Source organism: Triplophysa dalaica, chromosome 4 (genome assembly GCF_015846415.1).
Source record: "Triplophysa dalaica isolate WHDGS20190420 chromosome 4, ASM1584641v1, whole genome shotgun sequence".
NCBI lineage: Eukaryota > Metazoa > Chordata > Actinopteri > Cypriniformes > Nemacheilidae > Triplophysa > Triplophysa dalaica.
In genome coordinates, this window is record NC_079545.1 from 12,820,652 (window position 1) to 13,361,496 (window position 540,845).

The 540,845-nt window shown below is 38.2% G+C and overlaps 15 protein-coding genes and 1 pseudogene across 20 annotated transcripts; 8 read left to right on the plus strand and 8 right to left on the minus strand.

The window, feature by feature from the left end:
• Positions 1–17,584: 17,584 nt before the first annotated feature.
• Positions 17,585–17,705, minus strand: LOC130420234 (U2 spliceosomal RNA; annotated as a pseudogene).
• Positions 17,706–19,813: 2,108 nt separating this feature from the next.
• Positions 19,814–52,239, minus strand: htr7c (5-hydroxytryptamine (serotonin) receptor 7c). Its single transcript, XM_056746586.1, is given in 3 exon segments — positions 19,814–20,280; positions 20,283–20,980; positions 51,357–52,239. Coding segments are annotated over 3 exon segments (1,200 nt in total). The 5' UTR covers positions 51,818–52,239; the 3' UTR covers positions 19,814–20,239.
• Positions 52,240–55,916: 3,677 nt separating this feature from the next.
• On the plus strand, positions 55,917–76,858 carry piwil2 (piwi-like RNA-mediated gene silencing 2). The gene is made up of 24 exons (XM_056747028.1): positions 55,917–56,031; positions 56,532–56,810; positions 56,932–57,028; positions 57,834–57,930; positions 58,317–58,517; positions 58,664–58,861; positions 59,495–59,605; positions 63,478–63,595; positions 64,052–64,176; positions 66,013–66,093; positions 66,336–66,449; positions 66,662–66,850; positions 66,994–67,078; positions 67,403–67,492; positions 67,674–67,814; positions 69,015–69,128; positions 69,507–69,695; positions 69,936–70,037; positions 70,246–70,362; positions 70,453–70,541; positions 75,289–75,394; positions 75,876–76,129; positions 76,288–76,395; positions 76,518–76,858. The coding sequence occupies exons 2-24, from the start codon at positions 56,559–56,561 to the stop codon at positions 76,672–76,674; spliced, it is 3,135 nt and encodes a 1,044-aa protein (XP_056603006.1). The 5' UTR covers positions 55,917–56,031; positions 56,532–56,558; the 3' UTR covers positions 76,675–76,858.
• Positions 76,859–78,452: 1,594 nt separating this feature from the next.
• Positions 78,453–100,492, plus strand: slc39a14 (solute carrier family 39 member 14). Of its 2 annotated transcripts, none has more exons than XM_056745367.1 (9): positions 78,453–78,636; positions 83,444–83,730; positions 86,396–86,567; positions 90,004–90,173; positions 93,114–93,236; positions 93,777–93,962; positions 95,089–95,308; positions 95,579–95,763; positions 97,862–100,492. In XM_056745367.1, exons 2-9 carry the CDS (start codon positions 83,461–83,463, stop codon positions 98,012–98,014), a joined length of 1,479 nt encoding a protein of 492 aa, XP_056601345.1. In that variant the 5' UTR covers positions 78,453–78,636; positions 83,444–83,460; the 3' UTR covers positions 98,015–100,492. The 2 variants fall into 2 exon arrangements, with proteins under 2 accessions (XP_056601345.1, XP_056601344.1); XM_056745366.1 differs by lacking the exon at positions 90,004–90,173 and adding an exon at positions 92,013–92,182 and having other exon boundaries at positions 78,454–78,636.
• A 695-nt stretch (positions 100,493–101,187) lies between these two features.
• Positions 101,188–120,803, plus strand: susd2 (sushi domain containing 2). 2 transcript variants are annotated; one of them, XM_056746944.1, is made up of 15 exons: positions 101,188–101,324; positions 101,459–101,654; positions 102,481–102,629; positions 102,843–103,010; positions 103,952–104,126; positions 104,263–104,464; positions 104,699–104,784; positions 105,510–105,778; positions 105,993–106,136; positions 106,212–106,370; positions 106,506–106,754; positions 107,154–107,432; positions 108,736–108,912; positions 113,746–113,842; positions 120,048–120,803. In XM_056746944.1, exons 1-15 carry the CDS (start codon positions 101,249–101,251, stop codon positions 120,100–120,102), a joined length of 2,481 nt encoding a protein of 826 aa, XP_056602922.1. In that variant the 5' UTR covers positions 101,188–101,248; the 3' UTR covers positions 120,103–120,803. The 2 variants fall into 2 exon arrangements, with proteins under 2 accessions (XP_056602922.1, XP_056602921.1); XM_056746943.1 differs by having other exon boundaries at positions 105,993–106,370.
• Positions 120,804–144,787: 23,984 nt separating this feature from the next.
• Positions 144,788–196,162, plus strand: kremen1 (kringle containing transmembrane protein 1). The gene is given in 11 exon segments (XM_056746176.1): positions 144,788–145,022; positions 167,257–167,419; positions 174,699–174,790; positions 188,290–188,414; positions 188,686–188,839; positions 189,989–190,098; positions 190,225–190,447; positions 191,947–191,979; positions 191,982–192,143; positions 193,122–193,206; positions 193,579–196,162. Coding segments are annotated over 11 exon segments (1,380 nt in total). The 5' UTR covers positions 144,788–144,946; the 3' UTR covers positions 193,736–196,162.
• A 2,320-nt stretch (positions 196,163–198,482) lies between these two features.
• On the plus strand, positions 198,483–201,427 carry coq5 (coenzyme Q5, methyltransferase). The gene is made up of 7 exons (XM_056746175.1): positions 198,483–198,717; positions 198,933–199,082; positions 199,181–199,402; positions 199,474–199,580; positions 199,697–199,785; positions 199,875–199,986; positions 200,156–201,427. Exons 1-7 carry the CDS (start codon positions 198,516–198,518, stop codon positions 200,255–200,257), a joined length of 984 nt encoding a protein of 327 aa, XP_056602153.1. The 5' UTR covers positions 198,483–198,515; the 3' UTR covers positions 200,258–201,427.
• Positions 201,428–201,837: 410 nt separating this feature from the next.
• On the minus strand, positions 201,838–267,764 carry znrf3 (zinc and ring finger 3). The gene is made up of 8 exons (XM_056747060.1): positions 267,259–267,764; positions 227,434–227,556; positions 210,493–210,567; positions 207,747–207,878; positions 207,313–207,420; positions 206,993–207,160; positions 205,814–205,916; positions 201,838–205,721 (listed from the first exon to the last, which is right to left on the minus strand). Exons 1-8 carry the CDS (start codon positions 267,478–267,480, stop codon positions 204,079–204,081), a joined length of 2,574 nt encoding a protein of 857 aa, XP_056603038.1. The 5' UTR covers positions 267,481–267,764; the 3' UTR covers positions 201,838–204,078.
• Positions 267,765–284,698: 16,934 nt separating this feature from the next.
• On the plus strand, positions 284,699–287,484 carry xbp1 (X-box binding protein 1). The gene is given in 6 exon segments (XM_056747327.1): positions 284,699–285,031; positions 285,520–285,616; positions 285,711–285,827; positions 286,145–286,201; positions 286,204–286,311; positions 286,449–287,484. Coding segments are annotated over 6 exon segments (1,185 nt in total). The 5' UTR covers positions 284,699–284,807; the 3' UTR covers positions 287,031–287,484.
• An 8,945-nt stretch (positions 287,485–296,429) lies between these two features.
• On the minus strand, positions 296,430–313,789 carry LOC130419922 (coiled-coil domain-containing protein 60-like). The gene is made up of 7 exons (XM_056746931.1): positions 313,779–313,789; positions 312,874–313,050; positions 304,301–304,391; positions 303,087–303,316; positions 297,957–298,040; positions 296,977–297,117; positions 296,430–296,813 (listed from the first exon to the last, which is right to left on the minus strand). The coding sequence occupies exons 1-7, from the start codon at positions 313,787–313,789 to the stop codon at positions 296,612–296,614; spliced, it is 936 nt and encodes a 311-aa protein (XP_056602909.1). The 3' UTR covers positions 296,430–296,611.
• A 16,842-nt stretch (positions 313,790–330,631) lies between these two features.
• Positions 330,632–337,549, minus strand: hspb8 (heat shock protein b8). Its single transcript, XM_056747036.1, has 3 exons — positions 336,853–337,549; positions 335,277–335,340; positions 330,632–331,392 (listed from the first exon to the last, which is right to left on the minus strand). Exons 1-3 carry the CDS (start codon positions 337,241–337,243, stop codon positions 331,224–331,226), a joined length of 624 nt encoding a protein of 207 aa, XP_056603014.1. The 5' UTR covers positions 337,244–337,549; the 3' UTR covers positions 330,632–331,223.
• Positions 337,550–338,222: 673 nt separating this feature from the next.
• Positions 338,223–392,297, minus strand: srrm4 (serine/arginine repetitive matrix 4). Its single transcript, XM_056746928.1, has 13 exons — positions 391,350–392,297; positions 362,291–362,431; positions 354,497–354,589; positions 353,891–353,962; positions 353,747–353,773; positions 353,520–353,570; positions 349,873–349,953; positions 345,312–345,450; positions 341,741–342,057; positions 341,276–341,461; positions 341,100–341,189; positions 340,870–340,998; positions 338,223–340,509 (listed from the first exon to the last, which is right to left on the minus strand). The coding sequence occupies exons 1-13, from the start codon at positions 391,478–391,480 to the stop codon at positions 340,272–340,274; spliced, it is 1,695 nt and encodes a 564-aa protein (XP_056602906.1). The 5' UTR covers positions 391,481–392,297; the 3' UTR covers positions 338,223–340,271.
• Positions 392,298–445,623: 53,326 nt separating this feature from the next.
• On the minus strand, positions 445,624–456,461 carry suds3 (SDS3 homolog, SIN3A corepressor complex component). Its single transcript, XM_056746441.1, has 12 exons — positions 456,249–456,461; positions 455,119–455,188; positions 454,882–454,937; positions 454,704–454,775; positions 454,566–454,585; positions 454,323–454,479; positions 454,151–454,246; positions 453,865–453,926; positions 453,376–453,421; positions 453,171–453,276; positions 446,597–446,681; positions 445,624–446,200 (listed from the first exon to the last, which is right to left on the minus strand). The coding sequence occupies exons 1-12, from the start codon at positions 456,358–456,360 to the stop codon at positions 446,102–446,104; spliced, it is 981 nt and encodes a 326-aa protein (XP_056602419.1). The 5' UTR covers positions 456,361–456,461; the 3' UTR covers positions 445,624–446,101.
• Positions 456,462–457,258: 797 nt separating this feature from the next.
• taok3a (TAO kinase 3a) lies at positions 457,259–518,738 on the plus strand. 2 transcript variants are annotated; one of them, XM_056744904.1, is made up of 20 exons: positions 457,259–457,667; positions 490,755–490,965; positions 492,109–492,180; positions 492,769–492,870; positions 492,994–493,039; positions 493,576–493,672; positions 496,981–497,094; positions 497,179–497,270; positions 497,457–497,550; positions 499,721–499,802; positions 503,080–503,247; positions 505,750–505,935; positions 506,981–507,115; positions 510,584–510,820; positions 512,071–512,199; positions 512,742–512,945; positions 513,841–514,080; positions 514,360–514,572; positions 516,187–516,369; positions 517,515–518,738. In XM_056744904.1, exons 2-20 carry the CDS (start codon positions 490,831–490,833, stop codon positions 517,674–517,676), a joined length of 2,691 nt encoding a protein of 896 aa, XP_056600882.1. In that variant the 5' UTR covers positions 457,259–457,667; positions 490,755–490,830; the 3' UTR covers positions 517,677–518,738. The 2 variants fall into 2 exon arrangements, with proteins under 2 accessions (XP_056600882.1, XP_056600883.1); XM_056744905.1 differs by lacking the exon at positions 457,259–457,667 and adding an exon at positions 458,129–458,266.
• Positions 518,739–518,753: 15 nt separating this feature from the next.
• On the minus strand, positions 518,754–520,846 carry pebp1 (phosphatidylethanolamine binding protein 1). The gene is given in 5 exon segments (XM_056744909.1): positions 518,754–519,123; positions 519,125–519,318; positions 519,393–519,493; positions 519,661–519,770; positions 520,632–520,846. Coding segments are annotated over 5 exon segments (564 nt in total). The 5' UTR covers positions 520,767–520,846; the 3' UTR covers positions 518,754–519,099.
• Positions 520,847–521,095: 249 nt separating this feature from the next.
• txnrd2.2 (thioredoxin reductase 2, tandem duplicate 2) lies at positions 521,096–538,490 on the plus strand. 3 transcript variants are annotated; one of them, XM_056744906.1, is made up of 17 exons: positions 521,096–521,375; positions 521,591–521,704; positions 521,819–521,875; positions 521,956–522,100; positions 522,646–522,720; positions 523,271–523,349; positions 523,453–523,515; positions 524,096–524,166; positions 525,718–525,737; positions 525,983–526,074; positions 526,562–526,736; positions 532,286–532,422; positions 533,215–533,310; positions 534,410–534,502; positions 535,124–535,195; positions 535,455–535,552; positions 535,726–538,490. In XM_056744906.1, the coding sequence occupies exons 1-17, from the start codon at positions 521,294–521,296 to the stop codon at positions 535,847–535,849; spliced, it is 1,593 nt and encodes a 530-aa protein (XP_056600884.1). In that variant the 5' UTR covers positions 521,096–521,293; the 3' UTR covers positions 535,850–538,490. The 3 variants fall into 3 exon arrangements, with proteins under 3 accessions (XP_056600884.1, XP_056600885.1, XP_056600886.1); XM_056744907.1 differs by having other exon boundaries at positions 521,097–521,375; positions 521,636–521,704; XM_056744908.1 differs by having other exon boundaries at positions 521,098–521,375; positions 521,639–521,704.
• The last annotated feature ends 2,355 nt before the right edge of the window (positions 538,491–540,845 follow it).

Sequence of the window (540,845 nt, forward strand, 5' to 3'; positions counted from 1 at the left end):
AATTCCATGTAAGGGGACCCGCGGTGCATGTATTTAGAAATGGTTCATTCTAAGGTAATAAAAAAATAACGCTTCATTGTTTAAGGTCTTTGTACACCTCTGAAAACATAGTTATGCATGTTATATTGTATTTCTGTCAATACAGCCTCCAACAGATTACACACCATACTTTAACTATGAGGCATAGTCCTTGTTTAAGCTAAGTCTTGTATTTGAAACTGGGCCTTTATGCATTTATTAAGCAATGTTGTCTTATTTATTGCCTCGAATGAAAGCAGTCATCATACTTCATCCTGATTGGCTGAGACCTTGTTTATGCAGTCGCCTATTTTGCTGAAATTTTGAAGGATGGATTTGATGCGTCAGCTGCAGAGGATGTGAGAATAAGTGAGCCTGACGTGCAAAGTATTTGTAGATTTATTCTAGAGTATAAATGTGTGGCATTGTGTGTCTATACACTCTTAAAATGTTTTAAAAGGCTTTTTATCATGTTGAATGGTTCCATTACACAGTAATTTGTGCTTTTTGGCAACTCTTATTCAAAGTGTACAGACAAAACTGCACAAGTAGTTTTATTACAAGCATTTGGTGTGTTCCAAGTCATCTTTCATTCTCTTTCACCTCCTGTTTATAGATTAGGGCTTTTATTTATTCATCACAAGGCCGCTTTTCCCATCTGGCTCATTACAAGAAGTGTCTACATTTTATATTTTTAATGTCACACGTGCAAAATGCGAGGATAAAATAAAGTATTTATCTCTTATGCACACAACTTTCTCTTAGATAACAAGGCTGTCTGACTAGAAAAGGATGCACCTGATTTATAAATGCATCGTGTTGAAAGCAGTTTGACTCTACTAAATAGAGGTCTTAGTCTCATCTTCACCGGTACAAGGCGGGATTATGTTATCAAGAGAACATCTCAGCCTCCCTAAATCTATCCTGTGTTTCCCTCCGCTGCATACAGACAAGGCCGTAAATGGAAACGACTCCATCCGCAATACGTTGAGCCATTCTCCCGTGGCACGACTCCTAATAACCTTGACGGAAAACACCAGTAACTGACATGGATCCAGACGAATGCCATTTCTCCCCTTTTTAGGATTCCCAGATGAGTCTTTGTATCCCACTTTCACAAATGAAATCAAATGAACGCGTAACTACCCGACTGGAGCAAGATCAACAGGGCGGAATGAAAAGACACAATTCATTACCCCAAAGAATATGCTTCATTTGAGGCGTATGATGTTGTGTTCATGAACCCGGCTCCTCTCTCGCAAATGAAAATGACACATGGATTATCAGCGGAGATGTTCATTTAATGCCTCAGGACAATACCCCTCCCTCTGCAGATGGTTGCTTTAATGACTGCACTTTTATTGTGGAAAACAGCAGATTCCCGCTTCGTGCCCTTTTACAGTGAATCCATCCGTCTTGGCTGGGAGGGTGTGAATACCGTTTAATTCATTCATCTGCACCTTCACTGTTTTATCACCGTGGGGGTCATTCTGTGACACAGAGTCCTTTTTTAAGTGATGATATTTTTAATGAATTGTACTTTTAGCATACTATCACACAATTCATTTAATGTCAGTGTTAAAGGTGTTGAGTGTAATTTTTGGTGGATCTATTGATAAAAATGCAATATAATATACGTAACTATGTCTTCGGAGGTGTAATTAGGATTACATAATGAAGCGTTATATTTTATACCTTAGAATGAGCTATTTCTACCTACATACACCGTGGGTTCCCTTGCATGGATTTTGCCATGTTGTTTCTACAGCAGCCCTAAACAGACAAACAGAGTGTGTTTCATAAATACATTATCTACTTTGACACGGAAGCGAAAACGTTATGACACGTGATGATATGATTCACTCAAGGATGAGTTGGCTACATAAAATAAACTGCAATTTTATGTTTCAAACAGAGATGGTGAAAAGTTACTGAGAGGCTAAAGTGCAGCTTTAAGAGTACTTGTCAACTAAAGTCAAAAATGTATGATGAACCAACACAGATAAAATGCTTTAAGTTCAATATATTTTGTTTTCATCAACATGTAATATGTATAAATGGAATAGGCCTATATCAGTATATAATTGATCAGAAAAGAATAGCCGTATTTCCTCAATTTGCAGAATGACTTCGGGACCAATGTTCCTCCAGACGAGCTTTATGTTTTAAGAGTTCGTTGGTGAAGAGATTCAAGGTCGGTGCTGGCTACTCTATATCAGACACTGATGTTTGCACTCAGAGTTGAGTAACAGTAGGTCCGGTGTCCACAGCAGGAGGTTTATAATTGTCTGTCTGTCTCAAGGGAGAAAACGTGCCTCAGATACAGTAAGTCACCTTGATGAAATGCCTGCTTGTTCATTTTAAATCAATTTATGAATACAATTTCGCATAAGCCTCCGTAAGAATTCTTATTTAGATCGCCCTGGGGTTGGACGCCCTCCATGTCAAATGAGCCAATCAGACCACTTCAGATTTCACATGTTAAGTAGCCTAGTTATGAGTGAAGGATGGGTATTTGTATGCAAACATAACAAAAGCAAGCAAGAATTGTATTTTATTGCAGACCTGCAAATGATTTCATTTGTTATTTACACTAAGGTGAACTGTCCCTTTCAGTTACTGTTTACTGTGAACTGTGTAGTTCTACAAGACGGCTAACAAAATTTTTCTTTACCGACTATTCTTTGCTTAACACCTTCAGTTCAGTCAAAAAGCAAGCTGAATTTCCTAAAGCCTGCGTGTAGTAGAGACGGGCTGATTACCGGTTTCAAGGTTAACCAGGTTTAAAAAAACTGCGGTGTCAAAACTACAAAAAAATCCTGTTATATTGTTCCTGCGGTAGTAGCAATTTTTTACTCATCCTCAAAGAATGAAAGTGCTGGAATCTCTCAGTTTGTGTGCAGTGAAGAGAGTAACGAGTCACTTGGTCCCTCCCCCTCCGGTTGGTGCAAGCAGTTAGTGATTGAGGGTCACCTGTGTGCAGGATTTCCCTGTCGAAAAAGACGCAGTTCAATATAAACGCTGGCATCATTTTGTCACAAATAGCAGCTGAACGCCATGACTTCAGAGGCTGCGTCGTCAACTAGCCCAACATGAACTAGTTTGAACTAGGTGAACATGCTTACATTCCTCCATTATAACTTGGATATAATTTGGCAACTGAAATTTGCATGCCGGTCTCCGCGGTATAAAAGGAAGACGGCGTGCAGCATTCATTTACCCATTTGTTCTTCATAGCCATCACTCATGATAACACTAGATTTGAAGAATCTACAAGCAAATTGCCGGATCTACGATGTAGAGCAGCGGATCGCCCCTATCCTGCAGCGACCTTTCCCTGGGCGTCTCGGCGGTTCCAGAGGTGTTAAGAGAAATTTCTAAAAAAGTCCTTTCAAGGACAGTGCATTCTCCAGCGCGGCATGTCCCACTGTTCTCTTGGGTGCGGCACCCTCATTGAGGAGGGGGACGGACACGATAGCTGCATCAAGTGTCAGGGCGTCCAGCACGCTGAGGCAGCTTTCGTATACACATCTTGCCCACACTGCGGGCAGATGGTCATCCGGAAGTAGCGGTCACGGGTGGCTGTCATTGAGGAGGGGGACGGACACGATAGCTGCATCAAGTGTCAGGGCGTCCAGCACGCTGAGGCAGCTTTCGTATACACATCTTGCCCACACTGCGGGCAGATGGTCATCCGGAAGTAGCGGTCACGGGTGGCTGTCTTCCTCCGGAAACCAGCCACCACTTCCTTTGCTACCCGAGTTGTGGGTAAGGCCCGATGTCTGCTAGTGCTAGCGGCGTTAGTAATATGGGGACCTCTGCACACGTTAACCTGCCAACGAAGCACTCACGGACCGCTCGCACCCGCCTCGCTCTTCTGACCATTCCCCAACCGACGATGGCAAACCGTACGGATCCTAGGTCACGTATTAGGAAACGATGCGTGACGATGATGAGATGTCGCTCGCAGCATCGGAGGGAGACTTGTTTGCATCTGACGCTGAGGGGGGTCAAGGGTGGGAAGCAGACGTTGAGATGTCAGCAATGCTTACCCGGGCAGCCGCGAGTATTGTGTTGCCTCCTCCCCAGTGCTCGTGGCTGGATACGTAGTTCCTGGGGTTGAAGCGCGGTGCCAAACTACTGGATACCGATCACAAGATCTCCCGTGCCCATTGGCAGTGCGGGCTCACTCCACACAGGGTATAGCCACCTCTTGGGCACTGGCCAGAGGCGCCTCTCTGGCAGACATTTGCAGAGCTGCGGGTTGCACATTCGCAAGGTTTTACAACCTTCGCATAAACCCGGTGTCAACCCACGCCCTGCGTGGCAATATGTAGGACTGGCATCCGGCGGGGCGTATGCCTGCGACAGCACCTCCCCACCCTCCAGCAGGTTGGATCAGTGTGCTATCTACCTCCCTTCTTACCCACCACTTGGTTAAGAACAGACATCCCATCCATCACTAAGCAAGCACCCCCTGGGGATCCGCTGGGCAGGGAAGCCTTCCCTCTTAGGCCGGGAGAACATATGAACTATCACAGATAGCTCTAACCGGACCTAGTGCTACCGGACGTCTGTAACACCCCCTCCGTGGGCTGTTCCGTCTGATTTATCCTCATGAGAATGGTTCCCACTCCTGCTAACCCATGACCTCCCCCAGGTGGACCTCCACCTAGCGGTTAACTTCTCAGTCCGCATGTTCCATGCGATCTCCCCCAAGGGCGAGACCATATCTATATCCACTGTATTCCTCCCCCCGGGTAGGAAGTGGGCTCTGCAGCGCATCCCTAATTAAGGAAGTTGCGCTCCACCGGTGTTAAGCCGATCCAGACGGCCTCTCGCCAGTAGAGAGCTAAGGCCTCCGTCCGTGAAAGGTTACAGGTCAGGGTGTACCCATCTTTCTCCAAGAAAGCACTGGGACCCCCGACCATCACACTGGAAGGTTACAGTTTCGCGAAAGCCTCATGCTGCACGCCCAGGCCTGTTACCGTCGCTTCGCCAGAGATTGTGACGCGATACAGCATTGTGGCGTTTTCCATAGAAACCCCATCTGACGGCTCGACACAACGTCGAGAGACCGACAGAAAGGGAACGTCTCTGTTACGTCTGTAACCTCAGTTCACTGATGGAGGGAACGAGACGTTGTGTCCCTTATGCCACAAACACGTATCGTATTCTGCTGCAGTCGTGAGAGACTCTCAGGCTCTTCAGAACAAAAGGTAAATGAATGCTGCACGCCGTCTTCCTTTTATACCAGATATCCGGGGGCAGAGACCGGCATGCAAATTTCATTAGCCAAATTTCATTGGCCTCTTCTATAGTCAGAGTTGATAGGTACTCAAGGGCGAACCCCATATGTTGGCTCGACACAACGTAATTAAGAAGAACTCAAATATTTATTTTAATGATTTTCAGGTGTCCAGTGGAAAAATTGGGTTTTTATTAAAAAAATAACACATTGTAGATATGCAATAGTAATACCGTGACAACGTGTAACTGTGGTAGTTTTGCTCAAGGTTATCACACCGTCAGAATCTCATACCGGACCATCCCTAGCGTGTATACTGCAGTAGTTCGCTAAAGCATTTTCACATCCTTTTAGAAGTCGTCACTTCCTCTGATGTCTACGTTTCTTGAAGGTCAGCTTGTAATGTTCAGTATATGAGCTCCTCACAGCGTTTGATATTTAGCTCTCAAAACCACAAAGATGTGAGAACCAGCCAGGCAGAAATGCCACAGCGAATAGCACCTTTGAAAGTTTTCAAAAAATGAAATGCTGGTACCCTGCCACTTCCTTTCAGCCTCACTCTTTTTTCCTAGCATCAGTCGCAGGCTTACAAAAACATCTTTATGCTCACTATAAAGTGTAAAAACGTGCTTCCATTGCAAATCTTGACAGGTTTTCTTATTGTTTCAGTGAATTGACTTGATTTGACAAGTATAGCATATCATTTTGAGTTAGATGGAGATTAACTCAGATTGGATAATTAGACAATTTGAGAAATCAGTTTAGCCGGCGTCTTTCCATTTCAATACTGTATTGAACATTTAAGGAGAATTCCCTTGCATTAGAAAGAATATCAAACTACTTTTGCTATTTATGTTAAAGTAACAGGAACAGTTCACTGAAAACAGGAACAGTTCAAATGAACATTCTATCTTCATTTACTCACCCTTCAAACCTGCATATATTTCTTTGCTGTTTAGTTATAAGCATTCTTCCAAATATCTATCTTTGTGTACAGAGCAAATACATTTATATAGATCGAGGGTGAGTAAAGAGTGACAGAATAAAAATTTTTGGGTACACTGTCCCATTACGATTTTTATATAATAAAAGAAAAGGATTTGGACCATTTTTTGTTGTTTGATATTCTGTTATCTAATGCAAGATATGTTGTTCTCTTATTCAGATGTATCAGGGGCACACTACGTCCACCTTCTGTTCCTTTTGATTCATGCAAAATGCCAGAAAGTGAGTCATAAACCGTCATGGCAGCGTCCATTGGCTGTTGAAGAAATTCACTGATATACTAAATGAACAGTGCATGTAATGTTTACATGTTTACTTTTTCCAGTTCCTTATGTGATCTGTTGTCTACTCCATGGCTTAAGTTCTGAGTATAAAATGACTAGCATCACTGTGCCAGGTCCATGTCTAGATTCTTTAGGGTTGTAAACGAATGTGCACTTACAGCGCATCCCGGAGTGACGGTATCTCTGAAGGCTTCTGACACTAAGGGTCCTACTTACAGAAAAGGAGCCACTATACACTTCATCATACTCCAGTGAGATAAGTGCACTAGATACTGTACACATTACACAGAAAATCCTTCATTTTAGTTTTTCCGAGTGCTTTGTATGCATGCACTGGACATTTCTTGCTTTACTGGATGCTGTTTGGTCTATATGTATTTCACATTAAGAGAGCTACAAAAGCAGGCTGTCATGTATATACATTATATACTCTGCATACTTTAAAGTAGTTGGCCAGTGTTTGAATATTATAATATGTTTATGCAATCTGTACACTTATGTCCATGTGCGTGCATTGTGCATTCATCCAGACTGATGGATTACTTAAAATGGTGTGCCTGAATCATGAACTGCGTCATGTTTGCAGGCTTATGTATACACAGACATACTGTGTATATATATATATATATATATATATGAATTATCCACAGCAATGTGATTGAACAATGTTTAGCTCTATGGCTTGATTATTCTAAGATACGAGGTTTGCATATCAGGAGCAATGCTGATATATGTAGGCCATCTACTGCACCTTAGTTATGCCGGAGGATAGTCATTCATTTTTTAAAGTTGTGATGAAGAGTCATGGCTTTTTGCATTGCATTGTGGGATTGCGTATAATGTGAAGTGAGAGTGAAGCATGACTGAAGCGTTCCGCAGTAATCACACTGGAGACAAGGATGTGCATTTTTCATTTTGCCCGCAGGATTGGAGAGGTTCACGCAGCAGTCATTCACGCAGCAGTCACTTTAAGTGACTGATTTCAACAAAATAAAATTTATTTTATTTTGGGTTAAGGTGTTTACATAATGTTCTTACAGTATAAATTACACCTTATTTTCTTTTTTAATTTAGTTTATTTAATTGTTTTTAAGTATTTATTACAGCATTTTTAGGTGTTAAAGCATAAAGGAACTTAGTTTTGAAAATGATTTTAGAAGTAAATGTATCATGATATAAGAATTGATATATTTTTATTTGCAAAAATACAAAGAAATTCATTTTCACAGTAAAGATGCTCAAATATTTCATCACGTTGAGCAGCCATTATATTTATCTCTCTCAGCTTTGTTTCATTTGCAACAAATAAAACATGATGGCTTGCCATGCTCAAAAATCTATTACCTTTGGTTTGTAGGAAAACACAGACACATTCACATAATACATGTGTGTATATGTTCAAATCTGGCATATGCTATTACATATAATAACCAAAAAAAAAGTTTTTTTACCATATAATCGGCTAAATATTTCTCAGATGTATCTTAATTTTATGTCACAGATGGCTGTTGTAATTTAGGGTAGAGAGAGACAGAGAGAAAGAGCAATAACAGAAGGTGAATCTATCTTGTTAAATTACATGTGAGAATAGAGAGTGATCTTTCGGTGTGATAGGCTACTTTACCGCAAATTGAGGTCAATGTGTTAACCAACCAACACAGATTGGCTGAAATTTAGGCCACAAAAGGAAAATTTCCAACGGTACAAAAGGTCTTTTATCAAAATAGACAGTAATGCTTTTGTTCAAGTGCTGTTTGTTCTAGTAGTTACAAGAAGTACCAGAAATGCTCCTCTACGTTACTTTTTCTGGACCACGATGAGACCATAGTGTTTTTCCCATTTTAATTATCTTTGAATGTAAAAACCCTTTAAGTAAATGAGTACGGTTATCATTCGTTACAGTATATAACTAAGTCTGATAACATCACTGCACTATGGTAGGCTACCACCACAGTGGTTTTGTAAGAATTTGTAATGCATTTGGAAAATCCCACTGTATATAAATAATCCAGCTCCTATAAATACCAGATAAGTAAAACAAATTTTAGAGTGAACGTGACCTGAATCGCATAAGCGGTCATGGTCGGCACCAGATTGCTGGAATTTAGTAGCACTTAGCTTGTGACTCACCAACAGCGTCAATATCAGTTTCTGCTGTACAAAAGCTGTTCTGGTGGAGGACTTTGACATTTTAGGTTGCGGTGTGAAAATACGATTATTTCATAGACTAATAGAGTCCTACTGAGCAAAAAAGGCTGGTATCATTATGAGAGATTTATTTATGTGCACTGCATAGTGGGAAAATTATATTTTGATAATGAATAAACATTTTAATATATACTTTACTGTCATTTAGGTTTCCCTCTGTTTCTCCCCGTGTTTTCACCCGGACTACATTTCCCACGAACCCTCTCGCTCCCGCAGCTGTGTCGCATATGTAATCCCCACAACTCATTCTGATCTTAAATGACTGTCAATCGTTCATAGTTTTTTTTTAAACCCTCATGTCTTTCAAAACCTGCATATGACTCTTTTCTCTCACAAAAGAAGATATTTTGAGAAATGTCTCTGTGGTTTTGTGTCCATATAATGGAAGTCAATGGGGTCCGATGTTATTTGGTTATTAACCTTCTTCAAAATATCTTCTTTTGTGTTCTGCAGCCTGTGATGAAAGTCACACAGGTTTGTGGTAAGTGAATAATGAGAGCATGGGCATCTTGTTTACCGGTAGTTGTGGTCAAAAACTGAGCGGCCTTGTTCTGGTTTATGAAAAAACAGATTTCCCCTCTTCTGCACTTTTCACTCTCCATTTTCAAGTGCCAGCAAATAGACCACATTATTGTCCTGTTGTGACCCGCTTAAAGCTCAAGCTTTCTCTCCTACAGGCTGAGTTTGCAGGTCCTCCACCACTCTTCATTTATCCGGTTATGAGCGACCGTGACATACTCAAATCTGCCCTGTCATCTAAAGGTGACACTTGTGGGTTATAGGAAACTGTGCTTATGCACGTTTAATCTCTTACCCGTTGCCCTATATATTTGAGTGCATGCATGCAAGCATGCTGAATCTCTCCCTCTCTCAGAGGCCTAAAGCTCTGCGCTGTGTAAGAGCTGCATGTTTATCGACAGCTCTTTAATCTCCGGATTTACTGTAGTAATCTCAGTATACACATGTTATTTGTCCCTCTTCTCAATTGTATGTCAGAGAAGTTCTATATTTTTAATGATGAATAATCATTAGTGTAGATTTTGTGTGTAAATCCAGAAATTACAACAGAATTTAAAACAAAAATAGGTAGATTTTGACGTTTTGATTATATACTCATCATCATGATGCTCAGGAGTTGTGGGAGGTTGCCAGGGCATTTATGTGAGGTAACTAAATGAACAGTTCGCCCAAAAATAAAAAAATTCTGTCTTCATATATTCACCTTCAAGTGACTTTCTGTGATGAACACAGAGAAAGATATTTGGACGAATGCTTGTAACCAAACAGTTCTTGGCCACCATTGACCATAGTAGGAAATATTACAACGGTAGTCAAAAGTACCACAGAACTGTTTGCGTTCAACAGAACAAAAATATTTACAAAGAAAATGTTCCTACTCTGGTAGTTAATGGTGGCCAAAAACTGTTTGGTTACAAGCATTCGTCCAAATATCTTTCTCTGTGTTCATCACAGAAAGTCACTTGAAGGTGAATATATGAAGACAGAATATATGAAGACAGAATTTTTAGACACCATGGGCGTCTAAAAAAGAGGTGTTTTCAGTCGCATTGTTGGTGCGTTGCTATTTTAAGGGACCGAAAATAGACTGTGCCATAGACCAACTCAAACTGTTCTAAAGTCAATGGCGCAATATTTTTGTGTTATTTAAACAGCGCGTTAGTAGAAAATGAGCCTCTGGGCGGGTCCGGAGGGGAAGCGCAGGAGCAAACAAACATGCCAAATATAAAAATAAATAGAGTACAATGTAAAAGATGCTTATTGTGGATATAAAGTTAAAAATACAGCTTGTCCTGTAGATGCCTTTCCTCTCTGGAGAAGCGTCCAGTCTTTGCTCATGCAAAGTCTGCCATGTAAATAGCAAATCGGCCAAGCCGCGAGCGCAACTGGCTCTTAAAGGGAATGAGAGATGAGACTCTGATTGGTTTACTGCACGTTACGCCCAAAAAACACCCATTACTCATTGAAAGAATAAGGACAACCCGTTAAGACCATGTGCCTGGGCGCACCGACCGTTTTCCCGTCATTAAACTAGCAAAAGTGGATTCGGACACACCCTGAGTGCACTTGAACCTTGCGCTTTACACCATGCACTAAGATTGTGAAAACAGGGCCCTCTTTCCACTTGTTGATTGATTAAGAAGCGCACGATCTGGCATCCCTTCTGGGATTTTATGGCCACGCCACTGCAACTCAGAAAGTGCACACAACAGCAGTTTATATAATTCTCCTATAAATCATTTGATCATCATTTGATGAATAACTTCTGCCATCCTCAACAGATGAAACAAAAATCAATTTTAATTGAAATTCAGTTTATCTTGCAGTTTATATTTGGTTGGTCGCCACACAATTTTAATTGCATAGTTTTGTGAACAGAGTACAAATAACATAGGCGTGTGCATTCAAAAGAATGACATATACATCTTTTAAATAAGGTCACGTGCAGGGCTGATTCTGCACTTTTTAAGTGTGCCTTAAACCGAACAAGACGCAGGTGTTTGGTGAAGTCGCTTCCTAAACTCTAAAAATGCATCATCTGAAAGCATGACTCAACACAAGCATGCATTGTCTTTCTGATTGCTTTGCTCTCTCAGTCTAAGTGCCATTCAGGAGTGCTGTATGGGGAGCACATCTGCCTCACATCCTCTGAATAAAATATCTTCCTGCAAGCGGAGGGAAAAATAAATGGCCTTTTTGGGTCACAGCATTCCTACATTTCTAAGACACTTTTTTTCTGGGTCTGAAAGCGTCTTTCCTTCCAGCTTCGTCATTAGACTTTAAAACCCCCCCGGATCTTGAATTATTAACCAACTGTGATGTTTATTTTGGAATCGCTAACAGGAGGTCTTTAAGTCATTCAGAAGGTCACACTTGTCGTTTTTGTTTTGTGTGTGTGTTTTGAGTGAAAGACGTTCATTTCATGAGTTTTAAAGCAGTGGATCTCAATAATAACCAAATACATAGTATGACATTTTGCGACATCTACATTTGGCTCACTCCACCCCTCCGTTTCGAAGAACTACGTGGCTGACACAAGACTAAGATGTCATAACTTTTTTGTTTCTTTGCCGAAAAAGATAACCTATTAACATACACGCTCTGTAGAGCAGTTTGTCTGTTTAGGGCTACTGTAGAAACAGGGGACCCGCTGAGTATGTAGAGAGAAATAGCTTATTCTTAGGTAATAAAAACATAACTCTTCATTATGTAAGGATTTTTTTACACATATGAAGACATAGTTATGTGTATTATATTGCATTCCTGTGAGTAGATGCTCCAAAATATGACACATTGGACCTTTAAAGCAACTACCTTCTTAGTCCTCCTTAATCTTTAAATGCTGTTATGAACAATTGAGATGTTCATTTATCAACGATTTATGATGATCGATTACAGGCAGCTCTGACCTAAGAGTGTGTCTGCATACAGTTTACATGAAATGCAATAAAATATTAACCAATAAACAGACACACGATAAAGGAAAACTCACCATTTTATAATTCCATATAGAAATATATTGAGGTAGAGAAAGCACTTGTCAGGTGATCCAATATGACACATTGTACAACATGAATGTTGGTAAGCCAAACAAACAAAAAACGCTTCTCAACTTTGCCCACATCCTGTTATCATGAATGTGTGAGAAGGAAGTACTTCAATCAATTTTGTTTTCTATAGCTTTAATATCGCATAGTCAGTTTCTTTAGGGTTATGGTTTGTTTGATCAAATGCTCATTACGGGTGCGGGACGTGGTAAATGTATTGTGAAGCCAGTCATTTAACAGACATAAAAAATGACATTGGGCTTGCACAGCAGATATGTGCAATACAACACGTGGAAAAACCCAAAGCTCTTAGCAAACATGGAGATTTAGTGCTAGCTTTCTGAATATGAATCATACCGAATTTCCAGTAGGGTGAATACAAGTGCCTTGATGGCTCCAAAAGTATGCAATAAAACTGATGCCTATTTTCAAACAGATTTTCATCTATTGCTTCATTCTGTTTCATCAGTCGGGTGAAAAAAAAGTCTCCTTTCAGAATCACTTTGCCTTTATGCATTCCCTAAATATGTTCTACTTTAATAACACAAGCAAAACTCATTTTGGCATCGTCAGTCTAAATCTGTCAATATTGCTTTTGAGCACCATATCAGATGTGACATAGTGTTTCTTAACTTTGTATGTCTAAACCTTCAAATATATGTTTTTCAGTGGACTTTAAAACTTGATGTGAGCTTGATGTTGACACATGCCGCCTACCACACAATCAGCATAATGTGTGATGCCAGACATAAGCTTTTTCTCAGGTGGGCGGCAGATATTTTATTTTCATGACCAACCAATAATTCCGTTGGTTTTTACAGTCATTTCCAATAATTTTATTCCCATGCTATTTTCATATACTATATAAATCAGCATGTTTGCTTATACAAAAAAGCAGAATATGATCTATACAGCGCAAAGCTCAAAAACGTCCATTGCCAAAAATATAACTGGAGCTCTTAAATGTAATTCATGTTTGCGTTAAATTGAAACCAGTGCATGTCATGCTATGGTCGATTGCATTTGTTCTCACCCGTAATGTGATAGATGTGGCAGGTTTGCAAAAACCTGTAAATGAGATTTAAGAGCTGAATGGACGAAGGGACATTTATCACAGTTATCATAAGAACACTGATTTAAAATTATACTCCGTTCCCCAAGGAAAGTCATCACATAGCTCGAGAATACTTATAAGAAGAAAAAAAATCATATTACTGTACTTTTAAGATACTACAGAAACTACGATATTGTCCTTTTTGGAGATGGGAAGTTTAAATCACCATCTGTTTTCCTTGTATGGAAAGCAGAATTGTTTCCTAATATAATTCCCTCTTGTTCTTAGGCTAAAAAATAAAGAAAACAAAAAGGATGTAATGACTTATGAAATAATGAATATTTCTCTGTGTTACGTTTACCTAACTGGGCTAAATACATATTTAAAGTCGATTTTGCCCAAATATAGTAATTTTTGTCTTCTACTGTCAATTATTTAGAGCCCTGCAACCCAGATCTAATCTAAAGGACACGTGTAGTAGAAAGCATGCTTGAGTTGTCTTTCCCAAATGGACTAAGAAATTAGATCAAAATGCATTCCAGACCTGTCTGGACCAGATCCAGCTTTCATCACATTTGTTTTCTTTATTAGAAGTGCGACCGAATTGGAAAGCATCCAACTGTAAATCTCATGACAGATGTCTTAAGCATTTTTTTCAATGTGAAAACTGAAGAAAAGCTGATTTTGTTTGACGGATTCTAAATAACAGTTATGCTTTCTGCTCACCTCTGTTCTGCAGGAAAACGTCTTCATCATTAGATTTGGTAACACTTCCACAGGTGAATAAATAATTTTGTAATTTTACAGATGTGTACAAAATGGTGCCTTAATGTGAACAAGAAAGACAATACAGATCCTTAAAAGATGTTATCATGATTCAATGCGGTAACATGTCCAAAAAATGAGGATAAAACAAGAAAACTTTGTAGGCGGAAATTCACTGACTTCCATAGACTTAGGAAATTAAATATGGTCGATATTAATGTGACATCAGTAAAAACTGATAACAGATAAACCTTTTGGCAGACACAAATTCATTTCCAGGAGTCATATGGTGCGATTTCGTGTTTTCCTGTATCTTTGCTGTGTTACAAGTTGTTCATACATATATTAGACACGTTCAATTTAAAGAAATGTTTTATTTAAAGATCGGGTATCATGCTATGTCATGCATTCTGACTTCTTTACACTGTTAAACGTGCTGGCTTCTCATATGTAACATGGTCAACTTGTTCAAAAACGAGTTGGCCGTATGACGTAGTATTTCTGTACTTGATACACTCCCCCAGCCTTCCAACTTGTTTCGGAAAGTCTTTTTATAATCTGGATCTCTGTGTCCTCAAAGGGATCCTATTCCTTTTATTAGCCATTGTCCCGGAAAAGCACAGCAAGGCCAGAGCCATTCAGAGAGAGAATGGAATGGTTCATGGAGGCTCTCAATAGTTCCTGGAAGTTACTAGTAACGTAAATAGTTTGATCATAAATTTGATCAAACTAAATACTCTTCGAAGACATTACTCAAGATTAATATGGTAACTGCCTGTGATAAGCGATCTTTGAAGAATACCGCCCAAAATGTATACGCAAAGAAAGAAGGCGTATCTATTCCCGCTGTATTATTGTAGCTGTTGCTGCCGCCATGTTGTGAAGACACGATTAGAAATCAGTGGTTACGTTTTATTTACAACACTGTTCCAAAACAGCACACCTCCAAAATCCAAGTGTGCAGCACATTAACACCTGGTTGTGCACAAAGGCTGTTTTCTGGATTCAGACTCGTATCCTCTGGCTGTTCTCCCCTGCAGCGTGATGCTACACGAAAAAAGTCAATATAAGTCATTATATTCCGTAATTATGTCCCCGCTGGATGCAACAAAAACCTTGTTTATATTATGATTTATTGACTTTGTTGCGCTGCGTCGAGACACCTCGTCAAAGTCAGTTCAATAAGTTAGCTATAGTTAGCTAATTGTTAAACCTCATAGTTTAAAAAAAAGAACCTTACCGATCTGTTACGCTCTGCTGGCAAAGTTGATTAATCCGCAGCAGAACAAAAAACAAGATGTTAAAAAAATTGGTAAGCAAAGAACATTTGCCCCAATGGACTTCCAGTCTATGGACACAAAACCACTGAGACATTTCTCAAAATATCTTCTTATGTGTGCCACTGAAGAAAGAGTCATATACAGGTTATAAAAGACAAGATGGTGAATAAATGATGACCAAATTCTTAATTTTGGGCGAACTATCCCTTGAAATTAAACAGAGTGGAGGAAAACGTTATTTCTTGTTCCTCTGCTCAAACTCCTTCCTTAAAACGCTGTAGGATACAGCAGCATAAAAACACTGACCAGCAGGTTAAAAAACACTTATTTCCAAGTGACTGCACATGGCTCATGTAACCCTAAACACCAGCGCTTTAACCGATAATGACATGTCTTACACCGCAACACATCAATCATGTATCATTCATTCATTTTCTCCTACGCTTTTCCGAGTTATCAAACTGAATGCCCTTGAATACATCTGCACTATATATAACACCGTATATAGTTTGTAGGGCCTGCTGTGTTATGATCTGCTGCATGATTCACATGGCTTTTGTCTTCTCGCTTTGCGTTTAATGCCATATTATTATTCATCCTGTCTGGCTGTGTTCCCACTGTCCCTTATTATTATTTCTTTGCAGTTTTTCAACATTTCAACCAAATTGCTTTGATGACATATAGGATTTAAGTTTGACTAACATGTCGTGAGCATTTCTGCAGATGCTGACCATATACAAAGGTTGTTAGTTGAACATCCAGGGTCCAAATTGAACACTTATTAAGTGCTAAATAAATTTCATATATGATGCTCTGAATTACATGAAAGCCTTTGCTGTTTGTCACAGATGCGCAATGACAACCCTTAAAAAAAAGATGTTTATTCAAGTGTGCTGTTAGTGTACTTCTTTTAAACTAAAAATAAGGTAGCATACTTTCAGAACCACTTGCGTATACTTGACATTTACTGACAGAAAAGTTGGCCTATACTTGTACTGTTTATCAAGATTTACTTAAAGGGATGGTTCATCCAAAAATTCTAATTGGCTGTTTATTTTCCCACCCCAGGTGGCCCCCAGGCCATCCGTGACATATATGACAATTTGACTTGAGGAGAACAACAAAGAAGATTTTTGGGAAAATCTGCAACCCTCTGTTTTCATATCATGGTAGTATATGGGTTCAACCTCTCTAAGAGTTCCTAAAGCACATAATTCCAAAAAAGCTTCTCCTGGCGACATGTTGACATCTTGTGAAGCGAATCGCTCTATATTTTCATAAAGCTGAACGTCATTTTTTATAATATTAGCCTTACTGTACAGCCTTGGCACACGTCCCGATCGCGATCTACTTCTTGTAGTATTTTGGGGCCGATGACATACCATCTTCTGCTGCCTTTAGTGCCACCTATAGAAAGGGAGTGTTGAGAAACTGCCGCTTTTTTGGAATTACGTGCTTTGGAAACTCTTGGACAGGTGGACCCCATATACCCCCAATATGTGAAGCCCAGAGGGCAGCTGATTTACCAAAAAATCTTCTTTATTGTTCTACTCAAGTCAAAATGTGACCAACTTCACGGATGGCCTGGGGTGAGTAAATAAACAGCAAAATTTAATTTTGGGTGAACTATCCCTTTAAAGTATACAGTAGTTAAGTATACATGGTTGTTAACTTTTGATTAAGTAGCTTATAATATACTTTTCATTACACGGCTCGTAGGACTGCTTGATTCTGATTGGCCAGTCGCGACATTTGCAGATTCGTTATTCCCACATAACAACCTCTCAAAACTGAAAAACACACAGTAACCCGGATGCAGCAAATCATTTTGACAGGTTTTTTTGACAAATTACATATAAATGTGTCTTTTCATAACATGTATAACATTATATTTACAAATGATTCAACCGAATTGCCTGTTCCTTGAATGTCGTTTCTTACCTTAAAACTCAAAGTAAACTGCTTTTCCTCTTGTAAGGTCTACATTCGGTAAAAATTTGCGAATATTTTTTTTTCTCATGTGGAAAGTAGCCATGTAATGTACAGGATGCATGTACATTATCCCTTACTTAACATACTGTTGTAAACTAGTTGTGTACTTAAAGCTTCCTACTTTTACACATAATGTATACCTTAAAACAAGATTTTTATTTATTTAAAAGTGGGCCAATTTAGTCCCAAGTAGTATTAATATAGTACACTTACAATTATAGTACTAGAACATTGATAGTAGAACAAGTACTACACTTGATCTTAGCCAAAAGGCAGAGAAGTGACACTATACTTACTACATAAAGCATAAAGCATACAACATAAAATAATAAGGTTGAAGTTTACTTATTTTTTGTAAGGGAAATTATTATCACAGGCAGAAAATGTGTTTTATCATAATATAATTATTTTTCTGCTATTGGCAAAAACACTATCAAAAAGTTGGGTCTTTTGGCCAATTTCCAGAAATTTGTATGTGAATAATGTTAAATCCAGCGATCTGTTGTTTCTGTATATCATCTCTGCATTAAACATGTACAAACAAACTTCGATTTTATCATTTAATTCAAACTTTCTTATACTCTTGCTTGGTGTTGTTTACCATCAGCGGTTACACCAAACACTTACATTTGGCCTTGTGGGAAAAGGTTATACCCATCCTCTTGTTGAAGGTTAACTTCTGTGACAAGAAATGTTTTGTAAGCTTCTCACAAATATTTGGCAACATACATATAGAACTGTACATTAAAAACAACTCCAGCCCTTCAGGACTTCCAGTGTAAACAACCGTTTTGAGTTGTTTTGTCAATAATTTATCTTTTCCAGGAGAGTCCATCATTATCGCTTGAGGTTTCAAGCAATTCGGTCCTTCCAGTTACAATGGGTTTCATCATTCATGGCTCAAGAGACACTTAAAGACATTCAATGTCTTTTTAAATTGCCACATCGGGTCGAAAAGAGGATGCACAACTGACAACGACGGTTCACAGGTTATGCACAAAGGCTTGCTGAGTTTAGATGTTCAATCAAAGACAGATAGGCAGCTATGTTCTTAACGTTCCTAAAATAGATGGACTGAGTCATCGTAAAAGCAAGGTGAGTGCTCTGTCTCTCAGTGTCTCGGAGCAGAGTTTCCCACTCACACACACACACACACACACACACGTATATACACACACACACACTGATGGATTTCCAATACAAGTCGAGCCTCATAGTGACAACTAACCACAAGCCCTTATTTTCTCTCCTCTGAAGACTTGGGTGTACCCGATATGTACAGAACATCTGATTTACCATAAAGTGGCTGCATATTTCTTTAGGACTGTGGCAAAAGCGAACTGATGTGGAATGCAGCTCTCTAGCAATGACGGGCTAAAGGAAGAGGGCAGGATTTAAGATGTGTGAAGATTTTCACTCTTTTCCATGTTGCAGTCTATTCTAATGATGAGAAAATTAACAGGCCCGAGAAAATAACGGCCAGGACGATAGTAGGATGTATCATCACGCCTCCATGACAGCAAAAAATGAGCAGACTGCCTTGAATTTAGAAAGCAGAAATGTTCAGCTAGTGTTTTTGTATGAATTAATATTAATACAATATACTTAAATTTAAAATAAATGTACAATTTTTTTTTTTAAAGTGTTTCCTTATTGAAAAACTAAGCAAAGCTGGTTTTCAAGTTTGATCTGCCCTGCTGTATATATGGTTTTATCAGACACACGCACCTGTGTTTGCTTGTTGGTCTATCTAGTGGCTGGTAACATAGTTTATTTTATATTTAATTCATAACAATATACATTTATATAAATATTAAATTGTATATTGTATATTAATTGTAATAAAATAAATTAAACGACTCAACAGATATTGATTCTCTATACGTCTATGAACCGGAAGTTAAGTTTGGGCCACATAACATTTGTTTATGTTATTTAGATCGCAGATAAAATTTGTTTTCATACTGATTTAATTTATATTCCCAGACATCGACGAGGATAAATGAAGAATAAATGGATCCTTTTCGTTCGTTCTCCTGCGTCTCAGATGTTTTTCCTGACAAAAAAATGATTCCAAACTCAGTTTTGCCAAGTCTGCAATCAAAAAACAATATTATTGAAAATTTCATTATGAACTTGAAATTGACCAAAATTCTCATTATTGTTCATATACAATCCAAATTAATTATACAAATCTATAACAAATGTCTCTTCGATCTTCTATTTCAATTTTCTATTGAAATTTTAGGAGAAACATCTTAGGTTAAACTGATACTTAGATGAAACACAACTGAGAACTCCGTCTAATCTCCTGAGCTAAAAAAGAGCAAACTCTGAATTTGAAAGTGACCAAACTACAGTAGGCCTACTTTACTTTATAACCAGAAAACCAGCTTAGGATAGTTTAAGCTTCGTAAGCTTTGTTGTCATTTATTTTACTGTTATTGTCAAATTTAAACTGTAAGCTAAAAAATGTTAGTGTTTGTAATCTACAGTTAAACTAGGTCTAATATGGTATACTTTCTCATCTGAAAAACAACAGTGCTCGAACATCTACGGACCAAAAATGCTTTAATGGAACTGAAATATCCCTGTTCTGAAGAAATATGAGACCCCGTGTCTTGTTATTTTTTTTCTATGTATCCCATAATTCCTGCTATCCATTAAAATGATTATAAATCATAATGCTGCACATTGTTGTCCATTCACCTGGCTTTTAAGTCTTGGTTGATGACAGTGATTCAGTCCCATCTGAATTATATGTCATCTGATGTAAGCACATTTGGGCTAAACCTTATCTTTTATCTGTACTTTGTCTCTTAAACCTTCAATGCCTCATGAACCCCTACAGCCGACAGACGCGGTTTATGTTTCTATATCGGCAACGGAGCAGGTCTCTGTATGTGGAGCGGAGGTCCCGGTTAAAGAAAGCATAAATGAAGGGATTCATCAGCGAGTTGGTGTAGCCGAACCACAGCAGCGTCCTCTCCAGCCAAATGGGTATGCAGCTACACTTCACCCCACATATGAACGGTCTCGCTGTAGACAGAATGAAAAACGGCAACCAACAAATTCCAAACACCCCGACTATCACGCCCAGGGTCGTGGCTGCCTTTTGCTCCCGCTTAAAGATGGAGATGTTCTGTCGCTCACGGCTTAGCAGTCGGGAAAGAGCGGCACACTCCTCGGCGACGCCGGGTTGAGGTTTGAGCCCTTGCATCCTTAGCGCTTCGCTGGCCACCGTCTCCAGGCGCTCGCGGCGGGAGAAGTCGGTGAAACGATGCTTGGCGCCGCTCTTTCTGGCGGCCTTGAAGATCTTGTAGTACATGAAGAGCATTACGATCATGGGGATATAGAAGGCCACGGCAGTGGAGTAGATGGTGTAGCCAAAGTCTTGGCTGATCAAACAGACGCCAGCGGTGTTGACGTTCTTCGCCCACCCGCAAAACGGCGGCAGAGTAATGGAGGCCGACACGAGCCACACCCCGAAGATCATTTTCGCCATTAGCTGGCCGTTTTGGCGAGCCGGGTAGGTCAAAGGGCGGGTGATGCCAAGATACCTGCAATCGAAACGAAAAAACATTTTGATGAAGTTTGTGTCATTTCTGTGTCAGCAACTACAAAACAGCACCGCAAATACCTTATCTTATATTCTCCCACACGATAGGACAGTGGGTAGTACTTTGAAAGGCGATTGAGAGGCAATTGAGAACGAAATGAGAAATTAGGCAAACATCAGGGGCACGCCATGGCACAGTAAGGGTGTGGTGGTGCAAATTGCATCTGTCTCAAAAAAATTCTTGCCTGAGCCAATCAGCACCCACTTGAGTCGAGTTGATGAGATGAGTGCGGATTTTGAAGAGAATGTGAAAAAAGATCAATTATAATTTGGAAATTGACCTTGAAGCCGTCGTCGCATCTGTTGTCGCCTAATCGAAAGTTATAAGCATGTGTAAAGAGCAGAAGATTACAGCACTTGAAGGTTTGATTAAGACTTCTTATTGCCATCATCGTCTGACCCCAGGTCCCAGTAGACACTTATTGCAAAGACGTGCTTTCCATTGCGATCTAATTTTAATCCCTGTGCAGTTTTGTTTCTTGCTAGTAACATGTCTGGTAACTGTGAATATTACTTTTGTATTTATAAACGTACAAAAATACACATACATGCATACAGTAAATTAGTAAATATAAAAAAATACATCTACATTTTTCTGTCCAGTGTCATTTCCCTCACCATAGCAGGAAAATAAATGTCGATCTCTCACAGAGATAGACATTTGCACATGCACTAGCAGAACTCCGTTACACGTCGATCAATTCCCTTGTGTTTAACTGATGAAGTGAAGTTGAGGCCATTGTTGCTGTTTTTTGCTAAAAGCCAAAGTGCACTGAGAGGGGAACCGACCAATAAGCCGTTTAAAGTTAACATCTGGGTTTTGCAGATTCTGCAGATTCTGTAGCCATCTTTAAAAAACGTCTGAAAGGTTATATGAGACGTCTTCTTTTTTTTTTAATGCACTTATGCTTTTGTACTTATGCTGTCCCAATTGCATCCATTGCTTACCCCACCTGTAAGTCGCTTTGGATAAAAGCATCTGCTAAATGACTAAATGTAAATATCTTAATTGAATAACACCTCTCAGCTAAGAGGGGGCTAGTACTAATGTTTTTGTAATGTTTACAGGACCACAACCTGAGACAGGTACTTTCTGCTTTTAACTACTGAACTGCATATAATAAATCCAATGATGATGATCTCTGTCTCGTTGTATTCTTTTTGTCTGTCTGGGGTGGTTCTGCATTATATCGATAAAATAAACGTTACAGTAATGGCAGCGGGTTGCGCTGGAAAGACATCACCCAATTCCTTTTGTTAGACTCGCATCTAACCTTCTGTTCAGACAATGCCAGTGCTTCTGAAATTATCAAAAATATTTGAATAATGTAAAATATACAATATCAGAAGTTTTACTCACAGGTTCATTGGATCATTATGTAACCGTGTTTTATTATGTCTGCGCTGTGATACTGTCATAGGGGAGTAAATAATTGTTTATGTAGCTTATACAGTATATTAAAATAAACGGAAGACCATGATTATTCAGAAATTATTCAGTTTTGGATTAAACATCCAAAAAACATAATCAAAGCCTCAAAAACTGAATAAGAATGGCTCCTTTAAGGGGTTTAGTAGTCCAGCTTTTTGCTTTATGACTCTCAGAGCACTCTGGAGGTCGTGGGGTCAAGTAAATAATGAAGTTATTAATTCTATAATGAAACTCTTCGAATATGTTTTATATTAATAAAATATTTATATTTTTCTTATTTAAAAAAATCTTATGAGACACTTTAGAGCATCTGCTGGTCATGTGACCTCAAAATAGCCACCTCCACGAGGGAAGAAACCTGCATTATGCAGAAGAACGCTTCTTCAGTACACTTTAAACTGTTAACTGTCACCCGTTCCGTATACGGGACACCTAGGTTTGCGTCTATATTGTGCATGCAATTTCCTATCGCATCATGACAAACTATATATCATTGGAAAGGTCTAAGACTCTAGAATACAGATTTTTTTGGTGTTTTTTAAATAATTTATGTAGGGGGAGTAATTTATTCTTCTTTTTAAAGAGTGTGCTAAATTTTTTGTTATCCTTTTGCGACCTGTATTTTCTTAATGTATTTTTTAATCAAAGAAAAACAAACTTCTTTTATTTATTTTTTACAATAAACCCAACATACCTTTAATTGTTAAGAGTGTGCTAAATTTTTTGTTATCCTTTTGCGACCCGTATTTTCTTAATGTATTTTTTAATCAAAGAAAAACTAACTTCTTTTATTTATTTTTTACAATAAACCCAACATACCTTTGATTGTTTTTTGTGTGTGTGTGTTTGATTTTTTGTAGCATCAGCTACTTTTCTTTTTTTTTAACGAGAACAACCGTAAGTCTGTATTCCAAAGAATTCATAAGTTACGGCCATTTTACTTCCAACATGCGTTTTCATGTGTAGTTTAACAGTTTTAAGAGAGAGTGGGCTAGCATTTGCCTGCACTTAATAGCATTTTCACACTGTAGCATTTCATCTTTTATAAATTATATTTTGGCCAAATGTCTTTTACAACAGGAAAACAACACTCATAGCTACAACAACATTGTAACCGTGATGTTGCCATTTCAATGATGATGGACAAAATGCACATTTGCACAAATTCTCTGGTCAAGAACCCTGTAAGGTTAATTGCATTGGAGTTTGACACAAAGCAACTGACTGATCCTCGTTATCTAGGTAAAATATATCAAAGAAATGTCTTTTTTAATTGATGACAGCAAACGAGTGACATCTTGTATTGCCTTCTCATAAGGGCAGTAAATCGCTTTCCCGCTCATTCTCCTTCACAACTCCTTCCTGGTGGATGTTGACATGTAAACAAAGTTTAGCTGTGTTATGCGGCGCAACACTACAGTGGTCCTGTCTGGTGTGTACACGGGCTAAAGCCTGCGTCACTGAATCTCTGTCGGAACGTGTCCAACAACACACCAGTATTACGTTCTCTTTCGAGATTGAATAAAAAACACAAGAATATGTCTTAAAGCACATTTTGATTAGTATTTTCGTAAACACAAAGAACGCATCAGATCTGCGCAAAGCGTCAGTTCTTAAAAGGGCAGCATTCTTAAACCTGCTGTCGCTAATGTTAATCTTAAGAAAAAAAGAAATGAAAGTGTATTGTAGCTGTAATGACTATTCTTCTGTATTTAATTTAGAAATTAGCAGGAAAGACTAAAGTGTTTGAGAACTTCATTCAATTTATGTATATGTTTTACCTGTTATACCTGTTATTAATAGTAAATAAATCTAAAGCTTTCGAGACTATTATTTTATTGGATTTAATTTATCAATAAGATGTGACCATTAAAGGAGGGGGGATGCCCTTTTTCAGTTTCAGCACATGCCCCTCAAATGTTCTGTGCACAGCCTGATTCTGAGATGTGAGGGGTTATATAACAACATTCACGTATGAAGAAATGTAGGATTTCTTCTTGCAAGAAAAATCATCACGTGTCTTCCATTAAACACAAAGCACCCTTTTTCTACTCTCGAAGTGGAGTGTTTTAAATTGCCTTTTTGAGGTGACTTTTCAGAAGCTATTAAAAGTCAGTCAGATAGAGTAACCGTTGGATGTCACAAGAGGAATAATATACTAAAAATAGCAATGTTAAAAAAAAAGGTTTATGTTGTCTCATGTGATGCTACAGATGTGGATGTTATTGAGGTTATAAACTTTTGTAACCTTCCTGAAAATTCCAAAACCAAGATTCACTCCTTTGAGATTCCCTTTTCTCTGTTCGGCTGCTATTCTCTCACGGTTTTGGAGCTCTTCTGTGCTCTTAGAAGTACGTGCAGGCAGGTTTAATAAAGAGGTTATTTTCCTTCTACTAGGTTGCATCAGCACGGTGAAATGATGTCTGTTTGAATGTTTTCTCAAAATTGTTAAGGCCTTTTGTTAAAAGTATAATTTATGTTTATGTATCCAGGATGAGACAGTGAAATATTTGTAAATAAAATTGCCTTTAGAAGATGTAAACAAGAAACAAGAATGCAGTTTTCCATTTTAATTCTTAGCACCTTTCGTTATTTTAACATCCACATTACATTTGTCTCACACCGTATAGTCCATGGAGAATAAAAATCTAGTGTCCATGCTACACTCTTAAAAAAACAAAAGCGTTTAGCACAGTGATCCCATAAGAACCTTTTTTTGGGCCACAAAGAACCACTCAGTCAAAGGTTCTTTAACCATCTCTATCATACCTTTTTATAATCTGAAGAATGTTGTTTAGATGTAAAAAGTTCTTTATGGAATAATTTTGACATAAAAAAGGTTCTTCAGTGGCATTGTGAAGCACCTTTATATTTAAGAGTGTACCATAGAGAAGGGTTAATGGACAAAGAAACATGGCAGGGTAGTTCACAAAGAGTTGCCTTTAATTGAACTGATGAGAAGTGACAGGGTCAAAGAACGATAGAAAGACATTCATCCCTTGTTTTACCTTTAAGTTGATCAGAAATTCTCTCTCTCTCTTTCATTTTAAGTTCTCTCTCTCCTCTCAGTTTTTCAACTGAAACCCCATCTTTGTGGTATTTCTGTCACTTTTTATCTACTGAACATAACTGTAACTGTATCTGCGATAAGGTTCATTTTCTGTGTGGAGATTGTATGTAATGCATTTCTTTTCATATTCTAAAAACGGATATTTAATGTATTAAAATAAATTATTTTTGCTTTTAGATGTTCTTTAAGAAGCGTCTGACAAATGCTTAAATGTAAATGTAACTTAATGTGGCTCAACAATACAAATAGTTGCAGACTCAAACAAAATATGATTCCACATAGCGTATTAAAACTTCATTTTCTGCCGCATTAAAATAGAAAGCACGATAAGTGTGTTTTAATGGAATATTACATCACAGCAGCAGCTCGCACATAGTTGGTTGCGTGGAAACAGACCTGAGAGAAGATTATCAGACTTGATGGAGTGAATTAAGATGTCCTTAGAACAGATAAGATAGGAATCCTAAATCAATTTAAGATGTGCTTCTGTATCTTTAACGTATCAAATCTAATTTTACGTATCAAATTAGGACCTAGAGTAAGACACTTTCTGCAAAAAAAACCCAAGGTCTTTACTTTTTGGTAATTCAGGTCAAGAAAGCAACTGAGCAGGATGTCAGATAATATACGGACCTGCAAATAAGATACTGATTTGACAAATGGGAGATGGAACAACACCTTTACTCACAGTGGCTGAAGTGTGCTGTCAACCACAAGCAACCTTTATAGAGACCAAGACAGCATAATGTAGATATCTTTATATAAAAATCTAAAATAAAAAGAATTATACCATGATCTGTTGGAATACTCGATTCTGATTGGCTGGAAGGTGTGCATTAAAGCCGTTTAATTCATGGGTGTTATGAGTCAGTTTGATCAACATCAACGTTTGATCAACATACGTATCACAACATTTTGAACCAAATAATTATTTTGTGGAGGAACTTGGGAGAGCATAGGATGGCAAAAAGTTGTATAAAAAATACAAAAACCTTGCATTAGAAGTATTGTGATAACAATTTCACCACTTTCATTAATTTTATGTAAAAACTCCCTTTAAATTTTGAGTAGAGACAGGACAAGAGCTGCGCCCGCCAAAGGTCACATTGTCTAAAGCAGGGGTTTTCAAACTGTGGGTCGGGACCCCCTTGTGGGTCGCACAGTGGCATAAGGTGGGTCTTGGCTGTTAAAAGACAATATTTTGTAATATTTTACCATGAGATTTATTCTATTTAGAGAAATAAAAACTACTCTATTTACGATGTTTTTATTTACATAGAAAATATTTTGGTGGGTCTCAAGATAGATTTACCTGTCTAGATTGGTCTTGGAATGAAAAAGTTTGGGAATCGCTGGTCTAAAGCATACGTGATTGAGGTTGTCTCAGTTTAGTTAAAAACATTATAAAATTATGACTTATTTCTCTTAAGATGTAATCATTGAAATTTCAATCTTACCTTGAAATGTAACAGTTGCCCTTCTGAAATAAAACCAGAAATAATGACGTATGTGTACATTACATGAATCACATAAATTATTTTTTTTCCATTTAAAACTGCGTTTTGTAGTTTGCATCAATGGATACTACCTGTTAACATTTCTATTGTTAAAAAATAGTAAAATATTGAACGTTTGGCCTCTAACGTCGTGCGATGCACTGGTTGCTATTGAACCTTAGCTGTATTATTTGATTTTATTGGTCACTACACTGGCCCTCTAAACAGTAACTTTTTAAATTTGATTGGCCAATGTCCACCTTATTTTAACATTGAGGTCCAATGCTAGACCGCTGAGGAAAAAAAGTTTGCAACACCAAAAACTACCGATAGGCTTTTAGGCTTTTCTATCACAAATTTAACCACAATAAAAATGGCGGGTGCGATCCTGCATGAAAAAATGGATGTGTGGGCAGAGATGGGCAGTATTTTTTTAATTAAATGTATTTTAAAAACGTATTCAATTACTTTTGAGTATTTTGTAATTTGTATTTTCCTTAACAACAAAATTCAAATGTTATTAAATACTTTGAGAGACTGTATTGCTAATAATCACCAGACAGTGGTGGCACCACTGTTCCGAAAGAATTTTGATACTTACATATGTGCTAAAATTTGCTATTAATAATAATTTGAACTAAACAGCTTTTGGCACAGCCTACTATGGCCGTAAAGGGAAATGAGATCTGACATTCTTCCAAATATCTTCCTGTGTGTTCAGCAGAACAAAGAAATGTATACAGGTTTGGAACACTCTGAGGGTGAGTAAATGATGACAGAATTACCTTTATTGGGTGAAGTAACCCTTTAAATTGCTGAAAATATTTAAAGGAGTCATATGAAATAGCTTAAGCAAATATTATCAGTTGTTTTAGATGTAATGCAATGTGCATGATTACCCGCCTCTCTGAAATGCGCAGATCTCTCTGAAAAGTGAGGTGTGCTATGATTGGCCAGTTAACCAGTGCATAGTGATTGGTTGAATACTGTAATCGTGTGACAGAAATGTAACACCTCTACCATATTTGGAATGTCCGGTTACCAACGTCTTGATACGCCTCGATACCACGAACTGATAGATTTGTAGGGGTGTGGTTACACAAGGCGTTTCAGGCAGGTCTGGGTTAGCGTTCACTTTTTGATTGAGTGCATATTTTGTTCTTACACTTAAATGTTTGCAATAGTACGTGTCTAATACATGCATGGGAAATACACAAAAGACACAGAAAAACACATATTCGCACCATATGACCCCTTTAAGAAGACAATATTTTAAGTATACCTGTAATACCTTTAAAAAAAAAAATATTGATGTGCTGTAGAAAAACAGATAGATATTCATTGCTAGATTTAATGCGATTCCAGGGAAATCAGTTTATGCGTCGAATGGCTCTCGTGAACGCGCACCATAGACTGACAAGAAAGAGGAGAATACATTAATTAAAGTTGTTATTTGGGGGGGTTTTGCACGTAAAGAATCGTCGTCGCTAAAAAAAATTCAATTGAGCCACTATGAACGGATGGAGCAATTAAACAATATAAGTACTTTTCTGGACCTTTACAACAACTATAACCATGATGTCCATTAGGCTGTCACGATTCTCCAAATCCTCGATTCGATTGCATGTTCGATTCTAAGGTCACGGTTCGATTCGATTCTCGATTTTTACATTTCTTTTTAAAGCACAGATTTTCATTTTTCAAACTAGACTTATATGCAATATAATATCTGACCTTTGTTTGCAATGTAGGCTACCACACTACATTGTCAAATTTAAAACTTTTATTAACAACATAATGTAACAATAACTTATATCTTTAGTCAATTGAAAACTTAAAATAAACTGCCATCTTCTCGTAATGTGCTGTGACAGTCATGAAGTTCTGTGTTGCTCTGGATGTCCAGCAATCTTTAGTCAAGGCAACTAAATGCGCTCTGCTCAGACCTTCAATAACTTTCTCTTTTACATTATTGTACATGGAGGGAATCACCGTAGCTGTGAGATGCGTTCTACTTGGGATTTCGTAGCGTGGCTCTAGCACGCTAATTAAATGCCTAAAACCGGAGTTTTCCACCACCGAATAAGGTCGCATGTCCGCGGCTATGAATACTCCTACCGCACGCGTAATTGCATTTGCACGAGTTGAGTTGCTTGGAAGTTTAATTCCAAATGAAGACGTAAGAGTAGTTTGTGTAGTTGTTGGTTTAACAGATATATCTATGTTTTTGTGGTGCCTGCGGAGATGCCCTGCCATGTTAGTCGTGCTGCCAGTGAGAGAATATGGTACACGCACATAGCACATCTTGCAAACTGTTGTTTTTTTGTCGACAACGCGAACAACATGGGGGCGTGGCAGCATCGACGATTCCATTTTTTAATTCGAAGTTTGAGACTGTGACTTAATTTCGATCGATTTCGATTTAAAATCGAAATCGTGACACCCCTAATGTCAATGATGAGGCCTGGAAATCTCTCGGATGTCACATAAAATATCTTTATTTGATTTCCGAAGACACAGGCAGGTTGTGAAACATGTTGAACATGTACTTTTCCTTTAAAACTAATACCAGTAGTGATTTTCTTCCTTGCGGAAGCTGCATCTTGTCGTTTTGTGTGTGTGTGGACCAATAACAAGCTTGGATGTCAAACAAGAATTCAATAGTCTCTTTTCCCTTTCCTTCTCCAAACTTTAAGCTTCCTTTTTGTGTCTCATTACAACACAACCTTGAGTTCAAAAGTCTTTGAGCTTCACGATGGTATATTTTTGGATGAGTTACTCAACATAAACGAGCCATTGGCTACTGGAACATTCTTCCGTGGAGTAAAAGAGATGCCGTCATATGACTTAACAGTGTGAAAGGCTTTTAGAAGCGGTGACCCGGGTTCAAACCCATATAAAGATTGACCCTTTTTACAAAGCCTGACATTTTAAAAAGAGTAAGTGAGCGTGTGAAGCTCCATTTAAGCAAAGGATATACAACAGCTGAATTCTGCAATCCATTGGATACAGAGCAGCATTGAGTGAAAAGAAGACTCTATTGAACAGCTTTCAGAAGAGTTTGCTAAGTCTGTAAGCATGTCTTTAAAATAATGTTCTGCTTTCAATCAAAGTTCACCTAGAAAAGAGGACTCAAACAAACACAAAATCGTGTTTGCTGCACTGCTCTTAAAATGGATGTCTGCTTTGAGGCATTCGCGGATGTTTCATATCGTGACAGGAAGTCCCACTTGTTTACGTGAGTTGGATCCTTTTGGTTCAATTTTCTGCTTTAAATACAATTTTTCTAAAGAATTCACTTTTATATGTGGGATTTTTAAAACAAAATAAAGTAATTTAGAACCGGAAATGAAGTTTACAGTAACAATAAACAATATAAAAATGTATGTACATATCTCTGAAAAGCTGTAAACCCTTTTTTGCATAATACAACTTTTTATATCTAATATATATATATATATATATATATATATATATATATTACGGCATTTATGTTCTAAAAATATATCAAACGCATTTTATTTGCTAAGATTTTTGCTATTTGACACCCACTTATTTAAATACTGTGGTATACTTAATTTACTCCCCCTCGAGTTGTTCCAAATCTGTCTAAATGTCTTTGTTCTGATGAACACAGAGAAAGATATTTGGAAGAATGCTTGTTACCAAACAGTTATGGGCCACCATTGACTACCATAGTAGGAAAAAATACAATGATAGTCAAAAGTGCCCCAGAACTGTTTGCTTTCCTACATCTTTTTAATTAACTTATTTTGTGTTGAACAGAACAAAGAAATTTATAAAGCAATTTCTCCTACTATGGTAGTCAATGGTGGCTATTAAGAACTGTTTGATTACAAGCATTCTTCCAAATGAATTTCTCTGTGTTTATCAGAAAAAAGAAACTTCTTAATAAAAAGAAGAATAACTGAAGACAGAATCTTCGTTTTTGGGTGAACTGTTTTCCTGTTGCTCTTTATTTTATGAGTTGACAGTTTTTACAGTCATACAGCCCAGCCCAAGTAGATGAAGTACTCTTTCAAGAAACAGTATGTAGCTAAATTCTCTGAAAGATGCTAAAAAACATCACCTTCCTTGGAGGGAAGTCATAAAAAGCCCCATTTGAAGCTATATTTAAAACGCATCCCTATACACCAGTATCACATAACTGAAATGGGTTCTTAACATGTCTGGTTAATGCTGTAATGCTGATTCAGGGGCTAATTGTTCTCTAAATGTGTCAAATGACAGATGACCTACTGAGTCCATGAGCCATAAACACCAGTAGCTCATTATTAGTGAAGTTAATTAATTGAACACACTTCCTCAGTGCTGCTAATATGCACGCAAGCTGTCATCATAAATGCTGAGTTAGTGCTATGCCGTAAACACATTTGGCATATAAAACATGACAATGGAATACACTAGAAGGGATTTCACAGGAACCCAATACATCAATTAGGATGCATTCAAGGCATATTATCATTCTCGTCTACATAAAACATTAGTGTTTTAAACTCTTCTCGATTAACAACATTAAAGGACCCATTGGATGAAAGTCATTTTTTTCTGTGTTTAACTGCTATAATCGGGTCCCCGGTGCATCTAGCAACCCAGAAAACATGAAAAACAAGATCCCTGGGACAGAAAAAGCAGGATTAGCTTCAAAGTTGTTCCTCAAGAGGGATCGTGACCAACTGAACAAGACAAAGCAGAAGTAAGTAATATTTATCAACAGTCTGAATTGACGTACATGTACCGTATATATAGGAGGATAACGTTATATGATAGCGATCGGAGCTAAATCAGTCAAGGGCTAAATATAACAATCAAAGCCAGTGTTAATCTTACTCTATATTTATATGGCAAATGGGTACTTGGAGTTTAGCTGTATGTATGTTAATACATTAGTATGTTCAGCTGCGGCAAGCTGTTTGTTATTTGCTAATGAACAGGGGCAAACATCGTTAGTTTTGTTTTAAATGTCTCAAATCTTTCATCCTCAGGCTGAAAAATCTGTCACAGCATACTAGTTACGCTCTCATGTTGTGTGTGTAACGTTGTAACTTGTCAATGACAAGCACAAAAATCCACATAATTCCGCTGCGATCTGTAGGTGCGCATGCTGTGGATTTTAGGCAAGCATACACACACAACGTGAGCACTGTTAGCTGTGACAGATTTTTTAGTATCCGGACGAATGATTTGAGATGTCTAAATGAAACTAACTGCAGAGGAGTTCAGGAACCATAATTTAGCCAAACCATTGCCATGGCAGTCCTACATGTGTGTTGTGTTGACACGCTGGATGGAAGGAGGGTGAGGTGCACTGTAGCTGATTATCATTTAAAGAGACATGCACCAAAACGGGTTGATTTGAGCAGAGTTGTTTTTGATGAGGCAAAAGGTTTTTTGTTTACACAACCATTAAGTGATTTTAAAGAGTGCATAACTAGCGATTTTTAAGGTCCTGCTTTGGTTTATGGAGTGTCTAACAACAAGTTTATGTACAAAGGTGTAAAAACACTATTATTTTGTAGTAATTGGTAGTTATTCTTACCTTACTTCTTGACCGACTCTTAAATGATTTGTTCCGCGAATAATCTGTGTAATCCCCTCCTTTCCGCTAGCCTAGTTTGATGTGATTGATCAGATGGTCTAGTCTGCTGTGATTGGTCTACAGTGAATGTGGCTCACGAGCTACAGTGTTTGGGGGAAGTGAAGTTTTCGCGGGCAGTCCTAGCAAAACATAGGCGGGGACTATATGTAGTGATGTAAATCTGCGGTAAAAAATATTTTTAAGATCACTTCGAAAAAAAAATATTAAACTCATCAAAACCAAGAAATAACAGTAGTAATAACTATGGTATGGTTAAAAGCATCTGTAATAAATTAAAACTATGTTATGATTTATAATCTTAAAGTTTAAAAATTATTCTCTGGGCATTATATCATCAAGCTTCTTGAGGTTTAACCCCGGGAAACCAGGGCTCTTTTTTGCTTTTTATTCACTTAACTCATTTAAAAAAAAAGTCTAATGAATGAAATTAATATGTTTAGTCATTAAGCAGATGCTTTTATTCAAAGCGACTTAACGGAGCAATAAAGTGCTATGTCATGAAGTGGCAAAAATACAATAATTGCTAATTCCCACTCACTAGTTTCCACAAGTCGTGACCTAATAGTTAGAAACTCGGACTTGCAACCCAAACCATGCCGGTTCGAACCTCAGTACCAGCAGGGATCGTAGGTGGGGGGAGAGAATGATCAGCACTCTCCTCCACCTTCAATACCACGGCTGAGGTGAGACCCTTGAGCAATGCAATGACTGCTCACTGCTCTAGGTGTGTGTTCACGGTGTGTGTGTTTTACTCACTGCTGTGTGTGTGCACATGGATGGGTGTAAATGCAGAGCACCATACTTGGCCTTACATCACTCTCGCTTAAAAGCTAGAACAACACCTGTTGAGAGAAAAGAAAATAATTTGCCTGTCAGGTATTCACAGAAAAGATAGGCTTTAAGTAGTTGAATGTTGTGAGAGATGTGCTTGATCGGACTGAGTTAGAAAGAATGTTCCACCAGGAAGGAGTAGTAAAAGAGGATGAGCGGGATAGCGGTTTCCTACACTATTGAGAAGGCAAAACAAGACGCCTCACTTTTGCTGAATGCAGGGTTCTTGATGGGGTGTAGGAGTGTAGGATTGGGTGTAGGAGTGTAGGATTGGGTGTAGGAGTATAGGATGGGGTGTAGGAGTATAGGAGGGTGTGAAAGTATGCCAGTGCAGATCCAGTGATAGTCCTGTAGGCAAGCATTAGTGACTTCATTCAGATACGGGCTTCAACCGGTATCCAGTGGAGAGCGATGTTAAAGGGTGTCACATGAGCCCTTTTGGGCTCTTGGAAGACGAGGCGGGCTGCTGCATTCTGAACCAGCTGAAGTGGTTTGATAGCCTTTGCATGGAGACCATCAAGGAGAAAACTGCAGATGTCCAAACTTGAAATTACCAGAGCGTGGTCATACAGTTGTGCCACATGCTAAGTGAGATAGGGTCTAACCTTTCTAATGTTAAAAAAGCCAATTGGCATGACCCCGTTTGCAATGTGATCATTAAAGTACAGCTGGTCATCAAATTTGACTTTCGAGGTGCCTGGCTGTTTAGGAAGGAGTGATTGTGGTATTGCCAAGTTGGATGGTAAGATCGTGTTGCACCGTGGGGTGTGCCCGAAATACAAGTAGTTCTGTCTTGGCAGGGTAGAATGCAGGTAATGCAGTACAGGCAGCATAGGGTTTCTCCAGGTGGATGTTGAAATCTCTAAAGACTACAAGGCTGCCATCCTCTGGAAATGATGAGAGCATCACATCTAGCTCTTCAATGAAGTTGTGAAGAGGACCTGGGGGGCGGTAAACTACAACAGCACTTAGCTGAGTAGGAGAAGGGATATTAACAGCATGGTATTCAAATGAATAGTTGTTGTATAGTGAAGACAGTGGGAAATACTTCCGATTATTGGATTAAGTCAGTCTTGTTCACGGCTGACTGGCAGTTCCAGAGACCCACAGAGAGACAGAGGTGAAGAAGGGGAGCAGGGATTAGGGGTTAGTGAGCGTGCCCTAGGTCTTGGGTGAGGACACTGTCTTTGGGCGAGGACAGGATAAACTAGAAACGCATGTTATTAGTATACAAGGAAAGAGAAAGCAAAGGTATACTAAGTATTCTAAAGTGCCTTGCTAGTGTGCTCGCTTCATGGTGTCGCAGGTCTTTACACTCGTCGGTCACAGGCTTCATAGGAGGGCTAATGCTACCACGCCAGCGCAGAGGCACTGCTTAATGTGTTGTGATTAGAACTAACAGAATACAGCTGAAACACGCCTTCTTGATAAGCAAAACAAAGCCTAAATGACATGAATGGGCCACGTATCAAACAGCGATCAACCAGCTCCTTGCTTTCAAGTGCAAAACTATAATGTTTAGCAATAACGAGCGGCTAACTGCACCTTTAGATGACCACAGTAATACAGTACCCAACAGAAGAAAATGACAACACCTTAGCATTCAGTCAAATAGTAGATTAAATAAAAAAGCACAAGCAGAAAAAATCTTAACTAACAACAGGCAACAGTAAATCAAGGTAAACAGGGTAAAGAGCAGATATACACACTACTGCAGTCTTCTGCTGACTAAACGCTTCTCCTTAGGTACCAGAGTAAAGCCCGATTTTTTTGTTCCGCGTAGGACCTTCACCGTAGCTTACTTGTCGTTTTTTTATTTACACTTCTACGTCGTTGTCCCTGCTGAAAGGCAATGACCAATAGGCATCAGTGTCCATGGACGTGTTGCTTGTGTAACCAAGACAAGAGCCAAAGAAGAAGCAGCTCGTTTGAGAAGCATTAACATTGATAGCGGCAAGTAAATAGTCACTTTTGTTGCAGATTTGAGATGTTTAATACAGAAGCACAAACACGCTGAACACGCCTTCTCGATTAGGAAAACAAGGGCCACGTATCAAACAGCGGAATTATACTTCTGCCGACTAAAGTAAAGCATACACCTTCAGATTAAAAGATTTTTATGATCATTAGAACCATTTCAGTCAAGTGTTTCCAAAATTTTGACAGGTAGTGTAAATATGTGGAGTATATACAGTCAAACCAAAATTTATTCAGACACCTTCAACATTTCTCACATGATCACAGTTTATTCGCTAAAGTTTAGATAATGCACTGCAAAAAATTACTTTCTAACTTAGTTTTTTTTTCTTGTTTTCCTGTAAAAATGTCTACAAATTCTTGAATCAAGATGCATGTTCTTGATGAGCAATTTTACTAAAAACAAGACTTATTTTCTTAGGTCCGTTTGCTCATCAAGAAACTGCATCTTGATTGAAGAATGTTTAGACATTTTTATAGGAAAACAATAAAAAACTAAGTAAGATAGAATTTTTTTGCAGTGTGGTAATAAAATATGACAAGCACTCAAGAGTTAAACTGTGTCAAGACAAATTCATCTTGATAATGTCATCCTCCTGTTAGACTGTCTCATAAATTAATTAGGTTGTATAGCTGTAAGCTGTCAGCTGTTAAATTTATGTACACAATTAGATAATATCAATTTATGGCAACCAATATCAAACAATGCTTAATTCTGTTCAGTCTCTGGCGTAAAAGGTTGCATTGGCATTTAAAGAAAAAACATGTACTCAAAACGTGGTCAGGTCAAACTGTCTGAATGATTTTTGGTCCCAAATTTGTATCAATTTTACTGATAGTGTACTGCATGAAGAATTTTTGGGTATAATATGTCACAGTTTACTTTATTTTACTATCCTCGCTTACAAATGAACTATATAGTGTCCTGCACCCACTCTTAAAAATAAAGATGTCTAAACTCTTTCTTACAGTTTCTTAAGAACCTTTTCTGAAATAGAATTTTCTTTAGATGTTAAAGGTTGTTAATGAAACCAGTGGCATTGAAGAAGCTTCTGAAGCACCTTTTTTTAAGAGTGTTGTAAAAAAAGAATACGTGAATATGAATAATGTTTGGTTTGACTGTATGTTAACAAACATTCAGATCAATTAAAATATCCTTAAAGAATACCAAAAGGAATACTAAGTTACAGTGACTGTACATTGATAGTAAAACCCTGCATTTAAACTTGTGTTTTGAAGATCTTTACTGCAGTATGCAGTGTTTTCCCTCTGGGGCTACAGCAGAACTTTTGAATTTGTAAGTATATTGTGAATATAGTGTTTTTCAATGTTTTTTAATTCAGAAACACTGAGGTATTTGCTTTGTTAAAGCGACAGAGAAATATACTTGTGAGTCAATAAAAGATATAGAGTACACACATACAGTACACTTTTTGGAACAATACTGTACATCAGGTGAGAACTAGACGGCACTCTTCAATTTTCAATTTTATTTAAAGTAGCTTTGACAATGTCTATTATCATTTAATCAATTTAATACATTTAATTTACATCATGGATTCCTGCAATTGATCATTACTTCTCCAAGGAGGTGATAATTCATTTATTAGTAGAAGCATGTGTTCATGTCTGCCGGCAACATTATGATGTATTAGTCTATACTATTCTTATTGTAGCTTAACATTCATAGTCTCTTAAAGCCTAACATGACCGATTTAAACAATGTACACCGGGCACGTTTCTTATTCAGTGGTCAATTTATTATTAACATCTTAAATGTTGTTATCTGTGATTTAAAAAGATATTTGTATTCTGTCTTGTGATGAATTATGGGACATCATACCCATTAATTTAGCCATCAATGTATTTAACTTGTCATCCAGACTCAACAACCTTTAACCATATGCCTAAAATCGAAAGGCGTGCACACCCTTGGGCCAACAGCTCCGCAGTGTTGCCCTAAAATCCACCTGGGTGTAAACATGAAACAATATTCCCCACATCTTGTTCAGTATTAATAAGACCACATGGAGACAGAAAAATAAGCAAAGAAATGCAGAGTATACAATGGCGTGTCAAGATGCTTTAACTTTTACTCAGTTTTTTATTTGTACTTTACTTTTAGGACACTCTTTGACTCAGGTAAACTTCACCTTTGACATTATACTGGCCTCATTCCCTTGTTGTCCTACTTTGAGAGGACACCGTCTGGCCAAAAGTACTTGGACGTTATCCCAGAGAAAACCCCAAGGAGGCACGATGACTCCCCAGAAGCGACCGTGGAAATGGGATGAAATGCTGTTGATGCTGGTCTGTTCATGACACCCACATTCCTCTCAAATCAGTGATTGAATGTTGTACTTATGGTGTCAATGTGCATCCTCAAATGGGATTGTTTAGTCAATCTGATGTTGTTTCAAACCTGTATGACTTCCTTTCTTCTACAGAACACAAAAGGAGGTATTTTGAAGAATGTGGTTAACCGAACAACGGTACCGCAACATTGGTTTTGTGTCTAGACAATAGAAGGAAATGGGTTCCAACATTGTTCAGTTACCAATGTTCTTCAAATGATCTTCTTTTGTGTTCTGCAGCAGAAAGTCATTCAGGTTTATAATGACAAGATGTTGAGTAAATGATGACATAATTTTAATCGATTTAATAATACAAAATCTAAAATCTTCAATCAGAAAAAACTTAAAATATTATTGCAAGGATATTGTTTATATATTTCAATGTACTTATGTATTCATGAAGATATGAAAATTATGTCATCATTTACTCACTTTTATGTAATTTAAATTACGGTAAGTAGTGAATGATGTCCTAGAACTAAAAATTATTAGCATTATTCGAAATATCTTTCTCTGTGTTCATTGGAACAAAGAAATTTACACAGGTTTGAAACAACCTGAGGATGAGTAATTGATGACAGATTTTTCAGTTTTGGATGAACTATCCCTTTAATATGTGCATTTTTGTTTCATGATGAAAAGTTTGTTTTTTCGTGCCTTCAGATTCCTCCAGCTTCACTATAATCTTAAGATTTTAGAACATCTCGTTTTATCCATTAATCTCCTCCATTTCATTTCCTGAGTGAAGTCAAATTTTGTTAGCCTCAAGTGCATTAGTAACATGTTTTATTTAATTTAGAAAGGCAAGTCAACAACTAGCTTTTTACTTACCCTCCTTCAGTTTATTATTCTTTTTGTTCCATTTTTTTGTTTGCTAATGCTTTAAAATTTCAGTAGTCAAAACAGCATCTGTGACTTTTTATAGGGTATTACAGTAGATGTTTACATTTAACAGTAATTATTTTTAGGATGCCTGTAATGGGCTTTATAAAGATGCCGGGGGGTTGGGGGAGCGCTGGTGGACGTGCATTAGTACACATACATGTTGATGCATGAAAAGTAAGCATTTGTTGCATAAGCAAACGTAAGCTTTTCTCATAACAACTGCTAGACTACAACAGTGGCATCAGATGAATTTTCCTAATTATTTTAGTTTTTAAGGTCAGTGGAGAACATCTACAGCATGATGTGAATGATCTGTTTGATTTGTCCTTCAGTTTGAAATAATGTATGAGTGGGTGTGTACAGTAGCTTAGAGAGAGCTTAGTGGGCAAGCGTGTACCTTGAAAAAAAGTTTAAAATATAAGACCAATTCATTCAACATTTTAATTATTTTGACCCTGGACCTGAACCAGTCATAAGTAGCATGGGTATTTGGCATCATGATCATGTTCCATGAAAATATTTTGTAAATTTCCTACCGTAAATATATCAAAACTTTATTTTTTTTGGATTGGATGCAGCAAATTTATGAATAAAAATAGTTGGAAACAAGCATAAAAACTTCATTCGCTGCTGCCCACTCTTTGGGAATTACCTACTCAAGTTTGGTATCTATGTAAAGCTTAGAATTTTACTTTTCAGGTTCTTCTACTCTCCACAACGTCATTACAGCGGTAAGCCAATAGAGAGCGGTAAAACAAACCTGTTTCTTCCTAGCAACGGCTTGCTACAGCACCTATGATGGACAACTTTAAAGGCCCCTTAACTCACAGTTCCAGGTCTACATCCCCTATCATCATCTTAGGACTGATAATGAGCGATAACTGGTTGTTCCATCACAGCGAGGCACCAAATCACTTGCAAAAATCTTTTGTCATTCGGTTCCCCAGTTGGAATGAACTGCCAGCCTCCAACCGAACAGCAGCATCCTTCTCAATTTTCAAAAACTTGTCAAAAAACGAGTTGGGCGTATTACGTAGTATTTCTGTGCTCGATACACTCCTCCAGCGATCGTACAGGTTTCAGAAAGTTTTTTTTCGAACATATAAAACTGTTCACAACAACTTTTCTTAGTCCCAGCACTGAAAGATGCCGGACATGAACCACATGGGGTGACTGAGTGATGTCTGTGTTTTGTTGACAGATTAGATCAATAATTAAATCAGTACTTAAACAAAATGTGTAAATAATGAGAACATTTTTGCCAGGCAAAGTGCTACAGGGAAACAATATTATTGCATTTACGACCAGCATTACCACTTTTACAGATGCTAAATGACTATTCTCACTTGAGTTCATCTTTAAAAACCGTTTTGCATAATTGCAAACAAGAACGAGATGCATGAAACAAGAATGTAGATGCATGAAATCTGCAAGTTTATGTAATCGAATATCAAATTAGTCAAGCATCCCTAAACACGACAAAGCACAAACATCATTGTGTTATTATCTGACATATGTACAAATATGGTGCCCCAGCCATTTACCTGTATACACATATGTGGAATGTGGTCTCATATTTGAGCATACATTATAGTTACTCTTCTACGTGTACTGTGGCGGTATGTTATAGTAATAATTTTAGATATGAATATAAAAAATATTATGGTACTATGCAAAAATACCATAGGACTTAACGATTTAGTGCTAAATGAAGACATACTGGAACATTTTCATTAAGAGAAAAAAATCTTATTTCACATCATGTAATGGTTTACAGACGTGCTTAAAAACATAGCATTTCTGCTTCCCATCATGCCTGAATCTTGTCTAAAAAACAGCGATGTCACTAATCTCCACATCTTAAACAGATCAGAAGACACAGTAGCAGCAAACATTGTCTATTTGTCTTGTACATTGATGCCTTTTTATTTTTCATACTTTGCAATATTCATTTGGACATTCATTCCAAGTATGTTGTTTTATTAATGTTTATCTGTGTCTCATATATTAGTGATTTTTGCAACAACAAATTTAGTACATGCACATCAAATTTGAAAACATTAATATCAATAACCAGGCCAGTCGTTTGTATGCCCTTCCCGGGTTTAGTGGGCTGAAGGAAGATATGACATCTGTTATGAGAAGGCAAAACCTACTGATGTGCAAAAACCTTAGATGTTCGTAGACTCATAGCCATTTGTGAGTCTGTATAATTACCAAACCCTTAAAAAAAATGACATTCTTGTTTTTTCTATTCTGTATGTTATATATAGGGGTCTGTAGATTTGCTGCCATTTACTGTACTTAAGTTCATTTTAAATGAATACCACAGATGATTCAACGCATTTAAACGCCAAAACCAGAGGGGGCCATACTCTCTCTCTTTTCCTATGGGCTATCAATTATTATCATGACCTAATTACATCAATAATGTCATAGCAGTATAAAATTCATCTTGGGGCAAATTACATCTTTCTTCAAGGAAGTACAATTGTGTCTTTATTAAAGTAACTGTCATTTCAAATGTGTGTAATGGGGAAAAGTGATGAATAAATGGATAGATTAATTAACAATTGAAGCAAAAAAGAGTGAAGAATGAAAGGAGGAGATGCTTAAAATGAAAATACCTGGATTTTCTCAGGTAAAAAATCTATAAATCTGTATGTCTCTCTCTCTCTCTCTCTCTCTCTCTCTTTCTCTCTCTCTCTTGCCTAATTTTAACACAAAATACATTGTGCAAAATATTTCATACGTTTATTATTATGTTTTTGACAGATGCTTTCATCCAATGCCACTTACAGTGCATTCAAAGTATACATTTTTCCAATTTACATGATTGCAATTAATGTGAGCCATACGACTGGCGCCGTGTTGAGTGATAATTTTGTAAAATTAATTCTAGTCTAATTTTACAGCCTAAACAGAAGTCTCCGACAGAGTTGCAGAAGAAAACAAAAGATGGGTTTTGTGATGCTTTACGTCTTGTGTGTGATAGAGAACTCCAGCACTTTTGACGGATCGCAGTTTATTGATCTGTGTCAAATCTTTTTAATGGAGACTGCATGTCAGGTTGGCTTGTGAAACTAACGATTTCCAGTCCAAGAAAACAAATGTAATCCAAAGGCAGATACTGTACCAACCCTGGAGTTTTAAAGTTTAGGAAGATGACATGTTAATGACAAAAACATTTTTTTGGAAAATTTAACAATGAAGTAATATTTTAAAGAAGGAAATTGCACATCAACTGAATACAACTTGAATTATTTGAGTGATATCTATTTTGTTACATTTTACATGTATGCATTTGGCAGATGCTTTTATCGAAAAAGGTACTTTCTAATTTTTTATATTATTTGAGGGATTGAGCACTTGTCTCTTAAAGGGTTGTAACCAGGGTATTTTCATCACACCATTATATTTCAGCGTTGTGTTGGCTTTCTTATTACCGGTCTTGCCAACACCTCCATTTGCAAACTCTGCTTGCAGTTCGAGAGAGTTTTGAGGAAGGAAATGTGTATGCCAAATATAGAATTATCATCTTTATACAGAGGCTGTTATCACAACTTTAAAAGAACTTAGAAATGTGGAAATTAATTGGTCATCATAAAGCAGAATATTCATTTTATGGCGACCAGAATGTACATTTTTCTTCATTGTCTAGCCCAACATGTATAGCGCAATATATGCAGGAGGAGAGACTATGGGGCTAGTTGTCACACACTGTCAAGTGAATCACTTTCCTGGGAGGTTCCTTTTTAAAAGTTCTGTCCCATATATGACAACCTCGCATGAACCGTGCGTGCACGCATGTGATGGTCAACACAGGTCTGCAAGACTGCAAGTATTCACATTCATTCAATTTTACTTCTGTTGCCTTTATGTGCATTGTTTTAAAGCAGCTTTACAGTAATAAAGCACACATCAAGTGTGTCTTTCAGGATAGGGCCTGAGTTATTGGTAATATTCTTTATATTCTAAATATATTTATTCTCAATAACACATGAGATTAAGTTTTTCAACAAGAAAATCAGGTAAAAAAATTAAGATTAAAATCTTTCTCTCATTTCTCTGTGGCAGACATTTTCCTTTCAACATCTACAGCAGAAACATCCTGTCAAGCTAACTATGTAATTTCTCAGCATCCCTTCTGTGTGACAACTGTGTTAACCTCCATCACTCTCACTCAACACGGCACTCTGGTGGTCTCAGTTACGCCCCATAAACCCCCCCTTCCCCTCTTTGGAACAAAGCGTATTAACACTTGTCATCAGTCCTGGATGGGTTATATAATATAAGGTGATAGCCAATCATTTTGGGGATTTGAGTGGGATTGCTTGGGCAAACCACATGGCTCCCGGGAAGGTATTGATAAAAATATGCAACACTGTACACTACAAAATTGTTTGGTCAAAAACCTTAAAATAAGTTTTTATGTGACATTATTTAAGGACATATGAAGTAGTCTTTTTTTGCTCGATTCACTCCGCCATTGTTCTTACAGGTTTTGTATGCATGCGTCAACCAGCCAGCATGAGAAAGAGCAGGCCCATCAATGCCGCTTCAGCTCAGCTGATGGACGTTTAGCTGTGTTTGTTTGCTCACTGCATTTCGATGATGAATGTTATATAAACTGTGGATATAACGCTTGTTTGAAACTGATAGTTGGTGCGGTGTCAGCTCTTTAAGATGCCGGACATGAGCCGCACATGGTAAGTCAAACTAAGTCATATATCTGTTTTTTATGGCAACCACCGTGTTCATGTAGTATGTTAACACAAACTCATAGTGAATCAAACCTTATGCAGGGATAATGAGTTGCTTTATTGTGTGCTCGTGCTGTACTTCCGTCCCCCCTGCATGCCTCCAGTAGCTTTACTTTTTCCGGAAATAATCGTACAGCTGTATCTGTCTTTTATAAATTTGATCAGGCTAAATCCTTTTCGAAGATACGAAATACTAAGATTATTATGAGATTGGCAGAAACTGTCTGTTACTGTACCTCATATTTAACATCTACCTTTGTGTTACACAGAAAAATTGTTATATGGGTTCAAAACAACATGAAGGTGAGTAAATTAATTAATCGTCTTAATCTGGTTTTATTCTTGTTTTTTAAAAAAACTTCACCACTTTAGGTTACACAGAAAAATATTTTTTCATAGCAATATATAGATAACAATAGCACAGTATTTCACAGATGTTAATGGAAGGCCTGGGCTAGAGGTCAGATAGGGATGAGCAGGGGTTTTGTGTGTTGGTTTCAGTTCAAAATTCTTTTGAATGATTTTGAAACTTAATAAAACCACACTGACATACATTCAGAGTCAGCAAAAGATTTTCACGGAAAGGTTGCATTGTGTATTTTTCATCAATATCAAGTTGGGGCACAGCCAATTTTTTTACTTGTTTTTTTCATGAATTTTGTTTCATATTTTACTCGTTAAATGTTGCTGAATCCTTTTTCACAAGATCACATGTTTCAAATTTTAGTATATTTTTTTTAATATGTAGTCAAGACTTTGAAGTACATCCCTATACAGACACTGACTCTCATAAATGTACATACTGTAAAAACTATTTACTGAAGTGAAAAAAGATGACAACTAGCCCTGATATCCGGCAATATAAAATAAGTGTGAAATCTGCAATAACCACTTTCCCTTTCTCTCTACCAATCCCAATCCAAGACGGTCAAAAACAACAAACAACACTGACAGGTGTAATTCAATATGCCAGGCGCATCGCAGGTGAGTTTTACCTCAGAGGTAGCCCTTTCCGGGTTTCCACATTGCTTGGCAGAGCCATCCAGAAGAGCCGACATGTCTCACGACTCAGGGACAGGAGCCACAAGAACACTACAGACCTGAGGCTAATTTCAGGGCCACTGGGAAAACCTGCTTTTTGAACCTGAACTGCATCTCTTTCCGTCCTCATTTCGAAAATCCCAAAGACAGCCAGACTGTGTGTGTCTCATTTGCAATTTTTATGTGGATCTGTCCCTTTCCATCTTCGCGCACTGGATTCCATGTCAAACAAATACTTTTTTCTGTCACATAAGAAAGAGTTGCTTCCTCTAAGAGTATAGTCTTCCTCCACTTACACAGGAGTTTAATTATTAACATCAATCTCATGAATAATTCACATCACAATTATTAATCTCAAAAGGAAACACCGGATTTGAAATGACCAAAAAAAGAAATATTGTGGGAGACTTTGGCTATTTCACAGAAAGAGGTCACTGTTACGTAATTTACTCAACTGAGTAAAAGTCTTACAGTATATCTTGGATACATTTTTAATGTTCTTTTGACAAAACAACCGTCAAAAGAGGGTTAAAACAGTACCTTCTCTTATGGATCTTGTGGAGGTACAGTTCATTAAAGCACTGACAAGATTTCCATTTAGCCTTTAGAATGACACAACAAAAAAGTGTCACCTGAGTGTCATACACAATCACATTAGCACATCAAATGAACATTATCCAACCATGAACCAAGGCATGAACCCTAAAATGTTACTGTGTGTTACTTCTATTGTGCCCACACTCTCTCCAGTGCTCAAGACTCAAGTTGGCTCAGATTTGTGTGGCTCCATGCAACTTTAACAAAGTAATTAACACAGCCTGTGCACAAAGCACTCGCTTTCATTAATCTTAAAACTAGAACAACATTTTATCATTGTCACCCGGTCCTGTAATGAAACTAGAATATCCCTATAAATAAGAGCTAGACTCCTCAGTCTCATTTAAACTTAATTCTCATGGCCAACTTAATTGTAATATTTGTGATCCATGAATTAGTTTGATTTGTTTTTAACACTAGAGGAATAACGATGATTCATTTAGCTGTGATAATACTTTAGCCCATTAGTGAAACCAAGAACAGATTATATTCCCGTGAGGCGTCTTTGTGGAGGCATCACTTTGTCGCAAATGCGAGATGTTGCAGTTTGACTTAATTATATTTAATAGATGTGACGTGGTCAGTAGCCTTTGGTAGGTGGAATAGAAACTGAATGTACGAATATAAGAAGTTACAAAAATATCACAAAAACATTTGCAGCTGTTTGAAATGAGGTTGCAGCCAAGAGATTGCACTTTACAGAAAAGACACATGATGAATTTCACATGTTTTTCACATGTGATCACGTCTACATGTGTTTAACATGTGCAAAAAAACGTGTGTTTTTGGAAGATTTTTGGTGTAAATCCCATGTGAAATGATCACACGTTCTTCACATGTCACAACATGCTGCAAATGTCATTAATGGATTTTTACATGTTATACCGTGGGTGTCACATGAGAATTTACTTAAGATTCACACCTAAATGTTCCAAAAACACACATTTTACACGTGATCCCATATTTTATCAATAGGGGAAAAGACCCCAGCTGAAGAGGGGTAAGAGTCACACAATGCTATTTTGTCTATATCAATTTCGCAACTGCAGTGGTTTATTTCTAGGTGTGAGGCCACCGCGGAGTTTTCATCTTGTGGGCCCAGAGTGTCCGAGGCTCTAGGGTATTGGCCACGTCTTTAATCCGTCCTTGATTGAAAAATGTTGGTTTAATGTCAGTCTTTTAACAACTCCTGATTTCCCCCCTCACACTCCCAGAGCGCTCAGTTTTGGTAAGAAGATAATGTGTCTCTAGATTATTTATTGATTTGTTTATTTAGTGAATGTACTAAAGTAGGTAGGCATAAAATCCCAGGGAACACACATACTGATAAAACGTGTAGTTTATGCAATGTCGGTTCTGCAAAAAATGCATAAATGGAATGCAATTATAAATACTTAACGATTTTTGTTAAACAAATATGAGGAAATTTAACATGGTACACCTTAAAGGTTTACACAAACCCTGTTGACCTTACCAGCTTGAATTCTCCCACTTGTGGTAATTTGTCAATCAAGTCTGTCCTTTCTTCCCCGCTCCTAATTTTCTTTAGTCTGATAAAGGTCTTCACTCGCTGTGGAAAGGGCCTGGTCTCTAGAGATCAGTGGACTCTAGATGTGAACTGTGATAGTGGCTCGTGGAAAGGATGGACAGATCAGACATGGATTCTTTATTCCCTCCTCTGGTTAATGAACAGTATATCACTTCAGGGAAAAGGGATTTTTGAAGAACCTTCCGGGTGAAAACACGTCAAGTAAATGGCGTCAATAGACGTTGCTTTTGAGATGTATGGGGAAATGGCTTGCTAGTTTGACTACCATTATTGAAATGATCGATGAACAATAAAATAAAGGTGGAGTATATGTCAGGACTATTTGAACAATGAATAATAATGGTGGGTTAAAAGGCATTTCAGTGTCTCTTAAGGGACTTTCATGCAGTGCTGGCTTCTGTCAAACTAATTTAAGATTATAATCTTTGAAAATGCCATCCAATAAGGGTTTATTAGATGTGTTGTTCAGCCATGTTCGATATTTATTTATCTTTCTTGGCTCCTTTAACAAACTGCTAAATGCTGTCTCATTTTCAAGTCGCTTTGGATAGAAGCATACACTCTTAAAAATAAAGGGGCTTAAAAAGTTCTTTACGACAATGCCATAGAAGAACCATTTTTGGTTCCACAAAGAACCATTCAGTCAAAGGTTCTTTAAAGAAGCATCTCTTTCTTACTTTTTATAATCTGAAGACCCTTTCTTCGCCACAAACAGAAAGGTTCTATAGATGTTCAAGGTTCTTTGTGGAACCAAAAGGTTCTTCTATGGCATTGAAGAACCCTTTGAAGGATCTTTTTTTAAAGAGTGTAGAAACAAAGGAAAACAAATGAATGTACTGTAGATATAAATGAATACCAAATATTCTGTCAAGGTTAAAAAAAACATCATGTGGCTGAAGAGATCTACAGTACTATACAAAGTTAAAATGAATATTAAGCAGCCCGGGTCAATTTAAATGCAAGTTTTAAAAAGGAACAGTTCATTATTTATTCATTCTCATTTCTCTTTATATCCATTTGACTTTTCTCCTCTGTGGGACACAAAAAGAGTTCTTTACAGCAAAATGTCATTCTTTTCCATGCAACTAAAATTGTGATGAAATCGATACTTTTATATTTTACCCTTTTAAAAACTTGACAACCCATGTTCCTCAAACGAGCTTTCATTGTATGGAGGAAAATTGTGAAAATTCTCATTGTGTGTTCCACAGAAGAAGGTGTCAGATTATGACACCCAAGTGTTTTTGTTTTGTATTGTTTTGTAATACAAATATCTTAACATTATTTAATCAAAATACAATTACTTGACAGGAAAAGTGACCTTAGATATTTAGATACATAGTTTAATGAAAAAGAATGTAAGAATTAAGTAAGTTTATGGTACAAACAAGCAAAAATCTGTCCATGGGGGGACAAAAAATTAACTTGAATTAGGTACTTGAGAAAAAGGTCTCTAAATTCAAGTTATTCTCACTGCAGGGACCAATTAATTTAATTCTTAATTCTTTCATTTCTTTTTCATAAAACAAGACTAAATATCTTAGGTCACTTTTCCTGTCAAGTAATTGTATATTGATTAAAGACGTTCAGATATTTAGATATCAGACAAAAAAGCCTAGTCAGAATGTCATTGTTTGCAGTGATATGTCAATAAAGTGCTGGGAACACTGCAAGGCATTTCAGTTCATCAGAAACATGCAAACAGTATGTACAGTATGTCACAGTCTACAGTATATACAGCGGTGCACCAGTACATTGCCAATCACAATGCCGACTGGCTGATCTCATCCATTAAAGATTTGATGAACTGGGCTTTATTGTATTATACTGTTGTATGAGGTGTACTTATGACGTTTGCGTGGTTTTTACATTCAAAAACATCAAAAGCAATAAGTAATAGGCTATTTCTACCCGGGTTTTGAGGCCGGCTTGACAAACAATTTCCTGACTTATTTCCCAGATGTGATGGCAAGGTTTCTGTATGTTGTTTACATTTACATTTACATTTAGCAAAAGCTTTTATCCAAAGTGACTTACAAAGAGTTTAGGAGCAATAAGCGATAGTTCATACAGGAGCCATAATACATTAGGTGCCAATACAAAGTTACTGGTTTCAACAAAAGCTAGACCACTACCTGTTGAGAGAAAGGGTTTCATGATATCTGTACCTTTCAACATTTGAGCCCCCTGATCGCCAACCGGACAGAAGATCACCTCGATCCCGAATCTCAAATGTTACGAGAGTTTCCATGATAAATAAACAAACGAGATGGTCCCGATAACTTATGGATATGACCCAGCATCCGAAATAATACCAAAACAGCCTCCATTATTTGCAAACGGTGGATAAAACCTTGAAAAATTATATATGGGCCCAACAAATCACAGAGATGCCGATTCGCACAGGACTAATATCATCACAGGACCTCGGTGTTCGTCAAAATATGGTAGGTCCTTTGTGGGGGAGTTTTTACATCACAAATTACAGACATGGACGATTCGCACATTAAGCGATCTCTAACAAAGCAATAGTGACGCATAGTACAAAAATGTTGTACTAAGATTGCTGCGCCATTCCTATCAGAACCAATATTGACGCCACAGCACTGCTTTTTAATTTTAGTCTCTACGCAAATCCATCGTCGACCTCTGCCTTGTTCACAAAGGCATGTTTTACCCATGTGTACTGGAACCTCTTTAAAAATAAACTTCAACCACGCATTACTAATGTCGGAATCCGAAGGAAGGTTATGCAGCGACTGTATTCTTCCACAATGACAGATAGGTGCATTCCAGGACCTTCAGTTCGTTTGAGCCTTGTGTCAATACGAGTTTTAATTTAGTTACAAGGGTGTTTTCAGTGCTGACACTAAAAGGATGTTCACTTGAATACGATTCCTTCTTATATAACAAAAGCTTGTGTTAAAATTGAGTTTAATTCATCGCCCCTTCAAATCAAAATCAAATCATGCTAACCTGACCGACGATATTGCTTCATTGTAATATACTAGAAAATCTCTAAACAACAGCTGCATGTACTCTCCACAGTTATAATTTCAGTCGTGCTCGAATACACAACTCTTTTCAAACAAACATGTATCATATTAGACATTTACAGTAGAAGAGTCTATTGAAAGATGTTTGTGGTACGTACATGCATGATATATTAAAGCCACTCCTAAACCATAGCAGACACATTGTGCTGGAAAAAAGAAAATGCATCTTTTGGGACATTTTCCTTGAGCTGCTTAATCAATTGATCCTTTAAAAAACAGTGTGTGACAACAACAGGGATGCATGTTAAATACACCAAACCGATGTCTGCCTTTAAAGAAAAAACAGACAAATGCAATGTTTTCAGCTGGGACCGATGCTTCCAGGCCAAATGATAAAGCTGTAAAGTCCAAATGCCAAATGCTACATGCCTGCAAAAGGTTAAGTATCTGAGCTGTAAACCATTTCCCATTGGCTTTGCTATCTGAAAGCAACAGTCTTTTGAGGGTAAACTGAATTTCAGTGGTCAATCTCTCCAATACAGAGATTCAAGATACAGGAGAGATACCGTTACCAAAAGTTATCATTCAATCATTTATCGGATTAAGAATTAAATAACATTTGTTGCTCAGTCATTTTCCTGGCCTACAAAACATTTATTATTAACCCACATTAGACATTTGAAATGTTTGAGGTGGTGGGGTCTAGGGGCACTAAGTAAGTGGGCCTTATATTTGGAATTGATGTTCTTGTTGCTATTGTTTACATAATTTGAACATGCCCACTGTAAAATTGAAAATTTTACTTTAAAACATGAGTCCTCCTTTGTCCTGATTTGTTTGAAAAGCAATGAATCAATTTTGAAGGGGCTGTTTATTTCTTCCACTTTGAAAGGTTAATGTATGTGGCAAAGCTGCAATATGAAAGAGTCTAACATATATATGAAATTATCAACATGATCAGATCTCTTGCAGAGTCTTCTTGTACTTGGGAAGGCCAAGGATGTTGCTTCTTCAGATGTGTCAGAGCAAATCACAGTCTGCCTCTAACCCCCTCGCGTTGTCACACGGGCGACTGGCTGCAGGTGAATTGACCCTATTCTAAGACTAGGACACGCCGTTGTCAGTCCTAATGTCTGTTTTACACTGGACACCTCCAGATAGTTGCCTTGACATTTAAATAAGGCAAGTTTGCGCTGCAGTAGGGTACTGAGTGATAATATTTGAACTGATGAGCACTTCTATTAAATGAGCAACAATACTGAGAAACATTTATGACATGATGGGAAGTTGACATGACATGGCAAGCAGTGACAGCAATGTTCGGCAGTTTGACATGCTATAGTAAATATTGACTTTATTAAACATTTTATTATTTCATACATTTTATTTTTAAATCATCTACAAGCGTGAATATTGATGAAGAATATGGCACAAATAATTGCGTTGTTAAGCAGGGATATTTAAGTAAACTGCAAAGCGCAATCTGAAAGAGGATGCAAAAGAAAAATACAGAACACGTTCTCTTTTCACATCCTACTGTGCATATGGGGTCTGAGAACACACAATCTAAATTGTAGTTTAAGGATATTGAAAAAGACAACTGTAACTAAGTTTTAACTCCAAGAGTGGACCAATTTACGATTATACAAAAAGTAACGTTGGTATCAATTTATGGACCGGTAGAGAAAAATCCAACCTGCCCTCACCTGTCCACGCTGATCACGCACAGCGTCATGATGGACGCCGTGCAGCACATCACATCCATCCCGATGAAAATGTTACAGAAGACTTCTCCAAAAAGCCACATTCCACCCGTGAGGTCCGTCACGATCACAAAAGGCATCACCACGATCGCCACGGAGAGATCTGCCACGGCGAGAGACACCAACAGATAGTTGGAGGGCTGTCTGAGCTTTTTAACGACGCACACCGCGATCACCACCAGCGTATTTCCAATCACCGTAACGGTGGTGATGATAGCTAAAATCAAGCCGATGACGATCTTCTCCGTCGTGGTATAGTCGAGTAACTGCTCCCCGCAGGAATTGTTCCACATGGCCATCGGGGCGTTAAAGAACAGTTGTGAAGAACCATTGAGAACTTCCGAAACGACCTCTGGGTGGGTGAACGAGAAAATATCTAATGGACCCGATGAGTTGAACATCATCCCCGCGCCAATATCCCGAAAGCTCGCCAAGAGTCCACTCCGTGCGCCAAACGCATGCTGAACCAAGAGCACGGCGCTGATCTGGGGTGTTTTCGAGCTTTCCAAATAAAAAGAAAAGGCAAGAAGTCAACATACAAGAAAGGAGGACTTCAATAAAGAAGAGGGAAAATCACTGTGGTTTGACTGTGGGTTGGTTTTGTGCGTTGATGTGGCTGAGCACTCCTTAGCTTGATGGAAGTGACAGTTCCGCCGTTCGTGCGGGGAAGTGTGAGAATTGCGCACTCTAGTAGGTTAAATGCGTAACTTTCACATCATATGGAAGAGGATGGTATTTGCTCCACCTACACACGTTTTGAATACATGCTGTATCTTTTTCTGAGGAACCTCAAACGATCTATGCACTTGTTGATTTTAAATATTGGTTATCTCTTTCTTTCCCTGGAGGCAGTACACTGTCAGATGATGTTGTCTTTATCGTTTTTATTTGTTCCGTGTTACAGAACTAATGGATACAGGAGATAACATTTCCAACACGATGAAAATATGTAAGCCTTATTAAACATACAGTAATTTCATCATGTTGTTGGATAGAGCATTTTCTGTTTTATTTATGTTATTTTATCCCATGTCTCCTACAAAAATCTAGGGCTTAACAAGGCTCCAATGTTATAGGTTCTGTATAAAAAATGCTGAATGTATTATTTCTGAGAAGAAAAAAAACATTATTTCTTTGAGAGCAAAAACATTATTAAGGAATCCAGTCATGTGCAAATTTGGCAAATCTTTGGTGGGTGGGTGTTTTGGAGAGAAGTGGTTGAAGTCTAGCAGTGGCCAATTCTAACAAATATCTGATGATATTTTATTTGTTATATACTAGTGGTATAGTCATATTAACAAAAAGATTGTGGGTTCGAACCTTCCAAGGGTTGCTACATGAACTCTAACCTTTCTGTGTCTGTAAAGCCCTTAAGCTCAAGAGACTTTGGGTTTTCTCCAGGGGCTTTATCGGTGCAATAAGTATACTGCAAGTCGCTTTGAATGAAAATGTCAGCAAAAAATGCTTATCATTCTAGACTCCTCAGAACACCATGCAGAGCTCTGTGATAACACAAGCCCTAAGAAGTTCAGCTTTCAAAAGCTGTTTGGTTGATGAGCAAGAAGACAACGTTGGAATAAAAACAAAAAAACACACCTGATTTTCTCATTTACATGGTGAGCGCTCAACCATGTGGAGTTACGTGGCATGAAAAGTAAATCTGTAATGAAGCAGAGAATAGCTTAGGATAAGGACATTGTGTTCCCAGGCCACTGTAGAAAGACCACCATCATCATCACTGACCATGGAGCAGAACAGCTGGGGCATGTCACCCCAGGGCCTTTATAAGAATCTGAATGCATAATTCCTGTGACAGTTCCTCTGGTTTAAGTTATGACTGTGTGTATATGAGGATGAGAGGTTTAGACATCATTTCACAAACATTAAAGGATTGGCCAAAAAAATTTATTCTGTCATTGTTTATATTGAGTCTTGTACTATTTTAAATAACTTAATGCAAATAAATAAGGAAGGGGACTGTCAAGCTAAAGGATAGTTCACCGTTAAGGTTCTTTTATCATTAATTTACCCTTGTGCCATTTAAAATCTGTACATGGCTCTTTCTTTAGTGGAACACAAAAGAAGATATTTTGAGAAATGTCTCAGTGGTTATATGTCCATGCAATAGAAGTCAATGATTTTTAATGGTGTTTAGTGACCAACTTTCTGCAAAAAAAATGTATTTGTGTATTGCAGGTCAAAGAAAGTCAAACAGATTTTGGGATGAAATAACATTTATTCAGTAAATTACATTTTCCGGATAAATATATTCAGAAAAATGACATGTTTTCTGGTTATCACAAGTTCTGATCACAAAATACGAAAACTTTTCTGCTGATGCTCTTGAATGTCAATGCACCTGGGTCAAATCATGCTGAAGAGATATAGCCAAATGAATGCATTCTGGTTCCCTCAAGCCCCACTGGCCAATATTCAGTCTATAGCTTGATGGGCAGAGCACTGATGATGAGTGTCAGCTCAAATTAAAACTCTATGCACTAATTTGCTTCTGGTGACATACGCTGCTGTCAGTGAAATTATCCTGTTTATACTGAGATGCCACAATGCATTTAAGAGACTCCTTAGTTAGTGAGTCAGTGGAATCTTGAAGGGTATTCGTTTACAAACATAATCTGTTGTATATACTATAATGTTTATATATGTTTATATAATATTTTTATGATAAATGTATTAATTACGTATTATTTTACATAAAGGTATTGAATAAGGACATGCAGGTTAGATTGAGACCTGCATCTCTTCAGGGACACTATGGCATAATAACACAACATAATTGCAATTTTGATGATTGACATTTAATTAAAATAACTAAATCTCTAAAGCATTTCAAAGTGCCTTTGCTCTTTTTGAAATACTTTTCCACATGAAGTGAACAATGTGCTTTAAAACTATGTTCAGAGAGATGCATGCATGTGAGAAGACTCTGTTTTACAAACTGTTTTATTTGAGTTGCACTGGTGAAACAGATCACATAACTTTTAATGGACACATTCATTAAACTCATCATTCCTGGGTGCAAAAGCATGTTTCTATAGCTTCTCAATACTTAGTATTCCGCTGGCGAACAATATACCAGAGATGTGTCTGCTAAGCATGAAACGTCCAACACGTAGACACACTTGCCATAGGACCCCAGGAGCTCAGGAACTGTCGGATTTGAAGAAATGGCAGAAAGCTTTTAATCACTTGAACATGTGAAGTACTTTGTTAAATTCATAAAATTGCAGTCTGTCTGACACTAAAATACTGCAATTTGTTTGAGCATCCCAAGAAGCCCAACAAGACATAAATTACTGACTCAACCAATGCTTTTGAATTTAGAGATTTAAATTTATCACTCTCTTTCTGTAGACATTTTTTTTTAAAGTTCTGGTGAGCTGAAACACTTGTCTGTGGCTGCATAATAAAACAATGTTACTCTATTAGTTTGTGTCTTAATGTAAATCATACAGAACTGAGTCACACATTCCCCTAAAACCAGCAACTTTTAAAACCAGGACTTTCTGAAAGATATTTTTAATTTGTAAATACTCTGTTGACTTTATTTTTGCACAGCCTTTTTATTTGTGCAGAAAATAACTGACTGTTAAATTCATCTTAAAAAAAATCGAAAATATTTATTTTTATGCAGAGTGGAAAACCAAATTCTGAGATATTTGGCTGGGGTTAGTAATATAATACATGAGCATAGGACAAGTAATGGAAAACATTGTCTTCAGGTTATTTCGAAATAAAAAAGATTGCAGAATTATCAAAAATGTAAAAAATCATTTTGTCTTTAACTTTATTTAGTCGTTACTGTGTGAATTCTCATACAACCGGTCATTATGAGCATTTCTTTGTTTTTTCTTGTATGACGCCCAGCATATGGGCATCGGAATAGTCCGATTCATTTTAGTGACTCGAATCGAGAAATGATTCATTGATTCATTCCAGCAAGTACTTAAACTTTACGCTTTATGAATTTTTCTTTTCATTACTGTCTACGACATTTTAAAGTTCATGCAAATCAGACTTCCCTATTAATCAGTTATGTGATCGTAAGACACAAATGTTCTGGACAGAAATCAATAACTACTTCGAAATTAAAACCATGTGTTAATTACATTTCTTTGATATGATATTTTGCTTAAATGTTTTTCATTGAAGGATGATATTGATTTATGTTTGTATTTGATTATATTATAATATTATAATTATTATATTCGTATTCATAAAGTTAAATGGTGGGAAAAGATACCCAACTTTGAGCATTTTAAAAATGAAGTTAAAGCATATTTTGAAACAATAGAACAACTAAAAATTTAAAATCAAGGAAAACTACAAAGCTATTTTAGAAATACAAGCTTTTTATGTAAAAGACCTTTCAGTTTCGTCTTTTTTTGAGACACCTGACTTGTTATGTACTCTTATTTGTGTAATACTGTTCAAACTGTTCTTCAGTAATAAAAAAAATCTTACAAAATAAAGTTGCAAGCGAATCACTTTGACGAATCGTCAGAAGAATCGCGAATCGAACAATGTTCAGTTTAACCTGACAGAAGTGATTGTGAACCATTGCAGCGTCGTCTCACGCACGCATCTTCAATATCTGCAGGTATTTTCAAGTATTTATCTCATTACTCACATAGTAACATGATTTGTGGTAGAAAATAAACGAATATTATTTATTTCGTAGCCTGCTGTCGAATGTTTTGCTTCATTTTCCGCACGTGCTTAATAAAGTTTCACGTGCAGGTGGATCTCGCGGACTGGATTTTTTGGACTAGTAACTTGCAAATATTTGGTATTTATTTACAATTGTGAAATAGATTAAAATGTGAACAAAGTTAAGGCTGTCCAACAGACTGAGAAACCTAACTTCATTTGTTAATCGAATTAGCTCGCGGGGAAAATTAGCATCGTGCTCGCGAGTCATTTTTTAACCACGCTAATGCGCTAATGCTTATATAACGGTTATAAATTGTGAGCATAGAACAGTATGATATAATGCTGCTGCCAGTGCATTTTCAAAGCATTGCAGAGTCACATCAAATTGTTCACAGTTAAATAATAATGCAACATACGTAACTGAAATTTGTGACATTGTTTTGTCAGTTTCTGTATATCGCAATACAGGAAAAAATGGACGGAAAACAGCCACCCTTCCCCGGTGCACCATATGGCATAGGAGTTGCTCGCCCCATCAGTGAGCCTCTGGTTGGCAAGTTGGGAGTGTTTGGGAGAGGCAGAGGATTTCTGATGCCCATTTCTGAGCCCACTGTTGGGATGGGTAGAGGAGCTTTACCTGCTATGGACGTTAAAGGACCATATAAACGAGAGGAGATGCCTGCACTTCAGTCAGAAGAGCCAGAGGTGGTCCCAATGATTACCAAGGTACAGTGTGTGAACATGAACATGGCTCAAGTTTGAAATTTGTGCCATATCGTCTTTCAAATAAGCATGTATGATATGGTATTAAATTTATGCATGGTTTCCAATGACTTTATTTTGATAGGTCGATGTTCCTGATCAGGGGTCATCACTGGTGTCCATGTTCAGAGGGATGGGCATCGAGCCTGGAAAAACATGGGGCAGAGGAGTAGCAACTATTGGTATGTCAAAAACACACATTTTATCGAAATCCGAAAAAGACAGAATGCTTTATTTTGTTGCATTATCCATTTGCGTCTACAGCAATGATTTGAACTCCTAGTTGCATGTAATATTAAATAAAAAAAGTTGAATAAAAATGTAACTAGAATACAATCATTCTCACTCTTCTTTCAGCAAATTTATCTTTCAACCCATCCGACTAGTGCCATAAGAAGGCAATTGTAAATAAAACGCATCACAAGCAGTCTTCTTGTATACTGCATTAAATCAAATTCATACCCGTTTCATTACACTCCATTCATGTTAAAACTAGGTTGATTGGAGTGGGCTTTAAATTGTGCTCCATCATCCTTGTATCATTGGAAACACCAACAAAGTTGAATAGTCAAGCACTTAGACATTCAGTTTATTGCAAAAGGCAGCAGGAAGGTCAAGTAGCAAATAATAAAAACAAAGTTAATCTGCTATGTAAATGGGAATAATTAATGTACACTCATTTATCCGCGTGCACTAAAGAGCTTTTTTTCTTTGTCAGGTTTGAAATAGTCCATTGCTTGTTATTCAGTGACCTTTACACAGCCTCTGTCTGTTTCGCCATTTTTTCAAGATTATAATATCCTGTTGTCATGATATTGTTTCTAATGCACTTGTTCTGGAATTGAATAAGCTCTCATAGCCAGGCCAATCATCAGACTGCGGCACATGGCAAGAATGTGAATGTTCTTTACTGACTTTGAAACTTTTGGAAAATAATACATTTAAACATTACCCTCTGAGTTATTTGTATATTCTTTTCTGATGCAGGGCGGGGAACAGTGGGCGATTTTGGAGCAGGTGTCAAGTCTAAGATGTGCACCGTTGGGGCATCAGCTTTGCATCCAGAAAAAGAACAACCGGTCAGGTGTGGCTATAAGATCAGAAATCCCAGCAGTTTGCACAACAATTTAGCCTTGCTGGTTGTCTTTGTTCCGATTAGTAGATAGCAGTCATTTACAAGCCTGTATGACTTATTTTTTCTGTGAAAAGACGTTTCAAATAATATTGACTTCTTATTTTTGACCATAAAATATAAGTAAATGGTGACTAAGGCGGTCAGTCATTATTTTGTGTTCTGTTCAGAAAAGTAAAGCATACAGGTTTGGAACGACATGTTGGTGAGTAAATAATGACAGAATTTTCAGTTCTGGATGGATGATCTCTAAAGCTGCTGTTATAAGTGAAGAACCTGTTGTGTAGCAGACTGTTGTGTTTCACAATTCTTTCAAATTTAACTTTGCATCTTTCTAGTTTTCTCGGCAGAGGATTTGTTGGTCTTGGCAGAACAGTATCACCTCACATGGGTGTGGGTCGTGGCCCGACTTCTCCCATGGGACTCCTGTCCCCCATTTCTGCCCCTTTATCCTTGGCATCTAAGCCCTCTGTCTCAGAAGATGCCCCAGCTCCTCCAGGAACACCTACCAAAGCAGAAGTAACAACCGAGACTGTGGGGTATGAATTTCATTGAACTTTTTGTTTGTTTTGGTGGCATAAAACAGACAAAAATGTTGGTAAAAAAAAACTTTTTGGATAGCAGGTAATTGTTGTGTTCCCATTTGTCTAAACACTGTTTTTTTTTTCATTTTGCATGTGTACAGTTTTATCGGCAGAGGATTTGTTGGTCTTGGCAGAACAGCATTGCCTCACATAGGCGTTGGTCGTGGTCCGACTACCCCACCGGTCGTGTCCCCAATTACGACCTCTTTATCCATGCCAGGGGCACCCTCCGTCTCTGAAGATGTCCCAGCCCCTTCAGGCACACCACCTAAAGTGGAAGTGACAATTGAGACCGTAGGGTATGACCATTGATTATTTTGGATAATTTAAAGACCACTGGATTTTGAAAAGCCAGCGATGCTGATACATTTAGGCTACAAAATATTAGTTACATTTTTTTCACCTGACCTTGTGGCCATATTTTTTCTGTGTTTGTTATTAAAATCATTATTTTTCTTCAAAAGAGCATGCCCTAATCCCTCAGACCAAGGACTAAGAAAGTTAAATTGGCTCATTTTCAATTTTGTTGTCTTGTTTTTTAAAATCTCCATCAAATGAAAGTTTGGTTGGTTTGTTTTGACTTTGAGGTCACCTACATGATGGTTTTACGTATGACCTGTTTTACACTGCACGTATAAGCAGTGAGCACCTCAGACACAGTATTGAGTCTAGACTTTTATTAATTACAAATACAATTTCATATTAGACTGATCAAAATTAATGCTTTCTTCCTAGCGTAAAAGGGTTACTTGACCAACTTGTATGATTTTCTTCTGTCCACCAAGAAAACTGTTCATCCTGTTCATGTCTTACTGTTTTTCATAAAATAAAGTATTTGGCTTAAAAATAACATGTGGCTGATTAAATGATGACTGAGGATGAAATATGGATAACGTGTGTATAAACTGTTAGTGTGTGTTTGTCTTCTGCAGGGAGCCACTGAAGAAAATTGGCACTAAGGGCAATCCTGTATCTATCGGGTCAAACTACATCCCCATCTCCTGCAAAAATGAGGCTGTGTTTCAGTACCATGTGACTTTTACGTGAGTCTTTATTGTTTTGGAAAAAATTATTAAAGTGATAGTTCACCCAAAAAAAATCCTGTCATTTACATGTAGCAGATGCTTTCATCTAAAGTGACATTTGGCGCATTCGGACGGGATAAGTGCAGCCTGTGATTTTACAAAATTTTACTGACTTATTTCCCAGATGTGATGGCATGGCTTTGCGTATAGTTTGTATAGCCTAGTTGTATGGTGTTACTTGCATACATGAGCGTTCCTGTCAGCATTTGAGACCCGCTAACCGGACAGAAGATCAGTACGATTGCGGGTCTCAAATGTTACGAGAGTTTCCATGATAAATAAATAAACTCGAGTCTCCCAGCCAAAACGACAGTGCTGGCAGATATGGAAATGATCCAGCGCCCGAATAATAACAAAACACTTCAAAACAGCCTCCATTATTTGCTTACGGTGGATTTTTACCTTGAAAAATGATATATGATCAAATCACTGAGAAGGCGATTTGCACGGGACGTATATTATCACAGGAACTTGGTGTTTGTCAAAATATGGTAGGTAATTTTTTTGGGGAATTTTTACTTCACAAATTAAAGACATGGGCGATTCGCATGGGATTAAGATCAAAGACAACCTCTGCAATTATTAAAAATGACTAGAGGTCCCCAAGTAATACTAATCCCGTGTGAATAGGGCTTTACAGACAGTTCAAGGAGCAAAACAGAGATATGTCATACAGGAGCAATAATACAATAAGTGCTAATACCAAGTTATTAGTTTCCACAAAAGCTAGAACAATACCTGTTGAGAAAAAGAGAGAGTGATAGTTCTTTTATGTTTTATTTGCCTGTGAAGTATTCACAGAAGAGATGGTTTTAAGCAGTTTTTGGTTTTAATTTTATTTTTGAGGGGGCCTGTCTGTAAATGAGGGGGCCATTATGTAAACTTATAGGTTTCTATACATGTAGATATTTATATGTACTAAAATGATACACATGTATTATACAGCTCATTTCACAGTTTTAGCAAACATAAACAGCCTACCTGCTCTTAATCTAGTCCTTGCATCCCCACGTATTTTGCGTCTCTCTCGTTTAACATACCTGATTTATATCACCAGCACTCCATGAATGAACTGTGTACCGATTGACATGATCCCTACACAGTGTTCACTCCTCTCTACTCCCTGCACACAGGAAATCGGGGGAAGTTTGCTTCTGAAGTTGACTTCAGCACACAAATTTGCAGTGTCTTAATACACGGACAAAACTTACTACGGACGTTTGAAGGGTTATTTAATCGCAATCATGAGATTTGCGTAACGTTAGTAGTTAAGTTTTTTGCCCTTCAATGCCCTTTATGTCCACTTCTTTAGGGCTTTTAAGATTTTTTTTAATTGAGCAAACCTCCGAGGCAGTAAAAGACGCATACAAAATATGCTGAGGGGAGTCCTGAGGACCAGGGTTAAGAACAGCAGCACCAGTCAAATCATTGTCTTACCCTTAACATGACAATGCGGAGTGTGTGAGGGTGAGAAAAAGTTTCTGTTGAGAAAAGTCTACAAGAAGTTAAATGCAGTGGAATCATTATCTTTAGCAGTCCACTCATTTACTTCTGTCTCATCTTTTCGTAATTTATAAAAAAAAGAAACTCGCATACATCGCAGCGAACAAATTAAACTCTTGACGCAAAAGTCAAGATGCTACGCACAACATGTGACATAATTATACCAATAACTTTGAAAACAGCAGGGATCGCTTGTTGGTCGATCAATCAGAGTAACAAATCAATTATTACTTATTTTTTATTTTAAGTAATCAAAATTCTGAACCTCGTGGCTACGCTACTGGTTTTAAGTAGTTTTTTAAATGTTGTGAGAGATGTGGTTGACAGGACTGAGTTATGTGGAATGTTCCACCAGGAAGGAGTTGTGAAGGAGAAAGAGCGGGAAAGCGATTTACTGCCCTTTTGAGATGCCAATACAAAACAGCGCCCATTTGCTGAACGCAGGGTTCTTAGTATGCTGTAGGAGGGTGTGAAAGTATGCTGGTGCAGATCCAGTGATTGTCCTCTTGACAAGTATTAGTGACTTGAATCTGATACAGGCTTCAACCGGTATCAACTGGAGAGAGATGAAAAGGGGTGTCACATGAGCCCTTATGGAAGACGAGGCGTGCTGCTGCGTTCTGAACTAGCTGAAGTGGTTTGATAGCCTTTCCAGGGACACAAACAAGAGAGCATTGCAGTAGTCCAACCTTGAGATTACTAGGACCTGGACAAGGAGTTGTGGCGCATGCTCAGTGAGATAGGGTCTAACCTTTCTCATGTTAAAAAAGGCCAATCGGCATGACCGCGTTTGCAATGTGATTATTGAGGTACAGCTGGTCATCAAATGACTCTTAGAATTCCTGGCTGTTTTGAAAGGAGTGACTTACTCAACATCAAGTGGTTCCAAACTTGTATAAAAAATGTCCTTTTGAACACAGCGAAAGATATTTGGAAGAATGTTAGCAACCTACAGTTCTGAGGCACCAACGACAACCATAAAAATGGTAGTCAAGGGTACAGTTTTTTTCCTAAATTCTTCAAAATATTTATTTTTGTGATTAACAGGATGCAACATACAACAATACAAAAATACACCAATTCTTTCAACTACGGCAGTCAATGGTGCCCCAGAAATCTCAGTTGCTAACAAATAAATTAATAATGGTTTCAGTGTTCTATCATTACCTTAGAGGGGCCCCCTCCCCCTCAAACAGCACCCCCCGCCCCCCATGAAGGTCAAGTTAATTTTATTTTCTATATAGCGCCACAAGAGAAGAGAAGAGCTTTTAAGGTTACCTTTCTACAGAACATGTCTATACCTTTTTATTTTATTAAACAAACTAAATTGCATTATGGTCTTTATCTTATTTATACGGCGGCATGTCATTTCAGTCTCTACGTTTACAATTCTCCTCTGCTATCCGTATCGAGTTACGCCCTGATCCATGCGCGCACACAGACACTTGCGCTCCTCAGAGATTACTTGGAATCAGTTCTACTCTGAATGGCATGGAATGGCTACTTGTTAGTTACTTTGTAAGTTCTTCTGCGCATGATAAATTCATTTCAGTTGTTACATTTTGTTGTCAGTAGTTTTATGAAATATTAAAATAGGCAACTTCGCTTTAGCACCAGAGCCTACAAACTGTGGGTATCGGAATATAAAATAAATGGCCTGATAAAACATTAGATGTTCACTTTTTATATACATGTTCGACTGGGCTCAATTGATTAAATATTATTTTTGAAAAAGTATTGTCCGGACCTCCGCCACAAAGAAAATATAGAGACCGCACATAACCCCCCCCCAAAGCCGTAAACATAGGGGAAACACTGGGTTTGGAACAACTTGATGGTGAGTAAATCATGACAGAATGTACATTTTTGGGTTGTTTAGACATTTAACCGATCTAAACATACTTGTATATCAAAAAACATCTCAAAACATACCTGTTCTGCATTTATTTGACTAACCGATAACTGTCTATGTCTTGTGTCTAAGAAAAACATCTTTTTGTTCATTTTCTCCCTTGCTTACTCCAGCTTTAATCCTCCTAGTAGCATGGCCTTTGGATAAAAGTGTCTGCTAAATGAATACATGTAAATGTAATCTTTGAGGAGTTTTTAGTTCTTAGCCCATTGGAAAATGAGCTGTGTGTTCCTATAAGAATATAATTCAGGCAGGAATGAATTATTAAACAAGTTTTAATTCTGCTTGTCTGACATGCAGATCTTCACTCATGGCAGATGGTTGTCTGTCGATTTAATAATATTTATAATTATAATATTAGCATCAGCATCTTTTTGAAATCGGATGATTAATGGCTTTTAGTAATCAATTCTAGCCCCAACGTGGAGTCTCTCTCTATGCGCTTTGGTATGATGAAGGAACATCGACCCAGTACAGGAGAGGTGGTGGCGTTTGATGGATCAATCCTCTACCTGCCCAAACGTCTTGATGAGGTGTGTATGTGTGGTTAAGTCTGAGACAAATTTACCATGGTGATGTGATGATGATGTCATTTGATTGCTTTAGTATGCCATGAATTGAATACCTCATTGAATACACATGTGCAAAACTGTGCTATAACCATCTTATGTTTTTGTACTTTAATTTTAGTAAAGACACTGAGGCATGTTCGGCATGGAATATCCTGTACTGCCGTGCTAGATTATTGTCACTCATTTTGCTCAGCTTTGCAGCCTGATTACCCCTTTTATTTCATTTTCAATGAAGACCAGCTGACTACATTATCCCGCTTATTACGTGGCTGCTTGGCAAATAAATAAAGAAATGAAATATTGATTCCAGTTGAAATAATTTTATGGTGGAAGAGCAGGCAGCGCAGAGAGATACACAACACATCAAACTGGCACAGCAATTATAATTTTTTCCCGTCATTTTCAATATTTTAACAGGTTGTTCATCTCAAGGCTGAAAGAAAAACGGACAACCAGGAAATCATCATCAAGATTCAGTTGACAAAGATTTTGCCGCCCAGCTCAGACCTGTGCATCCCGTTCTATAATGTCGTCCTGAGGAGGTGTGTTGTCTCAATTCTCAAAACATCGCCTTTTAAGATTTGAAATTTCCTCTTGTGAGACAACAGAAATATACCTTGTTTATAAATGTATATGTACATGTTGATGTACCACTTATAAAAAAACAACCACACTACTTGTTTGCCAGGGGACCGTTTAAAGCTGTCAGTTAAACAGGAAATAAGATGCTTTCATTTGTACTAATGCTCCAAATCACACCATTTATTGGTTTATTAAGCTACACAAATAGGTGACAAATGACCAGCCACATTTACATATAAACACCTAATTAGTATTCAACAGCTTGGCCTGGTCTGAGGAATGGCAGTGTGAAGCGTGTTTAGGTAGAGGTTATCCAATTATAACCAGTCAACCAAATCTAAAAGATAAAGTAGTCTTTTTAATTCTACAGACATCCTGTTTAATTGCATGGCCATTTAAAATGGCATTGACATTTTTGTTCAGCGTACTTAGACTAACGTTATAAGTAGAATTGCTATAAAAGTATGAAGTATTGCCCTTTTAACACATAGTAGTCATTTTAAGCAATGTGGACTTTCACATTATATGTCTGATTTAGCAAGCATTGCCCAACATTTACAGTTTAAGAACAAGTTATTCTGAATTTGTAACCCAGTTTTGTGTTAAATTCTCTGGACTCTTATCAACTGGGATAATGAGTCAGAAAATGAGAGGTGAAAAATCACAGCTGATATTACTTCCAGCTCCTCCTCCACACTGGTCGAGTGAAGTGCATCGTGTGTGGGATACGATGCTCAGTGCATTGTGCTTCGATTGTCTGCTGCACATTTCCATAAAATGACTAGGTCACTCCCATTCATACAGAAAAGTACAGGATCTCTTGTGTTTTCAAGCACAATTCTCCGGTCTTATTTACAGACATATTTCTTTTCTCATAAGAGAAAACCCTTAGCAGTCGTATCACTTGGTGGATTCCCTTGTGTGGTGTCCTGGAATGTCAGGGCTCTTCAAGTCATCCGTGTTTGAAATCTACAGTTAGCTCCAGTCTCTGTTGGGAATGATAGCCTGGAGTGAAAACATGCTCTCAGAGATCGCTCATCTGCCCCTTCTCACCCATCCATGCGAATGTGCTGGGAAATAAATCAACATGCCCCCAAACCTTTGATGCGGTCTCAATAGTGTTTCTTTGCATTTCATTATATATCATTTTTATTTATATAAAGTAGCCATTTACTTGAAAGAATCTGCATTTAGATTCAGTGCGAGGTTGACATAAAATTTGGTTAAAAATGTGCAATAACGTCCCCTTATGGGTAACATCAATCCTTTGAATTTGATATCTGGGCTGAATATGTAGTTTGGCAGAGATAGGGCTAAACGCACATAAACAGTTTGCTTGCCAGCACTGCAAGCTTACTGGTTGTCATGGGAACCTTTCTCCTTTGATTATTATTTTGAAAGAAAAAAAAAGGCGGTCAGAAGTTTTTTATGTAATGTAAATATAATACCATTCATAATAATAGCATTGATTTTTCTAGGAACTAACAGGCCCCCTGCAATGCATGCTGGGCCGCAGCCCACAGTTCAGGAAAGATCATAAGAGTCATCACAGAATTATCCAAATCAAATAAACTTAATCATGTCAGCTTTATAAGCGTGTGACGTAAAAAGCAGAAAGGAAACGAAGACTTTATCTTTTCAATCACAGCTGGTGTATTGCACCATTTTTCCTGTGTGTATGAGACTCGTCTGGGTAATAATGGCTTGTTGACAATCACTGCTTGTTGACAATCCTCTTCGCTGACAATCCTCTTTGCTGTCCTGTTTGTCGTCTCGTTCTTTTTCTCTCTTTCCAGAGTGATGAAGATATTGGGCCTGAAACTGGTGGGCAGAAACCATTACGACCCCAACGCTGTTGTGATTCTAGGCAAACACAGGTATTTTCTACCGACCTGAATGTCCGTGATTGCACCCCAAGCAGAATTGCTGTGCTCGATGTTGTACGGCATCACGCTGAATCAATCTTGACTTGAGCTTCAGTTTTTTTGCCAGGTTGAGCTGTAGTGCCCTGTGATTACCAGAAGCACATTGTGAACCTCTGCACTTGCGATAATAAGTTTGCATACTCTTTTGTTTTGTAAGAGTACTCGTACCTCATCTAACTGTTTGTGTGCTTCAGGCTGCAGGTGTGGCCTGGGTACTCCACCAGTATCAAACATACCGATGGTGGTCTGTACCTGATTGTGGACGTCTCGCACAAGGTGCTGCGTAATGACTCCGTGCTGGACATCATGTGAGTATGATTGGTTTTAAAATCTCAAATCTATAAGGTAGCTCACTAAAATTCGCAATAGGGCAAATATCTTTATAGATGCATGGTGGACAGTGTTGGACTTATGTTTTGAACCCCAGGCTAAAATCAATAAGATTTATTTGCAGAAATCTGTTTAGCGATCTCATGTGCTCAACCCTGACGTCTTTTCAAAACCCTTTTGTTTGCTCTAGGAATGTGATTTACCAGGAGAGTCGAGAGAGCTTTCAGGACGAATGCACTAAGGAGTTTGTTGGCTCAATCATTATAACACGCTACAATAACCGCACTTATCGTATCGATAGTGTTGAGTGGTCCAAGTCTCCCAAAGACCAATTCACCTTAGCTGATGGCTCAGTGACTACATTCGTTGAATACTACAGGTTAATTGGCCAGAAAACAACTTGACAGTAATTTGTATAGCTGGAGGCATTCAATTTCAGACAGAGATGATGTGTGCGAGTCACAGATGTTTATTTATTACATTTTTTATTTGCATTCTTTAAGTTCCTTATTGCATGCACAGGAAAAACTATGGTATTACCATAAAGGAACTGGACCAGCCGCTACTCGTCCATCGTCCAAAGGAGAGATCCAAACCTGGAGGAAAGGTTAAACAATACATCAGTTACATTTCAGTCAATAGTTTCTTTATATGCTGAATTCACACTCTGTGCTGCCATCTTCTGGTGCCATTTTATACTGCGCCTTAACAGGAACAGTCATTTATTTGTCTAAATAACATGACCTTTAACCCAACTTTATTTAGACCCCCTTGAGAATGTTTAACTAGATAATAAACAAGTTCAAAGCTTGATTTTCTTTAGTGTTTACAAAATAACATGCATCATTTAACAGGCAAGTATGTAAAATACATGGAGATACAGGATACAACTTAATACTAGGATACAGACTGGATTTTTTATTTATAATAGGCCATAACAGGTGAGATTTTACTGCTTCCTGAGCTCTCCTTCATGACTGGCATACCCGAGAAGATGAGGAAGGACTTTAGAGCAATGAAGGTATAATTCCATGACCAGTCGAAGGCCATCAATACATTAACATTTATGCATTTACTTTCAGTATTTGTTTTCCCTGGCAATCAGAACCACAACATTAATGTTGCTAATCCAGTGTAAATACCAGGGAAGTGACAGAGTTGTTTGTGGGTAACTTGTCCTCTTCATTTCCTATCTAACCAAGGATCTGACCATGCACATCAATATGGGAGCAGAGCAGCACACCCAGAGTTTGAAGAAACTTCTACACAACATCAACACCAATGATGAGGCTCTCCGTGAACTGGAGAGATGGGGCCTCTGCATCAGTCCAGAGATTCTGGTGGTGAGAATGGAAATGCAAACCTACAGGTGGCACCGGTCAGAATGAAGTTGGTGATGCATGAGTTTAGTAGCTTGCAGTCCATGTAGCTTTGAATCATCTACATGCTAATAAACGAAACATTGACAAAAGTAGGAAATCATAAACGTATGAAAAGTTTTGGATTTTTCATTTAAGAAAATGTGACCCTAATCCAGTATCATCTGATGCAAATAATAACAGAAATCAATGATGTACTGTTCATACTTAATTAGCTGTATTGGTTATATTGATTAGCGTACGCTTTAATGTTCATCATGATTCATAACTAGCTTAAAGGGGAGATTTTTTTCTACTTTTACACAAATGTAAAATACATTTTAGGGGTCCACCGAATGTGTCTGTGAAGTTTCAGCTCAAAATACACGACAGATCTTTTATTATACCATGATCTAATTGCCAGGTTTTGCATGTGAGGAGAAACGTGCTGTTTTGGTGTGTGTCTCTTTGAGTGCAAATGAGCTGCTAGTCTCCACCTCCTTTTCAGCAGAAAACGCAGCCAGGACTGTGACCTGTGCTTTCCACAACTTAACTAGAAAAATGGGTCACATAAAGCGAAAGAAAAATGCTGTGTCTCGTCTTTAAACACAAAACATGTTGTTTTCTATAAGCGAACACTCTCCTAACAAAGTCGTCACGTTTTCTAAATGCGAAAGTACACAAGACAAACACGTCAAATATTTACAAACCATACACACTGCTTACTATTAAGTGAAAGTACCCAAGAAAGAAGGGTCACAAAAAGGGAATGAGGTCTCACTAGGACCACGTGTTGCTTGTGTAACCAAGATAAGAGCCGAATAAGAAGCAGCTCGTTCGAGAAGCATTAGGGTCCACGTTGAGTTAAAGCATCGTTACATTTTTGATATGTGCGCATAAGGAGCCGCGTACCCTACGGCGTAGGTCCTACGCATGATTATATGCTGAGCTTTACTTATGCCATGGTGTCAGAACCAATTCACGTATGTTGCTTGCGAAATCAACAACGGTGGAAGCGACATGGGTGGACACGCCTTCATCTGAAGGGAAGCAAGTCTGATCGGCTCGTTTTCTTGCATGCTTGCAGATATAGGTTGACATAAACTAATTATAGCACTTAAACATGGAAAAAGTCTGATTGTCTTGAAATGACCCTTTTAATTCCAAACTTTTCAACCCACATAGACGCGAGGAAGAATTCTGCCCAGTGAGACCATCTGCATGCAATCAGCCTCCTTTGTCACGTCTTCATCAGTGGACTGGTCCAGAGAGGTGGTTCGAGACACTTCCATCAGCACTGTGAGTCAGCACAATCTGAGACACAAAATTCCTGTGAGTCATAGGTTTGAGAAGGCGTGTACATGTGCAACACTCGGCAGACGCTGAGCGTAGGCGGATTTCAGGAGCAATAAAGTTCACAAGCCATAGAAACAGCATCTTGAAATGCATGGAAATCACAAGTCAGATCGCTGTTATTTAGTGTCTTGCCTCACACACTTTGTAAAATCTATGTTAGGTTAAAAACGTTTTCTTCCCAGCAAACTGGTATGAATGAAGTGACAGCCCTTTTTGCAATGACTTATGTTTTCATGAATTCAAAGGAAATTGAACAACTATATATAAAGCTCATTCGATAGCAAACAAAAAACCTCATGTCTCATAATTCCTCTCTGTTAGATCCCTCTGAACTGTTGGGCTATTTTCTATCCTCGCCGAGCAGCCGATCAGGCAGAGGAGCTGGTATCCACCTTCTCCAGGCTCGCCGGACCCATGGGCATCAGAATCGAGCGACCCATCCGCGTTGAGCTGCGAGACGACCGAACTGAAACCTTTGTCAAGAGCATTCACTCTCAACTCACCAGTGAAGTAAGAAATTGTCAATACATTTAGACACATACCCATTTCATGTTTAGAAAAACATTTTAACTGTTTAGACATACATTTCTCGTTACGTGGTAATTAGGAGATGTAACATTGATCATGTTAGGGTGAGGTTGGTGTGTGAAATGACTAAATACTACTGATTAAGTGTTATATTTGAGGATTTGTAGGTCCTATAAAATGTTTTGTAGTGAAATGCAGTGTTTGCTCTCTCCTGGGTTTCAGCCTCGTCTGCAGCTGGTTGTTTGCATTATAACAGGGAACAGAGATGACTTGTACAGCGCCATCAAAAAGCTCTGCTGTATTCAGAGTCCAGTACCATCACAGGTTTTATCTCATTTTCAAGATTTGTATTTTTACTGCTCTGTTACCAATAATTGCAACTAAAGAAAAAAAGTTACTGAAACGAAATACAGTTGATTCAGATCTAATTATTTAATCTTAATTGACAATGTTGCACTTTTTGTTAAATTTTATATTTATAAGAATATATATATATTCCACTAGATTCCAAATGTCTTTTTTCTTTTTCCAGGCCATCAATGTGCGGACCATCTCTCATCCTCAGAAGCTCCGAAGCATCGCTCAAAAGATCCTTCTGCAGATTAATTGTAAAGTGGGAGGAGAGCTGTGGACAGTTAGTGTTCCGCTGGTAAGTGTGTGCTATCAGTACCCAGCAGAGGTGTACTAGGCCATCAAAAATGCCATTTGACAATAAGACTTAATATTTATTTATTGACAGAAATACCTGATGGTGATTGGAGTTGATGTTCATCATGATACAAACAAGAAAAGCCGATCTGTTATGGGCTTTGTGGCAAGTCTCAACAGGTAACTGAAATTAAATGGTTTTGATTTGTCTGGGTTGATCTTTTGATTGAGACCACCCATCTCCCTTTACAGCAGGTTGATGTTTATTTATATGTTTATATATATTTACAGAATTTTACAGAATGTTGTCACATGAAAAGATAAAATAAAATATTTACAAAAATGTGAGGCGTGTACTCACTACTGTGAGATACGGTGTATGTATATATTAGGGGATGCACGACTACTGAATTTTGCTACTCGATTTCTTTTCAAAACAATACTCCACTACTCGTGGTCTATACCACCGTAAATGAAAAGACATACAGACGTGCTCAAATTTGTTGGACCCTTAATATAATATTTTTTTGCACAACTTTTAGGGGCAATCACTGCAAGCAAACATTTTCTGTAATTCTCAATAAGACTTCTGCACCTGTTAAGAGGTAGTTTGGCCAACTCTTCCTGAGCAAACTGTTCCAGCTAAATCAGGTTTGATAAGTGCCATCAATACTTCTCCAGACTGCAAGTTTCAGCTCTTTCCATAGATGTTTTGTTCTTATCCATTCTTGGGTGATTTTAACTGTGTTTTGGTTCATTATCCTGTTGAAGGACTCATGACCTGTGACTGAGACAGATCTTTCTGACACTGGGCAGTACATTTCGCTCCAGACAGCCTTGATAGTCTTGAGACTTCATTGTGCCCTGCATAGATTCAAGGCAACCTGTGCCAGATGTAGTTAAGCAGCCCCAAAACATAACCGAGCCTCCTCTGTAGGTATGGTGTTCACTTCTTTGAAAGCTTAGAACATAGAGCTGATGTGACTTACCGAAAAGCTCCAGTTTTGACACATCTGTCCAAAAGTCATTCTCTCAGAAGGATTGTGGCTTGACAATATGAATTTGAGCAAATTCCAGTCTGGCTTTATTTTGTATTTCTTTCAAAACTGGAGTCCTCCTGGGTCCCACTTTTGCTCAATAAGCGATGGATGTTGCGATCAGAAACTGACGTGTCTTCACCTTGGAGTTCAGCTTCAGCTATCTCTTTGGCTGTTATCCTTGGTTCTTTTTCTACCATTTGCACTATTTTCTTTTCAATCTGGGGTCGATTTTACTCTTGCGGCTCCTCCCAGTGAGGTTTGCTACAATTCCATGGACCTTAAACTTCTTAATAGTATTTGCAACTGTTGTCACAGGAACACCGAGCTGCTTGGACATGGTCTTGTAGCCTTTACCATGCCTGTCTATTATTTTCATTCTGAGCTCCTCAGAGAACACCATCCTTTGCTTTCTCTGGTCCATGTTCAGTGTGGTGCACACAATGATACCAAACAGCACAGTGATTACTTTCTACGTTTAAATGGGCTGAATGACCGATTACAAGATTGGATACATGTGATACTAATTTAATAAAACGAATTGGTTCGAAATATCACTGTAATCAAATTATGTATGATCTTTTCTAAGGGGTACCAACAAATGTGTCCAGGCCATTTTAGAATAACTTTGTAGAATAAGCAATAATTAATCTTTCCACAGCTTCTTTGCTTTATTCTATGACATACCAAAGGCATGCAAGTATACATGATACAATAGCTTTAAATTTCATCACTCTTCAGGAGGAATGAAGCATTATTTCAATGAGCTGCAAGGGTACCAACAAATTTGAGCACGTCTGTATATATAGTTTGTGTCAACAAGAGTTTATTAAACACCATATCCTAATGCAACAATTTCAAAATATACTTGAATTGCAAAAAAACTTATTGTAACATGAGATATGTGACCCTGGGCGACAAAACCAGTCATAAGGGTAAATTTTTCGAAATTTTTAATAAGCTTTCTATTGATATATGGTTTGGTAGGATAGGACACTTTCTGGCAGAACAACAACTGTTTACTGAGCTGGAATCTGAGGGTGCAAAAAGGCAAAATATTGAGAAAATCGCCTTTGAAGTTGTTAATCTAGGCACAGTAGCAGGCCATCAACTCACAAAAATAAAGTTTTTATACATTTTAAAGAAGGGAATTTATCAAATATATTTATAGAACATGATTTTACTTAATATCCTAATGATTTTTTGCATAAAAGAAAAATCGGTCATTTTACCCATACCTTGTAATTTTGATGGTTACTAAAAATGTTCCCGTGCTACTTAAGACGGGTTTTGTTGTCCAGGGTAACATATATTAATTATATTTGTATTATAAAGAAAGTAACGGCTACAGCAATATTGTAATCTTAACATTCAAGTCATGTTTTTTGCAAATATATGCGCATAAATGCTGTATTTATAAAACTAATTAAAACATTAGTTAAACAGATAAAACATGTTACATAAAACCATTTCATTTAATATTTAACAAGTTTCTAACAGTAATAACAAGATAAAAAATCTTACTTCAGCTAGTTTGAAAAAGACAAAATAACGTAGCCTAGTTATTGTCAAAAAGCGTTAACGAATTTATAGCCTACTGCAACAATTATGTAACATGAGTAATTGTAAAAACATTATAATTATAACATACAAAATATATGTTAAGTACAGAAAACCACAGAAAGTACAATTACAAACATTGCAATCTCAAACTATTTCCAAACTACGTATATGTGCATGCATACTCTCTGTATTCATCTGTATAATAAACATAAGTACATTTCATTTAATAAGTTTTCAATAGCAAAAACAAGAACAAAATTAATCTTACTTCAACTGTTCAAAAGTGTGTAATAGACTAACACAAGTCATTGCCGTTATTGTTATTGTCTTTGGTCGAGCTCATGGATCCCTGGTTTGCATTAATCAATATATGCGCATCGACATGACAGCGATGCAGGCTTGATCTTTGCCTCGTGACGGTGTTGCCAGCCAAAGAAACAAATATTTCACTTGGTGTACTGCTGGAAGGGACAGCAAGATATGTTTTAGCCAGCTTGGATAGCCGGGGAAACTAGTGTTCATTACATGCCCACCATTCGAGAGGATTACCCATGGTGAGAATGTCCGGCGTCTGAAAATAATCTTGAACCTAATCTTCACTGGTAGTTGGCCGCTTTAAAATAAGATTGTGGCTTTTGTAGTAACATCAAAAGAGCTTTTCGAGGTAGGCCTCGAGGCTCGTTTCTTTTAGGCTCACTGGGCAATGCACCGGTTGCCAAGTCGCAGTCAGCAACTTCCTTTTCACTTCTTGTGACAGTGAGATATGCATGAAAAACATAATAAATAAAATAACGTTGACTATGGAATAATAAGTCAACTGAAGCTTCTGATTGCTTTGTCTCGCCATCATGCAATAATTCGGCGAGATGGGCAAGTGACTTAAGTGACTGACGACACATCTCGCAGTGTCAGTGGTCTTCGAGACAACAGGTAAATCCAAACCTGCCTTCATTGCAAGTTGCTATGTGTGTCCGCTGCAACCAAGGTGATAAGACAGTGCCTTACAGATTTCCATGGCCAAGTTCATATTGCTCGCGTTATCATGAATTTAGCAAAATACGTGTAACCCTCACTCTTTAATGGCTTCTGTGTAAAGTTGGCCGGAGTGTATCTCCCTGGCATAATAGTGGTGCCTAACACCCTTGATTTCAAGTCCCATAGTTCCTTCATGTTGTGTGCCGTTATTCTTATATATGGATCCATGGTGCAAGACGTCAGAGATCAGTATTGAGGGAGACGTTCTTCCCTTCCATTTCATTTCTGATGCGAAATCCGCTTTCAGAGAGTCATGTTTGGGGCTAATTATTTTCCACAGTGTTGCATTCAATGGGACGGTGTAACTGGGTACAAAAAAGTTGATAGTTCCCCTGAATCTCTCTCCTGAAACTGCAGATTGGCCTTATATCCTTCAATATAAAATCCACAAGCAAATCTGTCATTACCCATCTTCTCTCTGGAATTGGGCATTTGCAGAATTCACCTATGCTCATTTGCTTTGTGGACATGGTGTTCGCCTGACTAACATTTGGCTTTGTGGTTGGGTGTTTCGATCATAGATGGTTGTGCATAGAAGTTGTACTGCTCTATACTATAAAGTAGAGTTGGCCGTTTACATTATTTTTCTCATCCTTGACGAAATACTTCCACACATCTGATGCGTGGTGCCTGTTGGTGACGTTTGCCATTTTTAGTTAATTTCTTCTTCTTTAGTTTATTGGCAGTTGGCAAAGCTACTTAATGTGCATTACCGCCACCGACTGGACTGGAGTGTGGATCATGGTCTTTGCTTTAGCAAAACAAAAAAACAAATTCATTTCTGGTTAATGCTTGCGTGAGCAGTCGATTGCTTTCTACAGCGCTGACTAGTGGTTGAAATAGTCGATCACTTGACTAGTCTTTGCAAGCCCTAATATATATATATATATATATAAATAGCTACTTTCATGTTATGGGTAGGCTGGTACACTTTGTGTGATTTTGGTACAACCAGTGTTAAACATTTCATCAAACACCTTTTAGTAGTAATTAAAAACTATATATATGAACTTGATTGCACAGGCAAAGTCAGGGGGGCAGTGATAAATATTTACAAAAATGTGGTTGCACCACCTAACAGCTTTCATGTAGCTCAGTGGTTAGAGCAAGGCGCTATCAACGCCAAGGTGATGGTTTCGATCCCAGGGGATTAGACATACTTAGATACAATGTATAGTATAATGCAATGTAAGTGGCTTTGGATAAAAGAATCTGCCAAATGCATAAATGCATAAATGTAAAATGTAACAATTTGGAGAAGTCAAATAAATGTATTTATTGTGATGGCACAGCATGCTCACCAAATGGTACTCCAGAGTTACTTTCCAAATGCCGCACGAAGAGATCATCAATGGCTTCCGAGTGTGTCTGCTCGCCGCCGTGCAGAAGTACTACGAGGTAAAGGGCTTTTACATTTACAACCATATTAAGTAGCTTAAATGTAGGTTCACGTTTTCAAATATTGTTAACATTTTCAAATAGCTGTCATTATTGATCGAAAGTGAGTCGGACAAAGGTAATGTTTTTAAATCCTGTAGGATTAGAAAATGTTTAACTCAAGATTTACAGTGTTTGTATTTTAGACAAGAATTTGCTTTCACTGTGTACACTATAACGTTTTATAAGGTTAAGAATTGGATGTTTATGGGCCTTTATTAAATACAAAACATAAAGAGGAATCCCCGTGGTAAGACTACATTGCTTGTGAACTTCTAAGGAGGTGCTTTGCCCCCAGTTCTGTTCTGGGAGACCTGTAGCGTTTAGTTCCAACCCTAATCTAATGGAAAATTCAGCTCATGATGTGCTTAGGTGTGTTTGATTAGGGCTGGAGCGGTCTTGTAAACCTGTCATTAACCATAAACCTGCTTCATGTTAACAGGTGAACCACACCTTCCCTGAGAAGATTGTCATCTATCGGGACGGCGTGTCAGATGGACAGCTAATGACCGTGGAACAGTACGAGATTCCACAGATTCTGAAATGCTTCGAGACGATTCCAAACTACGAGCCAAAACTGGCTTTCATTGTGGTGCAGAAAAGAATCAGCACCACCATGTACTCCTACGGTTCAGACCACTTCGGCACACCCTCGCCAGGAACCATACTGGATCACACAGTCACAAACAGAGACTGGTTGGTTTACGACAGCTGATGCTGGCACAGACCAGGCAGTTTGTCAAATGGCTTTAACAGTTTACTACATCTAGAATGTGTAGTCTTAGTGCATTAACTTGAAATGTATTTATATATTAGTGTACATGCATATATAACTTTATTTCTACTCCCTTTAGGGTGGATTTCTACCTCATGGCTCATTCAATCCGACAGGGTTGTGGGCTACCCACGCATTACGTCACAGTGTACAATACAGCTAACCTAACACCTGATCACCTACAGAGGTATGAATTCAATTCGGTCTAATTTGTAATATTAATTTAAGCCATTTAATAAAAAATATTGGTTGGGAAATAAATTGGCCCTTTCGCCACAATTGCACATAACACAATTTTGCATCTGGCAGGTTGACCTTCAAGATGTGCCATCTGTACTGGAACTGGCCCGGAACAATACGTGTCCCCGCACCGTGCAAATACGCCCACAAACTGGCCTTCCTCTGTGGCCAGTACCTCCATTCAGAGCCTGCAATCCAGCTTTCTGAAAAACTATTCTTCCTGTAAGTGAGACAGCACAGAGTCTCAATGTGACCACAGAAGAGTGGTCTTTGTGTTCTTCCTTTTCTTTTATTGTTGTTTTAAAAACTGTGAAATAATGTTCTATTCAAGTTCCTTTCCCGTGAATTTTAGTTGTTCAGTTTTGCGGAGCATTACTGAATAAAGTTGTGCATTCCACACTTCAATTTTCCCTATGTGTCTGTCTCAGTGAATGAAGCGCAAACGTGTGACTTATGTAATAACTCACGAGCATGTTGCATGACAGGTAAAATAGACTATGTTATAATAAAATTGAAAAACAATTCTTATGTTTTAAAGGACTAATGCTGCATTCACGTGCTCTCAGAAATTCAAAAGTATTTAGTAACATTAAAACATGAATGTTAGTGATGATTTAAATGCACTAAAACATTACAAGTATTAAAATAGCATGGCTCCATAAATAATATCCCGGTTGAAGTGGGAGTTATCGAATTTCCGAGGGCACGTGAAGGCAGTATAACATAAAAATCCATGAACAGATACCTTAAAAGGAAATCCAACAGGTAAGGCAGTGATTTAAATACTCAAAAAAAATTAAGGGAACACTTGGGGCGGTTGTTTTAAACAACCTAATTTAACTAACGCCTGGTTTAAGTTGTTTTTTAAAAACATACTTTACAAAAAACAGTGCAAGTTGCAGTAATTCATGCAAAAGCAGGCCGAAGCAATTATTGAGTGCATAGAAATAACCATACTTTTCAGAAGCATTTCTGTTTAAAATATCCTTTTTTATTGATCTTATGTAATATTCTAATTTGATGAGTTTGGAGTTTTCATTATCTGTAAGCCATAATCAGCAAAATTTCAAGAAATAAAGGCTTGAAATATTTCACTCTATATGTAGTGAATTTATATAATATATGGGTTTCACTTTCTGAAATGAGTGACAAAGAATATTTACCTTTTTATATTCAAATTTTTTTTAATGTACCTGTAGTGTGATTTAGGTGTTCCCTTATTTTTTTTTGAGCAGTGTGTAATGAAAATAAAATACACGAAAATAGGTATAAAATATGCAGAATAAACTATAATCGGCAAAAAGAATTACAAATATAAACAGGGAAACTTAACCATGACTCTAAAAGGGGGGAAAGCATGTCTACACAACATAGTGTACTCGCTTGCTGCCTGCGGACGTATGAATGTCAAATATTTATTGTTTTAATTTTTTTGTCCAGATTTTTCGCGATTGTCAACTAAATGTTAAGGGTAGAAGTTAATGCCACAACTTGCCCAGTTCGCCGATACCACCATTGCGTCAATAAACCTGTTAGAAGTTACCGATGCAAGCATTAAAGAAATCCTGTTTTTCACAAGCGAGCAGAACTCGTTGTTGCAGTTTACTTTTGAGTTTTATAAATAACTCGATTAAAAACAACACAAAAGTTATGTCATCATCTTCACGCATGAATTCGTTGTGCAATAATTAATTAAGTTAACAAAATAAATCAAAAGAGTCTTGTCCTGCTCACGTACTACCAAAGCAAAAATATTAAATTATAACTAAAACTCTCTTGACGACGCTTCTGCATCTGTCAACGTGATACGAGTACAAGAATAAAAGAACTGACGAATCCCAACTCGAGGCTTAATTACTCTATAAATATTCTTCATATTGACGCTGAAAGCTTGAATATTAACAAGTATCGCTGACATTACAATGTGTAATCCAATCGAGGAAGGTCTTACTGCTCAATATTAATGAGTATACAGATATTCGTGGCGGCGCTTTTAAATGACGTCACCGCCCCCGTCTCGCGTGTCAGCAACACGCCGCTGTCTTGTGAATGGGTCACTGTTGATAAAAGGAAAGCCATCCGGCTTGGGGTTTAAACGGGTTATCCTCAAGTCGCTTCGAGTATTCTGGATGGTCAGTTAACGAACCGGACACGCTTCCACAGATCGACAAATCTCAATATAAGTGAGGTGTGTTGCTTTTTGCTGCGTTTCTTTAATTTAACCTTACCCTACTACCTGGCTACGCATTAACCACGTCAGTGAGGTTCACAGGTTTTCTCCGTGCCGGGATAATTGGTGTTTTATACAACAAATCACAGCCGTTATTATGGTTATTAGTGGCTGTGAGCGTCCTGTGATGATGCAACTGTATAGAGGTCTATTGATGGCCTGCTGTCAGCAGATGTGATGTGATGTGATGTGATGTGATGTTTATCTTTATACGCAGTCATTATGAATATATCTACCTGCATCTATACTCTTCACTCATTTTCAACGTCTTCAAACTTTACAATTTACATCATTTAAGATTTCTCACTTGCCTGCGTCCTGGGTTTGTGTTATAAGCCGCTTATGAATGAGTAATATTGACAGAGCAGAGTCGTACGTGGTCGTAAATTGATTTATTTGTGGGTGGGTGTTTGTTTGTTTGTTTTAAAGTTTGAGCTTTTCGAGAACGTAATAAAAAAGTCATTCGGTCATGGCTACGTAACGTTAGAGCGCACGCAGCAGTGCAGAGGAAAACTGGTCTGTTAAGATTTTGTTTTTTGTTCATCTGACAGCTTGTGCAGACGTGGAATGTAATGTTAAGCTATTTTAGGAATTACTGTATACAATGTTATATGAATAACAGTAGGTAATACAACTTTTATTTTACAGTGTAATAGTTTTATTTGTCAAAGTTGTTAAACTGAAAATATAGTACTGTGCTGTAATGGAGAAACCTAAAGCAAAATTGAAATTTCTTGACCTGAATATGATTTTCTTTTTCTAGATATGATCAGCTCTAAAATACTTGACTAAATATGACCCTTATTTGTGTAAATGTTAAAAAAGGTTTCTTTAGTAAATTATGTTGGAGATCCATAGAGCTCTCGTGAAGTCCTTCTGGTTTTGTTATTTGAACGTATTACGGAAGACTTCACAACTGCTTGTTATGCATTTTTCCAGCTTAGTGGGCAGGCAGGAGAGCTGAACTGGTGCTGATTGATGATGCCTAGTTCCTTGAGGGTAACTTATCTATAAGTGCCTTCACAAGCTAAAGGGAAGTGTTCTCTCTGGCATTATACGGTTTTCTTTAATGACAGGTTTGTTGATTTAATTACAGTCTCAGTTCACCCCCATTGTCTACTGTATAAAGGGGCTTTGATCACTGAGGTGCTCAGCATTTACTGTATGTGCCAGTGACACTAGCACATGAAGAATTGCTTTGTGAAGAAGGTGATCAACAGGTAAACTTGTTTTCTTTTAAAGCGTGGTGTGTTTAATAGTTGGTTACCGTGTGAATTAGTGACGTTTCCATGAAGGTTAATATTTGTTACAGGATATTTGCTCCTGTTGTTTAAAGACATCTTCAAATGATGCCAAGACCTCAGGTGTCAAAGTGTAGAAGGGGGTTCAAGGCCTGCCAACAACAGGATTCAATTTGCCTGATGTCAGCAAGTCGTAGTGCTCAAATTCCTTATAACCTTCAAACAGAATTGTTCAGAGTAGTGTGTGTGCTTCGTAGCAACAGTGATGCTTAAACATCCTAGTGTTGTGTCTAAATTTAGCCTGTTTGTTTGTTAATCTAGTCCAACACTTTTGCTTAAACCGCTTTGTTCTGTTTTGGGAGCAGTATTTTTATGCAGACCTTTCCGAAAGCCATACTACATTTCCTCATGTGATCTACGAAAGGCTTTCCTAGTACTTTTCCAACTGTTCCTTTAATAGCATATTGCCTATCCGCCAATTGTTTTCCCTGTTGTCTGTTACCCCTGTTATGTGCGTATTCGTAGAGCGTCAGCTTGACATCAGATGCAATCTAGAGGTTGATAAGGAGATGTCCTCTTGTGGTTATCACCTGAGTCAAGCCTTGACTCCTGCCTGCTCAGCAGACTGGAGATGTTTATTGGTGGAAAATTTCTCAACTATTTTCTGCAAGTGAGCAGATTTGTGTCTGTGATTCTCTTTATGAAGACATTAAGATGTAAAGCGGATTTGTAGGTGTTTTAAGAAGTGAACTGTCAGACCTTAGCGCTTCTTTTTCTAGTGAAATGAATTGAGCTTATTTGCTCACCCACCAGTATGATTGTATTTATTTATTTATTATGTACTGGTGGCTCATTTTTGTTTCTCTTTTCTATCTGATTGATCATGCTTTTAAAGGTAAAAAATGCACCATGTTATCGCAAAAACTGCATTCCTTTGTTCTAGGACTGTAAAACAATTAACCGCGATAAATAGCATACAGAATAAAAGTTTGTGTTTACACAATATATTTCTGTGTACTGTTTATATTAGTTTTGTTTTTATAAACACATACATAAATACATATTTAGGAAGTATTTATTTTAAAATTTAAATGGTAATATAAATGTTTATACATTTTATTATATTTTTCTTAAAAATATGCATGTATGTGTATGTTTTTATAAATACAAAATTAATATGCACATTACACAGACATATATGTAAACATATCTTTTATTCTGGATGCGATTAATTGTGATTAATCGTTTGACAGCCCTACTTTGTTCCTTTATTTCACGTTTTTGTAAAAAAAACTGTGAAATGTGTCAAATTTGACTTTGGTTGTTTGCCTTGAAAAAATTGATTGACGTTCTGATAGTCATGCATTAAAATAATTAGGCCTTATGATTGAGTTTCGGTTGTGGTACTATTTTAAGACGCTGTCTTTAGTTCATATTGTTGTAAAGCTAAGTTTTGTAGAACTGGTTTTACTTTGAAAAGTGTGATATCAGATCAATCCATATCTTTAGTGGATCAAAGATTTAGAGCTGATCTCTCTAACCTTTATTGAATATAGTGTCCCTTAAAACTCTGAATGGCAGGCATTATTTATAATGGCTTATCTTATGTCCTGAAATAACTGACCACAAGAATCTTCAGACAGGGTTGTTATGACCCTGTGTCATTATCTGAAGTATAATTCTGTTGCTGGGAGGCAGCAGTGACCTGGTTACAGGTTCCAGTGTAAATGTAAAAAAAGTTGTTTAGTTTCTGATATCATTCATATATGTGGGACAAACATTGTGGGATATAAGACTTTCTATTCCAGATTATAATCTGAATAACCTTTTTCATCACAAAGAAGCTTTAGTGATGTTCGGATGTTAAAGGTTTTTTATGAAGCCATTTAGACAAAAAGTTATTTTATGGCATCATGAAGCACCATTAAGATTGTAAACAGTATTCGCAGCTGCTATCTTTAGTCAATTCAATGTGCAACTTCATATCTTAAAGAGGACAAGTTGTGAATGTTGTATCAGTGTTTTTCTTTTTAAACAAAATAATTACGTCTTTTTTCATTAAATCTCATGTCCACCCAGATGTGGAGAAACGTGAATTTCAAGATAGTTACCTTATGGTGCATGTGCTGTACTGTTCAAGCATTGCCTTGCTTTTTGAGGTGCTCATATATTATCAATAAGTCAGGGAGGATCACATTACCTTTGTGTCTCCATCCATCCATCCATACACACACACACACACACACACACACACACACACACACACACACACATATATACATACACAAAGCCAACCTACCTTCAACCAGCAGTAACCTCCCCTACACACGCAACAAAGATTTTGTCGCTGTCTTTCCAAAACCTTGGTTGCCCGAATTTTTGTCTACAATCAGAATAGTTTTTAGTCAACTGGTTTTACAAGCACATGTCTTACTAATCTTTGACAACATTTTTGCATTTATCAATTTTGGTGTCTAAACGACATGAACCTGGCTGATGAACTGGTCAGTTAGGGTTAAGCGAGGTCAGTCTAGCGTTGTTTTTGTTTTTTTTTGTATCTGGACTTAAAGGGTTTTGGTAAATGATGAATGGTACTTCATTATATTCAGCCTTTTAGAATGTGATGAAACCCAGATACAGATGATTCGCAGAAAAGTCATGACTATAAATTAGCTCCAAATAATTTAATATAAACATTGGGTCTTAGCAATTGATCACATCTAGCAACTTTTAAGCTTGAAGACACTTCTAGAAAAGTCAAAGTGTCCGTTTTTTCAAGAATACTAAATAAATGATTGGTTCCGCTCTGACAAGTCAAGGTATATTTTAGCTTGTCAAATATTGTTATCTTTGTTCGTTCATTTTCTTATCCTGTGACGTATTTCTTTAACCCTATTTGATGTTTTTTTTTTTAAGTTGTGTGACAAATTTTGGGGGATTTTAAAAAGAAAACGAAAAGATTTTATCTACAAAGTCAAATGGAATGCAAAAATGTCTGGAAACTGCTGGGAATAAAAACCTTATGATCCTTTTCACTGTTCTGAAAATTACTTTTTTCCTATAATAAATCTACCACAAAGTATTGGTAACACTTAATCTTACTAATACAAAGTTTACGCTACAGTGACATCTGGTGTCTTAGCTAAGGGGGTCGTTGGGGCCCAATTATCTCATTGGGGAATCATTCAATCTTGTGTGACAGGTAGAGGTAATTTGTTTTCAACTGGGTTTTTTCCCTGTTGTTTGAAAACATTACACCATTCATTCACCAATCATGAATGAACAAAAATATTCACATGCATAATTGTTTCCACATGTTCTTGAATGGTTAGTCTGCGGCGAAGAAAACCTGTTCTGTCTGGCAGAAGCTAATCTCAATAACTCCATTATTTGGAGAGACTTAACATGGTCTACCTGCTAGCTGCTAAGATGGAATTGAAATAGACTATATTATAAAGCAAAATCTGTGTATGCTCTCTGAATTTCTTTTATGTGTATTCATTAACCTCTTTCTCTGTCTGTAGCATTTGCGGATTCAGTCATGACCTCGGGACAAGCCAGTGGCTTTAAACAGCTGATCTTGACCATTGGCCTGACCTTGACCCTCGGTCTGCTCCAGTGGCCAATAGGGAATGTCAGTGGACAGAAAGGACCATCCGCCGTTCAAGTTCTTCAGGAACTGCTTACACAATATGGGGATAACACCACCATCTCAGTCCCACAGCTTCGGTCGCTCCTCATGCAGTTAAATGGTGGGCAGAGCGGAGACCCCAACGTACAACCGCAGCCCACCAAAACCAATGCATCGAAGGTGAGTCCATCTCAAGATGGTTACAACATAAAGCTTCATTAACAGGTTTTAAAGCTGTTATCTGTACAATTTTTCTTGAAAATAAATGAAAATCAGCTTTAACGCAAGTACATTAAGAAAAACTTTTAGCCACTCTTGCCATACTGCTGTTCTTGACCGTATGATAGTATAGTGATTTATAAATTGGGTATGAATTTGTGAGAAACATCAGCTTGAATATACAAAAGGAAATGTCAAATGTTTGCTTGAATGCAAATGATGAAAGGTCACTCATCTAATTATATTTCTAATGAAAAATAACTTGAGTAACTTCATCATGAAGATGGTTTCAAGCTCATTCTTTTGTTTGTCAATTATAAACTGATAGTAGTAACTGATTATAGGACCACTGATCTGTAGTTAAAGTAACTGTAGTTGTACAGTAATATCATTTTGATATGTTTAAGTTGTAAAAAGCTTTCAAAGAGCAAAACAGAGTGATTTGGATTACACATTTACAGCATTTTTTGTTCTGCATATTATATAAAACGTCAACAAGCCATAAATAAATAAGGCAGCATGGGTCATTTTTATCAAAAAGTATTTTATGAGCACATATTATTCCCATATAATACTTATAATAAAATATAATATAATACGTAAAATACTTTTCTTAATTCCGGGGTGTGTTTAAGTGTCATGAAGTGGCAAAATACTTTATTTAATTCACATAAATGTCTGTCTGTAAGTCCTACTCGAACTCTAGCGCAGCACAAGTTTGTTTGTATTTGGCATGCTATATTAAAAAGGTACGTTTAACGTACATATGATGCGCACTGTCAACTCATGATGGTGTGGGTTAGGTTTTATGTGCGCAACAAAATTGTTATCACATGCAAGCAAAAGATAATTCCTGCGTGTACATAGCACGCCAAATACAAACATGAACTTGTTCTAAAGATCTACACGCTTACACATTTACCTGTCACTCTCACAATTCACTTCGACTATATGTTACCACAAAACCAGTCGAAGCTGAATAAGGGCTCCATTGATATATGTATGGTTAGTTAGGATAGGACAATATTTGACCGAGATACACCTATTTGAAAATCTGTAATTTTAAGGGTAATTTGTAGCAGGCCGTTGCTAAGAATAAACCGGTTTGTTTTAATCCTCTATTGGTCAACAGCTGTAATTATGTTGTTGAGAGTAGATGAACCCGAAAGCAGATATTCTAAGCTTTACATAGATACCAAACTTGAGTGGGTAATTCCCAAAGAGCAGGCAGCAGCGAGCGAAGTTTGTAGGCGTGTTTCCGGCCCTTTTCGTTCACGATTTCGCTGCATCCACTTACAAAATAAAGCTTTGATATATTAACAGTAGGAATAATTAACAAAATATCTTCATGGAACATGATCTTTACTTAATATCCTAATAATCATTTTTGGCATAAAAGAAAAATGTATAATTTTAACCTATACAATGTATTGTTGGCTATTGCCACAAATATTCCTGTGCTACTATTTTTACGGTCCAAGGCCACACATGCGGCCACGGCCAGAGACGCAAAGGTCAGATGTTTGACTGATTAAATGAATACAGTTGCGGGGAAAAACATGCCCACCGGCCCATGAATCCTGCATTCCACCTGATGTCCACTTTTACATTACATTTACATTTAGTCATTTAGCAGATGCTTTTATCCAAAGCGACTTACAGAGAGTTCAGGGAGAAATAAGCGATATGTCATACAGGAGCAATAATACAATAGGTGCTAATACAGTTATATTGAAGGTTTTATTTATTTTCTCAAAATCAACTTGGTAATGTTACTTTTTACAAAAAGGATTAAAAAAAAAAAAAAGTAAAAAACACTCTTTATTTACTGTCAGGAATCTACTGCTTTGCCATTCTGAAATAAATTGCTTTTCTTCACACGCTTTGGTTTGCGAGGAACTTTTTAAATATTTTCAAAGATTTGCGACGTCTCCACTCCCTCGTGACTCGGTTGATCAGCCTGGGGCCGTTTATAAGACGTTAGAGAAGCTAATCCTGTACCACACCAAATGTCACCACTCGAGTAATTATCTGGGGTTTGGTCTGCTTGTTTTTACCATTAAATCATGGATGTGTGGGTTGGATTCAATTCATGTAAACAGTATTTATATTTGGATACACAACAGGATGGTTAATATGGTCAAACTTCAAGACTGTCTGCTCCATAATCTACTTGAATTCTACACAAACTCAGAGGTGCATTTTGGAGACGCCAAACTCCGAAGTAACAACTTGATTTTCTTGATTTGTATTACTGTGTGTATTAACCTCCTGTTTCTGTCCACACCCAGACATCGTTTTTGTTGGTGTTGCCTTTAGCAAAACGATATCATCTGTTGTGGCTTCTCGAAAGCAGGACATTACTCTGGAGTAACAAATTGTTCTGTAACATATTGTCAACAATGATAAAATACCTTATTGAGCTGCAATTGTTTATTCAACTCGATTGTTTACTTTTATTTTATTCTGCAAACATTAATACCACATTGAAATCGGGCCGTCTCGGATCTCAAGGTCAAATCCTTGAGCCGTGTCCTGTGGTGTGGGAGCTCCACAGCCCCAGTACAAACTGTGATTTCTGTAAGATAAGTGATCTGTAATTGAAACCTCTGTCCTGTGCTTTCAGTGCTTGGCAGCGGATGCTCTGGCCATGTATGGGATGACCGAACAGTCCCGTGTAGATGGACAGGGCCTACAGGAGATCTGCCCCACCATGTTACAGCAGCTAGGTACTGAAGCGTGTAAAACACAACAGGACCAAGAACCCGAAACCAGCCCCAGACCCACAGATGCTGAGGGTAAGGCCGATGTAAACCATTAAATGTATATATATATATATATATATATATGTGTAAATGAACATGTTATTAGGTATGTAAAATATTATATAGTGTGTTTGTTTTTCCTAATATATATATATATTTGGCAGTGCATACTACTATGATAAATTATTATTATAAAAATGTAACAACATTTTTGTTTTGAGTGCAGTTTTCTTGAGATTCAGTTTGTTTAGACTTTCATCCTTTGATGTAACATGTCTCTTAATATTTTCTTTAAACTGCAACGTTTTGCACGTCCGCAAGAAATGTACGGCAGATGTTATCACACATTTACCAGCGACTGGGTTATAGTGTATCTGCTCTGTAGTACAGAAAGTATTTGATTTGACCACCCTGTAAAAATACAGTAGATAAGCAATCTGAGATTAAACTGTAAACCAGGTGATGAAAGTCTCCTGTGTTGAGTCTTGAATTTACAGCGGGGAAAATAAGTATTTGACACATCAGCATTTTTATCAGTAAGGGGATTTCTAAGTGGGCTATTGACACAATTTCCACCAGATGTAGTCATCATGCCAAATATTGAATTCATACAAAGAAATCAAAACATTTAAGTATACAAGTTCAGTCATAATAAATAAAGTGAAATGACACAGGGAATAAGTATTGAACACATGAAGGTAACAAAATGACATAGAAAGCCAGGAGATCACCTGAAATCTGTCAGTATTGAGAGAGAAACCCTGCCCCCTATCAGTACTAATTGATATCAGCTGCTTTAGTCCTAATTGATGGTCTATAAAGGCTTTTTATTACCTAGGATGCACACAGGAAAGACTTCATGATGGATAAAAGCAAAGAACTCTCTGTAGATCTTTGTAATCATATCGTTGAAAAGCATTTTGATGGGAATGGTTATAGGCGCATTTCCAGAATGCTGAATGTTCCTGTGAGCACTGTGGGGGCCATTATCCGGAAATGGAAAGAGCATCGGTTCACCATAAACAGGCAATGATCACCGGCCATGTTGTTTCAAAGAAAACTATAAGCAATGCACTGAACCGCCATGGCTTCCATGCACGCTCACCACGCAAGACTCAATTGCTGAACAAAAAGCATGTTGAGGCTCGGTTAAAGTTTGCGAAAGAGCATTTGGAGAAGCCTGTGGATTATTGGGAGACTATAGTATGGTCACATGAAAGCAAAATTTAACTTTTTGGACGTCTTTCTTAACACCATGTTTGGAGAAGAAATTGCACTGCCCACCACCCCAAGAACACCATACCAACAGTTAAGTTTGGGGGTGGAAGCATCATGGTTTGGGGCTGCTTTTCAGCAAGGGTTACTGGCAGACTTCATATTATTGAAGGCAGGATTAATGGAGAAATGTACTGCCATCTACCAGAAAGCTGAAAATGAAAAGAGGTTGGACATTTCAGCAAGACAATGATCCCAAACACAAGGCCAAGGACACAATGAAGTGGTTTCAAAGAAAGAAAATCAAGCTGCTTGAATGGCCCAGTCAATCACCTGACCTAAATCCCATTGAAAATCTATGGAGAGAACTGAAGATCTAAGTTCATAAAAGAGGCCCAAGGAACCTTCAAGATTTAAAGACCATTTGTGTGGAAGAATGGGCCAGAATCACTCCTGAGCAATGCAAACGACTGGACAAAGGCTTTTCTACAAAGTATTAAATAAAGTGCGTTGAATACTTATTCCCTGTGTCATTTCACTTTATTTATTATGACTGAACTTGTATACTTAAATGTTCTGATTTCTGTGAAATTTTGTGTCAATAGCCCACTTAGAATTCCCCGTTACTGATAAAAATGCAGATGTGTCAAATACTTCGTTTTTTAAATACTTAAGTTAACGTGTGGTCAAAAGAACAGCAAAAGTCTGCAAAGTTAGAAAAATGTGGTCATGCAACACGTGTCTTGGTGTCTCACTGCTCATGTGATTATGAAAAGCATTTGAACACTAGTCACACTTAAAAACCAATTGTTCCGCATTTGAAAAGAATGAAAGAATATTTATTTTTTGAGAAAATATAGTTTGTTTATTTTTGTTAAGTGTCCATTTACGTTACGGCCCACTGTGCACATTCACATAAAGCATAACATAGACTTGCAGTTGTTTATTTATGTTTTGTATTTTAAATGGCATATGGAGTCAATCACAGCGCTCTTGACGACAGGAGAATTTAAAGGAGTCTGTTTGTTTAGAGAGTCTTTCAAAAGCTCAACCAAAATATTCCCTGTGTAGGCAAGAGGTATAAAAAGGCAAAACAGAGGGTTCATAGAATATCATGGGCGTTTGTGAAATACTCAAAGACATTTTGGGAGTCAACCAGACATAAAACGGGAAACAACTACACAATCCTATAATGTGAGATTTATATAAAGCCGGGGGAAAAAAACAAGAGACAATTCCAAATTTTCTTTTCAAGTCAGCATGTCTAGATTTATCGTGGCCAGTGTTTGTTGTATTCCAATAAAAGCAAACCTCAGGAGTCACAAAGTCATCCAACAGCAATGTAAAAGAAATGGAAAGCTGTGGTACAAAACCGAGGATATCAAATAAAAATTCATTTTCGACTTTTCCTAAATACATGCACAAATTTTGGTCTGTTTCTCGAGTTTTCTCGAACAATATTTTTATTTCAGATTTGGGAGAAATATGTAAGATGTTCACCGAATTAAAAAAAAAACATTTTAACTAAAGGCATTTCTATACCTATAACTGTAAATTCAGGAAAACTGAAAATAATTTTGAATTGGTCTCTTTATTTTTCCACGTCTATGTATTCTGATCCTGGTCCAATTTTCATTCCTTACATGAAGTTTCATGTACTTTAAGGATTAGGTCTACCCTATTAAGATACCAAGGTACGTGCATAGTAATACTATAGTAAAATGAAAGTATTTTTGAGCAGACACTGAGGAGATGGACAACAAAGAGAATTAAATGAGTCCAAGCCGTGTTGCATGTTGTATGTAAACTGTGCCATGTGCCGATTTATGTGTGAATGGATTTTTGAATGGCATATGCAAATTGCGTCGCAAGGTTTGTGTTGTAAGAAAGAAAGTAGATTTGACTAAAAGCAGAAGGTTGTTTGTCGTTTTGAATGATTTATCAGAAGAATAGCCCACAGTTGCAGTATAAACAAATGTAAACTGGTTTTAGAGAAAGCCCTTTTGATGGTGTCACATGATATCCGATATGTATTGAACACCCACCTGCCACGTTTCCCTCCCAGATAATTACATTCTCTCCTACAGTCTGCATGTGCAGTCATTCCCGGATCATGTTTTTGACACAATTCTTGCATTTCTAGGTTTTCAAGTTGGACGGCAAACTGAGCAGCTCTGTAATATATGTTCTAATCCCCATATAGACAAATGGTATAATGTCATGTCTTTAAAATGTGTATGTGTGTGTCCTGCAGTGTGGGGTTATTCTATTCTGAGCGTGACTGTGGTTAGCGTTTTCGCTTTGACCAGCGTTTTTGTGGTTCCCCTGATGAGGACACGGTTCATGCGCAGAACACTTGTCTTTTTCATCGCTCTGTCCATCGGAACGTTGTTCTCCACCGCCATCCTGCAGCTCCTGCCTGAGGTTCAGTATCCATCCACCCATCTCCACCCAAACATACCGAATCAACCTCAGATCAGGAGTAATCTCAAAGGGGGGCCTGGAATCGCTGTCTCTTTTCAGCATTTTCCTCTTCTACATAATGTTTTCATACTTTTAACAAGCCAGAACTTCACAGCAAAGCCTCTTCTCAATGTGGTCATCTTTTTTTCTATTCCAGTTGATTTTATCTTCTGTCCTGCACAGTAGGTGCAGTTTGGAACTACACAAGCTAAAACATTTACTGTAGTTTTTGCCTGTTTGTGTAACTAAACTAAACATTACTGCTTGGTTGTTTGTGCCCTCCAGTGTTGCCGGATATGTCTTGTTTATTTCGTAGATTAATGGTTCACTGAAATATAAAATTGAAAAACCACATACGTCCGTTATTTAAGTAACTAAATGACTTCAGTGGGTTAATACATGTCCTAGAATTTTGAGCTTAATGATCAATATGTCACTGTTAGTTCAAACATGGTTGCATGTCAATTCTCATTTGTTTTGACAAAATGCGCATATGACAACTAGTCACAAGAATTGAGCGCTTTACTGAAGAAAGGCATATATATCTGCAATAGCAGGAACTATAGTATAGAATTTTTTACACGTCCTGATGCGTGAAGCCCTTCACCGGTCACGCGCGTAATAAAGAGCGATGATTCGCGTTTACTTTGAACATCACATAAGGCTTTTTATGCAAACCAATAATTTCACTAGTTCATTAAAACAGGTGTTTAAAAAGCAACATGGCAAAAATGTAGAAGTTGGAAAATTGGGTTTAAGTTAATACCAGTGACTTTCATGGACTCATTAGTAGTGAAATGGTGAAAACAAAGCGGCCAATCATAAAACACCAATACAGATTTAAAGTAAGCAGAATGTCATTGTCTTTTGGAAACCAACTTCATTCTTTATAGTTTATCATTTTTGTGAGCAGGAACCTATCAGTAAGGTCACCTAGAAATGTCTTTGTTTGTACACTACCTTCTTTTATCGTCTTACCCGCTTTGAAATTTCTGTCTTATTTGTCGAGTTAATGAAGTGTTGGGTCGTTGAGCTGTCAAAGGCATCGGTCAAACTGAGGGACAGGGACACCCTTGTGTACTGGGTGTTTGCGGTTCATTGGTCGCTCAACATAAATAGGGTGGTTGATTGTCACCTTTAGGAAGATTTTAGGTTGGATGGACGGAGAGATGATGATTGTATGTGATCGAGTCTCTTAAGCTGTCCTTTGTTCTAGCAGGAAGCTGCCTGCCCCCACTTCCTCTGTGAATAAAACACAATAATTATACACTTTGGAGTTTTTGTGATGATATAATGAAAAGTGGTTCTGTGTCTGAAATGGTTATAATTATTACTGTTAATTAATATTTTTAATTAGCTTCAAATGCAAATGGAATTAATCAATGAATGAAATCCAGTGAAAATATTTTTTCGAATTAAAGCTGAAATCTGTAACTTTTTTGTTCCAAATAAAGACACTCTTTACCTTACCCTGATTCATAAAAGTAATGAAATGGTACAAATTCAGCTATTGGGTACAGAGTTGTCGGGAAACAATTTTATGTTTTTTAACAGAGGATACCATAAAAAAGCAAAAGTTACAGATTTCAGCTTTAAAGAATATTATTTGAGTTGCATGAATTGATGTCAAACCATAATGGTCCACATTACTTGTTTTCTTAGAAGGATGAATACCACTATTGAAATAAAATGATAAATATCATCGTTTCATCGTTTAATTATACTTAATAATTCAAATATTCTTTCTTCTTTTTCTCCTTTCTTTTCCACCTCCTCTCTCTGTTTTGGTCATTTGGGCAGTCTGGGGTTATGGTTTCCTCTCTGTGACAGTGATATCTCTGTGCTCATTGGTCGGGGCAAGTGTGGTTCCCTTCATGCGGAAAACCTTTTACAAGCGGTTGTTGCTGTACTTCATAGCCCTGGCCATTGGTACTCTGTACTCCAACGCCCTCTTTCAACTAATCCCAGAGGTAGAGTGGACACGTGGGGGAATGGGTTCAAAGACGTGTGCCACGCAGCCAGACATGTCAGATTCAACTTTCTCTAAAAAAACTACATTAGACAGCTTCTGATGTGGATATGTTGAGGCTGACAGTCGAAGGAATGTTTTGCCCAAAAAATAAAAATTTCTGTTGTCAAATACTTACTCTCTTTGTATGTGGAGTAAATAGACCAAACATACTTTCTTTCTGTGCGATCTTAAGTAAATTAGAGTAACATTGCTACATATATGATAACAGAATTTTCTTTTTTGGGTTAGAATATTTCTTTAATCACAAATGTAAATCTTACTGACCTTAGTGGTTCTCCCCAGCAGGAATCGATTAAATGCAAGTTAGGACGAATCCACAAATCGAAATGTTGTTTCAGTTATTATTTTATGATCATAGTTAATCATTTTCCTTTATGTTTTACGGCTATTTGTACATGTATGGCACTATGGAAGTTCATTCCTATAAGTATATTATTCAGTTTATGTAATTCTTCAAAGGGAAGGCAAAAAACTAATTTGGATGATGCGAGAAGTTCCTGAGGGGGAAGCACTAAGGCAAAATCCAACATCATTCCCAAACTCGCTTTTCTAGATTGTTTTTATAACAATGTGACAAACCTACAAAGAAAGCGTTTACAGCATTTGTCTTTTTTCATTCTTCAATTTAAGATTTTAACCACGTTTTCAGAAAAACACTGAGTCTAGGAGAGCGACTGAGGGGTGGTTTGAAATGTATTCACACTAAACATATACTTTATATGATGTACTACAGATTCATTATTTAGCACACTACATACGATCTAGACAACATTACATACATTACATTTATTTATGATCGCTTAAATATATTTACTTTAATTGCTACTTAGCTTTAATGACATTGTTAAAGAATTTTTTTCTGTATACAGGCTTTTGGATTTGACCCCATGGAGGATTATTACGTGTCCAAGTCTGCTGTCGTGTTTGGAGGATTCTACCTGTTCTTCTTTATGGAGAAAGTGCTGAAGATGATCTTAAAACCAAAGGACAGGGTGAGCTTGACACTAATGGCCGGTACCGTTGGTGAACCACGGAAGCTCTTTGCAGTTTGACATTGTCACGATGACATGGGTTCCCGATCACGTGATGTCATATCATCCGAGCAGCGTTTCTTTCAAAGCACAATTCAACTGAAGATTTTTGAAAATGTTTGGATTGCAATGTGTGTACAGTATGTACACGTCTTGTATTACAGGATAGACAGTTCCTGAGGGGGTGCAACACTTTTGAACAGTGATGTGCTTTCAAATATGACATTCTCCATTTGGGTGTTGAACAAAACAATAATGGAAAAGTAAATAAAGCTTATGACCTAGGAGAACCTGATTGGGGTCAAAATAACCTGTTGGTTTGGTCAAAATGACTTGTATTATTCAGCAAATAGCAGTGAACTTGCATTCGATTAATCATTAAATTGTTTGCTTTGGAGAGTTGGAGTTGTTGTAATACAGCACCCTCTTGTGTGAGATTTAAGTCAAGAACTTATTCTCTCTCTCTCTCTCTCTCTTTCTAATTGTCTCTTCCACCTGTAGGGAGCACACGGCCACAGTCACTTCCCTGTGGAGCACTATGCCAGCACTAATGGGGACCTGGAGGATGGTGTTATGGATAAATTGCAAAATGGAGAGGTGGGAGTAGCATCTTTAACAAGGGCGGAAGTCGATGTCAGAGGGCTCGGAGAGGACGACAAAATGCTAAGCTCAGGGCCAACAGTGCAGGTGACTAAAAAACAAAAGATGCTGAATTCTTTACTTTCACCATGTCCCCTTATTATTATTTTTTTAGCAAAAATGAATTGCGTTTACGATTGAAAGAAAATTCCTCTTTTATTAGCTGTATTGTGCTTTATTGTCAAGTTTTGTTTAGTGGACTGTATCACGAATCGAGGTGAACAAACACAGAGTTGCAGAGTATGTTTTGAGTTGACAAAACCAGACAAACCCAACCTGGTTCATGTCAGGTTCAGCTGTAGCACAACGCTTTGTATAAACTTTCTGTCAACTCCGGTTTGATCCAGACTTTGTGAGGCGCATGCACCTGAAAGTGTGACACGTGCGGCAAACAGCCAATCACACAGAACAGGTGATAAAGGTTTACAAAAAGGTCTAAAAGTAATATGTATGCTTCATTACTTTAAAAAGCTTTATATATTAAAGTTTGGTTTTATACAAATATAGTAATATTCATTTAAATGCAGTGTCTCATATTAATTAATAAATATTAATTATCAACTTGTATAATAATTATATCATTGCGTTTTGAATTATAACTTATAAATGTAAATATAAAATACAAATAAACACAAAAGATTTTCTCTCTAACATCTTATCACTTTAAACTTTTTTTTGGAACAAGGGATATGTGGGGAGTGGCTTCACAGCAAGGGTTTGTACGGGTGATGGAAATCCTGTAAATTAAAAGCATGTAAAATGTAGGACTATTTAAGACAGTCAACAATAAATTGGGATGTCATTTTAGGATATTTTTAGCACAATATCATCTCTTTTATGATTAAGTATGTATACTGGAAACGCATGAAATCACACAATAAAAATACTGGAAAAGTGCTGGAATTTGACTTTATAAAAGATGTAAGAACCCTGCACAGCGTAAATTACAAGTCACTTTTCCAATCAGCACTTCAGAGCTGATTGGTCCAGTTTTGGTTTGCGATCTCCAACCCAGAATAAAACCTGTTCCTTAGCCGATTATTTTGTTATTGTTGAAGGCCAAAATTGACGATTACGATTCATTTTCGATTAAATGCACAGCCCTAGTGTTGTCCTGAAATTAATTTTTCATTTACACTTCTGACTTCTTCCTGTGTTGGCATCCGTGTTGCAGGACTCTCAAAGTTCAGGCGGTGCTAGAATGGGCGGATGCTATTGGCTGAAGGGTAGGGCGTACTCTGACATCGGGACTTTGGCGTGGATGATTACTCTGAGCGACGGTCTCCATAATTTTATAGACGGTCTGGCTATCGGGGCCTCCTTCTCGGCCTCTGTGTTTCAAGGGATCAGTACTTCAGTGGCCATCCTGTGTGAGGAGTTTCCACATGAATTGGGTGAGAATTACATTAATCCCTTATAGAGACTTTAACACCTGCTCACATTCTCAAATATTATCAGTGAACGGGAGATGCTTAATGTAAATGTGTAAAATTATAATTATTGTTGATTTGTCTTACAGTAAATAAATAGGCTAGTTTGTCTTAATTTTGGAACAGCGGTTTTAAAAATACCATTGTATAAAGATTCCATCCTGTCAAGATGTAATTTATATCAAAATCAAAAATGGTCACAATGCAATGTTCAATCTTGTCATTTGTGTCCAGGTGATTTTGTGATCCTGCTAAACGCTGGCATGAGCATTCAGCAGGCACTGTTCTTTAACTTCCTGTCAGCCTGCTGCTGTTATCTGGGCATGGGTTTCGGCATCCTGGCTGGAAATCGCTTCTCTCCTAGCTGGATTTTTGCTTTAGCCGGGGGCATGTTCCTCTACATAGCACTGGCTGATATGGTAAGAGATTTAGTTCTAGCCCGTGGCAGGCTTTAAAGCTGGTGTTCGAAAGCCAAACCTTTAGAAAGTTCTTGTTGTCTTGATCTGTGAGGCTGTTTTTACGAGAGTTGATAAATACTAAAACTAAGAAATGTTTCTTTTTTTAGTCGTCAAGCTGTTGCAGGTTACAACAATTTTTTTAATGGAAATAGACCACCAGATGGCGATATACAGTTGAAGTCAAAAGTTTACATCCCCTTTGCAGAATCTGGAAAATGATGACATTTTGGGAAAAATTAAGAGGGATTTCGAATATTAAGCTTTATTTTTCATTTATTCCTGCCCTTAACTAGTTATTTTATGAAAGAAATGTTAACATATTGTTCACACCATAGAATAATAACAGAATTTCTAAAAAGATCCCAGGTCAGTTCACATCCCCCTGATTATTAATAATGTATAATGTTACCTGCACAATCAATAACAGTTTTTATGTTTAGTCATAGTTGTTTAAGGGTTTCTTGTTTGTCCCGAGTCATTAAATTGTCTACTGATCTTCAGAAAAAGAATCGGGGTCCTCCAGAATCTTTGCTTTTTCAGCATTTCTATATATTGACTCATGTCCAGCAGTAACTGTATGATGATATATATATATATATATATATATATATATATAGACTCATGAAGTCAACACTTCATTTAATGAATTTATATAGTTATATATAAACCAAAAAATAACAATTTACACAAAAAAAGGTTTTCAGAGTTTCACACCAACCTAACTTTAAATTAAGTGTTGACTTCATGAGTATCACTGAATGTTTCTGTCTATTCCAACAGTTGTGTATGAGTCTCTTGATTGTCCTCAATGTGAAAAGAGGAATCTCAACATCATACAGTTACTGCTGGATATGAGTCAAATCTCCAAAATGTGAAAAAGCAAAGATTGACCTGGATTATTTTTCTGAAGATCATTAGACAGTTTACTGACTCAGGACAAACAAGAAACCCTTAAGCAACTATGACAAAACATAAAAACTGTCATTGATTGTTCAGGTAACATCATACAGTATAAATAATCAGGGATGTAAACTTTTGACCTGGGATCTTTTTGGAAAATTCTGTTAATATTCTTGGTGTGAATTTGTTCAGGGCAGGACTAAATTATAAAGGAACCTTAATTTTTTTAATCCCTCTTAATTTTTCCCAAATATCAGCAGTTTTCAGATTTTGCAAGGGTGATGTAAACCTTTGATTTCAACTGTTACTTGCCTCTAGCTAATATTACACCAAATGAAAATAAGAAAAAGTAGAAAGAGCAATAGAACTCTTAGAGGCCCTTGAAGGTAAATTTTGCAAATATTAAAGTAATCCCTCTGTCTTTTATAGTGTACTTTAATTTGTAGGTTTATCCGGTAATGCCAGTCGTACACTGAAAAGTTTTGCAGAAATTTACTACACACAGAAAATACAATGTACAATACAATGTTTTTTTATTTATCAAATGAATAGTGACTGACATATGAAAATATGATTATTTTAACTTTACTTTAGCAATTTTAGGAGAACAAGTAGAGATGATCAAGGAAAATGATTAATTAAAAGTCCAGTAATTAAACCGCAAATTTTTTGCTGGAAATCACTGAAACTTTTTTAATACTAAAATGCTTTTAATATAATTTAGTTGGAAAATCTTTAAAACCCCCATGAAATCAAAGCGAATGTTTCTTGGTTAGCCTGAAGCATATGTAAAAAATAATGCAAAATTCATATTTTGAAGTTTTTCTGCCAATACCATTCAAAGCTATGAGGCAAACCAATTGGCTGTTTTTAAAAGAGCTTGGAGCCATTAAATGTGTTCTTCACATTTCAGTCAAAATAACATCAACACATTGCACAAAGCTGTGCATTTCAAAGCAAATCAGTGAGCCTTTTAACTACAACAACCCTGATAAATACATACACAAAGTACTCTGCCGCTATTGGGAATTATATGAGATGATCATCGCACTTCAATCTAAATGAACAAAGACGTGAAAACACAAAGTCATTGCCATTAAACTCATCTTTATAGCTATGCTGTTGATTCAACCTCTCTGTTTTCCTCTGCCATCTGCAGTTTCCAGAGATGAACGAGGTCAGTCGTGAGGAAGAGGAGTCAGGAGGAAGCGGATCTATGGTTACTTTTGCCATCCAGAACGCTGGGCTGCTGACTGGTTTTGCCATTATGCTTTTACTCACTATGTACTCTGGACAGATACAGCTTGTATAGCAAAAGATCTAGAAACACTTTGAACCAAAAGGACTAACTCAGTATCTGGGACTTAAACCTGATATCTACCGGGCTAAACATTAAACCTCCAGCAGTGCTGGCATGTTTTAAAAGCCAGCTGGACTAGGTTAGGACAGACATTGAAAGGTGTGTTTTGGGCTCCGATTAAACGGCGGTCTGTCTGAAGAGGCTAGAAGTTTGACTGAGGTTTAGATTCATCCAGAACCAAGGACTTGTGGATGGAACATCTGCCTTTCTACTGTAGTTTAGGACTCCTCTTGTCCTTTTCCCTCAAAATAATTTTAAGACGCAATGCTGTTCCTCTTTTTTTTCCAACTACCCTATTGTAATAATCTGGTTGTTTGTAAACATTTATACTGTTCTTATTGTTTTTGAGGTTTTTGACAATAAGCCTGATGAGATGGGATGTTTCCAAAAACTTTACTTTGACTTTACAAACATCCTGAAACTGATCAAATTCCAGTGCTTCATACCGAGTGCTTTTGTTAGTCTGTAGAGAAATTCAAAAATTAAATAGCTGTAAGCACTTAGATTGAAACTATTTATGTTGGTTTAGTAAGTTATAGTGTGTGGTCACATACTGTAAGAAGTTTTTTGTTACGAACAGGTGTACTTTGCATTATTTCTAAAAGATCTCACAATACCATTCCATATTACCCACCAAAAAAGACAGGTGGAGATTGAAACAAACAAGTCCCTGATTCTTTCACTGTTAGTGGTTGTTTTTTAATCCCCTTTGTCACAGAAGCAGAGACCAAGTTTCTTCTATAAAAATGCCTGCCAACTGTTCCTTTTTTACATGACTAGGCAGTGAATTTTTTTTTCATTTCAGATTATACAGTATTTTAAAACCAAATTAGTTCTGATTATCTCTTGATTTATTTGTTTTATGTATTTATGTATAGACAGACATAAGTGCATGGATAGGTAAAGTGTTGTGGATGGTTAAATACCTTTTACATTTATGCATTTGGCAGAATCTAATGAATTGAAGTGAATGCCAGCTATTTTTATTATTTTTTAAATATATATTTTTGTCAGTGTGTGTGTTCCCTTGGAATCAAACCCGTGATATTTGTGTTGCAAACGCAATGCTCAACCAGTTAAGTTACAAGAGCACAAATAGACATATTGCCCTCAACAGAGCTATTGTTACATCCAATTACATACTGTCATCGCTTCATTTTTGCGGTGTATTTAGTTATCAATCAGACCAGGAAAGTGTAATGTTAATCACAGACATTATGTTGCTCAAACCAAAAACTACCATCCTGAAAGCCCATAGGAAATTTCTGTTGGAACAGATTTTTGTCTTGGCAAAGGAAATTCTCCTCCAGGTTTTAAAACTAAACTACATCATTCTTCTATAATAGTGTTATAATAGTCAATTTTAGATTGTTGTCATTGTAAGAAATTGTAAGCAAATGCAGGCACAATTTGAGTTTTGTAGTCAATAATGAATATTCATAAAAATTGTCTACAATATATTTTCTATGCAGAATACAGTATGAATGGTTAGTACAAACTGTGACATTATTGAAGAAGTGATCTTCGGTCTTTAGTGTTGGCAGCCTTTTCTTCAGCTATCAGATTTAGTCTTTTCCATCTTTAAAAGCCTGTATCATCTGTCTCTTTCATTATATCTCCATCACATTTTGTATGTTTAAGTAATGTTAGCTGCTATTGCATTGGTGGTTTTAAGGGGCTTTCATTAAACTGGAATTCCCAGTGTGCTGTTGAAAAAAATGGCTACAATGGTAATCTTGTTCACTATGAAGTTGATACATAGCTCTTTATAGACTGAAATCTTTGTACTTAAACATATGGTCAGCAAATCCGAGTAACATTCTTCAGCAATTTTTTTTTGCATTTACAGTAGACTTTCAGCTGTAATTTTCTGAAATATCCCTTTGTGTATTTAGGAGTTACATTTGGCATTGTAGGCCGCGCAGGTTACAACATTGTTTCAGCTTGATTCTAATTTCTATGCATTGAGAAATTTCCTCTGAAGTGAGTTTATGCTTTAAAGAAGGGTTACTCCCAACACCTTCATCTAAGGATCAAACGTTTTAGTTTTTTGTACCTCATTTTAATTTAGTTATATTTTAAAACAAACTTTGTGTAGAACGTGTCATTGTTAATATGTCTTTAATTTATGTATACTCTTATTAATATTTAAATGATAAGAAGAGGTTGCTGTAAAAGAAAATGGGATCTGTTTAGTGTGAAATGTAATTGCTAGTATATCTGAAAATGATGAAGGCATTATTTTTAAATACTGTAAACATTTAAAGTGTTGTGTAAATTGTGTTGCACTTCATTTGTACAACATGTGAAATCTGATTGCTGGTGACATGTTTTACATTTTTCTTTTCATTGGGAAATATCAAGCCATGGGTTTTCAGTTCATTGTGCAATGAAAAAAAATACCATCTGATAAAAACTTTTTTCTATTAATTTGTAGTTGTTTGTATTGTTGATTTTTGTTGTGAGTTTTTGACTACATAAAATGTGAAGTTAAAATATTCGTATGGATTGGCAGTGGAATTGCGTTTGTTGCAAAACATTGTTATTAAACTGACTTTTTTTACACATCATTAATTAAGTAGGTTAACATATAAAAGTAATAGTTGCGAAAATATGGTAATGTAACAATAAGTGAAAATCATCATTTATCAACATTTCTGAAGTATGAGTTTTTGGCTAACTTGCGTTGTAAAATTGGTCTTACTCTTTTTCTCCTAACGATTGAGGACTGGATTAAAACATTTTGGAGAAACGTTTTGAGCTATTAATAGAATCATTCATAAACATATTTACATATCTTAAAGATTTTTATCTCCCACCTGTTCTATTAATATTTAAAGCTTTTGTGTAAAATTGGGTTTATTTAGGACTTTTATTTTGAAGGCGCATTCTCATTCCCAATATGGTCATATCTCGCAATCCCAAATGACCTATACGGTCCTAAAGTTTAAACTTTACAGCTTAATTACAAGTGCACATGTAATATTAATGTTTTGCACACCGAGCCTTTAGGGAAATGTATGATATGCATTTGGTGCGTCAAGAGTTTCATTCATATCATGTGACAGTTACACAGTTAAACAGTTACTCCAAGAGAGCCCGAGACCTTTGTCACAATGTCACAACTGAACCACACGTTTCTGAAAGCACACCAGTTGCTATTAAAAACATATCCGGTCAGAAGCAATGCTGTACAATTCTCAGAACAAAATTATCTTTTTTATTTTCATAGTGCTGCTTCAGTTGTTGCCCAGAACTGCTGGTAAGTACTTTAAGCAGAAATGCATTTTTCAAATATAACATTTATGTATATATATTTGTACATATATATATATATATTTTATTGAAGACACATGCTATTCTCTTTAAGAATTTAATATGTGCTTTTTCATTCAGCGCAGTGTTCGCAGCGTTGCGGTCAGAAGTTGAATATATGCTCCTGTCACACAACATGTGAATCCTTAAAGGATTGCTGCGCAGATTATAAACAATTTTGTCTTGACATTACGCCCTACTCTGGATCCCTGCTTGGAGGAGCTGACTTTGAAATTCTCAACGTTACATTTGAGCAAAACATTAACCTGACTTGTAGGTAAGTGTGCCAGAAATCTGTTTATTTTCCCACACAAACCATGCTGCTCAACCGCAGGGACAATTTAAGTTACAAGGTTAAACAGTTACGAAATATTTTGTGTTAGTTGTTTTTTTGTTAAACAAACTTATGTTCGTAGAATATTTTAATATTTTGTTGTCACTATTAATAGATCACAATGTATACAACAATCCCTGACCAATGCTTAGCCTAACTAATCTAAAACAAAAATATTAAAATTTCGCGGTTCTCTTTCATTTGTTAGCCTCTTAGATCAAAATCGTCTGCTAAATTAATAACAATTGTACAATGATAATGTATAACACAGATTTGATGTGCGCACAAATGTAAAAAATAAAATATAATGCAGATAAGCACATAAAACAGACAACCAAATAGCCACGTGTCACATTTTAATTTCTTTTGCTATTGTTTTAATTTTTACTTTCAATTGTTTTCAAGTATTATCATGATTATGCATTGTGCACATGTTTAAAGAGTTACTTGTGTAAGTAATTGTTATTACATAATATGTCTATGATCTATAGAACAACAATGTTATTTTATAATGGGCTACAACAGGATATATGAAGTTTGTGCTAGAATACATGGTTTAAATGCTGTATGTTGTTCTGATGTTGAGGACATTTTTACTGAAGGTTCTTTTAAAACATTACAAATGGTTGATTTCAAAGCTTTAAAGTTTTTAAAGCTTCATTGTAAAGTTCATGTACAACATGGCCTTGGTGAATGCCACAAAATAAGATAAAAGGAAAGTCTTTTCACCAAACTGTTCTGTTAAATAAACAACATGTTTTTATCACAGGTTTAAGTCTGATATTTTGACTGAGGGCTATGTTGATGTGAACGGCATGGGTCATTGCATCTCTCCTATGCTGTATGAGTCGGGCTGGATCCCTTTTGAAGTTTCCACCGATGGAGTTAGCTATGATAGATCAGGGAGGTGGATGTCAGGTGAGGTACAGACACCACTGAACCTACAAAGTTTTTTTTCACATTTAACAAGATCTGCAGGCGTCAGTACAAGCTATTGCAATAACATCAAATAAAACATGACCATATTTACTTTCTAAATTCACATTCCTTATTGTAAATGATATACAGTGAAGAGATTGTACATTGAACACCATTTGTTGTTCTCTTATATTCTTGGATTCTTTTGATTAGTTCATCACAGTAAGCTGAGCCCTTTTCACAAGATCATACTAGGCAATGCAACGCAATGGCAATACTATGGCACCCCTAATGTGGGCGGAGATTTAAAGATGATATGGATACCATCTCTAATAAAAGCAAAGACCGTGAACGTCGAACTCTGGGGTTACAATGAGACTGGTGAGTAAAACTTTAATCTTTTTAAATAATGAACGCGAGTAGTTTATAATTTGGTGCATTAAAGCGGCCGTGCGACGGTGTTTCATGCATTCTGACTTCTTCACAATGTTAAACGTGCTGTCTTCTCATGCTTAAATGGGTCATTTGACGCGGCTAAAAGAAATATAATTGTTTGCTTTAGATATAATGCAATGTGTATACATAATTTAAGGTTAAAAAAACGCTGTATTTTCCACACGCCGTGCATGTTTGTATCTGTTCTTTGCTCCGCATCCCTATAAAACGCGCTGATATTTTACAAAGCTCATCGCTCTAAAAAGCGAGGTGTGCTACGATGGCGTAGTGATTGGTCGAACACTGCACGGAAATGTAACGCCTCTTACCATATTTGCAACATCAGGTTCCAAAGCATACGTACTGACAGGTGCGCCCACCTTACTTACGTACATACGTAGATTCGCCGGGGTGTGGTTACAAGAGGCGGTTCAGTTTAAAGAAAGTTTTTTTCGAACATATAAAACTAAGGTCAAGCAAAAGAAAGACGGTCTGCCTTAAAGCTAATCATTTATTTGCATACGTGTTTGGGTGTCACTTAATCTATAATAATTATATTTAAACAGATTATTATTTTCGGACAGTAGATTGATTTCCCCAGCCCCAAATTCTTGTTACTGTAATGTTCCTATATAAATCATTTCCTAAGGGATTTCATTTGATACCATTTATTATTTGTATTTTTTATTTATTCTTATTTTACTTCATTTCTTTTACAAACATAAAACTGTAGTTTTGTGGTGACTGGATATGTTTTCCAGAGATTCATCCAGTCCCTTTATTGTTAGTTAAATACGTTGAGTGTATTTACAGTCTATTTACATCTATTTAAAGTTCAAACACAAAAAAATATCACAAAGATAATCTTTCAATCATTATGATAACAGGAGCGGCGTATTCCAGTAACTGGGAAGCAGAATGGAAGTATCTGTACACCGTGGGCAGAGATGTGCCCAACAATGGAGTCTTCAGTTTTACCCCACAGCCCGCAGAAAAGCCCTACTCGCTCTGGGACCTGGGCAGCATGCGGGTCAACCCTACCACCAAACCAGATGGAGCCCGGTAAGAACAATTATATGTAGTTTTATCAATGATGTAAAATTGCAAGACTTTTTATGTAGTCAGATTATTTGTATGTTTATTATTGGTGGAGGCAACCGTGTGAGATCTCCCTATGGCATGTTGTTTTTGTTTACAGGGATGTGAATGCCTTGTGGACTGGTGCGTATGCGGTCGCCTGGCATTTAGAGGAGGCCTTTAGGAAGGACTCGGCAGGCTGGGCTCTGGAGAAATGTCTCATTTGGGACCAAGAGGAGAAAGCGATGCCCAGCTTCCAGACTGAGATCACCGACTGTCCCTGCACGCTGGCTCAGGCTCGTGCGGACACCGGGAGATTCCATGTGAGTGAAGAATTTTTCACATTCAGATCTTGACTATTTGCAACAAATTGTGAATGTTAAATATTAGATTCAACAGTAATGTATTTGACAAATTAAATTCAGGAAGTATATTACATTAGACCAATTAGGTTAAATAATTTGTAAACCTAGATAAATATAATTATACAAATAAATATAAATATAAAAGACCTTCGATACAATAGTATCTTAAACTGAGGTTTGTTGATCTTACAGGTGGATTACGGCTGTGATATTGAGGCTGGCAGTTTATGCACTTATCACCCAGGTGCCATCCACTGTGTCAGAGCCATACAGGGCAGGTATGATAACGTTTTTAATGTCTGAAGCTAATATCTGCATAGGAGGATGGCTGGAGGATGGCTTATGACACCATTAGTAGTACATCAGTTCTTGTTATATTTATTGTTTTGGAGACTTGAATTATGAAACACTGTTTTTTATATCTATTTAAAATTTACTATAATACTATCTTTATAATATTCTCTATTTTTATTCTGACCCCTTGACATCACAAGTGTTGCTAGTATTGTTCATAAATAGTTTTATTAGAATTTTTTATTCCTGTATACCTTTTTTGATCTTGTAAAGTTACACCAGAACAATTACACAATAATACGTCATGTTCAGTTTTATGTTTGGCCACTATACTTTATTGCCATGTAGGACATTGCCTGTTATCTGAAAACGGTCAATAATATCTGATTCATCAGCCTGGGCAATGTATCATTCTGTCACTTATTTAAAGATTATTTTTAGCTGTATGTGGATGAAAAACACAGATCAGTCTCAGTATTAGCGTATCCAAAATATAACATTTAATAGATATTACAAAAGATTGCCTACAGTATGTGTAATTAGTAAGTGTAAAATAAAAAGTAATTTGTGAATGAATTATTAAAACCAAGGTCATGGTTTTAAAATCCAGGTTATTACTTTATAGAAAAGTGTCTGAGAAAGGAAGGATTGTAAAGTCTTATTTGCTATGATGTTTGCTGAGACTGACCCATCATCTGTCCTTTTGCAGTCCTCAATATGGAGCCGGTCAGCAGTGTTGCTATGACAGCACTGGAGCTCAGGTGCTCACAGGGGACTCTATTGGAGGCAGCACCCCAGATCGAGGGCATGATTGGGGGTCGCCACCATACAAAAAACCTCCTAGGGTTCCAGGATTCTCACACTGGAAGTATGATGTCATCAGTTTCTACTACTGCTGCCTGTGGTCAAAAAACTGCGAGTATTACTTCACACACCGACCGTCTAGTGACTGCAGAACATATCGTCCTCCAAGAGCGGGTAACGAAAATACTTACATTTGCTTTATTTATACACTATAAAACTACCTGTCACAATATAAAAATAGGTTTTACAGTATGCATGATGAAAGTTCTCAAAGATACACACCGTAACATTTGTCAAAAGTCAAAGCACATAAAACAGAAATGTAAGCAGTAAGGAGACAGTTTTAAACACTGACTTTATGTCCTTCAATATATATTTTTTCATCTAGCTGCTGTTCTCGGTGACCCGCACTTTGTGACATTCGACGGTATTACTTTCACCTTCAATGGGAAAGGAGAGTACCATCTGGTTCATTCCTCAACCTATCAGCTGTCTGTGCAAGGAAGGGCCGAGCCAATGAAATCAGAGAGTGGTGAGTCGGTGAAACTTTCAGATATTTACGATGCATTGTATCTCAGACATCTTCAAGTTTGTTCTGTACTTTCAGGTTCTGTCACTAATGCAACACGGCTTTGTTCTGTGGCCATGAGGGAGAAAGACTCTGATGTCATCGAGGTGCGGCTCGGAGACAAAGCAGATGAGCTGCAGGTGTTAATGAACCAGCAGGTGCTAACGTTCTCTGAACAGAAATGGATGGACCTTAAAGGTAAGACCTGGATATGTTTAAAATAAAAATTGCTTTAATAAAAAGAAACTAAAAGTGTTGTCTATATATTTTTGTAGTACACCTGCAAATTCCTGATCTGTATTACAGTCTTTTGTGTTCTGTCTTCTTTTCTAGATGTTTTTGTTTTTTCCCCCAAACCCTCTAATGTGACGGTGATGTTTCCGTCTGGGACTGGGGTTGAGGTCAGAGCAAGTGCAGGGGTCATGACCCTTACTGTTCTACTGCCCCTTGACTTTCAGAACCACACACAAGGGCTTCTCGGTACAATGAACAATGACCCTGAGGATGATTTTACGTCCAGTAATGGTGGAATGATCCCACTCAACAGCAGTGCTAATGACATATTTACAAATAGTGCTAGCTGTGAGTAACACTTGACTTCACTTACGTATCACTGTACTTTCACTTCACTTTTACCTCGATCCAATCCACTGCATATTAAAGTTTTTAGCGCAGAAATTGATGATGGAGTCACTCGACAAATACAGATCAGGAGCGGACACAACAGCACAGCTGGTGTCAATGGGGTTCCAGAGCAGTTTCAAAACCTCAATTCAATTTTGGTTCACATTGGTTCCGAAACATCTGCGACCACAAAATAATACACAAGAGAACATTTAAGCCAATCCTTTAGAGTGCTGTGTTAAATTCCACAAGGCTTTAGAAATTTAATAAACATGATGCATCAATCAAGAGGAAACATTAGGTCATCTCCAAATTGCATTGCCTCTTTCATAACATCCAATGTGTTTTTCTCACCAGGGGCTGTTACGAATGAAACTTCACTATTTACTTACGACTCAACCCACCTCCTGGACGAATATTATTATTCCCCAAAGCACGATCCATCTTTCATCCCCGTATTTTCTGTTGACGAAGACCCCGAGGACCCCCTGCTGGAGCCGACGCTGCAGATGTGTTCAGGGGAGGGGGCAGAGCTCTGTAAATATGATGCGCTAATCACACGCAGCCTGGAACAAGGCAACGCAACGCTGCTATCCTTCTGGAGTCATATGTCCATCAAGACTGCTCTGCAATCTGGTGAGTGTATTCACCAGAAAACAGTTGATAAAGTGGTCCAGAAAATAACCATCAAACAGGGTCCTGTACTTAAAAAACGAGAAGAATCGTTTACATGCTTTTTTTTAAAGTACAGTAACCGTTTAATATAAGGTTGTATTTGTTAACTTTAGGAAATGCATTAGCTATCATACACTAACAATGAGCAATATCATTTTTTCAGTATTTATTAAGCCTTGTTAATGATAGTGAATGGCAATACAGTTATTCATGTTGAATTAGCTAATGTTAACATTGATAATGTTTGATTTTAAACATGTATTAGTAAATGCTGAAACTAACATGAACTAAGATTAATAAATGCTGTAAGAATATTGTTAATTGTTAGTTCATGTTAGCAAATGCATTAGCTAATTGTTAACTAATACAACCTTTTTGTAAAGTGTTACCAAAAACTCCCAAAACATGCTTAGATTTATGCATTTTTAAAAATGTCCAGTAAGACAAGAACTTAAATTAAGACATATTACAAGTCTTAAAATAAGAAAGCATCTGAACATAAAACAAATGGCACACTTTAGCATCATTTTAAAAGTGTTAGTTATTTGCACTATTTATATTTATACAATTTTATATTATATATATCCACATAATCTTCAATAAAGGCGTTTTGTGGTTACTGTACATGAAAGCATATACTAAAGCAATAGTTAGCAATTCCAGCATTGTAAATGTGACTTTTGCAGTTAAAACTCTTGAAACTTGAAATAAACTCTCAAAGAAACTATTATTTTGCTACCAATATACTAAATAATATATTGTATATAATAGTATATAAAGTGCACTAAATAGAAGCAATAATACCCAACAATGGACCATGAAGATTGTGATAGTTCTTGACCATGGAAAATCATGCTTTAAAAATAAAAATGCTTTAAAAACGAACAGAGACCATACGTAAGTATTTAAACAATCAAATACAGAATCTTATTTTTTTCATGGTAAGGTTGCATGTGCATGTTATTGCCCAGCAGCTTTGTGCAGACGCGCCCACATGTCTTATCAAATGTTCTGCTTTATGTCTTATGATAAAGATGAACTTCAACACTGTAGTGTCTTCACAAAATCAGATGTGTTGATGAACTTTAAACATCATCACATGCTTATTAAATCTCAACAGTGTTATAAATTTGATCTTTGACTTTTGCATATTACAGAAGCGTAATTTTTTATATGATTATCTTATCAGTTATTAAAAGCTATTTGTGATATGGTGTTATAATAGGAGGTATTTGTTCTTCTGCAATGGTCTTTTTTATCTCAGTGCAATCCTGTGGTTGGTTACCACCACCCTACCATGGCCAGAAGGAAGGAACCTTGTACCTAGAAGGAGCAACGGTCACATTCTCATGTCATGATGGATACAGTCTCTACGGATCTCAGGAACGCACCTGCGACGGGGATGGAAAATGGTCCGGACAGGAGACGAGCTGTGTGGCTGGTGGGTTAAGCAAGGTTTTACACCTGAATAAAGTAAAATATGAATCGTTTCAGCAGATTGTTAAGTGCTGTCATGCATTTAATACATTTAATGTACTGTATGACATCACAGCTTGTGGGAGGGGCTTCATCTCCAGTGGTCCCATTGTGTTCAAAGCAATAAGTAGCCGTTCTGAAATGATTGTATACAAACCGCCACTAGGTGGCAGTGTTTGCCCTTTCAAAATTTACATCTTTGTGTGGTCATTCTTTAAAGGCCATTAAGATTAAAGCACAGTTTTTTACTTTTTCATGTTTATTCCATGAAGTTAATATTAGCTGATCCAACCAACTTAGCCAAACAGACTCCGGTCATTTTTTGATGTCTCAGGCATCCATAAACATTTTCAGTGAGATAGCCATGAACATCTCCCATCAGTCAGACAGGCATTCACACATAAAACCCACCGATCCTTCAATCAGACAGACAGACATCACAAAAACTGGAATGCCTGCAGACTTATTACAGACATACCTGGATGTGCTTAAGTTTGTTAAATCTTGACCTCTCGGTCTCAGAGCAGAACCACACACTTCCTCTCGATATAGATCTACAGGATGGATCTGTTTAGAATCTGATTTGGATCCTCTCCCTCAAACACACGGATGACTTCTCTGCTCCACAGCTGTTGAGAATTCCTCCCCCGCAGATTCGCTGCCCTTTAAGGGTTAAGTTTGGTAACCGGAGAGCCAAAACAAAAACAGTGTGCTTTATAAAAGCCTGTGAGCCAAATATTCTTCCACTGAAATAAATAAATCATTGAAAACACGCTATCTGTGGATGATTTGTAAAGAAATAGTCCAGTAGTTGGTGTTCAGCCAGTGTAATTTGTCAAATTTGATAATAATCTGCTTGCCTTTTATTGGTAAAAGCTATTGCAAATGTAATAGATTTAATTCGCAAAGTAATGCATGTAAATTGCATGCTTAGTTGTGCAATAGAGTTAGTGGATTCTATGAGGTTTGTACACATCCTTTCCCCCCTCATTTCAAGAAAGCAAATATACAGTGTATTCTTATGCTGCTTAAATGCACAGAATAGTCACAAAAGGACTTCAATATTTAAGATCAATTTATATAATAAGATTTATATGGGTTTTATATATGCAGAACTTTCCCAGATCAAGTTATAACACATTATTTTTGTTACACAATAATCAAAACATTGTAGGACAACCTGTACATTTAAAAAATATTTATAGAACCTGCATTAAGTTAAGTTAACTAAACTATGTTAAGTGGACCAAACCCAATGTGTTTTCTGTTTTACTGATCCACTGTTTAAAGTATTTTGTTGTCTCATTGGCAGTTTATGTACAGATTGTTGATGTTTTGAAACACTAGACAACATTTTCTACCAAGGAGTGTCTCTCTATCTAAATATATCTCCTCTCTTGTCTTTATCTCCCTACTCATCTGTGTCTTTGTTCCTACCTGTCTCTCCCTCCTGCACCTGTCTGTCTCCCACATTTCTTCCCTTTGATCTCTCTCTCCTCATCCTGTCTTTCTCACCCTCTCACCTGTCTCTCTCACCAGCCGTCTCACCCCATTTATCTCAGTCTCCCATTCCTGTCTCTCTCTCCCATGCTTGTTATTCTTCCCCACCTTTCTGTCTCTCTCTAATCATCTCACTCTTAAATACCTGTATACACATCTCTCTCCGTCCCAACTATCTGCCCCCCCATTTAACTCCCACTCCTTTACCTCCCCCCCACCTGTCTGTCCTCCCCCCATTTCACTCCCTCTCCCATACCTGTCTCTCTCCTCATTTTTCTCACTCTCCCATACCTGTCTCTCCCCATCTTTTTTTATATCCCTCACCTGACTCTCTTTTGACATCTGTTTCTCTTCCCCAACCTGTGTCTCTGTACCCACTTAACTCCTCCATACCTGTCTCTCCCCCCACCTGTCTGTCTCTCCCCACTTATCTCAGTCTCCTATACCTGTCTCTTCCCACTTATCTCAGTCTCCTTTAGCTGTATTTCTCCAGTTATCTCACTCTTCAATACCTGCCTCTCCATCTGTCTGTCTCTCCCCACTTATCTCAGTCTCCTATACCTGTCTCTCCCCACTTATCTCAGTCTCCTATACCTGTCTCTCCCCACTTATCTCAGTCTCCTATACCCATCTCTCTCCATCTATCTCAACCATCCATACCTGTCTCTCTCCCATATCTGTCTGTCTTTCCTCAGTTATCTCAGTCTCCTATACCTGTCTCTCCACACTTATCTAACTCTTCCATACCTGTCTCTCTCCCCCATCTGTCTGTCTCTCCCCACTTATCTCAGTCTCCTATACCTGTCTCTCCCCACTTATCTCAGTCTCCTTTACCTGTATTTCTCCAGTTATCTCACTCTTCAATATCTGTCTCTCCATCTGTCTGTCTCTCCCCACTTATCTCAGTCTCCTATACCTGTCTCTCCCCACTTATCTCAGTCTCCTATACCTGTCTCTCCCCACTTATCTCAGTCTCCTATACCCATCTCTCTCCACTTATCTCACCCTTCCATACCTGTCTCTCTCCCATATCTGTCTGTCTTTCCTCACTTATCTCAGTCTCCTATACCTGTCTCTCCCCACTTATCTAACTCTTCCATACCTGTCTCTCTCCCCCATCTGTCTGTCTCTCCCCACTTATCTCAGTCTCCTATACCTGTCTCTCCCCACTTATCTAACTCTTCCATACCTGTCTCTCTCCCCCATCTGTCTGTCTCTCCCCACTTATCTCAGTCTCCTATACCTGACTCCTTTTTGAATTTTGAGAATTCTACATTTATGATAAGAATGTCAATAAGGAGTCAGGCAGATCTGCTATAGTTTAGATTGAAGGTCATTCTAAGCACACATACATCTCATTTGTTCTTACTGTGTGGTATAGCGTTATCTTTTACTCATGCGACGTGACACTTGAGTGTGTCTTTAGACATCTTTGTTCTGAAGGTTGGCCTTTCTCAGACTGCCTGATCTTTAGAGCTCTCATGTAGTGTCTTTATGAGTAAGGAGCCTGTGGCTCTTCCTTTACTTCAACCGATAGTCCCTCTAAACCTTGTTTACTCCCATGTGCCAAGATAATGTCTCAATTACCTGTCTCCCTCTTATCTGTCTCTCTACTTTCCCTCTATCTCTCTTTCTCGCCATCTCTGTTTCTTCCTCAACTCCTTTTTTCTTTTGTTTTGGTTACTGGCTGATAAAGGTTGACATTCTAGCCAACATCCCTGTCAAGCGTGTCGGCGACAGTGAGATCAAAGGGCTGCTCAGCCCTTTAATTGACTTCCCATTATGATGCTCTGAACCCCCAGCAAATAACCCTCAACGGTTAGTTATTTGCATCCATTCCGGCACAGTTCACATCCAGAGGAGGAAAAGCAAGGAAAGTGAGGGTGAAATGAAGGAAAGGGAGAGAAAGGTGCAGGTAACGAGGAGGAAAATCATGTGGTCTGGGGAGATAACATCACTGTGTGTCGTGGCGATCAAAATGTTGTATTACTAACAAAAAGTAAAGAAAACTAAGCTACACTCTTAACTACTAATACAATGCTTTAATTTTAGTATTTCAGATGGACTCAAGATTTTTGTTCACATTGAGGAATTTTGCACTGATCCACTGGCTAAGTTATTCAGACACCAGTTTGAGAAATCCATTTGGAAGGTTAGTAGAAGTGATGTTCCAGTAAAAAAGATATTCATGGGGTCACTTAGTTATGAGCATACCAATGAGACATTCACAGGCTCGAGAGGATGCGGAGAGAGGAGAGAGGGAAAAACAAATGACGGACACAGGCGATGGTGGAAATGAGACGTGACAGTCGAGCGCAGCGGCTGTGAGGGGCAGAATGTGACAAAGAGTGAAACCGATGGTGCCAGTTTAGTTATGCTCTTTTTTCCGTTCCCAAGGCAACAGGTCATCAGCATCAGTCAGCGGTCGCCCGCAACCCTTTTGCATGGCTAGAAAAGTACAACAAGTACAAATACAAACTACGACATCAGAAATCCCTTAATCCATTGAGATGCTTTTGAAATTGTGCTGTATGTGATGTGTATTACATTCATCGAAAAACCATGTGTGTATCTTTTAGCATGATTTTGATAATCAGTTCTCATCTCTGCTGATGGAACATTGAATGAAATGCACCTGGATGAAATATTCGCAAATATACGAGCGTCGGTCGTCCTGCTTTTCTGACTTGGCCTATTGGACTTATTGGCCAAAGGAGGCTTGTGTTTGTAATAGAGAACACATTTCATTTGCATTTAAGTTTCCGTTGATTTTGTAACATAATTTAGCAACAGATAGTAGGCTTGCCTTGATGAAATGCAAAGAAGGCTTGTTTAGTGCATGCTGAGGGTCAGAGCCTTTAGGGATGAATTTGTAAATCACTTTAAATAAAGGCTTGATCTAAAATATTGGATGTAAACGTAATGCAAATGGTGTGTAATTTTGTTTGCTGAAAGAGCACTGGTCAAATGTTTTATTTCAGCTTGGGGCACAATGAATAGACAATTTTCTTATGATATGAACAATTTGATGTTTTCCTTTGTTCAGGATGTATCCCCATGTGTGTGTAACAATTACCACGTTCACATTTATTGAGATAATTTTAATACTCGTATAATTAAAATATTAATTTATTAATTCCACATCACTCCAAGGTTATTCACTTAATACAATATAACATTGTACTAAAATCCATGATGAAAAGGGTCAGTTTAACGAACTTACATCTTTTGCTAATTCACATTTATATTCCACGATACTTCATTATTAGTTAGCTCTGTTGTTTGCTTTTTTTTACAGATAATACTCTGGCCATTGTGTTGGGCAGTGTTGGTGCCGTGTTGGCGGTGGTTATAATGGTGATAGCAATCGTTGTTTACACAAAGCAACAAAAGAGGTGAGTCTAAATGTCTTTCTTTAGAAAATTTCGATAATAAACTACATTTAAACTATATTTAAACTATTTAATAAGGGCTGCATGATTAAACATATTTTAATCTTGATAATGATGTATGTTTTCCACGGTTAAGTGAGCATAATCGTTGTGATATTAAAGATGGGGAATATCTTGAATACCAATACAGTAACATTGCATACGTTGTAAAAGAGAGATACAGCCGTATGATTATTTCTGGAAAAAGACGAGCTGCTGGAGGCAGGCAGGGGAGATGGAACTACAGCATGAGCACACAATACATCATCGCTTTATGCCTTCGTTTTGTTTTCATTATGCACATACGCGGCGATTGCCAATAAGACACAGACATATGACTTAGTTTGACTTAATGCGTGCAGTTCATGTCCGGCATGTTTTAGCGCTGGGACTGCACCATCTATCCGTTTCAAACGATCTCCAAATCCAGCGTTATATAACATCCATCACTGAAATGCTGTGAACAAACAAACACACCTCAACTTCTCTTACTATTGCAAGAGTAACAAGCTGCAGCTTCAGGTCCACAGCGCAGCAAATCTTGACGCAGAGCAGCCAATCTTAATAAGCGGGTCTTCCTATTACTCGTCGGTTGGCGCATGGGCGGGCTATTTCTTTCGCTTTGCTGTGGGCATGCTTTTCTGGGAGAATTGCCCAATTAAAGAAATTGGATCCCTGTTAAGAAGTGAGAAGCGAGCATGTTTAACAGTGTAACGAAGTCAGAATATATGAAATAGCATGTTACCCCATCTTTAATCCAAGCACAATTCCCGATAAGGTCAGAAAATAATCACAAAGCTTGTTTCTTTTAAACTATCACTTCACAGGAAATAAAAAAGCAGGAAAAAAATATTTTTTCACTGCATTTCTACTATTTTTATACCTTTTTTTCAAAACCCAAAGACAAACATGAAGAGTAACCAATAGTTATGATTTATATAAAAAAAAACAAGAAATCAAAATAGTAGTAGTTTTATTGCGTAGCTCACAAAATATTTTGTTGTGTGTTTGTTGTTTGTGTGTTGTGATGATTGATTGCGTAGTTTGAAATACAGTGTTGAAGAAGTTCAATGGCAGCAGATTATAACATTTTCATTGGCTGTAAAGTATGGGCCTAATAAACATGCTGAAAAGTTCTGAACTGACAAATAATCATGTTTATTATTCGTTATTAAAATGTTGAACAAAATTACTGTGATTATCATTTTACCCATGATCATGCAGCCTAAGTTTAATAGAATTATACTTTAAATGATCGTTATATTAGTGTCATTATATAATGGTATTTAACAGTTTTTAAAGAAAATGCCAGGTCATACTAGTACTGTCTCAATAAAAGATTTTCACTAAACGATAATCGTGACCAAAATACCTATATATATATATATATATATATATATATATATATATATATATATAGCAATATCTATTGAAATGCTTTTTAAATAAATAAATACTATAAGTCTAAGTTAGCTTTATTTTGTATTATTTCAGTTTTTAAGTAAATTAATCTCCTACATAGGGAGACAGAGAGAGATTGTTTGTAACCATCCGCATGTTAAACCTAACCTCACGCACCATCGTATATGTAAGGTCACAAACCGTTTCAAGCAAACAACAATTGTTTTTGATTATTGCTGATTATTTGCTGTAAAACTGCCAAAGAAAAACAATCCTAACCTGTATCTGCATAGCGAAATCCCAGATGAGGTTTATATATATATTGATGTCAAAGATTCGTATGAATGAAAAGTGCTCGTAAATGGCTTTTTCAATAGTACTCTCACTTGATATGAATGGAGGCTTGGACCCAGAAACAGTTTTCCATACGTCGTGATTTAACAAGAGGATATCAGGTTTTGATTAAAATAGCCAAAAGAATTCACAATGTAGCCACAATAACTATTACAATTATTTTGTAATACAAGTTATTTTTAATAAATAAATAGTCATCTGAATTTCAGGTTTTTTGTCTTAGTTATAGTTACAATGGTTTGTAAAAATTGTGGCTCTCTGAGGAAAATCTGAAATGTATTAATAATTTAATTTACCAATAATTTACTGTTTTATCATATGTGCATGATAACCACAATATCAATAATAATTTGAATTGTTCAATAATAGTTTTTAACAAGATTTTTAGACATTTTAGTTTAAATATGTATTATATTAGTTTCATTATCCATTGGTTTGTAGACAAAAGTTTTTTAAGAAAATGCATACTGGACATAAAAACATAAAAACATTTCCGTCATATGTGAGTTTTGTGGTGTCTCTTTACTGTAATTTAGGGTACGATATCAAGCACATATTTCATGTCGTAATTTGTCTGAACCTTACTATTGAGACGTCTACCTATCTCATATAAAGGCCTTATCTCGATATGTTGAAGGTTAAGTCGTAAAACTCACCTGTGCAGGAAGCGGTTATACATCTTCATGCCAGAACCCGTTGCAGACATATCAGAGAATTACAGTAGATATTAAAAATCTACAGTATAACATTTTCATCTTATTTCCTTAGATTTTCCTTACAATTTTTCATGTTCACAATATTTTGTCATACAGGTCATCTTAAACAAAGTCATGTTAGTCAAAAATATAAAAATGTTTCCATAATTATGAAAGAAATGTTAACCGTCACTTCCCCATCACTCTCTTTCCTCCGGTTGTTTAGCCTCTAGCATTCAGTTAGATCACGTCTAGAGTTTCAGCCATGGGGGGTAATATGTCTCACCTGCCCCTCATAAAAGCATCCCGCTTTTATCCTGTGGGGGAAGGTAATGTGAGTCAAAGGTGCACACCTGTAGTGAGAGACAGAGAGGCAGAAGCGCATGGGGACGTAGCGTTACAAATGCGCTGATAAAACTAAAAGGTGTGACGCTGTGCAGTCATAGACCCTTATATTTGTGGTGATGAAGGTAAGTATCAAAGCAGATTCAATCTCGCGCTGTCTGTCTCTCTGTACCTCGGGGTGTTTATGCTAAAGGTCTGTGACTAATGCTTGTTTATTTATCTTCATGTTGGTACTTTTCAGACAAGCTTTTAAATGCTGTTAATTCTTCACCTGAGATACACACTAGCTTGATTTTAATATCTACCAAGATAAGGCCTGGTCATACAAGAAGGCTGTCACAATATCAGCTTTTTACTACACGATTTTCGCTGATAACAGTGCTAGGCATTGTATTACTGTAAAATGTAATAAAGAAAGAAATCCGTCTTATATTTTGGATCAATGAATCCCATTTGAAGGTATAGTTCATCCAAAAAGAAAAATTCTATCATGAATTATTCACCCTCAAGTTGTTCCAAATCCGTATAAATGTATTTGTTTTGCTAATCGCAACAGAATATTTTTTGGAAGAATGTTCGTAATTTTCAGTTCCTGGACATCATTGAATACCAAAGTAGGAAATATTACAACGGTAGTCAAAAGTGCCCCAGAACTGTTTGCTTTCCAACATTTTTCAAAATTTCTTCTTTGTGTTCAAATAGTTTTTTTCTACTAGGGCAGTGAAAGATGTTCCAGAACTGTAAATTGCTAACATTCTTTCAAATATCTTTCTTTGTGTTCAACCGAACAACCAAAGTCTTGTGATATTTACAATCCAGTGTAGTGTCAAAAACGGACTAACCCAACCGTTGGGTTAAATTAACCCAGATTTTTTTGACCCACCAAGAGTTAAAACAACCCAGCATTTTAAATTAAAATAACCCTGCTCTGGGTATTGTTCAACCCAACAGCTGGGTTCAGCCCTTTTTGACCCAACACTGGGTTGAAAATAAGACAACATTTTTAGAGTGCACCATTATATTTCTACCCCTCTTTTCAAACATCCGACGATGCCATTTAAAGTATCTCTAAGCAGGCATCTGATCTTTCTGAACACGACAGAGCACATGCATATTAAAACTCTATGCATTCTAAAAACCCTATATGGTTTTATTCAATGCACACATTCATTCCGTCATTTTCATATTCTCTGTACATATTGGATACTTTTGCCTTCCAGCTATATGGTTTGGTCTTAGAGGAGAGATATCACAATTTATCCACTCAACTAAGTTCATACGGGTATATACTGTAATTGTGGGTGTATTTGTGTGTTAAGGTTCTAAACATTGTCCTACACATGTGTATCTGTGTCGGCATTAGTGTGTTTCTTTTGTTCCTTCTTTCATCTGCATGTAGGTGTGTGTCAGTGTGTCTAACATACTTTGCTGCCTCAGACAACCTGGTACTTTCCAGCGATTGGGTTTCCCAGCAAGTTTCAGCATGTCGCTCACCCTCCCGCTGCAAAGTCATTAACACTGACACACACACACATACACGCGTTGTTATGGTTCCTCATTCTGGCCCTATCACACATCAAAGTCAAAGCAGGGGCCCGCACAGGAGAGATGCTTATCAGTAAACACTTTTACCCACTTAACATTTTCTGTACGGTATAATTATAAAGGCTTATAGATTTATGCACGTTTATACACATTTAAAAAAAATCTCCATTTAAGTTCAGGTAAAATGTAATAATAGTTTTGCTACAAAAATATGCTTATTGTAAGCCTTTGTAAATATCAAATATACAAGGACCGTTTACCAGTTTCTGCTGTATTTTCATTCTTCATGTAAGCTTCTTAAAGATCCAGTGTATAAAATTTAGCGGCATCTAACGGCGAGTTTGTGATGTGCAACCAACGGCTCACTCCACCCCTCCCTTTTAAAGCACTACGGTGGCTCACACAACCCTAAGATGTCGTCACTTTTACTCTTCTTTGAGAAAGGAGATGACGTATTTAGGAACTTGCTCTTTAGAGGAGTTTGTCTGTTTAGTGCTACTGTAGAAACAACATGGCAAATTCCATGTAGGTGGACACGCAGTGTATGTAGATAGATATAGTTCATTCTATGGTAATAAAAACATAACGCTTCATTATATAAGGTCTTTATACACCCCTGAACACACAGTTTTGTGTATTATATTGCATTTCTGTCAATAGATCCTGAAAATATTAAGATTAGATTAGATTAGATTCAACTTTATTGTCATTACACATATACAAGTATAGTGTAACGAAATGTAGTTTAGGTCTAACCAGAAGTGCAATTAGCAAGTGCAGGATATACAGTGTGAATAAATACAGAATATTTTACAATGGGCATGTACTATGAAAATATCCGTATGTAATATGAACAGTATAAACAGAAGGCTATATACTGTGAACATTAATGTACAGGTAGTTATGAACGGATAACAATATAGACTATACAATAGTGCAGGTGACTTGAGTGTGCATTAGTTACAGACGTTAGCTATTAAAGTTACAGTGCAGTAGATGAGTTGATGCGGTTATTAAAGGTACGGTGCAGTACATGAGTTAATGCAGTTATTGAAGTTATACTGCAATACATGAGTAGATGCAGTTATACAGTTACAGTGCAGTAGATGAGTTAGTGCAGTTATTGAAGTTACAGTGCAGTAGATGCGTTGATGCGGATATTAAGTAACAAACAAATGAATACTAACGAATACTAACCCTAATATTAAGTCGCTACAAGGTCTTTTGGAGTTGAGAAAATTCTTGTATTGATTTTTGAATCAAAATGTTATATTACTCAACCAACTTTCAACTTTGAAATATTGTTTTTGGGACACAGTAACAATGCTAATGTAATACAGTTTCACAATAAGACCAAGAAAAACATTTAAACAGTCATTTTTTTTGTTGCATTTCTGCTTTCCTTTTCCAAATCCGTCAGTCAACTTCTTTTTTTTTGGAGGGGGGCAGCGTGTACCAGCCTTTGGTGCTTAATAAGAGACCGGTCCTGCTTCAGATGGTTCTCACAGGCTGGACTGCTGGGCGGTGATTTACACGGGCAAGAAAAAGATGATAGTCTCTAATGAGCACTTGGAATGCAAATATAGAAAAGCCTTTGGGGATGTTTCTGTAGATAATGGCGTGGACAGTTCCTCAGAGACAAGACATTCTGTACACCTGTGGGCAGCCAATGGGAGGAGACCTTTGAGTGCCATAGCGTGCAAACGTGCACGCTCATGCCGACCTGCAATTTTAATGATTGAAAGTCTGTTTAGAAATTCCCCATCTGTTTCTGATAATACTGATGTTTCTGCATATTAGTTATGATTTGTTTTTATTTCTTGTTTCAGAGAGGCAAAGAGACAACAGGACGACAAGGTGACCTATTACGCATCAAACCTGTGATGTCTACGAAATGCATTGGATGTTCATCTTTCGTACATTTTGTACATATGTTTTATTAGTCCTACTAGAATGGTCAAATTTTTAGTTTTATTTATACATATCATTTACAAATCCATATTAGACAATAATTCATCTTTATTCTAGATGCTAAACACTGACTGATTTGTCGTCTTGCAACCTGTGGGCTTCAGATTTGTGTCAAACACACATGGGAGATTTTACTTCCCTTCTAAAACTTCAAGGCACAATATGTCATAACAGTGTTACGATTTGTTCACTTGTGTACTTGCATGATCTCAAATAATGTTCCCAAACATGTTAATTTTTGTTTTAACCAGTGAACATGTCTTATTCGTTACATGTTGATGTCGCTTTTATTACCTTAGAAACAATAATTGTTCGAGTAGATTGATCACTTTGGTTCTGCTACCAACAAGCATGTAGTACTCTGTGTTCTTTTCAACACATTCAAATCCATTCTGCAGATGTTGTCTCGGTCTGCTTATGATGCAAGTTCCCTTAGAAGGTCGCTGCCTATGTAAACAGCAGCAGAATGCATGGCAGCGCATCAAGTTTTGAGCAATCCTTTTCGTTTTGCAGATCTTTATATTTCAATACTACTGACATTTTGTAAAATATATCTGTTGTATTATTCTATCTACATTAATAAATTCATTTAAATGACTCAATAAACTTTTAAACTGTGTTCATTGTCTTTATTTTTCAAAGAAGCTCACCACCAAAACATTGGTGTAGTAGAGGAAGTTGGCACTAGATCAGTGTACAAAGGCAAACGTCCACTAAAAACCTATCCATGTTCTGTTCACAGCTAGCCGCAGGTCCCCATGCGACGCTCACGCTGGAGTAACTTTTCCTTCGGAAAACAAAGGGAATTTGAAACAGGGTGTACGTATGGCCTCTGCCCTGATAACTCTGAGCGATAGATGGCCGTCAGAACTGTATGTGTGGCCCGAGCTCACCCCTATTAAAGTAATCTGGACAGAGTGTTGTGATTCAAACTATCACTTAATAGTTTCTAACTTGCAGATGTTCAACATACTTTGCCAAAATTGAAGTCGCTGAGGTTACATGAGAATAGCATGAGCGCCAAACTGATGTACTAATGTACACCTGGGATGCTTGTAAGTGCTATAAATTTAAATGTAAAACAACTGCTGTGGAGCTCGACATCATGGTGGTCTTTACAGATAAGGATCCAAGTTGCTTAATCATAATTTGCGCCTATTTCGAATCAGAGGAGATCGAGGGTTGGTCATACCCACGTGAATAAGTTCTTTGTGAAAGTGTCCTCACGTTTATTTAGCCCAATTAGTCTTAAGTGAAGTAAAATGCAGGTAAAACTCTCGGATTCGTTCCGACCTGTTTACCTTCAAAGGGAAATTTCTCATTATATTACCATTAAATGCTGTTGAACCGTGGGATTAAGCAGAGCTCAAGAGTTTTGCCTGTCTTGTCCATCACTTCTATGCAGGTCGACATGATCGTACAGCTCATGGCAATTTTTCTCAGTCATAATCTCTCAGCGGCTTCCTCGGGCCAGCAGAAAGCCAGCCAATTTAACACAGCTGGAAAAGTGGAATTCCCAGTGTCGGCTTGTTGGGGAACAGAGTGATGTGACTGAAGACAAATCCAATTCTGAAAAAGGGTTTCTGAAGTGTTAAACGTGGACGAGGATGAGGTCCAAAACCAGAGACCGAATTTAAAATCTGTTATTCCAAAGATAACTTTGAAACCTTTACCACTTGGAACTGATGGCAGTTCAAGTGTGACTTACCAAATACTGAGATATTCTGAATCAATACTCATTTTTCTTGGAAACATTTTACTTGAAGGGATCGTTGACCCAAACATGGAAATTCTGTCATAATATATTCACCCTCAGGTTATTCCAAAAACACTTACATTTTATTGTTCTTTTGGACATAGATAGATATTAGGAAGAATATTTGTAACAGAACAGTTCTAGTGCACTACTGACTATACAATATAGAAAAAATATTAAAAATGTCTTCTTTTGTGTCTAACAGAACAAAAAATGTAAAAAGGTTTGGAACAATTTAAGGGGAATGTATTCCTTTAAAGTATCATCCTTCTTTTATATTTTAGTGATTTTTTTTAAATCTGAAATGTTTTCACTAGCATTTTTCATATTTTGTACCCTACTGAATACTGGAAAGCTCCCGAAGGTCCTTCTAGATGTTATTGACTGAAACTATGAAGCACTGTTCCTTATGCTGCTTTTTTTGGACCAGATGTGGTTCCCTTTCTGTCGGTCTCTCGACGTTGTGTCGAGAACGACAGATGGGGTTCGCCCTTGAGAACCAATCAACTCTGACTACTATAGAAAAGGCCAATGAAATTTGGCGAATGCAATTTGCATGCCGGGCTCCGCCCCCGGAAATCCGGTATAAAAGGAGGCCGGCGTGCAGCATTCACTTACCTTTTGTTCTTCAGAGCCATCGCTCATGAGTACAACTCAGGATTCAATCCTCTACAACTACACGCTGGTGCTACGACGTGTTACAGCGGATCGTCCCTTCCTGCAGCGACCTTCCCCTGGGCGTCTCGGCGGTTCCGGAGGTGTTAGAGATTTTTTCTAAAAGTCCTTTTCAGGACTGACTGAGCATTCTCCAGCGCGGCATGTCCCGCTGTTCTCTTGGGTGCGGCACCCTCATCGAGGAGGGGGATGGACACGATCGCTGCATTAGGTGTCTGGGCGTCCAGCACACTGAAGCAGCGTTCGTTGACACATCTGCCTGCACTGCGGGCAGATTGTCATTCAGAAGTTGCGGTCACGGGTGGCTGTCTTCCTACGGGAACCAGCCACCATTTCGTCTGCTACCCGGGCTGTGACATCTGTGGCTACGGCCCCGATGACCACCCACGTTAGCAGCGTTAGTGATACGGGGAACTCTGCGAACGTAAACCCGCCAGCCAAGTGCTCACGGGCCGATCGCACCCCGATTCGCTCTTCTGAACGTTCCCCAACCGGCGGTGGCATACCGTCCGGATCCTCACGCACACACTCGGAAACGATGTGTGACGTAGATGAGATGTCGCTCGCAGCATCGGAGGGAGACTGGCATCCGACTCTGCCGAATCCAAACTCCACCCCCAGCGGTCGAGTTCAGGAGGAAGCAGAAGTGATGTCATCCGTGCTAACCCGGGGATGCGTGGTTCCCGAGGTCGGTGCGCGGTGCAAACCGCGCCCACCCCGGGTGCCATGTTTTTCCCGGAGGTGCATGAGGAGCTGTGTAAAACTTGGAACGCTCCACTCACGGACCGTTCCAGTGAAACCAGCTCCGGCTCCCTTACTTCCCTCGATGGTGAGGCAGCCAAGGACTGCGTCGAGATCCCCCGGGTGGAACGTCCGCCTGCGGTGCACCTGTGCCGCGGACGGCTACCACCTGGGGGGGGATCGACCACTCCTACCGTCCAAAGCACGTAAGACTTCGGCATCACTGGTGTCGAAAGCTTGCGATGTTGCGGGCCAGGCTGCCTCCTCTCTCTATGCCTTGGCCATCCTGCAGGTCCGCCAGGCCAGGGCGTTGAGAGGGCTCCACGAGGGTAAGGCCGACCCGGGTATAATGCAGGATCTCCGTGCCACCGCTGACAGCGCTCTACGGGCGACTAAGGCGGCGGCACGGGCCCTGGGTCGGACGATGTCCACGGTAGTGGTCCAGGAGAGACACCCCCGGCTATACCTTGTGCAGAAGAGTGACAGCAAGGAAGTCCGCTTTCTTGATGCACTCATCTCGCAGGGTGGGTTGTTGGTAACACCGTCGAGGACTGCGCTCAGCAGTTTTTTGACGGCGAAGCAGACAGTGGCAATTAACCACATTTTTTTTTCACGCCGCGACTCGGCCGCCTACAGGCCTCCGAGATCTCACGTGACGTCTGCTTCCCTGCAACCCAGGACCCTTTCGACATCGGCTCCGGTTCCTGTGCCCCCACAGGCGGCACCCCGGAAGCAGAGGTCGAGGGGGAAACCTCCACCCCGTCAGCAACCTCCTCGCGAGAAGGGACACTGACGGGAAGACCCCAGGGAGAACAACATCGGGCCCGAACCTTCACAGCCACGGCTCTGATCGGTCGGTACGGGACGACTCCTGCCTCGTCACCAAAGCCGGGCCCTTGTTAGGGCTTGGCGCCCACTTACTCACTGAGTTTTCTGTTCTCCCCGGGTTTACTTGCAGCCGATCGCACACTCCACTGGACTGTGCTCGGCGAACCGACCTCACACCCTGGCGAGGCGTGAGGTCGTACACATACGACAGCCGTCACCACTCTCAAACCGACAGTGCGTGCCGTTGTCCCGCCAGGCAGGTAAGCAGGCGGAGCAAAAACCTTCCCTCCGGGGACTCCCCGCGACATGGTTAGCTCCGCCAGCCGACGAACCACCCCCCGTGGGAATGATGAAGCAGACCGTCCCCTTGGTCACCCTGTCACAGTCCCTGGGAGCTCGAGAGCTGCCCACACTGTCTCGCTGGCTAATGAGGGCGGTCCGTCTTGGTTACTCGATCCAGTTCGCCAGAGACTCACCCAAGTTTCGGGGCATCATCTCTCCCTCTGTCAGAGGCAGGGACGCCTCCGTACTTCGGGTAGAGGTCACCACCCTTCTGGCAAAACAGGCATCGAGTTCGTCCCTCAAAACCAAGATGTTCAGTGGGTCACCACCCGCACTTCATCGTTCCCAAGAAAGACGGCGGGTTGCCCCCAAAGGCTGCGTACCCTGAACAGAGCACCTTCACAAGCTGCCATTCAGGGTGCTCACACAGAGGCGCGTCCTGACATCTATGAGGTGTCAGGATTGGTTCGTGGCAATCGACCTGAAGGACGCTTACTTTCATGTCTCGATCCTCCTCGACACCGGCCGTTCCCACGGTTCGCGTGCGAGAGGCGGGCATATCAGTACAGAGTCCTCCCTTTCGGTCTGTCCCTGACCGCCCTTTCTCCCTGAGAGGAGGAAGGCGAGCGGGTACTAAACTATCTCAGCGACTGGCCTATCTTGGCACACTCGCGAGATCTGTTATGTACACAAAGGGACCTGGTGCTCCGGCACCTAGGTCGATTGGGACTCCAGGTCAACCAAGAGAGGGGCAAGCTCTCCCCAGTGCAGAGCATCCTCTTTCTCGGTATGGAACTCAGCTCTGTCACCATGTCGGCACACCTGTCCGCAGTTGTGCCCAACCAGTGTTGAACTGTCTGAAATGAACATTTTAGGCAGACAGCGGTCCCCCTGAAACAATTCAGAGGCTCCTGGGACACATGGCGTCCTCGCGGGTTAATACCCCTCGAGTTGATGCACATGACACCGCTCCAACACTGGTTTCAGAGTCGAGTTCCGAGGAGAGCGTGGCACACCGGCAGCAGGCGCATGGTGATGCCGCCCTGCTGCCGACGCACCATAACCCCTAGTCTTTATGACTTTTTCGACGGACTCAGGTCCCTTTGAGCAGGTTATGAGGCAGGTCGTGGTGACGACTGAAGTCTCCCTGCAGGGGTGCGGTGTAGTGTGCAACGGGCACGCAGGTGGGGTCTTGGACGAACCCCCGCCTGCGCTGGCATATCAATTGCCAAGAGTTGTGGGCTATGCTACTTGCACTGAGCAGGCTACGGCCTCTCGTGCGAGACATGCACGTGTTGTTCCGAGGACAGCACTATAGCTGTAGCGAATACAGATCGTCAGGGTGGCGTTCGCACACAGCAGCTAAACACAACTTGCTCGACGCCTCCTCCGGTGGAGTCAACAGGTGACTCGTTCCCTGCAGGCCACACACCCCGGGCAAACTGAACTAGACAGCCGACGTGCTTTCTCGCCAGTTTATGCCTCGTGGAGAGTGGCGACTCCACCCCCGTGCAGTCCAGCTCATTTGGAGGCTGTTCGGGTAGGCCCAGGTAAAACCTGTTCACCTCCCGTAACACCACCATTTGCCCGCTTGATAGTCCCTGCCCTCGGCACGGATATCCTTGCGCACAGCTGGCCGCGGGATGGGCGGAAGCACACCTTCCCCCCCCCAGGAGCCTTCTTGTACAGACTCTGTGCAAGGTCAGGGAGCAGGAGCACCAAGTGTTATTGGTTACACCACACCGGTCTAACCGCACTTGGCCTCAGAGCCGATGCTCTGGACAGCGACTCCCCCTGAACCATTCCCCTGACAGAGGACCTGCTCTCTCAGGGGAAGGACACGTTCTGGCATCCCAGATCAGACCTCTGGAACACCCATGTCTGGTCTCTAGACGGGACGAGAAGATCCTAAGATGGCTACTCCCCCTATACGGCTGAGACCATCACCCAGGCTAGGGCCCCATCTACTAGGCGGTTACACGCCTCTAGACGGTGCCTCTTCTCGTCCTGGTGTCTTTCTCAACGAGAAAGACCCACTGAGGTGCTTGATCAGGATTGTGTTCCCCTCCTCACGAGACTGGAGACTAACATCTCCCTTCCACACTGAAAGTGTATGTAGTCGCTATTGCCACTCATCACGACTCAGTCGGTGGAAAGTTTCTAGGGCAACACGACCTGGTCACCAGGTTCCTAAGCAGCGAGAGGGCGGAATCCGCCTCATCTCCGCTCCATACCCTCTTGGGACCCTAAGTGGTCCTGGGGAGCCTCAGGGCCCCCCAAAGAGCCCCTCGGAGGTTCCGATCTTCCTCATAGAGTAAGACGGCCCTCCTGACGGCGCTCACTTCCTTCAAGAGGGTAGGGGACCACCGAGCATCCTCCGTGTCCCTGGATTGCCTTAAACTCGGCCCTGGAAACTCTCACGTTATCTTGAGACCCAGGCCCGGATGCGTGCCCAAGAAGTTCCCACTACTCCCTCCGGGGCCAAGTGTTGAACTTGCAGGCGCTCCCCATAGGGGAGGAAGACCCAACCCGATTAGTGTTGTGTCCAGTACGTACTGGACCGCACGCAGAGCTCTGAAGCTCTGACCAGCTCCGTGTCTGTTGGAGGACAGCAGAAGGGGAAGGCTGTCTCCAAACAGAGGCTGGCGCACTGGGTCGTGGACGCCGTTACGACGGCATTCCGATCTCAGAATCTCCCATGCCCATTGGCAGTGAGGGCTCACTCCACACGGAGTTTAGCCACCTCCTGGACACTGGCAGAAGCGCCTCTCTAGCAGACATCTGTAGAGCTGCGGGTTGGGCTATGCCCAAACACCTTCGCAAGGGTTAACAACCTTCGCGTAAACCCGGTGTCAGCCCACGTCCTGCGTGGCGACATGTAGGACTTGCATCCGGGGGGGCGTATGCCTGCGAAAGCACCTTTCCACCCTCTAACAGGTTGGGTCAGTGTGCTATTTACCTTTTCTTCTTACCCGAACACATCGCTAAGAAACTGGTACCTCACCAGCCTCCCTTCTTACCCAGACACTGGTTAAGAATAGGCATTCCATCCATCACCAAACAAGCACCCCCTGGGGGCTGGCTGGGCAGAGCAGCCTTCCCCCTTAGGCCGGGATACCATGTGAGCTATCACAGATAGCTCTAACCGGACCTAGTGCTACCGGACGTCTGTAACACCCCCTCCGTGGGCTGTTCCGTCTGATGTATCCTCATGAGAATGGTTCCCACTCCTGGTAACCCATGAGCTTCCCCAGGTGGGCCTCCACCTCGCGGTTAACTACTCAGTCCGCACGTTCCATGCGTTCTCCTCCAAGGACGAGACCATACCTATATCCACCATATTCCTCCCCACGGGTAGGAGGTGGCCTCTGTAGCGCTTCTCTGATTAAGAGTCGCGCTTACCCGGTGTAAACTGATCTGGACGGCCTCTCGCCTATAGAGAGCTAAGGCCCCGTCCGTGAAAGTTACCGGTCAGGGCTGTACCCATCTTTCTCCAAGAAAGCTCTGGAACCCCCCGACCACCACACTGGAAGGTTACAGTCTCACGAAAGCTTCGAGATGACACGCCCAGGCTTGTTACCGTCGCTTCGCTAGAGATTGTGACGCGATACAGCGTTGTGGCGTTTTCCATAGGCAACCCCATCTGTCGTTCTCGACACAACGTCGAGAGACCGACAGAAAGGGAACGTCTTGGTTACGTATGTAACCTCAGTTCCCTGATGGAGGGAACGAGACGTTGTGTCCCTTATGCCACGAACACGTATCGTATTCTGCTGCAGTTTGAGAGGTCTCAGGCTCTTCAGAACAAAGGTAAGTGAATGCTGCACGCCGGCCTCCTTTTATACCGGATTTCCGGGGGCGGAGCCCGGCATGCAAATTGCATTCGCCAAATTTCATTGGCCTTTTCTATAGTAGTCAGAGTTGATTGGTTCTCAAGGGCGAACCCCATCTGTCGTTCTCGACACAACGTCTCGTTCCCTCCATCAGGGAACTGAGGTTACATACGTAACCAAGACGTTTTTCCACCATATTGATCAAAGAACGATCGTTCAACATTCCAAGCTTTGGCTTCTGCTAAGCTCTACAAAAGTGTAATATTTGATCAGATCTTCGAGTCATTTTTAGGTACTTTTTTAGCATACCTAGAGAGATAGTTCACTCAAAAATCCTGTCATCATTTATTCATCATAGTTCATTCAAAACCTGCATAGGACTCTTTTGTATGCATAACACAAAATACGTTATTTTGAAATGAAGCTATTTTGAGAAATGTCTCATTGGATTTGGATCCACACAATGAAGTCAATGGAGGCCAATTTGGTTTGGTTACCAACGTTCCTCAAAATATCTTCTTTTGTCTTCTGCAGGTTTGGAATGACATGAGGATTAGAAAATTGGAAAATAATTCAAATTTTTGTGTGTACTATTCCTTTCTTGAAAAGTGAAAACTGCATTTTAGTATTCATGTAAGGCTATTGTGTTTTTTTTTAATTAACTAAAACAAACAAGTGTTGTTCATGTATTGGTCTCACACAATAATACAACAAGAAAAAACATTGATATCTGTTTTGCTATCTGCTATTTGTTATCTAATCTATTTATTTTAAGGCCGTCAAATGATTAATGAAGGTAGTGTTTGCATAATATATGTCTGTGTACTGTGCATATTAATTTTGTATTTATAAACATTATGTGTTTAGGAAATATTTACAGGCACTCTAAAAAAAAATGCTGGGTTGAGCCTGTTGGGTCATTTTGTTAGGTTATTTTCTTAGTGTTGGGTCATTTTTTGAGTAACCCAAACGCTGGGTTACCAGTCGGGTCCAATTGACTGACAGTTGAGAGAGTAAACCCCTGGCACTGCTCGACGTCTCAGACAAACTCTACCTCCGCGGGCATTTGATCCACCTCATCTCGGAAAGCTGTTATTCGGAGAATAAAAGGTAGTATTTAATGTATAAAACTATTACTGTACTTCAAAAAAAAATCTAAAGTATGCAAAATTCGGCTGTTCGCATTAGGTTTGAAAAGTAACATTACAATCTAGCTCCGTTAAAAAACTTCCAAAAGTGCCACACTGTTGTCTACAAACTCCTAGGAAAAGAATCCTCTTCAGTATGACTGCTCCGTAGATATATCAGATTAAGCAGTACTGGAACTGAAAGAACTAAAGCTTTAAAAAAAAATATATGAATATATATGTTTATATATATATATATATATTTTTTTTCTTGTGCGACTTTATGTATGTGTTAAAATCTAAACTTATGTAATTTATTCATGTTTATTTTTTTATTATGTGTAAAAAAATTGCATCGAAGTGTTTTATATGCCGATTTATTGTTCATTGAGCATTAAATGTTTCAAGTTTTTATGAATTCCTTTTGTCTTGCATTTCGATCCTTAATAAAACCTCAACTTTTGATTCTTACTAGTGCCTCAAGTAATTCTGTGATTTTATTATAATTTTTTTCAAACATTTTGGGTTTGTTGTAAACCAGCAATGTAATAGTTGATGTAAATAAAACAACCCAGCATGTTAGGTCAAAGATTTAACCCAAATGTCTGGGTTAAAATTACCCAACGCTGGGTTTGTCCATATTTGACCCAGCATAGGGTTACCAAAATAACCCAAATTGGGTTGTTTAAACTAAGCCTTTTTTTAGAGAGTGCATTTATTTATATTTACATAGAATTTCATTGTTTATATTTTATATATGAATTGGTAGATTTTTAAATATAAAAGTTTATTAATTTTATATATTTTTATGCATGCAAGTGTATGTTTTTACAAAATTAATTTGCGCAGCATTCAGACAGATATTGTGTCACATAGACTTTTATTCTGGATGTGATTAATCGCGATTAATCGTTTCACAGCTCTATTTTATTTCTTTAAAAATGTAACTAAATCTTTTCTCTCTACAGGTGTTTCAGCTTTTTGAAATCTGGTAATTTGGCACTTCTTGTATTATTTCCTCTCTATTATATATTGGTTTATTCTTTCCTAATTCTTGTTAGTCACCATAAATTGTCACTAAACTCGACTCACTGACATTCTCTGAATCTCCTTCCTCACTGGAACTTTCCAGAACGTCAGGAGCGAGAAGAAGATGTGATCTTTCAACATCTCCTGAGTCACTTCTGTTTTTAATGTCCAACGTCATTCTGTGGAGGCCACAGGAAAAGACTTTACTGCACCGCAGAAGGCGGGAAACAGAAAAAAAACACGCTCACTCCTCCCATGCAGATGTATTCCCTCGTTCCTGTACAACGGAAACCATTAGAGCGGCCATCAATCTGCCACCATTTTGAGGTAAAGCTCCAAGAATAGGAATTCAAGAGCACAACGGAAGCCGCAAAGACGTACACCAATAGCTCACAAATGCTTGTCAAAATATGGAAACTTGTATGTTTATAAAAAGAAAGGGATGGGGTTAATCTTCTTAAAAAATCCCGAAAACTTTGCGTAGACTTCATCCTTAAAGTGTCCGTATGCACAGTCAAGAGTTTTATGTTAGATCAGGTTTATGTTCATGTTTCATATTCTTAAATTCTTATATTCATATCCTTACTCTTCCATTGTCAGTGTTTTAAAACTTCATGTTCCATTTTGTTTTATTCTCTCTGCATGATTCATAGTTTCAGGGCATGCAAATGTTCACTAACTAAAGTCTGTTCTTTTTATCTCTCGTTTCTTTCCCTCCTCATTTCTCTTTGCCATCCAAGCTTGAAGACAGCCTGTAATCTCGGTCTCTTAATTCAATTAAGGCCTATCAAGTTTCTTCCATCCCTCTCTTACCACCATGATCACGGAGCTCGGCTGCGCCCCCGTGCCAACTCAAACAGCTTTGTTTTTACAAAAACCTTTTTAGATTGTTCTGTCTCAGTTCAGGTCTTACAGGTTGCACTTTAAGCTCAGACATGCTAAGACGAACAGACACAAAATCTTACTTCTCTCTTGCTGAGAGTTACCATGGATTTCTTTGAAAACATTAAAGATGAAGCATATAGGACGCATTTCTCAAACCCGTTTAATCTGACTCAGATGAGCAGCAACGCACAGACGTTTGCACATGAAAGTTGATTTACTCCACTGATGTGGCTTCAGCCGCTCTCTCTTTAAAGACGATCTAAATCCATCCCAGAATCCCCCAAATCTGGGAGAGCTTTGTCCCTGCCATTACAGATAATGACTTTGACCCAGTACGGATGATTAAGTGTAATGGTGTACTTGAATAGGGTTGATCTGCCAAAAGCAAGTTAAAAGAAAGAGCAAGAAAAGGGTTTCCCCTTCTCCATCTCGTCCATTAATCAAACACACGTCTCATTAAATGAAATATGACTTTCTCTCTAGTGTAGAGGAAAAACGGCATGTCATTTGGATATTAAATATTCATCAGCAAAAGAAAAAGCTTTTAGCTTGTTTTGAAGGGTTTTATTTCTTATTGTCAACTTTAAGTGGACAGATTAATGGCCTCTGCATGGCGTCCTTGATATATTGGTGTTTTATGTACATATACATTTTATCCCTGCCATTTCCTCAAAAGCTGTTTTGTTGACTTGTTTCATCACATTTGTAAGTATATTTAGGTCCAGTGTTTAATTTTTGGAATGATACAATATAATATAGAGTACATAGCTATGGCTTCAGAGGTGTAGAAAGAGCTTACACAGCGAAGCGTTAAGTTTTTATTACATCAGAATGAGCTATTTCTATCTACATACACCGCGGGTCCCCTCGCATAAAATTCGCCATGTTCTGTCAGCCGTCGTACGGTTTCGAAAGGGTGGGGGAGGGTTGGAGTTAGCCATTGGTTGCAATTCACAACATTGCCGCTGACTGGACCTTTGACGGTTATAGTATTTACGATAATCATCAGTACATGTTCAGTATTTTCTTGCATTCATTTGTAGAAAAGGAAAACTAGAGAAACTGTCAAAATCACTGAAAAGACGCTTTGTACTTTTTAGACCTCACATACTGAAAAAAAGTTCATATTCACTCTTAAGCAATACAGCAGTAATTATTTTATCATGGCATGCATTTTGGAAAAGTTCAACAATTAAATAACCTTGGTTCCCTTTCTGTCGGTCTCTCGACGTTGTGTCGAGAACGACAGATGGGGTTCGCCCTTGAGAACCAATCAACTCTGACTACTATAGAAAAGGCCAATGAAATTTGGCGAATGCAATTTGCATGCGGGACTCCGCCCCCGGAAATCCGGTATAAAAGGAGGCCGGCGTGCAGCATTCACTTACCTTTTGTTCTTCAGAGCCATCGCTCATGATTACATCTCAGGATTCTCAAATCCTCTTCAAACTTCACTACCGGATCTTCGACGTGTTGCAGCGGATCGTCCCTTCCTGCAGCGACCTTCCCCTGGGCGTCTCGGTGGTTCCAGTGGTGTCAGAGCTATTTCCAAAAAGTCCTTTTCAGGACTCGGCACTCTACAGCGCGGCTGTAGTCCCGCTGTTCTCTTGGGTGCGGTACCCTCATCGAGGAGGGGGATGGACACGATCGCTGTGTTAGGTGTCTGGGCGTCCAGCACGCTGAAGCAGCGTTCGTTGACACATCTTGCCCGCACTGCGGGCAGATTGTCATGCAGAAGTTGCAGTCACGGTTGGCTGTCTTCCTCCGGGAACCAGCCAACATTTCGTCTGCTACCAGGGTTGTGGCATCTATGGCTACGGCCCCGATGTCCTCTCGTGTTAGCAGCGTTAGTGATTCGGGGGCTACTGTGAGCGTCAACCCGCCAGCCAAGCGCTCACGGGCCGTTCACACCCCAGCACGCTCTTCTGACCGTTCCCCAACCGGCGGTGGCATACCGTCCGGATCCTCATCCACGCACTCGGAAACGGGGCGTGGCGAAGATGAGATGTCTATCGCAGCATCGGAGGGAGATTTGCTGGCATCCGACAATGACGAATCCGAGCTTCCCCCTACGGTGGGCCAAGCTCTGGAGGAAGCAGACGTTGAGATGTCGGCCATGCTAACCCGGGCTGCCGCGAGCATTGGGTTGCAGTGTACGACACTGCCTCTACCCCAACGCTCGCGGTTGGACACATGGTTTCTGGGGTCGGATCGTGGTGTCAAGCCACGCCCACCCCCGGTTCCATTCTTCCCGGAGGAGCATGAGGAGCTGTGTCGGACATGGAGCGCCCCACTCACGGCTCGCTCCTCTCAGTCCAGCTCCGCCTCCCTCACCTCCCTCGATGGTGGGGCGGCCAAGGGCTACGTCGACGTCCCCCAGGTGGAACGGGCGATTGCGGTGCACCTGTGCCCGCAGACGGCCGCCACCTGGAGGACCCGGCCTCGCCTTCCGTCCAAAGCCTGTAAGACTTCGGCATCCCTGGTGGCGAAGGCTTACAGTACTGCGGGCCAGGCCGCCTCCTCTCTCCACGCCATGGCCATCCTGCAGGTCCACCAGGCTAAGGCGTTGAGAGAGCTCCACGAGGGCAGGGCCGACCCAGGTGTTATGCAGGAACTCCGTGCCGCCACTGACCTCGCTCTACGGGCGACTAAGGTGACGGCGCGGGCCCTGGGTCTGACGATGTCCACTCTGGTGGTCCAGGAGAGACACCTCTGGCTCAACCTTGCGAGAATGAGTGACGCCGAGAAAGTCCGCTTTCTCGACGCACCCATCTCGCAGGGTGGGCTGTTTGGTGACACCGTCGAGAGCTTCGCACAGCAGTTCTCGGCGGTGAAGGAGCAGACGGAGGCTATAAGCCATATCTTACCGCGTCGTGACTCGGCCGCCCCCAGGCCTCCGAGTTCCCGTGCACCACCTGCTCCCCGACAGCCCCGGACCCCTTCGAACTCTGCACCGGCTCAAGTGCACCCCCGTGCTGCACCCCGGAAAAAGAGCCCGAAGGGAAGACCTCCTCCTCGTCAACAGCCTTCTAGGAAGAAGCGGCCCTGACGAGAAGACACCGGAGGAAGCAACATCTGGCCCGACCCTCACAGTACCATCTCTGACCGGTCGGTATGGGACGATCCCTGCCTCGTCTCCACAGCCAGGCCCTTTTCAGGGCCTGGCGCCCACTTACTCACAAAGAGAGTTGCTTTCCCCGGGCGTTCATTCCAGCCGATCGCACACTCCACCGGACTGTGCTCGGCGAACCGACCTCACACCCTGGCGAGGTGTGAGGCCGTACACATGCGACAACTGTCACCACTCTCAAACCGACAGTGCGTGCCGTTGTCCCGCCAGGCAGGCAAAAAGGCGGAGTCAACCATCCCTCCGGGGAAACCTCCGCGACATGCGGTTGGCTCTGCCTGCCAACGAACCACCCTCGGTCGGAATGATGAAGCAGACCGTCCCCTTGGTCCCCCTGTCACAGTCCATGGGAGCTTGGCAAAAGTTGCCCACACTGTCTTGGTGGCTAATGCGGACGGTCCGTCTCGGCTACTCGATCCAGTTCGCCAGGGCCCCTCCCAAGTTCCGGGGCATCATCTTCCCCTCTCTCAGAGGCAGAGACGCCTCCGTGCTTCGGGCAGAGGTCTCCACTCTCCTGGCGAAACAGGCGATCGAGTCCGTCCCACAAGCCGAGATGTACAGCGGGTTTTACAGCCCGTACTTCATCGTTCCAAAGAAAGACGGAGGGTTGCGCCCCATTCTGGACTTACGTACCCTGAACAGGCACCTTCACAAGCAGCCTTTCAGGATGCTAACCCAGAGGCGCATCCTGACATCTATCAGGTGTCAGGATTGGTTTGTGGCAATCGACCTGAAGGACGCTTACTTTCATGTCTCGATTCTTCCTCGACACAGACCGTTCCTACGGTTCGCTTTCGAGGGTCGGGCATATCAGTACAGAGTCCTCCCCTTCGGTCTGTCCCTGTCTCCACGAGTCTTTACGAAGATCGTGGAGGCCGCCCTTTCTCCTCTCCGGGAGAAGGTCGTGCGAATACTCAACTATCTCGACGACTGGCTTATCTTGGCGCACTCGCGAGATCTGTTGTGTACGCAGAGGGACATGGTGCTCCGGCACCTAGATCGATTGGGCTTTCAGGTCAACCGAGAAAAGAGCAAACTCTCCCCAGTGCAGAGCATCCTCTTTCTCGGTATGGAACTCAACTCTGTCACCATGACGGCGCAGCTGTCCGCAGCACGCGCCCAGTCAATGTTGAACTGCCTGGAACACTTCAGGCAGTCGGCGGTCCCCCTGAAACAATTTCAGAGGCTCCTGGGACACATGGCGTCTTCCGCGGGGGTAATACCCCTCGGATTGATGCACATGCGACCGTTTCAGCATTGGCTACAGAGTCGAGTTCCGAGGACGGCGTGGCACACCGGCAACAGGCGTATGGTGGTAACTCCTGTCTGCCGACGCACCCTAAACCCATGGTCTTCCATGACCTTTCTCCAAGCGGGAGTTCCCCTCGGGCAGATTACGAGGCACGTTGTGGTGACAACAGATGCCTCGCTGCAGGGTTGGGGTGCAGTGTGCAACGGGCACGCAGTAGCGGGGCGCTGGACGGGCCCCCGGCTGCGCTGGCATATCAATTGCCTAGAGCTGTGGGCGGTGCTGCTTGCACTGAGAAGGCTCCGGCCTCTGGTACAGGGCCAGCACGTACTGGTCCGCCTGGACAGTACGGCAGCCGTAGCGTATATCAATCGCCAGGGTGGCGTACGCTCTCGGCAGCTAACACAACTTGCCCGACGCCTCCTCCCCTGGAGTCAGCAGGTGATCCGCTCCCTGCGGGCCACACACATCCCAGGCGTACTAAACGAGACAGCCGACGCGCTCTCTCGCCAGTACACGCCCTGCGGAGAGTGGCGACTCCACCCCCGCGCAGTTCAGCTCATTTGGGTACAGTTCGGCCAGGCACAGATAGACCTCTTTGCCTCCCGAGACAACACCCATTGTCCGCTTTGGTACGCTTGCGCACAGCTGGCCGCGGGACAAGCGGAAGTACGCCTTCCCCCCAGTGAGCCTCCTTGCACACACACTGTGCAAGGTCAGGAGCAACAAGTGTTAATGGTTGCGCCGTACTGGCCCAACCGCACTTGGTTCTCGGAGCTGATGCTCTTGACAACAGCTCCCCCCTGGCCCATTCCCCTGACAGAGGACCTGCTCTCTCAGGGGATGGGCACGTTATGGCATCCCAGACCAGACCTCTGGAACCTCCATGTCTGGTCTCTGGACGGGACGAGGAGATCCTGAGCAGGTTACACCCCGCTGTGGCTGAAACCATTGCACAGGCCAGAGCGCCATCCACTAGGCGGTTATACGCTTACAAATGGCGCCTCTTCTCATCCTGGTGTCTCTCCCAAGGAGCAGACCCACAGAGATGCTCGATCGGTATCGTGTTGTCCTTCCTACAAGAGAAATTGGAGACTAACATCTCCCCTTCCACGCTGAAAGTGTATGTAGCCGCAATTGCCTCTCATCACGACTCAGTAGATGGAAGGTCTCTAGGACAACACGACCTGATCACCAGGTTCCTAAGGGGCGCGAGAAGGCGGAACCCGCCTCGTCTCCGCTCCGTACCCTCTTGGGACCTTAACGTGGTCCTGGGGGGCCTATCCAGGCCTCCCTTCGAGCCCCTTGAAGCTTCCGATCTTCCTCACCTGACGAGTAAGACGGCCCTTCTGTTGGCGCTCGCCTCCTTCAAGAGGGTAGGGGACCTCCAAGCATTCTCTGTGTCCCCGGATTGCCTTGAATTCGGGCCTGGTAACTCTCACGTTGTCCTGAGACCCAGGCGCGGATACGTGCCCAAAGTTCCCACTACTCCCTTTCGGGACCAAGTGGTGAACTTGCAGGCGCTCCCCATCGGGGAGGAAGACCCAACCCGGTCCGTGTTGTGTCCAGTACGCGCACTGCGCCTCTACTTAGACCGCACACAGAGCTTCCGCAGCTCTGACCAGCTCTTTGTCTGTTTTGGAGGACAGCAGAAGGGGAAGGCTGTCTCCAAGCAGAGATTAGCGCACTGGATCGTGGATGCCGTTACGACGGCATACCGATCACAGAATCTCCCATGCCCACTGTCGGTTACGGCTCACTCCACACGGGGTCTGGCCTCCTCATGGGCATTGGCCAGAGGCGCGTCTCTAGCAGACATTTGTAGGGCTGCGGGTTGGGCTACGCCCACCACCTTCGCAAGGTTTTACAATCTTCGCGTAAACCCGGTGTCAGCCCACGTCCTACGTGGCGACATGTAGGACTGGCATCCAGGAGGGCGTATGCCTGCGAAAGCACCATCCCACCCTCTAGCAGGTTGGGTCAGTGTGCTATATATATACCTTTTCTTCTTACCCTATCACATGGCTAAGGAAATTGGTACTTCACCAGCCTCCCTTCTTACCCAGACTCTGGTTAAGAACAGGCATTCCATCCATCACTAAGCAAAGCACCCCCTGCGGATTGGTTGGGCAGAGCAACCTTTCCCTTAGGCCGGGATACCATATGACCTATCACAGATAGTTCTAACCGGCCTGGTGCTGTCAGACGCAGCAACACCCCCACCGTGGGTTGTTCCGTCTGCTATACTCTCATGACTATGGTTCCCACACATGGTAACCCATGAACTTCCCCAGGTGGACCTCCACCTCGCGGTTAACTACCCAGTCCGCACATTCCATGCGTTCTCCTCCAAGGACGAGACCATACTTTTATCCACCATATTCCTCCCCACGGGTAGGAGGTGGCCTCTGTAGCGCTTCTCTGATTAAGAGTCGCGCTTACCCGGTGTAAACTGATCCGGACGGCCTCTCGCCTATAGAGAGCTAAGGCCCCGTCCGTGAAAGTTACCGGTCAGGGCTGTACCCATCTTTCTCCAAGAAAGCTCTGGAACCCCCCGACCACCACACTGGAAGGCTACAGTCTCACGAAAGCTTCGAGATGACACGCCCAGGCTTGTTACCGTCGCTTCGCTAGAGATTGTGACGCGATACAGCGTTGTGGCGTTTTCCATAGGCAACCCCATCTGTCGTTCTCGACACAACGTCGAGAGACCGACAGAAAGGGAACGTCTTGGTTACGTATGTAACCTCAGTTCCCTGATGGAGGGAACGAGACGTTGTGTCCCTTATGCCACGAACACGTATCGTATTCTGCTGCAGTTTGAGAGGTTCTCGACACAACGTCTCGTTCCCTCCATCAGGGAACTGAGGTTACATACGTAACCAAGACGTTTTTATCACAGTTTTCATGTGTCGTGTCATGCTATTCGTCTTTAAGACTGCAGTTGGATGACTTTGTCATTCCATATCTTTGATTTTATTGAAATTCAACAGACACTGGACTGGAATGGCCACTATAGAAATGTTGATTAAAAGAAAAGTTGAATTTTTTTCTGCGGCTGAATAGTTAAATCATTTATGGTTTTATAATTAAATTCTAATTAATTTCTATAGCACTTTCCAACGCAGAGCACTTGCAAAGCAATTTCCCAGAAAACACATTGTAGACATTTGAAGGATTAGTATGAAAATAAGGAGAAAATATTAAATATGATCAAATAAACAGTATTATGGATTTTTTTATAAGATGTACATTATAATTATTAATAGAAGAAGTAGTAGTAATAGCAATAATTCTGTTTAAAATAACTAATGTTACACAAAAAGTTTAGCTATATTGATTGTCACATTAATAAAGGGCAAAACCATATAATTAGTTAACTACCTGCTGCTCTAATTCCTAAATTCTAGGTGTCTAAAAGCATTGCCATAGTAACGTGACCACATTATTTAGTGAGGTCATGTGTGATCGCATGTTAATCACTACCTGCACACGGCTCTAATCTCTTTCTCTCTGTTTTTCCTTATCTTCTGAACCCATCTTGTCTCTTCTTTGTTCATGTTATCTTCGTCATCTCTCCATGACTCAGTACGGCAGAGCTCTTCTCTCTCAAGTGCCGTCTCATGACTTGGTTTTTGTGATTTATGATAGGAAACGTGGTGTACTCTAATAGATGGTTAACATTCACTAGTGGACATATATTGTACGGGATAGATTTACATTGTAACAATATTTTAACTTCATGTATTTATTTTTTGCATACGGTAAAATGACATTAAATGAGTATCGATGGATGTGTTTATTTGATCAGGTTAGCATTTAACACATATCTTTGGTTTTGCTAGCATCGTGCTCTACCAGTTGAGCTAGATTTTTATTTACGTCTATTATGTTGACTGATCTTTTAGATTATAGGTCCAATGTGTGTTTTTTCGGAGGATCTATTGATCCTCAATAACTAACCTATCTCTTCAGAAGTGTATAACAATCTTACATAATGAAACGTTGTATTTTATTACTTTAGAAGTTATTTCTATACATCCTCCCCTTGCATAGCATATTTCATGTGTTTTTTGCAGTGGCCCGAAATGGACAAACTGCTATACAGAGCACGTTTCCTAAATGCATATACTTATTAAATCCTTGCTTCACAATTCATTTTAGAAATGAAATTGTTAATATTAATATTTTATATATTATATATATAAGTTCATAATAATAATAACGGTTTCATTTCTCACTTGTTTCTCCTGTGTTGCATCTCAGTACCATATGAGCATGTGGATATTCTTCAGAGAAAGATTTTCCATTGTTTTTCATATTTAATTAAAACAAACAGGAGAATGTCATATTGAATATCCCCGTGCCACTATAGAGCTAAAACCTCTCATCTTTCTCATTCTGAACAGTTCCAGAAAGATTCCAGATGGCTTACTCCAGTCGTTCATAAAGAAAGCTAAAATCTCCTATTTTCTGCACTTCAACACAGCTGCTATAAATGTCCAGGTATTTGACAGACAAATGGTTTTTAAAATGTAAAATATGTTTGAAATACAAATGTGGTATTATCACAGTCATCATCTGATATTCACAATTAAAGCAGATTTTTATTGAGGCTTTTGGTATGTTTAGTTATTAGAGTTTGTGTTAATCTTGACACCTGCTTTTTCCTCAAAGGTCAGTTGTAAGACAGAGACTGTTTATCTTGTTTTTGATTAACTTTTGTGGTTTCACAGCAAGTGTTAATGGAATCACCCTTCAGTTGGGCGCAGAATGGAAAGGTGTAAAACAAGTGCTATTTTGTGCCTCTGCCGTGCAGTTTTTAGAATCCTCTTTCGTTTCATGTCTCCCTGTTGTCTCATCAACGTCTCCAATACTGCATCCCTTCATCAACACCCCACCAGAAATGTGTTTCTTTTACCTCTTATTACACAATATATCTGTTAGAATTATCATTAATATTATTCAATTCGTTTCAAAAGTAAACACCCTGTGTGAAAAACAGAATCACTAAGTGGTTTCTTCTCTCTTTAATGTGAAACCTGAACTTGCATGTCTTTCACAAGTTTTAACAATTCCCAGGGAAATCGTAAAGCAACTTTCTTGAGAAAGACCTAAGGGCGAATTTATAAAAAAATTATATCCAGATGGGATCAGAAGCTCAACAAGTTTGAAACATCACCCCAAATGAATAAATCAACGTTTACACAAAGTTTATTGAGAAGATCAAGCAGATTGGTAACTAGTGACATTTAAACGAAAACGAAACTGCAGAACTTGATTTAAGGATAAGTTAACCTTAAAAATGGATATATCCTCCTGTTGTTGGAAACCAAGATATAGGGCCCACTGTATTTGTTGAACAAGGAAGAAGATATTTTAAGAAACGTCTCTGCGATTGGGTGTAATGCTGTTTGGTCTTCAAATGATCTTCTTTTGTGTTTTTCAGAAGGAAAACCCCATACATGTTTGTTATGAAAAGAAGGTGGGTTAATGATGAAAGAATTTTCATTTTTGTTGAACCATTCCTTAAATTATTGGCTACAGGGACCAGGCGGTTGGAAATTGCTGGTTAGCAGACATCTGGTTTCTGGTCAGATATCTTGCTTTTTTTGCACTGCCTCATCAAACATGAAACTACATATATTTCTGCTTTATCTGTGCACATTAACCTACACCAGACACAAAATTTATTCACCTTAGTACTACAGCTAGCAGGGGAGAAATGATCAAACAAAAAAAAGGTGCTGTTCCAGCAAGTCGCCGTGCTTGAGATGGGACCGGGCCCGAGCGGAGGGTTCAGTTTCTGTGCCGCAGGTGAAAAGGTGTTCTTTTTCCTCCAGGTAAACCGGGGAGGAGATCAGAGAGCGCGGTATGAAGCATCCCAGCAGGTGTGAATAGTTTCTGTGGGTGTTCTGCTTGTGCTGGGCTGCAGCTCAAAGGTCTTAAAGATGAGAGGTAATAATCACGAAGCGTTCCACTGTGTGACATTGTGCTTTAATTAAAGAACTTAAAGCAACACGGGGAGATGGATGAGTGTGTGTCTGTCTATGTGTGTGTGTTTGTGGGCTTCAATAGAACACCACTTTCATCTTTCCTTTGAGAATGCTAACATTTTACAACCCCAAGGGCAAAGAACACATACCAATGTATATGTTTGTTGCTGGGAAGAAAGACGTTGGTTCAAAAAACTGGGGAAAAGAGAATGTTTATATTTGTGCAGTTTGTGTCATCAAAATAGTAAAATTAGTCCGTTAAAACAGTTAATGTCAAAGTGTTACTGTTTGGGAGGGTGTACGTAGTGGTGAAATTTTTCATAAACCACATACATATGAAGAGTTAATTTGCAAAAACAGATAACAGATAGTAATGTTTTTGTTGTGTTTTATTGTGTAAGTTGTATTTTTAAAATTATTATTGCTTAATCAATACAATCCAACTGCAGTTTGATTTTACTTAATAAAGTATTATTGCATAATAAAAAAATGATTTCCGAAAATGTTTTAGGAAATAAATTCTTCATAAATTCATGCACAAACTATTCTTTGCTTTCATCTGTTTAGCTTTTTTTCTGCAGTAAATGGACTATTTTTGTGAATTTAACTTGGTATATACTGTGTTGCGTATGGTTGTCTATGTTATCAACAAATGGCCTAACAAGCCATTGTACGCCAAACAAGCCGTAAAAAATTATTCAAAAATGTGTAATTCAAAAAGGTTTGTATATCAAACAAGCTGTAAAAAGGCAAGCATGATGCTATAAGTGGATGTGACTTTCCACTCAACCAATAACCTGCTTTTAACAAGTTATAACAAGACAAGAAGGCCGTTTGTGCTTGCAACGTATGACAGAGCTGTAAAGTATGTAAGTTGCAAGTTTTTGACTCCCCTAAATATTTTTACCTGAATAATAGAACAGAAATATAATTACAAATTGTTAATAGTCTCTTCATAAGAACAAAAAAACAGACTTCATTTTTCTAATGACACACCTTGTGTGTACAGGCAGAGATACTCTGTAATTGACCACTTAAGGTTTAAGTAACCAACCCAGATACAATTCACCCTGTTCTCACCACAACCGATACTTCACAGGCATGATACTCATCCGGTATTTCTTTCTACTCTTTAATGACATACATTTTTCTAATGTTGTATTGAATTGAATTGAATGAATCTAGTTTTAGTGTTTAATCCCTGTGATTTGTGTAGGATTTACCCTTTTTTTTACGTTATTACACAGATGAAAACAAGGTAATGATCTTATACATCTACAGTACACAAATTAAAGGCATAGTTCAGCCAAAAATGAAAATTCTTGAATCATTTATTCCATTACAAACCTGTATGACTTTCTTTTACAGAACACAAACGATATTTTAAAGAACGTTGGCGACCAAACAACAGTCCTCGCATTGACTTCCATTGAACGGATACAAAACCACTAAGACATTTCTCAAAATATCTATCTCAGTAATTGTTTTACGTTGTACCGCATTTGGATGTATGAATTTGACAGGTGTTCTTTTTTCATGGACAAACCCATGGCATTGCTAGTTTTCCAGGTCTACAAAATACATACCACCAGGTACATATTGCAAAATGATCACAACAACAGTAACGTTAACAACAACATTTGATATTATATTGGGGTGTATTAAATTGAATTTTAACCAGACATCGTATTTTGTGTACGTTTCACGAGTTCCGAACCCAGAGCGCACAAAACGATATCGGCCGGCTTTGTAAGAATCGAAACACAACGCGACCCGGTTGTGATGCTTTTATACTGTTTTTCGTCATTGTTTGCAATAAATACTTATATTTCCGTGTTGCGCGTTTATGTGGCTGGGAAGTGGGTAGTTTTAGGTTTAGGGTAGAAGTGGGGTTAGGTGCTCTAAAATATATATTTTAAGCACAAATAATAAGTATTTATAAAATCAGAGGAAAATCTTGATACCAACCAATACAGTGCTTCTCTTTAGCTCACCCTGTTGTCTTTTGTGTCTCAAAACTGTAGCAATATGTACCTGATGGTACGTATTTTGTGGTGCTGCAAAAAGTGTTCAGAGTTACGTATTCCCTGTGAGACCAGGTGGCAAATATGTGTGCATTGAATATGATTACGTTACGTCGTCACGACAAATATGCGAATCACAAAGTTACGTCGCTAGAACGTTATTATGGTACGTCGTGGCGATATGGTCCCGTCGCTACGTCGTCACAACGTAACTGTGTTAGCTGGGGTTACATACCCATTAAACTGTAAGTCTCCGAAGGAAACCCTTCTCTAATCATTTTAGTTTGAAAGACTGAACTATTAAAGGTTCATTTTGTACATGTAATGGTTCTAGCATGGAGATAGATTAAGCCCCCTATATCTTATGATGATAGATGATTCACCCGCTTATGTTCGCTTTCATATCCAAGCAAATCATTTCAAACGTTAAAAAGGCAGCAGGCTGCTAGTGTTATTTTTACCCAGCTATTTTGGGTTTTGGGTGAGTTCGTTTTAATTTCAGCGGTCAATGAAGTCACTGAACAATTCTGTCATGACTGCTGTTCCCCGAATGCTCTGCTCTAAACACTGATGTAATGGATCCAACATTCATATGATCTCCCACTAGAGAGAGACATTTTGCACAACTGATGTTGCTCTTTTAGTTTGTATGACACTGAAATGGTCCTGTGATTATTGTGCAAAATCATTCAATAAAAAGATTGACAGTTATAATATTCTTTTAACTTGTAACTGTAATAACTTTATACGTAGTGTCCCAATGTTGGCAATCTATAAAACGATCTAAAGTAATGATTCCATTATTCACCCAATTTCTTAGTATATATATCTGTCTGTCACTTATCTAACCATAGAAATACCAGCGAGTTTGTAAGTTTTCTAACACACAGATATTATAATTCCGACGAGCCTCCAGCGCGCAACAGGTAGACTCTACACCCCATGCACGGGGCAGGTTGAATCTATTGCCTCGATTTCCTGTCACATGATTTGAAATAGGATCCCTACTTTTTTTCTGCTATCTTCTGTGTGTCTGGGGGCAGCACTGATCTGCCTATAGAACTTCAGACGCTCTTAACGCAGCGCTCGCCAAGATCTCATTACATTCAACTGCTCCAGCTCGACCCGACTGCACTGAAAACAGTTCACCTGCGAGGACAGACGAGAAGAGTAGAGCTTTCTTAAAAACTACAGAAGAGGGAGAGATGGATCCTTGGAGAATCGCTGCTTTGCTCCTCGCCGCCTGCTTCACCGCGTCAGCTTCTCACCAGTTGGAGACGGGTTAGTCTCAAACTTTTGATGTGTTAAAATATGATGGTCGTAGAGCGTTTATGATCTGACTGTTACACTGTTGCATTGCACTGTCTCGCAGTGTTACATTGCAGCGCATTGCGATCCCCGCGCAACACTCGAGTCTCGAGATGAGCATCGGCTTGCAGCGGTTTCTGTCACTTTTCTTGTACAGTCTTGCCTCGTGGTTAAATACAGGAACCCCGCAATCAGTTTTACTCTAAGTAACTGGCGTTATGTTTATTCCCAGCGCGCGGACAGGTATTGATGCCTCAATAAAAAACAAAATATGTTTTCACCAAAACACAATATTGCAACAAACGACGCTTTTGGCTAATAACAAGTTATCACCCTGTTTAATAACATCAACCGCCTATATTTTGGTATACATAGTGCAGTTACGTAATGAATATGAAGTTATTACATATTTTCTTGAACTTTGCGTTGACTAAGTTCGTCTCTCACTGACAGATTTACGTCTATGATCTCGTTATAGTGATGCGCAATATTGTGCGTCTTTCAGTTCAAGCAGCATAAACCTCTTGTTCTTTATCGTCAACTTAGTCTGATACGGACTGCAGGATTTGAAATGCAAACAATAGATAATATTAGTGCAGAAACTTCAAATCGAGTAACATTTTAAATGCCGCGTTTCCAGTATCTCTGTCCACGCGGTGAACTTGAAATCCTCTAATGCAGATATCCTTCTTCATGACTCCTACAAAACCTCAAGTAACTGTTACATTATCAGTAACTAACAGTAGCCCAAGTATGAGTAAATACAATTCATACATCCGATCACCACTCCATAGAGCGCACTAAAACGCTTCGTATCTGATCAAAACACCGTGTATACCCTGCAGGAGAACGCGACTCTGACGTGTGCGTCCAGTCAACCAATTAAGAGTCTTTGTTTCGAGCGGCTGACGCGACGCTGCTCAACTAGAACGCATTATATCAAAGAAGCTGCCTGAGAAATGCCCGCGTAGCGAGTGTTTGTCGCCTCGAGACGCTAGTGTATGGTGTCGTTTGTGTTTTATTTCAAGATGCTCTCTTTGTCAGAATCTCTTTTTCTGTTTATCGTGTCGTAATAATAGCTTTTGATTTAAATGAGGGGTTTGGATATCTGTGTGATGCGTAAGCGCTGCCATCTGTACCTTGTTTCTGCTTAAATGAACAAAAGACATAAGGTCTATATTCTAATGTTTCCTAGCACTTAACTAATACAAAACTTCTATGAAGTAGTTTGTGTTGAGTTTTATTCCGTGTTATTATGTTGTTCTACTGGTTTCCATCTCATTACCAGTAAAGACCCCACATAGAACATTATAGTTTCTATTAAAACAATACAATAATCATTATGAATTCATAAGAATTTCTTTGATGTTTTATGTTTTTGTCCGTCTGGAATATGCATTCACACTAGCTTTCCAGAGAAAATTGCATTTCCAAGAGTTTGACATACTGTAATAGTGAGTAATTTCAGCAGGTGTAATGCTTCTAAAAATCAAGTGAGGGTGGAATATATGAATAGGTCACAGAGGTAAATCTCATTTAGGGAAAGGACTAAAGTAGATGGCTCATTGAAGTTCCCTGTGCGCAGGCAAGGTAAATCTATATCGAGTCCCAAACAGGCCATCTGTCAAAACTTTGAAAACACTTGCCTGAATTTTCTCACCAGTTTCTTGGCATCCTAAAAACTGTTTGATCTAAAGGCATGTGCATAATGCTTGAAGTTTGTTTTCCAGACCCTTGTATTTCTTCACCGAAGCACAATTTTTATATATGTTTTTATGGATAAGTTGGACCAGGTAGTGAAGGAAAGCCGTCATCAAGTGGCCAGCACACAACATATGGGAACTCCTACAATAGTTTTAAAAAGAATTACAGATGGGACCTCATGAAATTGGTTGAGGGAATGGGGGAGACTGCAGAGCTGTAATCTGGGCAAAGGGCGGCTGCTTTGAAGAACCTAAAATATAAGCTTTGATTTGTTTCAATTTTGTGGTCACTACATACTTCCCATAGTTCCAGTTGTGCTTATTTGTTATTTGATGACTTTACTGTAACATACAGTACATTCTGGATAATAATAAGAGAAATAGTTGTGACTAAATATATATCATAACAGCTTTTTTTATTTTTCAGACTCTCTGCATCTTTGTATTCGATTTCTGCAAATTGGTTATTGATGTTTGATGAGTGAAAGACACCTGTTGCTATTGTCTTTGTGATGAGATCTGGGAATTGAAATGTGTGAATGATGAAACATGCAGGATGATTGAGAGAAAAATGAGAGAGAGCGCGCGTGTCTGGCATCTTTGATTTTTCATTATCTAAGATAAATGCACAGTTGCTGTCCCTAAAACCTACCTATAAATAAGATTTACCAGCACCATGATCAGGCCAGAGGTCAGATCACATCACTCTTTTCCTAGCCAAAATAGAAAATATAGCTCATACAGGAGCTCATATACTTTGCAAGTGGTTGGCAGATGGTTGGAAGGCCGCATTAGGTCCTGATTATGATGTCATTTTTTGGTGTTGTTATTTTCCCCCATGTTTTTGCATTTAGGGTGCACTTGATGACACTTGTTTTTCTGTTCTTCTCTGTAAAAACTGAGTGTGCAGCTTGCGAAAATGACTGGAATGATTTTGGCTAAAGGGCAAACAAAAGACTTCAAAGCGTCGTTTTCCTCAACTTATTAAATCTGTGTCATGCCTTTTCTATGGTAGAAGTTCTCTGAAATGAGATCAGCACCAAATGTTTAAAGTTATTTTTGTTCAGGACTGTGAGTAATAGCTTACGTCAGCGTTTAATCTGCCGACACTCCAATGAGTTCTTTTTGTGTTTGTTAAATAATTATATTTTGCGAACTTGGCTGGGTATAACAAAGCGTAATATATTTCAGATATTTCCTAATTTCGTCGATTTGGCTGCTTCTGGATTGTAACTGCGAATGCTGTTAAAGGGATAGTTCACCCAAAAATAAAAATTCTTTCAATTAGGTCTGCTCATCCTCTTGTCATTTCAAACCTTTATGATTTTTTCTTCCGCAGAACACAACAGAAGATATTTCTATAACACTTTATATGCGAATTCAGGAAATCACAGGGAATTACATCATTGCCAGTCAGCTAATGGATAAATGGGTTGTAGAACCACACAGCAGCATGTGTCTCTCACCACAACATGTATTAAAAGATTTTGGGGGTGTTTATCTGGTGCCTGAAGGTTTGTTGCCAGATCTTCTGTTTGACAGATCCTTCATCAGCTCCCACCCCATGCCATTGCTAAATGCTCCTCTCTTCCATCTCCATTCTTCCGCTACATTGTCTTTTTTCATCCTTGTCTTTTTCTGGCCAGTGCTTTTTGGAAAGCAGCGCCTGCGCTGTGTCAAGTGTCTTCCCTCACAGCAGTTTTGACAGTGAAGCATGGGTTGGGAGGGAAATAGTAGCCAGGTGGTCGGAAACGTGGGCAAGAAAAGCACCTTTGTAATTTTCTTTGTCCCCTCCACCACTTCCTCTTTTTTCTCATTCTCTTTATGTATACTTGTTGACAAAGTGCCGCGTTTAATTCTTTCAGAGTTCAGCGACTATTATTACCACCGGATTATGTTTTTTACAGTTTTGTTTTGCTTTTGTTTGCCTTTGTTCGTCTACATAAATGGTGTTGAGAGCGTTTTGAGACATCAACTTGTTTTTCTTGCGAAACTTGCTTGTCTTGGCATGTTTATGTATGATGTGCAAGAAAGACTACATTTAAAATGTATGTACTGTCCTCACAAAGTTCAATAGTTTATAAATATCCCTAGGAAAACGTCAGTCAGCCTCATTTGTTTTGCCTAAATCAACAAAAAGACATAGTCAGTTTTTCCTATAGGATATGCCACAGTATAAGTTAGAGAAAGGTTTCTATCAATATTTTGAGTGTAGAAAATAGGATGTTTGGAAAATATGAGCTAATTTTGAGACTTTGTTGAGATCTCTTCTGAAACTGCAGGAGAAACAATCTGAAAAGCAGCAGGTGAAATAAAATACGCAGAAGTCCCTATATCGGTCTAGGAGAAGCAACTGAGACTCAAGGTTTTTCTTTTGTGGGATGTTTTAAGAGTTTAAAACATTTCAAATTTGCTTTTTCTCTGTATTTTCATCAACACATGATGTGTAGTTGACTTAATATCCTATTAAATCTTCCTCTAGAGATTGACAGGGCCAACCACAGACAGTCTTTCCACACAGAGAGAATCAGTCGGTCAGTATTCCGGTATTCTGTGTCACCCTTGGTTACAGAGGCATCTTTGTGTTCCATGTTTCTTGGTGGTTGGTTCTGGATCGGATCAGCTGGGTGGTTAATTACAGCCTGTTGTGTGTAAATGTGAGGATATGCTGGCAGGAAATGGGTGGAAGGATTTCTGGGAAATGTAGGGACCAAAGGAATGCCTTTGCCCTCTGAAACGACACGCTCTGATGTGGGTATTTTTGTCGCTAAATTAGAAGAAGAACTCTGGGCTAACCACCTCTTCGCCGCAAACCAGATAGGGATTTATAAGCTGTTTTTCTTAATTTGTGTTTCGTTCAAATTTAGCTAAACTTAAGAGTTTGAAGATGTAGTCATCAAATGTAGTCATGACTTCATGTTTTATGCTAAATCTGATAATGGCAGTAGGTGATGCTGGGTAAAGTAAATACAATTATTGGTTGAAATGGTTACAAACAGATACATTGTGTCACAAGTAGACGTTTATAAATTTTGTAATGCATACGATTTCAGACGGAATGTGGGTGTACACCAGCGATTTATGGCATCATCTGTGCTCCTCATTTTGAATCCTTTGATGCTACGCCCTAGGTCAAAGGTCAAGGATAGTTAGGTGCTCGTGTTCTGTACCTGCTGCCTTCTCAGACCGGTTCAAACAAGTTTACCTCCCGGCTAACTACAAACCTTTCCCCTTTACTGCGCAAAACTATATTTGATCTTTAATTATTGGTGCTTGGAAAGACTGCATCTGTATTACTATTTCTCATACTTGTGGTTATGGCGATTTGAACGGTTTAAAAAGCTTAGATTACAATTATAATGTTGTGCTTACTGCCACATATTTTGCTACTTTAAAAGATCAGGGCACCCAGATCATGTTTTACATTCAAAGTAAATTGCAAGTAGGACAAACGGCAAAACTGGTCTCGGATCAGCTTTTTCACCCGTTTCTCATTGCACACTGCACAGCAGTTCTTGTGTTTAGTTAAAGCTACATCCGACACTGTTATTTTCTCAGAAGTATGCAAAGGTCAGTGAGAGGGGAGAGAGAATGAGATTCTGCCTCTTAACCACCATCACAGCATCCGATGTGCTATGTCAGATCTCCGGTTTTGAAAAATATACATATTTATAAATGTTTGGAATGTTCTTTTAGAACGTTGGAGAGAGATAGATACCTCAATCTCCTCCCTTGCTGTGGGTTTCTAGCAGTGGCAGTTTCTTCTGGCTCAGTATGTATCAGCCGAAATGCCATCCTCTCCTCAACTTCCTGTTGACCTCTGATTGGTGTCCTGTGGAGTCTGTACAGGTCAAAGGGTCGCTTGCCTGCAACCTCCTGTCTGGCAGGGGAGGTCGGGATGGTCGACCAGCTGTCAAACAACTGACTAGTCTATTGCTGATTTATTTATATTTTTTAGTTTTTTTTTTCAGGATGAATTAAAATAAGCAACTTAAAGGCAAGGTCACATCATGTTTTGCTTTAGTGGGCTAACTGAACGAGTAACTGTTTGATAGTCAGTATGCTAAAACCCTTTCTGATACATTTAATTTTCTATATTTATTTCTTATGCCAAACAAAAATATGTGTTTTTCTGTATGAAGAATAGATAGTATTCAACTATTAAACCTTAAACTATGAAAGGTTATTATATGTATAATCCATATGATAAAAGTGGCATATATTTAAAGTTACTGCAATAAATTATGATTTTTTTAATTATAAAAACGAAATAGTCAAATTTTAGTATATAGTAAAAAATATAGGACGCATGCGCCTGGCCTGAAGTTAAATCCTCTTCTGTGTTTGTTGATCGTTCTGGCTAGTAGCTAATGATATTATAATTTATATTTTAATTTAATTGATTATTAATTTATATTAATATTGTATTGTCTGTTAATTTTATTAAATAAACAATTTGTTGAGTGGCTCGTGTAACTTTGTGGCATTTAAGTTTAACAATTAGTGGTTATTCTACTGGTAACCCAAAATAATACTGGCTAGACATACTTTTAACTTGCCAGCTAATGTAATTTACTTGTTATTTGTTTTGCTTGTTATCAGAAATAATGTACATGGATTCTTTATGGGTGTGTACCGGAAGTTACATTTGTTCATGTTGTTGCTTTAAAACATCTGTAGTTCCAAAAATATTGTCACACACGGTTTCGTTTACTGCTCCGATTGTTTTTCTTTGTTAAGTGTCATGTTCCTTGGAGAATTTGAACGGCATACAGTTGTTTAATCAATAGCATCACTCGTCACCTTTCTGGGTTCCAGCTGTCAGGGATTTGCAAAGCACGCGAATGAGAAATAGAGAGATTGATCAAGGCCTCACAACTCTTGAGATTGACATATCAGCCCAGTCTGATTCAAAGGGGCAAAGGAAGATGTCGGAGCAGTCTTTGCTGTGTCATTATTTACTTACCCTCTTGTCATTTCAAACCTTTATGACTTTCTTCCTTCAACCGAACACAAAAGATGTTTTGAAGTATGTTGGAAACCGAACCATTCACTTCTATTGTAAAGACACAAAACCCATGCAAGTCGATGGGTACCGCCGTGGTTCGGTTACCAACGTTCTTCAAAATACCTTCTTATGTGTTTCTGCATAAGAAAAAATGTTATAGAGTAACAAATGTTATATATTGGTAGTAACAAGAGGGTGAGTTAACAATGAAATCATTTTTGGGCTAACTTTCCATATACAGTAACGGTTTACATGAACAATCACATGAACTGTTACCGTTTTTTTTCCGGTAAAACCACCATTGCAAAAACATTGCTTGCAGTTCAGTAAGTTGATGAAGGTTCTACTAAGGTTTCACACATATTCACTAAAAGTGGGACGAAGCTGATCTCTAAACAACATGGAAGCTTTAACCGCCGCTAATGGAAAATGGAACTAAACATAGATTGGGATCTTTAAAAGTCTTTATGGCATAAATGCAGTGAACTTTAAAAGATCTGCTTCAGGACCATTTCCCTTCATTATTTCCCATCACGGTATCCCGCCAGTCCCTCTCGTTCATTTCTCTTCCATCCTGTTCTACATATGACACCCTCAATGGATGCTGCTGTTTTCATCTGCATACAGTTACGCCCTCGGCAATATTTACAAACCTATTTTGCTTCCTTCTGAGAGCGTATCAATTGGATTTTTTACATATTTTTTTGGTCTTCTTTTGTTAACTTAACTAACTGCATAAAAGTCTTGCATGCAGACAGCAGCGGATTCTTATGGGGTTGCAAACAATTGGTTTAGAATGGAAATTGTAGCCGGGTACACATTTGCATGGAGAACGCCAGACAAGCCCTCTAGGAAAAATGCAAAGCAGCACACAAAACCTGTAGGAGATAATGACTGTTTTCTAAACAAATATGGATTTGTTTAGGCTAAATTAAAATCCATATCTCGTATTGCCGCAGTGCTTAAAAATAAGAGGCTGTTCAGGTAAGAATACATTAAACTGCCAACAGCATGCAAACATCTGTCTGTATGCTGAAGGCTGTGAGTGTAGTCATATACACTACTGTTTCAAACAAATGCTCTTTTATAAGCAACAGCGCTTTGTAATGGCTTATTCCAGTGCAATTCAGGGACAGAATAAGATTAAAGAATTGTAGACGATTCTTTGAAAGTCTTCAAGGGGCTTTCTTATTCTTTGTCTGGACACGTAATGGAATCGAGTATGGTGCTGCAGCATAGTTAGTTCATAGCTCATAGGTCTGCTTGGACTCAGTGTGGAGAATCACTCATTAATTCATGTTATTGCTCAGAGGTTGCTCTTTTATAGCTCAAGAGATTTTTCGGTTGTGTTTCAGTTGCCTTGAACAGAAAAGCAAAATCAAGTGAGACAATGCATACATAAAGAATATGATACTGTAAAATCAATTATCTGGATGATAATAAATGTGATGAGAAATGTCTGAGTTCATAATAAGATCTTCAATCATATTGGTTTTTGATTGCAGACTTTAAAAATCTAAACTCAGTTTGTGACATTGTGGTGATCTCTTCTGAAGCTATGGAGAAATTGGAGAGAATTCTTTTTCTCAGGAGAAACATCTTAGATACAGGAAACAAGCAAAAATGTCAGTTTGTTCTTTATTTATTAACATTGATGTATAGGATAGATATTTATATATTAAAATAAATAGATTATTCTTTCTTATGGGAATCACTAGCTTTTTGGTGATATTTAACAAATGCAGGTTTTCAGTGACAGGCTATAGAAAGAATGATATTAAATATTAGGTTCAACAGTTAAACAGTAAATTATATTTTGTAGAAACAGCTAAATTGCCTATGTTTGTATTTTATTCAAACATTTGAAAACATGAAAATGTAATGAATTTCAAGCTCCAATTCCTGTAACTTTTGCCTCTCTATCGCCATCTCTGTTTGAAACATAAAATTGTAGGTTGCAGTTAAAGTTATTTTCTTTATGTTGGTTGAAGTCAAACATTCATGGCATTACACAACAAATCTATCCCGATTGCTTAAATTACACATCAGTATTATAGGCAGTTTTTATAAAGCAGTTCCCTGCACTTTCATTTTAAATAAGTTCATTAGATATATGGGTTGCCACTTTAAATGTAATACACAATACATTTTTGAGTGATAATGACAGTGGCTTAATGTATCGCCGGTAAATTTATTAGGAACGTATGAGAAATATATGTTTATTGTATAAATTGAGAGGGACCAGCTGAGGTGGCTCGGGCATCTTTTGCGGATGCCCCCTGGACGCCTTCCCGGGAAGGTGTTCCGGGCATGTCCCACCGGGAGGAGACCCCGGGGAAGACCTAGGACACGCTGGAGGGACTATGTCTCTCAGCTGGCCTGGGAACGCCTCGGTGTCCCCCGGAAGAGCTGGAGGAAGTGTCTAGGGAGAGGGAAGTCTGGGCATCCCTGCTTAGACTGCTGCCCCCGCGACCCTGTCCCGGATAAGCGGTAGAAAATGGATGGATGGATGTATAAATTGAGCAGTTGGTGTGGTGTTCCTGTAAAGCCCTTGGTCTGTAGGAAGTCTTCTAACATTCCTACATCTCTGAAGACCAAATCTAAATCTCTTCAAAAAAAGCAAACTTGCACTTATGTGGTGTTTTGTACAGCTATGATTTTAGGAGCCATAACCAATAACATCATAGTAGGATATTGAATTACCACAGAGAGGTATTTGACCTGTCCTGTGAACTTCCTCGCTTTTAAGCAAACGTTGTCTTTGGTTCTCACAGCTGACCAGTTTGTTCTAAAGGAAGAACAGGATAGGAAGAAAAGGCAAAAAATAAAATGTTTGGGTTTTCCCCGAATCCACTCACTCGAGTGCCCAGAAAGACTTCTGCGGCCGAGGAGCAAATTGTCACCTTCTCTTTTCTTTCAGGGGGAAAGTGTGACATGGAACAACAGGAAGATCAATGTTTGAGGGTCAGATGCTTGTGGCTCGGGTGAAATAACTTTGTGTTTTGTAGTTGGAGCTAACTCACAATTAAATGAGATTGACACGGTTTTATTTGACTCGGACACTTTCAACAGTGTTTCATTTTGTAAGCTTCATTTAACTTAAAAGGAAGCCGGGAGTCTTTCGTTTTAAATTCCGTTTCAATATGACCATTTCTTATTTGAGTATTTCTTTTCTGTATTACTTAAATTGTTCCAACTGCGTTTTCAAAAGGACGTCCGAGCAGCTCTTTTTCATTTTACATTAATGCATTTGGCAGACGCTTTTATCCAAAGGGACTAACATTGCATTATCCTTTACAATCCACTGGATGCTCTTACCACTGAGCAACAGGAAAGCACTGTGGTACGCCGGCAACTTTTATTTAAAGATTTGTATTATAAATCAGAGCAAGGAAAAAGCTGACATCTCCTTTTACGGTTCTCACAAGAAAAAAAACATGCAAATGATCCCAAAATGTAAATTTTGGGGTGAACTCACCAAGGCAATCCTTAGGGTTTCAGTTATTGTTTGCTAGGGAATATTGAAATGAGTGAGGTTCAATGGCTGGTTATCTTATCTGGAGTGCTGCCGTAGTCTTTTTCTCTATGTATTAGGGATGAATGAGGTCTATTCAACAGAGCACCCATAAGAAGCCTTTCTCAGGTCCAATTCAAGCAGGTCACTCATAGTGCCATGTAACTAGATCTCCAACTTCTCAATAGATTCCTGAAACCGATCCCGTTCTCATGGAGGACACAAGGATGCCCTGGACTTTCTTTCTCACGCCTTCTCTCTCCATCTTTCAATCACTCTCATTCTGTCTTTCCATCTGTTTCTCCGCTCTTTTATACTTCCCAGTGTCTGAAGCGGAGCAGGTTTTACTGCGGACAGAGGGAGAAAGGAAGTAGATGCTGGTGATTTGGTGTCTTGTGTGGAGGCTTTTGTTTGTTTCAGATTGTTGGCTTCTCTTTACGGAAGGCCGATACACGTTTCGTATGGTGCTGTGGGCTGCTGTAAGTGGACCTGTTCGCGGGTAATAGAGAATAAAAGCAATATCAGGAGTTCATCTGTCCAAGTGGTGAAATGAAAAACAACAATAGCAAAGAACAATATTGTTTTTTCCGCAGGAGATTAGAAAGTACAATTAGATAAGTTGAGCAAAGAATGACACAAAGATGTTCGAAACAGTCCTTTAATGCACTTTATGTAAAAATATTTTTATTTTATAGGAAAATTCATAGAGAAAATAAGCTTTCTGTTTTTTCTGAAAAAAAATCGAATTCCCGCTTACCTTTATGTAGTTGTCTGTTAGCTTCAGTAGTTTATTTCTATTGTTTAGGTTGCAGTGTAGCATTAAGCAACCACTTAGCATCCATAGCAACCAAGTCCAACAATCTTGCAACACCCTAAAACCGTGACTAGTTATGGGCACACTCAACACGTTTTTTTACAGAAAGTGTAAAAAATCTAGTTTAATTTATTTATTGTTCCATCCTAAACTTTCGCAATAAACATCTGCTAAATAAGGAGCCGCATCCGATGAAGCTCGTATCTGTTCTCAGAGCGGCACTTAAAGACAGCCTCGTGTTTTACAGCCTGAGTGAGACATTGGACACAGATGGTGCAGATGCTAGATGTTTGTGTAACACGCATGCATGCACTGAATCCCTCCTGAGGCCAAAGGCGTAAGATTATTGACTTTTTTTCTGGTAATGTCTGTACGAATGGGTCCCATACAACATCTAGTTTTAATGAAAACACATTGCTCGCAGCGACATTCAGACATGTTGGAAAATTAAAACAGAATGAAAATAAGTAGTTCTCCCAAACCTGAAGCTTGACTAAGTTAAACGCTCCAGAGATTTGACGTTTGTTTAGGTTCATTGCTTCCAGTTTTGAGGAAAAAGTTATTTCACACATATTCGATCACTTTCATTCTGTTTAATTCTGTTAAAAAACAATCATGGTCTCCTTTTGTGTTCTCATATTGTGAAAACATGTTAGGAAATGCATAGAACATGTGCAGGACCCAAAAACATAATTTGGCTTTATCCTGTCAGTCAGTGGTTCTAAACTGTCACAAACTGTCACTGAGTCACAATCAAAAAATGTGTTTCAGGTCTTTTTAAAAGGGTCACAGACCGGAGGGGAAACTTAAAAAAATAGTTCAGTCAAGAATGAAAATTCTTTCATAATTTACATACTCTCTTGTCATTTCAACACTGTATGACTTTCTTTCTTCTGAAAAATGCAAAAGAAGATATTTTGAATTTGAAGAATGTTGGCAATCGAACGACAGGGGTATCCATTTACACAAAACCAATGGAAGTCAATGGGTACTGCTGCTGTTTGTTTACCAGCATTCTTCAAAATATCTTCCTTCTTGTTCTACAGATGAGAGAAAGTCATACAGATTTGAAATGACAAGAGGGTGACTAAATGATAGCAGAATTTTCTTTTTGGTTGAACTATCACTTTAAGAAGATATTAAAAGATCACTAAATGATCATGACTAGAAAAGGAAAAGAAATAGGTCCATCATCTTCCTTTATCTATTGACATTTATATGTATGAGTTATCATTTTAATTCTGTTGGTTGCAGTGACATCTCATTTATATGTTTCATCTTTAAAAAAAATATTGATTTTCAGGAAAACCATGGACTGATCAAATGCGCTGGAAGTCGCCTTGAATAAAAGTGTCTGCCAAGTGCATTAATGCAAATGAAGCAATGCTAGCAATGTATCTATTTTATATTAGCATGTCTCAGAAACTTAACCCCAGACAAAGCTTTATATTTAAAAAGTTATTTCTTTTAGACATGTACTATGGTATATAAATGTACTTTGAATTAGCATTTATAGAAAATACCATGATATATGAATACGGCATTAAACCGCGGTATTTACCAATACCACCCCTGTTGAAAAAAATCAGTATATGCTGGTTTGGAACAGAATGTTTTGACGCTGGTCGTGTGCTGGTTAGAGCTGGTCGTTAGCTGGTTTAAGCTGGTCAAACCATCATCAAAACATAGCCAACCTAGCATACACTGTTTTTTTCAACAGGGGTTTATTATATTTTATGAGGATATGGAAAGCTAAAGTTTTTAAGTAAACGGGACTCATCTGAAGCTCATCTCAAAGGTATCCTTGTGAATCTAACTGCCAGGTTTAAGGATATGAAATGAAATATCCCTCTGCTTACATTCCCTTAATTGATTTAACCATTGATCATACGCATATGTTCTTACCAAAGGAAAGAAATCCATTGAAGACGGTTGCTAGACGAGAAACTGTTTAAAAGATTGCTTCCTTAAGTTGCAGCATATCACTATTGTGAATTAGACAGTTGTTTGCTATAAGGTAACGTGAGTCAGAAACGGTGCTGTTTTGTGGTCTGTAATCACTGTTACTCAGTATCAGAAAGGCTAACGTTGCACACACATGCCCTTCAATGCACCCGCCACATGTCTGCTTGCCTTAAAGAACGTATAATTAACATTCTTACCATACCAATAAACCTGAGCAGAAACAGGGCGATCCAAAACAGGTGTGAGTTAGTGTGTGCACGTGTGATGATACACAGCGTACCCTAGGAGGTGTTTCGGGCGAGCGAGTCCAACCTTTGATCTAGCTTTGCTCAGTTCTGCTCAAGGCGGAGCTTGTGTGTCTATAAGGTCAGGTTTTTTGGATCCTGTTAGATAAAAGATATCGATGTCAACGATTTCTGAAAAACTTTCGTTTTCTATCGAACATCGGCTGAACAGCAGTACAGAAGGGCAGACAAGCATAACGCGAAGGGGTCATGTCATCACAAATCAAATTTTGTCTTAATCTGTCGCAATAAAATATATCAATGTACAACAAACCTATCGTGACTTTCAGAACTCTCGCCCGGCCCAAAAAGCCCATTCATTTGAACAAAAATGGCCTGTTTAGAATTCCTTTAATTTCAAATGTCAGAAACCCGAAATTATTATCTGCACATAGCGGTCGGTCAGCCAGCTTTAAGAAATAGAAGCTAAAGTTTCAGTCTGATTTGAAAAGAGGCTTTTATCCAAGGACAGCAGTGCGATTGGATCTGAAGAGCGTGTTTACGTAGAAGTCTTTGAGGCACATTTGCAACAACCCATTTAATTCTAAGGGTCAGAGGGAGAGTATGAAATGGTTATGAAAACTAAATTATGACAGTGTTTGGTTTAAGAAACCTTGGATAACATTGTGGACCTAAAAATGTATAATGTGACCTCTTCGGGAAACTCGTCCAGAATCACTGGACCGGAAAGTTAAAAGAGTAGTTTCTAAAAATCCCAGACACGCTAAGGGGTTTTCTGGGTAGGGCTTAAAATAATCAGGGATCTGTGGGCGGATATCCGCCGAGAGGTCTTGATGTAAGGGAGAGGGTGCAAATGACACTAACATGATGAGGTCCTGTGGGAACAATGAGCTCCAGTGTCCTGACAAATCCTACGACGTGACGGCGGTCTACAGCTTAAAACCGCTCCCTGTATTCCGCTCCTGTAAATGAATGGGAACGAAGACGATGCTGAAAAGAGAGGAATGCTGTGGGAAGAAGCTAATTCATGAACGGTTGCCGCATTGTTTGTATCTGTGTGCCGTAGGAGTTGTTTTACGAAAACATGCGTTTATACAATAAGAATACACCCACGTGCGCCACTCGCTTCGCCAGTAGGGGAGCAAGCCGTTGGGTTTATCATCATGTCCATGTTGATGTATGCAGATACTGACCTACTATGCGAGGGAACTCGAAACCGGGGGCCGCCAAACCGGTGTCAGATCAGAACGTTGGGGCCGCAACCTACCGTATCTACACCCTTTGATGATGCTGACAAGTCAGATTGCATATTTCAGCTCTCCGGTGTACATTAGTACAATGTACACACACACGCATGCTACACATGTCTTAGATTCCCATGTGTTTATATGCTGGCTCATTTGGCCGTTCCGCTTGCACTTCAAAGGGTGACTCAAGCAGTTTGGGAAAGGGAACATGACCCTAATGTGCGTGTTATCTCTTTGTTTCTCTGTTAATTTTACAAGTGTTGGCTTTGTGACCCCCTCCAGAACAAAAGGACATGTAAATTAAACCGGCTGTTACCTCACAGGCGTAATTCAGTTTGGAAGGAATATTAGGGCACTTGAAGAGAAAAGCACATTGCTTTTTTCTTTCCCTATCTGTTCTTTCTAGTGCATTTGTTTGTTTAGTTTCTCTTTTCTTGGTCTATCGTGTGAGTTGTTGTTAGGTTCATAATTTCTGCCGTATCTCAACCAAAGACTGTGTTTCTGTGGTTTTTGTATTAAGTTCTGACTAAGCTATTCTTCCCTTGTCACATCATTTATAAAAGTACTGCAGTAAAACCATGTTTCTACAGTACAGTACAGTATCGTTTTTTCATGTTTATTAAAATACACGTGGCAGGCCTTTTCTTCCTACAGTATAAACCTTACCCAGTGATGAAATACTTTAAATGTGTAAAGCACTTTTTATCTTGTTTGGTGAAATTATCTTTTTCAAGTGGTCGCTAAAACATGAAAACGTGACGTAAAATGAATGACAAGTTCAAACCAAATAACTCAAAATGGAGCATCTGTTACATTCTGTGTTAGTGTTTTGTTGCCTGGCAGTAGTTAATAACGTTGTAATAAGGTTCAATAAAAGGAAGTAAAGAGACGGGAAATGGCAAACATTTAAACATTTAATAAAATAACAACAAAGTAAAAAGACAGCCGACAGCCCCTCAACGAAGACTGCCGGCGGATAACACAGTACATAAACAGCCGGCAGCCCCTCACGGACGACTGCCGGCGAACAAAACAAACCACAACATCAACCCAGTCCTGGTCCTCTCTCATCGACGGTTCGGTCGCTCGTCCTCTTATGCTCCCGATCTCCTCTGTGATACGAGACCGGTGCGCGTACAGCTGACGCTCATTATCACTCACTCACCGGCTTGACTCACAGTCTCGTCCCGCCTACTTCACTACAAGCGTAAACAAACGTCTCATCGTGAACAGCAAACAAGATTTTAAAACAGTTTTATCTATGTTTAACTGTCACATCTGTATTTGTGCATTACAGTCTACTGTCCACCGAAATTCTCATGGCTGTACCGTGGTATAAACAGTAGGGCTGAATCTAACATCATTCATTTTTATGTTATATACAATGGCTCTGAGTAGCTGACAAAAGTCTAAATGTGATTGATGTATGTATTACATATGAAATTTAAACGACCACAGTGGTCATTTATCAAACTATAGACATGTTTAATATTTGATATATAAAATGTGTCCGAGTCCTTTTATACTCGTTCGAACAGTTTATCTAGTGTTATTTAACCTTTTGTTTGTATACTGTTTATCTGAGTTTTTGCAGTTTGCTAGATAGATCTGCCAAAACATTAAAAACAATTATATCAGGGCTCCAGACTGCCACCAAATCGCATTTTGCGACCAGTTTTCAAGACAGCGTACTTTTCAACAAGTATTCGCGCATGTGCGACCTGCACATTTTGATTTTCTTCAAGTTGTTTTTTCTTGAGCCCACCAGTGTAGGATGTGTGTGTGTGTGATTAGTTAACTGTGCGGGCCACGCGTCACTGATATTTCCCGCTGCCATAGCGGACACGCACAGTTCAGTTCGTCATTACTACGATTGACTGTTTGCTTTCACTTTCTTCGTCTGTCCAGCCTAACATCGTGATGGCTGTAAGCCATCAGCGATGGACAATGTCATCATCTATCGGCCCAACCCTAGTTGAACTCAAAAGAAGATATTTTGAAGAATGTAGGAAAGCTAACAGTTCTGGGGCACTTTTGACTATCATTGTAAATTTTCCCACCATGGTATATAGACAATGGTGGCCAAGAACATTTTGTTTACAAGCATTCTTCCAAATATCTTTCTCTCCATTAGTCAGAACAAAGACATTTAGACAGATTTGGAACAACGAGTAAATGGTGACAGAATTGAAATTTTTGGGTGGACAGTCCCTTTAAGTGTTCAAATGCATTTGGGGCCACTGCATAAAGAAAACACATCGTCTGATTTATTGACTGTACCATGGTACTACCACAGTACTTTTGTATGTAAGGCACTTTGGCACTCCTGTCTGCGTTATTCCCCCTGATGGTTAGTTTCCTGTCAGGATCGGTTTGGGGTGTTGTTAGTGGCATGTGCTAAGTTAGTCCGCTGTTCCCAGCCTATTTATTTAACCTCTTGTGGTTGACTTTCACATTGCAGCCAGTGAAGCTTTTGTTCCTGTGTGGAATGCGAAGATGAAAGATGGTAGCAAATCCTTGTGGATTCTGTGACAGTTTTCTTTAAAGAAAACTGGCCCCTTGCTTGCTCAGATGTAGCTTTAGAGGTTCCCTACATAAAAAAACAGGGATGCCTATGCATGAAATAACAATTTCACAGTGTCAGGCACTTGTGTTTGTTGGCCAGCACACCAGCTAAACCTATGTGACCGCTCATTCAAGACCTTGATATTTCATCGCCCTGAGCCCACTCATATAAATCCATTCAGCAGTGTCTTTGTATGGTTGTGGTTGACGAACACCAAAATACTCTTCCCACTTCTAATAAAGATATTTTACATTAATTGTTACCTACAAGGAACGTTGCAACAAGTTAAACTGCCTGTTGGCTTCCTAAGCCATCTTCTATATTTACTCCTTAGTGCTTGGCCAAACACACGACTCTGTTTTCATAAGAGGAAACAGAATTAAATAATTCATGGTGTATTAGGGAACCATGAAGAGGTTAGAGAAGGTTCAATTAGGTTGAACCCATGAAGTTCTGTAATTGTATAGTGTCTCCTGACATAATGGGAGTAAGAGCGACTCAAGCTCTCTGTCAGATTTGGTTATCTGTGATGCTGTTCTTTAAGTGATAGTTCACTTAAAAATAAAAATTCTGTCATCATTTACTCAAACCTGTATGACTTTCTTTCTTCTGCAGAACACAAAAGAAGATATTTAAAGAATGTTGGTAACTAAACCATGGCGGTACCCATTTACTTGCATTGGTTTTGTGTCCATACAATGGAAGTGAAGGGGTACTGTTGTTGTTTGCTTACCAACAGTTTAAAAAATATCTTATTTTGTGTTCTGCTCTGCACAAGAAAGCCATACAGGTTTGAAATGATAATATTTTTTGGTGAACTATCCCTTTAAACTAAGTTTAGGTGGTGTTGTCTCCAGTTAAAAGAAATGGCTCAACAAAACATCAACACACGTTGTTCTTAAAGTCAAACGTCATTATTATTATTATTGCAGTGAATCGAATAGGCATAACACAATGCAGAATTATTGGAATGACAGGCTCAATAGGAAAATTTATGATTGAAGTCTCTTTTGGTGATTTATGCTCCAGTAATTCACCGCCTCAAACTTTTTGTGGTCGGTACATTCAGTTCATCCTTGCTGCAAGTAAACCTGTCTTTAATTTAGATTTTTTTACTTGTGTCATTCAAGGATGAGGAAATGTCACGCAACCTGTCTGTATTGGTATCTGTCTAATATGTCTGGCTTCTACAATATGAAAGACAGAATTCTGGCATCATTTATTCACACTCATGTCATTCAAATCCTGTACATGACTATTTCTTCAGTGGAACACGAAAGAAGACATTTTGAGAAATGTCTCAGTGGTTTTGTGTTCATACAGTGGAAGTCAATGGAGATCAAGGTTGTTAAGTTATCAAAATTCCTCGAAACATCTTCTTTTGTGTTCTATAGATAAAAGAAAGTCGTGCTGGTTTGAAATGACATAAAGGTGTTTAAATGAGGAAAAAACATTTTTGGGTGAACTATCCCTTTAAGTCTTTTTACTGGGAACTGGCATCTGATAATAGTTCCCAATATAAATCTACGAGGCTTCTGTTTACAGACATTAAGTGGTTATTTGTCCTTGAAGTTTTTCCAGCAGTTTTCCAGTTGGTTTTGTACCACCTAAGGCAGACAGACAGGCTGTTTCATATGATGCGCTGGATGAGCAGATGGTTTTCCGCTGTCACTTTTATATATAATCATTTTCGCTTCTTGTCCCGTAGCCCCGTCAAGTTTCTCAGCTATGCCCAGGGCTCAACAAACTAGTTGGACTGGAATATTGTTTTAGTCTCTGCCATTGTCTTCTCAGTCCATTTAACGTGACACAGAATGACACCCAAAGGAAGCTCGGGCCCCTTTTGCATTTTTTACACCTTTCCTAGTGCCCAAGTCATCACAAACCCTTCATCAAAAAACTGAATTCGTTTCTACCCTTCGTTTGTTTTGATTTGTGCTGGTCACGACTACAAAGTCTGTCCTTTATAAAGATCCGCAAACTAAATCTGGAAGCAATTAGGAGCGAATCCTTACGTATATAATAACAGGGCTTGTAGTTCTTTTGCAAATAATCAACTTCTGTCCGTTTTTAAGACCCTCTTGTTTCTGACCCGATGTGGGCGGTTCCTTTTTCCTCCCGATCCGTGTTTCTTTTTCTGTCAGTGTGCTTTGCGTTTAATAGTTTTTTTTCCGCTCGCCCTTTCATGCGGCCGAGACTCTGTTTCTCATCAAGGCCTGTGATCTGACCACAACAAAGGCATTGCATGGCGATACCGGGGAAACTTAGCGGCACAGCGAGGAATAGTCAGAGTTTCTGTTGTTACAGGGAAAGCTCATCTTCACGAACCTACGAGCGCAAAACGTCACGCTTCTTCCAAATTTGGTGTTACTTTGAATGCCGGCTCAGCAAGCCACACTGGGTTTTGACTACCCATTCATCTCCATGATGGGCCTTCTTATCTGGTTCTTCCTCATCTATTCGCTGTTTTCCTACACCGCCGCAATGTAATCATGCCTCCCGACCACATCAAGTTAAGTTGCTGCTAATTACAACCCTTCCCGGGCCCTTTCTTATTTCGGCCGCCCCGTCTGGAAACCTTTTTTGCCGAGGTTAGCCACAGCAGCAAGATGTCTACCAGCCTGGGGTGGAAAAGTTGCTCCTGAAGTGACTTTTGTCTCTATGCTATTTTGCGCCGGTGTGCATTAAGAAACATAAAAGTGGAGTAATGAGTCCGGTGCTGTGAGGATAGTGGGAATGAAGGGCATCTGTACCATTAGTAATGCATGGTTTGGCTGGCATTAACTTGGCTCAAAATTACAAAGGAGAAATCATGATTGCTTTGGGAGATGTGTGACTCGCCAATGTACCGTGAAGTCCCCGGGCTCAGCACAGCGACAGACGCTATCGACCGACCCCTAACGGATAACAGCATCATCCAGTCACGCATTACTTATTGGCATTCTTTATGAAAGTCAATCCACAATCTAAATGTGTCACTGTAAGTGGATTTTTCAGGATGAACCTTTAGTGCTGTTTTGAAATGATGAAGTATTAAGGTAATGGTTTATCATTTTTTCATCCTCATGTTTCGCCAAAACCGATGTGGCTGTCTCTCCTTTCCATTAAACAACATTTAGATTTTTTGGGGGGGATAAACTTGCTATTCAGTTATATATAATTAAATAAAAAGGTTTTGGGCAAACTCCAAATTTGAAAATATATATATATATATATATATATATGTTAAATATTGTATATGCTTTTACGATTAGAGTATTTAAATTTATCCTTATAAATGTTGTCTTCGACAGCAATTACATATTATTGACTGTATAGGATGGTCTAAAACAGAAATTTCATATAGAATAATACAGAATTTTTTTAATTCACCTTTTGTGCTTTACTGAGGAGAGAAATACATACAGACATACAGTGACAAGTTCATGACAGAATGTTTATTTTTGGGTGAATTCCTTTTTAATCACACAGACTATGACGTACATGAAACAAGACGTAACCCTAATTAATTTTAATAATATTATTTTTAGTTGTATTTTTATAATATTATTAATATTTATAATATAATTCATATACTATATTATAAATAATCTTATTTACATATATTAATACTTATTGTTAAAAATAATGTTATTTTTAATAATACTTTTTTTTAATATTAATAATTGTATTAACATTAATAATTGATATTCAGACATAAAAAACATGGTCTCCATAATTCCACAAACCCAGCAGAGTTCATGTGACAGCAGGGGCCGGTTTTGAATCCTGCCACCTGCGTGAGTCTAATTAAAACCTACATGACACCAAAAGAAAAGCCTGTGATTTTTACGAGTTTATAAGGCCTGGTTTACTTTCTTTCTTGGTTCTAGCAAGCAGGACTTCCACGGTTTTGTCTGGACACTTTCCTAGTATTCTGTGTTTTTTTAGGCTCAGTATTCTGATCGGAGACAACTGTTTTGGTTGTGTGAGCAAAGTGCAAATGTCCTGTTGCCCGCTTTTTAGATGTGTCTTTTTCAGAGCCATCCATGCATTTGCTCTTTATGTGGACAAAATCTTCACATAAATCAAAAAGACTATCAGTGAGGATTTATTTGAAGGACTGTTCATTGCATTTGATAATTGCAGCAAATTAGTTTAGGAACATGGTGTCTTTTTTTTTTTACTTGCTTTGTGATACTCTGTTCATTCCCTGAAGAAAGGGCTTGATGCACATTGGGGTAATTTTAACTTGGAAATAATCATCACAGAATCTGCCAAAGTGTTGAAAGGCCTTTTTTTTTAAAGTTTAGAGGCACTTGATTAATTTTTCCACATTTCAAAATAGCAAAGTCGTCAAACTTTGGGAATTATATTGTGAATATAATACATCAAAATCTGTTATTAACTCTTCCAATCTGAGCTGCATTATCGGCCTCTTTTTCTTTATGTTATCAGTCATCCATTTAAAAATATTCAATAAAATTGTATTTTCGTAGTGAAAGAAACCAATATGTTTGCTCTTATGGTTTTGTCTGGAAAACTGGAACAGTTAAGTATCCACTTTCAGATCAAGAGAAAATTTTCATTCAAGGGACTTTACATCAGAGATTGCATAGAAGTAAGGACGATCATATCTAGAATACAATCGAGAGACTTAGATCAATATGCAGATGGTATCAGAGGCCACTGGCAGGTTTTGAGAGACCCCACATATGTAAACCTGTGTCTAAATCCCTCCTCTCACAATGCACCAGATTCCTCATTCAAACCAGAAGTCCGTCCAAATGAAACGCTTTGAAGTCTGCCATAGAAATACCAACAGATACTCTTTGATGCAATAGTTATCCTTTTATTTATTTTGATTGTGCATATGTTCTATGTTTACTGTTTCTTTTTTTTGGTCAAGTAAAGTTCTTTTATCTCCTCGATGGTTACTCTCTTTGAAAAGAGGGTTTATATTTCAATAGGGGTTTAGAGTAAGTTCTCATTTCGTTTGACTTTTTCAGTTATGGAATTAAGCTATGAGGCTTGCAGATGCTTGCAGATCCTTCATAATTCTGAAAAGTCACGCCTAAACCATTGTGGATATTTCAATCGGCCTGCATATTGCCCGTCAGTGGTGAAGAGTTTGATTCTAAGAATATTCTCTCTTGTGTCTTTCAGAGTGTTATACAGCAAATGGAGAGGACTACAGAGGTCAACAGAACCAGACCAGTCTGCAAGGAGGGAGACCTTGTCTCTTCTGGAACGAGACTTACCAGCATCCCTACAACACCAACAAATATCCCAATGGAGAAGGAGGTCTTGGGCCACACAACTTCTGCAGGTAAGGAAATCATAGTTCTGTTCTATAGAATCCCCAGTAGTTTTTCATTGTTTGTTTAAAAAAAATCTTATACATAGTCTTATTTTAAAACCTTAAAAAGTTTGTGCATTCTGTCTCATTTTTTAAACAGTTGGGACACGATCCTCCCTCCTGTAGTGGTCTTGCTTTACATTTCTATGGCTAAATCTAAAAAATTAAGAATAAATAATATGAAGTGAAGGTGGGCACGGTGGCTTAGTGGTTAGCACGTTCGCCTCACACCTCCAGGGTTGGGGGTTCGATTCCCGCTTCCGACTTGTGTGTGTGGAGTTTGCATGTTCTCCCCGTGCCTCGGGGGTTTCCTCCGGGTACTCCGGTTTCCTCCCCTGGTCCAAAGACATGCATGGTAGGTTGATTGGCATCTCTGGAAAAATTGTCCGTAGGGGTGTGAATGAGTGAGTGTGTGTGTGCCCTGCGATGGGTTGGCACTCCATCCAGGGTGTATCCTGCCTTGATGCCCGATGACTCCTGAGATAGGCGCAGGCTCCCACGTGACCCGAGGTAGTTCGGATAAGCGGTAGAAAATGGAATGGAATGGAATATGAAGTGAACAATTATTATTTTCATTATATGGTTAACACAGCTGAATTTTGGTACCATGAAAAAAATGGTAACACTGTTTTGTGCTTTTTGAGGATATTAAAGGGGCAGCCAAAAATTCAATCATCATTTACACACTTTTCTATGTTCTTTGGAAGAATGTTTGTAAGCAACAGTTCTGGGGCACTGTTTACCTTAGTAGGGAAGAAAACTACTTTGGTAGTCAATGGTGCCTCAGAACGGTTTAATTACCTACAATCTTCAAAAAAAATCTTCTTTAGTGGTAAACAGAAAAAAGAAATCTGTAAAGGATTTTTTCCTACTATGGTAGTCCATGGTGGCCAAGAACTGCTTGGTTACAAGCATTCTTCCAAATATCTTTCACCGTGTTCATCAGAACAAAGACATGTATACAGATTTGGAGCAATTTGAGAGGGAGTAAATGAAGACCGGATATTCATTTTTGGCTGAACTGTCCCTTTAAGATTGTTTGAACCAAAACGATTAAGGGTGTGCCGCCCCTTTAAATGTCCCGAAAGAAAAGGCCCATAAAGGGGTGTCTTAAAGCACAGTGTTTTCAGTAATGTATGAATTTTAATGACACATTTATAACTTTAAGGGTGTTGTCTCTACGCCATAAATCATTTTAACATTACACATGTGTCATTGCTTCTCTCACTATTTGATTATATCACCAAGTTTTACATCTGAATTCATTTTTAAAGCACGTTGTAAGAGAGATGCATTTGCGCTCAAAACATTTCTCATAAAGTAGCACTCCAGTTTATTTTTTCTTTCCCTCTATTATGTAGACTTGAAAAGTTTACTTTTGCGAATCCCTCGGTACCAAAATACATAGTAGAGCGACAGTGTGGATGACCGACAGTCTCCTATTCCATTCAGCAAGAGAGACAGATACTTCAAAAGTGAGTTTGCTATATACAATCCATAGCCCTAATGGATTTCAAGATGATTCAATGGCTATGAATCATGTAGAACCAAACAAAACGGTAGGGTCACAGGCCTGTTTTAGTAATAAACAAGTTGGTCATCTAACCGATGTTTAATCACAGTTAGATTACAATATGCAGAAGGGTTTGGTTCATTCACATATGTATAGTAACATCCCACCATCTCAATGTTTTCGAAGTTTGTCTGTTTGAGAAAAATGGCTCATTCTTTGGCTGTATATGTGTTACACTGTGTAGCCTGTTTAGAGTTTCTCATACTGTAGTCGTTTCAGCTGTTATGTCACTTCTCCGACTCAAATACATAATCACAGCACAATGAAAGAGATGAAAGTTGCCTTTTACATGCACATGACCACCACGACATAATCATAATGTCATTGGTCAAACCAATGGAATAATATTTTTGGAATCTAGTGCAAAATACACACTTTATGCTTTTATTTACTTGCCAAATAAAAATGCAACATCTTGTGTAGATGACTTAAATGTTCTTCTTTGGGAAGGGGAATGTGAGAGTACACGTGTGTCCAGGTCCAGCAGACTGGATGATATGGAAAGTGAAAGCCAGACTCAGAGCGGCAGACAGAGATTAGGTAAAGAGGGAGAGCTCTTCGACAGGAACATCAATGTTGATTTTAGGCACACGGTTGTGAGGTGTTATGTCTGCTGGGTGTGTAGGAATGTCTTGCTGTGTCATAACAGATTCCAGAATTTGGCTCCAGAACATCGAGCAAGACTGCCAAAGCAGCATTAACATCTATCTGTGTATTCTTGAAAACTCTTACATCCCATCTGTCTTTCTGTCTGTCTATACTCTTAAAAGATGAATTGCTTATGAATCTATATGTCGCCGGTCTATGTATGGATCTATCTGTCTATTTTATGTATTTATTTATCTGTCTGTCTATACTCATAAAGGATTAAGTGCTTGTAAACCGTACAAACTGTTTGTCTGTTTGTACTCTTAATTTCTATAAGGATGAATTTCTTATAGATATTAAATGTTGCCTGTCCATCTGTTTGTCTGTCTGTCTGTCTTCCTGCCTGCCTGTCTATACTCGTGAAGGATTAAATCAATCTTACACGTGTCTGTCAGTCTATCTATCTATCTATCTATCTATCTATCTATCTATCTATCTATCTATCTATCTATCTATCTATCTGTCTGTCTGTCTGTCTGTCTGTCTGTCTGTCTGTCTGTCTGTCTGTCTGTCTGTCTGTCTGTCTGTCTGTTCGTAGTGTTAATTTCTATAAGGATGAATTGCTTATAAAGTCTCTTTGTCTGTAGTCATGAAGTATTAATTGATTATAATTATCAAATGCTCTCTGTTTATATTTATGTGTGTGTGTCTGTCAGTCTGTATTTTAGTACTCTTACATCTGTCTGTCTTTCTATTTATATTTATCTGTATGTCTGTCTGTACTCTTTCATCTGTCTGTCTGTCTAAAGGATTAATTGCTTATCAATCTTATATGCTATCTATTTATATCGGTCTGTCTGTTCTCTTAAAGGATGTTTTTTTATAGCTCTTACATATCCTCTGTCTGTCTGTTTGTTCGTTTGTTTGTCCATCCATTTATTTTAAGGCATTGCTTCATCCCCGATCAAATGGTTTTCTTTTTTAGGATTAGAATGAGGCGGGTAAAAAGGAGACAGGTGTGTGTTTTTAAAGAAACATGACAGTTATTATTTGCGTAGTGATTGCTTTATTTTCCTATTTGTGTATGAGAGGAATGGTTTAGAAAATCTGCAAGTGTGTGTGTTTCTTTAATGATGTCATAAAGTGTGTTCGCATCTCTTTGTTGGCTTTTCCACACGCCATTTGACTTGAAAGGAGAAATTGCTAACTTGGCATGTTGAGGGAGAGAGAGAGAGAGATGGCGGTGCCAATTCCTAAAAGCCCTCACATTTCTTATATATTGTACACTGTAAAACATAAAAACATTGAGAGATTGGGCTTAGAGGAAACATCTTATTAATTGTAAATAAAAATGCAACTATGAAGTATCAGAGAATCAAAGAGTAAGGTCAGCAGCACCATTGATTTCTCTGAGACTTGAAGCCACCCACATCCCGATTCTAGATCTTACAGCCAGACCAAACCTCTGAAAAATGTCTTTTTATATACTGGTTTAAAAATGCCCATTTATTTATTTACCAGCAAAACCCCAAAACTAAAGGTCAGTTCACACCACTTTCACGTTCAAGTAAATTGTCCTATTAAAGTCATTTCATGTTTTTTTAAAGTTTGGATTTTTTGTTGTCTCTCTCAGGGAGCCTTTAATGTTTTATTTTGACTACATTTTCAATCTGTCAAGACTTCACATGGTTGCAGAAAACCGTTTGGGCTTTTGGTCTGATTCTCTTTGTTATTGTTTACACTGTTTGCTTGGCTGTGAAATTGAATGTGTCATTAGAAGCTTTCAGACATGAGTTCATTGAGGTGATGTTGTGCTTGTATCTGCTCGTAATACAGCCAGTGTGTTTGTATCTGAGAATCGCAATAGACTGCGACAGCCGAATATCAAATGATTTCATAGAAACTTTGTAGCTCTATTCACCAGCAGAAAAGTATTTAAAATCGCTTTGTACCTCTTGAGCAGCTTCATATTTGGTATTATTCTTGGGTCTTAATAGTGTATGTTTGCCGTGTTGACCAAGCAAAGAGTCTATTAGGCAAAGTTCCCTCGTGTTTGCTTTGGATACACGTTCTCTGCCGCAGGCTAAAAGTGTGGCAGGGATTTTTTGAAGTTTTCCCTACTATAGATTTTGCAAGCTTTCGGTGTTAAAAAAATTGTGCCAGAATTTTTGCCGTTTATCATACATTTTGTGATCGTGGTGCATGGAAAGCGGTTATTAAAGAAAAGCTTTTGAAAGCAGTCCAGACAAGAACAGCTGGTTCTGTCTCTGTTCAGATGGCCAATAATACTGAAACAAATTAAAGAGAGAAAAAGCATAAAAGAAAAAGTGAGAGAGTGTGTTCTGTTAAAGTTGCAATGAACCATAAGTGCTCAGAATGTTCTTACACATTCATTTATTCACAGATCTATTGTGACAAATGATCTTGGTGGTCAACACAGATTTGCTTATCTCACCCACCCAGAAGAACATGTTTCTGCTCAGAAGTTGGTCATAGGAGCGAATGAGACTTAAAGGGCTAGTTCACCCCAAAATGAAAATTCTGTCATAATTGAATCACCCAAACCTGTATGACACTTTATTCTGCAAAACACAAAAGCAGATATTCTGAAAAATCTTGGTAATAGAAAACTGTTATATAGATATATTGACCTCTATTGTATGGAGACAAAACTCAACATGTCAATGGGGAGCAACGGATTTCTTTCACCAAGAATTTTCTAAATATCTTCTTTTGTGTTTAGCAGAATAAAGAAAGTCAAACAGGTTTGAAATGTCACAGGGTGAGTAAAAGATGACAGAATCTTTATTTTGGGGAACTAAGTTTCAATTAATGATAAACCTAGAAGTTTATAAGACATTTTATTTTTTTAGTTTTTCTGTGTCATAACTGATAGAGCTTTGTGTTTCGATCCCCAGGGAATACACACTCTGACAAAATAATATTTAGCTTGAATTTACTGTATAAAAACATCAGTCAAATGCATAAAATGCAAAAAATAGATTTGTGTTGAACATAAAGCTATAATTGTAGTTTGGTCTCGGAAGAAATTGATGAGAAATGTTTGAGACAAAGGAAAACATTATAAACACTATACACAAAAGGTACACAATATGCACAGTATATTGAGTCATTAAGCAGACATTTGCATTGTTAAGTAACAATAAAAGTGACAATAAATACACAAAAGTGAAACAAGTAGACATCATAAACAAGCATAAACATTATCTGGCTATTTACATTGTCAAAGTCGACAGACAAAACAGATCTTTTCTTATTTACGGGCAGTTGTAAAGCCTTTGAGTATCATAAACCCCCTCTTCTCGAAGGCAGGGGTAATTCCCCATCCCATTAACCAGCCGGGACAGATGATGCCGGCTTCGTTGTGGTAACACATGAAAGGTGCTGGGATTCTTTACTCCCTCTCTGGAGGGACTCGACCCCGCAGGCTTATCTGGACATACACACACTTATCATCATAAAAAAACACACACACGCATATATGCATGCACACGTCCGACATCTCAAGGAGACCCCGAGGGCGAACTGGGCTGTGCTTTGGTGATCAAAGCCAACTATTATATCTGGTCTGGGAGTGCACCTCGGTCTTCAGCATGGCAGTACTTTTCTCTCACCCTTGGGGGAAGGAGGGCAGTGATTAGAGGTTTTAAACAGCAAGATGAATTAAAGTGATCGCTGCACGACCCCAATGACAGCCTGGATCAAATGATGTCATATAGGAACTTGGCACGATGTTGAATTGTGTTTATATGCGCGCAAGAACGAGAGAGGAGGTGCTTTGTGTGCTGTGTGTAGGGTCCTTTTATAACGTATAATCCTATCTTTTATATTGAACCTCAATTGCCCTGAAGACTGAAGTCTGAACAGGTGTCTTACCTGAATCATTTATTATTTAACATCTGTGCACAGGGCTGCACCATAAATTGTGGTTAACACAAAATATTGTGTGCAATTTGAGCGATTATGATAGCGCAAAGTCTGCGGTTATACTTCATGCGCAGTTTGTCAGTAAAGCACGGCTCTGTGATCGGTAGGAAATGCTGCTCGATCTAAAAGCAGTGCGAGTTTGAGTCGCTTATAACGCCCATTTGAAAAAGCAACATCCGTCATTCTAAATTTACTTCATTGTCATGAAAATACCTGAGGAGGCTTAAAGAACGGCGAATTGGTGTTTATTTGGAGTTTCTGCACGAGAGCACCTTCTAGTTTTCAGATGCAGCATTCAACCGTACTTGACTGATAAGCTGTGGAAAAAAGCAGTAGACAACTGCCAAATTGTGTGCAGTTTTTTCCGATTTATCGTTGCAGTCTACAATGTTCAAGAACACACCCTTTTACTCGAAAAACCGGGTTGGTTGTCGGGACACATCTCACTTTCAGAAAAGAAAATAGAGAAAAAAATAGACCATGTTTAGCTGACTCCAACTCGAGGTTAAGTTTCCCCACACACAAAAAGCAGCACATGAAAAGATGCTTCACTCAATACACTTTCCTGTTGTGAAGAGAAGCTAGAAAGTGTTTTTGATAGGGGAAGAAAAGACCGTAGCACGCCCTTTTGATTCCACCTCACAATGGCTGAAATCAGATAGCTGTCGCCTGAGGGCCGAGCTCAAGATGTTGCATTGTGACTCCTCAAAGACAAGAAGAATAGCTCTCCTCGCAATTATTGCCATCTCTGACGACGCGGGAACCCATTGAGTTATGATGGTGAAGAAATCGTCCAATCACGGTCTCGTCTTGCGGCGCTGTTGTAAGCCATACGTGTTTGGAGGCTTCTTGGGGTTTAGGGGAATTTTTAAAGTACACACCAGAGAGCTTAAAGGGGTAGCAGACAAAGACTGAGAACTCTGCAGGTCACTGTCTGGAAGGAAACAAAAGCCATTCCTGGTAGACGCCAGCCTGGAGGTAGACATGCTTGGATAGAGAGGGCTGAGGGAGAGGAGACTCGATAAAGCACATAGGTTCCCGCTGTAGGGGGTATTTCTTCCTGACTGACCAGACTTTTTCTAGTGTGACAGATATGCCTGAATCTGGTTTTAACTCTCTTTCTCTCTCTGTCTTCCTCAGGAACCCAGATGGAGATGTTCGCCCCTGGTGTTACGTCGCAGATCTTGAGGATGGAATCTACTGGAAATACTGCGATATTCTTAGCTGTCAGAGTGAGTGTTTCAGTCCAAAAAAAATCTGAATGAATGAAACGCACAAATCAAAGAAAGACCTAGACATGTCCCCATTAAGTTCATTATAAAATGGCATAATTCTGATCGGTTTTGGAAGGAAAAATTACTGTAATTGCTCCACCAGAGATCGCAGTGTCCTGGCATCCAGAGATGCTTTTTGCGATGTCTGTCATCACTTGATGGTTTTGTATTCTCCACCCAGAGAACATACACAAGTGTTTGTGAGTGTGTAAACCGGTATGCATGCACCTCAAAGAAAGTGATTAGATGGTTATTCATGAGTTAACTTCCATTCAGTATCATTTCAAAGATCCTCTTATGCATCCGGCAGGCGATTCTCTCCCTTGCCATTTACTGTAAATGAAAAGTCTTTTTTTCTAGGGCTAATGTCACTTCTTCTTTTCTTTCTTTCTTTCTTTCTTTCTTTCGTATTAATGAATATGTTTTTCTACGCTTGGCTTTAGGGCATGTGTGTGTGCATGTGTATACGAGTGCAAACTCATTTTCCTGTCAATCATATTTGTATAATCCCACTAAGCGTGTTTTCTACTGTACTGGCAGAGAAAGAGAGCGAATGTGTGTGCGTAAACTGATAGGTTGTTTAGTTTCATCTCACTTATCTCTCATCACACCCCATTCACAGTCACAGGCTGGGCCTTAAAGGACTCATCAAATGAGTACTTTCAGCAAGTTTGTATGATTTATTAGGGTCTTCATGAAATGTCTGGAACATATTTGCTTAAAAAAACTCAATGGCCGTGTAAACAAAACCCTTTTTGCCTCGTCAAAAATAGCTATGCTCACAGCAACCTGTTTTTGGAGCTTGTCTCTTTAAAGCGGGCGTAACACACAGGTTTCCGCCAATCTCATATTAATCTTGAGTACCTATAGAGTAGTAATGCATACTTTGTATCTTCGAAGAGTATTTAGTTTGATCATTTTATAAAAGATAGATGCAGCTTTACGATTGTTTCCGAAAACATGCTTCACGTGTGGAGGGGAGGTGTAGGCTCAACCAAAGCACGTGCGCACCCATTGTCAACAAAACACAGACATTAGTTTCACTCACCGCATGCCCGACATCTTTTAGCGCTGGGACGGCTCCATATATCAGTTTCAAACTGTCTCCAAATCCAGTGTTATATCCACAGTTTATATAACATTCATCACCCAAATAAAGTGAACAAACAAACATGTATGCTCTCTCTCTCTCTCTCTCTCTCTCTCTCTCCTGCACACAAGTGAAAGTGACGTCTGGGCATGCTCCTTCTCCTGCTCTAAATGCTGCCGTGTGGCCGTGCCGCATGCTTTTCTGGGAGAATTGTCCAATAAGCAAACAAAACAAAACAGTTTAATATGTTCAATTTTTTTTTTCAAAACCTGTACTATCGCTGGGGGAGTTTATTGAGCACAGAAACACTACATAATACGGCCAACTCGTTGACCATGTTAACTCATTCACCGCCAGCCTCTTTAAAAAAAAGTTGCGAGCCTACGCCAGCAGTTTTTAACATTTTCACCCAACTTTAATGGCTCACAGTAAATTTTCTGTAAATAATATATGGACAAACAATATGTCAAATGAAAGAACAGAGTCTCCGCTTTTGAACAAAAGAAACCATATTCTTCTATCTTCATTTGTTCGTTTTTTATTACTCCGTAGATGTGGGTAGGTTTCTTCAAAAATGCATCACTTTGATTAAACAGCTGAGACAATTAACGTTTTTTGTCAAAGATTCCTCCCAGATTCCACTCAGAACAATCATTAAAAACCGATAAAACATATACATTCTAGGTTCTGGGATTCTGTACTTTTTCCCAGTGGTGTGTAATAGCGCCACCTGCTGTACAACAGTACAAACACTGATTGACGTATTTTTAAGTTACAAGATAACTCGTCAATGAGGGTGAAAGAGTTAAGAATGAGAAGACAGCACGTTTAACATTGTAAAGAAGTCCGAATGCATGAAACACTGTTACACGCCCGCTTTAAATGATAATGAGTTACAGCACACTCCGTCCGGCGTGTCAACACAACACATATGTAGGACTGCCATGGCAATCGTTTAGGTAAATTATATTTCCTGAACTCCTCAGCAGTTAGTTTCGTTTTAGAGGTCTTAAATCATTCCACCGGAGACTAAAAAATCCGTCACAGCAAACAGGGCATCCTAATGCGCTCACGTTGTGCGTGTATGCTTGCCTAAAATCCACGGAATGCGCACCTGCAGATCTCAGCGGATTTACATTGATTTTAGTGCTTGTCGTTGACAAGTTATAACATTACACACACAACGTGAGAGCATAACTAGTATGCTGTGACAGGTTTTTCAGCCTGAGGACGAATGATTTGAGACTAATGAAACTAACCGCAGTATTCGCCCGTTCATTGGCAAAACAAACAGCTTGGTGCAGCTGAACATATTAACCCACATATTGTATTAACATTCATAAAGCAAAACTCCAAGTGCCCATTTGCCAAATAACATATTAATATAGAGTAAGTTTTACACTGGCTTTGAATATTCTATTTAGGCTGTGACTGATTTAGCTCTCTTCGCTATCATATGCTAACGTTATCCTCCTATTTATACGGTACATGTACGTCAATTCAGAATGTTGATAAAAATTACTCACATCGGCAGCTTTGTCTCGGTCAGTTGGTCTCGATCCCTCTTGAGGAACAACTTTGAAGCTAATCCTGCTTGTACTGTCCCAGGTTTATAAAGCACTCTTGAAGTGATTCGCGCAAACAAGCAGGTTTTTACTTTTGGTTTCTGAGGGATTTTCACTAAAAATAAAATAAATTCACTCCTGTCTCTTCTGAGGTTAGGATTGTGTGCAGCGACTATATTGCATGTTGTCCATTACCTTCACCCATGGCGTCCCGTACACCGATGTCGCTTGTGAAAGCAACTGTAGCGGCAGCGTTGTGGACATAATTATGTAGTGGTAATATTATAATAAGATCCTTCTTTTACATCACAACTGGAGCAAAATCTGAACAACTCGATTTCTCAGTTGTTTGCCGGGAAAGGCAAACATACTTACTGGGATCTTGTTTTCATGTTTTCTGGGTTGCTAGTTGCACCGAGGACCCGATTATAGCACTTAAACAAAGAAAAATTTGGATTTCATCCGATGACTCCTTTAACATATCATAACATAACATAGCTGTATGCACCAGGAAACTATCAGAGTAGATCACCTTCATAAAATGTGTGTTTATAAAGTATGCCATGAACATATTGGGAACAATTCAATCAAAACCATTACTGTCATTGCAGAGCCAGTATAAGACATTGCATAGTCTTTGAGGGATAGTTCACCCAAAAATAAAAATGAAATCATCATTTTTTCACCCTCGTATTGTTTAAAACCTGTATATGACTTTTTCAGTGGTTTCATGGTTTTAGTGATTTTGTGTCCATATAATGAAGTCAATGGGGAACATTGTTGTTTGGTTACCAAGGATCTTGCAGAAGAAAGAAAGTCATACAGGTTTGAGTAAATTATGACGGAATTGACGGAACACTTTGGATGTTTCAATGCTGGTCCTAACACTACACAAACGTTTGATCAAAATACAACCAACAGAACATTTATTACTGAATCAAAACGTTAAACAAATATATGTAAGATTTAATTATGTATGTAAGATTTATTTAAGGCTATATTGACTTATTTTAATACCTCCTTGGTTTGGTCCAAATTATCCCAACACATATTTTTCGCCTGACACTCTTTTTTGCTTTGCATTATAAGAGATTATATCACTATTGCTATTACTATTTTACCATCACTATTTCACTATTTTTAGGGATATGTTTTTGCTACATGCTAAATCATACATATTCATACATAAATTACACATATTTTGAGCTGAAATGTGCTTTTTGCCAGCAAACAAGTGATTTTCGGTGATCCATATCTAAATTTGAAAATTTCAGCTCATTTGGGCCAATAAGTTATCTCTTAAAAATGATTTAAAACATCATTGTGGATACTTGAGTTACACAATTGCATTCGGTGACCTATTTCACAAAAGTGCTATGTGCACACATGCACACGTTCATCTATATGGATGCCCTTTATTTCTATGCCTGAAAGCCCGTCCAACAAAAGCCCTTCTTGGCTGAGATTATTCTCAAATTTAGGACAGCTTTTGTTACAGCTAGCTATCTCCTATGTTGTGCCCACCGATTTCAGTCTGGTTTACCGTAAGTGTGTGTGTGTGTGCGCCATGCGCTTTGGTTTGTAACCCATCCGGTTGTGTCGCGTCCTAGATTCCTGTAAGTTCTCGGGGCATCGCCTGTATCAAGTACAACCCGCTTTCTCCTGTTTCGGCCTGGATACCGTGGAATGGCTCTTGGGTGGCAGTCCCTAAAAAAGATGCCCACAATGTTGGCATTGAAAGCAGGCCGATTTGTTGGACCTTTTAGCTCCGGGGAAGCTGTTACAATGTGAAAGCAGTCAGGGCCATTGTAGCATCACAATTGACACGTGTATGCACACCCGAGGCTATTTTTTCTATTTGTTACATTGTGTGAAATGATCAGCGAATAAAAGAACAGAACTTGACCCAAACACCAGCAGGCAGTTGCAAGAGAGAGATTTTCTTCCTTTTTTTTAGTTTATTTATTTATTTTGTGCTTAAGGGCAGTGACCTTTCCTTGGTATGTTTTAGATTGTATTGTTCTCCTAGTTTTTTTAAATGTGGTGGTATGACCAAACCATGAATGTTTAATGCATTGTTTGTGAAACATTGTACAAAGGTGTACCCATCCTTCTCTGTATGTCACATAAACTTTTGTTATATAAAAGGCTTTACTGCATATATTGTACAGTATTATATAAATTGTATTGCCTAATTATCATTTCAACATTAGACAATCATTTTCTAAAAGGATGCACTATATCTGCCAACAGCTATCTTTGTTTAGTATGCATGTTTGTATATTTTTATTTATTTAGCTATGATGTTTATTTAGGATGAAGACAGCTTTATTTTGTAGCTTATGATTTGTGTATGATGTTTCTGCCTGCATAGGTCGTTAGATCAAGATTTACTGTAGTAATTATGTAGGTGGCTGTTATGGTGAGAAACAAGAAAAAGGTGAAAACAACAAAAGACAGACATACAAATGCTCCACACACACAATATGCATACATACTTACACACATTGACATAGACGCACACAAACAAACACACTCGCACACACGCATAGTGAAAGCACACATTTGGGATTAAGGAGAGAGAACCACAGGTCAAATATTAAACGGACTATAAATTCTTATATGCAATATTAATTATGTTTAACTTCTAAATTCTAAAGCAGCCCCCCCCCGGCCAGGCAAATAGTGCAAAACAATATGCAAACGGTGGCGAGGAACCAAAAACCTCAGGAGAACCCAGGCCCAACCAGGGGATTCCAGTTCCCCTCTGGCAAAAGCTGCTGCCTCTGCACAAGCTCAGCTTGCACAACAAGGCTAAATAAAAAAATTAATAAACTTACGAATAAGGTAAATTATAGATTCAAGATTATCATCAACAATCTAATAGCATTTGAAGTGTTGTAGAAAAATTGTGTCAAGTTGCCGCGTCCTTTATCCAGCTCTATCATCTCAGCTCTTGTCAGGTCATCGCTTCCCATTCTCAGCTCTGCCATCAGGTCTGGGCATGAACTGCATCCTGCGGTAACCTTGGAACAAAAAGACAAGACTGGCTGAGAGTAGAGTACTGTTCTGCACTCTTTGATGCAACAAGTACATCATTTGTTGTTGGATGTGTTCCTGGTTCCGGTTGATCTAAATAATGCACCAAGTGACTTTAGACCAAGTGATGTCACTGAATCAGAATAGCAAAACGTAAGGAAAATGTTAGACAGGTGTAGCTTTCTGTGTGTAATGGAGGGGCTCAAAGCCTTACTATGATCATTAGGAACTGCTCAAATAACACAATGTGCGTAGTTGACTTTTAAAAAGGTTTTAGGCAGGACTTTGAGGTAATGTAGCTCAATGTAGACATGTACCTGTCTTACAGCATACCTGTGGAGATTTAAAACGTATGTGATAGCCAAATACTTTGACTGGTTTAAACAGACAGGCGACCCAGAAAGATACAGTGTCCTCGCCCCTCTCTCACACACACACTTCAAAGAATCTGTTGTTTACAGAGACTCATTTCTCCTCACCTGTCTCTGAGAGGAACCAGCTGCATTTCTCACCGTTTATTTTTGTTAAGCGAACAACAGCACCTGTTAAAGTTGTATATTTACTGTTTTGTCAAGGACCGTGCTTAGTTCTCAGTCACAGATGTGTTTGAGTGTGGATCGCGGTTATGTTTAGATTATATTGTGTATACACTGTATAGACCACTTTGCAAGATGTAAACTCTGGTCATTTTCTTTTGTTTATTTATCTTTTAAATGGCAAATATATAATTAAATCTTTAGATATTAGAGCAAAGATATTTATGTATTTAACATATTCTTTATTTTAGTTAGTTTATGTTAGTTAAGTTTTTATGTATAATATATTATAATATTTTGTTCACACGTTTGTGTAGTGTCAAAAAAGTAAAACAGGAGGTTTTTCTGGACCAGCGTTGTTTACATCTTCCGAAGTGGTCTATATAATATTACTTTCTTGTTGTTATGAATAAGTATATTTTTGTTATATATCAACTTAACCAAAAAATGAAGAAAAAGCAGCCAATAAGACCACAGAATAAATGGAAATACTCAGGTACAGTACATTTTTACCAATTATTGGTAAAGGGTGTTTTAGTCACAAAACAAATCACATAATTGCAATTGTGGTATTATATGGGTTTGATGTATTTACTTTTATTAAAAAAAATATTGAAAATGTTTAGTGTTTATACTGTATATTTATACATGCCATGAGCCAAATCACTCCTACTTTCTCAACTCAGCAGATGCTAATAGACCATATAATGTTTTGGGTGATCAAAGCCACATGCTATTTTAGCATGACCCTGGGCAGAGTTGAGAGACGAGATCTGTAGCGCTCCTGTCATTCTTCATATGTGCTGTCGCTGTCATCTTCACTCCGAAAACGCTCTAATTATACAGTTTCTGTTCAGAACACCTCCCTCCATCTTTAATTAAGCCTGTGCTTGCTCCCTGAAGGTTGTGGAGATGAAAGTATTGATCTTGGACCTGTCGTAACACGCCCTCAGGCATGAGGTGGTGAAGTGTGCCGCCCGCAAGCTTGCGCAGCAGGGCTCATGTGTCCCTTTATGTTCTTTGCGAGGCGTATTCAGACTCACAAGGTTGAAGATGTTCGCTGACTTTGATTCTCCTCTCTCACTGTGCGAGTCCCAGCTGCTAAATGTACGATGGATCATGAGCAAAGTGCAGGAAAACTCAACCTAGGTAGAAACATCTCACTCATAAACAAAATTCCCCTAGCAGAAAACAAAAGTTTATTAATAATAGCTTTTTATGAAATGATCCCAAACATCAACAAATTCATGTCGGTTCGATCCAGCTGTCATAACTTTAAGAAAAAATGGTAATCCGAAACACATGTATGCTGGGCTAAAAAGTGTGTCTGTAATGAGGGTGGCAGCCAAAACAGGAACACAATTTATCTGAATTAATGACAGACAAGCAGAAAAGGGATGTTTTTGAATGATTAACCAACAATAACCAAACCTCTTCTGCTTAATATAGTCATTTTATAGATGTATTAAATTAAACTGTGAAGTGCCATCTTTAACTAGGTAACCGCTGGGGTTTCAAAACCGTCCTCTGCCCTGTATGAACTTTTTTTGTCTTTTAAATGTAGAATAAGTGTATTTGACATTTTCTTTCTTATAATTTATACTTAAAATTGTTCAGCTGTTAATTGTTAAATAGCAGTGCAGAGGTTGTGGGTTTGAATTCCAGGTAAAACACATTCTGGAAAAATAAACTCTTTCGGTTTGATTTTGTATTTTATTTTTCGAATCTTACAAAGATTCCCAATGAACGTTTTGTTCAAATGTTTGTGCAGTGTTAAAAAACTGACACAGGAAGTTCATTTGGACAAGCATTGTTTACCTTTTCAAAGTGGTAATTTCTCAACCACTAGCAAGATGAAGAAGTTACTGTTCCTGTGATTTGATTTGACTCTATGCACATACGATGACTTCATATGTCCATTCCAAGTCCTATTTACCTCCCTAATAACACCTCTTATGACCAACAGTACAATGACAAGGCAAAAGTCTTCTACAAGTCAACATGTGTGAACCCCCTGAGGGGAAATCTGGAGCATTGTGGGAGCGCTTGATGTCGACACAATCACAAATGTGTTAATGAATTTATGTCGCAGCAGCAAGAGGAATGTGTCTGCTGTATGAATCACATGTTGTGAGGTATCATGCTGTGCGTGGTTTTGTGTATGTCGAGTTCATCAGGTTGGACTGTCTAATCTTTTGTGGCTTTAGCAGTGTGATGAGACTTTATTCATTCAATAAGACAAGAGAAGCAGTGTGTGCCCTGTTTGAAAAGAGAGAGAAAGAGAGAGAGATCGAGGTGATCTCTTGGTTTCCATTGTTTTCCTAACATTCAAATAATATTTTCTATCCACTAAACTGAACCCACACATAAACATGTGAAGATCATTAGATATTCAAAATTTGACACACTGTATAAAAAGTAAACACATCTAGATGTCCATGTTATTCTTTAAATGTTTCACTTTTATTTGTTAGGATATTTTCCTAAACAAAGGCCAAGCATGCACGCACGCATCCACAAAGAATCACACACACACACGCAAAAAGGGGGGAAGAACTGTGTATTATATAATTTGTATTTTTTGTCATAGCTTTTTACCTTGACATTATTGAGGTCAGAGTGGACAATCTATAAGCGCGCTGTCCTATTAGCACTAACAATCTTTAATATTTCATCTCTGTCAGATCTATCCTGGCTAAAAGTGTTTCTGGCAGCGTCTGCTGGGTGTGGCACAGAAAATAACTTATGAATGTATTTTGGAGAAAAAGAAACACCCACAATCCTCTGCAAGAAAGGAGGAGAAAAAAAGGCATACCCCAGATGTCATCTGATTTATGCCTATAATTACCTTATTTTAATAACACACAGAGAGAATGAAAGAGAGAGAGAGAGAGGCCCTCAGACACGCTTATCCTCGGTTCCTGCCAAGTGCGTTTGCCAAGAACTGAGGCGTTTGATGTTGTTTTGTTTGTTATATGGGTGTTTCTTTTCTTAATCCTCTCTCTCCCTCTCTCTCTCTCTCTCTCTCTCTCTCCCCTTTTCAATGCTATTATGCCTGCCGCTCTGCTTCACCGGACTTGAGACATGTCTATCACACTTGCGTCGCCCCCATCAGGCCCTGCAATAATGAAAGTCTGGATTTAGAAAAGCAAAGATGAGTCACTGTAGCTGTGATGATGGGCAATATAAGGCCAGGGACCCGCGTCATTCCTCTGAACAATATTCTAGCGCTCGCCCCTAAGAGAATTCAAAGCCATTTGCCGTCACTGTAGAGTTTTTGAAGGAAGAGATGGAGGAGCATTACCTCTTCAGAAGAGGGCTGTTATGATTATTTATGATGTACCTCTGGTCTTGTGATTCAGGGTCAGTGGTGAGAAATACAGACTCCCCATGGTTAGAAGAGTACTTTCATTCACTTCCATGTTCATGAGTCCAAATTAAACATGTTTTACTTAGTCAACACCAATAGCCATGTGTTGATGTGTTGCGCAATAGTGTTTAGGGCAACCCGAGATTACGTTTCGCTTCGGGGTCCTTTCCAAACCCATGTTCTTATCCACCTCGCCTAGATTAAGGGTTACGATACACGCCGTTTTTCCCGGACACGTCCAGGCCAGGATTTTGAACTGTCTGCATTCCCTGGAGGTTGCATTTTTGGGGCGCATACGTCATCGCGGTTTATTATTTCAGGAAAGCAACGGTTACATTTCAAGGTAAGGATGAAAATACAATGATTGCGTCTCCATGTCCGGTAAAAATGCCACGTATGGCCAGCCTACCTGTTATCCTAACTCTCCATTGTCCTCCAATAAAAACCTATAAATGCGCAATAACTTGTTTTACTGTCCTAATGCACATTTGTGGTCTTATTATGAATGATTTATGTGCGCATGCGATACGTTATTCCATAGAAAAAAATATGTGTTTGTAATGTTTAAGCAAAAAATATATATTCCCACCATAGCCGTGATTTGTTAATCTTGTCATATAGATACTTTTATGTGATCGTATGCCTTCATCATGATAGTAGATAACAAGTTTTGTTTTTGTATGTATTTTCCTCATTTTATACATTTAGTTTAATATAGACCCCCACATTCTCAACTAGGTTTAATTTTAGACCCAAAATGCCGAGAGGGCCCATAAAAACCTTTGGCGTTACCATTTTACATGTGTATACGCTGTTGCATCTTTCCATTGTGAACGTATCTGGACTGAGGCCAGTCTGAGCGAGGCATATTACCACATGTAATGTGGTCACGTTCGCCAACCAAGCTTGTTATAAAATCTTCGCATTCCACCTTAGACTTTGAAGTCAGTTGTTTTGCATTTAAAGCGAGGATATTTGCAGTTATTGCCCTTGTTCGGTACATCTTTACGGCGAGGTGCATTCTCGATAAGCCTTTTGAAGTTTTCGTTAACTTGAAAAACATGGCCTTGTCACACCAGCTGTGTTGTTGGGAGAGATGAGCGCTTTTTGTTCAGCGGTAGGGAAACCCAGCTTGATGAGAGTTTAAACAGAGATGAATTGGCGGTGAGGTACGCTCGCTCTGTCGCAGTCTTTAATCTCCCGTGAGCCTCCGGAGGAGAACAAAACGTTCCCCTTTAAACATCAACGCTTCTGTCATTGAAGTGGTGAAGGAGCGGTCCAGAACGTTTCTTTCTCCTTTTCCGTTCTAGTCATCTGGGAGAGTAAAAATTACTTTCTGTTTGCTTAAAGAGTATATCAGTGTTATTTAGGCTTTTGTCCGTTATAATTGCACTCAGTGTTCCATTTAATTTTCTGACAGAAACGTCTCGCTTTTCAGACAAAGTCAACTCGAACAGGCCTGTGTTTGACTTAACACATTCATGTAGACATCGTTCTAGATTTATGAGAGGGGAGGAACACAGTCTAGTGCCAACTGTAGTGTGTTTTTGTACTTTTGATTAATGAGAGGAACAGATTGTGGATTATACTGTGCAAATTGTCTGTTTTTAGACTAAGAAAGGATTTTAGACTAAACGTCATGTGGGTTGAACATGTTTTGCATGTTGAGCACTGACCCCGAGGTGCCATAAATTTGTTGTTGCAGTTTTGATGAATTCTTTTTAAGCAACCTTACGGTATAATAAAAACATGATTTTCGTCAAAAAAATATGTTTAATGTAATTTGTAAACATACTCTTAACACCTGCTTTATCATGTAAGTGGCCATGAAGTGGTTAAAAAGGTGCTTGCTTTGATACATTTATACTGTATAAAGGGGCCTTTTCTCCTCCTGGTTTATTTAAGGGTTAGCACTAATAATGGTCACCACTTTTTCACCCACATGTCATTCCAAACCCGTATGACTTTCTTTCTGTCACGGAACATGAGAAGATTTGAGGACTGTTAATGCTTGCTCTGTGCAACACAAAAAAGTGAATGGTGACCGAGGCTTTCATTTTGCCTGACATCTCCTTTTGTATTCCACGGTTGACAGAAAGCCATGCGGCTTTGGAACAGCATGAGGGTGAATAAAGAAAGATTTCTCATTTTGGGTAGAGATGTCCCTTTAACACTCACTTTCTGTAGTTTTAGTTTAAACAAATCCGCTCGGGATCAGTTCATATGGAGATCAACTTCACAGCGCTTGTGTTTTGACTGACTTTTTTAATTTCTCTACTGCTGTAATTTCGCTGTCCATCAAACGTTTTGCATATGTTGCAACATCAAGGATTTCTGTAAAGAAGCTGTTGGGCTGGAATTGACATTATTACTGAGAAACAGAATGTGTGTGCGTGTGTGTGTGTGGCCCAGTCAGCCCTAGTGTGTATCTCTTTGAAAACAAAACTTTTCTTTGTATCCAGAAAGCGGAACAAGGCCTGACAAGTACTAACTTGTGTTGAGATGGATTCTTGGAGTATTCTGGAGTAGATGTCTTAGAGGCGGCATTTTAATCCTTATCACCAGTCTGGAACCCAACCTTTTTCTTTCTTATTTAACATTCACTGTCATTATAACTGTTTGATGCAGACAAAAGCACATTCACACAAACCCAAATCACCTGTTTATTTTCTTTACTTGATTTCCTTTTTGGCAAACATGAAACACAAACAATTAAATTTAGACATTTCTATTGTCTATAGAAAATGAGTGGCCCCTTTTTAATATATTATGGTAAATACAGCTGCAAAAAAGGAGAGACCATTTCAAAATTATTTCCAGTTTTTCTGAAGCTACATATCTAGGTATGTTTACAAGTCTAGTGTATGAAATTTAGTGGCATCTAGTTGTAAGGTTGTGAATTGCAACCAATTGCTCCACCACTCACCCCTCCTTCCGCAGCACTACGGTGGCTTCTACATCTAAGATATCGTCCCATTTTCACTTCTTTGCAGAAGGATAACGTATTTACGAAACACGCTCCATAGAGCAGTTTGTCCATTTAGAGCTGCTGTAGAAACTACATGGCGAATTCCATGTAAGGGGACCTGCGGTGTATGTAGATAAAAGTAGCTCATTCTAACGTAATAAAAACATAACGCTTCATTATGTAAGGTCTTTATACACTTCTGAAGACAAACAGTATAGTTATGCATATTATATTGCATTTCTGTCAATAGATCCTCCAAAAAATTACAGCTTTAAGTAAAACTGATGAATTTTGTTTCATTTTGTGAACTATTAAAAAAAAATGTTTTAACCCTAAATATAAGTATAAGTCATATATATGCTAATAGTTACCCAACAGGACCAGACAACTCTGTGCAGCCTGGAGCAGATTGTGTATATCATTTAGACAATTACACACACGTACAACAAAGTGACATGGACTGACATTTTCTAGATTCCAACACCCTCTCCTCTTTCTCTCTTTCTGACCTCCCTGTTCTCTCACCCGAGGACCTCATTCATTTCACATTTAACAAACCCCCAGCATGCATCTGTGCATTCCCATACGATGAGGTTTAGTGTCATACAGCGCACTGTGTTCTCACACTCGGTGCCTACGTATGTGTCCTGTTTTAATTGTAGTTCATAAAACACGTTTCCAGACGATTTACTGGCAATATGGAAGTTAATGATTTGCAAGTGTGTCTGTGTTAGCAGATTTATTAGTGACTGATGTTTCTATCCCTGGGCTTGGGAACAATGCCTTAATATTCCTGTTTTGCAACAATTTTATGTTTTTTTTAAACATGTTTTTAATATTTTGTGCACAGGTGATAAAGTTGATGTTTTCCTCTGTCTTTTTCTCTCAGTGCCGGGTAATCTGGGCTGTTTTAAGGACAGCGGCGATCCAACACCTTTATCTGGCAGCTACCAGACCTCCAACAAACTGACTATTCAAAACTGCATCAGCTTCTGTCGCAACCAAAGATACAAGGTATGAACCTTTAGGGCTTTCTGAGGTGCCAGTTATTCTTCGCTTTGGAACTGAGATTTCGTGATTGCTTGTCCTTTCTTTTTGTTTGTTATTAAGTTCATTAAATGACTTAACTCTAAAATCTATAGTTGTTTGTGATGTAATCGCCTGCATCTGCTCGTGGATGAAAGAATCGATATCGTCTGTATTAAGTTTTTCTTGCTTTTCTGATCTGGCATTAGAAAATAATGAGGTTCCTGACCATTTGTGGATTCTTGTGTTTTTTCCTTAGCTCGCCGGGATGGAATCGGGCTATGCTTGTTTCTGTGGTAACGACCTTGATTATCATCGTCACGGTAATGCCCCGAGCACAGAGTGTAACCATGTGTGTTTCGGAGACCAGACCCAGCCCTGTGGTGGAGATGGTCGTGTCATTGTCTTCGACAGTAAGTTTTGGCAGCATCTTTCTTTGCCTTTGCACAGATCATTGATTCACAAACGAAGGGATGCTAATGATGGTCAAATCGTGATTTATAAGCTGAGACAGTGCTAACCGTGGTACTTTAGGCTACTTAATTATAAACACATGGGTTCTGAATTCAATGTCCTGATCTAGAGTCAGTTCAGAAAAGCACCTTTGATATTTGATCAGGATGTCCTTTAACTCGACGATTTGGAGGTCAAGAATTATTTTTCTGTATTTGCATACCACACACGATGCATTGCTTCAGACCGGGCCTCATGTATGAAACACGAGCAGAGACAGGTTTTATGTAAATCCTTCATAAATCCATTCTTATGTAAATGTTGCGTTACGTTGCATTGAATGTGTGTTCACAAAATATTTACATCAAAGTTTGTTGATCTCAGTTTCACGAATGAGATCATTGCTTGTTGTGCATATTATGGTTTCAGAGTTACCACAGTTATGGAAAACAGGGATATCGGGAAGTTTTAAAGTCTGTTTAAATGTCTGATTTGTACGCAATTCATTCTTTTAAATCAATTCTCAAATCCGTCATGGGTTGTTGACCCGACTCCTTGAGATTCATTGTCCTTCGATGGTTGCATTAGCAACAAATAAATTTTGGAATGATTTTTTAAAAGCAGAATCGAAACCCCTCACTCTAAATGATTAATGAGTAAATCGGTCTTAATCAGTCTTAAAGGGACAGTTCACCCAAAAATAAAAATGATTTCATCATTTATTCACATTCTTGTCATTCCAAACGTTCATGACTTCTGAAGAACACAAAAGAAGATATTTAGAAAAATGTTGAAAACATTTGACTTGCATTGTATGGACACAAAACCACGGAGACATATTTTTGAATATCTTATTTTGTGCTTCACTGAAGAAAAAATCATGTACACGTTTGAAGGACATCAGGATGAATAAATGATAAAAGATTTTTTTGTTTTTGAGCGAAAATTGAATAGGAATAGTTTTAATAATCCTTTTGCAGCGGTCACAAACGATTGATAGGTCATGTAAAAGTCATAGAACAAATAAAAAGCTTTGACTTGCAAGTTGATTAAGACCACTAGATTTTATTATTCAACAGAGAGCTAAACCCATCACTCTTTTCTTACAGCAAAAGTAGGAGCCTGTGGAGGAAATTACTCGGCGTCCTCTGGGGTGATCTACTCCCCCGACTTCCCAGACAAATACCAAGCTGGCAGGGTCTGCTACTGGACCGTTCAGGTATATATTTAATGCACTTAATATCTTAATGGGGAAAGACTCGCGGGAGCCAAACCGAAGCTAGAGCAAAAAACATTTTGTGGCATGCAGCAATGCACTCATATCTTGGTCATTGTGTTCTCCCAGGTTCCGGGTGCTTCAGTCATTCTGTTCAATTTCACCTTTTTCAATATCGTGGATCAGACCGATATGGTGGAACTGCTGGATGGATACTCCAATCAAGTGATGGCGCGATTCGACGGGCGTAATCCACCAAGGGACGTCGTGAACGTCACTGCAGACTTCATCATTCTGTACTTTTACTCAGACAGGACGAATGAAGCACAAGGCTTTTCTGTTCTTTATCATGGTGAGGATATATACGCATACTTTGACTTTTTAACTTTTAACTGTTCACAGGATGTGCGCTTTTTTTTTGTTGGCAGCACTGGTAACTTTCATTAATAAGGCATTAACTTTGAAACATTATATAATGCCTACCAGATCATAATTTATTGCACAATGAAATATAAATATGCACTGGGGGCTTAAAGGCTGAAACCACATTGAAATGCTGAGATTCAACATGTTCTTTGGAACATTCTCACGTCTAATTATGATAGAACATGGATCATCAGGTTTTGGACAAACGGGTGTTCATGCCAGTGCAGACACATGCTGTTATAAAAGCAAAAGAGGGACATTCCATACAATACATGTTATTTTATTATTTTAAAATATAATGTTATGTTATATGTTATAACATATTAATGATATAATTTACAAGTTAAATTATCTGGATAATTTCTAAATAGAACTTTGAATTTATGCGAAACACTCAAATTTATGCCAATCAAGTGTCCAGATGTTGTTTTTCCGACAATGAATCTAGATGCCCTTTATAATAAAGTGCAGCATGTGGTGAAAGTGGTTTACATCTGCAGGTGCAACCTGATGCAAGTGCAGGTGCACCCCCGGTGGCTTAGGGGTAATGTAAAGAATATTTACCTGTGGGTAAAGAAAGAGGATTAGAGAGAGAATGAGATAGAACAATAGTGTTTACCTGAGAAAAATAGTTTTTTTTGTAAGTGTTAACACTTTCCATCAATTACATTTGTTTGGAAAAATGCAGTTTTGACACAATTCTAAAGATGAAATTGATTATTGTCCGCGTCCTGTCATTAAGCAAATGCATCAAAATACATCGAGATGTAGTGCATAGTATTCATATATAAGAGATGTACATAGACTGAAGCAAATATGGGCCAATATTGAAATGCTAAGTAGGTTTCTGGCCTTTTTATTGCACTTTCCACGATCTGAACCGTTTTGTCAGATCTATATGATTGTAAGACACGCTGTCGCTTTCTGTTTGGTGGTTTTGGGAGGTAGAGTTCACTAACCACAAACTGGGGAGGAATAAGCAGACTGAAAAGTATGAAATGGAAAAAAAATTGCTGAAAGAAAAGGTCAGCGAAACAAATTGACTTTCACCATCCGCTGAGCTTTTCTCCCCGCAGGCGAAGTTTGATTTAAACAAATCTTTCTGCGTTTCTGATTCACCGAGGTGATGTTATTTCAAAAGAGGTGAAAAATCTTTCCCTGAGATGTTCAGAGGTGCTTAAGCACAGACGATGGTTGGAAAAGAGACAGAATGTGTTTAAAATTAGTATAAAACCTCAGAAGTGGCAAGGAATTGGATTTCAGACTTATGATGTATTAACAATTTTAACAGAAGGAGACAATTTTCCTACAACGTAGCACCTTTTAGGGAACACAATTCACCCAACAATGCACATCCAGTCACTATTTGTCATCTTTGTGTCATGCCAAACCCACAGCAAATAAACTAAACTTTCCTCTTCACAGCTTTCAGAAACCAAGACGATGACGATGGAGATGAAGGCACATCAGCACAGTGAAGCCACATACAGGAAGCACCACAGCTAAATCCAATCCCAGTCAGAGCCAAAAATCCTCCCTCCTCTACTACGTAATCACATCAAGTCCAGCAAAAATGCCAGGTCAGTGGCATGGACCGAGTCAGACTACGGGCCACAGCACCAGTATGTGTCCATTACTTTTCATTACATCTCACCTACCCCAGCTTACTCTTCGTCTTTGCTTATTTCTTATACTAGGTATCAGTGGCGATAGGTGCCTCCTCTTCAGGAAAATGCAGTAATGCGAACCTCGGCAAAACATGTATTTTAGCCTGTCATGTGTGTTGCCCGTCACGCAGGGTTTTTAATAAAAGAGATGCTTGCGTTTGCTAGATACTTGCTTATGTGTAATATTATAATCTCATGTGTAATCATAGTTAAGTGTTAACTCAGTGTTTTCTAAATGCGAGCGTCACTTTTAACGTAAACCCTTTCGATGCATCTGCAGCAGGCACGTATTTTGACATGATGCGTGATGCATGTAGGCTCTCCTGAAGCGCTGGACACGTATTTTGAATTCCTGCTTCCCCTGAAGAAGAGGCACCGATCGCCACTGCTAGATATCATTATCAACATGAGACGGCCTGTGATTTGCTGCGTACTCAGTCAATAGGACCTGTTATAACATTTGACAGAAGTAATCATATAGTTTTGGGATTGTATCAATCATTTGATAAAGTATTCAAGTTTAAGTCTAATAGGCCTACCTATAAGTTCACTAGTATGTAGCCACTAGTATGTAGTACTTAATAAGCTTACTAACACTTACTATACTATAAGAATACTAGAATAATCCGAGAAACACAATTTCACGAAACAAATCATTAATTGGAAATGTTAATATTTTATTATGATATCTTAGTAATATTTCTATTTCCATCCATCCATTTTCTACCGCTTTATCCGAACTACCTCGGGTCACGGGGAGCCTGCGCCTATCTCAGGAGTCTAATATTTCTATTTATAATATAAAATAGCATACAAGGCATTTATCTTCATTGTTAGTTTTTGTTCTAATGTCACAACATTCGTCAACTCCTCATGTCTGTATAAGGAGTCTGTATTAGTTTGACTGTCAATAATAAACTCTTTGTTTTACAGTGTGGACCATTTATGCATTGGCTGCCCTGTTAACGCTAACAGTCATAGCCATGATAGCTAAGCTGCTACTGCATCTTACCGTAAAGTAAGTTAACAAATTACAAAACAACTTATTTATTTTTGGAAGTGTATACTTTTACATTAGATTTTGGGATAAAAAGTATAAAAGCAAATGTGCAGCTGCTAATGCTAGCTTATCTCACTTTGAAAAAGAATAACGTAATAGCACCTCAACAGTACGACGGATTAGACATGATTTGCGGTTTTATCCGCGTGTGGATTGATTTATTAACCCCGTTTTAATGTTAAGGGATGTTCGCTGCAAATTTTGCATGCGATTTGTTTTTTACAAGATGGAATTGTAGCGTGCATAAAAGCTGCATTTTAATACACTTGATTTAACCTCCCAACCTTTCCTTGTTTTTTTTATCTTCGCCTATTTTTCTTTGATTCTCAGATCTTCGTCCATCCCGTCAATCAGCGGTTCGGATTCGTGCGCGCAGAGCACCACATCTGAACCTTGGATCATCTTCTACAGGCCTTCAACCATCTCTCTGTTTAAGAAGAAACTCAAGAACCACCACGGAGACCTCAGCCCTCTCGTGGGAAACTAACCTCAATCACCATTACGGCTGCTACGTACTAGCTCCATGTAATGAATGCACACACTGTACGCAATGCTGGTCTATGGGAGCTTACGGTCCCTGACTAACCTAAAATAACCACCGCAATGCCCGGTCAAAAGGTTGATGGATTGTTCGCAAGGAACTTGGCCGAAACATAGCTAAAACGGACTGCTCAGACTGAGCTTTTTGCCGATGCGCTGACTCCCAATTTGCATCTCAGCCAATCACGCATTGCGTGACAGGTGCACACTTAAACCGACTGATTTGATTAGCAAAGGAATGAGATGTTGGTTTCTGTTGCCATGGTAGAGCAACAAATCAACAACGTAACTTTTGGGTGTTTCGCAGCGTTTCACAGACCCCTGATAAGCATCTCAAATAAAGGCTGAGACTCCCCTCGGACCACACTGAAAGACAAAACCACATCCATAGCCAATAAAGTGCCACTGTGCCCAACCAGCCCCTCTGGAGGAGAGATACGATCCCCTTCCATACGCATTTTAACCTCTTATGTAGGTCATCTCTTGTTAAGGAGGACAGAACTCCTTTAACCAGGGTAAAAGAGCTGCTCGTACCACCAGAGGATTGATGTCACAAACATTTTTTGGACAAAGGGATTTTTACTTTGAGGTTTAAAAATAAGGTCCAGAGAGAGATGCAGCGTAGACGGACGTCTGAGCACCAAAGCCTGCATATCGCTATAAGTTCAAATGGGGCTCTAGTTAAGAAATCCTGGTAGACCTCAACTAATATCTTTTGGTATTTATGCTGTGGGTCGGGTTTTGATCTTTCTGCCTTTAAGTGCCTTTAGGACTGAGAAAAACCTTTTTTGTGTCTCTTCTACGCTGTCAATATGTCTGAATGATGCAAACAAGCATTGATCCTTCAGTGCTTTGAATTGCAAAAGAGAATAAGCACTGGGGATTTTCACTAGATAAATGTAGTCCTGTGGGTGTCATTTGACCACATTATTCCAGTCAGGTTGAGCAAGAGACGCATTGTGACGAACGTTGTGTAATTCTGTGTGGGAACGATCGAGCGTCATTTCATTTTTCTCTCCAACAAAGACAGCGCTGAAATTCTTCCGAAACAATTTGCTCTTTCTCCCCGTTTAGCTTACAGAGTTTTGAAGCACTTCTCCCGTCGGCCAAAAGTCAAGCGGATCGCTTCAGTGCCAGTGTGAGTCCGTTCTTACAAAGTGCAGGGTGGCATTCAGTTAAAAGCACCTGCGCGGGCATCAGTCACAGGTCAAGATGTGGGTTGACATTAGGACTTCTTACAAAAGAACTGTTTCGACAGTTTTTACTCAATGTGCTCATTGTTACTTTAATTTTAGAGATGTTGTGAAAGCCCTTATTTTAATGTCCGGTGGGGTTCGGTCTGTAACTAAACAGACAGAAAATGTACGATTGACAATAAAAACATGTTGTGGGTATGCCATTATTACTGCACTTGCCAACTAAACAAGTTAGAGGGACAGTGCACCAAAAATGAAAATTATGTTTCAAACACGTATGCTGTTAACCCCAAAATAGTCCGTATGTCCTCAGACCAAAAATGAATATTTCCATTCAAGAATGACACAAAATATAATTTTCGTTTTTGAGTGAAATGTTTCTTAAATCACAAATTACAGAATCACCACATTATGCACTTTAACCTATTACTGAAGTACTTATCTGTACTTATTGTGTAATGTTTTATAAGCAACCCAAAGCATTTTTTTAAGTTTGTACAAAGATTATATTTCAACATATCCCACTTGCATCTTCAAAAAAACTAAATTGTGAAATACTGTGTAAAAAAACCTGTATTAAGACCTCAGTTGATCAAGCCGCACACCCAACGTGTCGTGTTCTTCCTGAATCCAAGTGCGTTTGGCTGACCTGATGCTGTATTTGGGTTGCGTTCTCATATGCACTCTGTGTTAATTACTGCATACATACTTCATAACCAAAGTTCTGCAGAGCCCAGGGCTGCCCATGCATAGTAATGTCACAATTCGCAGTGGGAGAGAGAGAGACGGGCTGTCATAGCAGAGAGACAAACCTAAAGTGACATGAGAAATCTAACAAGGTCAACTATGTCTGGAAAGACTGGTGAATAATACACAATCCAGGCATCCTTAAATATAGCAAGCCCTGAATGCTTAAGCACTTTTTGCAGTGGAAAAAAGTGTCAAAGCTATTTGTGGTTTATCGGAACGTATTTCCTGCAGAGAAACCGAGACAATTTTGTGGTGAGAATACTTCCAGGGATAATAAAAAGATGTTGTTTTCATGGAATTGTAAATAAAATTGTGAGAATTTTTATTTATAACATAAATTATTGTTACTTTGGATGTAAAATGGGATATATTCTATCTTTTGTATAAGTACCTTTGTAGTTTTTATTTAATATGTTCCGAGTGCAAAAAAATAAAAATGCATGTTTCTAATGCTGGTCGTGTCTGCTTTGTTTTCAATAAATTGTACCTATTGCTATTTTTAATCACGAAAACAAGGAATGATTTTAGAGAGAGAGCGAGAATTTACAATGCTAATGAGATCCTTCAGGACACTCCACATGTGCTTGCGAGATGACCATAGTTTCAGCAGCATTTCATTGAACAGATATGACAAAGGAGGAAATATGCAAACAAACATGCATTTGAGATCTATGTAGACCTCCACAAAACATCTGCTGAGGACTTTAAAAGAAAAAAAATCCTCTTTTTTCTGTTGCTGTACAGCTTATCAGATAAAATGACTACCAGACACAGAATGGATGCACAAACAAAGCCTGTGCTACAGGCCCCATGTGTAAGCCATTTTCCCACTGTGTGTTTTTGTATGTGTGGAGGCCTATACTGCCCACCTGCAGATGTTCATGGAATGCGAGGTGAACACATCTACCTATGTTGATCTAATATTAAGTCAGACCAGTGTGATAACTAAGAGCATGTCAAGAATATGCTTTCTAAGTAAATGAATGAATCTATAAAATTCACAATAATTTGTCTGAGTACTTCATAAACCCAATGAGCCTATGCTCATTAAATAACCACAAATGACCGAATCCACCCATAAAGAACAACAAGCAGTTTTTACATTTATGCATTTGGCAGACGCATTTATCCAAAGCGACTTTCATTGCATTGTATTATACATTTGTCTGACTATGTGCAAGCCCCTGTGATCGAACCCATGACCTTGGCATTGCTGGTGTCATGCTCTAACCCCTGAGCTGAATGAAAAAATATATTTTTCATTCATATACGACGTTTAGTGTGAAGCGCTGCTTTCGTTGGCGCATATGACTATTAATCCTACAGTGACACCTAGTGGTAGGTTGCTAACGGCACATTTGTCATGTATGTATTAGAAAAAGTTGAAACATTTGGGTTTTCTCTCTCTGTTATAAGAAACTAGTAGAATGCGATTTATTCCCTGGGGAATTTACAGAACACAGAATAACACATCACAGAAAAAAGGTGAAAAAAGACAATCAAATGTGAACAGTTGACATAAAACATCATGCAGTGCTTTATAAAAATGTATACCTGGGGGCTGTTGAATGCCTCAATCTGATTGGTTGACAAACGTACCATGGGTAACTTTAAGTAAATCTACACCTATAGTTCCACATCACCAAGTTTAAATAACAGAAAGTCTATAGTGTTGCCTACAGGCCATCACCTCGAACAGCACCATGCGCTTGATCTGACGTTTATAATGTCAAACTTAACTGCTTATGGAAACGCGTGCGCGGTTTCGTTTCAATAAACAAAGCATCTCAAAAACAATATAAAAATACTGAAATCGAATAAATAAAATAACTAAATAGAACTCAACAAGAATGATTAAACACTGATAGACATTAAACATTTGGACAATGTCATGTGGTGCGGTAACCGGTACAAGCTGAATGAATCCGGTCCATTCAATTATTCGTCGTTAATTATTAATTACAGAAAATATAGAAACATATAAGTGATGAAATAAGGTTTATTAAATATAGTCACACGTGAACATACGGCTATACATGGATATTTCCGTTTGTTGTTACGTGAGCTTGAACCAGAGGAGCGTAAGTGACATCTAATCGACTTTACATAAGAGCCCGAACAAATATACCATAGTTTGATGTGAATACGTTTTTTGTTTGCAGTCTTCTATAATAAATATGTTACACAATGATGACAGTCTAGCCTACTTATTGAACAGTATTTAATAATTTGTTCAAAAGAATAAATATGTCTCATGCACCAATAATGCTTTTCGGCACCAACGTTTTAGCCATTTTGAATCATCTGCTATCCACCAGCTTCTCTCTACAATACAGCGATGCCCTTCTGGCACCAACTGGTTTAGTGGCATATGTTCAGTGATAAATCTCGTTTCTAATGAATAACTTCAAATTGATTAAGATTTTATTTGTGTTATTTTGGTAGTAGAAAGAGTTCATCGAGGGCTTTCATTTGATATATTAAACGGTGGTTAACCGAATACAACATGACAAACTCTATTAAAATTTACATTTATGCATTTGTCACACGTTTTTATTCAAAGCGACATTTCATTATCCTATACATGTTTACATAGGTATGAATATATTTACACTATATTTACTGAACACAGTGTTTCATATTATATGTGTACGTGCCGAGGTATATTTGGCAATACAAGATTAATAATACATTACTTCAAACGTTAACGTTGTTGCAAAAGAACTACAACTCGTCGCGAGTTTATGACGCGGTGCTTTCGTAACTGAACTCGAGCTCAACATGGCGGCTTCCGTCAAGACACTTGCCCTTAGAACTCTATGTGCATCTACGCGAAATATTCAGCATGTTTCAAGAGGTCGAGTCAAACATTCATGTTGTCCCGCTTGGGTGACAGTACGTCGCGGCTACAGCGATGGGACAGAAGGGAAAAACACGCACTTTGGTTTCGAAACTGTGCCAGAGGAGGAGAAAGCAGAGAGAGGTGAGTTGAAATACATTAGTTTATGTTGCCATTCTTGCAGTATGGTCAAGATCAAGACCACAGAAATAAACATTGTTTTAATGAAGACTAGAATGATCATTTTGTGTATTTTGGTGATCGTTCCTAGTTACAGATTTTGAGCTGTTTAAGTAAACTTATGCTAAAAATGTGAAGTCATGCCATTGCCATCTCTTTTATTTCCCTCCTGTTGTCAGTCTATAAGGTGTTTGAAAGTGTGGCGGAAAAGTATGACGTAATGAATGATGCCATGAGTTTAGGAATACACCGCCTCTGGAAAGACACGCTCTTGCACGTCATGAACCCTCAACCTGGACTGCGTCTACTGGACACAGCTGGTGGCACTGGTACATCGCAACTTTGTTTGGGCTCTTCACACAGATCTCTTTATAAGGAAACATACTTATTTGAGCTTTTCTTTCTCAAAATCTGTATTGTGTACCAGGTGACATCTCCTTCCGCTTCCTGGAATACACAAGATCGATGCATGAACGGCAACAGCGTCAGAAAGCACGGTCCAGTCAAACGCCATCGTGGAGAGACATCGCTGATAATTATGCATCTAACCAGACAGATCTTCCGCAGTCCCGGGCGGTCGTGTGTGACATCAACAAAGAAATGCTTAAAGTTGGTAAACAGAGGGCAGAGAAAGCGGGAATCAGTACAGGTACAGTCATCTTAAACTAAAGACACCCATCATGACACCAAATTCACAAGGCTTGTCAAAATTGTTTGCAGGTCTTTCGTGGGTCGTGGGTGACGCAGAAGAACTCCCGTTCGATGATGACCAGTTTGACATATACACTATTGCATTTGGCATCAGAAACGTCACTCACATAGAGCAAGTAAAGACCCTACATTACATTATCTATGAGCATGCCGTCTTTTTGTAGCTTTAAGATTTTGATGATTTATGTAGAGTTGTTTCAAACATGATGGGTGTGTTTTTTTCTGTTTGTAGGCGTTGCAGGAAGCTGTGCGCGTCCTTAAACCAGGCGGACGGTTCTTGTGTCTTGAATTCAGCAAAGTGTCTAACCCTGTGCTTGCAAGGTTGGGTTTATACTTCATTTATTTTTTTACAAACTGTTTTTATTAAATTTGTCCAAAAATATGTTGACCTGTTCAGTGGTCTTTTGCAGGCTGTATGATGCATATAGTTTTCAGATGATCCCTGTGTTGGGGGAAGTGATCGCAGGAGACTGGAAATCATATCAGTATCTGGTGGAAAGCATCCGGAAATTTCCAGACCAGGTAACACTGCAGGCATACTCTAAAACACTCTGCACAGACAATTCAGAAATCCAATGCAATTGTGGGCCAAAATGAAAAGTTGATATGTACCTTTTGTCTGAAATATCTTGATGTTCTTGAAATAATTGTAACCGTACTGTGAGATTGTAACAAAAAATGTGTTCCATAGGAAACCTTCAAGGAAATGATCGAGGATGCTGGCCTCTTTTGTGTCAAGTACTTCAACTTGACAGGAGGAGTTGTTTCTATTCATTCAGGGTTCAAGCTCTGAGTGTCACATCACCTGTGTGGTCGGGCACATAGTAGCCTTTAAGTAAACTCTGACAAGAGATTAAGGATTTTGGACATTTCAAAAGAGAGCATCTGATGAAACCGTATGGACGGTGTACAATCCAGTTTCATGTGATTGTTCTGTGCCTGTTTGGGGACACTTTTCACCATGTGATGTGGAAAAGAAAGCCATCGACATGTTCCTTAAAGTGTTGTGGGTTTGATTAAGAATGTGTTACTCAATAACAGCTTAATTTGTTGGACTGCAGTTCAAATGTGTTTTCATTTAAAGAAGCTGGACGGACGGTGTGTTTGATTTGTGGTACTGAAGCAGCACACATTGATTTAATAGGCTGAATTTGTCAATCCCATTACTGCAAGTTTAATGCTGATAATGAAAATTGAATTTACATTGAGCCATCGGTTCCCGATTTATCCCAAAGATGTCTTAGTTCCTACACTGTTATATCCTCGTATTGTATGTTTTCATGTAGACATACTGTGAATCTTTCTATGTACCTTTCTCTGGACACAGAAAAACTACAGCCACATGTGGCATACAAAATAAAGTAATATATTAATATGAAAAAAACCCTGCAAAATGTTCAACTTTGTGAAAACTTGTTTGATTGTGTTGTCCTACAAAGTGAATGAAAAATTGAAAAAAGAATCGCTTGTAGTGTGCGTGAAGTGATTTGCTTACCTTTGCATGTTTCGTTACCTTAGGGGTGGTTTCCTGGACAGGTTTTAAGTCGAGTCCCGGACTAACTGAAACGTTAGAAGTGGCTTGATGTAACCAATTTACACTGACATATGTGCTATTATCTGCTCATAACGTTAACAAAGGTACAGAATGATGAAATGCTTGTAAGTCAATTTTCCAAAAATAAGTCATTCTATAAATGCAGGTATATCACATGTCTGTGGCTCTGTTGTGTATGTCTTTAATATATTTTCATCATTTCATTCAGATAAAGCGTTATTCGCACATTTGTTAAAAATGACTTTGTTCAAAAGCTTCAAATCCACAAAAACCTTTCATTCAAGAATAGGGTACACATCTGTCCATCTGTTGCTCTAACTACATTCTGTTGGAGGTCATTTTTGTGAATACAAAGTTGTGCTTTCAAGTTGACTGCATAATAAAGACATTTAAGCTTTTATTGTAACCTTGTTTTACGCATTATTTTATGTATAAGGAATGGTTCATCCCCATCTTACATAATTTGCATAGAAATCTATTATCCCTTTCTCATTTGTCTGCTTTTCTCATGTATAATCAAGTGTGACATCTTTTAACCAAGTCAAGCAAGTGTGTTACTCGGAGGTTTGATTTTCAAAATAGCGTATTCCGTTGTCTTTTGTTCAACATGTAATGTTAAGCAACTATCAGAGGTGTCCTGTGTCCCTCAATGTATGGGGTATGACTTTTTTGATAAATATATCCAATATATACTTTTATTATACATTCTAAACCAGGTAACCTTGAGATTGGCTAAAAGATAATTTGAAAATAGTTCTTGGGCTATATTGCTTTAATAGTTTTAATATTGCCTACAGAAAAGTTGTGGTCAGATCTCTCTAAAGTTAACGCTCCCATGAAAACCAATGTAAATACTGATAGGGATTGATAGGTCACACACAGAATTACTCCAATTTAATATATTGTAGCTCGTAAAGCTAAGATCCACCCTGCAGAATCTGAAGTGTTTCACCTAAAATCAGCTATAAGTTAATGAATGGGAATGAATTCCTTTTTATAAGTTTACAATCAACCCACTTTTTTTGTTATAACAGTAGTCAATATGTCTTCAGATATTGTACCGTATCCAGCTTCTTAATGATTTCTTAACCCAGAACTGTGATATTCTACACCAGTACCCGTGACCTTACCTTTTGCTAAAAAACAAATATGTTTATCTTCATTTAGATTTTTTTTGTAAAGCAAAGCGCTTTCAATTATCGACGTATGAACCATGTATGCGGCCTTACCACAATTTATTTTTGTGTCAATAACATCTTTCTGAAGCATTGAAGCTTTAACTGTTATTTTTATGTATGCATCTTAATCTGTTTTTATTCATTTTTTACTTTTCTCTGTAAAGCACTTCCAATTATCTTTGTGTACTGTATGTAATGTAAACTTGCCTTGCATGTTTATGATAATGACAATTCCGCTTCACATGATAACAGCTGTTATGGATTTGGGAAAATGAAACACTCAAGTGTGTGCGTTTACTTTAATAAAACCATATATTTGTAAGCTCTTTGTACACTTTGTTACAAGACTGTACTAAAATTTTGAAATCAGTTTTTGGTCAGAGAATCTTTAATCGTCTCGTGTGCAATTACCATGTATTTACAACGTCTCTTATTAGTGATCTCAAAAATGAAAAAAAAATAAAACTCACAGACACTCTGAACATAAGACATGGCTTAAAGATAAATATATTAGTCAATAAATATTCAGAGAACATATTTCCATTTATGAAATGTGCTGCTATACAGATACAGAAATATACACAGATCAAGCTCTAACCTTTAACATCTGTAAAATGATAATGGAGAAAATAATTATATCTTTAAAAAAAAATAAAAAATATTAATTTTTGTACACATTTCTTTTATACAATCTTAAGTGCTACAAACAATACGAAATATTAAATAGTGACTCGAGTACCCAGAAAAAAATGCTATATTTGCAGTACATATCCCTATGCAAGGCAAGAGTAGATTCTCATGTTACGGCATGGTTTTAGTCTATGTATAAATAAAGTTATTTTAAAACGACCGCCTATGTAAGCTGTATGGGTAAATTTCATAGAAACAGTATAAAATACTCTGTATAAACAGAAAGGCATGATGATATGATGGTGTATATCTGTAAAAGCACAGGTGCAAGTACATCATTATGTATATTTCAACCCATGATACTGTGTGTGTATATATATATATATATATATACACCACTGCATTCCAATCTCTTGAAGTCATTATACTTTGGCGTCTTTGTGACAAACTGTTAGCTTGTATACATATCATATAAAAAACGACTAATATATGAACTTAGCAGTGGTCAAATACTAGAAGTCCTGTACCTTTAACACTCGAGTAGTCCGTGTCTAAATCTACCAGTGAACCCTGGAGACCAACTACATTTTGGTGTGAAGTACATACAGCTCAGTAGTCTCCACTAATAACAACTATATGGATTAAAAAAAGCTTTATGTCTTGGTCTGTTTCTGCACTAGAGAGAAAAAAGGCCCTGAGAAAAACACAGAGAGAGGGAGGTTAGGTTTTAACCTAGTTAAGCGTTCAATAAATGACCTTGGCACCAGTCGCCCGCTCCGTCCACGTTATCTTGAAATGTTTCATTTTGGTTTCATTTCCCCAAATGAAAACTTTAGTTGATTTCATACTGCTCACATGCATGCAATTTTAAAACATTAAAAAAGAGCATTCAAATCATGAATCTAAATTCGATAAAAAGTTAGTCATTTACATTTACAAATGTTTCCCTGGTCCTAGTCCAATCAGGAGAGAAGCTTCGCCCCCTCTGACTCACATTTCTGATGCTGTGTAGCGTGTGACAGAAAATAAAAAGAAATGTAGCTTTGTACTTTCACCTTTCGATACTTCTAAAACTGTCGTATTCTTTGCAGATTCTGAAGGCCACAGGAATGAACAAGATGAGCACTCTAAAAAAACACAATTGTAAAATCTAAATTTCAAACTCTTGTTGATCAGTACACTCCAGAGTTCTGACAACACAACCATTATATTTGAGTTTCAAGAGCCTGTTCCGTGCTTCAAGGCTTGCTATCAGAGTCCTGACCCATCGAAAGATGCTTTAACGCCCCCTTGTGTGTCAGGCATGCCATTGCACTGCGGGGAAAACAATGCTCTGGCCTCTACATCCTCTGGCTGCTGATAAATTTGTCCTCTACATTGTCCTGAGGTGTAAAATAAATCACAAGTCTCCTCAGAAGTCCGCTCCTCCCTCTCCAAGGAAAGTCTAGGAGGGAGAAGACTTGTTTGCGATTCTGGACCCAAGCCTAATTCACAGTCTGTATCCTCAGGAATTATGGGTATCCGCTGCGCGAGTTCGCAGCAGCCCTGTCCCATGCAGCCATCGCTGTCTGTCTGGCCGTACTGTACGTTAACCGAACAGTCTTCAGCGTAATGATTAGCGCTTCCACGGTGTACAGTCATTTCCGTGTAGAAGCAGCACGGCAATCCGTCGTAACCGACGTGATCTGGAGGAGGCAGCTGCTCGGTGCTAACGCTATAAAAGTTCTGCGGAGATCCGAGCGAAAGAGTTTGAGACTCTGCGCCCCATCTGCAATGTCCTTCCACGTCCTGTGCTTTACGTTCAAAGTTTATTTTAGGTGCCTCAAAGCAGCAGCTGCAAGCGACACCTTGCTCCCCGCAATGCTTTGCAGCCGCAGCGCTCTCCGAGGGCCCAGCTGAGGTAGTGCTAATTAGTTCCCTGGTTTCCACCGAAGAGTGGCCACTACAGCTGGGCTCCAGGCTGCAGTTGGATAGCTGGTCCCCGGAACCGTAAAACGCTCCTACGGGAGGTTGTAGACAGTCCGTCATCCCTGATACAGAGGCCGGCGAGTCTTCTGTTGCAGTAGCGGCCGAAAACACCGTCCCCGCCTCTCCGGCCGAGCCCCGCCAAGGACTCTTACTGCGGTACACGTACGGGTCGTAATCACTGCTAAGCGAGCTCCGGAACGTCGAACAGCTTCCGTACACGCCCTGGTTGCTGACCTCCGTGCAATCCAACATGGAGTCGCTGGAGGAGCAGTGGCACTGACCTGAGCTACTGCTGCTGTCGCTTCCAGGACAATCCGCGAGGTAACCACTGCAGACGGAGCGGTGCCCATGATAACAACTGAGTCCCGATGTGCTTCCCGAGTCTCCCTGGCGGGAAGAGGAAGCAGGTCCCATGTGCACCACGGTAGGATACAAGAGTCCGGGTTGGAAGGGTCGGTTGTGACCTTTGTGCAGTCCGTTAGTAGGCTGAACCTCAGGTTGAGGAAAGGTCAAACCCTGAAAGTAATAGTGCTGGTACATCGTCTCGTACTGCGAGAAGCAGGCAGCACGAGAAAAGTTACGTCCTTGAAATTTGGGCCTCTTAAAAGTTTGCGGGTAAGCAGGGGCGCGATGCTCCAGGCCGCAGTGGTGAGGGTTCAAACTGTGGTCCAGGTGGAGGGCGGGGTAACCTCGGATGAAGGAAGATTGGGAAGGATAAAGGTTCTGCTCAGGGTGCTGGTCCACTGTTAAAACAGTGATGGGGTTGCCGTGGGGATCCATAGTGGTACGTGTGGGGTAGGCAGTCACCTGTCCGGCTCTGTGCACCCTTCCTGGGTAATGAACGGGGAGGATGACTCGCTGCTGACGGCCGTGCACTGGGTTTCCTGGATCGAGACAAATAGCACCTGGATTTCCCTTTTTTTGTTCTGGTGAGGAAGCCAAAACACAGATTAGAAGTGAATATATCTTTGAATACAAAACAACTCAAATATTTTATCTTTTGGCTTTGGATACTCACCAATTATGTTGTGTCTGCAGTGTGGGCAGGTGTGATTCTGCAGAAGCCAAGGGTCCACACATTTCTTATGGAAGCGGTGTGCACAGGGGATCACCCTCAACTCCTGTGTAAGTGCAAGAAGGATGGAAATGTCAACAAATCAATCTCAAGATTTCTGAAGGCCTTACATATTGTAGGGACATTATGGAGCATCATATTATTTGCAGATGCTTGAATTGAATACTTGGAAAAACTTAGTTTTTAACATAAAAGTAACCCATCACCCATCAGCTACTCATTCAAGTGACGTATAGATAACTATATTACTCATTTGTGTGTCATTGTATGACTTCTTTTACAGAACATGAATGAAATGTTCTCTTTCTCTCTTTTAAAAATGTTAACTATATTCTCTTTGAAACTTTGGATCCTCTTCTTTTGCATATAAAATAACAAAAAATTGTTTGTGTCGCACAGAAAACATAAGGCTTGGGAAATTTTGACCGATTTGAGGAAAGTATCCCTTTAAGCATGTAATGTTTAAGCATGCATGTAAACTGTAGATGGCGCCATAGCCCACCAGTTCTTAGGGTGGTAAAAACAAACATACATGGAAATAACTGCACAATTTTAAAGTTTTTACTATAGATTATTGACCAGGAACAAATAAAAACGAATTTGCTTTCATTGGTTTGACCTGTGAGATAGACAGAAATAAAGTAATATTCTCAAACCATTCCCTGACTCAGAATGCTGAAGTTAACGGATCTCACCCACCAAAAGTCATTCTTGGTCCCCAAGCATGACTCAACCCCCCACCCTCCTTCCGCCCTGCTTTTGTTGCTTTTCTTCATCACAGAAAAAGCCTTTGATGCCATTGAGTCTTTTATATCTCCACTTCCTGTGAGCTTCCCAGACGCCTTGATTTCTTTGTGTGCCCCTTTTTTTAGCATGACACACAAACACAGAGGCGGATAAAAACCAGTGTTCATCTTTAAGTACTTTTAGGTATGGTTTGTCTGTTATTTAGTTTTGGAATAGACTGAAGAGAAGCCAAGCAAATATTAGGTTAAACATCCTTTATAGAATAGTTAGAACCAGTTAACGTCTGGGTAAAGATAACTTTTTGCGAAACGAAAAGTACTTTTCTGAAATCAGAAAATGTAACCTCAAGCTTTGGCATTTTCTAAAAATGATTACCTCGCCGTCTATATATTTCTCAAGGCAGATGGCGCAGTCTGAGGTGGAACTACTGCTCAGGGAGTCTGATGCTCCACAGCTGGTCTCACGCTGACCTTTAACCTTAGCCTTGAACTTGCGTGTTTCCATCTTCTCCAGAGCCTGGATGGCCATGCGGTTCATGGAACTCTGAAGTGGAGAAACGATTCATGGATGGAAAATGGATAGAGGAAAAAAACAAGTCAGGAAAGCATGTGATAAATTACGTTCCTCGAATTGCGAATCTACACTTGTTGATAAAGCAATATATGCGTCAGTGTTTTTGAGATGTATGGCCTCACCTGACTGCGTCTTTGCTTGAGTTTTATCTTGATGAGAAGAATGAGGCAGACCAGTGAGACCACCACGAAGAACGCCAAGAAGATTCCCATGTCAAAGTACTCTGTAGGCTAAACAACACACGAGAATGAAAACAGAGGCAAGGTTGAATTTAGAGATCAAGTTTATGCAGTTTATCTATAATCTGACTAGCCAAAGACGCATGTACATTTCCTATCATTATTATGCATTGTATTAAAGCACAGCAAAAGATGACATGCAAAATCTAAAGCTAAACTTTTATCTATGCAGGTTTGAGAGTTAAAATAAAAGTTAATATACAAGGATTGGAGAGCAGCTTTCACTTCAATATAAAAACATTAAGAAATGCTAAACACAATTCAAACATTTGTTTGTGTCTGTTTTAATGCAAGTAAGCCTTTGTTGATAAACTCACCCTCGGCGGCCGATGTTGAATTCTGGCTCGTGCAACTTTCTGCTTGTTGACGATATTCATCAGTTTAACTGCATCAGGTCCTTTGACATAGACCACCGGCCTCTTTAGAGGGTCCTCCGAAATCTGGTTGAGCTGGAGGAATGGACAGACATTAAGACAAAATGCTAATCGTTATGTTTTTATTACCTTAAAAAGAGCTATTTCTATCTACAAACACCGAGTGTCCCCTTGCAAGGAACTTCCCATGTTGTTTCTTCAGTAAAAATGTTCATACTGCTCTACAGAAGTGTTTCAAAAATATGTTATCGGCAATGAAGCGAAAACGTGACAACAACTAAGTTCTGTGAGAGCCACCGTAGTGCTGCGAAAGGGAGGAGTGAAGTGAGGTGTTAGTTGCATTTCGCAACCTCACTGCTAGATACCGCTAAATGTCATACACTGGCCCTTTAATCACATTAAACTGAATAGCAGGGCAGTCGACAAGCATGCAGAAAAACACATGCAACTAATGAAATTAATAACCTTTCAAATCATTAGTCACTCCGCCAGATCAACGTGGACCCGGTTGCTAGGGAAAATGTCTCCACGACAACATACACCCATGTGAAAGAGGAACCTATAGAGTCCAGACATGGAAACTGCGGTCGGATTTTTTCTGTATTGAGGGGGAAAGTAGTAGTAAACCAATTGCATGTTACGAATGTGGATGCTGGATTTAGACCCGTAGCTCCTCAGACTGCAGCTTCACTCTGTAATTTAAAAAACCTGAGGGAAATACCAGGGATATTCAAGCCTCTATTTCTCCCTCTGTCGTCATGTCTCCCATGTGAAATATGGGAAGCTGAAAGATAGTCATCCCAGTCTTATTTCCCCCCTCTTATTTCTCGGGTCTATTGGGTTTTTATTCACCAATGCCTACATTTTCAGCTGGGTATTGCGTTTTTTTTCACATCAAAGTAATACGGACGTGTCATGATTTTGCAAGCCTTAATACAGAGAATGTTTTTTCAAATTGCAACTAATGAAAACACATTTTCAAATTGCTCATTTGCAATACATGGTTTTGATGTTTAAAATGTAAAAGGTCAAATAAACATTTGTCAATCTTTCATCCACAAGGCAAAAATAGAGCTTTCTTTCAAACGTAATAGCACAGAAACTACGCACAGTGAGGTGTAATCTTTCGCAAAAAGATAATAAAAATGACAAATTATATACAGACAGAACTAGGTTAAGATCTAAGGTAAGGAACAAGGGTAATATGAAAGCAAAAGCCTTTCGCATTGACGCTCTGCCCCGCGATTACCAAACTCTCCTCGTCCTCCCCAAAAGCCTGGAGGCTTTAAACTGTAATCTGTGCGGCAGAATGAGTCTGGACAGAGGCGCAGGCTCTGGAATGCGCAGCGACGACTCCTTTCATGTGGTCGTACAGAAGCTCTTTTATCTCCTCTGTACAACGTTTATAACTGAACGAGCGAAAGGAAAAAGAGCAGCAAGTCTGGGCCTGGCGAGCACGAGAAAAATACCACAGTATTCAGGGAGGGGAGCGGAAAAAAAAGACCCTAGCTATCTCAAAAAGGAAAGACAAAGGAAAAGACTTCCACAGACCACTCTTATCCAGAGACGGTGGTGAGAATAGACGCTGCGATGTGGTGGCAAATTAAGTAAATGAGAATAAAATGCATGATTGAGACTTTAATTAAAAGATTTGTGAATAAGATTTGCGTTTCTCAGGTAAATAAAAGTAAACTGAAAAGTTATAAAAGTTGTAAGACACTCCATCATAAATATACATCAGACAACATGTATAACATAGAACAAACATCATTTAATTTATGCATTTGGCATACTGTTTTAGCCAAAGTAGAGGTGCACCGATTGACCGGTCAGTAGCCAGTATCGGCCGGTTTTCTAATGATCGGCTATGTACTACGTGCTAACTGTGATGCTAAACTCTGACACATGCTAAACTTATGTTGAAGTTGTTCACTATGTGTAAAACAAATGTAAATTCCATTCAACCCGATTAATTGTCTTACTTTAAAACTATGGTAATTTCTCTGAGGTAAAATGACATTCAACACGACTTGAAAAAAATCCAAACTATAAAAAATGAATAAATCAACCAATATTTGTGATGTATATCTGATTGGGTTCTTTACTAACACAAAAAAGGGCAAATACATATACATATTTAGAGTAGAATTCACTCATAAGATTTTTTACTTTTTATTTAAGTGGCAGCTAAAATCAACCCACTTCTTTTAGTACAATAGACCAAAGATAAAGACAAGTTATTTTATATTTCAGAAAAAATAAATAAAGCAATGATAGTTTCATAAACAGAAACAGACAAGAATAAAGTTGAAGCATTTTATTGTTATCTTAGACTTTTGTGAGTACAAAAATGAAAAAGGTTGATTAAGTGATTAAGTTTAGTTATATTTTTACTTATTTTCAGTCACAGAGTTCATCAATTTAAGAGTTATTTGGGCAAGAGAAGATTCTGTAATTTAATGCAGGTTGTAGAACTGTATTTAGGGAAATTGTAATGTTCAATAATTTATGTAATGATAATAAATAAGTTTTTTATATACTGTCAATTATAGATTGTGGATATCGGCGGAATCGGCAGGTTTCACTTACAATAAAATCAGAAACCGGCAATGAAAAAAAATTGCTATCGGTGCATCTCTAATCCAAAGTGCTGTCAATAACTTCTGTTATAAATAATTCAATCACTCACCTGATCAATGGCATCTGGATTCTCTGAGACATCAAAGATGACAGCTGTGGCACCTCTCTGAACAGCTCTCTTGGCCTGCAAACAACAAACAGGACAAACTAATTTAGCAACTCTTCGAAGGTTCAAATGGCAGCGGTTTTGGGAAAAGACAACAAATCAGATAACAAGAAACCATGAGTCCGCATACCCGAGACGTGGACCGATCAGCAGGGAGCGACATTATGTTCCACATCAAAGCATTTCTTAAATGAAAAGATCCATATTTATATGAAAGCAGCCTGTTTTTAAAGACAGCCCGCTCCTTCCTTGAGGCCCAAGTAAATATTTCCAGTCCACACATCCTATTTCAGAACTCACAGTCTTTCTCCCAACCAACAGAGGTCGCTCTATGACTTTAGCTGAACTGCTGCATGTTTCAGAGAAACAACTGTTAATATACTTTGTGATGGTTCAAGAGGTAGTCTGTACAGTTCAAAGCTATGATCACATTTCCTCATGCTGAAATCACCGGTCTGATGTTTGTCGTTTTGTTTACTTGTTTAATAAATGGTCGACATAATGAAAGTCAGAATCACATTTTGTTTACAATGCGATGGCTGAGTACGTTCCAACACCGCTCAAGCACAAGAGAAAAGAACAGACCAACAGTAACAAGGAACATAAAAAGATCAAAGCCACAACGCCCTGTTCTATAACTGTTATCAGAGTAGCAAAGGGATGGCACCGCTCCAAGCACAAAGCATTCTGGGTAATGAGATACAAGGCTCCCCACAAACTGCCTGTGTGCTAATGCCTGACAGTGACTGTACAAAAAATAATGCACTTACACACTTTTAATGTATTAAGATGATCGAGCTCAGAATTTAAGTTGAATTTACTATAGTTTAATCTTGCTTGGAAATAAATAGAAAACAAGATTATTTCAGTGTTTCCATTTATTGTCATGTCGAACCAAAAAATTTTATCATAACTCATACTATATTAAACATAGAATAAAAGCACCTGGTAAATAAATCAATTTAAAAAATACCAAAGCTCAAACTGAGGAAAATTTAAAAAAAAATGTAAACCCACACTCTGCTTCCTTTTTCATATATTGATGTCAGAAAAAAAGTTGGTTACAATAAAGCACCAAGGGAAGCAATCACAGGTCTAATAGTTGTGATATCATACCTTTGGATTTCAACATGCAGGGAGAATTGCAACGCATCGCAGCAATAGAGCAACATCTGTTTCTGCAAGGACTATTCCGAACATACTGCGTATTCTCGTAAGTCACATTGTTTTCACCCATTAGATCATCAGCCCACATCTGTCCAAATGTTCAAAGCATTTCAGAGACACAATGAGGTTCATGTGCGTTCATTCAAACTCGGTCATTTCCACCTCTGACAGTTCATTACAATCCCACAAGAAAAGCTCATTTCACTGGCGCTGTTGTGGCCTAACAGATTTGTCCCACATGGTATCTCACACACTTTCTCCAACATTCCTCTACTGTGTTTTCATTATTCAAAATAAAGCGAAATACAATATATAAAAAATATGAAATGAAATCTTGTCTTCTGCAGAACTGCAGAACCTTTACATCAAACACAAAAATTAAGGGAACATAAACTTAAAAGACATGGGAAGTGTCTTTTTAAAAGTGACGCAATGCTCCAATTTCTTTTGGCAATATTTTATTATGCCAGGAGATATGGTGTTTATTATTCATGAGACCTGAAATTTTATTTTTAAAGCAAATACGCTCATGAATAAACTGGAATGAGGAGAAAATCAAAGAATCCAAAATAACTCATTACACGCTGGATGAGGAAATACTTCGAAAGATGAACACCAAAGGGAAGATAATAACTGTTTATGACTTGTCAACTTTTAGATTCACGCTACCATTTAGCTGATTGACTGATCCAAAGGAATGCGGAAACAGTCCACCTTGTTTGCTCCAGATCGATGTGCCTGAACACTTCAGCTGTGTTTCGCCTCTTTTGAAGATGGCAATTTTAGTTAATTATTAATAGCACTTGATAAAAGAGCTTTAGGGGAAAATAAGGGGTTGGGCTATCTGAAAGAAAGGGGGGGGTGAGCGAGAGCAACAAAGCGAGAGAGAGCACAAGTGTGGAATAGAAGAGGCATTCAATCTCTGAACAAGCTTTGCAATGTAAAAAAAAAAAGACCACCAAGTAACCCCCCACATCTTCAGGTGTCCCACCTCCCCCACAGACCCCGCCCACTAGCCAAACACGTCAACGCCCCTCCCTGCACCACCCATGTTGATGCGTGGAAGAAAAAAATATATATATATTGAAGCACCTTTACAGATAAAAAATACATAAATGTGACTCAACATATGTATTTTCAAGTTGAATTTACAACTTGAGTCTTTTGATCATCTTAAGCTGGACTATAAGTCCGTTCGTAGCGCCTAAAAGCAATTATCTCTATCATCAGATTTTCTCCACTTTCTTGTTGGTGTCTCATTCTGGCTACTTTCTATATTTCAGCAATCCTAAACACCATCGCTCACTCTCCTCACTGCTATAATTAAAGTAATTAAGTGCTCAGAAAGCGAAGCTCTTCCATCACGCTGTAATTTCAGGCTGCCTTCTGGCCTTTGGGTTTCCTCAAAGATAAAGGCATACTTTCCTCATTTAGAGTTTACTTGCATGTGGTGACATTTTTTTTAATCATCCTTCATTTTCTCAGAATGTGCCAAGACATTCAAGATTCTTGAAGAGAAATGGAAACGGCAAAGAAAAGAAAATAAGCATCTAAATCTGTGAAGCAGAAAACCGGGTCTGCTCAGTTTTCTTGCAGTCTGTGAAGATATGTATGCCTACAAGGCTACAACACTAAAATAAACAGTTCACTCAGCAAAGTAAAGGAACAGTTCACTCAGAAAAGAACGTTCTGTATTCATTTACTCATAATTCAATAAGTTTAATGTCCATAAACTTCTTTATTCTGCATGAACACAGACAAAGATATTTGGAAGAATGCTTGAAACCAAAAAGTTATTGGCCACCAGCATTGACTACCATAGTAGGAAAATTGCTTTATAAAATGTCTTTGTTCAGTTGAACAAAAAAGAAGATATTTGAAGAGTATAGGACAGCAAACAGTTCTGGTGCACTTTTGATCACCATTGTAATTTTTCCTACTACTAGCACAACTAGCTAGTGCTATACTTTGCACTAGTTAAATTTACAACAAATAACTTATATATTTAACAATGGTGCTGCACAGCAAAATCGCCAGTGTTAAAAAAGGTCAAATTAACTCTCACAGTGTATATATAATCCACATTTAGGAAGTGTGGATTATATATACAGTGAGTTACACTTTGTGCGGATGTAAATCATGTCTGTTAGAAGCTGTTTGAATGACTCTCACAGAACATATTGGCAACAAGCTGGAACCCTCACCCCTGCACACGTACACGCAGAGCTTTCAAGGGCTTTACTCTTACCGTTTAATATTTGTCTTTTCGACAAAAGAGTCTTTTAAGGCCACAGCGGCAGCGTTTTACAGCAACCGTGAGGACGTGTTAAAATGAAAGACCATTTTTACGAGTGAATTTTTTTTAATGAAGCTTGTAAAAGTCATGTTTTGCACAAATAACAGCATACACCTAGTTCTAAACTAAATTTTCCTCAGCAACACTGCCTGCAAATACACATAATGTAGAGTAAATAAATATAAAACAAGCTCTCTTTTTCTGTGTTAATGCTTTATGTTAAAGATTTTTGCTTTGGAAAGCAGTCTTCAGGGAACCATACAATGCAAGGAAGCAAAACTTCAACAAAAACAATGCATTCAACATCTTTGAAGTCAATTCGCAATTGCCATTTAATCTTCCTATTGGCAGACAGAAAGAGAATAGAGTGAGTAATGATCTTTTTTTGTGTGCTGTATAACTTGTATGAATGCAAAAGGTAAGTTTAAGTTCTGGGTGGTTCAATGAGCTTTGTTTGACAAAGGGCTAACTTCTAAAAAAGGAAATGTCTCTTTAAAGGAGAAAGTCATGGACAGCACACCCCAAAATATTTTCTTTTTGGATCCATTATTATCAGTGAGAAGTCTAATCTAGCTTTTGGTTAAATGTTGAATAACAATCTAAATCCTACTGTCAGGATATAAAAATCCATATATGAGGTAAATACAGTGTCTCTAGACTGTCTCCGTCCCTTTAAATTCACACTAAGGCTAGAAAACTAATCTGTGAGAGTTAAAGGAACAGTTCACAAAAAAAGGAAAAGTCTGTCTCCATTTACCCACCCTCAATTAGTTCCAAATCTGTATCAATTTATTTGTTCTGATGAACACGGAGAAAAAAAATTGAGGGTAAGTAAATGATGACAATTTTATTTTTGGGTGAAATACCATTGAACACGGATAACACACCTCCGACACAGCCTTACAGTAGCAATTTCCTCTTTGCGACTTGAATTGACCTAAAACATGACTTTGGTTTGTACCAACTTCACTGTGGTTATTCAAGTAATTTCTCTGAAGGTGAGAGGGGAACGGTCGTAATTTCACAATGTCCTTGGTCATTTACCGAAACTAGTCTTGATTTTGGCTCGTTTCAGGGACGCAGTGACCTGACAGAGATGGTAGTCTCATTGGAGGCCCCTGTTAAGTAGTGCAGAACTAATACAGGATAATTTGAGGGAAGGCACCAGGAGATGCTGGACAGCACGCCGGCTTCTTGTTTAGACCTGTTCTGAGACCAGTTTTTTTGTTTAAAGCATTGACAGTTTCATGATTGGAGTATAGACAAGGCTACAAGCCTACATAACTTTATAATGACAATGCTTTACAGTCAATACAAGTTTTAGGTTGTTGTTTCCCAAAATAAACTGCTCATAAAGCATGCTTTCCATGTATAAAATCTGTGATCCTGTTGTCCTGTTGCATAACCAGAATTAAAATTTTGTGTCCATACAATGGAAGTCAATGGGGGCCAATGTTGTATGGCTACCAACGTTCTTAAAAATATATTTCATGTTCGACAGAAGAAAGTCAGTCATACATGTTTGTAATGATATGAGAGTAGGTAAATGATCAAAGAATTTTTGAGTTAACTATGCCTTTAAAAGTGCCGTTCCCCGTGAAGCCAGTTTTCAAACTTAGTTAGTCTATAATGTTGCTGTTGGAGCATAAATAATATCTGCAAAATGATCAAGCTCAAAGTTCAATGCCAAGCGAGATATTCTCTTTAACAGAATTCGCTTTTCAAGGACTACAGAGAATGGCTGGAATCAGACTACAACCCTTTACTTCCCGCTTAAATGATGTCACTATTCCGAGTTTTTGAATAACCTCCAGCAAAAGTAATACGCCCAAAAAGGGGCGAGGTCTTCCTTATAGAAGAGGAAGAGCCGCTCGAGTAGTGTTTGGTTATCAGAGATTGTAAACATTTGACTGAGCTGGGCGCTTAATTACTTAAGTGTAATACACTTATTTTCTTTGTGTGAGCATAACTCAAACACTTCTATGAATCGTCCTTTGAAGTCCTGGTTGCAATGTCTCCTAGTCAGTCAATCTACTTGTTTTATTATCCAACTTGGGTCCAATATAAAAAGGCAAAACTAACGCTTCTGCTTAAAGTGTTAACTAATATAAACGATCTGATGGCAATCGGTCGGATGTCATTTCCCTCACCATAGTAGGAGAAAAATTCAATCTCTAACAAAGACTGACGTGTAGACATGCACTAGCAGACCTCTAGGGAACCAACCTCTTTATCAATCAGAGTGTTTTGCAAGGAGGGAATTGTAGAAACCGGAAAACTCCAATTGTTTTGTGAGAAGAGGGACAGGGTTGAACAACAGACTTGAAATATAAAAGCGTTTTTGAAGTAGAAACATGACCATCCATTGTTAAATACGCAAAAAACAATCCGAGCTTCGAAAATGGCCAAAGAATGGCACCTTTAAGGTATACTTTTTTAACAGCATGTCAATAAAACTCACAAACTTTGCACTGCTATGTTCCGCCAACCAGCCAGACCAGCTTCCCGCCACTCAACCCAATATGTGATTAATATATGAGCAATGGTCAATTTCATATAAATAGTGTTGATTTAGAGCAGTGGTTCCCAAATGGGGGTACGCGTACCCCCAGGGGTACTTTGGGGTACTGCAGGGGGTACGTAAGAGAAACTGAAATTTAGGAATAAATGATGAAAATCAATAAGTCAATAAATTATGATAATAGTATTGTTAAATGTTAAATTGTGAAATGAGGACTACACAAATATGCATGAAAAAATTATTCATACATTTAAAACGCAATTCAATTTATAAGAGTTATTTTTTGAGACCCAGACCCGGAATCAGGGGCAGTTTCTGGGTGCGAAATAATGCAAGTTAGGAGAGGTTGGGCTTAAATGTTAAAGAAATGTGGATTTTCCTGAACTGAAAAACACTGATTTACCTTTAACTGTTTTGCCTAATACTTAAGAGATTTACATAGTTGTGTAAAGCTACATACAGAAATGTTTATAAGCAATAAACCTCCTTGGGGGCATCAGATATAATAACTGTCTGACTCTCATTCCACTGTATTTTAATGCAAAATGTTGCGGTCTGGTCAAGGGGTACTTGGTTTGAAAAAAACATAAAAAGGGGTACTTAAGCAAAAAAAGTTTCAGAACCACTGATTTAGACGAACGAGATATTCCTCCACAGTTGCTAGCCACCAGATCCATCAGCGGCATCTCTGTGGGAGCACAGATTGACAGCGAAGAAGATGATGTCATACTTTCAGTGAGAAGGAAAAATTTGTCATTATTTCTTCATCAACAGAATGAATTCAAACTTTGGTTCCCCAACTATGGCGGCAACTTCCTGAGAGGTTGTAAAATTGCCCTTTACTCTATTTATCATTCTCATGACTGCTGGCCCCCTTCCGTTCAGTTCACTCAAGGATCAGTCAAAAAACCCAACCGCTAATTTAAAGCCCATCGGCGTCCCGCTAACTCCAGCCACTCAAACCCTGCGCCTCAGGATGGACAACTGCTAATTAAATTTCCAACTTGTGTTTTTCCTCTCTTCCTGCTCTCATTTTGGGTGCATGTCTTGTTTTTGTACCGGTTTTCCAGCTTTAACCCTACACAGGAAAAGTAAACAATCTTGTCTTCGCTTCCTTCTCTCCACATCATATCTGAGGATTTAACAATTAGTCAGGTTTCAACAGTGTCAAGAGTAAAAATAAAATTTTCGGTGTTCAAAATTGTCAGTGGTAAGCTTTTAAAATGATTTTGAGCTGTCTGGTATGATTTTGTGAGAAATGTCAATAGGACATGTAGACTTCAACTTGCGCAAAAAAAGGAATCTGTAAATGTATCATTGAAACAGAGATGGTGATAGAGATATAGAGGAAAAATTACAGATTGCAGCTTTATGGAGTAAATAGAGTAATTCATATTGAACTTATAAAACAAGAAAGAGCAGGTCTGAAAAGCTCTCATTGATATTTTTCTTTACAATGGTAAATTGAAGCTAATTGCATTTCAGAGGCTAAACAATATTACTAAGGAACGAAGATTCTTTAGACGCAGTCTTCTAAATGGATGCAAAACGCTCCTTCTCAGTACAGTGTTGCATTCAGCACTTTTATCAATGAAGTCATTATTAAGACAAGCTTGCTGTATATTCCCTGTCAAACGATTTAATAAGGGTATCCCAGCACGAGGCAAACAAACACACACACACACACACACACACTCAAGTTTGCTTTAATAAGGTTAAAGCAAGAGATTTTGGCTCTGCTTGCGCTGCCTTAAGACAATCGGACACAAAGGGCCGCTGAGGGTCACACAGAGTTTAAAAATGTGGAGTCCCACAGAGGTCAGCATCTAAACTACCTTCACAATGACCAGAACTGTGTTACAAAACCAGCTAACGTACTTTAACATTTATCTCTGTCTCGTAAATCATTTCCTTATCTTTTTCATCTTTATTGGACACTATTGCAGGAATATCGAAAAATATGTTGAAAATTAAATTACAGCAGAACCCAAACAGACATAATGTTGAAGAGGAATTAAATGAACTGCTCAGACACAGACATCCACACATTAGGGTCAAATGACCATAATTTACCATGAGATTCCAATAAAAATTAGTATAGCTTCAATACTACATCTTTGCATCGTTTGTGAAGTAAATTTTAACAAGATCTATTTCAAATTCTGTTTGTTTCTTGTTTATAGCACACTTTTCCTGTCGGGACTATTGACATTTGGAAAATAGTATGGTTACCAATATAAATATTGAAAAGGTGTACAGTTAGTTATAATTTAGCCAGCCACTAAATATGGACTCAATAAAGCAAGTTTGAACTAGTAAAGCTTATATAGCTATTTAGAAAACGGATTGCTTCGGTCGATCAATCAGAATCATGTTTTAACGAAAGTCAGAGTTAAAGTTGCACTGTGTAACATTTGTCTCTCTATCGGCATCTGGTTGACACATACTATGGCAGATTATTTTACATACTATTCTTTAAATTAGTTGAAGTCAAATGAAGTCAAACTGACATTGCTCGCAAATTGCACGGACAACCTTAATTATAAATCATCATTATTAGCGGTAAGGTAAGGAGACTTTAAAAAAATACTTTTATTTAACATATTTTTAATCAAATAAATATATAAATGTAGCCTATTATTTTAAGATATAATACATTTAATTATAAAATGGGCATGTACTTTGAAATGACAAAAAAAACCACGTAAACCTTAATACTTTAGAATAAGGTCTATTTGTTAACATTTGTAATGCATTCACTAAAATGAAATAACAATAAGCAACATAGTATTCAGCATTTATTAACCTTTTAACGTTAGTTAAAGCCACAATATGGAATATTTGGACCGGTGCACTTTCGAAACCACAACAAAAGGCGAAGCTAAATGACGTTATGTAGGAGAGTGGAATTATGGGACATGTTGTTTTCACCATCAAGAGGCGTATGGAGATTGCCCATCATGTTCGCAGATGAGGTAATGAATTAGCTTGCAAGAAATGTGGAATGTAATGCTACGTTAGCCTGTGACTGATATTAGAATTTGTCAATTTATTTGGTAACGTAATGCTACAGTTTTACTATACAGGTAAATCATACAGTCGACGTTTTTAAAGTAAATTGGAACCAACCCATAGCATTTACAAGTAACGTTATTGGCTACATATTTTTGTGCGACATATACTGCATTTCATAGGGTAACTGCATTCATAACTATTCAAATAATCTGTGCATGAGTATTTCGTGTACAATAAAAAAAATGTGCTTACCTGTCTATTAAAACACTTGTCTCTGTCGAGTCCAAGTTGGTCGCTCTCGACAGTTAGAAACGCCACGCCGATATTAATCCTTGTTTTTTTTCTTAGTTTGTCTGTAAGCCTGCTTGCCTCATTTGGTCAACGTTTACACTTTTTTGAGTTTCCTTTACTCTCCAGAGAGTAATCATGATCAATAATAACAGAACAACAGAGATGCTGCATCCCGGATGCTGTACAACCACTTCCTCATTTGTGTGTCACCGTAGCTTGTACACCCGGAAACTGAAGGTATTGCAGAGCACTATACAAGGGAGACAAGGGACGGGCCATTATTTTAAATGGGAATTTCTCTGGATTTGCACATTCTTGGGAACATTTGGGACAATGTAAGGACACAACTTCAAGAAATATATCACACTGTGCAAGTGATTTTTGGATATTTCATAACAAATTCTTCCAAATTGTGGCTTTAATGCCAATACAATTTCCTCATAAAGCCAAAGTGAAATCATCAGATCATAGCCACTCATGAGGCCTGCCGAACGTGACATGAACGGTGCCTTCATCCCTCTCCAAACTAACGTTCCCTTGAAGTGGCTCGGTGTGTGTGTGTTTGTGTGTGTGTGTGTATGTATGTGTGTATGTGCGTGGAGTATATATTTTGAACTAAGCTTCAAGTGTGTATGTGTCAGCGAGGGAGACATTGTGTGTGCGTCTGTGTCTTTGTAATGGGATCTGCATTTGGTGAGCCGCGTTTCTCCCGGGCAAACAGAACAGCAGGTTTAGACTCGGCCTGTAAGGCCACAACGGCTTTCCAAGACTTGGATTAACCCTTGCAGCGAGATTCACCAGAAGATTTCAGTGACGGAGCAGCACTGATACAAGAAACAAAGCTGAATGAAGGAATCCAAGCAAATATTCTCACACGTTCATTCTGTTTTCCTTCGGCCTCTCATTCATTCATTTCTCTCAAGGCTGTTCTGTACGAGAAAGCAAGAGGGTTAGAGCTTCTCCCATTTCCTGGGCCATTGTTCCTTCTGCTCCAGAGATCTGTAATTCAACCACCCACAATCCCTCCCTGCGCTCACACGTCTCGCACTTTAACAACCGTATCTTTACCTGACACACAAACCGGCGGCTTTGTGCTCCTGAGGCTACCAGGTGTGTTAGCCGGTCTCTGTTTCCTACCTACAGATCTACCCCTTCCGTATAGGGCCGATCACATGTGAGATCTCTTCAACATCTCGAATGTTGCTCCTAGACTTCAGGGAGATTAAGGATGAGCGAGTGGGGACTTGAGGTTCCTGATCAGACTTTTTTTCAAGAGAAAAGAGAATTGTGTCTTATAGTTTATAGTTTACTAATACTAAAACCATTTAAAAATTCTAAACTACATTAAAGCTGTTTCTAAATATTATAAAGTTTCAGCCGTAATAATATTTAACTATTATTAACTCAAATTAAATAAAAACTACAAATAAATAATAATGAAACTGAAAAGGAAATAAAAAATCAACAAACAATACAATGACATAAGCACAACACTGCTAAAATGAACATGAAAATAAAAATATTGAAAATAAAAAAATGTTTCTTTAAATAATTTATAAAATGAATGAAACTGAAAACAAAAGTAAAATAACTGATAGTAAGAATAAAAAATACTATAACCATTTAAACACCCAAAATAAGCCCAGACAGGTGCATAAATAAAGTAAAAAGTGCCATTTTAATTTCATGTTGAATTGATTTAAAGTTTGTGTTAACATATTTTATTTCTGTACAATGCATATTCATTTTGTATTTATAAACACATACACATATTTATGATGTATTTATGCATATATACCAAACAAACAAATAGAAAATATATATATATATTAGTGTATAGTAACTTTTATATATTTCTTAGAGACAGTTCGTAAAAATAGAAAATCTGTAATCATTTACTCACCATCAGATTGTAAAAAACCTGTATAAATTTCTTTGTTCTGCTGCACAAAGGAAGATATTTGGAATAATGTCAGTAACCAAACGGATCTCATACCCCTTTTACTGCCATAGTAGGGAAAATAAATACTATGGGAGTCAATGGGGGGGTGAGATCTGTTTGGTTACTGACATTCTTCCAAATATCTTTGTTATCTTTGTCAACAAAGAATATTTTTTCACAGGTTTGAAACATTGTGCAGGTGAGTAAATGATGACAGAATTTTCATTTTGGTGTGAACTATTCCTTTAAACATATGCATGTGTGTGTTTGTTTGAATAAATACAAAATTAATATACACAGTACACATATATTGTAAAAACACACATTTTTAATCTGGATGAGATTAATCATGATTTATCGTTTAACAGCCCTAAATGAAACAACTCATTTATACAAAAAAATATCATTTTTCAAGCAGCTGAAGATTCCTTCAGGCTCTTTCTCTACATCTGCTTTTTGTGGTGTAGGCCACAAAAATTCTCTTTAAACCCCCCCACCCCCAAGTCCTCAACTTCCTCTCAATTAGCAGGTGTGCTAACACTTCTTCCCTCCATCTCTCTTTCTTAGGCCTCCAAGTCATTCACAGCTGACCCCCTTACACATCCCCTCTTCACACACGCACAGATACCACCCCCTCCAGAGCATAAAAGAGTCTTTAAACTCAGCGATGGAACTTAATCCATGAAAGAAACAACAAAAAAAGCCCGCCAAGCTGTTCAGCCCATCCCAGCGTGGCACAGCGTTCAAAGAGAAACACACACATAGTATTACTGCGTCTGGCAGACACAACATTACACGCTCTGTTCGCATTCTTTCGGTTCAACTCGCTGCGACACCCTAAAGTGACGTGCTTATGAATTTCGCTCGATTTGCTTGGGAAAGGAGACTGAAAACTTCACAGGTGACTTGTGAAGTCATTGATTTTAATTCACTTGTAAATATCACAACAAAATATTTACTGCGCTCTCCCTGGAACTAAACCTTGACACTTATCTTCTATTTAAAGGATTGTTATCCGATTAGATATTTCATTTATGCTTTGCTACTTAAAAAACAAACACAAATTTGATCTGATATTGTTCGGACACTATATAAAAATATTTGTGGGTCTCCCAAACTTCAGCATTCTAACATAGTTCAATCTGAAAAGAAGAAAGTGAACAAAATGTAAATACCGTCCAAGGTACCTTCATGACAAATTTCCTGGCAACTTATCTACAACCTCTCTCTAACTTCCCTCTCTCTCTCTCTCTCTCTCTCTCTCTCTCTCTCGCTCACCCTCTCATACCCCCCTTTCCACAAGCTCTTGTCTTAAGCTCCCTGGGTTTCTTTTCTTCTCTTTTTAAATAGAGAGCCAGGACTGTGAAGTCTAATAATGGTCATTTTGCCTTCCATTGAAGGCTGGGTAATTCTGCCAGGCTTCGGTTCACTTTGAAACACATGACACAGGGAGCTTCCCAGTGGCCATGGCAACTCACTCAGTGGGTTCCAAAGCCATGATTTCATACTTGTGGAGGGACGGAAAACCTGCAGGCCAATGGAAAGAGGCTCCACCCAGTGGGAGAGAACCTTTGACACGAAGCAAAGGAAAACCCAGTGAGATAATATCAGCAAGTTGAGGCATACACAAACATAAAAGAGAAACCCCAGAGCTAGGGCCCCATCAGAGCTAAGAGCTTCAAAAACGCTAACTGCCCCCCATCCAGTGCCTCCTACTTCTGCATGTGTGTTCATAATGAAAACTAAATGTGTTGCTTTCAGTTAAGCCTAGGACTGGGCGATATACCGGTATGTATGTGACTACCGGTATTGTTTTGCGCCATGATATGAATTTTGCTATATCATGCATACTGTCATATATTCGTGAACTCTAATTTTGCATTTATGACATTTTATTCAATTTCTCATCTGTTAACACTAATAATGAAGATATGTCGTGGGTGAACGTTTAATTGTTTGTCCTCTATGTCCAACTTTTTGCTACACAGGCATTAGTAATTAAACAGAGAGCGCCGTAACAGTCCAAGTTAAAGCACAACCCGCCGAACGTTACTCAAACACGCCACAGGAAAAATCAAGTGTGCCCAAGAAACTGCAGCTTGCGTTTGCGAATTCATGAGATTGAACGAGAGATTTGAGTGAAAAAGATAAGCGAATACACAGAAAGTGAGATTGTTGAACAGCACAAGGAGGAATTAGTTAAAAAAAGGGGGACTCCTCTGTCGTATGGAACTGGTTTGGGTTCAAAATCTGCAACATCGACCAACGAACCATACTCTGCAAATTCTGTCGCCGTGTTGTTGCAGCCAAAGGTGGAAACACCAGCAATCTCTTTGAAAACCACTTGAAAACCATGCATGTATGCCAATATGAGACACGCACCCAAATGCGTACAACAGATCGTCCCGAAGGCGGAGGCGGCGCACGCCCAAAGGACGAGGATGGCTCCCATGCAGCAATCAATACAGTCTTCATTTGCTGCCGGTACTCCGTATGACAAGGCGAGTAAAAGATGGAAAGACATAACCAATGCAATAACACATCACATAGCGAAGGACATTGCACCCATTTAAACTGTGGAGAAAGAAGGTTTCAGAAAGTTTATTCAAACTCTGGAGCCAAGATACGAGATCCCCAGCCGTAAATATTTTAGTCAAACACGCCTGCCACAGCTCTTCACCAAATGTCAGGAAAGAGTTTACAACGAAATTAATAACATTGAATTTTTCTCCACCACAGTGTTTTATTTTATTTTAAATAATATTTAATTTAATTTCTTCCTCATGTTGAAAGTTTGCACTGTTTGGGAAAAAAAAAATTGCACAATTAAAAGGTAAGGTAAAAGTTACCTTATTTTCCATGTAGCAAAATATTTTCATTTTCTTTATCCCATGTGTTCATTGTGTTTAAATAAAAGTCTTTTAAGGTCCATGTCCCATCTCTTAATTTTTTGTTATACAAGGTTAAAATACATATTTTGCCTATAATTGAACTAAGGTGGGAATCCATATTTTCATCATATCGTAATATCAATATCAATATCGACTGGACAGTGAAAAATACAATTATTTGAATTTGAGCTCATATCGCCCACCCCTATTAAAGCCAGTTAACAAGGAGAATGTACACGTCAACCCAAAATATTTTTGTAACGATGAACAGTAATTTTACAACATTCTTTCTGTCTTTTTACATATTATCTCTGGTTTTGCAGTCAAATTAAAGCTCAATAATCAACTTCACACAAAGCACATGATACAGCTCTTGTCTTCAGAGGTCTATAAAGAGTTATCCTCTTCTTATTACCTTAGAATGAGCTATTTCTATCTACATACACCACGTGTCCCTTTGCATGGAATTCTTCATGTTTCTACAGTAGCCTTAAATGGACAAACTGCTCTACAGAGAGTGTTTTGTAAATATGTTATGTCCTCTGGCAAAGCAGCGAAAAAGTGATGACATCTCAGTTTTGTGAGAGCCACCATATTGCTTCAAAAGGGAGGGTTTGCGTGAGCTGTTGGTTGCAATTCGCAACCTCGCCACTAAAATCACCACATTGTTCCTTTAAACACTTTCTCTCAAACACAACTCATTTCTAACTGCAATCTAAGGACTAGACCTGGTCGGAAAGGTTTCCTAACCAAACGGACTGTGGTGTTTGATACACTTGTACCATGGCAATACCAGCCCTTTGATATTCCATACCAGTGATCTTTTACTAAAATATTTTCGCAGTTCTACCAAGAACACATTATTACCTCAGTATGATCTCCACGTATTTGTCTATTATTGAACAAGCCAGACAGGTTTAGAGTAAAGGTACTTTTTAAGACCATAGACAAATGCACAGAGCAGTGTGGACTGATGCAATGAGAGGACTCAGTATGGTGTAAGATGAAAGAACAGAACCCCTCTGCCGGTTACGCATGTGTCAGAACAGAGCACTGTTTGAAAGAGAGGATATCATGCTGGCAGGAAGACAAAAAGGACAGAAAGAGAGAGCAACAAACAGATCAAGACCTCAATAGAGAAGGGCCCTGCTGGGAAAGAATGAAGTAAATTCACCAAAGAAACCTTCTTGCAAAAAGAGACCAGTCAGTTTGTTTGCACTAAAGATATTTTGTGATTTATAGGTGCACCAAGTAATTTTTGTTCCTGTTTTGCCAACCAATAAACCAGTGTCTTGAATGAATAATACATGCTGCAACCAAAACCATCCAAATAATAGAGGGTTTTCTAAAGTAAAGAAATGTGGTCATGTGATCAACATGCCACCCGCCATAGGCGTTTCTTTATGACAGCACAGCCTAGCACCTCAAAAAGCTCAGAGTGGTTCTGTTCTGCTACCCTCAGTAGCTTCCAAAATCTGATTGAGACTGATGTAGGTGAGAAAGAATGGTGTGCCACCAAATAAAAAGAACAAGTAGGAATGAAAGAGAAAGGAAGCAGGAGAGGTGGGAGGTGAGCAGAACGATGGCTCTCGGTGGACAGAGACAGGAAATGGAGGAAGAAACTGTGTACATACATGTGTCAGCGGGGCAGCTCCGTCAAGACCTTATACAAATCAGAGAATCAGGGGTGGCACATCAGGGGAAGGGGTGGCACAAGCAGGGGGGACAGTGGTGCCGAGGACTGAATGAGAACCCCAGCTGAGCGGCAGTTTATATCGGAGCCCCCATTACGACAGCGGACCCTCTAATTATAGCACCGGCACAAAAGATGCAGAGGATGTTTTTCTATCCCATTATAATGAAGGGAAAAAGATGGAATGTGTTTGTCCCTGATCACCTAACTCGAACTTTCCGTAAAAAACATTCAACGGAATTACGCTTAATTGTGTTTGTGTTATTCGAAGTTGAAACTTCAAGTAAGTTCAAACTTCAACACAGGATTTTATTTCACATTTTCCTTTGCAAATGCTTTCGCAACAAGCCATCATAAAAAAGTATGTTGTTATAGTGATATTGGTAGGTAGCAGTGAAACAACAGATTACAAATCAAGTTTCCAATACAGAATATAGAACCAATGTGCAAGCAAAACATGTACAAAAATCGAAACACCGTATATATTTGTTATTTACTTAAACACTCTACATTTAAAGCATTCTACAGTTCTTTACACTGTAAATTAAATTCGTGACAACCAAAAAGTGAATTTGTTTTTCTCTCATCGATCCTAGTCTTGCATTGTATATTAAAAATATATTTAGGCTTTGAAAACATGAAGGATGTTCAGAGTAAATGAGGCGAAACCCCATTAATAAAGAACAGACTTGGGTGTCTCAAGAACACAAAAAACCTTCATTTGTGCTGTGGCTACAGAGCCACAAAAAGCACACTGAAAACATTCTTACATCATTTCCTGTTTTAAATAGGGAATTATAACATCACAGCAGTAGTTCTGGGCCATGGGGTCATGCATGATCTCATTCCCACAAAAATCATTCTAAAGGCTTCTGTAAACCCTATGCAATACACCATGTGGATTTATTGCTGTCTGATTCTATCCTTGACCAAACTATCCAACTTCTAATGTAAATAACAATGAACCTGTTATGGCACAAAATAGCTGCAGACAAGGATGAACAGACCTTTGAACAGATTTACTACTGCAGGTAAACATGAAAGCATATCGGTCAACGGTGTCCTTACCTTGCCCAGTACAGTAAGGCAGCTCGGGTCTAATTCGGGTTGTTCCAGTTTGACCACACCAACCCAGCCATATTCGTACAAGTCCTCTTCATCGTTGTTGTTACACAGGCCCAAAGGGTGCATCTGAAAAAAATAAAAAGACAAGATGAGAATGTCTCATTCTAAATTAAATCCTCAATCTATCGGTAAACAGTGCGTGAACGGGGAAATAAATCAACATTATAAACTGTGAAACATTCACCGAAGGACAAAGAGTTGAAGTGGACACCTTTACACAACAGGCAATAACTTATGTTATTGCACAATACCTCTACTTCCTTTTCCTAACTTGCCCTACACTGAAGAGCCAAGACACACCGACAACGCAGAGAAAGGATTAAAAAAAGGGCAAGTACACTAATGCCAAATAGGTGTCCCAAACTGTTGGAACCAAGGACACTTAAATATTGAGTACACTGTCCTGTTTTTGGCATGCTTCCTTATCAGTCCACAGGCTGTAAGTGTGACACCTGTCGCGTTTGATGTGTTGAAAATTGACAACATGGCAGTTATCAAGGAAAATCTCACAGGAGATAAAACCCCTTTGAAAAGAGAGAACTAAGTTAAAGCTTATCGAATGATAACATAACTGTTAAACGAGACCACACAATGTTTGAGCATAGATGTTTATTAGTTTATGGGTACTATTAGCTTTAGTAGACTGATATTTCACAAACATGTCGCTGGATTTAAATCAAAAATTGGCACTGATAAGCATGCACACTAACCAAAAGACAGAAAAAGAGTAAAAGCATAAACAAGCTACACAAAGTTATATAGTACTTTTGTTAATGGTTTGCAACCAACTGCTGAGAGCATATGGGTAAAATGTTAAGAAAATATGCTCCACATGGACGCAAATTGGATTAACACTGTGAAAAAGCTGATTATCATTTTAACTCTGGCTTCAAAAGCCACATCAGGTCCCGAGAGGCCTTGTATTCTGCATTGCATTTAGTTGCAAAACTGATGTGATGTTTTATCCCATTAGCCTGACAATATAGTTCCTTCATACTGGTTTGCATTGTATTAAAGAGGCTTTGTAGGGTTGTCTCAGAGTGCCTGTCCAACAGTTCTGGATTTAAGACACTGGGCTAAAATTATGCCTTTTTCAAACAGTGAGCACAATGAATCTTTTCAAAAGCCTTGCATATGCATTGTTCTCTTGAGAAAGAGGAATATCTCAGGAAGGCAAAAATATTACACAGCAAAACCAAATAGAAACATTGAAACATATACAACCTTTTCCTTAAAATTTCCCTGACAAATGGCTTAATGCCTAGTTGGACACATCTCTAAATAATTAAAATAATAATATTGATAGATATAAAGTGATGTGCAGGGAGAAATCTCAAAATTGCTTAAAATAAGTGCTTGAAATAAATCAAATGAGTTTTTTTTTTCCCTTTTCACCTCAAAGGGCACCTGACCTCATTGAGTTGGTCAGCGAGAGCGTTTCGCCGTTTCCTATATAAAAAATCTTCCTTTCACACCAAACACAAATATTTAACTTTTAAGGGGCGCAATTCAGTCATGCTTTGATCACCAAGAACCGTTTCGTCCCCTCAGATTATGAAGGGTGACAGTGTTTCTCTAAAAGAGATGCACACACAGCCTTAATAATTTTGTGCTTGATGCATTCAATATGTGGAAAAACAAGTAAGAGGTACTAAGAATTGTGTAATACAAAGCAAACTGTATGTGTGTGTATGAGTATGACTTCAACCAAATCATAATAAAAGGAAGCCAGCTTCAACTCTAAACTTTACACGCTTGGTATCCTTCAATGCATGACACGGCAGTGTTGAGCATGCAGGTACTCAATAACTCTTGACAATCTTGCAGATTGGTGGAGACATGTATTTCTGGAGGGGTTGCAATTCAATCTAAGAGCTACAAGTTAATAGTTTCCTTGGTCTGAAATGCCTGCCATGGGAAAGGAGACCCAGGAGCAGTTTTTGAATGACAAACCTATAATTACACAAGCCAAAATACTTCAATGAGATGATAAATGATTATGTATGTAAAAAATTACAAAGTAGAAAAAGTGTCAAGCCAACAGTACAAGAAAAAATCTGGTTGACCTAAAGTCAGAAGCACTGAAGGACACTAACAGAGCTTGTCTAAAAACAAACCGGCAGAAATGTCCTGAAAACAGAGCACTTATCATTTAAGTCGACCTTAAGTTGTTGGTACACACAGAGCAAGCCTTCATGGACGGTGGCTGCAGTCCAGTAGTACAGAAAACAGAACAGATGAGCCCCAGGCATGGCATTTAGGTCAAGGCCCGTATCAATTTCACCCACAACAATCAAAATGCCCGGCTACCCCGTGGGTATGAACCGCTATCAACCCCTTACTTTGCTTTCAAATGCTGGCATTGAGCAATCCAAGGTCAAGATTTCTCAAAGCTTGTTAACGTCTTTTAATTATCGTTGAATTTAAAGCCATCAAACCTACTTCGCCGCAACTAAAATCTGACACGGAACAAAAGATCATTCGCGCCAACCAGGTCGCAAGTCAAGCTGAGAAAATTGTACTGTGCGCCACAAAAAAGGGGGAATTTGAAAAATCCTTCCTCATGGCGCTGATCTCACCAACCCACCCCCACATAAACTCTCAGTTCTGACCCTGTGCCCGTCACCCGGGCCCACCTCCCCCCGCCACGGGAGTACGGAATAGTTCCTGGAATAACAGACCGTCGTGCCAGGAGAGGTGGGGGTATATTTGATCAAAGCCACAAGTGAGCTACAGAACTCTCACCCCTCCTTACCAGACCTGCGGCCACTTAGAGAAACTCAGCTTGGCTGGAGCTCTCAGGGCAGCTTTTCAAACAAGGCCAAGAGCCTTTCAAACAAGCAAGAGTACCGAGAGCTCTCCAGCCATGGGCCAGGTTGAGCAGTGCTAGCGAACGCCATGTGCACGGGGGGGCTTCGGACAGCTGTTGGCTTCCTATTCTGTTTGTAGTTCATTGGTGGACAGAGATAAATGAAGAGGAAGAGAACCGATAGTGATCAATAAACCAGAGTACTGAAACCAATTAAACATTCAAAAAAATCTTTAATAATCATTCAAGACAACCATCACTACACTAACACAAGTTCATTTTCTCTTTACCCTGACTCTGTTCTCATGCCACCAGCTATTACATATCTCCAACATTTCCTAATCTGTAAAACTGGATAGCCCTGCTGTAATAAAATGCCCACACATACTGGAAAGAGCTTTGCATCAGGTACACATGGCAACCCAGCCAATTTCCTTTTGGCGCTGGTCGCCTGAACTCCCACCTACTATCCAAACAGAGGATGTGCTCGCAGACTCCAACACTATTCTGGTTTGTCTATCAGAAGAGTGTGAAATACTGAAAGGGACAGATGCCTACAGCTTCTCCTCTGTCTGCCCTGGACTATTTATCTTTCTCCTCCTCACAGCCTTTCATCCTCCAGCCATAAAGCTGTCGGACATTTATAATCTCACACTTCGGCTCAATGCGTGTCTGATCTGCAAGTGCAGCAATATCGCAAAACAAATACTCAAAAAGGAGGGAACGTAAAGGGCAGGTACAAAGTAATGTTTTCACCGTGCAGGATATACATTTATGCATTTGCAAAGGATTTTATCCAAATGCTTTCAATCTAAACATCTTTCTATATGTGTTTCCTGGGATCGAACCCATGACCTCTGCATTGGAAGTGCACAATTGAACCTAAAAGGATCTGCATGATATTTCAAATATTAAATCATTTTATCTTGGCGAATGTTAAAACATGTTTTTGTATTATGTTTCTTCAGAGCAATGCTGCATACAAGCATAAAAGATATTTAAGACAACCAACATCATTCATAATTTAACGATGTACAATAAAAATAACTATATAATAGTGAGTATATATAATTATTTAATTATTAAAAAATATTATTAGTTGTATATGTAGATATACTTTTTAACATTATATAATAATTATTAATTATAAACTCATGTAAAACTCATTAAAAAAAAGGTATTTAAAAAATGTTTTTAAAGCAAACCAACACATATTCTGGCTGAACCCACTGGCACATAATAAGCTAGTCAAAATATTTTAATTGTACAAAAAAAGTCTATAACTGAGAGGGGGGAGGAGCTTGCCGGTCTGATTGCTCGTGTCTTCTCCTTTCCCAAGTTCTGGAAATAACTTCAAAGGGGATTGCAGCCTTGAAGAGAGCACAGATAGAGTTACAGTGTGGCAGCTGGAGAAGCATTGCAGGTGGGGCCTGCTCTGACGGTGTAATATTATCTTATAAAGGGAGACTGGGAGCTTTTCAAAGCAGGCGACTTCCTCTCCTTTGTGGTGTAGACAAAAACGATGGAACGACAGTTGCAAAAGTCACCTTTGGCCAACAAAAGCCTCAACAACTCCTGCTTAGAAACCCAAGAAATAAAGCGCATACCGTGAAGGTGGTGACATCATATGGCGCCAACCAAAAGCATCTTATGTCAGCATCGCTTGAAGCCTAAGGAACCGGTTGAGCAAACCATTCAACTATGCAATGGTGGCCTTTCATGGACAGTCATTTTAAAGGTGAACACATATAACCACAAGTCTTGGGCCACCCACTGTAGTCGCCCCTAAAACCATCAGCACACTGTTCCCTTGGTGACAACGTAAGCAAACAAACAGTCCAAACAGACCACAGCAACACTTAATATCATGTAAATACTCAAATATGCATCATCAAGGCACCCGGGTGAACAGCTATGACAGAAGTGACTAGAGAGTCTATTATAAAACTGTGAGAAGAGATTGAAACTTAATTGTGTGAAGAACTTCCATCACTCTCTCAAGTCAAGCACACAAAATACAACATCACAACTGCAAGGAAGCATGACAAGTAAAGGTGATTCTAGTGTTCCACAAGCAAAAGTGAAAATGCTATTTTGGCAAATGCCTTGGACTTCACAAGGTCTTAAATGAAAGAAATGTTGAAATTTCATGAATAAAAGGTAAACAGTGACAAACTGTTGAAAATATTTAAAATATGCATTTTCTTTTTTCTTCATTAATTATGTTTCCATGTCATTGGAGCTTGCTGCAAAAAGTGCATGTTATCTTTAATAAGAACTGGATTGCCACTAAACCAATCACTTAAAGTGTCACAACAGAAGCATCGTGACATCAACATGCACACCCCACACTCCAACCTCAAGGCCAAAACATCTAGCATACATGCAGGGTTAACCGGACATGATTTATGACCAAGGCGAGCAAAAGTGCACGCCAGAATACCAGCAGAACTGCTCTTGAAGTTCAGAAGGCGGGTAAATCTGTGCCCGGGAGGATTGTAGTCATCAACACCTAACTTTACTGTTCCCTTTGAAGTACCTCCCCAGCTTTGAAGGTCTCGGCAAAGAGGAATGCCTGCACAGTGCTCTTGGAAAGCCCCCAGAGTTGTGGAATGTGAAGCAAGCCGCTGCCCAGTCATCTGGAATGCGATTAGAGTGCTGGAACAGACCGGAGCTCCTGCGCCAAGGAATGGCTGCCACCACCAATGGGAAAGCGCAGGAATATGACTTGCGCAAAAATATTTCATAGAGAAAAGTCAGATTATTGCTGTGAAAGAGATGGATAGACGAACAGCAAAGAATAGGAGCGAGCATATTTTCAAAGATAATTTTTAAGACTTTGATACTGTAATAAACACACATTAAATGCAAAATAGAGCCTGGGGTTTTGTGCAGAAGGCGGACGATTAAAAACAAATATGAAAATGAAGAGGAAATGTTCATCCAAAATAAACTAAGAAATTGCATTTGCTTGGCTTCGTCCATTGACTATCTAGCCACTTCATCTTAGAAATATGAACCATGGTTTTATTATAGTGAAGTCATGTTTCTTTTAGCAAATTGGTTCTCATTTGTATTATCTTAGGTTTACTACAAATACTATATTTATTGCAGTAAGACCAGGTTTTACTACTAACGAAAACCAAAATCTTTTGTTACTACTAGAGATGCAGCTATATTTCTCCACAGATGCCGATAGCAGATTATTAAAAGTGATATCCTCTGATACCCGATAGTATGGTGGTTACTGTTACATGAATTAACAAAATTTTGAAGATTAAATGAATATTTCTGAATGTTATTTATTTATATAATGACTATCAATATTGAACATCAAACTGGTGATGTTTCTTAACATTTTCTATATACTGAAATAACTCCGTTACATTTTTTTTAACTTAGTGCTATGTGCAAAAAAAGTTAAAATACAGCCCTGTAAATATAGGTAAATATCCATAAGCAACATACAAATTATAATTTTTCCAATTTGATTTGGCTCAAGTATATGCTAAGAACACACAAATGAAAATGTAATTATGGTAAAAACATGAGGAGTGGAGTTGATTCTGATAACAGAATTGAATCCAATCATATTTCCATTAATTTGAATGTGCATAACGTTTTTAGTGTTTCACCATCATCAAGTGTTCATGGAGAAAAAAAAAATAAAAAAATGGTTGTGCACTGTATATATAGGCTAAACAGATCTATTTATATACACATTCTCTCTCACACATACTAGACATTGACCTTAACGTCTTACCACTCAACCAAGTGCTTGCCTATTGGCTCGGCTCTTAAAAGAGGGAAAGTAAAGCTAGAGATGACTGTGTTGATCCCAGGAGCTCTCTCTTTAAAGGTCAACATTATATAGACCATCTCTTTACTGGCATGCAATGTCCTTCTGCAAAGCTTCCCACAACAGAGACAACCTGATGTGAACAGGGGATGTGATGCATTGACCACCGCAAAATGCATCACAAGAACAACAAACAACAGTGCCTTAAGTACAGTAGAGACACATTGTCTCAGGGGATGGATTTTTTTTGTCTTAGCATTGAAGAGGACCGTTTATATAATTCATTTTACTTGTATAATGACAAATAAATAAATTGAAATTCCGTTCCTTCGCATTTGTGACTGCAGCAATGCACGTTCGCTGAAAAAACGATGAGCTCTGACTCACGTTTTCAACCTGTTTTCAAAGAAAGCAAAAACACAGCTCTCGAGAGAGAGAAACCAGTCAAAATATCCACCCATTCCCTGACAACTTCACACATGCATTACTCGACCGCAAGCATCACCCTCCACCCCTCTAAACACACACAACGTTTGGCTTGGCCGCAATGCGACCGACTGAGGTAATTCGGCACGCCATCAACCGGAGGATTGCAACGAGCTGCTCCTGTGCAAACGCCACCTGTCAATCATGAAGAAAACGAGTCATGAAAAATGGGGGTGGAGTGTCTCTCCTCCAATCACTGACATATCCTATAAAGCGTACTCTAGCCTCTAGACTCGGTCGATCTCAAGTTGCAAAGATAAATGCTGGTTGAATGATAGGATCCAAGAATGTGCGCCCATGGAAAACGATACACTTGCGAACCACAGCGTGCATTCGGCACCTCCGTGGAATCATTTACTCCGGCATTCCCTCTGGCACATCCGAGGGTACGCTCCGATTCATGCTAACCAGCCCCGCTATGCCACTAACTTAGATCGAGTTTCTGTTGCCTTAGCTTTGTTTTGCTTCGGAAGGCCTTACAGAGGTTACCTTTTTTCATTTCCAGGTCAAAGCCTACGGTCTGATTATCCACATGGGGCACGAGTAAAGGAGATGGGAGTGTTTTAAGGCAACATGTGTATTCAATTAAAAGTCACGCCCAATTTCATTACGCTTGCATTCAAAGTATGCAAGGCCATAAAGCAATAATCTTTAATGAGGCATGACTCGCACAGTTTCTATAATTTCCATAAACCTCGCTTTTAACCTAACGTCCATAGTCTTTGACTAAGGAAGCCCCTTTAGTTGTTGAATGTTTTCCTCTTCCTCTGCCTTCATGTTTCCAGATAGCTTAAAGGAAAGGCAATTCGAGAACTAAGCTCGGGTTGACCATTTTCCAGAGGTACTGTGAGAGCGAAAACAAAATCAAGCCATTTCCTGGGGTTACAAGAGCACGGCAAGGGAAGGCAGGTAGAGCTTAGGAACAGCCAAGACTTCTGGTATATCCCTTAAGGGAGAATCTTGGATGCTCAACACAGGAGTACCGGAAGCGATTTGGAAGCGCTTCAAAACAAGAATTACTGTATCGGTGCCATGAATGGAAAAAAAAACAAAGTTGCTTCAAGAGGAAGAAAGGCTTATATATTGACCAGAGAGGGAAAAAATTGGCTTTTATTAGTAGGTGCAGTAATTCATCAACTACAAAGACATTAAAAGGTGCTGTGTGTAATTTTTGGGAGGATCTATAGACAGAAATGCATTAAAATACACATACCTATGTCTTCAGAGGTGTATAAAAACTAGTGGTGGGCCGTTAACGTGCTGCGTTAAGGTGAGACTCTTATCGCACGATAAAAACAATGTCGTCGTTAATCTATTCTCAAAGTTGGGTTGGGAGCTGGGTCTATACTATGCAAGCTATGATGACTTTCACCTTGATATTTTAGCACAGATGTATACCTAGCTGAATTGCACTGTACCGGGCAAGAACGAGATTTTTCAACTCGCATGATTCGCGCAATTCGCGTCATTCGAGCCGCCTCATCAACTCATGACCAGGGCTTCATTCGCGCCGCAAGTAGGTCTATCGCGTCTTTGCATTGACTTAACATGTAAATCACTCGCGCTTGACGCGCCATTTGCGTTTGGTCTGAACACAACATAACGTTCCTGTGAAATTACCACATCAAACGTGACGTGCTAACATGGATGCCGCTTTGAAGCTGCCGGGTTGCTTCAGGGAAAATTTATTTTTAAGAAGCTTCCCAATGGAAACATCGACAAGACTAAGGTTGTTTGCACCTTGTGCAATGCGGAATTGGTTTAAAAAAAAAACTTTCTCTCAACAGGTAGTGGTCTAGCTTTAGTTGAAACCAGTAACTTTGTATTGGCACCTAATGTAGTATGGCTCCTGTATGACATATCGCTTGTTGCTCCCTAACTGTTTGTAAATTGCTTTGGATAAAAGCGTCTGCTAAATGACTAAATGTAAATGTACTGTAGGAGCTCTTCCAGTCTCAAGTACCACCTAAACACAAAGCATCCCTTAGCTAATGCGGAAGTAAACACAAGTACATCTTATTGAAAATAATTTATTTTCATCACCAATTATCATAGTAAAACAGCTTTCTCAAGCAGTTTGTGATGCATTATGGAAACAGGAGATGAGCCCCTGGTCTAATGCGCCACCTGGCATTAGACACCCGTTCTCAAAGACTTACTTTTAGTCATTATTTGGGTAGCACACATATTCTGAATGCCTTCGGCAGAATTCAAATGAGCCATTTCAATCTAGATTAATCTAGATTAATTCCAAGATTAATCTAGATTAATCTAGATTAAAAAAGTAATCTATGCCCACCACTAATAAAAACCTTATATAAGGGGTGGAGTAAGCCGTTGGTTGCAATTCGAAACCTCACCACTAGCATTGACTCTGTCAGTCAATGTTTTTAATGTGTCAAAACTTTCTTCAATTAAACATGGCGAAAGTCATTGCATCTGGAAACAATGCATACCTAGACTCAAACAACTAAAAAACAAGGTCAAGAATCTTGGTGTGATTCTGAATTCAGACCTTAATTTAAGTGGTCATTTTAAAGCTGTAACTAAATCAGCATACTTTCATCTCAAAAACATTGCAAGCACTAGATTATTTGTTTCCAGTCAAGACTTGGAGAAACTTGTTCATGCCTTTATTGCCAGCACAGGGGTCGACTTAAAAGACTAAGCATTGATCTTATTTTATTAAGTAATGATTAGTTAAATTAGTCAATTATAGGCTAACGCCTGTTACATTGCATGCGTATTTTTTACATGCCCACGTTAACGGATAAGGTCATTCAAAAGGCACGTGGATGCGGTTCGTCCGTTGCAGATGTTGTGCGTCCATGCAACGATCATCTATTTTTGCTCTACAGCAGGGGACTGATTTAAAGCACACATACCACACTCAAAATGAACACGAATGGACACAAAAATACAGTAATTTCACCATAAATGAATAAGAATGTATTTGACTACCCTTTTGTTATTTGTTAAATTAAGCAATAAAAGCAAATTAAAATGTTGTGTAGTACAAATATTGTACAGTGTTCATATTGCGTGAGGAAGGTTCTTCTATGCAGACAAGCAGGTGGTCCAGAAAGTACGGCAGCGCGATGGACGACTCGGCTAATTACATAGGTAGAGTAATTCAAAGTGATTTATGACCCCCAGGTCTGTTTTATAAAGACCTAAATGCAAAGTTATATACATCTATCAACCACTCGCACTAAATATAAACAGAACTCACAATGATGAAAATAGTGTTTTGAAAAATCATTCAAATATTGGGAAATACACATTGTTGACAATCACAAAGAAGACGTGGATCGCTAGAGAGCTACAATGTGTGAAAGCACAATGGGGCATGACGGATCCGTATTGCATGTGTGTTGCTCTACGCGTCACATATGCACTTCACATGGAGTATGTGTGAATAGGGCGTAATAGTTTTATGGCTACATACCCTTATTTATTAAGATTACATTAAAAACAGGTAAAAAAACAACTAGACATTCTTTAATACTTTTTTGTGGTGGGTCTAGTGAAAAATTGCAATGGTCTTCCCAGCTGCAGCTCATACAGAACGCTGCTGCCAGGATTCTAACTAGAACCAGAACGTCTGAGCATATCAAACCAGTCCTCAGGTCCTTACACTTGCTTCCAGTTACTTTATGGATTGATTTTAAAGTACTATTACTTGTTTAAAAAAATCACTAAATAGCCTAGCACAGAAATACATTGCAGATGTGTTCACTAAATATTAACCTAACAGACCACCTAGATCACTAGGATCAAGTCATTAATATATACCAAGGGTTCACTCTAAACAAGGGTAATCTGTACAGCAATCGACGTAAAAGGACTGCCGATGGCCCGGGGCCAGCATGGGAGATCCTTGGGCAGTTGAGAGAACTGTCACTTAAGTGCTGTATCGTCGCGGAAATTTATAATATGTAAATTTTTAAGACTTGCCTATATAAATATTCCCAAGAAGATGCAAAAGAGGACTGGATTCGGTTCTCACATGCTGTTAGAGATATGCGAGCAGCCGGAATTCCGCATCCGACAATGTGCAAAATACTGAATTGAGTTCTCTTTCACGTCTTAAATCTGACATACCGATACAAAATTCCTATATTACCAAGAATCCTTGTTAAAAGTAATAAAATATGTCTAACGGGAACAAAACGCATGAGTTACATTATTTTAGATCCATGCTTCTCTTAAAGGGGCAGCAGGATTATAAACGTCTCAGTTTTGTTCATCAAACAACAAAGAACTAAAACAAAAAAACACTCACTTATTTTCCCGGATTAAATTATAACTTTAGTAAGGGTAAATCAGTATTATATTTAATACAGTGAAGACTATAAAGTATTAACATTATTTAATTTCTGTACCTGATAACTACTATTATTAGACCAACCTTAAACACCTGAAATGCACTCATTATTTATTTGTATGTTTGCTTTATTACATGTATCAGTGCTATTGCACATACTTTGATTACTTGATCTTATTTTTTTACTTACTGATTAGTTGTCTTCAACAATGTTTGAAATTTTTGGTTACAGGCTAAAAGTTTTTATGGTATCATACCCTTATTTATAAAGATTACATGGGTAAAAAAAAATCAACAATAAATAACTAGATATTATTTAATACTTTTTTGTGGTGTGTCCAGTGAAAAAAATGGAATCACTTGCCCGACTTGGCAAGTAGAAAAAATCCTTAGCGTTGAGCACTGCTGTATTTTATGTATAATAATTTTCATCTTTGATAAGTTTTTAAATTCCTTGTTTTTATCATTCTTAGATGATATTTTTTTACCTAAATCACTTTGATACAACTGTACACTAAACTGTTTTTGAAAGCATTTACACTTAATAAAACTCCCAAGTCTTTGCAGAGTTCACAGCTTGCTCTCACCCATCCCACCCACAAGTCACTAGTTCAGATGCAGCGCATGTCTTTGATACTCAACTATAAGGAATCTGTAGGCGTAGCATTCAATACAAAGAAACCTGCAGGGCTGATAGAACAAAAACAGAGAGCATGAGCAAGTGCCAAAGCTGGGATTTCTCTTCTCCTACCCCCGGTGCCCCCACCCTTTCACCAGTTTCCCTCCTTCCCCCACAGCAAACACCAGCAAACCACTGAATCAGAAAACTTCCTAGATGTTTCTTCCTCGGCTGTCTTATGGGTTTCCTCTCAGAACGCCATGTGCATCTGATGTGACCTGTGATCAAAAGAGAGGGAACTACCTACAAAAGACTGAAGATACCCATATTTGGCGGTTGTCGATTTAGGGATCTGTGGTGATTTAGAATTGATAGTGGGGGTGTGTGGGGTCCTGACTCCCCTTGGAGATTTTCTTAAACCTATTACATCAGGATTTCTGCTTCACAGATTCAGAGGCCTGTGCTTTTGTGAAGCCAGAAAATGACCTAAATTGACACTCGTTTGGTTGAGGTTGGCGGCTGGTAGTTGAACATTTATGATCCAAACAATAAGCAAGGTTCAAACCTTCTTTTTTCAAATTTTGAGCCGCCCCAAAATTAAAATTCTGTCATCATTTAACAACAATTGGTAACCAAACAACTTGGACCCCAATTGAAAACCACTGAAACATTTCTCAGAATATCTAATTTTGTGTTCCACAGGTTTGAAATGACATGAGGGTTAACACATGACCATTTTTATTTTGGGGTGAACTATGCCTTTAACTCTTTCCCCGCCAGCATTTAAAAAAAAGGTTGCCAGCCTACGCCAGTGTTTTATAAACATTTTGACAAAATTTTAATGGGTAACAGTACATTTTCTGTAAAGAATATGTGGACAAACAATATGTCCAATGAAAGAACAGAGTGTCTGCTTTTAAATAAAAGAAACCATATTCTTCTATCTTTATTTGTTCATTTTTATCTCTCCTTAGATATGGGTAGGTTTCTTCAAAAATGCATCACTTTGACAAAAAAAACTTTCATTATCTCAGCTGTTTAATCAAAGATTCCGCTTTGTTCTGAGATTAGACTCCGAACAATCATTAAAAACCGACAAGAAATATACGTTCTAGGTTCTGGGATTTTTCCCAAAGGTTCTGGGATTTTTTCCCAAAGGTGTGTAACAACGCCACCTGCTGTACAACAGTACAAACACTGATTGCCGTAATAACATGTCTTTGGCAGGGAACCGTTTTTTTTTTTAAATGACAAGATAACTCCTCAATGGCAGTGATAGAGTTAAGGGGAATTGTGAATGAAAACATAAATGAATCAAGCTTTGTTTGCTTTTACAGAACTTACAAAAACGGCCAGAATTTTTGTGCAAAATGTTTAACAAATGTAGTTAATTTACTTTAGTAGTACAGTTGGAAGATAATGGGATATTAAAATAATAAAAATAGTACTTTTCAAATATATTACTTTATTAAAAATAGTACTTAAATTTAAGTAGTCCTGAAAACAAAAGTAAAAGTAATGGTAAGATGGTTTATTTACAGAGCACATTATACCCTATTTTTACATACATTTTTCGCTGTATGGTTCAAAGTTTCCACTGTAGGTTTTTTTAATATAGTTGATAAGTGAATACTATAGTTTAATAAAGTATTTTTCATGTGGGCAAATATATTACTTATTTTGGGACAGTAAAAAACGGAAAACACGGAATCCAGAAAAATTTATAAATAAAAATAACTGAATGTGGAAAAAATAAACGGATTTCATAGGTTTTTATATGACTTTTCGTGACATTAGAATGCAACAAGTGAAAGAGACATGAATCATAGCATTCAAAAAAACACCTAAACCTCTGTTCCCAATGTGTCAAAAAATCCCGGATGTCCATTCCATCCCTGCTGCAGCTGCCCGGGCAGTCTGCTTTGCTATCAGTCTTAAGCAGCATTATGGAAACATTGTTAAGGAATGGGATGAATGGTATGGCTTTGATCTCTGGCCGTTGACCTGGCAGGCCCTGGTCCCTCCTCTGTGTATGCGGCGGACCACATCAAAACCCTTTGCCGGTGGAGATCAGCTGCACGGCCAGACCTAATCCCTGCACGAATTTAATCAGCCATCTCAACGACTCGCATTACGCTTTTTAATTAGGAGAGAGTCATTCCATCGGCATCACACCCGGCCTGACTGCTCGCACTGTGTGGACCTCTCAGTCCCAGAGAATTGATGTCTAATATAAGATTTCACCTTAGGGCGACTATACATATTTTTAAGAGACTCCTACTTTACAACCTTTGTATGATGTTTGCATCTTGACCTTTTCTGTAAAGGTAAGACACAGTCTCTTGCAGTCAGTAAGATTTTTTGTGAAATTCATAAAAAAAAATCAGTCGTCTTCTGTGGAACATGAAAGAATATATTTTGAAAAATGCCCTGTGGATTTGTATCTATACAATGGAAGTCAATGTTGTTTGGTTACCAACATTCTTCAAAATATCATCTTTTGCGTTCTGCAGAAGAAAGTTTGAATGGATAAGTAAATGATGAAACAATCTTCATTTAATACCCATACAAATTCTTGACAAAGAATCAATTTAATATCTTCATTACTAGTCCCACAGAATAGCAAAAACGCTCCATCTTCATTGTTCGGACAAACAGACTTTAATAATAAGACTTTATATATGAACTATTACAGAGAGTTCTGCGTATATTTTTTCGTGCCGCCTTCCACCTTTGGAAAAAGCTTTAGCGGCAGCTATTTGCAGCAACAGGCATCTGTTCCAACACAACCATCTATTCACAGGGCCAGCATCCATCAAAGAACTCAAAGGGGGGGTCCCATCCTGTCCAACCCATCCAGCACTACAGCAAAAAAAATACATATATCAAAGGCCTCTACAACACCCGAGGCCAGTCATTTCAGTGGACGCCGGATGAAGTGGCCAGTGCCAAAGTGACCATATCAAAAGGCCCTGGGGCCCTTAGCCGCCCCCTACAGTGATCAAACGGGGACAATCCCAAGAGAGTGTGGGACCTATGACGAGTGAAAGAAGGACACTGATAGAGAGACCAGCAGTGAGAGAAAGAGAGAGAGAAACACAGAAAACAAATGAGGCCCTGGGCCGAGAAACAGACCCAAGGCAAACAGTGAGGGGTAGAAAACAAAGACAGCGGTTGCCTGGGAGAGAAGAGCTTGCAGCCGAAACTATGTCCAGATCAAGCCGCCTGCCGCTGGGCAGACCCCAGTGAGGTGAGCCCTGGAGGTCACAAAGAACAAAAGAGCAAAAACATTGCAAAAACAGCTGTCCAGGGACGATCATAAACGAATATTTGAAAGACATGAAAAGAAAGATCAAAAAGCTGAGAGAGAGGATGGAAATAAAGGGAGGAAATAGTTTATGAAACAGACCAGCTTCCCTTAAAGGTCGAGTGCGTCATTTCTGCACCACAAGCGTCACTAAACAAAACTGCTAAAATGATGCTTTTAAACAACTGGCAAACACTTGTACATCTGTCAACAAACATTCTGCAATTCCGGTTGGCACCACTAGGAGCTGAAAATTTCAAACTTCACAAAAATGAAATAAATGCAAAGAAACTCCAAGCAGATTGTATACTAAAGCATAAAATATTAATATAGTAAGCAATAAATAAATTGACAAACCAATAGGAGAAATTTAACGGTAAAATTTAGTAAACGACAATTGTATCTAAATAAAACAGTTAAAATATAAAGGTTTTCATAAAAGCTTTTATAAAATGCCTGTACAACAATGGCAAAACTAGCAACGTAACCAATAATATTTAAAACATTTCTCATTTTCTTTTCATCCGTGCTAAATATTCGCGACAAGACAGCTTGGCGATTTAAAAGCTGTACGAGATTGTGTCGCTTATGATTATCATTGGAAGTAGATTCCACAATCAACCCACTTCAAGGTAAAATAGCAAAGCTTAGCACAACAACACACAATTCCTTGAAAAATATACTAGAGAGTATGGCTGTCACAATAAACCAACAATAAATATCACGTGATTTATGCAAGGCTTTTGAGTGAAGTACGGAAAAATGCTGCTGCATCCGAAAGCCAGAGGGCGCTCTCGAGGAGCGGAAACTCCAAATACGCACTGCAGAAGAAGACCATAACACGTTCTAGAATCTAGGAAATACATATGCACATCTTTTTATCACTGTTACTCAAGCCTCATCAGGTATTTTAATGAAATAAAAGGAAATTTATAATGATCATGTTTGACAGTGCTGCTTTTCAAATGCACATCATAAGCGACACAAACTCGCACAGCTTTTAGATCGAGCAGCATTTCCTACTGATGCCAGAGCCGTGCTTCACGGGCAAGCTACGCATTAAAAAAAATATTGACACGTTGCATATCGCAGCCAGCTTGATATCGATAGGATTTAGTTGTATCGCGATAAATTATCGTGCAGCCCTACTAGAGAGATGAAAACAAGTCGAGCGGTCTATGAATGGACCTGAAAGTCAACATAAACTACTACGGTTTCTTTAAAAAAAAACAAGCCTATTTTTCTTAAGAACTGCAGAAGGTCTACTGGGGTTAGCTGTATACTGGAAATGGTCGGTTGACTGAATTCTACCCAACGTTAGTGTAACAGCAATGAGAGCGGGCTACACAAACAGCACTTTGTTAGGCTCCAGAAACTACAGAACCCTTTGCCAAAGGTAAGCCAAGTATTTCTGCTTGGCAAACACACAGAGCACAGAGAGGTCTGAGGAGACGGAGAGCTTCAAACACTCAGGAGTTATACATCAATCGTGTCAACAATGCTCACATACATACAAGCTCGCCGAACACCGGAAAGGCCGTTTTCTAGAGGTGAGCTAATGGTCAACGACGACTAATGGTGATATTGCTGGAAAATGGGCTTCTGAACTTTAAGCTAATTCACTCGTTGTAATGAGCAACTCTGTCTCTTAATTTTAAAGCTGTGTGAGGTATGTTTCAGGTAATTATGTTCAATTTGTAAACAGTTCACTCTTTTGAACTCATTCTTTACAACGAGTCAGTCAAACCGGGAGAACGTTTGAAAGTCACAGACTTTGAAAGTAAAACCAATTGGGTAAGACTGGAGCCATAAACATTAATCCATAAATAATCTACATAATGATTTAAAATGAACAATTTAACTGCAAAAATGAGCATTCCACATCTACTGTTGCACCAAAATAAATAAATATAATATAAATGTTTTCATCGCCTTCTTATTCCAAAGTAGATGTATTTTGATTGAAGGATCGAAACGGCGAATGTGATTACGCATTAATTCAAAACTTGAACCTAAATTTCTACAAATATTTCCTAAAGGTCCAGTGTATGAAATGCTCTTGATTGACAGATTATTATTTTTCCTCAAAAACAAGACTTAAATTAGTCAGCAATGCAACATGGGAGCTCAGCAAGAGATACACATTGAAACGCTTTTCTTTCTTGATCACGATATTGACTGGATGGATGAAGTACAACCGCTATACGAATACTAACACTTTAGAGGCTCAAAACAATGCTGAATAATGAACAGAAATACCACACAAGTTTTTAAACATTTTATGATAAATATGAGAACAAACATTATATCGCCTTAAATTACATAATACCACTTACTATGAATATCAAATTATTAACAAAAGTTTATCAAAATAGTTGTTCGTTTCAGCTCCATTATCAATCCTCTCCACTTTGCCATTATCTTATCAGAGCTCATCACCAGCATGCCGAGGGGGGAACATACCATTCGCCAGGCCCATCCTGTGAGCTCTCTCGCTGACAAGTGCGACCCTTGCAGCCGCTTTGATGGTTCGTTTGCTCGCTCTGCAGCCGCCGATAGCATCAGAGCGAGCCTCTCTTGGGCCTATGTGCCACACTATAATACAAGAGGGTTGATAAGAGGAAACACAAGCTGATGACGAACACATCGGGTTGGATGCCAAGTTGACAAATCAGAGAGGCAAAAAGAAAGACGGGATGACCAAGCAATACAATCATAAATACATTTGCTTACTTGTTTTAACCGTTGTTAGTTTTATAGTTGGCCCAGAATTTCTGCATTCAGTTCATTAATCATTTAAAGGGATATCCCACTAGGGTGACCACCACTTAACAAACAAAATGTGGGACAGGTAATCTGTTTGTGTGGGACAATGTGAGACACTACTGTTAAGGTAGCGTGAAACTGGGTTATAATGGAATGAAACACTTTTATATATTTGTTCTACCTTTAAGCTCGTAAAAATAATTTGTTATTTAGTTCAAGTAAAACATAATTAAGGCATTGATAAAAAAATGTCATAAAACATAAAACCATCCCTTTAAATTTGTAGTACAGATCAGACACGGAGTCATCATGTTGTACACTTTCAGGGTTTTTCCTGGCTCAAAATGAGGTGGATGTGGTGTTGGCTTACAGTCCCTTCAGATGTCTTAACAAAACACTTGTATTATAGTTCTAAAAAAAAAAAAAATGAAATGACAACTAATAAGTTATGAAAGAAGGCTTATATTCAAATTTTCAACTTTTCTGTTTGATTGAATAAATGTAATGCTTTACATAAGACTTTTTAGCCCGTAAATAACCAGTCTAACTACCCTATGTTCTCTTGTAGTTCACTGAGCTTTGAACGATTCACTGATCTCTTACATTCGGTGTAAACAAATCGGTTCAAAGAAGTCATTTATTTGCTAGTCGTTCTGATCGCAATGTGCGTTCATACTGGGGAACTTGTTGTGTACAGAAGAACACTGATTCAACGAGCCAACTTCACAGCTAAAAATATTACAATGACGAACAGCAAGTTAACTTAGGAAACCTTATCAAGAAATTGAACGTAACACACCCCGAACAGCCGTGAAACACAGCTAATACTTTTACTGAACTCTTCAGCGTCTCACTGTGCTGGTAACGAAAGAGTGTCTCCATTGTTGTGTAACTGCCTCCCATTTATTTTCTCTTTTTGAGAAGACCTTCAAACTCAAGAAAAAGTAAAGTAACAAAAGTAAAAAACAAATAGATAATGAAAATGCGTTTCTATTTCATTTCATTATTTTATTTTACTATGTTAACCACAACCTATAGGCTAAACAGTTTTATCCAGCATGTTGACATGGCAGGATTGCCACACAATCTACTGACAGACGCAGTGCAGCCTCTTGATGACTGAAATCACTGCCGTCTTCTCATGAATTGAATAAAAGTCAGGTTTTAATACATTGTTGCGTTTGTATGAGCTAGTTGGACACTGGTGTGCGCCGGACTGCTTTGAGATAGCACTGTTAAATAGTTAAATAAACAATGGCGTAAACAAGCATCTCATGTGTGTTTCGGGTAAAATAATATTTCTTAATGTGAAACAATAAAAGTTAACATAAAGCCCTGGCTTACCAACATTCTCTGTGCAAAGAGAACAGAAGTGTCCTTTGAGAGATGGTACACCATTAACACTGATTCACAAGCTCTCGATTCGATTCGAGTCAATGATTATAGATTTCATATAAATCCTATAGATATTTCTAAAAAAAGATCAGTTAATATCTCAGACCTGTAAAAGTGCAAAAGTTTCGGAATAAAAGATGCATTCTATGTAAAAGCGAATGCTCACCCAGAGCTGCCTGAAACGCCTTGTGTAACCACACCGCCAAAAATCTGCCAGTTCGTGGAATGATTTGACCAAGACCGCCCAAATATATACGCAAGTAAGGTGGGGGTACCTGATGTTCCAAAGCAATTGAGACAAGGCCTTGTCTACTTAAGGCAATGCCAAAATGAGGTAAAAAGAGACGAGCCAACTTTAAAACTAATCACAGGACAGTTCTAACGTTGCTCCAGAGGTTAACTACTAAAGCAGTCTGTTAAGCAAAGTCAAAAGGAATACAGAAGTAACCTGACTCTGCAATACGGTCACAAAAAGCAAGAAATTCCATTTAGTGGTGTAACTGGGTCAGTACAGCCTTCTTCCCTCTAAAAGTTTGGGCAAAATGTGGATCTATCATGCAAAACCCAATAGAGGCGACTAAAGTTACACTCAAAGTGTGACTGACAAAAGACTTCAAAGATTTACTTTAGACCCTTGGAGGTTATAGATTCAGTCTTATTTAAGGGCTTGTCTTCGTATTATTTAGAAGTGTCGCTAGTTATGTAAATATCAAAGCAGTCAATGTATTCCAAAAAAAGAATTACAAAAATCTACCATTAACAGTAAAATAACAAAATACATAGATTAGATACATATCTTTCTCCCGGTTTAATTTTTCTAAAATAATTTCAAATATATATTTTTTTACATATGGGAAAAATTTACGCCACAGTAAGAAATAAAATGTATGATTTTACTAAAACACATAAATAATAATTAGTACAATAAGTACATTCAGAAAAAGATAAAATATTTTGTAATGGTCTCTTATTTCTTCCACGGCTGTTTATGTTAATTTATTTGTTACTGCTATAATGCAAAACATGCGAATGTCATTCAGGAAGAATATGGAAATGTTTGACGGTGAAAGTTGTCTGAAATTGTTTTTCAATTTCCACAATCTAACACGTCAACTCACACAACAGAAGACAGATAGGCAAATAGGCAGTATTGATAATGATGCAAATGAATGATCAAAGCACACAAAAATGTATGTAGCAAAAAGAAACCTTGACAGCTTGGCAAAACGGTCATGTCAAAAAAAGACAATTATTCATTTAGCAAGCATGAAACCTAAAACAAAGCAAACCAAGTCTATTTACTTGCATACAGAATCGAATCCCCCCTCTACTAAGGTTAAGACCCTCTGCAGGCCATACAGGCTCATGAATGACCACCCTTAAAGCTGTGCTCCTATCCTGACCGTCTCAAATTATCAGGGTGAATACCGACGCCACATGTGTGGTCTCTGTATCCAAAGGCCTAGTGGGATTTCAGCCCCTGTATGTAGCACCAAACAATAAATTATATACTGGGGTAAAAGTCCTGATAATATAAGCTGTAAAGAGTGTTAAATAAATACACAGGGTAACAGACACCAAAAGGAGCAAAAGGGGGACAGACTGTTTCAATCGAATCAACAAACAGCATAGTCCTGCAAGGCCCTCTTGCGTAAAAACAACGGCTTTCATTATTCCAGCTACACACTCCACATTTGCATTTAATGTTTTTTGAATAAAACTGTTTGAAGTCATCTTAACAAAGAACCAATGGTCATATAATACATCTCATATCTCTAATGTTAAATAAAAACAACCACAACAAAAAAGTCCTATTGCAGTTCCTAAAACTGAGATTAGGGATGGGCATTCTGACGACTTTAAATCACGATCGATCTTGAAGGCATCCTCAATCCACTTTTCAAGGATCACAATCCTCTCTCTCATCTAAAACAAGAGGTTTGTTCAACATCATTCAGTGCTGCTGTCATTGGCGTATGGCATTGAAGAAAAAGTTAATGTACAGTCCTTTATTTCAATTTAGATCGAGATTCTTTGTTATGAACATCATGATATGTTTTTTTTTGGAAGATCGCCCAGCACTAACTGAGATAAACCTATAAAGCAATATGATTATGAACTAAAAAAACAACAAAAAATTACACTAAAATTGACATTTTTTGTACTATAAATATTAATGAAACTACAATAAAACTTAAGACAAAACTGGTTGCAAAAGCAAGGAGAGAATTTTGGCAGGCTTTCCAAATTGCCAGATGAGATGATGCAACTCTGCATTAAACCATACTCACTGCTAAACAATTTTTTTTTAATTGTGTACGTTTAGTCATTATATGAAAGTTAAAGAAACTGTTCACCCTAAAATGAAAACTCTCACTTACAAGAAAGATATTTGGAAGAATGCTTGTAACCAAACAGTTCTTGACCACAATTTGATGCCATAGTAGGAAAATTTACTTTATAAATTACTTTGTTCTGTTGAACACAAAAAGATATCAAAGCAAACCATTCTGGGGCACTTTTGAATAGCATTGCAATTTGTCCTATTATGGTAGTCAATGGTGGGCGATAGGGATGTGGCAGTGATCAAATTTTCCCACACGTTAATAAATGTTTAAAACCACCGGTAGTACCAGTGACACCGGGGTGGGGTTTGCTGTGGGGTGGTCGAAGATGCAGCTGTGCGCATAACGCATTTTACTTTTGGTTTTGAATTAGGGGCAATTCGGGAACAGCAATTGCTTGAGTTAATCGTTAGTTCAATGTCTTTCTTAAAAACACACAAAACTACAAAAAAATGACATTTGCCAATATTAAACTCAGACTTTACAAAAAGATTGACCACTGCTCACACTATGCAAAAAATTAGAAAGGAATATATTTTTTTTACGTCAGATAGGTTGCCTTTAACAAAACAAATATTCACAATACACATCAAGCAAAAAATAAATAAGAATCAATAAATAAAAAACCTTTACGTTAAACTATTTGGCTATATTAACCAAACAAGTAATCAAGGCAAACACTCAAAAAAAAAAAAAAAATAAGAAAGGGAATAAGAAACGCAAAACATTTATGTTAAATAAATAAATAAGAATCAAATAAGAAAAGGAATAGCCAAAACAAAAAAAAGTTAAATAAATGGCAAAGCACCGACTTTTGTAAATTAGAATAAAACGAAAATTGAAACATAACCAACTCTTGATGACCGTGCTTACATATTCTACTAGATGTTCTTTGACAGAACAGCCTCTGCCATCGTCTTGTTAGTCAGCTCACTTCACTCACCTCACATGATGAATAAATCTTACTCCTGCTGCTGATCTTTGCTGCGAGACTTGTTCCACTTACATTAAAAGCATCAGCTGTGTTCGGACTTGCAATTATAGTTTGCTCTTTAACCGACAGCCCCCCGTTTAAGTGTATTATATGGATAAGAACCCTTGAAACCTTTCCTCAAAAGCCTCAATTTTTTTCGACAGAAGAAATAAACACACGGACATGTGGGTGAATGAATTATCATGAAATTTATATTTTATAGTGAACTATTCCTGTAATGTGTGACGAAGGCAAATATGTGAGTTACAAATGAAATGTTGGTGTTTTAAGAATAGAATTTAGTTATTTGTTTTTGCTAATGTTTTGATTTGCATGTATAAAAACCAATATGAGAACCCATGTAACGCTACGGCTTCTGGCTATATTGTCATGTTTTGAAAGTTAACTTTTTCATATTTAAGTGACAATTAAAGACAGAAGTTGTGTGCATCTTGTATCTATTTGCTTTTTGAAGTTCGTCCCTGTTAGATCAAACTCTATTCTGCAAAGGAAAGCCTTATCTTAAGTTATAGGCTCAGGTCTGAGTCAACCTACAATTGTGACAAAATCAAAGCCGAGTCTCTAGTATTCTGATATTTACCAAGTCATGAAGTCCTCGAGTCTTAAGACCACATCTCGCCCTTATCACGAGTGCTGCCGTATTCCTGGGTTCAAGAACATTGGGTTCAAAGTTTACCGCGGAAGAGAATTACATAAGATGTAGCCTAAGATTGAATACACCTAGTTTTTTAACAAACTGTGTTTGTTGATTTTGATTTCATGTAAAAAAAAACTTTTTTTTTAAATCTGGTAATGATTAGATAAATTGCCGTTTGTTCTTTGGGATTGAGAATTTATTAGGGACGTACAGGCAAGCTGGTGTGTTAACCCAGTTGGCTTATGAATGTACTTATTTATTTGTGTTTCTATTATATTAACAAATCCTCTTCTCTATTCGCTTCACAGAGATCTATCAGCATTTGTTCTTGCTTCTTTGTTCACTCCAAATAGCTTCTGGATAATTGCGCCCCTGTTGTTTCCCATGGACACCAGGTGTTTATGTTGTCATAGACAAATAGATGTGCACACTGAATCCAAGGAGTTGGTTCTCTGAGCCTTTCCCGAAATAGTGCCGGACAACTCTCCTGCCTCGTTTTTAATGAGCCAAGAGAGTCCCTTTGGTATAGCCGCTTCCATATTTGAAAGATTAGCTTGTCCGGTTCAAGCGGCGAAGTTGTCTTTTTGTTTAATGTTCTTGCAATACGTAACAGCTCTGACCTGTATATAGAAGATAGATTTATCTCTGTTGTGGTTTCAGAATCCCCTTCTCTGTCTCAACACACCCTCAAGAGAATTTTTAGGTGAGAGACCTAGATTTGTCACTTTGTTAACTCTTCTATAGGTTGGTAAAGCTCCTTCGCTTCGTTCTCTCGAACAACAGCATGCTAAATTTTGAATTGATTGAATGGGTGGCTATTATGTGTATAGGTGGTTTAGTCATGGTCTGGTTGACATTAACATTGAGATAATTCTTTCAGTTGAATCCAAGCAAGCAGTACATACCCTTTTAAGTATTTTTAATGTTAAGTAAGAAAGAAAATAAACTTAGTCGCCCGAGGCAAACCCATGTTGAATTGAAATGAATTTCAACACCTTGTCGATTAATGTGTTTTTTCTCACACAATTCACTTTTATTAGATTTGCCGACTGCATTGTGGCCGTTCCCTCTTCCTCTCCCTTTACCACATTACCCATAACCAGTCAGACCTGAGAGAGAGAAGTGGCTTTGGAATCTTGTTCTGGGTTGAACACAAATGTGCCGCCTGAGCTGATAGGATCGGTCGGGCTGGGAGGCCACTGAGCGCACTCAGATCAAAGGCCCGGCGGGCTCTTCAAAGAGCTGGCTGAGCAATGCCTGACTGATTAAACTGCACCACAAACGGCTGGTGATGTAATCGTAGGCCTGCAGCGAAATCCACCCCTGCACAAATAAAGGTGGAGGTGTTCGTTGGACAAAGCGAGCAAAGAGAAGTTTTACATCTCATTTTGGAGCCCAGGGCATTTGGGGTTCATCTCGATTTATGATATAATTCCAGTTTAACGACTTAATCATTTTTTCTCCATTCCTGGTTATCGTTTATTCAGATTTTGTCACACATAGCATACATAACTGTGTTTGATGAAAGTTTCCAATAGACTTGAGTATGAAGTTTTTATCAGATTTGGTTAATCCACTGGGCGTTCCTAAAGTACACAACAGGTGGAACAGTTGACTCTGTGCTTTGTAAAGTTTATACAGGAACAGCATTGTGTGCTTGTGCTCATCTCCATTGCTGCTCTTTGAAGTATGCGCAAGGAAAATATTGACGCAGATTGTATTGCTGATAATTTAATGATGGTTCACACTAATACGCACACTCGCACACACACACACACACACGGGGAAAGAAATGAATTGTCCATGTAGCTGTATTCGTATTAGTAGACATTCCCTTTAGATTAGACAGAAAACATTGTATATACCTGTACAGGGCTCAACGCTAAGGATTTTTTCTACTGGTCCGATAGGGCAAGTGTACATTTAGCCTATAACTCAAAATTTTGAAAATTGTTAAAGACAACCAATTAGTAAGTAATAAAATAAGATCAAGTAATCAAAGTTTGTGCAATTGCACTGATAAATGTTATAAAGCAAACATACAAATAATCAGTGCATTTCAGGTGTTTAAAATTGTTCTAATAATAATAGATATCAGGTTCAGAAATTAAATAATGTTAATACTTTATAGTCTTCATTGTATAAAATATAATATTGATTTAACGTTACTAAAGGGAAAATTTAATCAGTGAAGCGCAGTGAATGTTTTTTGTCTCCGTTCTTTGTTTTTTGATAAACAAAACTGAGACGTTTATTATGCTGCTGCCCCTTTAAGAGACACACGGATCTAAAATAAAGTAACACATGCATTTTGTTCCCTTAATACATAATTGATTACTTTTTAGAAGGATACTTTGTAAGATTGGCATAATATTGTGTCGATATGTCTTATTTAGAGCAAGAAGACATGAAAGAGAACTCAATTTGTTATTTTGCGTGTTGTCTGATGTGGCATTCCGGCTGCGTACATATCTCATACAGCACGTGAGAACCGAATCTAGTCCTATTTTGCATCTTCTTGGGAATATTTTAATAGGCAAGTCTCAAAACTTACAAATTATAATTTACATGACAATAAAGCACTGGCCCGATCGGGAAAGGGACAGTTCTCTCAACAGTCCCAAGGATCTCCCATGCTGGCCCAGGCCCATCCGGCAGTCTCCGGTATGTCGAGCCCTTCCTGAAGTTTTAATTTCATCTCTTAAATGCATTTTATCCCAAAAAAAAATTATTTTGACAGATGACACGTGCCTGATTTGAAAATTGCCCCGCTCGTGCTGTATAAATAAGTAGTCTCTGCGCAGCTCGCACCTAGACACGCCTCACTTCATAACGTCGCAGCTAGTTTAAAGAAGACAAACATGTCATCATCCATCGTGAGGTTTCCCTGTAGACATCGTCCGATGGCAATTTGGTAGACATCGCCCAACCCTACTCACAATACCTGTAGTATTTCCGATGATTCGGCTGTGCAAGTCCGGCTGGCCTAGAATATGGGAGTGTATTTGCAACGTTGGGGGCCTACATCATGACTGTAACGTCACAGTCGGTGTTATGCTGAACTGAAGAGAGTGCATGTCACTCCTCTCTTCATGAAGTTACATTGGCTCTCTTTAGTCACTCGAATCAAATTTAAATCAGCTCCTGGCCTGCAAGACCACCAATGATTTGGCACCCCTTTATCTTCACTCACTACTGCAGACTTGTATAACCGCCAGATCCCTACGCTCTGCAAACAAACAACGTCTTGTGGTGCCATCCCAAAAGGGTAAAAAAAAAAAACTCTCAAGTACCTTCTTGGGATCGGTTCCACAGAAGAATCGCCTGAAAACAAATCTCTTCCTGACTGATCAGTTCTATCTCTTTTCTACTTTTCTAAAAACATAGTTCTGTATACTGTGGTAGGCATTATTGAGACCGGTTTTCTTTTATTGCACTTATGCTTCATGTTGTCCTTATGTTGTTCCAATTGATTCCATTGCTCCCTCATCTGTAAGTCGCATTGGATAAAAGCGTCTGACTAAAATGTAATTATTGAAATTGGCCTCTTTCTCAGTGGTCTTTTGCATGCACACGATTTACACAAGGAGGAAAAGATAGTGTTTGAGGCACACGATGTGTCATTTCCGTGTACAGACCTCTTATTATTCATCTATGCCTAGGTAAATACAGTTTCCATTATATGGCACCATTAAGGTCCAAATTTCAGATTCATCGCAGCTTCAAAAGGCTCTATACGACACCAGCCGATGAATAAGGGTGTTGTCTATCAACAATCTTTGATATCTTTGTGCAAGGTTATTGATTTAAAATTGTCCGTTTTTGTACTATCAGGGATGTTCAATTTTTTTAAATCTACGTCATGTGGAGCCTTTCCAATGTGATTGCGTAATACAGACGTCATAGTGCAAGCTCTGAGGCAGTACGAGCCATATACTTACGTTTCAAAAAGTACATCATTTTTTAGTTTTCTTTAAAATAAATGACTAATGAACAATACCCTTGTGCATCGGCTGGTGTCGTGTAGAGCTTTTTGAAGCAGTGATGAAACCAAAATTTGGACCTTAACAAACAGCCTCCCGTTTAAGTGCATTATATGGATCAGATCCCTGGCAAGGTAGGGCTGTAACGATAAACTCAGCTCATGATACGATACACATCTCGATATTTTTAACTAAATTTGAAAAGAATTAACAAATTCAAACAACATTTATTTTCTAAATACTAAATTTCAGTCACTTTTTTGTTGCACATACAACTTGATGAAGAATTATGATTTAGTTTTACGCTGTGTCTCAATTCGGGAGCTGCGTGCTTTAATGGCATGCCGATTGCGTCACAGCAGCGCGACTGAAGGCTGGTAAGGCTGTAACGATTCAAAGGTTGCTTCTAAAGCACCCCCAAAATGCGACCATATTTCCACAGGCTTTTTAAGGATAGAACGAATGTATCCTTCACAGCTTTGGCTATCCAGAGATTCATTGCGCGCCTGTAATGGCGTGACATTTTTTAATAATTTAAAAAGTATGACGTCATCACTTCTCTAATCGGTACAGTGCTGGTTTCTTTTGGCTTACTTTATGTTGAAAATCATGTTATGCAGCAGCTCACATTATAGCGGGTAAATTGACATTGGCATATAAAAACGATTGTTTTTCTTTGTAATGAGTTTCGGGGTGACTCGCAAGCACTCATGCTTCAAGTTTGCTGCGTTTTACCGGTGATTTGTGAAGGAAAATAAGGCGCTTTTATAACTTGAAGCGTTGTCTGAGAGACCTCCACTACGTGGGGAACAAAGGAAAATGGGTCCACAGAAGCAAGGCAAGATTTGAGCAAGTACTGAGTGATGGAGACACTGAGGAAGGGAAGCTTCAAATCTAAACAAACTTGTTAAGCAGATGGGGAGAGTTGGGGCAACTAATGACATGAGACAACAACCAGAGAGACAGTCGACCACAGGGAAGGAAAGACTGACAGAGAGTGCAAGAAACAATGGGGCTGCATTTCGAGCTTCGGCCGTTCGTCAGCACATTCCTGAATAACAACAAAGCATGTCTGAGCCCCTGTTTGAAAGAGCTTTGGCATTTCATAAAGCTCTGTGCCCATCACTGTTGTCAAAAAGGACAAGAGTAACCAAAATGAGAACAGCAACGATGGTCTCAGTCTTTTATGCAAAAGTCAATAATACCTTTATTGATCCAGCTCTTGGATACAAAGTAGTCCATACATCCTTTCCTATGGTGTTACCATAGCAACTGATGAGGTGCAATAAGAAAATATATATTCTCATCTGTCACCAACAGGACCTGAGTTCGGACACAATGAATGAGCTCTGACGGGCACTAGGGACATGACAGTGACACAATTTTCCCCCCGGTTATAGACACATTTCAGCGTTTCCCATACAATGCGTTTACTTGTGCGTTCCGCCCAGGTATATTTATGGCCACCCAAGTATATTTGGTCTCACATTTTGTTATTTCTATCCATCCGTGATAATGACTGTATCTGTGATTGTTTAACTAGTGGATTAACAGCCCTTCCGCGTATCATGTAGATGTATACAGTATTGTTATTTTGTCCGATGATGTTGCGTTTATAAATCAGGATTTTAGCAGCAGTTAAAGTGACTGCTGGTGGCATTCAATTGTAAAATACAGTATAATGTGACAGATCAGAGAGTAGAAGAAAAACAGATATCAAGTGCTAACACCAACACAACGCACACGACACAAACACGTCACCAATATGCTAATTAGCATCTCATATAGGAGCTATATAGGCAAGGCAAGGCAAGTTTATTTATATAGCACATTTCATACACAAGGGCAATTCAAAGTGCTTTACATAAAATGATTGACAGAAATAAATAAAACATTTGCATATCTTTAAGATTTTAAGATCATTAACTTTAGATTTTAAGAAACAATAAAACAGCAATAAAATGATTAAAATTTGTGAATATATATATATTTTTTTTAAATATAACATCACCAGCGCCAAAAGTACGTCAAAATCCTGTGGGATACACTGGATTTAAGTGTTACTTTTGAATAATCACCGCACACACAATTCAGAAGCCTTAACGTTAGATATGTTGCCTATATTAACTAAAAGAATAATCACGACACGCATCAAGCAAAATTAAATAAGAAACTAATATAAAAAACTCGAGGTGCTCTGATTGATCGGTCGCCGATCATAATCGGCCGATAATCACTTTGGGAAGTATGATCGGCGGTCTCTAAAAGGCCGATCCAGAAAAGCCGATCAGATGACGCAAAATTGGAGAGACATTTATTTTGCGCGCAAATAATATGGCTTCACCGGTCTGGCAATTCTACAAGGTGTGGAAATAGACAATGCACTATCAATCTGAAACGTGTATACTATGCGAATTCCACGATGCGGGAAGCACCCAAAACATTTCTGCACCAGTAACCTCTTTAGACATTTGAGGGTTAGTCAAGTAAAGGAGTGCAAGTAGTTTTCAAAGTTAGCCTCGCACAGAGTGAGCGGGCAGTTCAGCAGCTCGAGCGCCACTCAGCTGCAGAGATCACAACAACCGAAAATAATTTTTTATCTACCAGTGCTGGAAAAATCTGAAGCCAATCTGTCATTTTGACGTAATACAATAAAGGCAATTTGTAATTCCCCTATTTATCATTTTGTGTCATTAGAATGTGATCGTGAATTGACTGAACGTGATTGTGAGCGGAAGGAGGTAGGCCATTGCGAAGGGACGTGTATTTCCTTTTCATTAGCTTACTCTCAAATGCCTGCTCAATTTGGCTAAACACGCATGTGGTCAACAGTGACTCGAGGTGCATATGCATCCATCACTCCCCGCGTCCCGTGCATGCATACACAGAGTTTTTACCTCATAAAATAACATCTTTTTGCATAAATAATAGCTTTCAGTAAGTGGGAAAAATGTCTCTCACTGCCTTTTCTCTGTTCAGTGAGCGGCAAAGCAGCACATATACGACCAAACCACAGCTTTCTTGTGAGTACAAAACACCTTTTACGGGCACCTGTCATTGTTACTGATTGGACATATGAACATAAACATTTGCTTGTAATTAGATTATTATTTTATGTCCGACAACAGAAACATTGAAAATAAATGAAAAGTCTAAGTCTAGCGCCACCTCTCCTCAGCTGTCAGTAACGCAACATTTTTAAAAGCATCAACCCTACTTCAAAGACAGTAAGAAGCATAAAGAAATATCAGATAAAATAATGTTATAAATTTGCTTCGATCACGGCCACTTTATATTGTTAAAGACAAAGGGTTTCTGGGACTCATGTCACAGGCTGCTATGTTTTATGAAAATATGTGGTAATACTTTCCTTGAAGCTTGTACGTTTAATGCAATATAAAAGTAGTTTTAAAGCATTGTAATGCACATTTTAATGCATTGTAATGTCTTATAGATAATTGGCATTACAGTTAATACATTATAACACTTACCAATTCATTGTTACACTACACATTTTAAACTGGTTATAATTCTTTACAATTACATATTACGTATTACAACACACATTATGAATAATAATAATGCATTTTACCCTTTAATAACTCTTTATAATGCATTATACATACATGCTTCAAGGAAAGTGTCACCAAATATGTTACTTACTAATATTCATTTGTTAATTCATGAGACTTTCTCTTGTGGTACTTAGAAAGCTTTAAATAGCTCCAGTAATCGGTGATCGGTATTGGCCTTTCAGTGATCGAAGATCGGTGATCGGCTCCAAAAATCCTGATCGGAGCACCCCTAAAAAAAACCTTGGTTAGATAAATTATAGGGCTTGAATTTTGGCGCGGCATTGCGCATTATTTCAATGACTCCTGCAAGTTAGCTTTGATAATGTGATTGAAGCAAAAACATGTTGTGCAGGAATTTCTCGCATTTCAAATTAAATTTTGAAAAAAATCCACAAGCAAATGAAATCAAGATGTGTCAGTCACTCGCACCGCGATGGGATTCGTCACACTGATATTATTTATACTCGCAGATTGAAACCTTTTGAGTTTGTGTCTGCACAGAATATTGCAGGTTTCACTACAGCACGAGACTTCTCTCTCTACCGCATATGTAAGATAAGCACACGTGATGCGCTGGCGCAGAGTAGGTAGCATCTTGACAGCTGAACGAATAGAATTAAAAATATCCTAAAATATACCCATCTTTCTAATATGCGCTAATATGCGTAACATTCTTGCATCGCGAAATATCATAATAGGAAGCATCATTACACCCCTTATTAGCAGTGATAACGGCAAATAAACAGTCACTTTTGTTGCAGATTTGAGATAAATAATTTACTTAGATAATTCATTCCGAACTGCGTTTGAGTAAACATGACTATTGCAGAGTTTTTGGTCCTGAGGGAGGGGTTCAAACAGACCAATCGTAGCGTGTAGGGTCTGCTTTGAGTTGACGCGTTGTTACATTTTTGGAGAGGGCGTAGGGTATGCCGCTCTGCGTAGGCTACGGCGTAGAACCTACACACAAGCACAAAGTGAACTTAAAGTGGAGCCAATGACATGCAGTGACTTCTGTCTAAATTTCTATTTTAACCAATTTGTCCCTTAAGAAAACAAACAGCATTTTTACTCAAATGCGTCAGAGTGAGGCAAACAGCAGCGAAAGAAAGCTTAAGACAAAAACTGTTTGATCTTTTCTACTCCAAAGGAAAGAGAAAGAACAGCCTCAAATTACTTTGGCAGGGCAATGAAAGGCCCACGGGTTAGAGGTTTGAGTAGATAGGTCTCAAAATACAGCTGCTACCACAAAACCAATAAATGGAAAAAAGACAGAGCACTTTTAACCTTTTAAACCCATGGTTGTTGAATATTGCTACTGTTGCTGTGGACAGGGAGGGGCCCCCTGTTTTCGGGTGTCCACTGTCTCGTGGAGGCCCATTCTGGACTCCCATGGTTTCAATATGTGGGAAAAGCAGGCTGAATCTTCAGGCCAAACCAAGCTCTCATTATAGTCCAAATTTAAGCACAACTACAGGAAGCTTTGAGATACGACTCTCCATATCAATCAAGCCACAGACTGCCAACTGACTTTAATTTGGGACGATTCTTTTATTTTATCTCATGAATTCTGTCACAGTATGTTAAAGACGATCCCAGACTTTAATTTTTCAACGCAGAAAATATGAAAAATATATATTACGCCAATCAGGAAAAACTCACTCTCATCAGGGCTGTAAAAACTAAATAATTATAAGCGCACAAAAGTGATACTTCAAAAGTGACGAGCAGTGTCAGAAGTTGAACAATTCATGAATCCCTTCTTTCAGGACCACGAATAGAGAAAGTTGACTTTACTTTGGATTGAAACTGTGACACCACAATTTAGTACCATGTCAAAAATCTTAGCTGATCAATGTCAGATGTGCAGAGAGTTTAAAACCAACGGGAAAAAAAAAGAATGGCTGATTTACAGGGAGCGTCCCTCGAAGAAAAGAAAAGCTTTCCACAATCCAACAAAATACTAAAAGAAACACTTACCAAAATCACTTATCACACCCGAGTATCTATTAGTGGAGGCATGTTACATTATAAACACAAACGCAAAGTAGGGTGAATTGACATCCCTAAAGTGTCCCAAGTACCTTAATTTGCCCTATATAGCCAAAATCCAATGCGTCAAGTGCCGCTTATCAGATCTACAAAAAACTTGAAAATACACAGGATAACCAGCAATGCCAGCATTCACACAGACCATTTAATATCTCCTCTGTTTATATAAGGGACTTTCTACAGAAACGGTCGTGAACTCAAACAAACAAAATGATGCTCTCAGTTATGATGGTAGATGAGAGATAAATCTGAACTGGTATTTTGGCATGGAGTGCAGTTAGTGTGAAAGACGATCATTATCTCACTGAGAAATTAAAGGTACATCAATGACAAATAGTTACTTATGAAGACTGATCTTCAACGAAAAGAATGACCTTTATCAGTTTACCGCCTCAATATGTATAACTATTTTCAGCAGCATGCTTGTTAAGGCTGTGGGGGGAACTATACAATAAAGGTATAGTAAAAAAGAAATGAGTCACTTATTAACCCTTGTGTAATTCAAAACATGTATTTGACTCTTTCTTCTGTGGAACACCAAGATATATTTGAGAAATGTCTCAGTGGTTTTGTGTAGGCCTGTAGCGATGCGGCGATGTCAAAATTTCGTCTACGTCAGCTTCTCAGCAGCTCGCCAGGAGACCAAAGGACACCAAAACATGGTTATGGAAATACTTCAAATTTAGTCCCAAACGTAAAGGTGTCGTTATTTGCGCTCTTTGTCAAATGGGAGTTGGCATACCACGCCAGCACAAAAGCAATGTTGGAGCATCTGAAACTGAGGCACCACATTGTCACTTGTGAAGGTGATAATAACAATTAAGTACAAATGTTGGCTAAATTAATTTCATGTTTGTGTAGTGTAGCTTGAGCTCCGTGCACTTCGGTGGTGCTAGCTAACTTTCTTAGCTCTCCGTGCATGAACAAACTGCACAGATAGCTAATATACGTTGTTCAATTGGTTAGCCTAGCACCACCAAAGTGCACAGCTGCTAGATAGCCATGTTAACATTCAAATAAACTAGTCATAACATAGCACTACAATGAGGTTAAGAGTAGATTTAAAATACCCGACAGTCATAGCTGTTGTTCTAATATGCATTGCTTTCGTGTTTTCTAGGACAAAGCAAAGAACTGTGGCGTCCTATCTTGGGAAAGAGATGCAATGCAAGCAAAATACACGTTTGTGTTAAACACTCAGGAATGTCTATACTGTGCACTGCACAGTGTTTTTTTTGCAGAACAACTTTAGAATTTTTTGAACAATAGAGTTATGTTGATACAGAAAGAGTGAACAGGCTGATTTTTTATTTTGTATAACAGTATAATAATTGTATTTGTTTTATTTTGTGTAATGCAGAATATTTTTGGCTGTTCAAAACTGTTGTTTAATAAAGTTTATTATTACGATTTTTTGGGTATTTATTTGATACATTATAGTTTTTATTAATCAAACACCAGAATAACAACCGGTAGATTAATCGTCCAATTAGTCAACTAATCGATAGAATAATAGTCAGATTAATCGTTTAATAAATAATAGTTTACCCCCAGCCCTAGTTTGTGTATATATAATGGAACTCGATGGGGCCTACTGTTGTTTTGTTTAGTAACATTGTTCAAAATATCTTCTTTTGTGTTCTGCAGAAGAAAGAAAGTCATACAGTCTTTGAAGGACATATAAGGTTGAAAACATCAAATAATTTTTTGTTGAACTCAGAAGTTGTGATAAACTTTTTTATTATCTGTCATTTTGACAGACAGGCTTGTAAAAAGTCGTCAAATCTAGTATTACCAGTTAATATGGTGCCAGATACCATTACATGCTAATTAACATGTTTGTGACATCGTCACGCTATACTTGCATTTACTCTCTGAACTTACTGTTCTTTATACTGTAATGTAGCCTACAATCAAGTTCTAATGAAAGGAATAAGGAAATAAGAAAAACAGGGAATTACAAAATCCCCCTATTGTAATCCCTCAAAATGACAGATGTAGGACGGCCTTCAGATTTTTACGTAACTGGTTTTTACCCACGGTTTTCGGATGGTTATTCTGGCTTGGAACATTTTAAAAAAATCATTATTCTATGCTTATGTGACAGGAACAGTAAAAATGTAAGAAGAAAAAAAAATTTTTATTGCAATTCTCTTTATTTTATTATCTTTAAGCAAAAGTCAACTTGTACAAATTCCTGGTGTATTGAATAAATGTAAAGACTTACGCTGGCAGCTCACTGCAGTTCTTGGTTTACTGTTCATCAACATGGCAGAAAAATATGCTTCTTGAAGAGGTTTTGCGCGTCAGAGTTTAAAATAACGAAATGCAAACTTGCAATTGCTGTAATGGAACTAAACAGTCAAATGTTTGGTGCGCTCAATGGGTAAGGCCAAAGGTAATATATATTAACAAGGTGCTCCACTGCTATTACAATAAATTGGAAGAAATGCAACACCTAATAGCTGCCCAGAGGCGCTCTTGCCAAGACGTAAATAGCTGTCTAAAAGGCTGCCGAGTGGCATGACTTTCGTTACACGGACTTTGGCATGGCGCTGCAGATGCTCTCTCTGTGTGTGCTGGGTGAGAGCAACGCGAAAATGCTTCTTTCGTAGGCAGTGTAAAACAAATGAAATACATTCTTGATGTGTCAAATTCAGACATTATCATACAAAGGGCATACAATAAAGCATCTAGGTTCTGGTGCTTCTGATGGCCAGCCCGCGTCTGTTCATCAGCATTACAAAGTGTCCCATTATAATTTTTAGATATTGTCCACACCGGATGTGGCGTGGCGTGACAAACCCATTAAGAACAAGCAGGTTGTCATGTCGCGTCGCGCCCGGTGTAGACACTGTGTTATACTCAACAGCACATTGCTTCTCGTGTTGCACCGGCAGCCTCGTTTCACCGCCCGACCACCACTCGCCATAAGATATTTACTTGTAGGAATGCGTTTATCTATCTCAGCACACAGAGCTAGATCAGAGAGTAATTAAGAACAAGGAAATAATTTAAATTCCAATTTAATATTAAAATCTTATCAGTTAACTGTCAATGTTCGGATAACAAGCGTTGGTTCTCGGTTAGGTAAACGAACCGAAATGAGCATCCCTACATTGGAGTTTTAAAAAAAAACTCATTGAAGAAAAATGTCAGATGCACTTAGAGACTTTTGTATCTTAACTCTCTTCATATTGAAAACATCATAATACAATGTTCAATAAAACAAAACTATTCATCTGTGTAGGATAAAAACACATGACAGGGGTCCAGACTGCGCCTTAAAGATTAGCATTTGTGACTAAAAATATTAATTTACAAATGATATTTCTGCAGAGGTCGCAAATTAAACTTACAGTATAATATATAAATATGGTCTTGACAAGCACCTTTTCTGTTGGTTCAAATGAATTCAGAGGAATTTGGTCAGGTGTATTCAGAGTTTATTCAGTCTTAGCAATAATAAATAACACTTATCTGCATCTTTTAAATACGCAGAACCAAACCTGCTGTCATCTGCCTGTAAATGCATAGACAGGCAGCATTTGAATACTATTTGAACACAAATTTATATTTGTGTACAAATGTAAACACATTTTAAACTATTCTGTGGAATTCCGCAGATTTTGGAATTAACAAAAAAGACTGCAGATTCCGTATGACCTTGCTTATGAGGGAAAACAACTTGAAAGAAAAACTTTATGTGAGCAAAACCTATGAGAGGGAAGATTGACACACGACAGGATAACAAAGTATTTTTTATTTAAAAATGTAAGTTCATTATATGGCTCTTAAAAAAATAATTTGGCCCCTGCTTTTTTTCCCCTATGGGAGCCAATTGAACATTGACAGATTTTTTGACTAGAGCCCTGCATGACAACAGTACCGACTCTATAAGAGAAGTGGCTGTTCCATCAAAGGCCCCAATAATGTATGATCAAACACAAACCCAACAGCCAGTCTGCCAGCATCAAATTAGGTGGTAGAACTGTAACGCTATATTCAAAACACCATCAGCACGGCCTTTCCAAATGAAAAGCCACAACCACAGTACATAAGATTATTTAAAGAGACACTGCTTTTCAAGCTAATATGACTCAAAATTGAGGCCAAGGGGGACGCGGCCAAGAGGAACATTGGTTTTGTGTATTAGCCAAGAAAAGTCACTATGCTTCCTTCCCCATAAGGTAAAGTACGTAAGAAATTCTGTTAATTTGTTACTTTTGGCCGGTTGCTACTTAAGGAAAAACTGACAAGTATGTACCAGAGCATCGTTTTGAGGGAAATAAACTTGATTATGTCCATAACGTAATAAACTGACTAGAGAAAATGGCCCAAGGCATCATGGCAATTACACACACAGTCAAATTAGACTAATTGCATTTTAAACGCCCAAGACCAAACCTTGAAGAATATTACCACCATTTAAACTGGGATTTCAGTGGTTAAAATAAAGAAAGAGCCTTAAGAACAATTGTATACAGAAATCTGTTTTTCTGCGGTTAAAAAGGTGGCCTAAGGTTAACAATCTATCTAACATTAAAAACTCAGTTTGAACAGACAAAACTAAATCTTCACACCAAATTTGTCCTACACCAATGCTTTCATGCAAACTTGATGAATCAACATTTTTTTGACACGTCAAGCAAACAATTGTGTCAAACCTCAAAACCTAAAACTTAATCAGGTTCATATCCAACCACACTCACAACAGAAGTTAACCAGTTTAACTTTAATTTTAGGTCAAAATATTAGCTTAACCTCGCACCTTTCAATTCCATGTGAAAGTCACAAAAAACTGAAATAAAAACCTTGCAGTAACTGCATTCAGCAAGGCTTAGTGATTGGAAAATTACAGAGAACAAACAGTCAAGCTATAGATCCAAGACATCATGGTCACAATGATTATAACGTTTGAAGGAATATTTCACAAACACATCCGCAACAGGAAATACAACTTGGCCTCTGTGACGAAAACCATGTAAAACCATGCTTGAAACTATGGCTGACCTCAAAGTCCTCTCAACATAAAGCTGAGGTCCGACATATCAGCATGGTTCAAAGACCGCGCCAAATGGCCCGTGACAAATGTATGGCTGGTCTAAATATCTAAACCACTAAATCTCTCTTTTCAGCCCATAAAGAGAAAGTGATCTTTACATCAGGCCCTGAAAAATGATGATCACCACTTGCCATTTTGAAGAATACGATGCTCACTTATCTTATACACAAGAACATCCTAACATTACTAAGTATACACTCATAAACATATAGCTGCAGATGCTGTGGGGCAGACACGCAGCAGACCTAAATGTAAAAAGCCTGTATTTTTCTGCACTAGAACCACAGACTAGAACGTAAACGTCTGAACAGAAATAGCATTAGTCTGTGAAGTATGAACTTCAGGGAAAACATTATAGAATGCCTAAACAGCTATAGTACATCAGCATCAACAAAAATGAATATGTGGACAGAAATGACAAGCACTTCCAGTACGGGAAGAAAACTAAAGCCTGAAAGGAAATCTGTAGAGATTTAGATGCATGCATGCAACAGGCGTTTGCTTTGATCTGCATCCCTTAACCATGCAGATATGCACAACGTTCATATTGCAGTCACTATTCAAAGCCTCTCATGACTTCACATAGCACACTTCTGCCAGTAGCATTCAACTCTAAGCAAGTGTTAGAGACAGATTATTCCTCTTGGCATCGCATTCAATGCCTGCCTCTTTGGTGCCTGTTTTAAAGAACGCATGCAAGAAACTTTATACAAATCAGATTGGGCACAAATTTCCCTCCTAAATAAAACAATACAAGATTATACTGTTGTCCATTATAAATCCATTATGAACGACCAGCTGTTTACAATTAAAACCACTACGAAATGTATCTAGTGTTTTATGGTATTCTTACAGTAGGATTTAATGGCGTTCTGTTGGTTCACATCTGAGAGATAACATTCCACCAACACAATAGAGACCATTATAGTTCCCATTAAACTAAGACAATTCCCATTAAAATTCCCTTAAATCCATTATTATATCTAATGGTGTTTTTTCAGCAGGGAAAATGCAACATTTTCTTAGTGCACGTTAAAACTCATACACGGTGTGTGAGGCATCATAAACAATTCATAAACAATGCAACTTGACTAAAATATTATGAACACTCCAAATATCTACTGCCACATTTTAAAGGTACAATTCATGCAAGCATTATAAAACAACTAAACTTTTAGAGGCATTCTCTGTTTGGACATTCACTTTTGACATTATATAACACTGACTGCATCAGCTAACGTTACATTAGGAAGTTGAATTATTGGTATCGATAACCTTTGACATGGCACATGACACAAAGTTGAGTTAAACTGCGATTCTGCATGCTCTTACGTCCCTGCAGGCTACATCGCCACTAATGCAAACCAAGCATCAAAGTAACTTTTTGCAAGTACGTTGGCATGTTAGGGATTTGGAGGTTTTGCAAGACAAGTGGCCATTTTGCGACCGCATATATCGCAGGGCTCCTTCCATCCCAAGTGCAACCCCACACCCCCTTCAAAGGGAAGAAAAACTAAAGTTGCGAACGGACAACACCGGAATGAATTCAGACACGCGGTAAGCGCGTCAAATCCTCGCGCAAGTGCAATTGATAGGGAAAGAAACATACTTGCACGATCTCGCCCTCGGCGCTGATAGTGGCTCCGGCTCGGGAGAAGCTGCCTTGCAGACCTGTCGTGTACGTGGTATAATCACCATTTGGGCTCGATTCAAAAAGCACAACTTCCACAAAGGCAGTATCCTTGGCCAGGACGCTTCCCAGGACCCAAAACAACACCAAGACCACCGAATCTGCCCCACGACCGAACCCAGTTCTCGGAAAAATCATCATCTTGCCGGTTGGATAGGCGCCGATCGGAACATAATTTCCGAGCGTCTTCAAAAAAGTGTCGATTCAGAAATCAGACTCGAGAGAGCGCGAGCTCATTCTCGAAAAACGCGAAAAGCGGAAAGAGTGGGGAAATAAACGCAGTGGACGTTGCGAAATGAGAGTAACAATCATTAATCGAGAATAAAACTTTGTCCTTGAAAAGATTGTCGTGGCTTATTTCACCATTGCAGCCCGGACTATCGCGTCGCTCGCGCTCTCGCTTGTGCCTAGCTGGCCGCTCGCGCTCTCTCTACGGAGCAGATGCCTTTGATCTGGGAACACGTGATTCCTTATTTTTTCTCCCTACAAAGGGTTAACCCCGCCCACCGATCTTCCTGACCCTACTGGATCGTTAAGGAGGAGCGACGTTGTTCGCGTGATTCATGCGCAGAAATTTGGGTGCGTGTTTGTAACTTTAGGTAAATGTTGAAATTGTTCTCTTATGTGCGTGACATTCACAAAAGCTTGTTGTTATTTTTGCTGGAAGGTTGTTGCAAATGTTACTCGGCTGTAATTAGGCTACTTCGAGGGAACTTGTTGAACTTTGAATGAACTACCTTAAAGTGAATTACACACCTTCTCAAAACAATTTAGCTTTCAATTGGGTTCATTTCACTTATGACAACAGCAATCATGGGCTCATCTTATGCACTTTACATACAGCTTTTAAAGCTTGTCACAGTGAAAGAGTTCCCTTTTCCTTTGGACAGAACTAACGAAATCAAACGATTTACCTTAACCAATTTATTCCCTAAATTTGTCAATTTAATAAAATGTCCCTTAGGTTTATTATAAAAGTATACTAACTGTGCGTTTGGCATATTAATTACATTAACATTGTTTTGTTACAAATACTATGCTTAAGCTTTGGGTATCGTGGTCAGACCACAGTAAATTAGAAATGGGTTGTTATTACAGGTTTTACTACCAATAAAACTTAGTTGCTATAGTTAAACCATAATTTGTTTTTGTAAGGGACACCACATCTGTACGTGAAATGTCAATGTGTCTGGGCCTAATATCACAGGTAGGCCTATAACATAATTTTTCATAAACCTGCCAAACCTCTTGATGGTGTACACACAACAGCTGTGTTTTTATTTGATATGTGTTTTCTGGTGATGAATCTGAAGAAGCTGGTTTACACTTAAAGTCACTGTTTCTGTGTTTATGGTTTAGTTATTGGGGTCTCTGTAACACAAACATAAAGACAGTGAAGTTGATCTGAACAGAAAAGAGGGTTAAGTTACTTTCTTGTTTCTGTGCAGGACTCTTTGATTATCAAAATTCCCCCAGAAATACATGAAAACAGAAATTGAAAGTTTTGATCTTTCCTTTCAATCACACGAGGAATGCGGCACGTTATATGGTCCCTCAACACTTTAAAAATTAAGAGCCTTTGAAGTATTCAAAGATTTGACATCGAACTGACAGCAAAGTGCACTTGTTTGTAATCAGTTTGGACTGGATATGTCTCATCTGAGAAAGCTCGGGTTTACATTTAAAATATGTTTATTTTCCCAAGCATCTCTTGGTTAAGCGTGCGTTTTGAAAGTAAACTTTGGCAAGGGGACCATTCAACAAACATTGCATGAAAATAAAAGTGAAGGCGCTGGAGTTTGGTTTTAGTCATTTGTAAACATTTAAGCTTTAGTATTTCTTGAGAACATGAATGAGCCCATTTACCAGCAATTCCTGTAAATGTACTCATGTAAAAGTTGTTGCCAAGTTACAGAAATGCTAAAAAAGACCTCTAGGCCTATGAAGTTTGTGGAAGTGAAATTTGCACATAATATTGTGTATAAAGTTTGAGATCCAAAAAAATAAAATGATATAGTTCCTGTACATATCACTTACAACCTGTACATGTGTATTTGCATTTGAACAGCATTTGTGTGTTCTTAAGGGTTGTTTTGACTTATTAAGTTGTAGTGTGTGGTATATGCCTGATCCTTTGCAGACAATATTCAACCAGTAAGTATAAATTCACATTTGCATGCAATATTATACAAAAGTTTTTAAAAGGCAACATGGCCTCAGAGACTTTTAGAAGTCTCTGACTTTATAAAAACCAACAGCTCCTCAAGGTCAGGAATGCATCAGGACGAAACAACGGATCCCAAAATGGCCAACATATGTTCTGCTTCAAAGCAGGAAAACCCAAAAGAGCTTGCAGAATTCCAAAAAGGCAGGTTTGCCTACAGCGTGCAAATTATTAACAGATCAAGGTTCAGATAATGATGTCATTGATGTGGGAGGTAAATGATAATGAGTAGGACGACCCTATATGTATTCTATGCTGTAAGTTATAAAAATATTTTTTTAATCAGTTTTTCACTCCTTTTTCTACTGAGCTCTGAGTTCCATAGTTTGAAAGTCACTCATCCATTGTTATGATGTTATTTTCACCATAGAAGCACTGAATATTCAAATTGGTATCTTCTTTCATTCCTGCACAAATAGTTGTGTCCATTCTGTGATCACTTATAAGTGTTGCATGTTGTAAATAAATAACAAAGAGAATAATGACCGATCTTAAAGTGAGGCCTAATAGGTTAAGTGGCTGTTATGTTAAACAATCATAAAACATGCATGTTTTTATATCCCTCAGTATCATTTCTATGTGAAATTGTGTGCATGCCCTTTAGGCTTGATAAACAAAGAACCCACACTGTTTTCATTGTTCTGAGAATTCAGAATACAATAGTGGTTTTGTTCCAAACAAAGGAGATGTGTGTTTATGGTCAAGAATCAACCCAAAATATGGATGATTACCTAAAACAAAGCAAACACCAGAACTGAGCAGAATATCAAAAACTTTTCATCATCTCTAGGCTTTATGACTTGTTGAAAATATTTTGAGATTTAAATTACATTTAAGCTGTCCTTTTGCTCTATATGCAAATCAATGTTTATTTCCCTTTGATGTTCTATCGTATTGCATCATATTTGGGATATCTATTTTCACTCTTCGTGTTTGTTACACTGCAATAAAAAGCAACTTTTTCTGTCTGTCCAAACATAAATTTGATCAATTCATCTATTTTAGGCAACTTTGTTTAATGTCAAACCATGGTCAAATAAATCCCTGCTCACCCATCAAGAAAAACTTGACTGCCATCGAGGTTTCAAGGTTGTATTTGGTTGTTAAAGTATGTAAGTGGTGTGTTTCTATTTGTATGGAAGATACCGATATACCAAGTGTGGAATAAGGCATTTGCATTCCGGTAATTCAATTGAGTTGTGCCCTCTAGTGGTGTTTAGAAGAACGTACTTTATTCTGCAAGCCACAGGGTGATCACCTGTGGACGATCTTGATAACAACAAATTATATCCGTGAGAGAGCTTTTGCTCTGCACTCTCAGTTAAGTTTGTGTGTTGTTGAGAAGCAGATTACTAGTCAGTAATAAATGCCTAATTGCCGTAATTTATTGATCAGCAGTTATTCCATAAATCGCCGCTGTCTAAATTTGCTGTTTTTCAGGCAATAGAAAAAACACTTTAGGTCTATAGGTCTTTTTAATTGTTTAAATACTGTATTGTCAAAGTTGACAAGAACTTTTAAAACGCTTTGTATTGGTATTTGCAAAACCCACTGACAAACATAAAGGGTAATAATAGGCTGTGATTTATTGGCAAAAATTAAAGTCACGAAGGACAGGAGCAATATGCAAGATTTTATAAAATAAACAAACTTCAACGACAGTCTAGCCAGCAGGAAAAATCTATAGAAACCATATAGAAACCATCAGAGAAATGACTAAGGTTTCCATTGAAAAAAAATTATGAGCCATTGGCTTTTTCCATTAAAACCATCTCAGAATTCCTCTTTGTAGTGTGTTTTTGGTATTATTCCAATTTGATGAATTTGCCAGATCCATCACATACTGTAGTAGACACCCCTGTAGTTTCCATCAAAATCAATACAATTCAATTACAGTCAATTACATTTTTTGTTTAGATTGGTAAGGGTTCCCAAGTTTTTTTCTTTAGCAGGGTAGTGATGAAAATATTATTATTAAAATATTATTCTTCAAACAATATAGTTCTTCACAAACTATTCAACAAAGTGGTTGCCAAGTAATAATACCAAATACGCAACGCTGCACTGAGGTCACAAATGTATGCGAGTAATTTAATCGACTTTGAACGCAACTTAACCAATCACAGTCAAGGACCAGATTTAATTGTTTTATAATAATGTCTTGAATTGTATAGAATGAGTCTGTATTCTGTATTCATATAGGTAAATAGGCATTAACTTCCACAGGGCACACGAGAATAGCAGGATTCTATGTGTATGTGTACAGATTGATTACAGATTGAGTTTTTAACAATTATAATGAGAACTGTAATGGTTTTATTGAAAAAATAACGCTTCTGTTGGTCTCTCTTGATAATGTGTTGGGTATGGTTCTATTGGTGGGACGTTCTGGCGGATGGGAACCAGTAGAACATCATTAACTCAGTAATAAGGCCCAAAGCACTCTTCATCAATTAATTTTCTAATGGTAATCATCTAAAGGTTTATTATTGTATTTGTCATAAAAACTTTTAGAAGTATAATTTTTTTTTCTAAGCAGAGATTTATGAACAAACCAAACCATGAAGGTGACAACATGTCACACATGTTCTCTGTCTCACAGAGTTAGCGCTAGAAACATTTCCGAGGGTGTCCAGGGGCCTCTTCATTGCATTATGTAATAATAGACTGCAGTGTTGTGATTTACAGACGAAAACTTTGGGCCTCCTCATCGTCTCTTTTCTTCATTAGAGGATCACGTCACCAGTGCTCCATCAAAGGAGCAATTCACAGCGGTAGAGTCTGATTTACAAACACGTTTCCCAGAGCATTGTGTGCATTGCACACATGCAAAATGGCTTCTCCGGTATTAATAGTAACCCAAGCTGGCATTGTGTTGGATTGGATGAGAGCATTTAGAAACAGTTTGCTTTAGACAGGGCATGATCACAGGACATGAGATTTAGAAATAAATCAAACAGTCTTACTTCAATGTTGCATTACACATTTTAAAGTCATTGCTTTGTGGTGTATTTTCAATAATTTCTCTGTATGTTTGATAATTTATTCTCTTTTTTAATTTATTGTTATGTCATTCAAATATTTTTTTGGCATATGTGTTTATCTCAGTATACTCTGTTAAAGATAAAACACCCTATATAATTACATTGAACATATTGAACACATACATTGAGATATGACCTAAGTGACATCTACAGTAGCATATAGGAGAGATATTTTAAGATGGTTTATTTTGACTCGGGCGAGTAATCCATTATATCCCACCTAAACAATAATCTAAAGCAACCACAGAAAACGGTTACAGCTATTCAGAACACTTTAGCAACTGCATAGCAATGCCATGGCAACCACCTTCACACTAGGATTAATGTCTATGAGTTTTGCATAGGCGAGCATCCCTCACATATTCAAACATGTACATCTACTTGGCAAAAGATTTCACCAACATACCTATGAAGGATAACTTGAAAAACTCTGAAATAATCTATTTTATGAAAACACAAAAGTATGCAGAGGCCTAACTGATTTCAAAAGAATTCCTAATTATTTTACAAGGTGACTAATTAATATGAATTCATGTGATGAAAAATGCATGATTATTAGAAAAACGCAATATTGAAGCCCCTCCCCTAACCCCTCACCTAAACCTTACGTCACTGGCACGAAAGCAAAATGTACTACAACGTACAAATAAGGTCTTACAGAATTGCCACCTTGTAAGTGGATACGATTTCCAGGGAGATTGCATGTCTACAGTTCAGAGTGGATTTTCCTATAGGGGCGAATTGCTTTGAAATGTAGATTACTCTACATTTAGGCTGAAAGGATCTAAATTTCCTTGCAGTCTCTGAGGAGAACTCAGAGGGGACCCAATAAGAAACAGAGGGAGGAAAAGGTGTGGATGAAAAGAGTGAGATCTTACTGTGATCATGCTATGGTGGACATAAAAGTCCCTGAAAACGTTGAAGCTAAGGGGAAAAAAGTTAAAAAGGAGACAAAGACAGAGACATACCAACAAAACTAAATCAGAAATTCGGTCAGAGACCCTTTCTACATCTTCATCGTCATTTACATTTGTTCATGCAGATGCTTTAACCCCAAGAAACATGCAAATGAGAAATAAACAGTTTATTATAATGGACATTTAATATGTATTTAGTTTCAGTTCCAGCGCCATGTGAAAGATGATGTAGATAATTGTCATGCTTTAGGCTCATCAGGCGTTTCATAATTCTGGGAGCTCTTTTGGGTTTTCCTGGCTTGGATGGAAACATGTGTTGACCATTTTAAAATCTTCTATTCCTTCCTAGGGATAAGTGAAATTAAAACATGTTAGAAGCATAAATGGAAATATTGTATAATAAAAATATACAGTAGAATAAACTGTAGTAAATACACACTATAAGAATAATGGAGAACTCATCATCTTACATTGTTACTCACGTCACATCCAACTTATTTTTTGCAGAGAAAAGACTAAATAGTGACAAAGTGTTTATATCTTGGTGAGCAATTATTTTGAGCAACAGAGGTAAGACCAACAAGAAGTGAATCCAGAGCTGGAGGTGGTTACTCAAAAGCAACTTCTGGCAAATGAGTCAGTGGAGATTTATTCATGAAATACATTTTCGGCCCTGCCGAACATCATATCATAAAGAGCTAAACGTTTTGAACTATACATGGACGCATACTTGCCAACCTTGAGACCTCAGAATTAGGGAGATATTCAACGGGGGGTTGGGTATGTGCGCAGCATGGAGCATTGTCATAGGTTAATGGAGGAACACTGTTGTATACAGTGTTGGGTGTAACTAGTTACTAAGTAATTAGTAACTGTAATTTAATTACAGTTACTTTTGATGTAATTAAACTAAATACTTTGTGAAATATATGAGTGTGCAATAGTGTAATTGACATCAAAATTCTAAGTCTTACTTTAAAATCTGTGCTTTAATGTATAATTCTCACATGTGGTCAGTTAATAATATTATTTATTTGAATGAATTAAATAAGCCGTTTCATGTCTATCCTTTAATCACTTAACTAATCAAGGTTGATGTAGGATATAGAAAGTAATTTGTAATGAGTAACTAAATATTTTTTGGACAGAGTAATTTGGACAGTAATCTAATTACACTATTGAATATGTAATGAGTAACTAGTAATTAATTACTTTTTCAGAGTAACTTATCCAACACTGGTCGTATACTAAAATAAATAAAACCTCAAAAACTAAACAATTTGATTTATCTCGAACAATTTATCAAACAATAAAGTAATGTTTCTATAATTTGGTAATTTGCGCGCGCGCGCACTCTCACTCATTTGACTCTCCCTCTCACGCGCATTTGCTCCTCGTGCACACTCGTTCTTTCTCGTGCACACTCGCTCCCTCTCGCACGCCTTCACTTCCCCTCGCGCGCGTTGTCTCCCTCTCTTGGCATTCGCTTTACTTTTGTCAACTTCCGCGCCTCATATGAAACGGCGCCCAGTGACGGATGTAGCAATATTGTTGTCCGGGTGGAAATCGGGAGAAATTCGGGAGAAAGTTCGGCCCGGGAGATTTTCGGGAGGGGCTTTGAAATTCGGGAGTCTCCCGGAAAAATCGGGAGGGTTGGCATGTATGCATGGACGTGCAAAACGTTGTTTCAGGTCTAGCAGGAAACCTGCTCTAACTCACCACCAGAGGGCGCAAAGCATAGACTGAAAACTAAAAACCATCTTGTGAGGCTCTGTGAATTTACCACTTGGTACATTTTTCACAGTGCACATATTTTATTTTCAAACTCATTGTTTTTTTCTCAGAGCAGCATCTCCAGAGAATAAAGTCTGCACATTGACATTATACTTTGACATAACAGTGACGAGATCAAAATAAATCAAACTTCAAACACAGAGCTATCCTTGTGTTGGTTATAAGACCCATTAATACAATAGATTTTTAAGTGTAACGTTCATGTAAAGTCCACGTTTTTTTAAATAGGATTTTTCCTTCTCATGTTTTGGTTTGACAAGCTATTAATCATGCATCTCATGTTATTTTGGCCACGAGAAAACATTGGAATCAAACCATAACTGTTGTAGAATTTTAACCATATAATTTATAAACTATTTTCAAGCAGTGAACATCAAAATACATTTTTGACACCAGTCACAGTAAATTAATGAAGACATTTAGATCCTCTTACATTCTCTTTAAAAAAAAAGTTTCCGATGTTGCAATCACTATTTAACATTTTTTGATTCACCTCAATACTTTTGCTGTGAAAAATACACTTTGTTACACTGTTGTGTTAACTGCCCTACAACAGTTGATGTGCCCTCCTTTTCCAAATCGCTTCTATAAACAAAGTGTGATTCCTTGTTTCTCCGCCAGATGGCAGTAACTTTTCTGCGCATGTGAAAATTGAGTAGACTACAAAAAAGTGGTCTTTGCAATTTATTTGTTTGTCTGACTTATATTATGCACTATTTTACTAACCTGAAAATAATTTGAAATTGCTTAACTTATTTCATCACTAAAGTAACGTAAAACATTTTATTAATAAATAATATTTCTAACTAAAATATTATAATATAAATATTATAACTAAAAGTCGAAATGACTTGTAAAGATAATTTGAGTGTGCTTAAAAATTTGACCTTTTAATCAAAGGTTCTTGAAAAAGTTTTTCTAACTTTTAATAATCTCTTGATCCTTTTTCCACTATAAATTCCCTTCTGCACACATAGATACTGTGGATGTTAAATATTCTTGGAACCACACTTCATGACAAACAACCCTTTGCGTACCCTTGTTTTTAGGAGTGGGCCTATATAAATATTTGGAAAACACACGCAGAAACTGAGAATCCAAAAAAATTAGGAAATGTTTCTTGAGATGATGTGATCTCTAAATGTGATCATTACAACCTCAGATATATACCATATATGTACAGTATATTGCACAGCACCTGCACATTACATGGACACATCCCCACTCCACTATTTATATTTAAATATTGTTTATATATAGTTAACCTTCCTTCCTTTCCTATCTTCTTTCTGCTCTATTCGGACAGTCGACAAAAGGATTTCACTGCATCTCGTACTATGTATGGTTTTGTATGTAACAAATCAACTTTGAACTTGAGGTGGTGGCACCGTGAAACTTCATTTATTTATTGGTGTACCAGGAGCATCTCTCACCTCGGGGTCTGTGATCTGCTTTTGTATGAACTGTGAGCCTATTGCTTAAGAGGGGAAAATCTCAACCTTTTAACTGTGAAGCATCAAGGGAGAAGATGGAAAAAAACACCCCACTGCCAACAAAGCAAAGGTGGCTAATCGACACAAGAGAACACTATGTATTATTCATACTTATGTTTTCCCGTAAGTTCAGGGCAACTCAGTGCACGACAAAACATCCACATAGCAGGTAAACAGTGAGCAGAATATATTCCCAAATGACTCCATTAAAAATGCCTTTTATGAAAACGGAAACGTTACCATGGTGACATCCTGAGCGTACAAGTACTAAACTGTGGCCTACAGGATTTCCATTTAATGTTGACAATGTATCATTGCCGAAAACAAATTTGTTAGCAAATGTTTGTTTCCATTACAGTTGTAAAACAACAACTGGCAATTCTATTATCACTTTTCTCAGACATAATAACATTCTGGCACTACATTTACAAATTTGCTAGATGCTTTTATCCAAAGCGACTTACATTGCATTATACTCTACAATTGTTTCGAAGCATGGGCAATACCTTGGATCGAACCCATGCCCTCGGTGTTGCTAGCAACATGCTCTTACCACTGACCTACAGGAAAGCTACACTACACAACATATTTTCTGCAAAGTAGGATAAGCTTTACATTTCCCAACTCTCAATTTTCTGTTGAAATGTATCACCCATGAACATTTTATTCTTTGATCTCTCAATCATCTAAAACTTGAAATGAACATTGGACACTCTGCCTTCACATCCCCCCGTAGCAGAAGGCTCTTGCCAAGCCTGTGCAGTAAAAGTGAGAGTTAGTGTCGATATTGTTGTTGTTTTCGCAGGCAGACATCGGTTTGGGGGGGGTTGGTGGGCTGAATGGCTCTGAACAACAAAGACCCAACACTGTCAGCCACTCTACAAACAGAGCACAGCTTATCCTGCCAGCAACAGTCTGATACTGACAACACCAAAATTACAGAACACTGACAGTAAGCAAGACCCGCTCATGAAATTTGAGGTTAATTCAAACAACAAACTTACATAACAAGATACACCTTATCTCATGATGATAATATCCAATTATCTGCATAGGATGATTTTCAATAGTTAGCACACTAACTTTATTTATATAAAAATAAAGAAAATCACAATTGTGAATGCATTTGGCAGGTGCATATTTCTTAAGCAACTTTATAGGAATCAAACTTTTTAAAGAGTCCTATTTTCAATCGGTGGTCAGTGTGTAATGTTACTGTTAGAGCATAAATAATACCTGGAAAATGACAAAGCTCAAAATTCAATGCCAAGCGAGATATTGTCTTTAACAGAATTCGCTTTTCAAGGACTACAGAGAACGGCTCACTTTCAACACACTTCAACATCTGGTGATAAGAATTCGGCTACACACATTCTAATAGAACCAATGGTCAAATAACAGCTTCCATGACTTTAACATCAGCTGTGAAAGCTGTTTTTTGTCATACACTGATATTGTGTGTGTGTGCGCTTACCTCTTAAACACTTCTATGAAACATCCTTTGAAGTCGTGCTTGCAACTGTCTCCTGGTCAATCTGGTTGTTTTATTATCCAACCCGGGTCCAATATAAAAAAGCAAAACTAACACGTCTGTTATTTGTGTTATTTAATATAACCGGTCTGAGGTCATGCGGTACCATGTCATTTCCCTCGCCATAGTAGAAAAATGGTCTTACAAAGATTGATCTTTGCTCATGCACTAATTGATCTCCGTCACACTTTAATCAATCCGCATGTTTTTAACTGATAAAGGGAAGTTGACGCCATTGTAACTATTTATTGCTAAAAGCCAAAGTTTATGAATACACGTTAGAGGGGCACCTACCAATCACAACAGCCTGAGAAGCGGAAGCCAATCACGACAGACCTGGTTAGCTATACCAATCAGAGCGTTTCGGAAGGAGGGACTCTAGACCAGAAAAAATCCAGTCGTCTTGTTAGAAGTGGGACAGTGATGAACAAGAGACTTGAAATATGTGAAATGCAATGCGTTTTTTTTTATTAGAAACATGAAAATCCATTGTTCAACGCCCACAAACCATAATTGAATCCTCTAAAACAGCCAAAGACTGGGTACTTTAACTTAGCTACAAACGTGAACAGCGGTCTGATCATTAAAAAAATATAAAAAAGTTTTTGCAAAATATTTTTTGACAAAGCTGATTGTTGACTAAAAAATACTTTTCATTAACAGTTCAGAGTCAGACCAACCTAGAGTTATTATGTCTCATTAAAACCTTCAGATAGTTCTCTAAGAGATTAATCTATTGTCTGTATTCAAAACACATGCAAATGCTAATAATCTTTTGTCCAGATAAAGTAGAAAAAAAACATCCATTATCCTGGACCGTTTGATCAGAGTTAAATGTCATCACAGCATTACTTTAGAGGGTTCACGACTGGTTACGCAATTGTTACTTAAAATGTGCAAGAATGCAATAATTGAATACAAAACATTAGCACATCTGTATCTTTTATGGGCAAAAGGCCTTGACTAGGCCTGTCATACTAACCCTTTATGAAAAAGAACCATGGTCAATTTACTACAAAGAATACTACAAATAAACCACAAAACATGCTTCTAAGAATTAAACCATGGTAAACACATTAACCATGGTTTTGCTACAGCTACCATATTTTAACCACTGTAGTTGTAGGAAATGTGGTGGTGAGAACAGTAATGGCAACTACTTCTTCAAAGAAGTGTTATATTATGGAGTTCAATAATATTTACATTACATTTACATTTTTTCATGCATTTGGCAGAGATTTTTATCCAAAGGGACTAAAGGCACGGTTATACTTCACTTTCCGCGTCTGTATCCGTCTCGTGCACAAACGCGTGCGAACAGCTTCCTGCGCATACTCCATTTCGGATACAAGCGGACGGACGAGTTCGACACATGCGCAGTACAAATGAGTATGTCTACCTCACCAGACCATCAGTGAGCAGCACTGAGCTGCATTATTCACAGGCTCACTGCAAATCAATGATAGAAAGTGGCCACTCCGTTGCAGACGACAGAGACCGAAGGAACAGCAACCAGCAAGGATCAAAAAAATATGCTTCTTTGCCTATTGTTCTTGAAAGAAGGGGAAAAGAAGAGAAAGAGGAGAAGACGATGGTGCGTGTGTATTGACCCCTAGTGGACTAGTGCACTTTTTCGCTGTTGTACGCAGCCCGTCCACGCGGTCGCAAAAAATGAGAATGAGAGAGCTGGACCCTTCTGATGACGAAAATTGTGTCATGTGGACGGCGCGCGGACGCGGAGGTATGGACCTTACTTTGGGCTTAACATTGCATTATACTATACATTTGTTTCTGAAAATGCACAATCTCTTTGATCAAACCCATGACCTTGGCGTTGCTAGCACTATGCTCTTACCACTGAGCCACAGAAAAATAATAATAATTATTACAGTTTTTTCAATCATTTTGTAACCAATTTCAGAACCTTTTTTAAAACTATTGTCACGAAATTCACAACCAATGATGAAAAAGCACATTTTGAAACCATTGAGCCAGTAATGGCAAATGGAAGATGGTGGTCAAAGAAATGAAAGGGGACAAGCACCCCTTCTGGGAGCGAAGGTGGAAGAGGACAGACCTAGAGATCGGCAGCAACAGCAAAGGGTTTCTAATGATATCAAAGCTATAGTTGTAGACTATGTCATTAATCACGGCATGACAATGAGTGAGGCAGCTACAACAATTCAGCCAAATCTCAGAAGATCAACTGTGGCCTCAATCATCAGAACTTTCCGGAATTAGAACCAGTAATTCTCTAGAATGCATTTACTGTAACATTAAGCATATTTCAACTGTCAAATGACAGCATGCAGCATTGTAGTGTACCACAGTATGTGATTTGATTACTGTAAATTTGTTCTTGCTGTGACTTTCCCCCTGCAGAATAAGGACTAGAGCAAATAGAGGTGGCAGAAGCAAAATTCTGACTGCCAAACAAGAGCAGGCTGTGGTCAATTTGGTTTGGACCAGAGATGATATTCGCCTTACAGAAATCCGGCAGCACAGCTTGGACAATAATGACCTTTTCAACAACGTGGAAGCCATAAGTTTGCCAACTATTGCCGTGTGCTGATAAGGCATCAGGTGTCTTTAAAACAGCTATACAAGGCCTTGGAAGACCAATGTCAATGGATTTTTCCCTAGATGTCTAGCTAATGAAAACATCTGGCAAAAAATCCACAAGAAATGCTTGATAAAATCATAGAAGTGCAGTGAAGAGCACTCTGGATGACATTTTCCTGTTGTGTAGTTTTGCTTTTGAACTTTTTCAAATATACCATTTCCGGAAAAATAATTTGTGATTGTTTCAATACTGTAATAAACGTAATTTTTGTTCAATGATTTCCCTTTGTCTTTACTACTTTTGTCTAGTTCTATTGCATGACGTACGTATCATAATGAAACCAATATTTATTTTATATAGCTATTTTTGATTGTACTAAGAACTACACAATGAAACTATGGATTTCTCGTGTGTGGATGATCTAAAGTTATGTTCATATGATATTTCATGATAAATTAGTTATTTGGACAAGTTATTCTGTAAATGAAAGGCTGATTTAAAGATATGAATCCAACATGCAAGGTTTTGAACACTCGATAACCTGTGTTAAAAGTAATGACTGTTTAGAGTGTTGTGTCTATATTTTTGAAACATGACATCAAGGTTCTGAAATTGTTGAAAAAATGATTGTAACAAAACTGTAATCCAGGTTTGCGTGCATTCTCTACATACAGCGATGGGTGGGAAAGGAACAGGTGGTCCACAGTACACACAGTGAAGTGTAATGTGGGGTTTGGTAAACACCGTAAAAAGCTTGAGAGTAAACCAGCTGGATTCTGCCCGATGTGTGTATGTGAATGGGTGTGACCTTCAACGCCCCATTATCCCCACAATAGAACACTCCCAAAACAATATGTAAAAAGCCACACCCTAACTGAAGTCTCCCTGTTTATTCTGCAGTCTTGCTAGGTAGCAAGTGATCATGCAAGACAACGTTAAAGCGAAAGAACGTGTGTTAAGATAACTTAACCTTACATACCTGTTACACTATTCGTTTCTGTCTTCCACCTTCTACACCCACTTGATGCTAAGACAGCCCAGCTATGAGATGATTTACAATCGTTGTGCATTTAATAACTTAATATGGTTCTCCTAAAATCGCTTAGAAAAAGGTAGAGGGGTGTGATGAATGTAGATTGTAGAGGTAAAAGAATCTGGAATTGTTTAAATTGAATACAAATGGATTTGGGTTTCTTTAATAATATTGACTTTTGGTTGCAAACTTGGAAAGTCCAAGTCCAGTTGGACTTTAACACTGTTGAAATCTCTCCTGAAACTCAAATGGAGACAATTGAGAGAATCCTGGGTCTTGTTCTCTGGAGAATATCTGAGCCACAGGAAATTTCAGCAATAGTTTCCATTTGTTTTCCATTTAATCTCATTGATGTCAAGTGTTAAATAGCATTATAGTTGTTCCAGCAAAGTAAAGACATGAATGTCATAGGGGATGTTCAGTTAGATTTTTACAGATGTTACTTTAGTAAGAAAGATGGACTGTCAGTCATATGTAAATTAAGTGAGATAAAGAAACTGAAATAGTATAATGGGAATTTCAGAGGTTAAGCACTGTTTTATTTTTAGGCTTGCAAGTGTAGTCGAGCACACAAGTGCTTTGATGGATACATTGTAATGCTAATTCATGCTAATTATGTTGCCAGCACTGGAACAGCATTGTAATGTCTTCTACGGTCAGTTTAACCCAACAAATATTGGCAAACTTTGTAAGCGAAATGTCACAACAACTTTGTCACTGTTTACTGGAATTGGTGGTTGGTTTCATCATCCTCGAGTCCATCTGCCAACCCACATGTTACTTCACATCTCACTCTGCTCAAACACAACATGTTACTGAATGCACAAATGAAAAGCGCTACTGAATCATCCTTACAAAGTAGAGAAATCAGGCTCAGGGAGTTAAAAGTAGTAGATTTGGAAAAATGACATAGCGAGAATATTTGTGATCTATGGTTTATCTGTGGTACTTTCTGGATGGACTAGAAACACGTTAGAAGGAAAGTACATGTTATACAGAGCTTTGATACCCTATGATGGTCCTAATGATCTACTATTGGGTTAATTCTATTAAGAAACCATCCATTTCATTACAGAAGTAGATGATCACAGTTTCTCTATCACCATTGTGTTCTTGAGTAGTGCACTTAACCTGAGACTGCTTTAGAGAGGACTGTCCCTATAAGAGGTTTAACAAGGAAACGGTTTAATGCACAAGAAGTGTCCAAAAGTTAAGGTTTCATTTCCCTTTTTTCCTTTCGAAATTACATACATGCAAGTCGCTTTGGATAAAAGCATCAGCTAAACAACTCATGTAAATGTAAATGTTACACCCTAACAAAATAAAAAAAATACAACACAATACCAAAAAGTAGCAGTTTTGTTCTTATAGGATATAATTTACATTAATGTAAAGGCAAAGTATACACTGCTTTATTATTTAATATCTTACTATATTTTGCAATTCAGATTTTGTCTGATTTGTAATTTTGAAGATTTCAAACTTTAATTTGGTTTCATGCAAAGCATCAAAATGTTAAGAACAAAAGTGCTAAATTATACATCTAGATTTACGATGTTGATTGAAGAGTTAGAAGGGTGGAAGGTAAACAGACGCTGTTTGCTCTCCACACAGATGTAAGGATGTTAAGGTGACAGACTTTACATTTAACGATTGTAACCCAGGGCTACACCTTTTATACACACAATCCCTCCACTGTTACAGGATGAATGCAGGGACCACCTGCAGATCATACCCTTTTTAGGCCATTCCATCAGTTCGGAATGATGAACGTTTCTAATGAGAATAAAGCCATAATATATATTATATGGAAATCCTATAATAACCACATTTAGAGGTTTTACAGACAACATTGAACAATAAGGTCATCATTCTTTGGAGTTTATCACAAGTCAACAAAATTCAAAAGTAATTACAGGTATATGCAGATTTTATGTAAAAGTATTTTTCAGACAAACCGTGGACTCAATGCAAATTTACGCTGTCCAAACAGGAAAACCAATTTTGCCTATTCTCTTCGGAGGGGTTGACACGAAACGTCTTGTAATTTCTCCTTTGTTCATCCGTTCTTTTAAAACACATACCGACATCTTGATAGCCTCCACTCAAGTAAATGTTTGCCAATGAGCATGTTTCAACTGAAGCTATTGTAACATACTTCAAATGGAATGGCTCAGAATACCCAGCTGAATGAGGTTTTCACCACTTGATCTTGTTTCTTAATGAAATGATGCAATGAGATGTATAGACTTGCAATAAACTGCAGTGCATTTTAAAGCCAAAACAGTGAGGCTATTGGAAAATAAATAATAATATTTGGTTGCACTATTTTATACTATGTTTGTTGGGTGTAAATAGGCTACAGCTAATTAAACAGTCAGGGAAATAAAGTGACTAAAACCAAGATTGATCTTGAGGATTTTATATAATTTCCAAATCAATAAAAAATGTAAATCCAATTTTGAATAAACGTTATATTTAAATAATAATATTATATTTTAATAGGCTTTCAAAAATAGTAAACACACTGTAGTATATTTCAGTACTTGAGTTTGCTTTTAATACAACTAGCCTACATAGGAATTTTCTGCTCTTTCATGATCTCAGTTGTTGACAAACAGGAATTGGGGATATTTGTGCTTCGATATAAACTAGAAACTTACATCAGCTAAACTAACCAAGGAAGAACTGACGTACAGTGACGTCGTCGCGCCCAACAGCCAATCGCGTTGTACCACGACTGTAGAAAAAGAACGCAAGCGCTTCCACTTCTTCAGTTTTCAGAGATCACAGGGTGGACGAAACAAGACGATTTTCGGATATTTTCCCACCCCTAAAATACACCAAAAAGGATTTTTGCGCAGGCAATATGGTTGTAGTCACAGCAGGTGCCGGAGGGGCCCACAAAGTCCTCCTCATATCGGGGAAACAGAGCGCTTCGCCCGGCGCAACACACGGCGGATATAGCCGGTCCATATCTGTCATGTTGCCTAACCAGCCCTCTTCTGACTCCGACTCCAACAATTCTGGACCGCCGCTGCGTAAGAGGCAGAGACTCACACATCTGAACCCAGAAGAAAAAGCACTTCGAAGGTGAGAATGCTCTGGGCATTTAATATCACGTGCCTTTTTAATCCTGTCAGCTATGCATTTACGTTAAACCTTTTTTCTTAATTTGGTGATACACGTTAAAGTGCTTTATACACATACTTATGAATACGTCAGCCAAAAAGGATAAGCAATAAACCCGTTTGACCCTTCCATATGGAAGAATTCAAATCTCAGCCAAGATCTGTGGGGGTTTGCCGGTCAGTTCCTCCCCCTCTGAGTCAATACCCACATCTGCTTGCGTGGCAGGGTTGTGGCGCGGACTGCGCATGCGCTGTTTCCTTTCCTTCACCGTCTGACATGCCAAAAAGGATCAAATTAAATTAATTTTAAATGTAATATTATAAAATAGGTTTGTATAAAGTGTAAACCTATAACATTAAAGTTAAAACAAGACAGATGAGCTGTTCCCAGATGAATCTTTTTACTTTTATTTTTTTTAACAAAATGTATTCCAATTTTTTTATTTCTAGGAAACTGAAGAACAGAGTTGCTGCACAGACGGCGAGAGACAGAAAAAAGGCCAAGATGGGAGAGTTGGAGCAGCAGGTTTTGGAATTGGAGCTTGAGGTACTTTTCAATGTTGTTTTCATCTGATATATGAAACCGAAGTTCTCTTTTGTCGTCCAGGATTTTTTTTTAAAGACTTTTCATTTCCTCATAGAATGAGCAACTTCACGTTGAGAACAGACTGTTACGAGAGAAGACGAGTGATCTTATCAGTGAAAATGAAGAGCTGAGACAGAGACTGGGTTTGGATACCCTGGAAACAAAAGAGAAGGTAAACCAGTTTGCTTGTACCATCAACAACTCAACTCAACTTTAATTTATATAGCGCTTTTTACAATTTTCATTGTTACAAAGCAGCTGTATATGAGACACATTGAATACAAGTATAAATTCTCAGATCTGTTAGTTGATGAGAACATTTACCTCCTTATCTAATGCAAGAGCCTCTGTAATGATGATAAATAGAGAATCAGGAAGATCAAGGGTCACACTTTGAAAATATTCAACCACTTCACGGACTGTTAACACCCTTTAAAAATAGCCTATGGGTGTTTTCACTTTCCATTAACTCTCTCGCGTTTTTTTTAGGTCGAGGTGATGGATTCTACGGTGAGCGATTTGGATTTGGTGACCGGGTCTTCTGAGTCTGCAGTACTCAGGCTACGTGTGCCTCCGCAGCAGGTGCAGGCCCAGCAGTTACCAAATCTGAAGACTTCACCATGGATCCTCACAGTCCTGACTCTGCAGATGTTGAGGTGAATATCATAATGGAGTAGATTCTTCTTAAGGCAATATCCAAGCTAAATTCGAAACATGATTAGAAATAGATATAAACAGTTCCCACATAATTTTTCTTAATCATTTACTTAATTTTCTTTTTCTCCTTCTACAGACTGATCTCTTGCTTGGTATTCTGGACATCCTTGACCCAGAGCTGTTCCTCAAAACTGGGATCCCAGAAGCACAGGAAGGCCATCAGCAGCTTGTGCTGTCTGGGGGTGCAGGAGAACAAGTACCTGCCTCCCCACCTGCGCCTTTGGGGCCCGCACCAGCTAAGCTGGAGGCCCTTAATGAACTGATCCACTTTGACCACATCTACACCAAACCCGCCGAGGTGGCGAGTGAGGAGAGCATTTGCGATGTCAAACCCGAGGCGGATCCTGAGTGCGTTGCCTTCTCCGCAGACGATGAGGAAATCGAGGTGGAGGTCCAAACGGTGTTCGTCAAGGACGAGCCAGAGGATGTGGTTATCCCCACGACAGATGAGAGTCCGAATGGGGTCGACGACTTCCTATCCGACGCCTCGTCCTTCAATGACTACGAGAAGACTTCGTATCTGACAGATGCATACAGTGACTCTGGATACGAAAGGTCCCCATCCCCCTTCAGCAACATATCATCCCCCCTCTGCTGTGAAAGCTCTTGGGAGGACATGTTTGCTTCTGAACTCTTTCCCCAATTGATCAGTGTCTAAAAAAATGATGCGTACAAAATCATTTGCAAACTCGCCAGCCTTTGCTCTTTACAGTATAAGTAATTGCCACACGCTTGATAGTGATACAAAAGAGTTCAACCCCTCTTAGACCAAAGGCATTGCCTTACGGGTTCTGTTGTAATACTGCAGGTCTGTGTTGTTTGGTTAAGAGCACAAAGACTTGTGGGAATTGCAGTCCAACAACCGTTTTGATAAGTGTAGCAGTTCGACGTACAGTTCAAAAGCAACCCAGTATTTTTGTTGGGGAAAGGGGATGGGGGGGGGGGGGGGGGGTAATTGTTTTAAAAGTAAAACTATTTATTTGTGTATCTCGTTTTCCAGAGTCTTCTGTATCATGTCTGTCTGTCTCAGATAATATGCTTCGTGTACGACCTAATTTTATTGTAAATGCTCTCCTCAATCATATTGCATTAAAAAATTTTGCTTCGCATAACATGTCTCTGTGTCTGTGACCTGAGGGAGTGGATTCGAATGCATGCCAAAGCCCTTCGTTATATCATGTGCTCTTTATTTTGACATTTATAGTAGCTTCACTATTAAAAAAAGTCAAGTGTGAACATTTTATTTAACCCGAACACCATTTTAAGGCCGATACACAATTCCCGTCTAAAATAGCGCGAAAGACGCGATCTGCACTGCGTTTTACTTTTTTTCCAAAGCGCCTGGACTTTGCCCTCTCCTGTCGCCGCTTAGCAACCATGTGCCACGATAGCCGTTAAGTCGAGGAGGTAAAAACAAAGGATAAATGGATTATATGCACCCAAAATATGTTGCGATAACTCCGCTACTAGATTTAGTTGTGCCGTGGTCATCTTTGTCTCCATTTTCATTGATCTTGTCTTTATTGGCCAGTTGGTTGTTGTAACAGTTGCCTTTCTGAAAAGTGGAGATTTTTTTCATCTCTATGCAGCGCCGACGCTCATGAAAAAAACAGCGCGTCGCGACCGCGTCGCCCCCTATTTCCGCGCGTCTACATTTAAAATAAAGAATATGCGCGCGTAAAAGACTATTTTTTACAGTCTGTGTTATTTATAAAAATGGTCAGCTCTCCTTGACTCACATACTGTATGTGTTTATCCATATGGCACTACACGGAACCACAATCTCTGGTATTTTGGTAACATGTCATATTGCACTTGGGACTTTTGCCATCTGTTTTCTGTACTTCTTTAAAATAGAAGGCGATAAGATTAGAAGGCATGAAGTAAATGATTACACAACTTGCTACCACGTCGAAACTGCTTGTTTAAAAGATCACTCGGTGAGACTGTCTGTATGCGAGCTAATAGGGGTTCTGCTTTTTTACGAGAATTTTGTAAATAGACCTCTGGCGATGTTCCCTGAGTTCCTGTTTCAGTCGAAAGTGAGACGTTGCAGTGTGATGTAGGCTATGTGGAGGTTTGTGACAACAGGATGGTGTAGGATGTTTTACACATCCCAGGGCTAATTCAATCAGCCTGGTTTATAAATGATGGGTGGAGGCCGTATAAGGGGGAGTGGGGGGCTCTAAAACCCCCAGAGGGCCTCAAATTCCAAGCAACACCCTTCTTTTAAAGTGATACTACAAGTTGAATACAATACGTTGAGACAAGAAGGCTAAAACTGATTCCCTTGAATATACACCACCAGAAAAAAAACGACAGTAGTTGAATGTGACACACAAGAAATATTGTGGCTGACCTCCTTTCGGAGTCATACTTTCCCTCTGCATACCTCAGTTTCTTAGTAAAACCACATTGATGTGGCACATCAGGAAGTTTGCTGAGGTAGACTTTGAAAGTGCATCATAAGATGTGGCTTTCGGGGTTTTGCTTCATGTTAGAGATCTTAATGCAAGATACGCAGTACATATGCTGTTGTAGAAGTAATATGCGATTATGATTAATTCTCAACGTATATCATTTGTGGGTCCAGGCCAAAGGCAAAGCTTATGTTCCAATGTCCTTCCAGCGCTTAAAACGACCCTCTTATCATCTCGTGGAAGATTGGGATAAACCCTACAGTAACTCTAAGCTTACTTGTCTCAGCAAAGCTATAAGGAGACCAGCAGCTGATGGACATTGGGTAATACCCACAAATGCCACTTTAGTCTCAGTTTCAGGGACTGTCCAAACATCTGATTTCAAACATCGAATGCTTTACTACAGAGATCATTTTCATTGAAATACATTCATGTAGCCTCCCCTCTACACATCTAATATGTCTAACTGCAGACAATTAAACCACATTTTTTTAACACAGTTATCCCAAGAGTCATCTCCATCTACCCAGGGCTGATGTCTTGTCGCTACACATTATAGATTTGGAAAAAGCTATTTGAACAAATAAAGCACATGCTTCACCTTTAAAACTAACTCAGTTTATATCCACCCAAGTGATGTACAAAGGGTAAATACCGAGCTCATTGAACAACTCAACACGCACACAAAATAAATAACGGCCTGTATTTCCAGTTCAGGTGTGTGTAGCTCTTGACTCGAAATGACTTATGGTCTTGGGAAGACTAGAAATACAAGTTAATAATGACGTTAAAGTAAAACTTGAATTGTTTTGCATGTATTTCCTATTAAAACAGGAAGTAAGGGGCGGGGACTACCGAAGAACTCCTCGCTTGTGTTTAGCCAATTCATTTCATAATGATTTTTAAAGGATGTACTTAAAAATATCTTTCTGTAAATACACTGCCCTCTGCAGAACTCCTCAAGCTTCAAAGCCCACATGCACAGTGGTAAAACAGTTCCGATGTAAAATTAGCATGTGTGTGTACTGTGACATATGAGTAAGTGTGTGTGGTGTCAACACTGTCCATGTCTGAGGGACCAACAAGATGGCCAAAAGTAGAAGCATGATTAACACAAGACAACTCTGAAAAATGATTTCCTCTTTTAAAATTCATGGGAAAACTGAAAACTATATTCTCTTTAGTTCTCACTCATGAAACCCTTAACAAGAACTTTGAAACCTGTGATTCAGCGAACTGGGTGGCATTCATTTAGCTAACTTATAATTATCCCCAATTTGTTCTAATACACATGGAAAGATATCTGTTTGCTTTCCTGTTCATTTCTAGGAAGTTGCTCAGCTGGCACATGTGCATGGACCTGGCTTTATCTCAATGATCTTGGATCTTTTTTGGATTGAACCTCTGAACTGTTAACATGTTAGCAACACCCCTGTTACATTCCATTACCATTACATTCTATGGTATAATCTTATATGACAAAGTAAGTCAAAAATGATAAAACGGTTTTTGAAATGTGGTGGTTTTGAAATGGTCATTGATGTGAACTTGGTATACAACCACAGGCTATAAATTGCTCATAAATATAGTAAATCAAAGACATTTACATATTAAAATCCTGTTCAACGTCCATGGGCCATGACACAATTCACACATATCATTTTACTTCCTGTAAACAAAATGTGTGTGTAAGTGAACCCTCAGAAATTATTTTAAAACATAACGCAAATAATCTGTGTGGTAATTTGTTTAAAGGAAATGATAAAGAAATTACCATGGCTAGTGTCCTTAAAATGGTTGTGACAGCATGTTGTTCTGCTGTTCAGTTTAACAGAGGGAGAAAGACGGATTAAACCACAATCTGCTGTTGCTAAAGTTTCACTTCCTGCACATATCAAACCTCACAAAAAAAAATTATCAGCTACAAACTATCAGCCATGTCCCCCTTACAGAAAGTCCATGAGATTGCAGAATAAATAACAAGCTGACAAAAATATTTAAAAAACAACTCCAAGTGTGTAATTTTTGCACATTTGTACAGTATTATGGCACTGCACATCTAATTTATTTTCAACTTTGAGGTAATTTTTCTGTTGACTGTGTGACTATAACATTACAGGAAGTTGTAAGAAATATTACATTCATTCTTTCTTTCTTTCCTGTAAAGCTCATAAACCAGGTTTTTCAAGTTTACAGCATGAGTGGTGAGAATTCAAAGAGAAACCTTTTGTTAGAAAACAATTTGTTAATGTATGACAACATATGCAATTGCTATAGCAAATTTAAAATAGCTTTTCTATTAGTTTATTTAAGACGGGCCATGTCGATGTGATCGTACTGAGTATGTCACACATTACCACTGTGACAAAGCACATCATCCACTGAGGTCAAGATCAACACAGTCTAAACACAACACACTCTCTTTGTGTCATAATGACTGCGGATGGAATGACATCTGTCGGGACTTTCAAAATAATGAAAACATATTCCTAAAGCTGTAGTTACTCTAACTCTTTAAACATTTTTAAAAAATCAGTTTTTTTATTGTGCATTCCAAGTATATCAATCAAACTGCAAGTGGGTTGTTTTGATTAATTACAACTAACACAAAAAAAATGATAATATAAAGTTTTTTTGCTAATTAACTTTTCAAACATAAGATGAAAAAATATAACTTGAATGTTTATTTTTATTTTAAATTGATTTTCACTTTTTACCATAATATTAAACATTTTCACCCATTAAGAAGAAAGATAAATATGTAATACTTTTACCGTAAGATCTTTTGTATAAAGTTTTTCCATTTCATTACTGATCATTTCTCTCTCGATATACTGTACAGTATATGTTTTAGGGTAAATTTGACCTGGACATAACCTGTTCTCAGTGCAGCAGATCAGACTGTAAGCAAACACATACACACAAAAATAAGTTACTGACAAAATTGTTTATATTAAATTGTGCTGAATTAGAACTTCAAGGTTAAAGTCCGTTCCACGACTTCTTTTTTCAGAGGACCTAAGATAATATAAAGTACATTACAGGGGCGGCCAGGGTGCTGCTGGTAATTGAAAAGCAAATATTGAATTTCCTTCAGATTTTTATTGACATTGTGGTAAAGCACAAGGCCAGTCTACTCTTCCCAACATGTACACAAAGACAAACAACAAGCACACTTTCAACATTTTAAACTCCATTTGTGTGTGCTCTTCTTAAGAATATAAAAATTACATTCAGGTGTTTGGCAGAAGTGATCAATCATGCATGTAACTACAGCTGCTAGTTTAGCATCTGTTTACACCAAATAAAACACTGTGAGGACAGTTTAATGTTATCCTCTGAACAAGCTTGGAGTAGGGTACAGATGTGCCCTGGACAGAGACAAGCAGGCATTTTAGAAATCTCCAAACTAAAAGCACGCCTACATCCCCAGGGTGAGCTTTGACCCCTCAACTGCCCAGAGTTCCTGTCACTATGTGTAAAAACAGGACAGCTTATCATGTTGGATAACAAGTTAAGCTGAAGGCCTAAAACGAAGGGCAAACAAACCGCGTTGATATGATGCAACAGATAAGCATATTGACACATGGTTTATTTGTCAAATAGAGTCTTAAATATCAAGTAGAATGAGTAACACATACAAAACAACAACAACTTAACTATTACATGTAATTAGAAAATCCATAGTGATACAAATGTTGGCTTAAAACAACATGACTGTATTATTTAGTTTCACAATACTGAGCAACATTTTTGAACGGAGTGAAGAAACACAAGGTGCCGATCATGCGTTTCAACAGAGATCTCTTCAACATCTTTGGGTTTGTCCCACCTAGACACATAATCCAAAAGAGCAGAGCCACAAAAAAATAGACCATTCCAAATTTTAATTTATTTAGCATTTCTAGATGTATTGTGATGTATTGAGTGTTCACAAAAAACACAGTGGTGAACAAGTCATTCAAAAGCATGTGAAAGACTAACATGACAAAACACATAAAAACTGTGATAAAAACGAGATTTTAAAAAAAACTGCCGTGATGCTTTAAAGTGAATATGAACTTCTTTGCAGTATTTGAGGTCAAACAAAATACAGAGCATCTTTTCTGTTATTTTCACCTCTTTCTCCAGTTTTCGTTTATGCAAATAAATGCAAATAGAAACAATATATTTTAACAAATTGTTAGTAGTTCACAGAATGAAATCTATACCTTTCAATAGTAAATTCAGAAAAATTGAAAATGTTATTTGGAATGGTCTCTTAAGCAGATGATTATATGCATACAGAAAATAAAGCCTAATATTTTGTTACATTGTGACATTTTACTGACAATGCAGCACGTTTTGTTATGCAAAAAATGGCATTATCATTACAACAATGTATATTAAAGTAATTGTTTGATTTATAGTATTGATATATTATGTATTGATATATCAAAAATGTCATCGTACAAAGATATTTTATTAGCCTGCGGTACACAAATAAGACCATTGATTTTGTGAAATTGTTAAACATGACTCGTATTCTGTGCAATAGCAGAAGAGAGGATGCATTGCATGTTGTGTGTTGCACTCTTGGTGGTCTGTAATTGGCTGAGTCTGCTGTGTAACCATGAATCATACTCTGCCTTGGGCATCTTTACAACATTATCTCTCACTATCTGCAAAAAAGAGAGAGAGACATAAAAGACCACTTCTCATAATTACAACCCACCTGTTTCCTAACCTCCCAGTTCCTGACAATAGCTTATTACACCACGGGATAATTCATCTTTATACCGCCCAATTGACGGTGTGTTACAAGTAGCCTGTCTGGACTTGGTTTAAGGGAGTCTGCAGGGTTTTGGCAGTTACAATCAAATAAGATTAATAGCTTAAAAGTTGCTTCACCTGAAAATCTTAAACTGCAATAATTACAAGACATTAATAAGTAGATTGAATGAAACTAAGCCAACACAAAATGTCTGCAAAACTTCTATATAGGCCTAAAACAAAGTGAACTATAAAGTTCACCATTCAAATATCAAAATGAATTGTTTACTTTCTTATGAAGGTAATTATTATTACTGACCAAGTTATACATACAACCTCAATTAATAAGATTATTCTGATTTAGCTGCTTCAGAGTTAGAAAGAAAATCCAAAGTGATACATTCAGGTGTTTGGCTAAAATAAAAAGGTCCCATCTGGCACATCAGGCCAACTGACTACTATACTACAGAAGGCCCTATTGGACCCCCTTATCACATCCCCCATGTCCTGTCACACCTGACAATGGATACAGTAATTGGATTATAAATAAATGGTGGGGCTGATGAAGGAATCCACAGCTAACATATTGTAAACATTAGTTTGATGTATTTATGCCTGACAAGATCATTATCATACCGATAAAAGGACAAATTAAATTGTGTTGATACAAATAGGTGTCTTGCAGAGAAAATTTATGTTAATCTGTCAGAGTAAAAGACACAACACAGAAACAATAGAACACAGCAGCTGACAGTTAATGAAAACACTTTTCATCCCTGTCATTCATCTTTAAATTTGTGTTTTTTGGGTAGTGATGGTATATGTAAAGGGGTCAATGAGAAATGTATAAAGACCAACAGACAGGCTCAGTCTATATAAGCTTCTTTGGTTTCTCATAAATTCACACAAGCATTCATCGCATGAAGCATAGACATGTTCCATTAAGACACAAAATAATTTGTGTCTTATTTATTGTCTCTTATTTTTTTAACAGTTTTTTTATATTTTACCCTTTTGTTGTGTTCAGGTCTGTGGAATCCAGTTATTAGATCCCAGACATTCATATTTATTCAAGATTAACTTTAAAGAATTAAACTTTTTTCCATTCACATTATAGAAGAAAATCTAATCAGTAGCATGTTTTATCCCCCCCAAAAGAGGAAATATTACCCATATATGCTGTGTTGCTTGTTACTTTTAATTGGAATAAACATGTGAAATCAATTAAAATGATAAAAAAATTTGAACAATGCTGTGGGTCAACTAGACCCTCAAACATTGACTGAGTAACAAGAAATATTTATCTTCAAAAAGCGTAATTGTGCTAAATTACTTTTGCATAAATGTCCAACGTGATCTCACGGGAAGTCACAACTATTTTACCAGGTGGCTAATTCATATACATTTGCAAGTTGTGAACGTTAAAACATGTACAATTCATGGAAAAAGCAACACTGAACCCCCACCCCTAACCCTGCCCCTAAACCTTAGGACTGTCACGAAAGCAAGTCGTGCTAAAAAGTACGAAGGAGCACTGCTTAAAGTGGGAAAGAAAAGCATTACCATTTGCAAATTATTAACACATTTGAAATGTCTAGAACAAAAAACTGTATTTGGACATCGCTGATACAACATATTTATTTACTAAAGTAACCAATTTCCAAACAACTTTAATAATTTAATAATGTTAAAACACAAATTTGACCAAAAAATTGTCATTTCATTACTTGTGATAATAGTTCAGCAGTCAATTTAATTCTTCTGTTAATGAAATCCATCAAATACTGTCATAATTTATGCTTTATATGCGATAAACAGATGTCATGTTTTAAGCTTGTCAAGTCAGACTCATTACATTATGTGACAAAACACCCAAGTTTTCATTTAAAACAACAGAATTCGCAAAAAACAATTCTTTTGCATTTCCAAAATCTGACCTTTTATCATTTTTTGTAAAGCCGTTGGGATTGTTATGTTTGCCTTCTCACATCTCACTACACAATCATTAGCTCCTGCCTGCAGACTGTCTTTTTTAGTTTTATTGGCTGAAATGCTACTTGGCCTCTATAATTTGATTGGGTGGAATTTCGTAAACCCTTTTTGAGCCCTCGCTGTGGCTCTAGCGAATCATCTGCTTTGACTCGGAGTGGCAAAGTACCGGCAACATGTGAGAAGTGCAGGTACACAAGAAAAAGTGAAGGTACGCCAAAGATTAAAATAGAGAATTGTTGGCTCGTACCGGCCACTTCAAGGACTGCAAATGAGATTGTATGAATTCATAAGAATTAGCCAAAATTAGCCACCTTTTAAAACATTTAGGTTTTGGCTGTGAGATTGTGCTGAAATTGTTTTACATGATTTATAACTCAGAAATGAATGAATTAAAAGAGTAAGAAATGACAGAAAAGCATGTAGAATTACAATGCAAAGTGTTAAGTAAATAGCACCTCTATAGCCACACACAGATCCGGGCAGCAGAGCTCCCAGGGTAGGAGGGAGTTTAGGACCCTGAGGAAGCTGTGTGGATGAACCCGCAGTGTAAGGCCTTCTGTAAATCGACTTAACTTATCCATCAAACATGGGACCCTCCTGTCTGAGTGTTTGATGGGGGCCAGGCTACTAAGCAGCTCTGAGAGCCTTGAACACATGCACAAACAGTGGTTAATGTAATGTTATTGTAGATGGTTTCATCAGACACATACGCTGGCCCTAAATTACTTTCTGGTCTGTGTTTGGGTATAGTTAACAATTTATTTTATATTAAATTCAAAATAATATTACCTTATATAAGTATGATTTTGTATTGTATATTAATTGTATTAAATTAAATTAAAACTACTCAACTATCATTGATTCTTTGCTGAGATCTCCCAGAAGTTAAATTTGGGCAACATAACTTATCTTGCAGCTGAAACCGTCTATAAACAACAAAGTTGAATGCATACACACACTCTCACACCTTCTAATGTTCAGTGGATTCGGTGGTCTACTGAATCCTGTGGTGTCATTAAAGTTAATATTTAGCGAACACACTTAAGTGGTTTAGCATCAGTGTTTTTAAAAGCACTTAATCTGACTCACACACACACACACACACGCACCACTGAGTGCTGTATGGATCTTTTGAAAACACAGCATCGGTCACTTTGGAGTCCTGCGCTGTTGCCGTAGAGACCACAGAAGGTAAACAGGTCACTGAAGGAATTTGTCCATCTGATGTCATATTACAAAGAGACAGATATCGCTGGACCCCATTTTCCCACCTCTTCCTACAAAGAGAGACGAAGGATTTATATGTTAAATTATCATATCTAAGAAACAGATTTTTATTTGATAATGAATCTTCGGTTCGGATTATACTGCCTACACAAAAAAAATATATATTTATCATCAGTATAAAGCAAATATTGCACTTCCACTGTTATAACTCACTTGGCACTGCGCTCTAAAGTATCTGATAAACTAAGCATCAATTCTTCCGCTTTGTCACCGAAAGATGCTTTCATCTCATCCAACATGTCTTCCTTCTCACGCACCAGCTGGGTGGCAGAGCTCAGTCCCACAGGGAAACTTCTTGTATAGCAAAATAGGACAGCAAAAAAAAAAAAAAAGTTGCAGTTTCATAATGCCAACACAACATACCCCCACGGAAGAAACACAATGTATCCAATGTAGCGCAAGGCCTCATGGGAATGGAACAGCAAAGATGTAGAGTTTATACATTTGGGGCTAAACCCTACACACTTTTGCATGCAAAGAGGGTGTTGTCCCAATTATAAGAACACAGCTAATAATTATAAGAAAATGCTGTTGCATGTCTTACTGTAACTGCATAGTTCTATCATTCTTAACTACAACAGTATTGTGTTAATGATAATAAAAGTGTGTTGGCTGTGTATGAGCTCTAATAATTACATGAAAGAAACATTTAAAAAAAGGTAAAATCTTTGTCTGGTTTTACAGTATACAAATATTTAAAAGTTCTAATCAAGATTTTCTTCAGAAACAAAATTATAAAAATAGTTTACGCTTAAAACTCACAATAAATCTGAATAAAACCTCAACAAAACATAACTGCTAATGGGGTAATGAAAGTAAACCTGTATGAATTTGAATATGGATTAATTTTTTTACTACCCCATTGGCAGATGACTTTTTTGTTTAAGCAAAAAACTTAATTTTTTAATTTTATTTCAGAAAACAATAGTGAATTTTTGTCATTTTGCATTTCAAGTGAATGTGCTTTAAGAATTGTTCTATATTTGATGACAAATACATTTCAATTTCTACAAAATCTGAAATTTAAATTTTTTAATTGAATTTAAAGTGTGTAAATTTAGTTATTTATTGTTCAAAAGGTTTTCTCAGGGAATCACTCACTTCTCAAATGTTGTATAAGAACCCAGACACACCTCTTAATGCTCCGAGTCTGAGACTTTGTTTTTTCATTGGCTGTGCTTTGCTCTCTTTCAGGCTGGACTTTGACTGAGGCATTGCTGTATTAAAAGAGAGACATACAGTCATGTGAATGTTCACAATAAACACATTGACGGGGTCATCATATTCTCACATGATCACATTCACATAACACAATAACAGGTGATCAGGTACATCTGATCCCCTGTCTGGTGCTAAGATGAGATAACTTTCCGAGCAAGTTTTGAGAACACTCCGATACTTCTATGAAGGAATTTAAAGAAACCTGCAACAACACAAATATATAAATATATGGATAAAAGTTTATAATAAGGTCTCATTGATTAAAAATGTTTAATTAATGCATTAGATAATTTGAAATAAAAATGAGAAAAATATTCCTGCTGTTTTAATGTTAATACAATTACACTTTTTTGTTTAGTTTTGTTTTATTAATACAAATAAGTTGGACTCTTTCGTATTTCAATATTTTGTTAAAATGAAAATATTCCCACTTAAACAGGACTGTGCCCATATTAAAATTATCCAAGTTCGCCATCTGCTGGTTGACAGATAAATTACACAAAAATTGTCATTCTGTAAAAAGATCTCATTTAGAAACATTTGACAGAAACAAACACTCAGGCTCCACATCCAACTGATAACCATTCAAACAGATTTATCGCTACGGAAATATCTTTCTCAAACACAACACTCATTAACCTACACAATACACATCTATCTTGAGTGAAGGATGGGGTTTTCATTACATAAAATAAACTAGGTTTTCGAGACAAAGAGCCATAACTCAGAAATAGATAGCTCCATAAATACACACCATAACAATGTCATTTGTGTTCCTCTGGGTTTATCATCTATTAAAATATGTACAGTGCTAATAAATTGGGAGATTAATCACGTTTATATAAGCTGTAATAATAAATAATGAATGCTCACATTGAGCGATTATTTTCAAATGCTTTCTCATACAGAATGTTTTTTTTCAACCAATTAAACGGCTTAACAAAAAAATCCTATAAAGAAAGATATCTTCAGAGTCCAGCTCTAAGATTTTGTATATAAATATTTGGGATTAGCCACTCACTTGATTAAAAAATGTTCTTTGATTATTTTTTTCCATAAATGAAATAAACAGTAAGTACTGTGTAAAACAAAGGCAGCTCCCACGCTTTCAACAGGACTCAGCAATTTGATCTTCTCTGTGTGTCTGAAGGATTTTAGCTTATTATCTTCAGTCAAAAATGTGGGACACCCATAGTGTATGAGCAATGATGGGATGGGGCCCAAACTGCCACAGGGACATTAAACAGCAGACATATGTGAAGCACAGTGGAGGTGTCCATCTTAAAAGGATTAAAAGGATACTTCAAATATTTTTTTTCTGCCACAGTGAAGAGAGGTTAGAAAGAGGATTGTACAAACTAGCTATTTTCCAAAATAAGATTTCAAGAGGAAGACAACAGAAGCCATATAAAAAGTACACTGATGTGCCCGAGCAATTCTGAAAGTGTCTAATGGTGTCTGATGGATATTTTCCCTGTGTTTTTGTCCTGAGAGCCATTTGGCAGCACAGGGCTGAAGTGCATGATAATGATAATAATGACACAGACTGTTGCCATGACAATGTGCTTCATGTGATTGTGTCAGCAGGGTAAGTGACAGTTCAGCTGGCAGTGAGATGGGAAACAGATAATGCTCATCATTTGGCCCCAAACTTCTAGAAGCATAGCCTGTATCTTTTCTGTGTGAATATTTGCAGTCTCCTACTGACTGTTGTACGTGCTAACCCAAGCGTCAACTTTAAAATTCAATTACAAAAATAAAGAAATAATTTGTGCACCATTCTTTTTTTGGATTATGAAATTGTGTTGTGGAGGAAGCACAGAAAAATAATTATTTGGAAGAATAATTCTGACATTATTTACACGCCCTCTTTTCATTTCAAAACTGTATGAATGTCTTTCTTCTGCCGAACACAAAGGACGATATTTTGAAAATGTTGGTAACAGAAAACTGTTGGTCAACATTGACTGGTTTTGTGTCCATACAATAGAAGTCAATGGGGACCAACGGTTTTTGGTTACCAACATTTTTCAAATGATCTTCTTTTGTGTTTAAGAAAACCAAAAAGGTTTCAAATAAATAATGACAGAATTTTCATTTTGAAGGTGGACTGTTCCTTTAATGAATTTAATGAAGATTATTTCGAGGAATTTCTGGTGTGTTACTAACACTATTCTGGTGAAAATGTTTCATCCTGAGCTCTATAATAACACATTCTTATCTATAGATTTGTCACATACCTTCCTGGCATTGGAATGTTGCATTGCACAAATATGTTGTATCCTCTGTGAACCAAGAAACTGTGCCCCGCCCATAAGTGACATCATTCATGAAAACATCTCGGTTACGTCTGTAACCTTCGTTCCCTGACAGAGGGAACGAGACTTTGTGTTGAGAGACAGACTGGGGGTTTGATTCTGAGAACCTATCATCTCCTAGATAAAACTAAAACGCCAATGGGGATTGGCCAATGGCCCGCCCACGCCAGTCTCCACCCCGTACATACGGGTATAAAAGGAAGAGGGCGGCGGTCATTCATCACCCTTTGTGCTGAAGAACCTGAGAGGTACTCCTTGCAGGGATCGGCAAAGCGTTGTGACATGAAGACACAACGTCTCGTTCCCTTTAACAGGGATTGAAGGTTACAGACGTAACCGAGACATTCCCCTTCAGTCGGTCTCTCGACGTTGTGTTGAGAGAAAGACTGGGGACTTATCTTAATACGCCAAGGTGCTGAGCCGTATTACGACCTCAAGCTAGGCGACGCTGACTAGCTTGGCGAGTCACGAGTGAGCGGTGCAGCGAGATGTAACCTTCCAGTGGATAGTGGTGGACATACTGAGAAGCCTGTACTAACAGTCATAACGGACAGGGCGTTCGCCTTGTAAGTTAGGTGCCGTCTGGAGCCATCACACTGGGAAAAACACTGCTCCCCTCTTGGAGAGTGTGTTACGGAGACCACATCCTGCCGTACGGGAGGTAACATGTGTAATACTGACATGGTCTCCCGAAGGAGATCACATGCGAAAAATTCCCGGCCGTAGGGGGCCAGCCCAGGTGGGTGTGCCACCTGAGGGGAGGTCACAGATTCGCCAACAGGGGAATCAGGAGTGAAGAAATCAACATACGGGACTACCCAACGGGGGAGTCACTACGTATGGGGCAATAGTCCTAGTATAGGGGTCCACCTAAGTAGGGGCGACACTGCCAGTACTGGACTTGGTTCTAACAGACCGCTCCGCCCCGTCCGTTACCAGATTGCTTAGTGATGGATGGAATACCTATACTTCACCCAATGGGGGGAAGTAGGGAGACTACATAGCGCACTGTACTAAAGGGGGAAGAAGGCACTTGCGTTTCTAGCTGGAAATACAGTCACGAGTTTGTGTCCGCTAGATGACAATATTAAGGTTCGTTGTACTCTCTGTGCTGGCGACAAAGTGCTATCTAGCTACAAAAACACTACGTCAAATTTGAAGAAACAATTGGAGTCGCAGCACAGCACACTGTTTAAAATACACTTCAAATAAAGTGAGTGTTGGCAAAACCGATTGTCATTTTTATGTTGAGGCAGCAGGGGTGTTGGCGGCAGCTGCTGAATGTAACTGATAAAGTAACGTGTTATTTAACTTAGTTACTTTTAAAATCCAGTAATCTGTACAGTAACTAAATTACTTTTTAGAGGTATAATCAGTAATCAGATTACTTTTTCAAAGTTACTGTGGCAACACTGCTCACGAAGGTACTGGGTGTAGCCCAACCTGTAGCTACACATGTCTGCCAGAGGGGCGCCTTGGGCCGGTGTCCACGAGGAGGCCGTGCTCCCGTGGAGTGGGCTCTCACTGCGAGTGGGCACGGGTGATCCTGGGATTGGTACGCCGTGGCGCCCACAATCCAATGCGCCAGCCTCTGTCTGAGACAGCCCTCCATTGGTGCTGTCTTCTGAACAGACAAGAGCTGCTCAGAGCTTAAAGCAAGCTCAGAGCAAGAAACTTACCCTCCAAGCGATCGTGATGAGCGGCAATAGCGGCTGCATACACTCTCAACGTGGATGGGGAGAGATTACTCTCTGGCCTCTGAAAGGTCAACACTGACCGGATCAAGCAACTCCGTGGGTTCTCGCCATGGGGAGAACACTAGGGCGAGAAGAGGCGCCACTTATAAGCGTGCACACGCCTAGTGGTGGGGCTCTGGCAGGACAGTCTGACAAACAGACTCGAAGATGGGTCTGTCATACCCTGCTCTTTTAGATCTGCAGTTTGCTGCCGAGACGCCCAGGGGAAGTCTGCGCTCCGGAGAAGACATCCGCCGCCGACAGGAAAGTTTTCGCTGGCCAAGGGGGATCCGCCGTCCGAAGGGAGAAGTCCGGTGCTCTGCGTCATAAGTCCAGCAGGAACTCGAAGAGATAAACTCGACATCATACGCCGAGAAGGTTCCCAAGAACAAGGGTGATGAATGACCACCGCCATCTTCGTTTTATACCCGTATGTACAGGGCGGAGACTGGTGTGGGCGGGCCATTGGCCAATCCCTATTGGCGATTTAGTTTTATCTAGAGATAATAGGTTCTCAGAATCACACCCCCCAGTCTGTCTCTCAACACAACGTCGAGAGTCAGACTGAAGGGGAACTATAGTGCATTGCTAATGAAAACAATGTTTGGGGTAATGTAGCCCTTATCTCCTTTTTTGCTTTTTACTACTCCCTTACACTTTCTGGGTATCAGATTATTTAAAGAACGTACATTTGTCTAATGTCCATTATTTTCAGCTGGTCGATTAAGTTTTTGAATTGAATTATTTGATTCTATTTCACCAGCCTAACCAGCATGTTGTCAAAAAATGGTTAAAGTTTTTATATATTTTAAGCGTTTTTCTCACAGCTTTTATTATAAGCATTGGTCCATAGAAATAACCTAAAATTTTCTTTAAAAATAGCCATTTCGAATACATTTTGAATACATGCTCCAGTATTTAATACATCCTGGCACTGTGAAAAGCTCATGTAGATCAGAGAGAGAAGGTGAAGGCTGACCATGCTGACCTACATTCTGAGTGCGGAGGATCAGAATCGGGTTCATGGGTGCTCTGGGCCTCAAAGCTATCACTTGAAACAGGGTCATTGCATGTGAAGTCGGGGGCCACCGTGAATGATGACAAGCTGCCCATCGATGATGTTGATGCTAGAGAGGAAACCACAGTGAAGCTGGAAGACTTCAAGGTCAGATGTCGTCCTGAAGAAACACAAAGGGGCTTTGATGTGACATGCCCCGGCTGGATAAAGAGATTGAGAGAGAGATTAAGGGAAAACTGAATTTGCAAACATTTTCCATTTCACCCCCAAATTAAAATCATATTGTATTTAAAAAAATCCACATTTGCATAATTATGCTACTTTTAGGGCAACAAACACAAGAGTTACAATTTTTCATTACAGAATGCACAAAAAACCCAACTGATTTAATTTTTATTTTGTTGAAAATATTTTTTTGAACACTATATATAATTGATTATCAGTAATTATTATTATTATAAATTTAATCATTATTAAAACATTTCAATAATGGATATTAACCATTCTACAAAAATAGTAATAATTGATATACAATTGTATAGTTATAATATTATATAATTAAAATAAGTAAAAACAATAGAATATATATATTTTTAAATACACAATGTTATGTATTAATTATATTAACATAAACAATTATTTGTATAATTATTATAATTTTATAGTTATGATATTTTATAAGTATAATAAGTAAAATGTATAGTATAATATTACAAATATTATACTCATTTATTATTATGATAAATAGAATTACTACTATTATCATTAATATTACAATAATTGACATGTACAAATATGCAAATATGATACAATTGAAAAATAATAATTATTATTATACCCTTTTTAAAGTAAGAATATTGCATAGTTAATTTCCCCATTTCAATTGTTTGTCACTGCATAATGTATATTGCGTAAAAAGACACAGTAGACAGTCTTTCCAGCAAATTACCAAATCTTTGTTTCCCAGCTCAGATTTTTAACCACAACACCTACATAATTGTTGAGGAAAATGGGTATTTGAGTCACTGTTTCTTTGGGAAAGCAGACTATGTTACATCAGACCACTGTACTTATCTAAACCCCTCTGGCACACTTCAGGAGAACATAATGCTTCACAAAACCATAGCGGAACCAGAGCTACACAAACATTCCAGTGTAAAATAGGCGATTTGGGAGAAAAAAACCTTTGGTGTGGCGATAAACTGCTCCCACTTGGCCTCTATTGCCTTTTCCTTATTCAGTCTCTTTATTGTGGTTCTGCTTCTTCCAGGGTCCCTGAAACATTCATAGAGAGAAGGACAGAGTGAGAGAGATAAAGAGAAAATCTTGACATATTAATTATTCGTGCAATCTCTCAATAATGTGCTCCCCAAACCGGAATATTATCAAAATCATATGTCACCTTGAGAGAACGGTAAAAATTGAGAGAAGGGCAAAAACAAGTGCGCACATCACAGCTCTCTCTCTTCCTGGGTCGGGCTTTAACGGCTGCTGATAAAGTTTCATTATTTTTTGTAATATCTGCTCTCTACCGTGCTGTACCGTTTCCCATAAAGCTAACTTTATTGGAAATTGGATTCTGGGATGGTAGAAGCCCCTCCAGGCTCTTCTGGGAGCTCCTGCTTACAATCTCTCTTTCTCTTTCTCTCTCTCTCTCTCTCTCTCTCTCTCTCTCTCTCTCTCTCTCTCTTCTTCCATTTGTCTTGGGCTTCTTCTCTTCGTCCATCACTAACCTGTACCTCCAGGAGATGAACGAATATTTGTTTGCCCTATCCTCCTTTTTCCATCTTCTTTTCCCTTCTCTCTCTGTCTAACTCCATTTAAGCTCTGTGATGTAATTGTTTGTCCATTAACTTCTGATCTTGTTTGCTCTTCTTTCTAGAACATCTTATTAGTTGTGATTTCTAAGGCAAACATCACTATACCTACTGCTACATACCTTTAGAGATTTGAACAAACCAACCTAAGCCACATCTAGGGACCAGAATATCATAGAGACTTGGGGGTGGGCACTTTTGACTCAGGCTGAGTCAGCCAAGCAAAATAATATAATAAGAAATAATAGCAATTTAAAAAAAAGAAAATTATAAAAAATAATATTTTTTCTATGCTTAAAAGCAAAAGCATTTGTTTTTTTCTTGAACTGGCGTGAGAACCAGGTCATAAGGTGCTTGGTTATTCACATAACCTATTCAATTCTGCATTTGAAGGAAAAAATGGTAGGAATCTAATTAGGTCATGACTTCAGGGGACTCAGTCAGCTATTAGTGAGGGTCACTTCACACATTTACACACTTAATTATGTGATGCAGAGATACTGTGCCCAAAACCACAGCTTCAGATTCCCATTTGTTCATCTTATGCGTTCATTTTTTTTAACCATTTCCTTATAAAAAAAGACAGTAATGGTTGTTGTATTAACAATTTTGTTGTTCTGTTTCTCCAGTCCATTTTCAGTAAATAAGTGCGAAAAGAAACAATGATTTTATTTGAAATTTGGGAGATATTGGGAAATATTGTATATTAATATTGAGTATTTCACAGAATAAAACAAGAATGTGCTACAGTTTGAAAAAAACGCAGCAGGTGGGCACATGATCAAAACAACAATGCCGTAGCTTGATGACGCTGTGAAGGGGCGTGGAATGATGGGACCTGTTGTCCTCAACTCCACCGTTGATGGCCATCAATCAGAGGGGAATGAGAAATCATGTTAGCGGATGAGGTAAAGTTTTATAAATGTTTGCTAATAGTTGTGGTCCATAAATAAAAGGACTGCTCGAAACAAGTTAGGGGCTTGCCAGACGCTAGACACCACTTCCGCATTTGTCCACGACAGGGCCAGATTGACACTTCGCTGTACCCTGGGTAACAATATTCAAGAACCATAATCTGGCAAAATACAGAATACATTACAGTAATACAGTAAATATACTCAATATTACAATAACAAACTGTCATCAAGTGCATTTTGATGTACAGATGTGCAAATGCTCATAGGACTACAATTGCACCACTATGTTCTCTTGTCAAGGCCACTCATTTATGATGTTATGAAAACAAAATGCATCGGCATCATTATAATCTGACAAAATTGACCCATTACATAGAGAGTGATTGAAGTATCCTCCATTTTCACAAATAAATAAGCAACCACTTTCAAAGAATCCAGTATTTATTTAACAACACCTACTCCCAGCACAAATGTATTGTATTGATAGAGCCATCACAGAGGATGTGACGTCCACAGACAAACAACAAAAAAAAATCCATAATCTCAAGTAGCATTTTGGTCCTCAGCTCATTGCAGAAATCACCTCAGAATTCAACAGGACAATTAAGTTATAGTGCAATATAAACATTTTGAAATCTGCTGTTTTCTCTCAACAACAATAAACAATATACAGCATTTTCATGGATCCACCATAAGGAAAAAATAAATAAAATGCAGTACCGTCTGCTCCTAAACTCATTTTAACTTGTCTTAAATCAACCTGACACATCACAGTTCAACAAGACGGGCAAGCGTTAAACATTAGCTAGCACTGTGAACATTAGCTAGCGCTGGCAGTTAAGAAATGTCCTGGCTAGCAGAGCTGTCCCCTTTGTCGGATGCTGCCTTAGCAGAACAGTCGCTAACTTTTAATAGTGTAGAAATTCCCTGTTTTCGGAATATATTTGACATTTTCTTCGTTCCTGATATCCTTCTGCTTTTTTTATTTCCGTTTAGCGCTCCCACTTAGCTTCTCCATGTTTGCATTTTTTGAGTTGTGTTTTGTTGCGGCGCTTGCCGTCACGCGACCGGCTCAGTGCACGTTGATTGGCGTCACCGCCCTGGGCCCTTTAGAGGTCGTGGGCCCCTGGGCAATTGCCCAGTTGCCCATATGGTTAATCCGGCCTTGGTCCACTACACTGGCACTGTTGTAATGCGTCAGAAAACGCGGTAACAAAGGGTAACGCGGATATGTCGCCATTGACAGGCGACCGCACAGCCCCGTGTCACTGTTAAGAATGACGATTTTCTCACGATTTACAAGTTGTTGGAAACAACAGAAAGAAATTGTGAGTACTCGGCTGAACAAAATATATAACACTTGCCTAGTGGTTTTTGGATATTTTATTGAAAAATAGTTACAAACTGCTCCTTTAACCCTTAACACATTTAAAATAGTAAATCCCCCCCCAAAATGTATGTACTTTTAATTTTATACACGGCGTATAATGTAAAGTGTGTAATGCACGTAGGGTTGTTGCGACATACAAAACAGAAAATAAGTGTGATTGTTGATATTTGATTAGTACTGCATGATACTATCATAAATAATTCAGTCTTTGGTTGACATTCCAACATACTAGGTGGTGGTATTGCATTAACATTTCGCGTTTAGAGTCATTAGAGTATTTTTGAATTTGATTAATTTTCCAAAAAAAACCCCAAAAAACATTTAAATCACTGACAGCATATAAATATAACAAAATATATATTGTGGTTATATTGTTATTGGGGGCACTTTTGTCCATGATAACTGTGTAGTGAAAAATGAAAAAGTTTATATTGTGACAGCCAAAAGTTTTTTCGCCATGAAAACAACAAATTGTTAAATGTTAAATGACGCTCTCAAATCCAACATATGCCATATGTACCCAACAATGAACTACAACCTTTCAGAGAAAACAGATTTCTGTAAAGCACTTGAGACATGCTCTAAAACTTAGATCGGAAAGTTATAGCATACATAAAGCCTCCAAAACTGGTGTTGGCTTAGTCAAACGCTCTGGGCAAGTAATTTAAACATTGCAGGTTCAAACCCTGGAAGATGCTATTCATGTACTGGAACACATTTGTGCCCCTGAGCTAGCCGGTTAACTCATACCAGTGAGGATTGTCAATGCAGAAAGTATCCTGGAAGTTGCTGTGGATAAAAAAAAACTGCCAGCTGGAGGAAGAAACATCCAACTAAAAGCAGCTCGCCTCGAGTAAAACAGCAGCTGCTGTCTGGGTACCATCAAGTGATTTTGAACTGAACTTCTAGCATCTGCACCGGACACTTGCAGATTTTTTTTGTTGCATATTAGCTAATTTTTGGGTTGATATAAAACAACTGCAACACAAGTGGATGATTTGAGGAATGTTTGACAGCTTGCTATAAGTGGCTTTTAATTAATTCACCCAGAAATTCATAAACATAATTTATTATTTTCAATCTTTACAGTTCTAAAATAAAAAACGGGTCTGCTGGTCATTTCAACATGGTTGACACATAAATCTTTACACTAAAACATATACTTAAATGTCCAGTAAATTAAATTTAGCAGCATCTAGTGGTGAGGTTACAAATTGCAACCAACAGCTTACTCAACCCCTTCCTTTCGAAGCACTACGGTGGCTCTCACAGGACTAAGATGTCGTCATGTTTTCCCTTCTTTGCCGAAAGAGACAATGTATTTACGAAAATTGCTCTGTAGAGCAATAGAGCGATTCAAGGGGATCCGAGGTGTATATAGATAAAAATAGTTCATTCTAAGTTAATGAAAACAGAACGCTTCATTATGTAAGGTCTTTATACACGTCTGAAGACATAATTATGCATATTATATTGCATTTCTGTTAACAGATCCTCCGAAAAGTACACACTGGATCTTGATATGTAAGTTTTTTACTCACTTGGCATCCCAACAAAAAGTAAGAGGTCCAAGTTTCCCAGAACGGTCTAGAGTCAATGCCTCCAAAAGCCAGGTCAAACAGCACAATTGGCGATACACACACTCTCTGGAAAAAAAAGTAATATAACTTTTATACCGCAGAAAATGAAATCCACCCCCAGTATGCAAATACAATTTTCCTGCAGAGGGCAAAGTGATGCAACATTGTCTACATCTTGCCCTCCTGACAGCAATCAGACGCTCAACATCAGCAGGACAACTGTTTCGCACATGTTTCATTCAGCAATTATTTTTCATAAAGAAATCTATATTTTATTTCATGGACAAGCCTTAGTAAAACACGTCAGTTTCCGTGCAAGAGGGGGTTTCAGAAAGTAAAGTGGATTGCTTTTGTGAGGAGATATTTATGATATCGACCGACCTGTTGTGTTGAGAGGTCTTTAATTATTTTTTATTTGAGTCTCCTGTTTGCGGACACATTTTACGCCTGTTGTATTAGTTTTAGAAAACAGGAATCAAATCTAACAACCACGTTATTACATTCAGTGCTATATCTACTGTTTATCGATGAGAAGAAAATAATCGATGGAGAAAAGAAACTGATAGAGCGATACTCTTTCTGCACTTCGGTGATAATCTTTTTGAAGCTCACAGCTCAAGGTTATCTTCGTGTTAAATTAATTCCTCTGCGTTTCTTTTTGCATTGAGCCATTACTTTGGTCTCTGCTTTCAGCCATCAACATCAAGGTTAAGATTTATAATCAGAGCTCAAGTGAATGAGATCCACCTATTCAGTGTTGCCAGACAATATGCTGCTTGACATCACGCACCCTACAGTATGCCAGAATGATGGTACTGCGCTTTGTGACAAGTGGGTTAAATGTACGATTTTGGTACAATTGGGATCTGGTGGATTGACATCTCAGTTGCTTTCAAGTGTCTCACGTGGGGAACTTTTCAAGGTCCATTTCTAAAGTACATTTTGAGTCAGATTGCATAAACGCTTTTCTCTAGCTGTGATTTTGCATGTTAGTTTTAAAACTTTTTTGGGTGTTTTTTTGTTAAATTCTGCTCTTTAAAATATAGGGTACATGATGTCCCAAATATAAATGTGCATAGAGTACCTCAGAGACAAACTTTTGAAACCAAAACTCTGAAGCAATTTAGCACGTCTGGTTCCATCGCCCCAAAGTCTATGTTTAAAAAAAAAAAATCTTTGGTAAATCGCCCAAAATTAGGTCTGTGGTTAACAAAACCTCTAAATATTCTCACGTTTTAATTTATTACATAAAAAACACCAGTTATAACCGCTTTCCTGTAGCTCTGTGGTAAGAGCATTGTGTTAACAACACAAGGTTGTGGGTTCAGTCCCAGGGGATTGCAAATACCTATGTATAAATGTATAGATAAAGCAATGTAAGTCGCTTTGGATAAAAGCGTCTGCCAAAAAGCCTAAATGTAGTGATTTTTTAAAGCTTTATTGTGTCGGTTGACGGTTGCTTAAAAGTTGCTAAAAGCTTGGCAGGAACACTTAGGGCATGTTCACTTAGGGCATGGTTTTTTTTGACGAGAAAAAGTTGACAGTGGCGCTTTTTGAGTAAATAAAAACGCTCGCACCGTTGTGATACAAATTGCAGCTGACAATGTTTAATGATATCATTTGTGCACGAAGGCAGCTTTGCTTGTGCTCACATTTGACTTCTATTTTACAAGAAAATGTTGACAATTGTGCTTTTTTAGTAAAAAAAACAACGCTTGCAGGGTTGTTGTTACAAATAGCAGCCGGCATTGTTCTAAAATAGCATTTGTGCACGAAGGCAGCTTAAAGAGACAGGCTTCATAGGCAGCACAGAATTCTAAACAGAGAACGTCTTTGCAATAACCAATCACACTAATTTCTCACTAGAAATGCAGTCAAATGTTACTTAAAGTATAGTACATTTATACAAACGTAAAGTTTAACTTTTTTTCAACCTCAAAAGACGCTTGGAGCTGCAGAAAAAGAGTTTATGGGTTTTCGTCGAGGGAATTTACAGGATCGAACTACTTAATTAAGTGAACTGAATCTGAAAAAAATACTGTTCGTGATTTGAGATTTGTATCTTCTTCAAATATTTACTGCAGTAAAAATGCGTGACAACTTGCCCCGGGCTGTCTAACACAGAGTACTGGCAACTAGTTTTTTAATGTACAACCTTAAGAAATGTCCCATTGCCATAACATTGTAGTTTTACGGGAAATACAAATAACCATAATCTTTTCATAACCCCAAACCAGATTTATAGATTTTTAGCCTTCTGGACAGAGAATTTTGTCTTAAAGCTGCAGTGTGTCACTTTTTGAATTATATGTATTGTCTTTCTTTAAAGCTCAGATCAACACCTCTTAAGGGTACTGGCGGCAACTATAAAATAAATAGAACATATCAAAAATAACAAATTCCCTTTCTAAGTGTTGGCAGAAACCGCAAATAGGTTATCAAAGAGGTAATGATGCAAGAAAAATGTACTTTGACTCCAGCATGACATACCGTTCCATCAAGAAACACTTTAAATGAGCCATGTTTATTTTCCTGTTATTTTACTACATTAGATCCGAGATATTCAGGGGGTAATCGCTCTATCCCGCTGGGTGAGGCTGATGGTTGAATGAGTTTTGTTTTTCTGGAAGCTGAGACGCTAGCAGCCAAAACACTCTCCGATTGCTGTAGATATTTCCAGCAGATGCAGAATTTATTTGAGTGTTTTCCATCTCAGTGCATTTTCTTTTTTGTGAGATATTTTTGGGTCAAGGAAAATGAGATGGTTGTGTTTATCTAACCGTTTAGAAAAACAGGGTGATACGTGTTCCAACCGTCAATGTGGAAAAGTGACACTTGAAGGTTTTGATAATGCACTGATGAAGAAGGGCAAGTGCAATTTTGTTGTGGTTTCACAGTGACAATAAAGGAACAGTTCACCAACAAATGAAAATTCCGTCATCATTTCACCCTCACCCTTGAGAAGTTCCAAATTTGGATAAATGTCTTTGTTCTGATAAACACTGGGAAATATATTTGGAAAAATGCTTGTAACCAACCAGTTCTTCGGCACCATTGACCAGCATAGTAGGAAAATTTGCTTTGTAATTTCTTTGTTGTTTGTTCCGTTGAACATAAAAGAAGATATTTTGAAGAATGTATGAAAGCAAACAGTTCTGGGGTACTTTTGACAACTATTGTAATTTTTCCTACTATTTTAGTCAATGGTGGCAAAGAACTGTTTCGTATCAAGCATTCATCAAAATATCTATCAAAGTGAAAAAAAGTGATGCGATGTTCCATACTCGGAATTTGTGCCCTGCATTTAACCCATCCAAGTACACACACACAGCAGTGAGCAACACACACACCCATAGCAGTTAGTGTGCTCATGATGTGTCTTTCAAAATAAAGACATTCATACAGAAATCCATACAGATTTGGAACAACCTGAGGGTTTAGATAAAAGATAAAAAAACACTTTTACTTCCAATTGTATAAATTGTATATTCCATAATGATACGAAAAACAACAAAATCGATTTCTTGTATTTTTATGACAGAAGGAATATAGAGGTGAGTGCTACCTTGGTAGCTGGTGAGGCTTAGCGGAGGTCAACGATCTGTGGACGGGTGTAAATGGACGAAAAGACCGAATTTTCCTCCTGTTGCATTTCATCTCTGAAGAGGATGATGCTGCAAAGTCACACGACCTGACAAAACAGCTGTGTCTGTGTGAGTGGGTGCAAATGGCAGATGGAAGATGTGTTTACATACAAGTGCTGAGTTCCTGCATACAGCAGTTAAAAACATATAATTTCCAGGAAAAGTGAGCCTCATTGCAAACCCATCTGTTTGTGACGGTTATGCAGCTGTTGGCAGTGTGGATTCAGGTAAATAAGACCAATTGTGGCCATTTTAGATTGTCTTTAAATGTGAACCCTTACATTTATAACACAAACAATAATGGAAATGGTCGATAAGTCTTGTTTAAAACAATTTTAACCATTTCAAACTTTATACCTAAAGTAGGCCTAAAGGTAGAAACTGTAAGACAATGAAATTCTGAAAGCACCTCTCAATGTCATTGTCCTCATCTGAATCTGAGTAGACGGCAGGAGGTCTAAGCTCGGCGAGTCTTAACTCCTTCTTCCTCCGTCTTTCTGTCGCACGCTCCTCCTGCACCAGCTGCTCCTCCTTCTGGAGGAGGTGAAAGTAGCAACTCCCCTGTTTCACTGCAAGACTGTGCTGCCTGTAGAAACATTTAAAATACAATTATGAAACACACAAGAGCATTTGATTGGCTAAGATATTATTTTAACAATTATGATGTCACAAGTGGGAGGACACAAATAACTTTTCTGTGATGTCATCATTGGTTCAAATATCTTCAATCACATGCTCTCTCATCTGTTTTAAAGTTGATTTCCAAATTCTGGTTATACAGTAAAAACAATAATAATAAATACAAACAATATATATATATATATATATATATACATATATATACATGTTTTATAAACATACACCAGTAAATATGTATTTTAAGACAGATTTATATATGATATTATAGATGGTTTCATCAGATGCAAGCGCCTGGTCCGTAGTAAACCCTTCTGTGTTTGTTTAAAATACAATATTTTATTTTAGATTTAATTTATATACATATCAATTATTATTTGATTGTATATTAATTGTATTGAATTATATAAAAACTACTCAACAGTAATTGATTCTTTGAAGGTTTACTGGAAGTAAAATAACGCTATATTTTTGCCGCTTACACATTTTTGATTTGAACTATTTATTGATCATTTTGATCACAAATGTTTTTGTATATATTCAATATCTTTGTTTTTAATTCTCCACAGGCTGGTTTGTGTCAGCTGTCAGTCATGCCCTTTCATCAGCAAAACATAATTGGTGAAGGTGATAGACCAAGAGACCCTGCTAGTTAAGCAGGTAATGTATACAACAGACCAACCTCCCATGGTTGCGGGACCATCATCCAAAACACAACATTGTATGCTTAAAGAACCCAGAAAACTATAAAAACACTGCCAGCTTTTGTCCTCATGTTGCCTTCTATAAAGCTTCAGTCATGACACTGAGCATTAATATTTCAGCACGCTCGGCTATGGCTGCCCACGTCTGTCATAAATGTCAACCATTTTGTGATGCACAACAAGGGAAAGGTCATGAGAGGACGCGAAAGAAAGAAAGAAAGAGAGATGTCTAGCCTGTGTTGAGAATGTGTTCAATTTTCCCGCAAACAAAATACCATCGGTGAGTCCACCTAAGGTTTTAAGCATAGCCATCGGCCAGGACACATGCTGGGGGGAGCAGATAATATGAATTAATTCTGCAAGAACACACAGTTTATCATTTCAATTAATGGATACATATAAATTTCCTGTTGCGTTCAATCTCATGTGTTCTGTCAGAGTAAAGTGTGCTGTCAGAAAAATAAATTATATATTACATTAAATGCCTGGCAGTATAATTATGAATTTAATAGGTTAGTTTAGGCAAAAAATTATAATTCCTTTATCATTTACTCTCCTTCATGTTATTCCAAACCTGCATGACTTCCTTTCTTTTACAGAAAACAAAAGAAGATATTTTGAAGAAAGTTGATAACCAAACAACATCGGACCCCATAGACTTCTATTGTATGGACAAAAAAGCAGTGAGATATTTCTCAAAATATCTTCTTTTGTGTAACACTGATGAAAGCGTCATATACAGGTTTTGAAAGATTAATAATCACCGAATTTATGAACTATCGCTTTAAATACACTGTAAAAAAATTCAAGTAGTTTCAACTAATTATTATTAAGTCACTAGTTCCACAGAAATTTTATGTTCATTCAGTGTCTGTCCCCAAAGTGTTACTTGAATTGTTATTTTTAGCTGGCCCAAACTTGACTCAAATATTAAAAAGTAGCTTGCTCAACTAGTTTTAAAGTTCTTTCAACTGAAGTTTTTTAATGAGTTTAATATTTGAAAACATACAACAAAGATTCTGTCAATAAAAATGTAAATATTGACAAAAAAATGTATCTGTTACTTCAATAAGTTTTTATTATTTGGGAATTATAACTAGTGGACCCTATCTGAGGGAATTTTGTCATCTACTATCATAAAAAATACATAGGTCTCTGCGAAGTTGCGTTAATTTAGCATCTTTAACATCGATGTACATTTTCCAGTTAAAAAGTTATTTTTTCCTTCAGAAAGAAATGAAAGAACCTTATATTGATTACATTTGATTTTCTTTTAAACAAAAATCTATAATTCTTTGTTACTATTGCTTTTGTCTATAATATTTGTGTCATGAGTTCTAATAATAAGAAAGAGTTGTCAGGTTTTAAGTTTATTTTTAATATTTCATGTGTCACTGAAGTGCCTCCGTTCTTTCAGGTAAATTATGACTGCTTGACTTTTGAGACAGACTTTTGGAAAAAAGTGGATGTGTCTAATTGACTTAAATCTAGAAGTTCTCTTTTAGCACATTTAAGCATTGCAAGATTCAAACAGTAAATGTGTTTAGTCAGTTTTGCAAGTCATAAAACATCTAAATGCATAATCATATTTTCAGAAAACATATTTATACTTGGTGTAAGAATTCAGTGATTTGGCAGTGCTTAACTAAAGCAAGTGTGGATGATGCTCAATGTAGCTAAATTACACACTGATGCAGACACAAACTATAATTACGCCACAGCAGGAACTCTAACCTTGCTAGCCGTAAGTGCTTGCGAAGAACAGTGTCCTCTCCCTTCTGAAACCGAGGATGCTTTGGTGGCAATTTCTAAAACAAAGATAAATGCAGACACTCAGCAAATTTCCCCAAATACTTCAACCCTTAAGCAGATCAAATATGCAAAATAAGAAAACAGAAACAATAGCCCTAAAATGACCCCAACTGACTCGAGATGGACACGATTCTCAGAATGTGACATTCCATATAGAACTTTCACCTTTTCACACAATGAATTCGCTCATTTTAATTAACACGTTTGTTTGCGCCTATGCCATTTGCTGTCTCAAACTTTTCACACCGCTGCAGAAAGAGGACAGGCATGTGGAGATATAATCATTGGGTATGTGCGAGAGAGTCGCTGCTGATAGAGCCTCACACCTCATTTTCCTGTGAAGAATGTAGAGGGGTTTCGTGATCCAGATCATCATTAACTTCAGAGATCTTCCCCTTTGGTGCCTATTAAAAAGACACCCACAAGTCATTTGAGAAAGATTTGACTGAAACGTAGTTGCATAGGAATGATGGAAAGAGTCATGTGGCAGTGCGGCACAACAGACAGTTCAGAGCAAGCAAAGCTTGTGCTTTCAGTGGTCAGAGAATGTAAGCACTTTGATCAAAACTGTCACACAGTCGTGAGAAAAAAGAGATGGTGGTGCTTTCATAGACACTTTCAGTTCCTGTCCACTTATTCTTCTTTTAATCTGTTATCCCGTCAAAGACGAACGTTTATAAATGAAAAAGAAAAGAAAAATGTTACAGTTTGAAATCGACTTGGCCATGCTGCTTGGGATGACAGGAAGAGAAATATACTTCTTTCTAAACTTCTATGGGCTACTTTCTTTTATTATTTCAACATATTCACACTTGAAACGTCTGAAGTTTTCATCAATCCAATGGAAGTTTAAAAAAAATAATATGAACGATATTGTCTGTATTCAAATTCAGGCATTATCAATTTAAAGGTATAATACACACCAATTTGAAAATTTGTCATTTACTCCCCTTTAAATGATGTTTTATTAACAAAGTTCGGGAGGAGCACGTGCAAATAATTAAGCAGCTGCACGGCATCAGAAATCACGCAGCTGCCCGGCATTAGCAATCACATCACTTATCCTTCCAAATCAGAACGAGCTCTATAAATTGTGAAACCGCCTTACCTCCTTCACTCATAGATTTTTGCAGCATACAGCAGCATGTCTGAGATCGACAATTCTGAAATGGAAAACAACGACTTCTTTGCCGACCAGGGTCCCTCAGAAAACTCGACCGCTCACCAAAGAACCAGCACAGGACAAGAAGCTGTTACGGGTAAGAGGACAGAGACACCAAGAGGCCGCCAGCCCTCCCGCACCGTCCGTCACACCCCAAAACGACGAAGCAACACGGCGTCATCTAGTCCGCCATCCAGGGCATCAGCAGCTTCTTCCGCCTCTTCCTACACCTCGGCTCAACGCTCAATTCCTGAGATGAGGAAATGGACAGTCGTAACCCTGAGACAGGCTCTAGAAAATGCAGACATCCCTTTCTCCAAGAAGGCAACAAAGGCGGAGTTAAACCACCTATACACCTCCAGCCTGCCCGGAGTTCTAACAACCGCTCCGACATCAAAACTAAAAGCCGCTGACAAGACCTGCAGCACCACAATCCTCCAACACCAGGAATCGTCTACTCCAACCGCGGCTAGGAAGAGGCGCCGTTCACCAAGCAAGCAAGGACGGCACTCGGCCAGCCTAAGCCACGCCCCGGACCACGCGGACACCAGCACCCAGCCGGCTGCAGGATCACCCGAGTCCAGCACCTCCGACGACTCCACGCCGGTCCATCACCACCACGGCGGCGCGAGCACGCGCCCGCCAGCGGCAACCCTCCCTACCCTATCCCACTATCCTCCGTCCCACTTTCCCTCCGGTCTCTGGCCTGCAGCCCCAATGCCTTCAGATACCGCGAGGTTGCCTCCGGCACAGGCGCAGGCCCAAACCTTTTTCAATTTTCCTATTGCCACAGGCTCTGGAGCCGCACAAAGCGTGATGCTGCATCCGTACGCGGCTCCAGCAGCCGCCCCCTTATTCCACAACACTCTATCCTACCCTAGCCACTGGCCTGCAGCCACACTGCCAATTGATAACGCGAGGCTGCCTCCGTTACAGGCACAGGCGCAGGTTCAAGCTTCCTCTCCATTTCCTATTGCCTCAGGCTCTGGAGCCGCCCAAAGCGTGATGCTGCATCCGTACGCGGCTCCAGCAGCCGCCCCTTTGTTCCCACACACCACATCCCGTGCCGCCTTCACCATTCAATCCGCAACACCAATAGCCATCCCCCCGAACGCACCAGCCTGGGAACCTCCTCCCGTAGCCAGCAACATTACGGACCAGATATTAGCCGAAGTTCAGGCAGCTAGTTTCAGAAGCAGTCCAACACCCCACCCTAGTACCTCCCTATTCGTAACCAATATTCCCCTAGGCCACCCACTGAAGCCCCTCCTTGACGTCTCTCTCAGCCACATCATCCTCTCAGTCTCCCCCAGGACCCTACAATCTTATCTCACAGCTTGGAAATGTTTCAAATCGTTCCACGCTAAATTCATCCTAACATTCCCAGACTTCTCAATGCTAGCCATCACCTCATTCATCTCCCACCTAAACACCTCAAAAAACCTCCAAGCCAGTTCCATTAAAGGAGACCTAAGCGGATTACAATTTTTCCACAAACTCATTTTCGGATCACCTTCACCCCAAATAGCCAGCTCACAGACCTCCATGCTGATCAAAGGCATCCAAAGAGCCCACCCCTCCCGCCCTGACCCCAGAAAACCCATAACACTAGAAATACTAACTAAGTGCATAATCACTCTCCGCCAAGGCTACCACTCCACGCACACTGCCCGCACACTGGACGCCATGTTCCTATTAGCTTTTTTCGGTTTCCTCAGATGTTCAGAACTCACTATAACATCCAAATTCAATCCAGACATCCACCCCACCATTTCAGATCTCTCCGTAATGGATGACGATACAATATCTTACTTTATTAAACAGAGTAAGACAGACCAAACAAAGAGAGGCCATCTAATATACATATTTAATCTACCATCAGCTCTCCAACCATACCAAACCCTCCAAGCCTACCTCCAGCTCAGAAGCACACAAACCCTAATCCCCTCCGACCCTCTTTTCGTAGACGATTTCAACCGCCCCACCACGCGTTTCTGGTTCCAGAAACACCTCAAGCTAGTCTTGATCCAATCAGGCATCCCAGCCGATAACTTTTCCAGCCACTCCTTCAGAATCGGAGCAGCCACAACAGCGGCCCAAAAAGGACTCTCCCAGCACCAAATCCAAACACTCGGCCGCTGGTCTTCAGAAGCTTTCAAAAGCTACATTCGTTCCGATCGTTCCCACATTAAAGAAGCACACCGAACCCTCATCAACCAAAACCGTTAACCCCAGCCCGCCGGCAATCCCCCACACACACCAGCAGCTCACAACCACAGCTTTTCCTATTTTTCCACACTGCCGCAGCAGTGTCACCCCAGCAGGGGTCCTTACCTACATCTCACACTGCAGCAGCAGTGCCAACCTAGCAGGGGTCCTTACCTATATTTCACACTGCAGCAGCAGTGCTTCCCCAGCAGGGGGGCTTTCACCTGCATTTCCCACTGCACCAGCAGCGACGCCCCAGCAGGGGCTTTTATCTATATTTCACACTGCAGCAGCAGTGCCACCCCAGCAGGGGTCTTTACCTGTATTTCGCACCGCAGCAGCAGTGCCACCCCAGCAGGGGTCTTTATCTATACTTCACACTGCAGCAGCAGTACTTCCCCAGCAGGGGCCTCCACCTGTATTTCCCACTGCACCAGCAGGGGCTTTTATCTACTTTTCACACTGCAGCAGCAGTGCCACCCCAGGAGGGGTCTTTATCTGTATTTCCCACTGCAGCAGCAGTGCCACCCCAGCAGGGGCCTTTACCTATATTTCACACTGCAGCAGCAGTGCTCCCCAGCAGGGGTTTCCATCTATATTTCCAACTGCAGCAGCAGTGCCACCCCAGCAGGGGTCTTTATCTACATTTCACACTGCAGCAGCAGTGCTTCCCCAGCAGGGGCCTCCACCTGTATTTCCCACTGCACCAGCAGTGACGCCCCAGCAGGGGCTTTTATTTCAACTGCAGCAGCAGTACCGTCTCAGCAGGGGCCTCTATCTCACACTGCCGCAGCAGTACAACCCCAGCAGGGGTCTTTTATCTATATTTCACACTGCAGCAGCAGTGCTTCCCCAGCAGGGGCCTTCACCTGTATTTCCCACTGCACCAGCAGTGACGCCCCAGCAGGGGCTCTTTATTTCAACTGCAGCAGCAGTACCGCCTCAGCAGGGGCCTCTATCTCACACTGCCGCAGCAGTACAACCCCAGCAGGGGTCTCTATCTATCTCACACTGCCGCAGCAGTACAACCCCAGCAGGGGTCTCTATCTATCTCACACTGCCGCAGCAGTACAACCCCAGCAGGGGTCTTTATCTATTTCACACTGCAGCAGCAGTGCTTCCCCAGCAGGGGCCTTCACCCGTATTTCACACTGCACCAGCAGTGACGCCCCAGCAGGGGCTTTTATTTCACACTGCCGCAGCAGTACCACCCCAGCAGGGGTCTCTATATACATTTCACACTGCAGCAGCAGCTGCCGCCCCAGCAGGGGCCTCTATCTATATTTCACACTGCAGCAGCAGTACCACCCCAGCAGGGGTCTTTATCTATATTTCACACTGCAGCAGCAGTGCTTCCCCAGCAGGGGCCTCTACCTGTATTTCCCTCTGCACCAGCAGTGACGCTCCAGCAGGGGCTTTTATCTACATTTCACACTGCAGCAGCAGTGCCGCCCCAGCAGGGGCCTTTATCTGTATTTCACACTGCAGCAGCAGTGCCACCCCAGCAGGGGTCTTTACCTATATCTCCCACTGCAGCAGCAGCGCAACCCCAGCAGGGGTCTCTCATCTACATTTTCACACCGCAGCAGCAACGCCACCCCAGCAGGGGCCTTTATCCGTTGTTTACACTACCGCAGCAGTGCTACCCCAGCAGAAGCTTTCTTCATCCTCAGACGTAGCGTCGTCCCAGTAGGGGTTCCCATACACGTCGTTTAAACCGCAGCAGCAGCACCTTCCGCACAGGGGCCTCCATCCACATTTCCCATGACTACACTAGTATCCGTACCGCACAGAAGCCCACAGAAACCAACCCCGCAGAGGCTCCAGCCAGGACCCTACTCAAAATAAGGCCAGCAACTCACAGCTGTAAACCTTGCTAACTTTCGGGGGGGCAATAACGCCCAGCTTTGGCTGCTGTCCTGCACTAGTCGCATTTTTGGGGGAAAGCGCTCGGGGCACGGGCAAACAGAGACCAGAGCCCTCGCCCCGAACAAGGGAGAGCGCTCCAGGGTCGGGAGAGAATGCCGACCCCGGAGCTCTCTCCCCGGACAGCACGCCAAATACGCATACTAAATTCTCAGCGTCACCACGCTGTCCCCCCTTTAATTATTTGCTAAGGTGAACTCGTGAATTTATATTCTATATGACCTTCTTTCTTTGGCACAGAAAAAAATATTTTAGAATCCAAGCAACATTGGACCCTTTTGACTTCTATATGGACACAAAACCACTGAGACATTCTCAAAATATGATCTTCTTTTGAGCTCCGAAGAAGAAAGAGTCATATAAAGGTTTTGACATGAGGATGAATAAATTATGACAGAATATTTACTGTTTTATTTAGGGGAATTCTAAATGATATTCAAAACCACAATTCAATCTAAAAGTCTGGATCTACCTCATAATTCTAGAGCAGAAGCAGACAAAGAGAAAAAGTTTGGAGTCAGAAGCTGAAAGAATGTGTCCTCTCTCAGGCAGAGGTCTCGCCACCGGCCGCTCCCTCTCTACTGTCCCCCGTGCCCTTGTTCTCCCCCCTGCTGATAGATGATCTCATTTGCAGTAAATCTGCTTGTGTTTGAGCCAGTCGTGCCAGAAGAGAGTGAGAGATCTTTCTCTACACTGCTTGCTTTTCTGCTCTTATACTGAGATTTAATCTACAAGTTGTGAATTGCATTCATACATGGTTTAAAGAAAGGTAAGGCACAAAACCTGGCAATCTATTCAGGACCACACGCCCAATTTTCCACTCTTACATTTATTCATTTGGCATATGCTTTTATTCAAAGTGATTTACTGTGCATTACAAGGCACGTTATATCAGTATGTGTGTTTCTTTTGTTACACAATCACATCCTATAAAATTTACACCTTAAAGGAACAGTTCACCCCAAAATAAAATATTTGTCTTCATTTACTCACCCTCGAATTATTCCATATCTGTATAAATTTCTTTGTTCTGTTAACCAAAAAAGAAAATATTTTGAAGAATGTAGGAAAGCAAACCTTTCCTGGGCACTTTTGACTACCATTGGATTTTTCCCACGATCGTAGTCAATAGTGGTCAAGAACTGTTTGGTTATAAGCGTTCTTCCAAATATCTTATTCTGTGTTCATCAGAACAAAGAAATGTATACAGATTTGGAATAATTCCAGGGTGAGTAAATAATGACTGAATTTATATTTTGGGGTGAAATTTTACATTACGTTTAACCAATGTCAAGAATTTTTTTCAAATATTCATAATAGTATTCGCAGTACGATTTATTTTTATTTAAACACGCAATTGTGACAAATGGTGCACGGTAATGGTCATCTACTATTGAAGAAATGCTTAAACTTTAAAAAGATATGTAATAAATAACAGTGTCTTAAGATGCTCTCACTCGAATATATTGAAGTGTTCCTCTACACAAATACAATTGACGGCATACGGTCACTTTATTGCTTGTGAGAGATGAGTATCCACTTTAAGATGGTGAATAAAAAGGAAGCACGCCACAGACGCACAAAGGACATTTATTAAGTCTTTCCTTGGAGAATCGCTTACGATTACTTTGTCTCAACACAACACGTCTGCAACAACTGATTCAAAAATTAGAATCATAAACAGAGCAACTGGGACTAAAACTTGATTTTCCCGCAGCTCATTCAAAGTAACATCAAGCGTAGGTCTGATTCCCAGGCAATGCAAGTACAGCAGTGATAAAATGTAAAATGTGAATAAAAACAAAAGCATAATAACAATCCTAATGCTTTGAACACAAAGCTCGCATTTCTAGGACTCATTTGACATTGCTTGTTGCCATGATGTATTCGCCTTTTGCACACATTGCATAACTCAACGATACTGTTGCTCTGGCTCACTTCACAGAAGTAATTGTGTTTCAAACGACAGCCTCTGTGTCTCATTACATCCGTGTTGGTTATGTAAAGCCATTGGGAGAATCGCAGAGCCTCCGCATAACCACAGAGAAAATATCACTGTTACAGCTACAAGCCCCAATGGAGCAGTTTGAACAGATGACATCACAAGAGACAGGAAAGGACGATGCCTGACTGTATCCATGTCTGTCAAAGGGATAGTTTACAAAAAATGAAATTTCTCTCATCATGACTTTCTTTCGCAAGATATTTTGAAGAATTTTGGCAAACAAACAACCCCATTGTAGGGACACAAAGAAATTTCTCAAAATATCTTATTTTGTATCACACTGAAGAAAGAGTCATGTACATGTTTTCAATGACACGAGGGTAAATTAATTATGACAGAAATTTGATTTTGGGGTGAACTGTCCCTTTAAGAGTTTATGAAGAGTAACAGATCAGTGCAGATCTTTTAAATTGGTTTACCAAAATCTATAGACCATTTCAAATTTTCATTTCAAATCATCATTTCTAGATGTATTGTGGCCATTCCAGTCTACCTAAAACCTCAGGACTGACAAAGTCATCCAACATCAATGTGAAAGACTGACAGCTTGACAAGACACATGAATAAGTCGCTTTTGATAAAAGTGTCTGCTAAATGTAAATGTAAATGTAAAGACTTCTACCATATAGAAATATTACTGTTGTGATGCTTAAAAGTGAATATGAACTTGTTTTCTGTGCAGTATTTGAGGTCTGAAAAATACAGAGCATATTTTCTGTTATTTCATTTTCTCAAATAAATACAAATAAAAACAATATTTTTTATTTGAAATTTGGTAGAAATATTCTTAGTAGTTCACAGAATTAAACAAATATGATAATTTTACAAAATGGTCTCTTATTTTTTTCCGCAGCTGTATTTATGCATTTGTATTCATGATTTTATCACACACTTTTATCCAAAGCGATTTACTGTGCATTCGAGCTATTTTTTAAAGGGGATGGCCAATGTTGTTTCATGCATTCTGACTTCTTTACAATGTCAAACGTGTTGCCTTCTCATGCTTGACATGGTCAACTTTTCAAAAAACGATTTGGACATATGACGTAGTATTTCTGTGCTCGATAAACACTCCCCCAGCGTAAGTATAGGTTGCGTTAAAGTTTTTCTTACTATAAAATCTGTTTAGTAACAAACATTTGTAGTCCCTTATTGGACAATTCTCCCAGAAAAGCACGCTCATGCGTCAACCCGCCAGAGCGAGGTGAAAGAGCAGGCCAACACGTCAACCAGTGATAGCGGGAGAAGGACCATGCACACACGTCAACCAGCTGGAGCAAGAGAGAGAGAGAGAGAGCACAGCGTTTGCAAAGTTCAGCTGTGTTTGTTTGTTCACAGCATTTCAGTGAGGAATGTTATATAGACGGTGGATATAACGCTGGATTTGGAGATAGTTTGAGAATGATAGATGGAGCGGTCCCAGAGCTAAAAGATGCCGGACATGAATGTGAGTGACACTAAGTCATGTGTCTTTGTTTTATTGGCAATGGGTGCACACATGTTTTAGTTCCACCCCCCTCACACGTACAGGAGGTTGTACAGCTGTCTTTTTTCAATGGGATCAAACTAAAGACTGTAGGGATATTTGAAGGGTGTGATACTATTCTGTAAGTACTCAAGATAAACTTGAGATATGCAGAAACTGCCTGAGTTATGGATACTTTATTGCAAAAAAGAAGCATGCTCAATATTGTTCAGAAACATATTATACCTTACTTCACACCTTATACTGAAAATGATTGAAATTTAAATTTTTGGTTCACTATGACAAATTAAAGTTAATAAAGGCTTTAAAAACAAAATTGTAGTGTACCACTCTCAAGGGCTTAAAAAACCTTATTCAAACTCAATGTGATGCCTGTGTTCCCCACAAACCTACAAACCTTCTCTACTTGTCTCTTTGGTTCCAGGTGAAGTGGCACTGAAACATCCTCAGTATAGCTCCACCCGGGTGAACGGTACGCTCCACAGGTCAGTGGCTTCTGTCTGCTGTTAAATCTCTCCCAAAACATCTCAAAGTCACACAGTTTACTTGGAAGAAGAGTCTTAACTATCACGCACGGTCTGGAATCTAAAGAGACGAACTTCCATTTTTACATCTTTAGGTTAGAACCAGAGCATCTGTCCACTGTAAAATCCATTCCTGCAGTATTCCATGTGCCTTTGACTCTTATTTTGTTTGATACATTCATCCAAAAAAGCAGCAGCAGTCACATCTTCAACGCAAAGTCTTGCGATGCAGCTAAGTCTATTGTTGGGAGTCTGGTTGCCAATAGTAACAAAGCCATTGAAAAACCAGTTGAAACCCGCTCTACGGCCAAAGCACTTGAAGCCAGGCTGGATGATTATTAGCTCAGTTGTGCATCACAGATATTGCTTGTGCCGCACCGCGTTGCTTTAATAAAGCAGGCATGAGATGAAATAGTATTTCATTTTATGAATTAATATTTTTTATTATAACACACATCAGGCAAAGACTCAACACTCTCCGATGTTCACAAACTGAAATAAAATCGGTACAAAATAATGAATTATTGAGCAAATGTAACCGCACGCCTCTGCAGTCGGCACTGAGATTAATAAAGGGTGAGTCAGCAGCACCGGGCCCATTACATCTACACCGTTCGTATTTTCATTTGGATTCTAGGAAATAAAATTCTCAAGCACTTATACTCCTCACTTTTATTAACAATTACTTCAATAAAAAAACTCCAAAGTCTAAGCCCGACCTTACTTAGGCTATACATTTCTCATCAAGCAGCTATTTGTTGCTTTCTTTTTAGATCCATAAATATCCGCAATTAGCATCTTCTGTAGAGCCCGTCCAGCCCCCGGTAGCAGCCGAGTGAACAATCAAACCATCACTTCATCCCTACATTCCATTCTAACAATATCATGGTTACAGATTAGTAAGTGCTAAAACCCAAAGATGCTATATAAGAGAGGCTGAGATGTCTTCCAGACACATTCTGCCTTCGCAAACTTTCCCAGTTTATATCGGCTGACAGTTGGAACCTTCAATAACCTTCTCATCTTCACGTTTGAATTTTCCCACCATGGCGGACGCTATTAAGTTCTCATCTAGGCCTCAATATTGTCATGATGTCTCTTGGTATCCCCTGAGCAACAGATGGCCCAGTGAAATCTTTAACCAACACTTTGGCCTGCCTCCATTATTGGACCCTAGAGACCTGAGTTGGATGGAAGGTATTCTCAGAAGGCTGGGGACGTCTGCTTGGCCTGGATACTTACGATCACCTGCGCTCGCTCCCTTCAGTCAGGCCGCGGGACAGAACATCTCTAAGCTGTACAGAGAGATGAGAGGAGGGTTATCAGAAGTGGCTAGCGAGAAGTGCAAGTGGAAAATTAGTCTCGACGTCAATCACTTCGCTCCCTCTGAGATCACGGTGAAAATACAGGATGGATTTTTGGATATTGCAGGTATGGGTTTTTTCTAGTAGTAAAAATATGGTGCATTCATCAAAGCATATATCAAAGCTGGTTTGTTAAGTTCTTCATTTACACAGTATTCATTATTTCAATACTTTTTTTATTTATTCAAGGCACACAAATCTTCATTAGAAATCATAAGAAATAGGTGACGCTTTACAGTAAGGTTCGGTTTATAACTATTAGTTATTAGCATTAGAACTAACAATGAACAACATAAAGTGGCACGAAAAAATTAAGAGACCACTGAAAATCAGCATTTCAGATGTATTGTTGCCATTCCTGTCCAACAGCAATTTGAAAGACTGACAACATGAAAACTGGGATAAAAAATACATGTACAAGTATTACTCTTTAATTGCTTAAAAGTGAATATGATCTTTTCTTTACAGTATTTGAGGTCTGAAAAAATACAGAGCATATTTTCTGTTATTTTGACCTGTTTCTCTAGTTTTCGTTTTCTGTAAATAAAGGCAAATAGTAAAAATATTGTTATTTGAAACGTGTGAATATACCTATAAATAGAAAATTCAGAGAAACTTTACAAATTGTCTTTTTGCTGCTGTATTTTACACCATTTAATATCCTTTGTTAATGTTAGTTAATATTAAATTGTTCTTTCTTGTTCATTTATTGTGGATTAACAAATGTTACCAGACACACGTTTAAAAACTGAAAATGTATTAATAATTTATTATTAATCATATTTCATAACCAAATGAAAGCTCGTTGTAAAGTATTACCAAAAATACCTTTATTCTATTACATATTATTAACATTGGACACGTTAAAAGATATATGCATTAAACTCCAAAATTAGTAATGTGTTTATGTTTTTAATCAATAGGCAAACACGAGGAGAGACTAGATGAGCATGGCTACATTGCTAGATCTTTCACAAGAAAGTACAAGTAAGTTTAAGCATTCATTTAACATCTTGGCTAAATTTCACGATGTGTAATCGTGACAAATTGGCTTGCAACTGTGAACCGATAAAGCATGTTAATAGATATTTATTTGCTTAAGTGTTCCAGTTGGTGTAGATGCTGAAAAGATCCAGACGTTTGTGTCAGCGGATGGGATTCTTACAGTGGAAGTACCATTACCCAGCATTCCACACCCTGCTGATGTCATTATCCCAGTGCAGGTATTGATTGGTCGTGATTTTAATCAAACAGGCTAAACATTTGGGCACAAGATTAAAATCGAGGCACCATAGGAAAGAATTTTGGTGTCATGACACTTATAGAGCTTGAAAACTAGGTGGCATTAATTACACTTGCTTATGGGTTAGTAAATGTGCCAGTTGGATTATCATTATTATAAAACATACTTTAGAATGCTTTCTGTCAGTCTTGGTAAAATGGTATCATTATAAATGTTCTTGTAAAGACAATCCAATGGAAACTACTGTCTATCCATGGTAAAATATCTAATTGGTTAGCCATTATATAAGAGCCTACTGTCACACAAAACTGTGTCTCCAGAATTATATCGGCCAGTGTAAAATGTTGACAATTTTTGGCTTTCACAAGGAAATCCTGGAGGTTAAAGAAAGCCAAACACTGGAACACAAGACAGCTTATAACCCATTATTTCAATTATTGTGTTTTGGGGATTTTTATTGCATATGAGTTGGTCATTCAAATTAATTTCTCTCACTTAAGAAATGCCAGCCATTGTTTACCCACCTCATGTCTTCTCCCGCTCGTGCCAATTTGTTGAGCCATGCAATTATAACAGGGTGCAAAACAAAATGTTTCTTTTCATAGCCAAAGGACTTCAGGAATAATCATTGACAAACAATTATGCAATGCCTAGCACATGACAGATGTCCTAGTCAGTTTACCATTTAATCACCCTGCAATTCCAATTACTAGATTAGTAATTGTTCAAATACCTGACAAAGAGGTTCAACGCAAACACTTACTTTCCCTCAGGGGATGAATGGCCTTTCCCATCAACCCAGGAAATAATCATTTCTGTGCATACTGGCCTTGACATTTTGGGGCCTTGACGTGGCATTTTTAACTTTTTGAAAACGGTTTCATATTTGCCACAGGTTGAGTTGGAAGCACAAACCACGGAAGAGAAACAAACTGACGGCCATGAGCCTCAAGCTGAGGGTAAACCAGAAACCTTTCAACCCCCAGGTGTATCTGGAGACGATCTTGAGGTGGAAGCTCAGGAACGTCCTGGAGGCCAGCAGATCGTATCCGAGATATCCCGTCCTGACGTAGGCCTGTCCAGAGAACCACCAGCTCCGTCCATCACAGAGCCAGCAGTCGACGTTGGTGAACCCGGAGAGGAAGACAAAGCCAAAACCGTTCATGAGGCAGTCGAGAACACAGCGAGAGACAGCGAGGACATCTACGCAGAAAGACCCCAGGGCCCGGAGACTCCAGACACCGTCATCTCAGAGCAAGAAGAGCGAGCAGAGGTCATCTCAATCGGCCAGCCTCAGGAGTCTATGGGTGAGGAATATACATACCCTGCAGATGAGCAATCAACCTCGGGCAAACCCAAGAGATCTTCAACCCACAGCAAGTGCTCCAGAAGGAAATAGCTGTGGAACAAATGGAAGTAGCCAAATAGACTTTTGGCGACAAACAAATCATAACTTGCTCTTTCCTTAGCCTTAAAATTCCAATCATTGTTTTCCAGTTTACTGTAACATGCATCCTCTTAGCACTAATAAACACCTGAGCATGATCTTTTGAAGATTTTCCTTCAGTTTTAACAATAATACAGGTCATTCATCACAGAAAGGTCTATCAAATTGACACCTACATATTTGAAGAGAATGTGAGGTTTATAGTAAATGCGATTGTATCTCATGTCCTGGCAGAAAATATATTGTGCTATTTGTCTAACTCCAATGATTATAATGGAAGAGACAATTTAGGGTTGCTATATTCACAATCCATTAACCTCAAAACCACAAAATGAGATGACGGAAAACCAGAGCTATGATCGATTCCATGAGAAAATTCAATGGGCAAACAGGTCAGTTAATCAGCAGCGGAGAACTGTTTTCTTCAATATTTTTCCTCCGTATCGGTGCCGGGGAGATTGAAAGTGAGCCAAACCGCTCGGAATAATCTCCACATTAATCTGTCACCCAATTACTGAAAGCGCGCAGAGACAACTCCCCTGAAATCGCTCCCATAACCAGCTCTCCTAAACATGGCCAATCTGCCTAGCAAACACCCCTATGTGATCAGAGTGAGATTGGTAATGAGAGAGAGAGAGAGAGAGAGAGAGAGAGAGAGAGAGAGAGAGAATATAATGCATGAATTATAATCAGGCCCAGACAGTTTTTTTTATTTCCTGTTTTTAGGGGGGGGGGAATCTGTGAAATTCCCTAAACATTGCAAAAAGTTTTAAACAGAGTTTAATCAAATTCTGTATATTATATTCTGTCTGTTTTTGACACCTTAGAAAAGAAAATAGAAATCCGACATCCTCCATAAAGAATTGCAGAGAAAGAGCTTACTCTTATAAATGCAATTTAATACAAAAATGCATAGCATTGATTCCTACACATACAGTAAAAAGGGAACACAAAAGTATGAAAAATACATAACAGCCCTTGAGAAAGAGCTCCAGCATTCAGGGACATTTTTCAGAGGAGACCTTCATACAGAAGTCTGACGTGACAAATGTTCAGATGAGTCAAATACAGCCGCTTTATGCACAAGACATTTGTACTCTGAGTCAGAATGATTGAGAGACAGACCTACTTAAAACAGGACGTAATCAAAAACATTATTTATTTATTAGCATCAGCATAAACTATCTTCTCTAAGTTTTCTCCTATACCGTATAATAACAGAGCAACAGCTTGGCGATAATCTTGCTGTGCAAATATGTTAAGTTAGCTAAACTGTCAATGGGAGATCACCTTTGTATCTTACTGTATAACCACACCCACGTTTGTGTCCTTGTGTTTATGTACAAATTCTAGTTTGCTATTTTATATCTAAATCATAAAGTCACTCTTCAATTTTATATAATTTGTCTTACATGTGACACTGAGATGACGTACTGCTGCCCTCTAGTCTCCATTTCTCAGTTTAGACGGTTTTAAAGCAACAACGTAAACCTTAATGCAAATGCACACTTGTGGTAAAAGTCAAGAAATAAAAAGTCAATAACATTAGCTAGCAGGTAAAAAGTACGTCTAGCATTATTTTGGGTTACCAATAGAAGAACCATTAGGCTACTTGGCTAAACTGAAATGCTAGAAAGTTACACGACCCAATAGAATTCAACAAATTGTTTATTTAATAAAATGAATATACAATAAAATTCAACAAATTGTTTATTAAATACAATTATTATACAATGAATTATTATTATTAATATAAATTGATTCAAATATAAATAGTTACATTATTAGCCATTAGCCAGACTGATGAACAAACACAGACCGGTAGTTCATTTCGGGCCAGGCGATGAAACTCCATCTTTCTGAACATGCCTTAAAAGGGGGTTAAAAAGGGGGCGTGTCTAATTAAGAGGCACTTGTAATTAAATCTGAACATCAATCACAGCACTTTTCAGTACAGAAACTGTCCTGGCCTTTGTCTTCCTCTCACTTCATTGATAGGTCCATCACATGTGTTTATCCTCATCCACTTGGTAACTAAAGGCTGCAGGTATTTGATCCAATCACGTACCACGTAGAAAAAGAAAGATTTATGTACCACGGAGCTAATTTCACAACAAATTAATGACTTTTGGGTTAAGAAAATGCATGAAACTGATAAAACTAGACATTTGCAGCACTTGGAACAAATTCCACGAGAGCCCCTGCTCGCTCCCTGTCAGCGGTGTGCTTCAGAGAGAGGGATTTAAGCCATGCTGGGTTCCTGAGGTCTTGCCTCGGGTGCTTCTATGGGTTCTGCGGGCGTCTCGTTGCTGTAGAGGTAGTACGGAGGGGTCTGCCTGGCTTCAATGATGAGAACCCCTTCCGGAGATAGAGAGGCAAACACAGTGAGAGGGTCCACGTCAGTTGGTATCCTGTGGAAATAAATTCAGGAGAATGTGCTTAGACGGACATCGGAAAACAAGTGAATACATAATATTTGTAATGTATATAACATTACTCCAAACCTATTAACCTTTCTTACTTCTCACAAAAGGAAAACAAAACAAAAAGGAAAAGATTATCCATTCTGCGTTGTCATATGGTTTTCTTTGTTTGCCATTACTGGAAAAGGGAAGAAAACTGAGATATTCGAAAAAAAAACCTCATTTTGTGTTTCACAGAAAAGGTTTGGATCAAACTGAGGTTGTGTATTTGTTGACCGACTTTTCATTTTTGGACAAAAATAACCGTTTAAAACACACATACACACCAAAAACTACTTTTCCAAATTCACTATGAAAAGAAACGGGTGAGTTTTCTTACATCTGAGAGCAATGTTAACACAGAATTTTTGGGAACTGCACACATTTGTATGCTCGGTATAGTTTCATTTTTGCGTAATTTTTAACAAACGTCATTTTTTTATGTGGCAGCTTGTGGCTAGAAGATTATACTCAAAGCTTTTCGTGGTTTTCATTTAAATGTTCTTCCTGCCACCACTTGCAATAAGAGAAAGACGGAAAGAAAGAGAGAGAGCGTGTAAACCCTGCTCCAGGTGCCGGGCTCAGAAATAGAGTCTGTTGCCAATTATTACAAATCGCCTCCTGATGCAAAGTTTATCACCAGATATTTCCATCTACACACTACTCTCATCATCCAGCTGGCAGACTGTCTGCTACCAATTTAATGAGAAGAGTTCTCACTCTCTCTGTTTAAATGTGATGCCTTTAAGGCAGGATTACCATAAATTCATATCAACTCTACAGAGAAAGGGTGGAACTTGTTGTGGAACTGAATGGATGGTGATATCACACAGAGGCACTCCCTACTGCAGTGTCTTGTATTGCAACAGTTTGGGAAGAGCGTGATGGATTGTTGGATTGTTTAGTTCTTCGAGCGGTGAAAACAGAAGAAAAAACAGTGATAAAATATGAATAATTATTTTTTGCATCAAACCAATCTTTTTTTATATCAAACTTTTTAAAAGATCTGCATAAACATCACTTTCACTTTAGTTTAACTCTGAAAAATAGGGTCCCGCATAGACGGTTTCAGCGGCAACAACAAAACAACCGTTCTGTGGTGCAAACTTAACTTCCGGTAGATCTCCGCAAAGAATCAATAAATGTTTTAATTTAATTCAATACAATTGATATTCAATAAACTTTAAATATAAATGAATATCAAATTAAATACAAAATAAATTGTTATTACCAAATACTCGGAAGTTAAACTCGGACCAGATGCATCCGATGGAACCGTCTAAAAAAAGGATAGCTCATATAAATTTCAGCAATGCTATAATATTAAAGCTGCAATCAAAAGTTTTGCTTGAAAATGAATAAAAAAAACAGTTATTGAGCGATGAGCAAGTAAATAAAAAACGGTCTAAAATTTTATTTTTATCTAAAGCTTTGAACTATGTATGATTTTTGGTCATTTGGTCGATTTTGAGAAAATGTCCGTTTAAAGAAAATGTACATTTGACATCAATGTAAAGATATGTAACATGCAATTGCATGTTTCAAACAGAGATGGCGATAGAGAGGCAAAAGAATCATAGTGTGAATTTGTGTGTCATATAAATACTCACAAGCGAGACCAAATAATTCTAAAGTTTTATATTTCTATTAATTTCTATAATTTAAAAGAGCTTGTCCTTAAAATATACAGCACACAACATAACAAAGCATTATGCATTTTAACTAACCATATTTCTAGAAACTTAATTCTCCTTTCATCTTGAATGATTTTTCAGTGAGCTTGATGTAAGTGCATTCTGGGATTTTATGTACAATTCTGTGTTGAAACTGTTACAAGTCATTTTATAAGACGGCATGATGATGCCTACTGTACAGAAGAGCAGCACTAAGAAAATCACTATGCATATGATGTCTTGGTTTGAACTTGCAATTCAAAACAGAACAATTGCTTCTTTCAAATGTATCTTGGCAGAGTCAGACACAGTAAGAGTCCCTGAGCTTTGTCTGTCATCATGGCCAAATATGGCTTTAGTTAAGGTTCCACACTCGTTGCCAAGCGTCTATGAAGTGTATATAAACCTTAGCGAGTAGCCAAAGTTGACTTCAGTGACCTGGTGCTATTTTATTAACATGATAATGCTACAGCTTTTTCACACCTTTGTGTTTTTAAGGGTGTCGATAGCATTTAAAAACAAGGACTGACCTTGTATGCAGTGACTCAAACATGCAGCTCTGTTGCTGAGGGACAAAAAGCTAGGATGAATCAAATTCAACAATATGTTCTTGACATGGTGCTTTCAACATCAGAAAAAGAAAATTATTCAGAGTGATACATTGAATGTTTGTATGCATGTAAAATTCTCATATAAATATCATGACTATCCCACTTATTAGCTTTTAGATTCAAGAACTCAGTTGTCTGCCCAAACAGCATTTTACAGGATCACAAGTGCACTTTTGACAAAAAGAATCTTCATAAAGGGAAACTCAGATACATTATGCTGATTTCTAAAATGCCTAGTTTTAGTCTAAATCTTAGGTAGCAGTGCATTTATCTTTTACAGAAAATGCAATCCCATAATGCACTGTGATCAGCTCAGAGAAAAACTGAAGGCGGGTTTAGAATAAAATAGGAAATGATAACATTCCAAAACATATTTTTTGTGTTATGCGATGGATGCACCGATATGATTTTTTCGGGCCGATACCGACTACAACTATTGGCCGATTCCGATACAGATATTGGTCAATTGTATACAGTACTATACAATATTAGCTAGTTTTTCTGTATTCAATTAATTTAACTGAACCTGAATTGGATCCATTTTACATTTTAAGAGAGGCACAATAACTGTAATTATGCCTAAATGTAAATGTTGGTTAAGATAAAAATAAAAATAAGACAACTTGAAAATCTTCAAAGGTGATTTTTTTTACTCAAATTTGACTTGGAAGTATTATTTCTTTAATAAATTAAAATAAAGTCTGTGCTAGTGATATTCACAGTAATTATTTTGCTCAGAGAAAAAAAAAGGATATTCAAACGTCCAACTCATTACTCAACTCACATATCGCTCTCTTCTGTCCATCTGAAACCTCGTATTACCATATTTCATGATTTTTATTGATTTATTTGCCACCAATCATTATTATTATTCACCCTTTATGTTTGTCACTGGGTTTTCCAAATATAAATATCTGTCCAATATAAAGTATAAAAAAGTGCTTGACAGTGTTTTTTCCATTTCCTGAAAAACAGAATTTGGACCTCCGAGATTTCAGAAGGACAGTGACGACATCATATCTGCCCATGTGGAGAAGTGGATTATCATATTACATTTTTAAGGGAAAAATAAGAAACAAATCAGCAGTTTCACAATTAAAATCAGTTACTTTCATGAGGCTATTTCTGTTAATAAAGAAATGTATCATTGAATAGATACATACTGTATAATAGTCATACATTTCTGTCTCGTGCTAGAATAGTTTTGCTGTTATCCAATTAAATGTTTTTTTGCTCTCTCTTCACTTTGTTAGAGAAACAGCATGGCAACCAAAATCTCATCGCTTTGTCGCTTAATAACTGCAGACACCAGAGCCGTGTGATGTTTCGTCTTTGTCTAACAATAGTTTTCTCTTCTTTCATTTTATGTGTAACATTGATTCCCTTTCACTTCCAGCTACCATCCAATTTGATTCTCTGAAGAGCGAGAGAGGAGAGGTAGGGGGTTGGAAATGCTTTGTGCTTGTAATAACTCAGAGAGACATTCCTCTGGAAGTTGCTCGATCATTCTAGAAGGTTCCAAACTGTCTCACACTAATGACACACTTACTGAATTTTCTTTGTGAAGTTTTTGGTGACGATTCCGCCCTCGTCCTGCTTTTCCTCGTGTTTTCCTGTTGAAAAGAGTATAGCAGTTGTTAACACAGAGATCAATTCGAATGAGGTGATTGATGCAGCTGCATTATGCCATTGAGCGGGGCTTAGCATGCACACAAGCTGTCTTTATCTGAAAGCACTGGTTGGTTTGACAAAGCTGTCAAAGTACTTTATTCTTTACCTGGACATGACCTGAAAAAATGTACAGTCATATATTTGGTGACCATGTAAAGATTTTTAACCTCCTCAGAATGATTAAGTGTATGAACTAAAATAAACAGTTTACATATGCTTTTATAAAGTGCTACGTCAGGCCTGTGTAGAAGCCTCTAGATCTCTCCATTCTTTGCAGCTGTTGGTCACTGAATGCCAGTCATGCCATCCTGCGTCTCGGGCACGGCCCACATATCTACAACAGCCGCCTCTTTACAGCACAGGATGAACATATGAATAATTCTCCTAGGAGTATTCTCATGATATCTGGTTTCAACGAGGAAGAACTTAAAACGACTTCTGACGCAAGTCGTTTCCGGCACAAACCCATTACCACATAAATAGACATTTACCTACAGGCCTTACCCTCCTTAACAAAGACACTCAAAATCGAGTGCCCCTTTGGAAAACAGTAAGACACCCTTGGTAGTTAGCAGCATTTGACAATTCTTTCCCTCAGGGTGTTGCTGAACTTTCAAGGACTTTCAAAACTGGTCACTTTGATTTTGACTTTAGGTCAAACTGAGCTTAAAGTAATTTTGGAGAGAACATAAAAACCTTGCTTTGATATCTCTGTGTGGCCACTTCTAGAATGAGGTTGTGTGACGTTAACAAAGTGTGTTTCCACCCTCCTCCCACTGTGACTGAGTGACCCAGCTGGCATACCAGCAGAGCGGTTATAAAAACCCCAACGCATGGGGCCTGTGATCTCTCTTGAACCCTGAACTTCTGTCCTGCTGTTAGTCAACAAATAAAAAAGGATTTTCTCTATGGAACACAGCCATCGTTTCACAGGGCCTTTTATTTTACACACTCGGAAGGTTAATGTTTGAGTATTTTAACAGAGGATGCACTGAAATCGGTGAACTTGAGTCATTTAGGAAATAGAACAATCTACTGCAAAATGCAGCATGGGACTCTTTGAGGTCTAAATATGGGTTGTTTATTATACCGTGAGACATCCTAAAAGTATCTCAACAGGTGGTGATTACACCAGACCCGCTGGTAATGTGCAAGTCATCCCCCAGGGAATTTTACTGTGGTTTTATTATAGTAAAAGTGTAGAAGCCATGTATTTTGGTCTATTTCTTACCACGTGTATTGCAAGTTTTACTACAAATTGTATAAATATGGTATAGTAATAAAAAGTTCTTTACAAAAAAAAGTATATATATTTGTGACATAAAATAGTAAAGAAATAATCAAATTCTATTTGTGGCGCATGTCGTCATACTTTGGACACAGTGTTGTGTGACGTCATTGATTTTTAAACGCCGCGTGCTCTTTGCAAAACGATCATGGTGTGTTTTCCTCACCTGACACTTCTACAAAACCGTCTTTTGTTTTGACATTAAGATCTTCTGGATTGAAGCTGTGCACGTTCACGCACACTTTCCACGGCTCGTCCGAGTTGCTCGGGGACGCGCTCGATCTGCGAGGGGTCTCGCTGTACCTGGAACTGAAACCCTGCGGCGCGCCCATGCTCGTTCGCGGAAAGCCCGTGCGCAACGAGCCCGTCCACGGCGTGTCGAGGCGCGCGCTCAGTCGAGGTCGGGCCCAGCCAGGCCAGTCCATAGATATGTCGTCGGGAAACGGTGGCAGTCCAAAGTCATCGTCCATAAACCTCGAGGCGAGCGACTGTTCCCTGAAGGGATCTCGCGGGACCCTCTGTCTGTTACCCATGGTGTAGAAATCCCCCTCTGCCATGGTGAAACTTGGAAAAGTTGAAGAAAGCGTGTCCCAAAGGTTTGCTATGAGATGTCCACCACCAAATATTAAAAGTAGAGCTAAACTGATTTGATTGTTTACAGTTTAAAATAAAAACACTAAATCGCCGTATGTCTTCACCGTAAATTTTACGCCTAAATGTTGTGTTCCAGAAGTTTACTGGAGACCTGCGTGCTCGTTCGTCAGTTTTATATGCGATTCACCGCAACGCTACCGGTCAACAAAGTCCAGAATGTGCTCAGCGGCACACAACAGCTGACTGAAGACCCTCCCAATCCAAGTTTAGACCCCGGGCTGTGACTGGCTCTGCCGGACAGCGATGGGTCTAATCTCACCCTCCCCGTATGACTCATTCACTTTTTAATAGAAAACTAGTCACTCCTCAAGGCCGGAGAGGAGTCACGCTAATATGAAGTACTAGTATGATTTTCTAAACTCGAGATGTGACGAAACGCATCATAATTATGTGCTATCTACTTTTCGCGAAGCTGTCATGTAGGGAAATGAGTCCAAAATGAGAGGTAAAGTAATGCACTCAAGTATAGGCTACATGCGAAAAGCATGCCTCATAAATATCACGAGTTCGTTACTCAGAGAAGGAAAAACTATAAGCCATACTCGAAAAATGCATTAATGTCATAAGATAAGAAAGTTATATTTGTTTAAAATGGAAACAAAAAATAAATTGGTACACTTCAAGCAACATTTTGCAGAAATAAATGTCTCAGAAAAGTTAGTTCTGAGGAAAGCTGGAAATAATTTGACTAGATATGCCACTTGGGGTATATTTTGTGGTCTACTATGACATTCATACATTTTGAAGTGTTTGATTTTGGATTCAAATAGCATATAGCGAGCAGTTTCCCACTTTGTCACATAACAAACAGTTGTGCACAGTTTTCCAGATTCAGGGAATGGCGCAACTTACCCACTGGATCATTTCACCCAATTTCCCCTGTTGACAAACACAAATGCAAGGGAAAAAAGAGATAAAAAGACAGATTCGATAAAAGGAAGACAGGCAAAAAATCAAGATACTGTGTAAATGATTTATTTATCACAGATTTAGACCACACAGAAAACTATTCATCTGAAGATCAAGGGAAACATTGATATTCTTGTGCACATAGACACCAAATATTTACATTATAGAACAGAGAATTATATGAGGGGGGTTTATATTTTTAAAACACTCTGATTGTGTTAAAATAAAATATTTGCTTCATATTTTTTACTTTTTATTCTGCTTCTAAATATGTAAGAATATTGCTACACATTTACAGGTGTTTGGCAACTGCGGGAGCCAACTCCAACCTCCGTAGCATATTTTCTCTCTTGATTTTGTGTAAACTAGACTGGATTCATGGCTAAACCTCCGTATTTAAGAGGGAATAAACAATGCAAATGATGTAAATCAGAAAGCTTGCAAAGAGTCAGTGCAATGACTCCGTCTCAATAAATAAAGCCCATGCCTAATATTGCCACATTAAACGTTTGCATATTTACACGACAGATTTACATAATCATTTACTCATTTACGCTCCGTGACGAAAGAACAAGATGGATTTAAGAAGATAAAACGGTTCAAGTGCTTCCCCCCTCTACGACTAATTATCTGTACAAGTGTCAGAATTCACAACAGTCAGACAGCTAAAAATGTACAGTGCATAGAGATCACCATGCCTTCGCTTAACAAGCACTCCGATAAGACACGAAAACAAAGAAACTGCCGTTATGTGTCGCGATGAAGGTGTAATGATTTTTTGAATTCGTCTCGTCAATCTGCATCTCTCTCATACTTTCTTTGATCCTTTAAGAAAGCCTTGATCTAGACATTCTGACTGATTTCATATGACAGCTGTCTGCATTTATCTCGGTCTGTAACAGTTTCTCGGTTTATCCGCAATGATGTGTCACCAAGAAAGAGTAGCAATGTTTCTTTTAACCACTCACATGTATAAATAAAACCATTTATGTGACACAGTTTGACTTGTTTAGTGCATATTTGGACGTATTTTGAGGAAAATAAATCAATAGACCAGTTAAATGGTAATAATTTACAATTATAAATATTCAAATGATCTGAATAATAAATAGAGAAATGTAGTGATGAGCACACCACTCAAAAAAAACATTAAAAACATTAAATAATTAAAAAAATATCTTTAAGTCTTTATGGGTCATGCTAATGTCAATAATTAACAACAATAGATTCCAAATATGTACACATTATCTTCCTGTTCGCACTTCATGTCGTCTCTAGAGGATTTAGAGATTAATCTGCAGTTTAACATATTTGCTAACGCATTGGGCACCTGGCCCAAAAGCGGGTTCCCTCCGCTGGAGCACATCCGCTAGATTCTGACCACCTGCCATCATCTTCATCACAGCCAATGACATTTAAATTGTTTTACAGTTCAACAGAAGATAAGTAAAGCTGGCATTTGAGCTGATGGGGTGTGTGTTTGCCAGTGGGGCCAATTCGGATGGCACATTTTTCAAAGTGAAGGTGTGCAACACACAAGGGGCCGTTCTCAGTAAAAGCTGTTATGGAAGCAATAAATCTTTCTCCTCGAGAGCTTGTGATGTATCCTTTAAAGAAAGAAAACACTACACAAATACGACAGATTCATACAGTCGAAGCGTGATCCTGCATGTACACTTTGTTTTATCTACTACGGCGACGACAACATCCTCACTGCTTTGTGCAACGTATGCCATAAACTCACCGAGTAGCTCACATATAGCTTCGGCCTCTATGACCCTTGTGATCGACAGACAAGTTTTACGTTTGAGCAGGGCGGATGAAAGCACACAGTTTTGTACACAACAATATGGAAAGCTTCAGTCTTATCTGACAATGAACAGATGATCCTGTCACTTCCTGCTGTTCCATACCCAAGCACAGCATGTTCTTAGCGTTGCTCCATTTCACTTGCTCTTGCAATCGGATCTGGTCCTCGCTTGTGCTGTGGCTCAGCATTTCTGGAGCCGGTTCGTTCGTAAATTAGCGACGGTCTCGGCTGTAGCTCGACACTGAGTCATAGCTTCTACTTCGACTGCGTCTGCTATATACGGAGTTCCATGATGAGCTTCGACTGTAGCTCCTGTACGAGGAATAAGTGCGACTCCGGCTGCGTGAACGACTGCGATTGAGAGAAAACAGGTGCCAGGAGAGGAGGCTGGAGGAACGGCTGCTGATGGAAGGGCTGGGCCGGTGGTAGGGGATGGGCCTCTTTCTGGCACTGTGAAAGACAGGACAGAAGAAAATGTTGAGTTCATAATCTGTTGGCTAAAGGGAGTATTACGTTTAGCAGGGCTGCATAGAACTTGTAGTTTTTGCAGCAGAATTGAATTGTCCATAAATCATAAATACATTTCCCCACCAACATCGGGCACCATTAGGACTGGCTCTAATGCCCCCACACCATATTACATTAAAGGTGCAGTTCATCCTCATGTCATTCATAACCTGTATGACTCTATTTCTTGTGCAGAACACAAAGGAAGATATTTTGAAAAACGTCTATGATCAAAAAACATTTACCCCCATTGACACAAAATATGTGTTATTTATGTGGCACCAGTTAGCTATTAAAACAGACCTCGTTATTCTACGGGCTTCCAGGTGGCTGGGAGAATCTCTTCTTCTCTTCCTCATTGGAGAACAAGGTCTTCTCCGACTGCGCTTTCTTCTCTCGCAAGAGCTGCAGTGTCTTTTCCGCTCTCGAAATCTTTTTATGAACGGATGCGAGCATGCAGGTATTCAGTTAGAGCTTGTATCACGCACTGTCAAACAAAGCATTATTTTATAATCATTTCAGCAGAAATGTACCTGTCTGGTGAGTTACTGAGACTACGCCAGCTGCTTGCGCTGGACAGACTCCGCGAATCCAGCGAATGACTGGATGAACGGGAATATGATCTGTAAATGAGTCGAGGGACATGAGAGTGTCAGACAAAAAGCGATGCACAACCTTGTGGTTTTAAATTGATAGATCTGCAACGCACCTCCTCCCCGAGGACAGGGATCGGCTCCTGGAATAGCGTCCTAAGTATCTGCTTTGGGATGATATGCTTCTGCTGCGGGGTCTTGTTCGATTCTGATATCTATCATAAAATGGACTCCGATTCCTATTAGATGCGAGATGTGGAGACTGTGTCCTTTCTAAATCGGAGCACCTGCTCAGATCTTCACTGCAATAAGAAAGAAATGATATAAGCTCTGCTGATAAAAACAAGAAAAGCATTTTGTATTTCTAAACATGTTGCCCTCAAAAGTACTAAATGGATCATAAGAAGTGCAAGATTCATTTTGTACAATTCCCATTTCTATAAGTTAGTATACAACTTACTCCCTCTTTTCTGTATCAATTCAGACCGGTATTGCGGTTTGGGGAACAGTGCTTTTATATTAGCAAAGTGAGAAGTATTGCAAACATTTCAACACTAATAAATAATATTACACAGGCGTACCTTTTAAGCTTGCTGAAGGTGTGTGGGGTATTTTCTCTGAGCACAGGTTTACCCAAAGAGTCATAACTGGTCAGCGAATTGCCTGAATCTGAGGCATTGTCCCCGTCAACAAGTCTAAGTTTCTCCGAAGATGTCAGACATGAGACCTTTTCATTTCCTACGACCTTCGACCTCGCGATGGCAGTTTTACTTGATGGCGGAGAGGATGTGTCATTTCCCGAATCGTACTCCGCGTGTCCTTTGCCCTTAACGGACAGCGAGTCCGGGACAATCTCCATTTTGTTTAAACCTTCAACCCCACGATGTGGTGGAGAGACCTGTGAGCAGACAAAACAAAGCTGTTGTTTTTCTAAACAAAAGACGCAACGTTATTAATCTGCTACCTGCAGTGTGAATTCTCTTTAAAAGACACATAAGTCCCTACAGAGCAGAGAGAAGAAATAAATCCAGTTTTTTCGGGACAGAAACAAAGATTAAAAAACGCCATGCAAGTCTGTCACATGCGAGAAATTCTAAAAGAAAGGAGAAGAACAAAGCAAGAACTGTTACAAAAGAAACTAATGAAATAGAGACTGATAAGAGAAGGAAAACAATGAACCAATGCTAATGAAATGGGCAAATTAAAGAAACGTCCCGATCAAAAAAGAGAGTATAACGGAATCTATATAAATAACCTTCCAGTTACTTTTAAGTCCGAAAAAAAGAAAAAGAAATGAAAACGGAAACAAAAATAAAAAATCCCCAATTTCATAGTATCTGTGCTTTATAGAACATTGAACAGACATCACAAAATGAGCGTAAGTACAAACTAATATAATAGGATTAAATATATGAAAAGGTTGCAGACAAAAGAAATATCTCCATCACTACAGTAGGTAAAATCCTAAAAGAACATGTTTCTGCTTTAGTCCCCTGTCGGAAGAGATTTTACAGTCCACCAGCGGCCTACAGAAAGTCCCTAAATCTGCGGATAGCATCGACTTACCAATCAAGACTTCCTCCTTAAGTAGGTAAGGTGTAAGAAAAAGGGAAGAGCGGGTGACATAAGTGCATCATTAGAGTGGTAAAGTGCAAGAAAAAGACAATAACCCTTCTCTTCTTTAAATCCAACTCCACTCCATACCGGCATGTGTCATACCGGCATGTGCCTTTTTCTACATGATTTGTTGTGCATCTTTAGATATTTATCAGCATTTCTCATATTCTGTTGTGGGGCTGATTGTAAACAGAAATTTGACTTACAGGACTTTATAGAATATGGATAGAAGTTTCCATAAAATTCCAGCATGCTTCAATGATGCAAAAATCTATAAAAATTGATTATGGTGGGATTTGAGAAACAGCCCAGTGGTTATTTGTAATGATTTGGCCTTCTGGCTGTAAATTGTGGGATTGATACATTTACATCCAGGTTACGAAGACCTTATTTTCCATTAGCTTTTTATATGAATCAAACAAAGCGTGCTTTGCTTAAACAGAGATAGGTCGACGTGAACCAACCAACCAACCAATAAAACGCACATCAAATATTGTGTTTTAGTGTGAGCTTCACACAAAAAAATCATGAGACTGTTCAGAAACAAAAAATTCAGAGACCATTGAGGTCTTTACATGACCCATGCATATGCTATTACATTCATTAAGAACAGCAGCCTTCGTTTTTTTGTGCATGTAAATGTCAAATATTAGACATGATTAAACACTGGAGACTGTAATTAGAGTTACATTAAGGATGACTTGAAAGAATTGATAAGTATTTAATGTTTTACTGACGCATTAAAGTGCACACGCTATTATACGCTGTGGCAAACAAGCAATCCCTAAAGATCACTGTAATTTTGTTTCAATTGAAGCCTATGTTGACAGTATAATTTCCACTTTCTTACTATAATCCAAATCCAAATGCTTGAAAAAAATATACCATCAGACTGAATGTAGGTATAGTGATTCATCGATAATTATCGATAATTAATTGTTGGTTCAAGCTGTTTTTGATACAGCTTTACGTGACCACACAAGTTCAGACATTTAAGGGATAGTTCAACCAAAAATGGAAATTCTGTCATGAATAACTCAAACTCAAGTTGTTCCAAACTTGTATAAATTTCTTTGTTGGGTTGAACACAAAGAAAAATAGTTCAAAGAATGTAAGCGACTGATGTTTCATATGGGGCACCATTGACTACCATAGTAGATTGTTATATAACATTTTGGTTCTGTTGAACACAAAAGGAAATATTTTGAAGAATGTAGGAAAACAGAACTTGAGTTGGAGTAATTCATGACAGAATTTTCATTGTTGGGTAAAGTTTCCCTTTAAAGGAATAGTTCATCCAAAAAAATAGTTCACCCTTTAAATTCCCATAGTAGGAATAAAAATTACTTTGGTCAAGTCAGTGGGGCCCATAGTATTTCTGTAAGCAGTTATCTGGGAGCATGTCGGTTTTTCAATGATGTTTGAAGTATGTATGAGTGGATGTATTTCGAGTGTGGTAGTAGGTTGTATGTGTCATTTTTAACAAGTATAATTACTGAGAGTGGAAAACACTTGAAAAACACTCCCATTAAAAAGTTAATTAACTTTAGTTTAAATTGTGTGTAGAGTGTGTGTGCAATATGCAAATGTGTTGAAATGCTAACCGCAAAAATAAACTCACTCCAAAGCTCTGCTACAATAACCATTATTTTTCCTAAAAAAAAGAAGACAGCAAATCAGTATTAGCCTATTTTAATTCTATTTTAATCTTAAATGGATACTCCACCCAAAAATTGAAGACGATTCTGTCATGAATTACTCACCCTTAAGTTGTTCCAAACCTGTATACATTTCTTTGTTCGATTGAACATTTACATTTAGCAGACGCTTTTATCCAAAGCGACTTACATTGCTTTATCCTATACATTTTACATAGGTATTTGCAATCCACTGGGATCAAACCCACAACCTTGTGTGATTAATGCAATGCGCTTACCACTGAGCTACAGGAAAGCTATGAACAATGAGAGAGATATTTGGAAGAATGTTAGCAACTGACAATTCTGGAGTATCATTGACTAGCATCATAGGAAAAACGATAGTGTCATTTTTAAGTTCTGTTGAGCACAAATAAGATATTTTGAGGAATTAAGGAAAACAAACAGTTTGAGGGCACCTGTTACCGTTTAAAATTTCCCTACTATAGTAGTCAATGATGCCCCAGAACTGTCAGCTGCTTACATTCTTCCAAATATCTTTCTTTGTGTTCAATCGAACAAAGAAATGTATACAGGTTGGTAACAACAATTTTTGGTTCGAGTATCCCTTTTACTGTGGCGAGCTTCAATCCTAACCCTACAGTTTTGGAAAAAATAGCAACAAGCAAAATGATTCACGATAAGTGTTTCTCCATGTGGGGGAAAAGACATGTGGTTACAAATGCATTAGTGTGACAGATAAGTGTAAAATAACTTCGCTGTACGCCTGAACGGCCATCAGCAGCAAAAATAAATCACCGGTTTTACAAAGGTCTTAAACAGAACAGGAGTCGGGCACTGTAAGCGCACCGGGTATCCATCCATCAGGAACACTTACGGTGCCTGCAGGAAAACGGCAGCAGCACTTAGACGAGATTTTACTGGTCAGCTTGATTGCCGACCTGCGTGCGTTGCCTCTGTGATCAGCTGATGAATGCCCACTCTCTGGGAAACTAGATTTTTCAAAATCCTCAGATCTGTATAAACAAAGCACATTAAAGTTATATGCCGTGCTAGTCAGACTCAGGTGGAGAAAAAAAAAATACATATTTATTTTCACAATAAATACACTATATTTTCATCAAACAGCAAAATCTTCTCTCCTAAAGAAAAAGTCTGATGCATCATGACTAAGTTCCCTTGAGATATATGTGTGTCCTTTATACTGCAGGTTAACATTTGGTAAATGTCACCACCTGAATCTCAGTCTCAAAGCGTGAGAATGAAGTAAAACCACTAGAGTCTTCTGTTTTAAAAAAGAAAATGAAGGTTTGTGTCCATAAAAAGAAGAAATCCACAGTAGTGTTATATGCATATTTTAAAATGTCTAGGTGAGATGTTAAAGCTGCAAAGTGTGTTCTTTAGTAGTCTTATTATAAATCTGTCCACGACAATTAGGACGTGTTTTGTCCTAAATGAACACACATTATTTGTTTGTTTCAAATCTGTTTGTCTTGCGCCAATAGAGCACAAAAAGAGATCTCAGGCATGAGAAAAATACACTGACATGTGACTAACGTTGTCATTTACTTAAAGGAGCAATGTTGAGATTTTAGCAGCATACAGCGGTGAGGTTACAAACTGCAAATGCCTCACTCCACCCCTCCCTTTCGAAGCACTACGGCGGCCCTCACAGGACATAGTTGTCCTCGTGTATGTGCTTCTTTGCTGAATGAGATAACATATTTACGAAATGCGGTCTGTAGAGCAGTTTGTCCATTTAGGGCCCCTGTAGAAACAACATGGCTAATTCCATGTAAGCGGACCCGCGGTGTATGTAGATAGAAATAGCTGGCTGGAATACACTACAAGATTATTCAAATCTGAACAGATTTTTAATAACTAGACATCATACACTTGCAGACTTTATGAAAGTTTCAGATAGAAAACACTCTAGCCGATCAAATCTGCAGAGCCGCACAGAGTTTCTGCAACAAGTCCAGACTGAAAATCTGGCCAAAGTCTTGTAGTGTATTTTAGCCTTAATTAAAAAAAAAACATAAAGCTTCATTATGTAAGGTCTCTACACTGAAGACTTAGTAATGTATATTAGATTCCATTTCTGTCAATAGAGCCTCCAAAAAATACTTTAACAAATCCTTTTGTGTTCTATTGAAATTATAATTTTTTGAAATAACAGTAAATTGTGTGAACTACTCCTAATAGCGACAGAGAGATTCCATTTGCTTATATAATTGGCAACATGCAGATCCTTGTATAAATGTCCTCCACCATCGTCTAATTCCACCGATCTACACAAGCCTAAGGTGATATAAGATGGATTCCTATGAAAGGACGTGTCAATTACAGCAGCTCAGGACACAGATTATCTGTAATCGTTCTTTAGGATGTGAATAGGGAGTCATGGAAATGGGGACTGACGGCTATTGTTCCTGCTGAAAGGCCAGAGAGAAGTCCCCGCGCCTTTCAGCTCCCGAAACTCGCCTTCTATAATGCTTTCGTCCCCTAAATATCCCTAAGAAATACCAAATAATGGAGAGATCAGTCAGGGATTTAAAAGCAATCATCTCCAGTTTAAGATTATTTCAATTGGAAACCTGGGCCGGTTTGGAAAAAGGCAGAAATTCAGCGATTAATGCATGAGAGAGGCTTTTGTATTAAGGTCTGATGAAGTAATCAGAGCGGTGACACCTAAAAGAGTGTTTTTCTACTAATTTAATGCATGAAAAACCTTATGTCTGTGATTACCTTGATGTCTTCATCTAACGCACAATGTATTTGAATAAATTCCACTCATTTTGCCTAATAAAGAAGCGTGTACTCTGATTTGTTTGTCATATACCGTTTGTACATCGGCAATCAGCAGGATTGACATTTATATGCTTTACAGACAACCCTCGCTTACACCTATTATCAAACATTTCTCTTCCCTTGTCACTACACAGCGCTCCATCTCCACCTCAGACCCGTTTCCCCACAGCCCACTCCAAAGGGGCGCGACTGTCCGTGGGGGCGGATCTCAAATTTCATTCGCTTCCAGTTTTCATTGATCTGCACGCCAAATGTTGGGCATCAGCTGTGAGAGGAAGATAAAAGAGTTTTCTCCATGTCACCTCTGCCTTTATCAGTCATCGCCAGAGTAGCACTGGACGCTCGCTGCAGATAAGAAAAAAACCTGACTGACAAGCGTGAAGCCCTGAATACCACTGACCCCCAATATTTCCCCAAAAACGCCCTCACTTTAAAGTTGCTGCTTGACCTTTAAGTATTTAGAAACTTTATCCGGATTCTATAAATGAAATTGTTCTTAAGTAACATTATTATTATTTATTAGGGTGACCCGGAATAGCCTGATACGACTACCAATCTCACAGTCTAATCTACGCAAAGGTGTAATGCAATTTTGACATTTTGGTTATATAGGCAGTGGCGTAGCAGACGGGCACGTTCTGCGCCGACAAAATTATTATTTATGATGTAAAGAAATGGGACATTTTTAGGGTTGGGTACCGAAACCCCCAGTGCATATGAGCGCGAGGTCTGGCAATGACCCAGCGCGCATCTCTCTGCGTCTTCTGTTCTGTGAGACCGGTAAAGAGAAGAAGCACGTTCTGCACGCACCCGCAGATGACTCACAAATGAATGTGTGCACCGTTTCCAAACAAATATAAATATGTTTGAACATTTTGTCTGTAAATGCACGTATTTCATTCCTTAGACTGAACTTTGCGCTGCATGTTACAAAAAAATAATCAAGTAATATAACTAAAATCACAGCATAAAGCAAGCATAGAGCAGACTTTCGGAACATGGCATTCCCTGCACTGAAAGCAAGCATGCGTCAGGAGGACGGAGTGCCCAGAAAAAAAGGTGAATGAAATTGTTCTTAATTAAAATTATTATTATTTATTAGGGGTGACCCGGAATAGTGGAAGATTCAATGCTTCGATAGGAGGAGCCTGATACGACTACCAATCTCACAGTATAATCTACGCAAAGGTAGATTAGACTGTAGAACCAGGAGAACCTCTGACTTCTCTAGTTCGTTTATTTTAGCTACTAGGCAAATTAGCACTGGACTGTTAGCTATCAGGTACTGTAAAATTCAAGGGGTGAAGCAAATTATTGGCCATGTTTTTATAATGTAATATAAAGCTATGGACCTTGATATAGTCTGTTGTGACCTCATGTTAATATTACATATTATATCTACAACACTTCAAATGCTATTAGATTGTTGATGATAATCTTAAATCTATAATTTACCTTATTCGTAAATTTATTAATTTTTTTATTTAGCCTTGTTGTGCAAGCTGAGCTTGTGCAGAGGCAGCAGCTTTTGCCAGAGGGGAACTGGAATCCCCTGGTTGGGCCTGGGTTCTCCTGAGGTTTTTGGTTCCTCGCCACCGTTTGCATATTGTTTTGCACTATTTGCCTAGCCGGGGGGGGGCTGCTTTAGAATTTAGAAGTTAAACATAATTAATATTGCATATAAGAATTTATAGTCCGTTTAATATTTGACCTGTGGTTCTCTCTCCTTTATCCCAAATGTGTGTTTTCACTATGCATGTGTGCGAGTGTGTTTGTGTGTGTGCGTCTATGTCAATGTGTGTAAGTATGTATGCATATTGTGTGTGTGGAGCATTTGTATGTCTGTCTTTTGTTGTTTTCACCTTTTTCTTGTTTTTACAGGTATGTGCCTTTAGTTGTTTTTCTTGAATTCAATGTGTCTCATGTACAGCTGCTTTGTAACAATGAAAATTGTAAAAAGCGCTATATAAATAAAGTTGAGTTGAAAGTTAGTGGTAAGATGCTTTATTGAATTCCTCCTTTACATGCGGTAAACAACGTAACTTTATCTCGTCTAGTAAGTGGCCCTGCATTGTTACGTGATGTTTAAGGAAAATGTCCATTCATTTGATTATTTGTGGCTTGTGTTTGAATATATGCTCCCCTGCATTTTAGACATTTTGCCTAAAATAATTTAATTAGCACATTATTGTGACTTGAATCTCGCTTATTTCGTTTTTTATTTTTATCTATTATAAAGGTATATTCTGTTCTAAACAGATTCTGTAAATGAATATTTGTGAGAGGCACATAAAAGAGTTTCCACCATGTGACCACTGCCTTTATCAGTCATTGCTGCACTTTGCACTGTATCCTTGTTTATAACCACCTGGTGTCATTCCCACATGCATGCAGACACATACGCACAGACAAACACACACACACACACACACACACACACAAACAAGTGTGCGATTCAACTATCGGTCGACTGTAGCCAAGAGGTGTCAATTCTGATTCGTAAATCCCTAAATGTAAATCCAAATCCTTAGTCAAGGACACCCATATTATTTATAGAAAAAAACGATATACATGGAGGTACATGTTCAAACTTGCTATCTGTCAATAATTTTGTTATAGGGTCACACCTGTCCCTGTGTTCCACATTGGAGGAACTCCTGATTTCTGCTTTCCGGCGTCTGTGTCTGCGATGAGGGTGGCTCCTTGACCTGAAAGGTAACCGGTAGAGACAAACAATATTTTTGTTTTATCTTGTATGCTGTTGTATGCTGAGACAGTGGTTTCAGGGGCATAAAACAGCACCCGAAAAAACGAACACCACAACCATGTTTAATTTAATTTAAAACTATTGACATTAACAGGGAATATACTGTATCATACGCCAAGGGAGAGAGAGAAAAGGGAGAAAGGGTGAGAAAGAGTAATTATGGTACCATAAGACAATGAAAAACATGACATAACACCCCGGCAAGACTTTTTGTGCGAGTCTCTGAAGTGTTATAATTTAATGTGGCACGTGTAAAACTGTGTTAATTGAGTCTGAAATGGAGACAGTTAAGTTACATGTTCAGCAGTTAAGTTCAGATCCACATGAGATCAGATCGGAAACTTTACATTAAAGGAGTCATCAGTTGAAAATCTACATTTTTCTGTGATTAAGTGTTATAATCGGGTCCCTTGTCCATCTAGCAACCCAGAAAACTTGAAGAACAACATCCCAGTAAGTTTTTTTTTAAGCACCTTTCCCTGAAAGCATGTGAGAAATCGAGCCGTTCAGATTTCGCATCAGTTGTGACGTAAAAGCAGGATCTTATTATAATATTTCAGCCCCTTAATCTACACAATTCCACACGTGGCGTTACAGCCAGTGTTGTTTTCACAAGCGACAGTAGTGATCGTGACGCCGTGGCAAAAGTTCATGCACAACATGCAACATGCAATGTAGTCGCTGCACAGAGTCCTAACCTCAGAAGAGACAGGAGTGGATTTAAATATTTAAGAACCTGCTTGTTTGCGCGAATCACTACAAGCCGGAGTGCTTTATAAACCGGGGACAGAACAAGCAGGATTAGCTTCAAAGTTGTTCCTCAAGAGAGATCGAGACCAACTGAACGAGACAAAAGCTGCTGATGTAAGTAATATTTAACAACAGTCTGAATTGACGTATATGTACCGTATATATACGAGGATAACGTTAGCATATAATAGCGAAGGTAGCCAAGTCAGTCATGGGCTAAATAGATCATTCAAATCTTACTCTATATTTATATGTTATTTGGCAAATGTCGAACACTGCGGTTAGTTTCTTTTTAAATGTCTCAAATCATTCGTCCTTAGGCTGACAAATCTGTCACAGCATACTAGTTATGCTCTCATGTTCTGTGTGTAACATCATCGAATCTATCCTCCATCCATCCTCTGCACTTCTATAACTGTCTGGTTCAGCTCAGCTACCAAATCTGATCTCAGAAGACTACGGAGGGTAGTCCGGACTGCTGAGCGTATCATTGGTACAACCATCCCCACTCTCCAAGAACTGTACTCATGCAGAATGAGCAAAAGGGCTGGTAAGATCACTCTGGAACCTTTTTTAACTGTTACCGTCTGGTCGACGCTTCAGAGCTGTGATCACCAGTACGACCAGACGCAGGAACCGTTTCTTCACTCAGGCAATCCATTTCGTGAACTCTTGACATTACATGCGGAACACTAAACTCTATAAGACATTATTTATTCACCAAATTTGCACGTATCAGACCTGTACATACATAATTGTCTATATTGTATATTGAGCTGTTTTGTACATTGCCTGTTTGTATATTACTGTATATTATTCTTTTATCATCTGTGTTCTGTCCTGTTTAGTGGTGGGCATAGATTTTTTTTTAATCTAGATTAATCTAGATTAAAATGGCTCATTTGAATTCTGCCGGGTGTCTCAAGCCAGGTGGCGCATTAGACCAGGGGCTCATCTCCTGTTTCCAAAATGCATCACAAACTGCTTGAGAAAGCTGTTCTACTATGATAATTGGTGATGAAAATAAATTATGTTCAATAAGATGTACTTGTGTTTACTTATTATAAATATAATTTTGAATTAGAAAATATGAATTTGTTTTCTTTGCAGTATTCAAGCTCAGAATCTTTTCTGTTATTTCAGACCTGTTTCTGCAGTTTTAATTTTCTACAAATAAATGCAAACAGAAACAATATTTTTATTTAAAAAATTTGTGAAATATAGTTAGTTGTTCACTGAATTAAACAAAAATGATAATTTTACCTAAACATATTCCTATGCAAAAGTAAATTTAGGAAAACTGAAAAAACATATTTTTCACAACTGTATTTGTTGGTGATGTAGCCGAATTAATTCAATCATATTTCATATTTTTACTAGAATAAACCACAGGAAATACCTGAAATGTATATGGTTACCTGAATTTTTTTTTTAGAAAGGAGGTAAAGTCAGTAAATTTAAAACTAAGAATATCAACATCTGAATATTTTCTAAGTCAACATCTACTTTCACAAGCAACAGTTAACCAACTGAAGTCAAAACTGCATTAAGGTTGTGTGAAAATAATCTGTTTAACCACATTTTAGTAGTACAGGGAATTTATAGCAACTGAGAGTAAAAAAATTCAGCACATGCACGAACCCTGATGATTTTAAGGATCAAAAGCCCAACCAGTCTCTCCTTCTCTGACTGTGTGTGTAGCACGCTAGCACCGTGAAACAGGATTCTGTTTTCTGGCCTTTTGCCTGTTTCAGAGAGAAGCTGGTCTCAGAAAATACAGAGCCGTGTGCTTTCCTCTTTCTGACAGAAAGGCCATGCTGCGCTGCAAAAGGAGCCAATAACGGTGCTCTCTGAGAGATGCTGAGGTGCAATACAGAGTGACTGTCGATAAACCTTAATCTAATCTAGAAAAAGTGACTCCTGAGCATGAGAGGTCAAAGCAGGTGCTTGATGGTAAAGCATGTATTGAGTTTTTGCACTTGAATATAACTAAATGAACTGTTACTGCTTGATAGTTTACGGAAATGAGAATCTGGTCTCATTCAGAATAGCTTTTTTTAAACTACAGGAAGCCAATTATTTTGATGACATTTGGTTGTTTTATCGTTTAAATAAGTTTCACTATAAGCTGTACTATATCCAGTATTAAGGATTTTAAATAAGGCTATTAGGCCAAACTTTTAGTCCTTAATGACTTTCTTTAATTTCACATGGCATTTTAAAGCAAGACTGTTTTTTCAATGGTTCTTATTTAGGTAATATACCAAATTCAGCCTGGTACCATTGTGCCCTACTCGCTGGCTGCAGTTTGGCACATTAGAGGGATAGTTCACCCAAAAATGAAAATTCTGTCAACATTAACTCACCTTTACATTCTTCCAAACCTGTATACATTTCTTTGTTCTGACGAAACACAAAGGAAGAAATTTGAAAGAATGTACATAACCAAACAGAATTCACCCCCCATTGACTCCCATAGTATTTCATTTTCCTGCTAGTAAATGGAGATGAGATCTGTTTGGTTACTGACATTCTTCCAAATATCTTCCACCGTGTTAATCAGAACAAAGAAATTGATACAGGTTCGGAAGAACCCGAGGGTGAGTAACGGACTACAGAATTTTCATTTTTGGGGTGAACTATCACTTTAACAGGACTAATAATGCCAGAATCATGGCCACACAGCAGATCCTGAATACTTTTAACTGATATGTAAATCATATGTCAATTATTAAGTCGCATTTAATAATGACCAACCTCCTTTTATGTTTTTTGTCCTCCTTCTTTTTATGTCTGGGACTCGAACCACTATGAAAAAATGCAAAAATTCAGGCTTTAAAACAAGGCAAAACAACCTGTATGCATCTTTTGAACTTATAAAGTCATCAGCAATAATCAGTAGATATTATCTGTACTGTGTGAAAATCAAATAAGAAAGCCTCTATTAAAGACAAGCAAAGTGTTAAATAAACAAAAAGGTTTACTTGTGTCTCCCCTTCCTTGAGGCAGACCTAGAGCAAAGAGAGGCTGACTTTAGAGGCAGCAGTTACAAAACCAACACACCACAGCAGCAAAGCGTAGTAAAAATGAACCTCCAAACATGACCCGAAGTGAAAATCAATCACTACCTGTGTCGCTTCCTTTTCTTTGAGCTCTTCTTCTTTTTTTTCCTCACCGGCGACGGACTGCAGGAGGGAGACCTGTGTGATCAAATGAAGCCACATGAGGTTAAAACAGGTGCAGCATTTTGCTTGATAGTAAAGAGCCAAGACTGCAGATTACAGTGTATATGTTTGGAACATAGGAGAAGAGTTTAAACTGCATGGGATTCAGTCATTGATTCTCTGAGAATACACTGGCATTAGAAACCCACAATGTCAGCAAGAAAACTGACCGTCGAAATAATAGAAATGCAAATGCGTTGCAACTTAAGCGTAACGGGAGCTGAGAACAGTTCTTCTGTTCAATGGCTCTTGTCATTACATTCATCATGTACTTGCATTGTTCACTAATGTGAAACTTTAAATCTTTTTCTTGATATACATTGTAGACACACAACATGAATTTACCACTTTAATAAAGTGAATGGACTATTGATCAAAAATGCACAGACACAATGCAGAAATGAGCGCTTGTAAGTGATAATGAAACCTATACACATAAATACATACATGTCTTTTCAGTTTTGACCTTGCACAGTGGTCACCCAGAAATGATTTGTTTTCTAGACTGACCTGTGTCTCCTCCTCTTCCTCTCAGACTTCTTCCTCTTCTTTTTCTTCGCTTTAGGCACCGGCCGAGGGGAAAGATCGGCATCAGAAGACACACTGAAAAGCAAATGACACTGAACATAAGTCTTTCTCTGTTATTCTCACTGAATAGGTCACACGGTGACAATTATTCAATAGTAGATGCTTGATGAATGACTAGACCGCACAAGAATTAATTTATTGTATGTAAAGGTCAGGTCAGAGTTATGGCATGATTTCTGAAAGCACAAACTGACAGAATCTTTTTCTTTAGCAATGAATGAAAAAGACATACAGCTATCTGTAACGCATCTGAGAACATATCTGACTTGAAGTTCCCTTGCTTGATATGTAAACAGAAAGAAGCCACTTTGAGTTCAAGAAAAGCACATTATAAATAAAATGCATTGTTGTTACTATTATTATTATTAAGTTTTGATTCATTAAAAATGACAAAAAAAAGGGCATGATAGAGATAGAATGGTGGATAGATGCTAAAAAAGCAACTGCAAAGAAAAACAGACAAACTTCGAATCACAATTCATTTTTACTTGACAAGAACTACTTTTGGAATCTCAGTATGACCCACCAAACTCTTTCAGATTAAGCTCTAAAACCAAAACTCATATCCTTGTTAACTATAGTATATCTTGTACCCATCACACCATTGCACAAAAATATTGTTACTATTGATAATACTGTCACATAGATTCAGAAGTTTTTTAATATGATTTACCAGGAAATACAATCTGAAATGCTACCTGCCCTAAAAAGACAGCGCACCAAAGCAGATTACAGTATTGCTACACTGTGACAGAAAAAAATGAGAACCAGCTTGACAAGGTAGAGGCTCCATGGATACAGACTAACTATATAGAGACAGGCAGACACAGAAAAATATGGGTTTCTCACAGGAAGTAAAACGTAGTGTCCACACAGAGATCAAAACAAAACTGAACGAGAGCTGCATTTTTTGACAGAATGCTCAAAATATACACAAGTCCAGGAAAAGACCAGCACATTTCAAATTCAGACTATAAACCTAAATCGGTCACGACATGAGGGAAAATAAGAGATCCCACTTACTCTGTTCATTTACCTGTAACTTGTAAATTCATGAATCTTTCATTACCAATACGAATTCTGCATTTATTCATTTTGCACTAGTAAGTTACAGTTCATCTTGATTCCTCAAAAGCATTAACTTCACTGCATAAACCATTTTAAGGGTGTCAACTGGAATGCACCGAATCATGTTCACCGTTCTACATCAGGAACCTGTCAGCCAAAAGCATCTTAATTCCTTAAGCCAAGAACAGACATGGCACTCGGAAAAATAGGGATTGAAGAGGAAGGAGATAAAACCGACAGAAGAGAGAGAGAGCATCATGTTGGAACAGGTAGATGACAGGCCGTTTTAAAAATCAATTTACCTGTAGTGGCGTCAGTAAGAATGGACATGATGTCCTAGTGGGACACATGTGCAGTTTGAAAAGCACTGAGGTGTCACCTCAAAGGCATCTTTTTAAAGCAATGACATTGAAGGGAGATAGAGCGATACCACATCATGCCATAACTGAGAGACTGCAGTGTGCATCTGGCCCATTTCCCCTTGGAAATTATTAACAGGGACATTGTTTACATTTAGGAAGACATTTTACCCATTTAAAACATATGGTGTCTTTAAAAACACTATTCACAGATGAAGCTGTCAACTAAGTTGTATGTAGAGGCATTAACTCAAAGTTAGTTTGGCTGAAAATAAAATATCATGAAACATATACAAAATTAGATACCATTAGAACAGAAGAATTACTATGGGCATTTTTGCACTGATGGCATTTATTTTCACTTTGAGTGATCTTTTTGCCCTCAGCCCTGATTCGTGACGGCTTAGAAAGTTGGTTGGAGAGAAGATTGCGAACAAAAGTGCATCACTAGAAAATTTCAAACAGGGATGTTACACACAAACAACGCATACACAAATATCACATTTATAATCACAGTTTATTACAGCACAGGGTGCGACACTTGTTATTTTGATTGGAGCAATGACATGCTACTTAGTCCATCGGGAGAGATTCACAGTCATCTCCAATCAATGTGGGCGTAATACGTTTTACTCAAACCACTAATGTTGCCGATTCAAAAGGAAGATATGAGACAAGCCGATCAAGTTAAAGGCAATTTCTAAACTAATTGCAAAGGTTAAAAGTCCAGCCCCCAGAATGAAAAGGATTTCTCTAACATAAAGACCAAAAAGCGGGAATGAGCAAATACTATTCGTACTGTCCCTATCTTATTTAGCCACATCAAGTAATAGTCCTTCCATCACTTTTAATCCTTTGAACCCATAAAAATCCATTAGACGATTCAAAATCCCCCAATCTGTACCATTCAAACACAGATAAGGCCCATGGAATGGAAGAACTGACCTCTATGATATTTTCAAAGGCAGATTTTCCGATAGTGACCCAATTTCTATCAAAGAGACTCAATTTAGCTCACTACTGTATATTAAGCTGAAAGTGTTTTGAAACCATAGAATCTTGTTTTATAGGAACGAAAAACACTACAAATTGAAGCATGCATCTGTCTGTGAATATTCCTTTGAACAATAAAGCGAGAACATTAAACCCCCACAGCCTGCTCAACAGCCTACATTCCCATTTAATGATATTTTGGCATTGATATTATAGTTCAATTTGCCTGTTTAGAAACCAGCAGAGTTATTATAATATTATAATTTTTGAGTTTTATTTAGTTTTCTTTATATTTTTAGTTTTGTGTTAATTTGAAAGTTTTAGCAATTTTTGTAAATGCTTTTGTCATTTTATAATTTATTGGTTTATTTTTAATGTTGCTATATAAGATTAATTAATTAAATGTTTTGTTTTATTTAGTTTTTGTTAATCATCATAATTTTACTGTTTTATACTTACTTCAGCTTATTTTTGAGGCAACAATTCAGTTTTTCCTTCAGTTAAGTTTTTCCCAAAATTGTAGGTAGATTTTTTTTTATTTCAATATACAGGAATGTTTTCAAAGTTTTAATTTTAGTTAAATGAAATGACCATGAAAACCAGCCTGTTAAACACCACATAAAAATCGCATTAAGAAGTGAATAAATGCCACTGCGTCAAGTGACGTTCACCTGACAGCAAGTGACGAAAATACATATTGCAGAATAGAACATGAAAAAAACACATGACTGACGCAGGTCAAAGCCATGGTGGCAGCACCAATGAGATTTCCTTCTTGTGGCACATAGCAGGATAATAATATTTCATAGGCACAGGAGAGTGCTGTCCGTGACAGTCGATGAGTTACAGAGTCGTCGCTTTGGCTTAACTCAGACAGTCAGTGATTCAGTATGAAAACTGAGAGGAGACCATTTAGGTGGATGCAGGCAGTCTGCGTGGATGAACGTGGAGCAGGCGGCACACAAGGGTGAAAAGGGCTGTTGGGTTGATATTAGAAGGCAGTTCATCCAGCCCTCTCTGCATTAACAAGTCTTAAACACATTAGGAGCTGATTAGAGGTGAAGCAAGTGCCATTCGAGTTTAATTTGGAAACTACAATCTTACATTACAGTCTTTGCGCAGAGGTACGTACACACATTGGCATTAAACAGTCTAATGTTTTTGCAATTGATCTTGTTTCCATTGAAAGGCTCCTTTAAGCAGAGTTCACTAAATTTGCTTGGTGCAAAATATGGAGAATGAATATTTGTCAATTTATTTTGTAATATTTCTGCATTGCACCAAGAATCATGTCAGAATGCAAAAACATCCAAAATTTTTTTTTCATTTTCTTATCTCTTTGTTTCGGCATGTTTCTGAGCTTAAGTGAAAACTAGACCTTGCTTATTATTGTCAAAAGCTCAGGAATTTGTGCCATTTTTATGTTAACATAATGACTGCTGCCAAAACTGTGACACGATTCATGACTCAAGACTGTCACTACGACTGTTCTCAGTCCATAGAGGGCATTAAAAAGCAACACATCACATCCCATGCTATCCGACAAGTTTCATTCACACTTCAGAATGTCAGCAATCTCAGCGGTGTTTCCTCACTATATTTTAAAGGCTTTCCTTCAGCTTCGCTTGACCTTGAAGGTGCACAGGTGACAAACACGCCCCTAATGGCCACCATCACTTCAGCTGTCAGAAGATACAGCAGAGATAGAGGCGTCCTGCGAGTTAGACCGAACGCTGACACACACAGGAGAATATTCAAGGTTAGAGAGTTAAAAGGCTGTCAGCATTGATAATGGACATCTCACTGTGAACTTGAGCATGGTTAACACTGGCAGCACTGCTGTACCGTGGAATGATACTTAATCCCTTGACACACAAATCAAAATAAGAAGCTTAATATTGTTTGTACAGTGTATAACTAAATACCTGCATTTAAGAGCCAATAAAGTACATTCTGTAATTCTGTAAAAACAGCTGTCAGAAATGATTTTTTTTAACAGGATTACTTTTTACCATTGACTGAATAAAACATGGACATAGTGTCCATGATGTCACCTGTAGGTTTGTGAAGAGCAATTTGAAGCAATCAACCTGTCACTCAAGCGAACAAGCCCTTAATTGAGCAGAATTTTAAGGCTTAGTATAATTTAAACAGATGAAAAAACATTCACCACCTTACAGTTTTCATGAAGGGCAAAATTAGCTATATAGACCAAAATCTTCCTCGACAAGGCTGAAAACATGTTTTTTTGTGCTAGAAACTTGGGAATTATAACATGGTGCTCAATAGGCCTTTTTCATGCTTCCAGGTTTCCAAATGCGGAAGAGTCATTAGTTGTGTAAAGACTTTTCAGGCAGTGTGCACACAAGTGCTACAGTAAAGCGAGACTAGACAATTGTAACCCAACAATTATTTAAACCAGGATTTTTTCTCTCCAAACAGTGTTTAAAGTTTTATTTATAATATTCATAATATTAAAGTCCCACATTTGTATCTACTCGTCTGCAGTCCCTGGCAGTTCTTTGATAGAAGACTAGACCTCCACAATGGATTACATCTTCTCTCTGGTACGTGGAGGAGTTTGTCGGTTTGTGTCATTGGGTGAGTTGGAGCGATCCACTGCTACACAGTGTGATTCTGACTGGTCTGAACGACGATCTGCTTGTCTTCATCATGCTCCCCGACGCGGAAGTATTCGCCTGTGTTCATAATTTGTAAATTAGCTCGTCACCTATTTCTGTTTCCCTCGATTACATTTCCCCAATGTATTCTAAGCCCTGTTTGCTCCTTTGTTCATTGTCTAGTATTACATTTTTCTGTTTTACTTACTGTTAAGTTACGCTGTGTTTTTGTATGGTTTCATAGTTTTTTTTTTTTTAAATTAAATTATCATATATGTATCTACTCGTCTGGAGTCCCTGGCAATTCTGTGACAGCTATAGCAATTGCGTACATACTGCCGGAAAATAGATTTGGCAGCGGCAATTTGCGCTATATGTTATTTACACCAAGTGAAAACAGCGAGAGATGCTTTTTACTCTCGTTTAAATAGCAGTAGCTTCTGTTTACACTAAGTGAAAATGGCAGCATTTCTTAGAGATATGCTATTTACACTAAACGAAAAGTTGAAATGGAAGTTAGATGCTATTTATTTTTAAATTTATATTTGCCCCTCAGTATTGTTGTGCATTAAACATTATGCAATAATAACAGTTTAAATCATTATATTTATAAAAAAAAGATGATGGCAACTTAGTGAGATATAAAAGCCCTACATCCACGCTTAGTAATGTGACGTTTACACTTTAAAATGCACATTACTGAGACTGAAATTAAAACTATAAAATATGCCATATGAGAAGTTGTTTCTTTTTAATTAGAAAGCGAGACAAATGTGCAAGTACACTCGTGTAATGAGATTTTGGATTCTTCATTCGTCACTGCTGAAGAAAGACATAGTGTGCATTTTTTTTGGCATGATCAAACTTAATATTTCTTTGATATTTCTTTTGATTGTTCAGCAACACTGTCGATTGTAAGATCACTAAAACACAAGATGAAACCAGACGAGGCCTCTGTCGCTCCCTGGCAGAGAAACCGAGCATTAACCTACCAAAAGTTTAGTTGTTTGAGATAACAAGCAAGCGTATTTCCTGTTTTACATACTGATCCAGTGCTGTTCCACTGTGTTATCACACACGCTTTGAAGGTATCAGAGGAATTATGGCGTTAAGAATTCAGTGCTGAATCGATTTCGTTCACCATGGAGTTAGAATTTTTGTGGATGGGTAGGAAGAGGGCCCCATCAAGAAGTTTGTGTTAAAATTTTCAGCAACACCTGAATGTTTACAGTGTGTAGTGAAGATAAGAGTGTTAATGTATGCGCCGCTTTAAAGTTTGGGGCTTCAAATTCACGCTTGTAGAACAGGGCTACAGCTTAGAAGTGCATTCGGTGCTTCACATTTTCACGTGTTTGATCTTCTCCAGGGTCAAAATAAGATTCATGCTGGAATACACTTATCTATGCAAAGGTTCTACAGTTCAAATATTCAACGTCTTCAACACCACTCGGTTCAAAGGTGGTGGAAAATTGCTATTTTACCTACATAAGGGTTTTAGGGTGGCACCCGAGCACTGAAATGTCTATCAGGACAAAGTAGTATTTATTAGGGATGAGTCACGGATTTCGAATATTCGAATCGATTTTTAATTTTTTAATTTCGAATAGTGTGTGTGATCTTAAAAAAATTGCCATGTTTTCACGCGTCACGTGTTCAAGTAACCAAAGGGTGGCGCTGCCAATAACGACGCACCTAAAACCTAAAGGCTGTCATTCAAGAGACAATAGAGGAAAACATTTTCGCACAACAATTGTTAACGAAGTTACGCACACTGTAGACCCGCGTGGCATAACAGATACGGTAAATTGAGACGATGTCAAAAATGTGTTCTGTGTGGGGGTCCTTTAATAAAATGAATGAGAATAAAGTGCAGTTCAAACTCTGCAATGCAAAGCTGACTTATCATGGATCAACAACTACGATGCACAGTCATTTGAGGGTGAAGCACCCAGCAGATCCATCCACAGGTCAGCAATCAGTTGCTAGTTTTATGGTCAGACCAACCAATTTGGATGCCAGACGGGCGGAGCAAATAACGGCTTTAATTACTAAGATGATCGCTAAGGATATGCTTCAGATCGGCTTTGTCGGAGGAGAGGGTTTTAACAATCTTATAGAGTTTGTACAGCTCGAGTTACTGTTAGTCTAGAAAAACATTCACTGCCAGACAGGAGAAACTTTTTCATGACAATAGAAACTGAAGCATTTTGAGCTATTAATTCATGAAATCGTTCTGGACTGTTAATAAATGCCGTCATTCGGTTAATATGTTTTAACGCGTTTTAGGTCTGGTCTTAAATCTTTATGGCTTTATTATATTTTCTTTGATCAACAACACTGTTTTTTAGTTGGTATAAATGCGCATGCTCATATTTTACAAGGAAATGTCCTAGCATTATGAGCGGTTGATGCTGATCGACGTACTGCTAATAAGTGCCGTCATTCGGATGTTAATATATTAATGTTTCAGCACGTTATCTTAATGCATGGCTTTATGTAAGATTGCCTATTCAAAAATAAATAAAGCAGTGTGTCGTCACGGATTTAAAGCTTAAATGGGGGGAGGGGTGCAAATTTCAAATAATCTTCGAATTGTTCTCATCGATCTTGGAATACTATTTTTGCTTTAAATGCCCATCCCTAGTGTGTATGTTAAATGTTCAGAAGATACGAACCTGCGATATCGGCGGTGGCTGTGATGTTTACGACCTCTGTGTTTTATGTGTCTATTTTTCTTTCGAGGTTCTGCAACTGTTTCTTTAGTTTCCGCTTTCTCCTCGTTGTCTTTAGGCGACAGGCTAACGGCTGTCTCCAACCTGAAAAGAGAGATACACAAAAACTTTTTAAAATTGAACATTCAGACACAATGAATCATCCTACATTCGAGTCCAGACCATTATTAACACAACATGACAGTACGATTGTTTTAAACTGTCTGTGACTCTGTTTTAAAGAGCAACAATGTTTGGTTGATGTTTGGGTATCTGCCGGATTTTTCATTCCCCAGACCTTCATAAATCAAAAAAGGTCATTTGCTCATCGTTCAAATGAGGTTTCTACAGAGAGGCCTTGATTTTACATGCCAGGAAATAATTTTTAGGTTGTAAGGCACATGGTTTGGAGACTTCACGTGGCTGTTTCAGTGACGTGTATCATATGCCATATGTTGTTGATGATGATTCACTGATTGGACTCCATCAGTCTGAAAAATGTAATAATTTGTGTCTGTAAAACATTCCTTGCTTAAGGGTTTAATGGTTAGCGTGATCTATAAAATACTTACATGTGCTTTTAGTAAAATGCACGAAATGTTTTTGTTTGTTTAGATATCCACATTGGAAAAACATTCTGTAACAACATACAGTACGACTGTACTGACTTGAAAATATACACATTCAATTCAATTCAAGTTTATTTATATAACGCTTTTCACAATATGCATTGTTCCAAAGCAGCTTTACAGGAGCAAACAGGAAAAACAGAAAAACACAAAGGTAAAACACAGCACAGTACATGGTGTTTATAGAACAAGCAAGATCATTCTTATAAATAATATCTAATAAATAAATAAATGCTGTCTCCGGTGAGCAAGCCAACACTGCCCTGCTGTGGCGAGGAACCCAAACCAATGATTGATTAATGGAGAAAAAAAAAACTTGGGAGTAACCAGGCTCAGCCGGGAGGGCTAGATCCCCTCTGATGTGTCATAGCTGCACTCAGTGACCCCGACCAAAAGCCACCGAGCAAATATCCATTAGGAAGAGGGAGAGCCCACCATCCGCGACCCAGAAAGTCCCACTCGCCGAAGACCGTGCAGGTCCAACCCGGTCTCACTCCACGATCAACACCAGAAAACAGAGGAACAACCAGGGAAAATAATATTGGCATGTTGTAACTTTATTCCTCTGTTGTCTGACATCGACCACAAAACAGACCAAACCAGACCAACACAGCCCCAACAAATAGTATCCCCACAACCACAACCAACGAGCCCCTCCACTCCCCACAAATATCCACCAAGCAACATCCAATCAGGGCCACTGAATGCAGCTATAACTTCAAACTGCTATCATGTGATGTAATTTAGCATTAAATACCAAGTATTGTAACTTCAGCATTAATGTGACAAGTAGTCCGTCTTTGCTCTTGGTTGGGAATGGTCTGAGCTGGGATGGTATTTCTCTTGGGTGGTGGTGGAATTGCCTTAGATGGAGCTGGGATGGTCAGTCAGTCCGTAGCTGTAGCTTGCGTAATCTCTAGTTGGGGATGGGCATATTTCGATCCTCTGGACCTGGGCGGAATTTCTCCCTACCTGGGGATGGGCATCCCGAGGCGGAGGCAGAAAGAGAATAATTAGCGTAGCTGCTGTTCATTAACTATGCATTAAGTGAATGGTTGGCTGAAAAGATGTGTCTTTAATCTAGATTTAAATTGGTAGAGTGTGTCTGACCCTCGAATAGTATCTGAAAGGCTATTCCAGAGTTTAGGTGCTACGTATGAGAAGGCTTGACCCCCTTTGGTGGATTTAGTTACTCTAGGTGTTATCAAAAGTCCTGAGTTTTGAGATCTTAGAGAGCGTGATGGGTTGTAATGTGATAGACGCTATGTAGGGGCGAAACCGTTTAAGGCTTTGTAAGTAATTAAAATAATTTTAAAATGAATATGATACTTAATGGGTAGCCAGTGAAGCGATGATAAAACTGGGGTTATGTGATCTGGGGTTATGTGATCGTACACATAATGGATAACGGCAGAGAACGATGTTGGAAAACAAGATGATGTGACTCGATACAAAAGCCATTCTTTTCCTGTCAGTGCCCTGTTCCACACAAAGACTATAAAAATAAACGTATTAATAAAACTGATTGTTAAAGCCGGGCGGGTAGGCCTAACTCGATCGCCATGGCGTAATTACAGATCCACCTCTGGAGTGCAAGAGCAAGTGTGCGTTCACGCTCGTATGTCTGTGTTCACCCACGTACGTTTGCATATGAATCTTTTCGTCTGAGTGCCAGCGTGGTGTGTGTGTCTGATTGTAATGAGAAGTTAATCAGTCTTGCAGATTAAATGCTGATTGCCTCTCTCTCACAGCAGCAGGAGGAGGCCTGCCCTCTGCTACCTCTGGATAAGAGAGGGCAAAGCACAATCACATTATTAATGTCAACCTTCCGGCACTGCAGCCCTACACGGCCCTCCAATGTGCCGGTACGTGATTGGAAAATACACCGCCCTGCAGGATATAATAAGGAGAGGATTATAGGCGGTGAAACAGTGCAAACATGTTGGCGTGAGGGCGGATGAATGACCCAAACATCGTTTCGCGTTTATGTCCGAATTTGGTGTATTATTGATGGGGGTAAAAAAATACTGAATAAATAAAAAAGTTGTAAAAATGTGTTGCAAGGTCATAGTGATTTTGCCAAAGATGATGTTTCTGGATCAATATCTTTTCATGAAATAATAACATTTCCGTTAAACAAACATTGTTCTTGTCTAACCATAACCCTAACCCAAATATGTAAAGAAAAATGATTGACAGAAATGGTTTACAAGCATCTAGCTTAAACCTTAAGCCCAGACCTAACCCTGACATGTTGTTAGCTTCCAACATAATGGTCATTATACCTACGGAACAAACATCAATCAAATTGAATGTTTTATTTGGAAAAAAAAGCATCTGATAAATGCATTAAATGTATAAATATGTAATAAATAGTGAGATCACATCCACTGGGGTTTAAGACCGACAGTTATCTTCTCAAGCAGGATACGTTCCCAAAACAGCCTTTGAGGGTCCTGAAACAACATTTTTACCTTGAAGAACCTCTTAAAGAAAAGAGAAATAATTGAAAATAAAGTTCATACTCAGGATAAGATCGGGCCTTAACATTAACCTCCAAACCTGACAGTTAACACCAAACATTAAGCAATGACAAAAAAAGGCTAAGGTGAATGGGACCCAGCAACAAATCCATAAATAAAGCAAAATAACCAAGCCAAGCCAGAAGAGAGTAACTGTTGTGATATGACAGCGTTCTCATCTAATAGAAGTTTCTTAATTTTCCACAGGCTCCTTATTGCACGGGCCTGTGGCTCTTTACTGACTTGTCAGCTAGAATGGCCCACTGATGAGAGCTTTAAATGACATCGATTTCCCCATCATGGAATGACTTTTCTCTGATCGCCTTCAGATTTTATGGGAGAACATATCCCAGCGAGTGGGATTTATGGCTTGCTGTTTATATCTGTCTCAAGCACACATGCACACACAAACACTTGCATTTGGGGTTGCTAACTTGCAAAGCTATCTTGTGTAAATGTAATCTATTACTCTGGATGGTTCTGAAGGGGACTATTCAAAGATCACAGCAGGAAAAAAGCCTTCTAGAAAATAACAACATGAAGAGTTTTTTATTTTAGTTAGATTTATGGCAGAGCCTTTATTTTAGCAGTTAAAGAACAGAGAATTTGACATTTAGATTGGAATAAACTGCATTTTAATGAGTACTGTAATCTGCAATGCAATGAGTTTATGAAAATTACAAGCATGCCCATAAAATCGGCAAATCAAAAGAATATTACCAAACTTCAGCATGTTGTTTTGGTGCTAACTGTCCCTATCTATTGCACGTTTCAAGCCTTATTATTTAGAAACGTCATGGCACAACCTTCCTTTAAGATTTATGGAAGTAGCACAAACAGTATGGGATGTGCAACAATGCACTGAACAGTTTAAACACTTTAAATCTCTTATGCCAATGTAACGGAGGCAAGCTAGTGTAGAGCTGTGCAGTATGTAAACCTCACTTCCCGACCTCAAGGACTCTCTAGCGACAGACACTAGAGACTGCGGTCTTTAGCCTCCTCGCTAGAGCGGCCGACTCCCATGCCGAACCGACCCGGTTCAAAGCTTGCCTAGTGCATGTGTAGTTCGTTCTGGTTACACCAATCATGAGAATGAGAAATAGTAAAGGTGATACTTGCCCTAGTAAGAAACTCAAATATTTTGATCAATGAACTTGATGAAATATGGTTTATGAAACTTATATTCATAAAAACACAACTGGGCAAGAACGAGACAACAATAATGGACACACAGGAATTAGAAAACCATGAGGTGGAAATTTTGAGCCATGTTCTGTCCAGGGTGAGTTGTTTACGCTGTGATTTGATGGGAGTCTAATGACAGCTCTCCAGGTTTTGTGTTGTGCTCCTGGCTTGGGTCTTCTCTTTCCGTCTGTCATATGACACTGATACCCAGTATGATGGGAGAGAAAGGGATGGAGAAGGAATTTTAAGACTGGGAAGATGGAGTATGACAAAACAGACATTTCAGGGTACACAAACACAATCAAAAACAGTGGGTTGGTTGGGAAAAATGTCAAATCAACACAAGGAAGATGGAGAGTAACACAGAGGGCTATTTCAGAAGTTTATAAACACAAAGAACACACACAAGTGCTCGAGCACACACAATGTCTCAACAACAGCTGAGAAGATCCTAATCAATGTCTCAATCATCTTTAAAAGCTTCTAGCTTCAGACTTGAAAGTGAGCCGCCAAGGTCGCACTATAAAATATCTTCATATTTTTTAGACACTCCAAAGCAACTCCAGGAGGAAAATGATTGCTTTAGATGTTGCTCTTTCATACAGCAGGAGACTTGGAGATCTTAATTAAGCATCATCACTGCATTTCTCCTTCAAGTTACATAACATAAATGTCACAGGAAACAAACAAGAATATTGTCGATGAACAGAAAGAAAATAGAGCTATAAAAATCGATGTTGACAACATAACTGTGATTATTATTCTTGCAGACAAATTCCATAGAATTTCTTTTATGTAAGATCACAGCCTTTGTTATCTTGCCAAATTTAAGCACAATTTTGGACCCATTTCTTTATTTTCCTTAAGCAACCATGCTAGATATGCGAGCATTTACATTATAACTGTAACTTTCAGTTAACTATACATAAAACAGAATAAACAGAAATGAAATATTAAGACTGAAATGTCTATATTTACATATTTATATATTTTTCAAGACATGTTTTGTGTCTATACAGCTTAAATATAATGTTTATGCAGAGAAATTTAGAAAGGTATCCTATGAGTTGACAGCAAAATAGTGTGTTTAAACACAAACTGCTTATCAAAACAAAGCCTGTGAACATGAAATCATCTTTACAGTTCCCGATCTTTTATTTATTATTGTTTTATAGCACTGTTTACAATTTGGATTGCATCAAAGCATTGCATTACATCAACTGTTTTATTACACATTAAGTCAAACACCCGTGAATGCAAAATTTTGATAATAAAAATTGTGTATATTCCCCACATCAAAACCTTGATTTGTAAGCTTTTCAAATAGTAATGACCTCAAATTCTAGTTTAAAACGTTTAAAACATGTTCTTTGTAACATCAACTAGGCATCAACAACCTGCGCACACACACACAGATACACACACGTGCAAACTGCTTATTGTTTCATTTTTCACTACACAACCCTTGAATACTGAGGTCGCTCTGATTCACGCTGAGAAGTGTTATTTGAGGATGTTGCTAGTTACCATGGCAGCCAGATATGAACAAATATGAGACATTTCATGCAGGCTGACTCATGACCCATAATTACATGCTTTAACACTCAGAGAAATTAGTACCCCTATCACTCAACAAAAGGACTCGCCATACACTAAAACAAACGCCTCACTTTAATATACAGTACATAAATGTTCTCAAAATCCAATCCATTTTAAAATCCAAGAAATACTTTACCTGTAGTACTAAAAGCAATGAAGAAAGTCACATTAAATAGGCTCTGGGTCTGTGAAAGGACAAGAGACATTAAAACAAAACACCCTTCTCCGACTGCAGACACTTCAGATATACGAGACCTCAGTCCATCCTGTAGTTCAGCGAGGCCATTCAGTCCTATTAGTTCTGTCATATCCACAGCCAAATAACGGATAATCGCTTTCATAAAACTGGAGGACGGAAAAGATCATTTAGGTAGAGAGAGAGAGAGATGATTGAGCATGCTAATTAAGTTCGAATAGCGATTAAATGACTCTAGAGCTCCATCTATCAAAATGGAAACTGATGATATTGTTTGTCTAACATTCGGGGTAAAAAGCAGGCTCTTTTCATTGTGAAATTGATACTAACGATGGGTACATATATACGGAGGGAAGACGAGGCAATTAAACCATGTTTAAGCCAAAGTGCATTCCTTGGGCTCAGTGGAAAGAGCATGGTGCTAGCAACGCTAAGGTCATGGGTTCGATCCCAGGGGATTGCACATAGTCAGAAACAAATGTATAGTACAATGCAAAGTAAGTTGCTTTGGATTTAAGCGTCTACAGTTTGCTGTACATGCACATCCGAACGAAAGATGCTTTCCTTTTAAAAGGATAAAAAAAAATAACTTTCAAGAGAGTCGGTCCAAAAATTATATAATATCTTCTGCATGACCTATTATCCCATTACTGACCTGAGCATTAAAAGCAAAGAATCATGGGAATTCTCAAAAGGATAAAGCAGTGTGCTCCAGTTATCTAAAGTTTTAATGAGAAAAGAGACCATAACAGCTAATAGGCAAGGAACAATGCAAATGAAAGAATGTTGTGACAATTTTAGAAGTTTTACTATTCTTGAGTAAAGCAAACACACACACACGCACACACACACACACACACAAATAAACACACAAAAACACACTCACAATGACAGCAGATGTGCAGAACAATCCCATGGGCACCCTACATAAGGAAGCTTTGGAAACGTGCAGCATTTCCTGTCTACTTGTGGAAGTAATTCCGAACGTAAGTGTCCTGAGGGACTGTTCTTGGATCTGCCCCTTTTCTGGATGCAACTTTCAGAGAAGTCAAACTAATACAAATCAGTTATCAGGAAGTATGACCGCGCACACGGAATGTTAAACATGTAGCTGCGTAGAATTAAGACCGTGAAATGAAAAGCACACTTAATACATTCTTGTTCAGATGCAGGACAACACCACGTCCAAAAGATGATTACAATATCAACGCAACTATACAGGAATGTTTATGAACATATCGCTGGTTAACACATTACCAATAGGTCAAAGTGCAGATTTCCCATAAAGCCTTAATTTGACTTTGTGTATATTAAGCGTGATGCATTCGAGTCTTCGACTGATATTAAGGCTGTCAAACAATAATGATTGTTATCATGATTAATCGTGTCCAGAATAAATGTATATAATATTTGTCACATATATACATTTTTAGGAAATATGTATATTTATCAATAATTTAAATGACATATAAATGTTTATATATATACTGTGTATATATATATATATATATATATATATATATATATATATATTGTTTTCTAGTCTGCGCCGAGTGGGCAGTGATCCGACATGTGGCACGATTGCGCATCGGGTGATCTGGGTTCAATTCCCGTCTTGTAGTCCCCTCTTTTCTCTCTTTCGCTTCCTGTCCAATCTCTCATTTAACTGTTTAAAAATGGCAATGCAAAATCTTAAATTGTTTTTTTTTTGATGGATGTATATGTGTATGTTTTTATAATTAGAAACGTATTATGCACATTATGTAAATACAAGCTTTTATTCTGGATTCCAATAATCATGATTAATCGTTTAACAGCCCGAAGATGGCTGATATTTAGTATTTTTAAGATAAGGATAGTATTATCTTTATTTTTTATGCAATATTTTTGTTTTCATTTTATTAGTTCCCATGCTGGCTCACCTTGCTCTCTTGGTTGTAGTATCAGTCCTAAAAACAAACGTATCAGTCACCCCTAAACAATATCAGCCTATCTGCAATATGAGGCCTACTGCCTCTGCTAAGAAAATAACCTGGCATGACATCATGGGAAAAAGAAAATCACAGCATCAGACCTCATTATCTCCCACAGACAATGTCCTCACTAAATCTGAAACGAGCAGTGGAAGGTAATTGATTTGTAGAGACACTTTCAGAGTGAAGGAAAGAGGAAAGTTAGTAAAGCTGGGAGGATATAGGCAGCAAGATGAAAATCTGCAAACAGCTAAGTCGAATTGAGAATTGCCTATCCTATTTCCAACTCTGCATGAAAGGCACCGCTGAGTGATACAAGTGGACATGATGGATTTAAGTACAATCAGCCTGATTTAGCAATCCTCCTGTCTCTGCTACATTTGTTCTGCTCAGCTGGATGTACGCAAGAACGACACAACAACAGAAGGTTACAACCTTAGCCCCGATTCACATTTCGTGTCTAAAACCTCACGGAAAACACCGTTCTCTAGTCAAATGACCAACGGTTCGTACACACTGTAAAGTTTAACTTTTTCCATCTCGATGCGGTGCTGACACACCTAGAAAAATTTGCGTGCTGCACAAAACGATCCCTATTTGCGCACGGCTGCCGCGTGTGTACATTTAAAATAACGAACTTGCGCACGCAGAAGACGCGAAATGTGAATCGCCCCTTACAGTGCAAGTGAGTCGTTCAGAGGTGATGTCAAAATCATACATTGTTTGCATTGGAGAGTGAAATTGTGTATGCCCTGATGAAGATATTCAGAAAGGTGTCATAATGAACAGACGGGTGGACAGATGGAATGATAAAAATTTATAATTTCGTCATTTCCAAAGAAATCCAGGAAATGCTTCCGTACAGTTGTCTACAAAACCTTAATCCTCCTTGGCAATAAACCAACACACATCGAGGGGAAAGTCATTGTGAAGACAAGTGAAGTTGGTTTATTCAATTATTGCACCCTAATGATAAAATAGAGCAACATAATAGTTTGATTAATTTCCTTATCATGCTAGGCACAAAGAGTAATTATAGCCGGGTCCACTTCTCTACCAACCACCCATCAATCAATTTAAGCACTCTTCACTCCTTACCGTCCCCTCTGCTCGAACAAAACAAATTACCCCTCTTTCCTCTCTCACTCTGTTGCACTCTCTCGCTACGGATCAATTTAGCTTGAGGCCATGGAAATAATGGCAAGCAAACTCCAGATGTTCACACACATGTACACACACAAACACACATTCACTCAAGCCAAAGACCCTTTACAACACCCTGACAATTATTCTGTAGAGATGGACTGTGGGAAAAGGGCGCTGTTCACAAGAAGAAATCAACAGCTTGCCACTCCAACTTCGTCCAGTGCAATGGTGGGTGAAAAATTGCTGAGGCATATGTCAATGACTTTATGGATGCATACGGAGCATGCCTTCTCAGTTTTTCATATTATCTATTGCTAACTTGGTCTATAATGTAAAAGCACACACATGCATTAAACATAAATTACACATCCTAGTTTTTTGCTATTCTATTTGTTGTACTGTTGGTTAAAAGTTATTTGTAAGGAAGCGAAAGTCATTTAAACACATTGTAAATAGGATTCCTCAGGAACTTGAAGCTGGCATTAACAAAATTACCATCATCTCTAACTGAAAACAGATTATCTTGCACTCCCTGTATTCAATGCAACTATGATAAAAGCTCAGTTATGCCTTGGGGGATTTCTGAAACCAGGGAGATTCTGCTGGAAGTGCTTTTGTTTGTCGCCAATTTACCTCTCTATCTTATTCCAGCAGAATAAAAGGCACATGGTCTGCGCTTGAATTATGGGATCAGAAAAAGAAAACATGGAGAGATCAATATTGCACAAAAGACACTCCATTTGCAAGTATTTGTAACCAAATTTAAATGTGCAACTGCATGTGTAACCTGAAATTTGTAACCTCGGTTTTAGATTCACGCCTTTTAGCATTTGCTTTTAAAAATATGAATGTGTATTATACCTACTCTTTAATAAAGATGCTACAAGACATGTAATTGTAATGAAAGATCTGAGGAGGTTAGGAGATTAAATGGGTATCTTACTGTCTGTGCACCTTTTGCTCTCCCCTGTGCAGCATCTGCCACGTTTCACAGCCTTTGGGACACAGACCTCAACCAATCTCCACCCCATTTCCCCATTCCTGCAGACACTCTTCAAATTCCATTAGCTTTACTGCCTCCCATGCATTACAAGCCAATTCATTTCATTTCATTAACTTCTATCAAAAAGCCTTCATGATTGCAGGGAGACAGAGAGAAGAGAATGCAGCGCAGTACAAAGTGTTCATCTCCAGGATGAGAATAAAGGAGTTAACCAAAGGTGTTCTCTCTTATTGCCTTAAGTAATGCAATATGTTCCAGGTGTGTTTTGAGACTAGAATGAGATGTCTTCAACATCAAATCAGATAATATTTTGCTATAAGAAATTGAAACCAGGGCTCGACATTTACGCTTGTTCGCTTGTCCGGGAGAAGTGAATGTTTAATGACAAGTAAAGGTTAAAATACACTATCAGACTTTCCCAGAATTTCAGTCTAGACTTGTTGCAGAAAGTGCCAGTCTGCAGATTGTATCCATTAGTCTGTTTCTATCTTAAATTTTAAAAAAGTCTGCAAGTGTTTGATGTCTAGTTAAAAAAAATCTACTCAGATTTTAAAAGTCTTGCATTATATTCCAGCCATAACTTGAAAAAAATAAATAACAGTGCTACGAAAGAAATATGTCTGTGCTAAGAATAATAAAAATAGTTGCGTGTTTGTGTGAATTGACTTTTTCATGGTTGTGCTTGTTTGCGTGTGATATTCGCACCGCATTTAGTCGATGTAACTCGATGCGGATGCAGTATCCTGTTATTTAAATACGTCACCTGGCTGTTCTGCTTGTCTGAGGTGCACAGATTAGCATACTACACGAGTGATGGTCAGCTACCTGCCTATTATGGCATGAACTGCACTTGTATATTTTTTAATGATGACAACAGACCTTTTATACTTGTGCTATACTTGTGCTACAAAACTTTAAACCTCTGTAGCACCAGTGCTATGTGAAAAAAAAGTTAAAGTACATCCCTGACAATAATAATAATTTCTGCTTGCCTTTGTTCTATAGCACTCATGGAGAGAGTTAACAAATTTAGGTGGCCGCAGCGGAAACTAGGTAAAACACTTATAAGCACTTGACCAATCAGGATCCTAAACAATTATATTGACACTTCAAATGAAATATCATTTTTTATCTTCGTACAAGTTATATTTGCACTCGAACAAGTAAATGACAAATTTACTTGTCCGAATGACAACTGCATGACAATGTTTAATGTCAAGCCCTGGAAACCAATTTTCAGTTTTTCAATTAATGTGATATTACTTTCATGAAAATAAAGCATCAATTCTCAGTATCCCAGAATATCGTAATATTAATGCAATGCAAAATCTCTTGGTATTTTAGTCATGTAAATCACAGCACAATTGTAAAAAACTAGTAAATGGTTCGTTGACAATGGACTAATTGCAAATGTACATGTGTTTTACTGTGCAGACGTAGCAAAAAAAAAAGAAAATAAACGAAAAAATACATACATTTCCATCTTTTTATATAAAATAGAGAGATTTATCTTCATTGTTAGTTTTTTTCTCAATTTTAAACAGGAAACTGTTATGGTAACAAATATTCTTTACCATCTTTCTTGTGCCAAACTAAATCCATACTAATTTTAAATAGAATACATCCGTGTGTACAGACAAAGCTCTTTCTCAGCTAATAAAACAAGATTTTCACATTGTTGTAATCAAAATAATATTCTGCATTGTCATGAGACTAATGTCACATTGAAAAAGATCTCTATTGTGCTGTCTTTATTTTAGATTATGTCCAAAATAAAAGTCCTTTTTATTTGAATGTAATATGACCTGAATTTTTCTTTATGAGACACCGATAAAGAACAGTAGTGTTGTAGTGCCTTGAACACAGGAACTGTAATGCCTCTTGTTAGGTCAAAATTAACAAAGCTAATCTCACCCTCATCAACACATTCTGGTTTGTTAACAATGAAGAACGTACTCTTTATCACAATGACTCACAAAGCCCATCAGCTAGTCTGCAAATTACTCTCCAAAATCAAGTTTGAGAAGATGAGGCATTCTTTGTTGTGTAATGATTGAAGCTAAATGTTCCTGTAGTGGTTTGTGATAAGCCCAATCTCTATGACACTTCCTGTCTGCCTCTGGGGGAAGAAAAAAGTGCCTCTCGATACACAGCTAATACACAACGAGAATAAGCGAGCCAATCAGTAGGCACACTGTAGCTAATTACAGTCAAAGAGAAGCGTGGAGAACGGAAGAACAAGTGTCAGCTGGGGTTGCTGATTGGAGTGTGGCATTTCTAAGGGTGCAAAGGGTCCACCATTAACACATCAGGCATGGTTCACTGCAACACATTCGTCTTCTTAGTACACAAAACTCCATTGAGCACCAGGCTGAGATGTGGGCCAGTTGCCACTCAGAAGGAGCGGGCCGGGCATTTTGATTGAAAGGATGAGATGGCTGGTCCAAACCCTTGGGCTTCATTTTATACACAAAAGAAGACAGATGGCTCGGCTTGAGATGAGAAACTTGTGATTTGTACTTCTTTCGTGCATTTGATTTATTTTGGAAAGATTTTTCTACATTAAGGAGAGGGACGGGAACGTAGCAGGAAGTCTGTATGAAGGAGGCCAATTAATTTCAGGCATGCTGATTTTAGATGGCTTAGGAGATGAGCAAGAACCAAAAACACTACAATTTATTAGGTTCATTGCTTTTTTAACCAAGGCTCTGAAAACAAGAGAGGTAGTTTTCAACTTCAAGAGCAATGTTTATGTTCGCAAACAACGTACATCTGAAAAATGAAACACTAAGAATATTTTATTAATAATAAAGTAATAGTAATAATATCCACCTCAAGTGGGCAAAACACGGGCACTGATATGACTGAATTCTCACTCACACTGTCCTCATGTGAGTGTACATAATTTTAATCACACAAGCATCAATCCTAATATTCGTTTAAATACTTACTATTCATGAATGTATGTAACTTAAAAAAAAAGATGTGAAGGAAAAAATGGAAGTAGACCAAAAGAAAAGTATAAATTAATACTGCTCTGAGAGTTAGTTAGCATATCTAAGGTGAGCGAAGTCTGTACAGTCTGTGCTGTCTGATAATACTGGCAAATGCAAATAGAGCTTATTATCTTTAAATTGCACATGACTAAATATAGAATCACAAGCAATGGAACCTGCAAAGCCCCCTCCTAATGTGACACTGGCAAGAATTTCATACACAGATCACGATTACATAAAAGAACTTCTGAATAACAGACCTAGGGACCTTTAAAAGATGATTTAGTTTGAGAAGTTTACAAAACTTTAACACCCTGTTTACATTGGACATGAGCAACGCAACAAGACAAACCCATTAGTTCAAGGCATCTAGCGCTTTGCATCACGCCGCATCCAGTGTGGACAAAATTTCGAATTATAATGGGTTCCATTGTCTTTTTTTGCTTCACATCGCGTCTGGTGTAGACAAGGTGTTCGACTAATTTCAACAAAAATCATGTTTATTGTTTAGAGTGGAAAATCAACTCTGCTATTATAATGTACAACTTTTTGTGTATCTGTATTGCGGTGATAAAAAACTTGCCAAATAAATCAAGTGTTTTTCACTTTATATGTAAGAAAATTCTTTAGAATCTGTATTGTGGGGATGTTAGTCTATTTTCCTTTTGCTGAGATAATCCGTGTCTTTTCTTCAGTAATGAGCGCGTGCTGACATCTCATAGTCAGCGTGTAAGGATAAGTGTAACAGCGTTGAACCGAACGTACGGCCAACGTACTGTGCAGTGGAGCACGACTAAGCAGCTTCACACTGAGACTCAAAATGGAAACCACAAATCATTGATTATTTCAGTCCTGACTGAGTCCCTCTCTCAGAGGAGAATGTCATTTGTGGAGCACAGAGCCGGAGTCGTTAAACCAAACCCCACCAGAGCTGCCTTAATTATTCCAGCCTCTCAACAATACACTATCTGTGAGCGGGGAGGTTTATTTTGCTGCAGCCCTGGGAGTAGACTAGCAGAAGAACACTAAGGCATCCCGTTTGTGTAAGTGACTCTCTGATTATGTTATAAATTACAGCATGAATAATTAAGTGAAAAACAGACAAATGTGTCCATCTTGAGGTGTATTAAAGACTTAACGTAATTGCTGAGTCCAATCGATCCTGCACAGACACAGGTGTGATATTTACATGAAGTGATTTAAATATAGCCTGCATCTCAAGAAAAAATATTTTACTCGTTTTAATAATGCACGCCCACTTAATACATTTTTTAAAATGTATTCCTCATTGATAACCTGGCAAATAAAATCGTCTCGATTTAAAAACCACGAGGTAAAAATTCCACATGATAAACATAAAAAAGTTAAATTAGAGAGCTGAACTTTAATTGCTGCCTCGAATTTTTAAGTAAAATGAAAGTGGTGGCAAAATGTCAACCTGCAGTGATACGTTTGCAGATTGCGTCTATTAAACCACTCTGAACGTAATTACCGATGAAGAACATAGAGACGAAATGAGAAATTATGGTGATGAGCTAAACAGATGGAAATAGATGTTGCAGTATCATGATGAAAACATTTTTTACAGTGTGTCCATATTTTCCTAACTTTATTTACTGATCACTGTGGTAATTATCTGCTTTAAACACATCAAACCCTCTCTAAAAAAACAAAAACAAATAACTGTTTCTTTCCACTTTCAAGTCATCTGCATGCGGCTGAGATGCGAAGAGAACTAGCGCGGCCCTGACGAGAGCCAGATACGGTAATTAACGTGATGAGAAGCTGAGAGGAAGAAGCAACAGTGTCATTCCTCGACTCCACATCCACATCCACCCCACTCCACTACCCCCTCCTCTCTTTCAGCCTTTGCTATGCGAAACAGTTCACTGAATATTCACAAACGTCACTTTTCACGACCAACTAACACATTTCACCACAGTGATAAAATAATTAATAAAATAATAAAATAAAAAATGGATTGATGAAACAGTTTCACTTCATTGTCTCCCTTGGTTGATTTTATATGATTATAATAATATTTTATATTATTGTATACTGAACAGCAAATCAGTGTCTTTGTTAATATATAATTTATTTTGGGTGAAGAACTGAATTCTCATTTTATGGACAACTCTATGGTTCCCACAAGACAAATCAATAAAGACAACACTTTTTTAGCCAACATTTCTGAAAACATTAAATATAGCAGCCGGTTGCGGTCTACCACTACAACACTGAGCTGCAACAATTCAGTATTTTATAGAACAATAAAAATCGTGATTATACAGTTTGGTCCAGAAACAAATGTCTTGCATTATGATCCAGCGGTAAACTGTTTACTATTATTGGATCATTAAAATCCAGTGTTGTAAATGCAATAAAGCTTCTTACAACCTCATATCATTTCTCGCTTTTCAGCATTACTCAACAACCACTTTCAAACACACACACACAAGTACTTTCTTTCTCATTAATTTGACACAGAAGGTATCTGAAATGTCCTCCCCACCTGTGCTTTGTTACAGGGGCAGATGGAGAAAGGGCCCCATTCTGAGCAGGACTCATCTGTCTACTTTGTGAATTACAGTACCCAAGACTGCCCTCTTCTCTGCCAGAGACTGGAACCGACTGCGCAGCAAGACTGCAAGAGGGCTATTTTGGAGTTGGATGCTACTGACAGTGGCCCGTGTAATGGCTACCTGCTGACAATGTTCCGCATGAAAGGATGGGAGGCTTCTGGGACATGGACAGAAAACATACACACGGAGAAAGGCCTGTGCCGTCCAGACAATTCCTTTAGTTTCTTATCTGCTTTTCTCAAATTTTATTAACTGATTGCTCACAATTTATTATGTCTTTTAGGACATCTGGGAATACAACTGGATCATATAAAAACACTTGTCCTTTAAAATAATTTGTGTTCTGACAGAAATATCATATGTTTAGAGAGTAATAATAAACCTTATTATCGTCACAAACACTTTGTTGAAACTCACACGTTCCCTTTTGAAAGTGGTCTCTCAACATTGTGTAACTGAAAATCCCTCCTGCTCCACCTTTCCTAGGGCCATTCAACTCGCACTGGCCAATGCTGCTCAAGCTGGCAAAAAGGTACATGCCCTGCCGGCACTATATAATGCGCCATCATAGCGGCATTGCCTTAGAATCTTCTTCTTCATGAAGAAATCTTGATGTTGATAGGTCGCTATTGTAAGGAACAGACGATTCCCGCGCCCTGTGCATGCATTCTGGTAGATGGTTAACAAGAACTTCACTTTGAATGGATTATAGGTAAGCGAAGAGGAGCTACAGGTTGCAGGCAGAGACCTACTGCGCCCCCCCGCGCCTCTGGTGGGCCTGCTGCCTCCCCGGAGCAGCAATATGCGCCGCTCCGGGTTACAGTGCACAAGGTGATGAACCCCCGGTAGGCAAGATCCCCCTTCTATCGAGGCTCGATCGGGAGACCATGAGTAGTCTATGAGGACATTAATGCCACGTTCTGGCCGTTTTTCCTACATGAGCTTACATGAGCAGACCCCGGTGCAGCGGCCTGCTATGTAACGGAGCATTTATCGGCCGCTTCTAACACACTGAGCAGAACCATTTCCATAGGTTTTGCCTTGTATATATGCTGGGTAATTCAACCGTTTCTTAAACAATGAGCAAACCCTTTCCCATAGTGCGTTTGGTTCACAAGTGTGTAAAGATATGGTCACCATAGTGTCACTCTTGACTCAGACTTGGTATGAGCTCATCTGTGAGGGTTCACGTGGGTGACTTATGTCTGCTCGAGACGGGAGAGAACACGCACTGTGTTTATTCTTCTCCCGGTCAGGGGTCCACCTGTAGGGGATGTGCTCATAGTGCTCTAGCCGTGTGCCAGCTAGCCGTTTCCCGTTATAACGGGTCCCCCTATCTAATAAAGATTATCGCTTCCCTTTAGCCATTCCTAACACCCAAATTCGAGCTGTACACCGGCATGTGTCGGTAGTGTGTGAAAACAAGGACTGGCCGCATTGTTGCAACGTGTGTTGGATACTCAATGGAGTGTTGAGCCCTACTAGGAGGTGTTTTCTTACTCTGAATTGAATAGAGTGTGTGTATGGTGCATTACGAATGGCCACGACCCGGAGCGTTGTCCTGTGTCGGACATTCTAGCCCTCATGACTGCGATGGTGAGATCACTGCTCTAAAAGCAGCGGTAGCTGTGACAACAGCTATAGTAAAAACAGCTTAGGAACCGAGGTAACGACAGTCACCGCATACATTTTCTCAGAGGCTTTTTACACAAGCCTGTTTTCAACTAAAAACTGAAAACTTTTTATGCGTTTTGGCCATCTACACTGAAAACTAAAAAACTAAAACGCAAACTTTTGAAAACAGGTCCCAAAGTGCAAGTTACGGATAACGATGGCATTATCATTTTCGTCTTAAGGTGGCATTTTGCCGTTTTCAAAAAACGATTTAAAACAGTGTATGCAGACTTTTCGGTAGGGTTTCTTTATAGTGCAACAGCGCCATCCACTGGCCTGGCATGCATAAAACATCGTTTTTATTCGTTTTCCTGGATTCATGTAAATGCAGATCATTTTGATAACGCTGTCGTGTGTACGTGAAACTTTTAAAAAACACAAAGGAAAAAAAATCTGTTTTTTATTGTGTAAACATGCTCTTAATCTTTGAGTCTTCATTACTGAGAAAGTGCACTCCCTCCGTTCAAGCAGGTACAGAATGGTCATTATGTGGATGACCAATAAAATCGCTGTCATCATTTCCTCTAACCTTATTATTTAGTACCTCATCACAAAATAAGCTATTTTAATTTTATGTGAGGGAGGATCGTTCAGAGTCTCAAGGGCAAGTGGAGAGTTTTTTCTTCCGTCATAAGTTAGTGAAAGTGACCTATTTGTCAGGTATGGTGACCCAGACCCGAAATGTGACCTCTGCTTACAACCCATCCAGAGAGTAGTGAACACACGGAGAACGCAGCTATCACTACAGCGCTCGGGAAGCAAGTAGCAAGTGCCTTGCTCAAGGGCACCTCAATCGTTACCCGCCGGCCCTGAGGATCGAACTGGCAACCTTCTGGTCACGAGTCCGACTCTCTAACCATTAGGCCATGATTGCCCCATATTACCTTAAGGACCTAAAATCTACAAAACACAGCAAGATTTAGTTAACTCAGTCAAAATAAGAATGAAAATAATTTAATTATGGACCCAAATCAGACAAGGACTCAATAATGACGTGCTTTTTTAAACACTAATCTAAGATATTCTATTTCATTCTAAGGGTTAAAATACCACTGCCGGTCTTATAATGTCTAATTAATTTTTTTGTTGGTGGTATTATCCGGTTTGTAAGCTTAAAACCCTGCCGAGGCAATCAAATGAAGTAAATATCATAAACTTGCACAAGCTTAATTAAACTCTGTCCATTCAATTTAGAGGCAGTTCAAGGAAATGACCAAATATTGCAACACATGCTTCTGAATGCTTTAATAACATTAAGCGGAAACTAATGAGAAAAATGACAGCAATATTACGATTTAATTGGAATTTATAAGAAGCTAATGTAATCGTCTAAATTAACATATTTTACGTTCTTTCTTTGTTCAAGTATAATCAAAATACACAAAGTATTTATCCTTACTGCTAAATTTCTATGCTCATTAAAAAACAAACATGATTAGCTGTTTAAAAACGAGAGCAATTTGAGAATAGCAGAATCATTTTTTTTACTTATATTAAACAAACTGCACATTTTATTAATTTCATCTAGAAAATCTTAATTGTGGAAAAGAAAAAAAACATTGTTTTTCCAACATTGCTGAACATCGTTTATGAGCATACCAGGCAGGGAATATCTGATTAAGCTGGGAACAAAATGAATAGGCCTATTGGTCCCAAAAGACACTTGTATTCTTTGAGTTTATGACATTATTTCGCCTGGTTCTTGACAGCTACTTTATGCTAAGCCATCCTGCTCCCACTCAAGTCAGCTCTTATACCTTTTCTCTTTTGACCCTGATACTTTGAAGTAGAAAGGAAGAGAGGATGAAAGAGTAATGACCATGATTAGTTATACAGTTTCCCTGCAGATTTTGACACAGAGAAAATTTTATATCAAAGCAAAATATCTTGATGTATACTGTAGATCAAAAGAACTGGTCTTTTTAGAATGAGTTCACAGGATGTGATTATGATGTTTACTGTATTACATACATCCATAGTTCGAATTAATAAACAACAATGTACAGAAATACACAGTAGACTGAAAAAAAACGAGACAAGAGAAACATATTCATATCTGATGTACAGTCTCAATAAACCAGAGAAATTAATATATTACTTTTCAGAAACACTTGGCCCTTTGCATTATGACTGAAACACTCTTGTGGCAGCACAGTATTTCCTTTTCATTCAAAACTTGAAACAACTACTTTATTGCTTTCCTATCTACAGGACTTTAATGTTTCGAAAAGGCTATGAAAAACACTCTGTTGATATCAGCTCAGAAAGTAACCTTGATAAACTTCTCAATGCCTGTGAAAGATACTGTCTTTCAAAATTTTAATTTTTACTTTGGAAGAATTCAAATGTTTGTGAAAAGCACAAGGCTTAAGAAATCATTTTTTACTGCCTTTTTGTGGAAAGTAGGGTTAGTTTAGAGTGGTTAATGAGTTAGCACAAGAGAAAACACTTTAAAAAATACACACTGTGGGAGACAATCTCTCTAATGCATTTCACAATGTGCCATAGCAGCCAAAGAACGACAGCAAACCTGTCAGCTTTGGTTTTTGTAATAACTGCTCAGCCGAATCTGTCGGCTACTGAAATGTCAGTGGCAATATTGCTCATTCTAAGAGACCATCACAATTTATGGAGCGCCTCCACAGACTGCATTCTCTTTGAGACTGCCTGACACATAAAGTGCTATGTTGGGTTCCGATGGCCGATGCCTGCTGTACAAATTTGATATATTTGGCCCCATTAGATTTTGTTTACGAGCACACGTATATTGTACACCTTATAATGTGAAAGAAAACAGACTTCACCTTAACATATTGTAAAATGCATCCAAGTTAACTTTGTACTTGCATTCAACTGAGCTGGAGTAAAGAAATGTGACGCCTGCCTACCAATGCATCTTACACAACATCATTATAATTGATAACTATAAACTTTAGACTTTTCTTTTGACAAAAAAAATACACCAGAGTGAAAACAGGCAGCCAAGGCCAATAATGCTTTAGAAAGGTTCATTTTACTTTACATAAAACTTTATGGTAAAATAGTGATTTAGAACTTCAATAACATGCTTTCAAGAGACGAGAAGATAGCTGAAGCCTAAACATCTGCTGTGCCAGAGAGTGAAGGCGAGGAAATGTCAACTTAAGGAAAACTTGTCCTTGACTGCGAAATTGATCCCTAAATTGAGAGGTGGGTGAGTTTCATTCACTCCTTATTGCCGTCACTGCATCGCCATTGTGGAGCGACTCTCCACGGAAACAGTCCCAGCCCAAATGAAGCATCAGTTATGCAAATGGAAGCAATTTTGCATGAGTGGCAGATCATCTTCCTGAAATGAGGATGGGCAAGGGACGCAAATGAAAAATGAAGGGGAGGCACAGAATTGGATAGCTAGCCAAGCTTGAAATGATTTAATTTAGGTGATGAAGGTTTGACTTTGATAAGTTTGCATTTTAATAATGGCCCTTGATCACTCCAGGGGTCCGGTGGGGAGGAAAATAGCGCTGAAGCACGTGAGTATCAGGACTCGATGACAAGCTGATAGACGGTTACCTCTGTAACACATGATAGGATTGGTAGGATATGCATGCCTACTTGTCGAATGTTCTGTTGGACACAACCTACAGCAAATTAAGCCTCTGAAATTGCAGGTGTTCACTTTGATGGAGTTTAAAGACACATGACCGAATTCAGCATCTAAATATATCTGGGCATGTTAATTGGACTATTATTACTTTCTGAAAGGTTTGTTTTTGTTTATGACTGTTTTTCCATTTTTAAGGGAAAAAAAATCTTTTAATAATTTTTTTACATGTATAGTTATCTAGTTATCGATGCTTTCTTGCTTTGATTTTGCTTTAATATGTAAAGCATCCCTCTTCAATGGAAGCCTGCATATTTCTATATGAACATGGCAAAATCTTCAATCTAAAAATCTCTAAGATTTCTTGTTTTTGTTGTCGGTTTGAAGTTGCAGTGTTACACATTTGACGTTTTGAAACTGATTGACATCTATTTGGCATTTACAGACTTGTTTTAATCACCTTAATAAGTTGACGTAAACGCTAGGCTGGCTTTTTCATGAAAGAAGACAGAAGGGCTGAAAATAACAAGTAATCATGCTTAATACTGCCTACACATGCTGCCAGTCGAAAAACGGGTTTTGTCCTTGAGTAAACATTCACGTTGACAAGATGCTTGAAAACATTAATTTGCCGACTCTCTCTCGCTGTCGCTTCACCATGCTGTGATGCCATTTGGATGAGCATTGTAACAGTGTAAGAAAACTTGCTTTTGGATGCTGTGACTCTGTGCACAATAGACATTTATATAAAAAAGCTGCTGTTAACATATTCAAAGTCAAATATTTTGTGTACACTATGACATTTTAAAAGGACAGTACACAAATGAAAAAAAAAAATCATATTGTCTTTTCGGCGGCTACTCTGGTTGATGTGATACAAAAAGTAAATTTGTAGCAAATTCAAAATGCTAACTGATGTTGTCCCACAGTATATCAGAACTTTGAAATGCTTCTTATTACATTCGTTAACTAGAATTAACTGTTAAATGACTTTAATACTGTTTCCGTATTAAGTTTATAGCTAAAATACAGAATAAAAAAAATGTGCATGCCTTATTCCACCACAATGCTGACAGTCACATGACTTTCAATACAACACCTCTACAGGAGAAAGTAGAGAAAGAGCTCTGCATCTTTTATTTACATACATAATGAGATTATATGCCATTTTGCATACATTACAGCTAAAATCCTCTGAAAAGAGCTACTGTTAAAACTTTGCTCAGCTGAAATGTATATACATTTTATTCAATTAATTATTAAGGTATGAAAAAAGTGCATAAGCGGATTCATGCTCATTAAATATTTCATGAAATTGGTATTGCTTGCCTAAATATATGCAGTGCTGTGCCAAAACTTTATGGATTATTCATCCTTATAAAATTACTCCAACATATCCCCAGGTTGTGCCTCGTTCTCATTTTCCTTAATCTCTCCAGCTTTTCAGTGATTCATAGAGGTTTTAAAATGCCTCCACACATTAAGGTTTGTGGACCTCACTTGGGGAGGGCAAAGGAAAAATATACAATGAAAATAACATGAGTATGAAAATTTAAAATAGAGTTTTTGTCTTCAACTAGGTAGCTTTAATTTAAATATGTCTATAATAAATCTATAATGCTGACTGTTTTTCGGAGCTGTTGAGGACATAAAATGTCGACAAATCTATTAAAAGCATTCTCACTTTTCAATCAGATGACCACTACATACTTAGCATCAACATCAACACAAGTCCTCCACATCAAGACCATATATTGCATTTCAACATGTTCCTTGTGTTTCACAGCTATGGCACATGTCGGTGCTGGATTTTCAGAGAGACTGAGATTTAAAAGCAATGCTGTGCTGCCAATATCGGATCCAACCGTAATCTTATGTGAGTAAAAATACAGTATATGTACAATGCGTCACTATTGCTTTGTTATAGATCACTTTATATGTCCTGATTTTTGTGTAACCTATGTGTCTTACCAAGTTTACAGAAGTCTCCAACTAAGCATGTAGCTTGTCAAACAGACACACAGAAATATACATCACAGGGCACACTGCTTTCTTTTGGAACTGTCATCCAATCATAGCAGTGGGCGTTTACTTCTAGGTCTTCAATGCGGCCCACCCGTGAAAACAAAGCATTTCTTGAGCCGGTCTCAAAACCAGGAAATAGCCTAATACTTATCGATTTTGATGTTTTTGAATGTAAAAAACATGTGAGCGTAATAAGTACACCTCAGACAATAGTATACAATAATAAATAAGGCCAGTCAATGACACCTTTAAAAAGTGCATTTTAGAGTTTTAATGTCTAGCCGTTGTGTGAAGCAAACGGATGTTGACAACTTTACATTTTTGAAAGTATGCTTTAGTTTCGTTGGCTTTGTAGAGATTGGTTAAAACATGGTCATATAAAATCTTGAGAATAAACATAAATCAACCTGTTCGTAGCTTCCAGAAGGTCTGGAGAACAATCATTGTTAATTGATCAAGGAGGAGCTACAATTTCTGACTGACGATTTACAGAGTATATAAGACTAAACACACAGACTCTTAGAGTGTCTGTTTGTGGCAGGATGGCTGGAACCACAGGGATGTTTTATCTTGTGGCTTTTCGTTTATGGTTTTGTGCTTTCTGTTGTGCCGTTCCACAGTTTAGTAATTTTCTCCAGGAACCTCAATCTTCAGTCTTCCAGCAAACTGAACAACAATTTTCTCAGAAGTTTCCAGTTTAGAAGCCAGTGGTGCAGTCAGAACCTCTTGACAAGTGTGCTGTAGCTGATTATGAGCAGATCCAGTGGACCACCTGGTATCAGTGATGCTGAGTGTGACGCTATAAACTGCTGCTTTAATGGACAGCAGTTTTATTATAGGATGTCAGGTAAGGGTGCTAGACCAGTGAAATGTTTCTTGCCAAGCTGATTCTCTAACTTCCTCACTCTCATTAGTGACTGTCCAGTGTATAAGAGATGGTCAGTTTTTGTTAGTGGTAGCAAGAGATGTTACTATGCCTCTGCCTCGTCTGAGTCTGGACGTGGTCCGTCTGCTGGGTGGAATTGAAGCATCTTGTAGTTCTGTTGGTTCCACGCCTTCCTTTGCCATATACCAGTTTCCAGTCACTGCAATGTTCCACCACCTACCTGTAGCTGCTCCTGGGCCCTTCATGGTGGAGCGTAGACTGGCAAATGGCCAATGTGTCTAAAGGCTGTGAAGAATGTAACTAGTCTTCAAAAAAAATGGTCTCCGGTCTCAAATTATAGATAGGAAAGTTACACGAGTGTTCATCCTCAGGAGATGAAGCGTACATGTCCTACTACGGTGAGAATGATTATCCAGTCACGAAAGTCTTGCGAGAGCCTGTGTATGTTGAGGTGCACATTTGAGGACTGACCCAAATCTTTTCCTGATGTTGGGCGACATCAACCCCTAATCCTCTGTCTACCCCAGTGGGATCTTCTAGTCGATGGGTGAGTAGAATCCCAAGCATTTGTCCAGATAATATGCTGTGAACGAGTCCTGACTGTTACTTCGATTTTAGATGTCCTTACCAGGATGACCGTTACCTGACCACACTGGTTCCTGATGTTGGCTCATCTGGTCTTCAGTTCCCAACCCACTTCAAGCGCTTTGTGAAGATGTTTACGTACGGGCTGGTTGTAAATGGACCAAAGATACAGTGTGAGGCAGGCATGCGGAACATCCATTGTCTTGATTCCCTGTGACTATTAAAATTCTGATCGCTTTGTGCCATAAATTTTGGTTTCTACCCCTGTACTCAAAGTAGATTTTAAGGAGCTTTAAGTGGATGTAGGATGTCTAAACATGGTGTAATTGAACTTGTGCTTGAAACCTAAATTCTGTCATTTCAAACCTGTATGAATTTCTATCACCGCATGTTGAGGAAAGTTTGACTCTGAACAGCAATGACCCCATTCACCTCTATTGTATGGTTGCAACCAATGAAAATGAATGGGGGTCAGTAACTTTATTCTTCCAAATATATTTTGTGTTCTGCAGAAGGAAGTCATCAGGTTTGAAAAAGAGGTTGAGTAAATGAGGACAGCTTTAATTTTTGGGTGAATATTACCAAGTCTAAACTGACATTTAAATTCAAATTTGTATAGCTGTAAGTTCTAATATGGTCATGTTAATGTTTGCTTAATGGAAAAAAAAATTCTTGTTGAGCTGCTGAATGGTATGATTACAATGTATCTATCATTAATGTTGTCTTGTCTAACACAACGGTTCGCAAACTTTTTAGCCTGCGACTCTTAACAGTGCCAGGGATTTGGGCCCCCACTATCCCTGAGGTGAATAAAGTATACAAACATTTCATTGACAACGCAAAAGAACACTGTATAATATATGACTTTATAGTGATTTACTCATTACTTGTTATACATAAACTATTACTACGGATGGTCAAATTTCATCAAACTGATTCAAGTGCTGATGGATGTCCTCTATATGCAAATGCCGGCCTCTTTTCATACCGGAGGACATTGGCCTTTCTGACTGCAGCTCTTCTCCGCTGGCCTCCTGCGTTGTCTTTGATCGATATTAACCAACTTTTCATTTCGACAAATAAAAATATACAAAACTTAAAGCATGAAACCTAATCTGTCTGCACATGGGAATTGCTGCACCTAACCTCATGCGTTTGCTAATGTGACATAATCACCTTAGGGGTCATGATCGAGGGGTAGGAAATTCCTAAGGCTGATTGCTTTTTATTTGCATGGTTTTATTTTTAACTTTAATATTTGTATATATTTTGTTACACTAATTGATTAAATACGCTATTCCAAATACAAAAATGATTTCTGGTAATCCTCATGCGACCCCACCCTCGCGGTCTTACTTTGGGAACCCCTGACTTAGAGGATGTGCTGGAATGTTTCAGAGGTTAGATTTAAATAGAAATTATAACTGAACCCTGGAGGCCTGGCAACCATATCAGCATTTCTACAGCTCTGCTGTCTATGAGCCAGAGCTCAGCTCCAGGGGTTACAGTCCCTTACGAATCCCCACGCAGCCAGAAAGATGGACAGAGTTTCAAAAAGAGAAAGGGGTATAGACAAAAAGAGAGAGGGGGAGGGGGTTGGATTAGAAGAGCAAGAGAAAGCAAGCAAAGTAGTATTCTACAAACAAAGGCGTAAATTTGATTCTTTGAGGTGTAATAACTGTGAGATCAATTGATTTAATTTAATTGAATATGAATTAAATGTAACTGAGAGTTTTGATTGGCTTGTACATGACTTTGTTTTACATAAATTTCAATAAGAATTTTTAGAACCTTTGGAGAAAAGTGCCTTCATCTAGTCCAACATCAATTCGACCCTCTGTATTTTCAAAGAACTCATGGTTTTAGGGTATATACTTTCAAGGGCTCCTTTCAATGACAAGAGGTCAATTTAAAAAGCAATTTCAGGTTAGTTTAAAAATAACAAGTTTATTTTCTGCTTGCCTGGAGGACAACATTTAATAATGGTAAAAAGCAACGGTGAACAGTAATTTCTCTCTTGCATTTGGGTGAAGTTGCATTCTTAGCTTCCTGTCATCTCTTTCTTCCTAACGTTTTTAAACTAGCATCTGCTATGGTAAGAGGTTCTCCCCCATACCCTTTATCCCATGGGCCATCTGCTTCGTAACCCCAAGACAAACACACTTGCTTTCTGCCAAACCTAAACCTTCTGCATTTTAATGAGGTTTGCTAAAGAGAAGGGCAGCTTGCGGAGCTGCAGTGGCCTGAAGCAGGACCTTCCGGCTTCATGAGAGTGAACTTATCTCTCGCCTCGCCAGAAAACACTAGGGGTACAGAGGAGGATCTGATTTTCCTCTTATAATTTCTCTAAGGTGTAGGCTCGGTGACACAAGAAGAAGGAATTTGAAAATCAAACATGAAGTAGGGAGTGCGTAAGAATGCATAAAACAGAAGGGACCCTTGTAAAATAGCTAAAGTCCATATGAAGTGTACGCATATGTGGCTAGCATTTTCACCCAAAATAATAACAATGTTTTCCAATTAAGAAGAGGAGAAATTACACTTAAAGCTAATTGGCTTCATAAGACACTGCGTCAGCATTTGTTCAACCAAGAAAAAACAAGAGTTCTGTGATAGTCATACAAACAGCATTTAACATTTTAAAATATGCATCGTCTTGCCTGTGGTAAAATTAAGATGCTAAAGGCTGAATTTGCACATGGCCTTGAAACAGCGACTTTGGTTTAGCTGTACATTTCTTGTCATTACCTACGTTGTACACATCAACATCAATGTCAGGTGTGCCCTGAAGGCTGGGTAGCCTTATAAATATGTAGATTGTTGGATGGAGAGAAGAAGAGACAGAGGCTAAAACAATAAGAGAGATGCAAAGTACCGAATGCAATTTCAACAATGTAAATTCTTAACCTTTTTACACTTGTAACTCGTAAAATATTTAGACGGATAATTTTGATCATAATGGTACTGAAAAGTGAACTAAAGATACAGAGAATCAGAAAGCATCAAGCTTCTTGGTAAATTTACGCATTTGGCAGCCGCTTTTATCCACAGTGACTATTATTCTATACATTTATACTTAGGTATCTGCAATCCCCTGGGATCAAACCCACAACCTTGCGTTGTTAACGCAATGCTCTTACCACTGAGCTACGGGAAAGCTGTAATATATACTTTCGATCAATATTCATCAGACACTATTTTAATCTTTGACCTATTTAATCATAAAAAACTATCAATAAGCCGGCTATACAATCACTATCCACCTATGGAAAAACAGCTGCTTCAGGTTAGTGTCTTAGGGAAAAAAGTTGTCAAAGTAATGTCGGATCTCAGTTTCCTGAGATAAAAGACAGCAGGATGGGAACAAATGATACATGCACACGAACAGAAAAGTGAATCACAAATCAGTTACGCACTGTTAACCGGCATAATGAGTACGGAGTAAGGCTTGATCCTGGTTAACAGGAAAAGAAGAAGAGGAAAGCATCGCCCTGAAACGCAACAAAACATCTAGCACTCTCTATCTGCCTGTTTCTCCTTTCGTCTTTCACATTTTCTTCCTTTCGACACACTGCCGTGCCTCCTAATTCAAGAGTGAGAGAGAAGGCACTGAGATGCTCTTTATGTCCTAACCTAAGGGTATGATGAAGGGCTCTACTCTGACTTGATTCATTAGGACTCTGTGTAGCCTCTCGCTCTGCTGTGCACTTGTGTGTGCACAAGTGAAACTGACTGGCCTCCAGTGAAGGACAGCCAATGATAAATGGAGAGAATGGGCAGAAATCACACTCGTCCTCATGTGACATGAAATGCTATTAAAAGAGAACACAGTCTTGGGAAACCAAATGTTAGGGAAGATCTAGAATCCTCAAATTAAGACTAGCTTTACCAGTGTAGTTTTCCAAAGATTAAGCAACTATAATAGTAATTTATGTTTTTTTATGTTCATCTGATGTATTATTTAAAACTTTTACCTGTCTGTTTTACCAGTTGAATGACACACTTTTCCGAACACTTCCAACACAGCAATGGTAAGAAATAAAACACACTTAATGATACAATACGAAAAATAAAATAGACATTTGACATGCACAGCTATACATGTTAACCAATATAGTCGTACATGTGAAAAATGACTTAATATTCATGTTTTATATTGTGTCTCAGACCAAATCAAACTAACCATGTCTCATGTAAAGGACAGCGGAGGATACCAAACAAAAATATTGCTTATCAGTCTTTAAAATATTAGCAAAAGGCAAACAAAAACTTCAATGTTAAAAATGGTTAAAGATAAACTGAAATTTCCTGAGGCAAAAAACAGCAAGAACCTTTCAAATGAAACAAATACAGGACCCGCTAAAATATTTAAATAATATTGCCAGGATAAAGCTGTCAGACAAAAGACACAAGAAGCCGCAGGCTAAATAACTCACTTTGTCACGGCTCTCCGTGCGGTGATGCTGGCCACGATGATGCTTTCTGGTCGCGGCATAGCCACGGCTTTAAACGTTCCCATCCAGAACTTCTCAAAAAGCTGCTTCTCTCCCTGAAGTACACCCTCCATGGCTCCACAATCTGACGGAAGAAGACCTGTGCCAGAAACGAAGTCTCGGAAAGACGGGCTCGCACCGAATCCTGGATGTTGTACCGTGTACCGTGTACCGTGTGTGTAGGCGGCTCTACCAGGGAGCTGTCCAAGTTCTGAAACCAATCGAAGAAGCTTCTTTTCGTCGTCTTTTGGTTTTGTGCAAGAGTCCGTTTGAAAAGTGTAAAGTTGGTTTAAGACTCCGAATGTCTACCTTCGGTTTTCCCCTCAGTTTAACGACGACGACGGACGTTACGATGACCGTTACAGCGGGCAGCTTCTATTTATTGGCTCATCTTTCCCTCAAGCGCTCAGCTCTCGCGCCTCCCGCCTTCAACACAATTTGATTGTCGGAGCGTTTTTCCTTTGTTTAATAAGGTCGCTATATAATTTAAACTCCTGACAGTTAGAAAAACATTAGCAAGCGCTATGTTTTATATGTATGTAAACTAAACGAGTGTGACGATCAGCTGACCGTGGCTCGTGCGCGAGCTTAAAGTGCTCTGTTGACGGTAGCTAACGCACGAGCTGGGGCAATGTGGAGAGCTCATTTGATGGTGGCTTGTTTTGTTGCATGTTCCTCGTGACGTTAAAGCACAGAAGACACTGGGGGGATATAGGTCACAGGCAGTGGGACCGTCCCACCCTTCTTACCCTCTCTCTCTCTCTTGTTCTCTGGCTTGGACAAAAGATGTGCCTGTTGCCTTAATTAGCATAATAAAAGAGGCAGGGGTCGGCACAGAGGCAGCAGACGGAGCATGTGTCAGGCACAATACTCCAGAGGCAAAGCATTTCCCCTGTTCAGCCCTCCAGGCCCCACAGCCAACCCTCCCCCTCCCTCTCACTCAACAACCACCTGTCACTAAAACCCACCTGCACCTGCAGAGTGCAACGGTGATAAAAGCACAGACAAAAGCGGCAACCCACATCACAGCTTTTGGTTAGCAATGCAGACATGTGTAAACTCTTCATATTAATGTGACTCTTTCAATTAGAGTTGATATTAAACTACCATTCAAGCAACCTATGTTTGTAGCACATGATATACCATTTATATTCATTTTATATAGATAGAAAATCTCAAATCTATCTCATTTGGTAGAAACGAAAAGGAATCTAAATTCAATAAAATGTGTCCAAACTGAGGACTAGTGTGCTATGGTAAAGGAGCCATGTTCCAGTAAGGAAACCATATTTTGGCAATAATTTTAATTAATATATAAATCTGAACTTGTGTGATTTGCATATATTTCGATACATCAGATTTATGTATAGGCTAACCAACCACGACTACCTAACATAGTTTAAGTACAAAAAAATGTTTGGATTGCTGTGGAACTAGAGTTACTTTATTGAACCTGAAAGACAACATACTACAAAAAAATCTGAATAAACAGAAAAAATAGCACTATAGAGATTAAGTTCATTTTCTATTGTTCTTGAGTGCTCTTTGTTTGCTAAGCATAAAATTACTGTCTTCCTGCACATTTTTCCTGATGTTAAGAGGCATGGTGATAATAAATATAATCATTTTAGCTGTCATAGCATTTCTGTTTCCTTGCTATGTATCATGTCTACAGAATTCAGATTCTTTTGCTGTCACCATGTGAAACAGAATTGTGGGTAACTGCTCAATCCCGTCAGCTTTTGTTTAATTCCAGCAGTCAACATGTCAAAAGATGGATGCTCCATACGCAGAGTCTCGAGAAGAAAAAAGGCTACATAAATCACTGACAGAAATAAAGAACCATGACACGTCACTCTGAAAACAGCCTGCCAGGGCAAGATGTTGATTCATATTTAATTTCCTTTGAGTGCAATCCGTACAATGCAAATGCGTTTTGATAACTTTGTTTCCATGACTCAGATAATATCCTGACATCACTATCATCTTTAAAAACACTTTTCTCATCATTCAGTCATTTCATGTTATATATTTATTTAAAATGCTACGGTACTCTATATTTGCTTTGCTTTACTTTTTCGCCTTTTTTTTTTTTTTAATTGGGGCAGAGACTGTAAATTAATAGCAAGGAGGTGGAAAACTCTCTCTGACACGCACATACAGACATTTATATTCAAATGCAAAAACCTTTAAATCATCCATAAACATCTATAGTATAAAGTATAATACATCATTTGTAAATTAGATTGGATGGTGCTACATGACTCCATGACATCAATTTGGCCCAAAAATCCAAACCAACTGTGCCCTCAGCCGCTCTTCAATTACAGCACATCACATGTACATCCTACCCTCAGCCCGCTGAATAAGGACAAATCATCTGGAATCAATAGCCCTTCTACCCTGACTACCAGTGATCTCTATCAAAGTGAACAAATTAAATTGCAGCTAAAGGCAATCGGTTAATTAACGAGTAGTCTTACAGCTCATTCGTTGTCTTTTGTCTGTCTCAATGCCCCTGAATGACTTTACAATGAAACTCATTGCATTATTCTGAAAATATGTACAAACCTTTTTAAACCTGGAAAGCAAAAAACATTGATAATTGAATATTTAAAAAGTGAAGTATGCTTTTTCTGAAGTTAATAAGCAGCTGTAAACTCAAGGAACCTCAGTACAGACCACTTCGGAAGACCTAAACAATGCTGGTCACACGCTGGTTATGAAGAACTTCCCGTTTCTGTCTTTAAGACTGCACAAACGTGTAGAATACAACTAAGAAAACATTTATAACCGAATCAAAATTGCTAAACGAATATCTTTGAGATTTATTTAGTGATTGACCATTTCAACATTTTCTGAATTTAATATTTTTAAGTATGTTTAGTTAAAATTAATTTGGTTTCATTCTGTGAACTACTTACAATATTTGTTGCAAATTTCAAACAAAAATATTGTTTCTACTAACGTTTATTTGCAGAAAATGAAAACTGGAGAAACAGGTCAAAATAACATAAAAGATGCACTGTATTTTTCAGAGCCTAAATACTGCCATGAAAGCAAGTTCATATTCACTTTCAAGCAACACAACAGTAATATTTTTACATGTATTTAGGAAAAGTTCATTTTTTTATCTGATAACCTCGATGTCACAGTTTTCCTGTGTCTTAAAAATAAAGTCACGTTTCTTTGTTATTAATAATTCAACATAGCTCATCCAAACTTTTTTTTACGGAAGGCCAGAACAAATTCTCATCTGAGTTGGTGTTCTTCTCTCCTCTACATGCAAGAATGTATATATTGTAAAAGCTGATCGCAGCAGTTCTTTCATCCAAATGACCAGCTCCACACAGGGTCACAGTCCTCTCATTCTGTGCAAAGACGGCATTAAAGTAGCGAAAAGTATGATATTATCAAATCATAAGTGGAGGCAATGATGCAAAGCTTACCCAATGCATTTCAGCACATTCCGGCAGTGTCAGCTTCTGGCCATATTTGCAGACATCTAAGATTTGCCTTTAGGAACAGTGTGTCTATGCATTTATCCAATTACAAGCAGTTGTCATTCGTGTAGACTACATAAAACGTAAAGATTCAATCAGCTATGTGCTGAATGTGAAGTAACAGAGCAGTGTTCCTAATGGATTGTGCGTTGTTGAGCACACTGCTGTTCATAGCTATGCAGTTTTGGGGAGGCAAAACGTGTTCTGAAAAGGATCATTGAGCATTTGGTTAAGGAATATAAATGCAAGGCATTTTTTGTTGATGATCAAGAGCTGTCTTTCTGAGAATCCCGCATAGCACAAACTAGTGTTTAATGATCCCTACAGTTTAAGTTATGACTTAAAAATTTCAGTGCAGACGCAAATTCTTAAATAACATTGTTCGTCATTAATAAAGATGTTTTCTTATTCAAAACATCTTCTAATAAATTTTTTACTAATGGGAAAATCCACCTGGACTGATCTGAATTCAAAATCACAACATTAAATAATATTTTAAGTCACAGGTTAAAAAACTTTTCTGAGGTCTGATTATCTTTGAAAGTAACTAAACTGCCACAGTTCTTTAGTGTGGTTGACAGACTAGATGAAGTGGTTCTTATCCTAATGCCATCTAAAAGAGCTGTCAGACATGGGAAGGGGACACATCTATCCCCTTACGTTAACTCAACCGTCATTCTCTCCTCACTTTAGGCTAGAAAGAAGAAACCATTCAAATAGTGTGATGAGACACATAGCCAGAGGCTGCGCATAATGTTCATCCATATTGATAGTCGCCACTCCTAGTTAGTTTAATAGCAATAAATTCTAGCTAAAGAGACAGCATCTCCTCTGTGGCTGGGTTAGGGTGCTATTTTAGGCTGTTGTTCTGTCCTTAAGTCATTGTCTTGTTGGCAAGAGTGCTCAAACTTTCCATTGTGGTCGCCGTTGTGGTTCTTATGTTGTTTGTAGGGGTGCAGTCAAGCACATGTTGCAGCCGAATTGTCACCATGTTTATTAATTCATTATCTGCTTTGCTGTTTATTGGACAAAGTGCTGATTAGGATAAGACATTAGTGGATAAGAGTGAATCCTTTATTCTCGTATCGTTTTGTCTGTCTACACTGCAAACCACATTTATGTATTATGCATAAAAAGCAGAATTACTGCAGCGGCCAAGCTGTTCTCTGCGCAGTTTTAAAGTAGGACAGACCAATGTAAAACTGTTATAACTTCTTATACAAATGATGACAAAACAAATATAGAGCATTATTTAACTCTAGCACAAAAGCTTTTAAACAGAAGTCAGTATGTGTCTTGGTAGATAGCAGAGACAGCGAATGAGAATTGATTAATCTTCACCTCTGCTGTTCTCTACTGGGTCCGGACAATTCCTGTGAAACAAATGTACTGAATATGTTTTTGTGCCTAAAAATAATGAGTTTGTACAGAACTATGTTTGTCTAGGTGTAAGCTGAACCGCAAACAGCTATATATGGTTCTCTTGATACACAGACTGGTTGCCAAAAATTGACAGCCACCTTTGATAACCGAACTGAGCAACGTACGTCTTTACAGATCAAAAACAAATTCAAAGAGTGAGTTTGTGTGATATGCATTCTTTGAAAGCAACCTCAGTTGACATAAGGGAGTGCTTCTCGGGCTGTTGCTGTCAATCACTGAGGTTAGGACTGTCAACCTTTCTTATGTGAAAAAGCCAAAAAAGTAGAAATACTGTACGGTTGACAAGACTGACAAAATTGTCAATGATCATATATCTGTGAGGATAAAAGCAGGCCTGCAATTTAGTATAAAAGCTAAATCCTTAAAGGCAAAATAGAACGTCTTGATATTTGCTATCATTATCTGTCACTATAATTATTGGCATTACTTGAGAGTTAGAGAAGGGATAGACTTGCATCTTCAGACAGATGATAACAGCTAAGGTAAGTTCTTTATTTAGCTAAAACAGACCACCCACTTAGATAGAAAGAGACATCAGACTGAGAAGTGAAAGGATCTATCACAGTTTTGTGTTATAACGTGACTTTTAGGGACCATGACACACTGAGTGTTCATTTGGTTGTTTTTTTAACGCCATGTAATCTCCATGGCTATTTTCATGGTGAGAAAAATTTGCTCTATAGCCCTGTGCAATTTATTGAAATGTCCCAAATGTGCATATCGCACTATTTTGCAATGACTGAATCAATAACAAAATCTAAAACTTACGTTTAGACCACCTTGGATGACGTAGTTTTTTTTACGATTGAGCAAAATACAATTACAAAACGTTTTTAACCAAATCTGAATTCTGCAAAGTGGTCTATGTTCTAAGCTTTAGGTTAAAGCAGGAACCAAAGTGACTGTGTTTGATATGTTGAAGATGATTAATTATCAAAAATATTGTAAAAATATTTATGTTGGTTATATAATTTTCAATTTTTAAATATATATTTCACAAACTTGAACCGTTATTCTATCGTACATTGCATTATTTAGCGAATTATTGTTTATCACATTTTCTTTAATATTGTGCAGCCCTATTGGTAAAATATATTATTTAAATATTTAAAAAAAAAAAAAAATGATTTTAGAACAAGAAATATCGTACTGCATATCAAATATTGCATTATTTAGCATGCTATCACATATAACATTTTTCTTTAATATTGCACAGTCATAGTCTACATGATATCGGGTTAAAATGTTTCAATTACTTTTTTTCAAAAAATTTGAATGACATACAGGAGTGCACAGCTCATCTTTCTCACTGACATGCATTGACCACACTTTCTCCCTGTCCAAACATTTAACATTTTAAATGTGGGTTCAGTTTAACAGTGGAACCAAATGGAAGATGCAGAATCTCACATACTGTATTACTCGTTTTGTTGAAATAAACCTGATCGCCCTGTCAGGGTTTATTTTGCAATAACTCAACTCAACTCAACTTTATTTATATAGCGCTTTTTACAATTTTCATTGTTACAAAGCAGCTGTACATGAGACACATTTAATACAAGTATGAATTCTAAAGCAGCCCCCCCGGCCAGGCAGATAGTGCAAAACAATATGCAAACGGTGGTGAGGAACCCAAAACTCCCATCGAGAAAAAAAACCTCAGGGGAACCCAGGCCCAACCAGGGGATTCCAGTTCCCCTCTGGCAAAAGCTGCTGCCTCTGCACAAGCTCATCAGTGCTTGCACAACAAGGCTTAATAAAAATATAAAAATTAAAGATTATCATTAACAATCTAATAGCATTTGAAATGTTGTAGAAAAAAACAAAGTTGTCGCGTCCTTTATCCAGCTCTATCCTCTTAGCACTTGTCAGGTCACCGCTTCCCATTCTCAGCTCTGCCATCAGGTCTGGGCATGAACTGCATCCTGCGGTAACCTTGGAACAAAGAGACAAGACTGGCTGAGAGTAGAGTACTGTTCTGCACTCTTTGATGCAACAAGTACATCATTTGTTGTTGGATGTGTTCCTGGTTCCGGTTGATCTAAATAATGCAGCCTAAATCCTCTGAGGATTAATATTATGGAGGTGTAGTGTATGCAAGATTAAAAAGATGAGTCTTTAGTCTAGATTTAAACTGACAGAGTGTGTCTGCCTCCCGGACCGTGCAGGGAAGAATATTCCAAAGTTTAGGCGCTAGATAAGAAAAGGATCTACCACCTGCACTTGATTTTGAAATTCTAGGTATTACCAACTGACAGGACCCCTTAGAGCGTAATGTACGTGGTGGTCTGTAATACAATAGAAGTTAATTCAAATACTGCGGCGCTAGACCATGTAGGGCTTTATAGGTAATAAGCAAGATCTTAAAGTTAATGCGATGCTTTATAGGTAACCAGTGCAAGGTTGACAGAACCGGGGTTATATGCTCATACTTTTTTGTACGTGTAAGAACTCGAGCTGCCGCGTTTTGAACCAGTTGCAGTTTTTGTAATAGGCCCGCAGGGCAACCACCTAGAAGTGCATTACAGTAATCTAGTCTTGATGTCATGAATGCATGAATTAATTTCTCTGCATCTGACAGTGACAGCATATGACGTAATTTAGATATATTCTTAAGATGGAAAAATGCAATTTTACAGGTGTTTGCGACATGGCTTTCAAATGAGAGAGTACTGTCAAATACAACGCCAAGATTCTTAGCTGATGACGAGGATTTTATGGAGCATCCGTCAATCGTTAAGCAGTATTCTTGGTTGTTACGCATAGCAGTTTTCGGTCCAGTAAGTAACACTTCTGTTTTGTCCGAGTTTAGTAGTAAAAAATTGTTACTCATCCACATTTTTAAGTCAACTATGCAATCCTTTATTCGATGAAACTGCTGGGTTTCATGAGGCATCGAGGAAATATAAAGTTGAGTATCATCAGCATAACAGTGAAAGCTAATTCCGTGTCGCTTTATTATATCTCCTAGAGGTAGCATGTATAATGCGAAGAGCAGGGGTCCCAAGACTGAGCCCTGTGGTACACCGTACTGGACTTGTGATTTGCGGGACACCTCATTGTTTATTGCTACAAATTGAAAACGGTCGGATAAATAAGACTTAAACCATTTCAATGCTATTCCGTTAATGCCGACGTAATTTTCGAGTCTATGTAGAAGTATGCTGTGGTCAATGGTGTCAAATGCAGCACTGAGGTCTAGCAGCACCAATAACGAAATACAGCCACGGTCAGACGCTAAAAGCAGATCATTTGTAACTCTGATCAAAGCAGTCTCTGTACTGTGACATGCTCGAAATCCAGACTGGAATTCATCATTAATGTCATTCCTTTGGAGGAAGGAGCATAATTGAGTTGAAACTACTTTTTCCAGAACTTTAGATATAAAAGGTAAATTCGATATAGGCCTGTAATTCCCTAGTTCTTTAGGGTCGAGTTTGGGTTTTTTTAAAAGAGGCCTTATAACAGCCACCTTAAATGCTTTAGGCACATGTCCTAATGTCAGAGATGAGTTAATAATACTAAGAAGAGGATCTATAATTTCGGGGAGCATTTCTTTCAGTAGTTCTGTAGGTATAGGGTCTAGCATGCATGTTGATGATTTAGATGATTTAATGATTTTAGACAGTTCATCGTGATCTACTGTAGAAAATAATTGCAATTTCTCCTTAGGGGTGCTGTAGTTAGTTTGTTCAGCGGATTTCACTACAGGTTGCATTGTTATAATTTTTTCTCTTATATCTTGGATTTTACTTGTGAAGTAGTTCATAAATTCATCACTGTTATGCTGATAATCAGAATCTGACGTCGATGACGACTTATTTTTTGTTAATTTAGCCACGGTGTTAAATAAGAACCTAGGGTTGTGATGGTTTTCCTCTATTAGTGTTGAAAAGTAGGCGGATCTAGACGTTTTTATTGCATTCCTGTAATTTCGAGTACTATCCTTCCATGCTATACGAAATACCTCTAAATTCGTTTTCTTAAAGTTGCGCTCCATTTTACGGGATGCTTTTTTTAGAGTCTGAGTGTGTTCATTATACCACGGTGTTGGGCTGCTATTTTTAATTTTCTTTAAACGCAGAGGAGCAACTGTGTCTAATATTTCCGAGAAAGTAGAGTTAAAATTTTCAATAGTAGTGTCAAAATCGTCAACGTTATTACTCATGCTGGATATTTTAGACAATTCAGGCAGATTATCGAGAAACGCATCTTTGGTAGTTGAAGTAATCGTTCTACCATATTTGTAACAAGGAGTTTGATTTGCAGCCGTAGGCCATTGAAGCAAACATAATATCAGATAATGATCCGAAATATCTTCACTCTGCTGAACGATTTTAACATCGTCCACATTTATACCATAAGAAAGTATTAAATCTAAAGTATGATTACGAAGGTGAGTGGGTCCTGACACATGTTGACTAACGCCCATGGAGTTAAGAGTGTCTTTGAAAGCCAGTCCCAAGGCATCTGTATCATTGTCTACATGGATATTAAAGTCACCGACGACAAGGACTCTATCTGCGGCCAGTACTAGTTCTGATAAGAACCCACCAAAATCTTTAATAAAATCTGTGTGGTGCCCTGGAGGCCTATATACAATACCAACAACCTGCCGACGGTATATTATCCCTCACTAATGGGCCTATACTTCAATAACAGCCTCTTTGCTAAGCATGCATTCCACTGAGACATATTCATAAAACAACACGTGTCTCAAACTGTGCGCAGAATTGCCAAGATATTAAACTCTCTGATCACAAGACGATTTCAATATAAAATCCAATATTTCCCATTTTATTCCCACAAAAACTAAATTATATGGTCTGTGATGTCAAAATTGTTTTACAATAAAGCTCTAGACATTTATACTGTATGATGAAAATTGTCGTATTTGTGTCTGGTTAATTGTTTAACAATAGCATAAGAATTGAATTAGGTTGACATTTTAACCTTGTGCGTGAGTCATATAAACATCATCAATCCCAGCATGTGTTAAAGGGATTCTAATTAAAAAATTATAATTCTGTCATCATTTACTTCCTTCAAGTTGTTCCAAAGCTGTATATGTTTCATTGTGCTGATGAACACAGAGAAAGATATTTGGAATAATGCTTTTAACCACAGAGATTAGTACAATGAAACTCATTGTACTAAAATGATGAAGTAGGCTTTCATGATAACAGAATTTTAAAATTAAGATTCTGATTAATCTTGTATCTGACATGTCAAAAGTCTATACAATCCCTACCACCATTTCACATATTTATACCCTGTTGTTCTGCTGCGTATAAAACCCTTTTTTATTTTAAACTCTGCTAAGTAGTTTGCATCGTTGCAGTGTTTTCGGTAGCTGTCAGACAACATTTTGCATCATACTTCCTCCAAATATTTCATATGTTTTTAATTGGATTTTAGGCATTCGTAACTTGTCCCTGGCAGCTATTTACACAGACAGTGTTGTGAGTAGAGTACTGCAGAGTGTGTACAGATTGTGTCTCTATTCAAAGCTGTGCTTTTATTTTTGCACTTCAAAACACAGCAAAGATACTTGATACACATCTTATTATACAAAAAGAGTAGCATCCATGGTTCTTACTTCTTATAATTATGTTTAAAGAGAAGTTGCATTTACCATGTCAAAGTAGAAGCAGTATGATCGCCTGATATCACACTGAATGTTTCACGTGTTGTTCAGCAGTATCGTTTGACAAGATATGTGGAGAATTTTTTTTATAAAGTGCTGTATGTCATTGGTTGCTATTAATGACATAGTGACTGCACAAATTATAAAATGATTGCTTCATGCTGTTCATTTTAATTGCTTCTTGCAGTGCAAGCAGAAAGATAATTATTCGTTTTTATCTTGATATATCTACATATATATTCTGAAAATTAATACATACATGACACCGTACAGAATGATTCTTTGTTCAATTTTATGGTTATCTAAATTATCACATATTAAAGACTAAAGACCGATGAAAACTAAGGTACACATACAAGTTGTAATAAAGTTTTTTGTCCACTGTATGCAAAAGTTTATGTTAGATGTTTGATAATGATACATTAACAGGACACAAAAGGTTTAAATAACATACATAGGGCCAGATTTACAGATTAACTCTTTTGGTGTCGGTCTTTACACAAGAAAAGCAGTGAAAATTAGTAAAGGCGTGGACTCAGCTGTTTTTGCGACTGACCTTGTTGCACATGCATTTGTAGGAGTTTCCTCTTCAGATGCAAACTTAATGGGTGTGAGTATTTAAATGAATCACGCAATGCGGTTTACAATAGTTTGCATTTGTCCGTGTTCTGGTATTTACGGCCTTACTTAACACCCCAAAAAGGCATGTCTTACACCCTGCGTTAATTCACGCTCCTCTTGGTAGATTGCGTTTGTCATTATGGAAAAGAGATATTGCTCCTGTATTGTTTCATGTGCGACTTGTAAGTAAATCACCCGCAGAAATCTCCACTCCCATCTACGTTATTTTTTATTGCTCTCTCGTGCAATTTTGCCTTGTTAGTAAACCTGACCACTAGTAATGTGAGAATTTGGCATTACCTCAAAGTCAAATCTGTTATTCATAAAGAATACACCCAATATATAATACAAAATAGCTTTTGTAAAACCCATAAAGTAAAACAATATGACATTTAACCTCTCCTACAAAACAAAATCCCTCACAAACATACTCTCCAGCCTTCTTTTAGACCTGTTAGCTGTTGATTTTTACTCCTTGAATCAATGCTGCAGTTAATTCGAGGGTTGGGACAGGAGACTTTCCCGGACACAAAAACAACACGATCCTGACAGAGTCCTGGCCTGATTATATTAAAGCGAATCGTGATCAAATGGAAAAGACGTGTCGTACCCAGGTAAGTGACCATCCATGCCTAATTAAAGCAGTAGATCTGACACAAGCCTCCTAGGGTGCAAGCACAGTTCGCTCAATAAATATTGACCCGCATGTTCTGTCTCTTTCTTATTTCTATCTATTCCCTCTACTGCTTTCCAACTTTCTCTCACTATTTTTCGATCAGTCCTACCACTGCCTCGATGACATGTACACTACTTTGGCCGTCTCTAGAGAATAAACCTCACCCGATATGGCTTGTTAGACAAAGGAAACTGCATTTCTGTTTGTCTTTGAGGAAACGTGACTCACAGCAACAGAAATGAAAAAGCACAATCTCTTTTTTTCACTGCACCAATTTTGCTCTGTTGAAAAGCGAAAAGAAACAAAGGGTTCTCATTATTTCAAAGAGAGAGGCAAATTACTTTTTTATTTTCTTCGCTACTAACAAGAGAAAAGTGCAATCTAAAACCTGAATAAAGGAATCAACACAAAAGTCTTTGTTTTCACTGTTTGTAAGCAGTTTGATTTAAAAAGCATCCCTCCTACACTGATTAAAAATGAGTTAGAATGTTTTGCAAATGTAATTAACACATTTAACGAATCAGTCACAGACGAGCGGAAAGTTTCAACATAAATATGTATTGGTTGTTTTGCCAGTGATAGGCCAAAGGTCAGTTAGGGGTCAATGCAAAATAGATCTTCACAAAACTTTTTTTAATCACGCAAGTAAAAGTTGGCCATCCAATGCATTCATAAATAAGCAGTAAGTACGTGCAAAGATCTGTGAATAACAAATGACGAGCTAAATTCATTGTGCTGGAACTGCACAGGGAGGGCCACACGTTTATCTGTACATCTTAATTAACGCCTCTGTCGTGGGGTGCATCTTTGCTCTCTGGTTAGGAGGTTATATGAAGCGAAAAAGTCTTGGCGCTATGTGTGCAGCAAATTAATTGGTTTTCTAAGTTTTCTATTTGAAGACGATCATTTTCTGAATTCCATAGATCCAAGAATTGATTTCTCTGTCTCTTATTTAGTAGGAAGTGCATTAAATCGATCCAACAGATAGGGCCAGATTAACTAAACAGGGCAAATTAATTGAATGGGCTTTAAAACTTCCATACCGCCACAATCTGTACAGCAAGTTTAGTTTTCGGTGTGGGCGGAGCTATAGAGCAGGTGACATATACTCATGTTTGTTCTTTTTGGTCGATTGTTTCATGTAACAAAATGTTTTTACAAAGTTGATATTATTGTTTTCCCATATTGTATTTCTTTGCAGCCAGTTGAGAGAGAGATAGTTTCTCTTATAACTTAATATACAAAACATTGATAGTTAAACAATATCACAGTAGTTAATGTAACATGTAAAAGCATTCAAATGGATTTTATGAATTTCAATTATTTTTTTATAGTAGCATTCATAAAATACTGGTTTATATACAAATTTAGAGGATTAGAAAGTGGTTTATTTAAACTAAAAATATATAATTTCCTTTACAGGACTATTTGTGATTATTGATGTTTCAGTTTTGTCCAGAAAGAACAAACTGCTCTTTTCTCCAGAGGTCATTTTGGAGAAGGACGCTGACAACAGAGCTGGCAAAGATAAAAATCAATCAATATCACAGTATGAGATTATTTCCCCCCATATAATCCTTCAGGAGACAACAACTCATCCATGCCTGCAAAATGATAAAATGTACCATTCTGTCAATATTCATTTAACCCCAAATCTCAAAATGATCCTAACATCAGGGTTTGGTATAGACAATTCTATAAGACATGTCTCACAAAATAATATTTTTAGATTTTGTGTACTGTTTTACTTGATAACTGCTGCTATTATAGTTATTTACTCAGTTTTGTAGTATCTTAGCAGCCTCCTTCTGCATACATATAAAATACATAATATATAGACTTAATTAAATCCAAATGACCACTTACTAAAGAGCTGCAATACAAACAACACTATTAAAGAGAATCTTGTCGTGGTGTAGAATAAGTATTCGGCCCTTGGCCATACAAAGCACATAAATCTTTATGAATACAATTTAAATAATATATATGCCTCCTGTCCTCTTTCACTGGTATAACAAATAATTTACACACATTATGTGTGAAAGGATAATGCCTTTTCTGTGTAAGATCATCCTTCATATTTGTGAGCTTCATTGCTGTGACTATTTGAAATCCATGCTGATGACACGCTTTTTCATTTCTTACTTATGGAAGAATGGAAAATGTTTTAGATATAAAGATGTATACACAATTATTTAGCAGGTCAGAAGTGAGTCTGATCAGAGCATTACAGAATGAAGTGGATCTCCAGATACATTTGGTTCATTCGTTATCATTTTGAGTGAATAAAACTTTTGCAAAGCAATGAGATGCCCACTGTGAAGCACTTCACCAGGAAAATAAACTTTTCAACAGTGTTTCATTTCACTTAAAGTAAAAAAGCCCATCATGTACAAACCAGCAACCTTCTGCTCTGCAATTCCTCTTGATACGCAAAGTCACTTTTTGTTTCAGCCCAGCATGAACAAACGAAGCAATTTGTTTTCCCCCTCCATCATATTTCCTCTCTAGCAGACAGCAGTGCTCAGTCTTGTTAATGGTTTTGGTATTTGAGTTTATTGGTGGTTGTGCTGGTGCTATAAGAGAAATGTGTTTCTGGCTTGCTGATTTATATATATCATTATTGTTGCAGTCATAACATCAGGCAGCACACCACTGCCTGTACATTCCATCGGGTGGTCATGCTTAATAAGCTATGATTACTCCGTGGCGATCGGATGGATATGTGTGCATTGAGGAGTGGTGCGGGAAACAATGAATCCACTTTACAGCAAATGCTTGTGATGATGTGTTGATGGGAAATCTGTGACGGATTGCGTACTGCTTGGTTGCTTTGGAAAGTATGAATTACACCCGCACCTCAAAAATACCTCAATGTGTGTATCGTGTGTTTTTGTTGTTCGTTCCTAGAAAGTCAGTGCGATTAAATGTCAAACTCTTGGATAATGGTCCATTTTATTGATTATGGATTTTTTGTTGTTGGATATAACTCTTCCCGGTTCACGCTGACAGAGATCAAATTCAGAATGCCAAACTTGATATTTAAAGCCATAATTAATTAATTGATTCTTTCATTAATATCGAATTCACTGCCAGATCTTATTGGATATATGTCTCAAAGATATATCAAACAAGACTGGCTTGAAGTCAGATTTAGAAGAACAATGAGGAGGCCTTTAGGAAAAACTGGGAGTGTCTGAAAATCAAGTGAGTTGTGTATGTATGAAATATATGTAAAAAGTATGAATTCGTTTATTTTCCTTCTATATTTGTTTTGTAGTCACCTTAATTTACAACAAATCTTACATTTTTTTTTAAAGTAAAGTATTAATTTTGTATTGTCAATTTGTAAATTATTAGTTTACATTTTGACTTATTTTTCTAATTTAAAAGAGATTTCATAACCCCCCCAAAAATTAATAAAAACACATAAAAGGTCATACAAAAAGTCCCAACCTTACATTTAATTGTACATGATTTATTTAATTATAAATAAATACATATTTCTATTTAAATCATCATTTATAATGATTACATAAGTGTTTTTCATGGTTTCTATTGTTTTGGTAATGTTTATTAGATTATTGTAGTGTCACATAATTGTCTTTAGTGTTTTAACTTTGTCTTGCAAGTTTATTATAAAGCCTGATGAATGAACAATTATTCATCATTCTGTACAGTCAAACGTTAATGGATAAAATGCCCTCAGGATATGTCAAACAAGACTGGCAGCAAACATTTTAGAAGAACAACGACCTGGCCATAAACCCTATGGGGTAAAGCGGGTGTAAAAAACAAGAAAACAAACTCATCCCTCCGTTTGATTCCATTTTAACGGCACGTCCCTCCACCCAGGTAAGTGTTGCATGTAATCTTCAGTCTTCTGGGACAGAGCTGCTTTGTGTTAAAATTCCTCCGGTATTCCCCTCCACTGCTTATGTTTTTTCATGATGTTTTTTATCTCTCTCAGACATATGTCCCTCGTCACTCTCTGTTCGTATCAGTCTTCTCTCAGAGTGAGGCCTTGACCACCCCCGGGGAGGAGACGATCTTTCCACTAAATTCACTCTCTCCACTGAAGCCTCTTGTGATGGGGAGAACTGTCACTCATCCTGACTCAGGTGACCTCCTGAAGGTAAGAGGTTGGGATGCGACATATTTTAAATGTGTTTATGTCAACGGCAGTAAAAGTTGCTGTGGTGTGCCGTGTGTCGGTGTCTCGATGTGACAGCTGTCTGTCAGAGATACTTGTCATGTTCTCGTGTGGATTCGTCTTTCTTTGTGACCTTGTAAATGCCTGCTGTCATAAAAATGCAGCCTTTTATTGCATCTCTAAAAATTATTGTGAAAATTATTGCTGCAATTACTCACTCTCATGTCATTCCAAATCTGATTCTTTCTTCTGCAAGGTATACACAAATTGTGAAGGTTTCACCAAAAAAACATCTATGGAGAAGCCGAGATGAGAAAAGCAAGTGGGAAACGTCAGATGTCCCAGCTAAGGTGGAAGCAGGAGGTGGAACCAGATACCAGTTTTCTTCTGTTGAAATGATAACTTAAACAGATTAATTAGTGAACCATGTATAAATACATTTGTGGCATTCTCGGTTCATTTGCCCTGAAAATAATCTGCAGATTCATTAATGGGGGAAATTACCCAGAGAGCCCCTGAACTATCCATTTAAAATGACGCTTCATCTACTTTCAATTACATCTAAAGCGTGGAGGAATACTGAACAGATCCAGCTGTTGTGCCATTATGGTTTGAAATGTTTCATTTTTCCATCTCAAAGCTTCAAGGAGAGAGCCGGTGTTCAAGTGTTTCTATTTAATGCATGTTTTAATCCATTATGGGGAGATATGAAAACACTGATTCTTATGTGCTCGAACTGCTCTGTTCATAAATGATGAAAAGTATAATAGACATCAAGGTCATTGGTTTGAAATGTATGCCACGTATGTGGAATGATCAACCTTGTATGTTGCTTCATTGGACAAAATGTCTACTGAAGGAATAGCATGTTGGTATTTTGGGGCATTTATTGAAAATATTAACGGGACAGTTCACCCCCCAAACCGTTCTTGGCCACCATTGACTAACTTCCATAGTAGGAAAAATTACAATGATAAATAAAAGTACCCCAGAACTGCTTACCTTCCTACGTTCTTCAAAATATCTTCCTTTGTGTTCAATTTATAAAGCAATTGTTTCTACTATAGTAGTAAGTGGTGGTCAAGAACTGTTTTGTTATAAGCATTCTTCCAAATATCTTTCTCTATGTTCATCACAACAAAGAAATTCATACAGATTTGGAACAACTTTAGGGTGAGTAAATGAAGACAGAATTTTCATTTTAATGATGGAGATAATGGAGATGGTGGTCTAGTGGGTTAAACCACTGAACTGGTAAATCAAAGGTTGCTGGTTCGATCCCAGCCTCCACCACCAGTGTGTCCTTGAGCTAGACACTTTACTCCATGCTGCTCCTGGGGGATTGTCCCTGTAATAAGTGCACTGTAAGTCGCTTTGGATAAAAGCATCTGCCAAATGACTAAATGTAAATATCATTTTTGGGTAATTTGTTCCTCCACAATAAAGTTTCTTTTCAAAGATCCTTCAAACGAGTAAATGGATCACACCATAGAGAAAGTGACCTATTTGTCAGATATGGTGACCCATACACAAATTACGACCTCTGCTTTTAACCCATCCAGCAAGTAGTAAACACACACACAGCAAGTGGTGAACACATGTACACCCAGAGCAGTGGTCAGCTATCAATGCAGCACCCGGGGAGCAAGTAGGAATAAGGTGGTTGCTCAAGGGCACCTCAGTCATTACCTAAGAATCGAACCGGCAACCTTCTGGTCACAAGTCCGACTCTCTAACCATTAGGCCATGACTGTACCTCATCGTCTTGTTATACCATACCTCATTCCCTTCTGATTGTGCGACCATTAGCTGTGAATGTAGATGTCTGTTCATGTCATCTATGATACAGCCTGACATATTCATGACCGTATTTCGACCGCACTCCTCTCTCTCTCCTCCTCCGTTTTTACTTCGAGGAGCGGCGTATTGATCTCTCTACATCTGTTTGCTCTAAATGAAAAGCAGAGAATGGAGAAGGTTGATGAATGTGAAAGTGAATGCTGGATGACAGATCGAGTGTCCCTCGCACTGTACGATGCCAAGCGCTTTGGTCCTCTCGCTCGAATGACGGCATTTGATTTAGTCTGGCTGCTGTGTTGTCACACACAGAGACCAGATAATCAATTTCTCTCTCCTTCTCACATCGTCTCTCTCTTTTTGGACGTTCTCAGATGACCAATTTACTCTCGTTCCCATCCTCTCTTTCGACTCCTTATTTTCTAGGACACGCACACTCCCTTTTCTTCGTATTCCCGCTTTTCTGCTCAATCTCATTTTTTGTTTCATAAATTCTGGTCTGTGGGGACCGCGGCTGCCCTGGTTAAATGTTAAAGTGTCTCGTTCTACCAGTGACTCAGGAAGCATTACTATATGCACAAAGCTTTCAGATGAATTTAAGAGCAAATTAAGGAAATGATTCGACCTATTTTCAGGGTGAAAGTATTGAATAGTTTCACACAAGACTATCAAACAATGCAAAGAATGCAGTCAAGGGGCTGAAGGCCTTTTTTGATGCAGATTTTTTTACATTTGTCCAGATTAGACCTGGCCTCAGATGACATGCCCACAGATCACTCGCTAACCGCTTGGCAACGCAATACTGAAAGATTATCTCATTCTAGGAGGTGCTAATGTAATCGGTTGACTTCAAGGAGCTTGTGGGAATTTAAAACACACAGGGCACACAGGTTTTTTAAATATTGTACCCGCAGTATGTTACTGTGAGAATTTACATACTATTTCTCACATTTAAGAAAAGTGAACTCATCAAAACTATGGAAGAACATGAATGTAACTATGGAATTATGTTTTGACAGAAAATAAAGATTCTTGAGTTTTGAAGGAACTCCCATCTATTCTGGGATCGTGCAGCATGCTTTTATCATCCTTTGGTACAATTAATCTGGTTCAAAAATGTGTTTTTGTTTGTTAAATCTTAAAACATTTCAAAGAAAATGTGTGCAAATTTTTTTTTAACCTTTATATTCTTCTCAACACAACTAAACACAAAACAGTAAAAAATACTTTTTCATTTACATATAATTTATTTTGTTTTATAATATTAAAATATATATAATTTTGGCTGAGTTTTAAATTTTTGTTAATTTTATTTTAAAATCTGACAAACATAATTCAATCTTAAAGATATTTGTTTAACATTTTGATTAAATTATAAATGTTTTGTTGGTTGTGTTTTGTTCAAACATTTGGGAAGTGTTAAAAAACTGAAACAGAAAGGTCTTCTGGACCAGCTTTGTATCGAAGTGGTCTATACTTTATACATGTATTGTAAAAAATCTGCAGTCTCTAAAATTAATTATAAATTATTACAAAAATTATTAGATTCCAAAGAAATTTTAAAATACATTAATTTGTCTCATAATAATGTAAAATAATAATAAATATGTTTTTTTAAATTTTATGTTATATCTTTAAAAAAATCTCTAAAAGGTCTGTGAGGTGGCAGGCATGTTAATGGGTTCTGTTTTTTTTTGTGGCATGCGAGACAAACTGATTCATGACAGCTCAGGATTCCAAATGCCAAATATCTCACCTTGATGCCACAGGCAGACCTAGCTGCTGTCATCCAGATATGATATGTGTGGATTTGTGGGAGGAAGGCAGTGGTCTATAATAGACACCTGCATCTAAACGAAAAACAAAAAAGAAAGGACAGAAAAATTAATTCTCAAGACGATGCGGAAGGGAGGGTGACAGAGGTCATACAGTGGATTCAAGGTGTACATTTTATCATTATGTGTATATTACTTGGGTATGAAACCACAACTTTTGTATTTTTTGGACTATGTTTAGAGGAATAACAGTTTGAGAAATTATAAAGTGCTACATTTCTATAATCCCTGTGCTTTCTAAAGTGCCAATAATCTAAAAACATACGCTTGAAGAGCTTTATCTAAAATACGGTACATTTAAAATCAAAAGCTTGAGGAATTTTTCTCCTCTTCATCTCCTACTTGTACTTATTCTCAGGTAGATTTCTGTTTATCTGTTTTTCTTATTCCTTCTTTAATTTGTATCCTTCTCTCTTTCTTCCTAGTCATGGACCAAAGAGCTTCACTCTAGTTGCCATGTATGATGTCCATCTGTCTGGCCGACACAGCCCAGCTGTGATCCAGTCTGAGTGCTGTCACATACTGGAAGAATAAACACGAATATCTGGCATCCCACAGAACACTTCTGACATGATTGAAATGCAGAGCTATCCAGTGCTGGGCATGGAAACCATTAGATGATGGGCAAGATGCTCCGAACAGACAAGGTGAATGAGCAGTGTCTATAAACTAGAACAGATGCAGTATTGCTGGCTGTTCGCATTCAAATATGTGAAGTAATTTCTTGGCACAGATGCATGTAATTGAAATTTGACCACCTGATGTCTGTTTCTCAATGTGTACTGACAGATGTGCAGATGTTAGAAAAAAATATGATCTTATATTCATTTGTAGACAAACTTACTGAATCAAATTACAACATGAAATACAAATCTACCCTTTCACTTACAATACATTTCAGTCCTTTTGACATATTTTTCAACACAATCTCGCAGAAATTCGTATCTTCTTTTCTAGGTGGTAAATTTGAATTCATACGAACCTTATTTGTACGTTTCGGTACAGTTTGTTTGTTATGGCTGTCAAACGATTAATCGCATGTAAATTAAAAGTTTGTGTTTACATAATATATGTCTGTGTACTGTGCATATTCATTTTGTATTTATAAACACATATATATGCATACATTTAAGAAAATGTAAAAATTCATCAACGTTTAAAATTTTCAATACACAAATAAACAAAAACTTTTATTTACAAGGTAAATAGAAAGTAAATAACAAACAGAAATACACTGAAGTAATCACATGTCTCTTAATCTAAAGAACAGAACAAATCATTAAAAATTTTTTCCTTTTTTGGACTGTAACACCGTGACAACACCGGACGCGACCGGTGCAACGCGACATGACACAAGGCTTGTTGTAATGGGATTGAACACATCTGCGGGGTTGACGCATCCGGTGTGGACAAAATAAAAAATGATAATGGGTGTGGTGGGTCTCCCATAGCACAATCATCGTCGCCATGGGGACAGAGGGTAAGAACGAGGCACAGCTGATGGTCGTCAGAAATCAACCCTGGCCGGTATAAAAGCCGGCCACAACAGAAGCATGGTGAGCTACGACTCCCAGGTAGGAATTTGCTAATGATTGTGTCACCTTTGTTGAGACAGGCTCAGACGACTGATGACCAGCAGCCACTACGGAAACACGGGACCACGAGTTGCAGGCACAAGGAGCATGGGACTCACTCACTGCACCACCAGATCACCAGACATTGCGCACTCCCTCACTACCCGGGCCGAAGGAAAGAACGTTCACCCCCTAGGGTGCATCTCACTGGCAACGGGCACAGAATACTTTAACTAAAGTTCACTCCGGGGTGTGTGTACTGAGATCTTTTGTACGTGTCATTCCTCCACCTGCCACATGGGTTATAATGATTCTATAGACCCGTCTCCTCACCATGCCGCATCTGGTGTAGACACAGTGTGAGTCATTAAACATTGAGACTTCATTCTCAACTCAACTCAACTCAACTTTATTTATATAGCGCTTTTTACAATTTTCATTGTTACAAAGCAGCTGTACATGAGACACATTTAATACAAGTATGAATTCTAAAGCAGCCCCCCCGGCCAGGCAGATAGTGCAAAACAATATGCAAACGGTGGTGAGGAACCCAAAACTCCCATCGAGAAAAAAAACCTCAGGGGAACCCAGGCCCAACCAGGGGATTCCAGTTCCCCTCTGGCAAAAGCTGCTGCCTCTGCACAAGCTCATCAGTGCTTGCACAACAAGGCTTAATAAAAATATAAAAATTAAAGATTATCATTAACAATCTAATAGCATTTGAAATGTTGTAGAAAAAAACAAAGTTGTCGCGTCCTTTATCCAGCTCTATCCTCTTAGCACTTGTCAGGTCACCGCTTCCCATTCTCAGCTCATTCATTTTTTTAATTAATGTAAAATCTGTAAAAATTCCCTATATGTGCATTTGAAATGCATCTATTGTGAGACTTTGAGGTTTAAATCTTTTAGTTAGACTCTGCAAGTATGTGTGTGCTTGAGACAGAAAGGAAAGAAAATATGGCCTTTTAAATGCGAGAGGGACAAAGCTGGAATAAATCCCGAATGCTCTCCATCCTCTCATCCCTAAAGCATGCCATATTACACCCTCAATGTGCCAGGCATGCCAAAGTAGCTGTGCTTTGCAACCCTTATCTGTTGGGTAAATGTGTCTATTTTTGACTTACAAAGCATATTAAAGTACACAGCTTTTTACCTACTGTAAACATTCTGACATTATTTACTTGGTCTCTTATTTTTCTTAACACAAAGTCATGCTTTTTTCTAGGAAAAGGTGCTTGCCATATAATAAATGGAGTTGAGGATTTCATGTTTAAAAATGGATGCGCACAAACAACACTAGTCCATATTGTATGACCCATAGGCTATATTATTCTAAATAGGAAGCGATTTGATAGCTTTGTGTGAGAAAGAGAGGGAGACTGAAATTATTATTATTTGTTATTTTTGCCCTCCAATCCTACAAGTGTTCATGAATTTATTTTGATTAATTCATACCCGCCAGCCTTTTTGAAAAAAAGTTGCCAGCCTACGCCAGTGTTTTTAACATTTTCACCCAAATTTAATGGCTCACAGTAAATTTTCTGTAAAGAATATATGGACAAACAATATGTCAAATGAAAGAACAGCGTCTTGGCTTTTAAACAAAAGAAACCGTATTCTTCTATCTTCATTTGTTCGTTTTTTATCATTCCGTAGATATGGCCTGGTTTCTTTAAAAATGCATCATTTTGATTAAACAGCTGAGACAATTAACGTTTTTTTGATTCCTCCCAGGATTCCTCCCAGATTCCATGAACAATCATTAAAAACCGCTTAAACATATACGTTCTAGGTTCTGGGATTCTGTTCTTTATCCCAAAGGTGTAATAGCGCCACCTGCTGTATAACAGTACAAACACTGATTGCCGTAAAAACTCGTCTTTGGCAGGGAACCATTTTTTTTTAATGACGAGATAACTCATCAATGGGGGTGAAAGAGTTAAAGGAGGAATGTATAAATGTTCGCACCATCTAGCGGTGAAGTTGCAAATTTGGGGGATGGTTTACGGTGGGGCTTTGCTTGTCTACATTTGCTTTCCGTACATTCGCGTCCGATTGCCGTTTCAAAACCGTCCCTCATTTAATACGGTTTTGGGCATTTGTGTTTCGGCCCATGTGTTTGCGTTTCGGTCCATGCGCTTGCAGCCGGGAAAAGTTTCGGTATGCAAGATGCCCAGTCCGCCCCTGCACACAGCTTTAAGTTAGTCTTAAGTGTGAACAAAGTCCCACGAGTCTTTTTGTGTATGATACTCTAAATATGATGTTGTGTGTGATACTCTAAAATAGAAATGGAAACCCAACCTAACAGAAGGATCCCTGTTTATATGTATTGTTGGCAGTCCAGGCTATGTTATCGTCAGGCTTTTTCTTTGCGATGCCGATTTTTTCTCCGCAGCTGATGTTCGCCAACGTGATTCCTAGTATTTAAAATCAGTTCAGATGTTAAATATTGTGTAGTGTCATCCTGCTATAATATCACAGGAAGAACACAGCAGGAAAGAAAAAGTCTGTAATATTAAATACCTGTTCATGCATACAGCACGTGCATACTGTTGATTTGTGTTTATTGTTGTGTTTCTGTCAGCCTGCCCTTTGTCCTTGACAAAACACACAATTCCACATTTCCATATTTGGACGGCTAAAGGGGGTCTGGTGTTCACAAGTGGCTTGGGCTTTGAATGCCAACGCTGGCAGTGGATTCACACATCTGTGCTGGAGCTGATAGCAACATGCTAGTACTGCAACATCACTCAGTGTGTTTGTGTGTGTGTGTTTTTGAGCGTGTTTTGTATGTAGAGTGTTAATTGTATAATCTATAATGCCAGAGACATACGGATGAGCGGCCGGGTTTGGGGAGGTCAAGAATTCCCAATTATTGGTATTTGGCGAAACACCTTCTAGACATCAAATGCATGTCTTGGTTGGTGTGTTAGAAAGTAATCAATTAGGAACTGTATCATGGTTTATCCATTGACATTTAGAATAGCTTTTTAATGATTTGTAAAAAATAATGAATAAAAAAGTGTCAGAAGGAGTTCTTTGCCCACTGAAATTAATTTCTATAGAAAAAGTTTAACTGTAGTGGATTTTTTTTTCTTCTAAATAGGGACCATGAAAAAAACTGTCGAGATCACATTTATTTATTCATATGAATGAATCAATAAATATAATCCTGACTCATTTAGGTTCAGACCTGAAGCCATCACACAGAATTTATCATCCAAATTGTGTACATGCGTTTTAAACTATATTTCAGATCTTCTGATCGTTATACTGTTTTTAGGTGTGCAAAAAAGGTTTCTAAAAGTATGAATGATGACTGAGGAAGCCACATTGCGCTATTGTGCTCAATAAATGTTTACCATTTGTACAAAATGGTAGACATTTATTGTGATGTATCTTTAGATACAGTACAAATTGGTCTGACTTTTTTCTTATCATGCCTACAAATCTCTAATGTGTATGTCTTTGAAGAAACATAATTCATACTGCGCTGTGCTGCATTAACAGAGGGTCCAGATGGCAGCTGATGCCGGCAACAACATCCCCCCCACAAACTCATGTCATTGAGCTGCAGGAAACCAATGATCCCTAAAGCATTTTCTGCCACGGAAACGAGCTAAAGTTGCCTATACTTTAACTCCTGCAGAGACAATTTAGCAACAACATTAATTATCAAATGCCAAATTATTTTTACAATGAATGCAAAATGTATTCATTCGACAAGAACCTAACACAGGATTTTCTAGTTCAGAAGACCATGCACACATACATTTCATATATATGATTTTTTGAAATCACTATTTGCCTGTAAAAAGCAGACTCGTTGTGTTGAATAACCTCTAGATTTTTAGGCAACCAGGTAACTTTTTTTAAAGTTGAACCCAATTTATTTTTACATTCATACTTTGTCTTAACACGATTTTTCTATAACACTTCAAATGCTATTAGATTGTTAAAGACAATCTTAAATCTATAATTTACCTTATTCGTAAGTTTATTTATTTTTTATTTAGCATGGTTGTGCAAGCACTGTTGAACTTGTGCAGAGGCAGCAGCTTTTGCCAGAGAGGGAACTGGAATCCCCTGGTTGGGCCTGAGTTCTCCTGAGGTTTTTTTTCTCGATTGGAGTTTTGGGTTCCTCGCCACCGTTTGCATATTGTTTTGCACTATTTGCCTGGCCGGGGGGCTGCTTTAGAATTTAGAAGTTTGCATATTGTGTGTGTGGAGCATTTGTATGTCTGTCTTTTGTTGTTTTCACCTTTTTCTTGTTTTTACAGGTATGTGCCTTTAATTGTTTTTCTTGTATTCAGCGTGTCTCATGTACAGCTGCTTTGTAACAATGAAAATTGTAAAAAGCGCTATGTAAATAAAGTTGAGTTGAGTTGAGTTGAGTTGTACAAGTTTTGCTTCAAAACATGAATAAATTTCGCCTTCAGAAGATATAAGTATCCAAAACTCACGTCTGCCAGTATGGATCACTGATTTTAATGACATCATTCTGCACGTCAAGGTCTCCTCCGATTCCAGGCTGTGAGGTACATTAAATGTAACTGGCTGTTTTAAAAGGGATGGAATCACTCAAAACTCACCTTAAATTCCAGTTATAGTATAAATTACATTGATATGCTGCACAAAGACGGCATTTCACTGCACTTAAAAATATTGGGTCTTTAAAATAGACCTGTGCATTATCTTCTGTAGCACAATTAACTGTTTTATGAACAACATTTTTCTTTTTTGTGTGGAAAAAAATACAAATTGTTAAGATTGAAAAGTTATTAAAGAGATTAAAATAAAAACAGACCCAAAGCAATTTCTCTAGCACTCCCAGACAAGTGGAGCCCACTGTGCATTTTCTCACTGTCCCTTGAATTCAATCAGTTCGGAGTTGGTGCTCATCAAAGACTTACTCTAAGAATCTGAATTGAATACAAAAATAGAGAATAATGAAGAAAAAGGAATACTGGAACGGATTGAGATTAATGAATGTCTTGTTAGACTTCAAAGCAACCACAAGTGTCATAAACACAGAGAGGGGGAATTTCAGGTTCTCTCTGCAGCTAATGTCATAACAGAGTCGTTTTGGACCCGAGCAGTCACATTGAAAAACAAAATGGTGATAATTAATGTGGTGCCTTTCATCACTGATGAACATCAAACAAGACGCAACACTCGACTTCCAGAGATGCTCAGAGTGTCTGAATCTCCAGAGCAAACCCTTTAATCCTGCTCAAGATTTCAACAAGCGAGTGCTCTGTACATTAATCTTGAAAAAAGAAAGGTTGTGTAGAACCTCTCAGCTCTTTTTACTGTAATCACTATTCATGAGGAGAGTGCTACATAATTAGCTTCATGTTGAAGGATTGCCGTATTTGTTTGTGCAGTTACAGGGGAAAGCTAAAGATCAGTCCACCCAAACTACGAACTCTGCACCGAACACATTTTCTTTGTTCAACACAAAAACTAGCCGTCATAAATTTGGAAACTCTTACTTACTGTTTATTTAGAGTTTTTCTACATTTTAGAATAGTATAGTGAAGTCATCAAAACCATGAAATGACACAATTGTATCTGTGGAGTTGTGAAGAAAAGTATCCAAAATAATTCATTTTTCTTTATTATATTTTAGCATCTTCAAAGCAGTCAACCTCTGCTTTACAAAATCGTACCCTTGCCAATTCATCATTCCTCTTCGTGAGGTCTTAACCTGAGAATTTTTTTGAAACAGCATTGAAGGAATTTCCATCTATGCTGGACTCCTCTTATCTGCTTTTTATTCATTGTTTTGTAAAAGTAATCTATTTTTAAACTATTTTTTAAATAAAGTTGTAGTTGTCTAATAAAAGTAATTAATATGTTGGCACATCTATATTTTTGTCTACTAAATTTTATAGTTTTTAAAAATATGTAAACCTTCACATTAAAAGATTTTATGGTCATGAGAATCATTTTGGTCAATTGTGTCAAAACGTTTTGTTTTAAAACACATGTGTTGAAAATTATTTTTCAAAGAGGAAAATCATAGCTCAGGAAATTCGATGGAATTCTCAGTTGTATTTCATTTGAAGCAGTCATCGGATACAAATCTGACTTTTCTGTGATTAAGTGCTGTAATCGCGTCCCTGGTGCATCTACCAACTTAGAAAATTTGAAAAATGACAACACAGCAACTTTGTTTTTATGAGGCGTTCTCTGAAAGCGTGCATGGAATTAAGCCGATCAGATTTCGCTCCTCTTCTGACGTAGGAAGAGGCCGTTCTTGATATCACAAGCAACAGCAGTGAACTTGTTCTGACGTAACGGCAAAAGTTTGTGGAAAACACACTTCATGAACTTTCTTTGGCTGCACAGACGAACACAAATCCTTATTCAGAGTCAGAGCCTCGGAGGAGACAAGAGAGGAGTGGATTTATTGAATTTTTAGTGGGAATCCCTATGAAACCAAAAGAAAAACCTGCTTGTTTGTGCAAATTACTTCATGCCGGAATGCTTTATCAACCAGGGATAGGACAAGCAGGATTAGCTTCAAAGTTGTTCCTCAAGAGGGATTGAGACCAACTGAACGAGATAAAGCTTCCAATGTAAGTAATATTTATCTACAGTCTGAATTTACATAAATGCATTGTATACTGTATATAGGATGATAACGTATGCATAGCATATGATTGCGATGGGAGCTCAGTCAGTCACGGGCTAAATAGAACATTCAAAGCCAGTGTTAAACTTATTTATGAGTGTTATATCTATATTTATCTGTGTTACAAAAAATCTTTAGTTGTTTGAACAAGCTATGAGTTGCATTAACTAAACACAGTGTTAAGGTAACAAATTATATTTAGTTGTTTGAACAAGCTATCAATTCAACTAAACTAAGTGTTAAGCAGTGTTGGGTGCAACTAGTTACTAAGTAATTAGTTACTGTAATCTAATTACTTTCCCTTGAAAAAGTAAAGTAAGGGATTACTCATATGTTTTCTGTAATTTAATTACAGTTACTTTTGATGTAATTAAACTAAATACTTTGTGAAATATATGCGTGTGCAATAGTGTAATTGACTTCAAAATTCAAAGTCTAACTTTAAAATCTGTGCTTTAATGTATAATTCTCACATTTGTAATACTTTGGTCAGTTAATAATATTATTTATTTGAATGAATTAAATAAGCCGTTTCATGTCTATCCTTGAATCACTTAACTAATCAAGGTTGATGTAGGATATAGAAAGTAATTTGTAATGAGTAACTAAATACTTTTTGGACAGAGTAATTTGGACAGTAATCTAATTACACTATTGAATATGTAATGAGTAACTAGTAATTAATTACTTTTTCAGAGTAACTTACCCAACACTGGTGTTAAGGTAACAAATAACCTTAGTTGTTTGAACAAGCTTTTAGTTGGATCAATGAGTGTGTCTCAATGTGTTAAGTAATATTTTTAAGTTGAAGTAACTCTAAATTTTAAGGCAGCCAGGTAACTTATTTTTTATGTTGAACCAATAAATCTTTTTCTTACAGTGTATGCACATTGTGAAAAGCGCTATATGCATAAATTGAATTGAATGTCTAGCAATAATATCAGAGAAACAGAGAAACAGCTTGCAACGTCAAGGTTCTATATGTTGAAGGTATAATTGTAGTTGTATAATTGTATATGTTTTTGGTTAAATAGAAATGATAAGTTTCCGATCATAAGTCCATATATGGGGACCCACAAAGAAATACACCCCACACAAAGGGGGCCTTACGCTGGAGAACAAGTTTGAGAGGCATTGCTTTATGGAACCATACATCCCAACAAAGAATCTTTATTTTTTAAATTAATGTTTTAAAAAGCACAAATAAATGACATGGCCATGTGATGAAAGATTGACTGCTCTATGTTATTTTTGTCACCATGAACTGTTGAAAAAGATAAAAATGTATCTTTTGAAGGTTTCTTTTTGTGTTGCAACAAAAAACAGCCAACAGGATCGGACCGACATGATGGTGAGTAAATGAGTTATTCAATTATTACAGACAAGCACAAGCCTAAGAAATCGTTGCTGTCTTTCAATCATGAGTAGACATTTATTTGTCCTCATGTCCCTCAGTACACACTTTTCATTAAATATTTCACTCACAGCTCTCTCGATCCAAGTGCGCTCTCGTTCTCCAACAGAAGTATTAAACTCCTGTCTGATTATCACTTCCTCACTCGGAAATACAGGAAGTAGACAACGTGAAGCCAAATTGAAGATTAAACTTGAGATGAAAAAGCATTAGTTTCCGTTCTGTATAAATATTGGTTAATTAGTTACATTTTTACTCTCGAAAGCACGCAAATGATGATTAAAGAGAGCTGGAATTCCCTCCAGTTGTGAGAGTGGCAGGGAATTATCTCGGGAGAGGTGCGACAGAGAGTCAGTACTTGTATTAATTTCTCATTGTAGACTGAGAATTATTGATTCAGTACAGCCTGTATTCTCTCCCAGGATGCTTTGCAAATGATCACATAAATCATAAAATGTAATTAGATGTGCACCATCTGCTGAATAATTCTTCGTGAGGGGATTGCGAGGGATTAATATAAAAAAATCTAGCCAAAAGTTGCATTAAGTCTATATGAGTATGTTCGGTCAGAAAATTGTTACACAATTTGTAAATACTACGAATGAAGTGGATTATTATTGACAACTCAAACATTAAATGTGTCATTTTTCTAGTCTTTGCTGACCTTTAAGGTGCATGCTTTTCTGTCCCTGGCAGTCATGCTGGAATTATTTCATTATATAGTATACATGCTCTGAGTCACATTCAGGTAAGGAAAGATGATTGCATCGTCGACCCTGACCTCTAAATGCAGTAGCATTGCTCATCAAGAATGAATGTTATCATTCTCTTATGCCCTGAGATGAGATGGATACAGTAATACGTAAAACATGTTTTCAATCAAAACTTTTCTCAGTCTATAGTTTCTGATAATAACAGACCACAGATTAATGAAATAGTACGGGTGACGCAAAATACTTTTAAATAAGGCCATTGGAAAACCTTTAGGAAAATGTTTTTAAAATAAAAGTATATGAATCAAATGTCTAATCAACAATTTACTAAATATCATGTGTGAACTATGGCTATAATGCAGCAATACCAAGGTTAATATGTGATTACCATGTTTTTACTACAAATTAAAACAAAAATTATGGTTACTATCGGTAACCAATTGATCATTTTCAGTGGAGAAAATACCAGGCCTTCCCTTAAAGTTTGTTCAAAGAACAACACAACAGGTTGGGGCCTTTGACCATGTGGACAGTCCTGGCTCGTGGATCTTTCCCAATCCGTCTTATTCTCTCCTCCTCATCGCCTCCTGTCTGTCTACTGTCCTATCAAAAATGGAAAGGCAAAAAACAACAACAACACAAAAAGTAATCACTACCTATCCTTTAAGAATGCCGCAACACTCTCTGTGAAAAAGATTAGGTGATTTTAAACTAACTACATTTCATTGAATACCAAAAAGATTCCACAACAAATATTTCGGGCTAATTAAATATAGACAATTCTTTTCAATATGTGTGTGACATGCCGAATGCAATTTGTCAACTATTCCATGCACTTCACATTTGAAACAATATTAAACTCGATTCGGTCTGATCCTATTCAAAAGCTTTGTTGTCCATCCCCAAAGTCTTTATGGAATGGCGCAACAAACAAACTATATTTTTGGGTGTGAAATCGCTATCTTTCTGGATGTTTTACAATTTAGCTCTGCGCTTTCATTCATGTAATACACTGCAAGTTAACTCAATTGATAGTGAAGTGTTGTGAGGCTGACACCCTAAACCTAATGCCACAATCATTTCATAGCAGAGTCTTTTAATAATCAGTGTTTTTGTCTTCTTCTGAAGCTCTCGAAATCCAATGTATCCATCTAATGAGTATCACACACAAAGGCCTTGATTGTCATTACACACACACACACACACGTCTTATGATTTGATTGCAAAATTATGCAGATTAATCCCAACCTCCTATTAGTGTTTGGATCAAATTACAGGCCTAAAGCTCCAGGCACAACAATTCATTTCACATGAGTTAGATCCATTCAAATGGAACCCAGTAAGTGATTTAACATTCAACAGTCTGATGAGAACATACTGATTTCATTTAACTGGAAGATGGTTTCCACTTCCATATTAATGTTTTGTTCACGTCCCCTGAACTTGCTTGTAACTTCAATCAATTACAAATAAAAGAGATTTTTCTCACAATGATGCAGCACGATTACTAATGGAATCAGAAGCTAGGGTTACAAGAGCATTTCGTTTCCAGAGCAAAGGTCATGGGTTTAATTTCCAGAAAACACAAATACTGATAAAAATGTATACCAAGTGCACTATAAATCACTTGGGATAAAAGCATCTGACAAATGTGTGCATGAGTAATTTATCTGTATTTATATAATCTGGAAGAATGGAAACTGATCCTTGTTAACATTATTGCCATAACTTGACTTAAGTTATCATATGGTAAAATGATGAGCATTTGGATGTAAAAGAAAGGCTGAAGAAGAAACTGCTCAATGCTGCTTCGCCATCATTCAAAACATTTTACACTCCGCTGAATAAAATCAATCTGGATGTAATAATATTTCTCGCTCAGCATTGTTTTTGAAGTGATTCGGCCTGACGAAAGCATCTCATAGTCTTTAAAAAACAAGGGCTTTGTAAAGGAAGATAACGGCTGGAACTAGAACAAAGGGAATTGTGTTGTCCACTTGCATGAAACAGACAGCGTCTCATAAGAAACATTCATTTACGTTTACTTTATACCACACAAACTGTTACTAAGCCAATGATAAACAGTCTGCACTTTCACCGAGGAAAGACAGAAGAATTTGAGCGATGAACAAATAATTTGGAAATGGATGAAGAACAGATTTATTACTTAAGTTCAAAGGAAGGTGGAATATACATGAAATATACATTAAATTAAAAAGACAAAGACAAATTAGAGTATCCCTTAAAATGACAGATTTTCCCTTCTTTTATTCTTGCGTGGGCAAGGGGTGTGCAAAATTAACAAATTGATGATTTATTAAATTAATATTATATTATTCAAATATTCAATGTTTTCCTGTAGCTCAGTGGTAAGAGCATTGCGTACCAGGTTGTAGGTTCGATCCCAGGGGATTGCAAATACCTATGTAAAATGTATAGGATAAAGCAATGTAAGTCACTTTGGATAAAAGCGTCTGCCAAATGCCTAAATGTAAATGTAATATTATTCAAATAGACATTACATTTAAAGTTTAAGGTTACTAGCCTGAAATGTTTTCGAAATCTTAAAAACATTTTGAACTAAAGGTATGATATTTCTGAATGTTTGGAAATGGAAAAAAAGATACCATTGCCAAATTAAGAAGAAATTATTCAACCACGGCTACAATGAAGACGATAAAAGCTTTAATTTCTTTTGAATTATTTTTAAATGTTGTAACACTCAACATACTTCGTTACATGTGTGCTTTTGTATCTTTAATTATGTTTGAGTTTGTGTAATTTCATGAGTTTACTAACTAAATATAGAAAATATCTAAATAAACAATGAAGTGACCCTTTCCACGTGAACGTCTGAACAGTGATATGTGTAAAAAAAAGCAGTTCAGTCCACTTATAGCCTTTCTTGACAAATCTCAAGTCAAGCATCTATCCAAAAGACCTATAAAGAGTTTCATGACCCAAAACTTAATTTATGCACCCGAGCTCAGAATCGATTTGGCGCAATTGGTGTCAGCTCAGGACAATAAGAGTTGTTATTTCACGGCTTATTATGACTCTGTCCTTCACCCTCCGGCACCTTAATTCTACTCTGCATGTAAAAAAGCAACAGCGTTTCGCATTACTCACATGTGAACAACTATTAGCAGTCAGGTATGAGAAGTTCTTTTATTACCCACACAAAGCCATTACCGGCTGACACTCGGTGGTGACAGCTGAAGCAGGAGACGACAGACCTGTTCACAGTCACGAGCGTGCACCCTGAAGGACACATTCCGCACCTGAAGAGAACAAGTAGCCTTCTCTGATGTTCCCCATTAAGTGTTAGATGAATGAATTCCTGCTCCGGAGTCAGTCTACCTTGAAAAGCCAGACTTAAATCAATAAGACATTACACCTATTTGCATCACAACTAAAACTTCCAGGAGAACACATTCCTGGTGTTAGCATTCATCTGGACAAAGAGTCCCGTGACCTGATGTTTCATGGTCACGTAAGGATGAATCTTAAATGAAGCACAGCTTAATCTTTCAAGGGTTGGGTCTCGGGTTGAAGTCAAGACGTAAGTCAATCTTCTGATTCAAAGGAGTCCTGCAATTTCTTCATTCCACATCTAAAATGACAATTTTATCATCATTTGTCATTCAAAATCTGTAATTGACTCTTTCTTCTGTGAAACACAACAGGCGATATTTTTTTAAATGTCCCAGTGGTTTGTGTCGATGCAACAGAAGTCAGTTGGGGTTTAACAGTGTTCGGTTACCAACGTTTTTCAAAATATCTTCTTTTGTGTTCTGCAGAAGAAAGTAAGTCATACTGGTTTGAAATGACAAGACGGTTAGTAAAGTTATTTTTGAGGTGAACTATATCTTTAAGCACACATTCACTGTGTTCAAATATGACTGAGATGTAGTGAGTCCTGTTAAATGTAGAGAGACACATTCACCCATCAAAATCTCCCATACAACTACACAAAGCCTGAGGGTTTATTCAGAAACGTCTGGCTAGATTGAGGCCAACAGTGCAGTCAAAGATGCCTGCAAGCAAAAAAATCTCTTTTCATCATCTCAGAGCATGTAAACTGCCTATGAGTTCAATTTGTGCATCAAACATATACTAAATTTAAATAATCCTGCAACATATTTGCTAGAAAAATGAATTTTTTTTTCCTACTGATGCAAAATAAGCATGTTGAAGTACTTACATTGAAAAAAGAATAAGCATGTTTTTCGTTACCAATTTAGGTTAGTTAGCCAAATTCAGTTTGTATAGATCTAGTGGACCCACAGCATTTTGTTATTATTATTACAGCCATAAAAATGTATGAATGTTTATAACCAAAGAGTTCTTGGTCACCATTGACGACCATAGGAGGAAATATTACAATGGTAGTCAAAAGTGCACCAGAACTGTTTGCTTTACTACATTTTTTTTAATCTTCTTTTGGTTTCAATAGAACAAAGAAATGTATAAAAAATTTCCTGCTATGGCAGTCAATGGTGGCCAAGAACTATCAGGTTGCAAGCATTCAGGTTGCAAAATTGTTTTTCTGTGTTCATCATAACAAAGACATTTATACAGATTTGGAACAACTTGAGGGTGAGTAAATGATGACAGAATTTGTGGTGGACTTCGTTTAAGCCAGTAAGCAACTAACTACAGTAGTGCCCACCTAGAATATCCTAGAAACCCTCAGGCAATCCCAGACTCTTTAGCATCCACACAGAACATCCTAGCAATGCATGTCAATGAACTAATCCCACTCAGAATGCTTTAAAACCATGGCAACAACTTCGACATTCCAGGATCATGGCTGCGATTTTACACAGGCAAGCACCACTTACAGAACATGTCCTTTAGAAAATATACCATTCTAGATATATTCCTTTATTGAATATAAATCATTCTAAATAATAATCTAGTATAATAAATCAGACTCGTTTAATATTTCGGAACTAGTATACTGCATCAGACCGTGTGCATTTTTGTCCGTTTGTTATTTCACCTCTGTCTTTCAAAATCGTTTATGACTCTTCTTCTGTGGAACACAAAATAAGATATTTTGAGAAATGTTTGTGGTTATGTGTCCATAGAATGGAAGTCAATTGGGTCCAATGTTGTTTGGTTACCAACATTCTTCAAATTATATTATTTTGTTTTCTGCAATGAAAAGAAAAACATACATGAGTGTGAGTAAATGATGAAAGATTTTTCATTTCTGGGTGAACTATGCCTTTAAGATACTATTTAATTTATGCATCACAGCAATTATCTTTTACAGTGAACCACGTGAATTTTACGTTTCGCTTGTGGGTTATGTGTGGGATTCACACAAAAATGTTTAAAAACAGCATGTATCCCCGTGTCTTTGCACATGTCAAATTCATGTTGTTTCCTGAGAGCTCAATCACATAAAACATTTATGCAATTCTGAAACGAAATGAATAGTGCCTGATAATAAGAACAAAAGTCTAACAGCATTAGTTATTGCTTAAAGGAGTAGTTCACTTTCAAAATAAATTTTCATTATTATTTACTCATCAAGGATGAGTTTATGAAGCATATTCTTTTTTTTTTTTTTTTTTTAATGGCCGATCGTTTCACTAGATAAGACATTTATTCATCGTCTGGTATTGTTTAAAGCCCTTTGAAGCTGCACTGAAACTGTCATTTTGACCTTCAACTGTTTGGAGTCTATTGAAGTACACTGCATGGAGAAAAATCCTTGAATGTTTTCATCAAAAACCTTCATTTCTTTCTGACTAAAGAAACCAATACATAAACATCGTAGATGACATGGGAGTGAGTTAATTATCATGAAATTTTATTTTGAAAGTTGACTACTCCTATAAGCATAATGAGGCATAATGAGGCAATTCACGGAACGTTTTCTTTTTTGCTATCTCTCTTGTTTTTTCTCCTCTTTCCCTTGAAGCCATCAACACACGTCTCTACTTCTGTAACACTGAGAGCTCTTCCTGCAGAAAGATTTTGAAGCTAACATGCACAGATATAAATCAGGGACATATCATTTTTACGAGACGACCTCGTGACAGTCGTTTCTTCCCCTGCTCTCACACCTGGCCTCCTTTAACACGGAGATAGCGGATGGGGACAGAGTTAGAGTGATGTTCAGAGAGGTAAATGGGTGTTCTCGGCTAGGGATTTATTAACAGGTCAGTAAAGCGTAAATATCACTTTCCTTTAGCGTTTTCATCTAAATTGGTGTCAGGGAGGAAATTTAAAGCATGGTGGGATTTCTGAACCACTAGCGTCACCAATTGGAATTGCAAAAAATAATGTTTGTTTTTCATACTGTGTTCTATGATGATGGGGTAGGCATATTTGTTTTTTATCTTTGGTTTTTCATCTTTTTGAAGTTCTCAGAATTTGAAGTTGAGTACAAAAATAACTGAAGACTCACACTTTCAATACAGACAAACATTAAAAAGTTATAAGTCAAATCACACACACTCTTCTATTAAGTGAGTTTTTATACTTAAAATGTAAGCAAATGTATATAAAGATTATTATGGTTTATACACTACAGTTTATATAGATTATTATTATAGTTGATTTATTGAAATCAAATCAAATAGCAGTCTAAATATTATCTGAAAAGATTAAACTAAACATATCTTAGGAATTACATCAGCAATATACTGAACTAAGTTAGAGTTGATGCAGTAAAATTATTAAATGAACATAAATAAGAAACTAAACTGAATATAAAAAGATTAATTAAACATATAGCAACATAAATTAAACAAATGAATAAACAAATGACTAAAGCACATGACAAAAAAAGGTCCAAATTTAACTAAAATAAGCATTAAAAAATCTAAATATTTATAAATTACAGTAAAACTATGGTTTTACGTTTTTGATGAAAATTGCGTTTTAATTTTTTTTTTTGCAGAAAGCAGAGATATGTACCCACAAGATCCCTACGCTCTGCAAACGAACGATGTCTTGTGGTGCCATCCCAAAAAGGTAAAAAATCTCTCTCATGTACCTTCTCCGGATCGGTTCCACCTATGTGGAATGATCTGCCCAATGCTACAAGATCTTCAGATTCTGTAGCCATCTTTAGGAATCGTCTAAAAACACATTTCTTCCAACAACATCTGACTGATTAATTCTGACTTCTATTTCTTCTCTACTCACACCCCACGGTGCAACACGATCTCACCATCCAACTTGACAATAACACAATCACCCCTTCCAAAACAGCCAGGAACCTCAGAGTCATGTTTGATATTTGAAAGACAATGTGGTCATGCCGATATGCCTTATTCAACATTAGAAAAGTTAGACCCTATCTCACTGAGCATGCGCCATAACTCCTTGTCCAGGCCCTGGCAATCTCATGGTTGGACTACTGCAAACCCCTCCAGCTGGTTCAGAACGCAGCAGCACACCTCGTCTTCCAAGAGCCCAAAGGGCTCATGTGACATCCCTTTACATCTCTCTCCACTGGCTACCGGTTGAAACCTGTGAAGATTAAAGTCACTAATGCTTGCCTACAGGACTATCACTGGATCTGCACCGGCATATTTTCACACCCTCCTACACTCCTACAGCCCAACAAGATCCTGGATCGGGCAAACCAGCGGAGTCTTGTACTGCCTTCCCGTAAGGCAGTACATCACTTTCCCGCTCATTCTCATTCACAACTCCTTCCTGGTGGAACATTCTTCCTAACTCGATCCGGTCAACCACATCTCTCACAACATTCAAAAAACAACTTAAAACCCATCTCTTCTGTGAAAACTTGACAGACAAATGAAAAAAAATACCAACCCTATCTTTTTCTCTCTACAGGTAGTAGTCTAGCTTGTGTTGAAATCAGTAACTTTGTATTGGCACCTATTGCTCCTGAATGACATATGGCATATTGCTGCCCTAAACTCTTTGAAAGTCGCTTTGGATAACAGCGTCTGCTAAATGACTAAATGTAAATGTAATATGGGATTGTTCAATATATGCGCTATGTTATGTTAAGACTTCACATTATTTGTATCTCCATAAAAAATCAAAAGGTTAAATAAATTACGTTAAGTCAAAAATACTAAGTAATTTATACCATATACAGTATTTGCACCTTGTTAAAACTGTATATGATTATATATCAGCACCTTGTTTTATTTGTACTAGTTTAATATTAGTACACTGGATCTCTGAGCTTGGCAGAAGAATCATCCTTAAAGCTTTCTTCAGAGTCCCTAAAGGCAAAACTGTTTCGTAGACCAATATAAGATATTTCAATTACACATATACTGAAGTGTACAGTGTCTGGCTCAAGGATGACTTCTCCACCCCTTCATTGTCCCAAGGCTACTGGAATACCACGGTAAACATGAGTTACGCCCTGTGTGGACAGGCCAGATCAACACTGTGACACGCTGCCAACACATTTGCATTTACATTTTATTTTGACCGTGTGACAGTGGTACAGAAATAGATGACAGGATGTCAGAGAATCTACAGGTTTATTTGAATTGGTGACTTTGCATGCTTTCCTTGCTCTATGGGAGGTCACCTTTTATCCTGTTAGATGTTGTCACAAACTTGCTTGGTAAGCAAAAAGGGAATAACGATTTTTATTCCCAATTAAACAAGTAAACAAAACTGGCTGGCTCTCTATCAACCTCTGCCCTGATCATGTCATTGATTTTGGTGGAGGAATGCAGTCATGTCCTGTTCAATTACATCATAGGTTAGCTGAGATCTTTAAAGTTTCTTAAAGAGAACTGAAAAGCACAGATAAATCAAAGAAGCAATGCATATATTGTTTATACACCCATAAAAGTCATTGGTTATTGTTAAAAATGTTAACACAAACATTTAAATGTTAAGTAAATGATTATAAAATTAAGTAAAATAAAAAATAATTAATAATTAAAATTTAAAATGTATTTTGATCAGGATTAACAGTATGTGGATTAAATGCCTTGATTTAATTTTGTGATCCGTATTACCTGGCCATCAACACTACAAAAAAGCCGACATACAAAGAACAGACATTTTATTCATCTTTGATTACAAATCTCACATTATTCATATTTTTGGGTCCATGTGCGCTGAACATCTTACATACCCAGCCGTTAAAATTCTCTTCTGTCCTTTAGAAAGGTCATTAAATATCCATTTTCTTCTTACATATTATTAAATTGTCTGCGGCGGGCGTAAGGCCGGGCACTTAGAATGGAACTGGACAGGTGAAACGCCCTTTCACACACACTGAATGACGACCATTAAACTAACACTATGTCTGTTTGCTTGTTGTTTGCTCGGTTTAATCGTCCAGTGGGTTCAGTGGACAACAAAACGAAAATGATGTATCATCAAAATTTCAACCACTCGCCAGACTTTCTTAAAATCTTTCTGGCTTGTGTGTTAATCCCTAGATGCACATGTAATTCAAACATAAATAACTAAAGAATAAATCTGAATATGCAGAATATGAATCATTCCAATGGAGTAAATGATCATGTGTTACGTTAATGATAGGCTGTTTGTTCAAGCAGCATCTGTTGTGAGTATCCATTAGGATCTCAATCCATCGAATTTGAAAAGACAAAAGAAAAGAATGCGTTTTTTGATTCCTTAAAACCTGTATATGACTTTTTTTCTGCAAGACACAAAAGAAGATATTTTTTAGGAATGTTTCAGTGGTTTTGTGCCCATACAATGGAAGTCTATCGGGTTGTTTGGTTACTAATATTCTTCAAAATATCTTCTTTTGTGTTCTGCAGAAGAGAGAAGGTCATACAGATTTGGAATGAATTTTTAAAAAAGGATGGGATATTCAATACAGTATGTCCCCCAAAAACAAAAAGTCAATTTGTAGAGGATGTTTGTAAATAAAGAATAACTACTTGTCAAGCAATTGTGTGTGGTTGTATTAACTTCCTTGCTCTGAATCATATAAGGCATTACCGTGACTTGTAATTGAATCTGTCCAAAGCAAAAAGTAAATTGAATTATTGATTCAACACTATTAGTCATCATATTAATAAGACCAGCATATGCTGCATTTTGAAGTCAACCATGACTGGAATTTAATGTAGCGTTAGATGACTCCCAGCAACTATTTAAAGGTGAAAATACTTTAATGCAACTTCTGCATCCAAGAAACTTGAAATATTCTAGTTCGTTTTCAAGCACCATTACTATTTATTTTCTAAATTTAACAGGATTAAAAAACAAATCAGAAGAAATGTGGCACATGCAGAAGTTTGAAAAGCAATCTGTACTGTAAACCATTTTTGGCACAGCTTTCAAGCTTTTTCCATAGCCAAAAAAACATCTATTCCTACTTTAGTTGTAGGATTTTTCACCACCCTCTCCTTTTGCATGTTTGAGAATCTCAAATTGAGATTTATCCTGCAGTGCGTTCAATGAATTAGCTACACGATGGTAAAATAAAAAGTAATAAATGTATACTTAAGATACTTAAAATGTATAATCACCATTGCTTGAGATAACATAATATTATCATTGACTACATTACATCACTAAACAAAGTGCGGATTCTTTATTGCATATGAGGTTACTTACCCTTAAAGGTCCAGTGTTTGCTTTTTTGGAGGATCTGTTGACAGAAATCCAACATAAAATACATAACTATGTCTTCTGAGGTGTATAAAGACCTTACATAATGAGGCGTTATGTTTGTATTTCCTGAGAATCATCTATCTTCATACAACGCGGGTACCCTTGCAAGGAAATCGCATTGTTGTTTCTACAGCTGCTCTAAAAGGACAAACTGCTCTACATAGCATGTTTTGTAAATAGGTTATCTACTTCGGCAAAGAAGCGATAACGTGATGATATCTTTGTGTCTCAGTTGCCATAGTGCTTAGAATGGGAGTGGGGTGTGAGCCGTTGGTTGCAATTCACAACCACACCACTAGATGTCGCTAAAATCTCCACAGCTCCTTTAAATGCATAACTATTCCTGTTTAATAAAAAGAAAATGTCCCAACACTTTTATTTTCATTAGATATCTAAGGACAGTCATAAAATGACACACACAGACAACATCTCCCAGAAGTTACAGGAAATTATGTATGTAAAGAGATATGGATAAAGGAAAAATAAGCACTCAACTTCCTCAATATTGGCAAACTATCCAACTTGATCTCACAGGATTTATTTTACGAGGAGGCTAATTCGTATGAATTTGTATGATGTGAATCGTAAATGTATAATTATTAAAAAACGCATTACTGAAGCCCCTCCCCTAACCCCAGCCCTAAACCTAACATCACTGGTGTGAAAGCAAATCGTACTTAAACGTACATATAAAATCATACAAATTCAAACGAATTACCCACCTTTTAAAATAGTTACGAATTCCGGTGAGATTTGGTCGAATTATCATTTGTGGCAACAGTCTGTTCATTAAATGTACAGAACTCTAACAGAGCCAGATATGTGTAAGTATGAAAATACACTTACATTTCTTGTCCGTGTTCTGTACAAAACATCCATTAGTGAATGCTTGAATTCTTGGACTATACAGACACAAATAAAAGACCAGTCTTTTATTCTGGTGCACAGAAGCGATAAACTTTTATACATATTCTGGGTTATTGGCCGCAGGTGTCACAGGAACATAAGAGTCCAGCCAGTCTCCCACACATTGAAGTAAGCAGGGACCAAAGCAGAGAGAGACTTTAGCGTCTTACACACAGTGAAGTCAAGTCACTCAGCAGGATTGTACTGTATGTCGCCCTCAGCTAAACGCATTAGCAAATGGCAAAAAAAAAGGCTGCTAAAAGCTCAGTGTTTCTCTTGGGCACAGGCTCTGTTATGTACAACTTGTGATTGCATCAGAAAAGGAAAATAGAAGATCAAAAAGATGGACAGACACATTTTTTTCAGTTCACTATACTTACATAAAAAAGTGCTTTTAAAGGAAAAGCACACACAGTACCAAAGCTTAATGTGTGCTGGGATAACTGCCTTTGTCATTAGAAATAAAGAAGGCAGTAAGGATCACCAAAAAGGAAAAATTGATTTTGAGTGTGTTGCCATTTTAATTTTCTGTGATGTAGAACATATCAGACAGAAGATAAAAGCTGAAACAAGAGCTCCAATTATAGGCCCATCTCTATGATTTATTTCATCTTACCTGATGTGGGTTTTTTAAGACAACTTGAAAGAAAGTTCACCAACTAGACAAAATATGAAATCAGGAGTGAATAAACAAGCATCAAAAGCTAATAAGACACAAGGTAATAATGCCACAGGTGCTTTTGTTGGGTCTAAAAATAGATGCCTCTACCATTTTACGTAAACACAAAGATTTTTAGACACAAGTAAATACTGTAATTTTCACAGCATGAAAATGCTTTAACCTTTTTATTTTGAAGTAGGTGTATGACCAACATTCACATGAAAATGTAAAGTCTGGATTAAACGGAAATAGTTTTTTTTGGTATCGTGACGTATACCCGAGTGAAACTACTTCTGAAATGAGAGAAAAATGTAGGCTGGGAATTGATTTCTACCACTGAGAACTGATTGGATCATTGAAAGTTGAAAGATTTGAAGTCATTGGAGCCATTCTTCGTGACCAGAAGTGAAGATCGTTTTGAGAGGGGGAGGAGGTTAATGTTTTTGATTTAAGATTACAAGTGCAAATTAATAAAAAGAATGTTGTGCGCGGATAAATCATTTATAATAAATATATGTAAAACAATTTGAATAATCGTTTTTAATTGTATGCCGACTTTAGAGGAAAAGCTAACTTACCAATTTTGTAAAGTACGTGCATCCCTCTTGTGCTTAAGTACTGCATAAGATAACATCATTTCCAGTATAGGTTTATTATTATTCTAAAATGTCAAAACATTTTAGAGCTAAGGAATACATAACAAGTAAAAGTGTAATCTGTGCAGTACGTCTGTGGTACTCCTCAACATCTGACAAGAAAAAAAAATCAAAGGGCAAAGTAAATAAATGAGCGACTAATCCTTGTCTACAATATGATAAAAGTTGACATTCAAATAAAAATGAGAAAGGTGTCTGTCACACTCCGTGATCTTAACTCGTGTTGCGTCTAATACTTGACCTTTACTTGTGTTGTAGTTCGGTTTCATCGATGCTTTCACTAATGCAGCTAAAGTAATAACAATTAGTCTCACACTGTCGTTGTAAATTGCTCGGTTAGAAAGAGAAAGATCAGTTCACGCCTGTTTATGAAACATCAATTTCCCCTGAGGCTTAGAATGCCATTTATATTGATGTGTCTTGAAGAAATCAGATGGGATATTTTGAGTTCTCTGGCGTTCGAATGCCAGAAAACTCAAAATATCCCATAGTCTGCGAGAATAAAGAACTTATATCAGATATAAATCAGTTATCAGATTCATTATATTAACTTTGAAAGGTGCTGTGTGTAATTGTTTGGAGGATATAATAACAGAAATGCAACATTATAGGCTACACCAGACATAACTATGTGCTCAGTGGTGTAAAAAGACCTTACATAATGAAGCGTTATGTTCTTATTCCCATTAGAATGAGCGTTTTCTATCACATACACCGAGGGTCCCCTTGCATCGATTTCACCATGTTGTTTCTACGTAGCCCTAAACAGACAATGTGCTCTACACCGCCTCTCGTAAATACGTCTCTCTCCATAAAAAACTGAAAATGTGACGACATCTTTGTTCTGTGTCAGCCACCGAAGTGCTTCAAAAGAGAGGGGGAGCGGATGAGAGCTATTGGTTGCAATTCGCAACTTCACAGCTGTAGATGCCGCTAAATTTTATACAATGGACTTTTAAATTGTTTAAATTTAAAAAATTCCCATTGTTTATTACCAGGATAAACACATATTGTGATGTCATTTTGCTCTGTAAATACAGAATTTTTATTAATTTTATATTATGTATTCAATCATTTTATCATTGTACTGTACCAAGCTTTCTGTCCTTTCCACAATATTCAACAGGATATTGTTTGTCTTTATTTGGAGAAAACTTACTTCGTTAAAAATAGAATGTTGATATTTAGAGCCCAGCAACTCATCAACAGGTCTTGGAAAGAAAGTTAGCTCGCCGTTGTCACCGCAACACTAATTGAAAGTAATTTTGTGCTCATTTTTAATAAAGGGAATTTGAGACAAAGTAATACGTCTATAACAGCGGGGGGGGGGGGGGGGGAAGACACATGCTCAAGCTCACGAGGTAAGACACGTATTTCCTTTAAGTGTGTGCATTTGAAGGAAAGAGTGAAACCTGATGATATTCACAGTGTGTCATGAGCCATAAAAATGGCAAAGGAGAAGGAATGAGACCAGTCATTAAAACCACAGACACTGTTGGGCAGATCAGCGTACAGCGTGGTGATATTTTCAAGTCTCTTCATCTTTAATCGAATTCTAATTTTTGGGCCAAACATCGCCTTTGTTTCCAAACCTTTTTGAACTTTCGTGTCTGCCGTTTACATGGGCGGCAACTTCCTGAAACGTGAACCCTCACGATTTGGAACACTCTACTGTGAGGTAGCAACCACAAAACTAAAGGCATCAGAGCTATTGATATCATACAGCTTTCCTGTTGCTCAGTGGTTAGAGCATGGCGCTCATGTTCTTACCCGTTAATGGGTAAGATCCAAAGTATTGCAGATCGTTGGAAACAAATATTAAGCATAATGCAATGTAAGTCGCTTTGGCTAAAATACGTCTTCCAAAGGCATACATTAAAAATACCAATACATTTCTGTTTATCGCTGCTGTCCTTCTGAAACCTCATATCTTGTGATTTATTTTGAGCATAAATCATTATTATTACTCACCTTTATCTCTGTCACTGGGAAAATATCTAACCAATTAAAGTATTAAAATTAAAAATCTTACAAGCAGCATATGTGACCCTGCACAAAACCTTGCACAGGTTTTTGTAGCAATAGCCAACAATACATTGTATGGGTTAGAATTATCGATTTTTCTTTTATGCCACAAATTATAAGGATATTAAATAAACATCATGTTCCATGAAGATAGTGTTGAGGTAAATTTCTCAATATTTTTATTTTTTTGCACCCCCAGATTCCAGATGTTCAAATAGTTGTTTCTAGGCCAAATATCGTCCAATCCTAACAAATCAATGAAAGCTTATTTCAGTTTAAAAAAAATGACAAAATTTGTGGTCCACTGTCAAATATAATAAGTAGCTTTTTATGAGCACACATGGACCTAAAATCATGCAGTCAGGATGTTGTTTATTTTTAATCATCCTTCCATCACACAATAAAAGAGCAGTCCTTGGGTGTGATCTGATTTCCAGCAGTAATCAGACTGGGCAATTTGACCGGACATGAACTGCACGCGGAAAGTAAAACTAAGTCATATGTCTGTGTTTTGTTGGCAATCTGCGTGTACGTGCAAAATGTACAAAAATGAAAGGGATAAATGTGATGATGTGTAGCTTGCTCATGCTGTAGTTCCATCCCACTCTCCCCACTAAACCAACCTCTAGCAGCTCGTGTTTTTCCGGAAATAACTGTCCAGGTGTATCTATCTTTAATACATTTGTTCGAACTAAATACTCTTCGAAGATACAACGTATGCAACACTACTGTATATTCACTCAAGATTAATATGAGATCGGCAGAAATTGCCTGTGATAAGCAATCTTTAAAGGTTACGATGCTTTTGGGAAACGCAGCCCTGATCAATTCATCACCGGGTTACAGAAAGTGCGCAAACGACAAATGCAACACGCCCATTCCACTTCATCTCATGGAACACACTGAGGTTCATCAATCTATTGTGATAGCATCCGTCAGACAGCGGCTCTCTAGAACCTTTTGAACAGCACAACAGCACAAAGAAAATCACAGTTTGTCAAAATAACATTAATTTCACCAAACAAAGGACAGTTTATGTGCTCTCCCACATTATCTTTTCAGCGCAACAACAAAGTTAACCCCTTCACTCCTAGTAATGCATCAGATTCATTGTATTTTCCTTTCCCAAGTGCTTGTATTTGTTATTTGCCATTGAAATCCCTAATGCTAAGATTAAAAAAGACCATCATTTCCTTGCACAGCATGTTTAAATTCGGGTTTTAAAGGTCTAGTGTATGAAATTTAGCGGCATCTAGCTGTGAGGTTGCAAATTGCAGCCAATAGCTCTCTGCATTCACGCCCGTCCCTTTCTACGCACTACCTTGGTTGACGCAAGACTAAGATGTCACGTTTCACTTTTTTGCCGAAGGAGATATGTATTTCCGAAACATGCTCTGTAGAACAGTTTGTTCGTTTAGGACTACTGTAGAAATAAAATGGTGAATAAAACCAAGAGACCTGCAGTGTATGTAAACAAAAATAGCTCATTCTGAGACACAAACAAAAAAATGCTTCCTTACGTAAGGTCTTCATACCCCTCTAAAGACATAGTTATTAAATTGAATTACTGTCAATACATCCTCCAAAAAATGACATATTGCCCCTTTAAAGGAACTGTGACATAACACGCTGTCGATCAAAGTTAAAATTGGCTTCTTAAGAGTAACAGACAGATGATTTCTCTTGTGCAGGTATTGACTCACACTCACGACACATCATTAAAGCATTATTTCCACTTTGGCTCTAATGTTCCCTCAAGAAATAGGAGCGTGTGAAGAATTACATATTCATGTACCAGCTGTTCAGCATCACATGCAGAAGGACAACATGAAGCAGGAGATAACATGTAAATTAGAGATGTGCACTGAGGAGGACCATTAATGTGCTTGTAGCAGATGACACATTCTGAATATGAGGGAAATACATTATACAGACAAAAGATGATGTGACTCCACTAGTTTTACTTTATCCTTGTGAAACATCGGTCTCTAATAACAGACAGGAACAGACGGAGAACATGAGGGCTCTGCTCAGCACCATTGCTATAGTCAAAACATGCTTTTTCATGAACAAAATCGGAGCTTGTCCAATAAATCACAAAGGTGCTGATTAGATCATTTTCCAGTAAACAATCAAAAATGATCTTGACAGTGATGCATTATGAACAGAAGTATATGGGAGAAGTCACTGGACCAGAGTAAACAATGTTTTGGCTAACTGGCCTTAAAGGGAAATTTCACCCCAAAATTTCGATTCTTTTATCATTTATTCCCCCTCATGTCATTTCAAACCTGAATGACTCTTTCTTCTACAGAACACAAAAGAAGGTATTTTGAAGAATGTTGATAACCAAACAACAATATTATAAGTAATTTTCAACTTTTTAATTTAAGCACGTAAAACTAGTGAACAATGTTACTTTTCTGTATGAATAATAAATGAGTTCCCCTTCAGTCTGTCTCTCGATGTTGTGGTGAGAGACAGACAGGGGGGGTTTGATTCTGAGAACCTATCATCTCCGAGATAAACTAAAGATAAAACTAAAACACCAATGGGGATTGGCCAATGCCCCGCCCACGCCAGTCTCCGCCCGTACATACGGGTATAAAAGGAAGATGGCGGCGGTCATTCGTCATCCTTTGTTCTCAGCGTATGATGTGGAGTTTATCTCTTTGAGTTTACACTCTCTCCGGGCATCCCCCCAGTGATATCGCTGCCTTCCGCAATACCCACGTGACGTTGTGTCGGCCGGCTGTCGAGCTGATACAGAAGCGTATCTTGCAAGCTCACCACACGTATCTGCAGTCGGTGCAGAATTGGATGAATCTGGTCAGCCGGACTCCGGGTCCCGCTGATCACTTTCAGAGGCTCCTGGGCACGTGGCGTCCTCGAAGGCAGCACGATTGCCGTGGCGTACATCAATAGCATACGCTCACAGCAGATGCCACAACTCGCTCGATGCCTCCACTTACGGAGTAAGCACGATGATCAATCCCTGCGGGCCAGGTTGTCCCCGGCAAACTGAACCAGACAGCCGTTGCGCTCTCTCGTAAGTGAATGCCTCGGAGACTGGCGACTTCATCCTCGCGCAGTCCAGCTCTTAGGGGACCGGTGTGGCCAGGATCAGATAACCAGAATCCCCTTTTTCCCGCTTTGGTACACCCTGACGGGTACCTTAGTGCACAGCTGGCCGCGGGACAAGCGGAAGTACGACTTCCCCAGGAGCCTCCTTGCACAGGGCCTGTGCAAAGTCGGAGAAGAGTGGCTTCAGGTACTGTTGTTGCGCCTTACTGGCCCAACCAGACTTGACTCTCAGACTTCTCAGTTCTGATGACAGCCCCCTCTGGCCGATTCCCCTGACGAAGCCTTCTTGCAGGGGAAGGGCACGGTTGGCACCCCAGGCCAGTCATCTGGAATCTCCATGCCTGACCCCCGGATGGGACGAGGAGGCCTTGAGTGGCTTGCAGTGAAGGTCAGACCATCGTGTCAAAGCCCCACCACTAGGTGTGCACGCTTATAAGTGGCGCCTCTTCTCGCCCTGGTGTTCTCGCCACAGAGTTGCTTGATCAGGTCAGTGTTGACCTTTCAGAGACCAGAGAGTTATCTCTCCCCATCCACATTGAGAGTGTATGCAGCCGCTAATGCCGCTCATCACGATCACCTGGAGGGTAAGTTTCTAGGTTAACATAACCTGGTCACCAGGTTCCTCAGGAGCCCGACTCTGGCCGCACTCCGTACCCTCTTAGGACCGTAAAGGGTCCTACATGGGCTTTGGGCCTGTGAGCCCCTCAGAGACGCCTCTCGTCCTTATTACGCTGAAGGCCGCTGTTGATGGCACTTGCCTCTACAAGAGGGTAGGGACCTCAAGCAATCTTCGTGTCCCATGGGTGCCTGGAAATTGGGCGGTAAGTCTCTCTGAGACACCGGCCCGGTTACGTGCCCAAGGTTCCCACACTCCCTTCTGGGTTCAGGTGGTGAACCTGCAGGTGCTCCCCTCGGGGGAGAAAGATCCAACCTCCTATGTGTTGTGTCCACCGCACTGCGCCTCTACTTGGACCGCACAGAGCCTTTTAGCTCTGAGCAGCTCTTGTCTGTTCAGAAGACAGCACCAGGGGAGGGCTGTCTCAGACAGAGGCTGGCGCATTGGATTGTGGGCGCCACGGCATACCAATCCCAGGATCACCCGTGCCCACTCGCAGTGAGAGCCCACTCCACCGGAGCAGGGCCTCCTCGTGGACACCGGCCCAAGGCGCCCCTCTGGCAGACATGTGTAGCTACAGGTTGGGCTACACCCAGTACCTTCGTGAGGCTTTACAACCACCGAAAGGAACCAGTGTCCTACACCCTAATATGTAGGACAGGCATCTGGCCTGGGCGCACGCCTGCGAAAGCGCCTTCTTCCCTCTTCAGGTAAGTACAGTGCGCTATGTAGTCTCCCTACTTCCCCCCCATTGGGTGAAGTATAGGCATTCCATCCATCACTAAGCAATCTGGTAACAGACCGGGCGAAGCGGTCTGTTAGAACCAAGTCCAGTACTGGCAGTGTCGCCCCTACTTAGGTGGTCCCCTAAACTAGGACTATTGCCCCATACGTAGTGACTCCCCCGTTGGGTAGTCCCGTATGTTGATTTCTTTACTCCTGATTCCCCTGTTGGCGAATCTTTGACCTCCCCTCCGGTGGCATACCCACCTGGGCTGTTCCCCTGTGGCCGGGAATTTTCGCATGTGATCTCCTTCGGGAGACCATGTCTGTATTCCACGTTACCTCCAGTACGGCAGGATGTGGCCTCCGTAACACACTCTCCAAGAGGAGAGCAGTGTTTTTTACCAGTGTGACGGCTTGGACGGCGCCTCACTGACAAGGCGAACGCCCTTCCGTGATGACTGTCAGTACAGGCTTCTCAGTATGTCCACTACTATCCACTGGAAGGTAACATCTCGCTTAACCGCTCACTCATGACTCGCCAAGCTAGTCAGTGTCGCTCATCTTGAGGTCGTAATACGGCTCAGCGCCGTGGCCTGTCCAGATAAGTCCCCAGTCTGTCTCTCAACACGACGTCGAGAGACCTACTGAAGGGGAACGTTGTGTCTTCCTGCCTCAACGCTTTGCCGATCTGCTGCAAGGAGCACCTCTCAGGTTCCTCAGCACAAAGGATGATGAATAACCGCCGCCATCTTCCTTTTATACCCATATGTACGGGGCGGAGACTGGAGTGGGCGGGCCATTGGACAATCCCCATTGGCGTTTTAGTTATATCTCGGAGATGATAGGTTCTCAGAATCAAACCCCGAGTCTGTCTCTCAAAACATCGTCTCGTTCCCTCCATCAGGGAACGAAGGTTACAGAACGAGATGTTTATGTGCCTAGAAAAGTAGTTCCACAGCAAAAAAAAAGTAAACTGCACATTTAAACAAAAATATCAACAACTTCTGGATTTAGATTCTGTCATGTAATGCCTCGCTCCATAAGCTTCCATTATAAATGCATTTCAAAAAGAGCAACAAAAAGAATAATGAAACAAGACATTTACAAATTCCCTAAACATAAACACCGATCTAATATCCTCATGTTGAGTCTCAATGCACACATTCCTAAACTGTCAGAAAAAAGTACAAAATTTGCCTTTGCTGGGGTGGTACTTCTGAATGGATGAAATTTCTGTCTTAATTTACTCGCCCTCTTGTTTTTTCAAACTTGCATGACTTTCTTACTTTTGTACAACACAAAAGAACATGTTCCAAAGAATGTTGTTAACAGGCACCCATTCAGGTTTTGTTCCCATGCAATAGAATTAAATGGGTGAGCAAATAATGAATTTTCATTTTTGGGTGAACTATCACTTCACGGGTTCCTTTTCGTACCTTTACAAGTATACAAAACATCAAATGTTCCACCATTCTGGTTACATATTTTTACCTTAAGAATCTACTGTAGTAAATTTTTGTTGTACAAAACATTTAAAAAGGGACACAATTGGTCCTTAGGGTACAATGTATCCAAAAAAGGAAGCCTTAAAGGTACCACCCAAGGGACTGTAAAAGGTATTTTTTTACTGACAGCGTAAACATAACTTTTTTCCATCTAAAACCATGTCTGACATTATGTGATATACAGAAAACAAACCTCAACCTCCAAACAAGCCACGGCAGCCCAGGGGCTAAGCTTTACCCAGACATTTCATGAGCAACAACATATTCACAGGGGAATCTCTGGGTGGCTAATACACACGACTGCATGAAACTGATTCAGATGGGAGTAAAACCAGAATGATGGAAAACAGCCGAAGGAAGCGGTGCCGGTATCCACAGAGTCTGTGTTTAAACCCACAGGTGTATTGTGATTTATATGGTATCAGTGGTCTGGCTTATAAGGGGCATTAACTGTTGATCCACTGCGCTAAAAAGCCCTAATGCAGCATTTTTTTCCAAGTGCAAATAACTATTTCTACGATAAATAGTGTGTACTTATTTTAAACATTCATTTGCTTGACACTACACATTTGCATCTAATGCTGTACCCTTGTTGACCCTTCCCAATATTGATTTGGGTAATTAGGACTCATCGATTAGACCAGTGATTTATTTAATGCTGATAGTCCCAGCAGGAACTGTCTATTAAATGCAAAATGAGTTTTAGTGGATTCATTTAGAAATCCATTTTCAAACAGGCGACTCATTATTAAATAATGAGACTTTAGTAGGGGAGATTAGACAAGTATTTTTTTTAAGATTTATTTTCTGAAAAGCAAGCATGTAAGGGTAAAAATGGATGCTTTAACAATTCTGTCACAGTTTTATGTCCAACATTTGCTATGAAACTCGCAGTCAGGGTATAACAGTTTTACAGATTGTGGAAGGACTTGTGAAAAAGCATTGTGAAAAAAACAAGCTTTGTTAATGTCTCACTTGAACGTGACAATTGTCACGTAACATCCAACACAGGGCGACTACACACCATGCGGACTATTTCAAATAAATCTGTACATCATGATTTGATTTTCCTAAGACTATTTGGTGGTCTGTAAAAATATTTTTGAACAGAGACATCGACAGAAAGGATAAGCAAGCAATCTAGTTTTCAAATCGTAAACAACAGCAAAACATTTTCGTGGGGAACGAGTTCTGAGTAGAAAGGAATGAATGTTCTGTCATTGAAGGCGAAAATGCAATCAGACATCAATGTTAAAATGGCAGGATGTACAAAACAAGGTGCTGTCTGGAACAGACAGCAGATCCAGGAGGGAGAAAATATGACAACAACAGAATTGCAGAAGGTAACAAAACAAAGATTTCACCAAAATGGTTTGAGAGTTTCTACGAACGCAAAATTATTTACAGACATGCTCAAATTTGTTGTGACCTCTCCACAAAAAAACGAAGAATTCACAATTTTCTCTGAAAGAACTTAAAATTGGCAAAAGGAATAGGCATCCAACATTGTTTATTCCATATTTAATAGAAATCAGACTTTGCTTTTGATCTTTTACTCAACATAATATTGTAAATAATAAAACAAATGAAAATGTCATGGACAAAAATGATGGGACCCTGAACCTAATATTTTGTTGCACAACCTTTACAGGCATTCACGGCAAGCAAACGTTTTCTGCAGCAATGAGACTTCGGCACATGTTGGGTGCCTTCTCCAGACTGCAAGTTTCAGCTCTTTCCATAGATGTTCGATAGGATTCAGATCACAACTCACAGAAGGCCACTTAGTTCAATGTTTTGTTCTTATCCATTCTTGGGTGAATTAAGCTGTGTGTTTTGGGTATTTATTCTGTTGAAGGACCCATGACATGTGACTGAGACAGATCTTTCAGAAACAGGGCAGTACATTTTGCTCCAGAATGTCTTTCTAGTTTTGAGATTTCATTGTTCCCTGCATAGATTCAAGGCATCTTGTACCAGATGTAGCAAAGCAGCCCCAACACATAACCGAGCCTCCTCCATGTTTCACTGTAGGTATGGTGTTCACTTCTTTGAAAGCTTGATTTTTTTCGACAAAGAACATAGAGCTGATGTGACTTGCCAAAAAGCTCCAGTTTTGACTCATCTGTCCAAAGGTCAGAAGTATTGTTGCTTGTAAATATGAATTTGAGCAAATTCCAGTCTGGCGTTATTATGTTTTTCTGTCCTCCTCGCCCACTTTTGCTCAAAAAGCGACGGATGGTGTGATCAGAAACAGACGTGTCTTCACCTTGGAGGTCAGGTTGTATCTCTTTGGCAGTTATCCTTGGTTCTTTTTCTACAATTCTATCCTTCTGATCAATCTGGGCCGCTCCCAGGGAGGCTTGCTACAATTCCACGGACCTTAAACTTCTTAATAGTATTTACAACTGTTGTCAACATCGAGCTGCTTGGAGATGGTCTTGTACCCTTTACCTTTGCCATGCCTGTCTATTATTTTCATTCTGAGCTCCTCAGAGAACTCCATCCTTTGCTTTCTCTGGTCCATGTTCAGTGTGGTGCACACAATGATACCAAACAGCACAGTGATTACTTTCTACGTTTAAATGGGCTGAATGACCGATTACAAGATTGGATACATGTGATACTAATTTAAGAAACGAATTAGTTAGAAATATCACTATAATCAAATTATGTATGATCTTTTCTAAGGGGTACCAACAAATGTGTCCAGGCCATTTTAGAGTAACTTTGTAGAATAAGCAATAATTAATCTTTCCACAGCTTCTTTGCTTTATTCTATGACATACCAAAGGCATGCAAGTATACATGATACAATAGCTTTAAATTTCATCACTCTTCAGGAGGAATGAAGCATTATTTCAATGAGCTGTAAAGGTACTAACAAATTTGAGCACGTCTGTATACACCATTGACTGAAAAGCTCTTGAATGCTTAATTTTGAGATCCAAGATATGTCTGATGTGATGAGGTTAACTACATTAGCAATGGTTACAAAACCAATGTGTATTTTTATAAGATGCTTTGTTGAGAAAGCCTCTTCCAAAAACATCCACAAGCAAATTATGACGACACAAATTGTTAGCATAACAAAACAAAATGTAAGCCTGCAAATATTTTCATTGCCAAAGCGACCATTCAATTTTAACTAGAGTTGGTGATCTGACGCATCAAGAGAAAGTGTATAGCTTGAATGCATAGACAGTCGCTTAAAATAAAAGCATCTGTCAAACGTATGAATGTAAATAATAATTTCAAATTCTTGCGAGTCCTTCTGCCAAGAACATAATTAAACATGTAAATGAATGCCAGTTCTTGTACTTACAAGTACAAGCCTTTAAAAACAAGGTCAACCAACCGGACTCTTAATGGGACGAAACAAAGCGATGCTGCAGAATTAAATGTTGTTTTGCACTGCGTGAGCCAAATTTATTTCACATTTGACTGGATACAAAATTAAAAGTTGCAAAGTAATTCAAAATCCCACATTTACAGAGAGAACAGGTTATTGTGTGACATCTCGAAAACAACAATTGCAAATGCTTCGCTAATAATATAATGGTGGATTCACATGGCGTTCTCTCTATTGTCATCCACTGTCTGTCTTTTGGGGCTGTTTGAAATTAAACAGATTTAAATCAAGCGTTGCTTGAGAAAGATTATGAAGGAGACCTGCAATACATGTACAATGTAAAATTCATTCTGCAAGAACAACATTTCATGATACAATTTGGTAAGGTCCGTACTGTACAAAAATTTGATGGAGAGCAGATCATGCTTCAGTATGCAACAGATGACTCTGAAATACAGGAAGAGCCCGAAACGTTCGTAAAAATGTACAGACATGAAAAGAGGAAGAAAGAAGAAGTGGCCGTGAGGTCTATGCCGCCGATCGGCGTCTAATGACGAAGGCCCCTCGCTGCAGCTGCCCTAAATAAATCCTCATCTTCGTGCTGTCGCTCGTCTTTCTCACCCAGATCTGCAAAAGAATCGAGATCCAAAAAACAAAGTGCTTAAGAATTTATCCTCCAGCAGCCTCTTACAGCCTAAAAATTAATCCCAAACCGTGATTTGTTCTCTAAAGCTTCTGGCTCAGCGAGTAAGTGGCTAAATCTATGCGCCGTTCTATTGACACTGGCGTTAAAAGGATGCAAATGAGACAAAAGTCATTGGTCGGATATCCTTGTACAGTCTGATACAGAAGCAGATTACAATAAATGAGAGCAACCAAATTAGAACGTTCCTCTGCTGGCTAACTTAAGTGCTCGGTCTGATCTCAATAACCAAGTGTTTATTGCCCTTCTGAGCGGGCCATTAGTTTGAAGATCGCAGTCATTTGTTTACTACCAATCAGTGAAGAGAATCGCACACAAACCTCATTGGTCCCCACTGAGCTGATGACACAGCTAATCTTGTTGTTCTCCTTGGACTCCAGATAGATTGCTTGACTTTTATGGTACCTGCGACGATAAAAGCATTAGTCAGTGAAGGTTCTTTGATAAACATTACATGAATGGAGGGTTTAAAGCCGCCTTTAAGCCAAGACTAAAGAATACGATGGGCGTTGCCTTTACACTAGTGGTCAAAATTTTTTGGACACTTGAGTGAAATGTTTCTCATTATTTTAAGTAGACAACAACATTTTATTTAATAAAAAATGTTTTTGAAATGGATGACTTTGACTGAATAACGAAGAAAGAGCAGCCAATAAGAGCACATAATATATGGGAACACCTTTAATATGGTTTAAAAAGCATCTCAGGGCGAGACCTCAAGAAGCTGCTTGATAAAATCATAAGAAAACATTTCTGCAAAATATAATCAAAAGGTGACTACACTGAAGACGATAAAATATAAAACGTTTTTTAGTTTCAGTACAACATGATTCCCATAGTTCCCCTTGAGTTTTTTTATTATTGTAAAATATGGAAAAAATATGAACACATAAGTGAATGTGGCCAAAAACTTAATGTGAACCTAATTTAAAGTAGACTCAATGGGTTTGACTACACTAGTGTTTTCATGATTCCGGAATTTCTAACTTCGATTCAATACCATTTTCGATACCACGGGGAAAATACTGCCATAACAACAAGGCCCTACATGTTTTTGTTTTATTAAAAGTTATATTGAACAAGACTAGACAATGGGGTATATTTTTGCATTATTTATTAATTGTTAATCTAATGTTCATTTCAGTAATTCATTTATTATGTATTTGTCAGTATTAATGGACCAGAGCTTACATAAATAGTTGTATTTTTTAATTAACATTTAAAGAGAACAAATGTATTGCTAATTCATGGCAGATTAATTTGAGTTAATACATTTATACGATTAACACATTTTAATTGGTCTTTTATTCACATTTAATCACTGATCAGCACACATTGAGACAGAAATCAATTTGCAGCAGATCTATCCAGTGGAGCTGGGGAAGGAGGAGGGTGTCTGAAACGTGCTGCACTGCTACAACATTCACTAGCCAAGATTTAAACGTAGAGCAGCAAGCTCATTGGCTGCTGATACAGAAGGATCCAATCAGCTGCACCATGTGGTAAAGTTATTATGTCAAATTGGATAAGACTTTAAGACTGCTCCATCTAGAGTTTCATGGCAGAACTTTCTCTGTCATTTCTGTCATGACAACTCTCAGTCGGTTAGCATGGTAGTGTACATGACATATAAATGTATTTGGTCTAAGCGGAATAGATCTGCTACGCTGCTGTTCCTGCGGCATAGCAAGTAGGGGTGGGAGAAAAAATTGATTCACATACGAACCGCGATTCAGTCTTCTATTTAAAAAATATCTACTTTAAATGTTATAAGGAAATATAATAACGTGATGTCATCGGAACAATAAAGGCAAGAGAGGTGCAGCACCCGGTCCAGTAAGAAAGTGCACACCTCACCCAGAGATACAGCGAGGCATACACGAGCAGTAGGGAAGGAAACTAATTCATTAAACTTTTAATATGTCGTAAATAGATTTTTGTTGTAAATATGCCTGACAAGATTGTTACACTGATTGACATTTTAGTGGGCGTCTTCTATAAATCAGGGAAAATGTTTGATATTTATTTTTGCTCAGAAAAACAAAATGCAATAAAAGAAAACTTTACACGGTGCATAGTTTCTATATGTCTCATACATTTCAATTTGTTCTTTTGTCTCTATTGCTTGAACTAATATGATTTTACTATAAAGCTGCTCTGCAACAATGCAAAATTGTGAAAAGCGCTACAGAAATAAATCTGAATGGAAAAAACATCCCTCAACCTCTGCACTCATTAACATAACAGAATAACATTGCATTTAATATACAGTAAATGTAACATGTAGACGTGCAGCGCCTGCGGTATCATCGTGCACTGCCGATATTGTGGCCTGACTGCAGCGCTGAAAGCAACTGCGGCTCGCTGTCTAAAGGGCATGTCTGGATGAATACATGCTGACACACTCATGCAAATCCACAGGCATTTCTGATGTTTAATGTCACTAACACACAAATCTAAGTAGTTTGAAGACCTAAACTGAATTAATAAAGCAATATGGTTCTGGAGGCTGTGCTATATTGTGAATATAGTCACGGCAGAAGGGCTTGTTAGATGTTACTTTTAAATTAGAATAATTAAACGCCATGCTTCAGTTAGAAGATATAGACCCTGACATGTAAAGGGTAAAAGACTGTTGCTATGCAACATACAGCTATGGGTACTGAACAGTGATATTTTACATAAACGTATTTTGAAGACAGTAATCCAAAGTGCATTTGAGCTTTACATTTTATATCCTGACCTTTGCACCGCTAACGCAATACTCTACCAAGTGTTCTAAAGGACGACACACGAAAAGGTCACAGTATCTCGGTGAAGAGGTCGCAGGTTTGATCTATTGTGGTTAAAGTACTGTAATTGACCAATCAGCACCCACGACTGAAACGATTGGTTGTATGAAGGCGTATATAGTCTGTATTAGGCATGGGGCGAATACCGGTTCCAAGGTAAACCACGGTTTGGAAAGTCACGGTTTTAAAACCACTAAAAGATTCTGTTATACCGTTCCAAAGGTATGAGCTGTTTTGTGCAGGAATCCATCAGGTTCTGTGCTATATTTTGTTTATACTTAATTAGTTGTTTTCTCATCTGCATTTAATTTATTTATGTATATATGTATGGATGAATGCTAAAAGTTTAATAACTGGAAATGCAGGTAAAAGAAGACTAGAAAGGTGCCATGCTTTCAAAATGTTTGGGAAGCACTAATTTAACCTGACGTACTGTTTATGTTCACTTCTGTTCAGAATGTTTTGTGTTGCTTAAAAATCAAATCTATTGTGTTCAATGTTTTTTACTCAGACATTTAAAATAACACATTTTAAATCTGCAACCGCAATATCGTCATACCCCAAAAACGTGACAGTTTGGCTCAAGGTTAACATACAGTCAAAATCTCATACCTACCAATATCTAGTCTGTATTAAGTGTTGAGTAACTAAAGGTCAGATGTTCTTGCTTACAGATGTTCTTACATTCTCAGAGCATCCTCAGACAATATGCATTAACATGCTCCCTAACCACTTCCTGTCTAGCCGGTGTACCCATGTTCAATTTCTCTGGCGTGTTCTAAGTGAATAAATGGAAATGAACAAGCCTCTTTATAAAATCAAAGACTCTTCATAATTAGCACAATTGAATCCCTGCAGTGATGGTGAATGTCACGTCCATGCAATGTGACATTGTCCTTTACATAAACTGTGATGAAACACAATCGCAAAGTAGGAGCTTTGGTTCCATCTTGTGGTCAGTAGAAAAACGACAGAGTAGGGAGGGATGTATCAATAACTGGTTTGTTAGTATTACTGCTTCATATTTTAATGACCCTTAAACCGTACCAGTCATACTGCTTGAAAAACCCTATCCAGCATCAAACAAAGTTAGCAAGAGTATAAAGTAGGGATTTGTTCATTTGTTTGTTCATTAATGTCAGGTGAATAAATAAGGAGTCAGGAGTATTGACGTTCGGAACAAATTACCGTGAGACACACCTATTTATTCACTCTGTTCAGCACATCTCTTCTGTCCAAGAGCGCTGTTATGAGCGCAGCAGATGTCATGCCGCTTTCTCCTGGGTCGTAAAGTACCCCCCACTTCTCACAATACACACAGACTGATTATGATTATGTTGAATTGTGTTGTGTTTATATGAAAATCTGATTTACTCACTTAAGGTTGTTTAATCTGAGCTAGGAAACTTTTACCTCATGCCCCCAATGTGTCATGGCTTATATTAATGTTATTCATTGGATGTACCGGTAACTCAATATTACATTTGGTTTACATCAGTACTTTTTTTTCACATTTCAAGGACATGATAATATTAACAACCGTGATAGTGCTGTTCACTATAATCGTGTTATGATTTTTTCACACCATTACATCTCTTTTACAGAGTCAGTAGAAGGATCCTGCAGAAACAAATTTTCAACTCCTATATATTTGATGTCTTACTCTTTAGATGGGTGCTGACCAATTTGTTGCTTTAGTCAAACTGTAAGAGTGGTCCACTAACCCCCACAGATGTGATTGACACGGACAATTCAATTACATACAAATACAATGCAAACATCCCATAAAGCAAACGTGCCACAGAGCATCATCATCATCAACTTTAACCTAGTCACGTCTCAGTAGAGAACTCAATGCATTTATCTATTGATGTTCCTTAAATTTAAGGAATAGGTCACAGTTAAAATGAACTTTCATTCATTGTTTATTAGCCCTCTTGTCATTTCAAACCTGTATGACTTTCTTCTGCAGAACACAAGAGAAAATATTTAAAAAAACGTTGGTAACAGAAAACCGTCGGAACCCATTGACTTGCATTATAATAGTCAATGGGGACAAACGTGACTATAGTTTGAGTGAATGATGACAGAGTTTTAATTTGGAAAATTCCTTTAAGTTCATTGTTAGTGTATGTTAATTGATGTTGTAAACTAATGTTAACAAAAGAAACCCCATCTAAAGTGTTACCAAAAACACATGCTGTAATTGCTGTCAGTTTCTCAGTTCATTCGCGTTTGGCAGATGCTGCAAAAACAGACAAAGGAAATCTCTCTCTAAAGCCTGTGGGACCTCACATGTGTTCTCTCCGTTTCTAATTTAAATAAACGCATTTTAATTAGGGATGTTAATGATTAATCGATTTTCGATTAATTGTCGATAACAGTTTACGCAATGGCTATCCAGTTATTACATTACTTGGCTACCGACACACCTTAGTTTTGCATTTTTCTTTGATAGAATTAAAATGAAAGTTCATATGAACAATGACCGCAAGAGTTTGCGAGGCGCAGGTCTGTCAGCGGGAGCTGCAGCCGTTGAAGTCGTGAGGCCTGATGATTGACCGGTCAAGGCGTATGAGAGCTTTTATTTATAAAAGTTGTATAAAAGTTGTATTTCTTTGTTTAATATAAGTAGCGTTGTCCTTGTTTTATTGTTGCGTTTTCATTTAAAATAATAATAAACAACAAACTGTGTTGAAGTAAGGGGAAAATCCGAATATCTTTGAATTTATTTACAAAACAGGTAAAAATGTTATCAGTCTTATTCGGTGTGTTAATGAACATTCTGTTTCATATAAGCAATTTTGTCAGTGTACAATTTTTTTGTGGTTTAATTAATTGTAAATAATAAATGAATAACTGTTGGTATCAAAAGAAAATGTTGTTTTTCCTTTGGATACCATCCGCCTTTGTTAGTAAAAGTTTACCTTTTTACCTTTGCTATTTTATGATTGTTGAGTTTTTCGTTAAAAATAATAATGAAGAAACAGTTTGTTTTAGTCAATCAAAATAAGCGCTATAGATGCAAAATGCAAATATATTTTATTTTATAATGTGTGGTATCAGTAACATATGTTGTTACAAGTTTATTAAATCCTCACCGCCATTCCTAAAGTGTACAGTACCATCAGGGTTTTTAGGTTTGCATTAATCGAATGTGGACAGCACAACACTTAACTGTTGTTTTAGCTTCTGCTCATGTAATACAAGTAATGTCTTACTACCACCCGCTGGGTTCGGTAAAATCAATGGAAAACAATACTTTAATAACGAAAATATTTATATAATAACCAAATATATCTGAAATAATAAAAAAATTACACTTCTTTATAGGTTTACACATATTTGTGCTTGGACAACGGATGCGCAAGCGGCACGTTCACAGCGTCATTGTTCCACAAGCTTAGTTATATTCAAATAAGTGCTCAGGACACAATTGACTTGGTAAAAAATGTGGTGGCGAAATGTCCCACCAGCAAATTATGTCTCGATTTGAGACACAAGTCTCAACGTCAGGACCGGTAAAGGTTGTAACACGTTATGGACATTTGTGAGTTAAAATGCGTTTTTACGAATTCTACAGATTCTCTGTAATACTGTCGATAGTATCCATGCGCTGTGTCCTATGCACATTTAGAAAGAAAATAACACGCTTCTAATAACAAATCAACCTATTCTCTTACACAATGATATGACTCTGCTTATATGCAATTGCCAGAGTGCACATCTGAGACCTAGGCAACACGTTGTATATTGGTCCATATGTTAATTATCAAATACATAATTTGATTATTATCAATCAAACAGATTCATTTTAACAATGCTTAGTCATTTTTATAAATTTAGAAACCTTTCTATTCAGCATTTTACGTGGCTTTTGCGCGCTGTCCTGCCTTTATGCCACTGCAAAGGCATATTTCAGTATTGATGTTAAAGAGTAATCGATTAATTGATTGTTAATGTAATCAATTACGGGAATTTGTCTAGTTTTGACATCCCTAAATTTAATGTATTGTTCCCAGCCTGTCTTACACAAAGAAGATTCTGTCCCAGTCAAACGAGGAACCAAACAAAAAACTACATCTGAATATATATTTCTTACCATCTCTTATCATAGTACAGTTTGCCATCCTCTATCCGTGCCTCATACCGTGGGGACGGAGTGTCTACTGGAGTGGATGGAAGGTGCTCGGGAGAGGACGGAGATGCTGGAAATATCAGACATTTATTTCAATTCAAATCCTTACAAGCATTTGGTACTAGAATAATCCGATATGGAAATTTTGGGGAAATATATGGAGAATCACCTCTGAAAGACAAAACGTCCGAACCTGGTCTTTTCGGGGACTTAAGCTAAAAAGGACATGAAGCAAAATAAATGTTATACATAAATGATATAAAGAATGATATGAACAAATAACCTGATTTCACATCAACTAGTGAAACAATAATGACACAAAAGCTCAGTTCATTTAATATATGCACTTACTCATACATCACTTTGAGTAAACATAATAATTGTTTCATGGGAACTTTCTCTTCATTACCTAATGGAAAATTTTTAAGTTTCTTTCCTCAGAGCTATAACGGGAATCAGTTACGTTTTAATAATTCCATATTCAAAAATAAACCATAGCCTCAACATAAATATGAAACTTTAAGGATAAAAAAGTAGCTTTTGATGAATTTTGAGATTCTAAAAAGTAATCTGTGATGTAGTCAAATTTGTTCCCAGACACAGCATCATTGGACCACACAACAGATCTAGTCACCATTTTGGTGAGACGTAACCTTACCTTATTTAACGTTCTTAGATCCTCCATGATCTGTTCATCACTGAGTAAATAGTTTAACTGAGGTGAGGAAGGTTAAGAAAATCTGAAAATGACACATTGCAGCCATATTTCCAACACAATCAAACCCTCTCCCCATACCAGCCAAATAAATTATGAAAACAGAGCTCACTGTCAAAATGTAAAATGCACAGTAGCAAAAACAGCCTGTTGTTTAGGAAAACGTTCGCGTGAACTAAAATGACACCTGATCGTGCAAGAAAACTATAAGTGCTCAAAATATGGATATCAGGAACAGGTTTTCTCCGCTTGTCTGGAATAGGAACCGGGTCATTGGGTCGCCTTCTGAGCTTCCGGGTCATAATGGGTTTCACCTCCATGGAATCTAGAAAAACATGGATACAAAGTCTCAAACAGGAACGAATAGCCAAAAGCTACAAGTACAAGATTTTATATCTCACCTCCCGTCAACTCCATTGTCAATTTCTCGTTCTCAATCATCTTCTTCTTCTCCTCCAGCTCTGCTATTAAATTTTCCTTAAGTTCTACCTTTTTATCGTCAAACTCCTTCACCGCTGCTTTTTTCTCCTTAATGTAGTTCCTCTCCACCTGCTCTGTCTGCAAGATATTAATTTCACATTAATGAACCTGTCAAAGCGGTGTAATAAATCAACACACGTGTCGCATTTTTTAATTCAATTTACCTCAAGTTGTAGAAAGAGGTCTGACATGAAATGGGAACAAGAGAGATAGAGATTATTTTGTATTATATTCTCGTGACCATTACTAATATAGTGTAAAATTGGGCATTGAAATCCAGAATTTTTGCACATAATCTTTACCAGCGTTACGTAATCTCTCTTTATACTGCTGATCAAGCTTCTTCATTCTCTTCTGGTACTCCTGCAGTGTGCCTGTAGAATGATTTTATAGAATTGTGATTTATATAACAAATATCAATAGAAATGTCCCGTTGAAATTATGTGGTTTATTTGTCAATTCTGGATCATTTCCAGTCACCTTCTTGCAGTTGCTGTAGCTGTCGTTTCAGGGATGCCAGTTTATCTTGATACATCCTGCAAACATAAAAACAAACTCTCTCAGAGACCTTTAATCCACAAATGACCAATGATAGCTATGATCTGTCATGTAACATTCTGATCATAAAAGGATATATCACACTTAATCAATGGTTATGCAACATTTCAGCATCTCTTGTTAAGACAACATCAGCATTTATGCGATTATAATACTTACTGTTCTTTGATTTCAACGTAGTCGCCATCATCATGTTTGGCCAAATCGGTTTCGCTGGCATCTTCCGTGTCTAACAAAAAGTAACAAGTGACAAGCTATATAATCGACATATATGGAACAAAAAGGGGGAAATATCCAATGCACATATAAATAAAATGATGATTTTGATCAAAATATAGCCCAAATTTATTCTCGAAATTGAAAATTAAATAATGTTCATGACATGACATATGCGGCAACAAATGACTGTAGTATACAGTACCATCTAGTGGACAAACATAGCTTTTTTCTAGATGTTCTCTCGTTTTTATCATACAGCGGTAAAAATAAAGGAATTTAAACGTTGACTTGAGATATTTACAAATTCCCAGTGAAAGACTTTATTTTAACATAGAAATAAAAGTGCTGGTATTGTGCTTGTGACAACTGCACTGACAGAAAATGATACAAGCTAACTACCAAGACAGAGACTTAAACGGGTACGAATGATGAACAATTAAAGAACTAAACTAATTCAATTTAAATATATATAACGGACACGCGCACGCACGCACACCTTTGACATAACGTAGTAGAGCACTGAAGCACAGCCCTCTCTCCATACTAACAGCAGGCTAATTGAGCTAACAAGATCAACTTTGAACAGTCTAAACCAAACTTTTGACATAATATCTCCGTTTCCCCAACATATTACTTTACACGCAATATGTTAATAATCGATGTTTGAGGCAACTTGTGCGAATATTAACAACGTCATTATCTGTTCATTCTCCTCAGTTCCCTGATGCTAACTCTGCTAACGTTAACTGTTTACCATCAGTCTGGATGGCACATAAAATACAAAAACATCAAACTTCGTCATGCCATCATTAAAAAAAGTTATAATACACACATCAACTGCGCACAAAGATCATTTTAAATATACAACAATACAGATTTAAGTTGTGTAAAGCGCGTTAGTTAATAAATAAACAGTCAACAAGGCGACACAGCTCCACGCGCGCGCACACGTTTGCATTTAAACTCAACTCCAGATCCTAAACCTGTGTATTTGTTGGAAATATGACATTTTAAAGCATATAGTATAAAGGAACTGGACTTAAATAAAAATACATTAGTGCTTTAATCACCTTCCTCCGAGTCTCTGCCTCTGAAGCTGCGATCGTCATCTTCATCAACACTGTCTAGCTCTTCCTCGTCGTTATAGTAATCCACCATGGGTGAAAGTAATGTCGAAGCCATTTATTGTGTTGAAATATGGGTATAATGCTAAAATGTAAACAATCGCACCGGACCGGAGCGACAACGTTTTATTCTTTCGCCCCTTTTTTAATGAGAGGGTAGGCCGACTAATCTGATTGGTGGAATCGCCAGGAAAATGCATGCTGGGAATTGTAGTTCGTGCTGCGTATGCGCAAGCATGACATAAGGGAAAGAAAAGGAGGGAGTGAGAGAGAAAGAGAGAGAGAGAGAGAGAGAGAGAGAGAGAGAGAGAGAGAGAGAGAGAGAGAATGTTTCCTTTCCAAGTATATTTTCCAGACTTCTTTCATCAGTCAAGGAACAAGAAGATTATTTGAAGTTGTCTGTATGTAAACACTTCTGCCTCTCAGCATGCACAATTATTGTCTCGGCCAGGTAAGCATATGATCACTATGAATAGACATAAACACCTTATGGTGTGATTATTTCTTGGCTTAATTTATATTATAAAATGTGCATTGGATGCACATTGACTTTCATGTTTCATATCTTACATTGCTTTGCCTGAGTTTGCATTTCATCTACCATTTCTTTATCTAAAATAATTATATACTTACTATTGATCTATTATGTACTATCATTACTGATATTAATGTGTTAAAATTGTGCAGAAGTTGTGAAAAATCTACAACAGTATGTCCATGATGTTGTATTTACTACTATTGCTGCACAGTTGCTGCTGCTGCTGCTGCTACTTATACTACTGCTTTTATTCATAATAATATCAGCGTTTTGTGAGGTTTGAATATCAAACATGATTAAAATACGAAAGTATCCTTTCAAGGACCTGCCACTATGTCATCGTTTTATTTAGTCTCGTGTTCCTCTCTTAACCGGCAGGGGGTGGTGTTGAGTTTAAAAAGCCGCTTGGTTCTCGGAATCGTTGTTAGTCCTGTTACCTTGTAGCAGGTACGATGGATTTTTTAAACGCGTAAAATGCGTGTCAGATATTTTTCAATCAGGCGGGGTTTAGTACACAGTATTCCTGTAAGATGTTATAACATGAATTATCATCGCGTTTTACTACTAGGCTACACCGAGGGTGAAAGACTCATGACGTCTGTCGAAAATAAAACATGTTGATGCCATTTGCAGGTGTAAGAGCGTCAGGACGTCAACGGGAATGAGTTTGGAAGTTTATTCCCCTCAGCGTAACACCTAACAAGGACTACTGGAGAAATAAGGTGGATTTTACCGTGCATCATTTAGGAGAGCTTTTATTTACGTTTGCTTTTAACGGGACTTCTATGGAGTTGGATCTGGATTAAAGATAAAGCTTTGTTGACTCGGTAAGGTCATTTCTCTGCTGGCATTTTCAGTTTTAATTGCATTAACAATGCCTGCTATTTGTTTTGCACGCATGTTCTTCATTTGTAATGTATTATATAGTGTATTTAAAGCGTTTTGGTCGTATTTGGTATCACTATACCGTAGGCTGCCTCTGTGCTCGATTGATTTTTCCTTGATGAGCGTCAGACTTCATAAAGTAGAAAATTACTACAATTGATCGAGTTCTATAGTGAGCATGCGTTGTAACGTCTCGTCATAATATATAACATCCATAAACATCTTGTCAAGAAAACATGCTTATTTTATCATTTTTGAACGTGTTCCAGAAATACCTACATGTTTTAGGTTTACACCAGTGCGCTCGGATGTGCATCTGTATGGCTGTTGGGTCGACAGCTCGCTCGTGCACTTTATTTCCGTGTGTCTGTGTGAACTTAACTCTATGCGCATACACTCAACGGTTGTTCATCCAGGAAGTCAGACAGACAGGCGAACATGGGCCATGAGAACGCTTAAAATACTTAATTCCCCACGGGACATACGAGTTTTGAGGACTGTAATTGTGCCCTTGATATCCCAGTCACCCTTCAGAAATTAGGTCAGTATCTTCTTTAACTATATTGTCATGCGTATGAAATACATCTGTGTGACACATCGCTTCACGTTAATTTCAGAGTCGTGCAAACATAAATTAATTTTAACCTATACGTCATGTTACTTGGAGATCGAAATTGAGTCTTTTTTGTTGTTTTATTATCACCTGCCTGCGGGCACTTCGCAAAGCTTGTCATTGATCTGAGCCATATGCCACCCAAACTTTCACTTCCCCTGTAGCTCAAAAATGCTTATGCACGATGTGCGTTATCCTTGTTACTATAACGCGCGTTAAATAGTTTTGACGCGCTATATGCATTTTACTAGTGCGTGCGCGAAGGCGCGCTCCAAAGTGAACGGTTCAGTGTAGACGTGAGAACTTGACGAGAAGTGAGCGCTGATGATGTCAGGACCGGTTGTCGGCGGCTCTCGTCTTCATCCCCCGCCGGTCATGTGTAGTCGCTATTTTAAGCAACGGCTCTCTCTGTTACGCGCACATGCAGCGTTATTCGTGAAGAGCGCGGGATCTCGCCCCGGAGACGCAGGTACATCTAATGCCGTTACTGGGGGCTCAAAAGTTGAAACAAAAGTTACTTTTCGGGCTTGTCTGGGGATGGAAAGAAATGTGGTTGATGTAACTGATGCTAGATAAGCTGTTTTCGAAGGCATTCGAGTTAAGGGAGTTTTAAAGCATTTCTTTTGCATATACTGAATGCTTTGTAGTCTGCTTCTGATAATAATGACATGTAGTGTTTTAGTGGACCTCAGGCCTACCCTCCATCCTGTAGGAATTGTACTATGACTTTCTTAGGGTGTTGCTTTTTTCCCCAGTGCAACTTTACCTACAGTAGTACCTTCCATAGTCTCTAGAAGTACAGATGCTACTCGTCTAAAAATTAAATATACGCACTTGGCATTAACTTGTATCGTGACTTTAAGTCAGCTTTATTAGTTATGGTTATTCAGGCATCCATCCGTTTTCCAAGCCCATTTGTCATGGGAGTGCTTATCCCAGCATCTCAAGTACGTGCCCTATACACCCTGGATAGATGTCCAGTCCAACATATTTAGCTTGATTCAAGAATACATTATACATAATAATTGTACTTCTATCGTCAAACTTTCCTGCATCACAAGATGTCTTCTTTTCTTTTCCCTGCACTGTTTTTTCTATCTGCTTGTATTTCCAATCTAGCCTGTAATCAAGGTGAAGCCTTCTAGACAGTCTAGAGTGGGACTTTGGTCTCAAAATTTAATAGTAATCTAATTGCTTATGGTTGTTGTTATATAGTATATGCACTTATCTGAGATTAGACATTGCTAAATTAATTACATAAAGACTACACAATGCTACCAGCACAAATAGGAAGTCCTAGAACAAATCCAAAGGGCATACTTCACATATTCTATAAAAATACAATGTGCAACTTGTTTTGATTTATGCCACTTCTGTTCAAAATGTCTGTGCCCGGTTAGGACACAGCATGAGTCATATCAAGTGCATGCAAGGCTATTGCAGAGATTGATGCGGATGAAAAGCACTTCATATTATTTGTTACTCTTTTTTTTTTTTTTTGAGGTCAGGTTTCCCCATGTCTTTTTCTATAAATTACTGGTGAACTTCTGTTTACTTGATAAGAGCCATGATCTTTAGTACTGGTGTTGTCTGTAGAGACACATCCATGGGTAGACTGGGAGACACTTATCCATTGCTTCCAGTGCATTTCATTTGTATATGTTCTTCTTTTTTGTCAATGTGTGTGTTCCATGGCAAATGAACACTTTAAGAATCACAAACACACAATTATATAGCATATATGTGTATGTTTCTTTATTTTTTGAGTCTAAAGACGTCTGCTCACGGATCCTTATTCAGGACCAATCCATGAGATTAAAGAGCCCAAGTGGTTATCCTCCACCTTCATTATCCTTCGAGGTTTCTGAGAAATTCTTGTGACCAAATCTTTGTTTAGATGCCATCCTGTTCAAATCACCATCTTGGCTACGCTTAGTTCCTTTAAAATATGAGTAAATGATGCAGCAGCTTCACATAAATTGACCACAGTCAGCGAGAGCTGTGATTTCGAGGTAACTTGCCCTCTGTCTTTCCTTTGATGGCTGCGTAGGGAGTCAGAGAGTGGCCTGGAAACACCCAGCTTGTTATAATTAGAGATTCTGTTTAAACCTTGTGTTGTAATGTGTGCCCATTCAATTCTTGCAATGCGTTACATTCCAGGGATTTAGTTGAAAAAAAATCTGCTTGCAATTGATATAAAATTGCTGTTGTGTCAGAGGTACTGACACCCTGTGAAGATCTTTTCATGCTAGCATGAGGCCTTACCACCCGTGTCCCTGGTCAGTTTTTAGATTTGTCACAGCTCATGGCCTGACCAGCCGTGTCCCTTTAAATGCCCATCTGAACAGTTTTTAAAAAAATTGTCCTTCTGTCCCCTGCATGTAAGCCAAACGTCTCTGTTGAAAAATGCATCAAGATGGGAGTAACCACACGGGTTGTCAGACGGGGTGGCTCGGGCGTGTACTGCCCGGTAGGAAAGCGCATTAAAAATTAAACCTCTGCCATCGGCCGTAATGTACATCTGTGAACTGCTTCAGAGAGAATTTAGAAGAACGGCGCTAAGGATAACACGAAGAATTCTTTCCCTGGAGATAACGCTCGCGTGTGCTGATTTTAATGCCGGTATTAAAGGAGATGGACGACTCATCTGTTGCAACTCGTAAAAGGTGTCTGACACAGATGCTTTAGCTAGTTGTATTACTCCAGAGGATTCGGTTACCGATATTGACCGCAGCCTTGACAAGGGTTCACAATAGAGGCCGCTGTCATAGTACGGTGGCTTTCGGGTCTATCACGGAATGGGTGAAAAAACAGTGAGGTTATGTAGAAAGGTGTTGCTGTCAATTAATTTAATGTGAGAGAAAGACTCCTGTCATAAAAGCTTATTTGCTTCTGTATGAGCCAATGGTTTGCTAATATTTTTATTTAGCAGGGAGTTGGAAGGTAATATACCACAAAGTATTTTGTTATATGATGTATGCCGATACTTCATTAAATTAAAGGAGTAGTTCACTATAAAATGAAGATTTCATGACAATTCACTCACCCACATGTCCGTGTGTTTATTTCTTCTGTCAAAAACAGATTGAAGCTTTTGAGGAAAGGTTTCCCTGGTTCATATCAAAATATTTATATACTTTTAAAGCAATAATAGACCTCCAGAATGTTCCCCCCGACTTCCGTATGACGCAATCACATTGGAAAGGTTACGCGCGATGCAGATTAAAAAAATATACATCTCTGAAATGCACGAAATTTTAATTTTACAGTGAACTACTCCTTTTAAAAGAATGTTAAGCCTTCTAGTAGTTCAGATTTGAGCTCTCAGTCATTTTAGCTGTTTGCTTCTATATGTTTGAAACTGTACGCACAAAAGCACGGATGGCATTTAAAAAGCAACTGCGGAGGATAACGTCAGAATTTTCCAAACCTGAGATATCTCCATTCATTATCCTCTTCACCTGTATTTTATTACAATTTACTCTTTAAAGGGGACATTTCATGAAAAGCAGACTTTTTCCATGTTTAAATGCTAAAATCTGGTCTCTTGTGCATCTGTCAACTCAGAAAACGTGAAAAAAGACAAATCATTAACTATTTTTATGTGAGCCTATCTCTGAAAGCCTCTGAGAAAAGGAGCGCTTCAGAAATCGCGCTCTTACTGACGTAAGTAGCCGTTCTTATTATAATATTTCCGCCCCTGTTCTGAATGTGTCTACCCATTGCGCCACCGCCATTGTTGTTTTCACATGTGTGAAGTTCCAACACCATTACAAAAGTAGCACAGCTTACGAACTGTTGTGTTGTTGGCTGCACAGAACAATGTTCCCAGACTCACGGGAGACATTGAGCAATGGATTTATTTAGTTTTCAATGGAAATCATCCACTCCGAGCGAGGCAAAGCTACAAATAAAGACATTGTATGTACAGTTATTTTTTAAGTGTGACCTGCGGCAACTTAAAATAGATAAAATGTCACTGTGACACGTTTGTCCGTTCACTATTAAAATGCGATGTCTGTGGCTTGTAAACAGGATTGTTCTGTGTAAAATAAATTTGACTTGGAGAAATAGCGATGCGTTTGTCTGTAGTATCTTCCCTTCAGAAAACTATGTGTATGGTTTGTAAACACGCAACGCAGTTCTCTCGCTCTAATGCCGTCGTGACCGGACGGGCTTTGCGAATGGCCCCGGGGAAATGGTGTGCCTATCGGAAACAATGTGTTTGGTGTTCAAAGACGAGACCTTGTTTCTTGTTTGCTTTATGTGACCATACTTTAATGTTTTGTCGCTGGAAGCACAGGCTTCCTTCACAGTTTCTGCTGAAAAGGGGGCGGAGACTAGTAGCTCTCTTGCATTTAAAGAGACACACACACCAAAACAGCGCGTTGCAAAAGTGGGCATGTAGCGCATGGTATATCAAGAGATCTTTGGTGTTTTTTTAGCTAAAATTTCACAAACACACTCTGGGGACCCCAGAGACTTACTTAACATCTAGTGAAACCATTCGAACAACCTCTCCTTTATTCTTCAGGCTATCAGCATCATTAATTCTTTTATTAAACACATCTATGACTTCAAGAGAGGAGATAAATTTAAGCTATGTGTGAAATACACCTAAATAGAGAGTTATCAAGAAGGATTCCCTGCTATAAATAAATATTTATATAAATATAAATATTTTATGTACTTCTGCGTGTGGTGGTATGTGGGTGTGTGCACTGACATGTATCGCAACGAGCTCCTTGTCTGTTTGACAGACAGCGCTGTTGATGTGAAGGGAGTGTGATGTAATGTGTAGTGGTCTATAAATAGCATCACGCCCCCATCCTGAAGCCCTCTGTTTCACCCATATGATGTGCCGACGCACGGAAAGCAGCGCTAGAGCGAAACGTAGTATCATAGAGAATTTAGATGCATAATTCACACAAAAATAAAACATTCATTAATTCATCATTCCAAATGCGGAACACAAAAGAAGATATTTTGAAGAATGTTGGTAACCAAACATTGCACCCATTGACTTCCATTGAATTGGGACAAAATTACTCGGACATGTCTCAAAATATCATATTTTGTATTTCACAGAAGAAAGAATCAAATACAGGTTTTAAATAAGTTTCAGGTGAACTAGTTTTACAAATGTTGGAAACCAATGGCTATTCAAATAATAAGATAAAGCAATAATTTCATGTCAATGTTTAGAATATTTAAAAATATGGAAATAGAATTTTGTGAAGCCAGTCTATGAAATTTTGCGAAATTTAAAGGCTCACTCTACCCATCCCCCTCCCTTTCTCAGCACATCGGTGGCTGACACATCACTAAGATGTCGTCACGTTTTCACTTCTTTCCCAAAGGAGATCATGTATTTATGAACCGCACTCCATTGGACCTTTAAGTCACAGGAGTTCATGAATAAAATATTTCACAATGGCTTTGAATGTGGCATATCCAATCAGATGTCATAGCTGAGACTTCATCAAGATATTTCCATATGATTTCATAATATTTATTTCAATCTTATGTTGGCCTCTTTGGACTGAAATCTGTATAAAGATTGATCCTTTACAAGTTTCCTTTTGAGTATGTGTTGCATTTCTGTAATCCCGCTGGAGTTCAACTCCAATAAGCAGACTCATGTTCCCAGGGGGATGTGATGTATTCCAGGCCTGCTCCCCTCTCACTGGGTCACTGACAGCTCTCACCACAGTGGAATCTTGAACGTTCACATCCCATAATGCCTCATCTGTGCCTCTTCCAGTGTTATGCTCTGCCTTACTCAGATCAGTGTGAGGCGATGCTTCTGCATGACAGAGAAACGTCAGGAGGGCGTCTTTGTTGTTTTCAAATTTATATTTTTCAGTTTACTCGCTCTCAGGGGTCCTGGCTTTTTTCACGCTCTCTTTCTCAATATCTGACATTCTTTCCTCAAAGTATCATTCATCTGCCTCTTACATAAAAGATATTTTGTACGTCAAGACCGAAAAATAAATGGAGCTTTAACCCTGCCTGAAAAGGAAAGACATGACTTCTTTATTGCCAGTTTTTTTGTCATGGTCCTAGATGTTTGATAATCTATTTTTCAGTAACATTGACACACAAAATCTTTTTAACATTTGAGACCGAACAAATGTTATATAGCAACAGGCAATGCATTTTCAATTAAGATGTTTTCATTGGACGCTTTTAATAATGTAAATTTGTTTTTTATGTAAACAGAAAGTGGGATTAATGTTAAAATGTAATTTGATTTGAATCAAACTTTAATTTGATTCATTGAATTAAATGCTTTGACAAACATGTTAACATATCTGAAATGAACACCACAATTATATACCTGCGCAGACCTCAGAATTTCTGTACACTTAAAACCCAGTTTTGGTTTGGTAAACGTAGGTGTTTTCAAGCAGACTTGTGGAATCCTGTGCACTTCACAGGAAACTCCAGAAAGTTGCATCAGATTAGCCAATCAGATTAGAGCCTTACACAACAAAAATGTGTTTGCCCGTTTTAAGTGCAGTTTGCATCAGATGGTAAGTAATAAAAGTGACTGTAGGCGATCTGTGGGCATGCTATATGAGGTCATGAACGTGAATTAGCCCTCTGAACAGGAAGTGGATTATAAAGTCATAAAGCTTTTGGAATATGGTCATACGATTGTACAGTTGTACAAGCTGAAGTTATTCAATCTTGATAAGAGCTGACACCAGTATTTTAACAACACTGAAATACGGCCTGTGAAATAGTGAGCTGCTGTCAGATCAAACATTGTTTTTAACCCGTCAAAATTCTGCTCTGTAATTCCAAATTAAAATGAGTCTGATCTGGTAGCAAACTATAGTCAGAAAAGAAGTTAAAGACCATGACTGTCCGATACATTCTCTCTCTAGAGAAGTTAATCGGTTCTTCTGTGAGCTGCACGATTAATCGTTAAAAGATCCTGATCTCGATTTGAACACCCACGCGATCTCATTAATGAAAATCAACGATTCTCGTGTGTCTATTAATTTACACCTCGGACTAAAATCATAACGCTTCAATATTTGCTGTTGCTGGCGCAGAAGTTAATTTATTATTATAAGGTATGTAACGACGTCACACACAGTCTTTTCAAAACACACACTATCATTATTTCTGTGTCAAATGATAACAGAAGTAACGTTACTGGGATTAATGCAGAGAGTTGCCAACTCACACGCATGGGACGCGTTTACAAGCTCCTACTCTGCCTAAATTAATCTCACACCAAATAACAGACCAACATATAAAATAAATACAGCCTGACAACCAAACTGTTCTTATGAGTGTCTTTCAGGATTGTGATACATTGTTCTGATATGCTTCAGATCTTAACTGGACATGTTAGTAACGAAACTAACGATTGTAGTTTGTAGCACGGACAAATACGGGTGAGCTCTTTTATCAGTCATTATGGTAAAACACGTCATCAGAGCGCCTATTACTCTATTAACGCTAATAGAGAAGCTAAGCTATTAGAGCTTTTCGTCAAGTTGCCCATCATTTCATGTTTTCAGGTTATTTTAAACTGTTTACAGGTGAGAATTCTGCGTTGTTATATTTATCAGAAGTGTCTTTCTGTAAAGACCCCTTCAAGCGGTCTGTATATATCAGGCAAATTTATAACATAAAAAAGTGTCACCTTATGAAATTGTTTTACTGAGACATATTTCCTACAAGTTACTTCAATGCATTTATAGTTTTAAGGGAGTTAAACTTTTGCATTTAAAGTAAAAAAACGAAAAAAAACTTTAGTTTACTTATGGAATTTGTGGTTAAACATTTCTCACCATAGTTACTGTAGGTTAACCATGAAATATGTAATAATTTTGAAGCAAAGTCTTACATATTACATACCTAAATAAACCGTCAGAACCTCTAGTAAATTATGTATTACTTTTAGTCATCATTCAGAATCGTAAAAGAATCGCAATCTATGTTTGAAACGAAAGAATCGGGATCCTCAATTTATCCATAATCGTGCAGCTCTACTTACCAGCTGTGATTATTTCCTGCTCGTGACACATGCACATATCCTGTTTTACAGGAAGTCATCTCATGTGCTGACATTTCAACACAGTGAGTCTTGATGGCGTCCGATGGAGGTTGATGGGTGATAGACAAACAAAGATTTCAATAAGTGTAGGTGAATGTATGAAAGGTCTTACAGCTCATTAGGATAGGATCAAATGGTTTATGATAAGACCAAATATTTAGACATATTTTTTTTCCGGCAATAAACGATTCTGTAGGTGTGTCTCAGCTTTTTGTCTCATTCAGTAGATGTGAAATTAACAATTCCCTTGTTGTTTCTCACTTGAAATCGTTCCCTTGTGCTTTAACCTTTGCTCTTCACAAATCTCCACAATGCACCATCTCACATCGAAAGCTGACTGCGTTTTCCCTTCAGAATTGTTATGCATTTCACTCCAGAGGACAGGCATGGGCTTGTCAAACCTTGATTTTCAATTGAAGACCCACCGAAGTGTCTTAACATTTCCAGCTTGGTTTTTACACGTTGACGTAACTTCCTCTGAAACAGAAAATAAGGGTGGGACATATTAAGTGGCTTCTGTCATTTAAAAAAAGCCAGTAGCAGCGGCGGACACTATAGACTCTTACTGTTAACAAACAATGCGTTTTTATGGACAGAGTTTAGGTGGAGGCAGAAAGATCCCCCTGACCGCATGCTAGGTTGCCATTTTGTTTGCTTGCTTTTTAACAATGACTAGAAAAAAACGGATACAATTAAACATGTCAGGTCTCTTAATGTCTTGGACCGCGATTGTTTTTGAAAAAGTTAACTTTAACGCAAGGAACCTGCCCGACCTGTATGCGCTCTCTCAATGGATACAGGGACGAACTGACAGGATTACCTCCAGTTAAGTGGCCTGACATCTACACCAACCAGACAGAGAAACCAAGCGTGTATAGTAAAGATAAACTGAGAGCGTAAACATCTATAGATGCCTGGGTGTACCAACATTGGCAAACGTTAGCAAATGCATTTACTTGAACACAAACCTGACACATAACATTATCAAGTGCATTATACACGGCGGTTTGTTTGTGTGTAATATTAGTGGATGGCATACAGCTAATTTACTTAGTTTTAGTCTATTTTGCGATTGAAACTTGTTTCCCGGCTGCATTGAGTTCATTTTGCTTATATCTAGAGCCCTGTGATTTCTGTGATGTGGACGCGGAATCCTGCTATTTAAATCTGTCATCTGCCGGTTATGCGTGGATGAGTGAATGTGTTGCACAGTTTAATGCTCATGGATTTGTCTGTGTCTCACTGTATGAGGATATAAACGCATGAAAACATCATGTCCAGAGTTGCCCTGAGAGTTTATTTCAGATGCATTTAACTGTTTGAAAAAAACATTGTCACTGAACTACATACACTGAAAGTCAAGTGTCTATTGTGGGAGCGTCTTCGCGGCGACCCGTCAAAGTGAAACACAGGTTAACCTAAACGTTCAAATGAAAAAATACTGTAGTGTTCTATAGTATTTGAATTGTGGTATTGTTGTTGAAAATTGATCAACTGTAGTAATAGTTCAAACACACTATATGATCTAGGAATTTTACTGCAGTTTACTATAGGCCTAGTAAATACTATAGTATATACTTATACAGTATGTCCTTTTTAGTAAGCCAGTCATTTTATGTGATGATCTGTGCATTTGTGTTTTTTAAAGATGATAACGGACGGTTAAACTTGTGCTACCTGTACAACTTCTTGGCCTGTGCTACAAAACTTCAAACCTCTTTAGCACTAGTGCTATGTGCCCTGTATTTCAATTCAGATCGACATGCGTGTTGCGTTCTTTAATGGTCCACCTCGAAACTAAACATGACGCGGCCCAAAACGAAACGTGATTGTTTGCTTCACCTGTCAGTCATATGGCCTCTTGGGAGGGCTTTGGCCAAAGAAAGAGGCTAAAAGTTTGAAGGTCTGGCTATGCGAGACTATTCAAAAGTTAATGTTTTGTGAAAAATAACCTTGTTCCCAAGTTACTGATTTGGGCATACGTGAGATTATTTTAGACACATCATAATCCACACCAACATAAAACAGTAGCTTTTTCATCTTAAAGTCACCATGAAACGGAAGTTATGATTGACTTCTTTTCCATATCGTGATGTATATCCAAGTGAAACGGCTTCTGATAAATTAGAAGAAATGTAGGTTGGGGCTTTATTTTGTGCTTCCCATTTTGATAGGTTTATTTTAAAGTGGGCCTGCAGGCGAAGGCTAAAAATTATACATTGGACAGTCAGTATATTCCCACCCTTTTTTTTGTTGCTTACATCCTGTGGTCATGAGTTGTTGTTGAGAGGAGGAGAGGAGCTTAATGTTTTTGATTACAAGTGCAAATTAATTTTTAGAAAATGATGGTTTGCACGAATAAATCATTTATAATTACCACTGCAACACGAATTTCGAATTTATTATTATATTATAATTTATTCGAATTTTCTTGTTTGATTTCATAGTGACTTTAAGTGTTATGAAGTGAACCGTGAGCATTTTTAATGATCGTGTCTGTTCAGTCCGCTCATTTTATTATGTTTTTCTATGTTGTCTGTGTTTTTGTTTGGCAATGGCAGCAGGTATGTGTTAAAATATTAAATTGGAGACTGTATTCTGTCGATTGTGGCACTAAACAACACAAAACAACAAGATGATATTTTAAACTCCTTATGTAGCCGAATCTGTGCTGGTTAATGGCTGCCTCCCAGATTTCTAGAGATGTCATTTTGAAAGTGATCTGTTTGCTATTACGGAGGTAAATATAACTTATTTTTTCAGTTCATACCTCTTTGTTGGGTCCCTCAAGGTTTTTGTTTTTTCGAGGCCGGGAAGTCTATTGCACAAAGCTTTATCAAAGACAATCGAACTGAGCAGAATATTATCATGCTAATATGTTTATGGGTTTTTTGATCCAACCAATGTCACATTTCCTTTTTGTGTTTTTTTATGGTCACCACTGATGATACATCTGCCACTGAGGTGAATAAACACAAATCAGACGACAGAAAAACCCAGTAATATCAATCAAAATCTACTTTAATAAACCGTGTTCGTTGAGGCGCAGACACTTCTCTTTTGTAGTTTTTGGAATGACACTGGGATGTAGAGGAAAGAAACCGGATGCAAGGAGGATCCGACAGTATGCTAATTTAATTCCCAAATTAATTCCAGATAAAAGCTAAAATCGCAACTCTGAGCGCTCCTCTGCAATGACGTACATAATTCATACTGTCAGTGTGTGTGTGTTTTACCAAAAACAGACCGAACACATGGGAGATGACTCAGTGGCCTAGATGTATGTTGTTTTCCTTCTGAGATTTTACTTTCCTAAATTTCTTTTAATCTCTCTCTTTTCTGCCCGTGTTACAGCTCAACCTTGAGTTTGTGTGGATTTTTCATGTCGTGCTTGCTCAAACCTCGCCGGGTGCCTTTTGTGCTTGTGCAGACGTGAAAGATCAGTTGGATGCAAAGACCACTGTTGCCTTTTTATTTGCAACTGTAATAGCTTGTGCAGAATTACGGTTAAATGCTGCCACATCCGAAAGCCAGAGAGCACTCTCATGCAGAAACTCTTAATATGGAACACAGAAGAAGAACGATTCACACACAGGGTTCCAGGATATGCCAATGGTCATATTCTATCACTGTTCTTCAAATGCACATTATAAACGATTCAATTTTCGGTACCTGAGAACACATGGTTATCATATTTATATTTATTTCTTTTACTTGTACTAGTTTTGTTTAAGGATACACTCAATTGAAGGAAATGCACGTTCAAACACAGCCTGGACGCACACACACACTTAACACTTAACTGAACATTTCAGTCTGTATAGGCGCTTAGTGTTTTCTGTCCCCCAATGAATAAAATCATGTCATCCAGTCCCGATTAGAGCAGTCAATGGAAAGAGGTGAGTGAGGCTGTCAAGCTGCCGTTTGAAGCTGTGAACAGCGCAGCAGGAGACTAATGCACATTTACATGTGTATTATTGTATGATCAACATAATATATATATAATGCAATTCTTTCAGTATCTTTGATAAAATGTATATTACAAATCAATTTGGGATTTTCAGTAATGATGCCGTCAAAAATATTTTTGTAGACTTCCAGTTTAGTTTTTCTATATAATCTAATGGTCTGTTAATGGTAGAAGCCTCATGGTTTAGGTAAATTAACACACTGCATAAATAAATTATTATTTGCCTGATGAGGAAATGGAATAAGCTGGTAGTAATACTTTTTTTTTCACTGATATACATGTTTTTTTTCACACAAGAGGGTAAGGTACAGGAAGAAGGTACCTTTTGGTACTGGCACCGAATTCCGGGTACTTTATTTGTACCGGTAATGGCTTAATAGTTAACGTTACCCCTCCCTAGTCGTGATGTATTGTTATAGAATTGCCAAGAAATATATTGTTTATCGTAGTATTGGTGCACTGTGATATTATAGGTATTGTGAGCCATGTATCGTGATTCGTATCATATCGTAAGGAACTTTGTGATTCCCACCCCTAATAATTAGTGTGAATCGATATATATCATCACAGCCCTAGTGATGGCAAAAATGTTGTATATTATTAACTAGATTTGAGCAATATATTGAAATACCGCAAATGTGCATATAGCAATATGCATTTGCAATGGATTGCAATAAATAAGCTGTTTAATTGTTCGAAAAGTTATGTATGGTCAAAGTTTTAGGTCGATGGGGATGGTAGTATCTATCTTGCAAGCGGATGTTAGTTGGGATATACGTGCATGCGAATGCGAGCGTGCGTGTACGCTGACGCAAATCAATCAACAATCCGCGTCGCAAAGCTTTCATAGCGAGCAAAGATGAGCCATCCCGAGACATCCGCAGCTGCTGCTGGCGATTCTTTCAGAAGTTGTAGTGATAATTTCTTTTTCCTAAAATAATGTGAAACATATTTTTGTTATATAATTGTTTACATATATTTTAATAAAATTTAAATTGATTTTATAAAAATAAATATCGTATCGCATATCGAGTATCGCATTTTTTAGCATGCTATCGCATTTTTCCTCAATATCGCACAGCCATATTATTAAACAAAAATTCCCCGTCATTGACATTTATTTTCCAGTGACAGAAAAAGTTGAATGTCATCCATCATTTTTAAAGATTACAATGAGGGAAATTAGTATTATCCCTTTTTGGTCAAGTTGGCACGGAGCGTGATCGCAAGTGGCCAGAGGTACCCCTGCACAGAACACGATCGTGAAAGGACACATATTTCCCAATCCTTTCATATAAATTCCTCGTCCATTCAGGAAAACCCATGCGGAAACTGCGGAGACTCACGGAGCAGAGTCAGGCGAATGTATAAACAAGACATTAGACTATGATGGCCCACCACTATTGTTTCGCCATAGTTTCAAAACAAAATGAAAATATTTTTACACTTTTCATAAAAACACAAAGTTGTTTGAGGCCCCTTGTCGTGTGCTCTCATACAAACACAGGTGCGCACAAAAGCGTGGTGTGATGTTCACAGACTTTTTTCCTTCAGAGAGAGAAAGCGACTAGCGTCCTTTTGGATAAACATTAACTTTAAGTAAGGTGAAAAATGTCTCTCTGGGTCTTCTCCGTTCAATGAGCAGCAGAAGCAGCACATTCATAACCAAACTGCAGCTTAAAGTTACTTCTAAAGTTTACAAGCACCTGTCACACATGATCATAAACATTTGTCTGTAATTATTATTTTACGTCTGACAACAGAATAATTAACTATGTTAACGACTTCAACTGTGTTTGGTATTCCGTTGTTTTAAAACACAGTAGGATAAGTTCAGGGAGTAAGCTCATGTCCCGCCACGACGATGTCACAAACATGCTAACTAACACCTAACATCACCTTGTGTCATAGTGACGGGTAAAACTAGATTATGACTGATTTTTTAAGAGCCTGTTGGTCAAAATGACAGACAATGAACAAGTCTAGCGCAACCTCTGTATATGTGATATGATGGGGTGTGTCTGTTAGGTCATGCTATTTTAGATTAGCCCTTTTAAAGGCATGTGAGAAGTTGATGCATATGAGCCACATCCAGGGCCCCGATGACATCATTGTAGAATAAAACTAATTTGTACGTATTACAGAGAGGTGTGTGTGTGAATGGTAAGTGAAAGCATTAAAGTAAACGCTTATGCTGTTGAGGTTATGACCGTGCAGGTCCGTTTGAGTGCAGCTCACACGATGGGGTTTTAATTCTGACTTCTTAGGTCCTAAATATTTGATGGCGTAAAAAGCCAGTGTTTTGTGTGCTGGAGACGTAGTTGTGTGTGTGTGTAATGGAGAAGCAATTGTGTGTGTATAATATGTGTATGTGTATGTGTGTGACTTCAGCATTAATCTCTGTGCTCTATCTGATTGGAAAATCCTGTTGGGTTTAAAACGGCTCTTCTTTGAATCTAGAGCATGGCTCTGTGTGCGTTTGTGTGAGTGTGGTTTTGCATGTTTCCAGAGGCAATGCAAAGTACTGTCACTAGGTTATGTGTCGTCAAATGTATAATTGTATTCTAAGTGTTTTGTATATTTGGAGGTATGTGTGGTTAAATCTGGTGGGAGGGAAGCAAGCTTCATTTTAGGTGATTTCCTGTGTGAGCTCGACAGACAGGAACTAGTACACGTGTTCCTATGTAGGTTGCTGTGGTGTGTGCATGTATGTGTGTATGTGTGAGAACAGATGCACAGGGGTACAGAGTGTTGGATTTACCTCCTGTGGTGATCAAATCATGCGAATCCAGAAACTATTTGTTTCATATGTAAGTCAGTCACATATAGAGTTCAATGCCAAGCTAGTGATGTTTTTCGCCCCCTTACCCTAAACCAAACCCAAACGTAAACCTGGGGAGATTATTAGATTAAAGATTACATATTACGAGATCATGTAAATAACATTTCACGCGGTGTGTGATGTTGCCATGTGTGAATGTAAGCAGTCTGCCGAGTTGTAAAGCGGAAGGTGAATGAATAACAAAGTTATTCATTCAAACCCCGCCCTAATCAAACCTCTCTGACCACACGTCATGCAAACCCACCTACTCAAGCGGGAAGAAGGAGGTTTAGGCAGACAGGAGAGAAGCTGGATCGCAATCGCGTTATTACCAAACAAACATGACCGAGAAAACAGAGGTGGCGTTTTCTTTATTTCTCTTGGTGAAAGACGAGACTGTAAAATAAGACGACGGAGGTCAAGTGGTGTTTATGCAAAAAGCTTATATAAGAGTGCCATCATGCAGCAACAACACTTGGTAGAAATATCTAACATACAAATAAATCATTTGAAATAAGGTTTGGTTGTACCTTTGCTTTGTGACCTAATGGCTGTTGCATTAGACAATATCATCATTATAACAATATTTATAGATACAGTTTGAAGACTGTAGAGGTCAGAAAGTGGTGTGTTTACAGTAGGATATTATATTAATCTGAGCAAGCTGACAAAATATGCTTTACATCCCAGATGCGAGCACACCGTTATCCTTCAGAGAGAGCATCCAGCCTTTGTTTTCATGTTTTGGAGAAAAGATGTTCGGAATCTATCATCGAGCATTTTAGTGACTGAACACTGCAGCGCACAAGCTTATAATAAACATTAGGTACCTTATCGTTATCGTCCGCTGGTGTAGAGAGTGGATGCAAATATAGACAAAAAGAAATGATAATTATAATGTGAACTGTCCTTATCACACATGTGACCATTAAGAATTTAGTTTTTTTTTATTAAATCTTTAAATAACCCACCCTTTGTAATAATTGTATTCCTTTCTATTTTGTCTCTTATTTATTTAACATAGAAGATTTTCGTTGCATTAATTTAATTACGACAAAAAAAATATTTTTATGTGAAAGATATAGGCTATCTAACGTAAATGTCCTCTTACTTAGATAATCACTGCTTTTCACCTTAACCACTCCTCAAGCTCCAGCTGCCTCGCTGTGGCCAAAGGTATTCACCGGGCCAAAAAACCCTGACTGTTGGCCCCGGCGAGGCACGCTTAGTCCCCGGAAGTGACTGTGGAAACGCGAATCGCCCTGGCACACACTAGCACACTGCTTCTGGCTCGATATTGGGAAATGCGGCTAGTGTTTTGTTGGCTATTGCCACAAATATTCCTGTGCTACTTAAGACTGTTTTTTTGGTCCACATTTGCAAAACTGACTGACAGATAAGGGTGACACAATGATTTATGTCAAAAATAAAAATTACGAAATATGGAAGTTTTGATGTTTCTGAAGGACTGAAGTAACTGCTTTTCAAAAATACGATTGTTACGTGTTTTTCACATTGAATACTATAACTTTTTGAATAAAATTTCTTATGTCAAAGTAAGAAACTAGTTCAAAACTTTAATTTAAAAAGGTAAACAAAGTGACATTTATTATTTATGAAATAACAACAACATTGTATTTATGAAATCTAGTGGACACGAGTATAGACACTTTGTAGGAAGGCATATGACATGCATCATTTGTTTTGCCTTAAACAGAAGTACAAGATAACCTGAAGTTTTAGAAGAGGCCTAAAGACAATGCGACGTCAAACTTTTATGTTCCCCTTCAGCGTGCCTCACGGGATATTATTTTGCCTGTGTCTCATGACTTGTTGTTCCCTTAAATTATAACATTATTTTACAATTATACCATACCTCTTTATTGTGTGATATTACTTTGCATTATACATTCAAGATGTGTAACACATTTATATTTACTTTACTTTTCATCACACACATACTGAGAACAGTTGTATCAAAAAACAATCCTGTATGTGTATAAATTATGGGATGTTGCGAGTGAGACACATCTTTCGCACAGTCCTGCATAACATGATCTTGCCGGCTTTTGTGAGCATCACATTGCAGTGAAGTCAGTTCGGGTGCTGTGTATTTGTGGGTGTGTATTGCTGAAATCAATGTACTGTGAAATTGATAACTCAGTAGCTGTAGGGAGATTGAACCATCAGAGAGAATAAAGATCGTTTCTGAGATGAACTTGGATTACACTGGCCGTCAGTTCCGTGATAAAAACGATTCGGCCCCTATAACGTGACTTTCTGTTTATGGGCACGTCATGCAACAGTAACATATGAAACACCATTACAGATAACATCATTAGTTTGCTAGTCAACTTTAGGTATGTTTGTGATTTATTACAGTGACCAGGTTTTATTGAGGTTGCGATTCTTAATTTACGCTGTGCTGGCAATGTTAACCCGTTTAAACCGGAGGTGACACATTCTACCAATTGGTATGGAGGGTCTGCATCTATATCACTTTCCCACGTGAAAATGTCGGGACGCGCCCTGGGATATGCTACCCTGAGTGGCAAAACACCTAGCACATTGGCTGAGGAGAACAGGAGAAATAAAGAAAACTGGACTATAACATGCAATTATTTGCTGAAATTACAAGCAGCTGGACACCACGGTGATCCATACAGCTTCACTACGACTAGGAATGTTTTGCCACCCAGGAAGCCGTGCTCCGGCGTGCTCACGTCATGTTCAAGTGGTAAAGTGACTATACGTCTATACCCTATATACATTTTACCATAACTCTGCAACCATTTGTGCAATAACAAAAATTTGAATTGTTCCTAAAAGTAGACAAACTATGGTAATAAATATGGTATATTACGGTAATGTCTTGCGTTCTGTCAGCCTATCGCTGCTTTTTTTAGAGCTGTAGAGTTAAAGTGTTATAAGTTATAGAGCTGCTGTTTTCGTAGAGCACTCTAATAAAATTAGCAAACAAAACATGGCAAAGAGGAGATACACAACAGAAGAGGCGATTGGGATGATTTTTTACAATGAAACATTTGTGAGGTGGGCCGGTGCTTGCAACTAGACATGAACTGCTTCAGACACCACCACATTTGAGTGAATAGTGCAAAAAAATACACCCTGAGAACTGGGGTAAAAAAGGCTCTTGAATGAAAACTATGTACATGGGTGACACAAAAAGACTTTTATGCATGTACTGTACTACAGTATATTTTTCTAGTCTGAAGTGCTAGATTCTTCCGTTCTTTAGTTTTCGGAGAATTTCAAAATAAAAATCAGTAAAAAATTATTTCCTTTTATTTTTTTATTCTATTTACAAACTCACAACACACAGTAATGGTCATTTACCTTAATTTATTTAAAGACATTTTTTTCTGAAAATAAGTTGATACTTTCTCCATGATGATGGCATATTATTTGACAGTCCAAAAAACAAAATGTGTGAAAACAGCCTATTTGTGCTTTGGGTTCTAAAGGGTTAATATGCTGGTTAAGGATCTGGATTGCTAATATGTTGGTTGCAGAAAGCAGGTGACCTGTGTCCCAAAAAGCGAGCACTTTCTTGTATTTTTGCACACCTGAGAACACGAGTTAATCTCATGATTCTCTACAAGGATTGTTCTTTCCATTAACACATTAAACACAAAAGCCTTTGCTGAATATGTAACAAATAACAAACTGGAGCCCATTTCCCAATGAAAGGTTTAGTGCGTCAGCCATGTGATATTTGATGAAAGTTCTCCACTTTTTTTGCTTTACATTTATCGTGTAACAACCAATTTCAAGTTCAACCAATAAAGTGGATTGCACGCTTATAATGCATCATTTATGAAGTTCACAGCTGTTTACAGCATGAGGAGAGCTTCACAAGTCTTTCAGACATTTTACAACTCACGTTTTCAGCTCCCACTGTTGTCTTAAGATGGTAAAACAAGATGTACGTCTCTTTGTTTGAAACACAGGTTATTTAGCTGATGATTGATACAACTTCGGTATATTATGGGGTCAATTGAGAATTTGCTGTATAGGATATTTTACCTACTTTTCCATAAATAGGTAGAAGTTAAATGACATCAAACTGAAAATATACCTGACAGGTCAATGTGTACATCGTTATTATAAACTTACCGTTGTAAATTGGATGAAATGGATCATCTTTTCTGTACCCGCTAAGACAAAAAAATAAGCAGAAAGATAAATGTTACAGTTTTAAATGTGATACTTACTTCTGGTTCATTTAATGGTCTTTGAATGTCTATTTTCCACCAATGCGACAGAACATTGTACTAAAATGTTCAGACCCTGTTTACCATACTACAGCAGGATGCTCATGCTTGTACCAACAAAAACGTCATGGGAATCATTAAGGAACTTAACTCTGATTACTAATTCCACTTTATGAGCTAAGATTTTCATCACTGGTGTTCAAGCTCTGATGTTCAAGATTCTTATCCTTGAAAGAGCTGACCAAAACTTTGGTACTTGAGGCTTCAAAACGATTACATTTCAAATCTGGTAAATTGAAACAGCTGCTAAGAAAACATTAATTTTTCTACATGTATTTAGGAAAACCTAAAAAAAAATCTTATGTGATAACCTTTTTGTCTTGTCATGCTGTCAGTCTTTCACATTGCTGTTGGATGACTTTGTTACTCCTAAATTAGATATAAAATCATTTCTTGGTTGTATTTTGTTGAAACGCTTGTGTAACTGAAACAGGAAGTTTTTCTGGACCAGCGTTGAACCAGCATTTACCTAATCCGAGGAGGTCTATACAGTGGCCAGAGCCTTGCTTGAAGTGGTTTAAGATCGCTTTGCTTAAACTGTGATTTACAAGAGTGGTTTATTCTTTAAAGATTGTGTGCCGGCTGGCATTGCGTGTCTGTGGGTACATGTAACGAATTTAATCTTGAGGGGAAATGGTTTGTGTTTAATGAGAATCATTTATCTTGATCATTTATCTTTATCAACAAAATGGCCACATTCTCACCATTAAACCTACTCGATGGTGTAATCTTTGCATTGGTGAAAGTGCCTCTTGAATACTTGTTTTTAATAAAAAATGTAGTTTCTTCACCTTAGAAAATGAATTCTCATTGCCATGAGGTTGAGTAGATGACATTTTTATGTTCTTCCATCGATAAAGGTTTGTCACATTGTTAATAAGTGGTCGACTGATATGGGTTTTTTAATGCCCGATGCCAATATTGAGAATATGTGGCCGATTTAAGAATGTAATTATAGTAAATGAGAAACATACAAAAAATAGTGAAACTAAATGAACATTTATTTTGCACAACATTTATTCAGTATTATCTTAATTGTACAACATTTAATGAGATAAAACCTTAATATTGACAATAAGTGCAGCTTTTTTGTTTATCTGTTTTACTGCTTCTTTTATCCAGCACAAGGTTATAGATAAAGTGTATAATTAATGACAAAAAAAGGAATGTAATTCCTTTATCCGATTTGTTTGTACAGTAACTGCATATTAAAATTGGGTTATTTTATTCAGTATGTTTCACATTCCTAAATTAGATCAAAGTTTAAAAAAGAATAATACTTGACTCGTCTCTGTGAAAACAATACAAAACCACGACAAAAAGCACAGCCTATGTATTTGCTTAGTTAGTGGCATATAATGTTAGTCTTGGCAAAAAACAGAACAGACTAAAACATACACACCAGTCCACACACTAAGTTATCGTGGACCATTAAATGCGGTGGATAAAAAAAAATATATATATATATAGGAATGCAAACGTATTATCACTTAACACAGTGTATGTGTCTCTGTCTCCTTCCCCTCACACATGACATAGCCACACAGCTCTCATGCTGGGATTAGAGGAAACAGCGTCTTGTTTGTAAGGTGGCTTTCCCACTTGAAGTTTAGTTCGGAACGGGGCACGGTACGCATGAAAAATGTCCAGGTATCGGCCAATAATTCGAGTTTGGTAATATATCGGTCGACCACTATTTTTACTCTAACACACATGACCCATACCCTGCACAGGTGAGTGAGGTGACACCCATGGGATAAACCCATCTCTGTTTTCACTGTTGCCATTGAGACATTATGTGTGCATGAAAATGAGGAATAAAGATCGTTTCTGGCCTAGCGTTATCCTCTGGCTACATTAACCCCCCTACCCACGAGGGGATAGTACTCATCCAAAAACATTTACTGAACTGACTAATGGTGAATTTAACTGTTGTCAGCCAAATCAATGTTCTGTTCCCAACCGATCTTCCGGGTTTTGAAAAGATCACTTTAAACTATGAATTGCTCTAGAAAGAAAAGTTGATCGTGCATTTTTTTGTGTGACATTTTAAAAACGTCTAAAAGCTTTCCAAAGATGCCTAAGTGTGACCTTCATCAGCTGTATGTTTCCTAACCAACAGTCCTCATCAGCTCAGCCATACTGAATGACTGGCAAGCACTTGATTTTGCTGCGGACCAGTGCCTTTGACCTACATTACATTAAGGGAATTAATTTGTTCTCTCTCACTCGCGCCTCTCATCTGTTTTGGTTTGTGCGGTTGTGTGATACAGATGCTTCACAGCCTTTTTTAGCATGACTACATAGTAAGTGGTATTAACAACATTAAACAGAGTTTAAATGTTTTAATAATGAAAGATAAAAGTGGGACAGGAAAAGAAAGGTTTTATACGTGCAGTGTGGCAGACAGACGAGGAAATCGCAAGATGCGTGGTTAAATTCCTGTGGCTGGGAATTTATTATTCGCTTATTTTGGAGACACTGGGGTAGTAGGAACAATCCCTTAACTTGGTTTATATAATGGTAATTGTATATCAGATGGTAAGTCATTATAGTTTTAATTTGGTTTATTTTTTCATATTTTAAATTAGCTTTTTTATGTTTTTATGTAAATTCTTGTTAAATAGTTTGCAACTTTGTTGTATGCTTGTCATTTTATTATTTATTTGTTAATTTTTATGTTGCCATAAAATATTAATTTGTGTCAGTTTTAGTTTAGTTTATTATTAGAATTTTAGTGGTTTAAACTTATTTCAATTTATTTATGAGGCAACATTTACATATTTCGTTAATTTGTCTTTTTTCCAATAATGTTTAGGCCAATATTTTATTTTACTTGAAACTAAATAACCTTGGTAATATCATTGGTTTTTCACGCCAAAAGAAATACTGTAATACAACGTTTCATGTTTTATACATCTGCAACAGTTAAAGGGATAGTTCGCTCAAAAATGAAAAATTTTCACTCAATAAGAACACAAGATATTTTGAATAATGTTGTCAACCAGATAACATTGGCCACTATTGACTTCCATTGTATTGGCACAAACCACTGAGACGTTTCTCAGAATATGTTAATTTGGGTTACACAGATGAAGAGTCACATACAGGTTTTGAATGACATGAGGATGAATAAATGATGACAGACAGTTTTTTTGGTCAACTATCCCTTTTAAGTATTTACCTTGGGTGAAGTTTTTGGTTGCAGCCTTCTGTCTTCATTGTCTTTATCTTAGAACAGCTTATGTTGTCTGTTATAACATCAAATAAACAATGAAAGCGATCTTTTCTGGTTAGTTAAGTACAACGCCCATTACTCTTTTGCATGATGTTGAAATGGTTATCTTATCTCTCAGGACATGAAGCAGAGACCCGGGCCCATACTAAGGCTCTAAACAGATATTACAGATGCCTGTTTTAACTATTTCTACCGAGCCCGTCATATTGTTACATGGCACATTTTTAGAGCCAATAAATTGACTTTGCGTGAGTGTCATGATTTCTTACCAAATATTTTATTTGTATCTAAAGTAATTGAGTAACGTTATTTATTATTAGCAGCAAGTACTTTTATGTGGATATATGTGTTTGCTTAAAGAATCTGTCTTATTAGAAGGGTTTTATTGCCCAAGGCGATAACTCTCTCGGGGTGTGATGCTGCTTAATGCTATGAATCATATCGCGGTAACCGGCTGTCAGGCTGCGCAATGCATCCTGGGAACGTAGCGAGATGGTTAAACGCAGGTTACTCCATAGCAACGTCCCTTCCAATTACTTGGTCACCTGGTATTCGGTAGATGCTTTTGTTCAAAGAGAATTACAGTAGGCCAATAGCAGGACGAGACCCCCGGGGTAACCTGGGGTTACACCCCTTATGCTAAGGGCGATCTTTGTAATATCTTGTAATGGATTTGGGTAGTTCGCCCAAAATATTTAAATTCCCAGTTGTAAAACATTACATTACACTCGTGGGAACCAGCGATCCTTAGCAATGCTATTAAACCTGACGTGATGTGTCTTAAAGTGGCATATTATTTAAATATACACAAATGACATTTTAATTGTGGTTGTCCACACACGGTTATTGCAATACTTGGAATAAAGCTCATAAATCGAATAAACCCCTTTAAGAATGTATTTGTTACGATTTGTTGTATTCAGATGGAGCTTAATGGTTGTTTTTCACCCCATTGCATGGACAGTAGCTGACAATTAAACTGTAGAACTACTGTAGTTCTCTTTTGGATAACAAGCCTGCAAAGTAGCTCATTGTCATTGTTTAGATCCAATGTCCCTAGAGTCTTAGCTGGACTCTGCTGTTGTCATTGATCTTAAACGCTTTCCCAGGTTTGTGCTGCGCTTTCACTGAACCACCTCCTACCCAGAGATTTGCTTTCTGATTGTATTTGAGCTTTTCATAGTAGGTGGTGAATCATTTTGCTACTTTACAAACACGACTTCTCTGCTTCTTATGTAATTCTCAGAGACTACATGCACTAGTTTCAAATCTGAAAAAGAATGAAAAGAACTTCAATAGCAGAAATAAGGGCTGCAAGATTAATCGTATTTTAAAAATAATTACATCCCACCATTAATTGAGCATAATCATGATGATATTGACACTAGTGTTTTGTGTTCATTTTTGAGGAAAAGTGTACTGATGATATAGCAAACAGTGTCGCAGCAGTTCGAATACGGCAGATTAAGTACAGAATTTATAGTTTGTAAAATGTAACAAATATGCGGAAGTGAAATAAAAATATTGTAAACTGACAAAATAATAACTATGAACAATGGATGTGATTTTTCCCATATAAATACTAGGGGTGTTGCATCGCGATGCAAACGAGGACAATTAGGTATCGGTTTAGTAATGGACCATAACCGGTTATTAAGTATTTACGTTTTTCCCTGTGTCCTGTGCTTTTATTAGGGTTTGAATGCGAAGCCCTAGAAACCTATTGTTAGTGTTCAGATTTTTCTATATTTGTTATTTGCTTTAATATTGTTTGTTTATTAAAACACTGCTGAAGTGCATTTTTTTTTTTTAAGATTGATTGTTCACAAGTAGGTGTAGCCTCTTTTTTTTGGGGGGTGATTTATTTAATTTAATTTTTATACATTTGTTTTCATTTAAATGTTTTACAAGTGCATTCTCCTATATTAGTACTCAAGTACACTCCTCCTTGCATTATGCATTATTTACTTTTGTGTATTTGCTCCTATTGCTCATGGCTAGACTTTAGTTTTGTTTGATGTTTAATACATCGAAAAAGAGCTGGTCAAATTAAAGGTTCAGCTAATATATCTGACCGCTTGTATTGATTGACAAAATTGTAAACATGTTTTACATCAATTTTACATTATATTGAATTCAGAGGTCGACCGATATGCTTTTTTCAGGGACGATTATTTCCGTGTGAATTAGACCGATAACCAATATTTTGAACCGATATATATATATATATATATATGACGTTCATGCCTCAAGTGGAGGAGTTCAAGTATCTGGGGGTCTTGTTCACGAGTGAGGGAAGGATGGAACGGGAGATTGACAGACAGATCGGTGCAGCTTCTGCAGTAATGCGGTCGCTGTACCGGTCTGTCGTGGTGAAGAAGGAGCTGAGCCGCAAGGCGAAGCTCTCGATTTACCAGTCAATCTACGTTCCTACTCTCACCTATGGTCATGAGCTGTGGGTCATGACCGAAAGGACAAGATCCCGGATACAGGCTGCCGAAATGAGCTTTCTCCGCAGGGTGGCTGGGCGATCCCTTAGAGATAGGGTGAGAAGCTCGGTCACTCGGGAGGAGCTCAAATAGATCCGCTGCTCCTCCACATCGAGAGGGGCCAGCTGAGGTGGCTCGGGGATCTCTTCCGGATGCCCCCCTGATGCCTTCCCGGGAAGGTGTTCCGGGCATGTCCCACCGGGAGGAGACCCCGGGGAAGCTGCAGGGACTATGTCTCCCGGCTGGCCTGGGAACGCCTCGGTGTCCCCCCGGAAGAGCTGGAGGAAGTGTCTAGGGAGAGGAAAGTCTGGGCATCCCTGCTTAGACTGCTGCCCCCGCGACCCGGCCCCGGATAAGCGGAAGAAAACGAACGAATGATATATATATATATATATATATATATATGGTGTAAAAACGTAAATTTGTGTAACAATTAAGAACACAGGCTATGAAACATTTGAAACATTTTTAATTCTGACTGAGAAATCTTAATCATAACACTTATATTAATAATAACAAAAGAAAAATATGTTCTGATGACTTAAACATTGCATACAATACTAAAACTATTCAATTAATCATTTTGCTCTTCATTGTATTTATATAATAAGTGTAAATAATTGAATTGCCTTCATAGCTTTATTGTGTATGTTGATGAAAAGACTGCAAATGTTTTCATTAAGATTTAACAGTAAAAGCAAATCTTAGGCACCTTTAGTTAGTACATTAGCCTATTCCTTGAGTGTATTGTCGGCCAGACGTGCATTTAATCACACCCATGTGTGTCTCTGAACAATTATTTGTATAAATAAGTTGCAAAAAATAACTCGATCTAACATTTGTCGCGAGCAGCTTGAGATGCGGAGTCTGTGTGTGTGTGTGTGTGTGTGTGTGTGTGTGTGCGCGTGCATGAGTGCGCTCTGACTGAAGACCGACGATTCAAGTTCTTTCTGCTTTAAAATGGCTTGTATTTTTGAAATGGCGTAACTTAAAATGACGTGCAAAACGCCAGCTGGATAAATTACAAGAAACGCTTGTGCAGTGTGCTGCTCGCTTGCAGAGCAAAATCATTGTTATACTATGTGAATTATATCTACATCATAATAATGCGTAAATCCTGAGATTTACTAAATTTGTTGAGATGCACAGAACGACTGCTTTATTTGGAGCACAATCATCGGTGTTGGATTTTATATGGTGCTGCACAGACGGATATGTGTGTATGACATCATCAATTACTGTAAGAACAGACTGCTCTGTAGCCTATGGTTTCAAAACGCTCTTGTGGTACTTTTGTGATGTACTATTGGTATGGCGCAGCCCCCATGAAGTCCAACACCGTAACGCATATACATATACTGTAGATGGATTTGTTTTTATAATATAAAAACACATAGAATAATTTTTACTAACATTCCTTATAATTTCAGTGGTTAACTGAACAGTGTTTTGACAGTGTAAGTTACAAAATGTGAATGCGGCATTCTGATTCGTCTGATATTTATTACAGCAAAATTTTGACTATGTTAACTGAAATATGGCCATACAAAATTGAAAGACTTGAAATATTAAGAATGGTTGGATTACTTCTTTATAAGTCATGTTGCAATAAAGGGCCTAAAAAATATGGAAATGGAAAGTATAAAAATATTTTTTTATCATATGTAACATCAGCACTGCTTTGCAAAATCATCCTATTTGTTTAAATGTAACCCAAACTGATAAAACTAATATTGATAATCAGGTAATTATAATGGTTTGTGTATTGGCAAAGGATGAAATTTTTGTTTGAGGACAACGGGATTCTATGAACGTTAGAAATTATTTTTCATGTTTAATCGTCATTTTACTGCAAGACAAAGAGTAAAAAATATGTCTCATTGTGTAAAGGAAGGGTGGGGCTAATATGTGAGGGCGTGGTCAATGGTATGGCCTATGTTCCTTTATTTTTGTTCTTGGCCAATCACATGCCTGTGAATAATCGTGAATAAAACTTAGAGCAAAATAACCAGGAATATTATTATTTAACCCATTATAGTGCATAACTAGTAGAAATCATTTATTTGTCATATTTTAGAAAATACTTGACTTGTTTTGTTGCGATTATTTTTGTGTGTGTTTTTTTTTGCCTTTTATTGTGATGTGTCATTTTTCGTTTTGATGTTGTTTTGTTTTATATTTTAGTTGTTTTTTCGTTGACACATTTTTTTCAGTGACTTTACTTGCATTAAACATTTTGAGTCTTCTTTGCAAAAATGACTTTTTGTGAATTGGAAAAATAAAAACATTTATTTAGTTTATTTATTTAGTTATCGTCACTGTCTTTCCAAAACCTCAGACCAAATTCGCGATTTTTCAGGGAATAGAAAATCACTTTTTAATACTTTTATTAATTATATATTGGCAAAACCCAGTGAGGAACTGGAAGAGTTTGTATAATATACAAAGTTTCGGAATGACTGCAGCGATTTATTATTTATGCTTTCATGCTTAAGAAACGTTGTTCAGCTTTGTGTAGGTGTCCCCTTGGTCACCAGTGGTTGTGTAGTTTAGTTCGACCTCTTTTTTATTTTGACCAGCTTGTATTGTTTAATACACACACACTAATACACAACATATACAAACGTCTCATTTACTGCACAGTGTCTTTTCCTTTTCATCATATTTTCCTGTCTGCCTTTCTTTTTCTGCATCCAGACATCTATTCATTAACCAGAAGACCAAGCAATAGAGGTCACTTTGTTTAATGGTCTCTCTCTTTCTCTCTCACTCTTGCGATGTGACCGTGTGTTGAGGACGAGTGGCCTGGGCTCGCGTGCCACATGATGCTCAGATGGGAATGATGCCTTTAAATAGAGTCGTCTATGCGGGGACGCAACCGATCATACCGAATTAAAGCACCGAGGCAGGAGAAGCCAGCTTTTTCTAGTCCTGTGCTCTCTTTCTCCCTCCCTCTCTTTATTTTTCTCCCACGGCCCTTTTCTATCTTTCTCCCTCATTCTATCTCTTTCTCTCTCCCTCGGCCAGCCGTGAGCAACACTGTCTGCTGAGTCATAAACAAAGAAAAAAAGAGGCAGAGAGAGAATGTGAGGAGTGCCCTGGGAAATGGAGAGGAGGTTGTTTTTGACCCTCTTTCTCTTCTCTTTCTATTCCCCCACTTCCTCTCTTTTGGTCCGCTCTGAAACACTATGTATCACCTCTTTTTCTGGCAAATAACTTTGGTGTTTCTTATGAGATCCCTCAGAGAAATTATAACATTACTACCGTGGTGTTTTATTGAAACATTCCTCTTACTTTTAATTGGGTCGTTTACTCTTTTGGAACTTATTTTTTCCTTGAGGTACTCTCTTCCAGATGCACTCTCACTCTCATGCACTCTCATTCCTTCAGAGACAGCACCATAACTTAACATCCTTATGACTGTTCTGGAATGCTTTTTGATAATAATAAAAAATAACATTTATAACATAATTGTATGTCTATAAAGTTTTTAAATGCGACTTTCCAATGTAAGAATATAGCCAAAACAAGAGGTAAAGTTAATAAAATTCCTCCTTTTTTAAATGACCTTTGGATAATAAATGCTACCTCTGAAAACAGCTCACTAGGTTTGGAAGCAAACCCATACTATAAGTTAACATTTATCGTACAAAAACAGTTTGTGACATCACACGATTTTCTGAATGACCGTTATTGTAGCTCAATAAATGGTCTCGGTGCACTAATGTGGGAGCTACATCAAAGCATGTCTAGACTACATCAGTTAAGTCTTACATCCGAAAAGCAAGAAATCTTTGCCTGTTTCGTCGGTTGATGCTTCTGTAGTGCTATTATGTTTTCAATTGAACAAATATATACACTGAAATCATAACTTGTAGAATTTACTTAATAAAATTCTTAATCCTTATGTAAAATTTGCTGCTATAATTCAAGTACAACTTAATAACCAGAAGAAAGTAAATTCTACTTATTAAATTCATTTAGTTTTTGATACAATATCAAGTAAATGTTACTTAAAGAACTATGTGTCTAACTTAAACTTCACGTATCACTAACTTTCATATTGAAATAAAAATAATTTAGTTAAAAAACGTTTAAAATCTATAAATCTATTTAAAATCTATTTATTTCGGCTGTTACGATTTTAAATATTTTGTATTATTAAAAGTAATTTTAATTGAACACATTTTTAAGTTAAAAACAGGAACATAATTATATTAAGTATATTTAATAATTTATTTTCATAAAATCTACTAAGCCAAATAATATTTTTTGTTCAGTGTAGGTTATGCGTTTTATATTAGATCACACGTCTGTAAATTAGTGTGTATAAACTGTTGACTGTAATGATCTTACGATGTTATTTATTCATTTGGCACGATGAACGGCTACACTTCTGATTAAAGAAACCTATCTCAGTCCTTTTTACAACTCGCATCAAAGACTTCTATTTCCTGACACACAGACGTCAGGGTAATGAATACATTGTGCTCTCTCTCTTCTTTCTCTTTCTTTCTCTCTTTGTCTCTCTCATGTGCTATACACATGTTGCATTGCACACACTCATACACGTGGGAACTAAAATTATGTGGCAGTCTTTTTGCTGTCTGTTTTCGCAAATTGGTTGAACTGGAGTTTTATTTAGACCTGCCTGTCTTAAATGCAAATTTATCAAAAAATAAATCCTTTATTAGCTGGTCTGTAATAAGCTAACACCAAGAACAATAAGTCTTTCAATATTTGATGATAATTTCTTCTGTTCACTAGTGATGTGCTCCACTTTTAGTCCCAATGTGGTGATTTTTGTAGAAGCTTGATGAAGTGTTTCCTGTGGGCCATACAAGTTGTATTACTTGTTCAAAGGATGTCCCGTTTTACTTTGATCTTTGATGGATGGAAGTCGAAAAGGAAAATAAATGATTAATTTTAATCCACAAATTGCATGTGGAGGAATTTCAGGAATCCTGGATTAACATCAGCATATCTGATTGGAGTCAGTGTGTCATAATTGCATCTTGACCTTTCACACTGTACAATCTAAAGACCATCTGTATACTCCGTAGGGATCCATACTTCTAGTACAGTAAAAAAACAAATTCAATGTTGGAGAGAGATGTTGTGCGCATGGAGCTACTTGCATCTAAATTTCAGCATGGGCAAAACAATAAATCTCTCTTTTCCCCCTCAATTTCAAAAATATTAAATTTGTTGAGTAAAAATGACAAACATGTTTTGTAAGGCTTGGTGAAAGAACTGTGCATGTAGTGCAGGCACTAGAGATGCACCGATACAAAATTTCTCCACCGATACGATTATTTAGAGTGATATCTACCGATTCTGAAGATTAAACTAATATTTCATAACTTCCTGAATGTTATTCATTCATATAATGGCATTGTTAATAATGAATATCAAACTGGTGATTTTCTAAAACTGCTTTTATCGACTGACACTGATTATTGGCTGATATATCGGTGCATCTCTAGTGGACACCCATCCTGCTGTGCTTTGTACCAACACCATTTTGACCCCTTGTCTTACACATCACATCCTGAGATAATGTCTCACATTTTCATCAGTCTGTTGGTTTTAGTTGTCAAAATGGGCTTTAACCTTTCTTAAGCACATGAGACAGTTAATCTGTTTGTGCTCTTGTCTACAGCAAAAAGGTTTTAATGTTGTTAGGTGTCTGCATGTTGTGCACCAGTTTTTGCCCAGTTTTACTACAGGATATACATTTACGTAGCTATCAGTTGGAAGAACTAGGTTTACATTTCCAAACAAGACCAGCAAAGCTGTGTTTCCTTTGAGATCAGAGGTTTTTTTAACCAGATTAACATCAGTTTGTTTCCATGAAGTTAAATTAAATAAAATAATAGAATAAAAAATTGGCGTTGGAATTATTGCCCATTATGAATTTGAGCATTTGTACATAAAAGACATCGAAGCCTACATTTTGTGATTTAGTTTTCATCCTTTGATTCTTCATCCATTAATAGTTTGATCCTTCATCCATTAATACAAAAAGGCATTAAAATGTATTTTATTCAAATCTATTTAAATAATAATTTAGAATTACCTGCAAAAGTAAAAAATCTTAATCATACTGCAATATAAAGTCTTACCCGGCACACCTGCCCACCCCAGTGCTTGGATGTCCTGGCAAGAGTGCACGTGTTGGTGAGATATTTGTGTAGGTTCCTTCACATAAGGGTGGATTGTGATGCCATAACCGACCCCTGTGATCTATATTGGTTCTCTTGCCAACATGTCAAATGTATGGTTAATTCAACAGCACGCACGCACACGCACGCATGCACAGATAAATTAGTTATGTAGACAGCTTTTCGCCAGAACTTCAGGAAAGTTATATAGGGGAAAAGTCAGTATCCCATGAGGTCTCTTATGCTGTAATACCCATGGGACCTCTCCGCATTTCACCCTTTTCTAATCTAGCTAAACCCGCCCGCTAATCTCTCAAGCTCGGCACAATGCAGCCATAGATTTACAGTTGTTCCTACCAATGTTGTAAATAACCAGCATGGGCGTGTTGTTATTAGACGGACTCTCTCTCTCACACTCTCGCCGTTGGGCTCTTACAACCTGTTGGTTCTGCGTTGCATCATCTCACCTCCCCGGCCCCCCTCTGGTCTTGTCCCGAAGCAAGATTTTGTCTCCTGTTGGTGCAATCTGATTGGACAAAGCTCTCTGGATCTCGGCCTATGAGGGAAAACGCTTTTGTATTTATAGTCACAGTTTGAAGCAAAGGTGGAAAGCGGAAACTCGGCACGTGAGTTGGAAAGCGACAGAAGCGGGGTGAGAAAGACAGACATGATGCAACTTGAAGACATTTTGCTGCCTGTTGCCTATGGAACGGGGCGTCCAATCACTGTCGACTTTGAGTAAATGAATGCAACACAATTTAGGTTTAAATTTGTTTTATGTGATCGTTTTATAATCAATGTACTATTCGCCTGAATGTGTTTTGACCCTCTATTTTAGAGACACTTGTCGCTACCTTTTGTTCTTTGGTCAATGGCCGCTTGTGTTTCAGATGTCCAGTGACTTAGTTTTACATACAGGTGGTGTGTGTTAGCATAATGAGCAATGCTGTCAGATGTTGAGCTGTCTTCCCATGATGACTAAGCAGGTTTCAGAGCCAACACATTTGTGCCGCACTACCTTTCTATCTTAAGCTAGCATATGTTTAGTCACATAAACAGTGACACAAAACATAGTTGATGGTTAAAATCTGTCTTTTGGACAGTTTTAAATAGAGTTCACACACACGGTTTAGTTATAAACCATAGTGACTCTGAATTCACTGATCTCACACCTACTTGTTTAGAGCGAGTTTACTAAACAATATAAAAGTTGAGTCACGTTACAAAAACTTTTCATGCTTCCTCACACTCATGTTGTTTTGAACACATGTTGTAGAAATTAGGTTCAGTTGATCTTCAATGCATCAGATTTGCTTTGGATGAATAAATGACATGAGCGCCAACTTTCTTTTGTCTTCACAGGCAAAGCAGGTAAATGCCGGGCCTGCTGAATGAAGGCGAGCAGAAGCACGTGGGCATCAGAGGTTCCGTCTAACTCATGATGCCATCGTCCACACGGAAGGCGGGACAGAAAGATCCCGAGTTGGGTAACCTCTTTTTCAAAGATGACCCAGATGAAGTCTTCTGCGACCTGCATGAGATCGGCCATGGGAGTTTCGGTGCAGTTTATTTTGTGAGTATTATAGCCATCAAATGTTTTTTGCCAGCTGTGTCTGTTACAAAGATCAAATCTCTTCCTCTGTTTTTAAAAAATAAAAATTGTGTATTGTTATTTTTCTGCTATGCAGGATTTTCAGAAAGGTGTTACTTACATTTTAATGCGACAGTTTATCCAAAAAGAAAATTGTGTCATCATTTACTATGCCTAGAGTTGTTTTAAATCTGCATGCATTTCTTTGCTTTGATGAACACAAAGAAATATAATTGGAAGAATGCTTGTAACCGAACAATGCTTGACTACCATAGTTGGAAAATGTATAATTGTAGTCAAAGGTACCCCAGAACTGTTTGAAGAACAAATACATTTATACAGATTTGAAACAACTTGAGGGTGAGTAAACAAAGACAGAAGTCATTTTTGAGGGAACTGTTCCTTTAAGAACTTTCTGTATTTAGGTGAAAGCAAGCCAATTTTCTGTAGGGCGAGTAGGACACAGTTGAAGGGAGTCTTCAGAGACCAGAATAGCTTTTAAAACCCAAGCTTGGTGGGCTTATTTCTTTCTCATTCACATTCTCCCTTTCAATTCTTTAACTGAAGTTAAACTCAGCGACCATCATTCATTGTGGAAAATCCCACCACAGTGCAGCGGGTTTGTCATATTCAAGAACTGCAGCCTCATGACAAGTGCATTTCACAATTTCACTAGTAGCACAAAGCCGCTGATTCCAAATCTGCCGCAAGACTGTTGTGCAAATCCCCCCTCTCTCTCGCTCTCTTGCTCTCTCTCTCTCTCGCTCTCTCTCACGATTCAAAGAATAAATACAATTTATTTTAAATCTAGCCCTTACCAAATATTTAAAATGCACCCAAAATAGTAATAATTCTAAGATGAAGAAAAGCAATAAATCCTTTAACTGCAATATTTTTTAAAGCTTATTTAAAAAAGTATATACATATGAAATCACAATGATTTATACAAGGCTCTACAATGTTTCGTAGCTTTAGAAACTAAATATTTTCACTGTAAAAATTATCATACGTTAGGTTAATGGGACAAAGTCTTGCATCATTTCCAATGTTTCTGTGTGCTCTCAATTTTTTTTCTCTTCTGTAATTTTGAAAAAAAAGGTAAAAATGAGTTTTTCTCCCCTGTAGGCCCGAAACTCCTACTCCAATGAGGTGGTGGCCATTAAGAAGATGTCCTACAATGGTAAACAGACCACTGAGGTAAGACTTTATTTAAATAAGTTCCTTCCTATTGACCGTTAAATCGGTACGTTCTATATAGATTTAGTAGTATTTATACATTTTGGACAGACTGCATCCACCATGTTCTATTGTCGTCATGTGGCCCATATGCTTTTTGACCTATGACGTATTAACAACAACCTGGATGTAGACTTTGGTTAAAACATAATTAAGTCATGAGAAATTAATCTATCGGCACTTACATTTAAAAACGAGTCAATATGTATGAAAAAATGTTTTAGTCAGTAGTAATAGTGCATTCAAAATTAAGATTGTGTGATTATGATGGTGATCTCGCCATTGACTGCCAACTGTGCCACTTTAACTGGCTTTTTCTCGTCTGACCTGTAATCTCAATCTTCCATAGGCAATGCATGATATTTGTTGTCATTTATTTTTTGCTGAATATTTTTCAAAGAAAAGTGTAGAATTGACACACTGTAAAAATAGTTTTGTTAAGGTTTTACTTGTGTTGTGTTTGTCACATATAGGCCCATATATATCTCTCTCTATTTATTGGTCGATTCTCATCCTGGTGTCTGTTTTCTTTAAATTTCCTCTGTTCAGAAGTGGCAGGACATCATTAAAGAGGTGAAGTTTTTGGAACAGCTACGCCATCCAAACACCATTGAATACAAAGGCTGCTACTTGAAGGACAACACAGCTTGGGTCTGTACTGCCATATTAAGATAACATTGCGTCTGTAAACCTACTTTACTGTTTATTCCAAGATTCCCAGAATTCCCTGGGGCAGCTGTGCCTGCTTTTCACTGCTATCTTTTTCTAATTCAGCTTGTGATGGAGTATTGTCTTGGCTCTGCATCAGATTTGTTAGAAGGTGAGTTCACACTCCACGCACTATACGTGACTAATACACAAACACGCTTTCAAGTATACAAATACAGCGCTGAAGCACATATTGGCATGTTAATTGTGGGAATTGTGTTTGAATGTCACTACAATTCTGCTATTGCTCTCATGATGTTGTTTCCTTGGGCTGTTGTCATGGCAACAGGCATGGCTTTAATGGTAGACTGTTGGTTTCAATTATCGCTTTGTATGTGCGTAGAAAGCGAAGAAATTAGAAATTCCAGTACAACTCACCATTATGTCATTGTTTGGGTAATTTCAGCCACATCTGTTTAATTTAAACCTGTTTTATAATCACGTTCTTCGTCCTCTCCTGTGAGGCGGATCAGGTACCGAAAAGGTGTCGTGTCAATCACATAGCATCAGATAACTCATTCACACTGTTGTTTATTTTGTGGAATGCCACGTGTGTAACAGCAAAGACGTGTAATTCCTGGATGCAATCTTTGTGTATGAAGCACATTTTACTGTGTCATCAACACATCTGTTTGTTTCTTTGACCAGTTCACAAGAAGCCGCTTCAAGAGGTTGAAATTGCTGCCATTACCCATGGTGCCTTGCTAGGACTGGCTTACCTACATTCCCATAACATGATCCACAGGTGAGTGGTCACCTCACAGATATCTGTTTACCTTCTGTTTGCTTCCTCATCAGCTGTGAGCGCATGACAGATGAATCTTTAACCTTGACTGCTTACCTTAGCATTACATTTATTTTACAAACTGCTTCACTTGTGTTGTCTCTGTGTATTTTATATATACAGTAGTGGGCAAAAAGTGATATCTGAGGAAATATTTGTACAATTTTTGCTTTTAATATCCTCTCAGTAAGATTACTATCAAAATGTATGATACAAAACAAACAAAACAGGTAAACAAACAAAGGTTTGAGGGAAATTATTGGACTAAATTATTGGACTAAAAGGCCAACTAAAGCAAGTCAGGGAGAATGGGTTTAATTCGTATAGACAAAATGCAGAGAAACTAGGACTGTCAATGTTAATGAGTAAACGCATGCGATTAATTTCTTCGGATTAACACGGGAAAAAATATTTTAACACAACATCCGTTTTTCCCTTCATCATTGTCATCATGCGTTATGTTATATAATCACGCTCTTATTTATACACAGGGCTTTAAACTATTTAGGCACTATTTGAAATGCTTGTGTTGACACGTACAGTAAAGATTGACAGCTTCTGGCTGTGGAACACGGCTCAACACAACGCAAAACCTGTCCCGTCTGGTGCACACGTGGGTAAAGGCTACGTCAGAATCTATCAGACAGCGCACCTGTATTAAAGGTTCGATGAATTAAGACCTCGATTTTAACCCGAGCTTTTGTTATATAAGAAGTAATCGTATTCAAGCGAACATCCTGTAAGTGTCAGAACTGAAAACGCCCTTGTTACTGAAATTACAACTGTTGTTGACTCCAGGTCCTGGAATGCACCGATCTTTGACGTCATTGATAGGTTGAACATCGCCTCCACAGAAAAATATCAACGACTACTTCTCTAAAGGCCTGTTTATACACGAGCCTGGCTCCGCTTCGCCAGCCTCTGCTGTCCGCGCGCGCAACTCCCCAAACGTACGATACGTTTATACTTGACACGTTCGCCATTGAGATATTCTTCGAAACGACAGGGGGAGCACAAACAAAATCGTCCTGTAAATCCGCAGGAAGTAGAAGAAAAGTAGGAATTTTACCAGAATTACGTCAGATCATTCAGAATGGCATCTTGCAAGCAGCTGCTCGACAAGGAAACGTAGGAGATTTTCTGTTGTTGCTACTATCAAAAAAAAGGGCTAAAACGGAGATGGAATGTTCACCCACTGCATGCCACAAAACGTGGAGATGTAGAATAAATCGCTCTTGTGAAGCAGATGTATGTGCTGGACGGGGAAATGCATTTCAAACTATTGTTTGTCGATTTAATACATTTCTATATCATAATTTTTGATAACTCTTTCATTTCTGTGCAAAATGCAGACACATTTCTACATATTGTTGGCCGCCACGCGAATGAGCTCGCACTCACCCAAAGCGAACTCCGCGAACACCGCGATGACGTCATATTTGGCGCACGCACCCAGGCGAACTAGCGACTGCGTCGAGTATAACCAGCCCTTAAGCCCGCACACTGGTTCACGCATGAGAGTACTGAAGTAACGCAAGTTGCGCGGAACCAGATAGAGTGAGCAAGCAATAAACATGCCGTTAAAGATCGCAAAATATTGTGGAGTGCCTGATTGTGGAATAACACAGGCGCTGCATAACCATCCTTTGGATTCCTACGTTTATGTTTAAAGACATTCCAGCTCAGTTAACAGGAGCCTCCCGTTTGTTTATTTATCATGGAAACTCTCAGAACATTTGAGATTCATGTAAATCATAAAAGGTCCACAGATAATACTAATCCTGTGCAAATAGGGCGAATGTGTAACCAATCTCTAACCAAATTCACAGAAGGCTCCAACTAAGTTTACCACGCAAACTGCTATCCAATATTTGCAGTGGGAGTTTACTTCCAAGTCTTCATGGCGGAGCGCCCATTCAAACCGATCTTTGTCAAGCCGGGCCCAAAAACCCGGGAAAAAAATAGCCTATTACTTATTGATTTTTATTTATTTTTTAAGTCAAAAAACATGCGGACGTCATAAGCAAACCTCATACAACAGTATAAAACTATAAACAAGTTCCGTGATTGAATGAACAAAAACACACAAGATGCACATTTTGTCTAGTATTTTTGCAAGCACAGTCTTCAACGAGTTGACTAAAGTCCTAAATGAATGCAAAGAGTTGTGAAAATTGAAGCGCATGAGCTTAGACCGGCAGCTCTTTAAAGGGCCGCGTTCTTAATCATGCTGTTGTGACTCCTGTCACTAAAATTTATCAACGAACAAGACAAAAGAAGAAATCGATGTGATTTTGTAGCATTAATGAGAATTCTTCTGTACTTCATGTTTTTAGCAGTAAAGACTGTTAACAAGTGTTTGAGAACTTTACTTATTTTCTGTACATTTGCACACTTATTGTAAGGGGTTTGATAAGTAGAAAAAAATATATATTTAACTAAGCCAACAATATTAGAATGTTGGCTTTATTAAATAAAATGATGCTGTTAAAGAAATGTGTTATTTCTACATTAATTTGGAGATAATATGTGAAATCATTAGAATGTAAATATATATTTAAAAAAATAAAAGCGTCATTGTTTCATTAGTTACTTAATTTTGTAATCAATTGACAGCACTAAAATACACATGTTAAACAAAATAAATTATGAATTTTTAATTTCACTACACGTGTGTGATTAATCTTACGAAAAGGGTGCGATTAATCGCAATAAAAAAATTATATCTATTAACAGCCCTAATAGAAACACAAAAGCTAGCATGACATAAAGCTTGTGTCGACTATAATTTTTCTACAATTGTCGATCTGTGCTTTTGTGGTAATTTGTGCCATTCTTCTGGGTCTTAGTGCATGTGTCGTCTTTTTACTATTTTGCCTAACATATTTAAATTCTCAAATCTGAGCTTCAGTTGACACTTTCAGCACAACTATGCAACATGAATAGAATTTTTTTTTACATTGTATTTGAATAAAAAGACGTCCGTTTTTGGGATATCAGTTATGGCAACGACTGTATGTGTGTGTCAGTATATACTGGATGTAAATTACATATGAGTGTAACATATGCTATTCATATATATTTAAACCGGGCAGTCTTTTTCTGTTTCAGCTTTTACTAGTACTGCGTATGCATATGGCAGCTCTGTTTATTTACCATTTTTTATTCTACTTTTCTCCCCGTGTGCAACTTAAACTGTCTCATATTATTTAAATACATTAAATACTTCTATTAAATACAGCCCCTCTGCTCTATGTGTGATCCTTTAGAGACGTGAAGGCTGGTAATATTCTGCTGACAGAACCCGGTCAGGTCAAGCTGGCTGATTTTGGGTCTGCTTCCATCGCCTCACCTGCCAACTCCTTTGTGGGAACTCCCTATTGGTCAGTAACGTTTAACCTGTTAGGAAGACATCACATTTGGCTGAATCAGTGTTAATAAAAGTGCTATTTGTTTTTCTGACACAGGATGGCCCCAGAAGTGATTTTAGCCATGGACGAGGGTCAGTACGAAGGGAAGGTGGACGTCTGGTCACTAGGGATCACCTGCATCGAACTGGGTTAGTTAAAAGAAATGTTTGGTTTTCATATGTTTATTGTGTCTTTTTGTATACTTGGATCATTTTTAGGGGTTCATCAACAAATCGTATGACTGCTTTGCACTACTTTACTACTTTATCGTTTAAAAACTTTGTAAAATCTTTTCCACGTTGATCGTTTTCTCCAAATCTCTGCTGTTATTCCAGCTGAACGCAAGCCTCCACTCTTCAACATGAACGCTATGAGTGCCTTGTACCACATCGCCCAAAACGACTCTCCCACCTTACAGTCCAATGATTGGTGAGTGTCCATCCATCTACACAATCATACCACTTCTACACAACCAACCAGCAACACTACAGTGATTGACTCACTCATATAGATATATATTAGTGGTTGTCCGTTAACGGCATTAACATGCTGAGTTAACGTGAGACTCTTATCGCGCGATAAAAAAAATGTCGCCGTTAATCTATTCCAAAGTTGGGTTGGGAGCTGGGTCTTTACTAAGCAAACTATGATGACTTTCACCTTGATATTTTAGCGCGGATGTATACCTAGCCGAATTGGACTGTACCGGGCGAGAACAAGATTTTTCAACTCGCGTGATTTGCGCAATTCGTGTCATTCACGCCGCCTCATCATCTCATGACCAGGGCTTCATTCGCACGATTCACGCCGCAAGTAGCTCTATCGCGTCTTTGCATTGACTTAACATGTCAATCACTCGTGCTTGACGCGCCATTCGCTTTTGGTCTGAACACAACATAACGTTACTGTGAAATTACCACATCAAACGTGACGTGCTAACATGGATGCAGCTTAGAAGCCGACGGGTTGCTTCAGGGAAAATTTATTTTTAAGAAGCTTCCCAATGGAAACATCGACAATACTAAGGTTGTTTGGTTTAAAAAAAAAAACTTTCTATCTACAGGTAGTGGTCTAGATTTAGTTGAAACAAGTAAATTTGTATTGGCACCTAATGTATTATGGCTCCTGTATGACATATCGCTTGTTGCTCCCTCACTCTTTGTAAGTTGCTTTGGATAAAAGCGTCTGCTAAATGACTAAATGTAAATGTACTGTAGGAGCTCTTCCAGTCTCAAGTACCACCTAAACGCAAAGCATCCCTTAGCTAATGCGGAAGTAAACACAAGTACATCTTATTGAACATAATTTATTTTCATCACCAATTATCATCGTAGAACAGCTTTCTCAAGCAGTTTGTGATGCATTTTCGAAACAGGAGATGAGCCCCTGGTCTAATGCGCCACCTGGCTTGAGACACCCGTTCTCAAAGACTTACTTTTAGTCATTATTTGGGTAGCACACATATTCTGAATGCCTTCGGCAGAATTCAGATGAGCCATTTTAATCTAGATTAATACAAAAAATTATATATGCCCACCACTAATATATATATATGTATATATATATATATATATGTTTATATACTCCTACTCATCAAATATTCTTTAGTCTCACTTTCACAAATATAGGCGCTTTGTAAGTGTTGTGCAAAAACCCTGACCCTGCTGCTGATTCTTCACAAAGCCTGAACTCGCTGGCATTATTGGATAAGCAAACGTTCAGTGCCTCGTTGCACCTTCACCTGCAGGAAAGCTAAAAACTTTATTGGTCTTTCAGGAAGCTTTGCCTGATTAATCTGAGACTTGAAAGGTTGGCCAGGTGTACCAGAATATTATTGACTTTTAAAATTGCTTAATCTCCGACTACTTCTAACAATATTTCTCCCAAATTTCAAACAAAGATACTGTTTGTATTTAATTGCAGAAATTGAAAACTAGAGATAACGGTGCAAATAACAGAAAAGATGCTCTGTATTTTTTTATACCCCACATACTGCAAAAAAACTGATTCATATTAGCTTTTAAGCAATACAACAATAATATTTGTACATGCATTTAGGAAAAGTTAAAAAAAAATAACCTTGAACCTTGAACCACAGTTTTCATTTGTATTGTCATAGTGTCAGACTTTCACATTGCTGTTGGATGACTTTGTCTCTCCGGTGGTTTAATTTTGTTAAAATTCAAGAGACATTAGACTGGAATAGCCACAATACATCTAGAAATTCTGATGAAGTGAGGATTTGGAATAGTCTCTTGTTTTTTCATTGGCTTTATATTTGGCACCATTCCTTTTATTAATATATATTATATGAAGTAAAAATGAGATCAAAACAATTGATCATTTTATGTGTGCATTTTGTTCCATGTAGTCTTCGGTTTATTTTTTATCAATACTATGTATTTTTTATCAATTGTGTATTAACTAGCATTATTGAGGCCCATTATTAAAATGATTTATAGTGATTTATTTAATTTAATCAATTCAATCACTTTCCAGTGGATTAATTGTACTGCATTTCCTGTTTTATTTGAAATGGGGATTCTGTATGTGGATAAAAAATAGTTACAATGAGTAACTGTTGTATCATTTTGCAAAGGTCGGATGCATTCCGGAGTTTCGTTGACTACTGCCTATTAAAGATTCCTCAGGACAGACCCTCCTCAGCAGAGCTCCTGCGGGTGAGGAATCTCATACACATGATGTTCATGTCATATATAAAATCCCTCACAAACACTGCTGCGACGTCCAGGTGCCCACACGCTTCTGTCGTATAGTTTTCTCACTTTGAGTCACGTTCACTAACACTGTAGACACACGAGGCTGTGGGAAGTCAACATACTTGTGTAATACTTAAACACATGTTATATTAATGCTGACAGAAGCTAAAGTCATACTTGCCGGGCTGTTAGTCAGGAAACATGCAATAATTTGCACAATGTGAAAGCGAATGCTTTATTCCTCATTTAAATCTTATGTGTGTTACATCAGTCATTAACACTTTAGCATGTGTGTACTTTAAGAATTTTGTCACATTTCGCGAAGCATGTGCTTAACACAAGATCACTTTTTTTAAATATACTGTAATGTATTTATTTTTTACATTCTATCTCTGTTTCTTTATTACTTAAACGTATTTATAGTGTTCCAGTATTGTTTTAAGAATTTTTTGATTGGTTTGGATAAAACAAGACAAAACGACTGAACAATAATGGCTTTCTGTTTATAGTCATGCTGAGCAAACTAGTTTAAGTTGGGTAATATTTCAAAATATCTGCTTTTCATCATTTCTTCCCCCTCATGTCCTTCCAAACCTGTATGATTGTCTTTCTTCTGCAATACACAAAAGAAGACATTTGAAGAGCGTTGGTATCGAAACCACATTGATCCTCATTGACTTCCATTGTTTGGACACAGACGTTTCTCCAAATATCTTCTTTTGTGTTTCATATAGGTTTTGAAAGGCATGAGGGTGAATAAATGACGATGGGAGAACTATCCGCTTTAAACCTCATTAGACCAGCTTCGTACATTCACAAACTAAACCACTCCCATTTTCAGTTGGTGAGCTGACTTCCTCTTGCCATATCAGTACTTCCTGTTCTCTTAACAGTGGGTTCCTTACTCATCCCTCCCTGCTGACTCACGCACGCGCACGCACACACGTTTTCATATGCACAGCCAAGCGCTCAACCCACAGAGCGTGTCATTCTGCCGTTTTTTTATTTGCTCACTTCCTGTGCCAGCAACATCCTTAGAGGGTTAATAGAAGCCAGAGGAATTTTTGAATGTGCGTCTAACGCAACTAATATAACCATGACTTTTTCTTAACTGAATCAGTTGGGTTGTAGGTGGACACATTGCCTGCACGATGACTAATGTTCGTGATATCTCGCATTGGTCGGAGGCGTGTGGATTTATATCATCACCAAAATAAATGTAGCTGTACTGTTGGGATGTGGGTAATTATTGGCTTTGGGGTGTCGTTCTAAATAAGTGATTGTTAGGGATTGTGTTTGTTTGTGTTTGCAGTCTGGAAGGGGCTGTTTGTGTGGGTGCGTGTTACAGGTTACGCTTGATCTCGTTGGTGGACACAGGTAATCCTATTTAGCACTAAGAGCTTTGTGTCAAACCAGGAAAAAACTACACAATGCCTTTTAACACCCTTAGACCCGGCAGATGGGAAACATGGTTTTCTTTTGGCGGGCCAAGAATGGTTGGTAATCAAGAAGAAATTCGTCCCGACCCACTTTTTGGTCTTCTTTTCCTTCCTAATGCTCCAGGACTGTACTTCCAAGCTTCTTAAAATGAAAGAGGTCACTAATCTTAGAGTTAAGTATTTAAAGATATGCCCATCGTTTGCTTAATCTCACATGTGGTCTAAATCCACCTCGTGTCTTGATCTACAGAGGTCGTATCGATAGAGAACGTTCTGTCAGTCGTGATCTTACAGTTGGAACTGGTAGTCTGCAAGGCTTCAGATTATGTAATTTCCTCCATTTCAAGAGGATAATCCTGTAGATTAGTTTCCTCCCGTGCCGGTTGGTCACAGATGTCCGTTTAGAGTGGCAAACGCTTATCTTTCTTATCAGCAGAGAGCCCAACTGCAACCATCTATCTGAGTTTAAAAGGATCGTTCACCCGTCATCGTTTATTCACCCTCTTGTCATTTCTTGTGATTTCTTTCTTCTGCACAATTCAAAAAATGGTATTCTGAAGAATGTTGGTAATCGAACGGCACCAGTGGCCATTCACTTCTATTGTATGGACGAAAAACCCTTGGGTAGTCATTGGGTAGTGTTGTTGTTCGGTTACCAACATTCTTCAAAAAAAAGAAATTTTGTATTCTACGGAAAGAAGTCATACAGGTTTGAAATGACAAGAGGGTGAGTAAGAATGACAAAATTTTGGGGTGAAAAATCACTTTAATGGTTGTACAGCTTGTCTGCTTTCAAATTTGTAAGGCTTTAGTGTCATGTGAATGTATTCGCCTACAAATGTTCACTCTTTTCCAAATGACTTTCAGTTGACCTGGTTCAATATTATAACATGTTTGATACAGCACTAAACAAAACGTGAAACAGAACTTTGATTGAAAAGCAATTCGTTCACTTCAGACGGGTCTTATGTCTTTAGGATTTAAAAAAGGGATACAAAAAATGTTCAAGATGCATGTTTTAGAGAATAATAAGTTGAGGTCAACTGTGTAGGGAGATGGATTTAGGTTAGATGTTAGATGTATTATCTTTGAGGCCAAGACTGTTTCATTTTCAGCTCAGATTGCTCTTCCAAAAGTTGCGTCTCAAATGAACTCCCTTTGGCCCAGTTGGGTAATGGAAAGAACTGCTCCAAAAGACCAATTCATTTTCAAAGAGTTTGGGGTTGCGGCGAAGATTTCTGGGAGACCGGTTAACGTGCACACACGCCGGCGATTGGTCTCAAACCAGTTATCTGTTTTCATTGAGGACATGAGATCAAGTCCTCATTTAGCCGAGCATGTCAGAAATTCCTCTCCATCCACCATATGTCCCCTCATGGCCACATTACGCACCAGCACCCTCTAGTGAGCGAGGGACAAGCATGAAATGACGTAATTCAGAGCACTTTTAGAGCAAGCCAGTGTTCTGTGAGGATTGAGATTGAGTTTATTACATAGCAGTTGAATTGCATCATGCAGCGCAGTCCTCCAATGTTTCTCCTGAAATAGATGTTTTTGTGAAAGGAATGAGTATTTTAGTTCTTCTAATACAAATATACACATTCCACTCATTGTGCATTCAATTAAAATCTTAGTAAAAGGTGAAGCAAAAGCTGTTAAAGATCAAGATGTTTTAGCACTAAAGATGTTTTTACATTTGATTGCCACTTGTTCCCATTTTGGCCTTGATCTTGTCACTGTGCTTTACAATGCAAAACCGCAGTACTTTATTTCACAATACCCCGTTTGTCTGTATCCAGCATGACTTTGTTAGGAGAGAACGTCCTCTGGCGGTCCTGATCGATCTCATCCAGAGGACGAAGGATGCGGTCAGAGAGCTGGACAACCTGCAGTACCGCAAAATGAAGAAAATTCTCTACCAAGAGAAACACAACAGCCCGATGGGGGGGTCACAGGAGGAGGAGGAGGTGGGTACAGGACATAAAGCTACCTGTGAGAGTCTGTTGTCCACACATGCTGGTTTCTGTATAACAATCATCATAATACTCGCAATGATACAGGCTTTACACACACACACGCAGACAATGACAGGTCGTCAACACAGACATCTGTTTTTCTTGTTTAAATATTTGATCTGTGTAGCACACGCTTGCCATACTTGCTTTGATGTTAACATGCAGTAATTTGACTCTGATGCATTCAGATTGACAGACTGAAACGAAATCTGTTTAGACTAAAGGGACACAACTATACAAGTGCCACAGAAGATATTGGACTATACTATAGAATTATATACTGTATACTATACAGTGCATATCTGTACTATAAACTACACTTAACTACATTGAGAACAGAGAATACTGTATATTACAATGATATACTAATACTGTACACTACACTGAATACAGAACTATTTACTGTATACTACACTGATTTTTCAAACATAGTGTATATTACACTTAACTACAACATACTAATTGTATAAAAACACAACATAGTGTATACTATACTTAACTACAACATGATGATCGTATAAAAACTCAACGTAGTGTATACTACACTTAACTTCATCATACTGATCATTTAAACACACAACTTAGTGTATACTAAACTTAACTACAACATGATGATCGTATTAAAACACAACGTAGTGTATACTACACTTAACTACATCATACTGATTGTATAAAAACACAACACAGTGTATACTATACTTAACTACAACATGATGATCGTATAAAAACACAACTTGGTGTATACTACACTTAACTACATCATACTGATTGTATAAAAACACAACACAGTGTAATTATACTTAACTACAACATGATGATCGTATTAAAACACAACGTGGTGTATACTACACCATACTGATCATATAAACACACAACTTAGTGTATACTACACTTAACTACAACATGATGATCGTATAAAAACACAACGTAGTGTATACTACACTTAACTACAACATACTGATCATATAAACACACAACTTAGTGTATACTACACTTAACTACAACATGATGATCGTATTAAAACACAACTTGGTGTATACTACACTTAACTACATCATACTGATCATATAAACACACAACTTAGTGTATACTACACTTAACTACAACATGATGATCGTATAAAAACACAACGTAGTGTATACTACACTTAACTACAACATACTGATCATATAAACACACAACTTAGTGTATACTACACTTAACTACAACATGCTGATCGTATAAAAACACAACGTAGTGTATACTACACTTAACTACATCATACTGATTGTATAAACACACAACTTAGTGTATACTACACTTAACTACATCATACTGATTGTATAAAAACACAACACAGTGTATATTATACTTAACTACAACATACTGATCATATAAAACACAACATAGTGTAAACTATACTTAACTACAACATACTGATCGTATAAAAACACAACACAGTGTATATTATACTTAACTACAACATGATGATCGTATTAAAACACAACGTGGTGTATACTACACTTAACTACATCATACTGATCATATAAACACACAACTTAGTGTATACTACACTTAACTACAACATGATGATCGTATAAAAACACAACGTAGTGTATACTACACTTAACTACAACATACTGATCATATAAACACACAACTTAGTGTATACTACACTTAACTACAACATGATGATCGTATTAAAACACAACTTGGTGTATACTACACTTAACTACATCATACTGATCATATAAACACACAACTTAGTGTATACTACACTTAACTACAACATGATGATCGTATAAAAACACAACGTAGTGTATACTACACTTAACTACAACATACTGATCATATAAACACACAACTTAGTGTATACTACACTTAACTACAACATGCTGATCGTATAAAAACACAACGTAGTGTATACTACACTTAACTACATCATACTGATTGTATAAACACACAACTTAGTGTATACTACACTTAACTACATCGTACTGATCTGTATAAACACACAACTAGTGTATACTACACTTAACTACAACAAGACTGATCGTATAAAAACACAACGTAGTGTAAACTACACTTAACTACAACATACTGATCATATAAACACACAACTTAGTGTATACTACACTTAACTACAACATGCTGATCGTATAAAAACACAACGTAGTGTATACTACACTTAACTACATCATACTGATTGTATCAACACACAACTTAGTGTATACTACACTTAACTACATCATACTGATTGTATAAAAACACAACACAGTGTATATTATACTTAACTACAACAAACTGATCATATAAAACACAACATAGTGTAAACTATACTTAACTACAACATACTGATCGTATAAAAACACAACATAGTGTATACTACACAGATAAGTTTATTTTCAGGCACTACAAGTGGCCTAGTGAAGTATTTAATAATAATAATTGATGGTGTATAACGTGTGTGTGCAGGATGGAGATCAGGCAGTCTGTAAGATGAACAGTTTGGGCAGTAATCACTCCATCCCCAGCACTTCTGTGAGCACAGGCAGTCAGAGCAGCAGCGTCAACAGCCTGCAGGAGGTGCCGGATGACTCCTGCTCAGAGCTCCACCACGACTATGACAGCACCCTAGAGTCTTCCACACACCCCAAGAAGGTCTGAGACACGCTCAGTAACTCTCCCCATCCGATACTGTACTTCTCAACTGCTTACATTAGACATCTAACAGTAACAAAACATGTTTATTATACAAAATTAGAGTTCCATGATGTCCAAGACTTCCAAGATTTCAAAGTGCACTTTGAGGTCCTGTTTTCTATTTTCTCAGTATCGATTAAGAACCACAGGTCTATGACATATTTTCGGATGATTTTAAGTGTATTTAAAGATGAAGTGTGTCATATCTGCACCAAAATAACGCTTGATGATCTCCCGCTTGTCTGCCAGTGGGCGTCAAACAGCAATGGCGTGAGTTTAACTATCGAGATGGTCGAGATGCTCAAATAAGCAAGAATTTGATTGAGGTCTAGCATATCCTTTGATAACATTGTTCATTCGGCATATTAAACAGGGCTGTGATAAAGAGCCTTAAATGTTAACACCCCTACAACACATTATACTTACAAAAAGCCACAATAATGAAATGCTTGATGTTGAATATCAATGATGTTTTAAGACCGTGAGTGTGTTAGCATCGAACAGAGGTGTGAAACATCTCAGCTGATGCTACGAGAGAAACATGAAACTCCTCCTCTGGATGTCTCATGAGCTTTGAGCCTGGAGCTATTGTGGTGCTTCTAAATGCGGTTCTGTTATTGGTTTCGTGTGTGCAGAAATGCATGTACGCGATGTTAAATTGCATACATGCATTTCCTGTGGTAATAGTTTCCTGAGAATAGTTCATGAAAAATGAAACGCATGCTGCTTTCTTTTCAATGAAACACCAGTGTATGTATTCTTTAAGAATAATGATGTAGCTCTTCTCTTGCAATGACAGTTCATGTTAACTCATGGCTGTCGAGCTTGAAAAGGACATAAAAGTACGAATAATTAGGAGTTTTATGAGCCTTCTGTGCATATTTCTTCTTTTTTTCCCCATAAACGATTTGACATCATAAACTATCCCATTCGTTCTTCAGCGTTGATATTTGTTGACTTGAAATCATTTCGTCATTCGTTTTTAATTCTCTGCTTCTCTCAGGATCATCAGTACATTCGCGACGACCTTCCACATCGGGACCACCGCTCGGACTTGCGACCCTCCTCGTCGGACCGAGCCCAGGCTCACAACTATAAAAACCGCGAGCGCTTCGCCACCATCAAATCCGCCTCGCTGGTGAGGAAAAGAATGATATCATCACTACTTCATCCACCCTGTCATCCTCTAACCCCCCTCACATCTCTTTCTTTCATTCTTGGCCGTAAGACACTCAGCGGTCATTTGAGCTCTCTGTTTCTCTCTCTCTCTCCCAGTGGTCTCCTCCTTCTCTTCTTCCTGTTTAACTGCCTCTTTATTCTGGGGAGCAAAAAAAACTGGCCCCACTTTCTCCTTCACTCTCACGTCTGTTGTCAAGGCAACGTGATTCAGTCAATAGCCAGCTGCAGTCGTTGCACGAGTCATTGGTGTTTTTGTTGTAGTCTACTACTATTTGAAAATGTGGGCCCAACACAAAGGGATATTCCACAAGCCCTAAGGTGTCCGAAATATAACATCTGCATTTACAGGATGACGTAAGTCTACAAAGGATTCGCTTTGTGTGAAGATTTCATTATGCAATTACAAAACACTTGTGATACAACCACATTCAGTCTAATTGGTGTGTATGGAGCTCACGAGCAGGCATTGTAGTTGATCACAGTGTGCTTGGTTTAAATGATGTCACCTGTTTTGGGTTAGTTTTGCTGGAGCGTGAGCGCCCTCTAGGGCCAGACAAGCGTTGTGGACGTTGTCTGACAGTACAGACGATCATTTTTCATTCATTGTTCACAAAGGAGTTTGACTTAAACTGGGTTTTTGGGAATGGAGCATGGCAAAAACCAACTTTCAAAATCAGGGTTTTTTTTCTCGTTTGTAGTTATGTACAATAAAACTGATGATTTGATTTGTTTAATGTGGATTTTGTGTGTCGAATGAGACTCAAGAAGAAGGTCTATGCGGGAAAAGAGTCTCTCTTTGTGTTCGGTATGAAACGACAGGGAGGAGGGGTGAGCTGTAGAGAGGAAGTGAGAGAGGGGTAAACATTGATAAGGAAGACGTACTTGATTATTTGATCATTTAATAAAAGTATAACAAAACTATATTGGCATAAAAAATACGTGAGCCTTTGTAGCATCTTACGGGATGTAATATGCTCAAGTTGTGCGAACAAGATTTTAAATGGCTGTAAATATAAACTAATGTCTGACAGAGATTAGTCACGTTTTCTCTTCGCTTTTGATAGCTATTTTATTTAGTTTCTTGCTCACGTTTTTGCACCCTTGAATTACCCTGCTGTGTATAGTTTCTACAGTAGTGGCTCAATATCAGGTCAATAGCATATTTTACAATATTTGCTGGTAAATTTAACTCAGATTACATAAATAACAAACAAAAGTACATCATTTTTCATTCGTTGTTAACAAAGGAGTTTGACTTCAGTATGATTATATGTAATGTAATCTTTTATCATTTTGAACCTGTATTACTTTCTTTCTTCTGCAGAAAATATTTTGAAGAAAATTGGAAACTGAACAATGGCGGTACTCATTAGCGTAATTTTCTGTCTAAACAATAGAATTAAATGGGTACCGCCATTGTTAGAAGTAAATGTCATGCATGTTAAAAATGACAAGAGATTGAGAAAATTATGACGTGTGAACTATACGTTTTAAGGCATTTATTGGCCATTATGATTTGGCAAAAGGCAAACTATACAGCCTATCAGGGTTTAATGAAAGAAACAAAACAATAAAATGAAAAAGCTGGAATAAAAAGCTTTCCTGTAGCTCAGTGCTAGAGCATTGCGTTAACAACGCAAGGTTGTGGGTTCGTCCCCAGGGGATTACAAATAGCTATGTAAAATGTATAGAATAATTCAATGTAAGTCGCTGTGGATAAAAGCGTCTGCCAAATGCCTAAATGTAGATGTAAATGTAAAATAAAATTATAATAGATAAACAAGAATCACAGGAATTAACAGATAAAAGGAATGGAGTATACATTTACTGAAGTCATTCTCCTGGCTAATGCTTTGTGACTGTGTTAGTCCCATGAAAACTATGCATCCATTTTTTTATCTTGGTAACACTTTACAAAAAAGTTGTATTTGTTAACAATTGGTTAATGCATTAGCTGACATGAACTAACAATGAACAATATTCTTGAGCATTTATTAATCTTTGTTCATATTAATTTCACCATTTACTAATACATGTTTAAAATCAAACATTGTAACTGTTTACATTAGTCAATGCACAATGAACTAACACAAACATCTGTATTGACATGGATTTATCTTCGTTATTAATGCTGTTAGTTTGCTGGTAAATGCATTTACTAAGGTTAACAAATACCTTATTGTAAATAAATTCATTTATTGATACAAATATCTTTAGTAACATAAAAACAGAATTTAATACAGAGTGAAGACATTTATAGTCCGACATGACTTTTGTCCACTACTGTACATAGGCAGAATCCCAGTATGGATGCTCTTCATAGGCTCTGCGCTTCACAAATATTGTGTTTTAACATGTTTTTATATTAAATTTAATGAATGAAGATTATTTATATTTACCATTTCTCTCTGCTTGTCTGCAATCTTGGATCATTTTTTAACTTCTCAAAGGCATTCTGGGGTAGCTTCATGCTTTACTATGTGAAGGATAGCTCTCAAGGACGTTGTTTAAGAATTATGTTTTTTTCATAAGGCAACATTAATTTTTCTGTTTGCCATTTTTTGGGAATCGCCTGCGTGTTAGGAAAAGGTATATTGTGCCTTAAAATGCTCAATTAAATATTTTCTGTCCAAAACCGATGCTACTTAATTTTGTCCATCTAATTATGTTTTATCTAAAGTTAAATTGTAGCTTATTTGATCATAAATATAAACGTCTAATTCTATTTTCACTTGCCACCAGAGCTTGTATCTAGCCCTATCACATTCCCCTTTGGTGTGGCCGATGGGGGCATATGGACAGAAAGCGATTTGGAAACTGTGGTTACAGTGGTGCTACTGATTCGGGCGATTAGGAAATTTCCCCCTTCAACATGCGTCTCATGTGACCGGCCTACTAAATGCTGCTTATCCCGCGTGCAGGGCCAGGCCTCTACTGAGGACCTCTTTCATTCCCTGCGCACCTGCGAGGAGAGAAGAGAGCAGTGTTCAGCGTCTCTCTGTATCTCCCTCTCTCTCTTTCTCTCGGTGGGTTTTGAGCGAGTGCTTTTGGGGGATGTAGTGCAGGCGACTCTCAATGTTCTCGCGGGTGGTCAACTTCGCCAACATGTTTGGCTTGAGGAGTTCAGGTGGGAGTTACGAGAAACTCAACGAACAGTTTGATCTGGACACGCCTTTTTTTCAGGTTTGTTCGGGGGTTCAGACGGAATGGGGGGTGGGATTTCATCTTTAGTTTGTTTGCGCATCAACAACAGTAATGCCACTATGTACCTTTCAGAGCTAGAGAGAATTGATGCAATGTTCATTTTTATCATCTGTATGCTTTTATTTCCTTTATAACCATCTCAACTTTTGTTTCATATATTCCCTTTACAAACTTCCCGAACGTTTCTCGTCACCCTCACTTAATCGCCCTTCTGTCCATCCAGGTGACACGTCAGATCCATGAGCACGAGCAGGAAAATGAGCTCCGGGAGCAGATGTCGGGATACAAGCGCATGCGACGACAGCACCAGAAGCAGCTCATCGCTCTGGAGAACAAACTGAAAGCGGAGATGGACGAGCACCGACTGAAGCTCCAGAAAGAGCTGGAGACCCACGCCAACAATGCCTTCATCGAGCTGGAGAAACTGGCCAAGAAACACGCCATTCAGACGGACAAAGAAGTGGGTGATCTTTCTACTTCTGCTCAATTCATAATGAAACGAGGGAACATTCTCAAAGCTCTTGCAGTAATAAGTTACTAGCCAATCTAAGTACCCTGAACTTTGTGTGGTTTGTGTGCTGTATTTATTTTTGCTAGGCATTAAACCGGCTGCTAAAACATTAATGTTCATGTAAATGAGTTACTTTGATCTGATGTAGAAAAAAATAGGGGAACCTGAGAGAGACAGCTCTCAGAAATTTTCAAGTAAATTATATAAAAAAAATCAATAGCTCAGTTGTGAATATTAATCCAGCAATGATAAAATGTATGATCCATGAAAGCCTGGATGTGAAACATCTGTTAGGCTATGTTCACATTTTTTTTAAAGAAAAAGTTGACAATGCCACTTTTTAGTATAAAGAAAAGCTTGCAGCGTTGTGGTTACAAATAGCACCCGGCAATGTTCAGAGAGCAGCATTTGTGCACAAAGGCAGCTCAGAGAGACAGGCTTCATAGGCAGCGTAACAGAATTATTTTTGAATTATAAACAGAGAGCGATAACTGATCACATATTTTAAAACTACAATACTAATTTCTCCATAGAAATGCAATCAAAAGTTAATAAAAGCGAAAATTAAACTTACATTTATACAAAGCTATGCCCCAAAACGCATTTTTTCTCGACCAATCATCTCACTCACATGTTGTTATGGAAACAACAGGTCTCAATACTCGCTTGTCATCAACTTTTTTCAACTGAAGTATCTGCAGTGAGCTACAGAAAAAGACGCCAGCACTGGCGCTTGAAAAAGTGCTCAGGACTTTTTTGAAAATATGCTTTACTCAAAGGGATTATAATGTAAAACAGACGCTAGCATCTTCAAAACAGAAGTCAAGAGTGAACATAGCCTTATCCTACAGTATGTTCTGTATCACTTCTTAACACCTATAGCAGACAAATGTTAACCCGTCTGGTTTTCTTCTAAAATGGAAACGGATTGCTTAAACCTGAATGTTTGTTGGATTAATGTCATTTTTAAAATGTCTCAGAAACATTTAGATTATGATAAAAGGGATGATGTACTATATTGTGTCTATAGCACATCGTACATAACAGGATTTACATGATAAACATGTAAATAGCCAAGGGATGCACACTTATCATTCATGGTTCTTATGTTGATCATGTTGCGTCTTTACTGTGTATTAATACTAACAGTCATATAATAAAAGTAGTTAACAGTGTATTGGTGATTGTGTGTTGTTCAGATGAAAACTCTGTCGGCGGATGAGAAGAAGTTCCAGCAGCAGATCATGGCCCAGCAGAAGAAAGAGCTCACCACCTTCCTGGATAACCAGAAGAAACTGTACAAAATGTGCAAGGAGAAAATCAAAGAGGTTCTTTTTTTGTCACTCCTATTCAACGTAGTCAAATTGTGTTGCTATAGTGTTAGATACTAAAGTTGATTTGGATAAAAGCATCAGCCAAAAGCGAATAGTACATGTAATCAAAATCCACCCTTTAAGAAAGAGGATAGTTCACCCTGAAATAAAATTGTCATTATAGATTTACCCTCACATTGTATAAAACTAGGGCTGTCAAACGATTAATCGTGATTAATCGCATCCAGAATAAAAGTTTGTGTTTACATAATATATGTCTGTGCAATGTGCGTATTCGTTTTGTATTTATAAATGGGTGAGTTTATTTATGAGGGTGAATTTCCTTTGTCTGTCATACAGTTTAGAGTTTCGCAATTTAATTTATTACTGATTAATAGATTATTCTTTTTGTTTATGTTTTTCACTCATCATCACAATATACTGTGATATACGTACTCCTGTGAGGAGTAAACTGGACATAATAGTCTATGCAAAAAGAACTTGCTGTTTTTGAAATCTCATTAGAGTTATATCTGTTTATGTGCGTCTCTGTCCAGGAAATGAGTGAAGACCACAGTACACCTAAGAAAGAGAAACAGGAAAGGCTGTCAAAGCACAAGGAGAACATCCAGCACTCTCAGGCAGAAGAAGAGGCTCAGCTTCTGGGTCAACAGAGGTCTTTCTATGACAGAAACTGCAGAGCCTTCAAACGCAAAATTATAATCAAGAGACACGAGTTCGAGCAGGAGCAGTTACGAGAGGTGCGTATCAATCAGAAAACTGTTTTTTTTAACATGAAAATGAAACATTTTCTCGTACCTTCAATTAATCTGATTTGAAATAAGAAACACAGCAATGTGCTAATCTGTTAATCTACTTTAAAATGCAGGGAGCATTTGGGGTCTTTATTATATAAATTCTTAAGAGTAATTTTTTTAAGTCCTACTTTGGTTTATGGAGTATCTAACAACAAGTTTACATACATACACAGTGTATAAACACTTTCACATTTTCAATTAATAGGAAAGTTATTATTATCTCACTTCTTGACTGACTCTTAAATGATTCGTTCGGCGATTCATCTGTCTAATCCCCTCCTTCTGTCAGCCTACTGTGATCTGATTGGTCAGATGGTCTAGTCAGCTGTGATTGGTCTACCGTGTGCAATGTCGCAAATGGAATGTAGGGGGGCATTACACAGAGTGATGCAAATCTGACCCGGTACTGAACTTTGAAGACAGACGACTCGTTCACGCGATTCAGAGTCGATTCCTTTTTTCCCAAGCCAATAACTTTGTTATTCGTTCACTTTCGGCTTTACAACTTGGTAGACCGCTTACATTCACACAGCAACATTACACACGAAATTTTAAGAACATTGTAATAGTTACTCTTTAAATGAGTCGAAACCAACATGACTGTTGCTATACAGATATCTTTATGTTAGAACTTTATTTAAATCCCAAACATAATTTATTACATATAAATCCCAAAAATAATTTATTACATTTCAGCGTTGCTGTGTGTTTGTAAAAATGATAGTTCCCTGGAAAGCAACCACCTTGTAGCCACCCAAAACATGCTAGCAACCACAAAGAAAAAAATCACAACACGCGTTGACTTGATAATAACACTGTCTTCCATTATGGCGATCAGGAGTTGAATAAGAAGAAGACGCAGAAGGAAATGGAACATGCCATGTTAATCAGACAGGACGAGTCGACCCAAGAGCTCGAGCATCGGCAGCTGAAGACCCTACAAAAAGTCCGCATGGACCTGATCCGGCTGCAGCACCAGACAGAGCTGGAGAACCAGATCGAATACAACAATCGACGAGAACGAGAACTGCACAGAAAACACGTGCTTGAACTACGGCAACAGCCTAAGAACCTCAAGGTAAAACCAAGATTAATTTTTTTATTGTGAAATTATTGTAGATGAAGCCATATTTTGAGAGTCATTTTTTTAACTATACATTGCTTATACTTTCACACATTGCTACATTCTAACTTATAAAGCCGTTTGCTTAATCATTTGCTGAAAAGCACCATTCATTTTTGCTAAGCCCTGTAGCTCAACAGCTCAAGATTCCCAGGAAATAAAATGTACAGATTAATCAACTATGGATAAACTGAATCAACTAGTGATGAATTAATACACTGGTTTCTCCTGCAGGCTATGGAGCTCCAGATAAAGAAGCAGTTTCAGGATACGTGTAAAGTCCAGACCAAACAGTACAAGGCACTGAGGCACCATCAGCTGGAGGTCACCCCTAAAAGTGAGCACAAGACTGTGCTGAAAGCCCTTAAGGACGAGCAGACGCGCAAACTGGCCATCCTGGCCGAGCAGTATGAGCAGAGCATCAATGAGATGATGGCTTCACAAGCCGTGAGTAATTTATTATCTTGAATGCACTTCATCATCAGAGCCAAAACGAGCATCACGTACAGTGTGTTCATTATTTGATTTATTAGAGCTGTCAACTGATTAATCGCGATTAATCGCATCCAGAATAAAAGTTTGTGTTTACATAATATAGGTCTGTTTACCGTGCATGTAATTTTTTATTTATAAATGCCTACACATACACAGGAAATATTTTTTGTATTTATTTTAACCAATAATTAAAACAATTTTATATTTATGTGAATTCATTTCTATATTTTGTTTTTCTGAAACATATGCATGCATGTATGTATATGTGCTTATAGATTCAAAATAAAAACGCACAGTAAACAGACATATATTATGTAAACAAAAACTTTTATTTTGGATGCGATTAATCACGATTAATGGTTTGACAGCCCTCATGTTTTAGACGGTAAACTTTTTAACATGCAGGTATGAAAAAAACACTTTCCTCCCTGTGTGGCGGTAACCGTAGAGAAGTTGCTTTGAAAGTGTATTTACATTTTCATTTACGAATCTAAAGTAATAATACGTTTCTTTTTTCTTAAGATTTTTGTGGATTAATAGAGAAACTTGACAATAGTGTTTTACTGTAAATTATTTAGGTAAATATGGTTCATTTACAAAATTGGTTAGGATCAAAATTGGTAACATGTAGCCTTCTTTGGAAAATCTATTGTTTTGGTAAAGATGCAATCTGTAACGTTGCCTCCACACTGTCTGGCTTTAAAATATAAAATCACAGGTTACTTTACAGTTTTCTTATCATGGAATGATGTCAAACTGACAACCTGCAAAATCGTACATTAACTGCCAACTTATACATTATTGGGTCAAAGACGTTAAGTTGTCCGCATCAAAAGAAATGTACAAAGTAGTTTTGTGTCCATAGAAAACACATTAAATGTAAGTAAAATGTCTACTATATGGTTTCAACCAAGTTTTTTTGGAGAATAAAATGTCAAAATATGGTTGAAATAATGATTCTTTGTCATTCAGTGTAACACAATATTTATGTACAAATTCAAACAACATGCTTATCTTGATATATTAAAATGTATGACATTTTATTGTGTTTTAAATGAGTAAAAAAATCTTATTGTCAAATGATTGTGGCAAATTAAAATAAATGTAAAATTCCAACTAATTAGCATTTGGTATGAAAGTAATTATTCTTTTAATGTCATAAATAGATTTTTGTTGTAAATATGCCTGACAAGATTGTTACACTGAATTAAATTTTAGTGGGCGTCTTCTGTAAATCAGGGAAAAATTTACGATATTTATTTTTTGCTCAGAAAAACTAAAACAAAGATGCAATTGAATTAAACTGATTTTGTTTTAAACAACAACAATTAAAAGCAGTATCACACTTATTGATATTATGTTAAACTCATTTTCGTCTTAGACCCTGTTATAAACTTACCACTGGGAATCAAGACTTTGCGTTTTCATGTACTTTGATGGCCTCCTGTTTGGAATTCAGATCTCAGCCTAGTGTCAGTATAAGAGGGCCATTGATGGTTCACTGGGACTGTGTTTTTTTTGTGTCGGCTAACCTGACGTACGCTCGTGTGTGTGATTTGTGTGTAGCTGCGTCTGGATGAGGCTCAGGAGGCCGAGTGCCAGGCTCTAAGACAACAGCTGCAGCAGGAGATGGAGTTGCTCAACGCCTACCAGAGCAAAATCAAGATCCAGACCGAAGCCCAACACGAGCGTGAGCAGCAGAAACTGGAGCAGAAAGTCTCGCTGCGTCGAGCACATCTGGAGCAAAAGGTCCAGTGTTGTTATTATTCTCTTATACATCCACACACAGCAAATGAACAGAATACTTTTCACCAATTGCAGTTAACTAAAACATCTAAACAAAATTTTAGCTAATACCCTTTAACTCTAATTATATTTTTCAAAAGAAGTTCTTAGTCTTCTACATGTTAAATACATGTCTTGACTAATAATAAATGAAGAGTTTATTTACAAAAAAACGGATTCCTTTACATTTTCAAAGCAAGTCATGTTTCATTGTTTTTGTTGTCTTTTATTGTGTTAGTTAGCTGTATCTTTTTGAATTATTACTACTTAAACAAAACAACCCAACTGCTATTTAATTGGGTATTACTTGGAATGCACAATCCTTTGTTTAAAACATTTTTGAAAAATCTGTTATGCAAATGAACTCAAATATTTTAATCGATCAAGATAGAAATAGAGACAATTGCATTGCCACAGGATTGTTTTTTTAAATGCCTAGAGATTGCTCTTTTTTCTTTTAGTTGTGCTTGATTTGAGTTTCAACTTCGTCTTGGATGTTTCCTGTAAAATTGCTTGAGAAATAAAGAAATTGAAACAAATAAGACAATTTTTCAAATACCTGAAGGGTATAAAAATGAATTTATATTGAAATCTTCAATAATATTGACTTGACCAATCTGAGCTCAATTTGTGACATTAAGATCTCATCTGAAACTCTGTTGAGGACATTTGTAAAATTTCTGGGCTCTTAGGAGAAATATCTGAGATGCTGGAGACACAGGCAAAGTTTGCTTTCCATTTGCTCTCAATTTATTTTCATTCATATCTAGAAATAATTGAGAGTACAGAGATCTCATCTGTTCTATAACTAATCATTAACAAATGACGACAAAAGGTTTATTACAAAATCAGCTTAAAGGTCTTTGAAACGAAACGGAACTAACACAGACCGAAATCACAACACCAGTACTGTATTGTGGAATAAAATAGTGTCTAGTTATGTGTCTAGAGTCTAAGTGTCTAGAGTCTAGTTGTCTAGGATTTGGATTAATAGCCAAAACATTTAATCCAATTTACCTCTAGCATATTATCCTGGTAACATGTTTTAAATTCTTAAATCATTTAGTTTTCATGTCAGATGATTTGACATGCTTTAATCTTGTTCTCAGATTGAGGAGGAGCTGGCTTCTCTTCAGAAGGAGCGCACTGACAGAATCAAATACCTGCTAGACCGCCAGGAGCGCGAAATCGACGCCTTTGACATGGAAAGCCTTCGAATGGGTTTCAATAACTTGGGTGCTTTGGACTACCCTAAAGATGACTACAGATGAGACCCTAACACTCCACCATCCTCCCACCCATCCACTTTTATAGAACAAATCTGCTGTTTTTGCTACTGACAGACCCAGCGCTCCTCTGGGCTGGCGTTTGCACAGGCCTTACGTATTTGGGGCGGCCTCTTCCGGACACGTCATGGGATGACATGCTGGAAAATGTCCTCAGTTGTCTCTTTATATATATATATCAATATTATATGAGGCGGTTGAACCCGTCACAGTGTTGATGTCAATGTTTTCTCTTGCAATGATAACACTCGTGTGACTAAAATTAAAGTATAGAGATTTCAAGAGATAAGCAATACACGTGGGCGGTTTTGTATTGCGACTTTTAATCCAGATTCAAATGCACAGATGTTTTTATTTGCTTCTTTTGTTTGACAGGCTGTGTGATTTAAGATTTTTTTTAGTTTTTCAGCCTCCTGCCTATTGCTGCTTGAATCTCTATTTGGTATTTATTCACCAAGAAAATTAAAAAGTAACTTTTATTAGGTATTGAAGAAATTTGATAAAGTTTGCATATTAAAACAATGTACATATTTGATAGTTGCATCTGTGACTCTTATGGTAATTTAATCTGTTTTTTTTGGGGGGAGAACCCGCTGCATTCATACGCACCGTGACCATACCGTTATTCACCTTGACCGAGGTACAAAATGTGAATAATACATATGTGAATCCTAACTCGTGGCACAAAGGGCTGAAGGGGAAGGGACATGTATTTTGTGTATAGAAGGCTTTATGGAGAACTTTTACTTATTTTCCTATTGCATTTTAACTGAATTTCAATGTCTTTTTATATATACACATACATATAAATATATAATAAATGGTTTGTTACTCCTCCAGTCACTGGTGAAATTGTCTCGATGGCCTCATACGCTGATTTCATGATCCAGGTTTTTGTGCGGTTCGCGGCATCTTCTCCAACTGTGTATTTTCTTCAAGTCAAATTTATGAATAAAACGCTTTACTGTCGCATGCACTTTACATTTGTTTTCAGGTAAAAGGCATGATTCTGTCAGAGCTTTTAAATATATTTGTAAATAAAGTGCTCATCACACAAGCATCGTCTCTCTAAAGTCTGATTTTATTTTCTCGTACGATAACAAATACAAAGAGTTTAAGGTGCAGCCAGATAAATGTTAGACCTGAATCTAAAATGATAGGTGTGAAATTTAGAACTTCCTTGTCAGCATTTTTTAATTGAAGGCAGGCCAACACCTCTTGTGTGTGTAAATAAAGGAAGGCATTGACTGAAACTATATTTGCGCTGACAGTCATTACAGAAGATGCACGAATTACACATCACATTTTTTTTAGCTTTATTCCGTTCAACAACAAAATCAAATCTGAACTAAGGCTTCATTTCAAAAACAAAATCCAAAACTGAACTAAGTCGAGCTCAAGATGGGCACTATTTGCCAGCCAGCTGTTCGTAAGACTTTGGGGACGTAGTCGTCCCACTCTGCTTGGTAGCAAGACCCTGCAATTGGAGCGCCTAGGTCATACTTCTTCCGGAAGCTTTGTATCTTGAATTTCCCACGGTTGTCTCCAGAGCGATTGGTGAGAACTGTTTCGGTACAGCTCATAGTGCCCGACTGCTCGTAAACCAGCCACACGTATCGATGGAGACCTGCAGAAGGGCATTTGTGAGAATGAATCACCACAGATGCCCAGGATGACGTTATTATTTAAAGCAAGTCTTACCTGTTCCTTTTGGAGGTCCTGAACCAACATAGTCCGACATAACACATCCACTGGAGATGTCGTTTCCTTTTATGTTGACAACAATGAAATGGTGCCACTCCCTGTAATTAAAATTGTATTTACGAGATGTAAAATGGCCTTGATTCAAATACAGTCTAAAATGAAAAACAGATGATGCCTCTTGTGTACTTAAGCAAACTTGTTTTTTGACGCATGAGCATGTTTATTAGTTCTTCTGTAATGACTAGTTATTGAAAGTGCAGTGTACCGGAATTTTGGGTCTTTTCGGCTGGGTGCATCTGGATCGGTCAGGGCCAAGGTGTACAGCTTGCTGGGGTCACATCCCTCCCACTCGATTGATGTGGGGCAGTTCTGCACCTGCAAAACAAAAGTGAAACAATTCCAGGACAAGTGATGAAAAATAAGTGAACTTTCAGAGCAGACATGTATAAAATACGTGCACAATATAAATGTCACGTTTTACACAACATATTTTCAATAGTAAATTAATTTAATAATTGCTTGCAGAAACCTTGACTGGATATTTTAATATTTACTACACGCAAGGTCATTTTTTTAGAACAACTAGTATCTATTTGATGCGTATTTTGCAACTTTGTTCATCATTGAGATCACTTGTAGTTTTAAGAAAAGTGATGAATATGTTTGGCATGATTTCTCCGATGTTATTCCGAAATAAGCTCCCTGTCCTGTTTAAGAATGAGTCCCAAATTCTGTTTAAAGATTACGAATTGTGCAAGTTTTGAAAGAGAGACCACGTGATGGTGAAATGTAAGGTCTAGACCAGGGCTATTCAAATCTTACCCTGGAGGGCCGGAGCACTGCAGAGTTTAGATCCAACCCTGATCAAACTTGCACACCTGTGATTTTCTAGCGATACTGAACAGCTTGATTAGCTTGCTCAGGTGTGTTTGATCAGGGCTGGAGCAAAACTCTGCAGTGCTCCGGCCCTCCAGGGTAAGATTTGAATAGCCCTGGTCTAGACAGATGCAACTTTGGCTGCATGTTCATGCGCATGACATTACCCATGCGTCTCCCTTATATAACAACAAACTGCGTTTACAATGTCTGTAGGCAAGTGCAACATTATGACACTTCCTATTATCTTATCGATATATACTGCAAACCCGTTTGAGCTAAATCATGCGTGGAGCAGAAACATCTGCTAGGCTAGACATAGTGGCCTAAGTTCTGCATGCGCGTGCAGTGAGTTCTGACCTGAGTGGGCGTCAGCACTTTCCCGAGAGCGTCGATTTCCAGAGAGCCGTATTTTACAATAAGAGGTTTTGCTGGTTTTTCCTCCACCTCTGTGAGGGCTAGAGAACCTGTCCATTCATTGATATCCACAGGCATGATGACTAACTCGAAATAACGATACAACAACAAATGCAGTGAATCTGTCTCCCCCTATAGTTTATTGCGATAGTCGACTAAAATGTGTGCTCAGTGGCTTAGCCAATCACCTTGCTGCAACTAACAATATGCCCAAATTTGATTGGTCAGACCGCCTGTCTGTGTTGTTTTACTCCTCCTCTTAATTATAAGAAGAAATAAAAAATCCCAAAGGTGCACACATATTAACAAAAAATAATAATAATGATAATTTGCAAAAATAGTTATAAAAGGAGATTTACTTATTTTGAAAGGTGACGTTATCGGTTGATGGCAGTCAAGTTCAATATTTTTCTTAACAGCTTTTCGCTGCGTAAACTTTTGATTGAAAAAAAATGAGGTGAACACATCTTAATCTGACCAATGAGGCATACCAGACACATGTAAAAACCCCTTCTTTTAACAAGTTAATAAAAACCTAACATAAATCCATCAGGCATGTATTAGAACACCTATACCGACTGACAGAGGTCCTTCCTCCAGTAAACATGGCTGCCTTCAGCAGAGGAAGGCAGAAGATCAGAGCTCTCTGCAGCCTGAAGACTTTAATTTGTACACGAAACTTGACAGGTAACGCTTCTGGAATAAAACAATATATTGTTACAAATGTATTACGAACGATTATGCTTTCAACCTAAAGAGACCATTATGTTTATTTAACGTTGTATAACTTACATTGAATTAAGTGTCTGTGTCTTGCTCCAGCTCCATTAGAATATCTATTTATATAAAATATCCGAATCCATTTTGATGCGAACATTGAGAAAACTATCTCCCCCTTAAAGTGTGTCCAGTTAAATTATGGAGTAAGAATTCTACCTTGATCCCAGCAGGGAAGTTTGATTATGATCTGGTGGTTATTGGTGGAGGCTCTGGAGGGTTGGCGTGTTCAAAAGAAGGTGTGTCATTCATATTTAAGTATTGCTTTTTAACAGGAGCAACTCTTGATATCTGATAACTTCAAATAAAATGTTTAGATGCAAAAACACCTAACAGAATTGTCTTTCTTACAGCTGCCCAATTAGGACAGAAAGTAGCTGTCTTGGACTATGTAGAACCTTCACTTAAAGGCACATACCTTTCATTTATATAATCTTTGCTGATGTGTTTATATCCAAAGCAAAATATGATATAACTCATGCTGTTTTAGGCACAAAGTGGGGTCTTGGTGGGACGTGTGTAAATGTTGGCTGTATTCCGAAGAAGCTTATGCATCAGGCTGCACTGCTTGGCACTGCAGTTAAAGATGCTAAGAAGTATGGGTGGCAAATCCCAGAGACCCTGTCACATGACTGGTGAGTTGCATGGATCTAGAGTGGAACTATATTGCTTATTTTTTTATAAACAGTGCTAGCAATAAGAGCAATGTATGACCAGTAGTCAGTTATACAAAATAATAGTACTCATAGTTTTTCATGCTGGACGAGTTTATTTTTTAATTTTATTAATTAGGTTTTGTTTCTGACCAAGCACAAAACACAACACAGCATTGTTTATAGTAAACAGCGCCATCTCGTGGTGAAATGCATATTTTCTGCTGGGCAAAATGTAAAGTGCAGTAGTCATTGCACTAGAGGGCACTCCAGGCCTGAATGAGCTCGGTTTTTGTCCAGAGGCTAGTCTCGTTATTTAAAGTACTGTCAATTGTAGTGACGATGTTTTTATAAGCCCAGTATGTTTGGCATGTGACATGAAAACTCAAAACCTAAGTATGACCACAATACTCTGTGATGTATTTAAATGTATTTTAGTGCAAAATATGAAAATAAATAATCAAAATAGTTCATAATTGAGAGAACATTTTGAGATCAAAGTTTATATGTAATACTGTATGTTGCAGGCCAACAATGGCAGAAGCTGTCCAGAATCATGTGAAATCACTAAACTGGGGTCACCGGGTTCAACTACAGGACAAGTAAGTTATACTTTTAAAACAACACTGCCAAATTGTATCTTTTATAGAAATGTTACTTTTTGAGTTATTGATCATGCAGATTTATTTATTTTAATCATATTAATAGAATGCCACATAATTATAATGTACATCAAGTTTGCTCTAAAAGGGGAAAATGATCATGTTTCATTTTGAAAGTATTACACAGATGTTATTCAGTTTTTGTTCAATAGACCTCATTAGTTGTCCATCTTTCTGTCTTTCTGATGAGGTAATTACGGTCTTAGGCTATATGAACACAGCGAATGTGCCAGCATGATAAATTGAATTTCAGTCTTTATACTGTATGGCTGTGAGGCAAACAGGTGCGGTGATGTCATTTTCCCAGAAGGCCCCCACACGTTATCTCAACGTTAGAGCACACATTTGAACATCCGAATTGTCAGTGAAATAATAATTGTTGTTGATATAGACCTCTCACACAACCCTTAGAATTGAATAAAAACTGGTAGTATCAGAACGTTTGCAAATTGTGTTTAGAGTAATAGACCGTCTCTTTCTCTTGTAACAGGAAGGTGAAGTATCTAAATATGAAGGGCAGTCTCCTGGATAAACACACAATCAAAACAATTAATGCCAACGGGAAAGAGGTGAGACTTTGTAAATAAAAACACATTATGTTTCACCAGCATTCTGATGTAGTGTCGTCTTATTTTTATCATTTTGTATCCTTGTTGTCTTATTTTATTACAGATGACAGTGTCTGCCAAGAATATTGTGTTAGCCACTGGTGGACGTCCAAAGTATCCCACACATGTGAGTATCTATGTCTGCACAGTTTTGTTTTCAGCTGCTGGACCTTGCCATGCACAAATGGGAATGAGACAGAGTGAATGTTAGTTCAGATATGATATAGTTTATTATGTAAAAAGTTCTTGAAATTCACCTCTGTTAGCAGTAAGAGAGAAACATTAGGGTGAGGCATCAAGAGACCAACGACGGACCAGAATACTTTATAATCTACAATGTGGCTCATAACTTTTGCGTTACAATAACGTGAAATCAGAAGAGATTTGCTTGAATGAAAATCTTGAAAATAATGTGACATTGCATTCTTTCTTTATGGTCCCAAAATAGCCTTAATTTTTAGTTTAGTACATTTGATTGTTGTATTTTACATTGTAGAATTTATTTACATTTTAATTTTAGAAACTTTTCCTCATATAATGTTGATATTATTATTTTGTAATATTATAAAATAACATATTACTATTTTTTTATACTTCATAGTTGTATTAATATTGTTCATGTATATTGTTTGCATTAACTGTGTATGTTAAATGAACATTTATTTAAAAAAATAATATTCTGTATTTTCTGATTTCTTGACTGTCAGGTTCCAGGAGCTGCAGAGTTTGGAATCACAAGTGATGATGTCTTCTGGCTCAAAGACTCGCCCAAAAAAACGTTTGTGACATTTATGTTGTGGCCAGATGCTTTGTTGCTGCAAACATAATAACCCAAGCTGTCATTTTAGGGAATGCAGCACATGTATTGCTTTGTAAACATGTTGTCTTCCTCTCATGAGCTTCTTCTTACATTGCTTCACATTTTGCTTTGAACAAGCTGAACAATAGAAGGATTTGAACAGGTTTATAATCAATCTCCCTGTATATATTTTACATGGCTTTTTGAAGAGTTTATAAGTCACGCGAGATGCCTCCATCATTGCCGCATGCTTTCGGGGCAGGTGATGTTGTTTTGCTGTTGATCTGTCAGCTGTACAGGTGTGATTTTAGACTGTTGCCAGTAACAGGGTTCATCTTGTGGAAGCGGCAAGATGTTGGTGACTGATGGTGGTGAATGAGAGCGTTGGCACGCATGCCTGGAGTGAACACATATACATTGACTTGTGTATTCATTTTATTCACCTGAACGTCTGTCAGAACCAATGACACATGATACTGACAAACAAATGTTACATGCAGTTTGGCACGATAGCAACCCTTGAGGTATTTAAATACGGATGTAAAAATACCCTTTTTAGGGGTATTTTCATCTTCAATTCAGGTATCCGAAGGGCCTCAGGTCTCACAGGTTCAGTAGGATGAAGCACTCCATATAACCATATATCCACCCGTCTGAGTCTACACAGTTGTACAGAAAATCGATATCAAGCCGAGTATTATCATCAAATAACATCTGATAAATGGACAGAAAAGTGAGCTGAGGTTGACACCTTTAATCCTTCCATAAACCACCACACAAGGGAGCACAGTGTGTCCATTAGTGGGATTGTATGTTAAACGGGTGGTTTTGCGTTTGAGTAAGCGTGTATCAATCAACATTTGTTGTGTGGGGACATTTACAAGTTGTGTTAACAATTACATTTCACCGTGACCGTGAAACACAGGGCGGATTACAGCAGGGTACACACATGGCCACACACATAGACATTTCTTCCATTCTCATTTTTTTGTTATCATGCTCACCTGGCTTTTTAGGGATAGTTCACCCAAAAATGAAAATTCTGTCATCATTTTCTCACCCTTGCGTAATTTCATATCTGTATAAATGACTTTGTTCTGATGAACACAGAGAAAGATATTTGGAAGAATGTTAGTGATTTTCAGTTACGGGACATCATTGACTACCAAAGTAGGAAGAATTAAATGGTAGTCAAAGGTCCTCGAGAACTTTTTGTTTTCCTAAATGCTTCAAAATATCTCACTATGTGTTCAACCGAACAATAAATATATATATTTTTCTGGTAGTGGATGATGTCCCAGAACTGAAAATTGCAAACATTCTTCCAAATATCTTTCTCTGTGTTTATTGGAACAAAGATATGTATACAGGTTTGAAACAACCTGAGGTTGGGTAAATGATGACAGATTTTTCATTTTTTAATGCTTTATGTCTCATATATTTTACTGACCCATTTGCCATTTAATATTTTTTCTTTGCTTGGGTTATTGATGTAAGTTGATCTTGTGACTGTTTGTTTCTGTGTTTCAGGTTGGTTGTTGGTGCCAGCTGTATCCTTGAAAAACTTGAACGTTTTGAACATTATTTATGTAAAAACACTTGAAAGAGCTTTACAAATAAAACTCAACCGAAACAAATATGAAACAAACATAATCCGTGGTAAAACCTTGTGAATCTGTATTTAAGTCTGGTTATGTAAATGGGTGTAGTTTGTAATCACACTGCAAGGAATACAGCATATAAAATGATTTGTGTTGTATCAATTCCCAGATTTTTCTTTACTCTTTGTTGGAAGATGTAGCATTGGAATGTGCTGGTTTTCTCACTGGCTTTGGACTGGACACCACTGTTATGGTGCGCAGTATCGCCCTCCGGGGGTTTGATCAGGTATTACACATCTCTATTTCTTTGATATATTCAGAAATAAGCTCTTCTTTATTATTCCCCTGCTGTCATTTGTTTTCAAGTTAGAACTTTTGTTTGGAGATTTGATCTTTTTCTGGTTCGGTTTTGGTTTAGAATGACTCTGGTAAAGCCGCCTTAAGGCTTCATGGCAAAAACAGGATGAGAGACTTGGCCAGACTTGTTTTATTCGGCTGTTTTTATCACGCTCCTCTTTAATTAATGGTTATAGTGTTCTGACAGGAGATTTGTCATGTTGTTGTTAAGTATTACACTAGCAATATGGTCTGACAGGAGTGACAACCCGGAGTAATTTGCTGAATTGGACTAAAATCTGTGTTTAAGAAAACAAATGAACGATGAAAAGCCTTTAAATGTCTTTAAAGGCATTATATTTGCACTGTTAGATAGAAGTCTTAGATGCAGAGCCAAAAAGTGTTGAGTAGCTTTCGTGACTCTCTGTTTTTTTCAGCAAATGGCTGGTTTAGTCACAGACTACATGGAGGCATATGGCACCAAGTTCTCCTGGAAGTGTACGCCGAAAAAAGTAGAAAAGCTTCCATCAGGGCTTCTTCAGGTCACGTGGACGGATCTTAAAACAAAAGAGGAACATAAAGATACCTTTAACACAGTGCTTTGGGCTGTAGGTGAGAAAAACACTGCGTCTCAAACATACACAACAAACATAATTATTTAGCAGCAAATTTCATTAAGAGGAAATCCACTGAATGTCATTTTGAAAATTTAGTATTTATGTTGTTTTAAACATTTTTATTTAGCACATTTTTCTTTTGGGAATACTTAATTCTGATTGGTCTGTCTTAGAAATGAGGTCAGGTATTATTGTTTGATGGTGGCTTAACCATGTAGTCGATGTCTCTTGTATCACTTTGCAGTCCATATTTATTTATTTACATGCATATGTCCATATATATGTATATATATATATATATAGGCTACATTGCAAAAAAGCAATTTACAACTATTTTTTGGTATTTATTGTATTAAAGATAAATTTACTTGAGAAGCCAAAAAATATCCATGTATTAATAGTCTTATTGATATATACATTTATAATATTGAACTTTTTTCATTTATTAAAAAAAAAAATATATATATTTAATCAGGGAATACAGCTTTTTTTGAAGAACTATTATTTTATTTTTTATAGAAAATATTTCTATTATAGAAAAAATATATTTCTGAATATATTTCTGAAGTTTTTGATTAAAACAAGAATAGAATCTAACAGAGGGCAGTAGGGTATAAGTAGTCTCCCTTTGAATTAAGAATATTTTCACCCTTTAGGAAGATACTGTATTTTTTAAACCAAAAACTAATTGAATTTTCAGTTTTTCAGAAAACAGGCATAATATAATCCTATCTATATTTAGGTAGATAAAAAAAATATTGGGTAAGAAAAACATTTTAAAGTTCAGTATAATAAGCTGTGGTATAAGCAAGAATTTTTTTCGGTTGGCAAGTTATTTTACCAAATTAATCTCTTTAGGATGATAAAAAAAACATTCTGCTTCATGCCATTGTGCTGAACACTTTGCTTATTTTGCAAAAGTGAGCAGATGACACACTTTCCCTTATATATATATATATATATATATATAAAAAATGTATTAACAGAGATTAATGCCACAGGAAGCATGTCTAACACTTGAGTCATCCTCTGTCATCGCGTAAAGCTTTCATCACAACCCTGATATCCGACTTCAAAAACATAAATCCTTATAATCCACATATCTGTTTGTGTTCATATCGTGCCATAAACCCCATTACAGCCGTGTCAGCAAAAACAGGGACCATCAGACCCAAAAACCGAGTAATAAAGAAACAGAGATGGAATTATCTAGGGAAGTGTTAATCATTGCACAGAGAACTGCTCTGCATGACCAGGATACACCAGGAGCCCAGAGGTCGCCTCATTCCCCGCTCTCTTCTCTCGCTCTGGGTTTTCCTGCCCGAATCGCCCGTCTCACCGTTCGGAAACCCATCCATAGCAGCTGTGGTTTTCCCCTGTTCTCGTCTCTCAGCATCCCTGTCCGCAGATGCCACCTTGCATAGCTTTCTCGCTTTCACTCATCTGATGTCTCTCATTCCGGTTATAGGGACAATGAGAGGAATATAGGAACACCCGGCCGACTGTGTGCGGGTTTGTTTATTGATGGTGTGGTGAAGTGCTGCTTTGAGGATGTATGTACAGTAAGGATGAGACTTTAGTTTCCTGTCTTGGTTTGTGTTGCAGTGTAGAGTAAAGGAGTTTTAGGGATCTGTGGTGATGGATTGGTTTTGGACCATTCCAGAAGGTATTTGTCATGTCGAGGGGTATTAAGCGGACTTTTATTTTCGAATTGAAAAGTAAAGTATTTATTATAAACATGTTTAATGACTTTATACATTTTCGGTCCTAGAAGTCCCTGTTATTTCCAAATTTTCCATGATTGTTGGACTGGATGAATTTAGACTTCATGTCACGTGTGGTCAAGCGTATTTAACATCTTTTATTGTTACTCATCCCTTTTTTAATAATGAACCATACAAATCGTGTAATGTTAGTGTTGACTGTTGCCATGGGGAATAACAGTCCTACAGAGAGGATGCTCTTTGTTTCTCTGTCCTGATCTTTCTGTCAGTGGAAACATAACACAAACATTTTAATCTCCCTCATGTCGACTAATGGAAAAGCCCCATTTCTCTTCCCATCTCTCACCCCCAGTGGAGCTCTTCCACCCTTCCGCTTTTGTACCCTTCCTCTGGGCTGCACCCGTCTGCAGGTGGCTGTATTAAAACTAGGAAGTCGAACATTTCCTCCATTGCTTTTATGAGGGTTGAAGAAAGGAAATGTACACAATGACAGTACATGTGTATGTTTGCAGATATACAGCAGTGTCTTTGTAGTTTTAGCATGTTGTTTTAATGACCATCCATGTTTATTTTTCGGTCTCTTTATTAAAATACAAACAGAAATACAGCTATACGTACACAAAATGTGCATTGTATATATTTGAGTGCACAATTTGTATGTTCTTCTTATTCTTTATACAAAGGTTCTGTTATCATCCCTGCCTAAACACCCCGTTGCTGTGTTTGATATCGGTCACAAAAACAGACTCCACAATTAGACTCAAACAGCTTCAAACAAATGTAAAATTAATAAATCACTACCAATAAGCTCTCCTCAATAAACAAAACATCTGAAGTGTTTTTTCAAAATAAAATAACTTGTTTTTTAATCGTTTTTTATTATGTTTTCATGTTTTCATTGCGTAAGTTCAAGCTATATTTTTTGTTATTATGGCTTAAATCAAAACAAACCATCTGCAGTTTGATTGATATTAAATTCACAATGAAAAAAGGATTTAGAAAATATTTAAACACTGAGTTATGTCATTACAATATCTTAAAATATATCAGTGCGATTGTTTTGTCTCGAGATGCACACCAGTAATGTTTTTTGTAAGTTATATTTAACTTGAATATCCTAATTTAACTAAGGCCTAGTCTTGGTTTAAACTAATACCTGTCCGGGAAACTGCCCCTTAATCTTTAAATCCAAGTTACTGAGCCCAGCTGTAATACTTTAGAGGAGAACTGGCCCTCCCAGATGAGTCAAGTGTTTCCTCCTTTTTTGTCCATTTATTCACAATTGGAGTTTTGGTTCAGTGCCACTGTGCCACGTTGACTTGCTCACCGGAGACTGCTAGTATTCGCTCATTTTGGAGTTTTGTAAATTTCATGAACATAGCTTTATTAGAATAGTCTTACTCTTTCTATAATACTGTTTACTGTATTGTATTCTACATCTTTCTGTTTTCTTTCTTCCTGTAAAGCTGCAACATTGTAAAAAGCGCTATGTAAAAAAAGATTGAATTGAAAAGTTAAGCCAGCAAAAGTCATATAAGATCAGACCATTGGGTTTTTACTACTCTGATACAGCAATAGAAGTCAGCTGAGTCTTTCCTTATTGGTGCGTCCATTCTTGTGTCCGGCCCTGTGAGTCGACTAGACTCAATTAAAGTCTTGCCAGACAGATTGTTTTGGCTATTAGCATGTAGGCCTTGAGAGTTCTTCCTTATACAAAACCAGGCTTTGTTCTTGTGCATTATCAGAGCCAGCTGTCAGTGTGTGTGTATGTGAGCAGGCGTAAACTGTGATTTTTCAGGCATAGTCCTTATCAGTGGGTCTGTGTTGTTGTGTCCAGCCTTCACAATGACCAGCGAAGTTCCAGGAGCCCAAATCAGACAGAGGGAGAGACAGGAAGGGTAATGCAGGAATGCCCCGCTCTGGTCTGACGCAGATACTGCTGCTTTTCCCAGTTTACTGTAATCCTCACTTCAACTCCTGTATATGAGATATACCTATAAAATGCATGTTCTCACTATTATTAGGCCGCCTTTGCCCAAAGTCAAGGACGTTCCCTGGGCTGTGAAGGATATGGCGGAGGGGTTTGTGCTGCTGGAATGTGGTGTAGAACAAAGACTGTCTTTCACAGTTTTTTAACTAGAAATGTTGATATGTTTTCTCTTTGTCCGTATGGACGTATGGAAGCGTTATTTATTGAATCAAACTAAATAAGTAAAGAAATGCACAATGTTTTTCGTGGCCTTTATTTCTGCTGCTGGTGTTGGTCACGTATGAAACACCAGTTTGCATCCTGTATACACAAATTAATTTGATCTAGATTTTTGATCTATGCATGATTTGCATTATGTAAAGATCTTTTGTAATCTGTCACCAGAATGTAACTATATTCTCAATTCCTGAATGAAACGTAAGTGCCTTAGTGAAAGGTTTAGACTAACCGTACATGAGAGCCACTATGATGTCAACTGTGCATGAAAACTTGCACATTACACACAACTGACTTTACAGAATATACAGTACAGCAGATTATCTAGTTAAAGTCGTTTGAAGTTTTTTTCTTACAAATTGTGACATATATGGGACTAAAATCGGTCAGGATTGATTTCGTCTTTCAGAATTAATTGATCGTTGGAATTTGGAAGCCTGGCCAGTGGACAGTCAATATACTCCCACCCTTGTCCCAATGTGTTTATTATCAATATTTAATACATACGATTTGTATATATAGACACTTTGGATTATATGAAACAATTTGGATTGCAATTTAATATAACTTCATATTTAAATAATCTGACGTATTTAATCACATATATATGATATACATGAAGAAACGTTAGTGTTATGTTGTTTAAACAATTCTTTTTTTTTTTGCAGTATTCAAGATCTGCAAAAATTGCGTATGTTTTGTTATTTTGACCATTTTGTGTCATTTCATTTTTTTTTCAAATCAGTGCAAATAAGAGATCAATATTTTCAAATTGATTTTTTTTGGAGAAAAGTTGTGAATAATTTAGTTCACAGAATGAAACAAAAACGATCATTTTATTACTTTAACACAGTTATAAATACTTGACTGATCAAATTTTCAAGTGGTCTTCTAATTTTTTATTTTATAATTACTGAGACGGTAACCTGCCTGTAATCTCCAATTTGAAAATGAAGACCGGCCTATTAGCAACGTTATAAATAGCGATCTGTGTTTCCCCCCCTGTTCTTTCTCTAAATCTCCCGTTCTCACTCACTTGGAGTGATAGACGAATACGCAGCTCTCTGGCTCAAGACTCGTTGTGGAAGTTATTTCTGAGCTGGAGGCAGGAAAAGAGGCTTCAGGGTTTGTTGTTCTTGCAGGCTGATAGCATCTACATGGCTTCTGCTGCAAACATTGTTTATTGTGATACCCACCAAGGCGGCGTGATTGGCCGGTCTGTGCATTCGTGTGTGTGTCTCAGACTCTGTGGAGGGGGGGAGATGGACAAGTGTCGACAGCCTCTCTCAGCCCTCCGACAGGAAGTGACAGAAATGACACCGCAGGCCCCAGGTGGCTGATGGGATATGCTTCCAGGTCTCCTTATTACTGAGACCACCATCACACACACACACATTCGCCTCTCTCCCAAGCTGTGCATGTGTTTTCTTTTGTAAGCTCGGGATAAGATTCAACCTCTAATCTTGAGGTGTAAAGCCACCCCTGCAAATCCCCCAGCAGGCCGAGCAGTTCGGATGTGTCCGTAACGGTGAAAAGTTTCATCCCACCTCAAAAAAGCTCTCGTCCGATAAATCACTCCACCTGTCATTGGTTTCAGTTTTTTTTTTACTTTAGGCAGAGCCCCCGAAATCAGGACCCTTGATTTGGAGAAGGTCGGCATCGAGATCAACAAGGAAACCGGGAAAGTAGTCGTGGCCCCTGATGAAGCAACATCCGTGCCGAACATTTACGCTATCGGGGACATCGCCGAGGTAGGTGCCAAGGATTTTCTCACATTAAACCCACGAGTAACCAGGCTTAATCGGCAACACACATTCAACCCAGCTGGAAAACTACAGAGCAACAGCATATTCCTGTCTGTCAGTTCCATCGTTATGTTAGAAGGTCATTGACCTGTAACATCTCCAACACAACTGGCTGCCGGGATCAAATATCCCGTCTGCAGCTGTGTGATTATTGGCGCGCACACACGCTTCCACAAAACTAGTCAGGAGATGAGCCTTATACTCTTTAGCCGTCATTTTATATCAAGATTTAAAATAAAGAAAGCGTAATGTCGAGCTGCACCTGGCTGTCTGGGTGGCGTCCGCACACACACGCAGAGCCAAACTCCCCAGGCGCTTACTTGGACAGCAGGATGTACAGAAGTTATCAGACAGGTTGCTGTTGCCATTAGTCAGTGAATGAGAATTCGCCCGCCGGCGCTGCTTGTTCCTGTGTTGTTACTGTAGGCATGTTGCCGCTTTTTTCAAAGCCCTGATTGGCAGCCGTCCACCTCTGCACTGTAATCATCATGGTGACTGACAGCCGTGTGATGTCGTCGAGTTGATACTAATCTCTGAAATGTCTGATCGGACTAATCGCGGCTAGATTTACACTTAACAGCGCGCTAATTTGCTTTGCATCGTTCTTAATTGCAGTTTAAATCGTTTCAGATGTTTCGTGCGGCTATCGCCAAAGTGCTAGACCTGCCTGGTGTTTGTAGACTGTGTGTGTGTGTGTAAATGTTCCTTGACGTTGCCAACACACGTTCTGTGCTTCAGGGTCGTCCTGAGTTGACCCCGACCGCCATCAGGGCCGGAAAGCTCCTGGCCCACAGACTGGTGGGCCGATCTACCGAACTCATGAACTATGAAAACGTGAGTTTTTTTCAACACACAGTTTTTTAGTGTTTAAGTGTTATGTATTTTCATGACGATTCAGCATATTTTACCAAATTTCAAATAAAATCTATTACTTACTATATGGTTTTACATGCTGTTATGAGAGGATTACTTTTTTACACTACGCAATTACGGATCTTGGTGCAATCTTGTGTTAAAAACAACACAGTCCGTGTACTTCATACCAAATCTCTGTGTTATTTAAGGACAGCACATGTTGTGTTACTATTAACTCAACGTGTGATGTCCCTTATATTTATTAAACACACAATCAACACAAAATGACACGTGTTAAAACAGCTACAACACAAAAAAATTATATTAAATAACAAATCCTTTTTAGAGTGTATTATATATGCTGGTTCAAAATATTGTTAAAAAAATTAGTTGAGTAATCGTGTACAGTAATTAGAATCTAGTAAGAATTTATTTTTTGAAAATTTGCATTGTAAAACTGAAAAGTAACACCCAGTATTTTTACAGTTATCATAATTTAAGTGGATAATATGCTCAATTGTCCGACTATAATAAAAAATATATATATTTTAAACTATTTCATAATTTTTATAAATGAAGTAATTTTCTATTAATTATTTTAATTATTTCATTAAAATTTTGAATGAACATGAATTATTTTAAGTAATTATTATTTTCATTTTTTATAATTGTGTCCCTTTATTTTTGGGGGGATGATTTACCTTAGATTTACTTTATTTGGGAGAACTGTAATGGTATGAATTGTGCTAAACATCCCTTTAGTTTTTAATTGATTTATGTAGAATTAATTATGAATTAAAATGATGTATTATTTAACTAATAATTATATTTTTTTATCATTATTATTATTTAGTGATTATTATTTGTATTTTTTAATTAATTGTTTAATTTGTTTTGGTTTGGGGGAATGATTTACCTTAGATGTACTTTAGTTGGTAGAACTGGTATAAATTGTGCAGTTGAATTATTGTAAAATATGTTTGACCTTATGTAAAAGCTTGCATTGTTTTTATTTGTGACATGAATTGGCTCAGGGAAGTGATGTGACCTTCAGTTTGTTGTATGTGTGTGTGTTCAGGTGGCCACTGCAGTGTTCACTCCACTGGAGTACGGTTCTGTAGGTCTGTCAGAAGAAGAGGCAGAGCGAAGACATGGCAAAGACCAAATTGAGGTAAAATAAAACAGCAGATTGTACCAAAATACAGTAACTTTACATGCCCCTTTAACTAAGGGTTAAGGGATTTGTCATGACATTAATGTCACGAAGCAGTAATGTTATACTGTAAGACATACATTAATAAATCAATAATCACATGCCATGCCAATCCCTTAGTGTATAACATAATCTGAACTTTAAGCAATTGCATTTAAAACCTTCCTTGGTTATAAAACCAAACCTGTAAACATGAATCACTAGTAACAGTACACACCTGCATTGCCCTCAAACCTAAAGCATTCAGATAGGGGCGTGGCTTCAGGCATGAATCTGGTTTGATTGACAGGTCTGCATGATTGCTGATTGATGCTTGTAGAGGTCGATGAGAGACGTAGGCCCTGACAGAAGATCCTTAGGCCCTGACAGCCGCGTGTCGGCACACCTGGGCGTACGCTCCTAAGCGTGTTCAATATCACCGAATGATTCCAGACAAGAGAAAATGTTTAACACTGTAACGCAGAGACAACCATAACAGTAGCAGCACTGGCGTCCAAGTGCTTGTTCAGAAATGACACACTCGAGTGGTTGTCCACGCTGGAAATGATGTCATTTATGACAGTGTTTCTGTGTTCACAGGTGTACCATGCGTTCTACAAACCATTGGAGTTCGCAGTGGCCCAAAGAGATTCCAGTCAGTGCTACATTAAGGTAACAAAAGACGTTTTAACACAGTCTCTTACGAAACATCCACATTTACATTTATTATATTGCTTACGTTGCTTATAATGATAAAAAACATGGAAGGGCGAGTCAACAGAAAATAAAACGAGATTGGGTTGCTCAATGTCTAAAGCTCTCTGAGATAAAGTCATATCTTAATTTGATTGGTTGATCAGGTTTGACCAATCACTGACCAAGAATAATTAAAAATGCATTTTCAATTTCGATTCCGTTAATTTCCTCTTAGGTGGTTTGCTTAAGGGAAGCCGAGCAGCGTGTACTAGGTCTCCATTTTACCGGGCTGAACGCTGGTGAGGTCACACAAGGCTTTTCTTTAGGCTTCCAGTAAGTTCTACCTCTTCTGTTAACCTGCAAATGATGTTGAGATTAATTAGATTTAGATTGACTACTAATTTAGATTTAGTTGATTTCTCATATGCAGCACAGATGTCCTCATTACGTGAATACAATCGTAACAGCTGTGAATGAATACAGCATCTGTGTCTTTATATCTACAGGTGTGGGCTTACCTACACTCACCTGAGAAATACGGTCGGGATTCACCCCACCTGTGCTGAGGAGCTGACAAAACTCAATATCACTAAACGCTCTGGTCTGGACGCCACGGTAACGGGCTGCTGAGGTTAAGCATCCCCTCCCTGATCGCACGAGCACACAGGAATCAACTGTGTGATGTCATACCCGGGTGCAAAATGAAAGATGCCTACTTCTAACGATACACGGTCGCAACCTTGACCTTTAAACTGTCGACTCGATGCAAATCCAGCACAGCAATACTCATCTAATATTTAATTTTACTACCGTCTATGATTTTTATAGTGATGGTCAGTGTTTTACATATTAACCTTCCCGATATCACATTCCAGAGGCCAAGTAACTCCTTCACCTCAACTATAATGCATTGTTTTCAAACCAAATCCAGGCCACTTCTGCTAGCTTTTTACCCTGGGTCAAGATAATCCAATAAGGTCCTCGTGTTTGCTCTATGAAAATCCAGGTTAGAGCAACACCAACCACTGTGAACGAATAAACACGGCCATAAATCAGGATTAAGGCCCCATTACGGATTGCTGAAATGAGAACCGTAAGAGAAAGTGGCCTAATGTTTCTGAAATATATTCTGCAAATATTGTTGTTTCTCCGGCTGCACTTCCTGTCCATTAGTCATGCGCCAGTCTTGACACTGATGAATGGGATAGGCCCGTCGCTACGGTGACACCACCCCATTTCCCAGGGACGTAGACAAACACTCGGCGAGCAGTGTGTCAGTCAAACGCAGAGGCCGGTCGCGGACAGAGTGAACGCTTGTTTAGTCCTGGACTTTAGGAGGTTCCCTAGAGCACAGGGAGAATAACATACTGCCCTAAACATCTACAGGGCCAGGATGAGACTTTGGTAGTATCACAAGTGGCCTGCAGGTGGCGGTATTACCTTCTTTTTCCACTAATCCTGCTCGCGTTTGGAAGGGGTGAAAATGTCTGGATGAGGTCTGAAGCGTTAAGTCCTTATGAGTTCAAGTCACAGTTAATCACTGGCAGAATTTAAGATGAATTGAACACTTACTGGGCGTTCTGGCTTTCGTAGGTTTAGCTTATCTGTTGTTTGTGTACTTGGCTAATAGCTCCGGCCAGCGGGGCTGCCGCACGCTTTGAGGGTACTTAGGCCAAAACTATTCCCAAAAGTTTAATTCGTTTCGTGACAGGAAATCTCTAACATTCTCCATTTGCGTCCAAACCAGGTAAAGTTCCAAAACCTGCTAATTTAATGGGATAGGTCACCTAAAAATATTCACTCTCAGGTCAAAACCTGAAGAAGATACTTTGAGAATACAGGTTTGGAATGACGTGAAGGTGAATAAATGATGAAAGGTGAACTGTCCCGTTAAATATTATAATAACATCTGTAAAACAGAGTGAACATTACTTTTATTTATTTACTTTTGTGTGCACAGTTCACTGTAGTTCAAACCCTGATCCAACTCAACTACCTGTAGTTTTCAGGTTTACCTGAATGCCTTTTATATGGTGAAGGTGTATTTATTTAAGTTGGAAAAATTGTCAAGGCCTGTGCCGCTCTTCAAGCAATATCGATTTGTGCTAAATCGATATTGAAATCAGCTTTAGAAATGCTAGCTATAATTCCTATGTAAGGATCTTAAATACCAGCGGTAAAACAAGTGAAATTAACCTAAAAATTTGTCATTTATTCATGTTATTTCAACTCTTTATGACTTGTTTATTTAAGAACACCAAACATATTTTGACAACTGTTTCCCAAATAATGAACTCGAGTGTGGAGAGGGCAATGCAGTATTTTTGGTTTCATCATGTAGAAAAGTTTTTGTCATTTACGGAAGAATCTCGTACAGGTTAAGAAAAACATAATTGTGAGAAACTGAGAAAATGTTACACATTTTACAACTCCATAGGAAATATGTAAGGGTTTAAACAAGAGATACACAAACTCCAGCTCTGGATTCATGAGAATGCCATTGATTTACAAGTGAGGTTCTGTGCTGGAAAGAGTTTGTTTTTGTTTGAAGTCTAATCTGCCCCGGCTCTGATTAATGAGCTTAAGAGCCGAGTGACAGGTTGCCGTGGTGATGGAGAGGAGCACTGCGCTACCAGGTTTATTTGTACCCGGGGCCGATGGGAGCGAGGGGGGTACCATGTGCTCGACTCAGGGATGGGGTGCTGAATGAAGACCCCTGACCCCAACACAGTACCACCAACAGCTTTGCTGTATCAACCCACACATACACACACACACACACACACACAGCTGATGGGCGGGCCTGCAACATGCAATGCAAAATATGCAGACTACACAAAACATATGTTTATACAAAAATATTCCCGTTCTGAATATTTATGTGTATGTTTATGTGTTGAGATTCCACAAATTTTGAATATGAAAAATTATGTTTATCATTTTCTTTACTATATTTTTTATGCATTCAAATTCTGTCCAGTGGTTTTACAGATATGTAACCCGCAGGCCATCTTGAGACAGCAGCCCACAGCAATGCTCAAACACACACACGCACACACAGAAGGGTCAGGGTTCAACTTTCAAGGGCCCAGCTAATGATGACTTGCGCTAAAAGCCAATACTGGAGAGGGCAAGTCTGATGTCACCTGGCGTCCGATTTTATTTTATTAAATAGATAAGCTCAGTTTGCCATTGAGGCTTGTACTTGATAATTTATGTGTGTAATAAAATATGAAATATACACTTGCGATATTAAAGTATTGAAAAACTATGTTGTCCTCTGTTTTATAAGTTGTTTTGTATTCGTTTACTGTATAATAATAACACTTTTGCTTGACTTCCAATGAGACTTTGCATTAAAGGGATTGTTCAACCAAAAAATATGAATTCTGTCATCATTTATTCAACTTCATGTCATTTAAAACCTGTAAATGACTCCGTGTCAAATGATTGTATATGTCCATACAATGGCTGCCTGTTTGGTTATCAACGTTCTTCAAAATAAATACTTTTTTTTGTGTTCTGCAAAAGAAAGAAAGTCATTCAGGTTTTGGATGGCATGAGGGAGAATAAATTATGACAGAATTTTCCTTTTTGGGTGAACAATTCCTTTAACTATACAGTAGGAATGGTCACCTGTTGGAACACTTTTTACTAAATTTACTAAACTCAATTTATAACTCTTTATAACTATAATTTTGTTTTTCTATGTAAACACGTTAGACAGATGTTTTGCCCAAAGCTGTCTGTGTATAGACGTGTGTGTGAGTGTGAGAGAGAGAGAGTGCGTGTGTGTGTGTAAGGTCAGTTCCTCTGAGGAGCTCTCTCTCAGCAGGGGTGGTCACGGTATGACCTCTCGGTGTCTTTACTGACAGACTCCTCAGCAATGCCGAGCTGTCAATCAAACAGTGCTGCAACAATGGTGGAAATTCTTCTCTGTTTGTTTTCTTAAGGACGGGTCTCTCACAAACCCTGAAACTCTTAACGTTGTCACCCCTGAAACTTTCCTAACTCCGAGCTCTCGCGGTAGCCATTAGGATGAAAGTTATACCCGTCGCACTTTGAGAGAAAGAGATTGAGCCCCCTTTTACCAGCAACACGCTTTTAGCGTCTCTCTCCTTCGAAATGGAACAAATGTAGGTAAATCCGTCTTAAAACACACTTAGCGGAACATGTCAACATGTCATGGTGGGTTGGGTGAATAGTTAGCATCTTAATCCACTGGTATTGTGGACTGACAGTCGGAATCGGAGTCTGTGTGCTTCCAGTCCATTGTGGATGTGAGTCAGGTAGCCCTCATTACCCTCTGGCGGGGGGTTTAAAATCATGCTGGTTACCCAGCCCTACATTTGTTTCCAAAGACCTGGGAGGATAAGTAAATATCTGCCTTGTGTAAACAGAAGCGAAAAATGAACAGAAAGGGGGGATTATGGGAAATATGAATAGGGGCCAATTTTGATTCGATCGACAAGAACGGGCGGCTTTTCTTGATGAGTGTCAAAGCGAGACATCTTTAAGGTGAGAGCGGATGGGTTAAATCTAACATAGGATTGCATGTTCATAACTTGTAAAATGCGAAGCTGTTTCTGTTATTGGATGAACAGTATGTATTTGGACTTCAAAGCCATATTTAAATATTATACACCCAAAAAATACATGTTCTGTAATATTTATTCACCCTCATGGCTTTCAAAATTTGTACATGACTCTTTCTTCTGTAGAACACAAAATAAGATATTTTGAAAAAAAATTGTGTCCATACATTTGGAGTTAATGTGATTCAATGCTGTTTGGTTACCAATGTTCTTTAAAATCGAAATCGTTCTTTTAAACTCTATTGAGTTCTACAGAAGAAAGAAAATCAAGCATGTTTGAAATGAAATCATAAAATAATTAAATTTTGGGGTGAACTATGCCTTATGATAAAAATGTACCATTTTATTTGCTTCATGCACATAGACATAAGAGTTTGTTATGTTGTTGTCTGGTTCAGTTCCTGTGAAAGATGTCTCACAGGCTCCATCACTGACGTGACAAGTGTCTGTGTTATCTCCAAAACCTCAGCTCCGCTGTTTACAGTAAACACTCAAAGTAATGTATTCACTTTCACTTAGATGGGAAATCATTTCTTTAATGTTCTGTGCATTATTTTTTTAATAAAAAATACTGTAAACCTATGCTTTACCTTACTCTGGTATGTACTGCAGTGTTTCTCCAAATCTGTATGATAATTGTTTTACAGGGGAGATGTTTGGGATAAACACTTGAAGTTTGATCTATGATTATTAAACTATCATATGGCTTTAGAAGATTTGGAATATACCCAACACACTTTATAACTCTCATGTGGACTGTTTTTATAGAATGTTTTGTCCTTGGTGGATTTTGACAGCCTTTGTTACTTTTTCTGAAACTACAGTTAAATGCATAAACATCTTGGCTTTTCTATTTCATTTAAAAAGGTAAAGGTTTGTAGCACTGTGAGGATACATAAATGACATCCACTCTTCATGCTCATGGATGTTGATTCTGTGTCTTTTCACTCAACTCTTCAGTGGTGAGAAATCGCTGACAAAACATCTCTCTCTCTCTCTCTCTCTCTCTCTCTCTCTCCCTTGCTCTCTTT

Bases quoted from the DNA above. Each gene is read 5' to 3' on its own strand.
- LOC130419922 (XM_056746931.1), bottom strand. The intron at 304,392-312,873 runs GTGCTTTCAGAA...TGAATGTTTCAG, and splicing joins GAGGACAATGACATTGAGAG to GGACCCTGGAAGAAGCAGAA. The intron at 303,317-304,300 runs GTTTTTTTCTCC...CTCTTTATCCAG, and splicing joins AGTTTATCGCCACACCAAAG to CCGGGGCATGTCACATCAAA.
- hspb8 (XM_056747036.1), bottom strand. From the start codon at position 337,243: ATGGCAGAGGGGGATTTCTACACCATGGGTAACAGACAGAGGGTCCCG. The intron at 335,341-336,852 runs GTGAGGAAAACA...TCTTTTCAACAG, and splicing joins CGGTTTTGTAGAAGTGTCAG to GAAAACACGAGGAAAAGCAG. The intron at 331,393-335,276 runs GTAAGTGTGTCA...TTATTTCCACAG, and splicing joins AACTTCACAAAGAAAATTCA to GATACCAACTGACGTGGACC.
- srrm4 (XM_056746928.1), bottom strand. From the start codon at position 391,480: ATGGAGGGTGTACTTCAGGGAGAGAAGCAGCTTTTTGAGAAGTTCTGG. The intron at 342,058-345,311 runs GTAAGTGTTCCT...GTCTGCTCACAG, and splicing joins GCCGTTTTCCTGCAGGCACC to GTCTCTCCACCACATCGTGG. The intron at 341,462-341,740 runs GTACGCCTGTGT...TTCTTATTGCAG, and splicing joins ACCTTCAGCAAGCTTAAAAG to TGAAGATCTGAGCAGGTGCT.
- txnrd2.2 (XM_056744906.1), top strand. From the start codon at position 521,294: ATGGCTGCCTTCAGCAGAGGAAGGCAGAAGATCAGAGCTCTCTGCAGC. The intron at 523,516-524,095 runs GTGAGTATCTAT...CTTGACTGTCAG, and splicing joins GTCCAAAGTATCCCACACAT to GTTCCAGGAGCTGCAGAGTT. The intron at 532,423-533,214 runs GTAGGTGCCAAG...TCTGTGCTTCAG, and splicing joins CTATCGGGGACATCGCCGAG to GGTCGTCCTGAGTTGACCCC.
- taok3a (XM_056744904.1), top strand. From the start codon at position 490,831: ATGATGCCATCGTCCACACGGAAGGCGGGACAGAAAGATCCCGAGTTG. The intron at 510,821-512,070 runs GTGGGTGATCTT...TGTGTTGTTCAG, and splicing joins CCATTCAGACGGACAAAGAA to ATGAAAACTCTGTCGGCGGA. The intron at 516,370-517,514 runs GTCCAGTGTTGT...TCTTGTTCTCAG, and splicing joins GAGCACATCTGGAGCAAAAG to ATTGAGGAGGAGCTGGCTTC.
- suds3 (XM_056746441.1), bottom strand. From the start codon at position 456,360: ATGGCTTCGACATTACTTTCACCCATGGTGGATTACTATAACGACGAG. The intron at 454,938-455,118 runs GTAAGTATTATA...TTATGTTTGCAG, and splicing joins TACGTTGAAATCAAAGAACA to GATGTATCAAGATAAACTGG. The intron at 454,586-454,703 runs GTAAAGATTATG...ATTTCATGTCAG, and splicing joins AGAGAGATTACGTAACGCTG to ACCTCTTTCTACAACTTGAG.
- znrf3 (XM_056747060.1), bottom strand. From the start codon at position 267,480: ATGATGATTTTTCCGAGAACTGGGTTCGGTCGTGGGGCAGATTCGGTG. The intron at 227,557-267,258 runs GTATGTTTCTTT...TATTTTTTTCAG, and splicing joins CCGAGGGCGAGATCGTGCAA to ATGCACCCTTTGGGCCTGTG. The intron at 207,421-207,746 runs GTGAGTTTATCA...TGTGTTGTTTAG, and splicing joins TTCAACATCGGCCGCCGAGG to CCTACAGAGTACTTTGACAT.
- susd2 (XM_056746943.1), top strand. From the start codon at position 101,249: ATGCTGTACAATTCTCAGAACAAAATTATCTTTTTTATTTTCATAGTG. The intron at 104,465-104,698 runs GTGAGTGAAGAA...TTGATCTTACAG, and splicing joins CGGACACCGGGAGATTCCAT to GTGGATTACGGCTGTGATAT. The intron at 104,785-105,509 runs GTATGATAACGT...GTCCTTTTGCAG, and splicing joins GTCAGAGCCATACAGGGCAG to TCCTCAATATGGAGCCGGTC.
- piwil2 (XM_056747028.1), top strand. From the start codon at position 56,559: ATGGACGGAAAACAGCCACCCTTCCCCGGTGCACCATATGGCATAGGA. The intron at 70,038-70,245 runs GTTTTATCTCAT...TTCTTTTTCCAG, and splicing joins AGAGTCCAGTACCATCACAG to GCCATCAATGTGCGGACCAT. The intron at 76,396-76,517 runs GTATGAATTCAA...TGCATCTGGCAG, and splicing joins ACACCTGATCACCTACAGAG to GTTGACCTTCAAGATGTGCC.
- coq5 (XM_056746175.1), top strand. From the start codon at position 198,516: ATGGCGGCTTCCGTCAAGACACTTGCCCTTAGAACTCTATGTGCATCT. The intron at 199,083-199,180 runs GTACATCGCAAC...ATTGTGTACCAG, and splicing joins GGACACAGCTGGTGGCACTG to GTGACATCTCCTTCCGCTTC. The intron at 199,786-199,874 runs GTTGGGTTTATA...GGTCTTTTGCAG, and splicing joins TCTAACCCTGTGCTTGCAAG to GCTGTATGATGCATATAGTT.
- slc39a14 (XM_056745367.1), top strand. From the start codon at position 83,461: ATGACCTCGGGACAAGCCAGTGGCTTTAAACAGCTGATCTTGACCATT. The intron at 86,568-90,003 runs GTAAGGCCGATG...TGTGTCCTGCAG, and splicing joins CAGACCCACAGATGCTGAGG to TGTGGGGTTATTCTATTCTG. The intron at 93,963-95,088 runs GTGACTAAAAAA...TCCGTGTTGCAG, and splicing joins GCTCAGGGCCAACAGTGCAG to GACTCTCAAAGTTCAGGCGG.